The 555,264-nt window shown below is 48.6% G+C and overlaps 164 non-coding genes across 164 annotated transcripts; all 164 read right to left on the reverse strand.

The window, feature by feature from the left end:
- Positions 1 to 3,367: 3,367 nt before the first annotated feature.
- On the reverse strand, positions 3,368 to 3,439 carry TRNAP-AGG (transfer RNA proline (anticodon AGG)). The gene has a single exon. It is a non-coding gene; the product is annotated as a tRNA-Pro (tRNA).
- A 3,502-nt stretch (positions 3,440 to 6,941) lies between these two features.
- Positions 6,942 to 7,013, reverse strand: TRNAP-AGG (transfer RNA proline (anticodon AGG)). Its single transcript has one exon. It is a non-coding gene; the product is annotated as a tRNA-Pro (tRNA).
- Positions 7,014 to 9,635: 2,622 nt separating this feature from the next.
- Positions 9,636 to 9,747, reverse strand: TRNAL-CAA (transfer RNA leucine (anticodon CAA)). The gene is made up of 2 exons: positions 9,710 to 9,747; positions 9,636 to 9,681 (listed from the first exon to the last, which is right to left on the reverse strand). It is a non-coding gene; the product is annotated as a tRNA-Leu (tRNA).
- Positions 9,748 to 10,515: 768 nt separating this feature from the next.
- On the reverse strand, positions 10,516 to 10,587 carry TRNAP-AGG (transfer RNA proline (anticodon AGG)). Its single transcript has one exon. It is a non-coding gene; the product is annotated as a tRNA-Pro (tRNA).
- Positions 10,588 to 13,218: 2,631 nt separating this feature from the next.
- Positions 13,219 to 13,330, reverse strand: TRNAL-CAA (transfer RNA leucine (anticodon CAA)). The gene is made up of 2 exons: positions 13,293 to 13,330; positions 13,219 to 13,264 (listed from the first exon to the last, which is right to left on the reverse strand). It is a non-coding gene; the product is annotated as a tRNA-Leu (tRNA).
- Positions 13,331 to 16,799: 3,469 nt separating this feature from the next.
- TRNAL-CAA (transfer RNA leucine (anticodon CAA)) lies at positions 16,800 to 16,911 on the reverse strand. The gene is made up of 2 exons: positions 16,874 to 16,911; positions 16,800 to 16,845 (listed from the first exon to the last, which is right to left on the reverse strand). It is a non-coding gene; the product is annotated as a tRNA-Leu (tRNA).
- Positions 16,912 to 20,382: 3,471 nt separating this feature from the next.
- On the reverse strand, positions 20,383 to 20,494 carry TRNAL-CAA (transfer RNA leucine (anticodon CAA)). Its single transcript has 2 exons — positions 20,457 to 20,494; positions 20,383 to 20,428 (listed from the first exon to the last, which is right to left on the reverse strand). It is a non-coding gene; the product is annotated as a tRNA-Leu (tRNA).
- A 768-nt stretch (positions 20,495 to 21,262) lies between these two features.
- Positions 21,263 to 21,334, reverse strand: TRNAP-AGG (transfer RNA proline (anticodon AGG)). The gene has a single exon. It is a non-coding gene; the product is annotated as a tRNA-Pro (tRNA).
- A 2,631-nt stretch (positions 21,335 to 23,965) lies between these two features.
- TRNAL-CAA (transfer RNA leucine (anticodon CAA)) lies at positions 23,966 to 24,077 on the reverse strand. Its single transcript has 2 exons — positions 24,040 to 24,077; positions 23,966 to 24,011 (listed from the first exon to the last, which is right to left on the reverse strand). It is a non-coding gene; the product is annotated as a tRNA-Leu (tRNA).
- Positions 24,078 to 27,547: 3,470 nt separating this feature from the next.
- Positions 27,548 to 27,659, reverse strand: TRNAL-CAA (transfer RNA leucine (anticodon CAA)). Its single transcript has 2 exons — positions 27,622 to 27,659; positions 27,548 to 27,593 (listed from the first exon to the last, which is right to left on the reverse strand). It is a non-coding gene; the product is annotated as a tRNA-Leu (tRNA).
- Positions 27,660 to 31,130: 3,471 nt separating this feature from the next.
- On the reverse strand, positions 31,131 to 31,242 carry TRNAL-CAA (transfer RNA leucine (anticodon CAA)). Its single transcript has 2 exons — positions 31,205 to 31,242; positions 31,131 to 31,176 (listed from the first exon to the last, which is right to left on the reverse strand). It is a non-coding gene; the product is annotated as a tRNA-Leu (tRNA).
- Positions 31,243 to 32,009: 767 nt separating this feature from the next.
- Positions 32,010 to 32,081, reverse strand: TRNAP-AGG (transfer RNA proline (anticodon AGG)). Its single transcript has one exon. It is a non-coding gene; the product is annotated as a tRNA-Pro (tRNA).
- Positions 32,082 to 34,581: 2,500 nt separating this feature from the next.
- TRNAL-CAA (transfer RNA leucine (anticodon CAA)) lies at positions 34,582 to 34,693 on the reverse strand. Its single transcript has 2 exons — positions 34,656 to 34,693; positions 34,582 to 34,627 (listed from the first exon to the last, which is right to left on the reverse strand). It is a non-coding gene; the product is annotated as a tRNA-Leu (tRNA).
- Positions 34,694 to 38,164: 3,471 nt separating this feature from the next.
- TRNAL-CAA (transfer RNA leucine (anticodon CAA)) lies at positions 38,165 to 38,276 on the reverse strand. Its single transcript has 2 exons — positions 38,239 to 38,276; positions 38,165 to 38,210 (listed from the first exon to the last, which is right to left on the reverse strand). It is a non-coding gene; the product is annotated as a tRNA-Leu (tRNA).
- A 3,461-nt stretch (positions 38,277 to 41,737) lies between these two features.
- Positions 41,738 to 41,849, reverse strand: TRNAL-CAA (transfer RNA leucine (anticodon CAA)). Its single transcript has 2 exons — positions 41,812 to 41,849; positions 41,738 to 41,783 (listed from the first exon to the last, which is right to left on the reverse strand). It is a non-coding gene; the product is annotated as a tRNA-Leu (tRNA).
- Positions 41,850 to 45,321: 3,472 nt separating this feature from the next.
- TRNAL-CAA (transfer RNA leucine (anticodon CAA)) lies at positions 45,322 to 45,433 on the reverse strand. The gene is made up of 2 exons: positions 45,396 to 45,433; positions 45,322 to 45,367 (listed from the first exon to the last, which is right to left on the reverse strand). It is a non-coding gene; the product is annotated as a tRNA-Leu (tRNA).
- Positions 45,434 to 46,201: 768 nt separating this feature from the next.
- Positions 46,202 to 46,273, reverse strand: TRNAP-AGG (transfer RNA proline (anticodon AGG)). The gene has a single exon. It is a non-coding gene; the product is annotated as a tRNA-Pro (tRNA).
- Positions 46,274 to 52,486: 6,213 nt separating this feature from the next.
- Positions 52,487 to 52,598, reverse strand: TRNAL-CAA (transfer RNA leucine (anticodon CAA)). The gene is made up of 2 exons: positions 52,561 to 52,598; positions 52,487 to 52,532 (listed from the first exon to the last, which is right to left on the reverse strand). It is a non-coding gene; the product is annotated as a tRNA-Leu (tRNA).
- Positions 52,599 to 56,069: 3,471 nt separating this feature from the next.
- On the reverse strand, positions 56,070 to 56,181 carry TRNAL-CAA (transfer RNA leucine (anticodon CAA)). Its single transcript has 2 exons — positions 56,144 to 56,181; positions 56,070 to 56,115 (listed from the first exon to the last, which is right to left on the reverse strand). It is a non-coding gene; the product is annotated as a tRNA-Leu (tRNA).
- Positions 56,182 to 59,653: 3,472 nt separating this feature from the next.
- On the reverse strand, positions 59,654 to 59,765 carry TRNAL-CAA (transfer RNA leucine (anticodon CAA)). The gene is made up of 2 exons: positions 59,728 to 59,765; positions 59,654 to 59,699 (listed from the first exon to the last, which is right to left on the reverse strand). It is a non-coding gene; the product is annotated as a tRNA-Leu (tRNA).
- A 768-nt stretch (positions 59,766 to 60,533) lies between these two features.
- TRNAP-AGG (transfer RNA proline (anticodon AGG)) lies at positions 60,534 to 60,605 on the reverse strand. The gene has a single exon. It is a non-coding gene; the product is annotated as a tRNA-Pro (tRNA).
- Positions 60,606 to 64,117: 3,512 nt separating this feature from the next.
- Positions 64,118 to 64,189, reverse strand: TRNAP-AGG (transfer RNA proline (anticodon AGG)). The gene has a single exon. It is a non-coding gene; the product is annotated as a tRNA-Pro (tRNA).
- Positions 64,190 to 66,821: 2,632 nt separating this feature from the next.
- On the reverse strand, positions 66,822 to 66,933 carry TRNAL-CAA (transfer RNA leucine (anticodon CAA)). The gene is made up of 2 exons: positions 66,896 to 66,933; positions 66,822 to 66,867 (listed from the first exon to the last, which is right to left on the reverse strand). It is a non-coding gene; the product is annotated as a tRNA-Leu (tRNA).
- Positions 66,934 to 67,701: 768 nt separating this feature from the next.
- Positions 67,702 to 67,773, reverse strand: TRNAP-AGG (transfer RNA proline (anticodon AGG)). The gene has a single exon. It is a non-coding gene; the product is annotated as a tRNA-Pro (tRNA).
- A 3,512-nt stretch (positions 67,774 to 71,285) lies between these two features.
- Positions 71,286 to 71,357, reverse strand: TRNAP-AGG (transfer RNA proline (anticodon AGG)). The gene has a single exon. It is a non-coding gene; the product is annotated as a tRNA-Pro (tRNA).
- Positions 71,358 to 73,989: 2,632 nt separating this feature from the next.
- TRNAL-CAA (transfer RNA leucine (anticodon CAA)) lies at positions 73,990 to 74,101 on the reverse strand. Its single transcript has 2 exons — positions 74,064 to 74,101; positions 73,990 to 74,035 (listed from the first exon to the last, which is right to left on the reverse strand). It is a non-coding gene; the product is annotated as a tRNA-Leu (tRNA).
- A 768-nt stretch (positions 74,102 to 74,869) lies between these two features.
- Positions 74,870 to 74,941, reverse strand: TRNAP-AGG (transfer RNA proline (anticodon AGG)). The gene has a single exon. It is a non-coding gene; the product is annotated as a tRNA-Pro (tRNA).
- A 2,632-nt stretch (positions 74,942 to 77,573) lies between these two features.
- On the reverse strand, positions 77,574 to 77,685 carry TRNAL-CAA (transfer RNA leucine (anticodon CAA)). Its single transcript has 2 exons — positions 77,648 to 77,685; positions 77,574 to 77,619 (listed from the first exon to the last, which is right to left on the reverse strand). It is a non-coding gene; the product is annotated as a tRNA-Leu (tRNA).
- A 768-nt stretch (positions 77,686 to 78,453) lies between these two features.
- TRNAP-AGG (transfer RNA proline (anticodon AGG)) lies at positions 78,454 to 78,525 on the reverse strand. Its single transcript has one exon. It is a non-coding gene; the product is annotated as a tRNA-Pro (tRNA).
- Positions 78,526 to 81,157: 2,632 nt separating this feature from the next.
- TRNAL-CAA (transfer RNA leucine (anticodon CAA)) lies at positions 81,158 to 81,269 on the reverse strand. Its single transcript has 2 exons — positions 81,232 to 81,269; positions 81,158 to 81,203 (listed from the first exon to the last, which is right to left on the reverse strand). It is a non-coding gene; the product is annotated as a tRNA-Leu (tRNA).
- Positions 81,270 to 84,740: 3,471 nt separating this feature from the next.
- On the reverse strand, positions 84,741 to 84,852 carry TRNAL-CAA (transfer RNA leucine (anticodon CAA)). Its single transcript has 2 exons — positions 84,815 to 84,852; positions 84,741 to 84,786 (listed from the first exon to the last, which is right to left on the reverse strand). It is a non-coding gene; the product is annotated as a tRNA-Leu (tRNA).
- A 768-nt stretch (positions 84,853 to 85,620) lies between these two features.
- TRNAP-AGG (transfer RNA proline (anticodon AGG)) lies at positions 85,621 to 85,692 on the reverse strand. The gene has a single exon. It is a non-coding gene; the product is annotated as a tRNA-Pro (tRNA).
- Positions 85,693 to 89,203: 3,511 nt separating this feature from the next.
- Positions 89,204 to 89,275, reverse strand: TRNAP-AGG (transfer RNA proline (anticodon AGG)). The gene has a single exon. It is a non-coding gene; the product is annotated as a tRNA-Pro (tRNA).
- A 3,502-nt stretch (positions 89,276 to 92,777) lies between these two features.
- On the reverse strand, positions 92,778 to 92,849 carry TRNAP-AGG (transfer RNA proline (anticodon AGG)). Its single transcript has one exon. It is a non-coding gene; the product is annotated as a tRNA-Pro (tRNA).
- Positions 92,850 to 95,481: 2,632 nt separating this feature from the next.
- On the reverse strand, positions 95,482 to 95,593 carry TRNAL-CAA (transfer RNA leucine (anticodon CAA)). Its single transcript has 2 exons — positions 95,556 to 95,593; positions 95,482 to 95,527 (listed from the first exon to the last, which is right to left on the reverse strand). It is a non-coding gene; the product is annotated as a tRNA-Leu (tRNA).
- A 768-nt stretch (positions 95,594 to 96,361) lies between these two features.
- On the reverse strand, positions 96,362 to 96,433 carry TRNAP-AGG (transfer RNA proline (anticodon AGG)). The gene has a single exon. It is a non-coding gene; the product is annotated as a tRNA-Pro (tRNA).
- Positions 96,434 to 99,065: 2,632 nt separating this feature from the next.
- TRNAL-CAA (transfer RNA leucine (anticodon CAA)) lies at positions 99,066 to 99,177 on the reverse strand. Its single transcript has 2 exons — positions 99,140 to 99,177; positions 99,066 to 99,111 (listed from the first exon to the last, which is right to left on the reverse strand). It is a non-coding gene; the product is annotated as a tRNA-Leu (tRNA).
- Positions 99,178 to 99,945: 768 nt separating this feature from the next.
- On the reverse strand, positions 99,946 to 100,017 carry TRNAP-AGG (transfer RNA proline (anticodon AGG)). Its single transcript has one exon. It is a non-coding gene; the product is annotated as a tRNA-Pro (tRNA).
- A 2,632-nt stretch (positions 100,018 to 102,649) lies between these two features.
- TRNAL-CAA (transfer RNA leucine (anticodon CAA)) lies at positions 102,650 to 102,761 on the reverse strand. Its single transcript has 2 exons — positions 102,724 to 102,761; positions 102,650 to 102,695 (listed from the first exon to the last, which is right to left on the reverse strand). It is a non-coding gene; the product is annotated as a tRNA-Leu (tRNA).
- A 768-nt stretch (positions 102,762 to 103,529) lies between these two features.
- On the reverse strand, positions 103,530 to 103,601 carry TRNAP-AGG (transfer RNA proline (anticodon AGG)). The gene has a single exon. It is a non-coding gene; the product is annotated as a tRNA-Pro (tRNA).
- A 2,631-nt stretch (positions 103,602 to 106,232) lies between these two features.
- Positions 106,233 to 106,344, reverse strand: TRNAL-CAA (transfer RNA leucine (anticodon CAA)). The gene is made up of 2 exons: positions 106,307 to 106,344; positions 106,233 to 106,278 (listed from the first exon to the last, which is right to left on the reverse strand). It is a non-coding gene; the product is annotated as a tRNA-Leu (tRNA).
- A 3,471-nt stretch (positions 106,345 to 109,815) lies between these two features.
- On the reverse strand, positions 109,816 to 109,927 carry TRNAL-CAA (transfer RNA leucine (anticodon CAA)). The gene is made up of 2 exons: positions 109,890 to 109,927; positions 109,816 to 109,861 (listed from the first exon to the last, which is right to left on the reverse strand). It is a non-coding gene; the product is annotated as a tRNA-Leu (tRNA).
- A 3,471-nt stretch (positions 109,928 to 113,398) lies between these two features.
- TRNAL-CAA (transfer RNA leucine (anticodon CAA)) lies at positions 113,399 to 113,510 on the reverse strand. The gene is made up of 2 exons: positions 113,473 to 113,510; positions 113,399 to 113,444 (listed from the first exon to the last, which is right to left on the reverse strand). It is a non-coding gene; the product is annotated as a tRNA-Leu (tRNA).
- A 3,471-nt stretch (positions 113,511 to 116,981) lies between these two features.
- On the reverse strand, positions 116,982 to 117,093 carry TRNAL-CAA (transfer RNA leucine (anticodon CAA)). Its single transcript has 2 exons — positions 117,056 to 117,093; positions 116,982 to 117,027 (listed from the first exon to the last, which is right to left on the reverse strand). It is a non-coding gene; the product is annotated as a tRNA-Leu (tRNA).
- A 3,471-nt stretch (positions 117,094 to 120,564) lies between these two features.
- TRNAL-CAA (transfer RNA leucine (anticodon CAA)) lies at positions 120,565 to 120,676 on the reverse strand. The gene is made up of 2 exons: positions 120,639 to 120,676; positions 120,565 to 120,610 (listed from the first exon to the last, which is right to left on the reverse strand). It is a non-coding gene; the product is annotated as a tRNA-Leu (tRNA).
- A 768-nt stretch (positions 120,677 to 121,444) lies between these two features.
- TRNAP-AGG (transfer RNA proline (anticodon AGG)) lies at positions 121,445 to 121,516 on the reverse strand. The gene has a single exon. It is a non-coding gene; the product is annotated as a tRNA-Pro (tRNA).
- A 2,631-nt stretch (positions 121,517 to 124,147) lies between these two features.
- On the reverse strand, positions 124,148 to 124,259 carry TRNAL-CAA (transfer RNA leucine (anticodon CAA)). The gene is made up of 2 exons: positions 124,222 to 124,259; positions 124,148 to 124,193 (listed from the first exon to the last, which is right to left on the reverse strand). It is a non-coding gene; the product is annotated as a tRNA-Leu (tRNA).
- A 3,462-nt stretch (positions 124,260 to 127,721) lies between these two features.
- On the reverse strand, positions 127,722 to 127,833 carry TRNAL-CAA (transfer RNA leucine (anticodon CAA)). The gene is made up of 2 exons: positions 127,796 to 127,833; positions 127,722 to 127,767 (listed from the first exon to the last, which is right to left on the reverse strand). It is a non-coding gene; the product is annotated as a tRNA-Leu (tRNA).
- A 768-nt stretch (positions 127,834 to 128,601) lies between these two features.
- On the reverse strand, positions 128,602 to 128,673 carry TRNAP-AGG (transfer RNA proline (anticodon AGG)). Its single transcript has one exon. It is a non-coding gene; the product is annotated as a tRNA-Pro (tRNA).
- A 2,631-nt stretch (positions 128,674 to 131,304) lies between these two features.
- Positions 131,305 to 131,416, reverse strand: TRNAL-CAA (transfer RNA leucine (anticodon CAA)). Its single transcript has 2 exons — positions 131,379 to 131,416; positions 131,305 to 131,350 (listed from the first exon to the last, which is right to left on the reverse strand). It is a non-coding gene; the product is annotated as a tRNA-Leu (tRNA).
- Positions 131,417 to 135,758: 4,342 nt separating this feature from the next.
- Positions 135,759 to 135,830, reverse strand: TRNAP-AGG (transfer RNA proline (anticodon AGG)). Its single transcript has one exon. It is a non-coding gene; the product is annotated as a tRNA-Pro (tRNA).
- Positions 135,831 to 139,340: 3,510 nt separating this feature from the next.
- TRNAP-AGG (transfer RNA proline (anticodon AGG)) lies at positions 139,341 to 139,412 on the reverse strand. Its single transcript has one exon. It is a non-coding gene; the product is annotated as a tRNA-Pro (tRNA).
- Positions 139,413 to 142,034: 2,622 nt separating this feature from the next.
- On the reverse strand, positions 142,035 to 142,146 carry TRNAL-CAA (transfer RNA leucine (anticodon CAA)). Its single transcript has 2 exons — positions 142,109 to 142,146; positions 142,035 to 142,080 (listed from the first exon to the last, which is right to left on the reverse strand). It is a non-coding gene; the product is annotated as a tRNA-Leu (tRNA).
- A 768-nt stretch (positions 142,147 to 142,914) lies between these two features.
- On the reverse strand, positions 142,915 to 142,986 carry TRNAP-AGG (transfer RNA proline (anticodon AGG)). The gene has a single exon. It is a non-coding gene; the product is annotated as a tRNA-Pro (tRNA).
- A 3,502-nt stretch (positions 142,987 to 146,488) lies between these two features.
- Positions 146,489 to 146,560, reverse strand: TRNAP-AGG (transfer RNA proline (anticodon AGG)). The gene has a single exon. It is a non-coding gene; the product is annotated as a tRNA-Pro (tRNA).
- A 3,504-nt stretch (positions 146,561 to 150,064) lies between these two features.
- On the reverse strand, positions 150,065 to 150,136 carry TRNAP-AGG (transfer RNA proline (anticodon AGG)). Its single transcript has one exon. It is a non-coding gene; the product is annotated as a tRNA-Pro (tRNA).
- Positions 150,137 to 152,767: 2,631 nt separating this feature from the next.
- TRNAL-CAA (transfer RNA leucine (anticodon CAA)) lies at positions 152,768 to 152,879 on the reverse strand. Its single transcript has 2 exons — positions 152,842 to 152,879; positions 152,768 to 152,813 (listed from the first exon to the last, which is right to left on the reverse strand). It is a non-coding gene; the product is annotated as a tRNA-Leu (tRNA).
- Positions 152,880 to 153,647: 768 nt separating this feature from the next.
- On the reverse strand, positions 153,648 to 153,719 carry TRNAP-AGG (transfer RNA proline (anticodon AGG)). Its single transcript has one exon. It is a non-coding gene; the product is annotated as a tRNA-Pro (tRNA).
- A 2,622-nt stretch (positions 153,720 to 156,341) lies between these two features.
- On the reverse strand, positions 156,342 to 156,453 carry TRNAL-CAA (transfer RNA leucine (anticodon CAA)). The gene is made up of 2 exons: positions 156,416 to 156,453; positions 156,342 to 156,387 (listed from the first exon to the last, which is right to left on the reverse strand). It is a non-coding gene; the product is annotated as a tRNA-Leu (tRNA).
- A 768-nt stretch (positions 156,454 to 157,221) lies between these two features.
- On the reverse strand, positions 157,222 to 157,293 carry TRNAP-AGG (transfer RNA proline (anticodon AGG)). Its single transcript has one exon. It is a non-coding gene; the product is annotated as a tRNA-Pro (tRNA).
- Positions 157,294 to 160,796: 3,503 nt separating this feature from the next.
- Positions 160,797 to 160,868, reverse strand: TRNAP-AGG (transfer RNA proline (anticodon AGG)). Its single transcript has one exon. It is a non-coding gene; the product is annotated as a tRNA-Pro (tRNA).
- A 3,503-nt stretch (positions 160,869 to 164,371) lies between these two features.
- On the reverse strand, positions 164,372 to 164,443 carry TRNAP-AGG (transfer RNA proline (anticodon AGG)). Its single transcript has one exon. It is a non-coding gene; the product is annotated as a tRNA-Pro (tRNA).
- A 2,631-nt stretch (positions 164,444 to 167,074) lies between these two features.
- On the reverse strand, positions 167,075 to 167,186 carry TRNAL-CAA (transfer RNA leucine (anticodon CAA)). The gene is made up of 2 exons: positions 167,149 to 167,186; positions 167,075 to 167,120 (listed from the first exon to the last, which is right to left on the reverse strand). It is a non-coding gene; the product is annotated as a tRNA-Leu (tRNA).
- A 768-nt stretch (positions 167,187 to 167,954) lies between these two features.
- On the reverse strand, positions 167,955 to 168,026 carry TRNAP-AGG (transfer RNA proline (anticodon AGG)). The gene has a single exon. It is a non-coding gene; the product is annotated as a tRNA-Pro (tRNA).
- Positions 168,027 to 170,648: 2,622 nt separating this feature from the next.
- TRNAL-CAA (transfer RNA leucine (anticodon CAA)) lies at positions 170,649 to 170,760 on the reverse strand. Its single transcript has 2 exons — positions 170,723 to 170,760; positions 170,649 to 170,694 (listed from the first exon to the last, which is right to left on the reverse strand). It is a non-coding gene; the product is annotated as a tRNA-Leu (tRNA).
- Positions 170,761 to 171,528: 768 nt separating this feature from the next.
- TRNAP-AGG (transfer RNA proline (anticodon AGG)) lies at positions 171,529 to 171,600 on the reverse strand. The gene has a single exon. It is a non-coding gene; the product is annotated as a tRNA-Pro (tRNA).
- Positions 171,601 to 175,103: 3,503 nt separating this feature from the next.
- On the reverse strand, positions 175,104 to 175,175 carry TRNAP-AGG (transfer RNA proline (anticodon AGG)). Its single transcript has one exon. It is a non-coding gene; the product is annotated as a tRNA-Pro (tRNA).
- Positions 175,176 to 177,806: 2,631 nt separating this feature from the next.
- TRNAL-CAA (transfer RNA leucine (anticodon CAA)) lies at positions 177,807 to 177,918 on the reverse strand. Its single transcript has 2 exons — positions 177,881 to 177,918; positions 177,807 to 177,852 (listed from the first exon to the last, which is right to left on the reverse strand). It is a non-coding gene; the product is annotated as a tRNA-Leu (tRNA).
- Positions 177,919 to 178,686: 768 nt separating this feature from the next.
- Positions 178,687 to 178,758, reverse strand: TRNAP-AGG (transfer RNA proline (anticodon AGG)). The gene has a single exon. It is a non-coding gene; the product is annotated as a tRNA-Pro (tRNA).
- A 2,631-nt stretch (positions 178,759 to 181,389) lies between these two features.
- TRNAL-CAA (transfer RNA leucine (anticodon CAA)) lies at positions 181,390 to 181,501 on the reverse strand. The gene is made up of 2 exons: positions 181,464 to 181,501; positions 181,390 to 181,435 (listed from the first exon to the last, which is right to left on the reverse strand). It is a non-coding gene; the product is annotated as a tRNA-Leu (tRNA).
- A 768-nt stretch (positions 181,502 to 182,269) lies between these two features.
- On the reverse strand, positions 182,270 to 182,341 carry TRNAP-AGG (transfer RNA proline (anticodon AGG)). The gene has a single exon. It is a non-coding gene; the product is annotated as a tRNA-Pro (tRNA).
- A 2,622-nt stretch (positions 182,342 to 184,963) lies between these two features.
- On the reverse strand, positions 184,964 to 185,075 carry TRNAL-CAA (transfer RNA leucine (anticodon CAA)). Its single transcript has 2 exons — positions 185,038 to 185,075; positions 184,964 to 185,009 (listed from the first exon to the last, which is right to left on the reverse strand). It is a non-coding gene; the product is annotated as a tRNA-Leu (tRNA).
- Positions 185,076 to 185,843: 768 nt separating this feature from the next.
- Positions 185,844 to 185,915, reverse strand: TRNAP-AGG (transfer RNA proline (anticodon AGG)). Its single transcript has one exon. It is a non-coding gene; the product is annotated as a tRNA-Pro (tRNA).
- A 2,622-nt stretch (positions 185,916 to 188,537) lies between these two features.
- On the reverse strand, positions 188,538 to 188,649 carry TRNAL-CAA (transfer RNA leucine (anticodon CAA)). Its single transcript has 2 exons — positions 188,612 to 188,649; positions 188,538 to 188,583 (listed from the first exon to the last, which is right to left on the reverse strand). It is a non-coding gene; the product is annotated as a tRNA-Leu (tRNA).
- A 768-nt stretch (positions 188,650 to 189,417) lies between these two features.
- On the reverse strand, positions 189,418 to 189,489 carry TRNAP-AGG (transfer RNA proline (anticodon AGG)). The gene has a single exon. It is a non-coding gene; the product is annotated as a tRNA-Pro (tRNA).
- A 2,631-nt stretch (positions 189,490 to 192,120) lies between these two features.
- On the reverse strand, positions 192,121 to 192,232 carry TRNAL-CAA (transfer RNA leucine (anticodon CAA)). Its single transcript has 2 exons — positions 192,195 to 192,232; positions 192,121 to 192,166 (listed from the first exon to the last, which is right to left on the reverse strand). It is a non-coding gene; the product is annotated as a tRNA-Leu (tRNA).
- A 768-nt stretch (positions 192,233 to 193,000) lies between these two features.
- Positions 193,001 to 193,072, reverse strand: TRNAP-AGG (transfer RNA proline (anticodon AGG)). Its single transcript has one exon. It is a non-coding gene; the product is annotated as a tRNA-Pro (tRNA).
- Positions 193,073 to 195,703: 2,631 nt separating this feature from the next.
- TRNAL-CAA (transfer RNA leucine (anticodon CAA)) lies at positions 195,704 to 195,815 on the reverse strand. The gene is made up of 2 exons: positions 195,778 to 195,815; positions 195,704 to 195,749 (listed from the first exon to the last, which is right to left on the reverse strand). It is a non-coding gene; the product is annotated as a tRNA-Leu (tRNA).
- A 768-nt stretch (positions 195,816 to 196,583) lies between these two features.
- Positions 196,584 to 196,655, reverse strand: TRNAP-AGG (transfer RNA proline (anticodon AGG)). Its single transcript has one exon. It is a non-coding gene; the product is annotated as a tRNA-Pro (tRNA).
- A 2,622-nt stretch (positions 196,656 to 199,277) lies between these two features.
- TRNAL-CAA (transfer RNA leucine (anticodon CAA)) lies at positions 199,278 to 199,389 on the reverse strand. Its single transcript has 2 exons — positions 199,352 to 199,389; positions 199,278 to 199,323 (listed from the first exon to the last, which is right to left on the reverse strand). It is a non-coding gene; the product is annotated as a tRNA-Leu (tRNA).
- A 768-nt stretch (positions 199,390 to 200,157) lies between these two features.
- On the reverse strand, positions 200,158 to 200,229 carry TRNAP-AGG (transfer RNA proline (anticodon AGG)). Its single transcript has one exon. It is a non-coding gene; the product is annotated as a tRNA-Pro (tRNA).
- Positions 200,230 to 202,851: 2,622 nt separating this feature from the next.
- On the reverse strand, positions 202,852 to 202,963 carry TRNAL-CAA (transfer RNA leucine (anticodon CAA)). The gene is made up of 2 exons: positions 202,926 to 202,963; positions 202,852 to 202,897 (listed from the first exon to the last, which is right to left on the reverse strand). It is a non-coding gene; the product is annotated as a tRNA-Leu (tRNA).
- Positions 202,964 to 203,730: 767 nt separating this feature from the next.
- TRNAP-AGG (transfer RNA proline (anticodon AGG)) lies at positions 203,731 to 203,802 on the reverse strand. Its single transcript has one exon. It is a non-coding gene; the product is annotated as a tRNA-Pro (tRNA).
- A 6,216-nt stretch (positions 203,803 to 210,018) lies between these two features.
- TRNAL-CAA (transfer RNA leucine (anticodon CAA)) lies at positions 210,019 to 210,130 on the reverse strand. The gene is made up of 2 exons: positions 210,093 to 210,130; positions 210,019 to 210,064 (listed from the first exon to the last, which is right to left on the reverse strand). It is a non-coding gene; the product is annotated as a tRNA-Leu (tRNA).
- A 3,471-nt stretch (positions 210,131 to 213,601) lies between these two features.
- Positions 213,602 to 213,713, reverse strand: TRNAL-CAA (transfer RNA leucine (anticodon CAA)). Its single transcript has 2 exons — positions 213,676 to 213,713; positions 213,602 to 213,647 (listed from the first exon to the last, which is right to left on the reverse strand). It is a non-coding gene; the product is annotated as a tRNA-Leu (tRNA).
- Positions 213,714 to 214,481: 768 nt separating this feature from the next.
- TRNAP-AGG (transfer RNA proline (anticodon AGG)) lies at positions 214,482 to 214,553 on the reverse strand. The gene has a single exon. It is a non-coding gene; the product is annotated as a tRNA-Pro (tRNA).
- A 2,621-nt stretch (positions 214,554 to 217,174) lies between these two features.
- TRNAL-CAA (transfer RNA leucine (anticodon CAA)) lies at positions 217,175 to 217,286 on the reverse strand. Its single transcript has 2 exons — positions 217,249 to 217,286; positions 217,175 to 217,220 (listed from the first exon to the last, which is right to left on the reverse strand). It is a non-coding gene; the product is annotated as a tRNA-Leu (tRNA).
- Positions 217,287 to 218,054: 768 nt separating this feature from the next.
- Positions 218,055 to 218,126, reverse strand: TRNAP-AGG (transfer RNA proline (anticodon AGG)). Its single transcript has one exon. It is a non-coding gene; the product is annotated as a tRNA-Pro (tRNA).
- A 6,231-nt stretch (positions 218,127 to 224,357) lies between these two features.
- TRNAL-CAA (transfer RNA leucine (anticodon CAA)) lies at positions 224,358 to 224,469 on the reverse strand. The gene is made up of 2 exons: positions 224,432 to 224,469; positions 224,358 to 224,403 (listed from the first exon to the last, which is right to left on the reverse strand). It is a non-coding gene; the product is annotated as a tRNA-Leu (tRNA).
- A 4,336-nt stretch (positions 224,470 to 228,805) lies between these two features.
- On the reverse strand, positions 228,806 to 228,877 carry TRNAP-AGG (transfer RNA proline (anticodon AGG)). The gene has a single exon. It is a non-coding gene; the product is annotated as a tRNA-Pro (tRNA).
- Positions 228,878 to 232,388: 3,511 nt separating this feature from the next.
- On the reverse strand, positions 232,389 to 232,460 carry TRNAP-AGG (transfer RNA proline (anticodon AGG)). Its single transcript has one exon. It is a non-coding gene; the product is annotated as a tRNA-Pro (tRNA).
- A 3,512-nt stretch (positions 232,461 to 235,972) lies between these two features.
- Positions 235,973 to 236,044, reverse strand: TRNAP-AGG (transfer RNA proline (anticodon AGG)). Its single transcript has one exon. It is a non-coding gene; the product is annotated as a tRNA-Pro (tRNA).
- Positions 236,045 to 243,139: 7,095 nt separating this feature from the next.
- On the reverse strand, positions 243,140 to 243,211 carry TRNAP-AGG (transfer RNA proline (anticodon AGG)). Its single transcript has one exon. It is a non-coding gene; the product is annotated as a tRNA-Pro (tRNA).
- A 3,511-nt stretch (positions 243,212 to 246,722) lies between these two features.
- TRNAP-AGG (transfer RNA proline (anticodon AGG)) lies at positions 246,723 to 246,794 on the reverse strand. Its single transcript has one exon. It is a non-coding gene; the product is annotated as a tRNA-Pro (tRNA).
- A 3,512-nt stretch (positions 246,795 to 250,306) lies between these two features.
- TRNAP-AGG (transfer RNA proline (anticodon AGG)) lies at positions 250,307 to 250,378 on the reverse strand. Its single transcript has one exon. It is a non-coding gene; the product is annotated as a tRNA-Pro (tRNA).
- Positions 250,379 to 253,890: 3,512 nt separating this feature from the next.
- Positions 253,891 to 253,962, reverse strand: TRNAP-AGG (transfer RNA proline (anticodon AGG)). Its single transcript has one exon. It is a non-coding gene; the product is annotated as a tRNA-Pro (tRNA).
- A 7,095-nt stretch (positions 253,963 to 261,057) lies between these two features.
- TRNAP-AGG (transfer RNA proline (anticodon AGG)) lies at positions 261,058 to 261,129 on the reverse strand. Its single transcript has one exon. It is a non-coding gene; the product is annotated as a tRNA-Pro (tRNA).
- Positions 261,130 to 271,808: 10,679 nt separating this feature from the next.
- On the reverse strand, positions 271,809 to 271,880 carry TRNAP-AGG (transfer RNA proline (anticodon AGG)). The gene has a single exon. It is a non-coding gene; the product is annotated as a tRNA-Pro (tRNA).
- A 7,095-nt stretch (positions 271,881 to 278,975) lies between these two features.
- Positions 278,976 to 279,047, reverse strand: TRNAP-AGG (transfer RNA proline (anticodon AGG)). Its single transcript has one exon. It is a non-coding gene; the product is annotated as a tRNA-Pro (tRNA).
- Positions 279,048 to 282,558: 3,511 nt separating this feature from the next.
- Positions 282,559 to 282,630, reverse strand: TRNAP-AGG (transfer RNA proline (anticodon AGG)). The gene has a single exon. It is a non-coding gene; the product is annotated as a tRNA-Pro (tRNA).
- Positions 282,631 to 286,142: 3,512 nt separating this feature from the next.
- Positions 286,143 to 286,214, reverse strand: TRNAP-AGG (transfer RNA proline (anticodon AGG)). Its single transcript has one exon. It is a non-coding gene; the product is annotated as a tRNA-Pro (tRNA).
- Positions 286,215 to 293,309: 7,095 nt separating this feature from the next.
- TRNAP-AGG (transfer RNA proline (anticodon AGG)) lies at positions 293,310 to 293,381 on the reverse strand. The gene has a single exon. It is a non-coding gene; the product is annotated as a tRNA-Pro (tRNA).
- Positions 293,382 to 296,892: 3,511 nt separating this feature from the next.
- On the reverse strand, positions 296,893 to 296,964 carry TRNAP-AGG (transfer RNA proline (anticodon AGG)). Its single transcript has one exon. It is a non-coding gene; the product is annotated as a tRNA-Pro (tRNA).
- Positions 296,965 to 299,584: 2,620 nt separating this feature from the next.
- TRNAL-CAA (transfer RNA leucine (anticodon CAA)) lies at positions 299,585 to 299,696 on the reverse strand. Its single transcript has 2 exons — positions 299,659 to 299,696; positions 299,585 to 299,630 (listed from the first exon to the last, which is right to left on the reverse strand). It is a non-coding gene; the product is annotated as a tRNA-Leu (tRNA).
- An 18,676-nt stretch (positions 299,697 to 318,372) lies between these two features.
- TRNAP-AGG (transfer RNA proline (anticodon AGG)) lies at positions 318,373 to 318,444 on the reverse strand. Its single transcript has one exon. It is a non-coding gene; the product is annotated as a tRNA-Pro (tRNA).
- A 3,511-nt stretch (positions 318,445 to 321,955) lies between these two features.
- On the reverse strand, positions 321,956 to 322,027 carry TRNAP-AGG (transfer RNA proline (anticodon AGG)). The gene has a single exon. It is a non-coding gene; the product is annotated as a tRNA-Pro (tRNA).
- A 3,512-nt stretch (positions 322,028 to 325,539) lies between these two features.
- On the reverse strand, positions 325,540 to 325,611 carry TRNAP-AGG (transfer RNA proline (anticodon AGG)). The gene has a single exon. It is a non-coding gene; the product is annotated as a tRNA-Pro (tRNA).
- A 3,512-nt stretch (positions 325,612 to 329,123) lies between these two features.
- On the reverse strand, positions 329,124 to 329,195 carry TRNAP-AGG (transfer RNA proline (anticodon AGG)). The gene has a single exon. It is a non-coding gene; the product is annotated as a tRNA-Pro (tRNA).
- A 7,095-nt stretch (positions 329,196 to 336,290) lies between these two features.
- Positions 336,291 to 336,362, reverse strand: TRNAP-AGG (transfer RNA proline (anticodon AGG)). The gene has a single exon. It is a non-coding gene; the product is annotated as a tRNA-Pro (tRNA).
- A 7,095-nt stretch (positions 336,363 to 343,457) lies between these two features.
- Positions 343,458 to 343,529, reverse strand: TRNAP-AGG (transfer RNA proline (anticodon AGG)). The gene has a single exon. It is a non-coding gene; the product is annotated as a tRNA-Pro (tRNA).
- Positions 343,530 to 350,615: 7,086 nt separating this feature from the next.
- On the reverse strand, positions 350,616 to 350,687 carry TRNAP-AGG (transfer RNA proline (anticodon AGG)). Its single transcript has one exon. It is a non-coding gene; the product is annotated as a tRNA-Pro (tRNA).
- A 3,512-nt stretch (positions 350,688 to 354,199) lies between these two features.
- Positions 354,200 to 354,271, reverse strand: TRNAP-AGG (transfer RNA proline (anticodon AGG)). Its single transcript has one exon. It is a non-coding gene; the product is annotated as a tRNA-Pro (tRNA).
- A 3,512-nt stretch (positions 354,272 to 357,783) lies between these two features.
- Positions 357,784 to 357,855, reverse strand: TRNAP-AGG (transfer RNA proline (anticodon AGG)). The gene has a single exon. It is a non-coding gene; the product is annotated as a tRNA-Pro (tRNA).
- Positions 357,856 to 361,367: 3,512 nt separating this feature from the next.
- TRNAP-AGG (transfer RNA proline (anticodon AGG)) lies at positions 361,368 to 361,439 on the reverse strand. The gene has a single exon. It is a non-coding gene; the product is annotated as a tRNA-Pro (tRNA).
- A 3,512-nt stretch (positions 361,440 to 364,951) lies between these two features.
- TRNAP-AGG (transfer RNA proline (anticodon AGG)) lies at positions 364,952 to 365,023 on the reverse strand. The gene has a single exon. It is a non-coding gene; the product is annotated as a tRNA-Pro (tRNA).
- A 3,512-nt stretch (positions 365,024 to 368,535) lies between these two features.
- Positions 368,536 to 368,607, reverse strand: TRNAP-AGG (transfer RNA proline (anticodon AGG)). The gene has a single exon. It is a non-coding gene; the product is annotated as a tRNA-Pro (tRNA).
- Positions 368,608 to 375,702: 7,095 nt separating this feature from the next.
- Positions 375,703 to 375,774, reverse strand: TRNAP-AGG (transfer RNA proline (anticodon AGG)). The gene has a single exon. It is a non-coding gene; the product is annotated as a tRNA-Pro (tRNA).
- Positions 375,775 to 382,868: 7,094 nt separating this feature from the next.
- Positions 382,869 to 382,940, reverse strand: TRNAP-AGG (transfer RNA proline (anticodon AGG)). Its single transcript has one exon. It is a non-coding gene; the product is annotated as a tRNA-Pro (tRNA).
- A 3,511-nt stretch (positions 382,941 to 386,451) lies between these two features.
- TRNAP-AGG (transfer RNA proline (anticodon AGG)) lies at positions 386,452 to 386,523 on the reverse strand. The gene has a single exon. It is a non-coding gene; the product is annotated as a tRNA-Pro (tRNA).
- A 3,511-nt stretch (positions 386,524 to 390,034) lies between these two features.
- TRNAP-AGG (transfer RNA proline (anticodon AGG)) lies at positions 390,035 to 390,106 on the reverse strand. The gene has a single exon. It is a non-coding gene; the product is annotated as a tRNA-Pro (tRNA).
- A 3,511-nt stretch (positions 390,107 to 393,617) lies between these two features.
- Positions 393,618 to 393,689, reverse strand: TRNAP-AGG (transfer RNA proline (anticodon AGG)). Its single transcript has one exon. It is a non-coding gene; the product is annotated as a tRNA-Pro (tRNA).
- Positions 393,690 to 397,200: 3,511 nt separating this feature from the next.
- Positions 397,201 to 397,272, reverse strand: TRNAP-AGG (transfer RNA proline (anticodon AGG)). Its single transcript has one exon. It is a non-coding gene; the product is annotated as a tRNA-Pro (tRNA).
- Positions 397,273 to 400,783: 3,511 nt separating this feature from the next.
- TRNAP-AGG (transfer RNA proline (anticodon AGG)) lies at positions 400,784 to 400,855 on the reverse strand. Its single transcript has one exon. It is a non-coding gene; the product is annotated as a tRNA-Pro (tRNA).
- A 3,511-nt stretch (positions 400,856 to 404,366) lies between these two features.
- On the reverse strand, positions 404,367 to 404,438 carry TRNAP-AGG (transfer RNA proline (anticodon AGG)). The gene has a single exon. It is a non-coding gene; the product is annotated as a tRNA-Pro (tRNA).
- Positions 404,439 to 407,949: 3,511 nt separating this feature from the next.
- On the reverse strand, positions 407,950 to 408,021 carry TRNAP-AGG (transfer RNA proline (anticodon AGG)). The gene has a single exon. It is a non-coding gene; the product is annotated as a tRNA-Pro (tRNA).
- A 3,501-nt stretch (positions 408,022 to 411,522) lies between these two features.
- On the reverse strand, positions 411,523 to 411,594 carry TRNAP-AGG (transfer RNA proline (anticodon AGG)). Its single transcript has one exon. It is a non-coding gene; the product is annotated as a tRNA-Pro (tRNA).
- Positions 411,595 to 415,105: 3,511 nt separating this feature from the next.
- On the reverse strand, positions 415,106 to 415,177 carry TRNAP-AGG (transfer RNA proline (anticodon AGG)). Its single transcript has one exon. It is a non-coding gene; the product is annotated as a tRNA-Pro (tRNA).
- Positions 415,178 to 418,688: 3,511 nt separating this feature from the next.
- TRNAP-AGG (transfer RNA proline (anticodon AGG)) lies at positions 418,689 to 418,760 on the reverse strand. Its single transcript has one exon. It is a non-coding gene; the product is annotated as a tRNA-Pro (tRNA).
- Positions 418,761 to 422,271: 3,511 nt separating this feature from the next.
- On the reverse strand, positions 422,272 to 422,343 carry TRNAP-AGG (transfer RNA proline (anticodon AGG)). The gene has a single exon. It is a non-coding gene; the product is annotated as a tRNA-Pro (tRNA).
- A 3,511-nt stretch (positions 422,344 to 425,854) lies between these two features.
- Positions 425,855 to 425,926, reverse strand: TRNAP-AGG (transfer RNA proline (anticodon AGG)). The gene has a single exon. It is a non-coding gene; the product is annotated as a tRNA-Pro (tRNA).
- A 3,511-nt stretch (positions 425,927 to 429,437) lies between these two features.
- TRNAP-AGG (transfer RNA proline (anticodon AGG)) lies at positions 429,438 to 429,509 on the reverse strand. The gene has a single exon. It is a non-coding gene; the product is annotated as a tRNA-Pro (tRNA).
- Positions 429,510 to 433,020: 3,511 nt separating this feature from the next.
- On the reverse strand, positions 433,021 to 433,092 carry TRNAP-AGG (transfer RNA proline (anticodon AGG)). The gene has a single exon. It is a non-coding gene; the product is annotated as a tRNA-Pro (tRNA).
- A 3,511-nt stretch (positions 433,093 to 436,603) lies between these two features.
- Positions 436,604 to 436,675, reverse strand: TRNAP-AGG (transfer RNA proline (anticodon AGG)). The gene has a single exon. It is a non-coding gene; the product is annotated as a tRNA-Pro (tRNA).
- Positions 436,676 to 440,186: 3,511 nt separating this feature from the next.
- TRNAP-AGG (transfer RNA proline (anticodon AGG)) lies at positions 440,187 to 440,258 on the reverse strand. The gene has a single exon. It is a non-coding gene; the product is annotated as a tRNA-Pro (tRNA).
- A 3,511-nt stretch (positions 440,259 to 443,769) lies between these two features.
- Positions 443,770 to 443,841, reverse strand: TRNAP-AGG (transfer RNA proline (anticodon AGG)). Its single transcript has one exon. It is a non-coding gene; the product is annotated as a tRNA-Pro (tRNA).
- Positions 443,842 to 447,352: 3,511 nt separating this feature from the next.
- Positions 447,353 to 447,424, reverse strand: TRNAP-AGG (transfer RNA proline (anticodon AGG)). Its single transcript has one exon. It is a non-coding gene; the product is annotated as a tRNA-Pro (tRNA).
- Positions 447,425 to 450,936: 3,512 nt separating this feature from the next.
- On the reverse strand, positions 450,937 to 451,008 carry TRNAP-AGG (transfer RNA proline (anticodon AGG)). The gene has a single exon. It is a non-coding gene; the product is annotated as a tRNA-Pro (tRNA).
- A 3,512-nt stretch (positions 451,009 to 454,520) lies between these two features.
- On the reverse strand, positions 454,521 to 454,592 carry TRNAP-AGG (transfer RNA proline (anticodon AGG)). Its single transcript has one exon. It is a non-coding gene; the product is annotated as a tRNA-Pro (tRNA).
- Positions 454,593 to 458,104: 3,512 nt separating this feature from the next.
- Positions 458,105 to 458,176, reverse strand: TRNAP-AGG (transfer RNA proline (anticodon AGG)). Its single transcript has one exon. It is a non-coding gene; the product is annotated as a tRNA-Pro (tRNA).
- Positions 458,177 to 461,687: 3,511 nt separating this feature from the next.
- On the reverse strand, positions 461,688 to 461,759 carry TRNAP-AGG (transfer RNA proline (anticodon AGG)). Its single transcript has one exon. It is a non-coding gene; the product is annotated as a tRNA-Pro (tRNA).
- A 3,511-nt stretch (positions 461,760 to 465,270) lies between these two features.
- On the reverse strand, positions 465,271 to 465,342 carry TRNAP-AGG (transfer RNA proline (anticodon AGG)). Its single transcript has one exon. It is a non-coding gene; the product is annotated as a tRNA-Pro (tRNA).
- A 3,512-nt stretch (positions 465,343 to 468,854) lies between these two features.
- Positions 468,855 to 468,926, reverse strand: TRNAP-AGG (transfer RNA proline (anticodon AGG)). The gene has a single exon. It is a non-coding gene; the product is annotated as a tRNA-Pro (tRNA).
- A 3,511-nt stretch (positions 468,927 to 472,437) lies between these two features.
- On the reverse strand, positions 472,438 to 472,509 carry TRNAP-AGG (transfer RNA proline (anticodon AGG)). Its single transcript has one exon. It is a non-coding gene; the product is annotated as a tRNA-Pro (tRNA).
- A 3,511-nt stretch (positions 472,510 to 476,020) lies between these two features.
- TRNAP-AGG (transfer RNA proline (anticodon AGG)) lies at positions 476,021 to 476,092 on the reverse strand. Its single transcript has one exon. It is a non-coding gene; the product is annotated as a tRNA-Pro (tRNA).
- A 7,093-nt stretch (positions 476,093 to 483,185) lies between these two features.
- On the reverse strand, positions 483,186 to 483,257 carry TRNAP-AGG (transfer RNA proline (anticodon AGG)). The gene has a single exon. It is a non-coding gene; the product is annotated as a tRNA-Pro (tRNA).
- Positions 483,258 to 486,768: 3,511 nt separating this feature from the next.
- On the reverse strand, positions 486,769 to 486,840 carry TRNAP-AGG (transfer RNA proline (anticodon AGG)). Its single transcript has one exon. It is a non-coding gene; the product is annotated as a tRNA-Pro (tRNA).
- A 3,510-nt stretch (positions 486,841 to 490,350) lies between these two features.
- TRNAP-AGG (transfer RNA proline (anticodon AGG)) lies at positions 490,351 to 490,422 on the reverse strand. The gene has a single exon. It is a non-coding gene; the product is annotated as a tRNA-Pro (tRNA).
- A 3,511-nt stretch (positions 490,423 to 493,933) lies between these two features.
- TRNAP-AGG (transfer RNA proline (anticodon AGG)) lies at positions 493,934 to 494,005 on the reverse strand. Its single transcript has one exon. It is a non-coding gene; the product is annotated as a tRNA-Pro (tRNA).
- A 3,511-nt stretch (positions 494,006 to 497,516) lies between these two features.
- TRNAP-AGG (transfer RNA proline (anticodon AGG)) lies at positions 497,517 to 497,588 on the reverse strand. Its single transcript has one exon. It is a non-coding gene; the product is annotated as a tRNA-Pro (tRNA).
- Positions 497,589 to 501,099: 3,511 nt separating this feature from the next.
- On the reverse strand, positions 501,100 to 501,171 carry TRNAP-AGG (transfer RNA proline (anticodon AGG)). Its single transcript has one exon. It is a non-coding gene; the product is annotated as a tRNA-Pro (tRNA).
- A 3,511-nt stretch (positions 501,172 to 504,682) lies between these two features.
- TRNAP-AGG (transfer RNA proline (anticodon AGG)) lies at positions 504,683 to 504,754 on the reverse strand. Its single transcript has one exon. It is a non-coding gene; the product is annotated as a tRNA-Pro (tRNA).
- Positions 504,755 to 508,265: 3,511 nt separating this feature from the next.
- TRNAP-AGG (transfer RNA proline (anticodon AGG)) lies at positions 508,266 to 508,337 on the reverse strand. Its single transcript has one exon. It is a non-coding gene; the product is annotated as a tRNA-Pro (tRNA).
- Positions 508,338 to 511,848: 3,511 nt separating this feature from the next.
- TRNAP-AGG (transfer RNA proline (anticodon AGG)) lies at positions 511,849 to 511,920 on the reverse strand. The gene has a single exon. It is a non-coding gene; the product is annotated as a tRNA-Pro (tRNA).
- Positions 511,921 to 515,431: 3,511 nt separating this feature from the next.
- Positions 515,432 to 515,503, reverse strand: TRNAP-AGG (transfer RNA proline (anticodon AGG)). Its single transcript has one exon. It is a non-coding gene; the product is annotated as a tRNA-Pro (tRNA).
- A 3,501-nt stretch (positions 515,504 to 519,004) lies between these two features.
- Positions 519,005 to 519,076, reverse strand: TRNAP-AGG (transfer RNA proline (anticodon AGG)). The gene has a single exon. It is a non-coding gene; the product is annotated as a tRNA-Pro (tRNA).
- A 3,511-nt stretch (positions 519,077 to 522,587) lies between these two features.
- On the reverse strand, positions 522,588 to 522,659 carry TRNAP-AGG (transfer RNA proline (anticodon AGG)). Its single transcript has one exon. It is a non-coding gene; the product is annotated as a tRNA-Pro (tRNA).
- A 3,511-nt stretch (positions 522,660 to 526,170) lies between these two features.
- On the reverse strand, positions 526,171 to 526,242 carry TRNAP-AGG (transfer RNA proline (anticodon AGG)). The gene has a single exon. It is a non-coding gene; the product is annotated as a tRNA-Pro (tRNA).
- Positions 526,243 to 529,753: 3,511 nt separating this feature from the next.
- On the reverse strand, positions 529,754 to 529,825 carry TRNAP-AGG (transfer RNA proline (anticodon AGG)). Its single transcript has one exon. It is a non-coding gene; the product is annotated as a tRNA-Pro (tRNA).
- A 7,093-nt stretch (positions 529,826 to 536,918) lies between these two features.
- On the reverse strand, positions 536,919 to 536,990 carry TRNAP-AGG (transfer RNA proline (anticodon AGG)). Its single transcript has one exon. It is a non-coding gene; the product is annotated as a tRNA-Pro (tRNA).
- A 3,511-nt stretch (positions 536,991 to 540,501) lies between these two features.
- TRNAP-AGG (transfer RNA proline (anticodon AGG)) lies at positions 540,502 to 540,573 on the reverse strand. The gene has a single exon. It is a non-coding gene; the product is annotated as a tRNA-Pro (tRNA).
- Positions 540,574 to 544,084: 3,511 nt separating this feature from the next.
- On the reverse strand, positions 544,085 to 544,156 carry TRNAP-AGG (transfer RNA proline (anticodon AGG)). The gene has a single exon. It is a non-coding gene; the product is annotated as a tRNA-Pro (tRNA).
- A 3,511-nt stretch (positions 544,157 to 547,667) lies between these two features.
- On the reverse strand, positions 547,668 to 547,739 carry TRNAP-AGG (transfer RNA proline (anticodon AGG)). Its single transcript has one exon. It is a non-coding gene; the product is annotated as a tRNA-Pro (tRNA).
- A 3,511-nt stretch (positions 547,740 to 551,250) lies between these two features.
- On the reverse strand, positions 551,251 to 551,322 carry TRNAP-AGG (transfer RNA proline (anticodon AGG)). Its single transcript has one exon. It is a non-coding gene; the product is annotated as a tRNA-Pro (tRNA).
- Positions 551,323 to 554,833: 3,511 nt separating this feature from the next.
- TRNAP-AGG (transfer RNA proline (anticodon AGG)) lies at positions 554,834 to 554,905 on the reverse strand. Its single transcript has one exon. It is a non-coding gene; the product is annotated as a tRNA-Pro (tRNA).
- Between the last annotated feature and the right edge of the window lie 359 nt (positions 554,906 to 555,264).

Below are 555,264 nucleotides of genomic sequence, written 5' to 3' on the forward strand. Positions count from 1 at the left end.
ACATAAAAAGCCTCTATCCTTTAGACATTTTGGCCCAGATTTACAAGAAAATGACTAAGCGCGACGCTGTGCCAAATTTGCAAGCCCCACGTGCCGTCATTTTCAAAATGCAGGAAAGCGCCGTATTTAGTAGAATACAGCGCACCCCTGTGCTTCCCCCTGCGCCAGCTCTAAATTAGCTGCTGAGCGCCAACGCAGCCGTTCTTGCACCATGGTACAAGGATGACTGCGTTGAGGGGGAAATTGTTTTTGTGCAGGAAGGGACACCTTCCTGCCCAAAGAAAAAATCTTCAATGGTGATTTGCTCTTACTTCTATGTGTGCTGCAGAATGCATCACACATAGCAAGAGCAAAAACAAGGAGAAATGAAAACATTTCTCCTCAGTGCGCCACTCTAACGACACCCCTGGGATGGCGTTGGATTTTGGCGCTGACGCAGATTTACGCCAACTCCTAAATCTGGAGCAGCATCAAAATGCTATGGTGTTGCTGTGGCACACTCCCAACAACACCCATTGCACGCCCCTTCCAGGGAACGCGCTGCGTGCTAAGGGGCCGTATTTACAAGGTGGTGTTAAGCCACAAAAAGTGGCTGAACGCCATCTTGTAAATACCGCGCAGTGCATAGTGCCACCGGGGCGTCACTAAAAGTGATGCTCCGGTGGCGATAGGGCCTTGTAAGTCTGGCACTTTATTTGCTCAAGGTGTGTGTTCTTGGTGAGGGCAGGAAAGCTATTTTCGCTCTCGTACCTTCCTTCCTTGGCTGGCTTGAATGCTGTAGGCTCAGGCTTCATTGCAAAGGTCAAACAGTGAGCAACTGACTGCCGTAAGCTGGCGCAACTCCTCTTGGTGAGCTGTGACAGATGCCCCAGGAGCGTAGTACCTCACGATGGTGAGGGATAGACACAGTCTCTTTTATCTCAGCTTGCCTGTCAGGTGAGGCAGGAAATGCAAATACTGTGAAAAAGCCCAGCGACTCGAACCAGGGACCTTTCGCATGTGAGGTGCGCATGATAACCACTACACTACACAAGCAGACACACTTGCCGGCTTGCTTCATGTGGCTATGCATTGTACTGGAACCACCACACTATGGAAACAGACACACCTGCTTGCTTTATGTGGCTATGCATTGGACTGGGATGCAAGGATGAGGGCCAATGTTCATGACGCTCAAAGCTGAGCCTTCCGGAACACAATCTCTTCCCTTGGAAGAAAGGAACTGGGATCACTTTCATTCCAAGAGGTGATTTCAGAACTGGACCCGAAATTACCATGGAGAAGCACTGTGCATTTAATGTTCCTACGAGCACTGCTGCTCCAGCACAGAAAAGCAGTTGCAAAGAAATCTCGCATACCTTCATGATGCTGAACCGTCTCGACGCCAGTATAAAGCATGTATTGCATTGCAACATGACATCTTACAAGAGTGAAAAGCAGAAATACTCCTGTTTAAAACACAGACTGAACCTCTAAAGGTAGGGGTTTGTCTGGGATTTGAACCGAGGTCCTCTCACACCCGAAGCGAGAATCATACCCCTATACCAACTAGACTGCCGCTGCATAGTCATTTGAAACATCTTCTGAAGCGTCTTTCAGAAAAGCAGGGCCATTTGGAGGCTCTCTCTCTCTAAGCGTGCCATAGCAATTGATGTTTTCTGTCAAGGATTTTTTGTTTGTCTCTAGCAAGGCAAGAGGTAGTCAAAATGCCCTGTGCCAGTGAGCTGAACTAGGGGACTGATGTGAAAAGCAGACCCTTTCTGGTAGTTGTAACCCGCTGCTAGTCATGGACCCTTGCACCTTAGATTTCCCAACCAGAAGCACTGAAGGGCCTGCTAGCTCTTGAGCCAGAGGAGCATGCCTCTTGGATTCAAGCACACTTGCTCGGTCAGCGCTCGATCAGGCTCGATCAGGCGAGATTTATATTAGTGGCTCATAGGCCTGAAACACTCACCTGGGAGACGCAGGGTGGCTGATTTCCCGGAATGGCCCTTGATGGGGAAATCACCTCCTTTCCCCCGCCTCATTTCAGAATTGTGTGCTAGTCGCAAGACAGTGTTCAGGGGTTCATGGGTACTGCCTACTCCCAGCTGCCTCTCTGTCTTCTTCATGTAAATTGCAAGTCACGAGGAGGCACCATTGCCAATATGCTCCGCCCACCTAACCAAGAAACCTAGTTTGAGCTTGTCTGCCTGTGTTGTTGCAGGGGCAGAGTCTTCTTTGCCCAAAAGGTGGCAGGAGAGCCTCACTTCAAACGATAGAATCAACTGCTTAAGTAGAAACCAGCATGGTAGTTACTGTCATAAAGTGCAGCTCTAACAGAAGGTGTGCCTGAGACGCCCCTTCCAGTAATACACAGAATTTTGATTGAGGGCCCAGCCGATGGGTTGGTGGATTTCTCCTCACATGCCACAGCAGCTTCCAAAGATAGTGGTCTGAGGAGCTGGCTCTGCAAGCAGAGCAAGATTTAAGGGAAGAAAATACACCTGTCAGAAGTGGGATTTGAACCCACGCCTCCATGAAGAGACCAGAAGGCTCAGCTTCACTGAAGATCAAGCTCTCTTGAGTCTGGCGCCTTAGACCACTCAGCCATCCTGACAGCCAAAACAGTGTGCAGGTCGGACTCTTCAGTCTGCACTTGTTGATTTTGCCGCTTGCAATGTTCCTATCAAAGTCACAGCTTTAAAGGCCCCACAATATAACATGGCCAAGAAAAAAAAAAAAAAACAGAACAAGAAACAATGCACATGCACGACCACCGAGGGATGCAGATAACTTTTTAGCGTCCTGCAATAGTAAAGCACGTTTTACACAGGTCACAAGTTTTTAAAGGTCATTTCTGTCTAAGTGTGCATTGAGAGAGACTGAGGTTTTAGGGAGCAAACACAAAAGCTGCTGCTGCCAAGTGTTTCTGCCCGGTCTCAAACCGGGGACTTTTCGCGTGTGAGGCGAACGTGATAACCACTACACTACAGAAACAAGCTTGCTGATTTGACTGAAGGAGCACAGTTCCCCTCATATGTTTGCACGATTTCCTCTATACTTTATCAGCAGTTGCTCGGAATGCGAGGGGTAAGTGTGAAAATTGCAGCGGTGTCGGCCAGCATGCATACACTCAGACGTCCTGAAAAATCCCATAGCTGCGGGCAGAGACAGACAAATATCTGATGCCTAAATGCCAGGAAGGAGAGCCTGTGAAATCATCACACAGGGCGCACTGAGAGCAAGCAGGAAGGAAGCCAAGGCATTGTAATCCATTTTTCGCCTGAGGCAAAAAATATGTTTTGCGCAACAATGCTTCGAGTAAAATGAGAAATGTTGAGGGGTTGTGTATTTTGAGCAGGATTTGATTGTTTTCCGCTAAAATGGGCTCGTCCGGGATTTGAACCCGGGACCTCTCGCACCCTAAGCGAGAATCATACCCCTAGACCAACGAGCCTGGGCACAGAAATGCAACGGCTCCGACCCTGCTCGGAGGATTGGTGACAGAGAGTGGGAGACTACATCCCAAAGCAAGAAACTGCACATGGTGCTCTCTTTTGCAGTACGACTAGAGTCATTTGCATGGTCTTCATCGAACATGACATAAAAAGCCTCTATCCTTTAGACATTTTGGCCCAGATTTACAAGAAAATGACTAAGCGCGACGCTGTGCCAAATTTGCAAGCCCCACGTGCCGTCATTTTCAAAATGCAGGAAAGCGCCGTATTTAGTAGAATACAGCGCACCCCTGTGCTTCCCCCTGCGCCAGCTCTAAATTAGCTGCTGAGCGCCAACGCAGCCGTTCTTGCACCATGGTACAAGGATGACTGCGTTGAGGGGGAAATTGTTTTTGTGCAGGAAGGGACACCTTCCTGCCCAAAAAAAAAATCTTCAATGGTGATTTGCTCTTACTTCTATGTGTGCTGCAGAATGCATCACACATAGCAAGAGCAAAAACAAGGAGAAATGAAAACATTTCTCCTCAGTGCGCCACTCTAACGACACCCCTGGGATGGCGTTGGATTTTGGCGCTGACGCAGATTTACGCCAACTCCTAAATCTGGAGCAGCATCAAAATGCTATGGTGTTGCTGTGGCACACTCCCAACAACACCCATTGCACGCCCCTTCCAGGGAACGCGCTGCGTGCTAAGGGGCCGTATTTACAAGGTGGTGTTAAGCCACAAAAAGTGGCTGAACGCCATCTTGTAAATACCGCGCAGTGCATAGTGCCACCGGGGCGTCACTAAAAGTGATGCTCCGGTGGCGATAGGGCCTTGTAAGTCTGGCACTTTATTTGCTCAAGGTGTGTGTTCTTGGTGAAGGCAGGAAAGCTATTTTCGCTCTCGTACCTTCCTTCCTTGGCTGGCTTGAATGCTGTAGGCTCAGGCTTCATTGCAAAGGTCAAACAGTGAGCAACTGACTGCCGTAAGCTGGCGCAACTCCTCTTGGTGAGCTGTGACAGATGCCCCAGGAGCGTAGTACCTCACGATGGTGAGGGATAGACACAGTCTCTTTTATCTCAGCTTGCCTGTCAGGTGAGGCAGGAAATGCAAATACTGTGAAAAAGCCCAGCGACTCGAACCAGGGACCTTTCGCATGTGAGGTGCGCATGATAACCACTACACTACACAAGCAGACACACTTGCCGGCTTGCTTCATGTGGCTATGCATTGTACTGGAACCACCACACTATGGAAACAGACACACCTGCTTGCTTTATGTGGCTATGCATTGGACTGGGATGCAAGGATGAGGGCCAATGTTCATGACGCTCAAAGCTGAGCCTTCCGGAACACAATCTCTTCCCTTGGAAGAAAGGAACTGGGATCACTTTCATTCCAAGAGGTGATTTCAGAACTGGACCCGAAATTACCATGGAGAAGCACTGTGCATTTAATGTTCCTACGAGCACTGCTGCTCCAGCACAGAAAAGCAGTTGCAAAGAAATCTCGCATACCTTCATGATGCTGAACCGTCTCGACGCCAGTATAAAGCATGTATTGCATTGCAACATGACATCTTACAAGAGTGAAAAGCAGAAATACTCCTGTTTAAAACACAGACTGAACCTATAAAGGTAGGGGTTTGTCTGGGATTTGAACCGAGGTCCTCTCACACCCGAAGCGAGAATCATACCCCTATACCAACTAGACTGCCGCTGCATAGTCATTTGAAACATCTTCTGAAGCGTCTTTCAGAAAAGCAGGGCCATTTGGAGGCTCTCTCTCTCTAAGCGTGCCATAGCAATTGATGTTTTCTGTCAAGGATTTTTTGTTTGTCTCTAGCAAGGCAAGAGGTAGTCAAAATGCCCTGTGCCAGTGAGCTGAACTAGGGGACTGATGTGAAAAGCAGACCCTTTCTGGTAGTTGTAACCCGCTGCTAGTCATGGACCCTTGCACCTTAGATTTCCCAACCAGAAGCACTGAAGGGCCTGCTAGCTCTTGAGCCAGAGGAGCATGCCTCTTGGATTCAAGCACACTTGCTCGGTCAGCGCTCGATCAGGTGAGATTTATATTAGTGGCTTATAGGCCTGAAACACTAACCTGGGAGACGCAGGGTGGCTGATTTCCCGGAATGGCCCTTGATGGGGAAATCACCTCCTTTCCCCCGCCTCATTTCAGAATTGTGTGCTAGTCGCAAGACAGTGTTCAGGGGTTCATGGGTACTGCCTACTCCCAGCTGCCTCTCTGTCTTCTTCATGTAAATTGCAAGTCACGAGGAGGCACCATTGCCAATATGCTCCGCCCACCTAACCAAGAAACCTAGTTTGAGCTTGTCTGCCTGTGTTGTTGCAGGGGCAGAGTCTTCTTTGCCCAAAAGGTGGCAGGAGAGCCTCACTTCAAACGATAGAATCAACTGCTTAAGTAGAAACCAGCATGGTAGTTACTGTCATAAAGTGCAGCTCTAACAGAAGGTGTGCCTGAGACGCCCCTTCCAGTAATACACAGAATTTTGATTGAGGGCCCAGCCGATGGGTTGGTGGATTTCTCCTCACATGCCACAGCAGCTTCCAAAGATAGTGGTCTGAGGAGCTGGCTCTGCAAGCAGAGCAAGATTTAAGGGAAGAAAATACACCTGTCAGAAGTGGGATTTGAACCCACGCCTCCATGAAGAGACCAGAAGGCTCAGCTTCAACTGAAGATCAAGCTCTCTTGAGTCTGGCGCTTTAGACCACTCGGCCATCCTGACAGCCAAAACAGTGTGCAGGTCGGACTCTTCAGTCTGCACTTGTTGATTTTGCCGCTTGCAATGTTCCTATCAAAGTCACAGCTTTAAAGGCCCCACAATATAACATGGCCAAGAAAAAAAAAAAAAAACAGAACAAGAAACAATGCACATGCACGACCACCGAGGGATGCAGATAACTTTTTAGCGTCCTGCAATAGTAAAGCACGTTTTACACAGGTCACAAGTTTTTAAAGGTCATTTCTGTCTAAGTGTGCATTGAGAGAGACTGAGGTTTTAGGGAGCAAACACAAAAGCTGCTGCTGCCAAGTGTTTCTGCCCGGTCTCAAACCGGGGACTTTTCGCGTGTGAGGCGAACGTGATAACCACTACACTACAGAAACAAGCTTGCTGGTTTGACTGAAGGAGCACAGTTCCCCTCATATGTTTGCACGATTTCCTCTATACTTTATCAGCAGTTGCTCGGAATGCGAGGGGTAAGTGTGAAAATTGCAGCGGTGTCGGCCAGCATGCATACACTCAGACGTCCTGAAAAATCCCATAGCTGCGGGCAGAGACAGACAAATATCTGATGCCTAAATGCCAGGAAGGAGAGCCTGTGAAATCATCACACAGGGCGCACTGAGAGCAAGCAGGAAGGAAGCCAAGGCATTGTAATCCATTTTTCGCCTGAGGCAAAAAATATGTTTTGCGCAACAATGCTTCGAGTAAAATGAGAAATGTTGAGGGGTTGTGTATTTTGAGCAGGATTTGATTGTTTTCCGCTAAAATGGGCTCGTCCGGGATTTGAACCCGGGACCTCTCGCACCCTAAGCGAGAATCATACCCCTAGACCAACGAGCCTGGGCACAGAAATGCAACGGCTCCGACCCTGCTCGGAGGATTGGTGACAGAGAGTGGGAGACTACATCCCAAAGCAAGAAACTGCACATGGTGCTCTCTTTTGCAGTACGACTAGAGTCATTTGCATGGTCTTCATCGAACATGACATAAAAAGCCTCTATCCTTTAGACATTTTGGCCCAGATTTACAAGAAAATGACTAAGCGCGACGCTGTGCCAAATTTGCAAGCCCCACGTGCCGTCATTTTCAAAATGCAGGAAAGCGCCGTATTTAGTAGAATACAGCGCACCCCTGTGCTTCCCCCTGCGCCAGCTCTAAATTAGCTGCTGAGCGCAAACGCAGCCGTTCTTGCACCATGGTACAAGGATGACTGCGTTGAGGGGGAAATTGTTTTTGTGCAGGAAGGGACACCTTCCTGCCCAAAAAAAAAATCTTCAATGGTGATTTGCTCTTACTTCTATGTGTGCTGCAGAATGCATCACACATAGAAAGAGCAAAAACAAGGAGAAATGAAAACATTTCTCCTCAGTGCGCCACTCTAACGACACCCCTGGGATGGCGTTGGATTTTGGCGCTGACGCAGATTTACGCCAACTCCTAAATCTGGAGCAGCATCAAAATGCTATGGTGTTGCTGTGGCACACTCCCAACAACACCCATTGCACGCCCCTTCCAGGGAACGCGCTGCGTGCTAAGGGGCCGTATTTACAAGGTGGTGTTAAGCCACAAAAAGTGGCTGAACGCCATCTTGTAAATACCGCGCAGTGCATAGTGCCACCGGAGGCGTCACTAAAAGTGATGCTCCGGTGGCGATAGGGCCTTGTAAGTCTGGCACTTTATTTGCTCAAGGTGTGTGTTCTTGGTGAGGGCAGGAAAGCTATTTTCGCTCTCGTACCTTCCTTCCTTGGCTGGCTTGAATGCTGTAGGCTCAGGCTTCATTGCAAAGGTCAAACAGTGAGCAACTGACTGCCGTAAACTGGCGCAACTCCTCTTGGTGAGCTGTGACAGATGCCCCAGGAGCGTAGTACCTCACGATGGTGAGGGATAGACACAGTCTCTTTTATCTCAGCTTGCCTGTCAGGTGAGGCAGGAAATGCAAATACTGTGAAAAAGCCCAGCGACTCGAACCAGGGACCTTTCGCATGTGAGGTGCGCATGATAACCACTACACTACACAAGCAGACACACTTGCCGGCTTGCTTCATGTGGCTATGCATTGTACTGGAACCACCACACTATGGAAACAGACACACCTGCTTGCTTTATGTGGCTATGCATTGGACTGGGATGCAAGGATGAGGGCCAATGTTCATGACGCTCAAAGCTGAGCCTTCCGGAACACAATCTCTTCCCTTGGAAGAAAGGAACTGGGATCACTTTCATTCCAAGAGGTGATTTCAGAACTGGACCCGAAATTACCATGGAGAAGCACTGTGCATTTAATGTTCCTACGAGCACTGCTGCTCCAGCACAGAAAAGCAGTTGCAAAGAAATCTCGCATACCTTCATGATGCTGAACCGTCTCGACGCCAGTATAAAGCATGTATTGCATTGCAACATGACATCTTACAAGAGTGAAAAGCAGAAATACTCCTGTTTAAAACACAGACTGAACCTCTAAAGGTAGGGGTTTGTCTGGGATTTGAACCGAGGTCCTCTCACACCCGAAGCGAGAATCATACCCCTATACCAACTAGACTGCCGCTGCATAGTCATTTGAAACATCTTCTGAAGCGTCTTTCAGAAAAGCAGGGCCATTTGGAGGCTCTCTCTCTCTAAGCGTGCCATAGCAATTGATGTTTTCTGTCAAGGATTTTTTGTTTGTCTCTAGCAAGGCAAGAGGTAGTCAAAATGCCCTGTGCCAGTGAGCTGAACTAGGGGACTGATGTGAAAAGCAGACCCTTTCTGGTAGTTGTAACCCGCTGCTAGTCATGGACCCTTGCACCTTAGATTTCCCAACCAGAAGCACTGAAGGGCCTGCTAGCTCTTGAGCCAGAGGAGCATGCCTCTTGGATTCAAGCACACTTGCTCGGTCAGCGCTCGATCAGGCGAGATTTATATTAGTGGCTCATAGGCCTGAAACACTCACCTGGGAGACGCAGGGTGGCTGATTTCCCGGAATGGCCCTTGATGGGGAAATCACCTCCTTTCCCCCGCCTCATTTCAGAATTGTGTGCTAGTCGCAAGACAGTGTTCAGGGGTTCATGGGTACTGCCTACTCCCAGCTGCCTCTCTGTCTTCTTCATGTAAATTGCAAGTCACGAGGAGGCACCATTGCCAATATGCTCCGCCCACCTAACCAAGAAACCTAGTTTGAGCTTGTCTGCCTGTGTTGTTGCAGGGGCAGAGTCTTCTTTGCCCAAAAGGTGGCAGGAGAGCCTCACTTCAAACGATAGAATCAACTGCTTAAGTAGAAACCAGCATGGTAGTTACTGTCATAAAGTGCAGCTCTAACAGAAGGTGTGCCTGAGACGCCCCTTCCAGTAATACACAGAATTTTGATTGAGGGCCCAGCCGATGGGTTGGTGGATTTCTCCTCACATGCCACAGCAGCTTCCAAAGATAGTGGTCTGAGGAGCTGGCTCTGCAAGCAGAGCAAGATTTAAGGGAAGAAAATACACCTGTCAGAAGTGGGATTTGAACCCACGCCTCCATGAAGAGACCAGAAGGCTCAGCTTCACTGAAGATCAAGCTCTCTTGAGTCTGGCGCCTTAGACCACTCGGCCATCCTGACAGCCGAAACAGTGTGCAGGTCGGACTCTTCAGTCTGCACTTGTTGATTTTGCCGCTTGCAATGTTCCTATCAAAGTCACAGCTTTAAAGGCCCCACAATATAACATGGCCAAGAAAAAAAAAAAAAAACAGAACAAGAAACAATGCACATGCACGACCACCGAGGGATGCAGATAACTTTTTAGCGTCCTGCAATAGTAAAGCACGTTTTACACAGGTCACAAGTTTTTAAAGGTCATTTCTGTCTAAGTGTGCATTGAGAGAGACTGAGGTTTTAGGGAGCAAACACAAAAGCTGCTGCTGCCAAGTGTTTCTGCCCGGTCTCAAACCGGGGACTTTTCGCGTGTGAGGCGAACGTGATAACCACTACACTACAGAAACAAGCTTGCTGATTTGACTGAAGGAGCACAGTTCCCCTCATATGTTTGCACGATTTCCTCTATACTTTATCAGCAGTTGCTCGGAATGCGAGGGGTAAGTGTGAAAATTGCAGCGGTGTCGGCCAGCATGCATACACTCAGACGTCCTGAAAAATCCCATAGCTGCGGGCAGAGACAGACAAATATCTGATGCCTAAATGCCAGGAAGGAGAGCCTGTGAAATCATCACACAGGGCGCACTGAGAGCAAGCAGGAAGGAAGCAAAGGCATTGTAATCCATTTTTCGCCTGAGGCAAAAAATATGTTTTGCGCAACAATGCTTCGAGTAAAATGAGAAATGTTGAGGGGTTGTGTATTTTGAGCAGGATTTGATTGTTTTCCGCTAAAATGGGCTCGTCCGGGATTTGAACCCGGGACCTCTCGCACCCTAAGCGAGAATCATACCCCTAGACCAACGAGCCTGGGCACAGAAATGCAACGGCTCCGACCCTGCTCGGAGGATTGGTGACAGAGAGTGGGAGACTACATCCCAAAGCAAGAAACTGCACATGGTGCTCTCTTTTGCAGTACGACTAGAGTCATTTGCATGGTCTTCATCGAACATGACATAAAAAGCCTCTATCCTTTAGACATTTTGGCCCAGATTTACAAGAAAATGACTAAGCGCGACGCTGTGCCAAATTTGCAAGCCCCACGTGCCGTCATTTTCAAAATGCAGGAAAGCGCCGTATTTAGTAGAATACAGCGCACCCCTGTGCTTCCCCCTGCGCCAGCTCTAAATTAGCTGCTGAGCGCCAACGCAGCCGTTCTTGCACCATGGTACAAGGATGACTGCGTTGAGGGGGAAATTGTTTTTGTGCAGGAAGGGACACCTTCCTGCCCAAAAAAAAAATCTTCAATGGTGATTTGCTCTTACTTCTATGTGTGCTGCAGAATGCATCACACATAGCAAGAGCAAAAACAAGGAGAAATGAAAACATTTCTCCTCAGTGCGCCACTCTAACGACACCCCTGGGATGGCGTTGGATTTTGGCGCTGACGCAGATTTACGCCAACTCCTAAATCTGGAGCAGCATCAAAATGCTATGGTGTTGCTGTGGCACACTCCCAACAACACCCATTGCACGCCCCTTCCAGGGAACGCGCTGCGTGCTAAGGGGCCGTATTTACAAGGTGGTGTTAAGCCACAAAAAGTGGCTGAACGCCATCTTGTAAATACCGCGCAGTGCATAGTGCCACCGGGGCGTCACTAAAAGTGATGCTCCGGTGGCGATAGGGCCTTGTAAGTCTGGCACTTTATTTGCTCAAGGTGTGTGTTCTTGGTGAGGGCAGAAAAGCTATTTTCGCTCTCGTACCTTCATTCCTTGGCTGGCTTGAATGCTGTAGGCTCAGGCTTCATTGCAAAGGTCAAACAGTGAGCAACTGACTGCCGTAAGCTGGCGCAACTCCTCTTGGTGAGCTGTGACAGATGCCCCAGGAGCGTAGTACCTCACGATGGTGAGGGATAGACACAGTCTCTTTTATCTCAGCTTGCCTGTCAGGTGAGGCAGGAAATGCAAATACTGTGAAAAAGCCCAGCGACTCGAACCAGGGACCTTTCGCATGTGAGGTGCGCATGATAACCACTACACTACACAAGCAGACACACTTGCCGGCTTGCTTCATGTGGCTATGCATTGTACTGGAACCACCACACTATGGAAACAGACACACCTGCTTGCTTTATGTGGCTATGCATTGGACTGGGATGCAAGGATGAGGGCCAATGTTCATGACGCTCAAAGCTGAGCCTTCCGGAACACAATCTCTTCCCTTGGAAGAAAGGAACTGGGATCACTTTCATTCCAAAAGGTGATTTCAGAACTGGACCCGAAATTACCATGGAGAAGCACTGTGCATTTAATGTTCCTACGAGCACTGCTGCTCCAGCACAGAAAAGCAGTTGCAAAGAAATCTCGCATACCTTCATGATGCTGAACCGTCTCGACGCCAGTATAAAGCATGTATTGCATTGCAACATGACATCTTACAAGAGTGAAAAGCAGAAATACTCCTGTTTAAAACACAGACTGAACCTATAAAGGTAGGGGTTTGTCTGGGATTTGAACCGAGGTCCTCTCACACCCGAAGCGAGAATCATACCCCTATACCAACTAGACTGCCGCTGCATAGTCATTTGAAACATCTTCTGAAGCGTCTTTCAGAAAAGCAGGGCCATTTGGAGGCTCTCTCTCTCTAAGCGTGCCATAGCAATTGATGTTTTCTGTCAAGGATTTTTTGTTTGTCTCTAGCAAGGCAAGAGGTAGTCAAAATGCCCTGTGCCAGTGAGCTGAACTAGGGGACTGATGTGAAAAGCAGACCCTTTCTGGTAGTTGTAACCCGCTGCTAGTCATGGACCCTTGCACCTTAGATTTCCCAACCAGAAGCACTGAAGGGCCTGCTAGCTCTTGAGCCAGAGGAGCATGCCTCTTGGATTCAAGCACACTTGCTCGGTCAGCGCTCGATCAGGCTCGATCAGGCGAGATTTATATTAGTGGCTCATAGGCCTGAAACACTCACCTGGGAGACGCAGGGTGGCTGATTTCCCGGAATGGCCCTTGATGGGGAAATCACCTCCTTTCCCCCGCCTCATTTCAGAATTGTGTGCTAGTCGCAAGACAGTGTTCAGGGGTTCATGGGTACTGCCTACTCCCAGCTGCCTCTCTGTCTTCTTCATGTAAATTGCAAGTCACGAGGAGGCACCATTGCCAATATGCTCCGCCCACCTAACCAAGAAACCTAGTTTGAGCTTGTCTGCCTGTGTTGTTGCAGGGGCAGAGTCTTCTTTGCCCAAAAGGTGGCAGGAGAGCCTCACTTCAAACGATAGAATCAACTGCTTAAGTAGAAACCAGCATGGTAGTTACTGTCATAAAGTGCAGCTCTAACAGAAGGTGTGCCTGAGACGCCCCTTCCAGTAATACACAGAATTTTGATTGAGGGCCCAGCCGATGGGTTGGTGGATTTCTCCTCACATGCCACAGCAGCTTCCAAAGATAGTGGTCTGAGGAGCTGGCTCTGCAAGCAGAGCAAGATTTAAGGGAAGAAAATACACCTGTCAGAAGTGGGATTTGAACCCACGCCTCCATGAAGAGACCAGAAGGCTCAGCTTCACTGAAGATCAAGCTCTCTTGAGTCTGGCGCCTTAGACCACTCGGCCATCCTGACAGCCAAAACAGTGTGCAGGTCGGACTCTTCAGTCTGCACTTGTTGATTTTGCCGCTTGCAATGTTCCTATCAAAGTCACAGCTTTAAAGGCCCCACAATATAACATGGCCAAGAAAAAAAAAAAAAAACAGAACAAGAAACAATGCACATGCACGACCACCGAGGGATGCAGATAACTTTTTAGCGTCCTGCAATAGTAAAGCACGTTTTACACAGGTCACAAGTTTTTAAAGGTCATTTCTGTCTAAGTGTGCATTGAGAGAGACTGAGGTTTTAGGGAGCAAACACAAAAGCTGCTGCTGCCAAGTGTTTCTGCCCGGTCTCAAACCGGGGACTTTTCGCGTGTGAGGCGAACGTGATAACCACTACACTACAGAAACAAGCTTGCTGATTTGACTGAAGGAGCACAGTTCCCCTCATATGTTTGCACGATTTCCTCTATACTTTATCAGCAGTTGCTCGGAATGCGAGGGGTAAGTGTGAAAATTGCAGCGGTGTCGGCCAGCATGCATACACTCAGACGTCCTGAAAAATCCCATAGCTGCGGGCAGAGACAGACAAATATCTGATGCCTAAATGCCAGGAAGGAGAGCCTGTGAAATCATCACACAGGGCGCACTGAGAGCAAGCAGGAAGGAAGCCAAGGCATTGTAATCCATTTTTCGCCTGAGGCAAAAAATATGTTTTGCGCAACAATGCTTCGAGTAAAATGAGAAATGTTGAGGGGTTGTGTATTTTGAGCAGGATTTGATTGTTTTCCGCTAAAATGGGCTCGTCCGCGATTTGAACCCGGGACCTCTCGCACCCTAAGCGAGAATCATACCCCTAGACCAACGAGCCTGGGCACAGAAATGCAACGGCTCCGACCCTGCTCGGAGGATTGGTGACAGAGAGTGGGAGACTACATCCCAAAGCAAGAAACTGCACATGGTGCTCTCTTTTGCAGTACGACTAGAGTCATTTGCATGGTCTTCATCGAACATGACATAAAAAGCCTCTATCCTTTAGACATTTTGGCCCAGATTTACAAGAAAATGACTAAGCGCGACGCTGTGCCAAATTTGCAAGCCCCACGTGCCGTCATTTTCAAAATGCAGGAAAGCGCCGTATTTAGTAGAATACAGCGCACCCCTGTGCTTCCCCATGCGCCAGCTCTAAATTAGCTGCTGAGCGCCAACGCAGCCGTTCTTGCACCATGGTACAAGGATGACTGCGTTGAGGGGGAAATTGTTTTTGTGCAGGAAGGGACACCTTCCTGCCCAAAAAAAAAATCTTCAATGGTGATTTGCTCTTACTTCTATGTGTGCTGCAGAATGCATCACACATAGCAAGAGCAAAAACAAGGAGAAATGAAAACATTTCTCCTCAGTGCGCCACTCTAACGACACCCCTGGGATGGCGTTGGATTTTGGCGCTGACGCAGATTTACGCCAACTCCTAAATCTGGAGCAGCATCAAAATGCTATGGTGTTGCTGTGGCACACTCCCAACAACACCCATTGCACGCCCCTTCCAGGGAACGCGCTGCGTGCTAAGGGGCCGTATTTACAAGGTGGTGTTAAGCCACAAAAAGTGGCTGAACGCCATCTTGTAAATACCGCGCAGTGCATAGTGCCACCGGGGCGTCACTAAAAGTGATGCTCCGGTGGCGATAGGGCCTTGTAAGTCTGGCACTTTATTTGCTCAAGGTGTGTGTTCTTGGTGAGGGCAGGAAAGCTATTTTCGCTCTCGTACCTTCCTTCCTTGGCTGGCTTGAATGCTGTAGGCTCAGGCTTCATTGCAAAGGTCAAACAGTGAGCAACTGACTGCCGTAAGCTGGCGCAACTCCTCTTGGTGAGCTAACAGATGCCCCAGGAGCGTAGTACCTCACGATGGTGAGGGATAGACACAGTCTCTTTTATCTCAGCTTGCCTGTCAGGTGAGGCAGGAAATGCAAATACTGTGAAAAAGCCCAGCGACTCGAACCAGGGACCTTTCGCATGTGAGGTGCGCATGATAACCACTACACTACACAAGCAGACACACTTGCCGGCTTGCTTCATGTGGCTATGCATTGTACTGGAACCACCACACTATGGAAACAGACACACCTGCTTGCTTTATGTGGCTATGCATTGGACTGGGATGCAAGGATGAGGGCCAATGTTCATGACGCTCAAAGCTGAGCCTTCCGGAACACAATCTCTTCCCTTGGAAGAAAGGAACTGGGATCACTTTCATTCCAAGAGGTGATTTCAGAACTGGACCCGAAATTACCATGGAGAAGCACTGTGCATTTAATGTTCCTACGAGCACTGCTGCTCCAGCACAGAAAAGCAGTTGCAAAGAAATCTCGCATACCTTCATGATGCTGAACCGTCTCGACGCCAGTATAAAGCATGTATTGCATTGCAACATGACATCTTACAAGAGTGAAAAGCAGAAATACTCCTGTTTAAAACACAGACTGAACCTATAAAGGTAGGGGTTTGTCTGGGATTTGAACCGAGGTCCTCTCACACCCGAAGCGAGAATCATACCCCTATACCAACTAGACTGCCGCTGCATAGTCATTTGAAACATCTTCTGAAGCGTCTTTCAGAAAAGCAGGGCCATTTGGAGGCTCTCTCTCTCTAAGCGTGCCATAGCAATTGATGTTTTCTGTCAAGGATTTTTTGTTTGTCTCTAGCAAGGCAAGAGGTAGTCAAAATGCCCTGTGCCAGTGAGCTGAACTAGGGGACTGATGTGAAAAGCAGACCCTTTCTGGTAGTTGTAACCCGCTGCTAGTCATGGACCCTTGCACCTTAGATTTCCCAACCAGAAGCACTGAAGGGCCTGCTAGCTCTTGAGCCAGAGGAGCATGCCTCTTGGATTCAAGCACACTTGCTCGGTCAGCGCTCGATCAGGCTCGATCAGGCGAGATTTATATTAGTGGCTCATAGGCCTGAAACACTCACCTGGGAGACGCAGGGTGGCTGATTTCCCGGAATGGCCCTTGATGGGGAAATCACCTCCTTTCCCCCGCCTCATTTCAGAATTGTGTGCTAGTCGCAAGACAGTGTTCAGGGGTTCATGGGTACTGCCTACTCCCAGCTGCCTCTCTGTCTTCTTCATGTAAATTGCAAGTCACGAGGAGGCACCATTGCCAATATGCTCCGCCCACCTAACCAAGAAACCTAGTTTGAGCTTGTCTGCCTGTGTTGTTGCAGGGGCAGAGTCTTCTTTGCCCAAAAGGTGGCAGGAGAGCCTCACTTCAAACGATAGAATCAACTGCTTAAGTAGAAACCAGCATGGTAGTTACTGTCATAAAGTGCAGCTCTAACAGAAGGTGTGCCTGAGACGCCCCTTCCAGTAATACACAGAATTTTGATTGAGGGCCCAGCCGATGGGTTGGTGGATTTCTCCTCACATGCCACAGCAGCTTCCAAAGATAGTGGTCTGAGGAGCTGGCTCTGCAAGCAGAGCAAGATTTAAGGGAAGAAAATACACCTGTCAGAAGTGGGATTTGAACCCACGCCTCCATGAAGAGACCAGAAGGCTCAGCTTCACTGAAGATCAAGCTCTCTTGAGTCTGGCGCCTTAGACCACTCGGCCATCCTGACAGCCAAAACAGTGTGCAGGTCGGACTCTTCAGTCTGCACTTGTTGATTTTGCCGCTTGCAATGTTCCTATCAAAGTCACAGCTTTAAAGGCCCCACAATATAACATGGCCAAGAAAAAAATAATAAAACAGAACAAGAAACAATGCACATGCACGACCACCGAGGGATGCAGATAACTTTTTAGCGTCCTGCAATAGTAAAGCACGTTTTACACAGGTCACAAGTTTTTAAAGGTCATTTCTGTCTAAGTGTGCATTGAGAGAGACTGAGGTTTTAGGGAGCAAACACAAAAGCTGCTGCTGCCAAGTGTTTCTGCCCGGTCTCAAACCGGGGACTTTTCGCGTGTGAGGCGAACGTGATAACCACTACACTACAGAAACAAGCTTGCTGATTTGACTGAAGGAGCACAGTTCCCCTCATATGTTTGCACGATTTCCTCTATACTTTATCAGCAGTTGCTCGGAATGCGAGGGGTAAGTGTGAAAATTGCAGCGGTGTCGGCCAGCATGCATACACTCAGACGTCCTGAAAAATCCCATAGCTGCGGGCAGAGACAGACAAATATCTGATGCCTAAATGCCAGGAAGGAGAGCCTGTGAAATCATCACACAGGGCGCACTGAGAGCAAGCAGGAAGGAAGCCAAGGCATTGTAATCCATTTTTCGCCTGAGGCAAAAAATGTGTTTTGCGCAACAATGCTTCGAGTAAAATGAGAAATGTTGAGGGGTTGTGTATTTTGAGCAGGATTTGATTGTTTTCCGCTAAAATGTGCTCGTCCGCGATTTGAACCCGGGACCTCTCGCACCCTAAGCGAGAATCATACCCCTAGACCAACGAGCCTGGGCACAGAAATGCAACGGCTCCGACCCTGCTCGGAGGATTGGTGACAGAGAGTGGGAGACTACATCCCAAAGCAAGAAACTGCACATGGTGCTCTCTTTTGCAGTACGACTAGAGTCATTTGCATGGTCTTCATCGAACATGACATAAAAAGCCTCTATCCTTTAGACATTTTGGCCCAGATTTACAAGAAAATGACTAAGCGCGACGCTGTGCCAAATTTGCAAGCCCCACGTGCCGTCATTTTCAAAATGCAGGAAAGCGCCGTATTTAGTAGAATACAGCGCACCCCTGTACTTCCCCCTGCGCCAGCTCTAAATTAGCTGCTGAGCGCCAACGCAGCCGTTCTTGCACCATGGTACAAGGATGACTGCGTTGAGGGAGAAATTGTTTTTGTGCAGGAAGGGAAACCTTCCTGCCCCCAAAAAAAATCTTCAATGGTGATTTGCTCTTACTTCTATGTGTGCTGCAGAATGCATCACACATAGAAAGAGCAAAAACAAGGAGAAATGAAAACATTTCTCCTCAGTGCGCCACTCTAACGACACCCCTGGGATGGCGTTGGATTTTGGCGCTGACGCAGATTTACGCCAACTCCTAAATCTGGAGCAGCATCAAAATGCTATGGTGTTGCTGTGGCACACTCCCAACAACACCCATTGCACGCCCCTTCCAGGGAACGCGCTGTGTGCTAAGGGGCCGTATTTACAAGGTGGTGTTTAGCCACAAAAAGTGGCTGAACGCCATCTTGTAAATACCGCGCAGTGCATAGTGCCACCGGAGGCGTCACTAAAAGTGATGCTCCGGTGGCGATAGGGCCTTGTAAGTCTGGCACTTTATTTGCTCAAGGTGTGTGTTCTTGGTGAGGGCAGGAAAGCTATTTTCGCTCTCGTACCTTCCTTCCTTGGCTGGCTTGAATGCTGTAGGCTCAGGCTTCATTGCAAAGGTCAAACAGTGAGCAACTGACTGCCGTAAACTGGCGCAACTCCTCTTGGTGAGCTGTGACAGATGCCCCAGGAGCGTAGTACCTCACGATGGTGAGGGATAGACACAGTCTCTTTTATCTCAGCTTGCCTGTCAGGTGAGGCAGGAAATGCAAATACTGTGAAAAAGCCCAGCGACTCGAACCAGGGACGTTTCGCATGTGAGGTGCGCATGATAACCACTACACTACACAAGCAGACACACTTGCCGGCTTGCTTCATGTGGCTATGCATTGTACTGGAACCACCACACTATGGAAACAGACACACCTGCTTGCTTTATGTGGCTATGCATTGGACTGGGATGCAAGGATGAGGGCCAATGTTCATGACGCTCAAAGCTGAGCCTTCCGGAACACAATCTCTTCCCTTGGAAGAAAGGAACTGGGATCACTTTCATTCCAAGAGGTGATTTCAGAACTGGACCCGAAATTACGATGGAGAAGCACTGTGCATTTAATGTTCCTACGAGCACTGCTGCTCCAGCACAGAAAAGCAGTTGCAAAGAAATCTCGCATACCTTCATGATGCTGAACCGTCTCGACGCCAGTATAAAGCATGTATTGCATTGCAACATGACATCTTACAAGAGTGAAAAGCAGAAATACTCCTGTTTAAAACACAGACTGAACCTATAAAGGTAGGGGTTTGTCTGGGATTTGAACCGAGGTCCTCTCACACCCGAAGCGAGAATCATACCCCTATACCAACTAGACTGCCGCTGCATAGTCATTTGAAACATCTTCTGAAGCGTCTTTCAGAAAAGCAGGGCCATTTGGAGGCTCTCTCTCTCTAAGCGTGCCATAGCAATTGATGTTTTCTGTCAAGGATTTTTTGTTTGTCTCTAGCAAGGCAAGAGGTAGTCAAAATGCCCTGTGCCAGTGAGCTGAACTAGGGGACTGATGTGAAAAGCAGACCCTTTCTGGTAGTTGTAACCCGCTGCTAGTCATGGACCCTTGCACCTTAGATTTCCCAACCAGAAGCACTGAAGGGCCTGCTAGCTCTTGAGCCAGAGGAGCATGCCTCTTGGATTCAAGCACACTTGCTCGGTCAGCGCTCGATAGGCTCGATCAGGCGAGATTTATATTAGTGGCTCATAGGCCTGAAACACTCACCTGGGAGACGCAGGGTGGCTGATTTCCCGGAATGGCCCTTGATGGGGAAATCACCTCCTTTCCCCCGCCTCATTTCAGAATTGTGTGCTAGTCGCAAGACAGTGTTCAGGGGTTCATGGGTACTGCCTACTCCCAGCTGCCTCTCTGTCTTCTTCATGTAAATTGCAAGTCACGAGGAGGCACCATTGCCAATATGCTCCGCCCACCTAACCAAGAAACCTAGTTTGAGCTTGTCTGCCTGTGTTGTTGCAGGAGCAGAGTCTTCTTTGCCCAAAAGGTGGCAGGAGAGCCTCACTTCAAACGATAGAATCAACTGCTTAAGTAGAAACCAGCATGGTAGTTACTGTCATAAAGTGCAGCTCTAACAGAAGGTGTGCCTGAGACGCCCCTTCCAGTAATACACAGAATTTTGATTGAGGGCCCAGCCGATGGGTTGGTGGATTTCTCCTCACATGCCACAGCAGCTTCCAAAGATAGTGGTCTGAGGAGCTGGCTCTGCAAGCAGAGCAAGATTTAAGGGAAGAAAATACACCTGTCAGAAGTGGGATTTGAACCCACGCCTCCATGAAGAGACCAGAAGGCTCAGCTTCACTGAAGATCAAGCTCTCTTGAGTCTGGCGCCTTAGACCACTCGGCCATCCTGACAGCCAAAACAGTGTGCAGGTCGGACTCTTCAGTCTGCACTTGTTGATTTTGCCGCTTGCAATGTTCCTATCAAAGTCACAGCTTTAAAGGCCCCACAATATAACATGGCCAAGAAAAAAAAAAAAAAACAGAACAAGAAACAATGCACATGCACGACCACCGAGGGATGCAGATAACTTTTTAGCGTCCTGCAATAGTAAAGCACGTTTTACACAGGTCACAAGTTTTTAAAGGTCATTTCTGTCTAAGTGTGCATTGAGAGAGACTGAGGTTTTAGGGAGCAAACACAAAAGCTGCTGCTGCCAAGTGTTTCTGCCCGGTCTCAAACCGGGGACTTTTCGCGTGTGAGGCGAACGTGATAACCACTACACTACAGAAACAAGCTTGCTGATTTGACTGAAGGAGCACAGTTCCCCTCATATGTTTGCACGATTTCCTCTATACTTTATCAGCAGTTGCTCGGAATGCGAGGGGTAAGTGTGAAAATTGCAGCGGTGTCGGCCAGCATGCATACACTCAGACGTCCTGAAAAATCCCATAGCTGCGGGCAGAGACAGACAAATATCTGATGCCTAAATGCCAGGAAGGAGAGCCTGTGAAATCATCACACAGGGCGCACTGAGAGCAAGCAGGAAGGAAGCCAAGGCATTGTAATCCATTTTTCGCCTGAGGCAAAAAATATGTTTTGCGCAACAATGCTTCGAGTAAAATGAGAAATGTTGAGGGGTTGTGTATTTTGAGCAGGATTTGATTGTTTTCCGCTAAAATGGGCTCGTCCGGGATTTGAACCCGGGACCTCTCGCACCCTAAGCGAGAATCATACCCCTAGACCAACGAGCCTGGGCACAGAAATGCAACGGCTCCGACCCTGTTCGGAGGATTGGTGACAGAGAGTGGGAGACTACATCCCAAAGCAAGAAACTGCACATGGTGCTCTCTTTTGCAGTACGACTAGAGTCATTTGCATGGTCTTCATCGAACATGACATAAAAAGCCTCTATCCTTTAGACATTTTGGCCCAGATTTACAAGAAAATGACTAAGCGCGACGCTGTGCCAAATTTGCAAGCCCCACGTGCCGTCATTTTCAAAATGCAGGAAAGCGCCGTATTTAGTAGAATACAGCGCACCCCTGTGCTTCCCCCTGCGCCAGCTCTAAATTAGCTGCTGAGCGCCAACGCAGCCGTTCTTGCACCATGGTACAAGGATGACTGCGTTGAGGGGGAAATTGTTTTTGTGCAGGAAGGGACACCTTCCTGCCCAAAAAAAAAATCTTCAATGGTGATTTGCTCTTACTTCTATGTGTGCTGCAGAATGCATCACACATAGCAAGAGCAAAAACAAGGAGAAATGAAAACATTTCTCCTCAGTGCGCCACTCTAACGACACCCCTGGGATGGCGTTGGATTTTGGCGCTGACGCAGATTTACGCCAACTCCTAAATCTGGAGCAGCATCAAAATGCTATGGTGTTGCTGTGGCACACTCCCAACAACACCCATTGCACGCCCCTTCCAGGGAACGCGCTGCGTGCTAAGGGGCCGTATTTACAAGGTGGTGTTAAGCCACAAAAAGTGGCTGAACGCCATCTTGTAAATACCGCGCAGGGCATAGTGCCACCGGGGCGTCACTAAAAGTGATGCTCCGGTGGCGATAGGGCCTTGTAAGTCTGGCACTTTATTTGCTCAAGGTGTGTGTTCTTGGTGAGGGCAGGAAAGCTATTTTCGCTCTCGTACCTTCCTTCCTTGGCTGGCTTGAATGCTGTAGGCTCAGGCTTCATTGCAAAGGTCAAACAGTGAGCAACTGACTGCCGTAAGCTGGCGCAACTCCTCTTGGTGAGCTGTGACAGATGCCCCAGGAGCGTAGTACCTCACGATGGTGAGGGATAGACACAGTCTCTTTTATCTCAGCTTGCCTGTCAGGTGAGGCAGGAAATGCAAATACTGTGAAAAAGCCCAGCGACTCGAACCAGGGACCTTTCGCATGTGAGGTGCGCATGATAACCACTACACTACACAAGCAGACACACTTGCCGGCTTGCTTCATGTGGCTATGCATTGTACTGGAACCACCACACTATGGAAACAGACACACCTGCTTGCTTTATGTGGCTATGCATTGGACTGGGATGCAAGGATGAGGGCCAATGTTCATGACGCTCAAAGCTGAGCCTTCCGGAACACAATCTCTTCCCTTGGAAGAAAGGAACTGGGATCACTTTCATTCCAAGAGGTGATTTCAGAACTGGACCCGAAATTACCATGGAGAAGCACTGTGCATTTAATGTTCCTACGAGCACTGCTGCTCCAGCACAGAAAAGCAGTTGCAAAGAAATCTCGCATACCTTCATGATGCTGAACCGTCTCGACGCCAGTATAAAGCATGTATTGCATTGCAACATGACATCTTACAAGAGTGAAAAGCAGAAATACTCCTGTTTAAAACACAGACTGAACCTATAAAGGTAGGGGTTTGTCTGGGATTTGAACCGAGGTCCTCTCACACCCGAAGCGAGAATCATACCCCTATACCAACTAGACTGCCGCTGCATAGTCATTTGAAACATCTTCTGAAGCGTCTTTCAGAAAAGCAGGGCCATTTGGAGGCTCTCTCTCTCTAAGCGTGCCATAGCAATTGATGTTTTCTGTCAAGGATTTTTTGTTTGTCTCTAGCAAGGCAAGAGGTAGTCAAAATGCCCTGTGCCAGTGAGCCGAACTAGGGGACTGATGTGAAAAGCAGACCCTTTCTGGTAGTTGTAACCCGCTGCTAGTCATGGACCCTTGCACCTTAGATTTCCCAACCAGAAGCACTGAAGGGCCTGCTAGCTCTTGAGCCAGAGGAGCATGCCTCTTGGATTCAAGCACACTTGCTCGGTCAGCGCTCGATCAAGCTCGATCAGGCGAGATTTATATTAGTGGCTCATAGGCCTGAAACACTCACCTGGGAGACGCAGGGTGGCTGATTTCCCGGAATGGCCCTTGATGGGGAAATCACCTCCTTTCCCCCGCCTCATTTCAGAATTGTGTGCTAGTCGCAAGACAGTGTTCAGGGGTTCATGGGTACTGCCTACTCCCAGCTGCCTCTCTGTCTTCTTCATGTAAATTGCAAGTCACGAGGAGGCACCATTGCCAATATGCTCCGCCCACCTAACCAAGAAACCTAGTTTGAGCTTGTCTGCCTGTGTTGTTGCAGGGGCAGAGTCTTCTTTGCCCAAAAGGTGGCAGGAGAGCCTCACTTCAAACGATAGAATCAACTGCTTAAGTAGAAACCAGCATGGTAGTTACTGTCATAAAGTGCAGCTCTAACAGAAGGTGTGCCTGAGACGCCCCTTCCAGTAATACACAGAATTTTGATTGAGGGCCCAGCCGATGGGTTGGTGGATTTCTCCTCACATGCCACAGCAGCTTCCAAAGATAGTGGTCTGAGGAGCTGGCTCTGCAAGCAGAGCAAGATTTAAGGGAAGAAAATACACCTGTCAGAAGTGGGATTTGAACCCACGCCTCCATGAAGAGACCAGAAGGCTCAGCTTCACTGAAGATCAAGCTCTCTTGAGTCTGGCGCCTTAGACCACTCGGCCATCCTGACAGCCAAAACAGTGTGCAGGTCGGACTCTTCAGTCTGCACTTGTTGATTTTGCCGCTTGCAATGTTCCTATCAAAGTCACAGCTTTAAAGGCCCCACAATATAACATGGCCAAGAAAAAAAAAAAAAACAGAACAAGAAACAATGCACATGCACGACCACCGAGAGATGCAGATAACTTTTTAGCGTCCTGCAATAGTAAAGCACGTTTTACACAGGTCACAAGTTTTTAAAGGTCATTTCTGTCTAAGTGTGCATTGAGAGAGACTGAGGTTTTAGGGAGCAAACACAAAAGCTGCTGCTGCCAAGTGTTTCTGCCCGGTCTCAAACCGGGGACTTTTCGCGTGTGAGGCAAACGTGATAACCACTACACTACAGAAACAAGCTTGCTGATTTGACTGAAGGAGCACAGTTCCCCTCATATGTTTGCACGATTTCCTCTATACTTTATCAGCAGTTGCTCGGAATGCGAGGGGTAAGTGTGAAAATTGCAGCGGTGTCGGCCAGCATGCATACACTCAGACGTCCTGAAAAATCCCATAGCTGCGGGCAGAGACAGACAAATATCTGATGCCTAAATGCCAGGAAGGAGAGCCTGTGAAATCATCACACAGGGCGCACTGAGAGCAAGCAGGAAGGAAGCCAAGGCATTGTAATCCATTTTTCGCCTGAGGCAAAAAATATGTTTTGCGCAACAATGCTTCGAGTAAAATGAGAAATGTTGAGGGGTTGTGTATTTTGAGCAGGATTTGATTGTTTTCCGCTAAAATGGGCTCGTCCGCGATTTGAACCCGGGACCTCTCGCACCCTAAGCGAGAATCATACCCCTAGACCAACGAGCCTGGGCACAGAAATGCAACGGCTCCGACCCTGCTCGGAGGATTGGTGACAGAGAGTGGGAGACTACATCCCAAAGCAAGAAACTGCACATGGTGCTCTCTTTTGCAGTACGACTAGAGTCATTTGCATGGTCTTCATCGAACATGACATAAAAAGCCTCTATCCTTTAGACATTTTGGCCCAGATTTACAAGAAAATGACTAAGCGCGACGCTGTGCCAAATTTGCAAGCCCCACGTGCCGTCATTTTCAAAATGCAGGAAAGCGCCGTATTTAGTAGAATACAGCGCACCCCTGTGCTTCCCCCTGCGCCAGCTCTAAATTAGCTGCTGAGCGCCAACGCAGCCGTTCTTGCACCATGGTACAAGGATGACTGCGTTGAGGGGGAAATTGTTTTTGTGCAGGAAGGGAAACCTTCCTGCCCCAAAAAAAAATCTTCAATGGTGATTTGCTCTTACTTCTATGTGTGCTGCAGAATGCATCACACATAGAAAGAGCAAAAACAAGGAGAAATGAAAACATTTCTCCTCAGTGCGCCACTCTAACGACACCCCTGGGATGGCGTTGGATTTTGGCGCTGACGCAGATTTACGCCAACTCCTAAATCTGGAGCAGCATCAAAATGCTATGGTGTTGCTGTGGCACACTCCCAACAACACCCATTGCACGCCCCTTCCAGGGAACGCGCTGCGTGCTAAGGGGCCGTATTTACAAGGTGGTGTTAAGCCACAAAAAGTGGCTGAACGCCATCTTGTAAATACCGCGCAGTGCATAGTGCCACCGGGGCGTCACTAAAAGTGATGCTCCGGTGGCGATAGGGCCTTGTAAGTCTGGCACTTTATTTGCTCAAGGTGTGTGTTCTTGGTGAGGGCAGGAAAGCTATTTTCGCTCTCGTACCTTCCTTCCTTGGCTGGCTTGAATGCTGTAGGCTCAGGCTTCATTGCAAAGGTCAAACAGTGAGCAACTGACTGCCGTAAGCTGGCGCAACTCCTCTTGGTGAGCTGTGACAGATGCCCCAGGAGCGTAGTACCTCACGATGGTGAGGGATAGACACAGTCTCTTTTATCTCAGCTTGCCTGTCAGGTGAGGCAGGAAATGCAAATACTGTGAAAAAGCCCAGCGACTCGAACCAGGGACCTTTCCCATGTGAGGTGCGCATGATAACCACTACACTACACAAGCAGACACACTTGCCGGCTTGCTTCATGTGGCTATGCATTGTACTGGAACCACCACACTATGGAAACAGACACACCTGCTTGCTTTATGTGGCTATGCATTGGACTGGGATGCAAGGATGAGGGCCAATGTTCATGACGCTCAAAGCTGAGCCTTCCGGAACACAATCTCTTCCCTTGGAAGAAAGGAACTGGGATCACTTTCATTCCAAGAGGTGATTTCAGAACTGGACCCGAAATTACCATGGAGAAGCACTGTGCATTTAATGTTCCTACGAGCACTGCTGCTCCAGCACAGAAAAGCAGTTGCAAAGAAATCTCGCATACCTTCATGATGCTGAACCGTCTCGACGCCAGTATAAAGCATGTATTGCATTGCAACATGACATCTTACAAGAGTGAAAAGCAGAAATACTCCTGTTTAAAACACAGACTGAACCTCTAAAGGTAGGGGTTTGTCTGGGATTTGAACCGAGGTCCTCTCACACCCGAAGCGAGAATCATACCCCTATACCAACTAGACTGCCGCTGCATAGTCATTTGAAACATCTTCTGAAGCGTCTTTCAGAAAAGCAGGGCCATTTGGAGGCTCTCTCTCTGTAAGCGTGCCATAGCAATTGATGTTTTCTGTCAAGGATTTTTTGTTTGTCTCTAGCAAGGCAAGAGGTAGTCAAAATGCCCTGTGCCAGTGAGCTGAACTAGGGGACTGATGTGAAAAGCAGACCCTTTCTGGTAGTTGTAACCCGCTGCTAGTCATGGACCCTTGCACCTTAGATTTCCCATCCAGAAGCACTGAAGGGCCTGCTAGCTCTTGAGCCAGAGGAGCATGCCTCTTGGATTCAAGCACACTTGCTCGGTCAGCGCTCGATCAGGCTCGATCAGGCGAGATTTATATTAGTGGCTCATAGGCCTGAAACACTCACCTGGGAGACGCAGGGTGGCTGATTTCCCGGAATGGCCCTTGGTGGGGAAATCACCTCCTTTCCCCCGCCTCATTTCAGAATTGTGTGCTAGTCGCAAGACAGTGTTCAGGGGTTCATGGGTACTGCCTACTCCCAGCTGCCTCTCTGTCTTCTTCATGTAAATTGCAAGTCACGAGGAGGCACCATTGCCAATATGCTCCGCCCACCTAACCAAGAAACCTAGTTTGAGCTTGTCTGCCTGTGTTGTTGCAGGGGCAGAGTCTTCTTTGCCCAAAAGGTGGCAGGAGAGCCTCACTTCAAACGATAGAATCAACTGCTTAAGTAGAAACCAGCATGGTAGTTACTGTCATAAAGTGCAGCTCTAACAGAAGGTGTGCCTGAGACGCCCCTTCCAGTAATACACAGAATTTTGATTGAGGGCCCAGCCGATGGGTTGGTGGATTTCTCCTCACATGCCACAGCAGCTTCCAAAGATAGTGGTCTGAGGAGCTGGCTCTGCAAGCAGAGCAAGATTTAAGGGAAGAAAATACACCTGTCAGAAGTGGGATTTGAACCCACGCCTCCATGAAGAGACCAGAAGGCTCAGCTTCACTGAAGATCAAGCTCTCTTGAGTCTGGCGCCTTAGACCACTCGGCCATCCTGACAGCCAAAACAGTGTGCAGGTCGGACTCTTCAGTCTGCACTTGTTGATTTTGCCGCTTGCAATGTTCCTATCAAAGTCACAGCTTTAAAGGCCCCACAATATAACATGGCCAAGAAAAAAAAAAAAAAACAGAACAAGAAACAATGCACATGCACGACCACCGAGGGATGCAGATAACTTTTTAGCGTCCTGCAATAGTAAAGCACGTTTTACACAGGTCACAAGTTTTTAAAGGTCATTTCTGTCTAAGTGTGCATTGAGAGAGACTGAGGTTTTAGGGAGCAAACACAAAAGCTGCTGCTGCCAAGTGTTTCTGCCCGGTCTCAAACCGGGGACTTTTCGCGTGTGAGGCGAACGTGATAACCACTACACTACAGAAACAAGCTTGCTGGTTTGACTGAAGGAGCACAGTTCCCCTCATATGTTTGCACGATTTCCTCTATACTTTATCAGCAGTTGCTCGGAATGCGAGGGGTAAGTGTGAAAATTGCAGCGGTGTCGGCCAGCATGCATACACTCAGACGTCCTGAAAAATCCCATAGCTGCGGGCAGAGACAGACAAATATCTGATGCCTAAATGCCAGGAAGGAGAGCCTGTGAAATCATCACACAGGGCGCACTGAGAGCAAGCAGGAAGGAAGCCAAGGCATTGTAATCCATTTTTCGCCTGAGGCAAAAAATATGTTTTGCGCAACAATGCTTCGAGTAAAATGAGAAATGTTGAGGGGTTGTGTATTTTGAGCAGGATTTGATTGTTTTCCGCTAAAATGGGCTCGTCCGCGATTTGAACCCGGGACCTCTTGCACCCTAAGCGAGAATCATACCCCTAGACCAACGAGCCTGGGCACAGAAATGCAACGGCTCCGACCCTGCTCGGAGGATTGGTGACAGAGAGTGGGAGACTACATCCCAAAGCAAGAAACTGCACATGGTGCTCTCTTTTGCAGTACGACTAGAGTCATTTGCATGGTCTTCATCGAACATGACATAAAAAGCCTCTATCCTTTAGACATTTTGGCCCAGATTTACAAGAAAATGACTAAGCGCGACGCTGTGCCAAATTTGCAAGCCCCACGTGCCGTCATTTTCAAAATGCAGGAAAGCGCCGTATTTAGTAGAATACAGCGCACCCCTGTGCTTCCCCCTGCGCCAGCTCTAAATTAGCTGCTGAGCGCCAACGCAGCCGTTCTTGCACCATGGTACAAGGATGACTGCGTTGAGGGGGAAATTGTTTTTGTGCAGGAAGGGACACCTTCCTGCCCAAAAAAAAAATCTTCAATGGTGATTTGCTCTTACTTCTATGTGTGCTGCAGAATGCATCACACATAGCAAGAGCAAAAACAAGGAGAAATGAAAACATTTCTCCTCAGTGCGCCACTCTAACGACACCCCTGGGATGGCGTTGGATTTTGGCGCTGACGCAGATTTACGCCAACTCCTAAATCTGGAGCAGCATCAAAATGCTATGGTGTTGCTGTGGCACACTCCCAACAACACCCATTGCACGCCCCTTCCAGGGAACGCGCTGCGTGCTAAGGGGCCGTATTTACAAGGTGGTGTTAAGCCACAAAAAGTGGCTGAACGCCATCTTGTAAATACCGCGCAGTGCATAGTGCCACCGGGGCGTCACTAAAAGTGATGCTCCGGTGGCGATAGGGCCTTGTAAGTCTGGCACTTTATTTGCTCAAGGTGTGTGTTCTTGGTGAGGGCAGGAAAGCTATTTTCGCTCTCGTACCTTCCTTCCTTGGCTGGCTTGAATGCTGTAGGCTCAGGCTTCATTGCAAAGGTCAAACAGTGAGCAACTGACTGCCGTAAGCTGGCGCAACTCCTCTTGGTGAGCTGTGACAGATGCCCCAGGAGCGTAGTACCTCACGATGGTGAGGGATAGACACAGTCTCTTTTATCTCAGCTTGCCTGTCAGGTGAGGCAGGAAATGCAAATACTGTGAAAAAGCCCAGCGACTCGAACCAGGGACCTTTCGCATGTGAGGTGCGCATGATAACCACTACACTACACAAGCAGACACACTTGCCGGCTTGCTTCATGTGGCTATGCATTGTACTGGAACCACCACACTATGGAAACAGACACACCTGCTTGCTTTATGTGGCTATGCATTGGACTGGGATGCAAGGATGAGGGCCAATGTTCATGACGCTCAAAGCTGAGCCTTCCGGAACACAATCTCTTCCCTTGGAAGAAAGGAACTGGGATCACTTTCATTCCAAGAGGTGATTTCAGAACTGGACCCGAAATTACCATGGAGAAGCACTGTGCATTTAATGTTCCTACGAGCACTGCTGCTCCAGCACAGAAAAGCAGTTGCAAAGAAATCTCGCATACCTTCATGATGCTGAACCGTCTCGACGCCAGTATAAAGCATGTATTGCATTGCAACATGACATCTTACAAGAGTGAAAAGCAGAAATACTCCTGTTTAAAACACAGACTGAACCTATAAAGGTAGGGGTTTGTCTGGGATTTGAACCGAGGTCCTCTCACACCCGAAGCGAGAATCATACCCCTATACCAACTAGACTGCCGCTGCATAGTCATTTGAAACATCTTCTGAAGCGTCTTTCAGAAAAGCAGGGCCATTTGGAGGCTCTCTCTCTCTAAGCGTGCCATAGCAATTGATGTTTTCTGTCAAGGATTTTTTGTTTGTCTCTAGCAAGGCAAGAGGTAGTCAAAATGCCCTGTGCCAGTGAGCCGAACTAGGGGACTGATGTGAAAAGCAGACCCTTTCTGGTAGTTGTAACCCGCTGCTAGTCATGGACCCTTGCACCTTAGATTTCCCAACCAGAAGCACTGAAGGGCCTGCTAGCTCTTGAGCCAGAGGAGCATGCCTCTTGGATTCAAGCACACTTGCTCGGTCAGCGCTCGATCAAGCTCGATCAGGCGAGATTTATATTAGTGGCTCATAGGCCTGAAACACTCACCTGGGAGACGCAGGGTGGCTGATTTCCCGGAATGGCCCTTGATGGGGAAATCACCTCCTTTCCCCCGCCTCATTTCAGAATTGTGTGCTAGTCGCAAGACAGTGTTCAGGGGTTCATGGGTACTGCCTACTCCCAGCTGCCTCTCTGTCTTCTTCATGTAAATTGCAAGTCACGAGGAGGCACCATTGCCAATATGCTCCGCCCACCTAACCAAGAAACCTAGTTTGAGCTTGTCTGCCTGTGTTGTTGCAGGGGCAGAGTCTTCTTTGCCCAAAAGGTGGCAGGAGAGCCTCACTTCAAACGATAGAATCAACTGCTTAAGTAGAAACCAGCATGGTAGTTACTGTCATAAAGTGCAGCTCTAACAGAAGGTGTGCCTGAGACGCCCCTTCCAGTAATACACAGAATTTTGATTGAGGGCCCAGCCGATGGGTTGGTGGATTTCTCCTCACATGCCACAGCAGCTTCCAAAGATAGTGGTCTGAGGAGCTGGCTCTGCAAGCAGAGCAAGATTTAAGGGAAGAAAATACACCTGTCAGAAGTGGGATTTGAACCCACGCCTCCATGAAGAGACCAGAAGGCTCAGCTTCACTGAAGATCAAGCTCTCTTGAGTCTGGCGCCTTAGACCACTCGGCCATCCTGACAGCCAAAACAGTGTGCAGGTCGGACTCTTCAGTCTGCACTTGTTGATTTTGCCGCTTGCAATGTTCCTATCAAAGTCACAGCTTTAAAGGCCCCACAATATAACATGGCCAAGAAAAAAAAAAAAAACAGAACAAGAAACAATGCACATGCACGACCACCGAGAGATGCAGATAACTTTTTAGCGTCCTGCAATAGTAAAGCACGTTTTACACAGGTCACAAGTTTTTAAAGGTCATTTCTGTCTAAGTGTGCATTGAGAGAGACTGAGGTTTTAGGGAGCAAACACAAAAGCTGCTGCTGCCAAGTGTTTCTGCCCGGTCTCAAACCGGGGACTTTTCGCGTGTGAGGCAAACGTGATAACCACTACACTACAGAAACAAGCTTGCTGATTTGACTGAAGGAGCACAGTTCCCCTCATATGTTTGCACGATTTCCTCTATACTTTATCAGCAGTTGCTCGGAATGCGAGGGGTAAGTGTGAAAATTGCAGCGGTGTCGGCCAGCATGCATACACTCAGACGTCCTGAAAAATCCCATAGCTGCGGGCAGAGACAGACAAATATCTGATGCCTAAATGCCAGGAAGGAGAGCCTGTGAAATCATCACACAGGGCGCACTGAGAGCAAGCAGGAAGGAAGCCAAGGCATTGTAATCCATTTTTCGCCTGAGGCAAAAAATATGTTTTGCGCAACAATGCTTCGAGTAAAATGAGAAATGTTGAGGGGTTGTGTATTTTGAGCAGGATTTGATTGTTTTCCGCTAAAATGGGCTCGTCCGGGATTTGAACCCGGGACCTCTCGCACCCTAAGCGAGAATCATACCCCTAGACCAACGAGCCTGGGCACAGAAATGCAACGGCTCCGACCCTGCTCGGAGGATTGGTGACAGAGAGTGGGAGACTACATCCCAAAGCAAGAAACTGCACATGGTGCTCTCTTTTGCAGTACGACTAGAGTCATTTGCATGGTCTTCATCGAACATGACATAAAAAGCCTCTATCCTTTAGACATTTTGGCCCAGATTTACAAGAAAATGACTAAGCGCGACGCTGTGCCAAATTTGCAAGCCCCACGTGCCGTCATTTTCAAAATGCAGGAAAGCGCCGTATTTAGTAGAATACAGCGCACCCCTGTGCTTCCCCCTGCGCCAGCTCTAAATTAGCTGCTGAGCGCCAACGCAGCCGTTCTTGCACCATGGTACAAGGATGACTGCGTTGAGGGGGAAATTGTTTTTGTGCAGGAAGGGACACCTTCCTGCCCAAAAAAAAAATCTTCAATGGTGATTTGCTCTTACTTCTATGTGTGCTGCAGAATGCATCACACATAGCAAGAGCAAAAACAAGGAGAAATGAAAACATTTCTCCTCAGTGCGCCACTCTAACGACACCCCTGGGATGGCGTTGGATTTTGGCGCTGACGCAGATTTACGCCAACTCCTAAATCTGGAGCAGCATCAAAATGCTATGGTGTTGCTGTGGCACACTCCCAACAACACCCATTGCACGCCCCTTCCAGGGAACGCGCTGCGTGCTAAGGGGCCGTATTTACAAGGTGGTGTTAAGCCACAAAAAGTGGCTGAACGCCATCTTGTAAATACCGCGCAGTGCATAGTGCCACCGGGGCGTCACTAAAAGTGATGCTCCGGTGGCGATAGGGCCTTGTAAGTCTGGCACTTTATTTGCTCAAGGTGTGTGTTCTTGGTGAGGGCAGGAAAGCTATTTTCGCTCTCGTACCTTCCTTCCTTGGCTGGCTTGAATGCTGTAGGCTCAGGCTTCATTGCAAAGGTCAAACAGTGAGCAACTGACTGCCGTAAGCTGGCGCAACTCCTCTTGGTGAGCTGTGACAGATGCCCCAGGAGCGTAGTACCTCACGATGGTGAGGGATAGACACAGTCTCTTTTATCTCAGCTTGCCTGTCAGGTGAGGCAGGAAATGCAAATACTGTGAAAAAGCCCAGCGACTCGAACCAGGGACCTTTCGCATGTGAGGTGCGCATGATAACCACTACACTACACAAGCAGACACACTTGCCGGCTTGCTTCATGTGGCTATGCATTGTACTGGAACCACCACACTATGGAAACAGACACACCTGCTTGCTTTATGTGGCTATGCATTGGACTGGGATGCAAGGATGAGGGCCAATGTTCATGACGCTCAAAGCTGAGCCTTCCGGAACACAATCTCTTCCCTTGGAAGAAAGGAACTGGGATCACTTTCATTCCAAGAGGTGATTTCAGAACTGGACCCGAAATTACCATGGAGAAGCACTGTGCATTTAATGTTCCTACGAGCACTGCTGCTCCAGCACAGAAAAGCAGTTGCAAAGAAATCTCGCATACCTTCATGATGCTGAACCGTCTCGACGCCAGTATAAAGCATGTATTGCATTGCAACATGACATCTTACAAGAGTGAAAAGCAGAAATACTCCTGTTTAAAACACAGACTGAACCTCTAAAGGTAGGGGTTTGTCTGGGATTTGAACCGAGGTCCTCTCACACCCGAAGCGAGAATCATACCCCTATACCAACTAGACTGCCGCTGCATAGTCATTTGAAACATCTTCTGAAGCGTCTTTCAGAAAAGCAGGGCCATTTGGAGGCTCTCTCTCTCTAAGCGTGCCATAGCAATTGATGTTTTCTGTCAAGGATTTTTTGTTTGTCTCTAGCAAGGCAAGAGGTAGTCAAAATGCCCTGTGCCAGTGAGCTGAACTAGGGGACTGATGTGAAAAGCAGACCCTTTCTGGTAGTTGTAACCCGCTGCTAGTCATGGACCCTTGCACCTTAGATTTCCCAACCAGAAGCACTGAAGGGCCTGCTAGCTCTTGAGCCAGAGGAGCATGCCTCTTGGATTCAAGCACACTTGCTCGGTCAGCACTTTCAGAATTGTGTGCTAGTCGCAAGACAGTGTTCAGGGGTTCATGGGTACTGCCTACTCCCAGCTGCCTCTCTGTCTTCTTCATGTAAATTGCAAGTCACAAGGAGGCACCATTGCCAATATGCTCCGCCCACCTAACCAAGAAACCTAGTTTGAGCTTGTCTGCCTGTGTTGTTGCAGGGGCAGAGTCTTCTTTGCCCAAAAGGTGGCAGGAGAGCCTCACTTCAAACGATAGAATCAACTGCTTAAGTAGAAACCAGCATGGTAGTTACTGTCATAAAGTGCAGCTCTAACAGAAGGTGTGCCTGAGACGCCCCTTCCAGTAATACACAGAATTTTGATTGAGGGCCCAGCCGATGGGTTGGTGGATTTCTCCTCACATGCCACAGCAGCTTCCAAAGATAGTGGTCTGAGGAGCTGGCTCTGCAAGCAGAGCAAGATTTAAGGGAAGAAAATACACCTGTCAGAAGTGGGATTTGAACCCACGCCTCCATGAAGAGACCAGAAGGCTCAGCTTCACTGAAGATCAAGCTCTCTTGAGTCTGGCGCCTTAGACCACTCGGCCATCCTGACAGCCAAAACAGTGTGCAGGTCGGACTCTTCAGTCTGCACTTGTTGATTTTGCCGCTTGCAATGTTCCTATCAAAGTCACAGCTTTAAAGGCCCCACAATATAACATGGCCAAGAAAAAAAAAAAAAAACAGAACAAGAAACAATGCACATGCACGACCACCGAGGGATGCAGATAACTTTTTAGCGTCCTGCAATAGTAAAGCACGTTTTACACAGGTCACAAGTTTTTAAAGGTCATTTCTGTCTAAGTGTGCATTGAGAGAGACTGAGGTTTTAGGGAGCAAACACAAAAGCTGCTGCTGCCAAGTGTTTCTGCCCGGTCTCAAACCGGGGACTTTTCGCGTGTGAGGCGAACGTGATAACCACTACACTACAGAAACAAGCTTGCTGGTTTGACTGAAGGAGCACAGTTCCCCTCATATGTTTGCACGATTTCCTCTATACTTTATCAGCAGTTGCTCGGAATGCGAGGGGTAAGTGTGAAAATTGCAGCGGTGTCGGCCAGCATGCATACACTCAGACGTCCTGAAAAATCCCATAGCTGCGGGCAGAGACAGACAAATATCTGATGCCTAAATGCCAGGAAGGAGAGCCTGTGAAATCATCACACAGGGCGCACTGAGAGCAAGCAGGAAGGAAGCCAAGGCATTGTAATCCATTTTTCGCCTGAGGCAAAAAATATGTTTTGCGCAACAATGCTTCGAGTAAAATGAGAAATGTTGAGGGGTTGTGTATTTTGAGCAGGATTTGATTGTTTTCCGCTAAAATGGGGTCGTCCGCGATTTGAACCCGGGACCTCTCGCACCCTAAGCGAGAATCATACCCCTAGACCAACGAGCCTGGGCACAGAAATGCAACGGCTCCGACCCTGCTCGGAGGATTGGTGACAGAGAGTGGGAGACTACATCCCAAAGCAAGAAACTGCACATGGTGCTCTCTTTTGCAGTACGACTAGAGTCATTTGCATGGTCTTCATCGAACATGACATAAAAAGCCTCTATCCTTTAGACATTTTGGCCCAGATTTACAAGAAAATGACTAAGCGCGACGCTGTGCCAAATTTGCAAGCCCCACGTGCCGTCATTTTCAAAATGCAGGAAAGCGCCGTATTTAGTAGAATACAGCGCACCCCTGTGCTTCCCCCTGCGCCAGCTCTAAATTAGCTGCTGAGCGCCAACGCAGCCGTTCTTGCACCATGGTACAAGGATGACTGCGTTGAGGGGGAAATTGTTTTTGTGCAGGAAGGGACACCTTCCTGCCCAAAAAAAAAATCTTCAATGGTGATTTGCTCTTACTTCTATGTGTGCTGCAGAATGCATCACACATAGCAAGAGCAAAAACAAGGAGAAATGAAAACATTTCTCCTCAGTGCGCCACTCTAACGACACCCCTGGGATGGCGTTGGATTTTGGCGCTGACGCAGATTTACGCCAACTCCTAAATCTGGAGCAGCATCAAAATGCTATGGTGTTGCTGTGGCACACTCCCAACAACACCCATTGCACGCCCCTTCCAGGGAACGCGCTGCGTGCTAAGGGGCCGTATTTACAAGGTGGTGTTAAGCCACAAAAAGTGGCTGAACGCCATCTTGTAAATACCGCGCAGTGCATAGTGCCACCGGGGCGTCACTAAAAGTGATGCTCCGGTGGCGATAGGGCCTTGTAAGTCTGGCACTTTATTTGCTCAAGGTGTGTGTTCTTGGTGAGGGCAGGAAAGCTATTTTCGCTCTCGTACCTTCCTTCCTTGGCTGGCTTGAATGCTGTAGGCTCAGGCTTCATTGCAAAGGTCAAACAGTGAGCAACTGACTGCCGTAAGCTGGCGCAACTCCTCTTGGTGAGCTGTGACAGATGCCCCAGGAGCGTAGTACCTCACGATGGTGAGGGATAGACACAGTCTCTTTTATCTCAGCTTGCCTGTCAGGTGAGGCAGGAAATGCAAATACTGTGAAAAAGCCCAGCGACTCGAACCAGGGACCTTTCCCATGTGAGGTGCGCATGATAACCACTACACTACACAAGCAGACACACTTGCCGGCTTGCTTCATGTGGCTATGCATTGTACTGGAACCACCACACTATGGAAACAGACACACCTGCTTGCTTTATGTGGCTATGCATTGGACTGGGATGCAAGGATGAGGGCCAATGTTCATGACGCTCAAAGCTGAGCCTTCCGGAACACAATCTCTTCCCTTGGAAGAAAGGAACTGGGATCACTTTCATTCCAAGAGGTGATTTCAGAACTGGACCCGAAATTACCATGGAGAAGCACTGTGCATTTAATGTTCCTACGAGCACTGCTGCTCCAGCACAGAAAAGCAGTTGCAAAGAAATCTCGCATACCTTCATGATGCTGAACCGTCTCGACGCCAGTATAAAGCATGTATTGCATTGCAACATGACATCTTACAAGAGTGAAAAGCAGAAATACTCCTGTTTAAAACACAGACTGAACCTCTAAAGGTAGGGGTTTGTCTGGGATTTGAACCGAGGTCCTCTCACACCCGAAGCGAGAATCATACCCCTATACCAACTAGACTGCCGCTGCATAGTCATTTGAAACATCTTCTGAAGCGTCTTTCAGAAAAGCAGGGCCATTTGGAGGCTCTCTCTCTCTAAGCGTGCCATAGCAATTGATGTTTTCTGTCAAGGATTTTTTGTTTGTCTCTAGCAAGGCAAGAGGTAGTCAAAATGCCCTGTGCCAGTGAGCTGAACTAGGGGACTGATGTGAAAAGCAGACCCTTTCTGGTAGTTGTAACCCGCTGCTAGTCATGGACCCTTGCACCTTAGATTTCCCAACCAGAAGCACTGAAGGGCCTGCTAGCTCTTGAGCCAGAGGAGCATGCCTCTTGGATTCAAGCACACTTGCTCGGTCAGCGCTCGATGAGGCTCGATCAGGCGAGATTTATATTAGTGGCTCATAGGCCTGAAACACTCACCTGGGAGACGCAGGGTGGCTGATTTCCCGGAATGGCCCTTGATGGGGAAATCACCTCCTTTCCCCCGCCTCATTTCAGAATTGTGTGCTAGTCGCAAGACAGTGTTCAGGGGTTCATGGGTACTGCCTACTCCCAGCTGCCTCTCTGTCTTCTTCATGTAAATTGCAAGTCACGAGGAGGCACCATTGCCAATATGCTCCGCCCACCTAACCAAGAAACCTAGTTTGAGCTTGTCTGCCTGTGTTGTTGCAGGGGCAGAGTCTTCTTTGCCCAAAAGGTGGCAGGAGAGCCTCACTTCAAACGATAGAATCAACTGCTTAAGTAGAAACCAGCATGGTAGTTACTGTCATAAAGTGCAGCTCTAACAGAAGGTGTGCCTGAGACGCCCCTTCCAGTAATACACAGAATTTTGATTGAGGGCCCAGCCGATGGGTTGGTGGATTTCTCCTCACATGCCACAGCAGCTTCCAAAGATAGTGGTCTGAGGAGCTGGCTCTGCAAGCAGAGCAAGATTTAAGGGAAGAAAATACACCTGTCAGAAGTGGGATTTGAACCCACGCCTCCATGAAGAGACCAGAAGGCTCAGCTTCACTGAAGATCAAGCTCTCTTGAGTCTGGCGCCTTAGACCACTCGGCCATCCTGACAGCCAAAACAGTGTGCAGGTCGGACTCTTCAGTCTGCACTTGTTGATTTTGCCGCTTGCAATGTTCCTATCAAAGTCACAGCTTTAAAGGCCCCACAATATAACATGGCCAAGAAAAAAAAAAAAAAACAGAACAAGAAACAATGCACATGCACGACCACCGAGGGATGCAGATAACTTTTTAGCGTCCTGCAATAGTAAAGCACGTTTTACACAGGTCACAAGTTTTTAAAGGTCATTTCTGTCTAAGTGTGCATTGAGAGAGACTGAGGTTTTAGGGAGCAAACACAAAAGCTGCTGCTGCCAAGTGTTTCTGCCCGGTCTCAAACCGGGGACTTTTCGCGTGTGAGGCGAACGTGATAACCACTACACTACAGAAACAAGCTTGCTGGTTTGACTGAAGGAGCACAGTTCCCCTCATATGTTTGCACGATTTCCTCTATACTTTATCAGCAGTTGCTCGGAATGCGAGGGGTAAGTGTGAAAATTGCAGCGGTGTCGGCCAGCATGCATACACTCAGACGTCCTGAAAAATCCCATAGCTGCGGGCAGAGACAGACAAATATCTGATGCCTAAATGCCAGGAAGGAGAGCCTGTGAAATCATCACACAGGGCGCACTGAGAGCAAGCAGGAAGGAAGCCAAGGCATTGTAATCCATTTTTCGCCTGAGGCAAAAAATATGTTTTGCGCAACAATGCTTCGAGTAAAATGAGAAATGTTGAGGGGTTGTGTATTTTGAGCAGGATTTGATTGTTTTCCGCTAAAATGGGCTCGTCTGCGATTTGAACCCGGGACCTCTCGCACCCTAAGCGAGAATCATACCCCTAGACCAACGAGCCTGGGCACAGAAATGCAACGGCTCCGACCCTGCTCGGAGGATTGGTGACAGAGAGTGGGAGACTACATCCCAAAGCAAGAAACTGCACATGGTGCTCTCTTTTGCAGTACGACTAGAGTCATTTGCATGATCTTCATCGAACATGACATAAAAAGCCTCTATCCTTTAGACATTTTGGCCCAGATTTACAAGAAAATGACTAAGCGCGACGCTGTGCCAAATTTGCAAGCCCCACGTGCCGTCATTTTCAAAATGCAGGAAAGCGCCGTATTTAGTAGAATACAGCGTACCCCTGTGCTTCCCCCTGCGCCAGCTCTAAATTAGCTGCTGAGCGCCAACGCAGCCGTTCTTGCACCATGGTACAAGGATGACTGCGTTGAGGGGGAAATTGTTTTTGTGCAGGAAGGGACACCTTCCTGCCCAAAAAAAAAATATTCAATGGTGATTTGCTCTTACTTCTATGTGTGCTGCAGAATGCATCACACATAGCAAGAGCAAAAACAAGGAGAAATGAAAACATTTCTCCTCAGTGCGCCACTCTAACGACACCCCTGGGATGGCGTTGGATTTTGGCGCTGACGCAGATTTACGCCAACTCCTAAATCTGGAGCAGCATCAAAATGCTATGGTGTTGCTGTGGCACACTCCCAACAACACCCATTGCACGCCCCTTCCAGGGAACGCGCTGCGTGCTAAGGGGCCGTATTTACAAGGTGGTGTTAAGCCACAAAAAGTGGCTGAACGCCATCTTGTAAATACCGCGCAGTGCATAGTGCCACCGGGGCGTCACTAAAAGTGATGCTCCGGTGGCGATAGGGCCTTGTAAGTCTGGCACTTTATTTGCTCAAGGTGTGTGTTCTTGGTGAGGGCAGGAAAGCTATTTTCGCTCTCGTACCTTCCTTCCTTGGCTGGCTTGAATGCTGTAGGCTCAGGCTTCATTGCAAAGGTCAAACAGTGAGCAACTGACTGCCGTAAGCTGGCGCAACTCCTCTTGGTGAGCTGAGACAGATGCCCCAGGAGCGTAGTACCTCACGATGGTGAGGGATAGACACAGTCTCTTTTATCTCAGCTTGCCTGTCAGGTGAGGCAGGAAATGCAAATACTGTGAAAAAGCCCAGCGACTCGAACCAGGGACCTTTCGCATGTGAGGTGCGCATGATAACCACTACTCTACACAAGCAGACACACTTGCCGGCTTGCTTCATGTGGCTATGCATTGTACTGGAACCACCACACTATGGAAACAGACACACCTGCTTGCTTTATGTGGCTATGCATTGGACTGGGATGCAAGGATGAGGGCCAATGTTCATGACGCTCAAAGCTGAGCCTTCCGGAACACAATCTCTTCCCTTGGAAGAAAGGAACTGGGATCACTTTCATTCCAAGAGGTGATTTCAGAACTGGACCCGAAATTACCATGGAGAAGCACTGTGCATTTAATGTTCCTACGAGCACTGCTGCTCCAGCACAGAAAAGCAGTTGCAAAGAAATCTCGCATACCTTCATGATGCTGAACCGTCTCGACGCCAGTATAAAGCATGTATTGCATTGCAACATGACATCTTACAAGAGTGAAAAGCAGAAATACTCCTGTTTAAAACACAGACTGAACCTCTAAAGGTAGGGGTTTGTCTGGGATTTGAACCGAGGTCCTCTCACACCCGAAGCGAGAATCATACCCCTATACCAACTAGACTGCCACTGCATAGTCATTTGAAACATCTTCTGAAGCGTCTTTCAGAAAAGCAGGGCCATTTGGAGGCTCTCTCTCTCTAAGCGTGCCATAGCAATTGATGTTTTCTGTCAAGGATTTTTTGTTTGTCTCTAGCAAGGCAAGAGGTAGTCAAAATGCCCTGTGCCAGTGAGCTGAACTAGGGGACTGATGTGAAAAGCAGACCCTTTCTGGTAGTTGTAACCCGCTGCTAGTCATGGACCCTTGCACCTTAGATTTCCCAACCAGAAGCACTGAAGGGCCTGCTAGCTCTTGAGCCAGAGGAGCATGCCTCTTGGATTCAAGCACACTTGCTCGGTCAGCGCTCGATCAGGCGAGATTTATATTAGTGGCTCATAGGCCTGAAACACTCACCTGGGAGACGCAGGGTGGCTGATTTCCCGGAATGGCCCTTGATGGGGAAATCACCTCCTTTCCCCCGCCTCATTTCAGAATTGTGTGCTAGTCGCAAGACAGTGTTCAGGGGTTCATGGGTACTGCCTACTCCCAGCTGCCTCTCTGTCTTCTTCATGTAAATTGCAAGTCACGAGGAGGCACCATTGCCAATATGCTCCGCCCACCTAACCAAGAAACCTAGTTTGAGCTTGTCTGCCTGTGTTGTTGCAGGGGCAGAGTCTTCTTTGCCCAAAAGGTGGCAGGAGAGCCTCACTTCAAATGATAGAATCAACTGCTTAAGTAGAAACCAGCATGGTAGTTACTGTCATAAAGTGCAGCTCTAACAGAAGGTGTGCCTGAGACGCCCCTTCCAGTAATACACAGAATTTTGATTGAGGGCCCAGCCGATGGGTTGGTGGATTTCTCCTCACATGCCACAGCAGCTTCCAAAGATAGTGGTCTGAGGAGCTGGCTCTGCAAGCAGAGCAAGATTTAAGGGAAGAAAATACACCTGTCAGAAGTGGGATTTGAACCCACGCCTCCATGAAGAGACCAGAAGGCTCAGCTTCACTGAAGATCAAGCTCTCTTGAGTCTGGCGCCTTAGACCACTCGGCCATCCTGACAGCCAAAACAGTGTGCAGGTCGGACTCTTCAGTCTGCACTTGTTGATTTTGCCGCTTGCAATGTTCCTATCAAAGTCACAGCTTTAAAGGCCCCACAATATAACATGGCCAAGAAAAAAAAAAAAAAACAGAACAAGAAACAATGCACATGCACGACCACCGAGGGATGCAGATAACTTTTTAGCGTCCTGCAATAGTAAAGCACGTTTTACACAGGTCACAAGTTTTTAAAGGTCATTTCTGTCTAAGTGTGCATTGAGAGAGACTGAGGTTTTAGGGAGCAAACACAAAAGCTGCTGCTGCCAAGTGTTTCTGCCCGGTCTCAAACCGGGGACTTTTCGCGTGTGAGGCGAACGTGATAACCACTACACTACAGAAACAAGCTTGCTGATTTGACTGAAGGAGCACAGTTCCCCTCATATGTTTGCACGATTTCCTCTATACTTTATCAGCAGTTGCTCGGAATGCGAGGGGTAAGTGTGAAAATTGCAGCGGTGTCGGCCAGCATGCATACACTCAGACGTCCTGAAAAATCCCATAGCTGCGGGCAGAGACAGACAAATATCTGATGCCTAAATGCCAGGAAGGAGAGCCTGTGAAATCATCACACAGGGCGCACTGAGAGCAAGCAGGAAGGAAGCCAAGGCATTGTAATCCATTTTTCGCCTGAGGCAAAAAATATGTTTTGCGCAACAATGCTTCGAGTAAAATGAGAAATGTTGAGGGGTTGTGTATTTTGAGCAGGATTTGATTGTTTTCCGCTAAAATGGGCTCGTCCGCGATTTGAACCCGGGACCTCTCGCACCCTAAGCGAGAATCATACCCCTAGACCAACGAGCCTGGGCACAGAAATGCAATGGCTCCGACCCTGCTCGGAGGATTGGTGACAGAGAGTGGGAGACTACATCCCAAAGCAAGAAACTGCACATGGTGCTCTCTTTTGCAGTACGACTAGAGTCATTTGCATGGTCTTCATCGAACATGACATAAAAAGCCTCTATCCTTTAGACATTTTGGCCCAGATTTACAAGAAAATGACTAAGCGCGACGCTGTGCCAAATTTGCAAGCCCCACGTGCCGTCATTTTCAAAATGCAGGAAAGCGCCGTATTTAGTAGAATACAGCGCACCCCTGTGCTTCCCCCTGCGCCAGCTCTAAATTAGCTGCTGAGCGCCAACGCAGCCGTTCTTGCACCATGGTACAAGGATGACTGCGTTGAGGGGGAAATTGTTTTTGTGCAGGAAGGGAAACCTTCCTGCCCCAAAAAAAAATCTTCAATGGTGATTTGCTCTTACTTCTATGTGTGCTGCAGAATGCATCACACATAGAAAGAGCAAAAACAAGGAGAAATGAAAACATTTCTCCTCAGTGCGCCACTCTAACGACACCCCTGGGATGGCGTTGGATTTTGGCGCTGACGCAGATTTACGCCAACTCCTAAATCTGGAGCAGCATCAAAATGCTATGGTGTTGCTGTGGCACACTCCCAACAACACCCATTGCACGCCCCTTCCAGGGAACGCGCTGCGTGCTAAGGGGCCGTATTTACAAGGTGGTGTTAAGCCACAAAAAGTGGCTGAACGCCATCTTGTAAATACCGCGCAGTGCATAGTGCCACCGGAGGCGTCACTAAAAGTGATGCTCCGGTGGCGATAGGGCCTTGTAAGTCTGGCACTTTATTTGCTCAAGGTGTGTGTTCTTGGTGAGGGCAGGAAAGCTATTTTCGCTCTCGTACCTTCCTTCCTTGGCTGGCTTGAATGCTGTAGGCTCAGGCTTCATTGCAAAGGTCAAACAGTGAGCAACTGACTGCCGTAAACTGGCGCAACTCCTCTTGGTGAGCTGTGACAGATGCCCCAGGAGCGTAGTACCTCACGATGGTGAGGGATAGACACAGTCTCTTTTATCTCAGCTTGCCTGTCAGGTGAGGCAGGAAATGCAAATACTGTGAAAAAGCCCAGCGACTCGAACCAGGGACCTTTCGCATGTGAGGTGCGCATGATAACCACTACACTACACAAGCAGACACACTTGCCGGCTTGCTTCATGTGGCTATGCATTGTACTGGAACCACCACACTATGGAAACAGACACACCTGCTTGCTTTATGTGGCTATGCATTGGACTGGGATGCAAGGATGAGGGCCAATGTTCATGACGCTCAAAGCTGAGCCTTCCGGAACACAATCTCTTCCCTTGGAAGAAAGGAACTGGGATCACTTTCATTCCAAGAGGTGATTTCAGAACTGGACCCGAAATTACCATGGAGAAGCACTGTGCATTTAATGTTCCTACGAGCACTGCTGCTCCAGCACAGAAAAGCAGTTGCAAAGAAATCTCGCATACCTTCATGATGCTGAACCGTCTCGACGCCAGTATAAAGCATGTATTGCATTGCAACATGACATCTTACAAGAGTGAAAAGCAGAAATACTCCTGTTTAAAACACAGACTGAACCTCTAAAGGTAGGGGTTTGTCTGGGATTTGAACCGAGGTCCTCTCACACCCGAAGCGAGAATCATACCCCTATACCAACTAGACTGCCGCTGCATAGTCATTTGAAACATGTTCTGAAGCGTCTTTCAGAAAAGCAGGGCCATTTGGAGGCTCTCTCTCTATAAGTGTGCCATAGCAATTGATGTTTTCTGTCAAGGATTTTTTGTTTGTCTCTAGCAAGGCAAGAGGTAGTCAAAATGCCCTGTGCCAGTGAGCTGAACTAGGGGACTGATGTGAAAAGCAGACCCTTTCTGGTAGTTGTAACCCGCTGCTAGTCATGGACCCTTGCACCTTAGATTTCCCAACCAGAAGCACTGAAGGGCCTGCTAGCTCTTGAGCCAGAGGAGCATGCCTCTTGGATTCAAGCACACTTGCTCGGTCAGCGCTCGATCAGGCTCGATCAGGCGAGATTTATATTAGTGGCTCATAGGCCTGAAACACTCACCTGGGAGACGCAGGGTGGCTGATTTCCCGGAATGGCCCTTGATGGGGAAATCACCTCCTTTCCCCCGCCTCATTTCAGAATTGTGTGCTAGTCGCAAGACAGTGTTCAGGGGTTCATGGGTACTGCCTACTCCCAGCTGCCTCTCTGTCTTCTTCATGTAAATTGCAAGTCACGAGGAGGCACCATTGCCAATATGCTCCGCCCACCTAACCAAGAAACCTAGTTTGAGCTTGTCTGCCTGTGTTGTTGCAGGGGCAGAGTCTTCTTTGCCCAAAAGGTGGCAGGAGAGCCTCACTTCAAACGATAGAATCAACTGCTTAAGTAGAAACCAGCATGGTAGTTACTGTCATAAAGTGCAGCTCTAACAGAAGGTGTGCCTGAGACGCCCCTTCCAGTAATACACAGAATTTTGATTGAGGGCCCAGCCGATGGGTTGGTGGATTTCTCCTCACATGCCACAGCAGCTTCCAAAGATAGTGGTCTGAGGAGCTGGCTCTGCAAGCAGAGCAAGATTTAAGGGAAGAAAATACACCTGTCAGAAGTGGGATTTGAACCCACGCCTCCATGAAGAGACCAGAAGGCTCAGCTTCACTGAAGATCAAGCTCTCTTGAGTCTGGCGCCTTAGACCACTCGGCCATCCTGACAGCCAAAACAGTGTGCAGGTCGGACTCTTCAGTCTGCACTTGTTGATTTTGCCGCTTGCAATGTTCCTATCAAAGTCACAGCTTTAAAGGCCCCACAATATAACATGGCCAAGAAAAAAAAAAAAAAACAGAACAAGAAACAATGCACATGCACGACCACCGAGGGATGCAGATATCTTTTTAGCGTCCTGCAATAGTAAAGCACGTTTTACACAGGTCACAAGTTTTTAAAGGTCATTTCTGTCTAAGTGTGCATTGAGAGAGACTGAGGTTTTAGGGAGCAAACACAAAAGCTGCTGCTGCCAAGTGTTTCTGCCCGGTCTCAAACCGGGGACTTTTCGCGTGTGAGGCGAACGTGATAACCACTACACTACAGAAACAAGCTTGCTGATTTGACTGAAGGAGCACAGTTCCCCTCATATGTTTGCACGATTTCCTCTATACTTTATCAGCAGTTGCTCGGAATGCGAGGGGTAAGTGTGAAAATTGCAGCGGTGTCGGCCAGCATGCATACACTCAGACGTCCTGAAAAATCCCATAGCTGCGGGCAGAGACAGACAAATATCTGATGCCTAAATGCCAGGAAGGAGAGCCTGTGAAATCATCACACAGGGCGCACTGAGAGCAAGCAGGAAGGAAGCCAAGGCATTGTAATCCATTTTTCGCCTGAGGCAAAAAATATGTTTTGCGCAACAATGCTTCGAGTAAAATGAGAAATGTTGAGGGGTTGTGTATTTTGAGCAGGATTTGATTGTTTTCCGCTAAAATGGGCTCGTCCGGGATTTGAACCCGGGACCTCTCGCACCCTAAGCGAGAATCATACCCCTAGACCAACGAGCCTGGGCACAGAAATGCAACGGCTCCGACCCTGCTCGGAGGATTGGTGACAGAGAGTGGGAGACTACATCCCAAAGCAAGAAACTGCACATGGTGCTCTCTTTTGCAGTACGACTAGAGTCATTTGCATGGTCTTCATCGAACATGACATAAAAAGCCTCTATCCTTTAGACATTTTGGCCCAGATTTACAAGAAAATGACTAAGCGCGACGCTGTGCCAAATTTGCAAGCCCCACGTGCCGTCATTTTCAAAATGCAGGAAAGCGCCGTATTTAGTAGAATACAGCGCACCCCTGTGCTTCCCCCTGCGCCAGCTCTAAATTAGCTGCTGAGCGCCAACGCAGCCGTTCTTGCACCATGGTACAAGGATGACTGCGTTGAGGGGGAAATTGTTTTTGTGCAGGAAGGGACACCTTCCTGCCCCAAAAAAAAATCTTCATTGGTGATTTGCTCTTACTTCTATGTGTGCTGCAGAATGCATCACACATAGCAAGAGCAAAAACAAGGAGAAATGAAAACATTTCTCCTCAGTGCGCCACTCTAACGACACCCCTGGGATGGCGTTGGATTTTGGCGCTGACGCAGATTTATGCCAACTCCTAAATCTGGAGCAGCATCAAAATGCTATGGTGTTGCTGTGGCACACTCCCAACAACACCCATTGCACGCCCCTTCCAGGGAACGCGCTGCGTGCTAAGGGGCCGTATTTACAAGGTGGTGTTAAGCCACAAAAAGTGGCTGAATGCCATCTTGTAAATACCGCGCAGTGCATAGTGCCACCGGGGCGTCACTAAAAGTGATGCTCCGGTGGCGATAGGGCCTTGTAAGTCTGGCACTTTATTTGCTCAAGGTGTGTGTTCTTGGTGAGGGCAGGAAAGCTATTTTCGCTCTCGTACCTTCCTTCCTTGGCTGGCTTGAATGCTGTAGGCTCAGGCTTCATTGCAAAGGTCAAACAGTGAGCAACTGACTGCCGTAAGCTGGCGCAACTCCTCTTGGTGAGCTGTGACAGATGCCCCAGGAGCGTAGTACCTCACGATGGTGAGGGATAGACACAGTCTCTTTTATCTCAGCTTGCCTGTCAGGTGAGGCAGGAAATGCAAATACTGTGAAAAAGCCCAGCGACTCGAACCAGGGACCTTTCGCATGTGAGGTGCCCATGATAACCACTACACTACACAAGCAGACACACTTGCCGGCTTGCTTCATGTGGCTATGCATTGTACTGGAACCACCACACTATGGAAACAGACACACCTGCTTGCTTTATGTGTCTATGCATTGGACTGGGATGCAAGGATGAGGGCCAATGTTCATGACGCTCAAAGCTGAGCCTTCCGGAACACAATCTCTTCCCTTGGAAGAAAGGAACTGGGATCACTTTCATTCCAAGAGGTGATTTCAGAACTGGACCCGAAATTACCATGGAGAAGCACTGTGCATTTAATGTTCCTACGAGCACTGCTGCTCCAGCACAGAAAAGCAGTTGCAAAGAAATCTCGCATACCTTCATGATGATGAACCGTCTCGACGCCAGTATAAAGCATGTATTGCATTGCAACATGACATCTTACAAGAGTGAAAAGCAGAAATACTCCTGTTTAAAACACAGACTGAACCTCTAAAGGTAGGGGTTTGTCTGGGATTTGAACCGAGGTCCTCTCACACCCGAAGCGAGAATCATACCCCTATACCAACTAGACTGCCGCTGCATAGTCATTTGAAACATCTTCTGAAGCGTCTTTCAGAAAAGCAGGGCCATTTGGAGGCTCTCTCTCTCTAAGCGTGCCATAGCAATTGATGTTTTCTGTCAAGGATTTTTTGTTTGTCTCTAGCAAGGCAAGAGGTAGTCAAAATGCCCTGTGCCAGTGAGCTGAACTAGGGGACTGATGTGAAAAGCAGACCCTTTCTGGTAGTTGTAACCCGCTGCTAGTCATGGACCCTTGCACCTTAGATTTCCCAACCAGAAGCACTGAAGGGCCTGCTAGCTCTTGAGCCAGAGGAGCATGCCTCTTGGATTCAAGCACACTTGCTCGGTCAGGCTCGATCAGGCTCGATCAGGCGAGATTTATATTAGTGGCTCATAGGCCTGAAACACTCACCTGGGAGACGCAGGGTGGCTGATTTCCCGGAATGGCCCTTGATGGGGAAATCACCTCCTTTCCCCCGCCTCATTTCAGAATTGTGTGCTAGTCGCAAGACAGTGTTCAGGGGTTCATGGGTACTGCCTACTCCCAGCTGCCTCTCTGTCTTCTTCATGTAAATTGCAAGTCACGAGGAGGCACCATTGCCAATATGCTCCGCCCACCTAACCAAGAAACCTAGTTTGAGCTTGTCTGCCTGTGTTGTTGCAGGGGCAGAGTCTTCTTTGCCCAAAAGGTGGCAGGAGAGCCTCACTTCAAACGATAGAATCAACTGCTTAAGTAGAAACCAGCATGGTAGTTACTGTCATAAAGTGCAGCTCTAACAGAAGGTGTGCCTGAGACGCCCCTTCCAGTAATACACAGAATTTTGATTGAGGGCCCAGCCGATGGGTTGGTGGATTTCTCCTCACATGCCACAGCAGCTTCCAAAGATAGTGGTGTGAGGAGCTGGCTCTGCAAGCAGAGCAAGATTTAAGGGAAGAAAATACACCTGTTAGAAGTGGGATTTGAACCCACGCCTCCATGAAGAGACCAGAAGGCTCAGCTTCACTGAAGATCAAGCTCTCTTGAGTCTGGCGCCTTAGACCACTCGGCCATCCTGACAGCCAAAACAGTGTGCAGGTCGGACTCTTCAGTCTGCACTTGTTGATTTTGCCGCTTGCAATGTTCCTATCAAAGTCACAGCTTTAAAGGCCCCACAATATAACATGGCCAAGAAAAAAAAAAAAAAACAGAACAAGAAACAATGCACATGCACGACCACCGAGGGATGCAGATAACTTTTTAGCGTCCTGCAATAGTAAAGCACGTTTTACACAGGTCACAAGTTTTTAAAGGTCATTTCTGTCTAAGTGTGCATTGAGAGAGACTGAGGTTTTAGGGAGCAAACACAAAAGCTGCTGCTGCCAAGTGTTTCTGCCCGGTCTCAAACCGGGGACTTTTCGCGTGTGAGGCGAACGTGATAACCACTACACTACAGAAACAAGCTTGCTGATTTGACTGAAGGAGCACAGTTCCCCTCATATGTTTGCACGATTTCCTCTATACTTTATCAGCAGTTGCTCGGAATGCGAGGGGTAAGTGTGAAAATTGCAGCGGTGTCGGCCAGCATGCATACACTCAGACGTCCTGAAAAATCCCATAGCTGCGGGCAGAGACAGACAAATATCTGATGCCTAAATGCCAGGAAGGAGAGCCTGTGAAATCATCACACAGGGCGCACTGAGAGCAAGCAGGAAGGAAGCCAAGGCATTGTAATCCATTTTTCGCCTGAGGCAAAAAATATGTTTTGCGCAACAATGCTTCGAGTAAAATGAGAAATGTTGAGGGGTTGTGTATTTTGAGCAGGATTTGATTGTTTTCCGCTAAAATGGGCTCGCACGCGATTTGAACCCAGGACCTCTCGCACCCTAAGCGAGAATCATACCCCTAGACCAACGAGCCTGGGCACAGAAATGCAACGGCTCCGACCCTGCTCGGAGGATTGGTGACAGAGAGTGGGAGACTACATCCCAAAGCAAGAAACTGCACATGGTGCTCTCTTTTGCAGTACGACTAGAGTCATTTGCATGGTCTTCATCGAACATGACATAAAAAGCCTCTATCCTTTAGACATTTTGGCCCAGATTTACAAGAAAATGACTAAGCGCGACGCTGTGCCAAATTTGCAAGCCCCACGTGCCGTCATTTTCAAAATGCAGGAAAGCGCCGTATTTAGTAGAATACAGCGCACCCCTGTGCTTCCCCCTGCGCCAGCTCTAAATTAGCTGCTGAGCGCCAACGCAGCCGTTCTTGCACCATGGTACAAGGATGACTGCGTTGAGGGGGAAATTGTTTTTGTGCAGGAAGGGACACCTTCCTGCCCAAAAAAAAAATCTTCAATGGTGATTTGCTCTTACTTCTATGTGTGCTGCAGAATGCATCACACATAGCAAGAGCAAAAACAAGGAGAAATGAAAACATTTCTCCTCAGTGCGCCACTCTAACGACACCCCTGGGATGGCGTTGGATTTTGGCGCTGACGCAGATTTACGCCAACTCCTAAATCTGGAGCAGCATCAAAATGCTATGGTGTTGCTGTGGCACACTCCCAACAACACCCATTGCACGCCCCTTCCAGGGAACGCGCTGCGTGCTAAGGGGCCGTATTTACAAGGTGGTGTTAAGCCACAAAAAGTGGCTGAACGCCATCTTGTAAATACCGCGCAGTGCATAGTGCCACCGGGGCGTCACTAAAAGTGATGCTCCGGTGGCGATAGGGCCTTGTAAGTCTGGCACTTTATTTGCTCAAGGTGTGTGTTCTTGGTGAGGGCAGGAAAGCTATTTTCGCTCTCGTACCTTCCTTCCTTGGCTGGCTTGAATGCTGTAGGCTCAGGCTTCATTGCAAAGGTCAAACAGTGAGCAACTGACTGCCGTAAGCTGGCGCAACTCCTCTTGGTGAGCTGTGACAGATGCCCCAGGAGCGTAGTACCTCACGATGGTGAGGGATAGACACAGTCTCTTTTATCTCAGCTTGCCTGTCAGGTGAGGCAGGAAATGCAAATACTGTGAAAAAGCCCAGCGACTCGAACCAGGGACCTTTCGCATGTGAGGTGCGCATGATAACCACTACACTACACAAGCAGACACACTTGCCGGCTTGCTTCATGTGGCTATGCATTGTACTGGAACCACCACACTATGGAAACAGACACACCTGCTTGCTTTATGTGGCTATGCATTGGACTGGGATGCAAGGATGAGGGCCAATGTTCATGACGCTCAAAGCTGAGCCTTCCGGAACACAATCTCTTCCCTTGGAAGAAAGGAACTGGGATCACTTTCATTCCAAGAGGTGATTTCAGAACTGGACCCGAAATTACCATGGAGAAGCACTGTGCATTTAATGTTCCTACGAGCACTGCTGCTCCTGCACAGAAAAGCAGTTGCAAAGAAATCTCGCATACCTTCATGATGCTGAACCGTCTCGACGCCAGTATAAAGCATGTATTGCATTGCAACATGACATCTTACAAGAGTGAAAAGCAGAAATACTCCTGTTTAAAACACAGACTGAACCTCTAAAGGTAGGGGTTTGTCTGGGATTTGAACCGAGGTCCTCTCACACCCGAAGCGAGAATCATACCCCTATACCAACTAGACTGCCGCTGCATAGTCATTTGAAACATCTTCTGAAGCGTCTTTCAGAAAAGCAGGGCCATTTGGAGGCTCTCTCTCTCTAAGCGTGCCATAGCAATTGATGTTTTCTGTCAAGGATTTTTTGTTTGTCTCTAGCAAGGCAAGAGGTAGTCAAAATGCCCTGTGCCAGTGAGCTGAACTAGGGGACTGATGTGAAAAGCAGACCCTTTCTGGTAGTTGTAACCCGCTGCTAGTCATGGACCCTTGCACCTTAGATTTCCCAACCAGAAGCACTGAAGGGCCTGCTAGCTCTTGAGCCAGAGGAGCATGCCTCTTGGATTCAAGCACACTTGCTCGGTCAGCGCTCGATCAGGCTCGATCAGGCGAGATTTATATTAGTGGCTCATAGGCCTGAAACACTCACCTGGGAGACGCAGGGTGGCTGATTTCCCGGAATGGCCCTTGATGGGGAAATCACCTCCTTTCCCCCGCCTCATTTCAGAATTGTGTGCTAGTCGCAAGACAGTGTTCAGGGGTTCATGGGTACTGCCTACTCCCAGCTGCCTCTCTGTCTTCTTCATGTAAATTGCAAGTCACGAGGAGGCACCATTGCCAATATGCTCCGCCCACCTAACCAAGAAACCTAGTTTGAGCTTGTCTGCCTGTGTTGTTGCAGGGGCAGAGTCTTCTTTGCCCAAAAGGTGGCAGGAGAGCCTCACTTCAAACGATAGAATCAACTGCTTAAGTAGAAACCAGCATGGTAGTTACTGTCATAAAGTGCAGCTCTAACAGAAGGTGTGCCTGAGACGCCCCTTCCAGTAATACACAGAATTTTGATTGAGGGCCCAGCCGATGGGTTGGTGGATTTCTCCTCACATGCCACAGCAGCTTCCAAAGATAGTGGTCTGAGGAGCTGGCTCTGCAAGCAGAGCAAGATTTAAGGGAAGAAAATACACCTGTCAGAAGTGGGATTTGAACCCACGCCTCCATGAAGAGACCAGAAGGCTCAGCTTCACTGAAGATCAAGCTCTCTTGAGTCTGGCGCCTTAGACCACTCGGCCATCCTGACAGCCAAAACAGTGTGCAGGTCGGACTCTTCAGTCTGCACTTGTTGATTTTGCCGCTTGCAATGTTCCTATCAAAGTCACAGCTTTAAAGGCCCCACAATATAACATGGCCAAGAAAAAAAAAAAAAAACAGAACAAGAAACAATGCACATGCACGACCACCGAGGGATGCAGATAACTTTTTAGCGTCCTGCAATAGTAAAGCACGTTTTACACAGGTCACAAGTTTTTAAAGGTCATTTCTGTCTAAGTGTGCATTGAGAGAGACTGAGGTTTTAGGGAGCAAACACAAAAGCTGCTGCTGCCAAGTGTTTCTGCCCGGTCTCAAACCGGGGACTTTTCGCGTGTGAGGCGAACGTGATAACCACTACACTACAGAAACAAGCTTGCTGATTTGACTGAAGGAGCACAGTTCCCCTCATATGTTTGCACGATTTCCTCTATACTTTATCAGCAGTTGCTCGGAATGCGAGGGGTAAGTGTGAAAATTGCAGCGGTGTCGGCCAGCATGCATACACTCAGACGTCCTGAAAAATCCCATAGCTGCGGGCAGAGACAGACAAATATCTGATGCCTAAATGCCAGGAAGGAGAGCCTGTGAAATCATCACACAGGGCGCACTGAGAGCAAGCAGGAAGGAAGCCAAGGCATTGTAATCCATTTTTCGCCTGAGGCAAAAAATATGTTTTGCGCAACAATGCTTCGAGTAAAATGAGAAATGTTGAGGGGTTGTGTATTTTGAGCAGGATTTGATTGTTTTCCGCTAAAATGGGCTCGTCCGCGATTTGAACCCGGGACCTCTCGCACCCTAAGCGAGAATCATACCCCTAGACCAACGAGCCTGGGCACAGAAATGCAACGGCTCCGACCCTGCTCGGAGGATTGGTGACAGAGAGTGGGAGACTACATCCCAAAGCAAGAAACTGCACATGGTGCTCTCTTTTGCAGTACGACTAGAGTCATTTGCATGGTCTTCATCGAACATGACATAAAAAGCCTCTATCCTTTAGACATTTTGGCCCAGATTTACAAGAAAATGACTAAGCGCGACGCTGTGCCAAATTTGCAAGCCCCACGTGCCGTCATTTTCAAAATGCAGGAAAGCGCCGTATTTAGTAGAATACAGCGCACCCCTGTGCTTCCCCCTGCGCCAGCTCTAAATTAGCTGCTGAGCGCCAACGCAGCCGTTCTTGCACCATGGTACAAGGATGACTGCGTTGAGGGGGAAATTGTTTTTGTGCAGGAAGGGACACCTTCCTGCCCAAAAAAAAAATCTTCAATGGTGATTTGCTCTTACTTCTATGTGTGCTGCAGAATGCATCACACATAGCAAGAGCAAAAACAAGGAGAAATGAAAACATTTCTCCTCAGTGCGCCACTCTAACGACACCCCTGGGATGGCGTTGGATTTTGGCGCTGACGCAGATTTACGCCAACTCCTAAATCTGGAGCAGCATCAAAATGCTATGGTGTTGCTGTGGCACACTCCCAACAACACCCATTGCACGCCCCTTCCAGGGAACGCGCTGCGTGCTAAGGGGCCGTATTTACAAGGTGGTGTTAAGCCACAAAAAGTGGCTGAACGCCATCTTGTAAATACCGCGCAGTGCATAGTGCCACCGGGGCGTCACTAAAAGTGATGCTCCGGTGGCGATAGGGCCTTGTAAGTCTGGCACTTTATTTGCTCAAGGTGTGTGTTCTTGGTGAGGGCAGGAAAGCTATTTTCGCTCTCGTACCTTCCTTCCTTGGCTGGCTTGAATGCTGTAGGCTCAGGCTTCATTGCAAAGGTCAAACAGTGAGCAACTGACTGCCGTAAGCTGGCGCAACTCCTCTTGGTGAGCTGTGACAGATGCCCCAGGAGCGTAGTACCTCACGATGGTGAGGGATAGACACAGTCTCTTTTATCTCAGCTTGCCTGTCAGGTGAGGCAGGAAATGCAAATACTGTGAAAAAGCCCAGCGACTCGAACCAGGGACCTTTCGCATGTGAGGTGCGCATGATAACCACTACACTACACAAGCAGACACACTTGCCGGCTTGCTTCATGTGGCTATGCATTGTACTGGAACCACCACACTATGGAAACAGACACACCTGCTTGCTTTATGTGGCTATGCATTGGACTGGGATGCAAGGATGAGGGCCAATGTTCATGACGCTCAAAGCTGAGCCTTCCGGAACACAATCTCTTCCCTTGGAAGAAAGGAACTGGGATCACTTTCATTCCAAGAGGTGATTTCAGAACTGGACCCGAAATTACCATGGAGAAGCACTGTGCATTTAATGTTCCTACGAGCACTGCTGCTCCAGCACAGAAAAGCAGTTGCAAAGAAATCTCGCATACCTTCATGATGCTGAACCGTCTCGACGCCAGTATAAAGCATGTATTGCAATGCAACATGACATCTTACAAGAGTGAAAAGCAGAAATACTCCTGTTTAAAACACAGACTGAACCTCTAAAGGTAGGGGTTTGTCTGGGATTTGAACCGAGGTCCTCTCACACCCGAAGCGAGAATCATACCCCTATACCAACTAGACTGCCGCTGCATAGTCATTTGAAACATCTTCTGAAGCGTCTTTCAGAAAAGCAGGGCCATTTGGAGGCTCTCTCTCTCTAAGCGTGCCATAGCAATTGATGTTTTCTGTCAAGGATTTTTTGTTTGTCTCTAGCAAGGCAAGAGGTAGTCAAAATGCCCTGTGCCAGTGAGCTGAACTAGGGGACTGATGTGAAAAGCAGACCCTTTCTGGTAGTTGTAACCCGCTGCTAGTCATGGACCCTTGCACCTTAGATTTCCCAACCAGAAGCACTGAAGGGCCTGCTAGCTCTTGAGCCAGAGGAGCATGCCTCTTGGATTCAAGCACACTTGCTCGGTCAGCGCTCAATCAGGCTCGATCAGGCGAGATTTATATTAGTGGCTCATAGGCCTGAAACACTCACCTGGGAGACGCAGGGTGGCTGATTTCCCGGAATGGCCCTTGATGGGGAAATCACCTCCTTTCCCCCGCCTCATTTCAGAATTGTGTGCTAGTCGCAAGACAGTGTTCAGGGGTTCATGGGTACTGCCTACTCCCAGCTGCCTCTCTGTCTTCTTCATGTAAATTGCAAGTCACGAGGAGGCACCATTGCCAATATGCTCCGCCCACCTAACCAAGAAACCTAGTTTGAGCTTGTCTGCCTGTGTTGTTGCAGGGGCAGAGACTTCTTTGCCCAAAAGGTGGCAGGAGAGCCTCACTTCAAACGATAGAATCAACTGCTTAAGTAGAAACCAGCATGGTAGTTACTGTCATAAAGTGCAGCTCTAACAGAAGGTGTGCCTGAGACGCCCCTTCCAGTAATACACAGAATTTTGATTGAGGGCCCAGCCGATGGGTTGGTGGATTTCTCCTCACATGCCACAGCAGCTTCCAAAGATAGTGGTGTGAGGAGCTGGCTCTGCAAGCAGAGCAAGATTTAAGGGAAGAAAATACACCTGTCAGAAGTGGGATTTGAACCCACGCCTCCATGAAGAGACCAGAAGGCTCAGCTTCACTGAAGATCAAGCTCTCTTGAGTCTGGCGCCTTAGACCACTCGGCCATCCTGACAGCCAAAACAGTGTGCAGGTCGGACTCTTCAGTCTGCACTTGTTGATTTTGCCGCTTGCAATGTTCCTATCAAAGTCACAGCTTTAAAGGCCCCACAATATAACATGGCCAAGAAAAAAAAAAAAAAACAGAACAAGAAACAATGCACATGCACGACCACCGAGGGATGCAGATAACTTTTTAGCGTCCTGCAATAGTAAAGCACGTTTTACACAGGTCACAAGTTTTTAAAGGTCATTTCTGTCTAAGTGTGCATTGAGAGAGACTGAGGTTTTAGGGAGCAAACACAAAAGCTGCTGCTGCCAAGTGTTTCTGCCCGGTCTCAAACCGGGGACTTTTCGCGTGTGAGGCGAACGTGATAACCACTACACTACAGAAACAAGCTTGCTGATTTGACTGAAGGAGCACAGTTCCCCTCATATGTTTGCACGATTTCCTCTATACTTTATCAGCAGTTGCTCGGAATGCGAGGGGTAAGTGTGAAAATTGCAGCGGTGTCGGCCAGCATGCATACACTCAGACGTCCTGAAAAATCCCATAGCTGCGGGCAGAGACAGACAAATATCTGATGCCTAAATGCCAGGAAGGAGAGCCTGTGAAATCATCACACAGGGCGCACTGAGAGCAAGCAGGAAGGAAGCCAAGGCATTGTAATCCATTTTTCGCCTGAGGCAAAAAATATGTTTTGCGCAACAATGCTTCGAGTAAAATGAGAAATGTTGAGGGGTTGTGTATTTTGAGCAGGATTTGATTGTTTTCCGCTAAAATGGGCTCGTCCGCGATTTGAACCCGGGACCTCTCGCACCCTAAGCGAGAATCATACCCCTAGACCAATGAGCCTGGGCACAGAAATGCAACGGCTCCGACCCTGCTCGGAGGATTGGTGACAGAGAGTGGGAGACTACATCCCAAAGCAAGAAACTGCACATGGTGCTCTCTTTTGCAGTACGACTAGAGTCATTTGCATGGTCTTCATCGAACATGACATAAAAAGCCTCTATCCTTTAGACATTTTGGCCCAGATTTACAAGAAAATGACTAAGCGCGACGCTGTGCCAAATTTGCAAGCCCCACGTGCCGTCATTTTCAAAATGCAGGAAAGCGCCGTATTTAGTAGAATACAGCGCACCCCTGTGCTTCCCCCTGCGCCAGCTCTAAATTAGCTGCTGAGCGCCAACGCAGCCGTTCTTGCACCATGGTACAAGGATGACTGCGTTGAGGGGGAAATTGTTTTTGTGCAGGAAGGGAAACCTTCCTGCCCCAAAAAAAAATCTTCAATGGTGATTTGCTCTTACTTCTATGTGTGCTGCAGAATGCATCACACATAGAAAGAGCAAAAACAAGGAGAAATGAAAACATTTCTCCTCAGTGCGCCACTCTAACGACACCCCTGGGATGGCGTTGGATTTTGGCGCTGACGCAGATTTACGCCAACTCCTAAATCTGGAGCAGCATCAAAATGCTATGGTGTTGCTGTGGCACACTCCCAACAACACCCATTGCACGCCCCTTCCAGGGAACGCGCTGTGTGCTAAGGGGCCGTATTTACAAGGTGGTGTTAAGCCACAAAAAGTGGCTGAACGCCATCTTGTAAATACCGCGCAGTGCATAGTGCCACCGGAGGCGTCACTAAAAGTGATGCTCCGGTGGCGATAGGGCCTTGTAAGTCTGGCACTTTATTTGCTCAAGGTGTGTGTTCTTGGTGAGGGCAGGAAAGCTATTTTCGCTCTCGTACCTTCCTTCCTTGGCTGGCTTGAATGCTGTAGGCTCAGGCTTCATTGCAAAGGTCAAACAGTGAGCAACTGACTGCCGTAAGCTGGCGCAACTCCTCTTGGTGAGCTGTGACAGATGCCCCAGGAGCGTAGTACCTCACGATGGTGAGGGATAGACACAGTCTCTTTTATCTCAGCTTGCCTGTCAGGTGAGGCAGGAAATGCAAATACTGTGAAAAAGCCCAGCGACTCGAACCAGGGACCTTTCGCATGTGAGGTGCGCATGATAACCACTACACTACACAAGCAGACACACTTGCCGGCTTGCTTCATGTGGCTATGCATTGTACTGGAACCACCACACTATGGAAACAGACACACCTGCTTGCTTTATGTGGCTATGCATTGGACTGGGATGCAAGGATGAGGGCCAATGTTCATGACGCTCAAAGCTGAGCCTTCCGGAACACAATCTCTTCCCTTGGAAGAAAGGAACTGGGATCACTTTCATTCCAAGAGGTGATTTCAGAACTGGACCCGAAATTACCATGGAGAAGCACTGTGCATTTAATGTTCCTACGAGCACTGCTGCTCCAGCACAGAAAAGCAGTTGCAAAGAAATCTCGCATACCTTCATGATGCTGAACCGTCTCGACGCCAGTATAAAGCATGTATTGCATTGCAACATGACATCTTACAAGAGTGAAAAGCAGAAATACTCCTGTTTAAAACACAGACTGAACCTCTAAAGGTAGGGGTTTGTCTGGGATTTGAACCGAGGTCCTCTCACACCCGAAGCGAGAATCATACCCCTATACCAACTAGACTGCCGCTGCATAGTCATTTGAAACATCTTCTGAAGCGTCTTTCAGAAAAGCAGGGCCATTTGGAGGCTCTCTCTCTCTAAGCGTGCCATAGCAATTGATGTTTTCTGTCAAGGATTTTTTGTTTGTCTCTAGCAAGGCAAGAGGTAGTCAAAATGCCCTGTGCCAGTGAGCTGAACTAGGGGACTGATGTGAAAAGCAGACCCTTTCTGGTAGTTGTAACCCGCTGCTAGTCATGGACCCTTGCACCTTAGATTTCCCAACCAGAAGCACTGAAGGGCCTGCTAGCTCTTGAGCCAGAGGAGCATGCCTCTTGGATTCAAGCACACTTGCTCGGTCAGCGCTCGATCAGGCTCGATCAGGCGAGATTTATATTAGTGGCTCATAGGCCTGAAACACTCACCTGGGAGACGCAGGGTGGCTGATTTCCCGGAATGGCCCTTGATGGGGAAATCACCTCCTTTCCCCCGCCTCATTTCAGAATTGTGTGCTAGTCGCAAGACAGTGTTCAGGGGTTCATGGGTACTGCCTACTCCCAGCTGCCTCTCTGTCTTCTTCATGTAAATTGCAAGTCACGAGGAGGCACCATTGCCAATATGCTCCGCCCACCTAACCAAGAAACCTAGTTTGAGCTTGTCTGCCTGTGTTGTTGCAGGGGCAGAGACTTCTTTGCCCAAAAGGTGGCAGGAGAGCCTCACTTCAAACGATAGAATCAACTGCTTAAGTAGAAACCAGCATGGTAGTTACTGTCATAAAGTGCAGCTCTAACAGAAGGTGTGCCTGAGACGCCCCTTCCAGTAATACACAGAATTTTGATTGAGGGCCCAGCCGATGGGTTGGTGGATTTCTCCTCACATGCCACAGCAGCTTCCAAAGATAGTGGTGTGAGGAGCTGGCTCTGCAAGCAGAGCAAGATTTAAGGGAAGAAAATACACCTGTCAGAAGTGGGATTTGAACCCACGCCTCCATGAAGAGACCAGAAGGCTCAGCTTCACTGAAGATCAAGCTCTCTTGAGTCTGGCGCCTTAGACCACTCGGCCATCCTGACAGCCAAAACAGTGTGCAGGTCGGACTCTTCAGTCTGCACTTGTTGATTTTGCCGCTTGCAATGTTCCTATCAAAGTCACAGCTTTAAAGGCCCCACAATATAACATGGCCAAGAAAAAAAAAAAAAAACAGAACAAGAAACAATGCACATGCACGACCACCGAGGGATGCAGATAACTTTTTAGCGTCCTGCAATAGTAAAGCACGTTTTACACAGGTCACAAGTTTTTAAAGGTCATTTCTGTCTAAGTGTGCATTGAGAGAGACTGAGGTTTTAGGGAGCAAACACAAAAGCTGCTGCTGCCAAGTGTTTCTGCCCGGTCTCAAACCGGGGACTTTTCGCGTGTGAGGCGAACGTGATAACCACTACACTACAGAAACAAGCTTGCTGATTTGACTGAAGGAGCACAGTTCCCCTCATATGTTTGCACGATTTCCTCTATACTTTATCAGCAGTTGCTCGGAATGCGAGGGGTAAGTGTGAAAATTGCAGCGGTGTCGGCCAGCATGCATACACTCAGACGTCCTGAAAAATCCCATAGCTGCGGGCAGAGACAGACAAATATCTGATGCCTAAATGCCAGGAAGGAGAGCCTGTGAAATCATCACACAGGGCGCACTGAGAGCAAGCAGGAAGGAAGCCAAGGCATTGTAATCCATTTTTCGCCTGAGGCAAAAAATATGTTTTGCGCAACAATGCTTCGAGTAAAATGAGAAATGTTGAGGGGTTGTGTATTTTGAGCAGGATTTGATTGTTTTCCGCTAAAATGGGCTCGTCCGGGATTTGAACCCGGGACCTCTCGCACCCTAAGCGAGAATCATACCCCTAGACCAACGAGCCTGGGCACAGAAATGCAACGGCTCCGACCCTGCTCGGAGGATTGGTGACAGAGAGTGGGAGACTACATCCCAAAGCAAGAAACTGCACATGGTGCTCTCTTTTGCAGTACGACTAGAGTCATTTGCATGGTCTTCATCGAACATGACATAAAAAGCCTCTATCCTTTAGACATTTTGGCCCAGATTTACAAGAAAATGACTAAGCGCGACGCTGTGCCAAATTTGCAAGCCCCACGTGCCGTCATTTTCAAAATGCAGGAAAGCGCCGTATTTAGTAGAATACAGCGCACCCCTGTGCTTCCCCCTGCGCCAGCTCTAAATTAGCTGCTGAGCGCCAACGCAGCCGTTCTTGCACCATGGTACAAGGATGACTGCGTTGAGGGGGAAATTGTTTTTGTGCAGGAAGGGAAACCTTCCTGCCCCAAAAAAAAATCTTCAATGGTGATTTGCTCTTACTTCTATGTGTGCTGCAGAATGCATCACACATAGAAAGAGCAAAAACAAGGAGAAATGAAAACATTTCTCCTCAGTGCGCCACTCTAACGACACCCCTGGGATGGCGTTGGATTTTGGCGCTGACGCAGATTTACGCCAACTCCTAAATCTGGAGCAGCATCAAAATGCTATGGTGTTGCTGTGGCACACTCCCAACAACACCCATTGCACGCCCCTTCCAGGGAACGCGCTGTGTGCTAAGGGGCCGTATTTACAAGGTGGTGTTAAGCCACAAAAAGTGGCTGAACGCCATCTTGTAAATACCGCGCAGTGCATAGTGCCACCGGAGGCGTCACTAAAAGTGATGCTCCGGTGGCGATAGGGCCTTGTAAGTCTGGCAATTTATTTGCTCAAGGTGTGTGTTCTTGGTGAGGGCAGGAAAGCTATTTTCGCTCTCGTACCTTCCTTCCTTGGCTGGCTTGAATGCTGTAGGCTCAGGCTTCATTGCAAAGGTCAAACAGTGAGCAACTGACTGCCGTAAGCTGGCGCAACTCCTCTTGGTGAGCTGTGACAGATGCCCCAGGAGCGTAGTACCTCACGATGGTGAGGGATAGACACAGTCTCTTTTATCTCAGCTTGCCTGTCAGGTGAGGCAGGAAATGCAAATACTGTGAAAAAGCCCAGCGACTCGAACCAGGGACCTTTCGCATGTGAGGTGCGCATGATAACCACTACACTACACAAGCAGACACACTTGCCGGCTTGCTTCATGTGGCTATGCATTGTACTGGAACCACCACACTATGGAAACAGACACACCTGCTTGCTTTATGTGGCTATGCATTGGACTGGGATGCAAGGATGAGGGCCAATGTTCATGACGCTCAAAGCTGAGCCTTCCGGAACACAATCTCTTCCCTTGGAAGAAAGGAACTGGGATCACTTTCATTCCAAGAGGTGATTTCAGAACTGGACCCGAAATTACCATGGAGAAGCACTGTGCATTTAATGTTCCTACGAGCACTGCTGCTCCAGCACAGAAAAGCAGTTGCAAAGAAATCTCGCATACCTTCATGATGCTGAACCGTCTCGACGCCAGTATAAAGCATGTATTGCATTGCAACATGACATCTTACAAGAGTGAAAAGCAGAAATACTCCTGTTTAAAACACAGACTGAACCTATAAAGGTAGGGGTTTGTCTGGGATTTGAACCGAGGTCCTCTCACACCCGAAGCGAGAATCATACCCCTATACCAACTAGACTGCCGCTGCATAGTCATTTGAAACATCTTCTGAAGCGTCTTTCAGAAAAGCAGGGCCATTTGGAGGCTCTCTCTCTCTAAGCGTGCCATAGCAATTGATGTTTTCTGTCAAGGATTTTTTGTTTGTCTCTAGCAAGGCAAGAGGTAGTCAAAATGCCCTGTGCCAGTGAGCTGAACTAGGGGACTGATGTGAAAAGCAGACCCTTTCTGGTAGTTGTAACCCGCTGCTAGTCATGGACCCTTGCACCTTAGATTTCCCAACCAGAAGCACTGAAGGGCCTGCTAGCTCTTGAGCCAGAGGAGCATGCCTCTTGGATTCAAGCACACTTGCTCGGTCAGCGCTCGATCAGGTTCGATCAGGCGAGATTTATATTAGTGGCTCATAGGCCTGAAACACTCACCTGGGAGACGCAGGGTGGCTGATTTCCCGGAATGGCCCTTGATGGGGAAATCACCTCCTTTCCCCCGCCTCATTTCAGAATTGTGTGCTAGTCGCAAGACAGTGTTCAGGGGTTCATGGGTACTGCCTACTCCCAGCTGCCTCTCTGTCTTCTTCATGTAAATTGCAAGTCACGAGGAGGCACCATTGCCAATATGCTCCGCCCACCTAACCAAGAAACCTAGTTTGAGCTTGTCTGCCTGTGTTGTTGCAGGGGCAGAGTCTTCTTTGCCCAAAAGGTGGCAGGAGAGCCTCACTTCAAACAATAGAATCAACTGCTTAAGTAGAAACCAGCATGGTAGTTACTGTCATAAAGTGCAGCTCTAACAGAAGGTGTGCCTGAGACGCCCCTTCCAGTAATACACAGAATTTTGATTGAGGGCCCAGCCGATGGGTTGGTGGATTTCTCCTCACATGCCACAGCAGCTTCCAAAGATAGTGGAGTGAGGAGCTGGCTCTGCAAGCAGAGCAAGATTTAAGGGAAGAAAATACACCTGTCAGAAGTGGGATTTGAACCCACGCCTCCATGAAGAGAACAGAAGGCTCAGCTTCACTGAAGATCAAGCTCTCTTGAGTCTGGCGCCTTAGACCACTCGGCCATCCTGACAGCCAAAACAGTGTGCAGGTCGGACTCTTCAGTCTGCACTTGTTGATTTTGCCGCTAGCAATGTTCCTATCAAAGTCACAGCTTTAAAGGACCCACAATATAACATGGCCAAGAAAAAAAAAAAAAAACAGAACAAGAAACAATGCACATGCACGACCACCGAGGGATGCAGATAACTTTTTAGCGTCCTGCAATAGTAAAGCACGTTTTACACAGGTCACAAGTTTTTAAAGGTCATTTCTGTCTAAGTGTGCATTGAGAGAGACTGAGGTTTTAGGGAGCAAACACAAAAGCTGCTGCTGCCAAGTGTTTCTGCCCGGTCTCAAACCGGGGACTTTTCGCGTGTGAGGCGAACGTGATAACCACTACACTACAGAAACAAGCTTGCTGATTTGACTGAAGGAGCACAGTTCCCCTCATATGTTTGCACGATTTCCTCTATACTTTATCAGCAGTTGCTCGGAATGCGAGGGGTAAGTGTGAAAATTGCAGCGGTGTCGGCCAGCATGCATACACTCAGACGTCCTGAAAAATCCCATAGCTGCGGGCAGAGACAGACAAATATCTGATGCCTAAATGCCAGGAAGGAGAGCCTGTGAAATCATCACACAGGGCGCACTGAGAGCAAGCAGGAAGGAAGCCAAGGCATTGTAATCCATTTTTCGCCTGAGGCAAAAAATATGTTTTGCGCAACAATGCTTCGAGTAAAATGAGAAATGTTGAGGGGTTGTGTATTTTGAGCAGGATTTGATTGTTTTCCGCTAAAATGGGCTCGTCCGGGATTTGAACCCGGGACCTCTCGCACCCTAAGCGAGAATCATACCCCTAGACCAACGAGCCTGGGCACAGAAATGCAACGGCTCCGACCCTGCTCGGAGGATTGGTGACAGAGAGTGGGAGACTACATCCCAAAGCAAGAAACTGCACATGGTGCTCTCTTTTGCAGTACGACTAGAGTCATTTGCATGGTCTTCATCGAACATGACATAAAAAGCCTCTATCCTTTAGACATTTTGGCCCAGATTTACAAGAAAATGACTAAGCGCGACGCTGTGCCAAATTTGCAAGCCCCACGTGCCGTCATTTTCAAAATGCAGGAAAGCGCCGTATTTAGTAGAATACAGCGCACCCCTGTGCTTCCCCCTGCGCCAGCTCTAAATTAGCTGCTGAGCGCCAACGCAGCCGTTCTTGCACCATGGTACAAGGATGACTGCGTTGAGGGGGAAATTGTTTTTGTGCAGGAAGGGAAACCTTCCTGCCCCAAAAAAAAATCTTCAATGGTGATTTGCTCTTACTTCTATGTGTGCTGCAGAATGCATCACACATAGAAAGAGCAAAAACAAGGAGAAATGAAAACATTTCTCCTCAGTGCGCCACTCTAACGACACCCCTGGGATGGCGTTGGATTTTGGCGCTGACGCAGATTTACGCCAACTCCTAAATCTGGAGCAGCATCAAAATGCTATGGTGTTGCTGTGGCACACTCCCAACAACACCCATTGCACGCCCCTTCCAGGGAACGCGCTGTGTGCTAAGGGGCCGTATTTACAAGGTGGTGTTAAGCCACAAAAAGTGGCTGAACGCCATCTTGTAAATACCGCGCAGTGCATAGTGCCACCGGAGGCGTCACTAAAAGTGATGCTCCGGTGGCGATAGGGCCTTGTAAGTCTGGCACTTTATTTGCTCAAGGTGTGTGTTCTTGGTGAGGGCAGGAAAGCTATTTTCGCTCTCGTACCTTCCTTCCTTGGCTGGCTTGAATGCTGTAGGCTCAGGCTTCATTGCAAAGGTCAAACAGTGAGCAACTGACTGCCGTAAGCTGGCGCAACTCCTCTTGGTGAGCTGTGACAGATGCCCCAGGAGCGTAGTACCTCACGATGGTGAGGGATAGACACAGTCTCTTTTATCTCAGCTTGCCTGTCAGGTGAGGCAGGAAATGCAAATACTGTGAAAAAGCCCAGCGACTCGAACCAGGGACCTTTCGCATGTGAGGTGCGCATGATAACCACTACACTACACAAGCAGACACACTTGCCGGCTTGCTTCATGTGGCTATGCATTGTACTGGAACCACCACACTATGGAAACAGACACACCTGCTTGCTTTATGTGGCTATGCATTGGACTGGGATGCAAGGATGAGGGCCAATGTTCATGACGCTCAAAGCTGAGCCTTCCGGAACACAATCTCTTCCCTTGGAAGAAAGGAACTGGGATCACTTTCATTCCAAGAGGTGATTTCAGAACTGGACCCGAAATTACCATGGAGAAGCACTGTGCATTTAATGTTCCTACGAGCACTGCTGCTCCAGCACAGAAAAGCAGTTGCAAAGAAATCTCGCATACCTTCATGATGCTGAACCGTCTCGACGCCAGTATAAAGCATGTATTGCATTGCAACATGACATCTTACAAGAGTGAAAAGCAGAAATACTCCTGTTTAAAACACAGACTGAACCTATAAAGGTAGGGGTTTGTCTGGGATTTGAACCGAGGTCCTCTCACACCCGAAGCGAGAATCATACCCCTATACCAACTAGACTGCCGCTGCATAGTCATTTGAAACATCTTCTGAAGCGTCTTTCAGAAAAGCAGGGCCATTTGGAGGCTCTCTCTCTCTAAGCGTGCCATAGCAATTGATGTTTTCTGTCAAGGATTTTTTGTTTGTCTCTAGCAAGGCAAGAGGTAGTCAAAATGCCCTGTGCCAGTGAGCTGAACTAGGGGACTGATGTGAAAAGCAGACCCTTTCTGGTAGTTGTAACCCGCTGCTAGTCATGGACCCTTGCACCTTAGATTTCCCAACCAGAAGCACTGAAGGGCCTGCTAGCTCTTGAGCCAGAGGAGCATGCCTCTTGGATTCAAGCACACTTGCTCGGTCAGCGCTCGATCAGGCTCGATCAGGCGAGATTTATATTAGTGGCTCATAGGCCTGAAACACTCACCTGGGAGACGCAGGGTGGCTGATTTCCCGGAATGGCCCTTGATGGGGAAATCACCTCCTTTCCCCCGCCTCATTTCAGAATTGTGTGCTAGTCGCAAGACAGTGTTCAGGGGTTCATGGGTACTGCCTACTCCCAGCTGCCTCTCTGTCTTCTTCATGTAAATTGCAAGTCACGAGGAGGCACCATTGCCAATATGCTCCGCCCACCTAACCAAGAAACCTAGTTTGAGCTTGTCTGCCTGTGTTGTTGCAGGGGCAGAGTCTTCTTTGCCCAAAAGGTGGCAGGAGAGCCTCACTTCAAACGATAGAATCAACTGCTTAAGTAGAAACCAGCATGGTAGTTACTGTCATAAAGTGCAGCTCTAACAGAAGGTGTGCCTGAGACGCCCCTTCCAGTAATACACAGAATTTTGATTGAGGGCCCAGCCGATGGGTTGGTGGATTTCTCCTCACATGCCACAGCAGCTTCCAAAGATAGTGGTGTGAGGAGCTGGCTCTGCAAGCAGAGCAAGATTTAAGGGAAGAAAATACACCTGTCAGAAGTGGGATTTGAACCCACGCCTCCATGAAGAGACCAGAAGGCTCAGCTTCACTGAAGATCAAGCTCTCTTGAGTCTGGCGCCTTAGACCACTCGGCCATCCTGACAGCCAAAACAGTGTGCAGGTCGGACTCTTCAGTCTGCACTTGTTGATTTTGCCGCTTGCAATGTTCCTATCAAAGTCACAGCTTTAAAGGCCCCACAATATAACATGGCCAAGAAAAAAAAAAAAAAACAGAACAAGAAACAATGCACATGCACGACCACCGAGGGATGCAGATAACTTTTTAGCGTCCTGCAATAGTAAAGCACGTTTTACACAGGTCACAAGTTTTTAAAGGTCATTTCTGTCTAAGTGTGCATTGAGAGAGACTGAGGTTTTAGGGAGCAAACACAAAAGCTGCTGCTGCCAAGTGTTTCTGCCCGGTCTCAAACCGGGGACTTTTCGCGTGTGAGGCGAACGTGATAACCACTACACTACAGAAACAAGCTTGCTGATTTGACTGAAGGAGCACAGTTCCCCTCATATGTTTGCACGATTTCCTCTATACTTTATCAGCAGTTGCTCGGAATGCGAGGGGTAAGTGTGAAAATTGCAGCGGTGTCGGCCAGCATGCATACACTCAGACGTCCTGAAAAATCCCATAGCTGCGGGCAGAGACAGACAAATATCTGATGCCTAAATGCCAGGAAGGAGAGCCTGTGAAATCATCACACAGGGCGCACTGAGAGCAAGCAGGAAGGAAGCCAAGGCATTGTAATCCATTTTTCGCCTGAGGCAAAAAATATGTTTTGCGCAACAATGCTTCGAGTAAAATGAGAAATGTTGAGGGGTTGTGTATTTTGAGCAGGATTTGATTGTTTTCCGCTAAAATGGGCTCGTCCGGGATTTGAACCCGGGACCTCTCGCACCCTAAGCGAGAATCATACCCCTAGACCAACGAGCCTGGGCACAGAAATGCAACGGCTCCGACCCTGCTCGGAGGATTGGTGACAGAGAGTGGGAGACTACATCCCAAAGCAAGAAACTGCACATGGTGCTCTCTTTTGCAGTACGACTAGAGTCATTTGCATGGTCTTCATCGAACATGACATAAAAAGCCTCTATCCTTTAGACATTTTGGCCCAGATTTACAAGAAAATGACTAAGCGCGACGCTGTGCCAAATTTGCAAGCCCCACGTGCCGTCATTTTCAAAATGCAGGAAAGCGCCGTATTTAGTAGAATACAGCGCACCCCTGTGCTTCCCCCTGCGCCAGCTCTAAATTAGCTGCTGAGCGCCAACGCAGCCGTTCTTGCACCATGGTACAAGGATGACTGCGTTGAGGGGGAAATTGTTTTTGTGCAGGAAGGGAAACCTTCCTGCCCCAAAAAAAAATCTTCAATGGTGATTTGCTCTTACTTCTATGTGTGCTGCAGAATGCATCACACATAGAAAGAGCAAAAACAAGGAGAAATGAAAACATTTCTCCTCAGTGCGCCACTCTAACGACACCCCTGGGATGGCGTTGGATTTTGGCGCTGACGCAGATTTACGCCAACTCCTAAATCTGGAGCAGCATCAAAATGCTATGGTGTTGCTGTGGCACACTCCCAACAACACCCATTGCACGCCCCTTCCAGGGAACGCGCTGCGTGCTAAGGGGCCGTATTTACAAGGTGGTGTTAAGCCACAAAAAGTGGCTGAACGCCATCTTGTAAATACCGCGCAGTGCATAGTGCCACCGGAGGCGTCACTAAAAGTGATGCTCCGGTGGCGATAGGGCCTTGTAAGTCTGGCACTTTATTTGCTCAAGGTGTGTGTTCTTGGTGAGGGCAGGAAAGCTATTTTCGCTCTCGTACCTTCCTTCCTTGGCTGGCTTGAATGCTGTAGGCTCAGGCTTCATTGCAAAGGTCAAACAGTGAGCAACTGACTGCCGTAAGCTGGCGCAACTCCTCTTGGTGAGCTGTGACAGATGCCCCAGGAGCGTAGTACCTCACGATGGTGAGGGATAGACACAGTCTCTTTTATCTCAGCTTGCCTGTCAGGTGAGGCAGGAAATGCAAATACTGTGAAAAAGCCCAGCGACTCGAACCAGGGACCTTTCGCATGTGAGGTGCGCATGATAACCACTACACTACACAAGCAGACACACTTGCCGGCTTGCTTCATGTGGCTATGCATTGTACTGGAACCACCACACTATGGAAACAGACACACCTGCTTGCTTTATGTGGCTATGCATTGGACTGGGATGCAAGGATGAGGGCCAATGTTCATGACGCTCAAAGCTGAGCCTTCCGGAACACAATCTCTTCCCTTGGAAGAAAGGAACTGGGATCACTTTCATTCCAAGAGGTGATTTCAGAACTGGACCCGAAATTACCATGGAGAAGCACTGTGCATTTAATGTTCCTACGAGCACTGCTGCTCCAGCACAGAAAAGCAGTTGCAAAGAAATCTCGCATACCTTCATGATGCTGAACCGTCTCGACGCCAGTATAAAGCATGTATTGCATTGCAACATGACATCTTACAAGAGTGAAAAGCAGAAATACTCCTGTTTAAAACACAGACTGAACCTATAAAGGTAGGGGTTTGTCTGGGATTTGAACCGAGGTCCTCTCACACCCGAAGCGAGAATCATACCCCTATACCAACTAGACTGCCGCTGCATAGTCATTTGAAACATCTTCTGAAGCGTCTTTCAGAAAAGCAGGGCCATTTGGAGGCTCTCTCTCTCTAAGCGTGCCATAGCAATTGATGTTTTCTGTCAAGGATTTTTTGTTTGTCTCTAGCAAGGCAAGAGGTAGTCAAAATGCCCTGTGCCAGTGAGCTGAACTAGGGGACTGATGTGAAAAGCAGACCCTTTCTGGTAGTTGTAACCCGCTGCTAGTCATGGACCCTTGCACCTTAGATTTCCCAACCAGAAGCACTGAAGGGCCTGCTAGCTCTTGAGCCAGAGGAGCATGCCTCTTGGATTCAAGCACACTTGCTCGGTCAGCGCTCGATCAGGTTCGATCAGGCGAGATTTATATTAGTGGCTCATAGGCCTGAAACACTCACCTGGGAGACGCAGGGTGGCTGATTTCCCGGAATGGCCCTTGATGGGGAAATCACCTCCTTTCCCCCGCCTCATTTCAGAATTGTGTGCTAGTCGCAAGACAGTGTTCAGGGGTTCATGGGTACTGCCTACTCCCAGCTGCCTCTCTGTCTTCTTCATGTAAATTGCAAGTCACGAGGAGGCACCATTGCCAATATGCTCCGCCCACCTAACCAAGAAACCTAGTTTGAGCTTGTCTGCCTGTGTTGTTGCAGGGGCAGAGTCTTCTTTGCCCAAAAGGTGGCAGGAGAGCCTCACTTCAAACAATAGAATCAACTGCTTAAGTAGAAACCAGCATGGTAGTTACTGTCATAAAGTGCAGCTCTAACAGAAGGTGTGCCTGAGACGCCCCTTCCAGTAATACACAGAATTTTGATTGAGGGCCCAGCCGATGGGTTGGTGGATTTCTCCTCACATGCCACAGCAGCTTCCAAAGATAGTGGAGTGAGGAGCTGGCTCTGCAAGCAGAGCAAGATTTAAGGGAAGAAAATACACCTGTCAGAAGTGGGATTTGAACCCACGCCTCCATGAAGAGAACAGAAGGCTCAGCTTCACTGAAGATCAAGCTCTCTTGAGTCTGGCGCCTTAGACCACTCGGCCATCCTGACAGCCAAAACAGTGTGCAGGTCGGACTCTTCAGTCTGCACTTGTTGATTTTGCCGCTAGCAATGTTCCTATCAAAGTCACAGCTTTAAAGGACCCACAATATAACATGGCCAAGAAAAAAAAAAAAAAACAGAACAAGAAACAATGCACATGCACGACCACCGAGGGATGCAGATAACTTTTTAGCGTCCTGCAATAGTAAAGCACGTTTTACACAGGTCACAAGTTTTTAAAGGTCATTTCTGTCTAAGTGTGCATTGAGAGAGACTGAGGTTTTAGGGAGCAAACACAAAAGCTGCTGCTGCCAAGTGTTTCTGCCCGGTCTCAAACCGGGGACTTTTCGCGTGTGAGGCGAACGTGATAACCACTACACTACAGAAACAAGCTTGCTGATTTGACTGAAGGAGCACAGTTCCCCTCATATGTTTGCACGATTTCCTCTATACTTTATCAGCAGTTGCTCGGAATGCGAGGGGTAAGTGTGAAAATTGCAGCGGTGTCGGCCAGCATGCATACACTCAGACGTCCTGAAAAATCCCATAGCTGCGGGCAGAGACAGACAAATATCTGATGCCTAAATGCCAGGAAGGAGAGCCTGTGAAATCATCACACAGGGCGCACTGAGAGCAAGCAGGAAGGAAGCCAAGGCATTGTAATCCATTTTTCGCCTGAGGCAAAAAATATGTTTTGCGCAACAATGCTTCGAGTAAAATGAGAAATGTTGAGGGGTTGTGTATTTTGAGCAGGATTTGATTGTTTTCCGCTAAAATGGGCTCGTCCGGGATTTGAACCCGGGACCTCTCGCACCCTAAGCGAGAATCATACCCCTAGACCAACGAGCCTGGGCACAGAAATGCAACGGCTCCGACCCTGCTCGGAGGATTGGTGACAGAGAGTGGGAGACTACATCCCAAAGCAAGAAACTGCACATGGTGCTCTCTTTTGCAGTACGACTAGAGTCATTTGCATGGTCTTCATCGAACATGACATAAAAAGCCTCTATCCTTTAGACATTTTGGCCCAGATTTACAAGAAAATGACTAAGCGCGACGCTGTGCCAAATTTGCAAGCCCCACGTGCCGTCATTTTCAAAATGCAGGAAAGCGCCGTATTTAGTAGAATACAGCGCACCCCTGTGCTTCCCCCTGCGCCAGCTCTAAATTAGCTGCTGAGCGCCAACGCAGCCGTTCTTGCACCATGGTACAAGGATGACTGCGTTGAGGGGGAAATTGTTTTTGTGCAGGAAGGGAAACCTTCCTGCCCCAAAAAAAAATCTTCAATGGTGATTTGCTCTTACTTCTATGTGTGCTGCAGAATGCATCACACATAGAAAGAGCAAAAACAAGGAGAAATGAAAACATTTCTCCTCAGTGCGCCACTCTAACGACACCCCTGGGATGGCGTTGGATTTTGGCGCTGACGCAGATTTACGCCAACTCCTAAATCTGGAGCAGCATCAAAATGCTATGGTGTTGCTGTGGCACACTCCCAACAACACCCATTGCACGCCCCTTCCAGGGAACGCGCTGTGTGCTAAGGGGCCGTATTTACAAGGTGGTGTTAAGCCACAAAAAGTGGCTGAACGCCATCTTGTAAATACCGCGCAGTGCATAGTGCCACCGGAGGCGTCACTAAAAGTGATGCTCCGGTGGCGATAGGGCCTTGTAAGTCTGGCACTTTATTTGCTCAAGGTGTGTGTTCTTGGTGAGGGCAGGAAAGCTATTTTCGCTCTCGTACCTTCCTTCCTTGGCTGGCTTGAATGCTGTAGGCTCAGGCTTCATTGCAAAGGTCAAACAGTGAGCAACTGACTGCCGTAAGCTGGCGCAACTCCTCTTGGTGAGCTGTGACAGATGCCCCAGGAGCGTAGTACCTCACGATGGTGAGGGATAGACACAGTCTCTTTTATCTCAGCTTGCCTGTCAGGTGAGGCAGGAAATGCAAATACTGTGAAAAAGCCCAGCGACTCGAACCAGGGACCTTTCGCATGTGAGGTGCGCATGATAACCACTACACTACACAAGCAGACACACTTGCCGGCTTGCTTCATGTGGCTATGCATTGTACTGGAACCACCACACTATGGAAACAGACACACCTGCTTGCTTTATGTGGCTATGCATTGGACTGGGATGCAAGGATGAGGGCCAATGTTCATGACGCTCAAAGCTGAGCCTTCCGGAACACAATCTCTTCCCTTGGAAGAAAGGAACTGGGATCACTTTCATTCCAAGAGGTGATTTCAGAACTGGACCCGAAATTACCATGGAGAAGCACTGTGCATTTAATGTTCCTACGAGCACTGCTGCTCCAGCACAGAAAAGCAGTTGCAAAGAAATCTCGCATACCTTCATGATGCTGAACCGTCTCGACGCCAGTATAAAGCATGTATTGCATTGCAACATGACATCTTACAAGAGTGAAAAGCAGAAATACTCCTGTTTAAAACACAGACTGAACCTATAAAGGTAGGGGTTTGTCTGGGATTTGAACCGAGGTCCTCTCACACCCGAAGCGAGAATCATACCCCTATACCAACTAGACTGCCGCTGCATAGTCATTTGAAACATCTTCTGAAGCGTCTTTCAGAAAAGCAGGGCCATTTGGAGGCTCTCTCTCTCTAAGCGTGCCATAGCAATTGATGTTTTCTGTCAAGGATTTTTTGTTTGTCTCTAGCAAGGCAAGAGGTAGTCAAAATGCCCTGTGCCAGTGAGCTGAACTAGGGGACTGATGTGAAAAGCAGACCCTTTCTGGTAGTTGTAACCCGCTGCTAGTCATGGACCCTTGCACCTTAGATTTCCCAACCAGAAGCACTGAAGGGCCTGCTAGCTCTTGAGCCAGAGGAGCATGCCTCTTGGATTCAAGCACACTTGCTCGGTCAGCGCTCGATCAGGCTCGATCAGGCGAGATTTATATTAGTGGCTCATAGGCCTGAAACACTCACCTGGGAGACGCAGGGTGGCTGATTTCCCGGAATGGCCCTTGATGGGGAAATCACCTCCTTTCCCCCGCCTCATTTCAGAATTGTGTGCTAGTCGCAAGACAGTGTTCAGGGGTTCATGGGTACTGCCTACTCCCAGCTGCCTCTCTGTCTTCTTCATGTAAATTGCAAGTCACGAGGAGGCACCATTGCCAATATGCTCCGCCCACCTAACCAAGAAACCTAGTTTGAGCTTGTCTGCCTGTGTTGTTGCAGGGGCAGAGTCTTCTTTGCCCAAAAGGTGGCAGGAGAGCCTCACTTCAAACGATAGAATCAACTGCTTAAGTAGAAACCAGCATGGTAGTTACTGTCATAAAGTGCAGCTCTAACAGAAGGTGTGCCTGAGACGCCCCTTCCAGTAATACACAGAATTTTGATTGAGGGCCCAGCCGATGGGTTGGTGGATTTCTCCTCACATGCCACAGCAGCTTCCAAAGATAGTGGTGTGAGGAGCTGGCTCTGCAAGCAGAGCAAGATTTAAGGGAAGAAAATACACCTGTCAGAAGTGGGATTTGAACCCACGCCTCCATGAAGAGACCAGAAGGCTCAGCTTCACTGAAGATCAAGCTCTCTTGAGTCTGGCGCCTTAGACCACTCGGCCATCCTGACAGCCAAAACAGTGTGCAGGTCGGACTCTTCAGTCTGCACTTGTTGATTTTGCCGCTTGCAATGTTCCTATCAAAGTCACAGCTTTAAAGGCCCCACAATATAACATGGCCAAGAAAAAAAAAAAAAAACAGAACAAGAAACAATGCACATGCACGACCACCGAGGGATGCAGATAACTTTTTAGCGTCCTGCAATAGTAAAGCACGTTTTACACAGGTCACAAGTTTTTAAAGGTCATTTCTGTCTAAGTGTGCATTGAGAGAGACTGAGGTTTTAGGGAGCAAACACAAAAGCTGCTGCTGCCAAGTGTTTCTGCCCGGTCTCAAACCGGGGACTTTTCGCGTGTGAGGCGAACGTGATAACCACTACACTACAGAAACAAGCTTGCTGATTTGACTGAAGGAGCACAGTTCCCCTCATATGTTTGCACGATTTCCTCTATACTTTATCAGCAGTTGCTCGGAATGCGAGGGGTAAGTGTGAAAATTGCAGCGGTGTCGGCCAGCATGCATACACTCAGACGTCCTGAAAAATCCCATAGCTGCGGGCAGAGACAGACAAATATCTGATGCCTAAATGCCAGGAAGGAGAGCCTGTGAAATCATCACACAGGGCGCACTGAGAGCAAGCAGGAAGGAAGCCAAGGCATTGTAATCCATTTTTCGCCTGAGGCAAAAAATATGTTTTGCGCAACAATGCTTCGAGTAAAATGAGAAATGTTGAGGGGTTGTGTATTTTGAGCAGGATTTGATTGTTTTCCGCTAAAATGGGCTCGTCCGGGATTTGAACCCGGGACCTCTCGCACCCTAAGCGAGAATCATACCCCTAGACCAACGAGCCTGGGCACAGAAATGCAACGGCTCCGACCCTGCTCGGAGGATTGGTGACAGAGAGTGGGAGACTACATCCCAAAGCAAGAAACTGCACATGGTGCTCTCTTTTGCAGTACGACTAGAGTCATTTGCATGGTCTTCATCGAACATGACATAAAAAGCCTCTATCCTTTAGACATTTTGGCCCAGATTTACAAGAAAATGACTAAGCGCGACGCTGTGCCAAATTTGCAAGCCCCACGTGCCGTCATTTTCAAAATGCAGGAAAGCGCCGTATTTAGTAGAATACAGCGCACCCCTGTGCTTCCCCCTGCGCCAGCTCTAAATTAGCTGCTGAGCGCCAACGCAGCCGTTCTTGCACCATGGTACAAGGATGACTGCGTTGAGGGGGAAATTGTTTTTGTGCAGGAAGGGAAACCTTCCTGCCCCAAAAAAAAATCTTCAATGGTGATTTGCTCTTACTTCTATGTGTGCTGCAGAATGCATCACACATAGAAAGAGCAAAAACAAGGAGAAATGAAAACATTTCTCCTCAGTGCGCCACTCTAACGACACCCCTGGGATGGCGTTGGATTTTGGCGCTGACGCAGATTTACGCCAACTCCTAAATCTGGAGCAGCATCAAAATGCTATGGTGTTGCTGTGGCACACTCCCAACAACACCCATTGCACGCCCCTTCCAGGGAACGCGCTGCGTGCTAAGGGGCCGTATTTACAAGGTGGTGTTAAGCCACAAAAAGTGGCTGAACGCCATCTTGTAAATACCGCGCAGTGCATAGTGCCACCGGAGGCGTCACTAAAAGTGATGCTCCGGTGGCGATAGGGCCTTGTAAGTCTGGCACTTTATTTGCTCAAGGTGTGTGTTCTTGGTGAGGGCAGGAAAGCTATTTTCGCTCTCGTACCTTCCTTCCTTGGCTGGCTTGAATGCTGTAGGCTCAGGCTTCATTGCAAAGGTCAAACAGTGAGCAACTGACTGCCGTAAGCTGGCGCAACTCCTCTTGGTGAGCTGTGACAGATGCCCCAGGAGCGTAGTACCTCACGATGGTGAGGGATAGACACAGTCTCTTTTATCTCAGCTTGCCTGTCAGGTGAGGCAGGAAATGCAAATACTGTGAAAAAGCCCAGCGACTCGAACCAGGGACCTTTCGCATGTGAGGTGCGCATGATAACCACTACACTACACAAGCAGACACACTTGCCGGCTTGCTTCATGTGGCTATGCATTGTACTGGAACCACCACACTATGGAAACAGACACACCTGCTTGCTTTATGTGGCTATGCATTGGACTGGGATGCAAGGATGAGGGCCAATGTTCATGACGCTCAAAGCTGAGCCTTCCGGAACACAATCTCTTCCCTTGGAAGAAAGGAACTGGGATCACTTTCATTCCAAGAGGTGATTTCAGAACTGGACCAGAAATTACCATGGAGAAGCACTGTGCATTTAATGTTCCTACGAGCACTGCTGCTCCAGCACAGAAAAGCAGTTGCAAAGAAATCTCGCATACCTTCATGATGCTGAACCGTCTCGACGCCAGTATAAAGCATGTATTGCATTGCAACATGACATCTTACAAGAGTGAAAAGCAGAAATACTCCTGTTTAAAACACAGACTGAACCTATAAAGGTAGGGGTTTGTCTGGGATTTGAACCGAGGTCCTCTCACACCCGAAGCGAGAATCATACCCCTATACCAACTAGACTGCCGCTGCATAGTCATTTGAAACATCTTCTGAAGCGTCTTTCAGAAAAGCAGGGCCATTTGGAGGCTCTCTCTCTCTAAGCGTGCCATAGCAATTGATGTTTTCTGTCAAGGATTTTTTGTTTGTCTCTAGCAAGGCAAGAGGTAGTCAAAATGCCCTGTGCCAGTGAGCTGAACTAGGGGACTGATGTGAAAAGCAGACCCTTTCTGGTAGTTGTAACCCGCTGCTAGTCATGGACCCTTGCACCTTAGATTTCCCAACCAGAAGCACTGAAGGGCCTGCTAGCTCTTGAGCCAGAGGAGCATGCCTCTTGGATTCAAGCACACTTGCTCGGTCAGCGCTCGATCAGGCTCGATCAGGCGAGATTTATATTAGTGGCTCATAGGCCTGAAACACTCACCTGGGAGACGCAGGGTGGCTGATTTCCCGGAATGGCCCTTGATGGGGAAATCACCTCCTTTCCCCCGCCTCATTTCAGAATTGTGTGCTAGTCGCAAGACAGTGTTCAGGGGTTCATGGGTACTGCCTACTCCCAGCTGCCTCTCTGTCTTCTTCATGTAAATTGCAAGTCACGAGGAGGCACCATTGCCAATATGCTCCGCCCACCTAACCAAGAAACCTAGTTTGAGCTTGTCTGCCTGTGTTGTTGCAGGTGCAGAGTCTTCTTTGCCCAAAAGGTGGCAGGAGAGCCTCACTTCAAACGATAGAATCAACTGCTTAAGTAGAAACCAGCATGGTAGTTACTGTCATAAAGTGCAGCTCTAACAGAAGGTGTGCCTGAGACGCCCCTTCCAGTAATACACAGAATTTTGATTGAGGGCCCAGCCGATGGGTTGGTGGATTTCTCCTCACATGCCACAGCAGCTTCCAAAGATAGTGGTGTGAGGAGCTGGCTCTGCAAGCAGAGCAAGATTTAAGGGAAGAAAATACACCTGTCAGAAGTGGGATTTGAACCCACGCCTCCATGAAGAGACCAGAAGGCTCAGCTTCACTGAAGATCAAGCTCTCTTGAGTCTGGCGCCTTAGACCACTCGGCCATCCTGACAGCCAAAACAGTGTGCAGGTCGGACTCTTCAGTCTGCACTTGTTGATTTTGCCGCTTGCAATGTTCCTATCAAAGTCACAGCTTTAAAGGCCCCACAATATAACATGGCCAAGAAAAAAAAAAAAAAACAGAACAAGAAACAATGCACATGCACGACCACCGAGGGATGCAGATAACTTTTTAGCGTCCTGCAATAGTAAAGCACGTTTTACACAGGTCACAAGTTTTTAAAGGTCATTTCTGTCTAAGTGTGCATTGAGAGAGACTGAGGTTTTAGGGAGCAAACACAAAAGCTGCTGCTGCCAAGTGTTTCTGCCCGGTCTCAAACCGGGGACTTTTCGCGTGTGAGGCGAACGTGATAACCACTACACTACAGAAACAAGCTTGCTGATTTGACTGAAGGAGCACAGTTCCCCTCATATGTTTGCACGATTTCCTCTATACTTTATCAGCAGTTGCTCGGAATGCGAGGGGTAAGTGTGAAAATTGCAGCGGTGTCGGCCAGCATGCATACACTCAGACGTCCTGAAAAATCCCATAGCTGCGGGCAGAGACAGACAAATATCTGATGCCTAAATGCCAGGAAGGAGAGCCTGTGAAATCATCACACAGGGCGCACTGAGAGCAAGCAGGAAGGAAGCCAAGGCATTGTAATCCATTTTTCGCCTGAGGCAAAAAATATGTTTTGCGCAACAATGCTTCGAGTAAAATGAGAAATGTTGAGGGGTTGTGTATTTTGAGCAGGATTTGATTGTTTTCCGCTAAAATGGGCTCGTCCGGGATTTGAACCCGGGACCTCTCGCACCCTAAGCGAGAATCATACCCCTAGACCAACGAGCCTGGGCACAGAAATGCAACGGCTCCGACCCTGCTCGGAGGATTGGTGACAGAGAGTGGGAGACTACATCCCAAAGCAAGAAACTGCACATGGTGCTCTCTTTTGCAGTACGACTAGAGTCATTTGCATGGTCTTCATCGAACATGACATAAAAAGCCTCTATCCTTTAGACATTTTGGCCCAGATTTACAAGAAAATGACTAAGCGCGACGCTGTGCCAAATTTGCAAGCCCCACGTGCCGTCATTTTCAAAATGCAGGAAAGCGCCGTATTTAGTAGAATACAGCGCACCCCTGTGCTTCCCCCTGCGCCAGCTCTAAATTAGCTGCTGAGCGCCAACGCAGCCGTTCTTGCACCATGGTACAAGGATGACTGCGTTGAGGGGGAAATTGTTTTTGTGCAGGAAGGGAAACCTTCCTGCCCCAAAAAAAAATCTTCAATGGTGATTTGCTCTTACTTCTATGTGTGCTGCAGAATGCATCACACATAGAAAGAGCAAAAACAAGGAGAAATGAAAACATTTCTCCTCAGTGCGCCACTCTAACGACACCCCTGGGATGGCGTTGGATTTTGGCGCTGACGCAGATTTACGCCAACTCCTAAATCTGGAGCAGCATCAAAATGCTATGGTGTTGCTGTGACACACTCCCAACAACACCCATTGCACGCCCCTTCCAGGGAACGCGCTGCGTGCTAAGGGGCCGTATTTACAAGGTGGTGTTAAGCCACAAAAAGTGGCTGAACGCCATCTTGTAAATACCGCGCAGTGCATAGTGCCACCGGAGGCGTCACTAAAAGTGATGCTCCGGTGGCGATAGGGCCTTGTAAGTCTGGCACTTTATTTGCTCAAGGTGTGTGTTCTTGGTGAGGGCAGGAAAGCTATTTTCGCTCTCGTACCTTCCTTCCTTGGCTGGCTTGAATGCTGTAGGCTCAGGCTTCATTGCAAAGGTCAAACAGTGAGCAACTGACTGCCGTAAGCTGGCGCAACTCCTCTTGGTGAGCTGTGACAGATGCCCCAGGAGCGTAGTACCTCACGATGGTGAGGGATAGACACAGTCTCTTTTATCTCAGCTTGCCTGTCAGGTGAGGCAGGAAATGCAAATACTGTGAAAAAGCCCAGCGACTCGAACCAGGGACCTTTCGCATGTGAGGTGCGCATGATAACCACTACACTACACAAGCAGACACACTTGCCGGCTTGCTTCATGTGGCTATGCATTGTACTGGAACCACCACACTATGGAAACAGACACACCTGCTTGCTTTATGTGGCTATGCATTGGACTGGGATGCAAGGATGAGGGCCAATGTTCATGACGCTCAAAGCTGAGCCTTCCGGAACACAATCTCTTCCCTTGGAAGAAAGGAACTGGGATCACTTTCATTCCAAGAGGTGATTTCAGAACTGGACCCGAAATTACCATGGAGAAGCACTGTGCATTTAATGTTCCTACGAGCACTGCTGCTCCAGCACAGAAAAGCAGTTGCAAAGAAATCTCGCATACCTTCATGATGCTGAACCGTCTCGACGCCAGTATAAAGCATGTATTGCATTGCAACATGACATCTTACAAGAGTGAAAAGCAGAAATACTCCTGTTTAAAACACAGACTGAACCTCTAAAGGTAGGGGTTTGTCTGGGATTTGAACCGAGGTCCTCTCACACCCGAAGCGAGAATCATACCCCTATACCAACTAGACTGCCGCTGCATAGTCATTTGAAACATCTTCTGAAGCGTCTTTCAGAAAAGCAGGGCCATTTGGAGGCTCTCTCTCTCTAAGCGTGCCATAGCAATTGATGTTTTCTGTCAAGGATTTTTTGTTTGTCTCTAGCAAGGCAAGAGGTAGTCAAAATGCCCTGTGCCAGTGAGCTGAACTAGGGGACTGATGTGAAAAGCAGACCCTTTCTGGTAGTTGTAACCCGCTGCTAGTCATGGACCCTTGCACCTTAGATTTCCCAACCAGAAGCACTGAAGGGCCTGCTAGCTCTTGAGCCAGAGGAGCATGCCTCTTGGATTCAAGCACACTTGCTCGGTCAGCGCTCGATCAGGCTCGATCAGGCGAGATTTATATTAGTGGCTCATAGGCCTGAAACACTCACCTGGGAGACGCAGGGTGGCTGATTTCCCGGAATGGCCCTTGATGGGGAAATCACCTCCTTTCCCCCGCCTCATTTCAGAATTGTGTGCTAGTCGCAAGACAGTGTTCAGGGGTTCATGGGTACTGCCTACTCCCAGCTGCCTCTCTGTCTTCTTCATGTAAATTGCAAGTCACGAGGAGGCACCATTGCCAATATGCTCCGCCCACCTAACCAAGAAACCTAGTTTGAGCTTGTCTGCCTGTGTTGTTGCAGGGGCAGAGTCTTCTTTGCCCAAAAGGTGGCAGGAGAGCCTCACTTCAAACGATAGAATCAACTGCTTAAGTAGAAACCAGCATGGTAGTTACTGTCATAAAGTGCAGCTCTAACAGAAGGTGTGCCTGAGACGCCCCTTCCAGTAATACACAGAATTTTGATTGAGGGCCCAGCCGATGGGTTGGTGGATTTCTCCTCACATGCCACAGCAGCTTCCAAAGATAGTGGTGTGAGGAGCTGGCTCTGCAAGCAGAGCAAGATTTAAGGGAAGAAAATACACCTGTCAGAAGTGGGATTTGAACCCACGCCTCCATGAAGAGACCAGAAGGCTCAGCTTCACTGAAGATCAAGCTCTCTTGAGTCTGGCGCCTTAGACCACTCGGCCATCCTGACAGCCAAAACAGTGTGCAGGTCGGACTCTTCAGTCTGCACTTGTTGATTTTGCCGCTTGCAATGTTCCTATCAAAGTCACAGCTTTAAAGGCCCCACAATATAACATGGCCAAGAAAAAAAAAAAAAAACAGAACAAGAAACAATGCACATGCACGACCACCGAGGGATGCAGATAACTTTTTAGCGTCCTGCAATAGTAAAGCACGTTTTACACAGGTCACAAGTTTTTAAAGGTCATTTCTGTCTAAGTGTGCATTGAGAGAGACTGAGGTTTTAGGGAGCAAACACAAAAGCTGCTGCTGCCAAGTGTTTCTGCCCGGTCTCAAACCGGGGACTTTTCGCGTGTGAGGCGAACGTGATAACCACTACACTACAGAAACAAGCTTGCTGATTTGACTGAAGGAGCACAGTTCCCCTCATATGTTTGCACGATTTCCTCTATACTTTATCAGCAGTTGCTCGGAATGCGAGGGGTAAGTGTGAAAATTGCAGCGGTGTCGGCCAGCATGCATACACTCAGACGTCCTGAAAAATCCCATAGCTGCGGGCAGAGACAGACAAATATCTGATGCCTAAATGCCAGGAAGGAGAGCCTGTGAAATCATCACACAGGGCGCACTGAGAGCAAGCAGGAAGGAAGCCAAGGCATTGTAATCCATTTTTCGCCTGAGGCAAAAAATATGTTTTGCGCAACAATGCTTCGAGTAAAATGAGAAATGTTGAGGGGTTGTGTATTTTGAGCAGGATTTGATTGTTTTCCGCTAAAATGGGCTCGTCCGCGATTTGAACCCGGGACCTCTCGCACCCTAAGCGAGAATCATACCCCTAGACCAACGAGCCTGGGCACAGAAATGCAACGGCTCCGACCCTGCTCGGAGGATTGGTGACAGAGAGTGGGAGACTACATCCCAAAGCAAGAAACTGCACATGGTGCTCTCTTTTGCAGTACGACTAGAGTCATTTGCATGGTCTTCATCGAACATGACATAAAAAGCCTCTATCCTTTAGACATTTTGGCCCAGATTTACAAGAAAATGACTAAGCGCGACGCTGTGCCAAATTTGCAAGCCCCACGTGCCGTCATTTTCAAAATGCAGGAAAGCGCCGTATTTAGTAGAATACAGCGCACCCCTGTGCTTCCCCCTGCGCCAGCTCTAAATTAGCTGCTGAGCGCCAACGCAGCCGTTCTTGCACCATGGTACAAGGATGACTGCGTTGAGGGGGAAATTGTTTTTGTGCAGGAAGGGACACCTTCCTGCCCAAAAAAAAAATCTTCAATGGTGATTTGCTCTTACTTCTATGTGTGCTGCAGAATGCATCACACATAGCAAGAGCAAAAACAAGGAGAAATGAAAACATTTCTCCTCAGTGCGCCACTCTAACGACACCCCTGGGATGGCGTTGGATTTTGGCGCTGACGCAGATTTACGCCAACTCCTAAATCTGGAGCAGCATCAAAATGCTATGGTGTTGCTGTGGCACACTCCCAACAACACCCATTGCACGCCCCTTCCAGGGAACGCGCTGCGTGCTAAGGGGCCGTATTTACAAGGTGGTGTTAAGCCACAAAAAGTGGCTGAACGCCATCTTGTAAATACCGCGCAGTGCATAGTGCCACCGGGGCGTCACTAAAAGTGATGCTCCGGTGGCGATAGGGCCTTGTAAGTCTGGCACTTTATTTGCTCAAGGTGTGTGTTCTTGGTGAGGGCAGGAAAGCTATTTTCGCTCTCGTACCTTCCTTCCTTGGCTGGCTTGAATGCTGTAGGCTCGGGCTTCATTGCAAAGGTCAAACAGTGAGCAACTGACTGCCGTAAGCTGGCGCAACTCCTCTTGGTGAGCTGTGACAGATGCCCCAGGAGCGTAGTACCTCACGATGGTGAGGGATAGACACAGTCTCTTTTATCTCAGCTTGCCTGTCAGGTGAGGCAGGAAATGCAAATACTGTGAAAAAGCCCAGCGACTCGAACCAGGGACCTTTCGCATGTGAGGTGCGCATGATAACCACTACACTACACAAGCAGACACACTTGCCGGCTTGCTTCATGTGGCTATGCATTGTACTGGAACCACCACACTATGGAAACAGACACACCTGCTTGCTTTATGTGGCTATGCATTGGACTGGGATGCAAGGATGAGGGCCAATGTTCATGACGCTCAAAGCTGAGCCTTCCGGAACACAATCTCTTCCCTTGGAAGAAAGGAAATGGGATCACTTTCATTCCAAGAGGTGATTTCAGAACTGGACCCGAAATTACCATGGAGAAGCACTGTGCATTTAATGTTCCTACGAGCACTGCTGCTCCAGCACAGAAAAGCAGTTGCAAAGAAATCTCGCATACCTTCATGATGCTGAACCGTCTCGACGCCAGTATAAAGCATGTATTGCATTGCAACATGACATCTTACAAGAGTGAAAAGCAGAAATACTCCTGTTTAAAACACAGACTGAACCTCTAAAGGTAGGGGTTTGTCTGGGATTTGAACCGAGGTCCTCTCACACCCGAAGCGAGAATCATACCCCTATACCAACTAGACTGCCGCTGCATAGTCATTTGAAACATCTTCTGAAGCGTCTTTCAGAAAAGCAGGGCCATTTGGAGGCTCTCTCTCTCTAAGCGTGCCATAGCAATTGATGTTTTCTGTCAAGGATTTTTTGTTTGTCTCTAGCAAGGCAAGAGGTAGTCAAAATGCCCTGTGCCAGTGAGCTGAACTAGGGGACTGATGTGAAAAGCAGACCCTTTCTGGTAGTTGTAACCCGCTGCTAGTCATGGACCCTTGCACCTTAGATTTCCCAACCAGAAGCACTGAAGGGCCTGCTAGCTCTTGAGCCAGAGGAGCATGCCTCTTGGATTCAAGCACACTTGCTCGGTCAGCGCTCGATCAAGCTCGATCAGGCGAGATTTATATTAGTGGCTCATAGGCCTGAAACACTCACCTGGGAGACGCAGGGTGGCTGATTTCCCGGAATGGCCCTTGATGGGGAAATCACCTCCTTTCCCCCGCCTCATTTCAGAATTGTGTGCTAGTCGCAAGACAGTGTTCAGGGGTTCATGGGTACTGCCTACTCCCAGCTGCCTCTCTGTCTTCTTCATGTAAATTGCAAGTCACGAGGAGGCACCATTGCCAATATGCTCCGCCCACCTAACCAAGAAACCTAGTTTGAGCTTGTCTGCCTGTGTTGTTGCAGGGGCAGAGTCTTCTTTGCCCAAAAGGTGGCAGGAGAGCCTCACTTCAAACGATAGAATCAACTGCTTAAGTAGAAACCAGCATGGTAGTTACTGTCATAAAGTGCAGCTCTAACAGAAGGTGTGCCTGAGACGCCCCTTCCAGTAATACACAGAATTTTGATTGAGGGCCCAGCCGATGGGTTGGTGGATTTCTCCTCACATGCCACAGCAGCTTCCAAAGATAGTGGTCTGAGGAGCTGGCTCTGCAAGCAGAGCAAGATTTAAGGGAAGAAAATACACCTGTCAGAAGTGGGATTTGAACCCACGCCTCCATGAAGAGACCAGAAGGCTCAGCTTCACTGAAGATCAAGCTCTCTTGAGTCTGGCGCCTTAGACCACTCGGCCATCCTGACAGCCGAAACAGTGTGCAGGTCGGACTCTTCAGTCTGCACTTGTTGATTTTGCCGCTTGCAATGTTCCTATCAAAGTCACAGCTTTAAAGGCCCCACAATATAACATGGCCAAGAAAAAAAAAAAAAAACAGAACAAGAAACAATGCACATGCACGACCACCGAGGGATGCAGATAACTTTTTAGCGTCCTGCAATAGTAAAGCACGTTTTACACAGGTCACAAGTTTTTAAAGGTCATTTCTGTCTAAGTGTGCATTGAGAGAGACTGAGGTTTTAGGGAGCAAACACAAAAGCTGCTGCTGCCAAGTGTTTCTGCCCGGTCTCAAACCGGGGACTTTTCGCGTGTGAGGCGAACGTGATAACCACTACACTACAGAAACAAGCTTGCTGATTTGACTGAAGGAGCACAGTTCCCCTCATATGTTTGCACGATTTCCTCTATACTTTATCAGCAGTTGCTCGGAATGCGAGGGGTAAGTGTGAAAATTGCAGCGGTGTCGGCCAGCATGCATACACTCAGACGTCCTGAAAAATCCCATAGCTGCGGGCAGAGACAGACAAATATCTGATGCCTAAATGCCAGGAAGGAGAGCCTGTGAAATCATCACACAGGGCGCACTGAGAGCAAGCAGGAAGGAAGCCAAGGCATTGTAATCCATTTTTCGCCTGAGGCAAAAAATATGTTTTGCGCAACAATGCTTCGAGTAAAATGAGAAATGTTGAGGGGTTGTGTATTTTGAGCAGGATTTGATTGTTTTCCGCTAAAATGGGCTCGTCCGGGATTTGAACCCGGGACCTCTCGCACCCTAAGCGAGAATCATACCCCTAGACCAACGAGCCTGGGCACAGAAATGCAACGGCTCCGACCCTGCTCGGAGGATTGGTGACAGAGAGTGGGAGACTACATCCCAAAGCAAGAAACTGCACATGGTGCTCTCTTTTGCAGTACGACTAGAGTCATTTGCATGGTCTTCATCGAACATGACATAAAAAGCCTCTATCCTTTAGACATTTTGGCCCAGATTTACAAGAAAATGACTAAGCGCGACGCTGTGCCAAATTTGCAAGCCCCACGTGCCGTCATTTTCAAAATGCAGGAAAGCGCCGTATTTAGTAGAATACAGCGCACCCCTGTGCTTCCCCCTGCGCCAGCTCTAAATTAGCTGCTGAGCGCCAACGCAGCCGTTCTTGCACCATGGTACAAGGATGACTGCGTTGAGGGGGAAATTGTTTTTGTGCAGGAAGGGACACCTTCCTGCCCAAAAAAAAAATCTTCAATGGTGATTTGCTCTTACTTCTATGTGTGCTGCAGAATGCATCACACATAGCAAGAGCAAAAACAAGGAGAAATGAAAACATTTCTCCTCAGTGCGCCACTCTAACGACACCCCTGGGATGGCGTTGGATTTTGGCGCTGACGCAGATTTACGCCAACTCCTAAATCTGGAGCAGCATCAAAATGCTATGGTGTTGCTGTGGCACACTCCCAACAACACCCATTGCACGCCCCTTCCAGGGAACGCGCTGCGTGCTAAGGGGCCGTATTTACAAGGTGGTGTTAAGCCACAAAAAGTGGCTGAACGCCATCTTGTAAATACCGCGCAGTGCATAGTGCCACCGGGGCGTCACTAAAAGTGATGCTCCGGTGGCGATAGGGCCTTGTAAGTCTGGCACTTTATTTGCTCAAGGTGTGTGTTCTTGGTGAGGGCAGGAAAGCTATTTTCGCTCTCGTACCTTCCTTCCTTGGCTGGCTTGAATGCTGTAGGCTCAGGCTTCATTGCAAAGGTCAAACAGTGAGCAACTGACTGCCGTAAGCTGGCGCAGCTCCTCTTGGTGAGCTGTGACAGATGCCCCAGGAGCGTAGTACCTCACGATGGTGAGGGATAGACACAGTCTCTTTTATCTCAGCTTGCCTGTCAGGTGAGGCAGGAAATGCAAATACTGTGAAAAAGCCCAGCGACTCGAACCAGGGACCTTTCGCATGTGAGGTGCGCATGATAACCACTACACTACACAAGCAGACACACTTGCCGGCTTGCTTCATGTGGCTATGCATTGTACTGGAACCACCACTCTATGGAAACAGACACACCTGCTTGCTTTATGTGGCTATGCATTGGACTGGGATGCAAGGATGAGGGCCAATGTTCATGACGCTCAAAGCTGAGCCTTCCGGAACACAATCTCTTCCCTTGGAAGAAAGGAACTGGGATCACTTTCATTCCAAGAGGTGATTTCAGAACTGGACCCGAAATTACCATGGAGAAGCACTGTGCATTTAATGTTCCTACGAGCACTGCTGCTCCAGCACAGAAAAGCAGTTGCAAAGAAATCTCGCATACCTTCATGATGCTGAACCGTCTCGACGCCAGTATAAAGCATGTATTGCATTGCAACATGACATCTTACAAGAGTGAAAAGCAGAAATACTCCTGTTTAAAACACAGACTGAACCTCTAAAGGTAGGGGTTTGTCTGGGATTTGAACCGAGGTCCTCTCACACCCGAAGCGAGAATCAAACCCCTATACCAACTAGACTGCCGCTGCATAGTCATTTGAAACATCTTCTGAAGCGTCTTTCAGAAAAGCAGGGCCATTTGGAGGCTCTCTCTCTCTAAGCGTGCCATAGCAATTGATGTTTTCTGTCAAGGATTTTTTGTTTGTCTCTAGCAAGGCAAGAGGTAGTCAAAATGCCCTGTGCCAGTGAGCTGAACTAGGGGACTGATGTGAAAAGCAGACCCTTTCTGGTAGTTGTAACCCGCTGCTAGTCATGGACCCTTGCACCTTAGATTTCCCAACCAGAAGCACTGAAGGGCCTGCTAGCTCTTGAGCCAGAGGAGCATGCCTCTTGGATTCAAGCACACTTGCTCGGTCAGCGCTCGATCAAGCTCGATCAGGCGAGATTTATATTAGTGGCTCATAGGCCTGAAACACTCACCTGGGAGACGCAGGGTGGCTGATTTCCCGGAATGGCCCTTGATGGGGAAATCACCTCCTTTCCCCCGCCTCATTTCAGAATTGTGTGCTAGTCGCAAGACAGTGTTCAGGGGTTCATGGGTACTGCCTACTCCCAGCTGCCTCTCTGTCTTCTTCATGTAAATTGCAAGTCACGAGGAGGCACCATTGCCAATATGCTCCGCCCACCTAACCAAGAAACCTAGTTTGAGCTTGTCTGCCTGTGTTGTTGCAGGGGCAGAGTCTTCTTTGCCCAAAAGGTGGCAGGAGAGCCTCACTTCAAACGATAGAATCAACTGCTTAAGTAGAAACCAGCATGGTAGTTACTGTCATAAAGTGCAGCTCTAACAGAAGGTGTGCCTGAGACGCCCCTTCCAGTAATACACAGAATTTTGATTGAGGGCCCAGCCGATGGGTTGGTGGATTTCTCCTCACATGCCACAGCAGCTTCCAAAGATAGTGGTCTTAGGAGCTGGCTCTGCAAGCAGAGCAAGATTTAAGGGAAGAAAATACACCTGTCAGAAGTGGGATTTGAACCCACGCCTCCATGAAGAGACCAGAAGGCTCAGCTTCACTGAAGATCAAGCTCTCTTGAGTCTGGTGCCTTAGACCACTCGGCCATCCTGACAGCCAAAACAGTGTGCAGGTCGGACTCTTCAGTCTGCACTTGTTGATTTTGCCGCTTGCAATGTTCCTATCAAAGTCACAGCTTTAAAGGCCCCACAATATAACATGGCCAAGAAAAAAAAAAAAAAACAGAACAAGAAACAATGCACATGCACGACCACCGAGGGATGCAGATAACTTTTTAGCGTCCTGCAATAGTAAAGCACGTTTTACACAGGTCACAAGTTTTTAAAGGTCATTTCTGTCTAAGTGTGCATTGAGAGAGACTGAGGTTTTAGGGAGCAAACACAAAAGCTGCTGCTGCCAAGTGTTTCTGCCCGGTCTCAAACCGGGGACTTTTCGCGTGTGAGGCGAACGTGATAACCACTACACTACAGAAACAAGCTTGTTGATTTGACTGAAGGAGCACAGTTCCCCTCATATGTTTGCACGATTTCCTCTATACTTTATCAGCAGTTGCTCGGAATGCGAGGGGTAAGTGTGAAAATTGCAGCGGTGTCGGCCAGCATGCATACACTCAGACGTCCTGAAAAATCCCATAGCTGCGGGCAGAGACAGACAAATATCTGATGCCTAAATGCCAGGAAGGAGAGCCTGTGAAATCATCACACAGGGCGCACTGAGAGCAAGCAGGAAGGAAGCCAAGGCATTGTAATCCATTTTTCGCCTGAGGCAAAAAATATGTTTTGCGCAACAATGCTTCGAGTAAAATGAGAAATGTTGAGGGGTTGTGTATTTTGAGCAGGATTTGATTGTTTTCCGCTAAAATGGGCTCGTCCGGGATTTGAACCCGGGACCTCTCGCACCCTAAGCGAGAATCATACCCCTAGACCAACGAGCCTGGGCACAGAAATGCAACGGCTCCGACCCTGCTCGGAGGATTGGTGACAGAGAGTGGGAGACTACATCCCAAAGCAAGAAACTGCACATGGTGCTCTCTTTTGCAGTACGACTAGAGTCATTTGCATGGTCTTCATCGAACATGACATAAAAAGCCTCTATCCTTTAGACATTTTGGCCCAGATTTACAAGAAAATGACTAAGCGCGACGCTGTGCCAAATTTGCAAGCCCCACGTGCCGTCATTTTCAAAATGCAGGAAAGCGCCGTATTTAGTAGAATACAGCGCACCCCTGTGCTTCCCCCTGCGCCAGCTCTAAATTAGCTGCTGAGCGCCAACGCAGCCGTTCTTGCACCATGGTACAAGGATGACTGCGTTGAGGGGGAAATTGTTTTTGTGCAGGAAGGGACACCTTCCTGCCCAAAAAAAAAATCTTCAATGGTGATTTGCTCTTACTTCTATGTGTGCTGCAGAATGCATCACACATAGCAAGAGCAAAAACAAGGAGAAATGAAAACATTTCTCCTCAGTGCGCCACTCTAACGACACCCCTGGGATGGCGTTGGATTTTGGCGCTGACGCAGATTTACGCCAACTCCTAAATCTGGAGCAGCATCAAAATGCTATGGTGTTGCTGTGGCACACTCCCAACAACACCCATTGCACGCCCCTTCCAGGGAACGCGCTGCGTGCTAAGGGGCCGTATTTACAAGGTGGTGTTAAGCCTCAAAAAGTGGCTGAACGCCATCTTGTAAATACCGCGCAGTGCATAGTGCCACCGGGGCGTCACTAAAAGTGATGCTCCGGTGGCGATAGGGCCTTGTAAGTCTGGCACTTTATTTGCTCAAGGTGTGTGTTCTTGGTGAGGGCAGGAAAGCTATTTTCGCTCTCGTACCTTCCTTCCTTGAATGCTGTAGGCTCAGGCTTCATTGCAAAGGTCAAACAGTGAGCAACTGACTGCCGTAAGCTGGCGCAACTCCTCTTGGTGAGCTGTGACAGATGCCCCAGGAGCGTAGTACCTCACGATGGTGAGGGATAGACACAGTCTCTTTTATCTCAGCTTGCCTGTCAGGTGAGGCAGGAAATGCAAATACTGTGAAAAAGCCCAGCGACTCGAACCAGGGACCTTTCGCATGTGAGGTGCGCATGATAACCACTACACTACACAAGCAGACACACTTGCCGGCTTGCTTCATGTGGCTATGCATTGTACTGGAACCACCACACTATGGAAACAGACACACCTGCTTGCTTTATGTGGCTATGCATTGGACTGGGATGCAAGGATGAGGGCCAATGTTCATGACGCTCAAAGCTGAGCCTTCCGGAACACAATCTCTTCCCTTGGAAGAAAGGAACTGGGATCACTTTCATTCCAAGAGGTGATTTCAGAACTGGACCCGAAATTACCATGGAGAAGCACTGTGCATTTAATGTTCCTACGAGCACTGCTGCTCCAGCACAGAAAAGCAGTTGCAAAGAAATCTCGCATACCTTCATGATGCTGAACCGTCTCGACGCCAGTATAAAGCATGTATTGCATTGCAACATGACATCTTACAAGAGTGAAAAGCAGAAATACTCCTGTTTAAAACACAGACTGAACCTCTAAAGGTAGGGGTTTGTCTGGGATTTGAACCGAGGTCCTCTCACACCCGAAGCGAGAATCATACCCCTATACCAACTAGACTGCCGCTGCATAGTCATTTGAAACATCTTCTGAAGCGTCTTTCAGAAAAGCAGGGCCATTTGGAGGCTCTCTCTCTCTAAGCGTGCCATAGCAATTGATGTTTTCTGTCAAGGATTTTTTGTTTGTCTCTAGCAAGGCAAGAGGTAGTCAAAATGCCCTGTGCCAGTGAGCTGAACTAGGGGACTGATGTGAAAAGCAGACCCTTTCTGGTAGTTGTAACCCGCTGCTAGTCATGGACCCTTGCACCTTAGATTTCCCAACCAGAAGCACTGAAGGGCCTGCTAGCTCTTGAGCCAGAGGAGCATGCCTCTTGGATTCAAGCACACTTGCTCGGTCAGCGCTCGATCAGGCTCGATCAGGCGAGATTTATATTAGTGGCTCATAGGCCTGAAACACTCACCTGGGAGACGCAGGGTGGCTGATTTCCCGGAATGGCCCTTGATGGGGAAATCACCTCCTTTCCCCCGCCTCATTTCAGAATTGTGTGCTAGTCGCAAGACAGTGTTCAGGGGTTCATGGGTACTGCCTACTCCCAGCTGCCTCTCTGTCTTCTTCATGTAAATTGCAAGTCACGAGGAGGCACCATTGCCAATATGCTCCGCCCACCTAACCAAGAAACCTAGTTTGAGCTTGTCTGCCTGTGTTGTTGCAGGGGCAGAGTCTTCTTTGCCCAAAAGGTGGCAGGAGAGCCTCACTTCAAACGATAGAATCAACTGCTTAAGTAGAAACCAGCATGGTAGTTACTGTCATAAAGTGCAGCTCTAACAGAAGGTGTGCCTGAGACGCCCCTTCCAGTAATACACAGAATTTTGATTGAGGGCCCAGCCGATGGGTTGGTGGATTTCTCCTCACATGCCACAGCAGCTTCCAAAGATAGTGGTGTGAGGAGCTGGCTCTGCAAGCAGAGCAAGATTTAAGGGAAGAAAATACACCTGTCAGAAGTGGGATTTGAACCGACGGCTCCATGAAGAGACCAGAAGGCTCAGCTTCACTGAAGATCAAGCTCTCTTGAGTCTGGCGCCTTAGACCACTCGGCCATCCTGACAGCCAAAACAGTGTGCAGGTCGGACTCTTCAGTCTGCACTTGTTGATTTTGCCGCTTGCAATGTTCCTATCAAAGTCACAGCTTTAAAGGCCCCACAATATAACATGGCCAAGAAAAAAAAAAAAAAACAGAACAAGAAACAATGCACATGCACGACCACCGAGGGATGCAGATAACTTTTTAGCGTCCTGCAATAGTAAAGCACGTTTTACACAGGTCACAAGTTTTTAAAGGTCATTTCTGTCTAAGTGTGCATTGAGAGAGACTGAGGTTTTAGGGAGCAAACACAAAAGCTGCTGCTGCCAAGTGTTTCTGCCCGGTCTCAAACCGGGGACTTTTCGCGTGTGAGGCGAACGTGATAACCACTACACTACAGAAACAAGCTTGCTGATTTGACTGAAGGAGCACAGTTCCCCTCATATGTTTGCACGATTTCCTCTATACTTTATCAGCAGTTGCTCGGAATGCGAGGGGTAAGTGTGAAAATTGCAGCGGTGTCGGCCAGCATGCATACACTCAGACGTCCTGAAAAATCCCATAGCTGCGGGCAGAGACAGACAAATATCTGATGCCTAAATGCCAGGAAGGAGAGCCTGTGAAATCATCACACAGGGCGCACTGAGAGCAAGCAGGAAGGAAGCCAAGGCATTGTAATCCATTTTTCGCCTGAGGCAAAAAATATGTTTTGCGCAACAATGCTTCGAGTAAAATGAGAAATGTTGAGGGGTTGTGTATTTTGAGCAGGATTTGATTGTTTTCCGCTAAAATGGGCTCGTCTGGGATTTGAACCCGGGACCTCTCGCACCCTAAGCGAGAATCATACCCCTAGACCAACGAGCCTGGGCACAGAAATGCAACGGCTCCGACCCTGCTCGGAGGATTGGTGACAGAGAGTGGGAGACTACATCCCAAAGCAAGAAACTGCACATGGTGCTCTCTTTTGCAGTACGACTAGAGTCATTTGCATGGTCTTCATCGAACATGACATAAAAAGCCTCTATCCTTTAGACATTTTGGCCCAGATTTACAAGAAAATGACTAAGCGCGACGCTGTGCCAAATTTGCAAGCCCCACGTGCCGTCATTTTCAAAATGCAGGAAAGCGCCGTATTTAGTAGAATACAGCGCACCCCTGTGCTTCCCCCTGCGCCAGCTCTAAATTAGCTGCTGAGCGCCAACGCAGCCGTTCTTGCACCATGGTACAAGGATGACTGCGTTGAGGGGGAAATTGTTTTTGTGCAGGAAGGGAAACCTTCCTGCCCCAAAAAAAAATCTTCAATGGTGATTTGCTCTTACTTCTATGTGTGCTGCAGAATGCATCACACATAGAAAGAGCAAAAACAAGGAGAAATGAAAACATTTCTCCTCAGTGCGCCACTCTAACGACACCCCTGGGATGGCGTTGGATTTTGGCGCTGACGCAGATTTACGCCAACTCCTAAATCTGGAGCAGCATCAAAATGCTATGGTGTTGCTGTGGCACACTCCCAACAACACCCATTGCACGCCCCTTCCAGGGAACGCGCTGTGTGCTAAGGGGCCGTATTTACAAGGTGGTGTTAAGCCACAAAAAGTGGCTGAACGCCATCTTGTAAATACCGCGCAGTGCATAGTGCCACCGGAGGCGTCACTAAAAGTGATGCTCCGGTGGCGATAGGGCCTTGTAAGTCTGGCACTTTATTTGCTCAAGGTGTGTGTTCTTGGTGAGGGCAGGAAAGCTATTTTCGCTCTCGTACCTTCCTTCCTTGGCTGGCTTGAATGCTGTAGGCTCAGGCTTCATTGCAAAGGTCAAACAGTGAGCAACTGACTGCCGTAAGCTGGCGCAACTCCTCTTGGTGAGCTGTGACAGATGCCCCAGGAGCGTAGTACCTCACGATGGTGAGGGATAGACACAGTCTCTTTTATCTCAGCTTGCCTGTCAGGTGAGGCAGGAAATGCAAATACTGTGAAAAAGCCCAGCGACTCGAACCAGGGACCTTTCGCATGTGAGGTGCGCATGATAACCACTACACTACACAAGCAGACACACTTGCCGGCTTGCTTCATGTGGCTATGCATTGTACTGGAACCACCACACTATGGAAACAGACACACCTGCTTGCTTTATGTGGCTATGCATTGGACTGGGATGCAAGGATGAGGGCCAATGTTCATGACGCTCAAAGCTGAGCCTTCCGGAACACAATCTCTTCCCTTGGAAGAAAGGAACTGGGATCACTTTCATTCCAAGAGGTGATTTCAGAACTGGACCCGAAATTACCATGGAGAAGCACTGTGCATTTAATGTTCCTACGAGCACTGCTGCTCCAGCACAGAAAAGCAGTTGCAAAGAAATCTCGCATACCTTCATGATGCTGAACCGTCTCGACGCCAGTATAAAGCATGTATTGCATTGCAACATGACATCTTACAAGAGTGAAAAGCAGAAATACTCCTGTTTAAAACACAGACTGAACCTATAAAGGTAGGGGTTTGTCTGGGATTTGAACCGAGGTCCTCTCACACCCGAAGCGAGAATCATACCCCTATACCAACTAGACTGCCGCTGCATAGTCATTTGAAACATCTTCTGAAGCGTCTTTCAGAAAAGCAGGGCCATTTGGAGGCTCTCTCTCTCTAAGCGTGCCATAGCAATAGATGTTTTCTGTCAAGGATTTTTTGTTTGTCTCTAGCAAGGCAAGAGGTAGTCAAAATGCCCTGTGCCAGTGAGCTGAACTAGGGGACTGATGTGAAAAGCAGACCCTTTCTGGTAGTTGTAACCCGCTGCTAGTCATGGACCCTTGCACCTTAGATTTCCCAACCAGAAGCACTGAAGGGCCTGCTAGCTCTTGAGCCAGAGGAGCATGCCTCTTGGATTCAAGCACACTTGCTCGGTCAGCGCTCGATCAGGCTCGATCAGGCGAGATTTATATTAGTGGCTCATAGGCCTGAAACACTCACCTGGGAGACGCAGGGTGGCTGATTTCCCGGAATGGCCCTTGATGGGGAAATCACCTCCTTTCCCCCGCCTCATTTCAGAATTGTGTGCTAGTCGCAAGACAGTGTTCAGGGGTTCATGGGTACTGCCTACTCCCAGCTGCCTCTCTGTCTTCTTCATGTAAATTGCAAGTCACGAGGAGGCACCATTGCCAATATGCTCCGCCCACCTAACCAAGAAACCTAGTTTGAGCTTGTCTGCCTGTGTTGTTGCAGGGGCAGAGTCTTCTTTGCCCAAAAGGTGGCAGGAGAGCCTCACTTCAAACGATAGAATCAACTGCTTAAGTAGAAACCAGCATGGTAGTTACTGTCATAAAGTGCAGCTCTAACAGAAGGTGTGCCTGAGACGCCCCTTCCAGTAATACACAGAATTTTGATTGAGGGCCCAGCCGATGGGTTGGTGGATTTCTCCTCACATGCCACAGCAGCTTCCAAAGATAGTGGTGTGAGGAGCTGGCTCTGCAAGCAGAGCAAGATTTAAGGGAAGAAAATACACCTGTCAGAAGTGGGATTTGAACCCACGCCTCCATGAAGAGACCAGAAGGCTCAGCTTCACTGAAGATCAAGCTCTCTTGAGTCTGGCGCCTTAGACCACTCGGCCATCCTGACAGCCAAAACAGTGTGCAGGTCGGACTCTTCAGTCTGCACTTGTTGATTTTGCCGCTTGCAATGTTCCTATCAAAGTCACAGCTTTAAAGGCCCCACAATATAACATGGCCAAGAAAAAAAAAAAAAAACAGAACAAGAAACAATGCACATGCACGACCACCGAGGGATGCAGATAACTTTTTAGCGTCCTGCAATAGTAAAGCACGTTTTACACAGGTCACAAGTTTTTAAAGGTCATTTCTGTCTAAGTGTGCATTGAGAGAGACTGAGGTTTTAGGGAGCAAACACAAAAGCTGCTGCTGCCAAGTGTTTCTGCCCGGTCTCAAACCGGGGACTTTTCGCGTGTGAGGCGAACGTGATAACCACTACACTACAGAAACAAGCTTGCTGATTTGACTGAAGGAGCACAGTTCCCCTCATATGTTTGCACGATTTCCTCTATACTTTATCAGCAGTTGCTCGGAATGCGAGGGGTAAGTGTGAAAATTGCAGCGGTGTCGGCCAGCATGCATACACTCAGACGTCCTGAAAAATCCCATAGCTGCGGGCAGAGACAGACAAATATCTGATGCCTAAATGCCAGGAAGGAGAGCCTGTGAAATCATCACACAGGGCGCACTGAGAGCAAGCAGGAAGGAAGCCAAGGCATTGTAATCCATTTTTCGCCTGAGGCAAAAAATATGTTTTGCGCAACAATGCTTCGAGTAAAATGAGAAATGTTGAGGGGTTGTGTATTTTGAGCAGGATTTGATTGTTTTCCGCTAAAATGGGCTCGTCCGGGATTTGAACCCGGGACCTCTCGCACCCTAAGCGAGAATCATACCCCTAGACCAACGAGCCTGGGCACAGAAATGCAACGGCTCCGACCCTGCTCGGAGGATTGGTGACAGAGAGTGGGAGACTACATCCCAAAGCAAGAAACTGCACATGGTGCTCTCTTTTGCAGTACGACTAGAGTCATTTGCATGGTCTTCATCGAACATGACATAAAAAGCCTCTATCCTTTAGACATTTTGGCCCAGATTTACAAGAAAATGACTAAGCGCGACGCTGTGCCAAATTTGCAAGCCCCACGTGCCGTCATTTTCAAAATGCAGGAAAGCGCCGTATTTAGTAGAATACAGCGCACCCCTGTGCTTCCCCCTGCGCCAGCTCTAAATTAGCTGCTGAGCGCCAACGCAGCCGTTCTTGCACCATGGTACAAGGATGACTGCGTTGAGGGGGAAATTGTTTTTGTGCAGGAAGGGAAACCTTCCTGCCCCAAAAAAAAATCTTCAATGGTGATTTGCTCTTACTTCTATGTGTGCTGCAGAATGCATCACACATAGAAAGAGCAAAAACAAGGAGAAATGAAAACATTTCTCCTCAGTGCGCCACTCTAACGACACCCCTGGGATGGCGTTGGATTTTGGCGCTGACGCAGATTTACGCCAACTCCTAAATCTGGAGCAGCATCAAAATGCTATGGTGTTGCTGTGGCACACTCCCAACAACACCCATTGCACGCCCCTTCCAGGGAACGCGCTGCGTGCTAAGGGGCCGTATTTACAAGGTGGTGTTAAGCCACAAAAAGTGGCTGAACGCCATCTTGTAAATACCGCGCAGTGCATAGTGCCACCGGAGGCGTCACTAAAAGTGATGCTCCGGTGGCGATAGGGCCTTGTAAGTCTGGCACTTTATTTGCTCAAGGTGTGTGTTCTTGGTGAGGGCAGGAAAGATATTTTCGCTCTCGTACCTTCCTTCCTTGGCTGGCTTGAATGCTGTAGGCTCAGGCTTCATTGCAAAGGTCAAACAGTGAGCAACTGACTGCCGTAAGCTGGCGCAACTCCTCTTGGTGAGCTGTGACAGATGCCCCAGGAGCGTAGTACCTCACGATGGTGAGGGATAGACACAGTCTCTTTTATCTCAGCTTGCCTGTCAGGTGAGGCAGGAAATGCAAATACTGTGAAAAAGCCCAGCGACTCGAACCAGGGACCTTTCGCATGTGAGGTGCGCATGATAACCACTACACTACACAAGCAGACACACTTGCCGGCTTGCTTCATGTGGCTATGCATTGTACTGGAACCACCACACTATGGAAACAGACACACCTGCTTGCTTTATGTGGCTATGCATTGGACTGGGATGCAAGGATGAGGGCCAATGTTCATGACGCTCAAAGCTGAGCCTTCCGGAACACAATCTCTTCCCTTGGAAGAAAGGAACTGGGATCACTTTCATTCCAAGAGGTGATTTCAGAACTGGACCCGAAATTACCATGGAGAAGCACTGTGCTTTTAATGTTCCTACGAGCACTGCTGCTCCAGCACAGAAAAGCAGTTGCAAAGAAATCTCGCATACCTTCATGATGCTGAACCGTCTCGACGCCAGTATAAAGCATGTATTGCATTGCAACATGACATCTTACAAGAGTGAAAAGCAGAAATACTCCTGTTTAAAACACAGACTGAACCTATAAAGGTAGGGGTTTGTCTGGGATTTGAACCGAGGTCCTCTCACACCCAAAGCGAGAATCATACCCCTATACCAACTAGACTGCCGCTGCATAGTCATTTGAAACATCTTCTGAAGCGTCTTTCAGAAAAGCAGGGCCATTTGGAGGCTCTCTCTCTCTAAGCGTGCCATAGCAATTGATGTTTTCTGTCAAGGATTTTTTGTTTGTCTCTAGCAAGGCAAGAGGTAGTCAAAATGCCCTGTGCCAGTGAGCTGAACTAGGGGACTGATGTGAAAAGCAGACCCTTTCTGGTAGTTGTAACCCGCTGCTAGTCATGGACCCTTGCACCTTAGATTTCCCAACCAGAAGCACTGAAGGGCCTGCTAGCTCTTGAGCCAGAGGAGCATGCCTCTTGGATTCAAGCACACTTGCTCGGTCAGCGCTCGATCAAGCTCGATCAGGCGAGATTTATATTAGTGGCTCATAGGCCTGAAACACTCACCTGGGAGACGCAGGGTGGCTGATTTCCCGGAATGGCCCTTGATGGGGAAATCACCTCCTTTCCCCCGCCTCATTTCAGAATTGTGTGCTAGTCGCAAGACAGTGTTCAGGGGTTCATGGGTACTGCCTACTCCCAGCTGCCTCTCTGTCTTCTTCATGTAAATTGCAAGTCACGAGGAGGCACCATTGCCAATATGCTCCGCCCACCTAACCAAGAAACCTAGTTTGAGCTTGTCTGCCTGTGTTGTTGCAGGGGCAGAGTCTTCTTTGCCCAAAAGGTGGCAGGAGAGCCTCACTTCAAACGATAGAATCAACTGCTTAAGTAGAAACCAGCATGGTAGTTACTGTCATAAAGTGCAGCTCTAACAGAAGGTGTGCCTGAGACGCCCCTTCCAGTAATACACAGAATTTTGATTGAGGGCCCAGCCGATGGGTTGGTGGATTTCTCCTCACATGCCACAGCAGCTTCCAAAGATAGTGGTCTGAGGAGCTGGCTCTGCAAGCAGAGCAAGATTTAAGGGAAGAAAATACACCTGTCAGAAGTGGGATTTGAACCCACGCCTCCATGAAGAGACCAGAAGGCTCAGCTTCACTGAAGATCAAGCTCTCTTGAGTCTGGCGCCTTAGACCACTCGGCCATCCTGACAGCCAAAACAGTGTGCAGGTCGGACTCTTCAGTCTGCACTTGTTGATTTTGCCGCTTGCAATGTTCCTATCAAAGTCACAGCTTTAAAGGCCCCACAATATAACATGGCCAAGAAAAAAAAAATAAAACAGAACAAGAAACAATGCACATGCACGACCACCGAGGGATGCAGATAACTTTTTAGCGTCCTGCAATAGTAAAGCACGTTTTACACAGGTCACAAGTTTTTAAAGGTCATTTCTGTCTAAGTGTGCATTGAGAGAGACTGAGGTTTTAGGGAGCAAACACAAAAGCTGCTGCTGCCAAGTGTTTCTGCCCGGTCTCAAACCGGGGACTTTTCGCGTGTGAGGCGAACGTGATAACCACTACACTACAGAAACAAGCTTGCTGATTTGACTGAAGGAGCACAGTTCCCCTCATATGTTTGCACGATTTCCTCTATACTTTATCAGCAGTTGCTCGGAATGCGAGGGGTAAGTGTGAAAATTGCAGCGGTGTCGGCCAGCATGCATACACTCAGACGTCCTGAAAAATCCCATAGCTGCGGGCAGAGACAGACAAATATCTGATGCCTAAATGCCAGGAAGGAGAGCCTGTGAAATCATCACACAGGGCGCACTGAGAGCAAGCAGGAAGGAAGCCAAGGCATTGTAATCCATTTTTCGCCTGAGGCAAAAAATATGTTTTGCGCAACAATGCTTCGAGTAAAATGAGAAATGTTGAGGGGTTGTGTATTTTGAGCAGGATTTGATTGTTTTCCGCTAAAATGGGCTCGTCCGGGATTTGAACCCGGGACCTCTCGCACCCTAAGCGAGAATCATACCCCTAGACCAACGAGCCTGGGCACAGAAATGCAACGGCTCCGACCCTGCTCGGAGGATTGGTGACAGAGAGTGGGAGACTACATCCCAAAGCAAGAAACTGCACATGGTGCTCTCTTTTGCAGTACGACTAGAGTCATTTGCATGGTCTTCATCGAACATGACATAAAAAGCCTCTATCCTTTAGACATTTTGGCCCAGATTTACAAGAAAATGACTAAGCGCGACGCTGTGCCAAATTTGCAAGCCCCACGTGCCGTCATTTTCAAAATGCAGGAAAGCGCCGTATTTAGTAGAATACAGCGCACCCCTGTGCTTCCCCCTGCGCCAGCTCTAAATTAGCTGCTGAGCGCCAACGCAGCCGTTCTTGTACCATGGTACAAGGATGACTGCGTTGAGGGGGAAATTGTTTTTGTGCAGGAAGGGAAACCTTCCTGCCCCAAAAAAAAATCTTCAATGGTGATTTGCTCTTACTTCTATGTGTGCTGCAGAATGCATCACAGATAGAAAGAGCAAAAACAAGGAGAAATGAAAACATTTCTCCTCAGTGCGCCACTCTAACGACACCCCTGGGATGGCGTTGGATTTTGGCGCTGACGCAGATTTACGCCAACTCCTAAATCTGGAGCAGCATCAAAATGCTATGGTGTTGCTGTGGCACACTCCCAACAACACCCATTGCACGCCCCTTCCAGGGAACGCGCTGCGTGCTAAGGGGCCGTATTTACAAGGTGGTGTTAAGCCACAAAAAGTGGCTGAACGCCATCTTGTAAATACCGCGCAGTGCATAGTGCCACCGGAGGCGTCACTAAAAGTGATGCTCCGGTGGCGATAGGGCCTTGTAAGTCTGGCACTTTATTTGCTCAAGGTGTGTGTTCTTGGTGAGGGCAGGAAAGCTATTTTCGCTCTCGTACCTTCCTTCCTTGGCTGGCTTGAATGCTGTAGGCTCAGGCTTCATTGCAAAGGTCAAACAGTGAGCAACTGACTGCCGTAAGCTGGCGCAACTCCTCTTGGTGAGCTGTGACAGATGCCCCAGGAGCGTAGTACCTCACGATGGTGAGGGATAGACACAGTCTCTTTTATCTCAGCTTGCCTGTCAGGTGAGGCAGGAAATGCAAATACTGTGAAAAAGCCCAGCGACTTGAACCAGGGACCTTTCGCATGTGAGGTGCGCATGATAACCACTACACTACACAAGCAGACACACTTGCCGGCTTGCTTCATGTGGCTATGCATTGTACTGGAACCACCACACTATGGAAACAGACACACCTGCTTGCTTTATGTGGCTATGCATTGGACTGGGATGCAAGGATGAGGGCCAATGTTCATGACGCTCAAAGCTGAGCCTTCCGGAACACAATCTCTTCCCTTGGAAGAAAGGAACTGGGATCACTTTCATTCCAAGAGGTGATTTCAGAACTGGACCCGAAATTACCATGGAGAAGCACTGTGCATTTAATGTTCCTACGAGCACTGCTGCTCCAGCACAGAAAAGCAGTTGCAAAGAAATCTCGCATACCTTCATGATGCTGAACCGTCTCGACGCCAGTATAAAGCATGTATTGCATTGCAACATGACATCTTACAAGAGTGAAAAGCAGAAATACTCCTGTTTAAAACACAGACTGAACCTCTAAAGGTAGGGGTTTGTCTGGGATTTGAACCGAGGTCCTCTCACACCCGAAGCGAGAATCATACCCCTATACCAACTAGACTGCCGCTGCATAGTCATTTGAAACATCTTCTGAAGCGTCTTTCAGAAAAGCAGGGCCATTTGGAGGCTCTCTCTCTCTAAGCGTGCCATAGCAATTGATGTTTTCTGTCAAGGATTTTTTGTTTGTCTCTAGCAAGGCAAGAGGTAGTAAAAATGCCCTGTGCCAGTGAGCTGAACTAGGGGACTGATGTGAAAAGCAGACCCTTTCTGGTAGTTGTAACCCGCTGCTAGTCATGGACCCTTGCACCTTAGATTTCCCAACCAGAAGCACTGAAGGGCCTGCTAGCTCTTGAGCCAGAGGAGCATGCCTCTTGGATTCAAGCACACTTGCTCGGTCAGCGCTCGATCAGGCTCGATCAGGCGAGATTTATATTAGTGGCTCATAGGCCTGAAACACTCACCTGGGAGACGCAGGGTGGCTGATTTCCCGGAATGGCCCTTGATGGGGAAATCACCTCCTTTCCCCCGCCTCATTTCAGAATTGTGTGCTAGTCGCAAGACAGTGTTCAGGGGTTCATGGGTACTGCCTACTCCCAGCTGCCTCTCTGTCTTCTTCATGTAAATTGCAAGTCACGAGGAGGCACCATTGCCAATATGCTCCGCCCACCTAACCAAGAAACCTAGTTTGAGCTTGTCTGCCTGTGTTGTTGCAGGGGCAGAGTCTTCTTTGCCCAAAAGGTGGCAGGAGAGCCTCACTTCAAACGATAGAATCAACTGCTTAAGTAGAAACCAGCATGGTAGTTACTGTCATAAAGTGCAGCTCTAACAGAAGGTGTGCCTGAGACGCCCCTTCCAGTAATACACAGAATTTTGATTGAGGGCCCAGCCGATGGGTTGGTGGATTTCTCCTCACATGCCACAGCAGCTTCCAAAGATAGTGGTGTGAGGAGCTGGCTCTGCAAGCAGAGCAAGATTTAAGGGAAGAAAATACACCTGTCAGAAGTGGGATTTGAACCCACGCCTCCATGAAGAGACCAGAAGGCTCAGCTTCACTGAAGATCAAGCTCTCTTGAGTCTGGCGCCTTAGACCACTCGGCCATCCTGACAGCCAAAACAGTGTGCAGGTCGGACTCTTCAGTCTGCACTTGTTGATTTTGCCGCTTGCAATGTTCCTATCAAAGTCACAGCTTTAAAGGCCCCACAATATAACATGGCCAAGAAAAAAAAAAAAAAACAGAACAAGAAACAATGCACATGCACGACCACCGAGGGATGCAGATAACTTTTTAGCGTCCTGCAATAGTAAAGCACGTTTTACACAGGTCACAAGTTTTTAAAGGTCATTTCTGTCTAAGTGTGCATTGAGAGAGACTGAGGTTTTAGGGAGCAAACACAAAAGCTGCTGCTGCCAAGTGTTTCTGCCCGGTCTCAAACCTGGGACTTTTCGCGTGTGAGGCGAACGTGATAACCACTACACTACAGAAACAAGCTTGCTGATTTGACTGAAGGAGCACAGTTCCCCTCATATGTTTGCACGATTTCCTCTATACTTTATCAGCAGTTGCTCGGAATGCGAGGGGTAAGTGTGAAAATTGCAGCGGTGTCGGCCAGCATGCATACACTCAGACGTCCTGAAAAATCCCATAGCTGCGGGCAGAGACAGACAAATATCTGATGCCTAAATGCCAGGAAGGAGAGCCTGTGAAATCATCACACAGGGCGCACTGAGAGCAAGCAGGAAGGAAGCCAAGGCATTGTAATCCATTTTTCGCCTGAGGCAAAAAATATGTTTTGCGCAACAATGCTTCGAGTAAAATGAGAAATGTTGAGGGGTTGTGTATTTTGAGCAGGATTTGATTGTTTTCCGCTAAAATGGGCTCGTCCGGGATTTGAACCCGGGACCTCTCGCACCCTAAGCGAGAATCATACCCCTAGACCAACGAGCCTGGGCACAGAAATGCAACGGCTCCGACCCTGCTCGGAGGATTGGTGACAGAGAGTGGGAGACTACATCCCAAAGCAAGAAACTGCACATGGTGCTCTCTTTTGCAGTACGACTAGAGTCATTTGCATGGTCTTCATCGAACATGACATAAAAAGCCTCTATCCTTTAGACATTTTGGCCCAGATTTACAAGAAAATGACTAAGCGCGACGCTGTGCCAAATTTGCAAGCCCCACGTGCCGTCATTTTCAAAATGCAGGAAAGCGCCGTATTTAGTAGAATACAGCGCACCCCTGTGCTTCCCCCTGCGCCAGCTCTAAATTAGCTGCTGAGCGCCAACGCAGCCGTTCTTGCACCATGGTACAAGGATGACTGCGTTGAGGGGGAAATTGTTTTTGTGCAGGAAGGGACACCTTCCTGCCCAAAAAAAAAATCTTCAATGGTGATTTGCTCTTACTTCTATGTGTGCTGCAGAATGCATCACACATAGCAAGAGCAAAAACAAGGAGAAATGAAAACATTTCTCCTCAGTGCGCCACTCTAACGACACCCCTGGGATGGCGTTGGATTTTGGCGCTGACGCAGATTTACGCCAACTCCTAAATCTGGAGCAGCATCAAAATGCTATGGTGTTGCTGTGGCACACTCCCAACAACACCCATTGCACGCCCCTTCCAGGGAACGCGCTGCGTGCTAAGGGGCCGTATTTACAAGGTGGTGTTAAGCCACAAAAAGTGGCTGAACGCCATCTTGTAAATACCGCGCAGTGCATAGTGCCACCGGGGCGTCACTAAAAGTGATGCTCCGGTGGCGATAGGGCCTTGTAAGTCTGGCACTTTATTTGCTCAAGGTGTGTGTTCTTGGTGAGGGCAGGAAAGCTATTTTCGCTCTCGTACCTTCCTTCCTTGGCTGGCTTGAATGCTGTAGGCTCAGGCTTCATTGCAAAGGTCAAACAGTGAGCAACTGACTGCCGTAAGCTGGCGCAACTCCTCTTGGTGAGCTGTGACAGATGCCCCAGGAGCGTAGTACCTCACGATGGTGAGGGATAGACACAGTCTCTTTTATCTCAGCTTGCCTGTCAGGTGAGGCAGGAAATGCAAATACTGTGAAAAAGCCCAGCGACTCGAACCAGGGACCTTTCGCATGTGAGGTGCGCATGATAACCACTACACTACACAAGCAGACACACTTGCCGGCTTGCTTCATGTGGCTATGCATTGTACTGGAACCACCACACTATGGAAACAGACACACCTGCTTGCTTTATGTGGCTATGCATTGGACTGGGATGCAAGGATGAGGGCCAATGTTCATGACGCTCAAAGCTGAGCCTTCCGGAACACAATCTCTTCCCTTGGAAGAAAGGAACTGGGATCACTTTCATTCCAAGAGGTGATTTCAGAACTGGACCCGAAATTACCATGGAGAAGCACTGTGCATTTAATGTTCCTACGAGCACTGCTGCTCCAGCACAGAAAAGCAGTTGCAAAGAAATCTCGCATACCTTCATGATGCTGAACCATCTCGACGCCAGTATAAAGCATGTATTGCATTGCAACATGACATCTTACAAGAGTGAAAAGCAGAAATACTCCTGTTTAAAACACAGACTGAACCTCTAAAGGTAGGGGTTTGTCTGGGATTTGAACCGAGGTCCTCTCACACCCGAAGCGAGAATCATACCCCTATACCAACTAGACTGCCGCTGCATAGTCATTTGAAACATCTTCTGAAGCGTCTTTCAGAAAAGCAGGGCCATTTGGAGGCTCTCTCTCTCTAAGCGTGCCATAGCAATTGATGTTTTCTGTCAAGGATTTTTTGTTTGTCTCTAGCAAGGCAAGAGGTAGTCAAAATGCCCTGTGCCAGTGAGCTGAACTAGGGGACTGATGTGAAAAGCAGACCCTTTCTGGTAGTTGTAACCCGCTGCTAGTCATGGACCCTTGCACCTTAGATTTCCCAACCAGAAGCACTGAAGGGCCTGCTAGCTCTTGAGCCAGAGGAGCATGCCTCTTGGATTCAAGCACACTTGCTCGGTCAGCGCTCGATCAAGCTCGATCAGGCGAGATTTATATTAGTGGCTCATAGGCCTGAAACACTCACCTGGGAGACGCAGGGTGGCTGATTTCCCGGAATGGCCCTTGATGGGGAAATCACCTCCTTTCCCCCGCCTCATTTCAGAATTGTGTGCTAGTCGCAAGACAGTGTTCAGGGGTTCATGGGTACTGCCTACTCCCAGCTGCCTCTCTGTCTTCTTCATGTAAATTGCAAGTCACGAGGAGGCACCATTGCCAATATGCTCCGCCCACCTAACCAAGAAACCTAGTTTGAGCTTGTCTGCCTGTGTTGTTGCAGGGGCAGAGTCTTCTTTGCCCAAAAGGTGGCAGGAGAGCCTCACTTCAAACGATAGAATCAACTGCTTAAGTAGAAACCAGCATGGTAGTTACTGTCATAAAGTGCAGCTCTAACAGAAGGTGTGCCTGAGACGCCCCTTCCAGTAATACACAGAATTTTGATTGAGGGCCCAGCCGATGGGTTGGTGGATTTCTCCTCACATGCCACAGCAGCTTCCAAAGATAGTGGTCTGAGGAGCTGGCTCTGCAAGCAGAGCAAGATTTAAGGGAAGAAAATACACCTGTCAGAAGTGGGATTTGAACCCACGCCTCCATGAAGAGACCAGAAGGCTCAGCTTCACTGAAGATCAAGCTCTCTTGAGTCTGGCGCCTTAGACCACTCGGCCATCCTGACAGCCAAAACAGTGTGCAGGTCGGACTCTTCAGTCTGCACTTGTTGATTTTGCCGCTTGCAATGTTCCTATCAAAGTCACAGCTTTAAAGGCCCCACAATATAACATGGCCAAGAAAAAAAAAAAAAAACAGAACAAGAAACAATGCACATGCACGACCACCGAGGGATGCAGATAACTTTTTAGCGTCCTGCAATAGTAAAGCACGTTTTACACAGGTCACAAGTTTTTAAAGGTCATTTCTGTCTAAGTGTGCATTGAGAGAGACTGAGGTTTTAGGGAGCAAACACAAAAGCTGCTGCTGCCAAGTGTTTCTGCCCGGTCTCAAACCAGGGACTTTTCGCGTGTGAGGCGAACGTGATAACCACTACACTACAGAAACAAGCTTGCTGATTTGACTGAAGGAGCACAGTTCCCCTCATATGTTTGCACGATTTCCTCTATACTTTATCAGCAGTTGCTCGGAATGCGAGGGGTAAGTGTGAAAATTGCAGCGGTGTCGGCCAGCATGCATACACTCAGACGTCCTGAAAAATCCCATAGCTGCGGGCAGAGACAGACAAATATCTGATGCCTAAATGCCAGGAAGGAGAGCCTGTGAAATCATCACACAGGGCGCACTGAGAGCAAGCAGGAAGGAAGCCAAGGCATTGTAATCCATTTTTCGCCTGAGGCAAAAAATATGTTTTGCGCAACAATGCTTCGAGTAAAATGAGAAATGTTGAGGGGTTGTGTATTTTGAGCAGGATTTGATTGTTTTCCGCTAAAATGGGCTCGTCCGCGATTTGAACCCGGGACCTCTCGCACCCTAAGCGAGAATCATACCCCTAGACCAACGAGCCTGGGCACAGAAATGCAACGGCTCCGACCCTGCTCGGAGGATTGGTGACAGAGAGTGGGAGACTACATCCCAAAGCAAGAAACTGCACATGGTGCTCTCTTTTGCAGTACGACTAGAGTCATTTGCATGATCTTCATCGAACATGACATAAAAAGCCTCTATCCTTTAGACATTTTGGCCCAGATTTACAAGAAAATGACTAAGCGCGACGCTGTGCCAAATTTGCAAGCCCCACGTGCCGTCATTTTCAAAATGCAGGAAAGCGCCGTATTTAGTAGAATACAGCGCACCCCTGTGCTTCCCCCTGCGCCAGCTCTAAATTAGCTGCTGAGCGCCAACGCAGCCGTTCTTGCACCATGGTACAAGGATGACTGCGTTGAGGGGGAAATTGTTTTTGTGCAGGAAGGGACACCTTCCTGCCCAAAAAAAAAATCTTCAATGGTGATTTGCTCTTACTTCTATGTGTGCTGCAGAATGCATCACACATAGCAAGAGCAAAAACAAGGAGAAATGAAAACATTTCTCCTCAGTGCGCCACTCTAACGACACCCCTGGGATGGCGTTGGATTTTGGCGCTGACGCAGATTTACGCCAACTCCTAAATCTGGAGCAGCATCAAAATGCTATGGTGTTGCTGTGGCACACTCCCAACAACACCCATTGCACGCCCCTTCCAGGGAACGCGCTGCGTGCTAAGGGGCCGTATTTACAAGGTGGTGTTAAGCCACAAAAAGTGGCTGAACGCCATCTTGTAAATACCGCGCAGTGCATAGTGCCACCGGGGCGTCACTAAAAGTGATGCTCCGGTGGCGATAGGGCCTTGTAAGTCTGGCACTTTATTTGCTCAAGGTGTGTGTTCTTGGTGAGGGCAGGAAAGCTATTTTCGCTCTCGTACCTTCCTTCCTTGGCTGGCTTGAATGCTGTAGGCTCAGGCTTCATTGCAAAGGTCAAACAGTGAGCAACTGACTGCCGTAAGCTGGCGCAACTCCTCTTGGTGAGCTGTGACAGATGCCCCAGGAGCGTAGTACCTCACGATGGTGAGGGATAGACACAGTCTCTTTTATCTCAGCTTGCCTGTCAGGTGAGGCAGGAAATGCAAATACTGTGAAAAAGCCCAGCGACTCGAACCAGGGACCTTTCGCATGTGAGGTGCGCATGATAACCACTACACTACACAAGCAGACACACTTGCCGGCTTGCTTCATGTGGCTATGCATTGTACTGGAACCACCACACTATGGAAACAGACACACCTGCTTGCTTTATGTGGCTATGCATTGGACTGGGATGCAAGGATGAGGGCCAATGTTCATGACGCTCAAAGCTGAGCCTTCCGGAACACAATCTCTTCCCTTGGAAGAAAGGAACTGGGATCACTTTCATTCCAAGAGGTGATTTCAGAACTGGACCCGAAATTACCATGGAGAAGCACTGTGCATTTAATGTTCCTACGAGCACTGCTGCTCCAGCACAGAAAAGCAGTTGCAAAGAAATCTCGCATACCTTCATGATGCTGAACCGTCTCGACGCCAGTATAAAGCATGTATTGCATTGCAACATGACATCTTACAAGAGTGAAAAGCAGAAATACTCCTGTTTAAAACACAGACTGAACCTCTAAAGGTAGGGGTTTGTCTGGGATTTGAACCGAGGTCCTCTCACACCCGAAGCGAGAATCATACCCCTATACCAACTAGACTGCCGCTGCATAGTCATTTGAAACATCTTCTGAAGCGTCTTTCAGAAAAGCAGGGCCATTTGGAGGCTCTCTCTCTCTAAGCGTGCCATAGCAATTGATGTTTTCTGTCAAGGATTTTTTGTTTGTCTCTAGCAAGGCAAGAGGTAGTCAAAATGCCCTGTGCCAGTGAGCTGAACTAGGGGACTGATGTGAAAAGCAGACCCTTTCTGGTAGTTGTAACCCGCTGCTAGTCATGGACCCTTGCACCTTAGATTTCCCAACCAGAAGCACTGAAGGGCCTGCTAGCTCTTGAGCCAGAGGAGCATGCCTCTTGGATTCAAGCACACTTGCTCGGTCAGCGCTCGATCAGGCTCGATCAGGCGAGATTTATATTAGTGGCTCATAGGCCTGAAACACTCACCTGGGAGACGCAGGGTGGCTGATTTCCCGGAATGGCCCTTGATGGGGAAATCACCTCCTTTCCCCCGCCTCATTTCAGAATTGTGTGCTAGTCGCAAGACAGTGTTCAGGGGTTCATGGGTACTGCCTACTCCCAGCTGCCTCTCTGTCTTCTTCATGTAAATTGCAAGTCACGAGGAGGCACCATTGCCAATATGCTCCGCCCACCTAACCAAGAAACCTAGTTTGAGCTTGTCTGCCTGTGTTGTTGCAGGGGCAGAGTCTTCTTTGCCCAAAAGGTGGCAGGAGAGCCTCACTTCAAACGATAGAATCAACTGCTTAAGTAGAAACCAGCATGGTAGTTACTGTCATAAAGTGCAGCTCTAACAGAAGGTGTGCCTGAGACGCCCCTTCCAGTAATACACAGAATTTTGATTGAGGGCCCAGCCGATGGGTTGGTGGATTTCTCCTCACATGCCACAGCAGCTTCCAAAGATAGTGGTCTGAGGAGCTGGCTCTGCAAGCAGAGCAAGATTTAAGGGAAGAAAATACACCTGTCAGAAGTGGGATTTGAACCCACGCCTCCATGAAGAGACCAGAAGGCTCAGCTTCACTGAAGATCAAGCTCTCTTGAGTCTGGCGCCTTAGACCACTCGGCCATCCTGACAGCCAAAACAGTGTGCAGGTCGGACTCTTCAGTCTGCACTTGTTGATTTTGCCGCTTGCAATGTTCCTATCAAAGTCACAGCTTTAAAGGCCCCACAATATAACATGGCCAAGAAAAAAAAAAAAAAACAGAACAAGAAACAATGCACATGCACGACCACCGAGGGATGCAGATAACTTTTTAGCGTCCTGCAATAGTAAAGCACGTTTTACACAGGTCACAAGTTTTTAAAGGTCATTTCTGTCTAAGTGTGCATTGAGAGAGACTGAGGTTTTAGGGAGCAAACACAAAAGCTGCTGCTGCCAAGTGTTTCTGCCCGGTCTCAAACCGGGGACTTTTCGCGTGTGAGGCGAACGTGATAACCACTACACTACAGAAACAAGCTTGCTGATTTGACTGAAGGAGCACAGTTCCCCTCATATGTTTGCACGATTTCCTCTATACTTTATCAGCAGTTGCTCGGAATGCGAGGGGTAAGTGTGAAAATTGCAGCGGTGTCGGCCAGCATGCATACACTCAGACGTCCTGAAAAATCCCATAGCTGCGGGCAGAGACAGACAAATATCTGATGCCTAAATGCCAGAAAGGAGAGCCTGTGAAATCATCACACAGGGCGCACTGAGAGCAAGCAGGAAGGAAGCCAAGGCATTGTAATCCATTTTTCGCCTGAGGCAAAAAATATGTTTTGCGCAACAATGCTTCGAGTAAAATGAGAAATGTTGAGGGGTTGTGTATTTTGAGCAGGATTTGATTGTTTTCCGCTAAAATGGGCTCGTCCGCGATTTGAACCCGGGACCTCTCGCACCCTAAGCGAGAATCATACCCCTAGACCAACGAGCCTGGGCACAGAAATGCAACGGCTCCGACCCTGCTCGGAGGATTGGTGACAGAGAGTGGGAGACTACATCCCAAAGCAAGAAACTGCACATGGTGCTCTCTTTTGCAGTACGACTAGAGTCATTTGCATGGTCTTCATCGAACATGACATAAAAAGCCTCTATCCTTTAGACATTTTGGCCCAGATTTACAAGAAAATGACTAAGCGCGACGCTGTGCCAAATTTGCAAGCCCCACGTGCCGTCATTTTCAAAATGCAGGAAAGCGCCGTATTTAGTAGAATACAGCGCACCCCTGTGCTTCCCCCTGCGCCAGCTCTAAATTAGCTGCTGAGCGCCAACGCAGCCGTTCTTGCACCATGGTACAAGGATGACTGCGTTGAGGGGGAAATTGTTTTTGTGCAGGAAGGGACACCTTCCTGCCCAAAAAAAAAATCTTCAATGGTGATTTGCTCTTACTTCTATGTGTGCTGCAGAATGCATCACACATAGCAAGAGCAAAAACAAGGAGAAATGAAAACATTTCTCCTCAGTGCGCCACTCTAACGACACCCCTGGGATGGCGTTGGATTTTGGCGCTGACGCAGATTTACGCCAACTCCTAAATCTGGAGCAGCATCAAAATGCTATGGTGTTGCTGTGGCACACTCCCAACAACACCCATTGCACGCCCCTTCCAGGGAACGCGCTGCGTGCTAAGGGGCCGTATTTACAAGGTGGTGTTAAGCCACAAAAAGTGGCTGAACGCCATCTTGTAAATACCGCGCAGTGCATAGTGCCACCGGGGCGTCACTAAAAGTGATGCTCCGGTGGCGATAGGGCCTTGTAAGTCTGGCACTTTATTTGCTCAAGGTGTGTGTTCTTGGTGAGGGCAGGAAAGCTATTTTCGCTCTCGTACCTTCCTTCCTTGGCTGGCTTGAATGCTGTAGGCTCAGGCTTCATTGCAAAGGTCAAACAGTGAGCAACTGACTGCCGTAAGCTGGCGCAACTCCTCTTGGTGAGCTGTGACAGATGCCCCAGGAGCGTAGTACCTCACGATGGTGAGGGATAGACACAGTCTCTTTTATCTCAGCTTGCCTGTCAGGTGAGGCAGGAAATGCAAATACTGTGAAAAAGCCCAGCGACTCGAACCAGGGACCTTTCGCATGTGAGGTGCGCATGATAACCACTACACTACACAAGCAGACACACTTGCCGGCTTGCTTCATGTGGCTATGCATTGTACTGGAACCACCACACTATGGAAACAGACACACCTGCTTGCTTTATGTGGCTATGCATTGGACTGGGATGCAAGGATGAGGGCCAATGTTCATGACGCTCAAAGCTGAGCCTTCCGGAACACAATCTCTTCCCTTGGAAGAAAGGAACTGGGATCACTTTCATTCCAAGAGGTGATTTCAGAACTGGACCCGAAATTACCATGGAGAAGCACTGTGCATTTAATGTTCCTACGAGCACTGCTGCTCCAGCACAGAAAAGCAGTTGCAAAGAAATCTCGCATACCTTCATGATGCTGAACCGTCTCGACGCCAGTATAAAGCATGTATTGCATTGCAACATGACATCTTACAAGAGTGAAAAGCAGAAATACTCCTGTTTAAAACACAGACTGAACCTCTAAAGGTAGGGGTTTGTCTGGGATTTGAACCGAGGTCCTCTCACACCCGAAGCGAGAATCATACCCCTATACCAACTAGACTGCCGCTGCATAGTCATTTGAAACATCTTCTGAAGCGTCTTTCAGAAAAGCAGGGCCATTTGGAGGCTCTCTCTCTCTAAGCGTGCCATAGCAATTGATGTTTTCTGTCAAGGATTTTTTGTTTGTCTCTAGCAAGGCAAGAGGTAGTCAAAATGCCCTGTGCCAGTGAGCTGAACTAGGGGACTGATGTGAAAAGCAGACCCTTTCTGGTAGTTGTAACCCGCTGCTAGTCATGGACCCTTGCACCTTAGATTTCCCAACCAGAAGCACTGAAGGGCCTGCTAGCTCTTGAGCCAGAGGAGCATGCCTCTTGGATTCAAGCACACTTGCTCGGTCAGCGCTCGATCAGGCTCGATCAGGCGAGATTTATATTAGTGGCTCATAGGCCTGAAACACTCACCTGGGAGACGCAGGGTGGCTGATTTCCCGGAATGGCCCTTGATGGGGAAATCACCTCCTTTCCCCCGCCTCATTTCAGAATTGTGTGCTAGTCGCAAGACAGTGTTCAGGGGTTCATGGGTACTGCCTACTCCCAGCTGCCTCTCTGTCTTCTTCATGTAAATTGCAAGTCACGAGGAGGCACCATTGCCAATATGCTCCGCCCACCTAACCAAGAAACCTAGTTTGAGCTTGTCTGCCTGTGTTGTTGCAGGGGCAGAGTCTTCTTTGCCCAAAAGGTGGCAGGAGAGCCTCACTTCAAACGATAGAATCAACTGCTTAAGTAGAAACCAGCATGGTAGTTACTGTCATAAAGTGCAGCTCTAACAGAAGGTGTGCCTGAGACGCCCCTTCCAGTAATACACAGAATTTTGATTGAGGGCCCAGCCGATGGGTTGGTGGATTTCTCCTCACATGCCACAGCAGCTTCCAAAGATAGTGGTCTGAGGAGCTGGCTCTGCAAGCAGAGCAAGATTTAAGGGAAGAAAATACACCTGTCAGAAGTGGGATTTGAACCCACGCCTCCATGAAGAGACCAGAAGGCTCAGCTTCACTGAAGATCAAGCTCTCTTGAGTCTGGCGCCTTAGACCACTCGGCCATCCTGACAGCCAAAACAGTGTGCAGGTCGGACTCTTCAGTCTGCACTTGTTGATTTTGCCGCTTGCAATGTTCCTATCAAAGTCACAGCTTTAAAGGCCCCACAATATAACATGGCCAAGAAAAAAAAAAAAAAACAGAACAAGAAACAATGCACATGCACGACCACCGAGGGATGCAGATAACTTTTTAGCGTCCTGCAATAGTAAAGCACGTTTTACACAGGTCACAAGTTTTTAAAGGTCATTTCTGTCTAAGTGTGCATTGAGAGAGACTGAGGTTTTAGGGAGCAAACACAAAAGCTGCTGCTGCCAAGTGTTTCTGCCCGGTCTCAAACCGGGGACTTTTCGCGTGTGAGGCGAACGTGATAACCACTACACTACAGAAAGAAGCTTGCTGATTTGACTGAAGGAGCACAGTTCCCCTCATATGTTTGCACGATTTCCTCTATACTTTATCAGCAGTTGCTCGGAATGCGAGGGGTAAGTGTGAAAATTGCAGCGGTGTCGGCCAGCATGCATACACTCAGACGTCCTGAAAAATCCCATAGCTGCGGGCAGAGACAGACAAATATCTGATGCCTAAATGCCAGGAAGGAGAGCCTGTGAAATCATCACACAGGGCGCACTGAGAGCAAGCAGGAAGGAAGCCAAGGCATTGTAATCCATTTTTCGCCTGAGGCAAAAAATATGTTTTGCGCAACAATGCTTCGAGTAAAATGAGAAATGTTGAGGGGTTGTGTATTTTGAGCAGGATTTGATTGTTTTCCGCTAAAATGGGCTCGTCCGCGATTTGAACCCGGGACCTCTCGCACCCTAAGCGAGAATCATACCCCTAGACCAACGAGCCTGGGCACAGAAATGCAACGGCTCCGACCCTGCTCGGAGGATTGGTGACAGAGAGTGGGAGACTACATCCCAAAGCAAGAAACTGCACATGGTGCTCTCTTTTGCAGTACGACTAGAGTCATTTGCATGGTCTTCATCGAACATGACATAAAAAGCCTCTATCCTTTAGACATTTTGGCCCAGATTTACAAGAAAATGACTAAGCGCGACGCTGTGCCAAATTTGCAAGCCCCACGTGCCGTCATTTTCAAAATGCAGGAAAGCGCCGTATTTAGTAGAATACAGCGCACCCCTGTGCTTCCCCCTGCGCCAGCTCTAAATTAGCTGCTGAGCGCCAACGCAGCCGTTCTTGCACCATGGTACAAGGATGACTGCGTTGAGGGGGAAATTGTTTTTGTGCAGGAAGGGACACCTTCCTGCCCAAAAAAAAAATCTTCAATGGTGATTTGCTCTTACTTCTATGTGTGCTGCAGAATGCATCACACATAGCAAGAGCAAAAACAAGGAGAAATGAAAACATTTCTCCTCAGTGCGCCACTCTAACGACACCCCTGGGATGGGGTTGGATTTTGGCGCTGACGCAGATTTACGCCAACTCCTAAATCTGGAGCAGCATCAAAATGCTATGGTGTTGCTGTGGCACACTCCCAACAACACCCATTGCACGCCCCTTCCAGGGAACGCGCTGCGTGCTAAGGGGCCGTATTTACAAGGTGGTGTTAAGCCACAAAAAGTGGCTGAACGCCATCTTGTAAATACCGCGCAGTGCATAGTGCCACCGGGGCGTCACTAAAAGTGATGCTCCGGTGGCGATAGGGCCTTGTAAGTCTGGCACTTTATTTGCTCAAGGTGTGTGTTCTTGGTGAGGGCAGGAAAGCTATTTTCGCTCTCGTACCTTCCTTCCTTGGCTGGCTTGAATGCTGTAGGCTCAGGCTTCATTGCAAAGGTCAAACAGTGAGCAACTGACTGCTGTAAGCTGGCGCAACTCCTCTTGGTGAGCTGTGACAGATGCCCCAGGAGCGTAGTACCTCACGATGGTGAGGGATAGACACAGTCTCTTTTATCTCAGCTTGCCTGTCAGGTGAGGCAGGAAATGCAAATACTGTGAAAAAGCCCAGCGACTCGAACCAGGGACCTTTCGCATGTGAGGTGCGCATGATAACCACTACACTACACAAGCAGACACACTTGCCGGCTTGCTTCATGTGGCTATGCATTGTACTGGAACCACCACACTATGGAAACAGACACACCTGCTTGCTTTATGTGGCTATGCATTGGACTGGGATGCAAGGATGAGGGCCAATGTTCATGACGCTCAAAGCTGAGCCTTCCGGAACACAATCTCTTCCCTTGGAAGAAAGGAACTGGGATCACTTTCATTCCAAGAGGTGATTTCAGAACTGGACCCGAAATTACCATGGAGAAGCACTGTGCATTTAATGTTCCTACGAGCACTGCTGCTCCAGCACAGAAAAGCAGTTGCAAAGAAATCTCGCATACCTTCATGATGCTGAACCGTCTCGACGCCAGTATAAAGCATGTATTGCATTGCAACATGACATCTTACAAGAGTGAAAAGCAGAAATACTCCTGTTTAAAACACAGACTGAACCTCTAAAGGTAGGGGTTTGTCTGGGATTTGAACCGAGGTCCTCTCACACCCGAAGCGAGAATCATACCCCTATACCAACTAGACTGCCGCTGCATAGTCATTTGAAACATCTTCTGAAGCGTCTTTCAGAAAAGCAGGGCCATTTGGAGGCTCTCTCTCTCTAAGCGTGCCATAGCAATTGATGTTTTCTGTCAAGGATTTTTTGTTTGTCTCTAGCAAGGCAAGAGGTAGTCAAAATGCCCTGTGCCAGTGAGCTGAACTAGGGGACTGATGTGAAAAGCAGACCCTTTCTGGTAGTTGTAACCCGCTGCTAGTCATGGACCCTTGCACCTTAGATTTCCCAACCAGAAGCACTGAAGGGCCTGCTAGCTCTTGAGCCAGAGGAGCATGCCTCTTGGATTCAAGCACACTTGCTCGGTCAGCGCTCGATCAGGCTCGATCAGGCGAGATTTATATTAGTGGCTCATAGGCCTGAAACACTCACCTGGGAGACGCAGGGTGGCTGATTTCCCGGAATGGCCCTTGATGGGGAAATCACCTCCTTTCCCCCGCCTCATTTCAGAATTGTGTGCTAGTCGCAAGACAGTGTTCAGGGGTTCATGGGTACTGCCTACTCCCAGCTGCCTCTCTGTCTTCTTCATGTAAATTGCAAGTCACGAGGAGGCACCATTGCCAATATGCTCCGCCCACCTAACCAAGAAACCTAGTTTGAGCTTGTCTGCCTGTGTTGTTGCAGGGGCAGAGTCTTCTTTGCCCAAAAGGTGGCAGGAGAGCCTCACTTCAAACGATAGAATCAACTGCTTAAGTAGAAACCAGCATGGTAGTTACTGTCATAAAGTGCAGCTCTAACAGAAGGTGTGCCTGAGACGCCCCTTCCAGTAATACACAGAATTTTGATTGAGGGCCCAGCCGATGGGTTGGTGGATTTCTCCTCACATGCCACAGCAGCTTCCAAAGATAGTGGTCTGAGGAGCTGGCTCTGCAAGCAGAGCAAGATTTAAGGGAAGAAAATACACCTGTCAGAAGTGGGATTTGAACCCACGCCTCCATGAAGAGACCAGAAGGCTCAGCTTCACTGAAGATCAAGCTCTCTTGAGTCTGGCGCCTTAGACCACTCGGCCATCCTGACAGCCAAAACAGTGTGCAGGTCGGACTCTTCAGTCTGCACTTGTTGATTTTGCCGCTTGCAATGTTCCTATCAAAGTCACAGCTTTAAAGGCCCCACAATATAACATGGCCAAGAAAAAAAAAAAAAAACAGAACAAGAAACAATGCACATGCACGACCACCGAGGGATGCAGATAACTTTTTAGCGTCCTGCAATAGTAAAGCACGTTTTACACAGGTCACAAGTTTTTAAAGGTCATTTCTGTCTAAGTGTGCATTGAGAGAGACTGAGGTTTTAGGGAGCAAACACAAAAGCTGCTGCTGCCAAGTGTTTCTGCCCGGTCTCAAACCGGGGACTTTTCGCGTGTGAGGCGAACGTGATAACCACTACACTACAGAAACAAGCTTGCTGATTTGACTGAAGGAGCACAGTTCCCCTCATATGTTTGCACGATTTCCTCTATACTTTATCAGCAGTTGCTCGGAATGCGAGGGGTAAGTGTGAAAATTGCAGCGGTGTCGGCCAGCATGCATACACTCAGACGTCCTGAAAAATCCCATAGCTGCGGGCAGAGACAGACAAATATCTGATGCCTAAATGCCAGGAAGGAGAGCCTGTGAAATCATCACACAGGGCGCACTGAGAGCAAGCAGGAAGGAAGCCAAGGCATTGTAATCCATTTTTCGCCTGAGGCAAAAAATATGTTTTGCGCAACAATGCTTCGAGTAAAAGGAGAAATGTTGAGGGGTTGTGTATTTTGAGCAGGATTTGATTGTTTTCCGCTAAAATGGGCTCGTCCGCGATTTGAACCCGGGACCTCTCGCACCCTAAGCGAGAATCATACCCCTAGACCAACGAGCCTGGGCACAGAAATGCAACGGCTCCGACCCTGCTCGGAGGATTGGTGACAGAGAGTGGGAGACTACATCCCAAAGCAAGAAACTGCACATGGTGCTCTCTTTTGCAGTACGACTAGAGTCATTTGCATGGTCTTCATCGAACATGACATAAAAAGCCTCTATCCTTTAGACATTTTGGCCCAGATTTACAAGAAAATGACTAAGCGCGACGCTGTGCCAAATTTGCAAGCCCCACGTGCCGTCATTTTCAAAATGCAGGAAAGCGCCGTATTTAGTAGAATACAGCGCACCCCTGTGCTTCCCCCTGCGCCAGCTCTAAATTAGCTGCTGAGCGCCAACGCAGCCGTTCTTGCATCATGGTACAAGGATGACTGCGTTGAGGGGGAAATTGTTTTTGTGCAGGAAGGGACACCTTCCTGCCCCAAAAAAAAATCTTCAATGGTGATTTGCTCTTACTTCTATGTGTGCTGCAGAATGCATCACACATAGCAAGAGCAAAAACAAGGAGAAATGAAAACATTTCTCCTCAGTGCGCCACTCTAACGACACCCCTGGGATGGCGTTGGATTTTGGCGCTGACGCAGATTTACGCCAACTCCTAAATCTGGAGCAGCATCAAAATGCTATGGTGTTGCTGTGGCACACTCCCAACAACACCCATTGCACGCCCCTTCCAGGGAACGCGCTGCGTGCTAAGGGGCCGTATTTACAAGGTGGTGTTAAGCCACAAAAAGTGGCTGAACGCCATCTTGTAAATACCGCGCAGTGCATAGTGCCACCGGGGCGTCACTAAAAGTGATGCTCCGGTGGCGATAGGGCCTTGTAAGTCTGGCACTTTATTTGCTCAAGGTGTGTGTTCTTGGTGAGGGCAGGAAAGCTATTTTCGCTCTCGTACCTTCCTTCCTTGGCTGGCTTGAATGCTGTAGGCTCAGGCTTCATTGCAAAGGTCAAACAGTGAGCAACTGACTGCCGTAAGCTGGCGCAACTCCTCTTGGTGAGCTGTGACAGATGCCCCAGGAGCGTAGTACCTCACGATGGTGAGGGATAGACACAGTCTCTTTTATCTCAGCTTGCCTGTCAGGTGAGGCAGGAAATGCAAATACTGTGAAAAAGCCCAGCGACTCGAACCAGGGACCTTTCGCATGTGAGGTGCGCATGATAACCACTACACTACACAAGCAGACACACTTGCCGGCTTGCTTCATGTGGCTATGCATTGTACTGGAACCACCACACTATGGAAACAGACACACCTGCTTGCTTTATGTGGCTATGCATTGGACTGGGATGCAAGGATGAGGGCCAATGTTCATGACGCTCAAAGCTGAGCCTTCCGGAACACAATCTCTTCCCTTGGAAGAAAGGAACTGGGATCACTTTCATTCCAAGAGGTGATTTCAGAACTGGACCCGAAATTACCATGGAGAAGCACTGTGCATTTAATGTTCCTACGAGCACTGCTGCTCCAGCACAGAAAAGCAGTTGCAAAGAAATCTCGCATACCTTCATGATGCTGAACCGTCTCGACGCCAGTATAAAGCATGTATTGCATTGCAACATGACATCTTACAAGAGTGAAAAGCAGAAATACTCCTGTTTAAAACACAGACTGAACCTCTAAAGGTAGGGGTTTGTCTGGGATTTGAACCGAGGTCCTCTCACACCCGAAGCGAGAATCATACCCCTATACCAACTAGACTGCCGCTGCATAGTCATTTGAAACATCTTCTGAAGCGTCTTTCAGAAAAGCAGGGCCATTTGGAGGCTCTCTCTCTCTAAGCGTGCCATAGCAATTGATGTTTTCTGTCAAGGATTTTTTGTTTGTCTCTAGCAAGGCAAGAGGTAGTCAAAATGCCCTGTGCCAGTGAGCTGAACTAGGGGACTGATGTGAAAAGCAGACCCTTTCTGGTAGTTGTAACCCGCTGCTAGTCATGGACCCTTGCACCTTAGATTTCCCAACCAGAAGCACTGAAGGGCCTGCTAGCTCTTGAGCCAGAGGAGCATGCCTCTTGGATTCAAGCACACTTGCTCGGTCAGCGCTCGATCAGGCTCGATCAGGCGAGATTTATATTAGTGGCTCATAGGCCTGAAACACTCACCTGGGAGACGCAGGGTGGCTGATTTCCCGGAATGGCCCTTGATGGGGAAATCACCTCCTTTCCCCCGCCTCATTTCAGAATTGTGTGCTAGTCGCAAGACAGTGTTCAGGGGTTCATGGGTACTGCCTACTCCCAGCTGCCTCTCTGTCTTCTTCATGTAAATTGCAAGTCACGAGGAGGCACCATTGCCAATATGCTCCGCCCACCTAACCAAGAAACCTAGTTTGAGCTTGTCTGCCTGTGTTGTTGCAGGGGCAGAGTCTTCTTTGCCCAAAAGGTGGCAGGAGAGCCTCACTTCAAACGATAGAATCAACTGCTTAAGTAGAAACCAGCATGGTAGTTACTGTCATAAAGTGCAGCTCTAACAGAAGGTGTGCCTGAGACGCCCCTTCCAGTAATACACAGAATTTTGATTGAGGGCCCAGCCGATGGGTTGGTGGATTTCTCCTCACATGCCACAGCAGCTTCCAAAGATAGTGGTGTGAGGAGCTGGCTCTGCAAGCAGAGCAAGATTTAAGGTACGAAAATACACCTGTCAGAAGTGGGATTTGAACCCACGCCTCCATGAAGAGACCAGAAGGCTCAGCTTCACTGAAGATCAAGCTCTCTTGAGTCTGGCGCCTTAGACCACTCGGCCATCCTGACAGCCAAAACAGTGTGCAGGTCGGACTCTTCAGTCTGCACTTGTTGATTTTGCCGCTTGCAATGTTCCTATCAAAGTCACAGCTTTAAAGGCCCCACAATATAACATGGCCAAGAAAAAAAAAAAAAAACAGAACAAGAAACAATGCACATGCACGACCACCGAGGGATGCAGATAACTTTTTAGCGTCCTGCAATAGTAAAGCACGTTTTACACAGGTCACAAGTTTTTAAAGGTCATTTCTGTCTAAGTGTGCATTGAGAGAGACTGAGGTTTTAGGGAGCAAACACAAAAGCTGCTGCTGCCAAGTGTTTCTGCCCGGTCTCAAACCAGGGACTTTTCGCGTGTGAGGCGAACGTGATAACCACTACACTACAGAAACAAGCTTGCTGATTTGACTGAAGGAGCACAGTTCCCCTCATATGTTTGCACAATTTCCTCTATACTTTATCAGCAGTTGCTCGGAATGCGAGGGGTAAGTGTGAAAATTGCAGCGGTGTCGGCCAGCATGCATACACTCAGACGTCCTGAAAAATCCCATAGCTGCGGGCAGAGACAGACAAATATCTGATGCCTAAATGCCAGGAAGGAGAGCCTGTGAAATCATCACACAGGGCGCACTGAGAGCAAGCAGGAAGGAAGCCAAGGCATTGTAATCCATTTTTCGCCTGAGGCAAAAAATATGTTTTGCGCAACAATGCTTCGAGTAAAATGAGAAATGTTGAGGGGTTGTGTATTTTGAGCAGGATTTGATTGTTTTCCGCAAAAATGGGCTCGTCCGGGATTTGAACCCGGGACCTCTCGCACCCTAAGCGAGAATCATACCCCTAGACCAACGAGCCTGGGCACAGAAATGCAACGGCTCCGACCCTGCTCGGAGGATTGGTGACAGAGAGTGGGAGACTACATCCCAAAGCAAGAAACTGCACATGGTGCTCTCTTTTGCAGTACGACTAGAGTCATTTGCATGGTCTTCATCGAACATGACATAAAAAGCCTCTATCCTTTAGACATTTTGGCCCAGATTTACAAGAAAATGACTAAGCGCGACGCTGTGCCAAATTTGCAAGCCCCACGTGCCGTCATTTTCAAAATGCAGGAAAGCGCCGTATTTAGTAGAATACAGCGCACGCCTGTGCTTCCCCCTGCGCCAGCTCTAAATTAGCTGCTGAGCGCCAACGCAGCCGTTCTTGCACCATGGTACAAGGATGACTGCGTTGAGGGGGAAATTGTTTTTGTGCAGGAAGGGAAACCTTCCTGCCCCAAAAAAAAATCTTCAATGGTGATTTGCTCTTACTTCTATGTGTGCTGCAGAATGCATCACACATAGAAAGAGCAAAAACAAGGAGAAATGAAAACATTTCTCCTCAGTGCGCCACTCTAACGACACCCCTGGGATGGCGTTGGATTTTGGCGCTGACGCAGATTTACGCCAACTCCTAAATCTGGAGCAGCATCAAAATGCTATGGTGTTGCTGTGGCACACTCCCAACAACACCCATTGCACGCCCCTTCCAGGGAACGCGCTGTGTGCTAAGGGGCCGTATTTACAAGGTGGTGTTAAGCCACAAAAAGTGGCTGAACGCCATCTTGTAAATACCGCGCAGTGCATAGTGCCACCGGAGGCGTCACTAAAAGTGATGCTCCGGTGGCGATAGGGCCTTGTAAGTCTGGCACTTTATTTGCTCAAGGTGTGTGTTCTTGGTGAGGGCAGGAAAGCTATTTTCGCTCTCGTACCTTCCTTCCTTGGCTGGCTTGAATGCTGTAGGCTCAGGCTTCATTGCAAAGGTCAAACAGTGAGCAACTGACTGCCGTAAGCTGGCGCAACTCCTCTTGGTGAGCTGTGACAGATGCCCCAGGAGCGTAGTACCTCACGATGGTGAGGGATAGACACAGTCTCTTTTATCTCAGCTTGCCTGTCAGGTGAGGCAGGAAATGCAAATACTGTGAAAAAGCCCAGCGACTCGAACCAGGGACCTTTCGCATGTGAGGTGCGCATGATAACCACTACACTACACAAGCAGACACACTTGCCGGCTTGCTTCATGTGGCTATGCATTGTACTGGAACCACCACACTATGGAAACAGACACACCTGCTTGCTTTATGTGGCTATGCATTGGACTGGGATGCAAGGATGAGGGCCAATGTTCATGACGCTCAAAGCTGAGCCTTCCGGAACACAATCTCTTCCCTTGGAAGAAAGGAACTGGGATCACTTTCATTCCAAGAGGTGATTTCAGAACTGGACCCGAAATTACCATGGAGAAGCACTGTGCATTTAATCTTCCTACGAGCACTGCTGCTCCAGCACAGAAAAGCAGTTGCAAAGAAATCTCGCATACCTTCATGATGCTGAACCGTCTCGACGCCAGTATAAAGCATGTATTGCATTGCAACATGACATCTTACAAGAGTGAAAAGCAGAAATACTCCTGTTTAAAACACAGACTGAACCTATAAAGGTAGGGGTTTGTCTGGGATTTGAACCGAGGTCCTCTCACACCCGAAGCGAGAATCATACCCCTATACCAACTAGACTGCCGCTGCATAGTCATTTGAAACATCTTCTGAAGCGTCTTTCAGAAAAGCAGGGCCATTTGGAGGCTCTCTCTCTCTAAGCGTGCCATAGCAATTGATGTTTTCTGTCAAGGATTTTTTGTTTGTCTCTAGCAAGGCAAGAGGTAGTCAAAATGCCCTGTGCCAGTGAGCTGAACTAGGGGACTGATGTGAAAAGCAGACCCTTTCTGGTAGTTGTAACCCGCTGCTAGTCATGGACCCTTGCACCTTAGATTTCCCAACCAGAAGCACTGAAGGGCCTGCTAGCTCTTGAGCCAGAGGAGCATGCCTCTTGGATTCAAGCACACTTGCTCGGTCAGGCTCGATCAGGCTCGATCAGGCGAGATTTATATTAGTGGCTCATAGGCCTGAAACACTCACCTGGGAGACGCAGGGTGGCTGATTTCCCGGAATGGCCCTTGATGGGGAAATCACCTCCTTTCCCCCGCCTCATTTCAGAATTGTGTGCTAGTCGCAAGACAGTGTTCAGGGGTTCATGGGTACTGCCTACTCCCAGCTGCCTCTCTGTCTTCTTCATGTAAATTGCAAGTCACGAGGAGGCACCATTGCCAATATGCTCCGCCCACCTAACCAAGAAACCTAGTTTGAGCTTGTCTGCCTGTGTTGTTGCAGGGGCAGAGTCTTCTTTGCCCAAAAGGTGGCAGGAGAGCCTCACTTCAAACGATAGAATCAACTGCTTAAGTAGAAACCAGCATGGTAGTTACTGTCATAAAGTGCAGCTCTAACAGAAGGTGTGCCTGAGACGCCCCTTCCAGTAATACACAGAATTTTGATTGAGGGCCCAGCCGATGGGTTGGTGGATTTCTCCTCACATGCCACAGCAGCTTCCAAAGATAGTGGTCTGAGGAGCTGGCTCTGCAAGCAGAGCAAGATTTAAGGGAAGAAAATACACCTGTCAGAAGTGGGATTTGAACCCACGCCTCCATGAAGAGACCAGAAGGCTCAGCTTCACTGAAGATCAAGCTCTCTTGAGTCTGGCGCCTTAGACCACTCGGCCATCCTGACAGCCAAAATAGTGTGCAGGTCGGACTCTTCAGTCTGCACTTGTTGATTTTGCCGCTTGCAATGTTCCTATCAAAGTCACAGCTTTAAAGGCCCCACAATATAACATGGCCAAGAAAAAAAAAAAAAAACAGAACAAGAAACAATGCACATGCACGACCACCGAGGGATGCAGATAACTTTTTAGCGTCCTGCAATAGTAAAGCACGTTTTACACAGGTCACAAGTTTTTAAAGGTCATTTCTGTCTAAGTGTGCATTGAGAGAGACTGAGGTTTTAGGGAGCAAACACAAAAGCTGCTGCTGCCAAGTGTTTCTGCCCGGTCTCAAACCGGGGACTTTTCGCGTGTGAGGCGAACGTGATAACCACTACACTACAGAAACAAGCTTGCTGATTTGACTGAAGGAGCACAGTTCCCCTCATATGTTTGCACGATTTCCTCTATACTTTATCAGCAGTTGCTCGGAATGCGAGGGGTAAGTGTGAAAATTGCAGCGGTGTCGGCCAGCATGCATACACTCAGACGTCCTGAAAAATCCCATAGCTGCGGGCAGAGACAGACAAATATCTGATGCCTAAATGCCAGGAAGGAGAGCCTGTGAAATCATCACACAGGGCGCACTGAGAGCAAGCAGGAAGGAAGCCAAGGCATTGTAATCCATTTTTCGCCTGAGGCAAAAAATATGTTTTGCGCAACAATGCTTCGAGTAAAATGAGAAATGTTGAGGGGTTGTGTATTTTGAGCAGGATTTGATTGTTTTCCGCTAAAATGGGCTCGTCCGCGATTTGAACCCGGGACCTCTCGCACCCTAAGCGAGAATCATACCCCTAGACCAACGAGCCTGGGCACAGAAATGCAACGGCTCCGACCCTGCTCGGAGGATTGGTGACAGAGAGTGGGAGACTACATCCCAAAGCAAGAAACTGCACATGGTGCTCTCTTTTGCAGTACGACTAGAGTCATTTGCATGGTCTTCATCGAACATGACATAAAAAGCCTCTATCCTTTAGACATTTTGGCCCAGATTTACAAGAAAATGACTAAGCGCGACGCTGTGCCAAATTTGCAAGCCCCACGTGCCGTCATTTTCAAAATGCAGGAAAGCGCCGTATTTAGTAGAATACAGCGCACCCCTGTGCTTCCCCCTGCGCCAGCTCTAAATTAGCTGCTGAGCGCCAACGCAGCCGTTCTTGCACCATGGTACAAGGATGACTGCGTTGAGGGGGAAATTGTTTTTGTGCAGGAAGGGAAACCTTCCTGCCCCAAAAAAAAATCTTCAATGGTGATTTGCTCTTACTTCTATGTGTGCTGCAGAATGCATCACACATAGAAAGAGCAAAAACAAGGAGAAATGAAAACATTTCTCCTCAGTGCGCCACTCTAACGACACCCCTGGGATGGCGTTGGATTTTGGCGCTGACGCAGATTTACGCCAACTCCTAAATCTGGAGCAGCATCAAAATGCTATGGTGTTGCTGTGGCACACTCCCAACAACACCCATTGCACGCCCCTTCCAGGGAACGCGCTGTGTGCTAAGGGGCCGTATTTACAAGGTGGTGTTAAGCCACAAAAAGTGGCTGAACGCCATCTTGTAAATACCGCGCAGTGCATAGTGCCACCGGAGGCGTCACTAAAAGTGATGCTCCGGTGGCGATAGGGCCTTGTAAGTCTGGCACTTTATTTGCTCAAGGTGTGTGTTCTTGGTGAGGGCAGGAAAGCTATTTTCGCTCTCGTACCTTCCTTCCTTGGCTGGCTTGAATGCTGTAGGCTCAGGCTTCATTGCAAAGGTCAAACAGTGAGCAACTGACTGCCGTAAGCTGGCGCAACTCCTCTTGGTGAGCTGTGACAGATGCCCCAGGAGCGTAGTACCTCACGATGGTGAGGGATAGACACAGTCTCTTTTATCTCAGCTTGCCTGTCAGGTGAGGCAGGAAATGCAAATACTGTGAAAAAGCCCAGCGACTCGAACCAGGGACCTTTCGCATGTGAGGTGCGCATGATAACCACTACACTACACAAGCAGACACACTTGCCGGCTTGCTTCATGTGGCTATGCATTGTACTGGAACCACCACACTATGGAAACAGACACACCTGCTTGCTTTATGTGGCTATGCATTGGACTGGGATGCAAGGATGAGGGCCAATGTTCATGACGCTCAAAGCTGAGCCTTCCGGAACACAATCTCTTCCCTTGGAAGAAAGGAACTGGGATCACTTTCATTCCAAGAGGTGATTTCAGAACTGGACCCGAAATTACCATGGAGAAGCACTGTGCATTTAATGTTCCTACGAGCACTGCTGCTCCAGCACAGAAAAGCAGTTGCAAAGAAATCTCGCATACCTTCATGATGCTGAACCGTCTCGACGCCAGTATAAAGCATGTATTGCATTGCAACATGACATCTTACAAGAGTGAAAAGCAGAAATACTCCTGTTTAAAACACAGACTGAACCTCTAAAGGTAGGGGTTTGTCTGGGATTTGAACCGAGGTCCTCTCACACCCGAAGCGAGAATCATACCCCTATACCAACTAGACTGCCGCTGCATAGTCATTTGAAACATCTTCTGAAGCGTCTTTCAGAAAAGCAGGGCCATTTGGAGGCTCTCTCTCTCTAAGCGTGCCATAGCAATTGATGTTTTCTGTCAAGGATTTTTTGTTTGTCTCTAGCAAGGCAAGAGGTAGTCAAAATGCCCTGTGCCAGTGAGCTGAACTAGGGGACTGATGTGAAAAGCAGACCCTTTCTGGTAGTTGTAACCCGCTGCTAGTCATGGACCCTTGCACCTTAGATTTCCCAACCAGAAGCACTGAAGGGCCTGCTAGCTCTTGAGCCAGAGGAGCATGCCTCTTGGATTCAAGCACACTTGCTCGGTCAGCGCTCGATCAGGCGAGATTTATATTAGTGGCTCATAGGCCTGAAACACTCACCTGGGAGACGCAGGGTGGCTGATTTCCCGGAATGGCCCTTGATGGGGAAATCACCTCCTTTCCCCCGCCTCATTTCAGAATTGTGTGCTAGTCGCAAGACAGTGTTCAGGGGTTCATGGGTACTGCCTACTCCCAGCTGCCTCTCTGTCTTCTTCATGTAAATTGCAAGTCACGAGGAGGCACCATTGCCAATATGCTCCGCCCACCTAACCAAGAAACCTAGTTTGAGCTTGTCTGCCTGTGTTGTTGCAGGGGCAGAGTCTTCTTTGCCCAAAAGGTGGCAGGAGAGCCTCACTTCAAACGATAGAATCAACTGCTTAAGTAGAAACCAGCATGGTAGTTACTGTCATAAAGTGCAGCTCTAACAGAAGGTGTGCCTGAGACGCCCCTTCCAGTAATACACAGAATTTTGATTGAGGGCCCAGCCGATGGGTTGGTGGATTTCTCCTCACATGCCACAGCAGCTTCCAAAGATAGTGGTGTGAGGAGCTGGCTCTGCAAGCAGAGCAAGATTTAAGGTACGAAAATACACCTGTCAGAAGTGGGATTTGAACCCACGCCTCCATGAAGAGACCAGAAGGCTCAGCTTCACTGAAGATCAAGCTCTCTTGAGTCTGGCGCCTTAGACCACTCGGCCATCCTGACAGCCAAAACAGTGTGCAGGTCGGACTCTTCAGTCTGCACTTGTTGATTTTGCCGCTTGCAATGTTCCTATCAAAGTCACAGCTTTAAAGGCCCCACAATATAACATGGCCAAGAAAAAAAAAAAAAAACAGAACAAGAAACAATGCACATGCACGACCACCGAGGGATGCAGATAACTTTTTAGCGTCCTGCAATAGTAAAGCACGTTTTACACAGGTCACAAGTTTTTAAAGGTCATTTCTGTCTAAGTGTGCATTGAGAGAGACTGAGGTTTTAGGGAGCAAACACAAAAGCTGCTGCTGCCAAGTGTTTCTGCCCGGTCTCAAACCAGGGACTTTTCGCGTGTGAGGCGAACGTGATAACCACTACACTACAGAAACAAGCTTGCTGATTTGACTGAAGGAGCACAGTTCCCCTCATATGTTTGCACAATTTCCTCTATACTTTATCAGCAGTTGCTCGGAATGCGAGGGGTAAGTGTGAAAATTGCAGCGGTGTCGGCCAGCATGCATACACTCAGACGTCCTGAAAAATCCCATAGCTGCGGGCAGAGACAGACAAATATCTGATGCCTAAATGCCAGGAAGGAGAGCCTGTGAAATCATCACACAGGGCGCACTGAGAGCAAGCAGGAAGGAAGCCAAGGCATTGTAATCCATTTTTCGCCTGAGGCAAAAAATATGTTTTGCGCAACAATGCTTCGAGTAAAATGAGAAATGTTGAGGGGTTGTGTATTTTGAGCAGGATTTGATTGTTTTCCGCAAAAATGGGCTCGTCCGGGATTTGAACCCGGGACCTCTCGCACCCTAAGCGAGAATCATACCCCTAGACCAACGAGCCTGGGCACAGAAATGCAACGGCTCCGACCCTGCTCGGAGGATTGGTGACAGAGAGTGGGAGACTACATCCCAAAGCAAGAAACTGCACATGGTGCTCTCTTTTGCAGTACGACTAGAGTCATTTGCATGGTCTTCATCGAACATGACATAAAAAGCCTCTATCCTTTAGACATTTTGGCCCAGATTTACAAGAAAATGACTAAGCGCGACGCTGTGCCAAATTTGCAAGCCCCACGTGCCGTCATTTTCAAAATGCAGGAAAGCGCCGTATTTAGTAGAATACAGCGCACGCCTGTGCTTCCCCCTGCGCCAGCTCTAAATTAGCTGCTGAGCGCCAACGCAGCCGTTCTTGCACCATGGTACAAGGATGACTGCGTTGAGGGGGAAATTGTTTTTGTGCAGGAAGGGAAACCTTCCTGCCCCAAAAAAAAATCTTCAATGGTGATTTGCTCTTACTTCTATGTGTGCTGCAGAATGCATCACACATAGAAAGAGCAAAAACAAGGAGAAATGAAAACATTTCTCCTCAGTGCGCCACTCTAACGACACCCCTGGGATGGCGTTGGATTTTGGCGCTGACGCAGATTTACGCCAACTCCTAAATCTGGAGCAGCATCAAAATGCTATGGTGTTGCTGTGGCACACTCCCAACAACACCCATTGCACGCCCCTTCCAGGGAACGCGCTGTGTGCTAAGGGGCCGTATTTACAAGGTGGTGTTAAGCCACAAAAAGTGGCTGAACGCCATCTTGTAAATACCGCGCAGTGCATAGTGCCACCGGAGGCGTCACTAAAAGTGATGCTCCGGTGGCGATAGGGCCTTGTAAGTCTGGCACTTTATTTGCTCAAGGTGTGTGTTCTTGGTGAGGGCAGGAAAGCTATTTTCGCTCTCGTACCTTCCTTCCTTGGCTGGCTTGAATGCTGTAGGCTCAGGCTTCATTGCAAAGGTCAAACAGTGAGCAACTGACTGCCGTAAGCTGGCGCAACTCCTCTTGGTGAGCTGTGACAGATGCCCCAGGAGCGTAGTACCTCACGATGGTGAGGGATAGACACAGTCTCTTTTATCTCAGCTTGCCTGTCAGGTGAGGCAGGAAATGCAAATACTGTGAAAAAGCCCAGCGACTCGAACCAGGGACCTTTCGCATGTGAGGTGCGCATGATAACCACTACACTACACAAGCAGACACACTTGCCGGCTTGCTTCATGTGGCTATGCATTGTACTGGAACCACCACACTATGGAAACAGACACACCTGCTTGCTTTATGTGGCTATGCATTGGACTGGGATGCAAGGATGAGGGCCAATGTTCATGACGCTCAAAGCTGAGCCTTCCGGAACACAATCTCTTCCCTTGGAAGAAAGGAACTGGGATCACTTTCATTCCAAGAGGTGATTTCAGAACTGGACCCGAAATTACCATGGAGAAGCACTGTGCATTTAATCTTCCTACGAGCACTGCTGCTCCAGCACAGAAAAGCAGTTGCAAAGAAATCTCGCATACCTTCATGATGCTGAACCGTCTCGACGCCAGTATAAAGCATGTATTGCATTGCAACATGACATCTTACAAGAGTGAAAAGCAGAAATACTCCTGTTTAAAACACAGACTGAACCTATAAAGGTAGGGGTTTGTCTGGGATTTGAACCGAGGTCCTCTCACACCCGAAGCGAGAATCATACCCCTATACCAACTAGACTGCCGCTGCATAGTCATTTGAAACATCTTCTGAAGCGTCTTTCAGAAAAGCAGGGCCATTTGGAGGCTCTCTCTCTCTAAGCGTGCCATAGCAATTGATGTTTTCTGTCAAGGATTTTTTGTTTGTCTCTAGCAAGGCAAGAGGTAGTCAAAATGCCCTGTGCCAGTGAGCTGAACTAGGGGACTGATGTGAAAAGCAGACCCTTTCTGGTAGTTGTAACCCGCTGCTAGTCATGGACCCTTGCACCTTAGATTTCCCAACCAGAAGCACTGAAGGGCCTGCTAGCTCTTGAGCCAGAGGAGCATGCCTCTTGGATTCAAGCACACTTGCTCGGTCAGGCTCGATCAGGCTCGATCAGGCGAGATTTATATTAGTGGCTCATAGGCCTGAAACACTCACCTGGGAGACGCAGGGTGGCTGATTTCCCGGAATGGCCCTTGATGGGGAAATCACCTCCTTTCCCCCGCCTCATTTCAGAATTGTGTGCTAGTCGCAAGACAGTGTTCAGGGGTTCATGGGTACTGCCTACTCCCAGCTGCCTCTCTGTCTTCTTCATGTAAATTGCAAGTCACGAGGAGGCACCATTGCCAATATGCTCCGCCCACCTAACCAAGAAACCTAGTTTGAGCTTGTCTGCCTGTGTTGTTGCAGGGGCAGAGTCTTCTTTGCCCAAAAGGTGGCAGGAGAGCCTCACTTCAAACGATAGAATCAACTGCTTAAGTAGAAACCAGCATGGTAGTTACTGTCATAAAGTGCAGCTCTAACAGAAGGTGTGCCTGAGACGCCCCTTCCAGTAATACACAGAATTTTGATTGAGGGCCCAGCCGATGGGTTGGTGGATTTCTCCTCACATGCCACAGCAGCTTCCAAAGATAGTGGTCTGAGGAGCTGGCTCTGCAAGCAGAGCAAGATTTAAGGGAAGAAAATACACCTGTCAGAAGTGGGATTTGAACCCACGCCTCCATGAAGAGACCAGAAGGCTCAGCTTCACTGAAGATCAAGCTCTCTTGAGTCTGGCGCCTTAGACCACTCGGCCATCCTGACAGCCAAAATAGTGTGCAGGTCGGACTCTTCAGTCTGCACTTGTTGATTTTGCCGCTTGCAATGTTCCTATCAAAGTCACAGCTTTAAAGGCCCCACAATATAACATGGCCAAGAAAAAAAAAAAAAAACAGAACAAGAAACAATGCACATGCACGACCACCGAGGGATGCAGATAACTTTTTAGCGTCCTGCAATAGTAAAGCACGTTTTACACAGGTCACAAGTTTTTAAAGGTCATTTCTGTCTAAGTGTGCATTGAGAGAGACTGAGGTTTTAGGGAGCAAACACAAAAGCTGCTGCTGCCAAGTGTTTCTGCCCGGTCTCAAACCGGGGACTTTTCGCGTGTGAGGCGAACGTGATAACCACTACACTACAGAAACAAGCTTGCTGATTTGACTGAAGGAGCACAGTTCCCCTCATATGTTTGCACGATTTCCTCTATACTTTATCAGCAGTTGCTCGGAATGCGAGGGGTAAGTGTGAAAATTGCAGCGGTGTCGGCCAGCATGCATACACTCAGACGTCCTGAAAAATCCCATAGCTGCGGGCAGAGACAGACAAATATCTGATGCCTAAATGCCAGGAAGGAGAGCCTGTGAAATCATCACACAGGGCGCACTGAGAGCAAGCAGGAAGGAAGCCAAGGCATTGTAATCCATTTTTCGCCTGAGGCAAAAAATATGTTTTGCGCAACAATGCTTCGAGTAAAATGAGAAATGTTGAGGGGTTGTGTATTTTGAGCAGGATTTGATTGTTTTCCGCTAAAATGGGCTCGTCCGCGATTTGAACCCGGGACCTCTCGCACCCTAAGCGAGAATCATACCCCTAGACCAACGAGCCTGGGCACAGAAATGCAACGGCTCCGACCCTGCTCGGAGGATTGGTGACAGAGAGTGGGAGACTACATCCCAAAGCAAGAAACTGCACATGGTGCTCTCTTTTGCAGTACGACTAGAGTCATTTGCATGGTCTTCATCGAACATGACATAAAAAGCCTCTATCCTTTAGACATTTTGGCCCAGATTTACAAGAAAATGACTAAGCGCGACGCTGTGCCAAATTTGCAAGCCCCACGTGCCGTCATTTTCAAAATGCAGGAAAGCGCCGTATTTAGTAGAATACAGCGCACCCCTGTGCTTCCCCCTGCGCCAGCTCTAAATTAGCTGCTGAGCGCCAACGCAGCCGTTCTTGCACCATGGTACAAGGATGACTGCGTTGAGGGGGAAATTGTTTTTGTGCAGGAAGGGAAACCTTCCTGCCCCAAAAAAAAATCTTCAATGGTGATTTGCTCTTACTTCTATGTGTGCTGCAGAATGCATCACACATAGAAAGAGCAAAAACAAGGAGAAATGAAAACATTTCTCCTCAGTGCGCCACTCTAACGACACCCCTGGGATGGCGTTGGATTTTGGCGCTGACGCAGATTTACGCCAACTCCTAAATCTGGAGCAGCATCAAAATGCTATGGTGTTGCTGTGGCACACTCCCAACAACACCCATTGCACGCCCCTTCCAGGGAACGCGCTGTGTGCTAAGGGGCCGTATTTACAAGGTGGTGTTAAGCCACAAAAAGTGGCTGAACGCCATCTTGTAAATACCGCGCAGTGCATAGTGCCACCGGAGGCGTCACTAAAAGTGATGCTCCGGTGGCGATAGGGCCTTGTAAGTCTGGCACTTTATTTGCTCAAGGTGTGTGTTCTTGGTGAGGGCAGGAAAGCTATTTTCGCTCTCGTACCTTCCTTCCTTGGCTGGCTTGAATGCTGTAGGCTCAGGCTTCATTGCAAAGGTCAAACAGTGAGCAACTGACTGCCGTAAGCTGGCGCAACTCCTCTTGGTGAGCTGTGACAGATGCCCCAGGAGCGTAGTACCTCACGATGGTGAGGGATAGACACAGTCTCTTTTATCTCAGCTTGCCTGTCAGGTGAGGCAGGAAATGCAAATACTGTGAAAAAGCCCAGCGACTCGAACCAGGGACCTTTCGCATGTGAGGTGCGCATGATAACCACTACACTACACAAGCAGACACACTTGCCGGCTTGCTTCATGTGGCTATGCATTGTACTGGAACCACCACACTATGGAAACAGACACACCTGCTTGCTTTATGTGGCTATGCATTGGACTGGGATGCAAGGATGAGGGCCAATGTTCATGACGCTCAAAGCTGAGCCTTCCGGAACACAATCTCTTCCCTTGGAAGAAAGGAACTGGGATCACTTTCATTCCAAGAGGTGATTTCAGAACTGGACCCGAAATTACCATGGAGAAGCACTGTGCATTTAATGTTCCTACGAGCACTGCTGCTCCAGCACAGAAAAGCAGTTGCAAAGAAATCTCGCATACCTTCATGATGCTGAACCGTCTCGACGCCAGTATAAAGCATGTATTGCATTGCAACATGACATCTTACAAGAGTGAAAAGCAGAAATACTCCTGTTTAAAACACAGACTGAACCTCTAAAGGTAGGGGTTTGTCTGGGATTTGAACCGAGGTCCTCTCACACCCGAAGCGAGAATCATACCCCTATACCAACTAGACTGCCGCTGCATAGTCATTTGAAACATCTTCTGAAGCGTCTTTCAGAAAAGCAGGGCCATTTGGAGGCTCTCTCTCTCTAAGCGTGCCATAGCAATTGATGTTTTCTGTCAAGGATTTTTTGTTTGTCTCTAGCAAGGCAAGAGGTAGTCAAAATGCCCTGTGCCAGTGAGCTGAACTAGGGGACTGATGTGAAAAGCAGACCCTTTCTGGTAGTTGTAACCCGCTGCTAGTCATGGACCCTTGCACCTTAGATTTCCCAACCAGAAGCACTGAAGGGCCTGCTAGCTCTTGAGCCAGAGGAGCATGCCTCTTGGATTCAAGCACACTTGCTCGGTCAGCGCTCGATCAGGCGAGATTTATATTAGTGGCTCATAGGCCTGAAACACTCACCTGGGAGACGCAGGGTGGATGATTTCCCGGAATGGCCCTTGATGGGGAAATCACCTCCTTTCCCCCGCCTCATTTCAGAATTGTGTGCTAGTCGCAAGACAGTGTTCAGGGGTTCATGGGTACTGCCTACTCCCAGCTGCCTCTCTGTCTTCTTCATGTAAATTGCAAGTCACGAGGAGGCACCATTGCCAATATGCTCCGCCCACCTAACCAAGAAACCTAGTTTGAGCTTGTCTGCCTGTGTTGTTGCAGGGGCAGAGTCTTCTTTGCCCAAAAGGTGGCAGGAGAGCCTCACTTCAAACGATAGAATCAACTGCTTAAGTAGAAACCAGCATGGTAGTTACTGTCATAAAGTGCAGCTCTAACAGAAGGTGTGCCTGAGACGCCCCTTCCAGTAATACACAGAATTTTGATTGAGGGCCCAGCCGATGGGTTGGTGGATTTCTCCTCACATGCCACAGCAGCTTCCAAAGATAGTGGTGTGAGGAGCTGGCTCTGCAAGCAGAGCAAGATTTAAGGGAAGAAAATACACCTGTCAGAAGTGGGATTTGAACCCACGCCTCCATGAAGAGACCAGAAGGCTCAGCTTCACTGAAGATCAAGCTCTCTTGAGTCTGGCGCATTAGACCACTCGGCCATCCTGACAGCCAAAACAGTGTGCAGGTCGGACTCTTCAGTCTGCACTTGTTGATTTTGCCGCTTGCAATGTTCCTATCAAAGTCACAGCTTTAAAGGCCCCACAATATAACATGGCCAAGAAAAAAAAAAAAAAACAGAACAAGAAACAATGCACATGCACGACCACCGAGGGATGCAGATAACTTTTTAGCGTCCTGCAATAGTAAAGCACGTTTTACACAGGTCACAAGTTTTTAAAGGTCATTTCTGTCTAAGTGTGCATTGAGAGAGACTGAGGTTTTAGGGAGCAAACACAAAAGCTGCTGCTGCCAAGTGTTTCTGCCCGGTCTCAAACCGGGGACTTTTCGCGTGTGAGGCGAACGTGATAACCACTACACTACAGAAACAAGCTTGCTGATTTGACTGAAGGAGCACAGTTCCCCTCATATGTTTGCACGATTTCCTCTATACTTTATCAGCAGTTGCTCGGAATGCGAGGGGTAAGTGTGAAAATTGCAGCGGTGTCGGCCAGCATGCATACACTCAGACGTCCTGAAAAATCCCATAGCTGCGGGCAGAGACAGACAAATATCTGATGCCTAAATGCCAGGAAGGAGAGCCTGTGAAATCATCACACAGGGCGCACTGAGAGCAAGCAGGAAGGAAGCCAAGGCATTGTAATCCATTTTTCGCCTGAGGCAAAAAATATGTTTTGCGCAACAATGCTTCGAGTAAAATGAGAAATGTTGAGGGGTTGTGTATTTTGAGCAGGATTTGATTGTTTTCCGCTAAAATGGGCTCGTCCGGGATTTGAACCCGGGACCTCTCGCACCCTAAGCGAGAATCATACCCCTAGACCAACGAGCCTGGGCACAGAAATGCAACGGCTCCGACCCTGCTCGGAGGATTGGTGACAGAGAGTGGGAGACTACATCCCAAAGCAAGAAACTGCACATGGTGCTCTCTTTTGCAGTACGACTAGAGTCATTTGCATGGTCTTCATCGAACATGACATAAAAAGCCTCTATCCTTTAGACATTTTGGCCCAGATTTACAAGAAAATGACTAAGCGCGACGCTGTGCCAAATTTGCAAGCCCCACGTGCCGTCATTTTCAAAATGCAGGAAAGCGCCGTATTTAGCAGAATACAGCGCACCCCTGTGCTTCCCCCTGCGCCAGCTCTAAATTAGCTGCTGAGCGCCAACGCAGCCGTTCTTGCACCATGGTACAAGGATGACTGCGTTGAGGGGGAAATTGTTTTTGTGCAGGAAGGGACACCTTCCTGCCCAAAAAAAAAATCTTCAATGGTGATTTGCTCTTACTTCTATGTGTGCTGCAGAATGCATCACACATAGCAAGAGCAAAAACAAGGAGAAATGAAAACATTTCTCCTCAGTGCGCCACTCTAACGACACCCCTGGGATGGCGTTGGATTTTGGCGCTGACGCAGATTTACGCCAACTCCTAAATCTGGAGCAGCATCAAAATGCTATGGTGTTGCTGTGGCACACTCCCAACAACACCCATTGCACGCCCCTTCCAGGGAACGCGCTGCGTGCTAAGGGGCCGTATTTACAAGGTGGTGTTAAGCCACAAAAAGTGGCTGAACGCCATCTTGTAAATACCGCGCAGTGCATAGTGCCACCGGGGCGTCACTAAAAGTGATGCTCCGGTGGCGATAGGGCCTTGTAAGTCTGGCACTTTATTTGCTCAAGGTGTGTGTTCTTGGTGAGGGCAGGAAAGCTATTTTCGCTCTCGTACCTTCCTTCCTTGGCTGGCTTGAATGCTGTAGGCTCAGGCTTCATTGCAAAGGTCAAACAGTGAGCAACTGACTGCCGTAAACTGGCGCAACTCCTCTTGGTGAGCTGTGACAGATGCCCCAGGAGCGTAGTACCTCACGATGGTGAGGGATAGACACAGTCTCTTTTATCTCAGCTTGCCTGTCAGGTGAGGCAGGAAATGCAAATACTGTGAAAAAGCCCAGCGACTCGAACCAGGGACCTTTCGCATGTGAGGTGCGCATGATAACCACTACACTACACAAGCAGACACACTTGCCGGCTTGCTTCATGTGGCTATGCATTGTACTGGAACCACCACACTATGGAAACAGACACACCTGCTTGCTTTATGTGGCTATGCATTGGACTGGGATGCAAGGATGAGGGCCAATGTTCATGACGCTCAAAGCTGAGCCTTCCGGAACACAATCTCTTCCCTTGGAAGAAAGGAACTGGGATCACTTTCATTCCAAGAGGTGATTTCAGAACTGGACCCGAAATTACCATGGAGAAGCACTGTGCATTTAATGTTCCTACGAGCACTGCTGCTCCAGCACAGAAAAGCAGTTGCAAAGAAATCTCGCATACCTTCATGATGCTGAACCGTCTCGACGCCAGTATAAAGCATGTATTGCATTGCAACATGACATCTTACAAGAGTGAAAAGCAGAAATACTCCTGTTTAAAACACAGACTGAACCTCTAAAGGTAGGGGTTTGTCTGGGATTTGAACCGAGGTCCTCTCACACCCGAAGCGAGAATCATACCCCTATACCAACTAGACTGCCGCTGCATAGTCATTTGAAACATCTTCTGAAGCGTCTTTCAGAAAAGCAGGGCCATTTGGAGGCTCTCTCTCTCTAAGCGTGCCATAGCAATTGATGTTTTCTGTCAAGGATTTTTTGTTTGTCTCTAGCAAGGCAAGAGGTAGTCAAAATGCCCTGTGCCAGTGAGCTGAACTAGGGGACTGATGTGAAAAGCAGACCCTTTCTGGTAGTTGTAACCCGCTGCTAGTCATGGACCCTTGCACCTTAGATTTCCCAACCAGAAGCACTGAAGGGCCTGCTAGCTCTTGAGCCAGAGGAGCATGCCTCTTGGATTCAAGCACACTTGCTCGGTCAGCGCTCGATCAGGCTCGATCAGGCGAGATTTATATTAGTGGCTCATAGGCCTGAAACACTCACCTGGGAGACGCAGGGTGGCTGATTTCCCGGAATGGCCCTTGATGGGGAAATCACCTCCTTTCCCCCGCCTCATTTCAGAATTGTGTGCTAGTCGCAAGACAGTGTTCAGGGGTTCATGGGTACTGCCTACTCCCAGCTGCCTCTCTGTCTTCTTCATGTAAATTGCAAGTCACGAGGAGGCACCATTGCCAATATGCTCCGCCCACCTAACCAAGAAACCTAGTTTGAGCTTGTCTGCCTGTGTTGTTGCAGGGGCAGAGTCTTCTTTGCCCAAAAGGTGGCAGGAGAGCCTCACTTCAAACGATAGAATCAACTGCTTAAGTAGAAACCAGCATGGTAGTTACTGTCATAAAGTGCAGCTCTAACAGAAGGTGTGCCTGAGACGCCCCTTCCAGTAATACACAGAATTTTGATTGAGGGCCCAGCCGATGGGTTGGTGGATTTCTCCTCACATGCCACAGCAGCTTCCAAAGATAGTGGTGTGAGGAGCTGGCTCTGCAAGCAGAGCAAGATTTAAGGGAAGAAAATACACCTGTCAGAAGTGGGATTTGAACCCACACCTCCATGAAGAGACCAGAAGGCTCAGCTTCACTGAAGATCAAGCTCTCTTGAGTCTGGCGCCTTAGACCACTCGGCCATCCTGACAGCCAAAACAGTGTGCAGGTCGGACTCTTCAGTCTGCACTTGTTGATTTTGCCGCTTGCAATGTTCCTATGAAAGTCACAGCTTTAAAGGCCCCACAATATAACATGGCCAAGAAAAAAAAAAAAAACAGAACAAGAAACAATGCACATGCACGACCACCGAGGGATGCAGATAACTTTTTAGCGTCCTGCAATAGTAAAGCACGTTTTACACAGGTCACAAGTTTTTAAAGGTCATTTCTGTCTAAGTGTGCATTGAGAGAGACTGAGGTTTTAGGGAGCAAACACAAAAGCTGCTGCTGCCAAGTGTTTCTGCCCGGTCTCAAACCGGGGACTTTTCGCGTGTGAGGCGAACGTGATAACCACTACACTACAGAAACAAGCTTGCTGATTTGACTGAAGGAGCACAGTTCCCCTCATATGTTTGCACGATTTCCTCTATACTTTATCAGCAGTTGCTCGGAATGCGAGGGGTAAGTGTGAAAATTGCAGCGGTGTCGGCCAGCATGCATACACTCAGACGTCCTGAAAAATCCCATAGCTGCGGGCAGAGACAGACAAATATCTGATGCCTAAATGCCAGGAAGGAGAGCCTGTGAAATCATCACACAGGGCGCACTGAGAGCAAGCAGGAAGGAAGCCAAGGCATTGTAATCCATTTTTCGCCTGAGGCAAAAAATATGTTTTGCGCAACAATGCTTCGAGTAAAATGAGAAATGTTGAGGGGTTGTGTATTTTGAGCAGGATTTGATTGTTTTCCGCTAAAATGGGCTCGTCCGGGATTTGAACCCGGGACCTCTCGCACCCTAAGCGAGAATCATACCCCTAGACCAACGAGCCTGGGCACAGAAATGCAACGGCTCCGACCCTGCTCAGAGGATTGGTGACAGAGAGTGGGAGACTACATCCCAAAGCAAGAAACTGCACATGGTGCTCTCTTTTGCAGTACGACTAGAGTCATTTGCATGGTCTTCATCGAACATGACATAAAAAGCCTCTATCCTTTAGACATTTTGGCCCAGATTTACAAGAAAATGACTAAGCGCGACGCTGTGCCAAATTTGCAAGCCCCACGTGCCGTCATTTTCAAAATGCAGGAAAGCGCCGTATTTAGTAGAATACAGCGCACCCCTGTGCTTCCCCCTGCGCCAGCTCTAAATTAGCTGCTGAGCGCCAACGCAGCCGTTCTTGCACCATGGTACAAGGATGACTGCGTTGAGGGGGAAATTGTTTTTGTGCAGGAAGGGAAACCTTCCTGCCCCAAAAAAAAATCTTCAATGGTGATTTGCTCTTACTTCTATGTGTGCTGCAGAATGCATCACACATAGAAAGAGCAAAAACAAGGAGAAATGAAAACATTTCTCCTCAGTGCGCCACTCTAACGACACCCCTGGGATGGCGTTGGATTTTGGCGCTGACGCAGATTTACGCCAACTCCTAAATCTGGAGCAGCATCAAAATGCTATGGTGTTGCTGTGGCACACTCCCAACAACACCCATTGCACGCCCCTTCCAGGGAACGCGCTGTGTGCTAAGGGGCCGTATTTACAAGGTGGTGTTAAGCCACAAAAAGTGGCTGAACGCCATCTTGTAAATACCGCGCAGTGCATAGTGCCACCGGAGGCGTCACTAAAAGTGATGCTCCGGTGGCGATAGGGCCTTGTAAGTCTGGCACTTTATTTGCTCAAGGTGTGTGTTCTTGGTGAGGGCAGGAAAGCTATTTTCGCTCTCGTACCTTCCTTCCTTGGCTGGCTTGAATGCTGTAGGCTCAGGCTTCATTGCAAAGGTCAAACAGTGAGCAACTGACTGCCGTAAGCTGGCGCAACTCCTCTTGGTGAGCTGTGACAGATGCCCCAGGAGCGTAGTACCTCACGATGGTGAGGGATAGACACAGTCTCTTTTATCTCAGCTTGCCTGTCAGGTGAGGCAGGAAATGCAAATACTGTGAAAAAGCCCAGCGACTCGAACCAGGGACCTTTCGCATGTGAGGTGCGCATGATAACCACTACACTACACAAGCAGACACACTTGCCGGCTTGCTTCATGTGGCTATGCATTGTACTGGAACCACCACACTATGGAAACAGACACACCTGCTTGCTTTATGTGGCTATGCATTGGACTGGGATGCAAGGATGAGGGCCAATGTTCATGACGCTCAAAGCTGAGCCTTCCGGAACACAATCTCTTCCCTTGGAAGAAAGGAACTGGGATCACTTTCATTCCAAGAGGTGATTTCAGAACTGGACCCGAAATTACCATGGAGAAGCACTGTGCATTTAATGTTCCTACGAGCACTGCTGCTCCAGCACAGAAAAGCAGTTGCAAAGAAATCTCGCATACCTTCATGATGCTGAACCGTCTCGACGCCAGTATAAAGCATGTATTGCATTGCAACATGACATCTTACAAGAGTGAAAAGCAGAAATACTCCTGTTTAAAACACAGACTGAACCTCTAAAGGTAGGGGTTTGTCTGGGATTTGAACCGAGGTCCTCTCACACCCGAAGCGAGAATCATACCCCTATACCAACTAGACTGCCGCTGCATAGTCATTTGAAACATCTTCTGAAGCGTCTTTCAGAAAAGCAGGGCCATTTGGAGGCTCTCTCTCTCTAAGCGTGCCATAGCAATTGATGTTTTCTGTCAAGGATTTTTTGTTTGTCTCTAGCAAGGCAAGAGGTAGTCAAAATGCCCTGTGCCAGTGAGCTGAACTAGGGGACTGATGTGAAAAGCAGACCCTTTCTGGTAGTTGTAACCCGCTGCTAGTCATGGACCCTTGCACCTTAGATTTCCCAACCAGAAGCACTGAAGGGCCTGCTAGCTCTTGAGCCAGAGGAGCATGCCTCTTGGATTCAAGCACACTTGCTCGGTCAGCGCTCGATCAGGCGAGATTTATATTAGTGGCTCATAGGCCTGAAACACTCACCTGGGAGACGCAGGGTGGCTGATTTCCCGGAATGGCCCTTGATGGGGAAATCACCTCCTTTCCCCCGCCTCATTTCAGAATTGTGTGCTAGTCGCAAGACAGTGTTCAGGGGTTCATGGGTACTGCCTACTCCCAGCTGCCTCTCTGTCTTCTTCATGTAAATTGCAAGTCACGAGGAGGCACCATTGCCAATATGCTCCGCCCACCTAACCAAGAAACCTAGTTTGAGCTTGTCTGCCTGTGTTGTTGCAGGGGCAGAGTCTTCTTTGCCCAAAAGGTGGCAGGAGAGCCTCACTTCAAACGATAGAATCAACTGCTTAAGTAGAAACCAGCATGGTAGTTACTGTCATAAAGTGCAGCTCTAACAGAAGGTGTGCCTGAGACGCCCCTTCCAGTAATACACAGAATTTTGATTGAGGGCCCAGCCGATGGGTTGGTGGATTTCTCCTCACATGCCACAGCAGCTTCCAAAGATAGTGGTGTGAGGAGCTGGCTCTGCAAGCAGAGCAAGATTTAAGGGAAGAAAATACACCTGTCAGAAGTGGGATTTGAACCCACGCCTCCATGAAGAGACCAGAAGGCTCAGCTTCACTGAAGATCAAGCTCTCTTGAGTCTGGCGCCTTAGACCACTCGGCCATCCTGACAGCCAAAACAGTGTGCAGGTCGGACTCTTCAGTCTGCACTTGTTGATTTTGCCGCTTGCAATGTTCCTATCAAAGTCACAGCTTTAAAGGCCCCACAATATAACATGGCCAAGAAAAAAAAAAAAAAACAGAACAAGAAACAATGCACATGCACGACCACCGAGGGATGCAGATAACTTTTTAGCGTCCTGCAATAGTAAAGCACGTTTTACACAGGTCACAAGTTTTTAAAGGTCATTTCTGTCTAAGTGTGCATTGAGAGAGACTGAGGTTTTAGGGAGCAAACACAAAAGCTGCTGCTGCCAAGTGTTTCTGCCCGGTCTCAAACCGGGGACTTTTCGCGTGTGAGGCGAACGTGATAACCACTACACTACAGAAACAAGCTTGCTGATTTGACTGAAGGAGCACAGTTCCCCTCATATGTTTGCACGATTTCCTCTATACTTTATCAGCAGTTGCTCGGAATGCGAGGGGTAAGTGTGAAAATTGCAGCGGTGTCGGCCAGCATGCATACACTCAGACGTCCTGAAAAATCCCATAGCTGCGGGCAGAGACAGACAAATATCTGATGCCTAAATGCAAGGAAGGAGAGCCTGTGAAATCATCACACAGGGCGCACTGAGAGCAAGCAGGAAGGAAGCCAAGGCATTGTAATCCATTTTTCGCCTGAGGCAAAAAATATGTTTTGCGCAACAATGCTTCGAGTAAAATGAGAAATGTTGAGGGGTTGTGTATTTTGAGCAGGATTTGATTGTTTTCCGCTAAAATGGGCTCGTCCGGGATTTGAACCCGGGACCTCTCGCACCCTAAGCGAGAATCATACCCCTAGACCAACGAGCCTGGGCACAGAAATGCAACGGCTCCGACCCTGCTCGGAGGATTGGTGACAGAGAGTGGGAGACTACATCCCAAAGCAAGAAACTGCACATGGTGCTCTCTTTTGCAGTACGACTAGAGTCATTTGCATGGTCTTCATCGAACATGACATAAAAAGCCTCTATCCTTTAGACATTTTGGCCCAGATTTACAAGAAAATGACTAAGCGCGACGCTGTGCCAAATTTGCAAGCCCCACGTGCCGTCATTTTCAAAATGCAGGAAAGCGCCGTATTTAGTAGAATACAGCGCACCCCTGTGCTTCCCCCTGCGCCAGCTCTAAATTAGCTGCTGAGCGCCAACGCAGCCGTTCTTGCACCATGGTACAAGGATGACTGCGTTGAGGGGGAAATTGTTTTTGTGCAGGAAGGGAAACCTTCCTGCCCCAAAAAAAAATCTTCAATGGTGATTTGCTCTTACTTCTATGTGTGCTGCAGAATGCATCACACATAGAAAGAGCAAAAACAAGGAGAAATGAAAACATTTCTCCTCAGTGCGCCACTCTAACGACACCCCTGGGATGGCGTTGGATTTTGGCGCTGACGCAGATTTACGCCAACTCCTAAATCTGGAGCAGCATCAAAATGCTATGGTGTTGCTGTGGCACACTCCCAACAACACCCATTGCACGCCCCTTCCAGGGAACGCGCTGTGTGCTAAGGGGCCGTATTTACAAGGTGGTGTTAAGCCACAAAAAGTGGCTGAACGCCATCTTGTAAATACCGCGCAGTGCATAGTGCCACCGGAGGCGTCACTAAAAGTGATGCTCCGGTGGCGATAGGGCCTTGTAAGTCTGGCACTTTATTTGCTCAAGGTGTGTGTTCTTGGTGAGGGCAGGAAAGCTATTTTCGCTCTCGTACCTTCCTTCCTTGGCTGGCTTGAATGCTGTAGGCTCAGGCTTCATTGCAAAGGTCAACCAGTGAGCAACTGACTGCCGTAAGCTGGCGCAACTCCTCTTGGTGAGCTGTGACAGATGCCCCAGGAGCGTAGTACCTCACGATGGTGAGGGATAGACACAGTCTCTTTTATCTCAGCTTGCCTGTCAGGTGAGGCAGGAAATGCAAATACTGTGAAAAAGCCCAGCGACTCGAACCAGGGACCTTTCGCATGTGAGGTGCGCATGATAACCACTACACTACACAAGCAGACACACTTGCCGGCTTGCTTCATGTGGCTATGCATTGTACTGGAACCACCACACTATGGAAACAGACACACCTGCTTGCTTTATGTGGCTATGCATTGGACTGGGATGCAAGGATGAGGGCCAATGTTCATGACGCTCAAAGCTGAGCCTTCCGGAACACAATCTCTTCCCTTGGAAGAAAGGAACTGGGATCACTTTCATTCCAAGAGGTGATTTCAGAACTGGACCCGAAATTACCATGGAGAAGCACTGTGCATTTAATGTTCCTACGAGCACTGCTGCTCCAGCACAGAAAAGCAGTTGCAAAGAAATCTCGCATACCTTCATGATGCTGAACCGTCTCGACGCCAGTATAAAGCATGTATTGCATTGCAACATGACATCTTACAAGAGTGAAAAGCAGAAATACTCCTGTTTAAAACACAGACTGAACCTCTAAAGGTAGGGGTTTGTCTGGGATTTGAACCGAGGTCCTCTCACACCCGAAGCGAGAATCATACCCCTATACCAACTAGACTGCCGCTGCATAGTCATTTGAAACATCTTCTGAAGCGTCTTTCAGAAAAGCAGGGCCATTTGGAGGCTCTCTCTCTCTAAGCGTGCCATAGCAATTGATGTTTTCTGTCAAGGATTTTTTGTTTGTCTCTAGCAAGGCAAGAGGTAGTCAAAATGCCCTGTGCCAGTGAGCTGAACTAGGGGACTGATGTGAAAAGCAGACCCTTTCTGGTAGTTGTAACCCGCTGCTAGTCATGGACCCTTGCACCTTAGATTTCCCAACCAGAAGCACTGAAGGGCCTGCTAGCTCTTGAGCCAGAGGAGCATGCCTCTTGGATTCAAGCACACTTGCTCGGTCAGCGCTCGATCAGGCGAGATTTATATTAGTGGCTCATAGGCCTGAAACACTCACCTGGGAGACGCAGGGTGGCTGATTTCCCGGAATGGCCCTTGATGGGGAAATCACCTCCTTTCCCCCGCCTCATTTCAGAATTGTGTGCTAGTCGCAAGACAGTGTTCAGGGGTTCATGGGTACTGCCTACTCCCAGCTGCCTCTCTGTCTTCTTCATGTAAATTGCAAGTCACGAGGAGGCACCATTGCCAATATGCTCCGCCCACCTAACCAAGAAACCTAGTTTGAGCTTGTCTGCCTGTGTTGTTGCAGGGGCAGAGTCTTCTTTGCCCAAAAGGTGGCAGGAGAGCCTCACTTCAAACGATAGAATCAACTGCTTAAGTAGAAACCAGCATGGTAGTTACTGTCATAAAGTGCAGCTCTAACAGAAGGTGTGCCTGAGACGCCCCTTCCAGTAATACACAGAATTTTGATTGAGGGCCCAGCCGATGGGTTGGTGGATTTCTCCTCACATGCCACAGCAGCTTCCAAAGATAGTGGTGTGAGGAGCTGGCTCTGCAAGCAGAGCAAGATTTAAGGGAAGAAAATACACCTGTCAGAAGTGGGATTTGAACCCACGCCTCCATGAAGAGACCAGAAGGCTCAGCTTCACTGAAGATCAAGCTCTCTTGGGTCTGGCGCCTTAGACCACTCGGCCATCCTGACAGCCAAAACAGTGTGCAGGTCGGACTCTTCAGTCTGCACTTGTTGATTTTGCCGCTTGCAATGTTCCTATCAAAGTCACAGCTTTAAAGGCCCCACAATATAACATGGCCAAGAAAAAAAAAAAAAAACAGAACAAGAAACAATGCACATGCACGACCACCGAGGGATGCAGATAACTTTTTAGCGTCCTGCAATAGTAAAGCACGTTTTACACAGGTCACAAGTTTTTAAAGGTCATTTCTGTCTAAGTGTGCATTGAGAGAGACTGAGGTTTTAGGGAGCAAACACAAAAGCTGCTGCTGCCAAGTGTTTCTGCCCGGTCTCAAACCGGGGACTTTTCGCGTGTGAGGCGAACGTGATAACCACTACACTACAGAAACAAGCTTGCTGATTTGACTGAAGGAGCACAGTTCCCCTCATATGTTTGCACGATTTCCTCTATACTTTATCAGCAGTTGCTCGGAATGCGAGGGGTAAGTGTGAAAATTGCAGCGGTGTCGGCCAGCATGCATACACTCAGACGTCCTGAAAAATCCCATAGCTGCGGGCAGAGACAGACAAATATCTGATGCCTAAATGCCAGGAAGGAGAGCCTGTGAAATCATCACACAGGGCGCACTGAGAGCAAGCAGGAAGGAAGCCAAGGCATTGTAATCCATTTTTCGCCTGAGGCAAAAAATATGTTTTGCGCAACAATGCTTCGAGTAAAATGAGAAATGTTGAGGGGTTGTGTATTTTGAGCAGGATTTGATTGTTTTCCGCTAAAATGGGCTCGTCCGGGATTTGAACCCGGGACCTCTCGCACCCTAAGCGAGAATCATACCCCTAGACCAACGAGCCTGGGCACAGAAATGCAACGGCTCCGACCCTGCTCGGAGGATTGGTGACAGAGAGTGGGAGACTACATCCCAAAGCAAGAAACTGCACATGGTGCTCTCTTTTGCAGTACGACTAGAGTCATTTGCATGGTCTTCATCGAACATGACATAAAAAGCCTCTATCCTTTAGACATTTTGGCCCAGATTTACAAGAAAATGACTAAGCGCGACGCTGTGCCAAATTTGCAAGCCCCACGTGCCGTCATTTTCAAAATGCAGGAAAGCGCCGTATTTAGTAGAATACAGCGCACCCCTGTGCTTCCCCCTGCGCCAGCTCTAAATTAGCTGCTGAGCGCCAACGCAGCCGTTCTTGCACCATGGTACAAGGATGACTGCGTTGAGGGGGAAATTGTTTTTGTGCAGGAAGGGAAACCTTCCTGCCCCAAAAAAAAATCTTCAATGGTGATTTGCTCTTACTTCTATGTGTGCTGCAGAATGCATCACACATAGAAAGAGCAAAAACAAGGAGAAATGAAAACATTTCTCCTCAGTGCGCCACTCTAACGACACCCCTGGGATGGCGTTGGATTTTGGCGCTGACGCAGATTTACGCCAACTCCTAAATCTGGAGCAGCATCAAAATGCTATGGTGTTGCTGTGGCACACTCCCAACAACACCCATTGCACGCCCCTTCCAGGGAACGCGCTGTGTGCTAAGGGGCCGTATTTACAAGGTGGTGTTAAGCCACAAAAAGTGGCTGAACGCCATCTTGTAAATACCGCGCAGTGCATAGTGCCACCGGAGGCGTCACTAAAAGTGATGCTCCGGTGGCGATAGGGCCTTGTAAGTCTGGCACTTTATTTGCTCAAGGTGTGTGTTCTTGGTGAGGGCAGGAAAGCTATTTTCGCTCTCGTACCTTCCTTCCTTGGCTGGCTTGAATGCTGTAGGCTCAGGCTTCATTGCAAAGGTCAAACAGTGAGCAACTGACTGCCGTAAGCTGGCGCAACTCCTCTTGGTGAGCTGTGACAGATGCCCCAGGAGCGTAGTACCTCACGATGGTGAGGGATAGACACAGTCTCTTTTATCTCAGCTTGCCTGTCAGGTGAGGCAGGAAATGCAAATACTGTGAAAAAGCCCAGCGACTCGAACCAGGGACCTTTCGCATGTGAGGTGCGCATGATAACCACTACACTACACAAGCAGACACACTTGCCGGCTTGCTTCATGTGGCTATGCATTGTACTGGAACCACCACACTATGGAAACAGACACACCTGCTTGCTTTATGTGGCTATGCATTGGACTGGGATGCAAGGATGAGGGCCAATGTTCATGACGCTCAAAGCTGAGCCTTCCGGAACACAATCTCTTCCCTTGGAAGAAAGGAACTGGGATCACTTTCATTCCAAGAGGTGATTTCAGAACTGGACCCGAAATTACCATGGAGAAGCACTGTGCATTTAATGTTCCTACGAGCACTGCTGCTCCAGCACAGAAAAGCAGTTGCAAAGAAATCTCGCATACCTTCATGATGCTGAACCGTCTCGACGCCAGTATAAAGCATGTATTGCATTGCAACATGACATCTTACAAGAGTGAAAAGCAGAAATACTCCTGTTTAAAACACAGACTGAACCTCTAAAGGTAGGGGTTTGTCTGGGATTTGAACCGAGGTCCTCTCACACCCGAAGCGAGAATCATACCCCTATACCAACTAGACTGCCGCTGCATAGTCATTTGAAACATCTTCTGAAGCGTCTTTCAGAAAAGCAGGGCCATTTGGAGGCTCTCTCTCTCTAAGCGTGCCATAGCAATTGATGTTTTCTGTCAAGGATTTTTTGTTTGTCTCTAGCAAGGCAAGAGGTAGTCAAAATGCCCTGTGCCAGTGAGCTGAACTAGGGGACTGATGTGAAAAGCAGACCCTTTCTGGTAGTTGTAACCCGCTGCTAGTCATGGACCCTTGCACCTTAGATTTCCCAACCAGAAGCACTGAAGGGCCTGCTAGCTCTTGAGCCAGAGGAGCATGCCTCTTGGATTCAAGCACACTTGCTCGGTCAGCGCTCGATCAGGCGAGATTTATATTAGTGGCTCATAGGCCTGAAACACTCACCTGGGAGACGCAGGGTGGCTGATTTCCCGGAATGGCCCTTGATGGGGAAATCACCTCCTTTCCCCCGCCTCATTTCAGAATTGTGTGCTAGTCGCAAGACAGTGTTCAGGGGTTCATGGGTACTGCCTACTCCCAGCTGCCTCTCTGTCTTCTTCATGTAAATTGCAAGTCACGAGGAGGCACCATTGCCAATATGCTCCGCCCACCTAACCAAGAAACCTAGTTTGAGCTTGTCTGCCTGTGTTGTTGCAGGGGCAGAGTCTTCTTTGCCCAAAAGGTGGCAGGAGAGCCTCACTTCAAACGATAGAATCAACTGCTTAAGTAGAAACCAGCATGGTAGTTACTGTCATAAAGTGCAGCTCTAACAGAAGGTGTGCCTGAGACGCCCCTTCCAGTAATACACAGAATTTTGATTGAGGGCCCAGCCGATGGGTTGGTGGATTTCTCCTCACATGCCACAGCAGCTTCCAAAGATAGTGGTGTGAGGAGCTGGCTCTGCAAGCAGAGCAAGATTTAAGGGAAGAAAATACACCTGTCAGAAGTGGGATTTGAACCCACGCCTCCATGAAGAGACCAGAAGGCTCAGCTTCAACTGAAGATCAAGCTCTCTTGAGTCTGGCGCATTAGACCACTCGGCCATCCTGACAGCCAAAACAGTGTGCAGGTCGGACTCTTCAGTCTGCACTTGTTGATTTTGCCGCTTGCAATGTTCCTATCAAAGTCACAGCTTTAAAGGCCCCACAATATAACATGGCCAAGAAAAAAAAAAAAAAAACAGAACAAGAAACAATGCACATGCACGACCACCGAGGGATGCAGATAACTTTTTAGCGTCCTGCAATAGTAAAGCACGTTTTACACAGGTCACAAGTTTTTAAAGGTCATTTCTGTCTAAGTGTGCATTGAGAGAGACTGAGGTTTTAGGGAGCAAACAAAAAAGCTGCTGCTGCCAAGTGTTTCTGCCCGGTCTCAAACCGGGGACTTTTCGCGTGTGAGGCGAACGTGATAACCACTACACTACAGAAACAAGCTTGCTGATTTGACTGAAGGAGCACAGTTCCCCTCATAAGTTTGCACGATTTCCTCTATACTTTATCAGCAGTTGCTCGGAATGCGAGGGGTAAGTGTGAAAATTGCAGCGGTGTCGGCCAGCATGCATACACTCAGACGTCCTGAAAAATCCCATAGCTGCGGGCAGAGACAGACAAATATCTGATGCCTAAATGCCAGGAAGGAGAGCCTGTGAAATCATCACACAGGGCGCACTGAGAGCAAGCAGGAAGGAAGCCAAGGCATTGTAATCCATTTTTCGCCTGAGGCAAAAAATATGTTTTGCGCAACAATGCTTCGAGTAAAATGAGAAATGTTGAGGGGTTGTGTATTTTGAGCAGGATTTGATTGTTTTCCGCTAAAATGGGCTCGTCCGGGATTTGAACCCGGGACCTCTCGCACCCTAAGCGAGAATCATACCCCTAGACCAACGAGCCTGGGCACAGAAATGCAACGGCTCCGACCCTGCTCGGAGGATTGGTGACAGAGAGTGGGAGACTACATCCCAAAGCAAGAAACTGCACATGGTGCTCTCTTTTGCAGTACGACTAGAGTCATTTGCATGGTCTTCATCGAACATGACACAAAAAGCCTCTATCCTTTAGACATTTTGGCCCAGATTTACAAGAAAATGACTAAGCGCGACGCTGTGCCAAATTTGCAAGCCCCACGTGCCGTCATTTTCAAAATGCAGGAAAGCGCCGTATTTAGTAGAATACAGCGCACCCCTGTGCTTCCCCCTGCGCCAGCTCTAAATTAGCTGCTGAGCGCCAACGCAGCCGTTCTTGCACCATGGTACAAGGATGACTGCGTTGAGGGGGAAATTGTTTTTGTGCAGGAAGGGACACCTTCCTGCCCAAAAAAAAAATCTTCAATGGTGATTTGCTCTTACTTCTATGTGTGCTGCAGAATGCATCACACATAGCAAGAGCAAAAACAAGGAGAAATGAAAACATTTCTCCTCAGTGCGCCACTCTAACGACACCCCTGGGATGGCGTTGGATTTTGGCGCTGACGCAGATTTACGCCAACTCCTAAATCTGGAGCAGCATCAAAATGCTATGGTGTTGCTGTGGCACACTCCCAACAACACCCATTGCACGCCCCTTCCAGGGAACGCGCTGCGTGCTAAGGGGCCGTATTTACAAGGTGGTGTTAAGCCACAAAAAGTGGCTGAACGCCATCTTGTAAATACCGCGCAGTGCATAGTGCCACCGGGGCGTCACTAAAAGTGATGCTCCGGTGGCGATAGGGCCTTGTAAGTCTGGCACTTTATTTGCTCAAGGTGTGTGTTCTTGGTGAGGGCAGGAAAGCTATTTTCGCTCTCGTACCTTCCTTCCTTGGCTGGCTTGAATGCTGTAGGCTCAGGCTTCATTGCAAAGGTCAAACAGTGAGCAACTGACTGCCGTAAACTGGCGCAACTCCTCTTGGTGAGCTGTGACAGATGCCCCAGGAGCGTAGTACCTCACGATGGTGAGGGATAGACACAGTCTCTTTTATCTCAGCTTGCCTGTCAGGTGAGGCAGGAAATGCAAATACTGTGAAAAAGCCCAGCGACTCGAACCAGGGACCTTTCGCATGTGAGGTGCGCATGATAACCACTACACTACACAAGCAGACACACTTGCCGGCTTGCTTCATGTGGCTATGCATTGTACTGGAACCACCACACTATGGAAACAGACACACCTGCTTGCTTTATGTGGCTATGCATTGGACTGGGATGCAAGGATGAGGGCCAATGTTCATGACGCTCAAAGCTGAGCCTTCCGGAACACAATCTCTTCCCTTGGAAGAAAGGAACTGGGATCACTTTCATTCCAAGAGGTGATTTCAGAACTGGACCCGAAATTACCATGGAGAAGCACTGTGCATTTAATGTTCCTACGAGCACTGCTGCTCCAGCACAGAAAAGCAGTTGCAAAGAAATCTCGCATACCTTCATGATGCTGAACCGTCTCGACGCCAGTATAAAGCATGTATTGCATTGCAACATGACATCTTACAAGAGTGAAAAGCAGAAATACTCCTGTTTAAAACACAGACTGAACCTATAAAGGTAGGGGTTTGTCTGGGATTTGAACCGAGGTCCTCTCACACCCGAAGCGAGAATCATACCCCTATACCAACTAGACTGCCGCTGCATAGTCATTTGAAACATCTTCTGAAGCGTCTTTCAGAAAAGCAGGGCCATTTGGAGGCTCTCTCTCTCTAAGCGTGCCATAGCAATTGATGTTTTCTGTCAAGGATTTTTTGTTTGTCTCTAGCAAGGCAAGAGGTAGTCAAAATGCCCTGTGCCAGTGAGCTGAACTAGGGGACTGATGTGAAAAGCAGACCCTTTCTGGTAGTTGTAACCCGCTGCTAGTCATGGACCCTTGCACCTTAGATTTCCCAACCAGAAGCACTGAAGGGCCTGCTAGCTCTTGAGCCAGAGGAGCATGCCTCTTGGATTCAAGCACACTTGCTCGGTCAGCGCTCGATCAGGCTCGATCAGGCGAGATTTATATTAGTGGCTCATAGGCCTGAAACACTCACCTGGGAGACGCAGGGTGGCTGATTTCCCGGAATGGCCCTTGATGGGGAAATCACCTCCTTTCCCCCGCCTCATTTCAGAATTGTGTGCTAGTCGCAAGACAGTGTTCAGGGGTTCATGGGTACTGCCTACTCCCAGCTGCCTCTCTGTCTTCTTCATGTAAATTGCAAGTCACGAGGAGGCACCATTGCCAATATGCTCCGCCCACCTAACCAAGAAACCTAGTTTGAGCTTGTCTGCCTGTGTTGTTGCAGGGGCAGAGTCTTCTTTGCCCAAAAGGTGGCAGGAGAGCCTCACTTCAAACGATAGAATCAACTGCTTAAGTAGAAACCAGCATGGTAGTTACTGTCATAAAGTGCAGCTCTAACAGAAGGTGTGCCTGAGACGCCCCTTCCAGTAATACACAGAATTTTGATTGAGGGCCCAGCCGATGGGTTGGTGGATTTCTCCTCACATGCCACAGCAGCTTCCAAAGATAGTGGTGTGAGGAGCTGGCTCTGCAAGCAGAGCAAGATTTAAGGGAAGAAAATACACCTGTCAGAAGTGGGATTTGAACCCACGCCTCCATGAAGAGACCAGAAGGCTCAGCTTCACTGAAGATCAAGCTCTCTTGAGTCTGGCGCCTTAGACCACTCGGCCATCCTGACAGCCAAAACAGTGTGCAGGTCGGACTCTTCAGTCTGCACTTGTTGATTTTGCCGCTTGCAATGTTCCTATCAAAGTCACAGCTTTAAAGGCCCCACAATATAACATGGCCAAGAAAAAAAAAAAAAAACAGAACAAGAAACAATGCACATGCACGACCACCGAGGGATGCAGATAACTTTTTAGCGTCCTGCAATAGTAAAGCACGTTTTACACAGGTCACAAGTTTTTAAAGGTCATTTCTGTCTAAGTGTGCATTGAGAGAGACTGAGGTTTTAGGGAGCAAACACAAAAGCTGCTGCTGCCAAGTGTTTCTGCCCGGTCTCAAACCGGGGACTTTTCGCGTGTGAGGCGAACGTGATAACCACTACACTACAGAAACAAGCTTGCTGATTTGACTGAAGGAGCACAGTTCCCCTCATATGTTTGCACGATTTCCTCTATACTTTATCAGCAGTTGCTCGGAATGCGAGGGGTAAGTGTGAAAATTGCAGCGGTGTCGGCCAGCATGCATACACTCAGACGTCCTGAAAAATCCCATAGCTGCGGGCAGAGACAGACAAATATCTGATGCCTAAATGCCAGGAAGGAGAGCCTGTGAAATCATCACACAGGGCGCACTGAGAGCAAGCAGGAAGGAAGCCAAGGCATTGTAATCCATTTTTCGCCTGAGGCAAAAAATATGTTTTGCGCAACAATGCTTCGAGTAAAATGAGAAATGTTGAGGGGTTGTGTATTTTGAGCAGGATTTGATTGTTTTCCGCTAAAATGGGCTCGTCCGGGATTTGAACCCGGGACCTCTCGCACCCTAAGCGAGAATCATACCCCTAGACCAACGAGCCTGGGCACAGAAATGCAACGGCTCCGACCCTGCTCGGAGGATTGGTGACAGAGAGTGGGAGACTACATCCCAAAGCAAGAAACTGCACATGGTGCTCTCTTTTGCAGTACGACTAGAGTCATTTGCATGGTCTTCATCGAACATGACATAAAAAGCCTCTATCCTTTAGACATTTTGGCCCAGATTTACAAGAAAATGACTAAGCGCGACGCTGTGCCAAATTTGCAAGCCCCACGTGCCGTCATTTTCAAAATGCAGGAAAGCGCCGTATTTAGTAGAATACAGCGCACCCCTGTGCTTCCCCCTGCGCCAGCTCTAAATTAGCTGCTGAGCGCCAACGCAGCCGTTCTTGCACCATGGTACAAGGATGACTGCGTTGAGGGGGAAATTGTTTTTGTGCAGGAAGGGAAACCTTCCTGCCCCAAAAAAAAATCTTCAATGGTGATTTGCTCTTACTTCTATGTGTGCTGCAGAATGCATCACACATAGAAAGAGCAAAAACAAGGAGAAATGAAAACATTTCTCCTCAGTGCGCCACTCTAACGACACCCCTGGGATGGCGTTGGATTTTGGCGCTGACGCAGATTTACGCCAACTCCTAAATCTGGAGCAGCATCAAAATGCTATGGTGTTGCTGTGGCACACTCCCAACAACACCCATTGCACGCCCCTTCCAGGGAACGCGCTGTGTGCTAAGGGGCCGTATTTACAAGGTGGTGTTAAGCCACAAAAAGTGGCTGAACGCCATCTTGTAAATACCGCGCAGTGCATAGTGCCACCGGAGGCGTCACTAAAAGTGATGCTCCGGTGGCGATAGGGCCTTGTAAGTCTGGCACTTTATTTGCTCAAGGTGTGTGTTCTTGGTGAGGGCAGGAAAGCTATTTTCGCTCTCGTACCTTCCTTCCTTGGCTGGCTTGAATGCTGTAGGCTCAGGCTTCATTGCAAAGGTCAAACAGTGAGCAACTGACTGCCGTAAGCTGGCGCAACTCCTCTTGGTGAGCTGTGACAGATGCCCCAGGAGCGTAGTACCTCACGATGGTGAGGGATAGACACAGTCTCTTTTATCTCAGCTTGCCTGTCAGGTGAGGCAGGAAATGCAAATACTGTGAAAAAGCCCAGCGACTCGAACCAGGGACCTTTCGCATGTGAGGTGCGCATGATAACCACTACACTACACAAGCAGACACACTTGCCGGCTTGCTTCATGTGGCTATGCATTGTACTGGAACCACCACACTATGGAAACAGACACACCTGCTTGCTTTATGTGGCTATGCATTGGACTGGGATGCAAGGATGAGGGCCAATGTTCATGACGCTCAAAGCTGAGCCTTCCGGAACACAATCTCTTCCCTTGGAAGAAAGGAACTGGGATCACTTTCATTCCAAGAGGTGATTTCAGAACTGGACCCGAAATTACCATGGAGAAGCACTGTGCATTTAATGTTCCTACGAGCACTGCTGCTCCAGCACAGAAAAGCAGTTGCAAAGAAATCTCGCATACCTTCATGATGCTGAACCGTCTCGACGCCAGTATAAAGCATGTATTGCATTGCAACATGACATCTTACAAGAGTGAAAAGCAGAAATACTCCTGTTTAAAACACAGACTGAACCTCTAAAGGTAGGGGTTTGTCTGGGATTTGAACCGAGGTCCTCTCACACCCGAAGCGAGAATCATACCCCTATACCAACTAGACTGCCGCTGCATAGTCATTTGAAACATCTTCTGAAGCGTCTTTCAGAAAAGCAGGGCCATTTGGAGGCTCTCTCTCTCTAAGCGTGCCATAGCAATTGATGTTTTCTGTCAAGGATTTTTTGTTTGTCTCTAGCAAGGCAAGAGGTAGTCAAAATGCCCTGTGCCAGTGAGCTGAACTAGGGGACTGATGTGAAAAGCAGACCCTTTCTGGTAGTTGTAACCCGCTGCTAGTCATGGACCCTTGCACCTTAGATTTCCCAACCAGAAGCACTGAAGGGCCTGCTAGCTCTTGAGCCAGAGGAGCATGCCTCTTGGATTCAAGCACACTTGCTCGGTCAGCGCTCGATCAGGCGAGATTTATATTAGTGGCTCATAGGCCTGAAACACTCACCTGGGAGACGCAGGGTGGCTGATTTCCCGGAATGGCCCTTGATGGGGAAATCACCTCCTTTCCCCCGCCTCATTTCAGAATTGTGTGCTAGTCGCAAGACAGTGTTCAGGGGTTCATGGGTACTGCCTACTCCCAGCTGCCTCTCTGTCTTCTTCATGTAAATTGCAAGTCACGAGGAGGCACCATTGCCAATATGCTCCGCCCACCTAACCAAGAAACCTAGTTTGAGCTTGTCTGCCTGTGTTGTTGCAGGGGCAGAGTCTTCTTTGCCCAAAAGGTGGCAGGAGAGCCTCACTTCAAACGATAGAATCAACTGCTTAAGTAGAAACCAGCATGGTAGTTACTGTCATAAAGTGCAGCTCTAACAGAAGGTGTGCCTGAGACGCCCCTTCCAGTAATACACAGAATTTTGATTGAGGGCCCAGCCGATGGGTTGGTGGATTTCTCCTCACATGCCACAGCAGCTTCCAAAGATAGTGGTGTGAGGAGCTGGCTCTGCAAGCAGAGCAAGATTTAAGGGAAGAAAATACACCTGTCAGAAGTGGGATTTGAACCCACGCCTCCATGAAGAGACCAGAAGGCTCAGCTTCACTGAAGATCAAGCTCTCTTGAGTCTGGCGCCTTAGACCACTCGGCCATCCTGACAGCCAAAACAGTGTGCAGGTCGGACTCTTCAGTCTGCACTTGTTGATTTTGCCGCTTGCAATGTTCCTATCAAAGTCACAGCTTTAAAGGCCCCACAATATAACTTGGCCAAGAAAAAAAAAAAAAAACAGAACAAGAAACAATGCACATGCACGACCACCGAGGGATGCAGATAACTTTTTAGCGTCCTGCAATAGTAAAGCACGTTTTACACAGGTCACAAGTTTTTAAAGGTCATTTCTGTCTAAGTGTGCATTGAGAGAGACTGAGGTTTTAGGGAGCAAACACAAAAGCTGCTGCTGCCAAGTGTTTCTGCCCGGTCTCAAACCGGGGACTTTTCGCGTGTGAGGCGAACGTGATAACCACTACACTACAGAAACAAGCTTGCTGATTTGACTGAAGGAGCACAGTTCCCCTCATATGTTTGCACGATTTCCTCTATACTTTATCAGCAGTTGCTCGGAATGCGAGGGGTAAGTGTGAAAATTGCAGCGGTGTCGGCCAGCATGCATACACTCAGACGTCCTGAAAAATCCCATAGCTGCGGGCAGAGACAGACAAATATCTGATGCCTAAATGCCAGGAAGGAGAGCCTGTGAAATCATCACACAGGGCGCACTGAGAGCAAGCAGGAAGGAAGCCAAGGCATTGTAATCCATTTTTCGCCTGAGGCAAAAAATATGTTTTGCGCAACAATGCTTCGAGTAAAATGAGAAATGTTGAGGGGTTGTGTATTTTGAGCAGGATTTGATTGTTTTCCGCTAAAATGGGCTCGTCCGGGATTTGAACCCGGGACCTCTCGCACCCTAAGCGAGAATCATACCCCTAGACCAACGAGCCTGGGCACAGAAATGCAACGGCTCCGACCCTGCTCGGAGGATTGGTGACAGAGAGTGGGAGACTACATCCCAAAGCAAGAAACTGCACATGGTGCTCTCTTTTGCAGTACTACTAGAGTCATTTGCATGGTCTTCATCGAACATGACATAAAAAGCCTCTATCCTTTAGACATTTTGGCCCAGATTTACAAGAAAATGACTAAGCGCGACGCTGTGCCAAATTTGCAAGCCCCACGTGCCGTCATTTTCAAAATGCAGGAAAGCGCCGTATTTAGTAGAATACAGCGCACCCCTGTGCTTCCCCCTGCGCCAGCTCTAAATTAGCTGCTGAGCGCCAACGCAGCCGTTCTTGCACCATGGTACAAGGATGACTGCGTTGAGGGGGAAATTGTTTTTGTGCAGGAAGGGAAACCTTCCTGCCCCAAAAAAAAATCTTCAATGGTGATTTGCTCTTACTTCTATGTGTGCTGCAGAATGCATCACACATAGAAAGAGCAAAAACAAGGAGAAATGAAAACATTTCTCCTCAGTGCGCCACTCTAACGACACCCCTGGGATGGCGTTGGATTTTGGCGCTGACGCAGATTTACGCCAACTCCTAAATCTGGAGCAGCATCAAAATGCTATGGTGTTGCTGTGGCACACTCCCAACAACACCCATTGCACGCCCCTTCCAGGGAACGCGCTGTGTGCTAAGGGGCCGTATTTACAAGGTGGTGTTAAGCCACAAAAAGTGGCTGAACGCCATCTTGTAAATACCGCGCAGTGCATAGTGCCACCGGAGGCGTCACTAAAAGTGATGCTCCGGTGGCGATAGGGCCTTGTAAGTCTGGCACTTTATTTGCTCAAGGTGTGTGTTCTTGGTGAGGGCAGGAAAGCTATTTTCGCTCTCGTACCTTCCTTCCTTGGCTGGCTTGAATGCTGTAGGCTCAGGCTTCATTGCAAAGGTCAAACAGTGAGCAACTGACTGCCGTAAGCTGGCGCAACTCCTCTTGGTGAGCTGTGACAGATGCCCCAGGAGCGTAGTACCTCACGATGGTGAGGGATAGACACAGTCTCTTTTATCTCAGCTTGCCTGTCAGGTGAGGCAGGAAATGCAAATACTGTGAAAAAGCCCAGCGACTCGAACCAGGGACCTTTCGCATGTGAGGTGCGCATGATAACCACTACACTACACAAGCAGACACACTTGCCGGCTTGCTTCATGTGGCTATGCATTGTACTGGAACCACCACACTATGGAAACAGACACACCTGCTTGCTTTATGTGGCTATGCATTGGACTGGGATGCAAGGATGAGGGCCAATGTTCATGACGCTCAAAGCTGAGCCTTCCGGAACACAATCTCTTCCCTTGGAAGAAAGGAACTGGGATCACTTTCATTCCAAGAGGTGATTTCAGAACTGGACCCGAAATTACCATGGAGAAGCACTGTGCATTTAATGTTCCTACGAGCACTGCTGCTCCAGCACAGAAAAGCAGTTGCAAAGAAATCTCGCATACCTTCATGATGCTGAACCGTCTCGACGCCAGTATAAAGCATGTATTGCATTGCAACATGACATCTTACAAGAGTGAAAAGCAGAAATACTCCTGTTTAAAACACAGACTGAACCTATAAAGGTAGGGGTTTGTCTGGGATTTGAACCGAGGTCCTCTCACACCCGAAGCGAGAATCATACCCCTATACCAACTAGACTGCCGCTGCATAGTCATTTGAAACATCTTCTGAAGCGTCTTTCAGAAAAGCAGGGCCATTTGGAGGCTCTCTCTCTCTAAGCGTGCCATAGCAATTGATGTTTTCTGTCAAGGATTTTTTGTTTGTCTCTAGCAAGGCAAGAGGTAGTCAAAATGCCCTGTGCCAGTGAGCTGAACTAGGGGACTGATGTGAAAAGCAGACCCTTTCTGCTAGTTGTAACCCGCTGCTAGTCATGGACCCTTGCACCTTAGATTTCCCAACCAGAAGCACTGAAGGGCCTGCTAGCTCTTGAGCCAGAGGAGCATGCCTCTTGGATTCAAGCACACTTGCTCGGTCAGCGCTCGATCAGGCGAGATTTATATTAGTGGCTCATAGGCCTGAAACACTCACCTGGGAGACGCAGGGTGGCTGATTTCCCGGAATGGCCCTTGATGGGGAAATCACCTCCTTTCCCCCGCCTCATTTCAGAATTGTGTGCTAGTCGCAAGACAGTGTTCAGGGGTTCATGGGTACTGCCTACTCCCAGCTGCCTCTCTGTCTTCTTCATGTAAATTGCAAGTCACGAGGAGGCACCATTGCCAATATGCTCCGCCCACCTAACCAAGAAACCTAGTTTGAGCTTGTCTGCCTGTGTTGTTGCAGGGGCAGAGTCTTCTTTGCCCAAAAGGTGGCAGGAGAGCCTCACTTCAAACGATAGAATCAACTGCTTAAGTAGAAACCAGCATGGTAGTTACTGTCATAAAGTGCAGCTCTAACAGAAGGTGTGCCTGAGACGCCCCTTCCAGTAATACACAGAATTTTGATTGAGGGCCCAGCCGATGGGTTGGTGGATTTCTCCTCACATGCCACAGCAGCTTCCAAAGATAGTGGTGTGAGGAGCTGGCTCTGCAAGCAGAGCAAGATTTAAGGGAAGAAAATACACCTGTCAGAAGTGGGATTTGAACCCACGCCTCCATGAAGAGACCAGAAGGCTCAGCTTCACTGAAGATCAAGCTCTCTTGAGTCTGGCGCATTAGACCACTCGGCCATCCTGACAGCCAAAACAGTGTGCAGGTCGGACTCTTCAGTCTGCACTTGTTGATTTTGCCGCTTGCAATGTTCCTATCAAAGTCACAGCTTTAAAGGCCCCACAATATAACATGGCCAAGAAAAAAAAAAAAAAAACAGAACAAGAAACAATGCACATGCACGACCACCGAGGGATGCAGATAACTTTTTAGCGTCCTGCAATAGTAAAGCACGTTTTACACAGGTCACAAGTTTTTAAAGGTCATTTCTGTCTAAGTGTGCATTGAGAGAGACTGAGGTTTTAGGGAGCAAACACAAAAGCTGCTGCTGCCAAGTGTTTCTGCCCGGTCTCAAACCGGGGACTTTTCGCGTGTGAGGCGAACATGATAACCACTACACTACAGAAACAAGCTTGCTGATTTGACTGAAGGAGCACAGTTCCCCTCATATGTTTGCACGATTTCCTCTATACTTTATCAGCAGTTGCTCGGAATGCGAGGGGTAAGTGTGAAAATTGCAGCGGTGTCGGCCAGCATGCATACACTCAGACGTCCTGAAAAATCCCATAGCTGCGGGCAGAGACAGACAAATATCTGATGCCTAAATGCCAGGAAGGAGAGCCTGTGAAATCATCACACAGGGCGCACTGAGAGCAAGCAGGAAGGAAGCCAAGGCATTGTAATCCATTTTTCGCCTGAGGCAAAAAATATGTTTTGCGCAACAATGCTTCGAGTAAAATGAGAAATGTTGAGGGGTTGTGTATTTTGAGCAGGATTTGATTGTTTTCCGCTAAAATGGGCTCGTCCGGGATTTGAACCCGGGACCTCTCGCACCCTAAGCGAGAATCATACCCCTAGACCAACGAGCCTGGGCACAGAAATGCAACGGCTCCGACCCTGCTCGGAGGATTGGTGACAGAGAGTGGGAGACTACATCCCAAAGCAAGAAACTGCACATGGTGCTCTCTTTTGCAGTACGACTAGAGTCATTTGCATGGTCTTCATCGAACATGACATAAAAAGCCTCTATCCTTTAGACATTTTGGCCCAGATTTACAAGAAAATGACTAAGCGCGACGCTGTGCCAAATTTGCAAGCCCCACGTGCCGTCATTTTCAAAATGCAGGAAAGCGCCGTATTTAGTAGAATACAGCGCACCCCTGTGCTTCCCCCTGCGCCAGCTCTAAATTAGCTGCTGAGCGCCAACGCAGCCGTTCTTGCACCATGGTACAAGGATGACTGCGTTGAGGGGGAAATTGTTTTTGTGCAGGAAGGGACACCTTCCTGCCCAAAAAAAAAATCTTCAATGGTGATTTGCTCTTACTTCTATGTGTGCTGCAGAATGCATCACACATAGCAAGAGCAAAAACAAGGAGAAATGAAAACATTTCTCCTCAGTGCGCCACTCTAACGACACCCCTGGGATGGCGTTGGATTTTGGCGCTGACGCAGATTTACGCCAACTCCTAAATCTGGAGCAGCATCAAAATGCTATGGTGTTGCTGTGGCACACTCCCAACAACACCCATTGCACGCCCCTTCCAGGGAACGCGCTGCGTGCTAAGGGGCCGTATTTACAAGGTGGTGTTAAGCCACAAAAAGTGGCTGAACGCCATCTTGTAAATACCGCGCAGTGCATAGTGCCACCGGGGCGTCACTAAAAGTGATGCTCCGGTGGCGATAGGGCCTTGTAAGTCTGGCACTTTATTTGCTCAAGGTGTGTGTTCTTGGTGAGGGCAGGAAAGCTATTTTCGCTCTCGTACCTTCCTTCCTTGGCTGGCTTGAATGCTGTAGGCTCAGGCTTCATTGCAAAGGTCAAACAGTGAGCAACTGACTGCCGTAAACTGGCGCAACTCCTCTTGGTGAGCTGTGACAGATGCCCCAGGAGCGTAGTACCTCACGATGGTGAGGGATAGACACAGTCTCTTTTATCTCAGCTTGCCTGTCAGGTGAGGCAGGAAATGCAAATACTGTGAAAAAGCCCAGCGACTCGAACCAGGGACCTTTCGCATGTGAGGTGCGCATGATAACCACTACACTACACAAGCAGACACACTTGCCGGCTTGCTTCATGTGGCTATGCATTGTACTGGAACCACCACACTATGGAAACAGACACACCTGCTTGCTTTATGTGGCTATGCATTGGACTGGGATGCAAGGATGAGGGCCAATGTTCATGACACTCAAAGCTGAGCCTTCCGGAACACAATCTCTTCCCTTGGAAGAAAGGAACTGGGATCACTTTCATTCCAAGAGGTGATTTCAGAACTGGACCCGAAATTACCATGGAGAAGCACTGTGCATTTAATGTTCCTACGAGCACTGCTGCTCCAGCACAGAAAAGCAGTTGCAAAGAAATCTCGCATACCTTCATGATGCTGAACCGTCTCGACGCCAGTATAAAGCATGTATTGCATTACAACATGACATCTTACAAGAGTGAAAAGCAGAAATACTCCTGTTTAAAACACAGACTGAACCTCTAAAGGTAGGGGTTTGTCTGGGATTTGAACCGAGGTCCTCTCACACCCGAAGCGAGAATCATACCCCTATACCAACTAGACTGCCGCTGCATAGTCATTTGAAACATCTTCTGAAGCGTCTTTCAGAAAAGCAGGGCCATTTGGAGGCTCTCTCTCTCTAAGCGTGCCATAGCAATTGATGTTTTCTGTCAAGGATTTTTTGTTTGTCTCTAGCAAGGCAAGAGGTAGTCAAAATGCCCTGTGCCAGTGAGCTGAACTAGGGGACTGATGTGAAAAGCAGACCCTTTCTGGTAGTTGTAACCCGCTGCTAGTCATGGACCCTTGCACCTTAGATTTCCCAACCAGAAGCACTGAAGGGCCTGCTAGCTCTTGAGCCAGAGGAGCATGCCTCTTGGATTCAAGCACACTTGCTCGGTCAGCGCTCGATCAGGCGAGATTTATATTAGTGGCTCATAGGCCTGAAACACTCACCTGGGAGACGCAGGGTGGCTGATTTCCCGGAATGGCCCTTGATGGGGAAATCACCTCCTTTCCCCCGCCTCATTTCAGAATTGTGTGCTAGTCGCAAGACAGTGTTCAGGGGTTCATGGGTACTGCCTACTCCCAGCTGCCTCTCTGTCTTCTTCATGTAAATTGCAAGTCACGAGGAGGCACCATTGCCAATATGCTCCGCCCACCTAACCAAGAAACCTAGTTTGAGCTTGTCTGCCTGTGTTGTTGCAGGGGCAGAGTCTTCTTTGCCCAAAAGGTGGCAGGAGAGCCTCACTTCAAACGATAGAATCAACTGCTTAAGTAGAAACCAGCATGGTAGTTACTGTCATAAAGTGCAGCTCTAACAGAAGGTGTGCCTGAGACGCCCCTTCCAGTAATACACAGAATTTTGATTGAGGGCCCAGCCGATGGGTTGGTGGATTTCTCCTCACATGCCACAGCAGCTTCCAAAGATAGTGGTGTGAGGAGCTGGCTCTGCAAGCAGAGCAAGATTTAAGGGAAGAAAATACACCTGTCAGAAGTGGGATTTGAACCCACGCCTCCATGAAGAGACCAGAAGGCTCAGCTTCAACTGAAGATCAAGCTCTCTTGAGTCTGGCGCATTAGACCACTCGGCCATCCTGACAGCCAAAACAGTGTGCAGGTCGGACTCTTCAGTCTGCACTTGTTGATTTTGCCGCTTGCAATGTTCCTATCAAAGTCACAGCTTTAAAGGCCCCACAATATAACATGGCCAAGAAAAAAAAAAAAAAAACAGAACAAGAAACAATGCACATGCACGACCACCGAGGGATGCAGATAACTTTTTAGCGTCCTGCAATAGTAAAGCACGTTTTACACAGGTCACAAGTTTTTAAAGGTCATTTCTGTCTAAGTGTGCATTGAGAGAGACTGAGGTTTTAGGGAGCAAACAAAAAAGCTGCTGCTGCCAAGTGTTTCTGCCCGGTCTCAAACCGGGGACTTTTCGCGTGTGAGGCGAACGTGATAACCACTACACTACAGAAACAAGCTTGCTGATTTGACTGAAGGAGCACAGTTCCCCTCATATGTTTGCACGATTTCCTCTATACTTTATCAGCAGTTGCTCGGAATGCGAGGGGTAAGTGTGAAAATTGCAGCGGTGTCGGCCAGCATGCATACACTCAGACGTCCTGAAAAATCCCATAGCTGCGGGCAGAGACAGACAAATATCTGATGCCTAAATGCCAGGAAGGAGAGCCTGTGAAATCATCACACAGGGCGCACTGAGAGCAAGCAGGAAGGAAGCCAAGGCATTGTAATCCATTTTTCGCCTGAGGCAAAAAATATGTTTTGCGCAACAATGCTTCGAGTAAAATGAGAAATGTTGAGGGGTTGTGTATTTTGAGCAGGATTTGATTGTTTTCCGCTAAAATGGGCTCGTCCGGGATTTGAACCCGGGACCTCTCGCACCCTAAGCGAGAATCATACCCCTAGACCAACGAGCCTGGGCACAGAAATGCAACGGCTCCGACCCTGCTCGGAGGATTGGTGACAGAGAGTGGGAGACTACATCCCAAAGCAAGAAACTGCACATGGTGCTCTCTTTTGCAGTACGACTAGAGTCATTTGCATGGTCTTCATCGAACATGACACAAAAAGCCTCTATCCTTTAGACATTTTGGCCCAGATTTACAAGAAAATGACTAAGCGCGACGCTGTGCCAAATTTGCAAGCCCCACGTGCCGTCATTTTCAAAATGCAGGAAAGCGCCGTATTTAGTAGAATACAGCGCACCCCTGTGCTTCCCCCTGCGCCAGCTCTAAATTAGCTGCTGAGCGCCAACGCAGCCGTTCTTGCACCATGGTACAAGGATGACTGCGTTGAGGGGGAAATTGTTTTTGTGCAGGAAGGGACACCTTCCTGCCCAAAAAAAAAATCTTCAATGGTGATTTGCTCTTACTTCTATGTGTGCTGCAGAATGCATCACACATAGCAAGAGCAAAAACAAGGAGAAATGAAAACATTTCTCCTCAGTGCGCCACTCTAACGACACCCCTGGGATGGCGTTGGATTTTGGCGCTGACGCAGATTTACGCCAACTCCTAAATCTGGAGCAGCATCAAAATGCTATGGTGTTGCTGTGGCACACTCCCAACAACACCCATTGCACGCCCCTTCCAGGGAACGCGCTGCGTGCTAAGGGGCCGTATTTACAAGGTGGTGTTAAGCCACAAAAAGTGGCTGAACGCCATCTTGTAAATACCGCGCAGTGCATAGTGCCACCGGGGCGTCACTAAAAGTGATGCTCCGGTGGCGATAGGGCCTTGTAAGTCTGGCACTTTATTTGCTCAAGGTGTGTGTTCTTGGTGAGGGCAGGAAAGCTATTTTCGCTCTCGTACCTTCCTTCCTTGGCTGGCTTGAATGCTGTAGGCTCAGGCTTCATTGCAAAGGTCAAACAGTGAGCAACTGACTGCCGTAAACTGGCGCAACTCCTCTTGGTGAGCTGTGACAGATGCCCCAGGAGCGTAGTACCTCACGATGGTGAGGGATAGACACAGTCTCTTTTATCTCAGCTTGCCTGTCAGGTGAGGCAGGAAATGCAAATACTGTGAAAAAGCCCAGCGACTCGAACCAGGGACCTTTCGCATGTGAGGTGCGCATGATAACCACTACACTACACAAGCAGACACACTTGCCGGCTTGCTTCATGTGGCTATGCATTGTACTGGAACCACCACACTATGGAAACAGACACACCTGCTTGCTTTATGTGGCTATGCATTGGACTGGGATGCAAGGATGAGGGCCAATGTTCATGACGCTCAAAGCTGAGCCTTCCGGAACACAATCTCTTCCCTTGGAAGAAAGGAACTGGGATCACTTTCATTCCAAGAGGTGATTTCAGAACTGGACCCGAAATTACCATGGAGAAGCACTGTGCATTTAATGTTCCTACGAGCACTGCTGCTCCAGCACAGAAAAGCAGTTGCAAAGAAATCTCGCATACCTTCATGATGCTGAACCGTCTCGACGCCAGTATAAAGCATGTATTGCATTGCAACATGACATCTTACAAGAGTGAAAAGCAGAAATACTCCTGTTTAAAACACAGACTGAACCTATAAAGGTAGGGGTTTGTCTGGGATTTGAACCGAGGTCCTCTCACACCCGAAGCGAGAATCATACCCCTATACCAACTAGACTGCCGCTGCATAGTCATTTGAAACATCTTCTGAAGCGTCTTTCAGAAAAGCAGGGCCATTTGGAGGCTCTCTCTCTCTAAGCGTGCCATAGCAATTGATGTTTTCTGTCAAGGATTTTTTGTTTGTCTCTAGCAAGGCAAGAGGTAGTCAAAATGCCCTGTGCCAGTGAGCTGAACTAGGGGACTGATGTGAAAAGCAGACCCTTTCTGGTAGTTGTAACCCGCTGCTAGTCATGGACCCTTGCACCTTAGATTTCCCAACCAGAAGCACTGAAGGGCCTGCTAGCTCTTGAGCCAGAGGAGCATGCCTCTTGGATTCAAGCACACTTGCTCGGTCAGCGCTCGATCAGGCTCGATCAGGCGAGATTTATATTAGTGGCTCATAGGCCTGAAACACTCACCTGGGAGACGCAGGGTGGCTGATTTCCCGGAATGGCCCTTGATGGGGAAATCACCTCCTTTCCCCCGCCTCATTTCAGAATTGTGTGCTAGTCGCAAGACAGTGTTCAGGGGTTCATGGGTACTGCCTACTCCCAGCTGCCTCTCTGTCTTCTTCATGTAAATTGCAAGTCACGAGGAGGCACCATTGCCAATATGCTCCGCCCACCTAACCAAGAAACCTAGTTTGAGCTTGTCTGCCTGTGTTGTTGCAGGGGCAGAGTCTTCTTTGCCCAAAAGGTGGCAGGAGAGCCTCACTTCAAACGATAGAATCAACTGCTTAAGTAGAAACCAGCATGGTAGTTACTGTCATAAAGTGCAGCTCTAACAGAAGGTGTGCCTGAGACGCCCCTTCCAGTAATACACAGAATTTTGATTGAGGGCCCAGCCGATGGGTTGGTGGATTTCTCCTCACATGCCACAGCAGCTTCCAAAGATAGTGGTGTGAGGAGCTGGCTCTGCAAGCAGAGCAAGATTTAAGGGAAGAAAATACACCTGTCAGAAGTGGGATTTGAACCCACGCCTCCATGAAGAGACCAGAAGGCTCAGCTTCACTGAAGATCAAGCTCTCTTGAGTCTGGCGCCTTAGACCACTCGGCCATCCTGACAGCCAAAACAGTGTGCAGGTCGGACTCTTCAGTCTGCACTTGTTGATTTTGCCGCTTGCAATGTTCCTATCAAAGTCACAGCTTTAAAGGCCCCACAATATAACATGGCCAAGAAAAAAAAAAAAAAACAGAACAAGAAACAATGCACATGCACGACCACCGAGGGATGCAGATAACTTTTTAGCGTCCTGCAATAGTAAAGCACGTTTTACACAGGTCACAAGTTTTTAAAGGTCATTTCTGTCTAAGTGTGCATTGAGAGAGACTGAGGTTTTAGGGAGCAAACACAAAAGCTGCTGCTGCCAAGTGTTTCTGCCCGGTCTCAAACCGGGGACTTTTCGCGTGTGAGGCGAACGTGATAACCACTACACTACAGAAACAAGCTTGCTGATTTGACTGAAGGAGCACAGTTCCCCTCATATGTTTGCACGATTTCCTCTATACTTTATCAGCAGTTGCTCGGAATGCGAGGGGTAAGTGTGAAAATTGCAGCGGTGTCGGCCAGCATGCATACACTCAGACGTCCTGAAAAATCCCATAGCTGCGGGCAGAGACAGACAAATATCTGATGCCTAAATGCCAGGAAGGAGAGCCTGTGAAATCATCACACAGGGCGCACTGAGAGCAAGCAGGAAGGAAGCCAAGGCATTGTAATCCATTTTTCGCCTGAGGCAAAAAATATGTTTTGCGCAACAATGCTTCGAGTAAAATGAGAAATGTTGAGGGGTTGTGTATTTTGAGCAGGATTTGATTGTTTTCCGCTAAAATGGGCTCGTCCGGGATTTGAACCCGGGACCTCTCGCACCCTAAGCGAGAATCATACCCCTAGACCAACGAGCCTGGGCACAGAAATGCAACGGCTCCGACCCTGCTCGGAGGATTGGTGACAGAGAGTGGGAGACTACATCCCAAAGCAAGAAACTGCACATGGTGCTCTCTTTTGCAGTACGACTAGAGTCATTTGCATGGTCTTCATCGAACATGACATAAAAAGCCTCTATCCTTTAGACATTTTGGCCCAGATTTACAAGAAAATGACTAAGCGCGACGCTGTGCCAAATTTGCAAGCCCCACGTGCCGTCATTTTCAAAATGCAGGAAAGCGCCGTATTTAGTAGAATACAGCGCACCCCTGTGCTTCCCCCTGCGCCAGCTCTAAATTAGCTGCTGAGCGCCAACGCAGCCGTTCTTGCACCATGGTACAAGGATGACTGCGTTGAGGGGGAAATTGTTTTTGTGCAGGAAGGGAAACCTTCCTGCCCCAAAAAAAAATCTTCAATGGTGATTTGCTCTTACTTCTATGTGTGCTGCAGAATGCATCACACATAGAAAGAGCAAAAACAAGGAGAAATGAAAACATTTCTCCTCAGTGCGCCACTCTAACGACACCCCTGGGATGGCGTTGGATTTTGGCGCTGACGCAGATTTACGCCAACTCCTAAATCTGGAGCAGCATCAAAATGCTATGGTGTTGCTGTGGCACACTCCCAACAACACCCATTGCACGCCCCTTCCAGGGAACGCGCTGTGTGCTAAGGGGCCGTATTTACAAGGTGGTGTTAAGCCACAAAAAGTGGCTGAACGCCATCTTGTAAATACCGCGCAGTGCATAGTGCCACCGGAGGCGTCACTAAAAGTGATGCTCCGGTGGCGATAGGGCCTTGTAAGTCTGGCACTTTATTTGCTCAAGGTGTGTGTTCTTGGTGAGGGCAGGAAAGCTATTTTCGCTCTCGTACCTTCCTTCCTTGGCTGGCTTGAATGCTGTAGGCTCAGGCTTCATTGCAAAGGTCAAACAGTGAGCAACTGACTGCCGTAAGCTGGCGCAACTCCTCTTGGTGAGCTGTGACAGATGCCCCAGGAGCGTAGTACCTCACGATGGTGAGGGATAGACACAGTCTCTTTTATCTCAGCTTGCCTGTCAGGTGAGGCAGGAAATGCAAATACTGTGAAAAAGCCCAGCGACTCGAACCAGGGACCTTTCGCATGTGAGGTGCGCATGATAACCACTACACTACACAAGCAGACACACTTGCCGGCTTGCTTCATGTGGCTATGCATTGTACTGGAACCACCACACTATGGAAACAGACACACCTGCTTGCTTTATGTGGCTATGCATTGGACTGGGATGCAAGGATGAGGGCCAATGTTCATGACGCTCAAAGCTGAGCCTTCCGGAACACAATCTCTTCCCTTGGAAGAAAGGAACTGGGATCACTTTCATTCCAAGAGGTGATTTCAGAACTGGACCCGAAATTACCATGGAGAAGCACTGTGCATTTAATGTTCCTACGAGCACTGCTGCTCCAGCACAGAAAAGCAGTTGCAAAGAAATCTCGCATACCTTCATGATGCTGAACCGTCTCGACGCCAGTATAAAGCATGTATTGCATTGCAACATGACATCTTACAAGAGTGAAAAGCAGAAATACTCCTGTTTAAAACACAGACTGAACCTCTAAAGGTAGGGGTTTGTCTGGGATTTGAACCGAGGTCCTCTCACACCCGAAGCGAGAATCATACCCCTATACCAACTAGACTGCCGCTGCATAGTCATTTGAAACATCTTCTGAAGCGTCTTTCAGAAAAGCAGGGCCATTTGGAGGCTCTCTCTCTCTAAGCGTGCCATAGCAATTGATGTTTTCTGTCAAGGATTTTTTGTTTGTCTCTAGCAAGGCAAGAGGTAGTCAAAATGCCCTGTGCCAGTGAGCTGAACTAGGGGACTGATGTGAAAAGCAGACCCTTTCTGGTAGTTGTAACCCGCTGCTAGTCATGGACCCTTGCACCTTAGATTTCCCAACCAGAAGCACTGAAGGGCCTGCTAGCTCTTGAGCCAGAGGAGCATGCCTCTTGGATTCAAGCACACTTGCTCGGTCAGCGCTCGATCAGGCGAGATTTATATTAGTGGCTCATAGGCCTGAAACACTCACCTGGGAGACGCAGGGTGGCTGATTTCCCGGAATGGCCCTTGATGGGGAAATCACCTCCTTTCCCCCGCCTCATTTCAGAATTGTGTGCTAGTCGCAAGACAGTGTTCAGGGGTTCATGGGTACTGCCTACTCCCAGCTGCCTCTCTGTCTTCTTCATGTAAATTGCAAGTCACGAGGAGGCACCATTGCCAATATGCTCCGCCCACCTAACCAAGAAACCTAGTTTGAGCTTGTCTGCCTGTGTTGTTGCAGGGGCAGAGTCTTCTTTGCCCAAAAGGTGGCAGGAGAGCCTCACTTCAAACGATAGAATCAACTGCTTAAGTAGAAACCAGCATGGTAGTTACTGTCATAAAGTGCAGCTCTAACAGAAGGTGTGCCTGAGACGCCCCTTCCAGTAATACACAGAATTTTGATTGAGGGCCCAGCCGATGGGTTGGTGGATTTCTCCTCACATGCCACAGCAGCTTCCAAAGATAGTGGTGTGAGGAGCTGGCTCTGCAAGCAGAGCAAGATTTAAGGGAAGAAAATACACCTGTCAGAAGTGGGATTTGAACCCACGCCTCCATGAAGAGACCAGAAGGCTCAGCTTCACTGAAGATCAAGCTCTCTTGAGTCTGGCGCCTTAGACCACTCGGCCATCCTGACAGCCAAAACAGTGTGCAGGTCGGACTCTTCAGTCTGCACTTGTTGATTTTGCCGCTTGCAATGTTCCTATCAAAGTCACAGCTTTAAAGGCCCCACAATATAACTTGGCCAAGAAAAAAAAAAAAAAACAGAACAAGAAACAATGCACATGCACGACCACCGAGGGATGCAGATAACTTTTTAGCGTCCTGCAATAGTAAAGCACGTTTTACACAGGTCACAAGTTTTTAAAGGTCATTTCTGTCTAAGTGTGCATTGAGAGAGACTGAGGTTTTAGGGAGCAAACACAAAAGCTGCTGCTGCCAAGTGTTTCTGCCCGGTCTCAAACCGGGGACTTTTCGCGTGTGAGGCGAACGTGATAACCACTACACTACAGAAACAAGCTTGCTGATTTGACTGAAGGAGCACAGTTCCCCTCATATGTTTGCACGATTTCCTCTATACTTTATCAGCAGTTGCTCGGAATGCGAGGGGTAAGTGTGAAAATTGCAGCGGTGTCGGCCAGCATGCATACACTCAGACGTCCTGAAAAATCCCATAGCTGCGGGCAGAGACAGACAAATATCTGATGCCTAAATGCCAGGAAGGAGAGCCTGTGAAATCATCACACAGGGCGCACTGAGAGCAAGCAGGAAGGAAGCCAAGGCATTGTAATCCATTTTTCGCCTGAGGCAAAAAATATGTTTTGCGCAACAATGCTTCGAGTAAAATGAGAAATGTTGAGGGGTTGTGTATTTTGAGCAGGATTTGATTGTTTTCCGCTAAAATGGGCTCGTCCGGGATTTGAACCCGGGACCTCTCGCACCCTAAGCGAGAATCATACCCCTAGACCAACGAGCCTGGGCACAGAAATGCAACGGCTCCGACCCTGCTCGGAGGATTGGTGACAGAGAGTGGGAGACTACATCCCAAAGCAAGAAACTGCACATGGTGCTCTCTTTTGCAGTACTACTAGAGTCATTTGCATGGTCTTCATCGAACATGACATAAAAAGCCTCTATCCTTTAGACATTTTGGCCCAGATTTACAAGAAAATGACTAAGCGCGACGCTGTGCCAAATTTGCAAGCCCCACGTGCCGTCATTTTCAAAATGCAGGAAAGCGCCGTATTTAGTAGAATACAGCGCACCCCTGTGCTTCCCCCTGCGCCAGCTCTAAATTAGCTGCTGAGCGCCAACGCAGCCGTTCTTGCACCATGGTACAAGGATGACTGCGTTGAGGGGGAAATTGTTTTTGTGCAGGAAGGGAAACCTTCCTGCCCCAAAAAAAAATCTTCAATGGTGATTTGCTCTTACTTCTATGTGTGCTGCAGAATGCATCACACATAGAAAGAGCAAAAACAAGGAGAAATGAAAACATTTCTCCTCAGTGCGCCACTCTAACGACACCCCTGGGATGGCGTTGGATTTTGGCGCTGACGCAGATTTACGCCAACTCCTAAATCTGGAGCAGCATCAAAATGCTATGGTGTTGCTGTGGCACACTCCCAACAACACCCATTGCACGCCCCTTCCAGGGAACGCGCTGTGTGCTAAGGGGCCGTATTTACAAGGTGGTGTTAAGCCACAAAAAGTGGCTGAACGCCATCTTGTAAATACCGCGCAGTGCATAGTGCCACCGGAGGCGTCACTAAAAGTGATGCTCCGGTGGCGATAGGGCCTTGTAAGTCTGGCACTTTATTTGCTCAAGGTGTGTGTTCTTGGTGAGGGCAGGAAAGCTATTTTCGCTCTCGTACCTTCCTTCCTTGGCTGGCTTGAATGCTGTAGGCTCAGGCTTCATTGCAAAGGTCAAACAGTGAGCAACTGACTGCCGTAAGCTGGCGCAACTCCTCTTGGTGAGCTGTGACAGATGCCCCAGGAGCGTAGTACCTCACGATGGTGAGGGATAGACACAGTCTCTTTTATCTCAGCTTGCCTGTCAGGTGAGACAGGAAATGCAAATACTGTGAAAAAGCCCAGCGACTCGAACCAGGGACCTTTCGCATGTGAGGTGCGCATGATAACCACTACACTACACAAGCAGACACACTTGCCGGCTTGCTTCATGTGGCTATGCATTGTACTGGAACCACCACACTATGGAAACAGACACACCTGCTTGCTTTATGTGGCTATGCATTGGACTGGGATGCAAGGATGAGGGCCAATGTTCATGACGCTCAAAGCTGAGCCTTCCGGAACACAATCTCTTCCCTTGGAAGAAAGGAACTGGGATCACTTTCATTCCAAGAGGTGATTTCAGAACTGGACCCGAAATTACCATGGAGAAGCACTGTGCATTTAATGTTCCTACGAGCACTGCTGCTCCAGCACAGAAAAGCAGTTGCAAAGAAATCTCGCATACCTTCATGATGCTGAACCGTCTCGACGCCAGTATAAAGCATGTATTGCATTGCAACATGACATCTTACAAGAGTGAAAAGCAGAAATACTCCTGTTTAAAACACAGACTGAACCTATAAAGGTAGGGGTTTGTCTGGGATTTGAACCGAGGTCCTCTCACACCCGAAGCGAGAATCATACCCCTATACCAACTAGACTGCCGCTGCATAGTCATTTGAAACATCTTCTGAAGCGTCTTTCAGAAAAGCAGGGCCATTTGGAGGCTCTCTCTCTCTAAGCGTGCCATAGCAATTGATGTTTTCTGTCAAGGATTTTTTGTTTGTCTCTAGCAAGGCAAGAGGTAGTCAAAATGCCCTGTGCCAGTGAGCTGAACTAGGGGACTGATGTGAAAAGCAGACCCTTTCTGCTAGTTGTAACCCGCTGCTAGTCATGGACCCTTGCACCTTAGATTTCCCAACCAGAAGCACTGAAGGGCCTGCTAGCTCTTGAGCCAGAGGAGCATGCCTCTTGGATTCAAGCACACTTGCTCGGTCAGCGCTCGATCAGGCGAGATTTATATTAGTGGCTCATAGGCCTGAAACACTCACCTGGGAGACGCAGGGTGGCTGATTTCCCGGAATGGCCCTTGATGGGGAAATCACCTCCTTTCCCCCGCCTCATTTCAGAATTGTGTGCTAGTCGCAAGACAGTGTTCAGGGGTTCATGGGTACTGCCTACTCCCAGCTGCCTCTCTGTCTTCTTCATGTAAATTGCAAGTCACGAGGAGGCACCATTGCCAATATGCTCCGCCCACCTAACCAAGAAACCTAGTTTGAGCTTGTCTGCCTGTGTTGTTGCAGGGGCAGAGTCTTCTTTGCCCAAAAGGTGGCAGGAGAGCCTCACTTCAAACGATAGAATCAACTGCTTAAGTAGAAACCAGCATGGTAGTTACTGTCATAAAGTGCAGCTCTAACAGAAGGTGTGCCTGAGACGCCCCTTCCAGTAATACACAGAATTTTGATTGAGGGCCCAGCCGATGGGTTGGTGGATTTCTCCTCACATGCCACAGCAGCTTCCAAAGATAGTGGTGTGAGGAGCTGGCTCTGCAAGCAGAGCAAGATTTAAGGGAAGAAAATACACCTGTCAGAAGTGGGATTTGAACCCACGCCTCCATGAAGAGACCAGAAGGCTCAGCTTCACTGAAGATCAAGCTCTCTTGAGTCTGGCGCATTAGACCACTCGGCCATCCTGACAGCCAAAACAGTGTGCAGGTCGGACTCTTCAGTCTGCACTTGTTGATTTTGCCGCTTGCAATGTTCCTATCAAAGTCACAGCTTTAAAGGCCCCACAATATAACATGGCCAAGAAAAAAAAAAAAAAAACAGAACAAGAAACAATGCACATGCACGACCACCGAGGGATGCAGATAACTTTTTAGCGTCCTGCAATAGTAAAGCACGTTTTACACAGGTCACAAGTTTTTAAAGGTCATTTCTGTCTAAGTGTGCATTGAGAGAGACTGAGGTTTTAGGGAGCAAACACAAAAGCTGCTGCTGCCAAGTGTTTCTGCCCGGTCTCAAACCGGGGACTTTTCGCGTGTGAGGCGAACATGATAACCACTACACTACAGAAACAAGCTTGCTGATTTGACTGAAGGAGCACAGTTCCCCTCATATGTTTGCACGATTTCCTCTATACTTTATCAGCAGTTGCTCGGAATGCGAGGGGTAAGTGTGAAAATTGCAGCGGTGTCGGCCAGCATGCATACACTCAGACGTCCTGAAAAATCCCATAGCTGCGGGCAGAGACAGACAAATATCTGATGCCTAAATGCCAGGAAGGAGAGCCTGTGAAATCATCACACAGGGCGCACTGAGAGCAAGCAGGAAGGAAGCCAAGGCATTGTAATCCATTTTTCGCCTGAGGCAAAAAATATGTTTTGCGCAACAATGCTTCGAGTAAAATGAGAAATGTTGAGGGGTTGTGTATTTTGAGCAGGATTTGATTGTTTTCCGCTAAAATGGGCTCGTCCGGGATTTGAACCCGGGACCTCTCGCACCCTAAGCGAGAATCATACCCCTAGACCAACGAGCCTGGGCACAGAAATGCAACGGCTCCGACCCTGCTCGGAGGATTGGTGACAGAGAGTGGGAGACTACATCCCAAAGCAAGAAACTGCACATGGTGCTCTCTTTTGCAGTACGACTAGAGTCATTTGCATGGTCTTCATCGAACATGACATAAAAAGCCTCTATCCTTTAGACATTTTGGCCCAGATTTACAAGAAAATGACTAAGCGCGACGCTGTGCCAAATTTGCAAGCCCCACGTGCCGTCATTTTCAAAATGCAGGAAAGCGCCGTATTTAGTAGAATACAGCGCACCCCTGTGCTTCCCCCTGCGCCAGCTCTAAATTAGCTGCTGAGCGCCAACGCAGCCGTTCTTGCACCATGGTACAAGGATGACTGCGTTGAGGGGGAAATTGTTTTTGTGCAGGAAGGGACACCTTCCTGCCCAAAAAAAAAATCTTCAATGGTGATTTGCTCTTACTTCTATGTGTGCTGCAGAATGCATCACACATAGCAAGAGCAAAAACAAGGAGAAATGAAAACATTTCTCCTCAGTGCGCCACTCTAACGACACCCCTGGGATGGCGTTGGATTTTGGCGCTGACGCAGATTTACGCCAACTCCTAAATCTGGAGCAGCATCAAAATGCTATGGTGTTGCTGTGGCACACTCCCAACAACACCCATTGCACGCCCCTTCCAGGGAACGCGCTGCGTGCTAAGGGGCCGTATTTACAAGGTGGTGTTAAGCCACAAAAAGTGGCTGAACGCCATCTTGTAAATACCGCGCAGTGCATAGTGCCACCGGGGCGTCACTAAAAGTGATGCTCCGGTGGCGATAGGGCCTTGTAAGTCTGGCACTTTATTTGCTCAAGGTGTGTGTTCTTGGTGAGGGCAGGAAAGCTATTTTCGCTCTCGTACCTTCCTTCCTTGGCTGGCTTGAATGCTGTAGGCTCAGGCTTCATTGCAAAGGTCAAACAGTGAGCAACTGACTGCCGTAAACTGGCGCAACTCCTCTTGGTGAGCTGTGACAGATGCCCCAGGAGCGTAGTACCTCACGATGGTGAGGGATAGACACAGTCTCTTTTATCTCAGCTTGCCTGTCAGGTGAGGCAGGAAATGCAAATACTGTGAAAAAGCCCAGCGACTCGAACCAGGGACCTTTCGCATGTGAGGTGCGCATGATAACCACTACACTACACAAGCAGACACACTTGCCGGCTTGCTTCATGTGGCTATGCATTGTACTGGAACCACCACACTATGGAAACAGACACACCTGCTTGCTTTATGTGGCTATGCATTGGACTGGGATGCAAGGATGAGGGCCAATGTTCATGACACTCAAAGCTGAGCCTTCCGGAACACAATCTCTTCCCTTGGAAGAAAGGAACTGGGATCACTTTCATTCCAAGAGGTGATTTCAGAACTGGACCCGAAATTACCATGGAGAAGCACTGTGCATTTAATGTTCCTACGAGCACTGCTGCTCCAGCACAGAAAAGCAGTTGCAAAGAAATCTCGCATACCTTCATGATGCTGAACCGTCTCGACGCCAGTATAAAGCATGTATTGCATTACAACATGACATCTTACAAGAGTGAAAAGCAGAAATACTCCTGTTTAAAACACAGACTGAACCTCTAAAGGTAGGGGTTTGTCTGGGATTTGAACCGAGGTCCTCTCACACCCGAAGCGAGAATCATACCCCTATACCAACTAGACTGCCGCTGCATAGTCATTTGAAACATCTTCTGAAGCGTCTTTCAGAAAAGCAGGGCCATTTGGAGGCTCTCTCTCTCTAAGCGTGCCATAGCAATTGATGTTTTCTGTCAAGGATTTTTTGTTTGTCTCTAGCAAGGCAAGAGGTAGTCAAAATGCCCTGTGCCAGTGAGCTGAACTAGGGGACTGATGTGAAAAGCAGACCCTTTCTGGTAGTTGTAACCCGCTGCTAGTCATGGACCCTTGCACCTTAGATTTCCCAACCAGAAGCACTGAAGGGCCTGCTAGCTCTTGAGCCAGAGGAGCATGCCTCTTGGATTCAAGCACACTTGCTCGGTCAGCGCTCGATCAGGCTCGATCAGGCGAGATTTATATTAGTGGCTCATAGGCCTGAAACACTCACCTGGGAGACGCAGGGTGGCTGATTTCCCGGAATGGCCCTTGATGGGGAAATCACCTCCTTTCCCCCGCCTCATTTCAGAATTGTGTGCTAGTCGCAAGACAGTGTTCAGGGGTTCATGGGTACTGCCTACTCCCAGCTGCCTCTCTGTCTTCTTCATGTAAATTGCAAGTCACGAGGAGGCACCATTGCCAATATGCTCCGCCCACCTAACCAAGAAACCTAGTTTGAGCTTGTCTGCCTGTGTTGTTGCAGGGGCAGAGTCTTCTTTGCCCAAAAGGTGGCAGGAGAGCCTCACTTCAAACGATAGAATCAACTGCTTAAGTAGAAACCAGCATGGTAGTTACTGTCATAAAGTGCAGCTCTAACAGAAGGTGTGCCTGAGACGCCCCTTCCAGTAATACACAGAATTTTGATTGAGGGCCCAGCCGATGGGTTGGTGGATTTCTCCTCACATGCCACAGCAGCTTCCAAAGATAGTGGTGTGAGGAGCTGGCTCTGCAAGCAGAGCAAGATTTAAGGGAAGAAAATACACCTGTCAGAAGTGGGATTTGAACCCACGCCTCCATGAAGAGACCAGAAGGCTCAGCTTCACTGAAGATCAAGCTCTCTTGAGTCTGGCGCCTTAGACCACTCGGCCATCCTGACAGCCAAAACAGTGTGCAGGTCGGACTCTTCAGTCTGCACTTGTTGATTTTGCCGCTTGCAATGTTCCTATCAAAGTCACAGCTTTAAAGGCCCCACAATATAACATGGCCAAGAAAAAAAAAAAAAAACAGAACAAGAAACAATGCACATGCACGACCACCGAGGGATGCAGATAACTTTTTAGCGTCCTGCAATAGTAAAGCACGTTTTACACAGGTCACAAGTTTTTAAAGGTCATTTCTGTCTAAGTGTGCATTGAGAGAGACTGAGGTTTTAGGGAGCAAACAAAAAAGCTGCTGCTGCCAAGTGTTTCTGCCCGGTCTCAAACCGGGGACTTTTCACGTGTGAGGCAAACGTGATAACCACTACACTACAGAAACAAGCTTGCTGATTTGACTGAAGGAGCACAGTTCCCCTCATATGTTTGCACGATTTCCTCTATACTTTATCAGCAGTTGCTCGGAATGCGAGGGGTAAGTGTGAAAATTGCAGCGGTGTCGGCCAGCATGCATACACTCAGACGTCCTGAAAAATCCCATAGCTGCGGGCAGAGACAGACAAATATCTGATGCCTAAATGCCAGGAAGGAGAGCCTGTGAAATCATCACACAGGGCGCACTGAGAGCAAGCAGGAAGGAAGCCAAGGCATTGTAATCCATTTTTCGCCTGAGGCAAAAAATATGTTTTGCGCAACAATGCTTCGAGTAAAATGAGAAATGTTGAGGGGTTGTGTATTTTGAGCAGGATTTGATTGTTTTCCGCTAAAATGGGCTCGTCCGGGATTTGAACCCGGGACCTCTCGCACCCTAAGCGAGAATCATACCCCTAGACCAACGAGCCTGGGCACAGAAATGCAACGGCTCCGACCCTGCTCGGAGGATTGGTGACAGAGAGTGGGAGACTACATCCCAAAGCAAGAAACTGCACATGGTGCTCTCTTTTGCAGTACGACTAGAGTCATTTGCATGGTCTTCATCGAACATGACACAAAAAGCCTCTATCCTTTAGACATTTTGGCCCAGATTTACAAGAAAATGACTAAGCGCGACGCTGTGCCAAATTTGCAAGCCCCACGTGCCGTCATTTTCAAAATGCAGGAAAGCGCCGTATTTAGTAGAATACAGCGCACCCCTGTGCTTCCCCCTGCGCCAGCTCTAAATTAGCTGCTGAGCGCCAACGCAGCCGTTCTTGCACCATGGTACAAGGATGACTGCGTTGAGGGGGAAATTGTTTTTGTGCAGGAAGGGACACCTTCCTGCCCAAAAAAAAAATCTTCAATGGTGATTTGCTCTTACTTCTATGTGTGCTGCAGAATGCATCACACATAGCAAGAGCAAAAACAAGGAGAAATGAAAACATTTCTCCTCAGTGCGCCACTCTAACGACACCCCTGGGATGGCGTTGGATTTTGGCGCTGACGCAGATTTACGCCAACTCCTAAATCTGGAGCAGCATCAAAATGCTATGGTGTTGCTGTGGCACACTCCCAACAACACCCATTGCACGCCCCTTCCAGGGAACGCGCTGCGTGCTAAGGGGCCGTATTTACAAGGTGGTGTTAAGCCACAAAAAGTGGCTGAACGCCATCTTGTAAATACCGCGCAGTGCATAGTGCCACCGGGGCGTCACTAAAAGTGATGCTCCGGTGGCGATAGGGCCTTGTAAGTCTGGCACTTTATTTGCTCAAGGTGTGTGTTCTTGGTGAGGGCAGGAAAGCTATTTTCGCTCTCGTACCTTCCTTCCTTGGCTGGCTTGAATGCTGTAGGCTCAGGCTTCATTGCAAAGGTCAAACAGTGAGCAACTGACTGCCGTAAACTGGCGCAACTCCTCTTGGTGAGCTGTGACAGATGCCCCAGGAGCGTAGTACCTCACGATGGTGAGGGATAGACACAGTCTCTTTTATCTCAGCTTGCCTGTCAGGTGAGGCAGGAAATGCAAATACTGTGAAAAAGCCCAGCGACTCGAACCAGGGACCTTTCGCATGTGAGGTGCGCATGATAACCACTACACTACACAAGCAGACACACTTGCCGGCTTGCTTCATGTGGCTATGCATTGTACTGGAACCACCACACTATGGAAACAGACACACCTGCTTGCTTTATGTGGCTATGCATTGGACTGGGATGCAAGGATGAGGGCCAATGTTCATGACGCTCAAAGCTGAGCCTTCCGGAACACAATCTCTTCCCTTGGAAGAAAGGAACTGGGATCACTTTCATTCCAAGAGGTGATTTCAGAACTGGACCCGAAATTACCATGGAGAAGCACTGTGCATTTAATGTTCCTACGAGCACTGCTGCTCCAGCACAGAAAAGCAGTTGCAAAGAAATCTCGCATACCTTCATGATGCTGAACCGTCTCGACGCCAGTATAAAGCATGTATTGCATTGCAACATGACATCTTACAAGAGTGAAAAGCAGAAATACTCCTGTTTAAAACACAGACTGAACCTCTAAAGGTAGGGGTTTGTCTGGGATTTGAACCGAGGTCCTCTCACACCCGAAGCGAGAATCATACCCCTATACCAACTAGACTGCCGCTGCATAGTCATTTGAAACATCTTCTGAAGCGTCTTTCAGAAAAGCAGGGCCATTTGGAGGCTCTCTCTCTCTAAGCGTGCCATAGCAATTGATGTTTTCTGTCAAGGATTTTTTGTTTGTCTCTAGCAAGGCAAGAGGTAGTCAAAATGCCCTGTGCCAGTGAGCTGAACTAGGGGACTGATGTGAAAAGCAGACCCTTTCTGGTAGTTGTAACCCGCTGCTAGTCATGGACCCTTGCACCTTAGATTTCCCAACCAGAAGCACTGAAGGGCCTGCTAGCTCTTGAGCCAGAGGAGCATGCCTCTTGGATTCAAGCACACTTGCTCGGTCAGCGCTCGATCAGGCTCGATCAGGCGAGATTTATATTAGTGGCTCATAGGCCTGAAACACTCACCTGGGAGACGCAGGGTGGCTGATTTCCCGGAATGGCCCTTGATGGGGAAATCACCTCCTTTCCCCCGCCTCATTTCAGAATTGTGTGCTAGTCGCAAGACAGTGTTCAGGGGTTCATGGGTACTGCCTACTCCCAGCTGCCTCTCTGTCTTCTTCATGTAAATTGCAAGTCACGAGGAGGCACCATTGCCAATATGCTCCGCCCACCTAACCAAGAAACCTAGTTTGAGCTTGTCTGCCTGTGTTGTTGCAGGGGCAGAGTCTTCTTTGCCCAAAAGGTGGCAGGAGAGCCTCACTTCAAACGATAGAATCAACTGCTTAAGTAGAAACCAGCATGGTAGTTACTGTCATAAAGTGCAGCTCTAACAGAAGGTGTGCCTGAGACGCCCCTTCCAGTAATACACAGAATTTTGATTGAGGGCCCAGCCGATGGGTTGGTGGATTTCTCCTCACATGCCACAGCAGCTTCCAAAGATAGTGGTGTGAGGAGCTGGCTCTGCAAGCAGAGCAAGATTTAAGGGAAGAAAATACACCTGTCAGAAGTGGGATTTGAACCCACGCCTCCATGAAGAGACCAGAAGGCTCAGCTTCACTGAAGATCAAGCTCTCTTGAGTCTGGCGCCTTAGACCACTCGGCCATCCTGACAGCCAAAACAGTGTGCAGGTCGGACTCTTCAGTCTGCACTTGTTGATTTTGCCGCTTGCAATGTTCCTATCAAAGTCACAGCTTTAAAGGCCCCACAATATAACATGGCCAAGAAAAAAAAAAAAAAACAGAACAAGAAACAATGCACATGCACGACCACCGAGGGATGCAGATAACTTTTTAGCGTCCTGCAATAGTAAAGCACGTTTTACACAGGTCACAAGTTTTTAAAGGTCATTTCTGTCTAAGTGTGCATTGAGAGAGACTGAGGTTTTAGGGAGCAAACACAAAAGCTGCTGCTGCCAAGTGTTTCTGCCCGGTCTCAAACCGGGGACTTTTCGCGTGTGAGGCGAACGTGATAACCACTACACTACAGAAACAAGCTTGCTGATTTGACTGAAGGAGCACAGTTCCCCTCATATGTTTGCACGATTTCCTCTATACTTTATCAGCAGTTGCTCGGAATGCGAGGGGTAAGTGTGAAAATTGCAGCGGTGTCGGCCAGCATGCATACACTCAGACGTCCTGAAAAATCCCATAGCTGCGGGCAGAGACAGACAAATATCTGATGCCTAAATGCCAGGAAGGAGAGCCTGTGAAATCATCACACAGGGCGCACTGAGAGCAAGCAGGAAGGAAGCCAAGGCATTGTAATCCATTTTTCGCCTGAGGCAAAAAATATGTTTTGCGCAACAATGCTTCGAGTAAAATGAGAAATGTTGAGGGGTTGTGTATTTTGAGCAGGATTTGATTGTTTTCCGCTAAAATGGGCTCGTCCGGGATTTGAACCCGGGACCTCTCGCACCCTAAGCGAGAATCATACCCCTAGACCAACGAGCCTGGGCACAGAAATGCAACGGCTCCGACCCTGCTCGGAGGATTGGTGACAGAGAGTGGGAGACTACATCCCAAAGCAAGAAACTGCACATGGTGCTCTCTTTTGCAGTACGACTAGAGTCATTTGCATGGTCTTCATCGAACATGACATAAAAAGCCTCTATCCTTTAGACATTTTGGCCCAGATTTACAAGAAAATGACTAAGCGCGACGCTGTGCCAAATTTGCAAGCCCCACGTGCCGTCATTTTCAAAATGCAGGAAAGCGCCGTATTTAGTAGAATACAGCGCACCCCTGTGCTTCCCCCTGCGCCAGCTCTAAATTAGCTGCTGAGCGCCAACGCAGCCGTTCTTGCACCATGGTACAAGGATGACTGCGTTGAGGGGGAAATTGTTTTTGTGCAGGAAGGGAAACCTTCCTGCCCCAAAAAAAAATCTTCAATGGTGATTTGCTCTTACTTCTATGTGTGCTGCAGAATGCATCACACATAGAAAGAGCAAAAACAAGGAGAAATGAAAACATTTCTCCTCAGTGCGCCACTCTAACGACACCCCTGGGATGGCGTTGGATTTTGGCGCTGACGCAGATTTACGCCAACTCCTAAATCTGGAGCAGCATCAAAATGCTATGGTGTTGCTGTGGCACACTCCCAACAACACCCATTGCACGCCCCTTCCAGGGAACGCGCTGTGTGCTAAGGGGCCGTATTTACAAGGTGGTGTTAAGCCACAAAAAGTGGCTGAACGCCATCTTGTAAATACCGCGCAGTGCATAGTGCCACCGGAGGCGTCACTAAAAGTGATGCTCCGGTGGCGATAGGGCCTTGTAAGTCTGGCACTTTATTTGCTCAAGGTGTGTGTTCTTGGTGAGGGCAGGAAAGCTATTTTCGCTCTCGTACCTTCCTTCCTTGGCTGGCTTGAATGCTGTAGGCTCAGGCTTCATTGCAAAGGTCAAACAGTGAGCAACTGACTGCCGTAAGCTGGCGCAACTCCTCTTGGTGAGCTGTGACAGATGCCCCAGGAGCGTAGTACCTCACGATGGTGAGGGATAGACACAGTCTCTTTTATCTCAGCTTGCCTGTCAGGTGAGGCAGGAAATGCAAATACTGTGAAAAAGCCCAGCGACTCGAACCAGGGACCTTTCGCATGTGAGGTGCGCATGATAACCACTACACTACACAAGCAGACACACTTGCCGGCTTGCTTCATGTGGCTATGCATTGTACTGGAACCACCACACTATGGAAACAGACACACCTGCTTGCTTTATGTGGCTATGCATTGGACTGGGATGCAAGGATGAGGGCCAATGTTCATGACGCTCAAAGCTGAGCCTTCCGGAACACAATCTCTTCCCTTGGAAGAAAGGAACTGGGATCACTTTCATTCCAAGAGGTGATTTCAGAACTGGACCCGAAATTACCATGGAGAAGCACTGTGCATTTAATGTTCCTACGAGCACTGCTGCTCCAGCACAGAAAAGCAGTTGCAAAGAAATCTCGCATACCTTCATGATGCTGAACCGTCTCGACGCCAGTATAAAGCATGTATTGCATTGCAACATGACATCTTACAAGAGTGAAAAGCAGAAATACTCCTGTTTAAAACACAGACTGAACCTCTAAAGGTAGGGGTTTGTCTGGGATTTGAACCGAGGTCCTCTCACACCCGAAGCGAGAATCATACCCCTATACCAACTAGACTGCCGCTGCATAGTCATTTGAAACATCTTCTGAAGCGTCTTTCAGAAAAGCAGGGCCATTTGGAGGCTCTCTCTCTCTAAGCGTGCCATAGCAATTGATGTTTTCTGTCAAGGATTTTTTGTTTGTCTCTAGCAAGGCAAGAGGTAGTCAAAATGCCCTGTGCCAGTGAGCTGAACTAGGGGACTGATGTGAAAAGCAGACCCTTTCTGGTAGTTGTAACCCGCTGCTAGTCATGGACCCTTGCACCTTAGATTTCCCAACCAGAAGCACTGAAGGGCCTGCTAGCTCTTGAGCCAGAGGAGCATGCCTCTTGGATTCAAGCACACTTGCTCGGTCAGCGCTCGATCAGGCGAGATTTATATTAGTGGCTCATAGGCCTGAAACACTCACCTGGGAGACGCAGGGTGGCTGATTTCCCGGAATGGCCCTTGATGGGGAAATCACCTCCTTTCCCCCGCCTCATTTCAGAATTGTGTGCTAGTCGCAAGACAGTGTTCAGGGGTTCATGGGTACTGCCTACTCCCAGCTGCCTCTCTGTCTTCTTCATGTAAATTGCAAGTCACGAGGAGGCACCATTGCCAATATGCTCCGCCCACCTAACCAAGAAACCTAGTTTGAGCTTGTCTGCCTGTGTTGTTGCAGGGGCAGAGTCTTCTTTGCCCAAAAGGTGGCAGGAGAGCCTCACTTCAAACGATAGAATCAACTGCTTAAGTAGAAACCAGCATGGTAGTTACTGTCATAAAGTGCAGCTCTAACAGAAGGTGTGCCTGAGACGCCCCTTCCAGTAATACACAGAATTTTGATTGAGGGCCCAGCCGATGGGTTGGTGGATTTCTCCTCACATGCCACAGCAGCTTCCAAAGATAGTGGTGTGAGGAGCTGGCTCTGCAAGCAGAGCAAGATTTAAGGGAAGAAAATACACCTGTCAGAAGTGGGATTTGAACCCACGCCTCCATGAAGAGACCAGAAGGCTCAGCTTCACTGAAGATCAAGCTCTCTTGAGTCTGGCGCCTTAGACCACTCGGCCATCCTGACAGCCAAAACAGTGTGCAGGTCGGACTCTTCAGTCTGCACTTGTTGATTTTGCCGCTTGCAATGTTCCTATCAAAGTCACAGCTTTAAAGGCCCCACAATATAACATGGCCAAGAAAAAAAAAAAAAAACAGAACAAGAAACAATGCACATGCACGACCACCGAGGGATGCAGATAACTTTTTAGCGTCCTGCAATAGTAAAGCACGTTTTACACAGGTCACAAGTTTTTAAAGGTCATTTCTGTCTAAGTGTGCATTGAGAGAGACTGAGGTTTTAGGGAGCAAACACAAAAGCTGCTGCTGCCAAGTGTTTCTGCCCGGTCTCAAACCGGGGACTTTTCGCGTGTGAGGCGAACGTGATAACCACTACACTACAGAAACAAGCTTGCTGATTTGACTGAAGGAGCACAGTTCCCCTCATATGTTTGCACGATTTCCTCTATACTTTATCAGCAGTTGCTCGGAATGCGAGGGGTAAGTGTGAAAATTGCAGCGGTGTCGGCCAGCATGCATACACTCAGACGTCCTGAAAAATCCCATAGCTGCGGGCAGAGACAGACAAATATCTGATGCCTAAATGCCAGGAAGGAGAGCCTGTGAAATCATCACACAGGGCGCACTGAGAGCAAGCAGGAAGGAAGCCAAGGCATTGTAATCCATTTTTCGCCTGAGGCAAAAAATATGTTTTGCGCAACAATGCTTCGAGTAAAATGAGAAATGTTGAGGGGTTGTGTATTTTGAGCAGGATTTGATTGTTTTCCGCTAAAATGGGCTCGTCCGGGATTTGAACCCGGGACCTCTCGCACCCTAAGCGAGAATCATACCCCTAGACCAACGAGCCTGGGCACAGAAATGCAACGGCTCCGACCCTGCTCGGAGGATTGGTGACAGAGAGTGGGAGACTACATCCCAAAGCAAGAAACTGCACATGGTGCTCTCTTTTGCAGTACGACTAGAGTCATTTGCATGGTCTTCATCGAACATGACATAAAAAGCCTCTATCCTTTAGACATTTTGGCCCAGATTTACAAGAAAATGACTAAGCGCGACGCTGTGCCAAATTTGCAAGCCCCACGTGCCGTCATTTTCAAAATGCAGGAAAGCGCCGTATTTAGTAGAATACAGCGCACCCCTGTGCTTCCCCCTGCGCCAGCTCTAAATTAGCTGCTGAGCGCCAACGCAGCCGTTCTTGCACCATGGTACAAGGATGACTGCGTTGAGGGGGAAATTGTTTTTGTGCAGGAAGGGAAACCTTCCTGCCCCAAAAAAAAATCTTCAATGGTGATTTGCTCTTACTTCTATGTGTGCTGCAGAATGCATCACACATAGAAAGAGCAAAAACAAGGAGAAATGAAAACATTTCTCCTCAGTGCGCCACTCTAACGACACCCCTGGGATGGCGTTGGATTTTGGCGCTGACGCAGATTTACGCCAACTCCTAAATCTGGAGCAGCATCAAAATGCTATGGTGTTGCTGTGGCACACTCCCAACAACACCCATTGCACGCCCCTTCCAGGGAACGCGCTGTGTGCTAAGGGGCCGTATTTACAAGGTGGTGTTAAGCCACAAAAAGTGGCTGAACGCCATCTTGTAAATACCGCGCAGTGCATAGTGCCACCGGAGGCGTCACTAAAAGTGATGCTCCGGTGGCGATAGGGCCTTGTAAGTCTGGCACTTTATTTGCTCAAGGTGTGTGTTCTTGGTGAGGGCAGGAAAGCTATTTTCGCTCTCGTACCTTCCTTCCTTGGCTGGCTTGAATGCTGTAGGCTCAGGCTTCATTGCAAAGGTCAAACAGTGAGCAACTGACTGCCGTAAGCTGGCGCAACTCCTCTTGGTGAGCTGTGACAGATGCCCCAGGAGCGTAGTACCTCACGATGGTGAGGGATAGACACAGTCTCTTTTATCTCAGCTTGCCTGTCAGGTGAGGCAGGAAATGCAAATACTGTGAAAAAGCCCAGCGACTCGAACCAGGGACCTTTCGCATGTGAGGTGCGCATGATAACCACTACACTACACAAGCAGACACACTTGCCGGCTTGCTTCATGTGGCTATGCATTGTACTGGAACCACCACACTATGGAAACAGACACACCTGCTTGCTTTATGTGGCTATGCATTGGACTGGGATGCAAGGATGAGGGCCAATGTTCATGACGCTCAAAGCTGAGCCTTCAGGAACACAATCTCTTCCCTTGGAAGAAAGGAACTGGGATCACTTTCATTCCAAGAGGTGATTTCAGAACTGGACCCGAAATTACCATGGAGAAGCACTGTGCATTTAATGTTCCTACGAGCACTGCTGCTCCAGCACAGAAAAGCAGTTGCAAAGAAATCTCGCATACCTTCATGATGCTGAACCGTCTCGACGCCAGTATAAAGCATGTATTGCATTGCAACATGACATCTTACAAGAGTGAAAAGCAGAAATACTCCTGTTTAAAACACAGACTGAACCTCTAAAGGTAGGGGTTTGTCTGGGATTTGAACCGAGGTCCTCTCACACCCGAAGCGAGAATCATACCCCTATACCAACTAGACTGCCGCTGCATAGTCATTTGAAACATCTTCTGAAGCGTCTTTCAGAAAAGCAGGGCCATTTGGAGGCTCTCTCTCTCTAAGCGTGCCATAGCAATTGATGTTTTCTGTCAAGGATTTTTTGTTTGTCTCTAGCAAGGCAAGAGGTAGTCAAAATGCCCTGTGCCAGTGAGCTGAACTAGGGGACTGATGTGAAAAGCAGACCCTTTCTGGTAGTTGTAACCCGCTGCTAGTCATGGACCCTTGCACCTTAGATTTCCCAACCAGAAGCACTGAAGGGCCTGCTAGCTCTTGAGCCAGAGGAGCATGCCTCTTGGATTCAAGCACACTTGCTCGGTCAGCGCTCGATCAGGCGAGATTTATATTAGTGGCTCATAGGCCTGAAACACTCACCTGGGAGACGCAGGGTGGCTGATTTCCCGGAATGGCCCTTGATGGGGAAATCACCTCCTTTCCCCCGCCTCATTTCAGAATTGTGTGCTAGTCGCAAGACAGTGTTCAGGGGTTCATGGGTACTGCCTACTCCCAGCTGCCTCTCTGTCTTCTTCATGTAAATTGCAAGTCACGAGGAGGCACCATTGCCAATATGCTCCGCCCACCTAACCAAGAAACCTAGTTTGAGCTTGTCTGCCTGTGTTGTTGCAGGGGCAGAGTCTTCTTTGCCCAAAAGGTGGCAGGAGAGCCTCACTTCAAACGATAGAATCAACTGCTTAAGTAGAAACCAGCATGGTAGTTACTGTCATAAAGTGCAGCTCTAACAGAAGGTGTGCCTGAGACGCCCCTTCCAGTAATACACAGAATTTTGATTGAGGGCCCAGCCGATGGGTTGGTGGATTTCTCCTCACATGCCACAGCAGCTTCCAAAGATAGTGGTGTGAGGAGCTGGCTCTGCAAGCAGAGCAAGATTTAAGGGAAGAAAATACACCTGTCAGAAGTGGGATTTGAACCCACGCCTCCATGAAGAGACCAGAAGGCTCAGCTTCACTGAAGATCAAGCTCTCTTGAGTCTGGCGCCTTAGACCACTCGGCCATCCTGACAGCCAAAACAGTGTGCAGGTCGGACTCTTCAGTCTGCACTTGTTGATTTTGCCGCTTGCAATGTTCCTATCAAAGTCACAGCTTTAAAGGCCCCACAATATAACATGGCCAAGAAAAAAAAAAAAAAACAGAACAAGAAACAATGCACATGCACGACCACCGAGGGATGCAGATAACTTTTTAGCGTCCTGCAATAGTAAAGCACGTTTTACACAGGTCACAAGATTTTAAAGGTCATTTCTGTCTAAGTGTGCATTGAGAGAGACTGAGGTTTTAGGGAGCAAACACAAAAGCTGCTGCTGCCAAGTGTTTCTGCCCGGTCTCAAACCGGGGACTTTTCGCGTGTGAGGCGAACGTGATAACCACTACACTACAGAAACAAGCTTGCTGATTTGACTGAAGGAGCACAGTTCCCCTCATATGTTTGCACGATTTCCTCTATACTTTATCAGCAGTTGCTCGGAATGCGAGGGGTAAGTGTGAAAATTGCAGCGGTGTCGGCCAGCATGCATACACTCAGACGTCCTGAAAAATCCCATAGCTGCGGGCAGAGACAGACAAATATCTGATGCCTAAATGCCAGGAAGGAGAGCCTGTGAAATCATCACACAGGGCGCACTGAGAGCAAGCAGGAAGGAAGCCAAGGCATTGTAATCCATTTTTCGCCTGAGGCAAAAAATATGTTTTGCGCAACAATGCTTCGAGTAAAATGAGAAATGTTGAGGGGTTGTGTATTTTGAGCAGGATTTGATTGTTTTCCGCTAAAATGGGCTCGTCCGGGATTTGAACCCGGGACCTCTCGCACCCTAAGCGAGAATCATACCCCTAGACCAACGAGCCTGGGCACAGAAATGCAACGGCTCCGACCCTGCTCGGAGGATTGGTGACAGAGAGTGGGAGACTACATCCCAAAGCAAGAAACTGCACATGGTGCTCTCTTTTGCAGTACGACTAGAGTCATTTGCATGGTCTTCATCGAACATGACATAAAAAGCCTCTATCCTTTAGACATTTTGGCCCAGATTTACAAGAAAATGACTAAGCGCGACGCTGTGCCAAATTTGCAAGCCCCACGTGCCGTCATTTTCAAAATGCAGGAAAGCGCCGTATTTAGTAGAATACAGCGCACCCCTGTGCTTCCCCCTGCGCCAGCTCTAAATTAGCTGCTGAGCGCCAACGCAGCCGTTCTTGCACCATGGTACAAGGATGACTGCGTTGAGGGGGAAATTGTTTTTGTGCAGGAAGGGACACCTTCCTGCCCAAAAAAAAAATCTTCAATGGTGATTTGCTCTTACTTCTATGTGTGCTGCAGAATGCATCACACATAGCAAGAGCAAAAACAAGGAGAAATGAAAACATTTCTCCTCAGTGCGCCACTCTAACGACACCCCTGGGATGGCGTTGGATTTTGGCGCTGACGCAGATTTACGCCAACTCCTAAATCTGGAGCAGCATCAAAATGCTATGGTGTTGCTGTGGCACACTCCCAACAACACCCATTGCACGCCCCTTCCAGGGAACGCGCTGCGTGCTAAGGGGCCGTATTTACAAGGTGGTGTTAAGCCACAAAAAGTGGCTGAACGCCATCTTGTAAATACCGCGCAGTGCATAGTGCCACCGGGGCGTCACTAAAAGTGATGCTCCGGTGGCGATAGGGCCTTGTAAGTCTGGCACTTTATTTGCTCAAGGTGTGTGTTCTTGGTGAGGGCAGGAAAGCTATTTTCGCTCTCGTACCTTCCTTCCTTGGCTGGCTTGAATGCTGTAGGCTCAGGCTTCATTGCAAAGGTCAAACAGTGAGCAACTGACTGCCGTAAGCTGGCGCAACTCCTCTTGGTGAGCTGTGACAGATGCCCCAGGAGCGTAGTACCTCACGATGGTGAGGGATAGACACAGTCTCTTTTATCTCAGCTTGCCTGTCAGGTGAGGCAGGAAATGCAAATACTGTGAAAAAGCCCAGCGACTCGAACCAGGGACCTTTCGCATGTGAGGTGCGCATGATAACCACTACACTACACAAGCAGACACACTTGCCGGCTTGCTTCATGTGGCTATGCATTGTACTGGAACCACCACACTATGGAAACAGACACACCTGCTTGCTTTATGTGGCTATGCATTGGACTGGGATGCAAGGATGAGGGCCAATGTTCATGACGCTCAAAGCTGAGCCTTCCGGAACACAATCTCTTCCCTTGGAAGAAAGGAACTGGGATCACTTTCATTCCAAGAGGTGATTTCAGAACTGGACCCGAAATTACCATGGAGAAGCACTGTGCATTTAATGTTCCTACGAGCACTGCTGCTCCAGCACAGAAAAGCAGTTGCAAAGAAATCTCGCATACCTTCATGATGCTGAACCGTCTCGACGCCAGTATAAAGCATGTATTGCATTGCAACATGACATCTTACAAGAGTGAAAAGCAGAAATACTCCTGTTTAAAACACAGACTGAACCTCTAAAGGTAGGGGTTTGTCTGGGATTTGAACCGAGGTCCTCTCACACCCGAAGCGAGAATCATACCCCTATACCAACTAGACTGCCGCTGCATAGTCATTTGAAACATCTTCTGAAGCGTCTTTCAGAAAAGCAGGGCCATTTGGAGGCTCTCTCTCTCTAAGCGTGCCATAGCAATTGATGTTTTCTGTCAAGGATTTTTTGTTTGTCTCTAGCAAGGCAAGAGGTAGTCAAAATGCCCTGTGCCAGTGAGCTGAACTAGGGGACTGATGTGAAAAGCAGACCCTTTCTGGTAGTTGTAACCCGCTGCTAGTCATGGACCCTTGCACCTTAGATTTCCCAACCAGAAGCACTGAAGGGCCTGCTAGCTCTTGAGCCAGAGGAGCATGCCTCTTGGATTCAAGCACACTTGCTCGGTCAGCGCTCGATCAGGCTCGATCAGGCGAGATTTATATTAGTGGCTCATAGGCCTGAAACACTCACCTGGGAGACGCAGGGTGGCTGATTTCCCGGAATGGCCCTTGATGGGGAAATCACCTCCTTTCCCCCGCCTCATTTCAGAATTGTGTGCTAGTCGCAAGACAGTGTTCAGGGGTTCATGGGTACTGCCTACTCCCAGCTGCCTCTCTGTCTTCTTCATGTAAATTGCAAGTCACGAGGAGGCACCATTGCCAATATGCTCCGCCCACCTAACCAAGAAACCTAGTTTGAGCTTGTCTGCCTGTGTTGTTGCAGGGGCAGAGTCTTCTTTGCCCAAAAGGTGGCAGGAGAGCCTCACTTCAAACGATAGAATCAACTGCTTAAGTAGAAACCAGCATGGTAGTTACTGTCATAAAGTGCAGCTCTAACAGAAGGTGTGCCTGAGACGCCCCTTCCAGTAATACACAGAATTTTGATTGAGGGCCCAGCCGATGGGTTGGTGGATTTCTCCTCACATGCCACAGCAGCTTCCAAAGATAGTGGTGTGAGGAGCTGGCTCTGCAAGCAGAGCAAGATTTAAGGGAAGAAAATACACCTGTCAGAAGTGGGATTTGAACCCACGCCTCCATGAAGAGACCAGAAGGCTCAGCTTCACTGAAGATCAAGCTCTCTTGAGTCTGGCGCCTTAGACCACTCGGCCATCCTGACAGCCAAAACAGTGTGCAGGTCGGACTCTTCAGTCTGCACTTGTTGATTTTGCCGCTTGCAATGTTCCTATCAAAGTCACAGCTTTAAAGGCCCCACAATATAACATGGCCAAGAAAAAAAAAAAAAAACAGAACAAGAAACAATGCACATGCACGACCACCGAGGGATGCAGATAACTTTTTAGCGTCCTGCAATAGTAAAGCACGTTTTACACAGGTCACAAGTTTTTAAAGGTCATTTCTGTCTAAGTGTGCATTGAGAGAGACTGAGGTTTTAGGGAGCAAACAAAAAAGCTGCTGCTGCCAAGTGTTTCTGCCCGGTCTCAAACCGGGGACTTTTCGCGTGTGAGGCAAACGTGATAACCACTACACTACAGAAACAAGCTTGCTGATTTGACTGAAGGAGCACAGTTCCCCTCATATGTTTGCACGATTTCCTCTATACTTTATCAGCAGTTGCTCGGAATGCGAGGGGTAAGTGTGAAAATTGCAGCGGTGTCGGCCAGCATGCATACACTCAGACGTCCTGAAAAATCCCATAGCTGCGGGCAGAGACAGACAAATATCTGATGCCTAAATGCCAGGAAGGAGAGCCTGTGAAATCATCACACAGGGCGCACTGAGAGCAAGCAGGAAGGAAGCCAAGGCATTGTAATCCATTTTTCGCCTGAGGCAAAAAATATGTTTTGCGCAACAATGCTTCGAGTAAAATGAGAAATGTTGAGGGGTTGTGTATTTTGAGCAGGATTTGATTGTTTTCCGCTAAAATGGGCTCGTCCGGGATTTGAACCCGGGACCTCTCGCACCCTAAGCGAGAATCATACCCCTAGACCAACGAGCCTGGGCACAGAAATGCAACGGCTCCGACCCTGCTCGGAGGATTGGTGACAGAGAGTGGGAGACTACATCCCAAAGCAAGAAACTGCACATGGTGCTCTCTTTTGCAGTACGACTAGAGTCATTTGCATGGTCTTCATCGAACATGACACAAAAAGCCTCTATCCTTTAGACATTTTGGCCCAGATTTACAAGAAAATGACTAAGCGCGACGCTGTGCCAAATTTGCAAGCCCCACGTGCCGTCATTTTCAAAATGCAGGAAAGCGCCGTATTTAGTAGAATACAGCGCACCCCTGTGCTTCCCCCTGCGCCAGCTCTAAATTAGCTGCTGAGCGCCAACGCAGCCGTTCTTGCACCATGGTACAAGGATGACTGCGTTGAGGGGGAAATTGTTTTTGTGCAGGAAGGGACACCTTCCTGCCCAAAAAAAAAATCTTCAATGGTGATTTGCTCTTACTTCTATGTGTGCTGCAGAATGCATCACACATAGCAAGAGCAAAAACAAGGAGAAATGAAAACATTTCTCCTCAGTGCGCCACTCTAACGACACCCCTGGGATGGCGTTGGATTTTGGCGCTGACGCAGATTTACGCCAACTCCTAAATCTGGAGCAGCATCAAAATGCTATGGTGTTGCTGTGGCACACTCCCAACAACACCCATTGCACGCCCCTTCCAGGGAACGCGCTGCGTGCTAAGGGGCCGTATTTACAAGGTGGTGTTAAGCCACAAAAAGTGGCTGAACGCCATCTTGTAAATACCGCGCAGTGCATAGTGCCACCGGGGCGTCACTAAAAGTGATGCTCCGGTGGCGATAGGGCCTTGTAAGTCTGGCACTTTATTTGCTCAAGGTGTGTGTTCTTGGTGAGGGCAGGAAAGCTATTTTCGCTCTCGTACCTTCCTTCCTTGGCTGGCTTGAATGCTGTAGGCTCAGGCTTCATTGCAAAGGTCAAACAGTGAGCAACTGACTGCCGTAAACTGGCGCAACTCCTCTTGGTGAGCTGTGACAGATGCCCCAGGAGCGTAGTACCTCACGATGGTGAGGGATAGACACAGTCTCTTTTATCTCAGCTTGCCTGTCAGGTGAGGCAGGAAATGCAAATACTGTGAAAAAGCCCAGCGACTCGAACCAGGGACCTTTCGCATGTGAGGTGCGCATGATAACCACTACACTACACAAGCAGACACACTTGCCGGCTTGCTTCATGTGGCTATGCATTGTACTGGAACCACCACACTATGGAAACAGACACACCTGCTTGCTTTATGTGGCTATGCATTGGACTGGGATGCAAGGATGAGGGCCAATGTTCATGACGCTCAAAGCTGAGCCTTCCGGAACACAATCTCTTCCCTTGGAAGAAAGGAACTGGGATCACTTTCATTCCAAGAGGTGATTTCAGAACTGGACCCGAAATTACCATGGAGAAGCACTGTGCATTTAATGTTCCTACGAGCACTGCTGCTCCAGCACAGAAAAGCAGTTGCAAAGAAATCTCGCATACCTTCATGATGCTGAACCGTCTCGACGCCAGTATAAAGCATGTATTGCATTGCAACATGACATCTTACAAGAGTGAAAAGCAGAAATACTCCTGTTTAAAACACAGACTGAACCTCTAAAGGTAGGGGTTTGTCTGGGATTTGAACCGAGGTCCTCTCACACCCGAAGCGAGAATCATACCCCTATACCAACTAGACTGCCGCTGCATAGTCATTTGAAACATCTTCTGAAGCGTCTTTCAGAAAAGCAGGGCCATTTGGAGGCTCTCTCTCTCTAAGCGTGCCATAGCAATTGATGTTTTCTGTCAAGGATTTTTTGTTTGTCTCTAGCAAGGCAAGAGGTAGTCAAAATGCCCTGTGCCAGTGAGCTGAACTAGGGGACTGATGTGAAAAGCAGACCCTTTCTGGTAGTTGTAACCCGCTGCTAGTCATGGACCCTTGCACCTTAGATTTCCCAACCAGAAGCACTGAAGGGCCTGCTAGCTCTTGAGCCAGAGGAGCATGCCTCTTGGATTCAAGCACACTTGCTCGGTCAGCGCTCGATCAGGCTCGATCAGGCGAGATTTATATTAGTGGCTCATAGGCCTGAAACACTCACCTGGGAGACGCAGGGTGGCTGATTTCCCGGAATGGCCCTTGATGGGGAAATCACCTCCTTTCCCCCGCCTCATTTCAGAATTGTGTGCTAGTCGCAAGACAGTGTTCAGGGGTTCATGGGTACTGCCTACTCCCAGCTGCCTCTCTGTCTTCTTCATGTAAATTGCAAGTCACGAGGAGGCACCATTGCCAATATGCTCCGCCCACCTAACCAAGAAACCTAGTTTGAGCTTGTCTGCCTGTGTTGTTGCAGGGGCAGAGTCTTCTTTGCCCAAAAGGTGGCAGGAGAGCCTCACTTCAAACGATAGAATCAACTGCTTAAGTAGAAACCAGCATGGTAGTTACTGTCATAAAGTGCAGCTCTAACAGAAGGTGTGCCTGAGACGCCCCTTCCAGTAATACACAGAATTTTGATTGAGGGCCCAGCCGATGGGTTGGTGGATTTCTCCTCACATGCCACAGCAGCTTCCAAAGATAGTGGTGTGAGGAGCTGGCTCTGCAAGCAGAGCAAGATTTAAGGGAAGAAAATACACCTGTCAGAAGTGGGATTTGAACCCACGCCTCCATGAAGAGACCAGAAGGCTCAGCTTCACTGAAGATCAAGCTCTCTTGAGTCTGGCGCCTTAGACCACTCGGCCATCCTGACAGCCAAAACAGTGTGCAGGTCGGACTCTTCAGTCTGCACTTGTTGATTTTGCCGCTTGCAATGTTCCTATCAAAGTCACAGCTTTAAAGGCCCCACAATATAACATGGCCAAGAAAAAAAAAAAAAAACAGAACAAGAAACAATGCACATGCACGACCACCGAGGGATGCAGATAACTTTTTAGCGTCCTGCAATAGTAAAGCACGTTTTACACAGGTCACAAGTTTTTAAAGGTCATTTCTGTCTAAGTGTGCATTGAGAGAGACTGAGGTTTTAGGGAGCAAACACAAAAGCTGCTGCTGCCAAGTGTTTCTGCCCGGTCTCAAACCGGGGACTTTTCGCGTGTGAGGCGAACGTGATAACCACTACACTACAGAAACAAGCTTGCTGATTTGACTGAAGGAGCACAGTTCCCCTCATATGTTTGCACGATTTCCTCTATACTTTATCAGCAGTTGCTCGGAATGCGAGGGGTAAGTGTGAAAATTGCAGCGGTGTCGGCCAGCATGCATACACTCAGACGTCCTGAAAAATCCCATAGCTGCGGGCAGAGACAGACAAATATCTGATGCCTAAATGCCAGGAAGGAGAGCCTGTGAAATCATCACACAGGGCGCACTGAGAGCAAGCAGGAAGGAAGCCAAGGCATTGTAATCCATTTTTCGCCTGAGGCAAAAAATATGTTTTGCGCAACAATGCTTCGAGTAAAATGAGAAATGTTGAGGGGTTGTGTATTTTGAGCAGGATTTGATTGTTTTCCGCTAAAATGGGCTCGTCCGGGATTTGAACCCGGGACCTCTCGCACCCTAAGCGAGAATCATACCCCTAGACCAACGAGCCTGGGCACAGAAATGCAACGGCTCCGACCCTGCTCGGAGGATTGGTGACAGAGAGTGGGAGACTACATCCCAAAGCAAGAAACTGCACATGGTGCTCTCTTTTGCAGTACGACTAGAGTCATTTGCATGGTCTTCATCGAACATGACATAAAAAGCCTCTATCCTTTAGACATTTTGGCCCAGATTTACAAGAAAATGACTAAGCGCGACGCTGTGCCAAATTTGCAAGCCCCACGTGCCGTCATTTTCAAAATGCAGGAAAGCGCCGTATTTAGTAGAATACAGCGCACCCCTGTGCTTCCCCCTGCGCCAGCTCTAAATTAGCTGCTGAGCGCCAACGCAGCCGTTCTTGCACCATGGTACAAGGATGACTGCGTTGAGGGGGAAATTGTTTTTGTGCAGGAAGGGAAACCTTCCTGCCCCAAAAAAAAATCTTCAATGGTGATTTGCTCTTACTTCTATGTGTGCTGCAGAATGCATCACACATAGAAAGAGCAAAAACAAGGAGAAATGAAAACATTTCTCCTCAGTGCGCCACTCTAACGACACCCCTGGGATGGCGTTGGATTTTGGCGCTGACGCAGATTTACGCCAACTCCTAAATCTGGAGCAGCATCAAAATGCTATGGTGTTGCTGTGGCACACTCCCAACAACACCCATTGCACGCCCCTTCCAGGGAACGCGCTGTGTGCTAAGGGGCCGTATTTACAAGGTGGTGTTAAGCCACAAAAAGTGGCTGAACGCCATCTTGTAAATACCGCGCAGTGCATAGTGCCACCGGAGGCGTCACTAAAAGTGATGCTCCGGTGGCGATAGGGCCTTGTAAGTCTGGCACTTTATTTGCTCAAGGTGTGTGTTCTTGGTGAGGGCAGGAAAGCTATTTTCGCTCTCGTACCTTCCTTCCTTGGCTGGCTTGAATGCTGTAGGCTCAGGCTTCATTGCAAAGGTCAAACAGTGAGCAACTGACTGCCGTAAGCTGGCGCAACTCCTCTTGGTGAGCTGTGACAGATGCCCCAGGAGCGTAGTACCTCACGATGGTGAGGGATAGACACAGTCTCTTTTATCTCAGCTTGCCTGTCAGGTGAGGCAGGAAATGCAAATACTGTGAAAAAGCCCAGCGACTCGAACCAGGGACCTTTCGCATGTGAGGTGCGCATGATAACCACTACACTACACAAGCAGACACACTTGCCGGCTTGCTTCATGTGGCTATGCATTGTACTGGAACCACCACACTATGGAAACAGACACACCTGCTTGCTTTATGTGGCTATGCATTGGACTGGGATGCAAGGATGAGGGCCAATGTTCATGACGCTCAAAGCTGAGCCTTCCGGAACACAATCTCTTCCCTTGGAAGAAAGGAACTGGGATCACTTTCATTCCAAGAGGTGATTTCAGAACTGGACCCGAAATTACCATGGAGAAGCACTGTGCATTTAATGTTCCTACGAGCACTGCTGCTCCAGCACAGAAAAGCAGTTGCAAAGAAATCTCGCATACCTTCATGATGCTGAACCGTCTCGACGCCAGTATAAAGCATGTATTGCATTGCAACATGACATCTTACAAGAGTGAAAAGCAGAAATACTCCTGTTTAAAACACAGACTGAACCTCTAAAGGTAGGGGTTTGTCTGGGATTTGAACCGAGGTCCTCTCACACCCGAAGCGAGAATCATACCCCTATACCAACTAGACTGCCGCTGCATAGTCATTTGAAACATCTTCTGAAGCGTCTTTCAGAAAAGCAGGGCCATTTGGAGGCTCTCTCTCTCTAAGCGTGCCATAGCAATTGATGTTTTCTGTCAAGGATTTTTTGTTTGTCTCTAGCAAGGCAAGAGGTAGTCAAAATGCCCTGTGCCAGTGAGCTGAACTAGGGGACTGATGTGAAAAGCAGACCCTTTCTGGTAGTTGTAACCCGCTGCTAGTCATGGACCCTTGCACCTTAGATTTCCCAACCAGAAGCACTGAAGGGCCTGCTAGCTCTTGAGCCAGAGGAGCATGCCTCTTGGATTCAAGCACACTTGCTCGGTCAGCGCTCGATCAGGCGAGATTTATATTAGTGGCTCATAGGCCTGAAACACTCACCTGGGAGACGCAGGGTGGCTGATTTCCCGGAATGGCCCTTGATGGGGAAATCACCTCCTTTCCCCCGCCTCATTTCAGAATTGTGTGCTAGTCGCAAGACAGTGTTCAGGGGTTCATGGGTACTGCCTACTCCCAGCTGCCTCTCTGTCTTCTTCATGTAAATTGCAAGTCACGAGGAGGCACCATTGCCAATATGCTCCGCCCACCTAACCAAGAAACCTAGTTTGAGCTTGTCTGCCTGTGTTGTTGCAGGGGCAGAGTCTTCTTTGCCCAAAAGGTGGCAGGAGAGCCTCACTTCAAACGATAGAATCAACTGCTTAAGTAGAAACCAGCATGGTAGTTACTGTCATAAAGTGCAGCTCTAACAGAAGGTGTGCCTGAGACGCCCCTTCCAGTAATACACAGAATTTTGATTGAGGGCCCAGCCGATGGGTTGGTGGATTTCTCCTCACATGCCACAGCAGCTTCCAAAGATAGTGGTGTGAGGAGCTGGCTCTGCAAGCAGAGCAAGATTTAAGGGAAGAAAATACACCTGTCAGAAGTGGGATTTGAACCCACGCCTCCATGAAGAGACCAGAAGGCTCAGCTTCACTGAAGATCAAGCTCTCTTGAGTCTGGCGCCTTAGACCACTCGGCCATCCTGACAGCCAAAACAGTGTGCAGGTCGGACTCTTCAGTCTGCACTTGTTGATTTTGCCGCTTGCAATGTTCCTATCAAAGTCACAGCTTTAAAGGCCCCACAATATAACATGGCCAAGAAAAAAAAAAAAAAACAGAACAAGAAACAATGCACATGCACGACCACCGAGGGATGCAGATAACTTTTTAGCGTCCTGCAATAGTAAAGCACGTTTTACACAGGTCACAAGTTTTTAAAGGTCATTTCTGTCTAAGTGTGCATTGAGAGAGACTGAGGTTTTAGGGAGCAAACACAAAAGCTGCTGCTGCCAAGTGTTTCTGCCCGGTCTCAAACCGGGGACTTTTCGCGTGTGAGGCGAACGTGATAACCACTACACTACAGAAACAAGCTTGCTGATTTGACTGAAGGAGCACAGTTCCCCTCATATGTTTGCACGATTTCCTCTATACTTTATCAGCAGTTGCTCGGAATGCGAGGGGTAAGTGTGAAAATTGCAGCGGTGTCGGCCAGCATGCATACACTCAGACGTCCTGAAAAATCCCATAGCTGCGGGCAGAGACAGACAAATATCTGATGCCTAAATGCCAGGAAGGAGAGCCTGTGAAATCATCACACAGGGCGCACTGAGAGCAAGCAGGAAGGAAGCCAAGGCATTGTAATCCATTTTTCGCCTGAGGCAAAAAATATGTTTTGCGCAACAATGCTTCGAGTAAAATGAGAAATGTTGAGGGGTTGTGTATTTTGAGCAGGATTTGATTGTTTTCCGCTAAAATGGGCTCGTCCGGGATTTGAACCCGGGACCTCTCGCACCCTAAGCGAGAATCATACCCCTAGACCAACGAGCCTGGGCACAGAAATGCAACGGCTCCGACCCTGCTCGGAGGATTGGTGACAGAGAGTGGGAGACTACATCCCAAAGCAAGAAACTGCACATGGTGCTCTCTTTTGCAGTACGACTAGAGTCATTTGCATGGTCTTCATCGAACATGACATAAAAAGCCTCTATCCTTTAGACATTTTGGCCCAGATTTACAAGAAAATGACTAAGCGCGACGCTGTGCCAAATTTGCAAGCCCCACGTGCCGTCATTTTCAAAATGCAGGAAAGCGCCGTATTTAGTAGAATACAGCGCACCCCTGTGCTTCCCCCTGCGCCAGCTCTAAATTAGCTGCTGAGCGCCAACGCAGCCGTTCTTGCACCATGGTACAAGGATGACTGCGTTGAGGGGGAAATTGTTTTTGTGCAGGAAGGGAAACCTTCCTGCCCCAAAAAAAAATCTTCAATGGTGATTTGCTCTTACTTCTATGTGTGCTGCAGAATGCATCACACATAGAAAGAGCAAAAACAAGGAGAAATGAAAACATTTCTCCTCAGTGCGCCACTCTAACGACACCCCTGGGATGGCGTTGGATTTTGGCGCTGACGCAGATTTACGCCAACTCCTAAATCTGGAGCAGCATCAAAATGCTATGGTGTTGCTGTGGCACACTCCCAACAACACCCATTGCACGCCCCTTCCAGGGAACGCGCTGTGTGCTAAGGGGCCGTATTTACAAGGTGGTGTTAAGCCACAAAAAGTGGCTGAACGCCATCTTGTAAATACCGCGCAGTGCATAGTGCCACCGGAGGCGTCACTAAAAGTGATGCTCCGGTGGCGATAGGGCCTTGTAAGTCTGGCACTTTATTTGCTCAAGGTGTGTGTTCTTGGTGAGGGCAGGAAAGCTATTTTCGCTCTCGTACCTTCCTTCCTTGGCTGGCTTGAATGCTGTAGGCTCAGGCTTCATTGCAAAGGTCAAACAGTGAGCAACTGACTGCCGTAAGCTGGCGCAACTCCTCTTGGTGAGCTGTGACAGATGCCCCAGGAGCGTAGTACCTCACGATGGTGAGGGATAGACACAGTCTCTTTTATCTCAGCTTGCCTGTCAGGTGAGGCAGGAAATGCAAATACTGTGAAAAAGCCCAGCGACTCGAACCAGGGACCTTTCGCATGTGAGGTGCGCATGATAACCACTACACTACACAAGCAGACACACTTGCCGGCTTGCTTCATGTGGCTATGCATTGTACTGGAACCACCACACTATGGAAACAGACACACCTGCTTGCTTTATGTGGCTATGCATTGGACTGGGATGCAAGGATGAGGGCCAATGTTCATGACGCTCAAAGCTGAGCCTTCCGGAACACAATCTCTTCCCTTGGAAGAAAGGAACTGGGATCACTTTCATTCCAAGAGGTGATTTCAGAACTGGACCCGAAATTACCATGGAGAAGCACTGTGCATTTAATGTTCCTACGAGCACTGCTGCTCCAGCACAGAAAAGCAGTTGCAAAGAAATCTCGCATACCTTCATGATGCTGAACCGTCTCGACGCCAGTATAAAGCATGTATTGCATTGCAACATGACATCTTACAAGAGTGAAAAGCAGAAATACTCCTGTTTAAAACACAGACTGAACCTCTAAAGGTAGGGGTTTGTCTGGGATTTGAACCGAGGTCCTCTCACACCCGAAGCGAGAATCATACCCCTATACCAACTAGACTGCCGCTGCATAGTCATTTGAAACATCTTCTGAAGCGTCTTTCAGAAAAGCAGGGCCATTTGGAGGCTCTCTCTCTCTAAGCGTGCCATAGCAATTGATGTTTTCTGTCAAGGATTTTTTGTTTGTCTCTAGCAAGGCAAGAGGTAGTCAAAATGCCCTGTGCCAGTGAGCTGAACTAGGGGACTGATGTGAAAAGCAGACCCTTTCTGGTAGTTGTAACCCGCTGCTAGTCATGGACCCTTGCACCTTAGATTTCCCAACCAGAAGCACTGAAGGGCCTGCTAGCTCTTGAGCCAGAGGAGCATGCCTCTTGGATTCAAGCACACTTGCTCGGTCAGCGCTCGATCAGGCGAGATTTATATTAGTGGCTCATAGGCCTGAAACACTCACCTGGGAGACGCAGGGTGGCTGATTTCCCGGAATGGCCCTTGATGGGGAAATCACCTCCTTTCCCCCGCCTCATTTCAGAATTGTGTGCTAGTCGCAAGACAGTGTTCAGGGGTTCATGGGTACTGCCTACTCCCAGCTGCCTCTCTGTCTTCTTCATGTAAATTGCAAGTCACGAGGAGGCACCATTGCCAATATGCTCCGCCCACCTAACCAAGAAACCTAGTTTGAGCTTGTCTGCCTGTGTTGTTGCAGGGGCAGAGTCTTCTTTGCCCAAAAGGTGGCAGGAGAGCCTCACTTCAAACGATAGAATCAACTGCTTAAGTAGAAACCAGCATGGTAGTTACTGTCATAAAGTGCAGCTCTAACAGAAGGTGTGCCTGAGACGCCCCTTCCAGTAATACACAGAATTTTGATTGAGGGCCCAGCCGATGGGTTGGTGGATTTCTCCTCACATGCCACAGCAGCTTCCAAAGATAGTGGTGTGAGGAGCTGGCTCTGCAAGCAGAGCAAGATTTAAGGGAAGAAAATACACCTGTCAGAAGTGGGATTTGAACCCACGCCTCCATGAAGAGACCAGAAGGCTCAGCTTCACTGAAGATCAAGCTCTCTTGAGTCTGGCGCCTTAGACCACTCGGCCATCCTGACAGCCAAAACAGTGTGCAGGTCGGACTCTTCAGTCTGCACTTGTTGATTTTGCCGCTTGCAATGTTCCTATCAAAGTCACAGCTTTAAAGGCCCCACAATATAACATGCCAAGAAAAAAAAAAAAAAACAGAACAAGAAACAATGCACATGCACGACCACCGAGGGATGCAGATAACTTTTTAGCGTCCTGCAATAGTAAAGCACGTTTTACACAGGTCACAAGTTTTTAAAGGTCATTTCTGTCTAAGTGTGCATTGAGAGAGACTGAGGTTTTAGGGAGCAAACACAAAAGCTGCTGCTGCCAAGTGTTTCTGCCCGGTCTCAAACCGGGGACTTTTCGCGTGTGAGGCGAACGTGATAACCACTACACTACAGAAACAAGCTTGCTGATTTGACTGAAGGAGCACAGTTCCCCTCATATGTTTGCACGATTTCCTCTATACTTTATCAGCAGTTGCTCGGAATGCGAGGGGTAAGTGTGAAAATTGCAGCGGTGTCGGCCAGCATGCATACACTCAGACGTCCTGAAAAATCCCATAGCTGCGGGCAGAGACAGACAAATATCTGATGCCTAAATGCCAGGAAGGAGAGCCTGTGAAATCATCACACAGGGCGCACTGAGAGCAAGCAGGAAGGAAGCCAAGGCATTGTAATCCATTTTTCGCCTGAGGCAAAAAATATGTTTTGCGCAACAATGCTTCGAGTAAAATGAGAAATGTTGAGGGGTTGTGTATTTTGAGCAGGATTTGATTGTTTTCCGCTAAAATGGGCTCGTCCGGGATTTGAACCCGGGACCTCTCGCACCCTAAGCGAGAATCATACCCCTAGACCAACGAGCCTGGGCACAGAAATGCAACGGCTCCGACCCTGCTCGGAGGATTGGTGACAGAGAGTGGGAGACTACATCCCAAAGCAAGAAACTGCACATGGTGCTCTCTTTTGCAGTACGACTAGAGTCATTTGCATGGTCTTCATCGAACATGACATAAAAAGCCTCTATCCTTTAGACATTTTGGCCCAGATTTACAAGAAAATGACTAAGCGCGACGCTGTGCCAAAATTGCAAGCCCCACGTGCCGTCATTTTCAAAATGCAGGAAAGCGCCGTATTTAGTAGAATACAGCGCACCCCTGTGCTTCCCCCTGCGCCAGCTCTAAATTAGCTGCTGAGCGCCAACGCAGCCGTTCTTGCACCATGGTACAAGGATGACTGCGTTGAGGGGGAAATTGTTTTTGTGCAGGAAGGGAAACCTTCCTGCCCCAAAAAAAAATCTTCAATGGTGATTTGCTCTTACTTCTATGTGTGCTGCAGAATGCATCACACATAGAAAGAGCAAAAACAAGGAGAAATGAAAACATTTCTCCTCAGTGCGCCACTCTAACGACACCCCTGGGATGGCGTTGGATTTTGGCGCTGACGCAGATTTACGCCAACTCCTAAATCTGGAGCAGCATCAAAATGCTATGGTGTTGCTGTGGCACACTCCCAACAACACCCATTGCACGCCCCTTCCAGGGAACGCGCTGTGTGCTAAGGGGCCGTATTTACAAGGTGGTGTTAAGCCACAAAAAGTGGCTGAACGCCATCTTGTAAATACCGCGCAGTGCATAGTGCCACCGGAGGCGTCACTAAAAGTGATGCTCCGGTGGCGATAGGGCCTTGTAAGTCTGGCACTTTATTTGCTCAAGGTGTGTGTTCTTGGTGAGGGCAGGAAAGCTATTTTCGCTCTCGTACCTTCCTTCCTTGGCTGGCTTGAATGCTGTAGGCTCAGGCTTCATTGCAAAGGTCAAACAGTGAGCAACTGACTGCCGTAAGCTGGCGCAACTCCTCTTGGTGAGCTGTGACAGATGCCCCAGGAGCGTAGTACCTCACGATGGTGAGGGATAGACACAGTCTCTTTTATCTCAGCTTGCCTGTCAGGTGAGGCAGGAAATGCAAATACTGTGAAAAAGCCCAGCGACTCGAACCAGGGACCTTTCGCATGTGAGGTGCGCATGATAACCACTACACTACACAAGCAGACACACTTGCCGGCTTGCTTCATGTGGCTATGCATTGTACTGGAACCACCACACTATGGAAACAGACACACCTGCTTGCTTTATGTGGCTATGCATTGGACTGGGATGCAAGGATGAGGGCCAATGTTCATGACGCTCAAAGCTGAGCCTTCCGGAACACAATCTCTTCCCTTGGAAGAAAGGAACTGGGATCACTTTCATTCCAAGAGGTGATTTCAGAACTGGACCCGAAATTACCATGGAGAAGCACTGTGCATTTAATGTTCCTACGAGCACTGCTGCTCCAGCACAGAAAAGCAGTTGCAAAGAAATCTCGCATACCTTCATGATGCTGAACCGTCTCGACGACAGTATAAAGCATGTATTGCATTGCAACATGACATCTTACAAGAGTGAAAAGCAGAAATACTCCTGTTTAAAACACAGACTGAACCTATAAAGGTAGGGGTTTGTCTGGGATTTGAACCGAGGTCCTCTCACACCCGAAGCGAGAATCATACCCCTATACCAACTAGACTGCCGCTGCATAGTCATTTGAAACATCTTCTGAAGCGTCTTTCAGAAAAGCAGGGCCATTTGGAGGCTCTCTCTCTCTAAGCGTGCCATAGCAATTGATGTTTTCTGTCAAGGATTTTTTGTTTGTCTCTAGCAAGGCAAGAGGTAGTCAAAATGCCCTGTGCCAGTGAGCTGAACTAGGGGACTGATGTGAAAAGCAGACCCTTTCTGCTAGTTGTAACCCGCTGCTAGTCATGGACCCTTGCACCTTAGATTTCCCAACCAGAAGCACTGAAGGGCCTGCTAGCTCTTGAGCCAGAGGAGCATGCCTCTTGGATTCAAGCACACTTGCTCGGTCAGCGCTCGATCAGGCTCGATCAGGCGAGATTTATATTAGTGGCTCATAGGCCTGAAACACTCACCTGGGAGACGCAGGGTGGCTGATTTCCCGGAATGGCCCTTGATGGGGAAATCACCTCCTTTCCCCCGCCTCATTTCAGAATTGTGTGCTAGTCGCAAGACAGTGTTCAGGGGTTCATGGGTACTGCCTACTCCCAGCTGCCTCTCTGTCTTCTTCATGTAAATTGCAAGTCACGAGGAGGCACCATTGCCAATATGCTCCGCCCACCTAACCAAGAAACCTAGTTTGAGCTTGTCTGCCTGTGTTGTTGCAGGGGCAGAGTCTTCTTTGCCCAAAAGGTGGCAGGAGAGCCTCACTTCAAACGATAGAATCAACTGCTTAAGTAGAAACCAGCATGGTAGTTACTGTCATAAAGTGCAGCTCTAACAGAAGGTGTGCCTGAGACGCCCCTTCCAGTAATACACAGAATTTTGATTGAGGGCCCAGCCGATGGGTTGGTGGATTTCTCCTCACATGCCACAGCAGCTTCCAAAGATAGTGGTGTGAGGAGCTGGCTCTGCAAGCAGAGCAAGATTTAAGGGAAGAAAATACACCTGTCAGAAGTGGGATTTGAACCCACGCCTCCATGAAGAGACCAGAAGGCTCAGCTTCACTGAAGATCAAGCTCTCTTGAGTCTGGCGCCTTAGACAACTCGGCCATCCTGACAGCCAAAACAGTGTGCAGGTCGGACTCTTCAGTCTGCACTTGTTGATTTTGCCGCTTGCAATGTTCCTATCAAAGTCACAGCTTTAAAGGCCCCACAATATAACATGGCCAAGAAAAAAAAAAAAAAACAGAACAAGAAACAATGCACATGCACGACCACCGAGGGATGCAGATAACTTTTTAGCGTCCTGCAATAGTAAAGCACGTTTTACACAGGTCACAAGTTTTTAAAGGTCATTTCTGTCTAAGTGTGCATTGAGAGAGACTGAGGTTTTAGGGAGCAAACACAAAAGCTGCTGCTGCCAAGTGTTTCTGCCCGGTCTCAAACCGGGGACTTTTCGCGTGTGAGGCGAACGTGATAACCACTACACTACAGAAACAAGCTTGCTGATTTGACTGAAGGAGCACAGTTCCCCTCATATGTTTGCACGATTTCCTCTATACTTTATCAGCAGTTGCTCGGAATGCGAGGGGTAAGTGTGAAAATTGCAGCGGTGTCGGCCAGCATGCATACACTCAGACGTCCTGAAAAATCCCATAGCTGCGGGCAGAGACAGACAAATATCTGATGCCTAAATGCCAGGAAGGAGAGCCTGTGAAATCATCACACAGGGCGCACTGAGAGCAAGCAGGAAGGAAGCCAAGGCATTGTAATCCATTTTTCGCCTGACGCAAAAAATATGTTTTGCGCAACAATGCTTCGAGTAAAATGAGAAATGTTGAGGGGTTGTGTATTTTGAGCAGGATTTGATTGTTTTCCGCTAAAATGGGCTCGTCCGCGATTTGAACCCGGGACCTCTCGCACCCTAAGCGAGAATCATACCCCTAGACCAACGAGCCTGGGCACAGAAATGCAACGGCTCCGACCCTGCTCGGAGGATTGGTGACAGAGAGTGGGAGACTACATCCCAAAGCAAGAAACTGCACATGGTGCTCTCTTTTGCAGTACGACTAGAGTCATTTGCATGGTCTTCATCGAACATGACATAAAAAGCCTCTATCCTTTAGACATTTTGGCCCAGATTTACAAGAAAATGACTAAGCGCGACGCTGTGCCAAATTTGCAAGCCCCACGTGCCGTCATTTTCAAAATGCAGGAAAGCGCCGTATTTAGTAGAATACAGCGCACCCCTGTGCTTCCCCCTGCGCCAGCTCTAAATTAGCTGCTGAGCGCCAACGCAGCCGTTCTTGCACCATGGTACAAGGATGACTGCGTTGAGGGGGAAATTGTTTTTGTGCAGGAAGGGAAACCTTCCTGCCCCAAAAAAAAATCTTCAATGGTGATTTGCTCTTACTTCTATGTGTGCTGCAGAATGCATCACACATAGAAAGAGCAAAAACAAGGAGAAATGAAAACATTTCTCCTCAGTGCGCCACTCTAACGACACCCCTGGGATGGCGTTGGATTTTGGCGCTGACGCAGATTTACGCCAACTCCTAAATCTGGAGCAGCATCAAAATGCTATGGTGTTGCTGTGGCACACTCCCAACAACACCCATTGCACGCCCCTTCCAGGGAACGCGCTGTGTGCTAAGGGGCCGTATTTACAAGGTGGTGTTAAGCCACAAAAAGTGGCTGAACGCCATCTTGTAAATACCGCGCAGTGCATAGTGCCACCGGAGGCGTCACTAAAAGTGATGCTCCGGTGGCGATAGGGCCTTGTAAGTCTGGCACTTTATTTGCTCAAGGTGTGTGTTCTTGGTGAGGGCAGGAAAGCTATTTTCGCTCTCGTACCTTCCTTCCTTGGCTGGCTTGAATGCTGTAGGCTCAGGCTTCATTGCAAAGGTCAAACAGTGAGCAACTGACTGCCGTAAGCTGGCGCAACTCCTCTTGGTGAGCTGTGACAGATGCCCCAGGAGCGTAGTACCTCACGATGGTGAGGGATAGACACAGTCTCTTTTATCTCAGCTTGCCTGTCAGGTGAGGCAGGAAATGCAAATACTGTGAAAAAGCCCAGCGACTCGAACCAGGGACCTTTCGCATGTGAGGTGCGCATGATAACCACTACACTACACAAGCAGACACACTTGCCGGCTTGCTTCATGTGGCTATGCATTGTACTGGAACCACCACACTATGGAAACAGACACACCTGCTTGCTTTATGTGGCTATGCATTGGACTGGGATGCAAGGATGAGGGCCAATGTTCATGACGCTCAAAGCTGAGCCTTCCGGAACACAATCTCTTCCCTTGGAAGAAAGGAACTGGGATCACTTTCATTCCAAGAGGTGATTTCAGAACTGGACCCGAAATTACCATGGAGAAGCACTGTGCATTTAATGTTCCTACGAGCACTGCTGCTCCAGCACAGAAAAGCAGTTGCAAAGAAATCTCGCATACCTTCATGATGCTGAACCGTCTCGACGCCAGTATAAAGCATGTATTGCATTGCAACATGACATCTTACAAGAGTGAAAAGCAGAAATACTCCTGTTTAAAACACAGACTGAACCTCTAAAGGTAGGGGTTTGTCTGGGATTTGAACCGAGGTCCTCTCACACCCGAAGCGAGAATCATACCCCTATACCAACTAGACTGCCGCTGCATAGTCATTTGAAACATCTTCTGAAGCGTCTTTCAGAAAAGCAGGGCCATTTGGAGGCTCTCTCTCTCTAAGCGTGCCATAGCAATTGATGTTTTCTGTCAAGGATTTTTTGTTTGTCTCTAGCAAGGCAAGAGGTAGTCAAAATGCCCTGTGCCAGTGAGCTGAACTAGGGGACTGATGTGAAAAGCAGACCCTTTCTGGTAGTTGTAACCCGCTGCTAGTCATGGACCCTTGCACCTTAGATTTCCCAACCAGAAGCACTGAAGGGCCTGCTAGCTCTTGAGCCAGAGGAGCATGCCTCTTGGATTCAAGCACACTTGCTCGGTCAGCGCTCGATCAGGCTCGATCAGGCGAGATTTATATTAGTGGCTCATAGGCCTGAAACACTCACCTGGGAGACGCAGGGTGGCTGATTTCCCGGAATGGCCCTTGATGGGGAAATCACCTCCTTTCCCCCGCCTCATTTCAGAATTGTGTGCTAGTCGCAAGACAGTGTTCAGGGGTTCATGGGTACTGCCTACTCCCAGCTGCCTCTCTGTCTTCTTCATGTAAATTGCAAGTCACGAGGAGGCACCATTGCCAATATGCTCCGCCCACCTAACCAAGAAACCTAGTTTGAGCTTGTCTGCCTGTGTTGTTGCAGGGGCAGAGTCTTCTTTGCCCAAAAGGTGGCAGGAGAGCCTCACTTCAAACGATAGAATCAACTGCTTAAGTAGAAACCAGCATGGTAGTTACTGTCATAAAGTGCAGCTCTAACAGAAGGTGTGCCTGAGACGCCCCTTCCAGTAATACACAGAATTTTGATTGAGGGCCCAGCCGATGGGTTGGTGGATTTCTCCTCACATGCCACAGCAGCTTCCAAAGATAGTGGTCTGAGGAGCTGGCTCTGCAAGCAGAGCAAGATTTAAGGGAAGAAAATACACCTGTCAGAAGTGGGATTTGAACCCACGCCTCCATGAAGAGACCAGAAGGCTCAGCTTCACTGAAGATCAAGCTCTCTTGAGTCTGGCGCCTTAGACCACTCGGCCATCCTGACAGCCAAAACAGTGTGCAGGTCGGACTCTTCAGTCTGCACTTGTTGATTTTGCCGCTTGCAATGTTCCTATCAAAGTCACAGCTTTAAAGGCCCCACAATATAACATGGCCAAGAAAAAAAAAAAAAAACAGAACAAGAAACAATGCACATGCACGACCACCGAGGGATGCAGATAACTTTTTAGCGTCCTGCAATAGTAAAGCACGTTTTACACAGGTCACAAGTTTTTAAAGGTCATTTCTGTCTAAGTGTGCATTGAGAGAGACTGAGGTTTTAGGGAGCAAACACAAAAGCTGCTGCTGCCAAGTGTTTCTGCCCGGTCTCAAACCGGGGACTTTTCGCGTGTGAGGCGAACGTGATAACCACTACACTACAGAAACAAGCTTGCTGATTTGACTGAAGGAGCACAGTTCCCCTCATATGTTTGCACGATTTCCTCTATACTTTATCAGCAGTTGCTCGGAATGCGAGGGGTAAGTGTGAAAATTGCAGCGGTGTCGGCCAGCATGCATACACTCAGACGTCCTGAAAAATCCCATAGCTGCGGGCAGAGACAGACAAATATCTGATGCCTAAATGCCAGGAAGGAGAGCCTGTGAAATCATCACACAGGGCGCACTGAGAGCAAGCAGGAAGGAAGCCAAGGCATTGTAATCCATTTTTCGCCTGAGGCAAAAAATATGTTTTGCGCAACAATGCTTCGAGTAAAATGAGAAATGTTGAGGGGTTGTGTATTTTGAGCAGGATTTGATTGTTTTCCGCTAAAATGGGCTCGTCCGGGATTTGAACCAGGGACCTCTCGCACCCTAAGCGAGAATCATACCCCTAGACCAACGAGCCTGGGCACAGAAATGCAACGGCTCCGACCCTGCTCGGAGGATTGGTGACAGAGAGTGGGAGACTACATCCCAAAGCAAGAAACTGCACATGGTGCTCTCTTTTGCAGTACGACTAGAGTCATTTGCATGGTCTTCATCGAACATGACATAAAAAGCCTCTATCCTTTAGACATTTTGGCCCAGATTTACAAGAAAATGACTAAGCGCGACGCTGTGCCAAATTTGCAAGCCCCACGTGCCGTCATTTTCAAAATGCAGGAAAGTGCCGTATTTAGTAGAATACAGCGCACCCCTGTGCTTCCCCCTGCGCCAGCTCTAAATTAGCTGCTGAGCGCCAACGCAGCCGTTCTTGCACCATGGTACAAGGATGACTGCGTTGAGGGGGAAATTGTTTTTGTGCAGGAAGGGAAACCTTCCTGCCCCAAAAAAAAATCTTCAATGGTGATTTGCTCTTACTTCTATGTGTGCTGCAGAATGCATCACACATAGAAAGAGCAAAAACAAGGAGAAATGAAAACATTTCTCCTCAGTGCGCCACTCTAACGACACCCCTGGGATGGCGTTGGATTTTGGCGCTGTTGCAGATTTACGCCAACTCCTAAATCTGGAGCAGCATCAAAATGCTATGGTGTTGCTGTGGCACACTCCCAACAACACCCATTGCACGCCCCTTCCAGGGAACGCGCTGTGTGCTAAGGGGCCGTATTTACAAGGTGGTGTTAAGCCACAAAAAGTGGCTGAACGCCATCTTGTAAATACCGCGCAGTGCATAGTGCCACCGGAGGCGTCACTAAAAGTGATGCTCCGGTGGCGATAGGGCCTTGTAAGTCTGGCACTTTATTTGCTCAAGGTGTGTGTTCTTGGTGAGGGCAGGAAAGCTATTTTCGCTCTCGTACCTTCTTTCCTTGGCTGGCTTGAATGCTGTAGGCTCAGGCTTCATTGCAAAGGTCAAACAGTGAGCAACTGACTGCCGTAAGCTGGCGCAACTCCTCTTGGTGAGCTGTGACAGATGCCCCAGGAGCGTAGTACCTCACGATGGTGAGGGATAGACACAGTCTCTTTTATCTCAGCTTGCCTGTCAGGTGAGGCAGGAAATGCAAATACTGTGAAAAAGCCCAGCGACTCGAACCAGGGACCTTTCGCATGTGAGGTGCGCATGATAACCACTACACTACACAAGCAGACACACTTGCCGGCTTGCTTCATGTGGCTATGCATTGTACTGGAACCACCACACTATGGAAACAGACACACCTGCTTGCTTTATGTGGCTATGCATTGGACTGGGATGCAAGGATGAGGGCCAATGTTCATGACGCTCAAAGCTGAGCCTTCCGGAACACAATCTCTTCCCTTGGAAGAAAGGAACTGGGATCACTTTCATTCCAAGAGGTGATTTCAGAACTGGACCCGAAATTACCATGGAGAAGCACTGTGCATTTAATGTTCCTACGAGCACTGCTGCTCCAGCACAGAAAAGCAGTTGCAAAGAAATCTCGCATACCTTCATGATGCTGAACCGTCTCGACGCCAGTATAAAGCATGTATTGCATTGCAACATGACATCTTACAAGAGTGAAAAGCAGAAATACTCCTGTTTAAAACACAGACTGAACCTATAAAGGTAGGGGTTTGTCTGGGATTTGAACCGAGGTCCTCTCACACCCGAAGCGAGAATCATACCCCTATACCAACTAGACTGCCGCTGCATAGTCATTTGAAAAATCTTCTGAAGCGTCTTTCAGAAAAGCAGGGCCATTTGGAGGCTCTCTCTCTCTAAGCGTGCCATAGCAATTGATGTTTTCTGTCAAGGATTTTTTGTTTGTCTCTAGCAAGGCAAGAGGTAGTCAAAATGCCCTGTGCCAGTGAGCTGAACTAGGGGACTGATGTGAAAAGCAGACCCTTTCTGGTAGTTGTAACCCGCTGCTAGTCATGGACCCTTGCACCTTAGATTTCCCAACCAGAAGCACTGAAGGGCCTGCTAGCTCTTGAGCCAGAGGAGCATGCCTCTTGGATTCAAGCACACTTGCTCGGTCAGCGCTCGATCAGGCTCGATCAGGCGAGATTTATAGTAGTGGCTCATAGGCCTGAAACACTCACCTGGGAGACGCAGGGTGGCTGATTTCCCGGAATGGCCCGGATGGGGAAATCACCTCCTTTCCCCCGCCTCATTTCAGAATTGTGTGCTAGTCGCAAGACAGTGTTCAGGGGTTCATGGGTACTGCCTACTCCCAGCTGCCTCTCTGTCTTCTTCATGTAAATTGCAAGTCACGAGGAGGCACCATTGCCAATATGCTCCGCCCACCTAACCAAGAAACCTAGTTTGAGCTTGTCTGCCTGTGTTGTTGCAGGGGCAGAGTCTTCTTTGCCCAAAAGGTGGCAGGAGAGCCTCACTTCAAACGATAGAATCAACTGCTTAAGTAGAAACCAGCATGGTAGTTACTGTCATAAAGTGCAGCTCTAACAGAAGGTGTGCCTGAGACGCCCCTTCCAGTAATACACAGAATTTTGATTGAGGGCCCAGCCGATGGGTTGGTGGATTTCTCCTCACATGCCACAGCAGCTTCCAAAGATAGTGGTGTGAGGAGCTGGCTCTGCAAGCAGAGCAAGATTTAAGGGAAGAAAATACACCTGTCAGAAGTGGGATTTGAACCCACGCCTCCATGAAGAGACCAGAAGGCTCAGCTTCACTGAAGATCAAGCTCTCTTGAGTCTGGCGCCTTAGACCACTCGGCCATCCTGACAGCCAAAACAGTGTGCAGGTCGGACTCTTCAGTCTGCACTTGTTGATTTTGCCGCTTGCAATGTTCCTATCAAAGTCACAGCTTTAAAGGCCCCACAATATAACATGGCCAAGAAAAAAAAAATAAAACAGAACAAGAAACAATGCACATGCACGACCACCGAGGGATGCAGATAACTTTTTAGCGTCCTGCAATAGTAAAGCACGTTTTACACAGGTCACAAGTTTTTAAAGGTCATTTCTGTCTAAGTGTGCATTGAGAGAGACTGAGGTTTTAGGGAGCAAACACAAAAGCTGCTGCTGCCAAGTGTTTCTGCCCGGTCTCAAACCGGGGACTTTTCACGTGTGAGGCGAACGTGATAACCACTACACTACAGAAACAAGCTTGCTGATTTGACTGAAGGAGCACAGTTCCCCTCATATGTTTGCACGATTTCCTCTATACTTTATCAGCAGTTGCTCGGAATGCGAGGGGTAAGTGTGAAAATTGCAGCGGTGTCGGCCAGCATGCATACACTCAGACGTCCTGAAAAATCCCATAGCTGCGGGCAGAGACAGACAAATATCTGATGCCTAAATGCCAGGAAGGAGAGCCTGTGAAATCATCACACAGGGCGCACTGAGAGCAAGCAGGAAGGAAGCCAAGGCATTGTAATCCATTTTTCGCCTGAGGCAAAAAATATGTTTTGCGCAACAATGCTTCGAGTAAAATGAGAAATGTTGAGGGGTTGTGTATTTTGAGCAGGATTTGATTGTTTTCCGCTAAAATGGGCTCGTCCGGGATTTGAACCCGGGACCTCTCGCACCCTAAGCGAGAATCATACCCCTAGACCAACGAGCCTGGGCACAGAAATGCAATGGCTCCGACCCTGCTCGGAGGATTGGTGACAGAGAGTGGGAGACTACATCCCAAAGCAAGAAACTGCACATGGTGCTCTCTTTTGCAGTACGACTAGAGTCATTTGCATGGTCTTCATCGAACATGACATAAAAAGCCTCTATCCTTTAGACATTTTGGCCCAGATTTACAAGAAAATGACTAAGCGCGACGCTGTGCCAAATTTGCAAGCCCCACGTGCCGTCATTTTCAAAATGCAGGAAAGCGCCGTATTTAGTAGAATACAGCGCACCCCTGTGCTTCCCCCTGCGCCAGCTCTAAATTAGCTGCTGAGCGCCAACGCAGCCGTTCTTGCACCATGGTACAAGGATGACTGCGTTGAGGGGGAAATTGTTTTTGTGCAGGAAGGGACACCTTCCTGCCCAAAAAAAAAATCTTCAATGGTGATTTGCTCTTACTTCTATGTGTGCTGCAGAATGCATCACACATAGCAAGAGCAAAAACAAGGAGAAATGAAAACATTTCTCCTCAGTGCGCCACTCTAACGACACCCCTGGGATGGCGTTGGATTTTGGCGCTGACGCAGATTTACGCCAACTCCTAAATCTGGAGCAGCATCAAAATGCTATGGTGTTGCTGTGGCACACTCCCAACAACACCCATTGCACGCCCCTTCCAGGGAACGCGCTGCGTGCTAAGGGGCCGTATTTACAAGGTGGTGTTAAGCCACAAAAAGTGGCTGAACGCCATCTTGTAAATACCGCGCAGTGCATAGTGCCACCGGGGCGTCACTAAAAGTGATGCTCCGGTGGCGATAGGGCCTTGTAAGTCTGGCACTTTATTTGCTCAAGGTGTGTGTTCTTGGTGAGGGCAGGAAAGCTATTTTCGCTCTCGTACCTTCCTTCCTTGGCTGGCTTGAATGCTGTAGGCTCAGGCTTCATTGCAAAGGTCAAACAGTGAGCAACTGACTGCCGTAAACTGGCGCAACTCCTCTTGGTGAGCTGTGACAGATGCCCCAGGAGCGTAGTACCTCACGATGGTGAGGGATAGACACAGTCTCTTTTATCTCAGCTTGCCTGTCAGGTGAGGCAGGAAATGCAAATACTGTGAAAAAGCCCAGCGACTCGAACCAGGGACCTTTCGCATGTGAGGTGCGCATGATAACCACTACACTACACAAGCAGACACACTTGCCGGCTTGCTTCATGTGGCTATGCATTGTACTGGAACCACCACACTATGGAAACAGACACACCTGCTTGCTTTATGTGGCTATGCATTGGACTGGGATGCAAGGATGAGGGCCAATGTTCATGACGCTCAAAGCTGAGCCTTCCGGAACACAATCTCTTCCCTTGGAAGAAAGGAACTGGGATCACTTTCATTCCAAGAGGTGATTTCAGAACTGGACCCGAAATTACCATGGAGAAGCACTGTGCATTTAATGTTCCTACGAGCACTGCTGCTCCAGCACAGAAAAGCAGTTGCAAAGAAATCTCGCATACCTTCATGATGCTGAACCGTCTCGACGCCAGTATAAAGCATGTATTGCATTGCAACATGACATCTTACAAGAGTGAAAAGCAGAAATACTCCTGTTTAAAACACAGACTGAACCTCTAAAGGTAGGGGTTTGTCTGGGATTTGAACCGAGGTCCTCTCACACCCGAAGCGAGAATCATACCCCTATACCAACTAGACTGCCGCTGCATAGTCATTTGAAACATCTTCTGAAGCGTCTTTCAGAAAAGCAGGGCCATTTGGAGGCTCTCTCTCTCTAAGCGTGCCATAGCAATTGATGTTTTCTGTCAAGGATTTTTTGTTTGTCTCTAGCAAGGCAAGAGGTAGTCAAAATGCCCTGTGCCAGTGAGCTGAACTAGGGGACTGATGTGAAAAGCAGACCCTTTCTGGTAGTTGTAACCCGCTGCTAGTCATGGACCCTTGCACCTTAGATTTCCCAACCAGAAGCACTGAAGGGCCTGCTAGCTCTTGAGCCAGAGGAGCATGCCTCTTGGATTCAAGCACACTTGCTCGGTCAGCGCTCGATCAGGCGAGATTTATATTAGTGGCTCATAGGCCTGAAACACTCACCTGGGAGACGCAGGGTGGCTGATTTCCCGGAATGGCCCTTGATGGGGAAATCACCTCCTTTCCCCCGCCTCATTTCAGAATTGTGTGCTAGTCGCAAGACAGTGTTCAGGGGTTCATGGGTACTGCCTACTCCCAGCTGCCTCTCTGTCTTCTTCATGTAAATTGCAAGTCACGAGGAGGCACCATTGCCAATATGCTCCGCCCACCTAACCAAGAAACCTAGTTTGAGCTTGTCTGCCTGTGTTGTTGCAGGGGCAGAGTCTTCTTTGCCCAAAAGGTGGCAGGAGAGCCTCACTTCAAACGATAGAATCAACTGCTTAAGTAGAAACCAGCATGGTAGTTACTGTCATAAAGTGCAGCTCTAACAGAAGGTGTGCCTGAGACGCCCCTTCCAGTAATACACAGAATTTTGATTGAGGGCCCAGCCGATGGGTTGGTGGATTTCTCCTCACATGCCACAGCAGCTTCCAAAGATAGTGGTGTGAGGAGCTGGCTCTGCAAGCAGAGCAAGATTTAAGGGAAGAAAATACACCTGTCAGAAGTGGGATTTGAACCCACGCCTCCATGAAGAGACCAGAAGGCTCAGCTTCACTGAAGATCAAGCTCTCTTGAGTCTGGCGCCTTAGACCACTCGGCCATCCTGACAGCCAAAACAGTGTGCAGGTCGGACTCTTCAGTCTGCACTTGTTGATTTTGCCGCTTGCAATGTTCCTATCAAAGTCACAGCTTTAAAGGCCCCACAATATAACATGGCCAAGAAAAAAAAAAAAAAACAGAACAAGAAACAATGCACATGCACGACCACCGAGGGATGCAGATAACTTTTTAGCGTCCTGCAATAGTAAAGCACGTTTTACACAGGTCACAAGTTTTTAAAGGTCATTTCTGTCTAAGTGTGCATTGAGAGAGACTGAGGTTTTAGGGAGCAAACACAAAAGCTGCTGCTGCCAAGTGTTTCTGCCCGGTCTCAAACCGGGGACTTTTCGCGTGTGAGGCGAACGTGATAACCACTACACTACAGAAACAAGCTTGCTGATTTGACTGAAGGAGCACAGTTCCCCTCATATGTTTGCACGATTTCCTCTATACTTTATCAGCAGTTGCTCGGAATGCGAGGGGTAAGTGTGAAAATTGCAGCGGTGTCGGCCAGCATGCATACACTCAGACGTCCTGAAAAATCCCATAGCTGCGGGCAGAGACAGACAAATATCTGATGCCTAAATGCCAGGAAGGAGAGCCTGTGAAATCATCACACAGGGCGCACTGAGAGCAAGCAGGAAGGAAGCCAAGGCATTGTAATCCATTTTTCGCCTGAGGCAAAAAATATGTTTTGCGCAACAATGCTTCGAGTAAAATGAGAAATGTTGAGGGGTTGTGTATTTTGAGCAGGATTTGATTGTTTTCCGCTAAAATGGGCTCGTCCGGGATTTGAACCCGGGACCTCTCGCACCCTAAGCGAGAATCATACCCCTAGACCAACGAGCCTGGGCACAGAAATGCAACGGCTCCGACCCTGCTCGGAGGATTGGTGACAGAGAGTGGGAGACTACATCCCAAAGCAAGAAACTGCACATGGTGCTCTCTTTTGCAGTACGACTAGAGTCATTTGCATGGTCTTCATCGAACATGACATAAAAAGCCTCTATCCTTTAGACATTTTGGCCCAGATTTACAAGAAAATGACTAAGCGCGACGCTGTGCCAAAATTGCAAGCCCCACGTGCCGTCATTTTCAAAATGCAGGAAAGCGCCGTATTTAGTAGAATACAGCGCACCCCTGTGCTTCCCCCTGCGCCAGCTCTAAATTAGCTGCTGAGCGCCAACGCAGCCGTTCTTGCACCATGGTACAAGGATGACTGCGTTGAGGGGGAAATTGTTTTTGTGCAGGAAGGGAAACCTTCCTGCCCCAAAAAAAAATCTTCAATGGTGATTTGCTCTTACTTCTATGTGTGCTGCAGAATGCATCACACATAGAAAGAGCAAAAACAAGGAGAAATGAAAACATTTCTCCTCAGTGCGCCACTCTAACGACACCCCTGGGATGGCGTTGGATTTTGGCGCTGACGCAGATTTACGCCAACTCCTAAATCTGGAGCAGCATCAAAATGCTATGGTGTTGCTGTGGCACACTCCCAACAACACCCATTGCACGCCCCTTCCAGGGAACGCGCTGTGTGCTAAGGGGCCGTATTTACAAGGTGGTGTTAAGCCACAAAAAGTGGCTGAACGCCATCTTGTAAATACCGCGCAGTGCATAGTGCCACCGGAGGCGTCACTAAAAGTGATGCTCCGGTGGCGATAGGGCCTTGTAAGTCTGGCACTTTATTTGCTCAAGGTGTGTGTTCTTGGTGAGGGCAGGAAAGCTATTTTCGCTCTCGTACCTTCCTTCCTTGGCTGGCTTGAATGCTGTAGGCTCAGGCTTCATTGCAAAGGTCAAACAGTGAGCAACTGACTGCCGTAAGCTGGCGCAACTCCTCTTGGTGAGCTGTGACAGATGCCCCAGGAGCGTAGTACCTCACGATGGTGAGGGATAGACACAGTCTCTTTTATCTCAGCTTGCCTGTCAGGTGAGGCAGGAAATGCAAATACTGTGAAAAAGCCCAGCGACTCGAACCAGGGACCTTTCGCATGTGAGGTGCGCATGATAACCACTACACTACACAAGCAGACACACTTGCCGGCTTGCTTCATGTGGCTATGCATTGTACTGGAACCACCACACTATGGAAACAGACACACCTGCTTGCTTTATGTGGCTATGCATTGGACTGGGATGCAAGGATGAGGGCCAATGTTCATGACGCTCAAAGCTGAGCCTTCCGGAACACAATCTCTTCCCTTGGAAGAAAGGAACTGGGATCACTTTCATTCCAAGAGGTGATTTCAGAACTGGACCCGAAATTACCATGGAGAAGCACTGTGCATTTAATGTTCCTACGAGCACTGCTGCTCCAGCACAGAAAAGCAGTTGCAAAGAAATCTCGCATACCTTCATGATGCTGAACCGTCTCGACGACAGTATAAAGCATGTATTGCATTGCAACATGACATCTTACAAGAGTGAAAAGCAGAAATACTCCTGTTTAAAACACAGACTGAACCTATAAAGGTAGGGGTTTGTCTGGGATTTGAACCGAGGTCCTCTCACACCCGAAGCGAGAATCATACCCCTATACCAACTAGACTGCCGCTGCATAGTCATTTGAAACATCTTCTGAAGCGTCTTTCAGAAAAGCAGGGCCATTTGGAGGCTCTCTCTCTCTAAGCGTGCCATAGCAATTGATGTTTTCTGTCAAGGATTTTTTGTTTGTCTCTAGCAAGGCAAGAGGTAGTCAAAATGCCCTGTGCCAGTGAGCTGAACTAGGGGACTGATGTGAAAAGCAGACCCTTTCTGCTAGTTGTAACCCGCTGCTAGTCATGGACCCTTGCACCTTAGATTTCCCAACCAGAAGCACTGAAGGGCCTGCTAGCTCTTGAGCCAGAGGAGCATGCCTCTTGGATTCAAGCACACTTGCTCGGTCAGCGCTCGATCAGGCTCGATCAGGCGAGATTTATATTAGTGGCTCATAGGCCTGAAACACTCACCTGGGAGACGCAGGGTGGCTGATTTCCCGGAATGGCCCTTGATGGGGAAATCACCTCCTTTCCCCCGCCTCATTTCAGAATTGTGTGCTAGTCGCAAGACAGTGTTCAGGGGTTCATGGGTACTGCCTACTCCCAGCTGCCTCTCTGTCTTCTTCATGTAAATTGCAAGTCACGAGGAGGCACCATTGCCAATATGCTCCGCCCACCTAACCAAGAAACCTAGTTTGAGCTTGTCTGCCTGTGTTGTTGCAGGGGCAGAGTCTTCTTTGCCCAAAAGGTGGCAGGAGAGCCTCACTTCAAACGATAGAATCAACTGCTTAAGTAGAAACCAGCATGGTAGTTACTGTCATAAAGTGCAGCTCTAACAGAAGGTGTGCCTGAGACGCCCCTTCCAGTAATACACAGAATTTTGATTGAGGGCCCAGCCGATGGGTTGGTGGATTTCTCCTCACATGCCACAGCAGCTTCCAAAGATAGTGGTGTGAGGAGCTGGCTCTGCAAGCAGAGCAAGATTTAAGGGAAGAAAATACACCTGTCAGAAGTGGGATTTGAACCCACGCCTCCATGAAGAGACCAGAAGGCTCAGCTTCACTGAAGATCAAGCTCTCTTGAGTCTGGCGCCTTAGACAACTCGGCCATCCTGACAGCCAAAACAGTGTGCAGGTCGGACTCTTCAGTCTGCACTTGTTGATTTTGCCGCTTGCAATGTTCCTATCAAAGTCACAGCTTTAAAGGCCCCACAATATAACATGGCCAAGAAAAAAAAAAAAAAACAGAACAAGAAACAATGCACATGCACGACCACCGAGGGATGCAGATAACTTTTTAGCGTCCTGCAATAGTAAAGCACGTTTTACACAGGTCACAAGTTTTTAAAGGTCATTTCTGTCTAAGTGTGCATTGAGAGAGACTGAGGTTTTAGGGAGCAAACACAAAAGCTGCTGCTGCCAAGTGTTTCTGCCCGGTCTCAAACCGGGGACTTTTCGCGTGTGAGGCGAACGTGATAACCACTACACTACAGAAACAAGCTTGCTGATTTGACTGAAGGAGCACAGTTCCCCTCATATGTTTGCACGATTTCCTCTATACTTTATCAGCAGTTGCTCGGAATGCGAGGGGTAAGTGTGAAAATTGCAGCGGTGTCGGCCAGCATGCATACACTCAGACGTCCTGAAAAATCCCATAGCTGCGGGCAGAGACAGACAAATATCTGATGCCTAAATGCCAGGAAGGAGAGCCTGTGAAATCATCACACAGGGCGCACTGAGAGCAAGCAGGAAGGAAGCCAAGGCATTGTAATCCATTTTTCGCCTGACGCAAAAAATATGTTTTGCGCAACAATGCTTCGAGTAAAATGAGAAATGTTGAGGGGTTGTGTATTTTGAGCAGGATTTGATTGTTTTCCGCTAAAATGGGCTCGTCCGCGATTTGAACCCGGGACCTCTCGCACCCTAAGCGAGAATCATACCCCTAGACCAACGAGCCTGGGCACAGAAATGCAACGGCTCCGACCCTGCTCGGAGGATTGGTGACAGAGAGTGGGAGACTACATCCCAAAGCAAGAAACTGCACATGGTGCTCTCTTTTGCAGTACGACTAGAGTCATTTGCATGGTCTTCATCGAACATGACATAAAAAGCCTCTATCCTTTAGACATTTTGGCCCAGATTTACAAGAAAATGACTAAGCGCGACGCTGTGCCAAATTTGCAAGCCCCACGTGCCGTCATTTTCAAAATGCAGGGAAAGCGCCGTATTTAGTAGAATACAGCGCACCCCTGTGCTTCCCCCTGCGCCAGCTCTAAATTAGCTGCTGAGCGCCAACGCAGCCGTTCTTGCACCATGGTACAAGGATGACTGCGTTGAGGGGGAAATTTGTTTTTGTGCAGGAAGGGGAAACCTTCCTGCCCCAAAAAAAAATCTTCAATGGTGATTTGCTCTTACTTCTATGTGTGCTGCAGAATGCATCACACATAGAAAGAGCAAAAACAAGGAGAAATGAAAACATTTCTCCTCAGTGCGCCACTCTAACGACACCCCCTGGATGGCGTTGGATTTTGGCGCTGACGCAGATTTACGCCAACTCCTAAATCTGGAGGCAGCATCAAAATGCTATGGTTGTTGCGGTGGCACACTCCCCAACAACACCCATTGCACGCCCCTTCCAGGGAACGCGCTGTGTGCTAAGGGGCCGTATTTACAAGGTGGTGTTAAGCCACAAAAAGTGGCTGAACGCCATCTTGTAAATACCGCGCAGTGCATAGTGCCACCGGAGGCGTCACTAAAAGTGATGCTCCGGGTGGGCGATAGGGCCTTGTAAGTCTGGCACTTTATTTGCTCAAGGTGTGTGTTCTTGGTGAGGGCAGGAAAGCTATTTTCGCTCTCGTACCTTCCTTCCTTGGCTGGCTTGAATGCTGTAGGCTCAGGCTTCATTGCAAAGGTCAAACAGTGAGCAACTGACTGCCGTAAGCTGGCGCAACTCCTCTTGGTGAGCTGTGACAGATGCCCCAGGAGCGTAGTACCTCACGATGGTGAGGGATAGACACAGTCTCTTTTATCTCAGCTTGCCTGTCAGGTGAGGCAGGAAATGCAAATACTGTGAAAAAGCCCAGCGACTCGAACCAGGGACCTTTCGCATGTGAGGTGCGCATGATAACCACTACACTACACAAGCAGACACACTTGCCGGCTTGCATCATGTGGCTATGCATTGTACTGGAACCACCACACTATGGAAACAGACACACCTGCTTGCTTTATGTGGCTATGCATTGGGACTGGGATGCAAGGATGAGGGCCAATGTTCATGACGCTCAAAGCTGAGCCTTCCGGAACACAATCTCTTCCCTTGGAAGAAAGGAACTGGGATCACTTTCATTCCAAGAGGTGATTTCAGAACTGGACCGAAATTACCATGGAGAAGCACTGTGCATTTAATGTTCCTACGAGCACTGCTGCTCCAGCACAGAAAAGCAGTTGCAAAGAAATCTCGCATACCTTCATGATGCTGAACCGTCTCGACGCCAGTATAAAGCATGTATTGCATTGCAACATGACATCTTACAAGAGTGAAAAGCAGAAATACTCCTGTTTAAAACACAGACTGAACCTCTAAAGGTAGGGGTTTGTCTGGGATTTGAACCGAGGTCCTCTCACACCCGAAGCGAGAATCATACCCTATACCAACTAGACTGCCGCTGCATAGTCATTTGAAACATCTTCTGAAGCGTCTTTCAGAAAAGCAGGGCCATTTGGAGGCTCTCTCTCTCTAAGCGTGGCCATAGCAATTGATGTTTTCTGTCAAGGATTTTTTGTTTGTCACTTAGCAAGGCAAGAGGTAGTCAAAATGCCCTGTGCCAGTGAGGCTGAACTAGGGGACTGATGTGAAAAGCAGACCCTTTCTGGTAGTTGTAACCCGCTGCTAGTCATGGACCCTTGCACCTTAGATTTCCCAACCAGAAGCACTGAAGGGCCTGCTAGCTTCTTGAGCCAGAGGAGCATGCCTCTTGGATTCAAGCACACTTGCTCGGTCAGCGCTCGATCAGGCTCGATCAGGCGAGATTTATATTAGTGGCTCATAGGCCTGAAACACTCACCTGGGAGACGCAGGGGTGGCTGATTTCCCGGAATGGCCCTTGATGGGGAAATCACCTCCTTTCCCCCGCCTCATTTCAGAATTTGTGTGCTAGTCGCAAGACAGTGTTCAGGGGTTCATGGGTACTGCCTACTCCCAGCTGCCTCTCTGTCTTCTTCATGTAAATTGCAAGTCACGAGGAGGCACCATTGCCAATATGCTCCGCCCACCTAACCAAGAAACCTAGTTTGAGCTTGTCTGCCTGTGTTGTTGCAGGGGCAGAGTCTTCTTTGCCCAAAAGGTGGCAGGAGAGCCTCACTTCAAACGATAGAATCAACTGCTTAAGTAGAAACCAGCATGGTAGTTACTGTCATAAAGTGCAGCTCTAACAGAAGGTGTGCCTGAGACGCCCCTTCCAGTAATACACAGAATTTGATTGAGGGGCCCAGCCGATGGGTTGGTGGATTTCTCCTCACATGCCACAGCAGCTTCCAAAGATAGTGGTCTGAGGAGCTGGCTCTGCAAGCAGAGCAAGATTTAAGGGAAGAGAAAATACACCTGTCAGAAGTGGGATTTGAACCCACGCCTCCATGAAGAGACCAGAAGGCTCAGCTTCACTGAAGATCAAGCTCTCTTGAGTCTGGCGCCTTAGACCACTCGGCCATCCTGACAGCCAAAACAGTGTGCAGGTCGGACTCTTCAGTCTGCACTTGTTGATTTTGCCGCTTGCAATGTTCCTATCAAAGTCACAGCTTTAAAGGCCCCACAATATAACATGGCCAAGAAAAAAAAAAAAAAAACAGAACAAGAAACAATGCACATGCACGACCACCGAGGGATGCAGATAACTTTTTTAGCGTCCTGCAATAGTAAAGCACGTTTTACACAGGTCACAAGTTTTTAAAGGTCATTTCTGTCTAAGTGTGCATTGAGAGAGACTGAGGTTTTAGGGAGCAAACACAAAAGCTGCTGCTGCCAAGTGTTTCTGCCCGGTCTCCAAACCGGGGACTTTTTCGCGTGTGAGGCGAACGTGATAACCACTACACTACAGAAACCAAGCTTGCTGATTTGACTGAAGGAGCACAGTTCCCCTCATATGTTTGCACGATTTCCTCTATACTTTATCAGCAGTTGCTCGGAATGCGAGGGGGTAAGTGTGAAAAATTGCAGCGGTGTCGGCCAGCATGGCATACACTCAGACGTCCCTGAAAAATCCCATAGCTGCGGGCAGAGACAGACAAATATCTGATGCCTAAATGCCAGGAAGGAGAGCCTGTGAAATCATCACACAGGGCGCACTGAGAGCAAGCAGGAAGGAAGCCAAGGCATTGTAATCCATTTTTCGCCTGAGGCACTTCGAGTAAAATGAGAAATGTTGAGGGGTTGTGTATTTTGAGCAGGATTTGATTGTTTTCCGCTAAAATGGGCTCGTCCGGGATTTGAACCAGGGACCTCTCGCACCCTAAGCGAGAATCATACCCCTAGACCAACGAGCCTGGGCACAGAAATGCAACGGCTCCGACCCTGCTCGGAGGATTGGTGACAGAGAGTGGGAGACTACATCCCAAAGCAAGAAACTGCACATGGTGCTCTCTTTTGCAGTACGACTAGAGTCATTTGCATGGTCTTCATCGAACATGACATAAAAAGCCTCTATCCTTTAGACATTTTGGCCCAGATTTACAAGAAAATGACTAAGCGCGACGCTGTGCCAAATTTGCAAGCCCCACGTGCCGTCATTTTCAAAATGCAGGAAAGTGCCGTATTTAGTAGAATACAGCGCACCCCTGTGCTTCCCCCTGCGCCAGCTCTAAATTAGCTGCTGAGCGCCAACGCAGCCGTTCTTGCACCATGGTACAAGGATGACTGCGTTGAGGGGGAAATTGTTTTTGTGCAGGAAGGGAAACCTTCCTGCCCCAAAAAAAAATCTTCAATGGTGATTTGCTCTTACTTCTATGTGTGCTGCAGAATGCATCACACATAGAAAGAGCAAAAACAAGGAGAAATGAAAACATTTCTCCTCAGTGCGCCACTCTAACGACACCCCTGGGATGGCGTTGGATTTTGGCGCTGTTGCAGATTTACGCCAACTCCTAAATCTGGAGCAGCATCAAAATGCTATGGTGTTGCTGTGGCACACTCCCAACAACACCCATTGCACGCCCCTTCCAGGGAACGCGCTGTGTGCTAAGGGGCCGTATTTACAAGGTGGTGTTAAGCCACAAAAAGTGGCTGAACGCCATCTTGTAAATACCGCGCAGTGCATAGTGCCACCGGAGGCGTCACTAAAAGTGATGCTCCGGTGGCGATAGGGCCTTGTAAGTCTGGCACTTTATTTGCTCAAGGTGTGTGTTCTTGGTGAGGGCAGGAAAGCTATTTTCGCTCTCGTACCTTCTTTCCTTGGCTGGCTTGAATGCTGTAGGCTCAGGCTTCATTGCAAAGGTCAAACAGTGAGCAACTGACTGCCGTAAGCTGGCGCAACTCCTCTTGGTGAGCTGTGACAGATGCCCCAGGAGCGTAGTACCTCACGATGGTGAGGGATAGACACAGTCTCTTTTATCTCAGCTTGCCTGTCAGGTGAGGCAGGAAATGCAAATACTGTGAAAAAGCCCAGCGACTCGAACCAGGGACCTTTCGCATGTGAGGTGCGCATGATAACCACTACACTACACAAGCAGACACACTTGCCGGCTTGCTTCATGTGGCTATGCATTGTACTGGAACCACCACACTATGGAAACAGACACACCTGCTTGCTTTATGTGGCTATGCATTGGACTGGGATGCAAGGATGAGGGCCAATGTTCATGACGCTCAAAGCTGAGCCTTCCGGAACACAATCTCTTCCCTTGGAAGAAAGGAACTGGGATCACTTTCATTCCAAGAGGTGATTTCAGAACTGGACCCGAAATTACCATGGAGAAGCACTGTGCATTTAATGTTCCTACGAGCACTGCTGCTCCAGCACAGAAAAGCAGTTGCAAAGAAATCTCGCATACCTTCATGATGCTGAACCGTCTCGACGCCAGTATAAAGCATGTATTGCATTGCAACATGACATCTTACAAGAGTGAAAAGCAGAAATACTCCTGTTTAAAACACAGACTGAACCTATAAAGGTAGGGGTTTGTCTGGGATTTGAACCGAGGTCCTCTCACACCCGAAGCGAGAATCATACCCCTATACCAACTAGACTGCCGCTGCATAGTCATTTGAAAAATCTTCTGAAGCGTCTTTCAGAAAAGCAGGGCCATTTGGAGGCTCTCTCTCTCTAAGCGTGCCATAGCAATTGATGTTTTCTGTCAAGGATTTTTTGTTTGTCTCTAGCAAGGCAAGAGGTAGTCAAAATGCCCTGTGCCAGTGAGCTGAACTAGGGGACTGATGTGAAAAGCAGACCCTTTCTGGTAGTTGTAACCCGCTGCTAGTCATGGACCCTTGCACCTTAGATTTCCCAACCAGAAGCACTGAAGGGCCTGCTAGCTCTTGAGCCAGAGGAGCATGCCTCTTGGATTCAAGCACACTTGCTCGGTCAGCGCTCGATCAGGCTCGATCAGGCGAGATTTATAGTAGTGGCTCATAGGCCTGAAACACTCACCTGGGAGACGCAGGGTGGCTGATTTCCCGGAATGGCCCGGATGGGGAAATCACCTCCTTTCCCCCGCCTCATTTCAGAATTGTGTGCTAGTCGCAAGACAGTGTTCAGGGGTTCATGGGTACTGCCTACTCCCAGCTGCCTCTCTGTCTTCTTCATGTAAATTGCAAGTCACGAGGAGGCACCATTGCCAATATGCTCCGCCCACCTAACCAAGAAACCTAGTTTGAGCTTGTCTGCCTGTGTTGTTGCAGGGGCAGAGTCTTCTTTGCCCAAAAGGTGGCAGGAGAGCCTCACTTCAAACGATAGAATCAACTGCTTAAGTAGAAACCAGCATGGTAGTTACTGTCATAAAGTGCAGCTCTAACAGAAGGTGTGCCTGAGACGCCCCTTCCAGTAATACACAGAATTTTGATTGAGGGCCCAGCCGATGGGTTGGTGGATTTCTCCTCACATGCCACAGCAGCTTCCAAAGATAGTGGTGTGAGGAGCTGGCTCTGCAAGCAGAGCAAGATTTAAGGGAAGAAAATACACCTGTCAGAAGTGGGATTTGAACCCACGCCTCCATGAAGAGACCAGAAGGCTCAGCTTCACTGAAGATCAAGCTCTCTTGAGTCTGGCGCCTTAGACCACTCGGCCATCCTGACAGCCAAAACAGTGTGCAGGTCGGACTCTTCAGTCTGCACTTGTTGATTTTGCCGCTTGCAATGTTCCTATCAAAGTCACAGCTTTAAAGGCCCCACAATATAACATGGCCAAGAAAAAAAAAATAAAACAGAACAAGAAACAATGCACATGCACGACCACCGAGGGATGCAGATAACTTTTTAGCGTCCTGCAATAGTAAAGCACGTTTTACACAGGTCACAAGTTTTTAAAGGTCATTTCTGTCTAAGTGTGCATTGAGAGAGACTGAGGTTTTAGGGAGCAAACACAAAAGCTGCTGCTGCCAAGTGTTTCTGCCCGGTCTCAAACCGGGGACTTTTCACGTGTGAGGCGAACGTGATAACCACTACACTACAGAAACAAGCTTGCTGATTTGACTGAAGGAGCACAGTTCCCCTCATATGTTTGCACGATTTCCTCTATACTTTATCAGCAGTTGCTCGGAATGCGAGGGGTAAGTGTGAAAATTGCAGCGGTGTCGGCCAGCATGCATACACTCAGACGTCCTGAAAAATCCCATAGCTGCGGGCAGAGACAGACAAATATCTGATGCCTAAATGCCAGGAAGGAGAGCCTGTGAAATCATCACACAGGGCGCACTGAGAGCAAGCAGGAAGGAAGCCAAGGCATTGTAATCCATTTTTCGCCTGAGGCAAAAAATATGTTTTGCGCAACAATGCTTCGAGTAAAATGAGAAATGTTGAGGGGTTGTGTATTTTGAGCAGGATTTGATTGTTTTCCGCTAAAATGGGCTCGTCCGGGATTTGAACCCGGGACCTCTCGCACCCTAAGCGAGAATCATACCCCTAGACCAACGAGCCTGGGCACAGAAATGCAATGGCTCCGACCCTGCTCGGAGGATTGGTGACAGAGAGTGGGAGACTACATCCCAAAGCAAGAAACTGCACATGGTGCTCTCTTTTGCAGTACGACTAGAGTCATTTGCATGGTCTTCATCGAACATGACATAAAAAGCCTCTATCCTTTAGACATTTTGGCCCAGATTTACAAGAAAATGACTAAGCGCGACGCTGTGCCAAATTTGCAAGCCCCACGTGCCGTCATTTTCAAAATGCAGGAAAGCGCCGTATTTAGTAGAATACAGCGCACCCCTGTGCTTCCCCCTGCGCCAGCTCTAAATTAGCTGCTGAGCGCCAACGCAGCCGTTCTTGCACCATGGTACAAGGATGACTGCGTTGAGGGGGAAATTGTTTTTGTGCAGGAAGGGACACCTTCCTGCCCAAAAAAAAAATCTTCAATGGTGATTTGCTCTTACTTCTATGTGTGCTGCAGAATGCATCACACATAGCAAGAGCAAAAACAAGGAGAAATGAAAACATTTCTCCTCAGTGCGCCACTCTAACGACACCCCTGGGATGGCGTTGGATTTTGGCGCTGACGCAGATTTACGCCAACTCCTAAATCTGGAGCAGCATCAAAATGCTATGGTGTTGCTGTGGCACACTCCCAACAACACCCATTGCACGCCCCTTCCAGGGAACGCGCTGCGTGCTAAGGGGCCGTATTTACAAGGTGGTGTTAAGCCACAAAAAGTGGCTGAACGCCATCTTGTAAATACCGCGCAGTGCATAGTGCCACCGGGGCGTCACTAAAAGTGATGCTCCGGTGGCGATAGGGCCTTGTAAGTCTGGCACTTTATTTGCTCAAGGTGTGTGTTCTTGGTGAGGGCAGGAAAGCTATTTTCGCTCTCGTACCTTCCTTCCTTGGCTGGCTTGAATGCTGTAGGCTCAGGCTTCATTGCAAAGGTCAAACAGTGAGCAACTGACTGCCGTAAACTGGCGCAACTCCTCTTGGTGAGCTGTGACAGATGCCCCAGGAGCGTAGTACCTCACGATGGTGAGGGATAGACACAGTCTCTTTTATCTCAGCTTGCCTGTCAGGTGAGGCAGGAAATGCAAATACTGTGAAAAAGCCCAGCGACTCGAACCAGGGACCTTTCGCATGTGAGGTGCGCATGATAACCACTACACTACACAAGCAGACACACTTGCCGGCTTGCTTCATGTGGCTATGCATTGTACTGGAACCACCACACTATGGAAACAGACACACCTGCTTGCTTTATGTGGCTATGCATTGGACTGGGATGCAAGGATGAGGGCCAATGTTCATGACGCTCAAAGCTGAGCCTTCCGGAACACAATCTCTTCCCTTGGAAGAAAGGAACTGGGATCACTTTCATTCCAAGAGGTGATTTCAGAACTGGACCCGAAATTACCATGGAGAAGCACTGTGCATTTAATGTTCCTACGAGCACTGCTGCTCCAGCACAGAAAAGCAGTTGCAAAGAAATCTCGCATACCTTCATGATGCTGAACCGTCTCGACGCCAGTATAAAGCATGTATTGCATTGCAACATGACATCTTACAAGAGTGAAAAGCAGAAATACTCCTGTTTAAAACACAGACTGAACCTCTAAAGGTAGGGGTTTGTCTGGGATTTGAACCGAGGTCCTCTCACACCCGAAGCGAGAATCATACCCCTATACCAACTAGACTGCCGCTGCATAGTCATTTGAAACATCTTCTGAAGCGTCTTTCAGAAAAGCAGGGCCATTTGGAGGCTCTCTCTCTCTAAGCGTGCCATAGCAATTGATGTTTTCTGTCAAGGATTTTTTGTTTGTCTCTAGCAAGGCAAGAGGTAGTCAAAATGCCCTGTGCCAGTGAGCTGAACTAGGGGACTGATGTGAAAAGCAGACCCTTTCTGGTAGTTGTAACCCGCTGCTAGTCATGGACCCTTGCACCTTAGATTTCCCAACCAGAAGCACTGAAGGGCCTGCTAGCTCTTGAGCCAGAGGAGCATGCCTCTTGGATTCAAGCACACTTGCTCGGTCAGCGCTCGATCAGGCTCGATCAGGCGAGATTTATATTAGTGGCTCATAGGCCTGAAACACTCACCTGGGAGACGCAGGGTGGCTGATTTCCCGGAATGGCCCTTGATGGGGAAATCACCTCCTTTCCCCCGCCTCATTTCAGAATTGTGTGCTAGTCGCAAGACAGTGTTCAGGGGTTCATGGGTACTGCCTACTCCCAGCTGCCTCTCTGTCTTCTTCATGTAAATTGCAAGTCACGAGGAGGCACCATTGCCAATATGCTCCGCCCACCTAACCAAGAAACCTAGTTTGAGCTTGTCTGCCTGTGTTGTTGCAGGGGCAGAGTCTTCTTTGCCCAAAAGGTGGCAGGAGAGCCTCACTTCAAACGATAGAATCAACTGCTTAAGTAGAAACCAGCATGGTAGTTACTGTCATAAAGTGCAGCTCTAACAGAAGGTGTGCCTGAGACGCCCCTTCCAGTAATACACAGAATTTTGATTGAGGGCCCAGCCGATGGGTTGGTGGATTTCTCCTCACATGCCACAGCAGCTTCCAAAGATAGTGGTGTGAGGAGCTGGCTCTGCAAGCAGAGCAAGATTTAAGGGAAGAAAATACACCTGTCAGAAGTGGGATTTGAACCCACACCTCCATGAAGAGACCAGAAGGCTCAGCTTCACTGAAGATCAAGCTCTCTTGAGTCTGGCGCCTTAGACCACTCGGCCATCCTGACAGCCAAAACAGTGTGCAGGTCGGACTCTTCAGTCTGCACTTGTTGATTTTGCCGCTTGCAATGTTCCTATCAAAGTCACAGCTTTAAAGGCCCCACAATATAACATGGCCAAGAAAAAAAAAAAAAAACAGAACAAGAAACAATGCACATGCACGACCACCGAGGGATGCAGATAACTTTTTAGCGTCCTGCAATAGTAAAGCACGTTTTACACAGGTCACAAGTTTTTAAAGGTCATTTCTGTCTAAGTGTGCATTGAGAGAGACTGAGGTTTTAGGGAGCAAACACAAAAGCTGCTGCTGCCAAGTGTTTCTGCCCGGTCTCAAACCGGGGACTTTTCGCGTGTGAGGCGAACGTGATAACCACTACACTACAGAAACAAGCTTGCTGATTTGACTGAAGGAGCACAGTTCCCCTCATATGTTTGCACGATTTCCTCTATACTTTATCAGCAGTTGCTCGGAATGCGAGGGGTAAGTGTGAAAATTGCAGCGGTGTCGGCCAGCATGCATACACTCAGACGTCCTGAAAAATCCCATAGCTGCGGGCAGAGACAGACAAATATCTGATGCCTAAATGCCAGGAAGGAGAGCCTGTGAAATCATCACACAGGGCGCACTGAGAGCAAGCAGGAAGGAAGCCAAGGCATTGTAATCCATTTTTCGCCTGAGGCAAAAAATATGTTTTGCGCAACAATGCTTCGAGTAAAATGAGAAATGTTGAGGGGTTGTGTATTTTGAGCAGGATTTGATTGTTTTACGCTAAAATGGGCTCGTCCAGGATTTGAACCCGGGACCTCTCGCACCCTAAGCGAGAATCATACCCCTAGACCAACGAGCCTGGGCACAGAAATGCAACGGCTCCGACCCTGCTCGGAGGATTGGTGACAGAGAGTGGGAGACTACATCCCAAAGCAAGAAACTGCACATGGTGCTCTCTTTTGCAGTACGACTAGAGTCATTTGCATGGTCTTCATCGAACATGACATAAAAAGCCTCTATCCTTTAGACATTTTGGCCCAGATTTACAAGAAAATGACTAAGCGCGACGCTGTGCCAAATTTGCAAGCCCCACGTGCCGTCATTTTCAAAATGCAGGAAAGCGCCGTATTTAGTAGAATACAGCGCACCCCTGTGCTTCCCCCTGCGCCAGCTCTAAATTAGCTGCTGAGCGCCAACGCAGCCGTTCTTGCACCATGGTACAAGGATGACTGCGTTGAGGGGGAAATTGTTTTTGTGCAGGAAGGGAAACCTTCCTGCCCCCCAAAAAAATCTTCAATGGTGATTTGCTCTTACTTCTATGTGTGCTGCAGAATGCATCACACATAGAAAGAGCAAAAACAAGGAGAAATGAAAACATTTCTCCTCAGTGCGCCACTCTAACGACACCCCTGGGATGGCGTTGGATTTTGGCGCTGACGCAGATTTACGCCAACTCCTAAATCTGGAGCAGCATCAAAATGCTATGGTGTTGCTGTGGCACACTCCCAACAACACCCATTGCACGCCCCTTCCAGGGAACGCGCTGTGTGCTAAGGGGCCGTATTTACAAGGTGGTGTTAAGCCACAAAAAGTGGCTGAACGCCATCTTGTAAATACCGCGCAGTGCATAGTGCCACCGGAGGCGTCACTAAAAGTGATGCTCCGGTGGCGATAGGGCCTTGTAAGTCTGGCACTTTATTTGCTCAAGGTGTGTGTTCTTGGTGAGGGCAGGAAAGCTATTTTTGCTCTCGTACCTTCCTTCCTTGGCTGGCTTGAATGCTGTAGGCTCAGGCTTCATTGCAAAGGTCAAACAGTGAGCAACTGACTGCCGTAAGCTGGCGCAACTCCTCTTGGTGAGCTGTGACAGATGCCCCAGGAGCGTAGTACCTCACGATGGTGAGGGATAGACACAGTCTCTTTTATCTCAGCTTGCCTGTCAGGTGAGGCAGGAAATGCAAATACTGTGAAAAAGCCCAGCGACTCGAACCAGGGACCTTTCGCATGTGAGGTGCGCATGATAACCACTACACTACACAAGCAGACACACTTGCCGGCTTGCTTCATGTGGCTATGCATTGTACTGGAACCACCACACTATGGAAACAGACACACCTGCTTGCTTTATGTGGCTATGCATTGGACTGGGATGCAAGGATGAGGGCCAATGTTCATGACGCTCAAAGCTGAGCCTTCCGGAACACAATCTCTTCCCTTGGAAGAAAGGAACTGGGATCACTTTCATTCCAAGAGGTGATTTCAGAACTGGACCCGAAATTACCATGGAGAAGCACTGTGCATTTAATGTTCCTACGAGCACTGCTGCTCCAGCACAGAAAAGCAGTTGCAAAGAAATCTCGCATACCTTCATGATGCTGAACCGTCTCGACGCCAGTATAAAGCATGTATTGCATTGCAACATGACATCTTACAAGAGTGAAAAGCAGAAATACTCCTGTTTAAAACACAGACTGAACCTATAAAGGTAGGGGTTTGTCTGGGATTTGAACCGAGGTCCTCTCACACCCGAAGCGAGAATCATACCCCTATACCAACTAGACTGCCGCTGCATAGTCATTTGAAACATCTTCTGAAGCGTCTTTCAGAAAAGCAGGGCCATTTGGAGGCTCTCTCTCTCTAAGCGTGCCATAGCAATTGATGTTTTCTGTCAAGGATTTTTTGTTTGTCTCTAGCAAGGCAAGAGGTAGTCAAAATGCCCTGTGCCAGTGAGCTGAACTAGGGGACTGATGTGAAAAGCAGACCCTTTCTGGTAGTTGTAACCCGCTGCTAGTCATGGACCCTTGCACCTTAGATTTCCCAACCAGAAGCACTGAAGGGCCTGCTAGCTCTTGAGCCAGAGGAGCATGCCTCTTGGATTCAAGCACACTTGCTCGGTCAGCGCTCGATCAGGCTCGATCAGGCGAGATTTATAGTAGTGGCTCATAGGCCTGAAACACTCACCTGGGAGACGCAGGGTGGCTGATTTCCCGGAATGGCCCTTGATGGGGAAATCACCTCCTTTCCCCCGCCTCATTTCAGAATTGTGAGCTAGTCGCAAGACAGTGTTCAGGGGTTCATGGGTACTGCCTACTCCCAGCTGTCTCTCTGTCTTCTTCATGTAAATTGCAAGTCACGAGGAGGCACCATTGCCAATATGCTCCGCCCACCTAACCAAGAAACCTAGTTTGAGCTTGTCTGCCTGTGTTGTTGCAGGGGCAGAGTCTTCTTTGCCCAAAAGGTGGCAGGAGAGCCTCACTTCAAACGATAGAATCAACTGCTTAAGTAGAAACCAGCATGGTAGTTACTGTCATAAAGTGCAGCTCTAACAGAAGGTGTGCCTGAGACGCCCCTTCCAGTAATACACAGAATTTTGATTGAGGGCCCAGCCGATGGGTTGGTGGATTTCTCCTCACATGCCACAGCAGCTTCCAAAGATAGTGGTCTGAGGAGCTGGCTCTGCAAGCAGAGCAAGATTTAAGGGAAGAAAATACACCTGTCAGAAGTGGGATTTGAACCCACGCCTCCATGAAGAGACCAGAAGGCTCAGCTTCACTGAAGATCAAGCTCTCTTGAGTCTGGCGCCTTAGACCACTCGGCCATCCTGACAGCCAAAACAGTGTGCAGGTCGGACTCTTCAGTCTGCACTTGTTGATTTTGCCGCTTGCAATGTTCCTATCAAAGTCACAGCTTTAAAGGCCCCACAATATAACATGGCCAAGAAAAAAAAAAAAAAACAGAACAAGAAACAATGCACATGCACGACCACCGAGGGATGCAGATAACTTTTTAGCGTCCTGCAATAGTAAAGCACGTTTTACACAGGTCACAAGTTTTTAAAGGTCATTTCTGTCTAAGTGTGCATTGAGAGAGACTGAGGTTTTAGGGAGCAAACACAAAAGCTGCTGCTGCCAAGTGTTTCTGCCCGGTCTCAAACCGGGGACTTTTCACGTGTGAGGCGAACGTGATAACCACTACACTACAGAAACAAGCTTGCTGATTTGACTGAAGGAGCACAGTTCCCCTCATATGTTTGCACGATTTCCTCTATACTTTATCAGCAGTTGCTCGGAATGCGAGGGGTAAGTGTGAAAATTGCAGCGGTGTCGGCCAGCATGCATACACTCAGAGGTCCTGAAAAATCCCATAGCTGCGGGCAGAGACAGACAAATATCTGATGCCTAAATGCCAGGAAGGAGAGCCTGTGAAATCATCACACAGGGCGCACTGAGAGCAAGCAGGAAGGAAGCCAAGGCATTGTAATCCATTTTTCGCCTGAGGCAAAAAATATGTTTTGCGCAACAATGCTTCGAGTAGAATGAGAAATGTTGAGGGGTTGTGTATTTTGAGCAGGATTTGATTGTTTTCCGCTAAAATGGGCTCGTCCGGGATTTGAACCCGGGACCTCTCGCACCCTAAGCGAGAATCATACCCCTAGACCATCGAGCCTGGGCACAGAAATGCAACGGCTCCGACCCTGCTCGGAGGATTGGTGACAGAGAATGGGAGACTACATCCCAAAGCAAGAAACTGCACATGGTGCTCTCTTTTGCAGTACGACTAGAGTCATTTGCATGGTCTTCATCGAACATGACATAAAAAGCCTCTATCCTTTAGACATTTTGGCCCAGATTTACAAGAAAATGACTAAGCGCGACGCTGTGCCAAATTTGCAAGCCCCACGTGCCGTCATTTTCAAAATGCAGGAAAGCGCCGTATTTAGTAGAATACAGCGCACCCCTGTGCTTCCCCCTGCGCCAGCTCTAAATTAGCTGCTGAGCGCCAACGCAGCCGTTCTTGCACCATGGTACAAGGATGACTGCGTTGAGGGGGAAATTGTTTTTGTGCAGGAAGGGACACCTTCCTGCCCAAAAAAAAAATCTTCAATGGTGATTTGCTCTTACTTCTATGTGTGCTGCAGAATGCATCACACATAGCAAGAGCAAAAACAAGGAGAAATGAAAACATTTCTCCTCAGTGCGCCACTCTAACGACACCCCTGGGATGGCGTTGGATTTTGGCGCTGACGCAGATTTACGCCAACTCCTAAATCTGGAGCAGCATCAAAATGCTATGGTGTTGCTGTGGCACACTCCCAACAACACCCATTGCACGCCCCTTCCAGGGAACGCGCTGCGTGCTAAGGGGCCGTATTTACAAGGTGGTGTTAAGCCACAAAAAGTGGCTGAACGCCATCTTGTAAATACCGCGCAGTGCATAGTGCCACCGGGGCGTCACTAAAAGTGATGCTCCGGTGGCGATAGGGCCTTGTAAGTCTGGCACTTTATTTGCTCAAGGTGTGTGTTCTTGGTGAGGGCAGGAAAGCTATTTTCGCTCTCGTACCTTCCTTCCTTGGCTGGCTTGAATGCTGTAGGCTCAGGCTTCATTGCAAAGGTCAAACAGTGAGCAACTGACTGCCGTAAACTGGCGCAACTCCTCTTGGTGAGCTGTGACAGATGCCCCAGGAGCGTAGTACCTCACGATGGTGAGGGATAGACACAGTCTCTTTTATCTCAGCTTGCCTGTCAGGTGAGGCAGGAAATGCAAATACTGTGAAAAAGCCCAGCGACTCGAACCAGGGACCTTTCGCATGTGAGGTGCGCATGATAACCACTACACTACACAAGCAGACACACTTGCCGGCTTGCTTCATGTGGCTATGCATTGTACTGGAACCACCACACTATGGAAACAGACACACCTGCTTGCTTTATGTGGCTATGCATTGGACTGGGATGCAAGGATGAGGGCCAATGTTCATGACGCTCAAAGCTGAGCCTTCCGGAACACAATCTCTTCCCTTGGAAGAAAGGAACTGGGATCACTTTCATTCCAAGAGGTGATTTCAGAACTGGACCCGAAATTACCATGGAGAAGCACTGTGCATTTAATGTTCCTACGAGCACTGCTGCTCCAGCACAGAAAAGCAGTTGCAAAGAAATCTCGCATACCTTCATGATGCTGAACCGTCTCGACGCCAGTATAAAGCATGTATTGCATTGCAACATGACATCTTACAAGAGTGAAAAGCAGAAATACTCCTGTTTAAAACACAGACTGAACCTCTAAAGGTAGGGGTTTGTCTGGGATTTGAACCGAGGTCCTCTCACACCCGAAGCGAGAATCATACCCCTATACCAACTAGACTGCCGCTGCATAGTCATTTGAAACATCTTCTGAAGCGTCTTTCAGAAAAGCAGGGCCATTTGGAGGCTCTCTCTCTCTAAGCGTGCCATAGCAATTGATGTTTTCTGTCAAGGATTTTTTGTTTGTCTCTAGCAAGGCAAGAGGTAGTCAAAATGCCCTGTGCCAGTGAGCTGAACTAGGGGACTGATGTGAAAAGCAGACCCTTTCTGGTAGTTGTAACCCGCTGCTAGTCATGGACCCTTGCACCTTAGATTTCCCAACCAGAAGCACTGAAGGGCCTGCTAGCTCTTGAGCCAGAGGAGCATGCCTCTTGGATTCAAGCACACTTGCTCGGTCAGCGCTCGATCAGGCTCGATCAGGCGAGATTTATATTAGTGGCTCATAGGCCTGAAACACTCACCTGGGAGACGCAGGGTGGCTGATTTCCCGGAATGGCCCTTGATGGGGAAATCACCTCCTTTCCCCCGCCTCATTTCAGAATTGTGTGCTAGTCGCAAGACAGTGTTCAGGGGTTCATGGGTACTGCCTACTCCCAGCTGCCTCTCTGTCTTCTTCATGTAAATTGCAAGTCACGAGGAGGCACCATTGCCAATATGCTCCGCCCACCTAACCAAGAAACCTAGTTTGAGCTTGTCTGCCTGTGTTGTTGCAGGGGCAGAGTCTTCTTTGCCCAAAAGGTGGCAGGAGAGCCTCACTTCAAACGATAGAATCAACTGCTTAAGTAGAAACCAGCATGGTAGTTACTGTCATAAAGTGCAGCTCTAACAGAAGGTGTGCCTGAGACGCCCCTTCCAGTAATACACAGAATTTTGATTGAGGGCCCAGCCGATGGGTTGGTGGATTTCTCCTCACATGCCACAGCAGCTTCCAAAGATAGTGGTCTGAGGAGCTGGCTCTGCAAGCAGAGCAAGATTTAAGGGAAGAAAATACACCTGTCAGAAGTGGGATTTGAACCCACGCCTCCATGAAGAGACCAGAAGGCTCAGCTTCACTGAAGATCAAGCTCTCTTGAGTCTGGCGCCTTAGACCACTCGGCCATCCTGACAGCCAAAACAGTGTGCAGGTCGGACTCTTCAGTCTGCACTTGTTGATTTTGCCGCTTGCAATGTTCCTATCAAAGTCACAGCTTTAAAGGCCCCACAATATAACATGGCCAAGAAAAAAAAAAAAAAACAGAACAAGAAACAATGCACATGCACGACCACCGAGGGATGCAGATAACTTTTTAGCGTCCTGCAATAGTAAAGCACGTTTTACACAGGTCACAAGTTTTTAAAGGTCATTTCTGTCTAAGTGTGCATTGAGAGAGACTGAGGTTTTAGGGAGCAAACACAAAAGCTGCTGCTGCCAAGTGTTTCTGCCCGGTCTCAAACCGGGGACTTTTCGCGTGTGAGGCGAACGTGATAACCACTACACTACAGAAACAAGCTTGCTGATTTGACTGAAGGAGCACAGTTCCCCTCATATGTTTGCACGATTTCCTCTATACTTTATCAGCAGTTGCTCGGAATGCGAGGGGTAAGTGTGAAAATTGCAGCGGTGTCGGCCAGCATGCATACACTCAGACGTCCTGAAAAATCCCATAGCTGCGGGCAGAGACAGACAAATATCTGATGCCTAAATGCCAGGAAGGAGAGCCTGTGAAATCATCACACAGGGCGCACTGAGAGCAAGCAGGAAGGAAGCCAAGGCATTGTAATCCATTTTTCGCCTGAGGCAAAAAATATGTTTTGCGCAACAATGCTTCGAGTAAAATGAGAAATGTTGAGGGGTTGTGTATTTTGAGCAGGATTTGATTGTTTTCCGCTAAAATGGGCTCGTCCGGGATTTGAACCAGGGACCTCTCGCACCCTAAGCGAGAATCATACCCCTAGACCAACGAGCCTGGGCACAGAAATGCAACGGCTCCGACCCTGCTCGGAGGATTGGTGACAGAGAGTGGGAGACTACATCCCAAAGCAAGAAACTGCACATGGTGCTCTCTTTTGCAGTACGACTAGAGTCATTTGCATGGTCTTCATCGAACATGACATAAAAAGCCTCTATCCTTTAGACATTTTGGCCCAGATTTACAAGAAAATGACTAAGCGCGACGCTGTGCCAAATTTGCAAGCCCCACGTGCCGTCATTTTCAAAATGCAGGAAAGTGCCGTATTTAGTAGAATACAGCGCACCCCTGTGCTTCCCCCTGCGCCAGCTCTAAATTAGCTGCTGAGCGCCAACGCAGCCGTTCTTGCACCATGGTACAAGGATGACTGCGTTGAGGGGGAAATTGTTTTTGTGCAGGAAGGGAAACCTTCCTGCCCCAAAAAAAAATCTTCAATGGTGATTTGCTCTTACTTCTATGTGTGCTGCAGAATGCATCACACATAGAAAGAGCAAAAACAAGGAGAAATGAAAACATTTCTCCTCAGTGCGCCACTCTAACGACACCCCTGGGATGGCGTTGGATTTTGGCGCTGTTGCAGATTTACGCCAACTCCTAAATCTGGAGCAGCATCAAAATGCTATGGTGTTGCTGTGGCACACTCCCAACAACACCCATTGCACGCCCCTTCCAGGGAACGCGCTGTGTGCTAAGGGGCCGTATTTACAAGGTGGTGTTAAGCCACAAAAAGTGGCTGAACGCCATCTTGTAAATACCGCGCAGTGCATAGTGCCACCGGAGGCGTCACTAAAAGTGATGCTCCGGTGGCGATAGGGCCTTGTAAGTCTGGCACTTTATTTGCTCAAGGTGTGTGTTCTTGGTGAGGGCAGGAAAGCTATTTTCGCTCTCGTACCTTCTTTCCTTGGCTGGCTTGAATGCTGTAGGCTCAGGCTTCATTGCAAAGGTCAAACAGTGAGCAACTGACTGCCGTAAGCTGGCGCAACTCCTCTTGGTGAGCTGTGACAGATGCCCCAGGAGCGTAGTACCTCACGATGGTGAGGGATAGACACAGTCTCTTTTATCTCAGCTTGCCTGTCAGGTGAGGCAGGAAATGCAAATACTGTGAAAAAGCCCAGCGACTCGAACCAGGGACCTTTCGCATGTGAGGTGCGCATGATAACCACTACACTACACAAGCAGACACACTTGCCGGCTTGCTTCATGTGGCTATGCATTGTACTGGAACCACCACACTATGGAAACAGACACACCTGCTTGCTTTATGTGGCTATGCATTGGACTGGGATGCAAGGATGAGGGCCAATGTTCATGACGCTCAAAGCTGAGCCTTCCGGAACACAATCTCTTCCCTTGGAAGAAAGGAACTGGGATCACTTTCATTCCAAGAGGTGATTTCAGAACTGGACCCGAAATTACCATGGAGAAGCACTGTGCATTTAATGTTCCTACGAGCACTGCTGCTCCAGCACAGAAAAGCAGTTGCAAAGAAATCTCGCATACCTTCATGATGCTGAACCGTCTCGACGCCAGTATAAAGCATGTATTGCATTGCAACATGACATCTTACAAGAGTGAAAAGCAGAAATACTCCTGTTTAAAACACAGACTGAACCTATAAAGGTAGGGGTTTGTCTGGGATTTGAACCGAGGTCCTCTCACACCCGAAGCGAGAATCATACCCCTATACCAACTAGACTGCCGCTGCATAGTCATTTGAAAAATCTTCTGAAGCGTCTTTCAGAAAAGCAGGGCCATTTGGAGGCTCTCTCTCTCTAAGCGTGCCATAGCAATTGATGTTTTCTGTCAAGGATTTTTTGTTTGTCTCTAGCAAGGCAAGAGGTAGTCAAAATGCCCTGTGCCAGTGAGCTGAACTAGGGGACTGATGTGAAAAGCAGACCCTTTCTGGTAGTTGTAACCCGCTGCTAGTCATGGACCCTTGCACCTTAGATTTCCCAACCAGAAGCACTGAAGGGCCTGCTAGCTCTTGAGCCAGAGGAGCATGCCTCTTGGATTCAAGCACACTTGCTCGGTCAGCGCTCGATCAGGCTCGATCAGGCGAGATTTATAGTAGTGGCTCATAGGCCTGAAACACTCACCTGGGAGACGCAGGGTGGCTGATTTCCCGGAATGGCCCTTGATGGGGAAATCACCTCCTTTCCCCCGCCTCATTTCAGAATTGTGTGCTAGTCGCAAGACAGTGTTCAGGGGTTCATGGGTACTGCCTACTCCCAGCTGCCTCTCTGTCTTCTTCATGTAAATTGCAAGTCACGAGGAGGCACCATTGCCAATATGCTCCGCCCACCTAACCAAGAAACCTAGTTTGAGCTTGTCTGCCTGTGTTGTTGCAGGGGCAGAGTCTTCTTTGCCCAAAAGGTGGCAGGAGAGCCTCACTTCAAACGATAGAATCAACTGCTTAAGTAGAAACCAGCATGGTAGTTACTGTCATAAAGTGCAGCTCTAACAGAAGGTGTGCCTGAGACGCCCCTTCCAGTAATACACAGAATTTTGATTGAGGGCCCAGCCGATGGGTTGGTGGATTTCTCCTCACATGCCACAGCAGCTTCCAAAGATAGTGGTGTGAGGAGCTGGCTCTGCAAGCAGAGCAAGATTTAAGGGAAGAAAATACACCTGTCAGAAGTGGGATTTGAACCCACGCCTCCATGAAGAGACCAGAAGGCTCAGCTTCACTGAAGATCAAGCTCTCTTGAGTCTGGCGCCTTAGACCACTCGGCCATCCTGACAGCCAAAACAGTGTGCAGGTCGGACTCTTCAGTCTGCACTTGTTGATTTTGCCGCTTGCAATGTTCCTATCAAAGTCACAGCTTTAAAGGCCCCACAATATAACATGGCCAAGAAAAAAAAAATAAAACAGAACAAGAAACAATGCACATGCACGACCACCGAGGGATGCAGATAACTTTTTAGCGTCCTGCAATAGTAAAGCACGTTTTACACAGGTCACAAGTTTTTAAAGGTCATTTCTGTCTAAGTGTGCATTGAGAGAGACTGAGGTTTTAGGGAGCAAACACAAAAGCTGCTGCTGCCAAGTGTTTCTGCCCGGTCTCAAACCGGGGACTTTTCACGTGTGAGGCGAACGTGATAACCACTACACTACAGAAACAAGCTTGCTGATTTGACTGAAGGAGCACAGTTCCCCTCATATGTTTGCACGATTTCCTCTATACTTTATCAGCAGTTGCTCGGAATGCGAGGGGTAAGTGTGAAAATTGCAGCGGTGTCGGCCAGCATGCATACACTCAGACGTCCTGAAAAATCCCATAGCTGCGGGCAGAGACAGACAAATATCTGATGCCTAAATGCCAGGAAGGAGAGCCTGTGAAATCATCACACAGGGCGCACTGAGAGCAAGCAGGAAGGAAGCCAAGGCATTGTAATCCATTTTTCGCCTGAGGCAAAAAATATGTTTTGCGCAACAATGCTTCGAGTAAAATGAGAAATGTTGAGGGGTTGTGTATTTTGAGCAGGATTTGATTGTTTTCCGCTAAAATGGGCTCGTCCGGGATTTGAACCCGGGACCTCTCGCACCCTAAGCGAGAATCATACCCCTAGACCAACGAGCCTGGGCACAGAAATGCAATGGCTCCGACCCTGCTCGGAGGATTGGTGACAGAGAGTGGGAGACTACATCCCAAAGCAAGAAACTGCACATGGTGCTCTCTTTTGCAGTACGACTAGAGTCATTTGCATGGTCTTCATCGAACATGACATAAAAAGCCTCTATCCTTTAGACATTTTGGCCCAGATTTACAAGAAAATGACTAAGCGCGACGCTGTGCCAAATTTGCAAGCCCCACGTGCCGTCATTTTCAAAATGCAGGAAAGCGCCGTATTTAGTAGAATACAGCGCACCCCTGTGCTTCCCCCTGCGCCAGCTCTAAATTAGCTGCTGAGCGCCAACGCAGCCGTTCTTGCACCATGGTACAAGGATGACTGCGTTGAGGGGGAAATTGTTTTTGTGCAGGAAGGGACACCTTCCTGCCCAAAAAAAAAATCTTCAATGGTGATTTGCTCTTACTTCTATGTGTGCTGCAGAATGCATCACACATAGCAAGAGCAAAAACAAGGAGAAATGAAAACATTTCTCCTCAGTGCGCCACTCTAACGACACCCCTGGGATGGCGTTGGATTTTGGCGCTGACGCAGATTTACGCCAACTCCTAAATCTGGAGCAGCATCAAAATGCTATGGTGTTGCTGTGGCACACTCCCAACAACACCCATTGCACGCCCCTTCCAGGGAACGCGCTGCGTGCTAAGGGGCCGTATTTACAAGGTGGTGTTAAGCCACAAAAAGTGGCTGAACGCCATCTTGTAAATACCGCGCAGTGCATAGTGCCACCGGGGCGTCACTAAAAGTGATGCTCCGGTGGCGATAGGGCCTTGTAAGTCTGGCACTTTATTTGCTCAAGGTGTGTGTTCTTGGTGAGGGCAGGAAAGCTATTTTCGCTCTCGTACCTTCCTTCCTTGGCTGGCTTGAATGCTGTAGGCTCAGGCTTCATTGCAAAGGTCAAACAGTGAGCAACTGACTGCCGTAAACTGGCGCAACTCCTCTTGGTGAGCTGTGACAGATGCCCCAGGAGCGTAGTACCTCACGATGGTGAGGGATAGACACAGTCTCTTTTATCTCAGCTTGCCTGTCAGGTGAGGCAGGAAATGCAAATACTGTGAAAAAGCCCAGCGACTCGAACCAGGGACCTTTCGCATGTGAGGTGCGCATGATAACCACTACACTACACAAGCAGACACACTTGCCGGCTTGCTTCATGTGGCTATGCATTGTACTGGAACCACCACACTATGGAAACAGACACACCTGCTTGCTTTATGTGGCTATGCATTGGACTGGGATGCAAGGATGAGGGCCAATGTTCATGACGCTCAAAGCTGAGCCTTCCGGAACACAATCTCTTCCCTTGGAAGAAAGGAACTGGGATCACTTTCATTCCAAGAGGTGATTTCAGAACTGGACCCGAAATTACCATGGAGAAGCACTGTGCATTTAATGTTCCTACGAGCACTGCTGCTCCAGCACAGAAAAGCAGTTGCAAAGAAATCTCGCATACCTTCATGATGCTGAACCGTCTCGACGCCAGTATAAAGCATGTATTGCATTGCAACATGACATCTTACAAGAGTGAAAAGCAGAAATACTCCTGTTTAAAACACAGACTGAACCTCTAAAGGTAGGGGTTTGTCTGGGATTTGAACCGAGGTCCTCTCACACCCGAAGCGAGAATCATACCCCTATACCAACTAGACTGCCGCTGCATAGTCATTTGAAACATCTTCTGAAGCGTCTTTCAGAAAAGCAGGGCCATTTGGAGGCTCTCTCTCTCTAAGCGTGCCATAGCAATTGATGTTTTCTGTCAAGGATTTTTTGTTTGTCTCTAGCAAGGCAAGAGGTAGTCAAAATGCCCTGTGCCAGTGAGCTGAACTAGGGGACTGATGTGAAAAGCAGACCCTTTCTGGTAGTTGTAACCCGCTGCTAGTCATGGACCCTTGCACCTTAGATTTCCCAACCAGAAGCACTGAAGGGCCTGCTAGCTCTTGAGCCAGAGGAGCATGCCTCTTGGATTCAAGCACACTTGCTCGGTCAGCGCTCGATCAGGCTCGATCAGGCGAGATTTATATTAGTGGCTCATAGGCCTGAAACACTCACCTGGGAGACGCAGGGTGGCTGATTTCCCGGAATGGCCCTTGATGGGGAAATCACCTCCTTTCCCCCGCCTCATTTCAGAATTGTGTGCTAGTCGCAAGACAGTGTTCAGGGGTTCATGGGTACTGCCTACTCCCAGCTGCCTCTCTGTCTTCTTCATGTAAATTGCAAGTCACGAGGAGGCACCATTGCCAATATGCTCCGCCCACCTAACCAAGAAACCTAGTTTGAGCTTGTCTGCCTGTGTTGTTGCAGGGGCAGAGTCTTCTTTGCCCAAAAGGTGGCAGGAGAGCCTCACTTCAAACGATAGAATCAACTGCTTAAGTAGAAACCAGCATGGTAGTTACTGTCATAAAGTGCAGCTCTAACAGAAGGTGTGCCTGAGACGCCCCTTCCAGTAATACACAGAATTTTGATTGGGGGCCCAGCCGATGGGTTGGTGGATTTCTCCTCACATGCCACAGCAGCTTCCAAAGATAGTGGTGTGAGGAGCTGGCTCTGCAAGCAGAGCAAGATTTAAGGGAAGAAAATACACCTCTCAGAAGTGGGATTTGAACCCACGCCTCCATGAAGAGACCAGAAGGCTCAGCTTCACTGAAGATCAAGCTCTCTTGAGTCTGGCGCCTTAGACCACTCGGCCATCCTGACAGCCAAAACAGTGTGCAGGTCGGACTCTTCAGTCTGCACTTGTTGATTTTGCCGCTTGCAATGTTCCTATCAAAGTCACAGCTTTAAAGGCCCCACAATATAACATGGCCAAGAAAAAAAAAAAAAAACAGAACAAGAAACAATGCACATGCACGACCACCGAGGGATGCAGATAACTTTTTAGCGTCCTGCAATAGTAAAGCACGTTTTACACAGGTCACAAGTTTTTAAAGGTCATTTCTGTCTAAGTGTGCATTGAGAGAGACTGAGGTTTTAGGGAGCAAACACAAAAGCTGCTGCTGCCAAGTGTTTCTGCCCGGTCTCAAACCGGGGACTTTTCGCGTGTGAGGCGAACGTGATAACCACTACACTACAGAAACAAGCTTGCTGATTTGACTGAAGGAGCACAGTTCCCCTCATATGTTTGCACGATTTCCTCTATACTTTATCAGCAGTTGCTCGGAATGCGAGGGGTAAGTGTGAAAATTGCAGCGGTGTCGGCCAGCATGCATACACTCAGACGTCCTGAAAAATCCCATAGCTGCGGGCAGAGACAGACAAATATCTGATGCCTAAATGCCAGGAAGGAGAGCCTGTGAAATCATCACACAGGGCGCACTGAGAGCAAGCAGGAAGGAAGCCAAGGCATTGTAATCCATTTTTCGCCTGAGGCAAAAAATATGTTTTGCGCAACAATGCTTCGAGTAAAATGAGAAATGTTGAGGGGTTGTGTATTTTGAGCAGGATTTGATTGTTTTACGCTAAAATGGGCTCGTCCAGGATTTGAACCCGGGACCTCTCGCACCCTAAGCGAGAATCATACCCCTAGACCAACGAGCCTGGGCACAGAAATGCAACGGCTCCGACCCTGCTCGGAGGATTGGTGACAGAGAGTGGGAGACTACATCCCAAAGCAAGAAACTGCACATGGTGCTCTCTTTTGCAGTACGACTAGAGTCATTTGCATGGTCTTCATCGAACATGACATAAAAAGCCTCTATCCTTTAGACATTTTGGCCCAGATTTACAAGAAAATGACTAAGCGCGACGCTGTGCCAAATTTGCAAGCCCCACGTGCCGTCATTTTCAAAATGCAGGAAAGCGCCGTATTTAGTAGAATACAGCGCACCCCTGTGCTTCCCCCTGCGCCAGCTCTAAATTAGCTGCTGAGCGCCAACGCAGCCGTTCTTGCACCATGGTACAAGGATGACTGCGTTGAGGGGGAAATTGTTTTTGTGCAGGAAGGGAAACCTTCCTGCCCCCCAAAAAAATCTTCAATGGTGATTTGCTCTTACTTCTATGTGTGCTGCAGAATGCATCACACATAGAAAGAGCAAAAACAAGGAGAAATGAAAACATTTCTCCTCAGTGCGCCACTCTAACGACACCCCTGGGATGGCGTTGGATTTTGGCGCTGACGCAGATTTACGCCAACTCCTAAATCTGGAGCAGCATCAAAATGCTATGGTGTTGCTGTGGCACACTCCCAACAACACCCATTGCACGCCCCTTCCAGGGAACGCGCTGTGTGCTAAGGGGCCGTATTTACAAGGTGGTGTTAAGCCACAAAAAGTGGCTGAACGCCATCTTGTAAATACCGCGCAGTGCATAGTGCCACCGGAGGCGTCACTAAAAGTGATGCTCCGGTGGCGATAGGGCCTTGTAAGTCTGGCACTTTATTTGCTCAAGGTGTGTGTTCTTGGTGAGGGCAGGAAAGCTATTTTTGCTCTCGTACCTTCCTTCCTTGGCTGGCTTGAATGCTGTAGGCTCAGGCTTCATTGCAAAGGTCAAACAGTGAGCAACTGACTGCCGTAAGCTGGCGCAACTCCTCTTGGTGAGCTGTGACAGATGCCCCAGGAGCGTAGTACCTCACGATGGTGAGGGATAGACACAGTCTCTTTTATCTCAGCTTGCCTGTCAGGTGAGGCAGGAAATGCAAATACTGTGAAAAAGCCCAGCGACTCGAACCAGGGACCTTTCGCATGTGAGGTGCGCATGATAACCACTACACTACACAAGCAGACACACTTGCCGGCTTGCTTCATGTGGCTATGCATTGTACTGGAACCACCACACTATGGAAACAGACACACCTGCTTGCTTTATGTGGCTATGCATTGGACTGGGATGCAAGGATGAGGGCCAATGTTCATGACGCTCAAAGCTGAGCCTTCCGGAACACAATCTCTTCCCTTGGAAGAAAGGAACTGGGATCACTTTCATTCCAAGAGGTGATTTCAGAACTGGACCCGAAATTACCATGGAGAAGCACTGTGCATTTAATGTTCCTACGAGCACTGCTGCTCCAGCACAGAAAAGCAGTTGCAAAGAAATCTCGCATACCTTCATGATGCTGAACCGTCTCGACGCCAGTATAAAGCATGTATTGCATTGCAACATGACATCTTACAAGAGTGAAAAGCAGAAATACTCCTGTTTAAAACACAGACTGAACCTATAAAGGTAGGGGTTTGTCTGGGATTTGAACCGAGGTCCTCTCACACCCGAAGCGAGAATCATACCCCTATACCAACTAGACTGCCGCTGCATAGTCATTTGAAACATCTTCTGAAGCGTCTTTCAGAAAAGCAGGGCCATTTGGAGGCTCTCTCTCTCTAAGCGTGCCATAGCAATTGATGTTTTCTGTCAAGGATTTTTTGTTTGTCTCTAGCAAGGCAAGAGGTAGTCAAAATGCCCTGTGCCAGTGAGCTGAACTAGGGGACTGATGTGAAAAGCAGACCCTTTCTGGTAGTTGTAACCCGCTGCTAGTCATGGACCCTTGCACCTTAGATTTCCCAACCAGAAGCACTGAAGGGCCTGCTAGCTCTTGAGCCAGAGGAGCATGCCTCTTGGATTCAAGCACACTTGCTCGGTCAGCGCTCGATCAGGCTCGATCAGGCGAGATTTATAGTAGTGGCTCATAGGCCTGAAACACTCACCTGGGAGACGCAGGGTGGCTGATTTCCCGGAATGGCCCTTGATGGGGAAATCACCTCCTTTCCCCCGCCTCATTTCAGAATTGTGAGCTAGTCGCAAGACAGTGTTCAGGGGTTCATGGGTACTGCCTACTCCCAGCTGTCTCTCTGTCTTCTTCATGTAAATTGCAAGTCACGAGGAGGCACCATTGCCAATATGCTCCGCCCACCTAACCAAGAAACCTAGTTTGAGCTTGTCTGCCTGTGTTGTTGCAGGGGCAGAGTCTTCTTTGCCCAAAAGGTGGCAGGAGAGCCTCACTTCAAACGATAGAATCAACTGCTTAAGTAGAAACCAGCATGGTAGTTACTGTCATAAAGTGCAGCTCTAACAGAAGGTGTGCCTGAGACGCCCCTTCCAGTAATACACAGAATTTTGATTGAGGGCCCAGCCGATGGGTTGGTGGATTTCTCCTCACATGCCACAGCAGCTTCCAAAGATAGTGGTCTGAGGAGCTGGCTCTGCAAGCAGAGCAAGATTTAAGGGAAGAAAATACACCTGTCAGAAGTGGGATTTGAACCCACGCCTCCATGAAGAGACCAGAAGGCTCAGCTTCACTGAAGATCAAGCTCTCTTGAGTCTGGCGCCTTAGACCACTCGGCCATCCTGACAGCCAAAACAGTGTGCAGGTCGGACTCTTCAGTCTGCACTTGTTGATTTTGCCGCTTGCAATGTTCCTATCAAAGTCACAGCTTTAAAGGCCCCACAATATAACATGGCCAAGAAAAAAAAAAAAAAACAGAACAAGAAACAATGCACATGCACGACCACCGAGGGATGCAGATAACTTTTTAGCGTCCTGCAATAGTAAAGCACGTTTTACACAGGTCACAAGTTTTTAAAGGTCATTTCTGTCTAAGTGTGCATTGAGAGAGACTGAGGTTTTAGGGAGCAAACACAAAAGCTGCTGCTGCCAAGTGTTTCTGCCCGGTCTCAAACCGGGGACTTTTCACGTGTGAGGCGAACGTGATAACCACTACACTACAGAAACAAGCTTGCTGATTTGACTGAAGGAGCACAGTTCCCCTCATATGTTTGCACGATTTCCTCTATACTTTATCAGCAGTTGCTCGGAATGCGAGGGGTAAGTGTGAAAATTGCAGCGGTGTCGGCCAGCATGCATACACTCAGAGGTCCTGAAAAATCCCATAGCTGCGGGCAGAGACAGACAAATATCTGATGCCTAAATGCCAGGAAGGAGAGCCTGTGAAATCATCACACAGGGCGCACTGAGAGCAAGCAGGAAGGAAGCCAAGGCATTGTAATCCATTTTTCGCCTGAGGCAAAAAATATGTTTTGCGCAACAATGCTTCGAGTAGAATGAGAAATGTTGAGGGGTTGTGTATTTTGAGCAGGATTTGATTGTTTTCCGCTAAAATGGGCTCGTCCGGGATTTGAACCCGGGACCTCTCGCACCCTAAGCGAGAATCATACCCCTAGACCATCGAGCCTGGGCACAGAAATGCAACGGCTCCGACCCTGCTCGGAGGATTGGTGACAGAGAATGGGAGACTACATCCCAAAGCAAGAAACTGCACATGGTGCTCTCTTTTGCAGTACGACTAGAGTCATTTGCATGGTCTTCATCGAACATGACATAAAAAGCCTCTATCCTTTAGACATTTTGGCCCAGATTTACAAGAAAATGACTAAGCGCGACGCTGTGCCAAATTTGCAAGCCCCACGTGCCGTCATTTTCAAAATGCAGGAAAGCGCCGTATTTAGTAGAATACAGCGCACCCCTGTGCTTCCCCCTGCGCCAGCTCTAAATTAGCTGCTGAGCGCCAACGCAGCCGTTCTTGCACCATGGTACAAGGATGACTGCGTTGAGGGGGAAATTGTTTTTGTGCAGGAAGGGAAACCTTCCTGCCCCCCAAAAAAATCTTCAATGGTGATTTGCTCTTACTTCTATGTGTGCTGCAGAATGCATCACACATAGAAAGAGCAAAAACAAGGAGAAATGAAAACATTTCTCCTCAGTGCGCCACTCTAACGACACCCCTGGGATGGCGTTGGATTTTGGCGCTGACGCAGATTTACGCCAACTCCTAAATCTGGAGCAGCATCAAAATGCTATGGTGTTGCTGTGGCACACTCCCAACAACACCCATTGCACGCCCCTTCCAGGGAACGCGCTGTGTGCTAAGGGGCCGTATTTACAAGGTGGTGTTAAGCCACAAAAAGTGGCTGAACGCCATCTTGTAAATACCGCGCAGTGCATAGTGCCACCGGAGGCGTCACTAAAAGTGATGCTCCGGTGGCGATAGGGCCTTGTAAGTCTGGCACTTTATTTGCTCAAGGTGTGTGTTCTTGGTGAGGGCAGGAAAGCTATTTTTGCTCTCGTACCTTCCTTCCTTGGCTGGCTTGAATGCTGTAGGCTCAGGCTTCATTGCAAAGGTCAAACAGTGAGCAACTGACTGCCGTAAGCTGGCGCAACTCCTCTTGGTGAGCTGTGACAGATGCCCCAGGAGCGTAGTACCTCACGATGGTGAGGGATAGACACAGTCTCTTTTATCTCAGCTTGCCTGTCAGGTGAGGCAGGAAATGCAAATACTGTGAAAAAGCCCAGCGACTCGAACCAGGGACCTTTCGCATGTGAGGTGCGCATGATAACCACTACACTACACAAGCAGACACACTTGCCGGCTTGCTTCATGTGGCTATGCATTGTACTGGAACCACCACACTATGGAAACAGACACACCTGCTTGCTTTATGTGGCTATGCATTGGACTGGGATGCAAGGATGAGGGCCAATGTTCATGACGCTCAAAGCTGAGCCTTCCGGAACACAATCTCTTCCCTTGGAAGAAAGGAACTGGGATCACTTTCATTCCAAGAGGTGATTTCAGAACTGGACCCGAAATTACCATGGAGAAGCACTGTGCATTTAATGTTCCTACGAGCACTGCTGCTCCAGCACAGAAAAGCAGTTGCAAAGAAATCTCGCATACCTTCATGATGCTGAACCGTCTCGACGCCAGTATAAAGCATGTATTGCATTGCAACATGACATCTTACAAGAGTGAAAAGCAGAAATACTCCTGTTTAAAACACAGACTGAACCTATAAAGGTAGGGGTTTGTCTGGGATTTGAACCGAGGTCCTCTCACACCCGAAGCGAGAATCATACCCCTATACCAACTAGACTGCCGCTGCATAGTCATTTGAAACATCTTCTGAAGCGTCTTTCAGAAAAGCAGGGCCATTTGGAGGCTCTCTCTCTCTAAGCGTGCCATAGCAATTGATGTTTTCTGTCAAGGATTTTTTGTTTGTCTCTAGCAAGGCAAGAGGTAGTCAAAATGCCCTGTGCCAGTGAGCTGAACTAGGGGACTGATGTGAAAAGCAGACCCTTTCTGGTAGTTGTAACCCGCTGCTAGTCATGGACCCTTGCACCTTAGATTTCCCAACCAGAAGCACTGAAGGGCCTGCTAGCTCTTGAGCCAGAGGAGCATGCCTCTTGGATTCAAGCACACTTGCTCGGTCAGCGCTCGATCAGGCTCGATCAGGCGAGATTTATAGTAGTGGCTCATAGGCCTGAAACACTCACCTGGGAGACGCAGGGTGGCTGATTTCCCGGAATGGCCCTTGATGGGGAAATCACCTCCTTTCCCCCGCCTCATTTCAGAATTGTGAGCTAGTCGCAAGACAGTGTTCAGGGGTTCATGGGTACTGCCTACTCCCAGCTGTCTCTCTGTCTTCTTCATGTAAATTGCAAGTCACGAGGAGGCACCATTGCCAATATGCTCCGCCCACCTAACCAAGAAACCTAGTTTGAGCTTGTCTGCCTGTGTTGTTGCAGGGGCAGAGTCTTCTTTGCCCAAAAGGTGGCAGGAGAGCCTCACTTCAAACGATAGAATCAACTGCTTAAGTAGAAACCAGCATGGTAGTTACTGTCATAAAGTGCAGCTCTAACAGAAGGTGTGCCTGAGACGCCCCTTCCAGTAATACACAGAATTTTGATTGAGGGCCCAGCCGATGGGTTGGTGGATTTCTCCTCACATGCCACAGCAGCTTCCAAAGATAGTGGTCTGAGGAGCTGGCTCTGCAAGCAGAGCAAGATTTAAGGGAAGAAAATACACCTGTCAGAAGTGGGATTTGAACCCACGCCTCCATGAAGAGACCAGAAGGCTCAGCTTCACTGAAGATCAAGCTCTCTTGAGTCTGGCGCCTTAGACCACTCGGCCATCCTGACAGCCAAAACAGTGTGCAGGTCGGACTCTTCAGTCTGCACTTGTTGATTTTGCCGCTTGCAATGTTCCTATCAAAGTCACAGCTTTAAAGGCCCCACAATATAACATGGCCAAGAAAAAAAAAAAAAAACAGAACAAGAAACAATGCACATGCACGACCACCGAGGGATGCAGATAACTTTTTAGCGTCCTGCAATAGTAAAGCACGTTTTACACAGGTCACAAGTTTTTAAAGGTCATTTCTGTCTAAGTGTGCATTGAGAGAGACTGAGGTTTTAGGGAGCAAACACAAAAGCTGCTGCTGCCAAGTGTTTCTGCCCGGTCTCAAACCGGGGACTTTTCACGTGTGAGGCGAACGTGATAACCACTACACTACAGAAACAAGCTTGCTGATTTGACTGAAGGAGCACAGTTCCCCTCATATGTTTGCACGATTTCCTCTATACTTTATCAGCAGTTGCTCGGAATGCGAGGGGTAAGTGTGAAAATTGCAGCGGTGTCGGCCAGCATGCATACACTCAGAGGTCCTGAAAAATCCCATAGCTGCGGGCAGAGACAGACAAATATCTGATGCCTAAATGCCAGGAAGGAGAGCCTGTGAAATCATCACACAGGGCGCACTGAGAGCAAGCAGGAAGGAAGCCAAGGCATTGTAATCCATTTTTCGCCTGAGGCAAAAAATATGTTTTGCGCAACAATGCTTCGAGTAGAATGAGAAATGTTGAGGGGTTGTGTATTTTGAGCAGGATTTGATTGTTTTCCGCTAAAATGGGCTCGTCCGGGATTTGAACCCGGGACCTCTCGCACCCTAAGCGAGAATCATACCCCTAGACCATCGAGCCTGGGCACAGAAATGCAACGGCTCCGACCCTGCTCGGAGGATTGGTGACAGAGAATGGGAGACTACATCCCAAAGCAAGAAACTGCACATGGTGCTCTCTTTTGCAGTACGACTAGAGTCATTTGCATGGTCTTCATCGAACATGACATAAAAAGCCTCTATCCTTTAGACATTTTGGCCCAGATTTACAAGAAAATGACTAAGCGCGACGCTGTGCCAAATTTGCAAGCCCCACGTGCCGTCATTTTCAAAATGCAGGAAAGCGCCGTATTTAGTAGAATACAGCGCACCCCTGTGCTTCCCCCTGCGCCAGCTCTAAATTAGCTGCTGAGCGCCAACGCAGCCGTTCTTGCACCATGGTACAAGGATGACTGCGTTGAGGGGGAAATTGTTTTTGTGCAGGAAGGGACACCTTCCTGCCCAAAAAAAAAATCTTCAATGGTGATTTGCTCTTACTTCTATGTGTGCTGCAGAATGCATCACACATAGCAAGAGCAAAAACAAGGAGAAATGAAAACATTTCTCCTCAGTGCGCCACTCTAACGACACCCCTGGGATGGCGTTGGATTTTGGCGCTGACGCAGATTTACGCCAACTCCTAAATCTGGAGCAGCATCAAAATGCTATGGTGTTGCTGTGGCACACTCCCAACAACACCCATTGCACGCCCCTTCCAGGGAACGCGCTGCGTGCTAAGGGGCCGTATTTACAAGGTGGTGTTAAGCCACAAAAAGTGGCTGAACGCCATCTTGTAAATACCGCGCAGTGCATAGTGCCACCGGGGCGTCACTAAAAGTGATGCTCCGGTGGCGATAGGGCCTTGTAAGTCTGGCACTTTATTTGCTCAAGGTGTGTGTTCTTGGTGAGGGCAGGAAAGCTATTTTCGCTCTCGTACCTTCCTTCCTTGGCTGGCTTGAATGCTGTAGGCTCAGGCTTCATTGCAAAGGTCAAACAGTGAGCAACTGACTGCCGTAAACTGGCGCAACTCCTCTTGGTGAGCTGTGACAGATGCCCCAGGAGCGTAGTACCTCACGATGGTGAGGGATAGACACAGTCTCTTTTATCTCAGCTTGCCTGTCAGGTGAGGCAGGAAATGCAAATACTGTGAAAAAGCCCAGCGACTCGAACCAGGGACCTTTCGCATGTGAGGTGCGCATGATAACCACTACACTACACAAGCAGACACACTTGCCGGCTTGCTTCATGTGGCTATGCATTGTACTGGAACCACCACACTATGGAAACAGACACACCTGCTTGCTTTATGTGGCTATGCATTGGACTGGGATGCAAGGATGAGGGCCAATGTTCATGACGCTCAAAGCTGAGCCTTCCGGAACACAATCTCTTCCCTTGGAAGAAAGGAACTGGGATCACTTTCATTCCAAGAGGTGATTTCAGAACTGGACCCGAAATTACCATGGAGAAGCACTGTGCATTTAATGTTCCTACGAGCACTGCTGCTCCAGCACAGAAAAGCAGTTGCAAAGAAATCTCGCATACCTTCATGATGCTGAACCGTCTCGACGCCAGTATAAAGCATGTATTGCATTGCAACATGACATCTTACAAGAGTGAAAAGCAGAAATACTCCTGTTTAAAACACAGACTGAACCTCTAAAGGTAGGGGTTTGTCTGGGATTTGAACCGAGGTCCTCTCACACCCGAAGCGAGAATCATACCCCTATACCAACTAGACTGCCGCTGCATAGTCATTTGAAACATCTTCTGAAGCGTCTTTCAGAAAAGCAGGGCCATTTGGAGGCTCTCTCTCTCTAAGCGTGCCATAGCAATTGATGTTTTCTGTCAAGGATTTTTTGTTTGTCTCTAGCAAGGCAAGAGGTAGTCAAAATGCCCTGTGCCAGTGAGCTGAACTAGGGGACTGATGTGAAAAGCAGACCCTTTCTGGTAGTTGTAACCCGCTGCTAGTCATGGACCCTTGCACCTTAGATTTCCCAACCAGAAGCACTGAAGGGCCTGCTAGCTCTTGAGCCAGAGGAGCATGCCTCTTGGATTCAAGCACAATTGCTCGGTCAGCGCTCGATCAGGCTCGATCAGGCGAGATTTATATTAGTGGCTCATAGGCCTGAAACACTCACCTGGGAGACGCAGGGTGGCTGATTTCCCGGAATGGCCCTTGATGGGGAAATCACCTCCTTTCCCCCGCCTCATTTCAGAATTGTGTGCTAGTCGCAAGACAGTGTTCAGGGGTTCATGGGTACTGCCTACTCCCAGCTGCCTCTCTGTCTTCTTCATGTAAATTGCAAGTCACGAGGAGGCACCATTGCCAATATGCTCCGCCCACCTAACCAAGAAACCTAGTTTGAGCTTGTCTGCCTGTGTTGTTGCAGGGGCAGAGTCTTCTTTGCCCAAAAGGTGGCAGGAGAGCCTCACTTCAAACGATAGAATCAACTGCTTAAGTAGAAACCAGCATGGTAGTTACTGTCATAAAGTGCAGCTCTAACAGAAGGTGTGCCTGAGACGCCCCTTCCAGTAATACACAGAATTTTGATTGAGGGCCCAGCCGATGGGTTGGTGGATTTCTCCTCACATGCCACAGCAGCTTCCAAAGATAGTGGTGTGAGGAGCTGGCTCTGCAAGCAGAGCAAGATTTAAGGGAAGAAAATACACCTGTCAGAAGTGGGATTTGAACCCACGCCTCCATGAAGAGACCAGAAGGCTCAGCTTCACTGAAGATCAAGCTCTCTTGAGTCTGGCGCCTTAGACCACTCGGCCATCCTGACAGCCAAAACAGTGTGCAGGTCGGACTCTTCAGTCTGCACTTGTTGATTTTGCCGCTTGCAATGTTCCTATCAAAGTCACAGCTTTAAAGGCCCCACAATATAACATGGCCAAGAAAAAAAAAAAAAAACAGAACAAGAAACAATGCACATGCACGACCACCGAGGGATGCAGATAACTTTTTAGCGTCCTGCAATAGTAAAGCACGTTTTACACAGGTCACAAGTTTTTAAAGGTCATTTCTGTCTAAGTGTGCATTGAGAGAGACTGAGGTTTTAGGGAGCAAACACAAAAGCTGCTGCTGCCAAGTGTTTCTGCCCGGTCTCAAACCGGGGACTTTTCGCGTGTGAGGCGAACGTGATAACCACTACACTACAGAAACAAGCTTGCTGATTTGACTGAAGGAGCACAGTTCCCCTCATATGTTTGCACGATTTCCTCTATACTTTATCAGCAGTTGCTCGGAATGCGAGGGGTAAGTGTGAAAATTGCAGCGGTGTCGGCCAGCATGCATACACTCAGACGTCCTGAAAAATCCCATAGCTGCGGGCAGAGACAGACAAATATCTGATGCCTAAATGCCAGGAAGGAGAGCCTGTGAAATCATCACACAGGGCGCACTGAGAGCAAGCAGGAAGGAAGCCAAGGCATTGTAATCCATTTTTCGCCTGAGGCAAAAAATATGTTTTGCGCAACAATGCTTCGAGTAAAATGAGAAATGTTGAGGGGTTGTGTATTTTGAGCAGGATTTGATTGTTTTCCGCTAAAATGGGCTCGTCCGCGATTTGAACCCGGGACCTCTCGCACCCTAAGCGAGAATCATACCCCTAGACCAACGAGCCTGGTCACAGAAATGCAACGGCTCCGACCCTGCTCGGAGGATTGGTGACAGAGAGTGGGAGACTACATCCCAAAGCAAGAAACTGCACATGGTGCTCTCTTTTGCAGTACGACTAGAGTCATTTGCATGGTCTTCATCGAACATGACATAAAAAGCCTCTATCCTTTAGACATTTTGGCCCAGATTTACAAGAAAATGACTAAGCGCGACGCTGTGCCAAATTTGCAAGCCCCACGTGCCGTCATTTTCAAAATGCAGGAAAGCGCCGTATTTAGTAGAATACAGCGCACCCCTGTGCTTCCCCCTGCGCCAGCTCTAAATTAGCTGCTGAGCGCCAACGCAGCCGTTCTTGCACCATGGTACAAGGATGACTGCGTTGAGGGGGAAATTGTTTTTGTGCAGGAAGGGAAACCTTCCTGCCCCAAAAAAAAATCTTCAATGGTGATTTGCTCTTACTTCTATGTGTGCTGCAGAATGCATCACACATAGAAAGAGCAAAAACAAGGAGAAATGAAAACATTTCTCCTCAGTGCGCCACTCTAACGACACCCCTGGGATGGCGTTGGATTTTGGCGCTGACGCAGATTTACGCCAACTCCTAAATCTGGAGCAGCATCAAAATGCTATGGTGTTGCTGTGGCACACTCCCAACAACACCCATTGCACGCCCCTTCCAGGGAACGCGCTGTGTGCTAAGGGGCCGTATTTACAAGGTGGTGTTAAGCCACAAAAAGTGGCTGAACGCCATCTTGTAAATACCGCGCAGTGCATAGTGCCACCGGAGGCGTCACTAAAAGTGATGCTCCGGTGGCGATAGGGCCTTGTAAGTCTGGCACTTTATTTGCTCAAGGTGTGTGTTCTTGGTGAGGGCAGGAAAGCTATTTTCGCTCTCGTACCTTCCTTCCTTGGCTGGCTTGAATGCTGTAGGCTCAGGCTTCATTGCAAAGGTCAAACAGTGAGCAACTGACTGCCGTAAGCTGGCGCAACTCCTCTTGGTGAGCTGTGACAGATGCCCCAGGAGCGTAGTACCTCTCGATGGTGAGGGATAGACACAGTCTCTTTTATCTCAGCTTGCCTGTCAGGTGAGGCAGGAAATGCAAATACTGTGAAAAAGCCCAGCGACTCGAACCAGGGACCTTTCGCATGTGAGGTGCGCATGATAACCACTACACTACACAAGCAGACACACTTGCCGGCTTGCTTCATGTGGCTATGCATTGTACTGGAACCACCACACTATGGAAACAGACACACCTGCTTGCTTTATGTGGCTATGCATTGGACTGGGATGCAAGGATGAGGGCCAATGTTCATGACGCTCAAAGCTGAGCCTTCCGGAACACAATCTCTTCCCTTGGAAGAAAGGAACTGGGATCACTTTCATTCCAAGAGGTGATTTCAGAACTGGACCCGAAATTACCATGGAGAAGCACTGTGCATTTAATGTTCCTACGAGCACTGCTGCTCCAGCACAGAAAAGCAGTTGCAAAGAAATCTCGCATACCTTCATGATGCTGAACCGTCTCGACGCCAGTATAAAGCATGTATTGCATTGCAACATGACATCTTACAAGAGTGAAAAGCAGAAATACTCCTGTTTAAAACACAGACTGAACCTATAAAGGTAGGGGTTTGTCTGGGATTTGAACCGAGGTCCTCTCACACCCGAAGCGAGAATCATACCCCTATACCAACTAGACTGCCGCTGCATAGTCATTTGAAACATCTTCTGAAGCGTCTTTCAGAAAAGCAGGGCCATTTGGAGGCTCTCTCTCTCTAAGCGTGCCATAGCAATTGATGTTTTCTGTCAAGGATTTTTTGTTTGTCTCTAGCAAGGCAAGAGGTAGTCAAAATGCCCTGTGCCAGTGAGCTGAACTAGGGGACTGATGTGAAAAGCAGACCCTTTCTGGTAGTTGTAACCCGCTGCTAGTCATGGACCCTTGCACCTTAGATTTCCCAACCAGAAGCACTGAAGGGCCTGCTAGCTCTTGAGCCAGAGGAGCATGCCTCTTGGATTCAAGCACACTTGCTCGGTCAGCGCTCGATCAGGCTCGATCAGGCGAGATTTATATTAGTGGCTCATAGGCCTGAAACACTCACCTGGGAGACGCAGGGTGGCTGATTTCCCGGAATGGCCCTTGATGGGGAAATCACCTCCTTTCCCCCGCCTCATTTCAGAATTGTGTGCTAGTCGCAAGACAGTGTTCAGGGGTTCATGGGTACTGCCTACTCCCAGCTGCCTCTCTGTCTTCTTCATGTAAATTGCAAGTCACGAGGAGGCACCATTGCCAATATGCTCCGCCCACCTAACCAAGAAACCTAGTTTGAGCTTGTCTGCCTGTGTTGTTGCAGGGGCAGAGTCTTCTTTGCCCAAAAGGTGGCATGAGAGCCTCACTTCAAACGATAGAATCAACTGCTTAAGTAGAAACCAGCATGGTAGTTACTGTCATAAAGTGCAGCTCTAACAGAAGGTGTGCCTGAGACGCCCCTTCCAGTAATACACAGAATTTTGATTGAGGGCCCAGCCGATGGGTTGGTGGATTTCTCCTCACATGCCACAGCAGCTTCCAAAGATAGTGGTGTGAGGAGCTGGCTCTGCAAGCAGAGCAAGATTTAAGGGAAGAAAATACACCTGTCAGAAGTGGGATTTGAACCCACGCCTCCATGAAGAGACCAGAAGGCTCAGCTTCACTGAAGATCAAGCTCTCTTGAGTCTGGCGCCTTAGACCACTCGGCCATCCTGACAGCCAAAACAGTGTGCAGGTCGGACTCTTCAGTCTGCACTTGTTGATTTTGCCGCTTGCAATGTTCCTATCAAAGTCACAGCTTTAAAGGCCCCACAATATAACATGGCCAAGAAAAAAAAAAAAAAACAGAACAAGAAACAATGCACATGCACGACCACCGAGGGATGCAGATAACTTTTTAGCGTCCTGCAATAGTAAAGCACGTTTTACACAGGTCACAAGTTTTTAAAGGTCATTTCTGTCTAAGTGTGCATTGAGAGAGACTGAGGTTTTAGGGAGCAAACACAAAAGCTGCTGCTGCCAAGTGTTTCTGCCCAGTCTCAAACCGGGGACTTTTCGCGTGTGAGGCGAACGTGATAACCACTACACTACAGAAACAAGCTTGCTGATTTGACTGAAGGAGCACAGTTCCCCTCATATGTTTGCACGATTTCCTCTATACTTTATCAGCAGTTGCTCGGAATGCGAGGGGTAAGTGTGAAAATTGCAGCGGTGTCGGCCAGCATGCATACACTCAGACGTCCTGAAAAATCCCATAGCTGCGGGCAGAGACAGACAAATATCTGATGCCTAAATGCCAGGAAGGAGAGCCTGTGAAATCATCACACAGGGCGCACTGAGAGCAAGCAGGAAGGAAGCCAAGGCATTGTAATCCATTTTTCGCCTGAGGCAAAAAATATGTTTTGCGCAACAATGCTTCGAGTAAAATGAGAAATGTTGAGGGGTTGTGTATTTTGAGCAGGATTTGATTGTTTTCCGCTAAAATGGGCTCGTCCGGGATTTGAACCCAGGACCTCTCGCACCCTAAGCGAGAATCATACCCCTAGACCAACGAGCCTGGGCACAGAAATGCAACGGCTCCGACCCTGCTCGGAGGATTGGTGACAGAGAGTGGGAGACTACATCCCAAAGCAAGAAACTGCACATGGTGCTCTCTTTTGCAGTACGACTAGAGTCATTTGCATGGTCTTCATCGAACATGACATAAAAAGCCTCTATCCTTTAGACATTTTGGCCCAGATTTACAAGAAAATGACTAAGCGCGACGCTGTGCCAAATTTGCAAGCCCCACGTGCCGTCATTTTCAAAATGCAGGAAAGCGCCGTATTTAGTAGAATACAGCGCACCCCTGTGCTTCCCCCTGCGCCAGCTCTAAATTAGCTGCTGAGCGCCAACGCAGCCGTTCTTGCACCATGGTACAAGGATGACTGCGTTGAGGGGGAAATAGTTTTTGTGCAGGAAGGGACACCTTCCTGCCCAAAAAAAAAATCTTCAATGGTGATTTGCTCTTACTTCTATGTGTGCTGCAGAATGCATCACACATAGCAAGAGCAAAAACAAGGAGAAATGAAAACATTTCTCCTCAGTGCGCCACTCTAACGACACCCCTGGGATGGCGTTGGATTTTGGCGCTGACGCAGATTTACGCCAACTCCTAAATCTGGAGCAGCATCAAAATGCTATGGTGTTGCTGTGGCACACTCCCAACAACACCCATTGCACGCCCCTTCCAGGGAACGCGCTGCGTGCTAAGGGGCCGTATTTACAAGGTGGTGTTAAGCCACAAAAAGTGGCTGAACGCCATCTTGTAAATACCGCGCAGTGCATAGTGCCACCGGGGCGTCACTAAAAGTGATGCTCCGGTGGCGATAGGGCCTTGTAAGTCTGGCACTTTATTTGCTCAAGGTGTGTGTTCTTGGTGAGGGCAGGAAAGCTATTTTCGCTCTCGTACCTTCCTTCCTTGGCTGGCTTGAATGCTGTAGGCTCAGGCTTCATTGCAAAGGTCAAACAGTGAGCAACTGACTGCCGTAAGCTGGCGCAACTCCTCTTGGTGAGCTGTGACAGATGCCCCAGGAGCGTAGTACCTCACGATGGTGAGGGATAGACACAGTCTCTTTTATCTCAGCTTGCCTGTCAGGTGAGGCAGGAAATGCAAATACTGTGAAAAAGCCCAGCGACTCGAACCAGGGACCTTTCGCATGTGAGGTGCGCATGATAACCACTACACTACACAAGCAGACACACTTGCCGGCTTGCTTCATGTGGCTATGCATTGTACTGGAACCACCACACTATGGAAACAGACACACCTGCTTGCTTTATGTGGCTATGCATTTGCCTGGGATGCAAGGATGAGGGCCAATGTTCATGACGCTCAAAGCTGAGCCTTCCGGAACACAATCTCTTCCCTTGGAAGAAAGGAACTGGGATCACTTTCATTCCAAGAGGTGATTTCAGAACTGGACCCGAAATTACCATGGAGAAGCACTGTGCATTTAATGTTCCTACGAGCACTGCTGCTCCAGCACAGAAAAGCAGTTGCAAAGAAATCTCGCATACCTTCATGATGCTGAACCGTCTCGACGCCAGTATAAAGCATGTATTGCATTGCAACATGACATCTTACAAGAGTGAAAAGCAGAAATACTCCTGTTTAAAACACAGACTGAACCTATAAAGGTAGGGGTTTGTCTGGGATTTGAACCGAGGTCCTCTCACACCCGAAGCGAGAATCATACCCCTATACCAACTAGACTGCCGCTGCATAGTCATTTGAAACATCTTCTGAAGCGTCTTTCAGAAAAGCAGGGCCATTTGGAGGCTCTCTCTCTCTAAGCGTGCCATAGCAATTGATGTTTTCTGTCAAGGATTTTTTGTTTGTCTCTAGCAAGGCAAGAGGTAGTCAAAATGCCCTGTGCCAGTGAGCTGAACTAGGGGACTGATGTGAAAAGCAGACCCTTTCTGGTAGTTGTAACCCGCTGCTAGTCATGGACCCTTGCACCTTAGATTTCCCAACCAGAAGCACTGAAGGGCCTGCTAGCTCTTGAGCCAGAGGAGCATGCCTCTTGGATTCAAGCACACTTGCTCGGTCAGCGCTCGATCAGGCTCGATCAGGCGAGATTTATATTAGTGGCTCATAGGCCTGAAACACTCACCTGGGAGACGCAGGGTGGCTGATTTCCCGGAATGGCCCTTGATGGGGAAATCACCTCCTTTCCCCCGCCTCATTTCAGAATTGTGTGCTAGTCGCAAGACAGTGTTCAGGGGTTCATGGGTACTGCCTACTCCCAGCTGCCTCTCTGTCTTCTTCATGTAAATTGCAAGTCACGAGGAGGCACCATTGCCAATATGCTCCGCCCACCTAACCAAGAAACCTAGTTTGAGCTTGTCTGCCTGTGTTGTTGCAGGGGCAGAGTCTTCTTTGCCCAAAAGGTGGCAGGAGAGCCTCACTTCAAACGATAGAATCAACTGCTTAAGTAGAAACCAGCATGGTAGTTACTGTCATAAAGTGCAGCTCTAACAGAAGGTGTGCCTGAGACGCCCCTTCCAGTAATACACAGAATTTTGATTGAGGGCCCAGCCGATGGGTTGGTGGATTTCTCCTCACATGCCACAGCAGCTTCCAAAGATAGTGGTGTGAGGAGCTGGCTCTGCAAGCAGAGCAAGATTTAAGGGAAGAAAATACACCTGTCAGAAGTGGGATTTGAACCCACGCCTCCATGAAGAGACCAGAAGGCTCAGCTTCACTGAAGATCAAGCTCTCTTGAGTCTGGCGCCTTAGACCACTCGGCCATCCTGACAGCCAAAACAGTGTGCAGGTCGGACTCTTCAGTCTGCACTTGTTGATTTTGCCGCTTGCAATGTTCCTATCAAAGTCACAGCTTTAAAGGCCCCACAATATAACATGGCCAAGAAAAAAAAAAAAAAACAGAACAAGAAACAATGCACATGCACGACCACCGAGGGATGCAGATAACTTTTTAGCGTCCTGCAATAGTAAAGCACGTTTTACACAGGTCACAAGTTTTTAAAGGTCATTTCTGTCTAAGTGTGCATTGAGAGAGACTGAGGTTTTAGGGAGCAAACACAAAAGCTGCTGCTGCCAAGTGTTTCTGCCCGGTCTCAAACCGGGGACTTTTCGCGTGTGAGGCGAACGTGATAACCACTACACTACAGAAACAAGCTTGCTGATTTGACTGAAGGAGCACAGTTCCCCTCATATGTTTGCACGATTTCCTCTATACTTTATCAGCAGTTGCTCGGAATGCGAGGGGTAAGTGTGAAAATTGCAGCGGTGTCGGCCAGCATGCATACACTCAGACGTCCTGAAAAATCCCATAGCTGCGGGCAGAGACAGACAAATATCTGATGCCTAAATGCCAGGAAGGAGAGCCTGTGAAATCATCACACAGGGCGCACTGAGAGCAAGCAGGAAGGAAGCCAAGGCATTGTAATCCATTTTTCGCCTGAGGCAAAAAATATGTTTTGCGCAACAATGCTTCGAGTAAAATGAGAAATGTTGAGGGGTTGTGTATTTTGAGCAGGATTTGATTGTTTTCCGCTAAAATGGGCTCGTCCGCGATTTGAACCCGGGACCTCTCGCACCCTAAGCGAGAATCATACCCCTAGACCAACGAGCCTGGTCACAGAAATGCAACGGCTCCGACCCTGCTCGGAGGATTGGTGACAGAGAGTGGGAGACTACATCCCAAAGCAAGAAACTGCACATGGTGCTCTCTTTTGCAGTACGACTAGAGTCATTTGCATGGTCTTCATCGAACATGACATAAAAAGCCTCTATCCTTTAGACATTTTGGCCCAGATTTACAAGAAAATGACTAAGCGCGACGCTGTGCCAAATTTGCAAGCCCCACGTGCCGTCATTTTCAAAATGCAGGAAAGCGCCGTATTTAGTAGAATACAGCGCACCCCTGTGCTTCCCCCTGCGCCAGCTCTAAATTAGCTGCTGAGCGCCAACGCAGCCGTTCTTGCACCATGGTACAAGGATGACTGCGTTGAGGGGGAAATTGTTTTTGTGCAGGAAGGGAAACCTTCCTGCCCCAAAAAAAAATCTTCAATGGTGATTTGCTCTTACTTCTATGTGTGCTGCAGAATGCATCACACATAGAAAGAGCAAAAACAAGGAGAAATGAAAACATTTCTCCTCAGTGCGCCACTCTAACGACACCCCTGGGATGGCGTTGGATTTTGGCGCTGACGCAGATTTACGCCAACTCCTAAATCTGGAGCAGCATCAAAATGCTATGGTGTTGCTGTGGCACACTCCCAACAACACCCATTGCACGCCCCTTCCAGGGAACGCGCTGTGTGCTAAGGGGCCGTATTTACAAGGTGGTGTTAAGCCACAAAAAGTGGCTGAACGCCATCTTGTAAATACCGCGCAGTGCATAGTGCCACCGGAGGCGTCACTAAAAGTGATGCTCCGGTGGCGATAGGGCCTTGTAAGTCTGGCACTTTATTTGCTCAAGGTGTGTGTTCTTGGTGAGGGCAGGAAAGCTATTTTCGCTCTCGTACCTTCCTTCCTTGGCTGGCTTGAATGCTGTAGGCTCAGGCTTCATTGCAAAGGTCAAACAGTGAGCAACTGACTGCCGTAAGCTGGCGCAACTCCTCTTGGTGAGCTGTGACAGATGCCCCAGGAGCGTAGTACCTCTCGATGGTGAGGGATAGACACAGTCTCTTTTATCTCAGCTTGCCTGTCAGGTGAGGCAGGAAATGCAAATACTGTGAAAAAGCCCAGCGACTCGAACCAGGGACCTTTCGCATGTGAGGTGCGCATGATAACCACTACACTACACAAGCAGACACACTTGCCGGCTTGCTTCATGTGGCTATGCATTGTACTGGAACCACCACACTATGGAAACAGACACACCTGCTTGCTTTATGTGGCTATGCATTGGACTGGGATGCAAGGATGAGGGCCAATGTTCATGACGCTCAAAGCTGAGCCTTCCGGAACACAATCTCTTCCCTTGGAAGAAAGGAACTGGGATCACTTTCATTCCAAGAGGTGATTTCAGAACTGGACCCGAAATTACCATGGAGAAGCACTGTGCATTTAATGTTCCTACGAGCACTGCTGCTCCAGCACAGAAAAGCAGTTGCAAAGAAATCTCGCATACCTTCATGATGCTGAACCGTCTCGACGCCAGTATAAAGCATGTATTGCATTGCAACATGACATCTTACAAGAGTGAAAAGCAGAAATACTCCTGTTTAAAACACAGACTGAACCTATAAAGGTAGGGGTTTGTCTGGGATTTGAACCGAGGTCCTCTCACACCCGAAGCGAGAATCATACCCCTATACCAACTAGACTGCCGCTGCATAGTCATTTGAAACATCTTCTGAAGCGTCTTTCAGAAAAGCAGGGCCATTTGGAGGCTCTCTCTCTCTAAGCGTGCCATAGCAATTGATGTTTTCTGTCAAGGATTTTTTGTTTGTCTCTAGCAAGGCAAGAGGTAGTCAAAATGCCCTGTGCCAGTGAGCTGAACTAGGGGACTGATGTGAAAAGCAGACCCTTTCTGGTAGTTGTAACCCGCTGCTAGTCATGGACCCTTGCACCTTAGATTTCCCAACCAGAAGCACTGAAGGGCCTGCTAGCTCTTGAGCCAGAGGAGCATGCCTCTTGGATTCAAGCACACTTGCTCGGTCAGCGCTCGATCAGGCTCGATCAGGCGAGATTTATATTAGTGGCTCATAGGCCTGAAACACTCACCTGGGAGACGCAGGGTGGCTGATTTCCCGGAATGGCCCTTGATGGGGAAATCACCTCCTTTCCCCCGCCTCATTTCAGAATTGTGTGCTAGTCGCAAGACAGTGTTCAGGGGTTCATGGGTACTGCCTACTCCCAGCTGCCTCTCTGTCTTCTTCATGTAAATTGCAAGTCACGAGGAGGCACCATTGCCAATATGCTCCGCCCACCTAACCAAGAAACCTAGTTTGAGCTTGTCTGCCTGTGTTGTTGCAGGGGCAGAGTCTTCTTTGCCCAAAAGGTGGCATGAGAGCCTCACTTCAAACGATAGAATCAACTGCTTAAGTAGAAACCAGCATGGTAGTTACTGTCATAAAGTGCAGCTCTAACAGAAGGTGTGCCTGAGACGCCCCTTCCAGTAATACACAGAATTTTGATTGAGGGCCCAGCCGATGGGTTGGTGGATTTCTCCTCACATGCCACAGCAGCTTCCAAAGATAGTGGTGTGAGGAGCTGGCTCTGCAAGCAGAGCAAGATTTAAGGGAAGAAAATACACCTGTCAGAAGTGGGATTTGAACCCACGCCTCCATGAAGAGACCAGAAGGCTCAGCTTCACTGAAGATCAAGCTCTCTTGAGTCTGGCGCCTTAGACCACTCGGCCATCCTGACAGCCAAAACAGTGTGCAGGTCGGACTCTTCAGTCTGCACTTGTTGATTTTGCCGCTTGCAATGTTCCTATCAAAGTCACAGCTTTAAAGGCCCCACAATATAACATGGCCAAGAAAAAAAAAAAAAAACAGAACAAGAAACAATGCACATGCACGACCACCGAGGGATGCAGATAACTTTTTAGCGTCCTGCAATAGTAAAGCACGTTTTACACAGGTCACAAGTTTTTAAAGGTCATTTCTGTCTAAGTGTGCATTGAGAGAGACTGAGGTTTTAGGGAGCAAACACAAAAGCTGCTGCTGCCAAGTGTTTCTGCCCGGTCTCAAACCGGGGACTTTTCGCGTGTGAGGCGAACGTGATAACCACTACACTACAGAAACAAGCTTGCTGATTTGACTGAAGGAGCACAGTTCCCCTCATATGTTTGCACGATTTCCTCTATACTTTATCAGCAGTTGCTCGGAATGCGAGGGGTAAGTGTGAAAATTGCAGCGGTGTCGGCCAGCATGCATACACTCAGACGTCCTGAAAAATCCCATAGCTGCGGGCAGAGACAGACAAATATCTGATGCCTAAATGCCAGGAAGGAGAGCCTGTGAAATCATCACACAGGGCGCACTGAGAGCAAGCAGGAAGGAAGCCAAGGCATTGTAATCCATTTTTCGCCTGAGGCAAAAAATATGTTTTGCGCAACAATGCTTCGAGTAAAATGAGAAATGTTGAGGGGTTGTGTATTTTGAGCAGGATTTGATTGTTTTCCGCTAAAATGGGCTCGTCCGCGATTTGAACCCGGGACCTCTCGCACCCTAAGCGAGAATCATACCCCTAGACCAACGAGCCTGGTCACAGAAATGCAACGGCTCCGACCCTGCTCGGAGGATTGGTGACAGAGAGTGGGAGACTACATCCCAAAGCAAGAAACTGCACATGGTGCTCTCTTTTGCAGTACGACTAGAGTCATTTGCATGGTCTTCATCGAACATGACATAAAAAGCCTCTATCCTTTAGACATTTTGGCCCAGATTTACAAGAAAATGACTAAGCGCGACGCTGTGCCAAATTTGCAAGCCCCACGTGCCGTCATTTTCAAAATGCAGGAAAGCGCCGTATTTAGTAGAATACAGCGCACCCCTGTGCTTCCCCCTGCGCCAGCTCTAAATTAGCTGCTGAGCGCCAACGCAGCCGTTCTTGCACCATGGTACAAGGATGACTGCGTTGAGGGGGAAATTGTTTTTGTGCAGGAAGGGAAACCTTCCTGCCCCAAAAAAAAATCTTCAATGGTGATTTGCTCTTACTTCTATGTGTGCTGCAGAATGCATCACACATAGAAAGAGCAAAAACAAGGAGAAATGAAAACATTTCTCCTCAGTGCGCCACTCTAACGACACCCCTGGGATGGCGTTGGATTTTGGCGCTGACGCAGATTTACGCCAACTCCTAAATCTGGAGCAGCATCAAAATGCTATGGTGTTGCTGTGGCACACTCCCAACAACACCCATTGCACGCCCCTTCCAGGGAACGCGCTGTGTGCTAAGGGGCCGTATTTACAAGGTGGTGTTAAGCCACAAAAAGTGGCTGAACGCCATCTTGTAAATACCGCGCAGTGCATAGTGCCACCGGAGGCGTCACTAAAAGTGATGCTCCGGTGGCGATAGGGCCTTGTAAGTCTGGCACTTTATTTGCTCAAGGTGTGTGTTCTTGGTGAGGGCAGGAAAGCTATTTTCGCTCTCGTACCTTCCTTCCTTGGCTGGCTTGAATGCTGTAGGCTCAGGCTTCATTGCAAAGGTCAAACAGTGAGCAACTGACTGCCGTAAGCTGGCGCAACTCCTCTTGGTGAGCTGTGACAGATGCCCCAGGAGCGTAGTACCTCTCGATGGTGAGGGATAGACACAGTCTCTTTTATCTCAGCTTGCCTGTCAGGTGAGGCAGGAAATGCAAATACTGTGAAAAAGCCCAGCGACTCGAACCAGGGACCTTTCGCATGTGAGGTGCGCATGATAACCACTACACTACACAAGCAGACACACTTGCCGGCTTGCTTCATGTGGCTATGCATTGTACTGGAACCACCACACTATGGAAACAGACACACCTGCTTGCTTTATGTGGCTATGCATTGGACTGGGATGCAAGGATGAGGGCCAATGTTCATGACGCTCAAAGCTGAGCCTTCCGGAACACAATCTCTTCCCTTGGAAGAAAGGAACTGGGATCACTTTCATTCCAAGAGGTGATTTCAGAACTGGACCCGAAATTACCATGGAGAAGCACTGTGCATTTAATGTTCCTACGAGCACTGCTGCTCCAGCACAGAAAAGCAGTTGCAAAGAAATCTCGCATACCTTCATGATGCTGAACCGTCTCGACGCCAGTATAAAGCATGTATTGCATTGCAACATGACATCTTACAAGAGTGAAAAGCAGAAATACTCCTGTTTAAAACACAGACTGAACCTATAAAGGTAGGGGTTTGTCTGGGATTTGAACCGAGGTCCTCTCACACCCGAAGCGAGAATCATACCCCTATACCAACTAGACTGCCGCTGCATAGTCATTTGAAACATCTTCTGAAGCGTCTTTCAGAAAAGCAGGGCCATTTGGAGGCTCTCTCTCTCTAAGCGTGCCATAGCAATTGATGTTTTCTGTCAAGGATTTTTTGTTTGTCTCTAGCAAGGCAAGAGGTAGTCAAAATGCCCTGTGCCAGTGAGCTGAACTAGGGGACTGATGTGAAAAGCAGACCCTTTCTGGTAGTTGTAACCCGCTGCTAGTCATGGACCCTTGCACCTTAGATTTCCCAACCAGAAGCACTGAAGGGCCTGCTAGCTCTTGAGCCAGAGGAGCATGCCTCTTGGATTCAAGCACACTTGCTCGGTCAGCGCTCGATCAGGCTCGATCAGGCGAGATTTATATTAGTGGCTCATAGGCCTGAAACACTCACCTGGGAGACGCAGGGTGGCTGATTTCCCGGAATGGCCCTTGATGGGGAAATCACCTCCTTTCCCCCGCCTCATTTCAGAATTGTGTGCTAGTCGCAAGACAGTGTTCAGGGGTTCATGGGTACTGCCTACTCCCAGCTGCCTCTCTGTCTTCTTCATGTAAATTGCAAGTCACGAGGAGGCACCATTGCCAATATGCTCCGCCCACCTAACCAAGAAACCTAGTTTGAGCTTGTCTGCCTGTGTTGTTGCAGGGGCAGAGTCTTCTTTGCCCAAAAGGTGGCATGAGAGCCTCACTTCAAACGATAGAATCAACTGCTTAAGTAGAAACCAGCATGGTAGTTACTGTCATAAAGTGCAGCTCTAACAGAAGGTGTGCCTGAGACGCCCCTTCCAGTAATACACAGAATTTTGATTGAGGGCCCAGCCGATGGGTTGGTGGATTTCTCCTCACATGCCACAGCAGCTTCCAAAGATAGTGGTGTGAGGAGCTGGCTCTGCAAGCAGAGCAAGATTTAAGGGAAGAAAATACACCTGTCAGAAGTGGGATTTGAACCCACGCCTCCATGAAGAGACCAGAAGGCTCAGCTTCACTGAAGATCAAGCTCTCTTGAGTCTGGCGCCTTAGACCACTCGGCCATCCTGACAGCCAAAACAGTGTGCAGGTCGGACTCTTCAGTCTGCACTTGTTGATTTTGCCGCTTGCAATGTTCCTATCAAAGTCACAGCTTTAAAGGCCCCACAATATAACATGGCCAAGAAAAAAAAAAAAAAACAGAACAAGAAACAATGCACATGCACGACCACCGAGGGATGCAGATAACTTTTTAGCGTCCTGCAATAGTAAAGCACGTTTTACACAGGTCACAAGTTTTTAAAGGTCATTTCTGTCTAAGTGTGCATTGAGAGAGACTGAGGTTTTAGGGAGCAAACACAAAAGCTGCTGCTGCCAAGTGTTTCTGCCCAGTCTCAAACCGGGGACTTTTCGCGTGTGAGGCGAACGTGATAACCACTACACTACAGAAACAAGCTTGCTGATTTGACTGAAGGAGCACAGTTCCCCTCATATGTTTGCACGATTTCCTCTATACTTTATCAGCAGTTGCTCGGAATGCGAGGGGTAAGTGTGAAAATTGCAGCGGTGTCGGCCAGCATGCATACACTCAGACGTCCTGAAAAATCCCATAGCTGCGGGCAGAGACAGACAAATATCTGATGCCTAAATGCCAGGAAGGAGAGCCTGTGAAATCATCACACAGGGCGCACTGAGAGCAAGCAGGAAGGAAGCCAAGGCATTGTAATCCATTTTTCGCCTGAGGCAAAAAATATGTTTTGCGCAACAATGCTTCGAGTAAAATGAGAAATGTTGAGGGGTTGTGTATTTTGAGCAGGATTTGATTGTTTTCCGCTAAAATGGGCTCGTCCGGGATTTGAACCCGGGACCTCTCGCACCCTAAGCGAGAATCATACCCCTAGACCAACGAGCCTGGGCACAGAAATGCAACGGCTCCGACCCTGCTCGGAGGATTGGTGACAGAGAGTGGGAGACTACATCCCAAAGCAAGAAACTGCACATGGTGCTCTCTTTTGCAGTACGACTAGAGTCATTTGCATGGTCTTCATCGAACATGACATAAAAAGCCTCTATCCTTTAGACATTTTGGCCCAGATTTACAAGAAAATGACTAAGCGCGACGCTGTGCCAAATTTGCAAGCCCCACGTGCCGTCATTTTCAAAATGCAGGAAAGCGCCGTATTTAGTAGAATACAGCGCACCCCTGTGCTTCCCCCTGCGCCAGCTCTAAATTAGCTGCTGAGCGCCAACGCAGCCGTTCTTGCACCATGGTACAAGGATGACTGCGTTGAGGGGGAAATTGTTTTTGTGCAGGAAGGGACACCTTCCTGCCCAAAAAAAAAATCTTCAATGGTGATTTGCTCTTACTTCTATGTGTGCTGCAGAATGCATCACACATAGCAAGAGCAAAAACAAGGAGAAATGAAAACATTTCTCCTCAGTGCGCCACTCTAACGACACCCCTGGGATGGCGTTGGATTTTGGCGCTGACGCAGATTTACGCCAACTCCTAAATCTGGAGCAGCATCAAAATGCTATGGTGTTGCTGTGGCACACTCCCAACAACACCCATTGCACGCCCCTTCCAGGGAACGCGCTGCGTGCTAAGGGGCCGTATTTACAAGGTGGTGTTAAGCCACAAAAAGTGGCTGAACGCCATCTTGTAAATACCGCGCAGTGCATAGTGCCACCGGGGCGTCACTAAAAGTGATGCTCCGGTGGCGATAGGGCCTTGTAAGTCTGGCACTTTATTTGCTCAAGGTGTGTGTTCTTGGTGAGGGCAGGAAAGCTATTTTCGCTCTCGTACCTTCCTTCCTTGGCTGGCTTGAATGCTGTAGGCTCAGGCTTCATTGCAAAGGTCAAACAGTGAGCAACTGACTGCCGTAAGCTGGCGCAACTCCTCTTGGTGAGCTGTGACAGATGCCCCAGGAGCGTAGTACCTCACGATGGTGAGGGATAGACACAGTCTCTTTTATCTCAGCTTGCCTGTCAGGTGAGGCAGGAAATGCAAATACTGTGAAAAAGCCCAGCGACTCGAACCAGGGACCTTTCGCATGTGAGGTGCGCATGATAACCACTACACTACACAAGCAGACACACTTGCCGGCTTGCTTCATGTGGCTATGCATTGTACTGGAACCACCACACTATGGAAACAGACACACCTGCTTGCTTTATGTGGCTATGCATTTGCCTGGGATGCAAGGATGAGGGCCAATGTTCATGACGCTCAAAGCTGAGCCTTCCGGAACACAATCTCTTCCCTTGGAAGAAAGGAACTGGGATCACTTTCATTCCAAGAGGTGATTTCAGAACTGGACCCGAAATTACCATGGAGAAGCACTGTGCATTTAATGTTCCTACGAGCACTGCTGCTCCAGCACAGAAAAGCAGTTGCAAAGAAATCTCGCATACCTTCATGATGCTGAACCGTCTCGACGCCAGTATAAAGCATGTATTGCATTGCAACATGACATCTTACAAGAGTGAAAAGCAGAAATACTCCTGTTTAAAACACAGACTGAACCTATAAAGGTAGGGGTTTGTCTGGGATTTGAACCGAGGTCCTCTCACACCCGAAGCGAGAATCATACCCCTATACCAACTAGACTGCCGCTGCATAGTCATTTGAAACATCTTCTGAAGCGTCTTTCAGAAAAGCAGGGCCATTTGGAGGCTCTCTCTCTCTAAGCGTGCCATAGCAATTGATGTTTTCTGTCAAGGATTTTTTGTTTGTCTCTAGCAAGGCAAGAGGTAGTCAAAATGCCCTGTGCCAGTGAGCTGAACTAGGGGACTGATGTGAAAAGCAGACCCTTTCTGGTAGTTGTAACCCGCTGCTAGTCATGGACCCTTGCACCTTAGATTTCCCAACCAGAAGCACTGAAGGGCCTGCTAGCTCTTGAGCCAGAGGAGCATGCCTCTTGGATTCAAGCACACTTGCTCGGTCAGCGCTCGATCAGGCTCGATCAGGCGAGATTTATATTAGTGGCTCATAGGCCTGAAACACTCACCTGGGAGACGCAGGGTGGCTGATTTCCCGGAATGGCCCTTGATGGGGAAATCACCTCCTTTCCCCCGCCTCATTTCAGAATTGTGTGCTAGTCGCAAGACAGTGTTCAGGGGTTCATGGGTACTGCCTACTCCCAGCTGCCTCTCTGTCTTCTTCATGTAAATTGCAAGTCACGAGGAGGCACCATTGCCAATATGCTCCGCCCACCTAACCAAGAAACCTAGTTTGAGCTTGTCTGCCTGTGTTGTTGCAGGGGCAGAGTCTTCTTTGCCCAAAAGGTGGCAGGAGAGCCTCACTTCAAACGATAGAATCAACTGCTTAAGTAGAAACCAGCATGGTAGTTACTGTCATAAAGTGCAGCTCTAACAGAAGGTGTGCCTGAGACGCCCCTTCCAGTAATACACAGAATTTTGATTGAGGGCCCAGCCGATGGGTTGGTGGATTTCTCCTCACATGCCACAGCAGCTTCCAAAGATAGTGGTGTGAGGAGCTGGCTCTGCAAGCAGAGCAAGATTTAAGGGAAGAAAATACACCTGTCAGAAGTGGGATTTGAACCCACGCCTCCATGAAGAGACCAGAAGGCTCAGCTTCACTGAAGATCAAGCTCTCTTGAGTCTGGCGCCTTAGACCACTCGGCCATCCTGACAGCCAAAACAGTGTGCAGGTCGGACTCTTCAGTCTGCACTTGTTGATTTTGCCGCTTGCAATGTTCCTATCAAAGTCACAGCTTTAAAGGCCCCACAATATAACATGGCCAAGAAAAAAAAAAAAAAACAGAACAAGAAACAATGCACATGCACGACCACCGAGGGATGCAGATAACTTTTTAGCGTCCTGCAATAGTAAAGCACGTTTTACACAGGTCACAAGTTTTTAAAGGTCATTTCTGTCTAAGTGTGCATTGAGAGAGACTGAGGTTTTAGGGAGCAAACACAAAAGCTGCTGCTGCCAAGTGTTTCTGCCCGGTCTCAAACCGGGGACTTTTCGCGTGTGAGGCGAACGTGATAACCACTACACTACAGAAACAAGCTTGCTGATTTGACTGAAGGAGCACAGTTCCCCTCATATGTTTGCACGATTTCCTCTATACTTTATCAGCAGTTGCTCGGAATGCGAGGGGTAAGTGTGAAAATTGCAGCGGTGTCGGCCAGCATGCATACACTCAGACGTCCTGAAAAATCCCATAGCTGCGGGCAGAGACAGACAAATATCTGATGCCTAAATGCCAGGAAGGAGAGCCTGTGAAATCATCACACAGGGCGCACTGAGAGCAAGCAGGAAGGAAGCCAAGGCATTGTAATCCATTTTTCGCCTGAGGCAAAAAATATGTTTTGCGCAACAATGCTTCGAGTAAAATGAGAAATGTTGAGGGGTTGTGTATTTTGAGCAGGATTTGATTGTTTTCCGCTAAAATGGGCTCGTCCGCGATTTGAACCCGGGACCTCTCGCACCCTAAGCGAGAATCATACCCCTAGACCAACGAGCCTGGTCACAGAAATGCAACGGCTCCGACCCTGCTCGGAGGATTGGTGACAGAGAGTGGGAGACTACATCCCAAAGCAAGAAACTGCACATGGTGCTCTCTTTTGCAGTACGACTAGAGTCATTTGCATGGTCTTCATCGAACATGACATAAAAAGCCTCTATCCTTTAGACATTTTGGCCCAGATTTACAAGAAAATGACTAAGCGCGACGCTGTGCCAAATTTGCAAGCCCCACGTGCCGTCATTTTCAAAATGCAGGAAAGCGCCGTATTTAGTAGAATACAGCGCACCCCTGTGCTTCCCCCTGCGCCAGCTCTAAATTAGCTGCTGAGCGCCAACGCAGCCGTTCTTGCACCATGGTACAAGGATGACTGCGTTGAGGGGGAAATTGTTTTTGTGCAGGAAGGGAAACCTTCCTGCCCCAAAAAAAAATCTTCAATGGTGATTTGCTCTTACTTCTATGTGTGCTGCAGAATGCATCACACATAGAAAGAGCAAAAACAAGGAGAAATGAAAACATTTCTCCTCAGTGCGCCACTCTAACGACACCCCTGGGATGGCGTTGGATTTTGGCGCTGACGCAGATTTACGCCAACTCCTAAATCTGGAGCAGCATCAAAATGCTATGGTGTTGCTGTGGCACACTCCCAACAACACCCATTGCACGCCCCTTCCAGGGAACGCGCTGTGTGCTAAGGGGCCGTATTTACAAGGTGGTGTTAAGCCACAAAAAGTGGCTGAACGCCATCTTGTAAATACCGCGCAGTGCATAGTGCCACCGGAGGCGTCACTAAAAGTGATGCTCCGGTGGCGATAGGGCCTTGTAAGTCTGGCACTTTATTTGCTCAAGGTGTGTGTTCTTGGTGAGGGCAGGAAAGCTATTTTCGCTCTCGTACCTTCCTTCCTTGGCTGGCTTGAATGCTGTAGGCTCAGGCTTCATTGCAAAGGTCAAACAGTGAGCAACTGACTGCCGTAAGCTGGCGCAACTCCTCTTGGTGAGCTGTGACAGATGCCCCAGGAGCGTAGTACCTCTCGATGGTGAGGGATAGACACAGTCTCTTTTATCTCAGCTTGCCTGTCAGGTGAGGCAGGAAATGCAAATACTGTGAAAAAGCCCAGCGACTCGAACCAGGGACCTTTCGCATGTGAGGTGCGCATGATAACCACTACACTACACAAGCAGACACACTTGCCGGCTTGCTTCATGTGGCTATGCATTGTACTGGAACCACCACACTATGGAAACAGACACACCTGCTTGCTTTATGTGGCTATGCATTGGACTGGGATGCAAGGATGAGGGCCAATGTTCATGACGCTCAAAGCTGAGCCTTCCGGAACACAATCTCTTCCCTTGGAAGAAAGGAACTGGGATCACTTTCATTCCAAGAGGTGATTTCAGAACTGGACCCGAAATTACCATGGAGAAGCACTGTGCATTTAATGTTCCTACGAGCACTGCTGCTCCAGCACAGAAAAGCAGTTGCAAAGAAATCTCGCATACCTTCATGATGCTGAACCGTCTCGACGCCAGTATAAAGCATGTATTGCATTGCAACATGACATCTTACAAGAGTGAAAAGCAGAAATACTCCTGTTTAAAACACAGACTGAACCTATAAAGGTAGGGGTTTGTCTGGGATTTGAACCGAGGTCCTCTCACACCCGAAGCGAGAATCATACCCCTATACCAACTAGACTGCCGCTGCATAGTCATTTGAAACATCTTCTGAAGCGTCTTTCAGAAAAGCAGGGCCATTTGGAGGCTCTCTCTCTCTAAGCGTGCCATAGCAATTGATGTTTTCTGTCAAGGATTTTTTGTTTGTCTCTAGCAAGGCAAGAGGTAGTCAAAATGCCCTGTGCCAGTGAGCTGAACTAGGGGACTGATGTGAAAAGCAGACCCTTTCTGGTAGTTGTAACCCGCTGCTAGTCATGGACCCTTGCACCTTAGATTTCCCAACCAGAAGCACTGAAGGGCCTGCTAGCTCTTGAGCCAGAGGAGCATGCCTCTTGGATTCAAGCACACTTGCTCGGTCAGCGCTCGATCAGGCTCGATCAGGCGAGATTTATATTAGTGGCTCATAGGCCTGAAACACTCACCTGGGAGACGCAGGGTGGCTGATTTCCCGGAATGGCCCTTGATGGGGAAATCACCTCCTTTCCCCCGCCTCATTTCAGAATTGTGTGCTAGTCGCAAGACAGTGTTCAGGGGTTCATGGGTACTGCCTACTCCCAGCTGCCTCTCTGTCTTCTTCATGTAAATTGCAAGTCACGAGGAGGCACCATTGCCAATATGCTCCGCCCACCTAACCAAGAAACCTAGTTTGAGCTTGTCTGCCTGTGTTGTTGCAGGGGCAGAGTCTTCTTTGCCCAAAAGGTGGCATGAGAGCCTCACTTCAAACGATAGAATCAACTGCTTAAGTAGAAACCAGCATGGTAGTTACTGTCATAAAGTGCAGCTCTAACAGAAGGTGTGCCTGAGACGCCCCTTCCAGTAATACACAGAATTTTGATTGAGGGCCCAGCCGATGGGTTGGTGGATTTCTCCTCACATGCCACAGCAGCTTCCAAAGATAGTGGTGTGAGGAGCTGGCTCTGCAAGCAGAGCAAGATTTAAGGGAAGAAAATACACCTGTCAGAAGTGGGATTTGAACCCACGCCTCCATGAAGAGACCAGAAGGCTCAGCTTCACTGAAGATCAAGCTCTCTTGAGTCTGGCGCCTTAGACCACTCGGCCATCCTGACAGCCAAAACAGTGTGCAGGTCGGACTCTTCAGTCTGCACTTGTTGATTTTGCCGCTTGCAATGTTCCTATCAAAGTCACAGCTTTAAAGGCCCCACAATATAACATGGCCAAGAAAAAAAAAAAAAAACAGAACAAGAAACAATGCACATGCACGACCACCGAGGGATGCAGATAACTTTTTAGCGTCCTGCAATAGTAAAGCACGTTTTACACAGGTCACAAGTTTTTAAAGGTCATTTCTGTCTAAGTGTGCATTGAGAGAGACTGAGGTTTTAGGGAGCAAACACAAAAGCTGCTGCTGCCAAGTGTTTCTGCCCAGTCTCAAACCGGGGACTTTTCGCGTGTGAGGCGAACGTGATAACCACTACACTACAGAAACAAGCTTGCTGATTTGACTGAAGGAGCACAGTTCCCCTCATATGTTTGCACGATTTCCTCTATACTTTATCAGCAGTTGCTCGGAATGCGAGGGGTAAGTGTGAAAATTGCAGCGGTGTCGGCCAGCATGCATACACTCAGACGTCCTGAAAAATCCCATAGCTGCGGGCAGAGACAGACAAATATCTGATGCCTAAATGCCAGGAAGGAGAGCCTGTGAAATCATCACACAGGGCGCACTGAGAGCAAGCAGGAAGGAAGCCAAGGCATTGTAATCCATTTTTCGCCTGAGGCAAAAAATATGTTTTGCGCAACAATGCTTCGAGTAAAATGAGAAATGTTGAGGGGTTGTGTATTTTGAGCAGGATTTGATTGTTTTCCGCTAAAATGGGCTCGTCCGGGATTTGAACCCGGGACCTCTCGCACCCTAAGCGAGAATCATACCCCTAGACCAACGAGCCTGGGCACAGAAATGCAACGGCTCCGACCCTGCTCGGAGGATTGGTGACAGAGAGTGGGAGACTACATCCCAAAGCAAGAAACTGCACATGGTGCTCTCTTTTGCAGTACGACTAGAGTCATTTGCATGGTCTTCATCGAACATGACATAAAAAGCCTCTATCCTTTAGACATTTTGGCCCAGATTTACAAGAAAATGACTAAGCGCGACGCTGTGCCAAATTTGCAAGCCCCACGTGCCGTCATTTTCAAAATGCAGGAAAGCGCCGTATTTAGTAGAATACAGCGCACCCCTGTGCTTCCCCCTGCGCCAGCTCTAAATTAGCTGCTGAGCGCCAACGCAGCCGTTCTTGCACCATGGTACAAGGATGACTGCGTTGAGGGGGAAATAGTTTTTGTGCAGGAAGGGACACCTTCCTGCCCAAAAAAAAAATCTTCAATGGTGATTTGCTCTTACTTCTATGTGTGCTGCAGAATGCATCACACATAGCAAGAGCAAAAACAAGGAGAAATGAAAACATTTCTCCTCAGTGCGCCACTCTAACGACACCCCTGGGATGGCGTTGGATTTTGGCGCTGACGCAGATTTACGCCAACTCCTAAATCTGGAGCAGCATCAAAATGCTATGGTGTTGCTGTGGCACACTCCCAACAACACCCATTGCACGCCCCTTCCAGGGAACGCGCTGCGTGCTAAGGGGCCGTATTTACAAGGTGGTGTTAAGCCACAAAAAGTGGCTGAACGCCATCTTGTAAATACCGCGCAGTGCATAGTGCCACCGGGGCGTCACTAAAAGTGATGCTCCGGTGGCGATAGGGCCTTGTAAGTCTGGCACTTTATTTGCTCAAGGTGTGTGTTCTTGGTGAGGGCAGGAAAGCTATTTTCGCTCTCGTACCTTCCTTCCTTGGCTGGCTTGAATGCTGTAGGCTCAGGCTTCATTGCAAAGGTCAAACAGTGAGCAACTGACTGCCGTAAGCTGGCGCAACTCCTCTTGGTGAGCTGTGACAGATGCCCCAGGAGCGTAGTACCTCACGATGGTGAGGGATAGACACAGTCTCTTTTATCTCAGCTTGCCTGTCAGGTGAGGCAGGAAATGCAAATACTGTGAAAAAGCCCAGCGACTCGAACCAGGGACCTTTCGCATGTGAGGTGCGCATGATAACCACTACACTACACAAGCAGACACACTTGCCGGCTTGCTTCATGTGGCTATGCATTGTACTGGAACCACCACACTATGGAAACAGACACACCTGCTTGCTTTATGTGGCTATGCATTTGCCTGGGATGCAAGGATGAGGGCCAATGTTCATGACGCTCAAAGCTGAGCCTTCCGGAACACAATCTCTTCCCTTGGAAGAAAGGAACTGGGATCACTTTCATTCCAAGAGGTGATTTCAGAACTGGACCCGAAATTACCATGGAGAAGCACTGTGCATTTAATGTTCCTACGAGCACTGCTGCTCCAGCACAGAAAAGCAGTTGCAAAGAAATCTCGCATACCTTCATGATGCTGAACCGTCTCGACGCCAGTATAAAGCATGTATTGCATTGCAACATGACATCTTACAAGAGTGAAAAGCAGAAATACTCCTGTTTAAAACACAGACTGAACCTATAAAGGTAGGGGTTTGTCTGGGATTTGAACCGAGGTCCTCTCACACCCGAAGCGAGAATCATACCCCTATACCAACTAGACTGCCGCTGCATAGTCATTTGAAACATCTTCTGAAGCGTCTTTCAGAAAAGCAGGGCCATTTGGAGGCTCTCTCTCTCTAAGCGTGCCATAGCAATTGATGTTTTCTGTCAAGGATTTTTTGTTTGTCTCTAGCAAGGCAAGAGGTAGTCAAAATGCCCTGTGCCAGTGAGCTGAACTAGGGGACTGATGTGAAAAGCAGACCCTTTCTGGTAGTTGTAACCCGCTGCTAGTCATGGACCCTTGCACCTTAGATTTCCCAACCAGAAGCACTGAAGGGCCTGCTAGCTCTTGAGCCAGAGGAGCATGCCTCTTGGATTCAAGCACACTTGCTCGGTCAGCGCTCGATCAGGCTCGATCAGGCGAGATTTATATTAGTGGCTCATAGGCCTGAAACACTCACCTGGGAGACGCAGGGTGGCTGATTTCCCGGAATGGCCCTTGATGGGGAAATCACCTCCTTTCCCCCGCCTCATTTCAGAATTGTGTGCTAGTCGCAAGACAGTGTTCAGGGGTTCATGGGTACTGCCTACTCCCAGCTGCCTCTCTGTCTTCTTCATGTAAATTGCAAGTCACGAGGAGGCACCATTGCCAATATGCTCCGCCCACCTAACCAAGAAACCTAGTTTGAGCTTGTCTGCCTGTGTTGTTGCAGGGGCAGAGTCTTCTTTGCCCAAAAGGTGGCAGGAGAGCCTCACTTCAAACGATAGAATCAACTGCTTAAGTAGAAACCAGCATGGTAGTTACTGTCATAAAGTGCAGCTCTAACAGAAGGTGTGCCTGAGACGCCCCTTCCAGTAATACACAGAATTTTGATTGAGGGCCCAGCCGATGGGTTGGTGGATTTCTCCTCACATGCCACAGCAGCTTGTAAAGATAGTGGTCTGAGGAGCTGGCTCTGCAAGCAGAGCAAGATTTAAGGGAAGAAAATACACCTGTCAGAAGTGGGATTTGAACCCACGCCTCCATGAAGAGACCAGAAGGCTCAGCTTCACTGAAGATCAAGCTCTCTTGAGTCTGGCGCCTTAGACCACTCGGCCATCCTGACAGCCGAAACAGTGTGCAGGTCGGACTCTTCAGTCTGCACTTGTTGATTTTGCCGCTTGCAATGTTCCTATCAAAGTCACAGCTTTAAAGGCCCCACAATATAACATGGCCAAGAAAAAAAAAAAAAAACAGAACAAGAAACAATGCACATGCACGACCACCGAGGGATGCAGATAACTTTTTAGCGTCCTGCAATAGTAAAGCACGTTTTACACAGGTCACAAGTTTTTAAAGGTCATTTCTGTCTAAGTGTGCATTGAGAGAGACTGAGGTTTTAGGGAGCAAACACAAAAGCTGCTGCTGCCAAGTGTTTCTGCCCGGTCTCAAACCGGGGACTTTTCGCGTGTGAGGCGAACGTGATAACCACTACACTACAGAAACAAGCTTGCTGATTTGACTGAAGGAGCACAGTTCCCCTCATATGTTTGCACGATTTCCTCTATACTTTATCAGCAGTTGCTCGGAATGCGAGGGGTAAGTGTGAAAATTGCAGCGGTGTCGGCCAGCATGCATACACTCAGACGTCCTGAAAAATCCCATAGCTGCGGGCAGAGACAGACAAATATCTGATGCCTAAATGCCAGGAAGGAGAGCCTGTGAAATCATCACACAGGGCGCACTGAGAGCAAGCAGGAAGGAAGCCAAGGCATTGTAATCCATTTTTCGCCTGAGGCAAAAAATATGTTTTGCGCAACAATGCTTCGAGTAAAATGAGAAATGTTGAGGGGTTGTGTATTTTGAGCAGGATTTGATTGTTTTACGCTAAAATGGGCTCGTCCAGGATTTGAACCCGGGACCTCTCGCACCCTAAGCGAGAATCATACCCCTAGACCAACGAGCCTGGGCACAGAAATGCAACGGCTCCGACCCTGCTCGGAGGATTGGTGACAGAGAGTGGGAGACTACATCCCAAAGCAAGAAACTGCACATGGTGCTCTCTTTTGCAGTACGACTAGAGTCATTTGCATGGTCTTCATCGAACATGACATAAAAAGCCTCTATCCTTTAGACATTTTGGCCCAGATTTACAAGAAAATGACTAAGCGCGACGCTGTGCCAAATTTGCAAGCCCCACGTGCCGTCATTTTCAAAATGCAGGAAAGCGCCGTATTTAGTAGAATACAGCGCACCCCTGTGCTTCCCCCTGCGCCAGCTCTAAATTAGCTGCTGAGCGCCAACGCAGCCGTTCTTGCACCATGGTACAAGGATGACTGCGTTGAGGGGGAAATTGTTTTTGTGCAGGAAGGGAAACCTTCCTGCCCCCCAAAAAAATCTTCAATGGTGATTTGCTCTTACTTCTATGTGTGCTGCAGAATGCATCACACATAGAAAGAGCAAAAACAAGGAGAAATGAAAACATTTCTCCTCAGTGCGCCACTCTAACGACACCCCTGGGATGGCGTTGGATTTTGGCGCTGACGCAGATTTACGCCAACTCCTAAATCTGGAGCAGCATCAAAATGCTATGGTGTTGCTGTGGCACACTCCCAACAACACCCATTGCACGCCCCTTCCAGGGAACGCGCTGTGTGCTAAGGGGCCGTATTTACAAGGTGGTGTTAAGCCACAAAAAGTGGCTGAACGCCATCTTGTAAATACCGCGCAGTGCATAGTGCCACCGGAGGCGTCACTAAAAGTGATGCTCCGGTGGCGATAGGGCCTTGTAAGTCTGGCACTTTATTTGCTCAAGGTGTGTGTTCTTGGTGAGGGCAGGAAAGCTATTTTCGCTCTCGTACCTTCCTTCCTTGGCTGGCTTGAATGCTGTAGGCTCAGGCTTCATTGCAAAGGTCAAACAGTGAGCAACTGACTGCCGTAAGCTGGCGCAACTCCTCTTGGTGAGCTGTGACAGATGCCCCAGGAGCGTAGTACCTCACGATGGTGAGGGATAGACACAGTCTCTTTTATCTCAGCTTGCCTGTCAGGTGAGGCAGGAAATGCAAATACTGTGAAAAAGCCCAGCGACTCGAACCAGGGACCTTTCGCATGTGAGGTGCGCATGATAACCACTACACTACACAAGCAGACACACTTGCCGGCTTGCTTCATGTGGCTATGCATTGTACTGGAACCACCACACTATGGAAACAGACACACCTGCTTGCTTTATGTGGCTATGCATTGGACTGGGATGCAAGGATGAGGGCCAATGTTCATGACGCTCAAAGCTGAGCCTTCCGGAACACAATCTCTTCCCTTGGAAGAAAGGAACTGGGATCACTTTCATTCCAAGAGGTGATTTCAGAACTGGACCCGAAATTACCATGGAGAAGCACTGTGCATTTAATGTTCCTACGAGCACTGCTGCTCCAGCACAGAAAAGCAGTTGCAAAGAAATCTCGCATACCTTCATGATGCTGAACCGTCTCGACGCCAGTATAAAGCATGTATTGCATTGCAACATGACATCTTACAAGAGTGAAAAGCAGAAATACTCCTGTTTAAAACACAGACTGAACCTATAAAGGTAGGGGTTTGTCTGGGATTTGAACCGAGGTCCTCTCACACCCGAAGCGAGAATCATACCCCTATACCAACTAGACTGCCGCTGCATAGTCATTTGAAACATCTTCTGAAGCGTCTTTCAGAAAAGCAGGGCCATTTGGAGGCTCTCTCTCTCTAAGCGTGCCATAGCAATTGATGTTTTCTGTCAAGGATTTTTTGTTTGTCTCTAGCAAGGCAAGAGGTAGTCAAAATGCCCTGTGCCAGTGAGCTGAACTAGGGGACTGATGTGAAAAGCAGACCCTTTCTGGTAGTTGTAACCCGCTGCTAGTCATGGACCCTTGCACCTTAGATTTCCCAACCAGAAGCACTGAAGGGCCTGCTAGCTCTTGAGCCAGAGGAGCATGCCTCTTGGATTCAAGCACACTTGCTCGGTCAGCGCTCGATCAGGCTCGATCAGGCGAGATTTATAGTAGTGGCTCATAGGCCTGAAACACTCACCTGGGAGACGCAGGGTGGCTGATTTCCCGGAATGGCCCTTGATGGGGAAATCACCTCCTTTCCCCCGCCTCATTTCAGAATTGTGAGCTAGTCGCAAGACAGTGTTCAGGGGTTCATGGGTACTGCCTACTCCCAGCTGCCTCTCTGTCTTCTTCATGTAAATTGCAAGTCACGAGGAGGCACCATTGCCAATATGCTCCGCCCACCTAACCAAGAAACCTAGTTTGAGCTTGTCTGCCTGTGTTGTTGCAGGGGCAGAGTCTTCTTTGCCCAAAAGGTGGCAGGAGAGCCTCACTTCAAACGATAGAATCAACTGCTTAAGTAGAAACCAGCATGGTAGTTACTGTCATAAAGTGCAGCTCTAACAGAAGGTGTGCCTGAGACGCCCCTTCCAGTAATACACAGAATTTTGATTGAGGGCCCAGCCGATGGGTTGGTGGATTTCTCCTCACATGCCACAGCAGCTTCCAAAGATAGTGGTCTGAGGAGCTGGCTCTGCAAGCAGAGCAAGATTTAAGGGAAGAAAATACACCTGTCAGAAGTGGGATTTGAACCCACGCCTCCATGAAGAGACCAGAAGGCTCAGCTTCACTGAAGATCAAGCTCTCTTGAGTCTGGCGCCTTAGACCACTCGGCCATCCTGACAGCCAAAACAGTGTGCAGGTCGGACTCTTCAGTCTGCACTTGTTGATTTTGCCGCTTGCAATGTTCCTATCAAAGTCACAGCTTTAAAGGCCCCACAATATAACATGGCCAAGAAAAAAAAAAAAAAACAGAACAAGAAACAATGCACATGCACGACCACCGAGGGATGCAGATAACTTTTTAGCGTCCTGCAATAGTAAAGCACGTTTTACACAGGTCACAAGTTTTTAAAGGTCATTTCTGTCTAAGTGTGCATTGAGAGAGACTGAGGTTTTAGGGAGCAAACACAAAAGCTGCTGCTGCCAAGTGTTTCTGCCCGGTCTCAAACCGGGGACTTTTCACGTGTGAGGCGAACGTGATAACCACTACACTACAGAAACAAGCTTGCTGATTTGACTGAAGGAGCACAGTTCCCCTCATATGTTTGCACGATTTCCTCTATACTTTATCAGCAGTTGCTCGGAATGCGAGGGGTAAGTGTGAAAATTGCAGCGGTGTCGGCCAGCATGCATACACTCAGAGGTCCTGAAAAATCCCATAGCTGCGGGCAGAGACAGACAAATATCTGATGCCTAAATGCCAGGAAGGAGAGCCTGTGAAATCATCACACAGGGCGCACTGAGAGCAAGCAGGAAGGAAGCCAAGGCATTGTAATCCATTTTTCGCCTGAGGCAAAAAATATGTTTTGCGCAACAATGCTTCGAGTAGAATGAGAAATGTTGAGGGGTTGTGTATTTTGAGCAGGATTTGATTGTTTTCCGCTAAAATGGGCTCGTCCGGGATTTGAACCCGGGACCTCTCGCACCCTAAGCGAGAATCATACCCCTAGACCATCGAGCCTGGGCACAGAAATGCAACGGCTCCGACCCTGCTCGGAGGATTGGTGACAGAGAATGGGAGACTACATCCCAAAGCAAGAAACTGCACATGGTGCTCTCTTTTGCAGTACGACTAGAGTCATTTGCATGGTCTTCATCGAACATGACATAAAAAGCCTCTATCCTTTAGACATTTTGGCCCAGATTTACAAGAAAATGACTAAGCGCGACGCTGTGCCAAATTTGCAAGCCCCACGTGCCGTCATTTTCAAAATGCAGGAAAGCGCCGTATTTAGTAGTATACAGCGCACCCCTGTGCTTCCCCCTGCGCCAGCTCTAAATTAGCTGCTGAGCGCCAACGCAGCCGTTCTTGCACCATGGTACAAGGATGACTGCGTTGAGGGGGAAATTGTTTTTGTGCAGGAAGGGACACCTTCCTGCCCAAAAAAAAAATCTTCAATGGTGATTTGCTCTTACTTCTATGTGTGCTGCAGAATGCATCACACATAGCAAGAGCAAAAACAAGGAGAAATGAAAACATTTCTCCTCAGTGCGCCACTCTAACGACACCCCTGGGATGGCGTTGGATTTTGGCGCTGACGCAGATTTACGCCAACTCCTAAATCTGGAGCAGCATCAAAATGCTATGGTGTTGCTGTGGCACACTCCCAACAACACCCATTGCACGCCCCTTCCAGGGAACGCGCTGCGTGCTAAGGGGCCGTATTTACAAGGTGGTGTTAAGCCACAAAAAGTGGCTGAACGCCATCTTGTAAATACCGCGCAGTGCATAGTGCCACCGGGGCGTCACTAAAAGTGATGCTCCGGTGGCGATAGGGCCTTGTAAGTCTGGCACTTTATTTGCTCAAGGTGTGTGTTCTTGGTGAGGGCAGGAAAGCTATTTTCGCTCTCGTACCTTCCTTCCTTGGCTGGCTTGAATGCTGTAGGCTCAGGCTTCATTGCAAAGGTCAAACAGTGAGCAACTGACTGCCGTAAACTGGCGCAACTCCTCTTGGTGAGCTGTGACAGATGCCCCAGGAGCGTAGTACCTCACGATGGTGAGGGATAGACACAGTCTCTTTTATCTCAGCTTGCCTGTCAGGTGAGGCAGGAAATGCAAATACTGTGAAAAAGCCCAGCGACTCGAACCAGGGACCTTTCGCATGTGAGGTGCGCATGATAACCACTACACTACACAAGCAGACACACTTGCCGGCTTGCTTCATGTGGCTATGCATTGTACTGGAACCACCACACTATGGAAACAGACACACCTGCTTGCTTTATGTGGCTATGCATTGGACTGGGATGCAAGGATGAGGGCCAATGTTCATGACGCTCAAAGCTGAGCCTTCCGGAACACAATCTCTTCCCTTGGAAGAAAGGAACTGGGATCACTTTCATTCCAAGAGGTGATTTCAGAACTGGACCCGAAATTACCATGGAGAAGCACTGTGCATTTAATGTTCCTACGAGCACTGCTGCTCCAGCACAGAAAAGCAGTTGCAAAGAAATCTCGCATACCTTCATGATGCTGAACCGTCTCGACGCCAGTATAAAGCATGTATTGCATTGCAACATGACATCTTACAAGAGTGAAAAGCAGAAATACTCCTGTTTAAAACACAGACTGAACCTCTAAAGGTAGGGGTTTGTCTGGGATTTGAACCGAGGTCCTCTCACACCCGAAGCGAGAATCATACCCCTATACCAACTAGACTGCCGCTGCATAGTCATTTGAAACATCTTCTGAAGCGTCTTTCAGAAAAGCAGGGCCATTTGGAGGCTCTCTCTCTCTAAGCGTGCCATAGCAATTGATGTTTTCTGTCAAGGATTTTTTGTTTGTCTCTAGCAAGGCAAGAGGTAGTCAAAATGCCCTGTGCCAGTGAGCTGAACTAGGGGACTGATGTGAAAAGCAGACCCTTTCTGGTAGTTGTAACCCGCTGCTAGTCATGGACCCTTGCACCTTAGATTTCCCAACCAGAAGCACTGAAGGGCCTGCTAGCTCTTGAGCCAGAGGAGCATGCCTCTTGGATTCAAGCACAATTGCTCGGTCAGCGCTCGATCAGGCTCGATCAGGCGAGATTTATATTAGTGGCTCATAGGCCTGAAACACTCACCTGGGAGACGCAGGGTGGCTGATTTCCCGGAATGGCCCTTGATGGGGAAATCACCTCCTTTCCCCCGCCTCATTTCAGAATTGTGTGCTAGTCGCAAGACAGTGTTCAGGGGTTCATGGGTACTGCCTACTCCCAGCTGCCTCTCTGTCTTCTTCATGTAAATTGCAAGTCACGAGGAGGCACCATTGCCAATATGCTCCGCCCACCTAACCAAGAAACCTAGTTTGAGCTTGTCTGCCTGTGTTGTTGCAGGGGCAGAGTCTTCTTTGCCCAAAAGGTGGCAGGAGAGCCTCACTTCAAACGATAGAATCAACTGCTTAAGTAGAAACCAGCATGGTAGTTACTGTCATAAAGTGCAGCTCTAACAGAAGGTGTGCCTGAGACGCCCCTTCCAGTAATACACAGAATTTTGATTGAGGGCCCAGCCGATGGGTTGGTGGATTTCTCCTCACATGCCACAGCAGCTTCCAAAGATAGTGGTGTGAGGAGCTGGCTCTGCAAGCAGAGCAAGATTTAAGGGAAGAAAATACACCTGTCAGAAGTGGGATTTGAACCCACGCCTCCATGAAGAGACCAGAAGGCTCAGCTTCACTGAAGATCAAGCTCTCTTGAGTCTGGCGCCTTAGACCACTCGGCCATCCTGACAGCCAAAACAGTGTGCAGGTCGGACTCTTCAGTCTGCACTTGTTGATTTTGCCGCTTGCAATGTTCCTATCAAAGTCACAGCTTTAAAGGCCCCACAATATAACATGGCCAAGAAAAAAAAAAAAAAACAGAACAAGAAACAATGCACATGCACGACCACCGAGGGATGCAGATAACTTTTTAGCGTCCTGCAATAGTAAAGCACGTTTTACACAGGTCACAAGTTTTTAAAGGTCATTTCTGTCTAAGTGTGCATTGAGAGAGACTGAGGTTTTAGGGAGCAAACACAAAAGCTGCTGCTGCCAAGTGTTTCTGCCCGGTCTCAAACCGGGGACTTTTCGCGTGTGAGGCGAACGTGATAACCACTACACTACAGAAACAAGCTTGCTGATTTGACTGAAGGAGCACAGTTCCCCTCATATGTTTGCACGATTTCCTCTATACTTTATCAGCAGTTGCTCGGAATGCGAGGGGTAAGTGTGAAAATTGCAGCGGTGTCGGCCAGCATGCATACACTCAGACGTCCTGAAAAATCCCATAGCTGCGGGCAGAGACAGACAAATATCTGATGCCTAAATGCCAGGAAGGAGAGCCTGTGAAATCATCACACAGGGCGCACTGAGAGCAAGCAGGAAGGAAGCCAAGGCATTGTAATCCATTTTTCGCCTGAGGCAAAAAATATGTTTTGCGCAACAATGCTTCGAGTAAAATGAGAAATGTTGAGGGGTTGTGTATTTTGAGCAGGATTTGATTGTTTTCCGCTAAAATGGGCTCGTCCGCGATTTGAACCCGGGACCTCTCGCACCCTAAGCGAGAATCATACCCCTAGACCAACGAGCCTGGTCACAGAAATGCAACGGCTCCGACCCTGCTCGGAGGATTGGTGACAGAGAGTGGGAGACTACATCCCAAAGCAAGAAACTGCACATGGTGCTCTCTTTTGCAGTACGACTAGAGTCATTTGCATGGTCTTCATCGAACATGACATAAAAAGCCTCTATCCTTTAGACATTTTGGCCCAGATTTACAAGAAAATGACTAAGCGCGACGCTGTGCCAAATTTGCAAGCCCCACGTGCCGTCATTTTCAAAATGCAGGAAAGCGCCGTATTTAGTAGAATACAGCGCACCCCTGTGCTTCCCCCTGCGCCAGCTCTAAATTAGCTGCTGAGCGCCAACGCAGCCGTTCTTGCACCATGGTACAAGGATGACTGCGTTGAGGGGGAAATTGTTTTTGTGCAGGAAGGGAAACCTTCCTGCCCCAAAAAAAAATCTTCAATGGTGATTTGCTCTTACTTCTATGTGTGCTGCAGAATGCATCACACATAGAAAGAGCAAAAACAAGGAGAAATGAAAACATTTCTCCTCAGTGCGCCACTCTAACGACACCCCTGGGATGGCGTTGGATTTTGGCGCTGACGCAGATTTACGCCAACTCCTAAATCTGGAGCAGCATCAAAATGCTATGGTGTTGCTGTGGCACACTCCCAACAACACCCATTGCACGCCCCTTCCAGGGAACGCGCTGTGTGCTAAGGGGCCGTATTTACAAGGTGGTGTTAAGCCACAAAAAGTGGCTGAACGCCATCTTGTAAATACCGCGCAGTGCATAGTGCCACCGGAGGCGTCACTAAAAGTGATGCTCCGGTGGCGATAGGGCCTTGTAAGTCTGGCACTTTATTTGCTCAAGGTGTGTGTTCTTGGTGAGGGCAGGAAAGCTATTTTCGCTCTCGTACCTTCCTTCCTTGGCTGGCTTGAATGCTGTAGGCTCAGGCTTCATTGCAAAGGTCAAACAGTGAGCAACTGACTGCCGTAAGCTGGCGCAACTCCTCTTGGTGAGCTGTGACAGATGCCCCAGGAGCGTAGTACCTCTCGATGGTGAGGGATAGACACAGTCTCTTTTATCTCAGCTTGCCTGTCAGGTGAGGCAGGAAATGCAAATACTGTGAAAAAGCCCAGCGACTCGAACCAGGGACCTTTCGCATGTGAGGTGCGCATGATAACCACTACACTACACAAGCAGACACACTTGCCGGCTTGCTTCATGTGGCTATGCATTGTACTGGAACCACCACACTATGGAAACAGACACACCTGCTTGCTTTATGTGGCTATGCATTGGACTGGGATGCAAGGATGAGGGCCAATGTTCATGACGCTCAAAGCTGAGCCTTCCGGAACACAATCTCTTCCCTTGGAAGAAAGGAACTGGGATCACTTTCATTCCAAGAGGTGATTTCAGAACTGGACCCGAAATTACCATGGAGAAGCACTGTGCATTTAATGTTCCTACGAGCACTGCTGCTCCAGCACAGAAAAGCAGTTGCAAAGAAATCTCGCATACCTTCATGATGCTGAACCGTCTCGACGCCAGTATAAAGCATGTATTGCATTGCAACATGACATCTTACAAGAGTGAAAAGCAGAAATACTCCTGTTTAAAACACAGACTGAACCTATAAAGGTAGGGGTTTGTCTGGGATTTGAACCGAGGTCCTCTCACACCCGAAGCGAGAATCATACCCCTATACCAACTAGACTGCCGCTGCATAGTCATTTGAAACATCTTCTGAAGCGTCTTTCAGAAAAGCAGGGCCATTTGGAGGCTCTCTCTCTCTAAGCGTGCCATAGCAATTGATGTTTTCTGTCAAGGATTTTTTGTTTGTCTCTAGCAAGGCAAGAGGTAGTCAAAATGCCCTGTGCCAGTGAGCTGAACTAGGGGACTGATGTGAAAAGCAGACCCTTTCTGGTAGTTGTAACCCGCTGCTAGTCATGGACCCTTGCACCTTAGATTTCCCAACCAGAAGCACTGAAGGGCCTGCTAGCTCTTGAGCCAGAGGAGCATGCCTCTTGGATTCAAGCACACTTGCTCGGTCAGCGCTCGATCAGGCTCGATCAGGCGAGATTTATATTAGTGGCTCATAGGCCTGAAACACTCACCTGGGAGACGCAGGGTGGCTGATTTCCCGGAATGGCCCTTGATGGGGAAATCACCTCCTTTCCCCCGCCTCATTTCAGAATTGTGTGCTAGTCGCAAGACAGTGTTCAGGGGTTCATGGGTACTGCCTACTCCCAGCTGCCTCTCTGTCTTCTTCATGTAAATTGCAAGTCACGAGGAGGCACCATTGCCAATATGCTCCGCCCACCTAACCAAGAAACCTAGTTTGAGCTTGTCTGCCTGTGTTGTTGCAGGGGCAGAGTCTTCTTTGCCCAAAAGGTGGCATGAGAGCCTCACTTCAAACGATAGAATCAACTGCTTAAGTAGAAACCAGCATGGTAGTTACTGTCATAAAGTGCAGCTCTAACAGAAGGTGTGCCTGAGACGCCCCTTCCAGTAATACACAGAATTTTGATTGAGGGCCCAGCCGATGGGTTGGTGGATTTCTCCTCACATGCCACAGCAGCTTCCAAAGATAGTGGTGTGAGGAGCTGGCTCTGCAAGCAGAGCAAGATTTAAGGGAAGAAAATACACCTGTCAGAAGTGGGATTTGAACCCACGCCTCCATGAAGAGACCAGAAGGCTCAGCTTCACTGAAGATCAAGCTCTCTTGAGTCTGGCGCCTTAGACCACTCGGCCATCCTGACAGCCAAAACAGTGTGCAGGTCGGACTCTTCAGTCTGCACTTGTTGATTTTGCCGCTTGCAATGTTCCTATCAAAGTCACAGCTTTAAAGGCCCCACAATATAACATGGCCAAGAAAAAAAAAAAAAAACAGAACAAGAAACAATGCACATGCACGACCACCGAGGGATGCAGATAACTTTTTAGCGTCCTGCAATAGTAAAGCACGTTTTACACAGGTCACAAGTTTTTAAAGGTCATTTCTGTCTAAGTGTGCATTGAGAGAGACTGAGGTTTTAGGGAGCAAACACAAAAGCTGCTGCTGCCAAGTGTTTCTGCCCAGTCTCAAACCGGGGACTTTTCGCGTGTGAGGCGAACGTGATAACCACTACACTACAGAAACAAGCTTGCTGATTTGACTGAAGGAGCACAGTTCCCCTCATATGTTTGCACGATTTCCTCTATACTTTATCAGCAGTTGCTCGGAATGCGAGGGGTAAGTGTGAAAATTGCAGCGGTGTCGGCCAGCATGCATACACTCAGACGTCCTGAAAAATCCCATAGCTGCGGGCAGAGACAGACAAATATCTGATGCCTAAATGCCAGGAAGGAGAGCCTGTGAAATCATCACACAGGGCGCACTGAGAGCAAGCAGGAAGGAAGCCAAGGCATTGTAATCCATTTTTCGCCTGAGGCAAAAAATATGTTTTGCGCAACAATGCTTCGAGTAAAATGAGAAATGTTGAGGGGTTGTGTATTTTGAGCAGGATTTGATTGTTTTCCGCTAAAATGGGCTCGTCCGGGATTTGAACCCGGGACCTCTCGCACCCTAAGCGAGAATCATACCCCTAGACCAACGAGCCTGGGCACAGAAATGCAACGGCTCCGACCCTGCTCGGAGGATTGGTGACAGAGAGTGGGAGACTACATCCCAAAGCAAGAAACTGCACATGGTGCTCTCTTTTGCAGTACGACTAGAGTCATTTGCATGGTCTTCATCGAACATGACATAAAAAGCCTCTATCCTTTAGACATTTTGGCCCAGATTTACAAGAAAATGACTAAGCGCGACGCTGTGCCAAATTTGCAAGCCCCACGTGCCGTCATTTTCAAAATGCAGGAAAGCGCCGTATTTAGTAGAATACAGCGCACCCCTGTGCTTCCCCCTGCGCCAGCTCTAAATTAGCTGCTGAGCGCCAACGCAGCCGTTCTTGCACCATGGTACAAGGATGACTGCGTTGAGGGGGAAATAGTTTTTGTGCAGGAAGGGACACCTTCCTGCCCAAAAAAAAAATCTTCAATGGTGATTTGCTCTTACTTCTATGTGTGCTGCAGAATGCATCACACATAGCAAGAGCAAAAACAAGGAGAAATGAAAACATTTCTCCTCAGTGCGCCACTCTAACGACACCCCTGGGATGGCGTTGGATTTTGGCGCTGACGCAGATTTACGCCAACTCCTAAATCTGGAGCAGCATCAAAATGCTATGGTGTTGCTGTGGCACACTCCCAACAACACCCATTGCACGCCCCTTCCAGGGAACGCGCTGCGTGCTAAGGGGCCGTATTTACAAGGTGGTGTTAAGCCACAAAAAGTGGCTGAACGCCATCTTGTAAATACCGCGCAGTGCATAGTGCCACCGGGGCGTCACTAAAAGTGATGCTCCGGTGGCGATAGGGCCTTGTAAGTCTGGCACTTTATTTGCTCAAGGTGTGTGTTCTTGGTGAGGGCAGGAAAGCTATTTTCGCTCTCGTACCTTCCTTCCTTGGCTGGCTTGAATGCTGTAGGCTCAGGCTTCATTGCAAAGGTCAAACAGTGAGCAACTGACTGCCGTAAGCTGGCGCAACTCCTCTTGGTGAGCTGTGACAGATGCCCCAGGAGCGTAGTACCTCACGATGGTGAGGGATAGACACAGTCTCTTTTATCTCAGCTTGCCTGTCAGGTGAGGCAGGAAATGCAAATACTGTGAAAAAGCCCAGCGACTCGAACCAGGGACCTTTCGCATGTGAGGTGCGCATGATAACCACTACACTACACAAGCAGACACACTTGCCGGCTTGCTTCATGTGGCTATGCATTGTACTGGAACCACCACACTATGGAAACAGACACACCTGCTTGCTTTATGTGGCTATGCATTTGCCTGGGATGCAAGGATGAGGGCCAATGTTCATGACGCTCAAAGCTGAGCCTTCCGGAACACAATCTCTTCCCTTGGAAGAAAGGAACTGGGATCACTTTCATTCCAAGAGGTGATTTCAGAACTGGACCCGAAATTACCATGGAGAAGCACTGTGCATTTAATGTTCCTACGAGCACTGCTGCTCCAGCACAGAAAAGCAGTTGCAAAGAAATCTCGCATACCTTCATGATGCTGAACCGTCTCGACGCCAGTATAAAGCATGTATTGCATTGCAACATGACATCTTACAAGAGTGAAAAGCAGAAATACTCCTGTTTAAAACACAGACTGAACCTATAAAGGTAGGGGTTTGTCTGGGATTTGAACCGAGGTCCTCTCACACCCGAAGCGAGAATCATACCCCTATACCAACTAGACTGCCGCTGCATAGTCATTTGAAACATCTTCTGAAGCGTCTTTCAGAAAAGCAGGGCCATTTGGAGGCTCTCTCTCTCTAAGCGTGCCATAGCAATTGATGTTTTCTGTCAAGGATTTTTTGTTTGTCTCTAGCAAGGCAAGAGGTAGTCAAAATGCCCTGTGCCAGTGAGCTGAACTAGGGGACTGATGTGAAAAGCAGACCCTTTCTGGTAGTTGTAACCCGCTGCTAGTCATGGACCCTTGCACCTTAGATTTCCCAACCAGAAGCACTGAAGGGCCTGCTAGCTCTTGAGCCAGAGGAGCATGCCTCTTGGATTCAAGCACACTTGCTCGGTCAGCGCTCGATCAGGCTCGATCAGGCGAGATTTATATTAGTGGCTCATAGGCCTGAAACACTCACCTGGGAGACGCAGGGTGGCTGATTTCCCGGAATGGCCCTTGATGGGGAAATCACCTCCTTTCCCCCGCCTCATTTCAGAATTGTGTGCTAGTCGCAAGACAGTGTTCAGGGGTTCATGGGTACTGCCTACTCCCAGCTGCCTCTCTGTCTTCTTCATGTAAATTGCAAGTCACGAGGAGGCACCATTGCCAATATGCTCCGCCCACCTAACCAAGAAACCTAGTTTGAGCTTGTCTGCCTGTGTTGTTGCAGGGGCAGAGTCTTCTTTGCCCAAAAGGTGGCAGGAGAGCCTCACTTCAAACGATAGAATCAACTGCTTAAGTAGAAACCAGCATGGTAGTTACTGTCATAAAGTGCAGCTCTAACAGAAGGTGTGCCTGAGACGCCCCTTCCAGTAATACACAGAATTTTGATTGAGGGCCCAGCCGATGGGTTGGTGGATTTCTCCTCACATGCCACAGCAGCTTGTAAAGATAGTGGTCTGAGGAGCTGGCTCTGCAAGCAGAGCAAGATTTAAGGGAAGAAAATACACCTGTCAGAAGTGGGATTTGAACCCACGCCTCCATGAAGAGACCAGAAGGCTCAGCTTCACTGAAGATCAAGCTCTCTTGAGTCTGGCGCCTTAGACCACTCGGCCATCCTGACAGCCGAAACAGTGTGCAGGTCGGACTCTTCAGTCTGCACTTGTTGATTTTGCCGCTTGCAATGTTCCTATCAAAGTCACAGCTTTAAAGGCCCCACAATATAACATGGCCAAGAAAAAAAAAAAAAAACAGAACAAGAAACAATGCACATGCACGACCACCGAGGGATGCAGATAACTTTTTAGCGTCCTGCAATAGTAAAGCACGTTTTACACAGGTCACAAGTTTTTAAAGGTCATTTCTGTCTAAGTGTGCATTGAGAGAGACTGAGGTTTTAGGGAGCAAACACAAAAGCTGCTGCTGCCAAGTGTTTCTGCCCGGTCTCAAACCGGGGACTTTTCGCGTGTGAGGCGAACGTGATAACCACTACACTACAGAAACAAGCTTGCTGATTTGACTGAAGGAGCACAGTTCCCCTCATATGTTTGCACGATTTCCTCTATACTTTATCAGCAGTTGCTCGGAATGCGAGGGGTAAGTGTGAAAATTGCAGCGGTGTCGGCCAGCATGCATACACTCAGACGTCCTGAAAAATCCCATAGCTGCGGGCAGAGACAGACAAATATCTGATGCCTAAATGCCAGGAAGGAGAGCCTGTGAAATCATCACACAGGGCGCACTGAGAGCAAGCAGGAAGGAAGCCAAGGCATTGTAATCCATTTTTCGCCTGAGGCAAAAAATATGTTTTGCGCAACAATGCTTCGAGTAAAATGAGAAATGTTGAGGGGTTGTGTATTTTGAGCAGGATTTGATTGTTTTCCGCTAAAATGGGCTCGTCCGGGATTTGAACCCGGGACCTCTCGCACCCTAAGCGAGAATCATACCCCTAGACCAACGAGCCTGGGCACAGAAATGCAACGGCTCCGACCCTGCTCGGAGGATTGGTGACAGAGAGTGGGAGACTACATCCCAAAGCAAGAAACTGCACATGGTGCTCTCTTTTGCAGTACGACTAGAGTCATTTGCATGGTCTTCATCGAACATGACATAAAAAGCCTCTATCCTTTAGACATTTTGGCCCAGATTTACAAGAAAATGACTAAGCGCGACGCTGTGCCAAATTTGCAAGCCCCACGTGCCGTCATTTTCAAAATGCAGGAAAGCGCCGTATTTAGTAGAATACAGCGCACCCCTGTGCTTCCCCCTGCGCCAGCTCTAAATTAGCTGCTGAGCGCCAACGCAGCCGTTCTTGCACCATGGTACAAGGATGACTGCGTTGAGGGGGAAATTGTTTTTGTGCAGGAAGGGACACCTTCCTGCCCAAAAAAAAAATCTTCAATGGTGATTTGCTCTTACTTCTATGTGTGCTGCAGAATGCATCACACATAGCAAGAGCAAAAACAAGGAGAAATGAAAACATTTCTCCTCAGTGCGCCACTCTAACGACACCCCTGGGATGGCGTTGGATTTTGGCGCTGACGCAGATTTACGCCAACTCCTAAATCTGGAGCAGCATCAAAATGCTATGGTGTTGCTGTGGCACACTCCCAACAACACCCATTGCACGCCCCTTCCAGGGAACGCGCTGCGTGCTAAGGGGCCGTATTTACAAGGTGGTGTTAAGCCACAAAAGTGGCTGAACGCCATCTTGTAAATACCGCGCAGTGCATAGTGCCACCGGGGCGTCACTAAAAGTGATGCTCCGGTGGCGATAGGGCCTTGTAAGTCTGGCACTTTATTTGCTCAAGGTGTGTGTTCTTGGTGAGGGCAGGAAAGCTATTTTCGCTCTCGTACCTTCCTTCCTTGGCTGGCTTGAATGCTGTAGGCTCAGGCTTCATTGCAAAGGTCAAACAGTGAGCAACTGACTGCCGTAAACTGGCGCAACTCCTCTTGGTGAGCTGTGACAGATGCCCCAGGAGCGTAGTACCTCACGATGGTGAGGGATAGACACAGTCTCTTTTATCTCAGCTTGCCTGTCAGGTGAGGCAGGAAATGCAAATACTGTGAAAAAGCCCAGCGACTCGAACCAGGGACCTTTCGCATGTGAGGTGCGCATGATAACCACTACACTACACAAGCAGACACACTTGCCGGCTTGCTTCATGTGGCTATGCATTGTACTGGAACCACCACACTATGGAAACAGACACACCTGCTTGCTTTATGTGGCTATGCATTGGACTGGGATGCAAGGATGAGGGCCAATGTTCATGACGCTCAAAGCTGAGCCTTCCGGAACACAATCTCTTCCCTTGGAAGAAAGGAACTGGGATCACTTTCATTCCAAGAGGTGATTTCAGAACTGGACCCGAAATTACCATGGAGAAGCACTGTGCATTTAATGTTCCTACGAGCACTGCTGCTCCAGCACAGAAAAGCAGTTGCAAAGAAATCTCGCATACCTTCATGATGCTGAACCGTCTCGACGCCAGTATAAAGCATGTATTGCATTGCAACATGACATCTTACAAGAGTGAAAAGCAGAAATACTCCTGTTTAAAACACAGACTGAACCTATAAAGGTAGGGGTTTGTCTGGGATTTGAACCGAGGTCCTCTCACACCCGAAGCGAGAATCATACCCCTATACCAACTAGACTGCCGCTGCATAGTCATTTGAAACATCTTCTGAAGCGTCTTTCAGAAAAGCAGGGCCATTTGGAGGCTCTCTCTCTCTAAGCGTGCCATAGCAATTGATGTTTTCTGTCAAGGATTTTTTGTTTGTCTCTAGCAAGGCAAGAGGTAGTCAAAATGCCCTGTGCCAGTGAGCTGAACTAGGGGACTGATGTGAAAAGCAGACCCTTTCTGTTAGTTGTAACCCGCTGCTAGTCATGGACCCTTGCACCTTAGATTTCCCAACCAGAAGCACTGAAGGGCCTGCTAGCTCTTGAGCCAGAGGAGCATGCCTCTTGGATTCAAGCACACTTGCTCGGTCAGCGCTCGATCAGGCGAGATTTATATTAGTGGCTCATAGGCCTGAAACACTCACCTGGGAGACGCAGGGTGGCTGATTTCCCGGAATGGCCCTTGATGGGGAAATCACCTCCTTTCCCCCGCCTCATTTCAGAATTGTGTGCTAGTCGCAAGACAGTGTTCAGGGGTTCATGGGTACTGCCTACTCCCAGCTGCCTCTCTGTCTTCTTCATGTAAATTGCAAGTCACGAGGAGGCACCATTGCCAATATGCTCCGCCCACCTTACCAAGAAACCTAGTTTGAGCTTGTCTGCCTGTGTTGTTGCAGGGGCAGAGTCTTCTTTGCCCAAAAGGTGGCAGGAGAGCCTCACTTCAAACTTTAGAATCAACTGCTTAAGTAGAAACCAGCATGGTAGTTACTGTCATAAAGTGCAGCTCTAACAGAAGGTGTGCCTGAGACGCCCCTTCCAGTAATACACAGAATTTTGATTGAGGGCCCAGCCGATGGGTTGGTGGATTTCTCCTCACATGCCACAGCAGCTTCCAAAGATAGTGGTCTGAGGAGCTGGCTCTGCAAGCAGAGCAAGATTTAAGGGAAGAAAATACACCTGTCAGAAGTGGGATTTGAACCCACGCCTCCAAGAAGAGACCAGAAGGCTCAGCTTCACTGAAGATCAAGCTCTCTTGAGTCTGGCGCCTTAGACCACTCGGCCATCCTGACAGCCAAAATAGTGTGCAGGTCGGACTCTTCAGTCTGCACTTGTTGATTTTGCCGCTTGCAATGTTCCTATCAAAGTCACAGCTTTAAAGGCCCCACAATATAACATGGCCAAGAAAAAAAAAAAAAAACAGAACAAGAAACAATGCACATGCACGACCACCGAGGGATGCAGATAACTTTTTAGCGTCCTGCAATAGTAAAGCACGTTTTACACAGGTCACAAGTTTTTAAAGGTCATTTCTGTCTAAGTGTGCATTGAGAGAGACTGAGGTTTTAGGGAGCAAACACAAAAGCTGCTGCTGCCAAGTGTTTCTGCCCGGTCTCAAACCGGGGACTTTTCGCGTGTGAGGCGAACGTGATAACCACTACACTACAGAAACAAGCTTGCTGGTTTGACTGAAGGAGCACAGTTCCCCTCATATGTTTGCACGATTTCCTCTATACTTTATCAGCAGTTGCTCGGAATGCGAGGGGTAAGTGTGAAAATTGCAGCGGTGTCGGCCAGCATGCATACACTCAGACGTCCTGAAAAATCCCATAGCTGCGGGCAGAGACAGACAAATATCTGATGCCTAAATGCCAGGAAGGAGAGCCTGTGAAATCATCACACAGGGCGCACTGAGAGCAAGCAGGAAGGAAGCCAAGGCATTGTAATCCATTTTTCGCCTGAGGCAAAAAATATGTTTTGCGCAACAATGCTTCGAGTAAAATGAGAAATGTTGAGGGGTTGTGTATTTTGAGCAGGATTTGATTGTTTTCCGCTAAAATGGGCTCGTCCGCGATTTGAACCCGGGACCTCTCGCACCCTAAGCGAGAATCATACCCCTAGACCAACGAGCCTGGGCACAGAAATGCAACGGCTCCGACCCTGCTCGGAGGATTGGTGACAGAGAGTGGGAGACTACATCCCAAAGCAAGAAACTGCACATGGTGCTCTCTTTTGCAGTACGACTAGAGTCATTTGCATGGTCTTCATCGAACATGACATAAAAAGCCTCTATCCTTTAGACATTTTGGCCCAGATTTACAAGAAAATGACTAAGCGCGACGCTGTGCCAAATTTGCAAGCCCCACGTGCCGTCATTTTCAAAATGCAGGAAAGCGCCGTATTTAGTAGAATACAGCGCACCCCTGTGCTTCCCCCTGCGCCAGCTCTAAATTAGCTGCTGAGCGCCAACGCAGCCGTTCTTGCACCATGGTACAAGGATGACTGCGTTGAGGGGGAAATTGTTTTTGTGCAGGAAGGGACACCTTCCTGCCCAAAAAAAAAATCTTCAATGGTGATTTGCTCTTACTTCTATGTGTGCTGCAGAATGCATCACACATAGCAAGAGCAAAAACAAGGAGAAATGAAAACATTTCTCCTCAGTGCGCCACTCTAACGACACCCCTGGGATGGCGTTGGATTTTGGCGCTGACGCAGATTTACGCCAACTCCTAAATCTGGAGCAGCATCAAAATGCTATGGTGTTGCTGTGGCACACTCCCAACAACACCCATTGCACGCCCCTTCCAGGGAACGCGCTGCGTGCTAAGGGGCCGTATTTACAAGGTGGTGTTAAGCCACAAAAAGTGGCTGAACGCCATCTTGTAAATACCGCGCAGTGCATAGTGCCACCGGGGCGTCACTAAAAGTGATGCTCCGGTGGCGATAGGGCCTTGTAAGTCTGGCACTTTATTTGCTCAAGGTGTGTGTTCTTGGTGAGGGCAGGAAAGCTATTTTCGCTCTCGTACCTTCCTTCCTTGGCTGGCTTGAATGCTGTAGGCTCAGGCTTCATTGCAAAGGTCAAACAGTGAGCAACTGACTGCCGTAAACTGGCGCAACTCCTCTTGGTGAGCTGTGACAGATGCCCCAGGAGCGTAGTACCTCACGATGGTGAGGGATAGACACAGTCTCTTTTATCTCAGCTTGCCTGTCAGGTGAGGCAGGAAATGCAAATACTGTGAAAAAGCCCAGCGACTCGAACCAGGGACCTTTCGCATGTGAGGTGCGCATGATAACCACTACACTACACAAGCAGACACACTTGCCGGCTTGCTTCATGTGGCTATGCATTGTACTGGAACCACCACACTATGGAAACAGACACACCTGCTTGCTTTATGTGGCTATGCATTGGACTGGGATGCAAGGATGAGGGCCAATGTTCATGACGCTCAAAGCTGAGCCTTCCGGAACACAATCTCTTCCCTTGGAAGAAAGGAACTGGGATCACTTTCATTCCAAGAGGTGATTTCAGAACTGGACCCGAAATTACCATGGAGAAGCACTGTGCATTTAATGTTCCTACGAGCACTGCTGCTCCAGCACAGAAAAGCAGTTGCAAAGAAATCTCGCATACCTTCATGATGCTGAACCGTCTCGACGCCAGTATAAAGCATGTATTGCATTGCAACATGACATCTTACAAGAGTGAAAAGCAGAAATACTCCTGTTTAAAACACAGACTGAACCTATAAAGGTAGGGGTTTGTCTGGGATTTGAACCGAGGTCCTCTCACACCCGAAGCGAGAATCATACCCCTATACCAACTAGACTGCCGCTGCATAGTCATTTGAAACATCTTCTGAAGCGTCTTTCAGAAAAGCAGGGCCATTTGGAGGCTCTCTCTCTCTAAGCGTGCCATAGCAATTGATGTTTTCTGTCAAGGATTTTTTGTTTGTCTCTAGCAAGGCAAGAGGTAGTCAAAATGCCCTGTGCCAGTGAGCTGAACTAGGGGACTGATGTGAAAAGCAGACCCTTTCTGGTAGTTGTAACCCGCTGCTAGTCATGGACCCTTGCACCTTAGATTTCCCAACCAGAAGCACTGAAGGGCCTGCTAGCTCTTGAGCCAGAGGAGCATGCCTCTTGGATTCAAGCACACTTGCTCGGTCAGCGCTCGATCAGGCGAGATTTATATTAGTGGCTCATAGGCCTGAAACACTCACCTGGGAGACGCAGGGTGGCTGATTTCCCGGAATGGCCCTTGATGGGGAAATCACCTCCTTTCCCCCGCCTCATTTCAGAATTGTGTGCTAGTCGCAAGACAGTGTTCAGGGGTTCATGGGTACTGCCTACTCCCAGCTGCCTCTCTGTCTTCTTCATGTAAATTGCAAGTCACGAGGAGGCACCATTGCCAATATGCTCCGCCCACCTAACCAAGAAACCTAGTTTGAGCTTGTCTGCCTGTGTTGTTGCAGGGGCAGAGTCTTCTTTGCCCAAAAGGTGGCAGGAGAGCCTCACTTCAAACTTTAGAATCAACTGCTTAAGTAGAAACCAGCATGGTAGTTACTGTCATAAAGTGCAGCTCTAACAGAAGGTGTGCCTGAGACGCCCCTTCCAGTAATACACAGAATTTTGATTGAGGGCCCAGCCGATGGGTTGGTGGATTTCTCCTCACATGCCACAGCAGCTTCCAAAGATAGTGGTCTGAGGAGCTGGCTCTGCAAGCAGAGCAAGATTTAAGGGAAGAAAATACACCTGTCCGAAGTGGGATTTGAACCCACGCCTCCATGAAGAGACCAGAAGGCTCAGCTTCACTGAAGATCAAGCTCTCTTGAGTCTGGCGCCTTAGACCACTCGGCCATCCTGACAGCCAAAACAGTGTGCAGGTCGGACTCTTCAGTCTGCACTTGTTGATTTTGCCGCTTGCAATGTTCCTATCAAAGTCACAGCTTTAAAGGCCCCACAATATAACATGGCCAAGAAAAATAAAAAAAAACAGAACAAGAAACAATGCACATGCACGACCACCGAGGGATGCAGATAACTTTTTAGCGTCCTGCAATAGTAAAGCACGTTTTACACAGGTCACAAGTTTTTAAAGGTCATTTCTGTCTAAGTGTGCATTGAGAGAGACTGAGGTTTTAGGGAGCAAACACAAAAGCTGCTGCTGCCAAGTGTTTCTGCCCGGTCTCAAACCGGGGACTTTTCGCGTGTGAGGCGAACGTGATAACCACTACACTACAGAAACAAGCTTGCTGGTTTGACTGAAGGAGCACAGTTCCCCTCATATGTTTGCACGATTTCCTCTATACTTTATCAGCAGTTGCTCGGAATGCGAGGGGTAAGTGTGAAAATTGCAGCGGTGTCGGCCAGCATGCATACACTCAGACGTCCTGAAAAATCCCATAGCTGCGGGCAGAGACAGACAAATATCTGATGCCTAAATGCCAGGAAGGAGAGCCTGTGAAATCATCACACAGGGCGCACTGAGAGCAAGCAGGAAGGAAGCCAAGGCATTGTAATCCATTTTTCGCCTGAGGCAAAAAATATGTTTTGCGCAACAATGCTTCGAGTAAAATGAGAAATGTTGAGGGGTTGTGTATTTTGAGCAGGATTTGATTGTTTTCCGCTAAAATGGGCTCGTCCGCGATTTGAACCCGGGACCTCTCGCACCCTAAGCGAGAATCATACCCCTAGACCAACGAGCCTGGGCACAGAAATGCAACGGCTCCGACCCTGCTCGGAGGATTGGTGACAGAGAGTGGGAGACTACATCCCAAAGCAAGAAACTGCACATGGTGCTCTCTTTTGCAGTACGACTAGAGTCATTTGCATGGTCTTCATCGAACATGACATAAAAAGCCTCTATCCTTTAGACATTTTGGCCCAGATTTACAAGAAAATGACTAAGCGCGACGCTGTGCCAAATTTGCAAGCCCCACGTGCCGTCATTTTCAAAATGCAGGAAAGCGCCGTATTTAGTAGAATACAGCGCACCCCTGTGCTTCCCCCTGCGCCAGCTCTAAATTAGCTGCTGAGCGCCAACGCAGCCGTTCTTGCACCATGGTACAAGGATGACTGCGTTGAGGGGGAAATTGTTTTTGTGCAGGAAGGGACACCTTCCTGCCCAAAAAAAAAATCTTCAATGGTGATTTGCTCTTACTTCTATGTGTGCTGCAGAATGCATCACACATAGCAAGAGCAAAAACAAGGAGAAATGAAAACATTTCTCCTCAGTGCGCCACTCTAACGACACCCCTGGGATGGCGTTGGATTTTGGCGCTGACGCAGATTTACGCCAACTCCTAAATCTGGAGCAGCATCAAAATGCTATGGTGTTGCTGTGGCACACTCCCAACAACACCCATTGCACGCCCCTTCCAGGGAACGCGCTGCGTGCTAAGGGGCCGTATTTACAAGGTGGTGTTAAGCCACAAAAAGTGGCTGAACGCCATCTTGTAAATACCGCGCAGTGCATAGTGCCACCGGGGCGTCACTAAAAGTGATGCTCCGGTGGCGATAGGGCCTTGTAAGTCTGGCACTTTATTTGCTCAAGGTGTGTGTTCTTGGTGAGGGCAGGAAAGCTATTTTCGCTCTCGTACCTTCCTTCCTTGGCTGGCTTGAATGCTGTAGGCTCAGGCTTCATTGCAAAGGTCAAACAGTGAGCAACTGACTGCCGTAAGCTGGCGCAACTCCTCTTGGTGAGCTGTGACAGATGCCCCAGGAGCGTAGTACCTCACGATGGTGAGGGATAGACACAGTCTCTTTTATCTCAGCTTGCCTGTCAGGTGAGGCAGGAAATGCAAATACTGTGAAAAAGCCCAGCGACTCGAACCAGGGACCTTTCGCATGTGAGGTGCGCATGATAACCACTACACTACACAAGCAGACACACTTGCCGGCTTGCTTCATGTGGCTATGCATTGTACTGGAACCACCACACTATGGAAACAGACACACCTGCTTGCTTTATGTGGCTATGCATTGGACTGGGATGCAAGGATGAGGGCCAATGTTCATGACGCTCAAAGCTGAGCCTTCCGGAACACAATCTCTTCCCTTGGAAGAAAGGAACTGGGATCACTTTCATTCCAAGAGGTGATTTCAGAACTGGACCCGAAATTACCATGGAGAAGCACTGTGCATTTAATGTTCCTACGAGCACTGCTGCTCCAGCACAGAAAAGCAGTTGCAAAGAAATCTCGCATACCTTCATGATGCTGAACCGTCTCGACGCCAGTATAAAGCATGTATTGCATTGCAACATGACATCTTACAAGAGTGAAAAGCAGAAATACTCCTGTTTAAAACACAGACTGAACCTATAAAGGTAGGGGTTTGTCTGGGATTTGAACCGAGGTCCTCTCACACCCGAAGCGAGAATCATACCCCTATACCAACTAGACTGCCGCTGCATAGTCATTTGAAACATCTTCTGAAGCGTCTTTCAGAAAAGCAGGGCCATTTGGAGGCTCTCTCTCTCTAAGCGTGCCATAGCAATTGATGTTTTCTGTCAAGGATTTTTTGTTTGTCTCTAGCAAGGCAAGAGGTAGTCAAAATGCCCTGTGCCAGTGAGCTGAACTAGGGGACTGATGTGAAAAGCAGACCCTTTCTGGTAGTTGTAACCCGCTGCTAGTCATGGACCCTTGCACCTTAGATTTCCCAACCAGAAGCACTGAAGGGCCTGCTAGCTCTTGAGCCAGAGGAGCATGCCTCTTAGATTCAAGCACACTTGCTCGGTCAGCGCTCGATCAAGCTCGATCAGGCGAGATTTATATTAGTGGCTCATAGGCCTGAAACACTCACCTGGGAGACGCAGGGTGGCTGATTTCCCGGAATGGCCCTTGATGGGGAAATCACCTCCTTTCCCCCGCCTCATTTCAGAATTGTGTGCTAGTCGCAAGACAGTGTTCAGGGGTTCATGGGTACTGCCTACTCCCAGCTGCCTCTCTGTCTTCTTCATGTAAATTGCAAGTCACGAGGAGGCACCATTGCCAATATGCTCCGCCCACCTAACCAAGAAACCTAGTTTGAGCTTGTCTGCCTGTGTTGTTGCAGGGGCAGAGTCTTCTTTGCCCAAAAGGTGGCAGGAGAGCCTCACTTCAAACGATAGAATCAACTGCTTAAGTAGAAACCAGCATGGTAGTTACTGTCATAAAGTGCAGCTCTAACAGAAGGTGTGCCTGAGACGCCCCTTCCAGTAATACACAGAATTTTGATTGAGGGCCCAGCCGATGGGTTGGTGGATTTCTCCTCACATGCCACAGCAGCTTCCAAAGATAGTGGTCTGAGGAGCTGGCTCTGCAAGCAGAGCAAGATTTAAGGGAAGAAAATACACCTGTCAGAAGTGGGATTTGAACCCACGCCTCCATGAAGAGACCAGAAGGCTCAGCTTCACTGAAGATCAAGCTCTCTTGAGTCTGGCGCCTTAGACCACTCGGCCATCCTGACAGCCAAAACAGTGTGCAGGTCGGACTCTTCAGTCTGCACTTGTTGATTTTGCCGCTTGCAATGTTCCTATCAAAGTCACAGCTTTAAAGGCCCCACAATATAACATGGCCAAGAAAAAAAAAAAAAAACAGAACAAGAAACAATGCACATGCACGACCACCGAGGGATGCAGATAACTTTTTAGCGTCCTGCAATAGTAAAGCACGTTTTACACAGGTCACAAGTTTTTAAAGGTCATTTCTGTCTAAGTGTGCATTGAGAGAGACTGAGGTTTTAGGGAGCAAACACAAAAGCTGCTGCTGCCAAGAGTTTCTGCCCGGTCTCAAACCGGGGACTTTTCGCGTGTGAGGCGAACGTGATAACCACTACACTACAGAAACAAGCTTGCTGATTTGACTGAAGGAGCACAGTTCCCCTCATATGTTTGCACGATTTCCTCTATACTTTATCAGCAGTTGCTCGGAATGCGAGGGGTAAGTGTGAAAATTGCAGCGGTGTCGGCCAGCATGCATACACTCAGACGTCCTGAAAAATCCCATAGCTGCGGGCAGAGACAGACAAATATCTGATGCCTAAATGCCAGGAAGGAGAGCCTGTGAAATCATCACACAGGGCGCACTGAGAGCAAGCAGGAAGGAAGCCAAGGCATTGTAATCCATTTTTCGCCTGAGGCAAAAAATATGTTTTGCGCAACAATGCTTCGAGTAAAATGAGAAATGTTGAGGGGTTGTGTATTTTGAGCAGGATTTGATTGTTTTCCGCTAAAATGGGCTCGTCCGCGATTTGAACCCGGGACCTCTCGCACCCTAAGCGAGAATCATACCCCTAGACCAACGAGCCTGGGCACAGAAATGCAACGGCTCCGACCCTGCTCGGAGGATTGGTGACAGAGAGTGGGAGACTACATCCCAAAGCAAGAAACTGCACATGGTGCTCTCTTTTGCAGTACGACTAGAGTCATTTGCATGGTCTTCATCGAACATGACATAAAAAGCCTCTATCCTTTAGACATTTTGGCCCAGATTTACAAGAAAATGACTAAGCGCGACGCTCTGCCAAATTTGCAAGCCCCACGTGCCGTCATTTTCAAAATGCAGGAAAGCGCCGTATTTAGTAGAATACAGCGCACCCCTGTGCTTCCCCCTGCGCCAGCTCTAAATTAGCTGCTGAGCGCCAACGCAGCCGTTCTTGCACCATGGTACAAGGATGACTGCGTTGAGGGGGAAATTGTTTTTGTGCAGGAAGGGAAACCTTCCTGCCCCAAAAAAAAATCTTCAATGGTGATTTGCTCTTACTTCTATGTGTGCTGCAGAATGCATCACACATAGAAAGAGCAAAAACAAGGAGAAATGAAAACATTTCTCCTCAGTGCGCCACTCTAACGACACCCCTGGGATGGCGTTGGATTTTGGCGCTGACGCAGATTTACGCCAACTCCTAAATCTGGAGCAGCATCAAAATGCTATGGTGTTGCTGTGGCACACTCCCAACAACACCCATTGCACGCCCCTTCCAGGGAACGCGCTGTGTGCTAAGGAGCCGTATTTACAAGGTGGTGTTAAGCCACAAAAAGTGGCTGAACGCCATCTTGTAAATACCGCGCAGTGCATAGTGCCACCGGAGGCGTCACTAAAAGTGATGCTCCGGTGGCGATAGGGCCTTGTAAGTCTGGCACTTTATTTGCTCAAGGTGTGTGTTCTTGGTGAGGGCAGGAAAGCTATTTTCGCTCTCGTACCTTCCTTCCTTGGCTGGCTTGAATGCTGTAGGCTCAGGCTTCATTGCAAAGGTCAAACAGTGAGCAACTGACTGCCGTAAACTGGCGCAACTCCTCTTGGTGAGCTGTGACAGATGCCCCAGGAGCGTAGTACCTCACGATGGTGAGGGATAGACACAGTCTCTTTTATCTCAGCTTGCCTGTCAGGTGAGGCAGGAAATGCAAATACTGTGAAAAAGCCCAGCGACTCGAACCAGGGACCTTTCGCATGTGAGGTGCGCATGATAACCACTACACTACACAAGCAGACACACTTGCCGGCTTGCTTCATGTGGCTATGCATTGTACTGGAACCACCACACTATGGAAACAGACACACCTGCTTGCTTTATGTGGCTATGCATTGGACTGGGATGCAAGGATGAGGGCCAATGTTCATGACGCTCAAAGCTGAGCCTTCCGGAACACAATCTCTTCCCTTGGAAGAAAGGAACTGGGATCACTTTCATTCCAAGAGGTGATTTCAGAACTGGACCCGAAATTACCATGGAGAAGCACTGTGCATTTAATGTTCCTACGAGCACTGCTGCTCCAGCACAGAAAAGCAGTTGCAAAGAAATCTCGCATACCTTCATGATGCTGAACCGTCTCGACGCCAGTATAAAGCATGTATTGCATTGCAACATGACATCTTACAAGAGTGAAAAGCAGAAATACTCCTGTTTAAAACACAGACTGAACCTCTAAAGGTAGGGGTTTGTCTGGGATTTGAACCGAGGTCCTCTCACACCCGAAGCGAGAATCATACCCCTATACCAACTAGACTGCCGCTGCATAGTCATTTGAAACATCTTCTGAAGCGTCTTTCAGAAAAGCAGGGCCATTTGGAGGCTCTCTCTCTCTAAGCGTGCCATAGCAATTGATGTTTTCTGTCAAGGATTTTTTGTTTGTCTCTAGCAAGGCAAGAGGTAGTCAAAATGCCCTGTGCCAGTGAGCTGAACTAGGGGACTGATGTGAAAAGCAGACCCTTTCTGGTAGTTGTAACCCGCTGCTAGTCATGGACCCTTGCACCTTAGATTTCCCAACCAGAAGCACTGAAGGGCCTGCTAGCTCTTGAGCCAGAGGAGCATGCCTCTTGGATTCAAGCACACTTGCTCGGTCAGCGCTCGATCAGGCTCGATCAGGCGAGATTTATATTAGTGGCTCATAGGCCTGAAACACTCACCTGGGAGACGCAGGGTGGCTGATTTCCCGGAATGGCCCTTGATGGGGAAATCACCTCCTTTCCCCCGCCTCATTTCAGAATTGTGTGCTAGTCGCAAGACAGTGTTCAGGGGTTCATGGGTACTGCCTACTCCCAGCTGCCTCTCTGTCTTCTTCATGTAAATTGCAAGTCACGAGGAGGCACCATTGCCAATATGCTCCGCCCACCTAACCAAGAAACCTAGTTTGAGCTTGTCTGCCTGTGTTGTTGCAGGGGCAGAGTCTTCTTTGCCCAAAAGGTGGCAGGAGAGCCTCACTTCAAACGATAGAATCAACTGCTTAAGTAGAAACCAGCATGGTAGTTACTGTCATAAAGTGCAGCTCTAACAGAAGGTGTGCCTGAGACGCCCCTTCCAGTAATACACAGAATTTTGATTGAGGGCCCAGCCGATGGGTTGGTGGATTTCTCCTCACATGCCACAGCAGCTTCCAAAGATAGTGGTCTGAGGAGCTGGCTCTGCAAGCAGAGCAAGATTTAAGGGAAGAAAATACACCTGTCAGAAGTGGGATTTGAACCCACGCCTCCATGAAGAGACCAGAAGGCTCAGCTTCACTGAAGATCAAGCTCTCTTGAGTCTGGCGCCTTAGACCACTCGGCCATCCTGACAGCCAAAACAGTGTGCAGGTCGGACTCTTCAGTCTGCACTTGTTGATTTTGCCGCTTGCAATGTTCCTATCAAAGTCACAGCTTTAAAGGCCCCACAATATAACATGGCCAAGAAAAAAAAAAAAAAACAGAACAAGAAACAATGCACATGCACGACCACCGAGGGATGCAGATAACTTTTTAGCGTCCTGCAATAGTAAAGCACGTTTTACACAGGTCACAAGTTTTTAAAGGTCATTTCTGTCTAAGTGTGCATTGAGAGAGACTGAGGTTTTAGGGAGCAAACACAAAAGCTGCTGCTGCCAAGAGTTTCTGCCCGGTCTCAAACCGGGGACTTTTCGCGTGTGAGGCGAACGTGATAACCACTACACTACAGAAACAAGCTTGCTGATTTGACTGAAGGAGCACAGTTCCCCTCATATGTTTGCACGATTTCCTCTATACTTTATCAGCAGTTGCTCGGAATGCGAGGGGTAAGTGTGAAAATTGCAGCGGTGTCGGCCAGCATGCATACACTCAGACGTCCTGAAAAATCCCATAGCTGCGGGCAGAGACAGACAAATATCTGATGCCTAAATGCCAGGAAGGAGAGCCTGTGAAATCATCACACAGGGCGCACTGAGAGCAAGCAGGAAGGAAGCCAAGGCATTGTAATCCATTTTTCACCTGAGGCAAAAAATATGTTTTGCGCAACAATGCTTCGAGTAAAATGAGAAATGTTGAGGGGTTGTGTATTTTGAGCAGGATTTGATTGTTTTCCGCTAAAATGGGCTCGTCCGCGATTTGAACCCGGGACCTCTCGCACCCTAAGCGAGAATCATACCCCTAGACCAACGAGCCTGGGCACAGAAATGCAACGGCTCCGACCCTGCTCGGAGGATTGGTGACAGAGAGTGGGAGACTACATCCCAAAGCAAGAAACTGCACATGGTGCTCTCTTTTGCAGTACGACTAGAGTCATTTGCATGGTCTTCATCGAACATGACATAAAAAGCCTCTATCCTTTAGACATTTTGGCCCAGATTTACAAGAAAATGACTAAGCGCGACGCTCTGCCAAATTTGCAAGCCCCACGTGCCGTCATTTTCAAAATGCAGGAAAGCGCCGTATTTAGTAGAATACAGCGCACCCCTGTGCTTCCCCCTGCGCCAGCTCTAAATTAGCTGCTGAGCGCCAACGCAGCCGTTCTTGCACCATGGTACAAGGATGACTGCGTTGAGGGGGAAATTGTTTTTGTGCAGGAAGGGAAACCTTCCTGCCCCAAAAAAAAATCTTCAATGGTGATTTGCTCTTACTTCTATGTGTGCTGCAGAATGCATCACACATAGAAAGAGCAAAAACAAGGAGAAATGAAAACATTTCTCCTCAGTGCGCCACTCTAACGACACCCCTGGGATGGCGTTGGATTTTGGCGCTGACGCAGATTTACGCCAACTCCTAAATCTGGAGCAGCATCAAAATGCTATGGTGTTGCTGTGGCACACTCCCAACAACACCCATTGCACGCCCCTTCCAGGGAACGCGCTGTGTGCTAAGGAGCCGTATTTACAAGGTGGTGTTAAGCCACAAAAAGTGGCTGAACGCCATCTTGTAAATACCGCGCAGTGCATAGTGCCACCGGAGGCGTCACTAAAAGTGATGCTCCGGTGGCGATAGGGCCTTGTAAGTCTGGCACTTTATTTGCTCAAGGTGTGTGTTCTTGGTGAGGGCAGGAAAGCTATTTTCGCTCTCGTACCTTCCTTCCTTGGCTGGCTTGAATGCTGTAGGCTCAGGCTTCATTGCAAAGGTCAAACAGTGAGCAACTGACTGCCGTAAACTGGCGCAACTCCTCTTGGTGAGCTGTGACAGATGCCCCAGGAGCGTAGTACCTCACGATGGTGAGGGATAGACACAGTCTCTTTTATCTCAGCTTGCCTGTCAGGTGAGGCAGGAAATGCAAATACTGTGAAAAAGCCCAGCGACTCGAACCAGGGACCTTTCGCATGTGAGGTGCGCATGATAACCACTACACTACACAAGCAGACACACTTGCCGGCTTGCTTCATGTGGCTATGCATTGTACTGGAACCACCACACTATGGAAACAGACACACCTGCTTGCTTTATGTGGCTATGCATTGGACTGGGATGCAAGGATGAGGGCCAATGTTCATGACGCTCAAAGCTGAGCCTTCCGGAACACAATCTCTTCCCTTGGAAGAAAGGAACTGGGATCACTTTCATTCCAAGAGGTGATTTCAGAACTGGACCCGAAATTACCATGGAGAAGCACTGTGCATTTAATGTTCCTACGAGCACTGCTGCTCCAGCACAGAAAAGCAGTTGCAAAGAAATCTCGCATACCTTCATGATGCTGAACCGTCTCGACGCCAGTATAAAGCATGTATTGCATTGCAACATGACATCTTACAAGAGTGAAAAGCAGAAATACTCCTGTTTAAAACACAGACTGAACCTCTAAAGGTAGGGGTTTGTCTGGGATTTGAACCGAGGTCCTCTCACACCCGAAGCGAGAATCATACCCCTATACCAACTAGACTGCCGCTGCATAGTCATTTGAAACATCTTCTGAAGCGTCTTTCAGAAAAGCAGGGCCATTTGGAGGCTCTCTCTCTCTAAGCGTGCCATAGCAATTGATGTTTTCTGTCAAGGATTTTTTGTTTGTCTCTAGCAAGGCAAGAGGTAGTCAAAATGCCCTGTGCCAGTGAGCTGAACTAGGGGACTGATGTGAAAAGCAGACCCTTTCTGGTAGTTGTAACCCGCTGCTAGTCATGGACCCTTGCACCTTAGATTTCCCAACCAGAAGCACTGAAGGGCCTGCTAGCTCTTGAGCCAGAGGAGCATGCCTCTTGGATTCAAGCACACTTGCTCGGTCAGCGCTCGATCAGGCTCGATCAGGCGAGATTTATATTAGTGGCTCATAGGCCTGAAACACTCACCTGGGAGACGCAGGGTGGCTGATTTCCCGGAATGGCCCTTGATGGGGAAATCACCTCCTTTCCCCCGCCTCATTTCAGAATTGTGTGCTAGTCGCAAGACAGTGTTCAGGGGTTCATGGGTACTGCCTACTCCCAGCTGCCTCTCTGTCTTCTTCATGTAAATTGCAAGTCACGAGGAGGCACCATTGCCAATATGCTCCGCCCACCTAACCAAGAAACCTAGTTTGAGCTTGTCTGCCTGTGTTGTTGCAGGGGCAGAGTCTTCTTTGCCCAAAAGGTGGCAGGAGAGCCTCACTTCAAACGATAGAATCAACTGCTTAAGTAGAAACCAGCATGGTAGTTACTGTCATAAAGTGCAGCTCTAACAGAAGGTGTGCCTGAGACGCCCCTTCCAGTAATACACAGAATTTTGATTGAGGGCCCAGCTGATGGGTTGGTGGATTTCTCCTCACATGCCACAGCAGCTTCCAAAGATAGTGGTCTGAGGAGCTGGCTCTGCAAGCAGAGCAAGATTTAAGGGTAGAAAATACACCTGTCAGAAGTGGGATTTGAACCCACGCCTCCATAAAGAGACAAGAAGGCTCAGCTTCACTGAAGATCAAGCTCTCTTGAGTCTGGCGCCTTAGACCACTCGGCCATCCTGACAGCCAAAACAGTGTGCAGGTCGGACTCTTCAGTCTGCACTTGTTGATTTTGCCGCTTGCAATGTTCCTATCAAAGTCACAGCTTTAAAGGCCCCACAATATAACATGGCCAAGAAAAAAAAAAAAAAACAGAACAAGAAACAATGCACATGCACGACCACCGAGGGATGCAGATAACTTTTTAGCGTCCTGCAATAGTAAAGCACGTTTTACACAGGTCACAAGTTTTTAAAGGTCATTTCTGTCTAAGTGTGCATTGAGAGAGACTGAGGTTTTAGGGAGCAAACACAAAAGCTGCTGCTGCCAAGTGTTTCTGCCCGGTCTCAAACCGGGGACTTTTCGCGTGTGAGGCGAACGTGATAACCACTACACTACAGAAACAAGCTTGCTGATTTGACTGAAGGAGCACAGTTCCCCTCATATGTTTGCACGATTTCCTCTATACTTTATCAGCAGTTGCTCGGAATGCGAGGGGTAAGTGTGAAAATTGCAGCGGTGTCGGCCAGCATGCATACACTCAGACGTCCTGAAAAATCCCATAGCTGCGGGCAGAGACAGACAAATATCTGATGCCTAAATGCCAGGAAGGAGAGCCTGTGAAATCATCACACAGGGCGCACTGAGAGCAAGCAGGAAGGAAGCCAAGGCATTGTAATCCATTTTTCACCTGAGGCAAAAAATATGTTTTGCGCAACAATGCTTCGAGTAAAATGAGAAATGTTGAGGGGTTGTGTATTTTGAGCAGGATTTGATTGTTTTCCGCTAAAATGGGCTCGTCCGCGATTTGAACCCGGGACCTCTCGCACCCTAAGCGAGAATCATACCCCTAGACCAACGAGCCTGGGCACAGAAATGCAACGGCTCCGACCCTGCTCGGAGGATTGGTGACAGAGAGTGGGAGACTACATCCCAAAGCAAGAAACTGCACATGGTGCTCTCTTTTGCAGTACGACTAGAGTCATTTGCATGGTCTTCATCGAACATGACATAAAAAGCCTCTATCCTTTAGACATTTTGGCCCAGATTTACAAGAAAATGACTAAGCGCGACGCTGTGCCAAATTTGCAAGCCCCACGTGCCGTCATTTTCAAAATGCAGGAAAGCGCCGTATTTAGTAGAATACAGTGCACCCCTGTGCTTCCCCCTGCGCCAGCTCTAAATTAGCTGCTGAGCGCCAACGCAGCCGTTCTTGCACCATGGTACAAGGATGACTGCGTTGAGGGGGAAATTGTTTTTGTGCAGGAAGGGAAACCTTCCTGCCCCAAAAAAAAATCTTCAATGGTGATTTGCTCTTACTTCTATGTGTGCTGCAGAATGCATCACACATAGAAAGAGCAAAAACAAGGAGAAATGAAAACATTTCTCCTCAGTGGGCCACTCTAACGACACCCCTGGGATGGCGTTGGATTTTGGCGCTGACGCAGATTTACGCCAACTCCTAAATCTGGAGCAGCATCAAAATGCTATGGTGTTGCTGTGGCACACTCCCAACAACACCCATTGCACGCCCCTTCCAGGGAACGCGCTGTGTGCTAAGGGGCCGTATTTACAAGGTGGTGTTAAGCCACAAAAAGTGGCTGAACGCCATCTTGTAAATACCGCGCAGTGCATAGTGCCACCGGAGGCGTCACTAAAAGTGATGCTCCGGTGGCGATAGGGCCTTGTAAGTCTGGCACTTTATTTGCTCAAGGTGTGTGTTCTTGGTGAGGGCAGGAAAGCTATTTTCGCTCTCGTACCTTCCTTCCTTGGCTGGCTTGAATGCTGTAGGCTCAGGCTTCATTGCAAAGGTCAAACAGTGAGCAACTGACTGCCGTAAGCTGGCGCAACTCCTCTTGGTGAGCTGTGACAGATGCCCCAGGAGCGTAGTACCTCACGATGGTGAGGGATAGACACAGTCTCTTTTATCTCAGCTTGCCTGTCAGGTGAGGCAGGAAATGCAAATACTGTGAAAAAGCCCAGCGACTCGAACCAGGAACCTTTCGCATGTGAGGTGCGCATGATAACCACTACACTACACAAGCAGACACACTTGCCGGCTTGCTTCATGTGGCTATGCATTGTACTGGAACCACCACACTATGGAAACAGACACACCTGCTTGCTTTATGTGGCTATGCATTGGACTGGGATGCAAGGATGAGGGCCAATGTTCATGACGCTCAAAGCTGAGCCTTCCGGAACACAATCTCTTCCCTTGGAAGAAAGGAACTGGGATCACTTTCATTCCAAGAGGTGATTTCAGAACTGGACCCGAAATTACCATGGAGAAGCACTGTGCATTTAATGTTCCTACGAGCACTGCTGCTCCAGCACAGAAAAGCAGTTGCAAAGAAATCTCGCATACCTTCATGATGCTGAACCGTCTCGACGCCAGTATAAAGCATGTATTGCATTGCAACATGACATCTTACAAGAGTGAAAAGCAGAAATACTCCTGTTTAAAACACAGACTGAACCTCTAAAGGTAGGGGTTTGTCTGGGATTTGAACCGAGGTCCTCTCACACCCGAAGCGAGAATCATACCCCTATACCAACTAGACTGCCGCTGCATAGTCATTTGAAACATCTTCTGAAGCGTCTTTCAGAAAAGCAGGGCCATTTGGAGGCTCTCTCTCTCTAAGCGTGCCATAGCAATTGATGTTTTCTGTCAAGGATTTTTTGTTTGTCTCTAGCAAGGCAAGAGGTAGTCAAAATGCCCTGTGCCAGTGAGCTGAACTAGGGGACTGATGTGAAAAGCAGACCCTTTCTGGTAGTTGTAACCCGCTGCTAGTCATGGACCCTTGCACCTTAGATTTCCCAACCAGAAGCACTGAAGGGCCTGCTAGCTCTTGAGCCAGAGGAGCATGCCTCTTGGATTCAAGCACACTTGCTCGGTCAGCGCTCGATCAGGCTCGATCAGGCGAGATTTATATTAGTGGCTCATAGGCCTGAAACACTCACCTGGGAGACGCAGGGTGGCTGATTTCCCGGAATGGCCCTTGATGGGGAAATCACCTCCTTTCCCCCGCCTCATTTCAGAATTGTGTGCTAGTCGCAAGACAGTGTTCAGGGGTTCATGGGTACTGCCTACTCCCAGCTGCCTCTCTGTCTTCTTCATGTAAATTGCAAGTCACGAGGAGGCACCATTGCCAATATGCTCCGCCCACCTAACCAAGAAACCTAGTTTGAGCTTGTCTGCCTGTGTTGTTGCAGGGGCAGAGTCTTCTTTGCCCAAAAGGTGGCAGGAGAGCCTCACTTCAAACGATAGAATCAACTGCTTAAGTAGAAACCAGCATGGTAGTTACTGTCATAAAGTGCAGCTCTAACAGAAGGTGTGCCTGAGACGCCCCTTCCAGTAATACACAGAATTTTGATTGAGGGCCCAGCCGATGGGTTGGTGGATTTCTCCTCACATGCCACAGCAGCTTCCAAAGATAGTGGTCTGAGGAGCTGGCTCTGCAAGCAGAGCAAGATTTAAGGGAAGAAAATACACCTATCAGAAGTGGGATTTGAACCCACGCCTCCATGAAGAGACCAGAAGGCTCAGCTTCACTGAAGATCAAGCTCTCTTGAGTCTGGCGCCTTAGACCACTCGGCCATCCTGACAGCCAAAACAGTGTGCAGGTCGGACTCTTCAGTCTGCACTTGTTGATTTTGCCGCTTGCAATGTTCCTATCAAAGTCACAGCTTTAAAGGCCCCACAATATAACATGGCCAAGAAAAAAAAAAAAAAACAGAACAAGAAACAATGCACATGCACGACCACCGAGGGATGCAGATAACTTTTTAGCGTCCTGCAATAGTAAAGCACGTTTTACACAGGTCACAAGTTTTTAAAGGTCATTTCTGTCTAAGTGTGCATTGAGAGAGACTGAGGTTTTAGGGAGCAAACACAAAAGCTGCTGCTGCCAAGTGTTTCTGCCCGGTCTCAAACCAGGGACTTTTCGCGTGTGAGGCGAACGTGATAACCACTACACTACAGAAACAAGCTTGCTGATTTGACTGAAGGAGCACAGTTCCCCTCATATGTTTGCACGATTTCCTCTATACTTTATCAGCAGTTGCTCGGAATGCGAGGGGTAAGTGTGAAAATTGCAGCGGTGTCGGCCAGCATGCATACACTCAGACGTCCTGAAAAATCCCATAGCTGCGGGCAGAGACAGACAAATATCTGATGCCTAAATGCCAGGAAGGAGAGCCTGTGAAATCATCACACAGGGCGCACTGAGAGCAAGCAGGAAGGAAGCCAAGGCATTGTAATCCATTTTTCGCCTGAGGCAAAAAATATGTTTTGCGCAACAATGCTTCGAGTAAAATGAGAAATGTTGAGGGGTTGTGTATTTTGAGCAGGATTTGATTGTTTTCCGCTAAAATGGGCTCGTCCGGGATTTGAACCCGGGACCTCTCGCACCCTAAGCGAGAATCATACCCCTAGACCAACAAGCCTGGGCACAGAAATGCAACGGCTCCGACCCTGCTCGGAGGATTGGTGACAGAGAGTGGGAGACTACATCCCAAAGCAAGAAACTGCACATTGTGCTCTCTTTTGCAGTACGACTAGAGTCATTTGCATGGTCTTCATCGAACATGACATAAAAAGCCTCTATCCTTTAGACATTTTGGCCCAGATTTACAAGAAAATGACTAAGCGCGACGCTGTGCCAAATTTGCAAGCCCCACGTGCCGTCATTTTCAAAATGCAGGAAAGCGCCGTATTTAGTAGAATACAGCGCACCCCTGTGCTTCCCCCTGCGCCAGCTCTAAATTAGCTGCTGAGCGCCAACGCAGCCGTTCTTGCACCATGGTACAAGGATGACTGCGTTGAGGGGGAAATTGTTTTTGTGCAGGAAGGGACACCTTCCTGCCCAAAAAAAAAATCTTCAATGGTGATTTGCTCTTACTTCTATGTGTGCTGCAGAATGCATCACACATAGCAAGAGCAAAAACAAGGAGAAATGAAAACATTTCTCCTCAGTGCGCCACTCTAACGACACCCCTGGGATGGCGTTGGATTTTGGCGCTGACGCAGATTTACGCCAACTCCTAAATCTGGAGCAGCATCAAAATGCTATGGTGTTGCTGTGGCACACTCCCAACAACACCCATTGCACGCCCCTTCCAGGGAACGCGCTGCGTGCTAAGGGGCCGTATTTACAAGGTGGTGTTAAGCCACAAAAAGTGGCTGAACGCCATCTTGTAAATACCGCGCAGTGCATAGTGCCACCGGGGCGTCACTAAAAGTGATGCTCCGGTGGCGATAGGGCCTTGTAAGTCTGGCACTTTATTTGCTCAAGGTGTGTGTTCTTGGTGAGGGCAGGAAAGCTATTTTCGCTCTCGTACCTTCCTTCCTTGGCTGGCTTGAATGCTGTAGGCTCAGGCTTCATTGCAAAGGTCAAACAGTGAGCAACTGACTGCCGTAAGCTGGCGCAACTCCTCTTGGTGAGCTGTGACAGATGCCCCAGGAGCGTAGTACCTCACGATGGTGAGGGATAGACACAGTCTCTTTTATCTCAGCTTGCCTGTCAGGTGAGGCAGGAAATGCAAATACTGTGAAAAAGCCCAGCGACTCGAACCAGGGACCTTTCGCATGTGAGGTGCGCATGATAACCACTACACTACACAAGCAGACACACTTGCCGGCTTGCTTCATGTGGCTATGCATTGTACTGGAACCACCACACTATGGAAACAGACACACCTGCTTGCTTTATGTGGCTATGCATTGGACTGGGATGCAAGGATGAGGGCCAATGTTCATGACGCTCAAAGCTGAGCCTTCCGGAACACAATCTCTTCCCTTGGAAGAAAGGAACTGGGATCACTTTCATTCCAAGAGGTGATTTCAGAACTGGACCCGAAATTACCATGGAGAAGCACTGTGCATTTAATGTTCCTACGAGCACTGCTGCTCCAGCACAGAAAAGCAGTTGCAAAGAAATCTCGCATACCTTCATGATGCTGAACCGTCTCGACGCCAGTATAAAGCATGTATTGCATTGCAACATGACATCTTACAAGAGTGAAAAGCAGAAATACTCCTGTTTAAAACACAGACTGAACCTCTAAAGGTAGGGGTTTGTCTGGGATTTGAACCGAGGTCCTCTCACACCCGAAGCGAGAATCATACCCCTATACCAACTAGACTGCCGCTGCATAGTCATTTGAAACATCTTCTGAAGCGTCTTTCAGAAAAGCAGGGCCATTTGGAGGCTCTCTCTCTCTAAGCGTGCCATAGCAATTGATGTTTTCTGTCAAGGATTTTTTGTTTGTCTCTAGCAAGGCAAGAGGTAGTCAAAATGCCCTGTGCCAGTGAGCTGAACTAGGGGACTGATGTGAAAAGCAGACCCTTTCTGGTAGTTGTAACCCGCTGCTAGTCATGGACCCTTGCACCTTAGATTTCCCAACCAGAAGCACTGAAGGGCCTGCTAGCTCTTGAGCCAGAGGAGCATGCCTCTTGGATTCAAGCACACTTGCTCGGTCAGCGCTCGATAAGGCTCGATCAGGCGAGATTTATATTAGTGGCTCATAGGGCTGAAACACTCACCTGGGAGACGCAGGGTGGCTGATTTCCCGGAATGGCCCTTGATGGGGAAATCACCTCCTTTCCCCCGCCTCATTTCAGAATTGTGTGCTAGTCGCAAGACAGTGTTCAGGGGTTCATGGGTACTGCCTACTCCCAGCTGCCTCTCTGTCTTCTTCATGTAAATTGCAAGTCACGAGGAGGCACCATTGCCAATATGCTCCGCCCACCTAACCAAGAAACCTAGTTTGAGCTTGTCTGCCTGTGTTGTTGCAGGGGCAGAGTCTTCTTTGCCCAAAAGGTGGCAGGAGAGCCTCACTTCAAACGATAGAATCAACTGCTTAAGTAGAAACCAGCATGGTAGTTACTGTCATAAAGTGCAGCTCTAACAGAAGGTGTGCCTGAGACGCCCCTTCCAGTAATACACAGAATTTTGATTGAGGGCCCAGCCGATGGGTTGGTGGATTTCTCCTCACATGCCACAGCAGCTTCCAAAGATAGTGGTGTGAGGAGCTGGCTCTGCAAGCAGAGCAAGATTTAAGGGAAGAAAATACACCTGTCAGAAGTGGGATTTGAACCCACGCCTCCATGAAGAGACCAGAAGGCTCAGCTTCACTGAAGATCAAGCTCTCTTGAGTCTGGCGCCTTAGACCACTCGGCCATCCTGACAGCCAAAACAGTGTGCAGGTCGGACTCTTCAGTCTGCACTTGTTGATTTTGCCGCTTGCAATGTTCCTATCAAAGTCACAGCTTTAAAGGCCCCACAATATAACATGGCCAAGAAAAAAAAAAAAAAACAGAACAAGAAACAATGCACATGCACGACCACCGAGGGATGCAGATAACTTTTTAGCGTCCTGCAATAGTAAAGCACGTTTTACACAGGTCACAAGTTTTTAAAGGTCATTTCTGTCTAAGTGTGCATTGAGAGAGACTGAGGTTTTAGGGAGCAAACACAAAAGCTGCTGCTGCCAAGTGTTTCTGCCCGGTCTCAAAACGGGGACTTTTCGCGTGTGAGGCGAACGTGATAACCACTACACTACAGAAACAAGCTTGCTGATTTGACTGAAGGAGCACAGTTCCCCTCATATGTTTGCACGATTTCCTCTATACTTTATCAGCAGTTGCTCGGAATGCGAGGGGTAAGTGTGAAAATTGCAGCGGTGTCGGCCAGCATGCATACACTCAGACGTCCTGAAAAATCCCATAGCTGCGGGCAGAGACAGACAAATATCTGATGCCTAAATGCCAGGAAGGAGAGCCTGTGAAATCATCACACAGGGCGCACTGAGAGCAAGCAGGAAGGAAGCCAAGGCATTGTAATCCATTTTTCGCCTGAGGCAAAAAATATGTTTTGCGCAACAATGCTTCGAGTAAAATGAGAAATGTTGAGGGGTTGTGTATTTTGAGCAGGATTTGATTGTTTTCCGCTAAAATGGGCTCGTCCGGGATTTGAACCCGGGACCTCTCGCACCCTAAGCGAGAATCATACCCCTAGACCAACGAGCCTGGGCACAGAAATGCAACGGCTCCGACCCTGCTCGGAGGATTGGTGACAGAGAGTGGGAGACTACATCCCAAAGCAAGAAACTGCACATGGTGCTCTCTTTTGCAGTACGACTAGAGTCATTTGCATGGTCTTCATCGAACATGACATAAAAAGCCTCTATCCTTTAGACATTTTGGCCCAGATTTACAAGAAAATGACTAAGCGCGACGCTGTGCCAAATTTGCAAGCCCCACGTGCCGTCATTTTCAAAATGCAGGAAAGCGCCGTATTTAGTAGAATACAGCGCACCCCTGTGCTTCCCCCTGCGCCAGCTCTAAATTAGCTGCTGAGCGCCAACGCAGCCGTTCTTGCACCATGGTACAAGGATGACTGCGTTGAGGGGGAAATTGTTTTTGTGCAGGAAGGGACACCTTCCTGCCCAAAAAAAAAATCTTCAATGGTGATTTGCTCTTACTTCTATGTGTGCTGCAGAATGCATCACACATAGCAAGAGCAAAAACAAGGAGAAATGAAAACATTTCTCCTCAGTGCGCCACTCTAACGACACCCCTGGGATGGCGTTGGATTTTGGCGCTGACGCAGATTTACGCCAACTCCTAAATCTGGAGCAGCATCAAAATGCTATGGTGTTGCTGTGGCACACTCCCAACAACACCCATTGCACGCCCCTTCCAGGGAACGCGCTGCGTGCTAAGGGGCCGTATTTACAAGGTGGTGTTAAGCCACAAAAAGTGGCTGAACGCCATCTTGTAAATACCGCGCAGTGCATAGTGCCACCGGAGGCGTCACTAAAAGTGATGCTCCGGTGGCGATAGGGCCTTGTAAGTCTGGCACTTTATTTGCTCAAGGTGTGTGTTCTTGGTGAGGGCAGGAAAGCTATTTTCGCTCTCGTACCTTCCTTCCTTGGCTGGCTTGAATGCTGTAGGCTCAGGCTTCATTGCAAAGGTCAAACAGTGAGCAACTGACTGCCGTAAACTGGCGCAACTCCTCTTGGTGAGCTGTGACAGATGCCCCAGGAGCGTAGTACCTCACGATGGTGAGGGATAGACACAGTCTCTTTTATCTCAGCTTGCCTGTCAGGTGAGGCAGGAAATGCAAATACTGTGAAAAAGCCCAGCGACTCGAACCAGGGACCTTTCGCATGTGAGGTGCGCATGATAACCACTACACTACACAAGCAGACACACTTGCCGGCTTGCTTCATGTGGCTATGCATTGTACTGGAACCACCACACTATGGAAACAGACACACCTGCTTGCTTTATGTGGCTATGCATTGGACTGGGATGCAAGGATGAGGGCCAATGTTCATGACGCTCAAAGCTGAGCCTTCCGGAACACAATCTCTTCCCTTGGAAGAAAGGAACTGGGATCACTTTCATTCCAAGAGGTGATTTCAGAACTGGACCCGAAATTACCATGGAGAAGCACTGTGCATTTAATGTTCCTACGAGCACTGCTGCTCCAGCACAGAAAAGCAGTTGCAAAGAAATCTCGCATACCTTCATGATGCTGAACCGTCTCGACGCCAGTATAAAGCATGTATTGCATTGCAACATGACATCTTACAAGAGTGAAAAGCAGAAATACTCCTGTTTAAAACACAGACTGAACCTATAAAGGTAGGGGTTTGTCTGGGATTTGAACCGAGGTCCTCTCACACCCGAAGCGAGAATCATACCCCTATACCAACTAGACTGCCGCTGCATAGTCATTTGAAACATCTTCTGAAGCGTCTTTCAGAAAAGCAGGGCCATTTGGAGGCTCTCTCTCTCTAAGCGTGCCATAGCAATTGATGTTTTCTGTCAAGGATTTTTTGTTTGTCTCTAGCAAGGCAAGAGGTAGTCAAAATGCCCTGTGCCAGTGAGCTGAACTAGGGGACTGATGTGAAAAGCAGACCCTTTCTGGTAGTTGTAACCCGCTGCTAGTCATGGACCCTTGCACCTTAGATTTCCCAACCAGAAGCACTGAAGGGCCTGCTAGCTCTTGAGCCAGAGGAGCATGCCTCTTGGATTCAAGCACACTTGCTCGGTCAGCGCTCGATCAGGCTCGATCAGGCGAGATTTATATTAGTGGCTCATAGGCCTGAAACACTCACCTGGGAGACGCAGGGTGGCTGATTTCCCGGAATGGCCCTTGATGGGGAAATCACCTCCTTTCCCCCGCCTCATTTCAGAATTGTGTGCTAGTCGCAAGACAGTGTTCAGGGGTTCATGGGTACTGCCTACTCCCAGCTGCCTCTCTGTCTTCTTCATGTAAATTGCAAGTCACGAGGAGGCACCATTGCCAATATGCTCCGCCCACCTAACCAAGAAACCTAGTTTGAGCTTGTCTGCCTGTGTTGTTGCAGGGGCAGAGTCTTCTTTGCCCAAAAGGTGGCAGGAGAGCCTCACTTCAAACGATAGAATCAACTGCTTAAGTAGAAACCAGCATGGTAGTTACTGTCATAAAGTGCAGCTCTAACAGAAGGTGTGCCTGAGACGCCCCTTCCAGTAATACACAGAATTTTGATTGAGGGCCCAGCCGATGGGTTGGTGGATTTCTCCTCACATGCCACAGCAGCTTCCAAAGATAGTGGTCTGAGGAGCTGGCTCTGCAAGCAGAGCAAGATTTAAGGGAAGAAAATACACCTGTCAGAAGTGGGATTTGAACCCACGCCTCCATGAAGAGACCAGAAGGCTCAGCTTCACTGAAGATCAAGCTCTCTTGAGTCTGGCGCCTTAGACCACTCGGCCATCCTGACAGCCAAAACAGTGTGCAGGTCGGACTCTTCAGTCTGCACTTGTTGATTTTGCCGCTTGCAATGTTCCTATCAAAGTCACAGCTTTAAAGGCCCCACAATATAACATGGCCAAGAAAAAAAAAAAAAAACAGAACAAGAAACAATGCACATGCACGACCACCGAGGGATGCAGATAACTTTTTAGCGTCCTGCAATAGTAAAGCACGTTTTACACAGGTCACAAGTTTTTAAAGGTCATTTCTGTCTAAGTGTGCATTGAGAGAGACTGAGGTTTTAGGGAGCAAACACAAAAGCTGCTGCTGCCAAGTGTTTCTGCCCGGTCTCAAACCGGAGACTTTTCGCGTGTGAGGCGAACGTGATAACCACTTCACTACAGAAACAAGCTTGCTGATTTGACTGAAGGAGCACAGTTCCCCTCATATGTTTGCACGATTTCCTCTATACTTTATCAGCAGTTGCTCGGAATGCGAGGGGTAAGTGTGAAAATTGCAGCGGTGTCGGCCAGCATGCATACACTCAGACGTCCTGAAAAATCCCCTAGCTGCGGGCAGAGACAGACAAATATCTGATGCCTAAATGCCAGGAAGGAGAGCCTGTGAAATCATCACACAGGGCGCACTGAGAGCAAGCAGGAAGGAAGCCAAGGCATTGTAATCCATTTTTCGCCTGAGGCAAAAAATATGTTTTGCGCAACAATGCTTCGAGTAAAATGAGAAATGTTGAGGGGTTGTGTATTTTGAGCAGGATTTGATTGTTTTCCGCTAAAATGGGCTCGTCCGGGATTTGAACCCGGGACCTCTCGCACCCTAAGCGAGAATCATACCCCTAGACCAACGAGCCTGGGCACAGAAATGCAACGGCTCCGACCCTGCTCGGAGGATTGGTGACAGAGAGTGGGAGACTACATCCCAAAGCAAGAAACTGCACATGGTGCTCTCTTTTGCAGTACGACTAGAGTCATTTGCATGGTCTTCATCGAACATGACATAAAAAGCCTCTATCCTTTAGACATTTTGGCCCAGATTTACAAGAAAATGACTAAGCGCGACGCTGTGCCAAATTTGCAAGCCCCACGTGCCGTCATTTTCAAAATGCAGGAAAGCGCCGTATTTAGTAGAATACAGCGCACCCCTGTGCTTCCCCCTGCGCCAGCTCTAAATTAGCTGCTGAGCGCCAACGCAGCCGTTCTTGCACCATGGTACAAGGATGACTGCGTTGAGGGGGAAATTGTTTTTGTGCAGGAAGGGACACCTTCCTGCCCAAAAAAAAAATCTTCAATGGTGATTTGCTCTTACTTCTATGTGTGCTGCAGAATGCATCACACATAGCAAGAGCAAAAACAAGGAGAAATGAAAACATTTCTCCTCAGTGCGCCACTCTAACGACACCCCTGGGATGGCGTTGGATTTTGGCGCTGACGCAGATTTACGCCAACTCCTAAATCTGGAGCAGCATCAAAATGCTATGGTGTTGCTGTGGCACACTCCCAACAACACCCATTGCACGCCCCTTCCAGGGAACGCGCTGCGTGCTAAGGGGCCGTATTTACAAGGTGGTGTTAAGCCACAAAAAGTGGCTGAACGCCATCTTGTAAATACCGCGCAGTGCATAGTGCCACCGGAGGCGTCACTAAAAGTGATGCTCCGGTGGCGATAGGGCCTTGTAAGTCTGGCACTTTATTTGCTCAAGGTGTGTGTTCTTGGTGAGGGCAGGAAAGCTATTTTCGCTCTCGTACCTTCCTTCCTTGGCTGGCTTGAATGCTGTAGGCTCAGGCTTCATTGCAAAGGTCAAACAGTGAGCAACTGACTGCCGTAAACTGGCGCAACTCCTCTTGGTGAGCTGTGACAGATGCCCCAGGAGCGTAGTACCTCACGATGGTGAGGGATAGACACAGTCTCTTTTATCTCAGCTTGCCTGTCAGGTGAGGCAGGAAATGCAAATACTGTGAAAAAGCCCAGCGACTCGAACCAGGGACCTTTCGCATGTGAGGTGCGCATGATAACCACTACACTACACAAGCAGACACACTTGCCGGCTTGCTTCATGTGGCTATGCATTGTACTGGAACCACCACACTATGGAAACAGACACACCTGCTTGCTTTATGTGGCTATGCATTGGACTGGGATGCAAGGATGAGGGCCAATGTTCATGACGCTCAAAGCTGAGCCTTCCGGAACACAATCTCTTCCCTTGGAAGAAAGGAACTGGGATCACTTTCATTCCAAGAGGTGATTTCAGAACTGGACCCGAAATTACCATGGAGAAGCACTGTGCATTTAATGTTCCTACGAGCACTGCTGCTCCAGCACAGAAAAGCAGTTGCAAAGAAATCTCGCATACCTTCATGATGCTGAACCGTCTCGACGCCAGTATAAAGCATGTATTGCATTGCAACATGACATCTTACAAGAGTGAAAAGCAGAAATACTCCTGTTTAAAACACAGACTGAACCTCTAAAGGTAGGGGTTTGTCTGGGATTTGAACCGAGGTCCTCTCACACCCGAAGCGAGAATCATACCCCTATACCAACTAGACTGCCGCTGCATAGTCATTTGAAACATCTTCTGAAGCGTCTTTCAGAAAAGCAGGGCCATTTGGAGGCTCTCTCTCTCTAAGCGTGCCATAGCAATTGATGTTTTCTGTCAAGGATTTTTTGTTTGTCTCTAGCAAGGCAAGAGGTAGTCAAAATGCCCTGTGCCAGTGAGCTGAACTAGGGGACTGATGTGAAAAGCAGACCCTTTCTGGTAGTTGTAACCCGCTGCTAGTCATGGACCCTTGCACCTTAGATTTCCCAACCAGAAGCACTGAAGGGCCTGCTAGCTCTTGAGCCAGAGGAGCATGCCTCTTGGATTCAAGCACACTTGCTCGGTCAGCGCTCGATAAGGCTCGATCAGGCGAGATTTATATTAGTGGCTCATAGGGCTGAAACACTCACCTGGGAGACGCAGGGTGGCTGATTTCCCGGAATGGCCCTTGATGGGGAAATCACCTCCTTTCCCCCGCCTCATTTCAGAATTGTGTGCTAGTCGCAAGACAGTGTTCAGGGGTTCATGGGTACTGCCTACTCCCAGCTGCCTCTCTGTCTTCTTCATGTAAATTGCAAGTCACGAGGAGGCACCATTGCCAATATGCTCCGCCCACCTAACCAAGAAACCTAGTTTGAGCTTGTCTGCCTGTGTTGTTGCAGGGGCAGAGTCTTCTTTGCCCAAAAGGTGGCAGGAGAGCCTCACTTCAAACGATAGAATCAACTGCTTAAGTAGAAACCAGCATGGTAGTTACTGTCATAAAGTGCAGCTCTAACAGAAGGTGTGCCTGAGACGCCCCTTCCAGTAATACACAGAATTTTGATTGAGGGCCCAGCCGATGGGTTGGTGGATTTCTCCTCACATGCCACAGCAGCTTCCAAAGATAGTGGTGTGAGGAGCTGGCTCTGCAAGCAGAGCAAGATTTAAGGGAAGAAAATACACCTGTCAGAAGTGGGATTTGAACCCACGCCTCCATGAAGAGACCAGAAGGCTCAGCTTCACTGAAGATCAAGCTCTCTTGAGTCTGGCGCCTTAGACCACTCGGCCATCCTGACAGCCAAAACAGTGTGCAGGTCGGACTCTTCAGTCTGCACTTGTTGATTTTGCCGCTTGCAATGTTCCTATCAAAGTCACAGCTTTAAAGGCCCCACAATATAACATGGCCAAGAAAAAAAAAAAAAAACAGAACAAGAAACAATGCACATGCACGACCACCGAGGGATGCAGATAACTTTTTAGCGTCCTGCAATAGTAAAGCACGTTTTACACAGGTCACAAGTTTTTAAAGGTCATTTCTGTCTAAGTGTGCATTGAGAGAGACTGAGGTTTTAGGGAGCAAACACAAAAGCTGCTGCTGCCAAGTGTTTCTGCCCGGTCTCAAAACGGGGACTTTTCGCGTGTGAGGCGAACGTGATAACCACTACACTACAGAAACAAGCTTGCTGATTTGACTGAAGGAGCACAGTTCCCCTCATATGTTTGCACGATTTCCTCTATACTTTATCAGCAGTTGCTCGGAATGCGAGGGGTAAGTGTGAAAATTGCAGCGGTGTCGGCCAGCATGCATACACTCAGACGTCCTGAAAAATCCCATAGCTGCGGGCAGAGACAGACAAATATCTGATGCCTAAATGCCAGGAAGGAGAGCCTGTGAAATCATCACACAGGGCGCACTGAGAGCAAGCAGGAAGGAAGCCAAGGCATTGTAATCCATTTTTCGCCTGAGGCAAAAAATATGTTTTGCGCAACAATGCTTCGAGTAAAATGAGAAATGTTGAGGGGTTGTGTATTTTGAGCAGGATTTGATTGTTTTCCGCTAAAATGGGCTCGTCCGGGATTTGAACCCGGGACCTCTCGCACCCTAAGCGAGAATCATACCCCTAGACCAACGAGCCTGGGCACAGAAATGCAACGGCTCCGACCCTGCTCGGAGGATTGGTGACAGAGAGTGGGAGACTACATCCCAAAGCAAGAAACTGCACATGGTGCTCTCTTTTGCAGTACGACTAGAGTCATTTGCATGGTCTTCATCGAACATGACATAAAAAGCCTCTATCCTTTAGACATTTTGGCCCAGATTTACAAGAAAATGACTAAGCGCGACGCTGTGCCAAATTTGCAAGCCCCACGTGCCGTCATTTTCAAAATGCAGGAAAGCGCCGTATTTAGTAGAATACAGCGCACCCCTGTGCTTCCCCCTGCGCCAGCTCTAAATTAGCTGCTGAGCGCCAACGCAGCCGTTCTTGCACCATGGTACAAGGATGACTGCGTTGAGGGGGAAATTGTTTTTGTGCAGGAAGGGACACCTTCCTGCCCAAAAAAAAAATCTTCAATGGTGATTTTCTCTTACTTCTATGTGTGCTGCAGAATGCATCACACATAGCAAGAGCAAAAACAAGGAGAAATGAAAACATTTCTCCTCAGTGCGCCACTCTAACGACACCCCTGGGATGGCGTTGGATTTTGGCGCTGACGCAGATTTACGCCAACTCCTAAATCTGGAGCAGCATCAAAATGCTATGGTGTTGCTGTGGCACACTCCCAACAACACCCATTGCACGCCCCTTCCAGGGAACGCGCTGCGTGCTAAGGGGCCGTATTTACAAGGTGGTGTTAAGCCACAAAAAGTGGCTGAACGCCATCTTGTAAATACCGCGCAGTGCATAGTGCCACCGGGGCGTCACTAAAAGTGATGCTCCGGTGGCGATAGGGCCTTGTAAGTCTGGCACTTTATTTGCTCAAGGTGTGTGTTCTTGGTGAGGGCAGGAAAGCTATTTTCGCTCTCGTACCTTCCTTCCTTGGCTGGCTTGAATGCTGTAGGCTCAGGCTTCATTGCAAAGGTCAAACAGTGAGCAACTGACTGCCGTAAGCTGGCGCAACTCCTCTTGGTGAGCTGTGACAGATGCCCCAGGAGCGTAGTACCTCACGATGGTGAGGGATAGACACAGTCTCTTTTATCTCAGCTTGCCTGTCAGGTGAGGCAGGAAATGCAAATACTGTGAAAAAGCCCAGCGACTCGAACCAGGGACCTTTCGCATGTGAGGTGCGCATGATAACCACTACACTACACAAGCAGACACACTTGCCGGCTTGCTTCATGTGGCTATGCATTGTACTGGAACCACCACACTATGGAAACAGACACACCTGCTTGCTTTATGTGGCTATGCATTGGACTGGGATGCAAGGATGAGGGCCAATGTTCATGACGCTCAAAGCTGAGCCTTCCGGAACACAATCTCTTCCCTTGGAAGAAAGGAACTGGGATCACTTTCATTCCAAGAGGTGATTTCAGAACTGGACCCGAAATTACGATGGAGAAGCACTGTGCATTTAATGTTCCTACGAGCACTGCTGCTCCAGCACAGAAAAGCAGTTGCAAAGAAATCTCGCATACCTTCATGATGCTGAACCGTCTCGACGCCAGTATAAAGCATGTATTGCATTGCAACATGACATCTTACAAGAGTGAAAAGCAGAAATACTCCTGTTTAAAACACAGACTGAACCTATAAAGGTAGTGGTTTGTCTGGGATTTGAACCGAGGTCCTCTCACACCCGAAGCGAGAATCATACCCCTATACCAACTAGACTGCCGCTGCATAGTCATTTGAAACATCTTCTGAAGCGTCTTTCAGAAAAGCAGGGCCATTTGGAGGCTCTCTCTCTCTAAGCGTGCCATAGCAATTGATGTTTTCTGTCAAGGATTTTTTGTTTGTCTCTAGCAAGGCAAGAGGTAGTCAAAATGCCCTGTGCCAGTGAGCTGAACTAGGGGACTGATGTGAAAAGCAGACCCTTTCTGGTAGTTGTAACCCGCTGCTAGTCATGGACCCTTGCACCTTAGATTTCCCAACCAGAAGCACTGAAGGGCCTGCTAGCTCTTGAGCCAGAGGAGCATGCCTCTTGGATTCAAGCACACTTGCTCGGTCAGCGCTCGATCAGGCTCGATCAGGCGAGATTTATATTAGTGGCTCATAGGCCTGAAACACTCACCTGGGAGACGCAGGGTGGCTGATTTCCCGGAATGGCCCTTGATGGGGAAATCACCTCCTTTCCCCCGCCTCATTTCAGAATTGTGTGCTAGTCGCAAGACAGTGTTCAGGGGTTCATGGGTACTGCCTACTCCCAGCTGCCTCTCTGTCTTCTTCATGTAAATTGCAAGTCACGAGGAGGCACCATTGCCAATATGCTCCGCCCACCTAACCAAGAAACCTAGTTTGAGCTTGTCTGCCTGTGTTGTTGCAGGGGCAGAGTCTTCTTTGCCCAAAAGGTGGCAGGAGAGCCTCACTTCAAACGATAGAATCAACTGCTTAAGTAGAAACCAGCATGGTAGTTACTGTCATAAAGTGCAGCTCTAACAGAAGGTGTGCCTGAGACGCCCCTTCCAGTAATACACAGAATTTTGATTGAGGGCCCAGCCGATGGGTTGGTGGATTTCTCCTCACATGCCACAGCAGCTTCCAAAGATAGTGGTGTGAGGAGCTGGCTCTGCAAGCAGAGCAAGATTTAAGGGAAGAAAATACACCTGTCAGAAGTGGGATTTGAACCCACGCCTCCATGAAGAGACCAGAAGGCTCAGCTTCACTGAAGATCAAGCTCTCTTGAGTCTGGCGCCTTAGACCACTCGGCCATCCTGACAGCCAAAACAGTGTGCAGGTCGGACTCTTCAGTCTGCACTTGTTGATTTTGCCGCTTGCAATGTTCCTATCAAAGTCACAGCTTTAAAGGCCCCACAATATAACATGGCCAAGAAAAAAAAAAAAAAACAGAACAAGAAACAATGCACATGCACGACCACCGAGGGATGCAGATAACTTTTTAGCGTCCTGCAATAGTAAAGCACGTTTTACACAGGTCACAAGTTTTTAAAGGTCATTTCTGTCTAAGTGTGCATTGAGAGAGACTGAGGTTTTAGGGAGCAAACACAAAAGCTGCTGCTGCCAAGTGTTTCTGCCCGGTCTCAAACCGGGGACTTTTCGCGTGTGAGGCGAACGTGATAACCACTACACTACAGAAACAAGCTTGCTGATTTGACTGAAGGAGCACAGTTCCCCTCATATGTTTGCACGATTTCCTCTATACTTTATCAGCAGTTGCTCGGAATGCGAGGGGTAAGTGTGAAAATTGCAGCGGTGTCGGCCAGCATGCATACACTCAGACGTCCTGAAAAATCCCATAGCTGCGGGCAGAGACAGACAAATATCTGATGCCTAAATGCCAGGAAGGAGAGCCTGTGAAATCATCACACAGGGCGCACTGAGAGCAAGCAGGAAGGAAGCCAAGGCATTGTAATCCATTTTTCGCCTGAGGCAAAAAATATGTTTTGCGCAACAATGCTTCGAGTAAAATGAGAAATGTTGAGGGGTTGTGTATTTTGAGCAGGATTTGATTGTTTTCCGCTAAAATGGGCTCGTCCGCGATTTGAACCCGGGACCTCTCGCACCCTAAGCGAGAATCATACCCCTAGACCAACGAGCCTGGGCACAGAAATGCAACGGCTCCGACCCTGCTCGGAGGATTGGTGACAGAGAGTGGGAGACTACATCCCAAAGCAAGAAACTGCACATGGTGCTCTCTTTTGCAGTACGACTAGAGTCATTTGCATGGTCTTCATCGAACATGACATAAAAAGCCTCTATCCTTTAGACATTTTGGCCCAGATTTACAAGAAAATGACTAAGCGCGACGCTGTGCCAAATTTGCAAGCCCCACGTGCCGTCATTTTCAAAATGCAGGAAAGCGCCGTATTTAGTAGAATACAGCGCACCCCTGTGCTTCCCCCTGCGCCAGCTCTAAATTAGCTGCTGAGCGCCAACGCAGCCGTTCTTGCACCATGGTACAAGGATGACTGCGTTGAGGGGGAAATTGTTTTTGTGCAGGAAGGGAAACCTTCCTGCCCCCAAAAAAAATCTTCAATGGTGATTTGCTCTTACTTCTATGTGTGCTGCAGAATGCATCACACATAGAAAGAGCAAAAACAAGGAGAAATGAAAACATTTCTCCTCAGTGCGCCACTCTAACGACACCCCTGGGATGGCGTTGGATTTTGGTGCTGACGCAGATTTACGCCAACTCCTAAATCTGGAGCAGCATCAAAATGCTATGGTGTTGCTGTGGCACACTCCCAACAACACCCATTGCACGCCCCTTCCAGGGAACGCGCTGCGTGCTAAGGGGCCGTATTTACAAGGTGGTGTTAAGCCACAAAAAGTGGCTGAACGCCATCTTGTAAATACCGCGCAGTGCATAGTGCCACCGGAGGCGTCACTAAAAGTGATGCTCCGGTGGCGATAGGGCCTTGTAAGTCTGGCACTTTATTTGCTCAAGGTGTGTGTTCTTGGTGAGGGCAGGAAAGCTATTTTCACTCTCGTACCTTCCTTCCTTGGCTGGCTTGAATGCTGTAGGCTCAGGCTTCATTGCAAAGGTCAAACAGTGAGCAACTGACTGCCGTAAGCTGGCGCAACTCCTCTTGGTGAGCTGTGACAGATGCCCCAGGAGCGTAGTACCTCACGATGGTGAGGGATAGACACAGTCTCTTTTATCTCAGCTTGCCTGTCAGGTGAGGCAGGAAATGCAAATACTGTGAAAAAGCCCAGCGACTCGAACCAGGGACCTTTCGCATGTGAGGTGCGCATGATAACCACTACACTACACAAGCAGACACACTTGCCGGCTTGCTTCATGTGGCTATGCATTGTACTGGAACCACCACACTATGGAAACAGACACACCTGCTTGCTTTATGTGGCTATGCATTGGACTGGGATGCAAGGATGAGGGCCAATGTTCATGACGCTCAAAGCTGAGCCTTCCGGAACACAATCTCTTCCCTTGGAAGAAAGGAACTGGGATCACTTTCATTCCAAGAGGTGATTTCAGAACTGGACCCGAAATTACCATGGAGAAGCACTGTGCATTTAATGTTCCTACGAGCACTGCTGCTCCAGCACAGAAAAGCAGTTGCAAAGAAATCTCGCATACCTTCATGATGCTGAACCGTCTCGACGCCAGTATAAAGCATGTATTGCATTGCAACATGACATCTTACAAGAGTGAAAAGCAGAAATACTCCTGTTTAAAACACAGACTGAACCTCTAAAGGTAGGGGTTTGTCTGGGATTTGAACCGAGGTCCTCTCACACCCGAAGCGAGAATCATACCCCTATACCAACTAGACTGCCGCTGCATAGTCATTTGAAACATCTTCTGAAGCGTCTTTCAGAAAAGCAGGGCCATTTGGAGGCTCTCTCTCTCTAAGCGTGCCATAGCAATTGATGTTTTCTGTCAAGGATTTTTTGTTTGTCTCTAGCAAGGCAAGAGGTAGTCAAAATGCCCTGTGCCAGTGAGCTGAACTAGGGGACTGATGTGAAAAGCAGACCCTTTCTGGTAGTTGTAACCCGCTGCTAGTCATGGACCCTTGCACCTTAGATTTCCCAACCAGAAGCACTGAAGGGCCTGCTAGCTCTTGAGCCAGAGGAGCATGCCTCTTGGATTCAAGCACACTTGCTCGGTCAGCGCTCGATCAGGCTCGATCAGGCGAGATTTATATTAGTGGCTCATAGGCCTGAAACACTCACCTGGGAGACGCAGGGTGGCTGATTTCCCGGAATGGCCCTTGATGGGGAAATCACCTCCTTTCCCCCGCCTCATTTCAGAATTGTGTGCTAGTCGCAAGACAGTGTTCAGGGGTTCATGGGTACTGCCTACTCCCAGCTGCCTCTCTGTCTTCTTCATGTAAATTGCAAGTCACGAGGAGGCACCATTGCCAATATGCTCCGCCCACCTAACCAAGAAACCTAGTTTGAGCTTGTCTGCCTGTGTTGTTGCAGGGGCAGAGTCTTCTTTGCCCAAAAGGTGGCAGGAGAGCCTCACTTCAAACGATAGAATCAACTGCTTAAGTAGAAACCAGCATGGTAGTTACTGTCATAAAGTGCAGCTCTAACAGAAGGTGTGCCTGAGACGCCCCTTCCAGTAATACACAGAATTTTGATTGAGGGCCCAGCCGATGGGTTGGTGGATTTCTCCTCACATGCCACAGCAGCTTCCAAAGATAGTGGTCTGAGGAGCTGGCTCTGCAAGCAGAGCAAGATTTAAGGGAAGAAAATACACCTGTCAGAAGTGGGATTTGAACCCACGCCTCCATGAAGAGACCAGAAGGCTCAGCTTCACTGAAGATCAAGCTCTCTTGAGTCTGGCGCCTTAGACCACTCGGCCATCCTGACAGCCAAAACAGTGTGCAGGTCGGACTCTTCAGTCTGCACTTGTTGATTTTGCCGCTTGCAATGTTCCTATCAAAGTCACAGCTTTAAAGGCCCCACAATATAACATGGCCAAGAAAAAAAAAAAAAAACAGAACAAGAAACAATGCACATGCACGACCACCGAGGGATGCAGATAACTTTTTAGCGTCCTGCAATAGTAAAGCACGTTTTACACAGGTCACAAGTTTTTAAAGGTCATTTCTGTCTAAGTGTGCATTGAGAGAGACTGAGGTTTTAGGGAGCAAACACAAAAGCTGCTGCTGCCAAGTGTTTCTGCCCGGTCTCAAACCGGAGACTTTTCGCGTGTGAGGCGAACGTGATAACCACTACACTACAGAAACAAGCTTGCTGATTTGACTGAAGGAGCACAGTTCCCCTCATATGTTTGCACGATTTCCTCTATACTTTATCAGCAGTTGCTCGGAATGCGAGGGGTAAGTGTGAAAATTGCAGCGGTGTCGGCCAGCATGCATACACTCAGACGTCCTGAAAAATCCCATAGCTGCGGGCAGAGACAGACAAATATCTGATGCCTAAATGCCAGGAAGGAGAGCCTGTGAAATCATCACACAGGGCGCACTGAGAGCAAGCAGGAAGGAAGCCAAGGCATTGTAATCCATTTTTCGCCTGAGGCAAAAAATATGTTTTGCGCAACAATGCTTCGAGTAAAATGAGAAATGTTGAGGGGTTGTGTATTTTGAGCAGGATTTGATTGTTTTCCGCTAAAATGGGCTCGTCCGGGATTTGAACCCGGGACCTCTCGCACCCTAAGCGAGAATCATACCCCTAGACCAACGAGCCTGGGCACAGAAATGCAACGGCTCCGACCCTGCTCGGAGGATTGGTGACAGAGAGTGGGAGACTACATCCCAAAGCAAGAAACTGCACATGGTGCTCTCTTTTGCAGTACGACTAGAGTCATTTGCATGGTCTTCATCGAACATGACATAAAAAGCCTCTATCCTTTAGACATTTTGGCCCAGATTTACAAGAAAATGACTAAGCGCGACGCTGTGCCAAATTTGCAAGCCCCACGTGCCGTCATTTTCAAAATGCAGGAAAGCGCCGTATTTAGTAGAATACAGCGCACCCCTGTGCTTCCCCCTGCGCCAGCTCTAAATTAGCTGCTGAGCGCCAACGCAGCCGTTCTTGCACCATGGTACAAGGATGACTGCGTTGAGGGGGAAATTGTTTTTGTGCAGGAAGGGACACCTTCCTGCCCAAAAAAAAAATCTTCAATGGTGATTTTCTCTTACTTCTATGTGTGCTGCAGAATGCATCACACATAGCAAGAGCAAAAACAAGGAGAAATGAAAACATTTCTCCTCAGTGCGCCACTCTAACGACACCCCTGGGATGGCGTTGGATTTTGGCGCTGACGCAGATTTACGCCAACTCCTAAATCTGGAGCAGCATCAAAATGCTATGGTGTTGCTGTGGCACACTCCCAACAACACCCATTGCACGCCCCTTCCAGGGAACGCGCTGCGTGCTAAGGGGCCGTATTTACAAGGTGGTGTTAAGCCACAAAAAGTGGCTGAACGCCATCTTGTAAATACCGCGCAGTGCATAGTGCCACCGGGGCGTCACTAAAAGTGATGCTCCGGTGGCGATAGGGCCTTGTAAGTCTGGCACTTTATTTGCTCAAGGTGTGTGTTCTTGGTGAGGGCAGGAAAGCTATTTTCGCTCTCGTACCTTCCTTCCTTGGCTGGCTTGAATGCTGTAGGCTCAGGCTTCATTGCAAAGGTCAAACAGTGAGCAACTGACTGCCGTAAGCTGGCGCAACTCCTCTTGGTGAGCTGTGACAGATGCCCCAGGAGCGTAGTACCTCACGATGGTGAGGGATAGACACAGTCTCTTTTATCTCAGCTTGCCTGTCAGGTGAGGCAGGAAATGCAAATACTGTGAAAAAGCCCAGCGACTCGAACCAGGGACCTTTCGCATGTGAGGTGCGCATGATAACCACTACACTACACAAGCAGACACACTTGCCGGCTTGCTTCATGTGGCTATGCATTGTACTGGAACCACCACACTATGGAAACAGACACACCTGCTTGCTTTATGTGGCTATGCATTGGACTGGGATGCAAGGATGAGGGCCAATGTTCATGACGCTCAAAGCTGAGCCTTCCGGAACACAATCTCTTCCCTTGGAAGAAAGGAACTGGGATCACTTTCATTCCAAGAGGTGATTTCAGAACTGGACCCGAAATTACGATGGAGAAGCACTGTGCATTTAATGTTCCTACGAGCACTGCTGCTCCAGCACAGAAAAGCAGTTGCAAAGAAATCTCGCATACCTTCATGATGCTGAACCGTCTCGACGCCAGTATAAAGCATGTATTGCATTGCAACATGACATCTTACAAGAGTGAAAAGCAGAAATACTCCTGTTTAAAACACAGACTGAACCTATAAAGGTAGTGGTTTGTCTGGGATTTGAACCGAGGTCCTCTCACACCCGAAGCGAGAATCATACCCCTATACCAACTAGACTGCCGCTGCATAGTCATTTGAAACATCTTCTGAAGCGTCTTTCAGAAAAGCAGGGCCATTTGGAGGCTCTCTCTCTCTAAGCGTGCCATAGCAATTGATGTTTTCTGTCAAGGATTTTTTGTTTGTCTCTAGCAAGGCAAGAGGTAGTCAAAATGCCCTGTGCCAGTGAGCTGAACTAGGGGACTGATGTGAAAAGCAGACCCTTTCTGGTAGTTGTAACCCGCTGCTAGTCATGGACCCTTGCACCTTAGATTTCCCAACCAGAAGCACTGAAGGGCCTGCTAGCTCTTGAGCCAGAGGAGCATGCCTCTTGGATTCAAGCACACTTGCTCGGTCAGCGCTCGATCAGGCTCGATCAGGCGAGATTTATATTAGTGGCTCATAGGCCTGAAACACTCACCTGGGAGACGCAGGGTGGCTGATTTCCCGGAATGGCCCTTGATGGGGAAATCACCTCCTTTCCCCCGCCTCATTTCAGAATTGTGTGCTAGTCGCAAGACAGTGTTCAGGGGTTCATGGGTACTGCCTACTCCCAGCTGCCTCTCTGTCTTCTTCATGTAAATTGCAAGTCACGAGGAGGCACCATTGCCAATATGCTCCGCCCACCTAACCAAGAAACCTAGTTTGAGCTTGTCTGCCTGTGTTGTTGCAGGGGCAGAGTCTTCTTTGCCCAAAAGGTGGCAGGAGAGCCTCACTTCAAACGATAGAATCAACTGCTTAAGTAGAAACCAGCATGGTAGTTACTGTCATAAAGTGCAGCTCTAACAGAAGGTGTGCCTGAGACGCCCCTTCCAGTAATACACAGAATTTTGATTGAGGGCCCAGCCGATGGGTTGGTGGATTTCTCCTCACATGCCACAGCAGCTTCCAAAGATAGTGGTGTGAGGAGCTGGCTCTGCAAGCAGAGCAAGATTTAAGGGAAGAAAATACACCTGTCAGAAGTGGGATTTGAACCCACGCCTCCATGAAGAGACCAGAAGGCTCAGCTTCACTGAAGATCAAGCTCTCTTGAGTCTGGCGCCTTAGACCACTCGGCCATCCTGACAGCCAAAACAGTGTGCAGGTCGGACTCTTCAGTCTGCACTTGTTGATTTTGCCGCTTGCAATGTTCCTATCAAAGTCACAGCTTTAAAGGCCCCACAATATAACATGGCCAAGAAAAAAAAAAAAAAACAGAACAAGAAACAATGCACATGCACGACCACCGAGGGATGCAGATAACTTTTTAGCGTCCTGCAATAGTAAAGCACGTTTTACACAGGTCACAAGTTTTTAAAGGTCATTTCTGTCTAAGTGTGCATTGAGAGAGACTGAGGTTTTAGGGAGCAAACACAAAAGCTGCTGCTGCCAAGTGTTTCTGCCCGGTCTCAAACCGGGGACTTTTCGCGTGTGAGGCGAACGTGATAACCACTACACTACAGAAACAAGCTTGCTGATTTGACTGAAGGAGCACAGTTCCCCTCATATGTTTGCACGATTTCCTCTATACTTTATCAGCAGTTGCTCGGAATGCGAGGGGTAAGTGTGAAAATTGCAGCGGTGTCGGCCAGCATGCATACACTCAGACGTCCTGAAAAATCCCATAGCTGCGGGCAGAGACAGACAAATATCTGATGCCTAAATGCCAGGAAGGAGAGCCTGTGAAATCATCACACAGGGCGCACTGAGAGCAAGCAGGAAGGAAGCCAAGGCATTGTAATCCATTTTTCGCCTGAGGCAAAAAATATGTTTTGCGCAACAATGCTTCGAGTAAAATGAGAAATGTTGAGGGGTTGTGTATTTTGAGCAGGATTTGATTGTTTTCCGCTAAAATGGGCTCGTCCGCGATTTGAACCCGGGACCTCTCGCACCCTAAGCGAGAATCATACCCCTAGACCAACGAGCCTGGGCACAGAAATGCAACGGCTCCGACCCTGCTCGGAGGATTGGTGACAGAGAGTGGGAGACTACATCCCAAAGCAAGAAACTGCACATGGTGCTCTCTTTTGCAGTACGACTAGAGTCATTTGCATGGTCTTCATCGAACATGACATAAAAAGCCTCTATCCTTTAGACATTTTGGCCCAGATTTACAAGAAAATGACTAAGCGCGACGCTGTGCCAAATTTGCAAGCCCCACGTGCCGTCATTTTCAAAATGCAGGAAAGCGCCGTATTTAGTAGAATACAGCGCACCCCTGTGCTTCCCCCTGCGCCAGCTCTAAATTAGCTGCTGAGCGCCAACGCAGCCGTTCTTGCACCATGGTACAAGGATGACTGCGTTGAGGGGGAAATTGTTTTTGTGCAGGAAGGGAAACCTTCCTGCCCCCAAAAAAAATCTTCAATGGTGATTTGCTCTTACTTCTATGTGTGCTGCAGAATGCATCACACATAGAAAGAGCAAAAACAAGGAGAAATGAAAACATTTCTCCTCAGTGCGCCACTCTAACGACACCCCTGGGATGGCGTTGGATTTTGGTGCTGACGCAGATTTACGCCAACTCCTAAATCTGGAGCAGCATCAAAATGCTATGGTGTTGCTGTGGCACACTCCCAACAACACCCATTGCACGCCCCTTCCAGGGAACGCGCTGCGTGCTAAGGGGCCGTATTTACAAGGTGGTGTTAAGCCACAAAAAGTGGCTGAACGCCATCTTGTAAATACCGCGCAGTGCATAGTGCCACCGGAGGCGTCACTAAAAGTGATGCTCCGGTGGCGATAGGGCCTTGTAAGTCTGGCACTTTATTTGCTCAAGGTGTGTGTTCTTGGTGAGGGCAGGAAAGCTATTTTCACTCTCGTACCTTCCTTCCTTGGCTGGCTTGAATGCTGTAGGCTCAGGCTTCATTGCAAAGGTCAAACAGTGAGCAACTGACTGCCGTAAGCTGGCGCAACTCCTCTTGGTGAGCTGTGACAGATGCCCCAGGAGCGTAGTACCTCACGATGGTGAGGGATAGACACAGTCTCTTTTATCTCAGCTTGCCTGTCAGGTGAGGCAGGAAATGCAAATACTGTGAAAAAGCCCAGCGACTCGAACCAGGGACCTTTCGCATGTGAGGTGCGCATGATAACCACTACACTACACAAGCAGACACACTTGCCGGCTTGCTTCATGTGGCTATGCATTGTACTGGAACCACCACACTATGGAAACAGACACACCTGCTTGCTTTATGTGGCTATGCATTGGACTGGGATGCAAGGATGAGGGCCAATGTTCATGACGCTCAAAGCTGAGCCTTCCGGAACACAATCTCTTCCCTTGGAAGAAAGGAACTGGGATCACTTTCATTCCAAGAGGTGATTTCAGAACTGGACCCGAAATTACCATGGAGAAGCACTGTGCATTTAATGTTCCTACGAGCACTGCTGCTCCAGCACAGAAAAGCAGTTGCAAAGAAATCTCGCATACCTTCATGATGCTGAACCGTCTCGACGCCAGTATAAAGCATGTATTGCATTGCAACATGACATCTTACAAGAGTGAAAAGCAGAAATACTCCTGTTTAAAACACAGACTGAACCTCTAAAGGTAGGGGTTTGTCTGGGATTTGAACCGAGGTCCTCTCACACCCGAAGCGAGAATCATACCCCTATACCAACTAGACTGCCGCTGCATAGTCATTTGAAACATCTTCTGAAGCGTCTTTCAGAAAAGCAGGGCCATTTGGAGGCTCTCTCTCTCTAAGCGTGCCATAGCAATTGATGTTTTCTGTCAAGGATTTTTTGTTTGTCTCTAGCAAGGCAAGAGGTAGTCAAAATGCCCTGTGCCAGTGAGCTGAACTAGGGGACTGATGTGAAAAGCAGACCCTTTCTGGTAGTTGTAACCCGCTGCTAGTCATGGACCCTTGCACCTTAGATTTCCCAACCAGAAGCACTGAAGGGCCTGCTAGCTCTTGAGCCAGAGGAGCATGCCTCTTGGATTCAAGCACACTTGCTCGGTCAGCGCTCGATCAGGCTCGATCAGGCGAGATTTATATTAGTGGCTCATAGGCCTGAAACACTCACCTGGGAGACGCAGGGTGGCTGATTTCCCGGAATGGCCCTTGATGGGGAAATCACCTCCTTTCCCCCGCCTCATTTCAGAATTGTGTGCTAGTCGCAAGACAGTGTTCAGGGGTTCATGGGTACTGCCTACTCCCAGCTGCCTCTCTGTCTTCTTCATGTAAATTGCAAGTCACGAGGAGGCACCATTGCCAATATGCTCCGCCCACCTAACCAAGAAACCTAGTTTGAGCTTGTCTGCCTGTGTTGTTGCAGGGGCAGAGTCTTCTTTGCCCAAAAGGTGGCAGGAGAGCCTCACTTCAAACGATAGAATCAACTGCTTAAGTAGAAACCAGCATGGTAGTTACTGTCATAAAGTGCAGCTCTAACAGAAGGTGTGCCTGAGACGCCCCTTCCAGTAATACACAGAATTTTGATTGAGGGCCCAGCCGATGGGTTGGTGGATTTCTCCTCACATGCCACAGCAGCTTCCAAAGATAGTGGTCTGAGGAGCTGGCTCTGCAAGCAGAGCAAGATTTAAGGGAAGAAAATACACCTGTCAGAAGTGGGATTTGAACCCACGCCTCCATGAAGAGACCAGAAGGCTCAGCTTCACTGAAGATCAAGCTCTCTTGAGTCTGGCGCCTTAGACCACTCGGCCATCCTGACAGCCAAAACAGTGTGCAGGTCGGACTCTTCAGTCTGCACTTGTTGATTTTGCCGCTTGCAATGTTCCTATCAAAGTCACAGCTTTAAAGGCCCCACAATATAACATGGCCAAGAAAAAAAAAAAAAAACAGAACAAGAAACAATGCACATGCACGACCACCGAGGGATGCAGATAACTTTTTAGCGTCCTGCAATAGTAAAGCACGTTTTACACAGGTCACAAGTTTTTAAAGGTCATTTCTGTCTAAGTGTGCATTGAGAGAGACTGAGGTTTTAGGGAGCAAACACAAAAGCTGCTGCTGCCAAGTGTTTCTGCCCGGTCTCAAACCGGAGACTTTTCGCGTGTGAGGCGAACGTGATAACCACTACACTACAGAAACAAGCTTGCTGATTTGACTGAAGGAGCACAGTTCCCCTCATATGTTTGCACGATTTCCTCTATACTTTATCAGCAGTTGCTCGGAATGCGAGGGGTAAGTGTGAAAATTGCAGCGGTGTCGGCCAGCATGCATACACTCAGACGTCCTGAAAAATCCCCTAGCTGCGGGCAGAGACAGACAAATATCTGATGCCTAAATGCCAGGAAGGAGAGCCTGTGAAATCATCACACAGGGCGCACTGAGAGCAAGCAGGAAGGAAGCCAAGGCATTGTAATCCATTTTTCGCCTGAGGCAAAAAATATGTTTTGCGCAACAATGCTTCGAGTAAAATGAGAAATGTTGAGGGGTTGTGTATTTTGAGCAGGATTTGATTGTTTTCCGCTAAAATGGGCTCGTCCGGGATTTGAACCCGGGACCTCTCGCACCCTAAGCGAGAATCATACCCCTAGACCAACGAGCCTGGGCACAGAAATGCAACGGCTCCGACCCTGCTCGGAGGATTGGTGACAGAGAGTGGGAGACTACATCCCAAAGCAAGAAACTGCACATGGTGCTCTCTTTTGCAGTACGACTAGAGTCATTTGCATGGTCTTCATCGAACATGACATAAAAAGCCTCTATCCTTTAGACATTTTGGCCCAGATTTACAAGAAAATGACTAAGCGCGACGCTGTGCCAAATTTGCAAGCCCCACGTGCCGTCATTTTCAAAATGCAGGAAAGCGCCGTATTTAGTAGAATACAGCGCACCCCTGTGCTTCCCCCTGCGCCAGCTCTAAATTAGCTGCTGAGCGCCAACGCAGCCGTTCTTGCACCATGGTACAAGGATGACTGCGTTGAGGGGGAAATTGTTTTTGTGCAGGAAGGGACACCTTCCTGCCCAAAAAAAAAATCTTCAATGGTGATTTGCTCTTACTTCTATGTGTGCTGCAGAATGCATCACACATAGCAAGAGCAAAAACAAGGAGAAATGAAAACATTTCTCCTCAGTGCGCCACTCTAACGACACCCCTGGGATGGCGTTGGATTTTGGCGCTGACGCAGATTTACGCCAACTCCTAAATCTGGAGCAGCATCAAAATGCTATGGTGTTGCTGTGGCACACTCCCAACAACACCCATTGCACGCCCCTTCCAGGGAACGCGCTGCGTGCTAAGGGGCTGTATTTACAAGGTGGTGTTAAGCCACAAAAAGTGGCTGAACGCCATCTTGTAAATACCGCGCAGTGCATAGTGCCACCGGAGGCGTCACTAAAAGTGATGCTCCGGTGGCGATAGGGCCTTGTAAGTCTGGCACTTTATTTGCTCAAGGTGTGTGTTCTTGGTGAGGGCAGGAAAGCTATTTTCGCTCTCGTACCTTCCTTCCTTGGCTGGCTTGAATGCTGTAGGCTCAGGCTTCATTGCAAAGGTCAAACAGTGAGCAACTGACTGCCGTAAACTGGCGCAACTCCTCTTGGTGAGCTGTGACAGATGCCCCAGGAGCGTAGTACCTCACGATGGTGAGGGATAGACACAGTCTCTTTTATCTCAGCTTGCCTGTCAGGTGAGGCAGGAAATGCAAATACTGTGAAAAAGCCCAGCGACTCGAACCAGGGACCTTTCGCATGTGAGGTGCGCATGATAACCACTACACTACACAAGCAGACACACTTGCCGGCTTGCTTCATGTGGCTATGCATTGTACTGGAACCACCACACTATGGAAACAGACACACCTGCTTGCTTTATGTGGCTATGCATTGGACTGGGATGCAAGGATGAGGGCCAATGTTCATGACGCTCAAAGCTGAGCCTTCCGGAACACAATCTCTTCCCTTGGAAGAAAGGAACTGGGATCACTTTCATTCCAAGAGGTGATTTCAGAACTGGACCCGAAATTACCATGGAGAAGCACTGTGCATTTAATGTTCCTACGAGCACTGCTGCTCCAGCACAGAAAAGCAGTTGCAAAGAAATCTCGCATACCTTCATGATGCTGAACCGTCTCGACGCCAGTATAAAGCATGTATTGCATTGCAACATGACATCTTACAAGAGTGAAAAGCAGAAATACTCCTGTTTAAAACACAGACTGAACCTCTAAAGGTAGGGGTTTGTCTGGGATTTGAACCGAGGTCCTCTCACACCCGAAGCGAGAATCATACCCCTATACCAACTAGACTGCCGCTGCATAGTCATTTGAAACATCTTCTGAAGCGTCTTTCAGAAAAGCAGGGCCATTTGGAGGCTCTCTCTCTCTAAGCGTGCCATAGCAATTGATGTTTTCTGTCAAGGATTTTTTGTTTGTCTCTAGCAAGGCAAGAGGTAGTCAAAATGCCCTGTGCCAGTGAGCTGAACTAGGGGACTGATGTGAAAAGCAGACCCTTTCTGGTAGTTGTAACCCGCTGCTAGTCATGGACCCTTGCACCTTAGATTTCCCAACCAGAAGCACTGAAGGGCCTGCTAGCTCTTGAGCCAGAGGAGCATGCCTCTTGGATTCAAGCACACTTGCTCGGTCAGCGCTCGATCAGGCGAGATTTATATTAGTGGCTCATAGGCCTGAAACACTCACCTGGGAGACGCAGGGTGGCTGATTTCCCGGAATGGCCCTTGATGGGGAAATCACCTCCTTTCCCCCGCCTCATTTCAGAATTGTGTGCTAGTCGCAAGACAGTGTTCAGGGGTTCATGGGTACTGCCTACTCCCAGCTGCCTCTCTGTCTTCTTCATGTAAATTGCAAGTCACGAGGAGGCACCATTGCCAATATGCTCCGCCCACCTAACCAAGAAACCTAGTTTGAGCTTGTCTGCCTGTGTTGTTGCAGGGGCAGAGTCTTCTTTGCCCAAAAGGTGGCAGGAGAGCCTCACTTCAAACGATAGAATCAACTGCTTAAGTAGAAACCAGCATGGTAGTTACTGTCATAAAGTGCAGCTCTAACAGAAGGTGTGCCTGAGACGCCCCTTCCAGTAATACACAGAATTTTGATTGAGGGCCCAGCCGATGGGTTGGTGGATTTCTCCTCACATGCCACAGCAGCTTCCAAAGATAGTGGTGTGAGGAGCTGGCTCTGCAAGCAGAGCAAGATTTAAGGGAAGAAAATACACCTGTCAGAAGTGGGATTTGAACCCACGCCTCCATGAAGAGACCAGAAGGCTCAGCTTCACTGAAGATCAAGCTCTCTTGAGTCTGGCGCCTTAGACCACTCGGCCATCCTGACAGCCAAAACAGTGTGCAGGTCGGACTCTTCAGTCTGCACTTGTTGATTTTGCCGCTTGCAATGTTCCTATCAAAGTCACAGCTTTAAAGGCCCCACAATATAACATGGCCAAGAAAAAAAAAAAAAAACAGAACAAGAAACAATGCACATGCACGACCACCGAGGGATGCAGATAACTTTTTAGCGTCCTGCAATAGTAAAGCACGTTTTACACAGGTCACAAGTTTTTAAAGGTCATTTCTGTCTAAGTGTGCATTGAGAGAGACTGAGGTTTTAGGGAGCAAACACAAAAGCTGCTGCTGCCAAGTGTTTCTGCCCGGTCTCAAACCGGGGACTTTTCGCGTGTGAGGCGAACGTGATAACCACTACACTACAGAAACAAGCTTGCTGATTTGACTGAAGGAGCACAGTTCCCCTCATATGTTTGCACGATTTCCTCTATACTTTATCAGCAGTTGCTCGGAATGCGAGGGGTAAGTGTGAAAATTGCAGCGGTGTCGGCCAGCATGCATACACTCAGACGTCCTGAAAAATCCCATAGCTGCGGGCAGAGACAGACAAATATCTGATGCCTAAATGCCAGGAAGGAGAGCCTGTGAAATCATCACACAGGGCGCACTGAGAGCAAGCAGGAAGGAAGCCAAGGCATTGTAATCCATTTTTCGCCTGAGGCAAAAAATATGTTTTGCGCAACAATGCTTCGAGTAAAATGAGAAATGTTGAGGGGTTGTGTATTTTGAGCAGGATTTGATTGTTTTCCGCTAAAATGGGCTCGTCCGCGATTTGAACCCGGGACCTCTCGCACCCTAAGCGAGAATCATACCCCTAGACCAACGAGCCTGGGCACAGAAATGCAACGGCTCCGACCCTGCTCGGAGGATTGGTGACAGAGAGTGGGAGACTACATCCCAAAGCAAGAAACTGCACATGGTGCTCTCTTTTGCAGTACGACTAGAGTCATTTGCATGGTCTTCATCGAACATGACATAAAAAGCCTCTATCCTTTAGACATTTTGGCCCAGATTTACAAGAAAATGACTAAGCGCGACGCTGTGCCAAATTTGCAAGCCCCACGTGCCGTCATTTTCAAAATGCAGGAAAGCGCCGTATTTAGTAGAATACAGCGCACCCCTGTGCTTCCCCCTGCGCCAGCTCTAAATTAGCTGCTGAGCGCCAACGCAGCCGTTCTTGCACCATGGTACAAGGATGACTGCGTTGAGGGGGAAATTGTTTTTGTGCAGGAAGGGAAACCTTCCTGCCCCCAAAAAAAATCTTCAATGGTGATTTGCTCTTACTTCTATGTGTGCTGCAGAATGCATCACACATAGAAAGAGCAAAAACAAGGAGAAATGAAAACATTTCTCCTCAGTGCGCCACTCTAACGACACCCCTGGGATGGCGTTGGATTTTGGTGCTGACGCAGATTTACGCCAACTCCTAAATCTGGAGCAGCATCAAAATGCTATGGTGTTGCTGTGGCACACTCCCAACAACACCCATTGCACGCCCCTTCCAGGGAACGCGCTGTGTGCTAAGGGGCCGTATTTACAAGGTGGTGTTAAGCCACAAAAAGTGGCTGAACGCCATCTTGTAAATACCGCGCAGTGCATAGTGCCACCGGAGGCGTCACTAAAAGTGATGCTCCGGTGGCGATAGGGCCTTGTAAGTCTGGCACTTTATTTGCTCAAGGTGTGTGTTCTTGGTGAGGGCAGGAAAGCTATTTTCACTCTCGTACCTTCCTTCCTTGGCTGGCTTGAATGCTGTAGGCTCAGGCTTCATTGCAAAGGTCAAACAGTGAGCAACTGACTGCCGTAAGCTGGCGCAACTCCTCTTGGTGAGCTGTGACAGATGCCCCAGGAGCGTAGTACCTCACGATGGTGAGGGATAGACACAGTCTCTTTTATCTCAGCTTGCCTGTCAGGTGAGGCAGGAAATGCAAATACTGTGAAAAAGCCCAGCGACTCGAACCAGGGACCTTTCGCATGTGAGGTGCGCATGATAACCACTACACTACACAAGCAGACACACTTGCCGGCTTGCTTCATGTGGCTATGCATTGTACTGGAACCACCACACTATGGAAACAGACACACCTGCTTGCTTTATGTGGCTATGCATTGGACTGGGATGCAAGGATGAGGGCCAATGTTCATGACGCTCAAAGCTGAGCCTTCCGGAACACAATCTCTTCCCTTGGAAGAAAGGAACTGGGATCACTTTCATTCCAAGAGGTGATTTCAGAACTGGACCCGAAATTACCATGGAGAAGCACTGTGCATTTAATGTTCCTACGAGCACTGCTGCTCCAGCACAGAAAAGCAGTTGCAAAGAAATCTCGCATACCTTCATGATGCTGAACCGTCTCGACGCCAGTATAAAGCATGTATTGCATTGCAACATGACATCTTACAAGAGTGAAAAGCAGAAATACTCCTGTTTAAAACACAGACTGAACCTCTAAAGGTAGGGGTTTGTCTGGGATTTGAACCGAGGTCCTCTCACACCCGAAGCGAGAATCATACCCCTATACCAACTAGACTGCCGCTGCATAGTCATTTGAAACATCTTCTGAAGCGTCTTTCAGAAAAGCAGGGCCATTTGGAGGCTCTCTCTCTCTAAGCGTGCCATAGCAATTGATGTTTTCTGTCAAGGATTTTTTGTTTGTCTCTAGCAAGGCAAGAGGTAGTCAAAATGCCCTGTGCCAGTGAGCTGAACTAGGGGACTGATGTGAAAAGCAGACCCTTTCTGGTAGTTGTAACCCGCTGCTAGTCATGGACCCTTGCACCTTAGATTTCCCAACCAGAAGCACTGAAGGGCCTGCTAGCTCTTGAGCCAGAGGAGCATGCCTCTTGGATTCAAGCACACTTGCTCGGTCAGCGCTCGATCAGGCTCGATCAGGCGAGATTTATATTAGTGGCTCATAGGCCTGAAACACTCACCTGGGAGACGCAGGGTGGCTGATTTCCCGGAATGGCCCTTGATGGGGAAATCACCTCCTTTCCCCCGCCTCATTTCAGAATTGTGTGCTAGTCGCAAGACAGTGTTCAGGGGTTCATGGGTACTGCCTACTCCCAGCTGCCTCTCTGTCTTCTTCATGTAAATTGCAAGTCACGAGGAGGCACCATTGCCAATATGCTCCGCCCACCTAACCAAGAAACCTAGTTTGAGCTTGTCTGCCTGTGTTGTTGCAGGGGCAGAGTCTTCTTTGCCCAAAAGGTGGCAGGAGAGCCTCACTTCAAACGATAGAATCAACTGCTTAAGTAGAAACCAGCATGGTAGTTACTGTCATAAAGTGCAGCTCTAACAGAAGGTGTGCCTGAGACGCCCCTTCCAGTAATACACAGAATTTTGATTGAGGGCCCAGCCGATGGGTTGGTGGATTTCTCCTCACATGCCACAGCAGCTTCCAAAGATAGTGGTGTGAGGAGCTGGCTCTGCAAGCAGAGCAAGATTTAAGGGAAGAAAATACACCTGTCAGAAGTGGGATTTGAACCCACGCCTCCATGAAGAGACCAGAAGGCTCAGCTTCACTGAAGATCAAGCTCTCTTGAGTCTGGCGCCTTAGACCACTCGGCCATCCTGACAGCCAAAACAGTGTGCAGGTCGGACTCTTCAGTCTGCACTTGTTGATTTTGCCGCTTGCAATGTTCCTATCAAAGTCACAGCTTTAAAGGCCCCACAATATAACATGGCCAAGAAAAAAAAAAAAAAACAGAACAAGAAACAATGCACATGCACGACCACCGAGGGATGCAGATAACTTTTTAGCGTCCTGCAATAGTAAAGCACGTTTTACACAGGTCACAAGTTTTTAAAGGTCATTTCTGTCTAAGTGTGCATTGAGAGAGACTGAGGTTTTAGGGAGCAAACACAAAAGCTGCTGCTGCCAAGTGTTTCTGCCCGGTCTCAAACCGGGGACTTTTCGCGTGTGAGGCAAACGTGATAACCACTACACTACAGAAACAAGCTTGCTGATTTGACTGAAGGAGCACAGTTCCCCTCATATGTTTGCACGATTTCCTCTATACTTTATCAGCAGTTGCTCGGAATGCGAGGGGTAAGTGTGAAAATTGCAGCGGTGTCGGCCAGCATGCATACACTCAGACGTCCTGAAAAATCCCATAGCTGCGGGCAGAGACAGACAAATATCTGATGCCTAAATGCCAGGAAGGAGAGCCTGTGAAATCATCACACAGGGCGCACTGAGAGCAAGCAGGAAGGAAGCCAAGGCATTGTAATCCATTTTTCGCCTGAGGCAAAAAATATGTTTTGCGCAACAATGCTTCGAGTAAAATGAGAAATGTTGAGGGGTTGTGTATTTTGAGCAGGATTTGATTGTTTTCCGCTAAAATGGGCTCGTCCGGGATTTGAACCCGGGACCTCTCGCACCCTAAGCGAGAATCATACCCCTAGACCAACGAGCCTGGGCACAGAAATGCAACGGCTCCGACCCTGCTCGGAGGATTGGTGACAGAGAGTGGGAGACTACAACCCAAAGCAAGAAACTGCACATGGTGCTCTCTTTTGCAGTACGACTAGAGTCATTTGCATGGTCTTCATCGAACATGACATAAAAAGCCTCTATCCTTTAGACATTTTGGCCCAGATTTACAAGAAAATGACTAAGCGCGACGCTGTGCCAAATTTGCAAGCCCCACGTGCCGTCATTTTCAAAATGCAGGAAAGCGCCGTATTTAGTAGAATACAGCGCACCCCTGTGCTTCCCCCTGCACCAGCTCTAAATTAGCTGCTGAGCGCCAACGCAGCCGTTCTTGCACCATGGTACAAGGATGACTGCGTTGAGGGGGAAATTGTTTTTGTGCAGGAAGGGAAACCTTCCTGCCCCAAAAAAAAATCTTCAATGGTGATTTGCTCTTACTTCTATGTGTGCTGCAGAATGCATCACACATAGAAAGAGCAAAAACAAGGAGAAATGAAAACATTTCTCCTCAGTGCGCCACTCTAACGACACCCCTGGGATGGCGTTGGATTTTGGCGCTGACGCAGATTTACGCCAACTCCTAAATCTGGAGCAGCATCAAAATGCTATGGTGTTGCTGTGGCACACTCCCAACAACACCCATTGCACGCCCCTTCCAGGGAACGCGCTGTGTGCTAAGGGGCCGTATTTACAAGGTGGTGTTAAGCCACAAAAAGTGGCTGAACGCCATCTTGTAAATACCGCGCAGTGCATAGTGCCACCGGAGGCGTCACTAAAAGTGATGCTCCGGTGGCGATAGGGCCTTGTAAGTCTGGCACTTTATTTGCTCAAGGTGTGTGTTCTTGGTGAGGGCAGGAAAGCTATTTTTGCTCTCGTACCTTCCTTCCTTGGCTGGCTTGAATGCTGTAGGCTCAGGCTTCATTGCAAAGGTCAAACAGTGAGCAACTGACTGCCGTAAGCTGGCGCAACTCCTCTTGGTGAGCTGTGACAGATGCCCCAGGAGCGTAGTACCTCACGATGGTGAGGGATAGACACAGTCTCTTTTATCTCAGCTTGCCTGTCAGGTGAGGCAGGAAATGCAAATACTGTGAAAAAGCCCAGCGACTCGAACCAGGGACCTTTCGCATGTGAGGTGCGCATGATAACCACTACACTACACAAGCAGACACACTTGCCGGCTTGCTTCATGTGGCTATGCATTGTACTGGAACCACCACACTATGGAAACAGACACACCTGCTTGCTTTATGTGGCTATGCATTGGACTGGGATGCAAGGATGAGGGCCAATGTTCATGACGCTCAAAGCTGAGCCTTCCGGAACACAATCTCTTCCCTTGGAAGAAAGGAACTGGGATCACTTTCATTCCAAGAGGTGATTTCAGAACTGGACCCGAAATTACCATGGAGAAGCACTGTGCATTTAATGTTCCTACGAGCACTGCTGCTCCAGCACAGAAAAGCAGTTGCAAAGAAATCTCGCATACCTTCATGATGCTGAACCGTCTCGACGCCAGTATAAAGCATGTATTGCATTGCAACATGACATCTTACAAGAGTGAAAAGCAGAAATACTCCTGTTTAAAACACAGACTGAACCTATAAAGGTAGGGGTTTGTCTGGGATTTGAACCGAGGTCCTCTCACACCCGAAGCGAGAATCATACCCCTATACCAACTAGACTGCCGCTGCATAGTCATTTGAAACATCTTCTGAAGCGTCTTTCAGAAAAGCAGGGCCATTTGGAGGCTCTCTCTCTCTAAGCGTGCCATAGCAATTGATGTTTTCTGTCAAGGATTTTTTGTTTGTCTCTAGCAAGGCAAGAGGTAGTCAAAATGCCCTGTGCCAGTGAGCTGAACTAGGGGACTGATGTGAAAAGCAGACCCTTTCTGGTAGTTGTAACCCGCTGCTAGTCATGGACCCTTGCACCTTAGATTTCCCAACCAGAAGCACTGAAGGGCCTGCTAGCTCTTGAGCCAGAGGAGCATGCCTCTTGGATTCAAGCACACTTGCTCGGTCAGCGCTCGATCAGGCTCGATCAGGCGAGATTTATAGTAGTGGCTCATAGGCCTGAAACACTCACCTGGGAGACGCAGGGTGGCTGATTTCCCGGAATGGCCCTTGATGGGGAAATCACCTCCTTTCCCCCGCCTCATTTCAGAATTGTGTGCTAGTCGCAAGACAGTGTTCAGGGGTTCATGGGTACTGCCTACTCCCAGCTGCCTCTCTGTCTTCTTCATGTAAATTGCAAGTCACGAGGAGGCACCATTGCCAATATGCTCCGCCCACCTAACCAAGAAACCTAGTTTGAGCTTGTCTGCCTGTGTTGTTGCAGGGGCAGAGTCTTCTTTGCCCAAAAGGTGGCAGGAGAGCCTCACTTCAAACGATAGAATCAACTGCTTAAGTAGAAACCAGCATGGTAGTTACTGTCATAAAGTGCAGCTCTAACAGAAGGTGTGCCTGAGACGCCCCTTCCAGTAATACACAGAATTTTGATTGAGGGCCCAGCCGATGGGTTGGTGGATTTCTCCTCACATGCCACAGCAGCTTCCAAAGATAGTGGTGTGAGGAGCTGGCTCTGCAAGCAGAGCAAGATTTAAGGGAAGAAAATACACCTGTCAGAAGTGGGATTTGAACCCACGCCTCCATGAAGAGACCAGAAGGCTCAGCTTCACTGAAGATCAAGCTCTCTTGAGTCTGGCGCCTTAGACCACTCGGCCATCCTGACAGCCAAAACAGTGTGCAGGTCGGACTCTTCAGTCTGCACTTGTTGATTTTGCCGCTTGCAATGTTCCTATCAAAGTCACAGCTTTAAAGGCCCCACAATATAACATGGCCAAGAAAAAAAAAAAAAAACAGAACAAGAAACAATGCACATGCACGACCACCGAGGGATGCAGATAACTTTTTAGCGTCCTGCAATAGTAAAGCACGTTTTACACAGGTCACAAGTTTTTAAAGGTCATTTCTGTCTAAGTGTGCATTGAGAGAGACTGAGGTTTTAGGGAGCAAACACAAAAGCTGCTGCTGCCAAGTGTTTCTGCCCGGTCTCAAACCGGGGACTTTTCGCGTGTGAGGCAAACGTGATAACCACTACACTACAGAAACAAGCTTGCTGATTTGACTGAAGGAGCACAGTTCCCCTCATATGTTTGCACGATTTCCTCTATACTTTATCAGCAGTTGCTCGGAATGCGAGGGGTAAGTGTGAAAATTGCAGCGGTGTCGGCCAGCATGCATACACTCAGACGTCCTGAAAAATCCCATAGCTGCGGGCAGAGACAGACAAATATCTGATGCCTAAATGCCAGGAAGGAGAGCCTGTGAAATCATCACACAGGGCGCACTGAGAGCAAGCAGGAAGGAAGCCAAGGCATTGTAATCCATTTTTCGCCTGAGGCAAAAAATATGTTTTGCGCAACAATGCTTCGAGTAAAATGAGAAATGTTGAGGGGTTGTGTATTTTGAGCAGGATTTGATTGTTTTCCGCTAAAATGGGCTCGTCCGGGATTTGAACCCGGGACCTCTCGCACCCTAAGCGAGAATCATACCCCTAGACCAACGAGCCTGGGCACAGAAATGCAACGGCTCCGACCCTGCTCGGAGGATTGGTGACAGAGAGTGGGAGACTACAACCCAAAGCAAGAAACTGCACATGGTGCTCTCTTTTGCAGTACGACTAGAGTCATTTGCATGGTCTTCATCGAACATGACATAAAAAGCCTCTATCCTTTAGACATTTTGGCCCAGATTTACAAGAAAATGACTAAGCGCGACGCTGTGCCAAATTTGCAAGCCCCACGTGCCGTCATTTTCAAAATGCAGGAAAGCGCCGTATTTAGTAGAATACAGCGCACCCCTGTGCTTCCCCCTGCACCAGCTCTAAATTAGCTGCTGAGCGCCAACGCAGCCGTTCTTGCACCATGGTACAAGGATGACTGCGTTGAGGGGGAAATTGTTTTTGTGCAGGAAGGGAAACCTTCCTGCCCCAAAAAAAAATCTTCAATGGTGATTTGCTCTTACTTCTATGTGTGCTGCAGAATGCATCACACATAGAAAGAGCAAAAACAAGGAGAAATGAAAACATTTCTCCTCAGTGCGCCACTCTAACGACACCCCTGGGATGGCGTTGGATTTTGGCGCTGACGCAGATTTACGCCAACTCCTAAATCTGGAGCAGCATCAAAATGCTATGGTGTTGCTGTGGCACACTCCCAACAACACCCATTGCACGCCCCTTCCAGGGAACGCGCTGTGTGCTAAGGGGCCGTATTTACAAGGTGGTGTTAAGCCACAAAAAGTGGCTGAACGCCATCTTGTAAATACCGCGCAGTGCATAGTGCCACCGGAGGCGTCACTAAAAGTGATGCTCCGGTGGCGATAGGGCCTTGTAAGTCTGGCACTTTATTTGCTCAAGGTGTGTGTTCTTGGTGAGGGCAGGAAAGCTATTTTTGCTCTCGTACCTTCCTTCCTTGGCTGGCTTGAATGCTGTAGGCTCAGGCTTCATTGCAAAGGTCAAACAGTGAGCAACTGACTGCCGTAAGCTGGCGCAACTCCTCTTGGTGAGCTGTGACAGATGCCCCAGGAGCGTAGTACCTCACGATGGTGAGGGATAGACACAGTCTCTTTTATCTCAGCTTGCCTGTCAGGTGAGGCAGGAAATGCAAATACTGTGAAAAAGCCCAGCGACTCGAACCAGGGACCTTTCGCATGTGAGGTGCGCATGATAACCACTACACTACACAAGCAGACACACTTGCCGGCTTGCTTCATGTGGCTATGCATTGTACTGGAACCACCACACTATGGAAACAGACACACCTGCTTGCTTTATGTGGCTATGCATTGGACTGGGATGCAAGGATGAGGGCCAATGTTCATGACGCTCAAAGCTGAGCCTTCCGGAACACAATCTCTTCCCTTGGAAGAAAGGAACTGGGATCACTTTCATTCCAAGAGGTGATTTCAGAACTGGACCCGAAATTACCATGGAGAAGCACTGTGCATTTAATGTTCCTACGAGCACTGCTGCTCCAGCACAGAAAAGCAGTTGCTAAGAAATCTCGCATACCTTCATGATGCTGAACCGTCTCGACGCCAGTATAAAGCATGTATTGCATTGCAACATGACATCTTACAAGAGTGAAAAGCAGAAATACTCCTGTTTAAAACACAGACTGAACCTATAAAGGTAGGGGTTTGTCTGGGATTTGAACCGAGGTCCTCTCACACCCGAAGCGAGAATCATACCCCTATACCAACTAGACTGCCGCTGCATAGTCATTTGAAACATCTTCTGAAGCGTCTTTCAGAAAAGCAGGGCCATTTGGAGGCTCTCTCTCTCTAAGCGTGCCATAGCAATTGATGTTTTCTGTCAAGGATTTTTTGTTTGTCTCTAGCAAGGCAAGAGGTAGTCAAAATGCCCTGTGCCAGTGAGCTGAACTAGGGGACTGATGTGAAAAGCAGACCCTTTCTGGTAGTTGTAACCCGCTGCTAGTCATGGACCCTTGCACCTTAGATTTCCCAACCAGAAGCACTGAAGGGCCTGCTAGCTCTTGAGCCAGAGGAGCATGCCTCTTGGATTCAAGCACACTTGCTCGGTCAGCGCTCGATCAGGCTCGATCAGGCGAGATTTATAGTAGTGGCTCATAGGCCTGAAACACTCACCTGGGAGACGCAGGGTGGCTGATTTCCCGGAATGGCCCTTGATGGGGAAATCACCTCCTTTCCCCCGCCTCATTTCAGAATTGTGTGCTAGTCGCAAGACAGTGTTCAGGGGTTCATGGGTACTGCCTACTCCCAGCTGCCTCTCTGTCTTCTTCATGTAAATTGCAAGTCACGAGGAGGCACCATTGCCAATATGCTCCGCCCACCTAACCAAGAAACCTAGTTTGAGCTTGTCTGCCTGTGTTGTTGCAGGGGCAGAGTCTTCTTTGCCCAAAAGGTGGCAGGAGAGCCTCACTTCAAACGATAGAATCAACTGCTTAAGTAGAAACCAGCATGGTAGTTACTGTCATAAAGTGCAGCTCTAACAGAAGGTGTGCCTGAGACGCCCCTTCCAGTAATACACAGAATTTTGATTGAGGGCCCAGCCGATGGGTTGGTGGATTTCTCCTCACATGCCACAGCAGCTTCCAAAGATAGTGGTGTGAGGAGCTGGCTCTGCAAGCAGAGCAAGATTTAAGGGAAGAAAATACACCTGTCAGAAGTGGGATTTGAACCCACGCCTCCATGAAGAGACCAGAAGGCTCAGCTTCACTGAAGATCAAGCTCTCTTGAGTCTGGCGCCTTAGACCACTCGGCCATCCTGACAGCCAAAACAGTGTGCAGGTCGGACTCTTCAGTCTGCACTTGTTGATTTTGCCGCTTGCAATGTTCCTATCAAAGTCACAGCTTTAAAGGCCCCACAATATAACATGGCCAAGAAAAAAAAAAAAAAACAGAACAAGAAACAATGCACATGCACGACCACCGAGGGATGCAGATAACTTTTTAGCGTCCTGCAATAGTAAAGCACGTTTTACACAGGTCACAAGTTTTTAAAGGTCATTTCTGTCTAAGTGTGCATTGAGAGAGACTGAGGTTTTAGGGAGCAAACACAAAAGCTGCTGCTGCCAAGTGTTTCTGCCCGGTCTCAAACCGGGGACTTTTCGCGTGTGAGGCAAACGTGATAACCACTACACTACAGAAACAAGCTTGCTGATTTGACTGAAGGAGCACAGTTCCCCTCATATGTTTGCACGATTTCCTCTATACTTTATCAGCAGTTGCTCGGAATGCGAGGGGTAAGTGTGAAAATTGCAGCGGTGTCGGCCAGCATGCATACACTCAGACGTCCTGAAAAATCCCATAGCTGCGGGCAGAGACAGACAAATATCTGATGCCTAAATGCCAGGAAGGAGAGCCTGTGAAATCATCACACAGGGCGCACTGAGAGCAAGCAGGAAGGAAGCCAAGGCATTGTAATCCATTTTTCGCCTGAGGCAAAAAATATGTTTTGCGCAACAATGCTTCGAGTAAAATGAGAAATGTTGAGGGGTTGTGTATTTTGAGCAGGATTTGATTGTTTTCCGCTAAAATGGGCTCGTCCGGGATTTGAACCCGGGACCTCTCGCACCCTAAGCGAGAATCATACCCCTAGACCAACGAGCCTGGGCACAGAAATGCAACGGCTCCGACCCTGCTCGGAGGATTGGTGACAGAGAGTGGGAGACTACAACCCAAAGCAAGAAACTGCACATGGTGCTCTCTTTTGCAGTACGACTAGAGTCATTTGCATGGTCTTCATCGAACATGACATAAAAAGCCTCTATCCTTTAGACATTTTGGCCCAGATTTACAAGAAAATGACTAAGCGCGACGCTGTGCCAAATTTGCAAGCCCCACGTGCCGTCATTTTCAAAATGCAGGAAAGCGCCGTATTTAGTAGAATACAGCGCACCCCTGTGCTTCCCCCTGCACCAGCTCTAAATTAGCTGCTGAGCGCCAACGCAGCCGTTCTTGCACCATGGTACAAGGATGACTGCGTTGAGGGGGAAATTGTTTTTGTGCAGGAAGGGAAACCTTCCTGCCCCAAAAAAAAATCTTCAATGGTGATTTGCTCTTACTTCTATGTGTGCTGCAGAATGCATCACACATAGAAAGAGCAAAAACAAGGAGAAATGAAAACATTTCTCCTCAGTGCGCCACTCTAACGACACCCCTGGGATGGCGTTGGATTTTGGCGCTGACGCAGATTTACGCCAACTCCTAAATCTGGAGCAGCATCAAAATGCTATGGTGTTGCTGTGGCACACTCCCAACAACACCCATTGCACGCCCCTTCCAGGGAACGCGCTGTGTGCTAAGGGGCCGTATTTACAAGGTGGTGTTAAGCCACAAAAAGTGGCTGAACGCCATCTTGTAAATACCGCGCAGTGCATAGTGCCACCGGAGGCGTCACTAAAAGTGATGCTCCGGTGGCGATAGGGCCTTGTAAGTCTGGCACTTTATTTGCTCAAGGTGTGTGTTCTTGGTGAGGGCAGGAAAGCTATTTTTGCTCTCGTACCTTCCTTCCTTGGCTGGCTTGAATGCTGTAGGCTCAGGCTTCATTGCAAAGGTCAAACAGTGAGCAACTGACTGCCGTAAGCTGGCGCAACTCCTCTTGGTGAGCTGTGACAGATGCCCCAGGAGCGTAGTACCTCACGATGGTGAGGGATAGACACAGTCTCTTTTATCTCAGCTTGCCTGTCAGGTGAGGCAGGAAATGCAAATACTGTGAAAAAGCCCAGCGACTCGAACCAGGGACCTTTCGCATGTGAGGTGCGCATGATAACCACTACACTACACAAGCAGACACACTTGCCGGCTTGCTTCATGTGGCTATGCATTGTACTGGAACCACCACACTATGGAAACAGACACACCTGCTTGCTTTATGTGGCTATGCATTGGACTGGGATGCAAGGATGAGGGCCAATGTTCATGACGCTCAAAGCTGAGCCTTCCGGAACACAATCTCTTCCCTTGGAAGAAAGGAACTGGGATCACTTTCATTCCAAGAGGTGATTTCAGAACTGGACCCGAAATTACCATGGAGAAGCACTGTGCATTTAATGTTCCTACGAGCACTGCTGCTCCAGCACAGAAAAGCAGTTGCAAAGAAATCTCGCATACCTTCATGATGCTGAACCGTCTCGACGCCAGTATAAAGCATGTATTGCATTGCAACATGACATCTTACAAGAGTGAAAAGCAGAAATACTCCTGTTTAAAACACAGACTGAACCTATAAAGGTAGGGGTTTGTCTGGGATTTGAACCGAGGTCCTCTCACACCCGAAGCGAGAATCATACCCCTATACCAACTAGACTGCCGCTGCATAGTCATTTGAAACATCTTCTGAAGCGTCTTTCAGAAAAGCAGGGCCATTTGGAGGCTCTCTCTCTCTAAGCGTGCCATAGCAATTGATGTTTTCTGTCAAGGATTTTTTGTTTGTCTCTAGCAAGGCAAGAGGTAGTCAAAATGCCCTGTGCCAGTGAGCTGAACTAGGGGACTGATGTGAAAAGCAGACCCTTTCTGGTAGTTGTAACCCGCTGCTAGTCATGGACCCTTGCACCTTAGATTTCCCAACCAGAAGCACTGAAGGGCCTGCTAGCTCTTGAGCCAGAGGAGCATGCCTCTTGGATTCAAGCACACTTGCTCGGTCAGCGCTCGATCAGGCTCGATCAGGCGAGATTTATAGTAGTGGCTCATAGGCCTGAAACACTCACCTGGGAGACGCAGGGTGGCTGATTTCCCGGAATGGCCCTTGATGGGGAAATCACCTCCTTTCCCCCGCCTCATTTCAGAATTGTGTGCTAGTCGCAAGACAGTGTTCAGGGGTTCATGGGTACTGCCTACTCCCAGCTGCCTCTCTGTCTTCTTCATGTAAATTGCAAGTCACGAGGAGGCACCATTGCCAATATGCTCCGCCCACCTAACCAAGAAACCTAGTTTGAGCTTGTCTGCCTGTGTTGTTGCAGGGGCAGAGTCTTCTTTGCCCAAAAGGTGGCAGGAGAGCCTCACTTCAAACGATAGAATCAACTGCTTAAGTAGAAACCAGCATGGTAGTTACTGTCATAAAGTGCAGCTCTAACAGAAGGTGTGCCTGAGACGCCCCTTCCAGTAATACACAGAATTTTGATTGAGGGCCCAGCCGATGGGTTGGTGGATTTCTCCTCACATGCCACAGCAGCTTCCAAAGATAGTGGTGTGAGGAGCTGGCTCTGCAAGCAGAGCAAGATTTAAGGGAAGAAAATACACCTGTCAGAAGTGGGATTTGAACCCACGCCTCCATGAAGAGACCAGAAGGCTCAGCTTCACTGAAGATCAAGCTCTCTTGAGTCTGGCGCCTTAGACCACTCGGCCATCCTGACAGCCAAAACAGTGTGCAGGTCGGACTCTTCAGTCTGCACTTGTTGATTTTGCCGCTTGCAATGTTCCTATCAAAGTCACAGCTTTAAAGGCCCCACAATATAACATGGCCAAGAAAAAAAAAAAAAAACAGAACAAGAAACAATGCACATGCACGACCACCGAGGGATGCAGATAACTTTTTAGCGTCCTGCAATAGTAAAGCACGTTTTACACAGGTCACAAGTTTTTAAAGGTCATTTCTGTCTAAGTGTGCATTGAGAGAGACTGAGGTTTTAGGGAGCAAACACAAAAGCTGCTGCTGCCAAGTGTTTCTGCCCGGTCTCAAACCGGGGACTTTTCGCGTGTGAGGCAAACGTGATAACCACTACACTACAGAAACAAGCTTGCTGATTTGACTGAAGGAGCACAGTTCCCCTCATATGTTTGCACGATTTCCTCTATACTTTATCAGCAGTTGCTCGGAATGCGAGGGGTAAGTGTGAAAATTGCAGCGGTGTCGGCCAGCATGCATACACTCAGACGTCCTGAAAAATCCCATAGCTGCGGGCAGAGACAGACAAATATCTGATGCCTAAATGCCAGGAAGGAGAGCCTGTGAAATCATCACACAGGGCGCACTGAGAGCAAGCAGGAAGGAAGCCAAGGCATTGTAATCCATTTTTCGCCTGAGGCAAAAAATATGTTTTGCGCAACAATGCTTCGAGTAAAATGAGAAATGTTGAGGGGTTGTGTATTTTGAGCAGGATTTGATTGTTTTCCGCTAAAATGGGCTCGTCCGGGATTTGAACCCGGGACCTCTCGCACCCTAAGCGAGAATCATACCCCTAGACCAACGAGCCTGGGCACAGAAATGCAACGGCTCCGACCCTGCTCGGAGGATTGGTGACAGAGAGTGGGAGACTACAACCCAAAGCAAGAAACTGCACATGGTGCTCTCTTTTGCAGTACGACTAGAGTCATTTGCATGGTCTTCATCGAACATGACATAAAAAGCCTCTATCCTTTAGACATTTTGGCCCAGATTTACAAGAAAATGACTAAGCGCGACGCTGTGCCAAATTTGCAAGCCCCACGTGCCGTCATTTTCAAAATGCAGGAAAGCGCCGTATTTAGTAGAATACAGCGCACCCCTGTGCTTCCCCCTGCACCAGCTCTAAATTAGCTGCTGAGCGCCAACGCAGCCGTTCTTGCACCATGGTACAAGGATGACTGCGTTGAGGGGGAAATTGTTTTTGTGCAGGAAGGGAAACCTTCCTGCCCCAAAAAAAAATCTTCAATGGTGATTTGCTCTTACTTCTATGTGTGCTGCAGAATGCATCACACATAGAAAGAGCAAAAACAAGGAGAAATGAAAACATTTCTCCTCAGTGCGCCACTCTAACGACACCCCTGGGATGGCGTTGGATTTTGGCGCTGACGCAGATTTACGCCAACTCCTAAATCTGGAGCAGCATCAAAATGCTATGGTGTTGCTGTGGCACACTCCCAACAACACCCATTGCACGCCCCTTCCAGGGAACGCGCTGTGTGCTAAGGGGCCGTATTTACAAGGTGGTGTTAAGCCACAAAAAGTGGCTGAACGCCATCTTGTAAATACCGCGCAGTGCATAGTGCCACCGGAGGCGTCACTAAAAGTGATGCTCCGGTGGCGATAGGGCCTTGTAAGTCTGGCACTTTATTTGCTCAAGGTGTGTGTTCTTGGTGAGGGCAGGAAAGCTATTTTTGCTCTCGTACCTTCCTTCCTTGGCTGGCTTGAATGCTGTAGGCTCAGGCTTCATTGCAAAGGTCAAACAGTGAGCAACTGACTGCCGTAAGCTGGCGCAACTCCTCTTGGTGAGCTGTGACAGATGCCCCAGGAGCGTAGTACCTCACGATGGTGAGGGATAGACACAGTCTCTTTTATCTCAGCTTGCCTGTCAGGTGAGGCAGGAAATGCAAATACTGTGAAAAAGCCCAGCGACTCGAACCAGGGACCTTTCGCATGTGAGGTGCGCATGATAACCACTACACTACACAAGCAGACACACTTGCCGGCTTGCTTCATGTGGCTATGCATTGTACTGGAACCACCACACTATGGAAACAGACACACCTGCTTGCTTTATGTGGCTATGCATTGGACTGGGATGCAAGGATGAGGGCCAATGTTCATGACGCTCAAAGCTGAGCCTTCCGGAACACAATCTCTTCCCTTGGAAGAAAGGAACTGGGATCACTTTCATTCCAAGAGGTGATTTCAGAACTGGACCCGAAATTACCATGGAGAAGCACTGTGCATTTAATGTTCCTACGAGCACTGCTGCTCCAGCACAGAAAAGCAGTTGCTAAGAAATCTCGCATACCTTCATGATGCTGAACCGTCTCGACGCCAGTATAAAGCATGTATTGCATTGCAACATGACATCTTACAAGAGTGAAAAGCAGAAATACTCCTGTTTAAAACACAGACTGAACCTATAAAGGTAGGGGTTTGTCTGGGATTTGAACCGAGGTCCTCTCACACCCGAAGCGAGAATCATACCCCTATACCAACTAGACTGCCGCTGCATAGTCATTTGAAACATCTTCTGAAGCGTCTTTCAGAAAAGCAGGGCCATTTGGAGGCTCTCTCTCTCTAAGCGTGCCATAGCAATTGATGTTTTCTGTCAAGGATTTTTTGTTTGTCTCTAGCAAGGCAAGAGGTAGTCAAAATGCCCTGTGCCAGTGAGCTGAACTAGGGGACTGATGTGAAAAGCAGACCCTTTCTGGTAGTTGTAACCCGCTGCTAGTCATGGACCCTTGCACCTTAGATTTCCCAACCAGAAGCACTGAAGGGCCTGCTAGCTCTTGAGCCAGAGGAGCATGCCTCTTGGATTCAAGCACACTTGCTCGGTCAGCGCTCGATCAGGCTCGATCAGGCGAGATTTATAGTAGTGGCTCATAGGCCTGAAACACTCACCTGGGAGACGCAGGGTGGCTGATTTCCCGGAATGGCCCTTGATGGGGAAATCACCTCCTTTCCCCCGCCTCATTTCAGAATTGTGTGCTAGTCGCAAGACAGTGTTCAGGGGTTCATGGGTACTGCCTACTCCCAGCTGCCTCTCTGTCTTCTTCATGTAAATTGCAAGTCACGAGGAGGCACCATTGCCAATATGCTCCGCCCACCTAACCAAGAAACCTAGTTTGAGCTTGTCTGCCTGTGTTGTTGCAGGGGCAGAGTCTTCTTTGCCCAAAAGGTGGCAGGAGAGCCTCACTTCAAACGATAGAATCAACTGCTTAAGTAGAAACCAGCATGGTAGTTACTGTCATAAAGTGCAGCTCTAACAGAAGGTGTGCCTGAGACGCCCCTTCCAGTAATACACAGAATTTTGATTGAGGGCCCAGCCGATGGGTTGGTGGATTTCTCCTCACATGCCACAGCAGCTTCCAAAGATAGTGGTGTGAGGAGCTGGCTCTGCAAGCAGAGCAAGATTTAAGGGAAGAAAATACACCTGTCAGAAGTGGGATTTGAACCCACGCCTCCATGAAGAGACCAGAAGGCTCAGCTTCACTGAAGATCAAGCTCTCTTGAGTCTGGCGCCTTAGACCACTCGGCCATCCTGACAGCCAAAACAGTGTGCAGGTCGGACTCTTCAGTCTGCACTTGTTGATTTTGCCGCTTGCAATGTTCCTATCAAAGTCACAGCTTTAAAGGCCCCACAATATAACATGGCCAAGAAAAAAAAAAAAAAACAGAACAAGAAACAATGCACATGCACGACCACCGAGGGATGCAGATAACTTTTTAGCGTCCTGCAATAGTAAAGCACGTTTTACACAGGTCACAAGTTTTTAAAGGTCATTTCTGTCTAAGTGTGCATTGAGAGAGACTGAGGTTTTAGGGAGCAAACACAAAAGCTGCTGCTGCCAAGTGTTTCTGCCCGGTCTCAAACCGGGGACTTTTCGCGTGTGAGGCAAACGTGATAACCACTACACTACAGAAACAAGCTTGCTGATTTGACTGAAGGAGCACAGTTCCCCTCATATGTTTGCACGATTTCCTCTATACTTTATCAGCAGTTGCTCGGAATGCGAGGGGTAAGTGTGAAAATTGCAGCGGTGTCGGCCAGCATGCATACACTCAGACGTCCTGAAAAATCCCATAGCTGCGGGCAGAGACAGACAAATATCTGATGCCTAAATGCCAGGAAGGAGAGCCTGTGAAATCATCACACAGGGCGCACTGAGAGCAAGCAGGAAGGAAGCCAAGGCATTGTAATCCATTTTTCGCCTGAGGCAAAAAATATGTTTTGCGCAACAATGCTTCGAGTAAAATGAGAAATGTTGAGGGGTTGTGTATTTTGAGCAGGATTTGATTGTTTTCCGCTAAAATGGGCTCGTCCGGGATTTGAACCCGGGACCTCTCGCACCCTAAGCGAGAATCATACCCCTAGACCAACGAGCCTGGGCACAGAAATGCAACGGCTCCGACCCTGCTCGGAGGATTGGTGACAGAGAGTGGGAGACTACAACCCAAAGCAAGAAACTGCACATGGTGCTCTCTTTTGCAGTACGACTAGAGTCATTTGCATGGTCTTCATCGAACATGACATAAAAAGCCTCTATCCTTTAGACATTTTGGCCCAGATTTACAAGAAAATGACTAAGCGCGACGCTGTGCCAAATTTGCAAGCCCCACGTGCCGTCATTTTCAAAATGCAGGAAAGCGCCGTATTTAGTAGAATACAGCGCACCCCTGTGCTTCCCCCTGCACCAGCTCTAAATTAGCTGCTGAGCGCCAACGCAGCCGTTCTTGCACCATGGTACAAGGATGACTGCGTTGAGGGGGAAATTGTTTTTGTGCAGGAAGGGAAACCTTCCTGCCCCAAAAAAAAATCTTCAATGGTGATTTGCTCTTACTTCTATGTGTGCTGCAGAATGCATCACACATAGAAAGAGCAAAAACAAGGAGAAATGAAAACATTTCTCCTCAGTGCGCCACTCTAACGACACCCCTGGGATGGCGTTGGATTTTGGCGCTGACGCAGATTTACGCCAACTCCTAAATCTGGAGCAGCATCAAAATGCTATGGTGTTGCTGTGGCACACTCCCAACAACACCCATTGCACGCCCCTTCCAGGGAACGCGCTGTGTGCTAAGGGGCCGTATTTACAAGGTGGTGTTAAGCCACAAAAAGTGGCTGAACGCCATCTTGTAAATACCGCGCAGTGCATAGTGCCACCGGAGGCGTCACTAAAAGTGATGCTCCGGTGGCGATAGGGCCTTGTAAGTCTGGCACTTTATTTGCTCAAGGTGTGTGTTCTTGGTGAGGGCAGGAAAGCTATTTTTGCTCTCGTACCTTCCTTCCTTGGCTGGCTTGAATGCTGTAGGCTCAGGCTTCATTGCAAAGGTCAAACAGTGAGCAACTGACTGCCGTAAGCTGGCGCAACTCCTCTTGGTGAGCTGTGACAGATGCCCCAGGAGCGTAGTACCTCACGATGGTGAGGGATAGACACAGTCTCTTTTATCTCAGCTTGCCTGTCAGGTGAGGCAGGAAATGCAAATACTGTGAAAAAGCCCAGCGACTCGAACCAGGGACCTTTCGCATGTGAGGTGCGCATGATAACCACTACACTACACAAGCAGACACACTTGCCGGCTTGCTTCATGTGGCTATGCATTGTACTGGAACCACCACACTATGGAAACAGACACACCTGCTTGCTTTATGTGGCTATGCATTGGACTGGGATGCAAGGATGAGGGCCAATGTTCATGACGCTCAAAGCTGAGCCTTCCGGAACACAATCTCTTCCCTTGGAAGAAAGGAACTGGGATCACTTTCATTCCAAGAGGTGATTTCAGAACTGGACCCGAAATTACCATGGAGAAGCACTGTGCATTTAATGTTCCTACGAGCACTGCTGCTCCAGCACAGAAAAGCAGTTGCAAAGAAATCTCGCATACCTTCATGATGCTGAACCGTCTCGACGCCAGTATAAAGCATGTATTGCATTGCAACATGACATCTTACAAGAGTGAAAAGCAGAAATACTCCTGTTTAAAACACAGACTGAACCTATAAAGGTAGGGGTTTGTCTGGGATTTGAACCGAGGTCCTCTCACACCCGAAGCGAGAATCATACCCCTATACCAACTAGACTGCCGCTGCATAGTCATTTGAAACATCTTCTGAAGCGTCTTTCAGAAAAGCAGGGCCATTTGGAGGCTCTCTCTCTCTAAGCGTGCCATAGCAATTGATGTTTTCTGTCAAGGATTTTTTGTTTGTCTCTAGCAAGGCAAGAGGTAGTCAAAATGCCCTGTGCCAGTGAGCTGAACTAGGGGACTGATGTGAAAAGCAGACCCTTTCTGGTAGTTGTAACCCGCTGCTAGTCATGGACCCTTGCACCTTAGATTTCCCAACCAGAAGCACTGAAGGGCCTGCTAGCTCTTGAGCCAGAGGAGCATGCCTCTTGGATTCAAGCACACTTGCTCGGTCAGCGCTCGATCAGGCTCGATCAGGCGAGATTTATAGTAGTGGCTCATAGGCCTGAAACACTCACCTGGGAGACGCAGGGTGGCTGATTTCCCGGAATGGCCCTTGATGGGGAAATCACCTCCTTTCCCCCGCCTCATTTCAGAATTGTGTGCTAGTCGCAAGACAGTGTTCAGGGGTTCATGGGTACTGCCTACTCCCAGCTGCCTCTCTGTCTTCTTCATGTAAATTGCAAGTCACGAGGAGGCACCATTGCCAATATGCTCCGCCCACCTAACCAAGAAACCTAGTTTGAGCTTGTCTGCCTGTGTTGTTGCAGGGGCAGAGTCTTCTTTGCCCAAAAGGTGGCAGGAGAGCCTCACTTCAAACGATAGAATCAACTGCTTAAGTAGAAACCAGCATGGTAGTTACTGTCATAAAGTGCAGCTCTAACAGAAGGTGTGCCTGAGACGCCCCTTCCAGTAATACACAGAATTTTGATTGAGGGCCCAGCCGATGGGTTGGTGGATTTCTCCTCACATGCCACAGCAGCTTCCAAAGATAGTGGTGTGAGGAGCTGGCTCTGCAAGCAGAGCAAGATTTAAGGGAAGAAAATACACCTGTCAGAAGTGGGATTTGAACCCATGCCTCCATGAAGAGACCAGAAGGCTCAGCTTCACTGAAGATCAAGCTCTCTTGAGTCTGGCGCCTTAGACCACTCGGCCATCCTGACAGCCAAAACAGTGTGCAGGTCGGACTCTTCAGTCTGCACTTGTTGATTTTGCCGCTTGCAATGTTCCTATCAAAGTCACAGCTTTAAAGGCCCCACAATATAACATGGCCAAGAAAAAAAAAAAAAAACAGAACAAGAAACAATGCACATGCACGACCACCGAGGGATGCAGATAACTTTTTAGCGTCCTGCAATAGTAAAGCACGTTTTACACAGGTCACAAGTTTTTAAAGGTCATTTCTGTCTAAGTGTGCATTGAGAGAGACTGAGGTTTTAGGGAGCAAACACAAAAGCTGCTGCTGCCAAGTGTTTCTGCCCGGTCTCAAACCGGGGACTTTTCGCGTGTGAGGCAAACGTGATAACCACTACACTACAGAAACAAGCTTGCTGATTTGACTGAAGGAGCACAGTTCCCCTCATATGTTTGCACGATTTCCTCTATACTTTATCAGCAGTTGCTCGGAATGCGAGGGGTAAGTGTGAAAATTGCAGCGGTGTCGGCCAGCATGCATACACTCAGACGTCCTGAAAAATCCCATAGCTGCGGGCAGAGACAGACAAATATCTGATGCCTAAATGCCAGGAAGGAGAGCCTGTGAAATCATCACACAGGGCGCACTGAGAGCAAGCAGGAAGGAAGCCAAGGCATTGTAATCCATTTTTCGCCTGAGGCAAAAAATATGTTTTGCGCAACAATGCTTCGAGTAAAATGAGAAATGTTGAGGGGTTGTGTATTTTGAGCAGGATTTGATTGTTTTCCGCTAAAATGGGCTCGTCCGGGATTTGAACCCGGGACCTCTCGCACCCTAAGCGAGAATCATACCCCTAGACCAACGAGCCTGGGCACAGAAATGCAACGGCTCCGACCCTGCTCGGAGGATTGGTGACAGAGAGTGGGAGACTACATCCCAAAGCAAGAAACTGCACATGGTGCTCTCTTTTGCAGTACGACTAGAGTCATTTGCATGGTCTTCATCGAACATGACATAAAAAGCCTCTATCCTTTAGACATTTTGGCCCAGATTTACAAGAAAATGACTAAGCGCGACGCTGTGCCAAATTTGCAAGCCCCACGTGCCGTCATTTTCAAAATGCAGGAAAGCGCCGTATTTAGTAGAATACAGCGCACCCCTGTGCTTCCCCCTGCGCCAGCTCTAAATTAGCTGCTGAGCGCCAACGCAGCCGTTCTTGCACCATGGTACAAGGATGACTGCGTTGAGGGGGAAATTGTTTTTGTGCAGGAAGGGACACCTTCCTGCCCAAAAAAAAAATCTTCAATGGTGATTTGCTCTTACTTCTATGTGTGCTGCAGAATGCATCACACATAGCAAGAGCAAAAACAAGGAGAAATGAAAACATTTCTCCTCAGTGCGCCACTCTAACGACACCCCTGGGATGGCGTTGGATTTTGGCGCTGACGCAGATTTACGCCAACTCCTAAATCTGGAGCAGCATCAAAATGCTATGGTGTTGCTGTGGCACACTCCCAACAACACCCATTGCACGCCCCTTCCAGGGAACGCGCTGCGTGCTAAGGGGCCGTATTTACAAGGTGGTGTTAAGCCACAAAAAGTGGCTGAACGCCATCTTGTAAATACCGCGCAGTGCATAGTGCCACCGGGGCGTCACTAAAAGTGATGCTCCGGTGGCGATAGGGCCTTGTAAGTCTGGCACTTTATTTGCTCAAGGTGTGTGTTCTTGGTGAGGGCAGGAAAGCTATTTTCGCTCTCGTACCTTCCTTCCTTGGCTGGCTTGAATGCTGTAGGCTCAGGCTTCATTGCAAAGGTCAAACAGTGAGCAACTGACTGCCGTAAACTGGCGCAACTCCTCTTGGTGAGCTGTGACAGATGCCCCAGGAGCGTAGTACCTCACGATGGTGAGGGATAGACACAGTCTCTTTTATCTCAGCTTGCCTGTCAGGTGAGGCAGGAAATGCAAATACTGTGAAAAAGCCCAGCGACTCGAACCAGGGACCTTTCGCATGTGAGGTGCGCATGATAACCACTACACTACACAAGCAGACACACTTGCCGGCTTGCTTCATGTGGCTATGCATTGTACTGGAACCACCACACTATGGAAACAGACACACCTGCTTGCTTTATGTGGCTATGCATTGGACTGGGATGCAAGGATGAGGGCCAATGTTCATGACGCTCAAAGCTGAGCCTTCCGGAACACAATCTCTTCCCTTGGAAGAAAGGAACTGGGATCACTTTCATTCCAAGAGGTGATTTCAGAACTGGACCCGAAATTACCATGGAGAAGCACTGTGCATTTAATGTTCCTACGAGCACTGCTGCTCCAGCACAGAAAAGCAGTTGCAAAGAAATCTCGCATACCTTCATGATGCTGAACCGTCTCGACGCCAGTATAAAGCATGTATTGCATTGCAACATGACATCTTACAAGAGTGAAAAGCAGAAATACTCCTGTTTAAAACACAGACTGAACCTCTAAAGGTAGGGGTTTGTCTGGGATTTGAACCGAGGTCCTCTCACACCCGAAGCGAGAATCATACCCCTATACCAACTAGACTGCCGCTGCATAGTCATTTGAAACATCTTCTGAAGCGTCTTTCAGAAAAGCAGGGCCATTTGGAGGCTCTCTCTCTCTAAGCGTGCCATAGCAATTGATGTTTTCTGTCAAGGATTTTTTGTTTGTCTCTAGCAAGGCAAGAGGTAGTCAAAATGCCCTGTGCCAGTGAGCTGAACTAGGGGACTGATGTGAAAAGCAGACCCTTTCTGGTAGTTGTAACCCGCTGCTAGTCATGGACCCTTGCACCTTAGATTTCCCAACCAGAAGCACTGAAGGGCCTGCTAGCTCTTGAGCCAGAGGAGCATGCCTCTTGGATTCAAGCACACTTGCTCGGTCAGCGCTCGATCAGGCTCGATCAGGCGAGATTTATATTAGTGGCTCATAGGCCTGAAACACTCACCTGGGAGACGCAGGGTGGCTGATTTCCCGGAATGGCCCTTGATGGGGAAATCACCTCCTTTCCCCCGCCTCATTTCAGAATTGTGTGCTAGTCGCAAGACAGTGTTCAGGGGTTCATGGGTACTGCCTACTCCCAGCTGCCTCTCTGTCTTCTTCATGTAAATTGCAAGTCACGAGGAGGCACCATTGCCAATATGCTCCGCCCACCTAACCAAGAAACCTAGTTTGAGCTTGTCTGCCTGTGTTGTTGCAGGGGCAGAGTCTTCTTTGCCCAAAAGGTGGCAGGAGAGCCTCACTTCAAACGATAGAATCAACTGCTTAAGTAGAAACCAGCATGGTAGTTACTGTCATAAAGTGCAGCTCTAACAGAAGGTGTGCCTGAGACGCCCCTTCCAGTAATACACAGAATTTTGATTGAGGGCCCAGCCGATGGGTTGGTGGATTTCTCCTCACATGCCACAGCAGCTTCCAAAGATAGTGGTGTGAGGAGCTGGCTCTGCAAGCAGAGCAAGATTTAAGGGAAGAAAATACACCTGTCAGAAGTGGGATTTGAACCCACGCCTCCATGAAGAGACCAGAAGGCTCAGCTTCACTGAAGATCAAGCTCTCTTGAGTCTGGCGCCTTAGACCACTCGGCCATCCTGACAGCCAAAACAGTGTGCAGGTCGGACTTTTCAGTCTGCACTTGTTGATTTTGCCGCTTGCAATGTTCCTATCAAAGTCACAGCTTTAAAGGCCCCACAATATAACATGGCCAAGAAAAAAAAAAAAAAACAGAACAAGAAACAATGCACATGCACGACCACCGAGGGATGCAGATAACTTTTTAGCGTCCTGCAATAGTAAAGCACGTTTTACACAGGTCACAAGTTTTTAAAGGTCATTTCTGTCTAAGTGTGCATTGAGAGAGACTGAGGTTTTAGGGAGCAAACACAAAAGCTGCTGCTGCCAAGTGTTTCTGCCCGGTCTCAAACCGGCGACTTTTCGCGTGTGAGGCGAACGTGATAACCACTACACTACAGAAACAAGCTTGCTGATTTGACTGAAGGAGCACAGTTCCCCTCATATGTTTGCACGATTTCCTCTATACTTTATCAGCAGTTGCTCGGAATGCGAGGGGTAAGTGTGAAAATTGCAGCGGTGTCGGCCAGCATGCATACACTCAGACGTCCTGAAAAATCCCATAGCTGCGGGCAGAGACAGACAAATATCTGATGCCTAAATGCCAGGAAGGAGAGCCTGTGAAATCATCACACAGGGCGCACTGAGAGCAAGCAGGAAGGAAGCCAAGGCATTGTAATCCATTTTTCGCCTGAGGCAAAAAATATGTTTTGCGCAACAATGCTTCGAGTAAAATGAGAAATGTTGAGGGGTTGTGTATTTTGAGCAGGATTTGATTGTTTTCCGCTAAAATGGGCTCGTCCGCGATTTGAACCCGGGACCTCTCGCACCCTAAGCGAGAATCATACCCCTAGACCAACGAGCCTGGGCACAGAAATGCAACGGCTCCGACCCTGCTCGGAGGATTGGTGACAGAGAGTGGGAGACTACATCCCAAAGCAAGAAACTGCACATGGTGCTCTCTTTTGCAGTACGACTAGAGTCATTTGCATGGTCTTCATCGAACATGACATAAAAAGCCTCTATCCTTTAGACATTTTGGCCCAGATTTACAAGAAAATGACTAAGCGCGACGCTGTGCCAAATTTGCAAGCCCCACGTGCCGTCATTTTCAAAATGCAGGAAAGCGCCGTATTTAGTAGAATACAGCGCACCCCTGTGCTTCCCCCTGCGCCAGCTCTAAATTAGCTGCTGAGCGCCAACGCAGCCGTTCTTGCACCATGGTACAAGGATGACTGCGTTGAGGGGGAAATTGTTTTTGTGCAGGAAGGGAAACCTTCCTGCCCCAAAAAAAAATCTTCAATGGTGATTTGCTCTTACTTCTATGTGTGCTGCAGAATGCATCACACATAGAAAGAGCAAAAACAAGGAGAAATGAAAACATTTCTCCTCAGTGCGCCACTCTAACGACACCCCTGGGATGGCGTTGGATTTTGGCGCTGACGCAGATTTACGCCAACTCCTAAATCTGGAGCAGCATCAAAATGCTATGGTGTTGCTGTGGCACACTCCCAACAACACCCATTGCACGCCCCTTCCAGGGAACGCGCTGTGTGCTAAGGGGCCGTATTTACAAGGTGGTGTTAAGCCACAAAAAGTGGCTGAACGCCATCTTGTAAATACCGCGCAGTGCATAGTGCCACCGGAGGCGTCACTAAAAGTGATGCTCCGGTGGCGATAGGGCCTTGTAAGTCTGGCACTTTATTTGCTCAAGGTGTGTGTTCTTGGTGAGGGTGGGAAAGCTATTTTCGCTCTCGTACCTTCCTTCCTTGGCTGGCTTGAACGCTGTAGGCTCAGGCTTCATTGCAAAGGTCAAACAGTGAGCAACTGACTGCCGTAAGCTGGCGCAACTCCTCTTGGTGAGCTGTGACAGATGCCCCAGGAGCGTAGTACCTCTCGATGGTGAGGGATAGACACAGTCTCTTTTATCTCAGCTTGCCTGTCAGGTGAGGCAGGAAATGCAAATACTGTGAAAAAGCCCAGCGACTCGAACCAGGGACCTTTCGCATGTGAGGTGCGCATGATAACCACTACACTACACAAGCAGACACACTTGCCGGCTTGCTTCATGTGGCTATGCATTGTACTGGAACCACCACACTATGGAAACAGACACACCTGCTTGCTTTATGTGGCTATGCATTGGACTGGGATGCAAGGATGAGGGCCAATGTTCATGACGCTCAAAGCTGAGCCTTCCGGAACACAATCTCTTCCCTTGGAAGAAAGGAACTGGGATCACTTTCATTCCAAGAGGTGATTTCAGAACTGGACCCGAAATTACCATGGAGAAGCACTGTGCATTTAATGTTCCTACGAGCACTGCTGCTCCAGCACAGAAAAGCAGTTGCAAAGAAATCTCGCATACCTTCATGATGCTGAACCGTCTCGACGCCAGTATAAAGCATGTATTGCATTGCAACATGACATCTTACAAGAGTGAAAAGCAGAAATACTCCTGTTTAAAACACAGACTGAACCTATAAAGGTAGGGGTTTGTCTGGGATTTGAACCGAGGTCCTCTCACACCCGAAGCGAGAATCATACCCCTATACCAACTAGACTGCCGCTGCATAGTCATTTGAAACATCTTCTGAAGCGTCTTTCAGAAAAGCAGGGCCATTTGGAGGCTCTCTCTCTCTAAGCGTGCCATAGCAATTGATGTTTTCTGTCAAGGATTTTTTGTTTGTCTCTAGCAAGGCAAGAGGTAGTCAAAATGCCCTGTGCCAGTGAGCTGAACTAGGGGACTGATGTGAAAAGCAGACCCTTTCTGGTAGTTGTAACCCGCTGCTAGTCATGGACCCTTGCACCTTAGATTTCCCAACCAGAAGCACTGAAGGGCCTGCTAGCTCTTGAGCCAGAGGAGCATGCCTCTTGGATTCAAGCACACTTGCTCGGTCAGCGCTCGATCAGGCTCGATCAGGCGAGATTTATAGTAGTGGCTCATAGGCCTGAAACACTCACCTGGGAGACGCAGGGTGGCTGATTTCCCGGAATGGCCCTTGATGGGGAAATCACCTCCTTTCCCCCGCCTCATTTCAGAATTGTGTGCTAGTCGCAAGACAGTGTTCAGGGGTTCATGGGTACTGCCTACTCCCAGCTGCCTCTCTGTCTTCTTCATGTAAATTGCAAGTCACGAGGAGGCACCATTGCCAATATGCTCCGCCCACCTAACCAAGAAACCTAGTTTGAGCTTGTCTGCCTGTGTTGTTGCAGGGGCAGAGTCTTCTTTGCCCAAAAGGTGGCAGGAGAGCCTCACTTCAAACGATAGAATCAACTGCTTAAGTAGAAACCAGCATGGTAGTTACTGTCATAAAGTGCAGCTCTAACAGAAGGTGTGCCTGAGACGCCCCTTCCAGTAATACACAGAATTTTGATTGAGGGCCCAGCCGATGGGTTGGTGGATTTCTCCTCACATGCCACAGCAGCTTCCAAAGATAGTGGTCTGAGGAGCTGGCTCTGCAAGCAGAGCAAGATTTAAGGGAAGAAAATACACCTGTCAGAAGTGGGATTTGAACCCACGCCTCCATGAAGAGACCAGAAGGCTCAGCTTCACTGAAGATCAAGCTCTCTTGAGTCTGGCGCCTTAGACCACTCGGCCATCCTGACAGCCAAAACAGTGTGCAGGTCGGACTCTTCAGTCTGCACTTGTTGATTTTGCCGCTTGCAATGTTCCTATCAAAGTCACAGCTTTAAAGGCCCCACAATATAACATGGCCAAGAAAAAAAAAAAAAAACAGAACAAGAAACAATGCACATGCACGACCACCGAGGGATGCAGATAACTTTTTAGCGTCCTGCAATAGTAAAGCACGTTTTACACAGGTCACAAGTTTTTAAAGGTCATTTCTGTCTAAGTGTGCATTGAGAGAGACTGAGGTTTTAGGGAGCAAACACAAAAGCTGCTGCTGCCAAGTGTTTCTGCCCAGTCTCAAACCGGGGACTTTTCGCGTGTGAGGCGAACGTGATAACCACTACACTACAGAAACAAGCTTGCTGATTTGACTGAAGGAGCACAGTTCCCCTCATATGTTTGCACGATTTCCTCTATACTTTATCAGCAGTTGCTCGGAATGCGAGGGGTAAGTGTGAAAATTGCAGCGGTGTCGGCCAGCATGCATACACTCAGACGTCCTGAAAAATCCCATAGCTGCGGGCAGAGACAGACAAATATCTGATGCCTAAATGCCAGGAAGGAGAGCCTGTGAAATCATCACACAGGGCGCACTGAGAGCAAGCAGGAAGGAAGCCAAGGCATTGTAATCCATTTTTCGCCTGAGGCAAAAAATATGTTTTGCGCAACAATGCTTCGAGTAAAATGAGAAATGTTGAGGGGTTGTGTATTTTGAGCAGGATTTGATTGTTTTCCGCTAAAATGGGCTCGTCCGGGATTTGAACCCGGGACCTCTCGCACCCTAAGCGAGAATCATACCCCTAGACCAACGAGCCTGGGCACAGAAATGCAACGGCTCCGACCCTGCTCGGAGGATTGGTGACAGAGAGTGGGAGACTACATCCCAAAGCAAGAAACTGCACATGGTGCTCTCTTTTGCAGTACGACTAGAGTCATTTGCATGGTCTTCATCGAACATGACATAAAAAGCCTCTATCCTTTAGACATTTTGGCCCAGATTTACAAGAAAATGACTAAGCGCGACGCTGTGCCAAATTTGCAAGCCCCACGTGCCGTCATTTTCAAAATGCAGGAAAGCGCCGTATTTAGTAGAATACAGCGCACCCCTGTGCTTCCCCCTGCGCCAGCTCTAAATTAGCTGCTGAGCGCCAACGCAGCCGTTCTTGCACCATGGTACAAGGATGACTGCGTTGAGGGGGAAATTGTTTTTGTGCAGGAAGGGACACCTTCCTGCCCAAAAAAAAAATCTTCAATGGTGATTTGCTCTTACTTCTATGTGTGCTGCAGAATGCATCACACATAGCAAGAGCAAAAACAAGGAGAAATGAAAACATTTCTCCTCAGTGCGCCACTCTAACGACACCCCTGGGATGGCGTTGGATTTTGGCGCTGACGCAGATTTACGCCAACTCCTAAATCTGGAGCAGCATCAAAATGCTATGGTGTTGCTGTGGCACACTCCCAACAACACCCATTGCACGCCCCTTCCAGGGAACGCGCTGCGTGCTAAGGGGCCGTATTTACAAGGTGGTGTTAAGCCACAAAAAGTGGCTGAACGCCATCTTGTAAATACCGCGCAGTGCATAGTGCCACCGGGGCGTCACTAAAAGTGATGCTCCGGTGGCGATAGGGCCTTGTAAGTCTGGCACTTTATTTGCTCAAGGTGTGTGTTCTTGGTGAGGGCAGGAAAGCTATTTTCGCTCTCGTACCTTCCTTCCTTGGCTGGCTTGAATGCTGTAGGCTCAGGCTTCATTGCAAAGGTCAAACAGTGAGCAACTGACTGCCGTAAACTGGCACAACTCCTCTTGGTGAGCTGTGACAGATGCCCCAGGAGCGTAGTACCTCACGATGGTGAGGGATAGACACAGTCTCTTTTATCTCAGCTTGCCTGTCAGGTGAGGCAGGAAATGCAAATACTGTGAAAAAGCCCAGCGACTCGAACCAGGGACCTTTCGCATGTGAGGTGCGCATGATAACCACTACACTACACAAGCAGACACACTTGCCGGCTTGCTTCATGTGGCTATGCATTGTACTGGAACCACCACACTATGGAAACAGACACACCTGCTTGCTTTATGTGGCTATGCATTGGACTGGGATGCAAGGATGAGGGCCAATGTTCATGACGCTCAAAGCTGAGCCTTCCGGAACACAATCTCTTCCCTTGGAAGAAAGGAACTGGGATCACTTTCATTCCAAGAGGTGATTTCAGAACTGGACCCGAAATTACCATGGAGAAGCACTGTGCATTTAATGTTCCTACGAGCACTGCTGCTCCAGCACAGAAAAGCAGTTGCAAAGAAATCTCGCATACCTTCATGATGCTGAACCGTCTCGACGCCAGTATAAAGCATGTATTGCATTGCAACATGACATCTTACAAGAGTGAAAAGCAGAAATACTCCTGTTTAAAACACAGACTGAACCTCTAAAGGTAGGGGTTTGTCTGGGATTTGAACCGAGGTCCTCTCACACCCGAAGCGAGAATCATACCCCTATACCAACTAGACTGCCGCTGCATAGTCATTTGAAACATCTTCTGAAGCGTCTTTCAGAAAAGCAGGGCCATTTGGAGGCTCTCTCTCTCTAAGCGTGCCATAGCAATTGATGTTTTCTGTCAAGGATTTTTTGTTTGTCTCTAGCAAGGCAAGAGGTAGTCAAAATGCCCTGTGCCAGTGAGCTGAACTAGGGGACTGATGTGAAAAGCAGACCCTTTCTGGTAGTTGTAACCCGCTGCTAGTCATGGACCCTTGCACCTTAGATTTCCCAACCAGAAGCACTGAAGGGCCTGCTAGCTCTTGAGCCAGAGGAGCATGCCTCTTGGATTCAAGCACACTTGCTCGGTCAGCGCTCGATCAGGCTCGATCAGGCGAGATTTATATTAGTGGCTCATAGGCCTGAAACACTCACCTGGGAGACGCAGGGTGGCTGATTTCCCGGAATGGCCCTTGATGGGGAAATCACCTCCTTTCCCCCGCCTCATTTCAGAATTGTGTGCTAGTCGCAAGACAGTGTTCAGGGGTTCATGGGTACTGCCTACTCCCAGCTGCCTCTCTGTCTTCTTCATGTAAATTGCAAGTCACGAGGAGGCACCATTGCCAATATGCTCCGCCCACCTAACCAAGAAACCTAGTTTGAGCTTGTCTGCCTGTGTTGTTGCAGGGGCAGAGTCTTCTTTGCCCAAAAGGTGGCAGGAGAGCCTCACTTCAAACGATAGAATCAACTGCTTAAGTAGAAACCAGCATGGTAGTTACTGTCATAAAGTGCAGCTCTAACAGAAGGTGTGCCTGAGACGCCCCTTCCAGTAATACACAGAATTTTGATTGAGGGCCCAGCCGATGGGTTGGTGGATTTCTCCTCACATGCCACAGCAGCTTCCAAAGATAGTGGTGTGAGGAGCTGGCTCTGCAAGCAGAGCAAGATTTAAGGGAAGAAAATACACCTGTCAGAAGTGGGATTTGAACCCACGCCTCCATGAAGAGACCAGAAGGCTCAGCTTCACTGAAGATCAAGCTCTCTTGAGTCTGGCGCCTTAGACCACTCGGCCATCCTGACAGCCAAAACAGTGTGCAGGTCGGACTCTTCAGTCTGCACTTGTTGATTTTGCCGCTTGCAATGTTCCTATCAAAGTCACAGCTTTAAAGGCCCCACAATATAACATGGCCAAGAAAAAAAAAAAAAAACAGAACAAGAAACAATGCACATGCACGACCACCGAGGGATGCAGATAACTTTTTAGCGTCCTGCAATAGTAAAGCACGTTTTACACAGGTCACAAGTTTTTAAAGGTCATTTCTGTCTAAGTGTGCATTGAGAGAGACTGAGGTTTTAGGGAGCAAACACAAAAGCTGCTGCTGCCAAGTGTTTCTGCCCGGTCTCAAACCGGGGACTTTTCGCGTGTGAGGCGAACGTGATAACCACTACACTACAGAAGCAAGCTTGCTGATTTGACTGAAGGAGCACAGTTCCCCTCATATGTTTGCACGATTTCCTCTATACTTTATCAGCAGTTGCTCGGAATGCGAGGGGTAAGTGTGAAAATTGCAGCGGTGTCGGCCAGCATGCATACACTCAGACGTCCTGAAAAATCCCATAGCTGCGGGCAGAGACAGACAAATATCTGATGCCTAAATGCCAGAAAGGAGAGCCTGTGAAATCATCACACAGGGCGCACTGAGAGCAAGCAGGAAGGAAGCCAAGGCATTGTAATCCATTTTTCGCCTGAGGCAAAAAATATGTTTTGCGCAACAATGCTTCGAGTAAAATGAGAAATGTTGAGGGGTTGTGTATTTTGAGCAGGATTTGATTGTTTTCCGCTAAAATGGGCTCGTCCGGGATATGAACCCGGGACCTCTCACACCCTAAGCGAGAATCATACCCCTAGACCAACGAGCCTGGGCACAGAAATGCAACGGCTCCGACCCTGCTCGGAGGATTGGTGACAGAGAGTGGGAGACTACATCCCAAAGCAAGAAACTGCACATGGTGCTCTCTTTTGCAGTACGACTAGAGTCATTTGCATGGTCTTCATCGAACATGACATAAAAAGCCTCTATCCTTTAGACATTTTGGCCCAGATTTACAAGAAAATGACTAAGCGTGACGCTGTGCCAAATTTGCAAGCCCCACGTGCCGTCATTTTCAAAATGCAGGAAAGCGCCGTATTTAGTAGAATACAGCGCACCCCTGTGCTTCCCCCTGCGCCAGCTCTAAATTAGCTGCTGAGCGCCAACGCAGCCGTTCTTGCACCATGGTACAAGGATGACTGCGTTGAGGGGGAAATTGTTTTTGTGCAGGAAGGGACACCTTCCTGCCCAAAAAAAAAATCTTCAATGGTGATTTGCTCTTACTTCTATGTGTGCTGCAGAATGCATCACACATAGCAAGAGCAAAAACAAGGAGAAATGAAAACATTTCTCCTCAGTGCGCCACTCTAACGACACCCCTGGGATGGCGTTGGATTTTGGCGCTGACGCAGATTTACGCCAACTCCTAAATCTGGAGCAGCATCAAAATGCTATGGTGTTGCTGTGGCACACTCCCAACAACACCCATTGCACGCCCCTTCCAGGGAACGCGCTGCGTGCTAAGGGGCCGTATTTACAAGGTGGTGTTAAGCCACAAAAAGTGGCTGAACGCCATCTTGTAAATACCGCGCAGTGCATAGTGCCACCGGGGCGTCACTAAAAGTGATGCTCCGGTGGCGATAGGGCCTTGTAAGTCTGGCACTTTATTTGCTCAAGGTGTGTGTTCTTGGTGAGGGCAGGAAAGCTATTTTCGCTCTCGTACCTTCCTTCCTTGGCTGGCTTGAATGCTGTAGGCTCAGGCTTCATTGCAAAGGTCAAACAGTGAGCAACTGACTGCCGTAAGCTGGCGCAACTCCTCTTGGTGAGCTGTGACAGATGCCCCAGGAGCGTAGTACCTCACGATGGTGAGGGATAGACACAGTCTCTTTTATCTCAGCTTGCCTGTCAGGTGAGGCAGGAAATGCAAATACTGTGAAAAAGCCCAGCGACTCGAACCAGGGACCTTTCGCATGTGAGGTGCGCATGATAACCACTACACTACACAAGCAGACACACTTGCCGGCTTGCTTCATGTGGCTATGCATTGTACTGGAACCACCACACTATGGAAACAGACACACCTGCTTGCTTTATGTGGCTATGCATTGGACTGGGATGCAAGGATGAGGGCCAATGTTCATGACGCTCAAAGCTGAGCCTTCCGGAACACAATCTCTTCCCTTGGAAGAAAGGAACTGGGATCACTTTCATTCCAAGAGGTGATTTCAGAACTGGACCCGAAATTACCATGGAGAAGCACTGTGCATTTAATGTTCCTACGAGCACTGCTGCTCCAGCACAGAAAAGCAGTTGCAAAGAAATCTCGCATACCTTCATGATGCTGAACCGTCTCGACGCCAGTATAAAGCATGTATTGCATTGCAACATGACATCTTACAAGAGTGAAAAGCAGAAATACTCCTGTTTAAAACACAGACTGAACCTCTAAAGGTAGGGGTTTGTCTGGGATTTGAACCGAGGTCCTCTCACACCCGAAGCGAGAATCATACCCCTATACCAACTAGACTGCCGCTGCATAGTCATTTGAAACATCTTCTGAAGCGTCTTTCAGAAAAGCAGGGCCATTTGGAGGCTCTCTCTCTCTAAGCGTGCCATAGCAATTGATGTTTTCTGTCAAGGATTTTTTGTTTGTCTCTAGCAAGGCAAGAGGTAGTCAAAATGCCCTGTGCCAGTGAGCTGAACTAGGGGACTGATGTGAAAAGCAGACCCTTTCTGGTAGTTGTAACCCGCTGCTAGTCATGGACCCTTGCACCTTAGATTTCCCAACCAGAAGCACTGAAGGGCCTGCTAGCTCTTGAGCCAGAGGAGCATGCCTCTTGGATTCAAGCACACTTGCTCGGTCAGCGCTCGATCAGGCTCGATCAGGCGAGATTTATATTAGTGGCTCATAGGCCTGAAACACTCACCTGGGAGACGCAGGGTGGCTGATTTCCCGGAATGGCCCTTGATGGGGAAATCACCTCCTTTCCCCCGCCTCATTTCAGAATTGTGTGCTAGTCGCAAGACAGTGTTCAGGGGTTAATGGGTACTGCCTACTCCCAGCTGCCTCTCTGTCTTCTTCATGTAAATTGCAAGTCACGAGGAGGCACCATTGCCAATATGCTCCGCCCACCTAACCAAGAAACCTAGTTTGAGCTTGTCTGCCTGTGTTGTTGCAGGGGCAGAGTCTTCTTTGCCCAAAAGGTGGCAGGAGAGCCTCACTTCAAACGATAGAATCAACTGCTTAAGTAGAAACCAGCATGGTAGTTACTGTCATAAAGTGCAGCTCTAACAGAAGGTGTGCCTGAGACGCCCCTTCCAGTAATACACAGAATTTTGATTGAGGGCCCAGCCGATGGGTTGGTGGATTTCTCCTCACATGCCACAGCAGCTTCCAAAGATAGTGGTGTGAGGAGCTGGCTCTGCAAGCAGAGCAAGATTTAAGGGAAGAAAATACACCTGTCAGAAGTGGGATTTGAACCCACGCCTCCATGAAGAGACCAGAAGGCTCAGCTTCACTGAAGATCAAGCTCTCTTGAGTCTGGCGCCTTAGACCACTCGGCCATCCTGACAGCCAAAACAGTGTGCAGGTCGGACTCTTCAGTCTGCACTTGTTGATTTTGCCGCTTGCAATGTTCCTATCAAAGTCACAGCTTTAAAGGCCCCACAATATAACATGGCCAAGAAAAAAAAAAAAAAACAGAACAAGAAACAATGCACATGCACGACCACCGAGGGATGCAGATAACTTTTTAGCGTCCTGCAATAGTAAAGCACGTTTTACACAGGTCACAAGTTTTTAAAGGTCATTTCTGTCTAAGTGTGCATTGAGAGAGACTGAGGTTTTAGGGAGCAAACACAAAAGCTGCTGCTGCCAAGTGTTTCTGCCCGGTCTCAAACCGGGGACTTTTCGCGTGTGAGGCGAACGTGATAACCACTACACTACAGAAACAAGCTTGCTGGTTTGACTGAAGGAGCACAGTTCCCCTCATATGTTTGCACGATTTCCTCTATACTTTATCAGCAGTTGCTCGGAATGCGAGGGGTAAGTGTGAAAATTGCAGCGGTGTCGGCCAGCATGCATACACTCAGACGTCCTGAAAAATCCCATAGCTGCGGGCAGAGACAGACAAATATCTGATGCCTAAATGCCAGGAAGGAGAGCCTGTGAAATCATCACACAGGGCGCACTGAGAGCAAGCAGGAAGGAAGCCAAGGCATTGTAATCCATTTTTCGCCTGAGGCAAAAAATATGTTTTGCGCAACAATGCTTCGAGTAAAATGAGAAATGTTGAGGGGTTGTGTATTTTGAGCAGGATTTGATTGTTTTCCGCTAAAATGGGCTCGTCCGGGATTTGAACCCGGGACCTCTCGCACCCTAAGCGAGAATCATACCCCTAGACCAACGAGCCTGGGCACAGAAATGCAACGGCTCCGACCCTGCTCGGAGGATTGGTGACAGAGAGTGGGAGACTACATCCCAAAGCAAGAAACTGCACATGGTGCTCTCTTTTGCAGTACGACTAGAGTCATTTGCATGGTCTTCATCGAACATGACATAAAAAGCCTCTATCCTTTAGACATTTTGGCCCAGATTTACAAGAAAATGACTAAGCGCGACGCTGTGCCAAATTTGCAAGCCCCACGTGCCGTCATTTTCAAAATGCAGGAAAGCGCCGTATTTAGTAGAATACAGCGCACCCCTGTGCTTCCCCCTGCGCCAGCTCTAAATTAGCTGCTGAGCGCCAACGCAGCCGTTCTTGCACCATGGTACAAGGATGACTGCGTTGAGGGGGAAATTGTTTTTGTGCAGGAAGGGACACCTTCCTGCCCAAAAAAAAAATCTTCAATGGTGATTTGCTCTTACTTCTATGTGTGCTGCAGAATGCATCACACATAGCAAGAGCAAAAACAAGGAGAAATGAAAACATTTCTCCTCAGTGCGCCACTCTAACGACACCCCTGGGATGGCGTTGGATTTTGGCGCTGACGCAGATTTACGCCAACTCCTAAATCTGGAGCAGCATCAAAATGCTATGGTGTTGCTGTGGCACACTCCCAACAACACCCATTGCACGCCCCTTCCAGGGAACGCGCTGCGTGCTAAGGGGCCGTATTTACAAGGTGGTGTTAAGCCACAAAAAGTGGCTGAACGCCATCTTGTAAATACCGCGCAGTGCATAGTGCCACCGGGGCGTCACTAAAAGTGATGCTCCGGTGGCGATAGGGCCTTGTAAGTCTGGCACTTTATTTGCTCAAGGTGTGTGTTCTTGGTGAGGGCAGGAAAGCTATTTTCGCTCTCGTACCTTCCTTCCTTGGCTGGCTTGAATGCTGTAGGCTCAGGCTTCATTGCAAAGGTCAAACAGTGAGCAACTGACTGCCGTAAGCTGGCGCAACTCCTCTTGGTGAGCTGTGACAGATGCCCCAGGAGCGTAGTACCTCACGATGGTGAGGGATAGACACAGTCTCTTTTATCTCAGCTTGCCTGTCAGGTGAGGCAGGAAATGCAAATACTGTGAAAAAGCCCAGCGACTCGAACCAGGGACCTTTCGCATGTGAGGTGCGCATGATAACCACTACACTACACAAGCAGACACACTTGCCGGCTTGCTTCATGTGGCTATGCATTGTACTGGAACCACCACACTATGGAAACAGACACACCTGCTTGCTTTATGTGGCTATGCATTGGACTGGGATGCAAGGATGAGGGCCAATGTTCATGACGCTCAAAGCTGAGCCTTCCGGAACACAATCTCTTCCCTTGGAAGAAAGGAACTGGGATCACTTTCATTCCAAGAGGTGATTTCAGAACTGGACCCGAAATTACCATGGAGAAGCACTGTGCATTTAATGTTCCTACGAGCACTGCTGCTCCAGCACAGAAAAGCAGTTGCAAAGAAATCTCGCATACCTTCATGATGCTGAACCGTCTCGACGCCAGTATAAAGCATGTATTGCATTGCAACATGACATCTTACAAGAGTGAAAAGCAGAAATACTCCTGTTTAAAACACAGACTGAACCTCTAAAGGTAGGGGTTTGTCTGGGATTTGAACCGAGGTCCTCTCACACCCGAAGCGAGAATCATACCCCTATACCAACTAGACTGCCGCTGCATAGTCATTTGAAACATCTTCTGAAGCGTCTTTCAGAAAAGCAGGGCCATTTGGAGGCTCTCTCTCTCTAAGCGTGCCATAGCAATTGATGTTTTCTGTCAAGGATTTTTTGTTTGTCTCTAGCAAGGCAAGAGGTAGTCAAAATGCCCTGTGCCAGTGAGCTGAACTAGGGGACTGATGTGAAAAGCAGACCCTTTCTGGTAGTTGTAACCCGCTGCTAGTCATGGACCCTTGCACCTTAGATTTCCCAACCAGAAGCACTGAAGGGCCTGCTAGCTCTTGAGCCAGAGGAGCATGCCTCTTGGATTCAAGCACACTTGCTCGGTCAGCGCTCGATCAGGCTCGATCAGGCGAGATTTATATTAGTGGCTCATAGGCCTGAAACACTCACCTGGGAGACGCAGGGTGGCTGATTTCCCGGAATGGCCCTTGATGGGGAAATCACCTCCTTTCCCCCGCCTCATTTCAGAATTGTGTGCTAGTCGCAAGACAGTGTTCAGGGGTTCATGGGTACTGCCTACTCCCAGCTGCCTCTCTGTCTTCTTCATGTAAATTGCAAGTCACGAGGAGGCACCATTGCCAATATGCTCCGCCCACCTAACCAAGAAACCTAGTTTGAGCTTGTCTGCCTGTGTTGTTGCAGGGGCAGAGTCTTCTTTGCCCAAAAGGTGGCAGGAGAGCCTCACTTCAAACGATAGAATCAACTGCTTAAGTAGAAACCAGCATGGTAGTTACTGTCATAAAGTGCAGCTCTAACAGAAGGTGTGCCTGAGACGCCCCTTCCAGTAATACACAGAATTTTGATTGAGGGCCCAGCCGATGGGTTGGTGGATTTCTCCTCACATGCCACAGCAGCTTCCAAAGATAGTGGTGTGAGGAGCTGGCTCTGCAAGCAGAGCAAGATTTAAGGGAAGAAAATACACCTGTCAGAAGTGGGATTTGAACCCACGCCTCCATGAAGAGACCAGAAGGCTCAGCTTCACTGAAGATCAAGCTCTCTTGAGTCTGGCGCCTTAGACCACTCGGCCATCCTGACAGCCAAAACAGTGTGCAGGTCGGACTCTTCAGTCTGCACTTGTTGATTTTGCCGCTTGCAATGTTCCTATCAAAGTCACAGCTTTAAAGGCCCCACAATATAACATGGCCAAGAAAAAAAAAAAAAAACAGAACAAGAAACAATGCACATGCACGACCACCGAGGGATGCAGATAACTTTTTAGCGTCCTGCAATAGTAAAGCACGTTTTACACAGGTCACAAGTTTTTAAAGGTCATTTCTGTCTAAGTGTGCATTGAGAGAGACTGAGGTTTTAGGGAGCAAACACAAAAGCTGCTGCTGCCAAGTGTTTCTGCCCGGTCTCAAACCGGGGACTTTTCGCGTGTGAGGCGAACGTGATAACCACTACACTACAGAAACAAGCTTGCTGATTTGACTGAAGGAGCACAGTTCCCCTCATATGTTTGCACGATTTCCTCTATACTTTATCAGCAGTTGCTCGGAATGCGAGGGGTAAGTGTGAAAATTGCAGCGGTGTCGGCCAGCATGCATACACTCAGACGTCCTGAAAAATCCCATAGCTGCGGGCAGAGACAGACAAATATCTGATGCCTAAATGCCAGGAAGGAGAGCCTGTGAAATCATCACACAGGGCGCACTGAGAGCAAGCAGGAAGGAAGCCAAGGCATTGTAATCCATTTTTCGCCTGAGGCAAAAAATATGTTTTGCGCAACAATGCTTCGAGTAAAATGAGAAATGTTGAGGGGTTGTGTATTTTGAGCAGGATTTGATTGTTTTCCGCTAAAATGGGCTCGTCCGGGATTTGAACCCGGGACCTCTCGCACCCTAAGCGAGAATCATACCCCTAGACCAACGAGCCTGGGCACAGAAATGCAACGGCTCCGACCCTGCTCGGAGGATTGGTGACAGAGAGTGGGAGACTACATCCCAAAGCAAGAAACTGCACATGGTGCTCTCTTTTGCAGTACGACTAGAGTCATTTGCATGGTCTTCATCGAACATGACATAAAAAGCCTCTATCCTTTAGACATTTTGGCCCAGATTTACAAGAAAATGACTAAGCGCGACGCTGTGCCAAATTTGCAAGCCCCACGTGCCGTCATTTTCAAAATGCAGGAAAGCGCCGTATTTAGTAGAATACAGCGCACCCCTGTGCTTCCCCCTGCGCCAGCTCTAAATTAGCTGCTGAGCGCCAACGCAGCCGTTCTTGCACCATGGTACAAGGATGACTGCGTTGAGGGGGAAATTGTTTTTGTGCAGGAAGGGACACCTTCCTGCCCAAAAAAAAAATCTTCAATGGTGATTTGCTCTTACTTCTATGTGTGCTGCAGAATGCATCACACATAGCAAGAGCAAAAACAAGGAGAAATGAAAACATTTCTCCTCAGTGCGCCACTCTAACGACACCCCTGGGATGGCGTTGGATTTTGGCGCTGACGCAGATTTACGCCAACTCCTAAATCTGGAGCAGCATCAAAATGCTATGGTGTTGCTGTGGCACACTCCCAACAACACCCATTGCACGCCCCTTCCAGGGAACGCGCTGCGTGCTAAGGGGCCGTATTTACAAGGTGGTGTTAAGCCACAAAAAGTGGCTGAACGCCATCTTGTAAATACCGCGCAGTGCATAGTGCCACCGGGGCGTCACTAAAAGTGATGCTCCGGTGGCGATAGGGCCTTGTAAGTCTGGCACTTTATTTGCTCAAGGTGTGTGTTCTTGGTGAGGGCAGGAAAGCTATTTTCGCTCTCGTACCTTCCTTCCTTGGCTGGCTTGAATGCTGTAGGCTCAGGCTTCATTGCAAAGGTCAAACAGTGAGCAACTGACTGCCGTAAGCTGGCGCAACTCCTCTTGGTGAGCTGTGACAGATGCCCCAGGAGCGTAGTACCTCACGATGGTGAGGGATAGACACAGTCTCTTTTATCTCAGCTTGCCTGTCAGGTGAGGCAGGAAATGCAAATACTGTGAAAAAGCCCAGCGACTCGAACCAGGGACCTTTCGCATGTGAGGTGCGCATGATAACCACTACACTACACAAGCAGACACACTTGCCGGCTTGCTTCATGTGGCTATGCATTGTACTGGAACCACCACACTATGGAAACAGACACACCTGCTTGCTTTATGTGGCTATGCATTGGACTGGGATGCAAGGATGAGGGCCAATGTTCATGACGCTCAAAGCTGAGCCTTCCGGAACACAATCTCTTCCCTTGGAAGAAAGGAACTGGGATCACTTTCATTCCAAGAGGTGATTTCAGAACTGGACCCGAAATTACCATGGAGAAGCACTGTGCATTTAATGTTCCTACGAGCACTGCTGCTCCAGCACAGAAAAGCAGTTGCAAAGAAATCTCGCATACCTTCATGATGCTGAACCGTCTCGACGCCAGTATAAAGCATGTATTGCATTGCAACATGACATCTTACAAGAGTGAAAAGCAGAAATACTCCTGTTTAAAACACAGACTGAACCTCTAAAGGTAGGGGTTTGTCTGGGATTTGAACCGAGGTCCTCTCACACCCGAAGCGAGAATCATACCCCTATACCAACTAGACTGCCGCTGCATAGTCATTTGAAACATCTTCTGAAGCGTCTTTCAGAAAAGCAGGGCCATTTGGAGGCTCTCTCTCTCTAAGCGTGCCATAGCAATTGATGTTTTCTGTCAAGGATTTTTTGTTTGTCTCTAGCAAGGCAAGAGGTAGTCAAAATGCCCTGTGCCAGTGAGCTGAACTAGGGGACTGATGTGAAAAGCAGACCCTTTCTGGTAGTTGTAACCCGCTGCTAGTCATGGACCCTTGCACCTTAGATTTCCCAAGCAGAAGCACTGAAGGGCCTGCTAGCTCTTGAGCCAGAGGAGCATGCCTCTTGGATTCAAGCACACTTGCTCGGTCAGCGCTCGATCAGGCTCGATCAGGCGAGATTTATATTAGTGGCTCATAGGCCTGAAACACTCACCTGGGAGACGCAGGGTGGCTGATTTCCCGGAATGGCCCTTGATGGGGAAATCACCTCCTTTCCCCCGCCTCATTTCAGAATTGTGTGCTAGTCGCAAGACAGTGTTCAGGGGTTCATGGGTACTGCCTACTCCCAGCTGCCTCTCTGTCTTCTTCATGTAAATTGCAAGTCACGAGGAGGCACCATTGCCAATATGCTCCGCCCACCTAACCAAGAAACCTAGTTTGAGCTTGTCTGCCTGTGTTGTTGCAGGGGCAGAGTCTTCTTTGCCCAAAAGGTGGCAGGAGAGCCTCACTTCAAACGATAGAATCAACTGCTTAAGTAGAAACCAGCATGGTAGTTACTGTCATAAAGTGCAGCTCTAACAGAAGGTGTGCCTGAGACGCCCCTTCCAGTAATACACAGAATTTTGATTGAGGGCCCAGCCGATGGGTTGGTGGATTTCTCCTCACATGCCACAGCAGCTTCCAAAGATAGTGGTGTGAGGAGCTGGCTCTGCAAGCAGAGCAAGATTTAAGGGAAGAAAATACACCTGTCAGAAGTGGGATTTGAACCCACGCCTCCATGAAGAGACCAGAAGGCTCAGCTTCACTGAAGATCAAGCTCTCTTGAGTCTGGCGCCTTAGACCACTCGGCCATCCTGACAGCCAAAACAGTGTGCAGGTCGGACTCTTCAGTCTGCACTTGTTGATTTTGCCGCTTGCAATGTTCCTATCAAAGTCACAGCTTTAAAGGCCCCACAATATAACATGGCCAAGAAAAAAAAAAAAAAACAGAACAAGAAACAATGCACATGCACGACCACCGAGGGATGCAGATAACTTTTTAGCGTCCTGCAATAGTAAAGCACGTTTTACACAGGTCACAAGTTTTTAAAGGTCATTTCTGTCTAAGTGTGCATTGAGAGAGACTGAGGTTTTAGGGAGCAAACACAAAAGCTGCTGCTGCCAAGTGTTTCTGCCCGGTCTCAAACCGGGGACTTTTCGCGTGTGAGGCGAACGTGATAACCACTACACTACAGAAACAAGCTTGCTGATTTGACTGAAGGAGCACAGTTCCCCTCATATGTTTGCACGATTTCCTCTATACTTTATCAGCAGTTGCTCGGAATGCGAGGGGTAAGTGTGAAAATTGCAGCGGTGTCGGCCAGCATGCATACACTCAGACGTCCTGAAAAATCCCATAGCTGCGGGCAGAGACAGACAAATATCTGATGCCTAAATGCCAGGAAGGAGAGCCTGTGAAATCATCACACAGGGCGCACTGAGAGCAAGCAGGAAGGAAGCCAAGGCATTGTAATCCATTTTTCGCCTGAGGCAAAAAATATGTTTTGCGCAACAATGCTTCGAGTAAAATGAGAAATGTTGAGGGGTTGTGTATTTTGAGCAGGATTTGATTGTTTTCCGCTAAAATGGGCTCGTCCGGGATTTGAACCCGGGACCTCTCGCACCCTAAGCGAGAATCATACCCCTAGACCAACGAGCCTGGGCACAGAAATGCAACGGCTCCGACCCTGCTCGGAGGATTGGTGACAGAGAGTGGGAGACTACATCCCAAAGCAAGAAACTGCACATGGTGCTCTCTTTTGCAGTACGACTAGAGTCATTTGCATGGTCTTCATCGAACATGACATAAAAAGCCTCTATCCTTTAGACATTTTGGCCCAGATTTACAAGAAAATGACTAAGCGCGACGCTGTGCCAAATTTGCAAGCCCCACGTGCCGTCATTTTCAAAATGCAGGAAAGCGCCGTATTTAGTAGAATACAGCGCACCCCTGTGCTTCCCCCTGCGCCAGCTCTAAATTAGCTGCTGAGCGCCAACGCAGCCGTTCTTGCACCATGGTACAAGGATGACTGCGTTGAGGGGGAAATTGTTTTTGTGCAGGAAGGGACACCTTCCTGCCCAAAAAAAAAATCTTCAATGGTGATTTGCTCTTACTTCTATGTGTGCTGCAGAATGCATCACACATAGCAAGAGCAAAAACAAGGAGAAATGAAAACATTTCTCCTCAGTGCGCCACTCTAACGACACCCCTGGGATGGCGTTGGATTTTGGCGCTGACGCAGATTTACGCCAACTCCTAAATCTGGAGCAGCATCAAAATGCTATGGTGTTGCTGTGGCACACTCCCAACAACACCCATTGCACGCCCCTTCCAGGGAACGCGCTGCGTGCTAAGGGGCCGTATTTACAAGGTGGTGTTAAGCCACAAAAAGTGGCTGAACGCCATCTTGTAAATACCGCGCAGTGCATAGTGCCACCGGGGCGTCACTAAAAGTGATGCTCCGGTGGCGATAGGGCCTTGTAAGTCTGGCACTTTATTTGCTCAAGGTGTGTGTTCTTGGTGAGGGCAGGAAAGCTATTTTCGCTCTCGTACCTTCCTTCCTTGGCTGGCTTGAATGCTGTAGGCTCAGGCTTCATTGCAAAGGTCAAACAGTGAGCAACTGACTGCCGTAAGCTGGCGCAACTCCTCTTGGTGAGCTGTGACAGATGCCCCAGGAGTGTAGTACCTCACGATGGTGAGGGATAGACACAGTCTCTTTTATCTCAGCTTGCCTGTCAGGTGAGGCAGGAAATGCAAATACTGTGAAAAAGCCCAGCGACTCGAACCAGGGACCTTTCGCATGTGAGGTGCGCATGATAACCACTACACTACACAAGCAGACACACTTGCCGGCTTGCTTCATGTGGCTATGCATTGTACTGGAACCACCACACTATGGAAACAGACACACCTGCTTGCTTTATGTGGCTATGCATTGGACTGGGATGCAAGGATGAGGGCCAATGTTCATGACGCTCAAAGCTGAGCCTTCCGGAACACAATCTCTTCCCTTGGAAGAAAGGAACTGGGATCACTTTCATTCCAAGAGGTGATTTCAGAACTGGACCCGAAATTACCATGGAGAAGCACTGTGCATTTAATGTTCCTACGAGCACTGCTGCTCCAGCACAGAAAAGCAGTTGCAAAGAAATCTCGCATACCTTCATGATGCTGAACCGTCTCGACGCCAGTATAAAGCATGTATTGCATTGCAACATGACATCTTACAAGAGTGAAAAGCAGAAATACTCCTGTTTAAAACACAGACTGAACCTCTAAAGGTAGGGGTTTGTCTGGGATTTGAACCGAGGTCCTCTCACACCCGAAGCGAGAATCATACCCCTATACCAACTAGACTGCCGCTGCATAGTCATTTGAAACATCTTCTGAAGCGTCTTTCAGAAAAGCAGGGCCATTTGGAGGCTCTCTCTCTCTAAGCGTGCCATAGCAATTGATGTTTTCTGTCAAGGATTTTTTGTTTGTCTCTAGCAAGGCAAGAGGTAGTCAAAATGCCCTGTGCCAGTGAGCTGAACTAGGGGACTGATGTGAAAAGCAGACCCTTTCTGGTAGTTGTAACCCGCTGCTAGTCATGGACCCTTGCACCTTAGATTTCCCAACCAGAAGCACTGAAGGGCCTGCTAGCTCTTGAGCCAGAGGAGCATGCCTCTTGGATTCAAGCACACTTGCTCGTCCAGCGCTCGATCAGGCTCGATCAGGCGAGATTTATATTAGTGGCTCATAGGCCTGAAACACTCACCTGGGAGACGCAGGGTGGCTGATTTCCCGGAATGGCCCTTGATGGGGAAATCACCTCCTTTCCCCCGCCTCATTTCAGAATTGTGTGCTAGTCGCAAGACAGTGTTCAGGGGTTCATGGGTACTGCCTACTCCCAGCTGCCTCTCTGTCTTCTTCATGTAAATTGCAAGTCACGAGGAGGCACCATTGCCAATATGCTCCGCCCACCTAACCAAGAAACCTAGTTTGAGCTTGTCTGCCTGTGTTGTTGCAGGGGCAGAGTCTTCTTTGCCCAAAAGGTGGCAGGAGAGCCTCACTTCAAACGATAGAATCAACTGCTTAAGTAGAAACCAGCATGGTAGTTACTGTCATAAAGTGCAGCTCTAACAGAAGGTGTGCCTGAGACGCCCCTTCCAGTAATACACAGAATTTTGATTGAGGGCCCAGCCGATGGGTTGGTGGATTTCTCCTCACATGCCACAGCAGCTTCCAAAGATAGTGGTGTGAGGAGCTGGCTCTGCAAGCAGAGCAAGATTTAAGGGAAGAAAATACACCTGTCAGAAGTGGGATTTGAACCCACGCCTCCATGAAGAGACCAGAAGGCTCAGCTTCACTGAAGATCAAGCTCTCTTGAGTCTGGCGCCTTAGACCACTCGGCCATCCTGACAGCCAAAACAGTGTGCAGGTCGGACTCTTCAGTCTGCACTTGTTGATTTTGCCGCTTGCAATGTTCCTATCAAAGTCACAGCTTTAAAGGCCCCACAATATAACATGGCCAAGAAAAAAAAAAAAATACAGAACAAGAAACAATGCACATGCACGACCACCGAGGGATGCAGATAACTTTTTAGCGTCCTGCAATAGTAAAGCACGTTTTACACAGGTCACAAGTTTTTAAAGGTCATTTCTGTCTAAGTGTGCATTGAGAGAGACTGAGGTTTTAGGGAGCAAACACAAAAGCTGCTGCTGCCAAGTGTTTCTGCCCGGTCTCAAACCGGGGACTTTTCGCGTGTGAGGCGAACGTGATAACCACTACACTACAGAAACAAGCTTGCTGATTTGACTGAGGGAGCACAGTTCCCCTCATATGTTTGCACGATTTCCTCTATACTTTATCAGCAGTTGCTCGGAATGCGAGGGGTAAGTGTGAAAATTGCAGCGGTGTCGGCCAGCATGCATACACTCAGACGTCCTGAAAAATCCCATAGCTGCGGGCAGAGACAGACAAATATCTGATGCCTAAATGCCAGGAAGGAGAGCCTGTGAAATCATCACACAGGGCGCACTGAGAGCAAGCAGGAAGGAAGCCAAGGCATTGTAATCCATTTTTCGCCTGAGGCAAAAAATATGTTTTGCGCAACAATGCTTCGAGTAAAATGAGAAATGTTGAGGGGTTGTGTATTTTGAGCAGGATTTGATTGTTTTCCGCTAAAATGGGCTCGTCCGGGATTTGAACCCGGGACCTCTCGCACCCTAAGCGAGAATCATACCCCTAGACCAACGAGCCTGGGCACAGAAATGCAACGGCTCCGACCCTGCTCGGAGGATTGGTGACAGAGAGTGGGAGACTACATCCCAAAGCAAGAAACTGCACATGGTGCTCTCTTTTGCAGTACGACTAGAGTCATTTGCATGGTCTTCATCGAACATGACATAAAAAGCCTCTATCCTTTAGACATTTTGGCCCAGATTTACAAGAAAATGACTAAGCGTGACGCTGTGCCAAATTTGCAAGCCCCACGTGCCGTCATTTTCAAAATGCAGGAAAGCGCCGTATTTAGTAGAATACAGCGCACCCCTGTGCTTCCCCCTGCGCCAGCTCTAAATTAGCTGCTGAGCGCCAACGCAGCCGTTCTTGCACCATGGTACAAGGATGACTGCGTTGAGGGGGAAATTGTTTTTGTGCAGGAAGGGACACCTTCCTGCCCAAAAAAAAAATCTTCAATGGTGATTTGCTCTTACTTCTATGTGTGCTGCAGAATGCATCACACATAGCAAGAGCAAAAACAAGGAGAAATGAAAACATTTCTCCTCAGTGCGCCACTCTAACGACACCCCTGGGATGGCGTTGGATTTTGGCGCTGACGCAGATTTACGCCAACTCCTAAATCTGGAGCAGCATCAAAATGCTATGGTGTTGCTGTGGCACACTCCCAACAACACCCATTGCACGCCCCTTCCAGGGAACGCGCTGCGTGCTAAGGGGCCGTATTTACAAGGTGGTGTTAAGCCACAAAAAGTGGCTGAACGCCATCTTGTAAATACCGCGCAGTGCATAGTGCCACCGGGGCGTCACTAAAAGTGATGCTCCGGTGGCGATAGGGCCTTGTAAGTCTGGCACTTTATTTGCTCAAGGTGTGTGTTCTTGGTGAGGGCAGGAAAGCTATTTTCGCTCTCGTACCTTCCTTCCTTGGCTGGCTTGAATGCTGTAGGCTCAGGCTTCATTGCAAAGGTCAAACAGTGAGCAACTGACTGCCGTAAGCTGGCGCAACTCCTCTTGGTGAGCTGTGACAGATGCCCCAGGAGCGTAGTACCTCACGATGGTGAGGGATAGACACAGTCTCTTTTATCTCAGCTTGCCTGTCAGGTGAGGCAGGAAATGCAAATACTGTGAAAAAGCCCAGCGACTCGAACCAGGGACCTTTCGCATGTGAGGTGCGCATGATAACCACTACACTACACAAGCAGACACACTTGCCGGCTTGCTTCATGTGGCTATGCATTGTACTGGAACCACCACACTATGGAAACAGACACACCTGCTTGCTTTATGTGGCTATGCATTGGACTGGGATGCAAGGATGAGGGCCAATGTTCATGACGCTCAAAGCTGAGCCTTCCGGAACACAATCTCTTCCCTTGGAAGAAAGGAACTGGGATCACTTTCATTCCAAGAGGTGATTTCACAACTGGACCCGAAATTACCATGGAGAAGCACTGTGCATTTAATGTTCCTACGAGCACTGCTGCTCCAGCACAGAAAAGCAGTTGCAAAGAAATCTCGCATACCTTCATGATGCTGAACCGTCTCGACGCCAGTATAAAGCATGTATTGCATTGCAACATGACATCTTACAAGAGTGAAAAGCAGAAATACTCCTGTTTAAAACACAGACTGAACCTCTAAAGGTAGGGGTTTGTCTGGGATTTGAACCGAGGTCCTCTCACACCCGAAGCGAGAATCATACCCCTATACCAACTAGACTGCCGCTGCATAGTCATTTGAAACATCTTCTGAAGCGTCTTTCAGAAAAGCAGGGCCATTTGGAGGCTCTCTCTCTCTAAGCGTGCCATAGCAATTGATGTTTTCTGTCAAGGATTTTTTGTTTGTCTCTAGCAAGGCAAGAGGTAGTCAAAATGCCCTGTGCCAGTGAGCTGAACTAGGGGACTGATGTGAAAAGCAGACCCTTTCTGGTAGTTGTAACCCGCTGCTAGTCATGGACCCTTGCACCTTAGATTTCCCAACCAGAAGCACTGAAGGGCCTGCTAGCTCTTGAGCCAGAGGAGCATGCCTCTTGGATTCAAGCACACTTGCTCGTCCAGCGCTCGATCAGGCTCGATCAGGCGAGATTTATATTAGTGGCTCATAGGCCTGAAACACTCACCTGGGAGACGCAGGGTGGCTGATTTCCCGGAATGGCCCTTGATGGGGAAATCACCTCCTTTCCCCCGCCTCATTTCAGAATTGTGTGCTAGTCGCAAGACAGTGTTCAGGGGTTCATGGGTACTGCCTACTCCCAGCTGCCTCTCTGTCTTCTTCATGTAAATTGCAAGTCACGAGGAGGCACCATTGCCAATATGCTCCGCCCACCTAACCAAGAAACCTAGTTTGAGCTTGTCTGCCTGTGTTGTTGCAGGGGCAGAGTCTTCTTTGCCCAAAAGGTGGCAGGAGAGCCTCACTTCAAACGATAGAATCAACTGCTTAAGTAGAAACCAGCATGGTAGTTACTGTCATAAAGTGCAGCTCTAACAGAAGGTGTGCCTGAGACGCCCCTTCCAGTAATACACAGAATTTTGATTGAGGGCCCAGCCGATGGGTTGGTGGATTTCTCCTCACATGCCACAGCAGCTTCCAAAGATAGTGGTGTGAGGAGCTGGCTCTGCAAGCAGAGCAAGATTTAAGGGAAGAAAATACACCTGTCAGAAGTGGGATTTGAACCCACGCCTCCATGAAGAGAGCAGAAGGCTCAGCTTCACTGAAGATCAAGCTCTCTTGAGTCTGGCGCCTTAGACCACTCGGCCATCCTGACAGCCAAAACAGTGTGCAGGTCGGACTCTTCAGTCTGCACTTGTTGATTTTGCCGCTTGCAATGTTCCTATCAAAGTCACAGCTTTAAAGGCCCCACAATATAACATGGCCAAGAAAAAAAAAAAAAAACAGAACAAGAAACAATGCACATGCACGACCACCGAGGGATGCAGATAACTTTTTAGCGTCCTGCAATAGTAAAGCACTTTTTACACAGGTCACAAGTTTTTGAAGGTCATTTCTGTCTTAGTGTGCATTGAGAGAGACTGAGGTTTTAGGGAGCAAACACAAAAGCTGCTGCTGCCAAGTGTTTCTGCCCGGTCTCAAACCGGGGACTTTTCGCGTGTGAGGCGAACGTGATAACCACTACACTACAGAAACAAGCTTGCTGATTTGACTGAAGGAGCACAGTTCCCCTCATATGTTTGCACGATTTCCTCTATACTTTATCAGCAGTTGCTCGGAATGCGAGGGGTAAGTGTGAAAATTGCAGCGGTGTCGGCCAGCATGCATACACTCAGACGTCCTGAAAAATCCCATAGCTGCGGGCAGAGGCAGACAAATATCTGATGCCTAAATGCCAGGAAGGAGAGCCTGTGAAATCATCACACAGGGCGCACTGAGAGCAAGCAGGAAGGAAGCCAAGGCATTGTAATCCATTTTTCGCCTGAGGCAAAAAATATGTTTTGCGCAACAATGCTTCGAGTAAAATGAGAAATGTTGAGGGGTTGTGTATTTTGAGCAGGATTTGATTGTTTTCCGCTAAAATGGGCTCGTCCGGGATTTGAACCCGGGACCTCTCGCACCCTAAGCGAGAATCATACCCCTAGACCAACGAGCCTGGGCACAGAAATGCAACGGCTCCGACCCTGCTCGGAGGATTGGTGACAGAGAGTGGGAGACTACATCCCAAAGCAAGAAACTGCACATGGTGCTCTCTTTTGCAGTACGACTAGAGTCATTTGCATGGTCTTCATCGAACATGACATAAAAAGCCTCTATCCTTTAGACATTTTGGCCCAGATTTACAAGAAAATGACTAAGCGCGACGCTGTGCCAAATTTGCAAGCCCCACGTGCCGTCATTTTCAAAATGCAGGAAAGCGCCGTATTTAGTAGAATACAGCGCACCCCTGTGCTTCCCCCTGCGCCAGCTCTAAATTAGCTGCTGAGCGCCAACGCAGCCGTTCTTGCACCATGGTACAAGGATGACTGCGTTGAGGGGGAAATTGTTTTTGTGCAGGAAGGGACACCTTCCTGCCCAAAAAAAAAATCTTCAATGGTGATTTGCTCTTACTTCTATGTGTGCTGCAGAATGCATCACACATAGCAAGAGCAAAAACAAGGAGAAATGAAAACATTTCTCCTCAGTGCGCCACTCTAACGACACCCCTGGGATGGCGTTGGATTTTGGCGCTGACGCAGATTTACGCCAACTCCTAAATCTGGAGCAGCATCAAAATGCTATGGTGTTGCTGTGGCACACTCCCAACAACACCCATTGCACGCCCCTTCCAGGGAACGCGCTGCGTGCTAAGGGGCCGTATTTACAAGGTGGTGTTAAGCCACAAAAAGTGGCTGAACGCCATCTTGTAAATACCGCGCAGTGCATAGTGCCACCGGGGCGTCACTAAAAGTGATGCTCCGGTGGCGATAGGGCCTTGTAAGTCTGGCACTTTATTTGCTCAAGGTGTGTGTTCTTGGTGAGGGCAGGAAAGCTATTTTCGCTCTCGTACCTTCCTTCCTTGGCTGGCTTGAATGCTGTAGGCTCAGGCTTCATTGCAAAGGTCAAACAGTGAGCAACTGACTGCCGTAAGCTGGCGCAACTCCTCTTGGTGAGCTGTGACAGATGCCCCAGGAGCGTAGTACCTCACGATGGTGAGGGATAGACACAGTCTCTTTTATCTCAGCTTGCCTGTCAGGTGAGGCAGGAAATGCAAATACTGTGAAAAAGCCCAGCGACTCGAACCAGGGACCTTTCGCATGTGAGGTGCGCATGATAACCACTACACTACACAAGCAGACACACTTGCCGGCTTGCTTCATGTGGCTATGCATTGTACTGGAACCACCACACTATGGAAACAGACACACCTGCTTGCTTTATGTGGCTATGCATTGGACTGGGATGCAAGGATGAGGGCCAATGTTCATGACGCTCAAAGCTGAGCCTTCCGGAACACAATCTCTTCCCTTGGAAGAAAGGAACTGGGATCACTTTCATTCCAAGAGGTGATTTCAGAACTGGACCCGAAATTACCATGGAGAAGCACTGTGCATTTAATGTTCCTACGAGCACTGCTGCTCCAGCACAGAAAAGCAGTTGCAAAGAAATCTTGCATACCTTCATGATGCTGAACCGTCTCGACGCCAGTATAAAGCATGTATTGCATTGCAACATGACATCTTACAAGAGTGAAAAGCAGAAATACTCCTGTTTAAAACACAGACTGAACCTCTAAAGGTAGGGGTTTGTCTGGGATTTGAACCGAGGTCCTCTCACACCCGAAGCGAGAATCATACCCCTATACCAACTAGACTGCCGCTGCATAGTCATTTGAAACATCTTCTGAAGCGTCTTTCAGAAAAGCAGGGCCATTTGGAGGCTCTCTCTCTCTAAGCGTGCCATAGCAATTGATGTTTTCTGTCAAGGATTTTTTGTTTGTCTCTAGCAAGGCAAGAGGTAGTCAAAATGCCCTGTGCCAGTGAGCCGAACTAGGGGACTGATGTGAAAAGCAGACCCTTTCTGGTAGTTGTAACCCGCTGCTAGTCATGGACCCTTGCACCTTAGATTTCCCAACCAGAAGCACTGAAGGGCCTGCTAGCTCTTGAGCCAGAGGAGCATGCCTCTTGGATTCAAGCACACTTGCTCGGTCAGCGCTCGATCAGGCTCGATCAGGCGAGATTTATATTAGTGGCTCATAGGCCTGAAACACTCACCTGGGAGACGCAGGGTGGCTGATTTCCCGGAATGGCCCTTGATGGGGAAATCACCTCCTTTCCCCCGCCTCATTTCAGAATTGTGTGCTAGTCGCAAGACAGTGTTCAGGGGTTCATGGGTACTGCCTACTCCCAGCTGCCTCTCTGTCTTCTTCATGTAAATTGCAAGTCACGAGGAGGCACCATTGCCAATATGCTCCGCCCACCTAACCAAGAAACCTAGTTTGAGCTTGTCTGCCTGTGTTGTTGCAGGGGCAGAGTCTTCTTTGCCCAAAAGGTGGCAGGAGAGCCTCACTTCAAACGATAGAATCAACTGCTTAAGTAGAAACCAGCATGGTAGTTACTGTCATAAAGTGCAGCTCTAACAGAAGGTGTGCCTGAGACGCCCCTTCCAGTAATACACAGAATTTTGATTGAGGGCCCAGCCGATGGGTTGGTGGATTTCTCCTCACATGCCACAGCAGCTTCCAAAGATAGTGGTGTGAGGAGCTGGCTCTGCAAGCAGAGCAAGATTTAAGGGAAGAAAATACACCTGTCAGAAGTGGGATTTGAACCCACGCCTCCATGAAGAGACCAGAAGGCTCAGCTTCACTGAAGATCAAGCTCTCTTGAGTCTGGCGCCTTAGACCACTCGGCCATCCTGACAGCCAAAACAGTGTGCAGGTCGGACTCTTCAGTCTGCACTTGTTGATTTTGCCGCTTGCAATGTTCCTATCAAAGTCACAGCTTTAAAGGCCCCACAATATAACATGGCCAAGAAAAAAAAAAAAAAACAGAACAAGAAACAATGCACATGCACGACCACCGAGGGATGCAGATAACTTTTTAGCGTCCTGCAATAGTAAAGCACGTTTTACACAGGTCACAAGTTTTTAAAGGTCATTTCTGTCTAAGTGTGCATTGAGAGAGACTGAGGTTTTAGGGAGCAAACACAAAAGCTGCTGCTGCCAAGTGTTTCTGCCCGGTCTCAAACCGGGGACTTTTCGCGTGTGAGGCGAACGTGATAACCACTACACTACAGAAACAAGCTTGCTGATTTGACTGAAGGAGCACAGTTCCCCTCATATGTTTGCACGATTTCCTCTATACTTTATCAGCAGTTGCTCGGAATGCGAGGGGTAAGTGTGAAAATTGCAGCGGTGTCGGCCAGCATGCATACACTCAGACGTCCTGAAAAATCCCATAGCTGCGGGCAGAGACAGACAAATATCTGATGCCTAAATGCCAGGAAGGAGAGCCTGTGAAATCATCACACAGGGCGCACTGAGAGCAAGCAGGAAGGAAGCCAAGGCATTGTAATCCATTTTTCGCCTGAGGCAAAAAATATGTTTTGCGCAACAATGCTTCGAGTAAAATGAGAAATGTTGAGGGGTTGTGTATTTTGAGCAGGATTTGATTGTTTTCCGCTAAAATGGGCTCGTCCGGGATTTGAACCCGGGACCTCTCGCACCCTAAGCGAGAATCATACCCCTAGACCAACGAGCCTGGGCACAGAAATGCAACGGCTCCGACCCTGCTCGGAGGATTGGTGACAGAGAGTGGGAGACTACATCCCAAAGCAAGAAACTGCACATGGTGCTCTCTTTTGCAGTACGACTAGAGTCATTTGCATGGTCTTCATCGAACATGACATAAAAAGCCTCTATCCTTTAGACATTTTGGCCCAGATTTACAAGAAAATGACTAAGCGCGACGCTGTGCCAAATTTGCAAGCCCCACGTGCCGTCATTTTCAAAATGCAGGAAAGCGCCGTATTTAGTAGAATACAGCGCACCCCTGTGCTTCCCCCTGCGCCAGCTCTAAATTAGCTGCTGAGCGCCAACGCAGCCGTTCTTGCACCATGGTACAAGGATGACTGCGTTGAGGGGGAAATTGTTTTTGTGCAGGAAGGGACACCTTCCTGCCCAAAAAAAAAATCTTCAATGGTGATTTGCTCTTACTTCTATGTGTGCTGCAGAATGCATCACACATAGCAAGAGCAAAAACAAGGAGAAATGAAAACATTTCTCCTCAGTGCGCCACTCTAACGACACCCCTGGGATGGCGTTGGATTTTGGCGCTGACGCAGATTTACGCCAACTCCTAAATCTGGAGCAGCATCAAAATGCTATGGTGTTGCTGTGGCACACTCCCAACAACACCCATTGCACGCCCCTTCCAGGGAACGCCCTGCGTGCTAAGGGGCCGTATTTACAAGGTGGTGTTAAGCCACAAAAAGTGGCTGAACGCCATCTTGTAAATACCGCGCAGTGCATAGTGCCACCGGGGCGTCACTAAAAGTGATGCTCCGGTGGCGATAGGGCCTTGTAAGTCTGGCACTTTATTTGCTCAAGGTGTGTGTTCTTGGTGAGGGCAGGAAAGCTATTTTCGCTCTCGTACCTTCCTTCCTTGGCTGGCTTGAATGCTGTAGGCTCAGGCTTCATTGCAAAGGTCAAACAGTGAGCAACTGACTGCCGTAAGCTGGCGCAACTCCTCTTGGTGAGCTGTGACAGATGCCCCAGGAGCGTAGTACCTCACGATGGTGAGGGATAGACACAGTCTCTTTTATCTCAGCTTGCCTGTCAGGTGAGGCAGGAAATGCAAATACTGTGAAAAAGCCCAGCGACTCGAACCAGGGACCTTTCGCATGTGAGGTGCGCATGATAACCACTACACTACACAAGCAGACACACTTGCCGGCTTGCTTCATGTGGCTATGCATTGTACTGGAACCACCACACTATGGAAACAGACACACCTGCTTGCTTTATGTGGCTATGCATTGGACTGGGATGCAAGGATGAGGGCCAATGTTCATGACGCTCAAAGCTGAGCCTTCCGGAACACAATCTCTTCCCTTGGAAGAAAGGAACTGGGATCACTTTCATTCCAAGAGGTGATTTCAGAACTGGACCCGAAATTACCATGGAGAAGCACTGTGCATTTAATGTTCCTACGAGCACTGCTGCTCCAGCACAGAAAAGCAGTTGCAAAGAAATCTCGCATACCTTCATGATGCTGAACCGTCTCGACGCCAGTATAAAGCATGTATTGCATTGCAACATGACATCTTACAAGAGTGAAAAGCAGAAATACTCCTGTTTAAAACACAGACTGAACCTCTAAAGGTAGGGGTTTGTCTGGGATTTGAACCGAGGTCCTCTCACACCCGAAGCGAGAATCATACCCCTATACCAACTAGACTGCCGCTGCATAGTCATTTGAAACATCTTCTGAAGCGTCTTTCAGAAAAGCAGGGCCATTTGGAGGCTCTCTCTCTCTAAGCGTGCCATAGCAATTGATGTTTTCTGTCAAGGATTTTTTGTTTGTCTCTAGCAAGGCAAGAGGTAGTCAAAATGCCCTGTGCCAGTGAGCTGAACTAGGGGACTGATGTGAAAAGCAGACCCTTTCTGGTAGTTGTAACCCGCTGCTAGTCATGGACCCTTGCACCTTAGATTTCCCAACCAGAAGCACTGAAGGGCCTGCTAGCTCTTGAGCCAGAGGAGCATGCCTCTTGGATTCAAGCACACTTGCTCGGTCAGCGCTCGATCAGGCTCGATCAGGCGAGATTTATATTAGTGGCTCATAGGCCTGAAACACTCACCTGGGAGACGCAGGGTGGCTGATTTCCCGGAATGGCCCTTGATGGGGAAATCACCTCCTTTCCCCCGCCTCATTTCAGAATTGTGTGCTAGTCGCAAGACAGTGTTCAGGGGTTCATGGGTACTGCCTACTCCCAGCTGCCTCTCTGTCTTCTTCATGTAAATTGCAAGTCACGAGGAGGCACCATTGCCAATATGCTCCGCCCACCTAACCAAGAAACCTAGTTTGAGCTTGTCTGCCTGTGTTGTTGCAGGGGCAGAGTCTTCTTTGCCCAAAAGGTGGCAGGAGAGCCTCACTTCAAACGATAGAATCAACTGCTTAAGTAGAAACCAGCATGGTAGTTACTGTCATAAAGTGCAGCTCTAACAGAAGGTGTGCCTGAGACGCCCCTTCCAGTAATACACAGAATTTTGATTGAGGGCCCAACCGATGGGTTGGTGGATTTCTCCTCACATGCCACAGCAGCTTCCAAAGATAGTGGTGTGAGGAGCTGGCTCTGCAAGCAGAGCAAGATTTAAGGGAAGAAAATACACCTGTCAGAAGTGGGATTTGAACCCACGCCTCCATGAAGAGACCAGAAGGCTCAGCTTCACTGAAGATCAAGCTCTCTTGAGTCTGGCGCCTTAGACCACTCGGCCATCCTGACAGCCAAAACAGTGTGCAGGTCGGACTCTTCAGTCTGCACTTGTTGATTTTGCCGCTTGCAATGTTCCTATCAAAGTCACAGCTTTAAAGGCCCCACAATATAACATGGCCAAGAAAAAAAAAAAAAAACAGAACAAGAAACAATGCACATGCACGACCACCGAGGGATGCAGATAACTTTTTAGCGTCCTGCAATAGTAAAGCACGTTTTACACAGGTCACAAGTTTTTAAAGGTCATTTCTGTCTAAGTGTGCATTGAGAGAGACTGAGGTTTTAGGGAGCAAACACAAAAGCTGCTGCTGCCAAGTGTTTCTGCCCGGTCTCAAACCGGGGACTTTTCGCGTGTGAGGCGAACGTGATAACCACTACACTACAGAAACAAGCTTGCTGATTTGACTGAAGGAGCACAGTTCCCCTCATATGTTTGCTCGATTTCCTCTATACTTTATCAGCAGTTGCTCGGAATGCGAGGGGTAAGTGTGAAAATTGCAGCGGTGTCGGCCAGCATGCATACACTCAGACGTCCTGAAAAATCCCATAGCTGCGGGCAGAGACAGACAAATATCTGATGCCTAAATGCCAGGAAGGAGAGCCTGTGAAATCATCACACAGGGCGCACTGAGAGCAAGCAGGAAGGAAGCCAAGGCATTGTAATCCATTTTTCGCCTGAGGCAAAAAATATGTTTTGCGCAACAATGCTTCGAGTAAAATGAGAAATGTTGAGGGGTTGTGTATTTTGAGCTCTATTTGATTGTTTTCCGCTAAAATGGGCTCGTCCGGGATTTGAACCCGGGACCTCTCGCACCCTAAGCGAGAATCATACCCCTAGACCAACGAGCCTGGGCACAGAAATGCAATGGCTCCGACCCTGCTCGGAGGATTGGTGACAGAGAGTGGGAGACTACATCCCAAAGCAAGAAACTGCACATGGTGCTCTCTTTTGCAGTACGACTAGAGTCATTTGCATGGTCTTCATCGAACATGACATAAAAAGCCTCTATCCTTTAGACATTTTGGCCCAGATTTACAAGAAAATGACTAAGCGCGACGCTGTGCCAAATTTGCAAGCCCCACGTGCCGTCATTTTCAAAATGCAGGAAAGCGCCGTATTTAGTAGAATACAGCGCACCCCTGTGCTTCCCCCTGCGCCAGCTCTAAATTAGCTGCTGAGCGCCAACGCAGCCGTTCTTGCACCATGGTACAAGGATGACTGCGTTGAGGGGGAAATTGTTTTTGTGCAGGAAGGGACACCTTCCTGCCCAAAAAAAAAATCTTCAATGGTGATTTGCTCTTACTTCTATGTGTGCTGCAGAATGCATCACACATAGCAAGAGCAAAAACAAGGAGAAATGAAAACATTTCTCCTCAGTGCGCCACTCTAACGACACCCCTGGGATGGCGTTGGATTTTGGCGCTGACGCAGATTTACGCCAACTCCTAAATCTGGAGCAGCATCAAAATGCTATGGTGTTGCTGTGGCACACTCCCAACAACACCCATTGCACGCCCCTTCCAGGGAACGCGCTGCGTGCTAAGGGGCCGTATTTACAAGGTGGTGTTAAGCCACAAAAAGTGGCTGAACGCCATCTTGTAAATACCACGCAGTGCATAGTGCCACCGGGGCGTCACTAAAAGTGAGGCTCCGGTGGCGATAGGGCCTTGTAAGTCTGGCACTTTATTTGCTCAAGGTGTGTGTTCTTGGTGAGGGCAGGAAAGCTATTTTCGCTCTCGTACCTTCCTTCCTTGGCTGGCTTGAATGCTGTAGGCTCAGGCTTCATTGCAAAGGTCAAACAGTGAGCAACTGACTGCCGTAAGCTGGCGCAACTCCTCTTGGTGAGCTGTGACAGATGCCCCAGGAGCGTAGTACCTCACGATGGTGAGGGATAGACACAGTCTCTTTTATCTCAGCTTGCCTGTCAGGTGAGGCAGGAAATGCAAATACTGTGAAAAAGCCCAGCGACTCGAACCAGGGACCTTTCGCATGTGAGGTGCGCATGATAACCACTACACTACACAAGCAGACACACTTGCCGGCTTGCTTCATGTGGCTATGCATTGTACTGGAACCACCACACTATGGAAACAGACACACCTGCTTGCTTTATGTGGCTATGCATTGGACTGGGATGCAAGGATGAGGGCCAATGTTCATGACGCTCAAAGCTGAGCCTTCCGGAACACAATCTCTTCCCTTGGAAGAAAGGAACTGGGATCACTTTCATTCCAAGAGGTGATTTCAGAACTGGACCCGAAATTACCATGGAGAAGCACTGTGCATTTAATGTTCCTACGAGCACTGCTGCTCCAGCACAGAAAAGCAGTTGCAAAGAAATCTCGCATACCTTCATGATGCTGAACCGTCTCGACGCCAGTATAAAGCATGTATTGCATTGCAACATGACATCTTACAAGAGTGAAAAGCAGAAATACTCCTGTTTAAAACACAGACTGAACCTCTAAAGGTAGGGGTTTGTCTGGGATTTGAACCGAGGTCCTCTCACACCCGAAGCGAGAATCATACCCCTATACCAACTAGACTGCCGCTGCATAGTCATTTGAAACATCTTCTGAAGCGTCTTTCAGAAAAGCAGGGCCATTTGGAGGCTCTCTCTCTCTAAGCGTGCCATAGCAATTGATGTTTTCTGTCAAGGATTTTTTGTTTGTCTCTAGCAAGGCAAGAGGTAGTCAAAATGCCCTGTGCCAGTGAGCTGAACTAGGGGACTGATGTGAAAAGCAGACCCTTTCTGGTAGTTGTAACCCGCTGCTAGTCATGGACCCTTGCACCTTAGATTTCCCAACCAGAAGCACTGAAGGGCCTGCTAGCTCTTGAGCCAGAGGAGCATGCCTCTTGGATTCAAGCACACTTGCTCGGTCAGCGCTCGATCAGGCTCGATCAGGCGAGATTTATATTAGTGGCTCATAGGCCTGAAACACTCACCTGGGAGACGCAGGGTGGCTGATTTCCCGGAATGGCCCTTGATGGGGAAATCACCTCCTTTCCCCCGCCTCATTTCAGAATTGTGTGCTAGTCGCAAGACAGTGTTCAGGGGTTCATGGGTACTGCCTACTCCCAGCTGCCTCTCTGTCTTCTTCATGTAAATTGCAAGTCACGAGGAGGCACCATTGCCAATATGCTCCGCCCACCTAACCAAGAAACCTAGTTTGAGCTTGTCTGCCTGTGTTGTTGCAGGGGCAGAGTCTTCTTTGCCCAAAAGGTGGCAGGAGAGCCTCACTTCAAACGATAGAATCAACTGCTTAAGTAGAAACCAGCATGGTAGTTACTGTCATAAAGTGCAGCTCTAACAGAAGGTGTGCCTGAGACGCCCCTTCCAGTAATACACAGAATTTTGATTGAGGGCCCAGCCGATGGGTTGGTGGATTTCTCCTCACATGCCACAGCAGCTTCCAAAGATAGTGGTGTGAGGAGCTGGCTCTGCAAGCAGAGCAAGATTTAAGGGAAGAAAATACACCTGTCAGAAGTGGGATTTGAACCCACGCCTCCATGAAGAGACCAGAAGGCTCAGCTTCACTGAAGATCAAGCTCTCTTGAGTCTGGCGCCTTAGACCACTCGGCCATCCTGACAGCCAAAACAGTGTGCAGGTCGGACTCTTCAGTCTGCACTTGTTGATTTTGCCGCTTGCAATGTTCCTATCAAAGTCACAGCTTTAAAGGCCCCACAATATAACATGGCCAAGAAAAAAAAAAAAAAACAGAACAAGAAACAATGCACATGCACGACCACCGAGGGATGCAGATAACTTTTTAGCGTCCTTCAATAGTAAAGCACGTTTTACACAGGTCACAAGTTTTTAAAGGTCATTTCTGTCTAAGTGTGCATTGAGAGAGACTGAGGTTTTAGGGAGCAAACACAAAAGCTGCTGCTGCCAAGTGTTTCTGCCCGGTCTCAAACCGGGGACTTTTCACGTGTGAGGCGAACGTGATAACCACTACACTACAGAAACAAGCTTGCTGATTTGACTGAAGGAGCACAGTTCCCCTCATATGTTTGCACGATTTCCTCTATACTTTATCAGCAGTTGCTCGGAATGCGAGGGGTAAGTGTGAAAATTGCAGCGGTGTCGGCCAGCATGCATACACTCAGACGTCCTGAAAAATCCCATAGCTGCGGGCAGAGGCAGACAAATATCTGATGCCTAAATGCCAGGAAGGAGAGCCTGTGAAATCATCACACAGGGCGCACTGAGAGCAAGCAGGAAGGAAGCCAAGGCATTGTAATCCATTTTTCGCCTGAGGCAAAAAATATGTTTTGCGCAACAATGCTTCGAGTAAAATGAGAAATGTTGAGGGGTTGTGTATTTTGAGCAGGATTTGATTGTTTTCCGCTAAAATGGGCTCGTCCGGGATTTGAACCCGGGACCTCTCGCACCCTAAGCGAGAATCATACCCCTAGACCAACGAGCCTGGGCACAGAAATGCAACGGCTCCGACCCTGCTCGGAGGATTGGTGACAGAGAGTGGGAGACTACATCCCAAAGCAAGAAACTGCACATGGTGCTCTCTTTTGCAGTACGACTAGAGTCATTTGCATGGTCTTCATCGAACATGACATAAAAAGCCTCTATCCTTTAGACATTTTGGCCCAGATTTACAAGAAAATGACTAAGCGCGACGCTGTGCCAAATTTGCAAGCCCCACGTGCCGTCATTTTCAAAATGCAGGAAAGCGCCGTATTTAGTAGAATACAGCGCACCCCTGTGCTTCCCCCTGCGCCAGCTCTAAATTAGCTGCTGAGCGCCAACGCAGCCGTTCTTGCACCATGGTACAAGGATGACTGCGTTGAGGGGGAAATTGTTTTTGTGCAGGAAGGGACACCTTCCTGCCCAAAAAAAAAATCTTCAATGGTGATTTGCTCTTACTTCTATGTGTGCTGCAGAATGCATCACACATAGCAAGAGCAAAAACAAGGAGAAATGAAAACATTTCTCCTCAGTGCGCCACTCTAACGACACCCCTGGGATGGCGTTGGATTTTGGCGCTGATGCAGATTTACGCCAACTCCTAAATCTGGAGCAGCATCAAAATGCTATGGTGTTGCTGTGGCACACTCCCAACAACACCCATTGCACGCCCCTTCCAGGGAACGCGCTGCGTGCTAAGGGGCCGTATTTACAAGGTGGTGTTAAGCCACAAAAAGTGGCTGAACGCCATCTTGTAAATACCGCGCAGTGCATAGTGCCACCGGGGCGTCACTAAAAGTGATGCTCCGGTGGCGATAGGGCCTTGTAAGTCTGGCACTTTATTTGCTCAAGGTGTGTGTTCTTGGTGAGGGCAGGAAAGCTATTTTCGCTCTCGTACCTTCCTTCCTTGGCTGGCTTGAATGCTGTAGGCTCAGGCTTCATTGCAAAGGTCAAACAGTGAGCAACTGACTGCCGTAAGCTGGCGCAACTCCTCTTGGTGAGCTGTGACAGATGCCCCAGGAGCGTAGTACCTCACGATGGTGAGGGATAGACACAGTCTCTTTTATCTCAGCTTGCCTGTCAGGTGAGGCAGGAAATGCAAATACTGTGAAAAAGCCCAGCGACTCGAACCAGGGACCTTTCGCATGTGAGGTGCGCATGATAACCACTACACTACACAAGCAGACACACTTGCCGGCTTGCTTCATGTGGCTATGCATTGTACTGGAACCACCACACTATGGAAACAGACACACCTGCTTGCTTTATGTGGCTATGCATTGGACTGGGATGCAAGGATGAGGGCCAATGTTCATGACGCTCAAAGCTGAGCCTTCCGGAACACAATCTCTTCCCTTGGAAGAAAGGAACTGGGATCACTTTCATTCCAAGAGGTGATTTCAGAACTGGACCCGAAATTACCATGGAGAAGCACTGTGCATTTAATGTTCCTACGAGCACTGCTGCTCCAGCACAGAAAAGCAGTTGCAAAGAAATCTCGCATACCTTCATGATGCTGAACCGTCTCGACGCCAGTATAAAGCATGTATTGCATTGCAACATGACATCTTACAAGAGTGAAAAGCAGAAATACTCCTGTTTAAAACACAGACTGAACCTCTAAAGGTAGGGGTTTGTCTGGGATTTGAACCGAGGTCCTCTCACACCCGAAGCGAGAATCATACCCCTATACCAACTAGACTGCCGCTGCATAGTCATTTGAAACATCTTCTGAAGCGTCTTTCAGAAAAGCAGGGCCATTTGGAGGCTCTCTCTCTCTAAGCGTGCCATAGCAATTGATGTTTTCTGTCAAGGATTTTTTGTTTGTCTCTAGCAAGGCAAGAGGTAGTCAAAATGCCCTGTGCCAGTGAGCTGAACTAGGGGACTGATGTGAAAAGCAGACCCTTTCTGGTAGTTGTAACCCGCTGCTAGTCATGGACCCTTGCACCTTAGATTTCCCAACCAGAAGCACTGAAGGGCCTGCTAGCTCTTGAGCCAGAGGAGCATGCCTCTTGGATTCAAGCACACTTGCTCGGTCAGCGCTCGATCAGGCGAGATTTATATTAGTGGCTCATAGGCCTGAAACACTCACCTGGGAGACGCAGGGTGGCTGATTTCCCGGAATGGCCCTTGATGGGGAAATCACCTCCTTTCCCCCGCCTCATTTCAGAATTGTGTGCTAGTCGCAAGACAGTGTTCAGGGGTTCATGGGTACTGCCTACTCCCAGCTGCCTCTCTGTCTTCTTCATGTAAATTGCAAGTCACGAGGAGGCACCATTGCCAATATGCTCCGCCCACCTAACCAAGAAACCTAGTTTGAGCTTGTCTGCCTGTGTTGTTGCAGGGGCAGAGTCTTCTTTGCCCAAAAGGTGGCAGGAGAGCCTCACTTCAAACGATAGAATCAACTGCTTAAGTAGAAACCAGCATGGTAGTTACTGTCATAAAGTGCAGCTCTAACAGAAGGTGTGCCTGAGACGCCCCTTCCAGTAATACACAGAATTTTGATTGAGGGCCCAGCCGATGGGTTGGTGGATTTCTCCTCACATGCCACAGCAGCTTCCAAAGATAGTGGTGTGAGGAGCTGGCTCTGCAAGCAGAGCAAGATTTAAGGGAAGAAAATACACCTGTCAGAAGTGGGATTTGAACCCACGCCTCCATGAAGAGACCAGAAGGCTCAGCTTCACTAAAGATCAAGCTCTCTTGAGTCTGGCGCCTTAGACCACTCGGCCATCCTGACAGCCAAAACAGTGTGCAGGTCGGACTCTTCAGTCTGCACTTGTTGATTTTGCCGCTTGCAATGTTCCTATCAAAGTCACAGCTTTAAAGGCCCCACAATATAACATGGCCAAGAAAAAAAAAAAAAAACAGAACAAGAAACAATGCACATGCACGACCACCGAGGGATGCAGATAACTTTTTAGCGTCCTGCAATAGTAAAGCACGTTTTACACAGGTCACAAGTTTTTAAAGGTCATTTCTGTCTAAGTGTGCATTGAGAGAGACTGAGGTTTTAGGGAGCAAACACAAAAGCTGCTGCTGCCAAGTGTTTCTGCCCGGTCTCAAACCGGGGACTTTTCGCGTGTGAGGCGAACGTGATAACCACTACACTACAGAAACAAGCTTGCTGATTTGACTGAAGGAGCACAGTTCCCCTCATATGTTTGCACTATTTCCTCTATACTTTATCAGCAGTTGCTCGGAATGCGAGGGGTAAGTGTGAAAATTGCAGCGGTGTCGGCCAGCATGCATACACTCAGACGTCCTGAAAAATCCCATAGCTGCGGGCAGAGACAGACAAATATCTGATGCCTAAATGCCAGGAAGGAGAGCCTGTGAAATCATCACACAGGGCGCACTGAGAGCAAGCAGGAAGGAAGCCAAGGCATTGTAATCCATTTTTCGCCTGAGGCAAAAAATATGTTTTGCGCAACAATGCTTCGAGTAAAATGAGAAATGTTGAGGGGTTGTGTATTTTGAGCAGGATTTGATTGTTTTCCGCTAAAATGGGCTCGTCCGGGATTTGAACCCGGGACCTCTCGCACCCTAAGCGAGAATCATACCCCTAGACCAACGAGCCTGGGCACAGAAATGCAATGGCTCCGACCCTGCTCGGAGGATTGGTGACAGAGAGTGGGAGACTACATCCCAAAGCAAGAAACTGCACATGGTGCTCTCTTTTGCAGTACGACTAGAGTCATTTGCATGGTCTTCATCGAACATGACATAAAAAGCCTCTATCCTTTAGACATTTTGGCCCAGATTTACAAGAAAATGACTAAGCGCGACGCTGTGCCAAATTTGCAAGCCCCACGTGCCGTCATTTTCAAAATGCAGGAAAGCGCCGTATTTAGTAGAATACAGCGCACCCCTGTGCTTCCCCCTGCGCCAGCTCTAAATTAGCTGCTGAGCGCCAACGCAGCCGTTCTTGCACCATGGTACAAGGATGACTGCGTTGAGGGGGAAATTGTTTTTGTGCAGGAAGGGACACCTTCCTGCCCAAAAAAAAAATCTTCAATGGTGATTTGCTCTTACTTCTATGTGTGCTGCAGAATGCATCACACATAGCAAGAGCAAAAACAAGGAGAAATGAAAACATTTCTCCTCAGTGCGCCACTCTAACGACACCCCTGGGATGGCGTTGGATTTTGGCGCTGACGCAGATTTACGCCAACTCCTAAATCTGGAGCAGCATCAAAATGCTATGGTGTTGCTGTGGCACACTCCCAACAACACCCATTGCACGCCCCTTCCAGGGAACGCGCTGCGTGCTAAGGGGCCGTATTTACAAGGTGGTGTTAAGCCACAAAAAGTGGCTGAACGCCATCTTGTAAATACCGCGCAGTGCATAGTGCCACCGGGGCGTCACTAAAAGTGATGCTCCGGTGGCGATAGGGCCTTGTAAGTCTGGCACTTTATTTGCTCAAGGTGTGTGTTCTTGGTGAGGGCAGAAAAGCTATTTTCGCTCTCGTACCTTCCTTCCTTGGCTGGCTTGAATGCTGTAGGCTCAGGCTTCATTGCAAAGGTCAAACAGTGAGCAACTGACTGCCGTAAGCTGGCGCAACTCCTCTTGGTGAGCTGTGACAGATGCCCCAGGAGCGTAGTACCTCACGATGGTGAGGGATAGACACAGTCTCTTTTATCTCAGCTTGCCTGTCAGGTGAGGCAGGAAATGCAAATACTGTGAAAAAGCCCAGCGACTCGAACCAGGGACCTTTCGCATGTGAGGTGCGCATGATAACCACTACACTACACAAGCAGACACACTTGCCGGCTTGCTTCATGTGGCTATGCATTGTACTGGAACCACCACACTATGGAAACAGACACACCTGCTTGCTTTATGTGGCTATGCATTGGACTGGGATGCAAGGATGAGGGCCAATGTTCATGACGCTCAAAGCTGAGCCTTCCGGAACACAATCTCTTCCCTTGGAAGAAAGGAACTGGGATCACTTTCATTCCAAGAGGTGATTTCAGAACTGGACCCGAAATTACCATGGAGAAGCACTGTGCATTTAATGTTCCTACGAGCACTGCTGCTCCAGCACAGAAAAGCAGTTGCAAAGAAATCTCGCATACCTTCATGATGCTGAACCGTCTCGACGCCAGTATAAAGCATGTATTGCATTGCAACATGACATCTTACAAGAGTGAAAAGCAGAAATACTCCTGTTTAAAACACAGACTGAACCTCTAAAGGTAGGGGTTTGTCTGGGATTTGAACCGAGGTCCTCTCACACCCGAAGCGAGAATCATACCCCTATACCAACTAGACTGCCGCTGCATAGTCATTTGAAACATCTTCTGAAGCGTCTTTCAGAAAAGCAGGGCCATTTGGAGGCTCTCTCTCTCTAAGCGTGCCATAGCAATTGATGTTTTCTGTCAAGGATTTTTTGTTTGTCTCTAGCAAGGCAAGAGGTAGTCAAAATGCCCTGTGCCAGTGAGCTGAACTAGGGGACTGATGTGAAAAGCAGACCCTTTCTGGTAGTTGTAACCCGCTGCTAGTCATGGACCCTTGCACCTTAGATTTCCCAACCAGAAGCACTGAAGGGCCTGCTAGCTCTTGAGCCAGAGGAGCATGCCTCTTGGATTCAAGCACACTTGCTCGGTCAGCGCTCGATCAGGCTCGATCAGGCGAGATTTATATTAGTGGCTCATAGGCCTGAAACACTCACCTGGGAGACGCAGGGTGGCTGATTTCCCGGAATGGCCCTTGATGGGGAAATCACCTCCTTTCCCCCGCCTCATTTCAGAATTGTGTGCTAGTCGCAAGACAGTGTTCAGGGGTTCATGGGTACTGCCTACTCCCAGCTGCCTCTCTGTCTTCTTCATGTAAATTGCAAGTCACGAGGAGGCACCATTGCCAATATGCTCCGCCCACCTAACCAAGAAACCTAGTTTGAGCTTGTCTGCCTGTGTTGTTGCAGGGGCAGAGTCTTCTTTGCCCAAAAGGTGGCAGGAGAGCCTCACTTCAAACGATAGAATCAACTGCTTAAGTAGAAACCAGCATGGTAGTTACTGTCATAAAGTGCAGCTCTAACAGAAGGTGTGCCTGAGACGCCCCTTCCAGTAATACACAGAATTTTGATTGAGGGCCCAGCCGATGGGTTGGTGGATTTCTCCTCACATGCCACAGCAGCTTCCAAAGATAGTGGTGTGAGGAGCTGGCTCTGCAAGCAGAGCAAGATTTAAGGGAAGAAAATACACCTGTCAGAAGTGGGATTTGAACCCACGCCTCCATGAAGAGACCAGAAGGCTCAGCTTCACTGAAGATCAAGCTCTCTTGAGTCTGGCGCCTTAGACCACTCGGCCATCCTGACAGCCAAAACAGTGTGCAGGTCGGACTCTTCAGTCTGCACTTGTTGATTTTGCCGCTTGCAATGTTCCTATCAAAGTCACAGCTTTAAAGGCCCCACAATATAACATGGCCAAGAAAAAAAAAAAAAAACAGAACAAGAAACAATGCACATGCACGACCACCGAGGGATGCAGATAACTTTTTAGCGTCCTGCAATAGTAAAGCACGTTTTACACAGGTCACAAGTTTTTAAAGGTCATTTCTGTCTAAGTGTGCATTGAGAGAGACTGAGGTTTTAGGGAGCAAACACAAAAGCTGCTGCTGCCAAGTGTTTCTGCCCGGTCTCAAACCGGGGACTTTTCGCGTGTGAGGCGAACGTGATAACCACTACACTACAGAAACAAGCTTGCTGATTTGACTGAAGGAGCACAGTTCCCCTCATATGTTTGCACGATTTCCTCTATACTTTATCAGCAGTTGCTCGGAATGCGAGGGGTAAGTGTGAAAATTGCAGCGGTGTCGGCCAGCATGCATACACTCAGACGTCCTGAAAAATCCCATAGCTGCGGGCAGAGACAGACAAATATCTGATGCCTAAATGCCAGGAAGGAGAGCCTGTGAAATCATCACACAGGGCGCACTGAGAGCAAGCAGGAAGGAAGCCAAGGCATTGTAATCCATTTTTCGCCTGAGGCAAAAAATATGTTTTGCGCAACAATGCTTCGAGTAAAATGAGAAATGTTGAGGGGTTGTGTATTTTGAGCAGGATTTGATTGTTTTCCGCTAAAATGGGCTCGTCCGGGATTTGAACCCGGGACCTCTCGCACCCTAAGCGAGAATCATACCCCTAGACCAACGAGCCTGGGCACAGAAATGCAACGGCTCCGACCCTGCTCGGAGGATTGGTGACAGAGAGTGGGAGACTACATCCCAAAGCAAGAAACTGCACATGGTGCTCTCTTTTGCAGTACGACTAGAGTCATTTGCATGGTCTTCATCGAACATGACATAAAAAGCCTCTATCCTTTAGACATTTTGGCCCAGATTTACAAGAAAATGACTAAGCGCGACGCTGTGCCAAATTTGCAAGCCCCACGTGCCGTCATTTTCAAAATGCAGGAAAGCGCCGTATTTAGTAGAATACAGCGCACCCCTGTGCTTCCCCCTGCGCCAGCTCTAAATTAGCTGCTGAGCGCCAACGCAGCCGTTCTTGCACCATGGTACAAGGATGACTGCGTTGAGGGGGAAATTGTTTTTGTGCAGGAAGGGACACCTTCCTGCCCAAAAAAAAAATCTTCAATGGTGATTTGCTCTTACTTCTATGTGTGCTGCAGAATGCATCACACATAGCAAGAGCAAAAACAAGGAGAAATGAAAACATTTCTCCTCAGTGCGCCACTCTAACGACACCCCTGGGATGGCGTTGGATTTTGGCGCTGACGCAGATTTACGCCAACTCCTAAATCTGGAGCAGCATCAAAATGCTATGGTGTTGCTGTGGCACACTCCCAACAACACCCATTGCACGCCCCTTCCAGGGAACGCGCTGCGTGCTAAGGGGCCGTATTTACAAGGTGGTGTTAAGCCACAAAAAGTGGCTGAACGCCATCTTGTAAATACCGCGCAGTGCATAGTGCCACCGGGGCGTCACTAAAAGTGATGCTCCGGTGGCGATAGGGCCTTGTAAGTCTGGCACTTTATTTGCTCAAGGTGTGTGTTCTTGGTGAGGGCAGGAAAGCTATTTTCGCTCTCGTACCTTCCTTCCTTGGCTGGCTTGAATGCTGTAGGCTCAGGCTTCATTGCAAAGGTCAAACAGTGAGCAACTGACTGCCGTAAGCTGGCGCAACTCCTCTTGGTGAGCTGTGACAGATGCCCCAGGAGCGTAGTACCTCACGATGGTGAGGGATAGACACAGTCTCTTTTATCTCAGCTTGCCTGTCAGGTGAGGCAGGAAATGCAAATACTGTGAAAAAGCCCAGCGACTCGAACCAGGGACCTTTCGCATGTGAGGTGCGCATGATAACCACTACACTACACAAGCAGACACACTTGCCGGCTTGCTTCATGTGGCTATGCATTGTACTGGAACCACCACACTATGGAAACAGACACACCTGCTTGCTTTATGTGGCTATGCATTGGACTGGGATGCAAGGATGAGGGCCAATGTTCATGACGCTCAAAGCTGAGCCTTCCGGAACACAATCTCTTCCCTTGGAAGAAAGGAACTGGGATCACTTTCATTCCAAGAGGTGATTTCAGAACTGGACCCGAAATTACCATGGAGAAGCACTGTGCATTTAATGTTCCTACGAGCACTGCTGCTCCAGCACAGAAAAGCAGTTGCAAAGAAATCTCGCATACCTTCATGATGCTGAACCGTCTCGACGCCAGTATAAAGCATGTATTGCATTGCAACATGACATCTTACAAGAGTGAAAAGCAGAAATACTCCTGTTTAAAACACAGACTGAACCTCTAAAGGTAGGGGTTTGTCTGGGATTTGAACCGAGGTCCTCTCACACCCGAAGCGAGAATCATACCCCTATACCAACTAGACTGCCGCTGCATAGTCATTTGAAACATCTTCTGAAGCGTCTTTCAGAAAAGCAGGGCCATTTGGAGGCTCTCTCTCTCTAAGCGTGCCATAGCAATTGATGTTTTCTGTCAAGGATTTTTTGTTTGTCTCTAGCAAGGCAAGAGGTAGTCAAAATGCCCTGTGCCAGTGAGCTGAACTAGGGGACTGATGTGAAAAGCAGACCCTTTCTGGTAGTTGTAACCCGCTGCTAGTCATGGACCCTTGCACCTTAGATTTCCCAACCAGAAGCACTGAAGGGCCTGCTAGCTCTTGAGCCAGAGGAGCATGCCTCTTGGATTCAAGCACACTTGCTCGGTCAGCGCTCGATCAGGCTCGATCAGGCGAGATTTATATTAGTGGCTCATAGGCCTGAAACACTCACCTGGGAGACGCAGGGTGGCTGATTTCCCGGAATGGCCCTTGATGGGGAAATCACCTCCTTTCCCCCGCCTCATTTCAGAATTGTGTGCTAGTCGCAAGACAGTGTTCAGGGGTTCATGGGTACTGCCTACTCCCAGCTGCCTCTCTGTCTTCTTCATGTAAATTGCAAGTCACGAGGAGGCACCATTGCCAATATGCTCCGCCCACCTAACCAAGAAACCTAGTTTGAGCTTGTCTGCCTGTGTTGTTGCAGGGGCAGAGTCTTCTTTGCCCAAAAGGTGGCAGGAGAGCCTCACTTCAAACGATAGAATCAACTGCTTAAGTAGAAACCAGCATGGTAGTTACTGTCATAAAGTGCAGCTCTAACAGAAGGTGTGCCTGAGACGCCCCTTCCAGTAATACACAGAATTTTGATTGAGGGCCCAGCCGATGGGTTGGTGGATTTCTCCTCACATGCCACAGCAGCTTCCAAAGATAGTGGTGTGAGGAGCTGGCTCTGCAAGCAGAGCAAGATTTAAGGGAAGAAAATACACCTGTCAGAAGTGGGATTTGAACCCACGCCTCCATGAAGAGACCAGAAGGCTCAGCTTCACTGAAGATCAAGCTCTCTTGAGTCTGGCGCCTTAGACCACTCGGCCATCCTGACAGCCAAAACAGTGTGCAGGTCGGACTCTTCAGTCTGCACTTGTTGATTTTGCCGCTTGCAATGTTCCTATCAAAGTCACAGCTTTAAAGGCCCCACAATATAACATGGCCAAGAAAAAAAAAAAAAAACAGAACAAGAAACAATGCACATGCACGACCACCGAGGGATGCAGATAACTTTTTAGCGTCCTGCAATAGTAAAGCACGTTTTACACAGGTCACAAGTTTTTAAAGGTCATTTCTGTCTAAGTGTGCATTGAGAGAGACTGAGGTTTTAGGGAGCAAACACAAAAGCTGCTGCTGCCAAGTGTTTCTGCCCGGTCTCAAACCGGGGACTTTTCGCGTGTGAGGCGAACGTGATAACCACTACACTACAGAAACAAGCTTGCTGATTTGACTGAAGGAGCACAGTTCCCCTCATATGTTTGCACGATTTCCTCTATACTTTATCAGCAGTTGCTCGGAATGCGAGGGGTAAGTGTGAAAATTGCAGCGGTGTCGGCCAGCATGCATACACTCAGACGTCCTGAAAAATCCCATAGCTGCGGGCAGAGACAGACAAATATCTGATGCCTAAATGCCAGGAAGGAGAGCCTGTGAAATCATCACACAGGGCGCACTGAGAGCAAGCAGGAAGGAAGCCAAGGCATTGTAATCCATTTTTCGCCTGAGGCAAAAAATATGTTTTGCGCAACAATGCTTCGAGTAAAATGAGAAATGTTGAGGGGTTGTGTATTTTGAGCAGGATTTGATTGTTTTCCGCTAAAATGGGCTCGTCCGGGATTTGAACCCGGGACCTCTCGCACCCTAAGCGAGAATCATACCCCTAGACCAACGAGCCTGGGCACAGAAATGCAACGGCTCCGACCCTGCTCGGAGGATTGGTGACAGAGAGTGGGAGACTACATCCCAAAGCAAGAAACTGCACATGGTGCTCTCTTTTGCAGTACGACTAGAGTCATTTGCATGGTCTTCATCGAACATGACATAAAAAGCCTCTATCCTTTAGACATTTTGGCCCAGATTTACAAGAAAATGACTAAGCGCGACGCTGTGCCAAATTTGCAAGCCCCACGTGCCGTCATTTTCAAAATGCAGGAAAGCGCCGTATTTAGTAGAATACAGCGCACCCCTGTGCTTCCCCCTGCGCCAGCTCTAAATTAGCTGCTGAGCGCCAACGCAGCCGTTCTTGCACCATGGTACAAGGATGACTGCGTTGAGGGGGAAATTGTTTTTGTGCAGGAAGGGACACCTTCCTGCCCAAAAAAAAAATCTTCAATGGTGATTTGCTCTTACTTCTATGTGTGCTGCAGAATGCATCACACATAGCAAGAGCAAAAACAAGGAGAAATGAAAACATTTCTCCTCAGTGCGCCACTCTAACGACACCCCTGGGATGGCGTTGGATTTTGGCGCTGACGCAGATTTACGCCAACTCCTAAATCTGGAGCAGCATCAAAATGCTATGGTGTTGCTGTGGCACACTCCCAACAACACCCATTGCACGCCCCTTCCAGGGAACGCGCTGCGTGCTAAGGGGCCGTATTTACAAGGTGGTGTTAAGCCACAAAAAGTGGCTGAACGCCATCTTGTAAATACCGCGCAGTGCATAGTGCCACCGGGGCGTCACTAAAAGTGATGCTCCGGTGGCGATAGGGCCTTGTAAGTCTGGCACTTTATTTGCTCAAGGTGTGTGTTCTTGGTGAGGGCAGGAAAGCTATTTTCGCTCTCGTACCTTCCTTCCTTGGCTGGCTTGAATGCTGTAGGCTCAGGCTTCATTGCAAAGGTCAAACAGTGAGCAACTGACTGCCGTAAGCTGGCGCAACTCCTCTTGGTGAGCTGTGACAGATGCCCCAGGAGCGTAGTACCTCACGATGGTGAGGGATAGACACAGTCTCTTTTATCTCAGCTTGCCTGTCAGGTGAGGCAGGAAATGCAAATACTGTGAAAAAGCCCAGCGACTCGAACCAGGGACCTTTCGCATGTGAGGTGCGCATGATAACCACTACACTACACAAGCAGACACACTTGCCGGCTTGCTTCATGTGGCTATGCATTGTACTGGAACCACCACACTATGGAAACAGACACACCTGCTTGCTTTATGTGGCTATGCATTGGACTGGGATGCAAGGATGAGGGCCAATGTTCATGACGCTCAAAGCTGAGCCTTCCGGAACACAATCTCTTCCCTTGGAAGAAAGGAACTGGGATCACTTTCATTCCAAGAGGTGATTTCAGAACTGGACCCGAAATTACCATGGAGAAGCACTGTGCATTTAATGTTCCTACGAGCACTGCTGCTCCAGCACAGAAAAGCAGTTGCAAAGAAATCTCGCATACCTTCATGATGCTGAACCGTCTCGACGCCAGTATAAAGCATGTATTGCATTGCAACATGACATCTTACAAGAGTGAAAAGCAGAAATACTCCTGTTTAAAACACAGACTGAACCTCTAAAGGTAGGGGTTTGTCTGGGATTTGAACCGAGGTCCTCTCACACCCGAAGCGAGAATCATACCCCTATACCAACTAGACTGCCGCTGCATAGTCATTTGAAACATCTTCTGAAGCGTCTTTCAGAAAAGCAGGGCCATTTGGAGGCTCTCTCTCTCTAAGCGTGCCATAGCAATTGATGTTTTCTGTCAAGGATTTTTTGTTTGTCTCTAGCAAGGCAAGAGGTAGTCAAAATGCCCTGTGCCAGTGAGCTGAACTAGGGGACTGATGTGAAAAGCAGACCCTTTCTGGTAGTTGTAACCCGCTGCTAGTCATGGACCCTTGCACCTTAGATTTCCCAACCAGAAGCACTGAAGGGCCTGCTAGCTCTTGAGCCAGAGGAGCATGCCTCTTGGATTCAAGCACACTTGCTCGGTCAGCGCTCGATCAGGCTCGATCAGGCGAGATTTATATTAGTGGCTCATAGGCCTGAAACACTCACCTGGGAGACGCAGGGTGGCTGATTTCCCGGAATGGCCCTTGATGGGGAAATCACCTCCTTTCCCCCGCCTCATTTCAGAATTGTGTGCTAGTCGCAAGACAGTGTTCAGGGGTTCATGGGTACTGCCTACTCCCAGCTGCCTCTCTGTCTTCTTCATGTAAATTGCAAGTCACGAGGAGGCACCATTGCCAATATGCTCCGCCCACCTAACCAAGAAACCTAGTTTGAGCTTGTCTGCCTGTGTTGTTGCAGGGGCAGAGTCTTCTTTGCCCAAAAGGTGGCAGGAGAGCCTCACTTCAAACGATAGAATCAACTGCTTAAGTAGAAACCAGCATGGTAGTTACTGTCATAAAGTGCAGCTCTAACAGAAGGTGTGCCTGAGACGCCCCTTCCAGTAATACACAGAATTTTGATTGAGGGCCCAGCCGATGGGTTGGTGGATTTCTCCTCACATGCCACAGCAGCTTCCAAAGATAGTGGTGTGAGGAGCTGGCTCTGCAAGCAGAGCAAGATTTAAGGGAAGAAAATACACCTGTCAGAAGTGGGATTTGAACCCACGCCTCCATGAAGAGACCAGAAGGCTCAGCTTCACTGAAGATCAAGCTCTCTTGAGTCTGGCGCCTTAGACCACTCGGCCATCCTGACAGCCAAAACAGTGTGCAGGTCGGACTCTTCAGTCTGCACTTGTTGATTTTGCCGCTTGCAATGTTCCTATCAAAGTCACAGCTTTAAAGGCCCCACAATATAACATGGCCAAGAAAAAAAAAAAAAAACAGAACAAGAAACAATGCACATGCACGACCACCGAGGGATGCAGATAACTTTTTAGCGTCCTGCAATAGTAAAGCACGTTTTACACAGGTCACAAGTTTTTAAAGGTCATTTCTGTCTAAGTGTGCATTGAGAGAGACTGAGGTTTTAGGGAGCAAACACAAAAGCTGCTGCTGCCAAGTGTTTCTGCCCGGTCTCAAACCGGGGACTTTTCGCGTGTGAGGCGAACGTGATAACCACTACACTACAGAAACAAGCTTGCTGATTTGACTGAAGGAGCACAGTTCCCCTCATATGTTTGCACGATTTCCTCTATACTTTATCAGCAGTTGCTCGGAATGCGAGGGGTAAGTGTGAAAATTGCAGCGGTGTCGGCCAGCATGCATACACTCAGACGTCCTGAAAAATCCCATAGCTGCGGGCAGAGACAGACAAATATCTGATGCCTAAATGCCAGGAAGGAGAGCCTGTGAAATCATCACACAGGGCGCACTGAGAGCAAGCAGGAAGGAAGCCAAGGCATTGTAATCCATTTTTCGCCTGAGGCAAAAAATATGTTTTGCGCAACAATGCTTCGAGTAAAATGAGAAATGTTGAGGGGTTGTGTATTTTGAGCAGGATTTGATTGTTTTCCGCTAAAATGGGCTCGTCCGGGATTTGAACCCGGGACCTCTCGCACCCTAAGCGAGAATCATACCCCTAGACCAACGAGCCTGGGCACAGAAATGCAACGGCTCCGACCCTGCTCGGAGGATTGGTGACAGAGAGTGGGAGACTACATCCCAAAGCAAGAAACTGCACATGGTGCTCTCTTTTGCAGTACGACTAGAGTCATTTGCATGGTCTTCATCGAACATGACATAAAAAGCCTCTATCCTTTAGACATTTTGGCCCAGATTTACAAGAAAATGACTAAGCGCGACGCTGTGCCAAATTTGCAAGCCCCACGTGCCGTCATTTTCAAAATGCAGGAAAGCGCCGTATTTAGTAGAATACAGCGCACCCCTGTGCTTCCCCCTGCGCCAGCTCTAAATTAGCTGCTGAGCGCCAACGCAGCCGTTCTTGCACCATGGTACAAGGATGACTGCGTTGAGGGGGAAATTGTTTTTGTGCAGGAAGGGACACCTTCCTGCCCAAAAAAAAAATCTTCAATGGTGATTTGCTCTTACTTCTATGTGTGCTGCAGAATGCATCACACATAGCAAGAGCAAAAACAAGGAGAAATGAAAACATTTCTCCTCAGTGCGCCACTCTAACGACACCCCTGGGATGGCGTTGGATTTTGGCGCTGACGCAGATTTACGCCAACTCCTAAATCTGGAGCAGCATCAAAATGCTATGGTGTTGCTGTGGCACACTCCCAACAACACCCATTGCACGCCCCTTCCAGGGAACGCGCTGCGTGCTAAGGGGCCGTATTTACAAGGTGGTGTTAAGCCACAAAAAGTGGCTGAACGCCATCTTGTAAATACCGCGCAGTGCATAGTGCCACCGGGGCGTCACTAAAAGTGATGCTCCGGTGGCGATAGGGCCTTGTAAGTCTGGCACTTTATTTGCTCAAGGTGTGTGTTCTTGGTGAGGGCAGGAAAGCTATTTTCGCTCTCGTACCTTCCTTCCTTGGCTGGCTTGAATGCTGTAGGCTCAGGCTTCATTGCAAAGGTCAAACAGTGAGCAACTGACTGCCGTAAGCTGGCGCAACTCCTCTTGGTGAGCTGTGACAGATGCCCCAGGAGCGTAGTACCTCACGATGGTGAGGGATAGACACAGTCTCTTTTATCTCAGCTTGCCTGTCAGGTGAGGCAGGAAATGCAAATACTGTGAAAAAGCCCAGCGACTCGAACCAGGGACCTTTCGCATGTGAGGTGCGCATGATAACCACTACACTACACAAGCAGACACACTTGCCGGCTTGCTTCATGTGGCTATGCATTGTACTGGAACCACCACACTATGGAAACAGACACACCTGCTTGCTTTATGTGGCTATGCATTGGACTGGGATGCAAGGATGAGGGCCAATGTTCATGACGCTCAAAGCTGAGCCTTCCGGAACACAATCTCTTCCCTTGGAAGAAAGGAACTGGGATCACTTTCATTCCAAGAGGTGATTTCAGAACTGGACCCGAAATTACCATGGAGAAGCACTGTGCATTTAATGTTCCTACGAGCACTGCTGCTCCAGCACAGAAAAGCAGTTGCAAAGAAATCTCGCATACCTTCATGATGCTGAACCGTCTCGACGCCAGTATAAAGCATGTATTGCATTGCAACATGACATCTTACAAGAGTGAAAAGCAGAAATACTCCTGTTTAAAACACAGACTGAACCTCTAAAGGAAGGGGTTTGCCTGGGATTTGAACCGAGGTCCTCTCACACCCGAAGCGAGAATCATACCCCTATACCAACTAGACTGCCGCTGCATAGTCATTTGAAACATCTTCTGAAGCGTCTTTCAGAAAAGCAGGGCCATTTGGAGGCTCTCTCTCTCTAAGCGTGCCATAGCAATTGATGTTTTCTGTCAAGGATTTTTTGTTTGTCTCTAGCAAGGCAAGAGGTAGTCAAAATGCCCTGTGCCAGTGAGCTGAACTAGGGGACTGATGTGAAAAGCAGACCCTTTCTGGTAGTTGTAACCCGCTGCTAGTCATGGACCCTTGCACCTTAGATTTCCCAACCAGAAGCACTGAAGGGCCTGCTAGCTCTTGAGCCAGAGGAGCATGCCTCTTGGATTCAAGCACACTTGCTCGGTCAGCGCTCGATCAGGCTCGATCAGGCGAGATTTATATTAGTGGCTCATAGGCCTGAAACACTCACCTGGGAGACGCAGGGTGGCTGATTTCCCGGAATGGCCCTTGATGGGGAAATCACCTCCTTTCCCCCGCCTCATTTCAGAATTGTGTGCTAGTCGCAAGACAGTGTTCAGGGGTTCATGGGTACTGCCTACTCCCAGCTGCCTCTCTGTCTTCTTCATGTAAATTGCAAGTCACGAGGAGGCACCATTGCCAATATGCTCCGCCCACCTAACCAAGAAACCTAGTTTGAGCTTGTCTGCCTGTGTTGTTGCAGGGGCAGAGTCTTCTTTGCCCAAAAGGTGGCAGGAGAGCCTCACTTCAAACGATAGAATCAACTGCTTAAGTAGAAACCAGCATGGTAGTTACTGTCATAAAGTGCAGCTCTAACAGAAGGTGTGCCTGAGACGCCCCTTCCAGTAATACACAGAATTTTGATTGAGGGCCCAGCCGATGGGTTGGTGGATTTCTCCTCACATGCCACAGCAGCTTCCAAAGATAGTGGTGTGAGGAGCTGGCTCTGCAAGCAGAGCAAGATTTAAGGGAAGAAAATACACCTGTCAGAAGTGGGATTTGAACCCACGCCTCCATGAAGAGACCAGAAGGCTCAGCTTCACTGAAGATCAAGCTCTCTTGAGTCTGGCGCCTTAGACCACTCGGCCATCCTGACAGCCAAAACAGTGTGCAGGTCGGACTCTTCAGTCTGCACTTGTTGATTTTGCCGCTTGCAATGTTCCTATCAAAGTCACAGCTTTAAAGGCCCCACAATATAACATGGCCAAGAAAAAAAAAAAAAAACAGAACAAGAAACAATGCACATGCACGACCACCGAGGGATGCAGATAACTTTTTAGCGTCCTGCAATAGTAAAGCACGTTTTACACAGGTCACAAGTTTTTAAAGGTCATTTCTGTCTAAGTGTGCATTGAGAGAGACTGAGGTTTTAGGGAGCAAACACAAAAGCTGCTGCTGCCAAGTGTTTCTGCCCGGTCTCAAACCGGGGACTTTTCGCGTGTGAGGCGAACGTGATAACCACTACACTACAGAAACAAGCTTGCTGATTTGACTGAAGGAGCACAGTTCCCCTCATATGTTTGCACGATTTCCTCTATACTTTATCAGCAGTTGCTCGGAATGCGAGGGGTAAGTGTGAAAATTGCAGCGGTGTCGGCCAGCATGCATACACTCAGACGTCCTGAAAAATCCCATAGCTGCGGGCAGAGACAGACAAATATCTGATGCCTAAATGCCAGGAAGGAGAGCCTGTGAAATCATCACACAGGGCGCACTGAGAGCAAGCAGGAAGGAAGCCAAGGCATTGTAATCCATTTTTCGCCTGAGGCAAAAAATATGTTTTGCGCAACAATGCTTCGAGTAAAATGAGAAATGTTGAGGGGTTGTGTATTTTGAGCAGGATTTGATTGTTTTCCGCTAAAATGGGCTCGTCCGGGATTTGAACCCGGGACCTCTCGCACCCTAAGCGAGAATCATACCCCTAGACCAACGAGCCTGGGCACAGAAATGCAACGGCTCCGACCCTGCTCGGAGGATTGGTGACAGAGAGTGGGAGACTACATCCCAAAGCAAGAAACTGCACATGGTGCTCTCTTTTGCAGTACGACTAGAGTCATTTGCATGGTCTTCATCGAACATGACATAAAAAGCCTCTATCCTTTAGACATTTTGGCCCAGATTTACAAGAAAATGACTAAGCGCGACGCTGTGCCAAATTTGCAAGCCCCACGTGCCGTCATTTTCAAAATGCAGGAAAGCGCCGTATTTAGTAGAATACAGCGCACCCCTGTGCTTCCCCCTGCGCCAGCTCTAAATTAGCTGCTGAGCGCCAACGCAGCCGTTCTTGCACCATGGTACAAGGATGACTGCGTTGAGGGGGAAATTGTTTTTGTGCAGGAAGGGACACCTTCCTGCCCAAAAAAAAAATCTTCAATGGTGATTTGCTCTTACTTCTATGTGTGCTGCAGAATGCATCACACATAGCAAGAGCAAAAACAAGGAGAAATGAAAACATTTCTCCTCAGTGCGCCACTCTAACGACACCCCTGGGATGGCGTTGGATTTTGGCGCTGACGCAGATTTACGCCAACTCCTAAATCTGGAGCAGCATCAAAATGCTATGGTGTTGCTGTGGCACACTCCCAACAACACCCATTGCACGCCCCTTCCAGGGAACGCGCTGCGTGCTAAGGGGCCGTATTTACAAGGTGGTGTTAAGCCACAAAAAGTGGCTGAACGCCATCTTGTAAATACCGCGCAGTGCATAGTGCCACCGGGGCGTCACTAAAAGTGATGCTCCGGTGGCGATAGGGCCTTGTAAGTCTGGCACTTTATTTGCTCAAGGTGTGTGTTCTTGGTGAGGGCAGGAAAGCTATTTTCGCTCTCGTACCTTCCTTCCTTGGCTGGCTTGAATGCTGTAGGCTCAGGCTTCATTGCAAAGGTCAAACAGTGAGCAACTGACTGCCGTAAGCTGGCGCAACTCCTCTTGGTGAGCTGTGACAGATGCCCCAGGAGCGTAGTACCTCACGATGGTGAGGGATAGACACAGTCTCTTTTATCTCAGCTTGCCTGTCAGGTGAGGCAGGAAATGCAAATACTGTGAAAAAGCCCAGCGACTCGAACCAGGGACCTTTCGCATGTGAGGTGCGCATGATAACCACTACACTACACAAGCAGACACACTTGCCGGCTTGCTTCATGTGGCTATGCATTGTACTGGAACCACCACACTATGGAAACAGACACACCTGCTTGCTTTATGTGGCTATGCATTGGACTGGGATGCAAGGATGAGGGCCAATGTTCATGACGCTCAAAGCTGAGCCTTCCGGAACACAATCTCTTCCCTTGGAAGAAAGGAACTGGGATCACTTTCATTCCAAGAGGTGATTTCAGAACTGGACCCGAAATTACCATGGAGAAGCACTGTGCATTTAATGTTCCTATGAGCACTGCTGCTCCAGCACAGAAAAGCAGTTGCAAAGAAATCTCGCATACCTTCATGATGCTGAACCGTCTCGACGCCAGTATAAAGCATGTATTGCATTGCAACATGACATCTTACAAGAGTGAAAAGCAGAAATACTCCTGTTTAAAACACAGACTGAACCTCTAAAGGTAGGGGTTTGCCTGGGATTTGAACCGAGGTCCTCTCACACCCGAAGCGAGAATCATACCCCTATACCAACTAGACTGCCGCTGCATAGTCATTTGAAACATCTTCTGAAGCGTCTTTCAGAAAAGCAGGGCCATTTGGAGGCTCTCTCTCTCTAAGCGTGCCATAGCAATTGATGTTTTCTGTCAAGGATTTTTTGTTTGTCTCTAGCAAGGCAAGAGGTAGTCAAAATGCCCTGTGCCAGTGAGCTGAACTAGGGGACTGATGTGAAAAGCAGACCCTTTCTGGTAGTTGTAACCCGCTGCTAGTCATGGACCCTTGCACCTTAGATTTCCCAACCAGAAGCACTGAAGGGCCTGCTAGCTCTTGAGCCAGAGGAGCATGCCTCTTGGATTCAAGCACACTTGCTCGGTCAGCGCTCGATCAGGCTCGATCAGGCGAGATTTATATTAGTGGCTCATAGGCCTGAAACACTCACCTGGGAGACGCAGGGTGGCTGATTTCCCGGAATGGCCCTTGATGGGGAAATCACCTCCTTTCCCCCGCCTCATTTCAGAATTGTGTGCTAGTCGCAAGACAGTGTTCAGGGGTTCATGGGTACTGCCTACTCCCAGCTGCCTCTCTGTCTTCTTCATGTAAATTGCAAGTCACGAGGAGGCACCATTGCCAATATGCTCCGCCCACCTAACCAAGAAACCTAGTTTGAGCTTGTCTGCCTGTGTTGTTGCAGGGGCAGAGTCTTCTTTGCCCAAAAGGTGGCAGGAGAGCCTCACTTCAAACGATAGAATCAACTGCTTAAGTAGAAACCAGCATGGTAGTTACTGTCATAAAGTGCAGCTCTAACAGAAGGTGTGCCTGAGACGCCCCTTCCAGTAATACACAGAATTTTGATTGAGGGCCCAGCCGATGGGTTGGTGGATTTCTCCTCACATGCCACAGCAGCTTCCAAAGATAGTGGTGTGAGGAGCTGGCTCTGCAAGCAGAGCAAGATTTAAGGGAAGAAAATACACCTGTCAGAAGTGGGATTTGAACCCACGCCTCCATGAAGAGACCAGAAGGCTCAGCTTCACTGAAGATCAAGCTCTCTTGAGTCTGGCGCCTTAGACCACTCGGCCATCCTGACAGCCAAAACAGTGTGCAGGTCGGACTCTTCAGTCTGCACTTGTTGATTTTGCCGCTTGCAATGTTCCTATCAAAGTCACAGCTTTAAAGGCCCCACAATATAACATGGCCAAGAAAAAAAAAAAAAAACAGAACAAGAAACAATGCACATGCACGACCACCGAGGGATGCAGATAACTTTTTAGCGTCCTGCAATAGTAAAGCACGTTTTACACAGGTCACAAGTTTTTAAAGGTCATTTCTGTCTAAGTGTGCATTGAGAGAGACTGAGGTTTTAGGGAGCAAACACAAAAGCTGCTGCTGCCAAGTGTTTCTGCCCGGTCTCAAACCGGGGACTTTTCGCGTGTGAGGCTAACGTGATAACCACTACACTACAGAAACAAGCTTGCTGATTTGACTGAAGGAGCACAGTTCCCCTCATATGTTTGCACGATTTCCTCTATACTTTATCAGCAGTTGCTCGGAATGCGAGGGGTAAGTGTGAAAATTGCAGCGGTGTCGGCCAGCATGCATACACTCAGACGTCCTGAAAAATCCCATAGCTGCGGGCAGAGACAGACAAATATCTGATGCCTAAATGCCAGGAAGGAGAGCCTGTGAAATCATCACACAGGGCGCACTGAGAGCAAGCAGGAAGGAAGCCAAGGCATTGTAATCCATTTTTCGCCTGAGGCAAAAAATATGTTTTGCGCAACAATGCTTCGAGTAAAATGAGAAATGTTGAGGGGTTGTGTATTTTGAGCAGGATTTGATTGTTTTCCGCTAAAATGGGCTCGTCCGGGATTTGAACCCAGGACCTCTCGCACCCTAAGCGAGAATCATACCCCTAGACCAACGAGCCTGGGCACAGAAATGCAACGGCTCCGACCCTGCTCGGAGGATTGGTGACAGAGAGTGGGAGACTACATCCCAAAGCAAGAAACTGCACATGGTGCTCTCTTTTGCAGTACGACTAGAGTCATTTGCATGGTCTTCATCGAACATGACATAAAAAGCCTCTATCCTTTAGACATTTTGGCCCAGATTTACAAGAAAATGACTAAGCGCGACGCTGTGCCAAATTTGCAAGCCCCACGTGCCGTCATTTTCAAAATGCAGGAAAGCGCCGTATTTAGTAGAATACAGCGCACCCCTGTGCTTCCCCCTGCGCCAGCTCTAAATTAGCTGCTGAGCGCCAACGCAGCCGTTCTTGCACCATGGTACAAGGATGACTGCGTTGAGGGGGAAATTGTTTTTGTGCAGGAAGGGACACCTTCCTGCCCAAAAAAAAAATCTTCAATGGTGATTTGCTCTTACTTCTATGTGTGCTGCAGAATGCATCACACATAGCAAGAGCAAAAACAAGGAGAAATGAAAACATTTCTCCTCAGTGCGCCACTCTAACGACACCCCTGGGATGGCGTTGGATTTTGGCGCTGACGCAGATTTACGCCAACTCCTAAATCTGGAGCAGCATCAAAATGCTATGGTGTTGCTGTGGCACACTCCCAACAACACCCATTGCACGCCCCTTCCAGGGAACGCGCTGCGTGCTAAGGGGCCGTATTTACAAGGTGGTGTTAAGCCACAAAAAGTGGCTGAACGCCATCTTGTAAATACCGCGCAGTGCATAGTGCCACCGGGGCGTCACTAAAAGTGATGCTCCGGTGGCGATAGGGCCTTGTAAGTCTGGCACTTTATTTGCTCAAGGTGTGTGTTCTTGGTGAGGGCAGGAAAGCTATTTTCGCTCTCGTACCTTCCTTCCTTGGCTGGCTTGAATGCTGTAGGCTCAGGCTTCATTGCAAAGGTCAAACAGTGAGCAACTGACTGCCGTAAGCTGGCGCAACTCCTCTTGGTGAGCTGTGACAGATGCCCCAGGAGCGTAGTACCTCACGATGGTGAGGGATAGACACAGTCTCTTTTATCTCAGCTTGCCTGTCAGGTGAGGCAGGAAATGCAAATACTGTGAAAAAGCCCAGCGACTCGAACCAGGGACCTTTCGCATGTGAGGTGCGCATGATAACCACTACACTACACAAGCAGACACACTTGCCGGCTTGCTTCATGTGGCTATGCATTGTACTGGAACCACCACACTATGGAAACAGACACACCTGCTTGCTTTATGTGGCTATGCATTGGACTGGGATGCAAGGATGAGGGCCAATGTTCATGACGCTCAAAGCTGAGCCTTCCGGAACACAATCTCTTCCCTTGGAAGAAAGGAACTGGGATCACTTTCATTCCAAGAGGTGATTTCAGAACTGGACCCGAAATTACCATGGAGAAGCACTGTGCATTTAATGTTCCTACGAGCACTGCTGCTCCAGCACAGAAAAGCAGTTGCAAAGAAATCTCGCATACCTTCATGATGCTGAACCGTCTCGACGCCAGTATAAAGCATGTATTGCATTGCAACATGACATCTTACAAGAGTGAAAAGCAGAAATACTCCTGTTTAAAACACTGACTGAACCTCTAAAGGTAGGGGTTTGTCTGGGATTTGAACCGAGGTCCTCTCACACCCGAAGCGAGAATCATACCCCTATACCAACTAGACTGCCGCTGCATAGTCATTTGAAACATCTTCTGAAGCGTCTTTCAGAAAAGCAGGGCCATTTGGAGGCTCTCTCTCTCTAAGCGTGCCATAGCAATTGATGTTTTCTGTCAAGGATTTTTTGTTTGTCTCTAGCAAGGCAAGAGGTAGTCAAAATGCCCTGTGCCAGTGAGCTGAACTAGGGGACTGATGTGAAAAGCAGACCCTTTCTGGTAGTTGTAACCCGCTGCTAGTCATGGACCCTTGCACCTTAGATTTCCCAACCAGAAGCACTAAAGGGCCTGCTAGCTCTTGAGCCAGAGGAGCATGCCTCTTGGATTCAAGCACACTTGCTCGGTCAGCGCTCGATCAGGCTCGATCAGGCGAGATTTATATTAGTGGCTCATAGGCCTGAAACACTCACCTGGGAGACGCAGGGTGGCTGATTTCCCGGAATGGCCCTTGATGGGGAAATCACCTCCTTTCCCCCGCCTCATTTCAGAATTGTGTGCTAGTCGCAAGACAGTGTTCAGGGGTTCATGGGTACTGCCTACTCCCAGCTGCCTCTCTGTCTTCTTCATGTAAATTGCAAGTCACGAGGAGGCACCATTGCCAATATGCTCCGCCCACCTAACCAAGAAACCTAGTTTGAGCTTGTCTGCCTGTGTTGTTGCAGGGGCAGAGTCTTCTTTGCCCAAAAGGTGGCAGGAGAGCCTCACTTCAAACGATAGAATCAACTGCTTAAGTAGAAACCAGCATGGTAGTTACTGTCATAAAGTGCAGCTCTAACGGAAGGTGTGCCTGAGACGCCCCTTCCAGTAATACACAGAATTTTGATTGAGGGCCCAGCCGATGGGTTGGTGGATTTCTCCTCACATGCCACAGCAGCTTCCAAAGATAGTGGTGTGAGGAGCTGGCTCTGCAAGCAGAGCAAGATTTAAGGGAAGAAAATACACCTGTCAGAAGTGGGATTTGAACCCACGCCTCCATGAAGAGACCAGAAGGCTCAGCTTCACTGAAGATCAAGCTCTCTTGAGTCTGGCGCCTTAGACCACTCGGCCATCCTGACAGCCAAAACAGTGTGCAGGTCGGACTCTTCAGTCTGCACTTGTTGATTTTGCCGCTTGCAATGTTCCTATCAAAGTCACAGCTTTAAAGGCCCCACAATATAACATGGCCAAGAAAAAAAAAAAAAAACAGAACAAGAAACAATGCACATGCACGACCACCGAGGGATGCAGATAACTTTTTAGCGTCCTGCAATAGTAAAGCACGTTTTACACAGGTCACAAGTTTTTAAAGGTCATTTCTGTCTAAGTGTGCATTGAGAGAGACTGAGGTTTTAGGGAGCAAACACAAAAGCTGCTGCTGCCAAGTGTTTCTGCCCGGTCTCAAACCGGGGACTTTTCGCGTGTGAGGCGAACGTGATAACCACTACACTACAGAAACAAGCTTGCTGGTTTGACTGAAGGAGCACAGTTCCCCTCATATGTTTGCACGATTTCCTCTATACTTTATCAGCAGTTGCTCGGAATGCGAGGGGTAAGTGTGAAAATTGCAGCGGTGTCGGCCAGCATGCATACACTCAGACGTCCTGAAAAATCCCATAGCTGCGGGCAGAGACAGACAAATATCTGATGCCTAAATGCCAGGAAGGAGAGCCTGTGAAATCATCACACAGGGCGCACTGAGAGCAAGCAGGAAGGAAGCCAAGGCATTGTAATCCATTTTTCGCCTGAGGCAAAAAATATGTTTTGCGCAACAATGCTTCGAGTAAAATGAGAAATGTTGAGGGGTTGTGTATTTTGAGCAGGATTTGATTGTTTTCCGCTAAAATGGGCTCGTCCGGGATTTGAACCCGGGACCTCTCGCACCCTAAGCGAGAATCATACCCCTAGACCAACGAGCCTGGGCACAGAAATGCAACGGCTCCGACCCTGCTCGGAGGATTGGTGACAGAGAGTGGGAGACTACATCCCAAAGCAAGAAACTGCACATGGTGCTCTCTTTTGCAGTACGACTAGAGTCATTTGCATGGTCTTCATCGAACATGACATAAAAAGCCTCTATCCTTTAGACATTTTGGCCCAGATTTACAAGAAAATGACTAAGCGCGACGCTGTGCCAAATTTGCAAGCCCCACGTGCCGTCATTTTCAAAATGCAGGAAAGCGCCGTATTTAGTAGAATACAGCGCACCCCTGTGCTTCCCCCTGCGCCAGCTCTAAATTAGCTGCTGAGCGCCAACGCAGCCGTTCTTGCACCATGGTACAAGGATGACTGCGTTGAGGGGGAAATTGTTTTTGTGCAGGAAGGGACACCTTCCTGCCCAAAAAAAAAATCTTCAATGGTGATTTGCTCTTACTTCTATGTGTGCTGCAGAATGCATCACACATAGCAAGAGCAAAAACAAGGAGAAATGAAAACATTTCTCCTCAGTGCGCCACTCTAACGACACCCCTGGGATGGCGTTGGATTTTGGCGCTGACGCAGATTTACGCCAACTCCTAAATCTGGAGCAGCATCAAAATGCTATGGTGTTGCTGTGGCACACTCCCAACAACACCCATTGCACGCCCCTTCCAGGGAACGCGCTGCGTGCTAAGGGGCCGTATTTACAAGGTGGTGTTAAGCCACAAAAAGTGGCTGAACGCCATCTTGTAAATACCGCGCAGTGCATAGTGCCACCGGGGCGTCACTAAAAGTGATGCTCCGGTGGCGATAGGGCCTTGTAAGTCTGGCACTTTATTTGCTCAAGGTGTGTGTTCTTGGTGAGGGCAGGAAAGCTATTTTCGCTCTCGTACCTTCCTTCCTTGGCTGGCTTGAATGCTGTAGGCTCAGGCTTCATTGCAAAGGTCAAACAGTGAGCAACTGACTGCCGTAAGCTGGCGCAACTCCTCTTGGTGAGCTGTGACAGATGCCCCAGGAGCGTAGTACCTCACGATGGTGAGGGATAGACACAGTCTCTTTTATCTCAGCTTGCCTGTCAGGTGAGGCAGGAAATGCAAATACTGTGAAAAAGCCCAGCGACTCGAACCAGGGACCTTTCGCATGTGAGGTGCGCATGATAACCACTACACTACACAAGCAGACACACTTGCCGGCTTGCTTCATGTGGCTATGCATTGTACTGGAACCACCACACTATGGAAACAGACACACCTGCTTGCTTTATGTGGCTATGCATTGGACTGGGATGCAAGGATGAGGGCCAATGTTCATGACGCTCAAAGCTGAGCCTTCCGGAACACAATCTCTTCCCTTGGAAGAAAGGAACTGGGATCACTTTCATTCCAAGAGGTGATTTCAGAACTGGACCCGAAATTACCATGGAGAAGCACTGTGCATTTAATGTTCCTACGAGCACTGCTGCTCCAGCACAGAAAAGCAGTTGCAAAGAAATCTCGCATACCTTCATGATGCTGAACCGTCTCGACGCCAGTATAAAGCATGTATTGCATTGCAACATGACATCTTACAAGAGTGAAAAGCAGAAATACTCCTGTTTAAAACACAGACTGAACCTCTAAAGGAAGGGGTTTGCCTGGGATTTGAACCGAGGTCCTCTCACACCCGAAGCGAGAATCATACCCCTATACCAACTAGACTGCCGCTGCATAGTCATTTGAAACATCTTCTGAAGCGTCTTTCAGAAAAGCAGGGCCATTTGGAGGCTCTCTCTCTCTAAGCGTGCCATAGCAATTGATGTTTTCTGTCAAGGATTTTTTGTTTGTCTCTAGCAAGGCAAGAGGTAGTCAAAATGCCCTGTGCCAGTGAGCTGAACTAGGGGACTGATGTGAAAAGCAGACCCTTTCTGGTAGTTGTAACCCGCTGCTAGTCATGGACCCTTGCACCTTAGATTTCCCAACCAGAAGCACTGAAGGGCCTGCTAGCTCTTGAGCCAGAGGAGCATGCCTCTTGGATTCAAGCACACTTGCTCGGTCAGCGCTCGATCAGGCTCGATCAGGCGAGATTTATATTAGTGGCTCATAGGCCTGAAACACTCACCTGGGAGACGCAGGGTGGCTGATTTCCCGGAATGGCCCTTGATGGGGAAATCACCTCCTTTCCCCCGCCTCATTTCAGAATTGTGTGCTAGTCGCAAGACAGTGTTCAGGGGTTCATGGGTACTGCCTACTCCCAGCTGCCTCTCTGTCTTCTTCATGTAAATTGCAAGTCACGAGGAGGCACCATTGCCAATATGCTCCGCCCACCTAACCAAGAAACCTAGTTTGAGCTTGTCTGCCTGTGTTGTTGCAGGGGCAGAGTCTTCTTTGCCCAAAAGGTGGCAGGAGAGCCTCACTTCAAACGATAGAATCAACTGCTTAAGTAGAAACCAGCATGGTAGTTACTGTCATAAAGTGCAGCTCTAACAGAAGGTGTGCCTGAGACGCCCCTTCCAGTAATACACAGAATTTTGATTGAGGGCCCAGCCGATGGGTTGGTGGATTTCTCCTCACATGCCACAGCAGCTTCCAAAGATAGTGGTGTGAGGAGCTGGCTCTGCAAGCAGAGCAAGATTTAAGGGAAGAAAATACACCTGTCAGAAGTGGGATTTGAACCCACGCCTCCATGAAGAGACCAGAAGGCTCAGCTTCACTGAAGATCAAGCTCTCTTGAGTCTGGCGCCTTAGACCACTCGGCCATCCTGACAGCCAAAACAGTGTGCAGGTCGGACTCTTCAGTCTGCACTTGTTGATTTTGCCGCTTGCAATGTTCCTATCAAAGTCACAGCTTTAAAGGCCCCACAATATAACATGGCCAAGAAAAAAAAAAAAAAACAGAACAAGAAACAATGCACATGCACGACCACCGAGGGATGCAGATAACTTTTTAGCGTCCTGCAATAGTAAAGCACGTTTTACACAGGTCACAAGTTTTTAAAGGTCATTTCTGTCTAAGTGTGCATTGAGAGAGACTGAGGTTTTAGGGAGCAAACACAAAAGCTGCTGCTGCCAAGTGTTTCTGCCCGGTCTCAAACCGGGGACTTTTCGCGTGTGAGGCGAACGTGATAACCACTACACTACAGAAACAAGCTTGCTGATTTGACTGAAGGAGCACAGTTCCCCTCATATGTTTGCACGATTTCCTCTATACTTTATCAGCAGTTGCTCGGAATGCGAGGGGTAAGTGTGAAAATTGCAGCGGTGTCGGCCAGCATGCATACACTCAGACGTCCTGAAAAATCCCATAGCTGCGGGCAGAGACAGACAAATATCTGATGCCTAAATGCCAGGAAGGAGAGCCTGTGAAATCATCACACAGGGCGCACTGAGAGCAAGCAGGAAGGAAGCCAAGGCATTGTAATCCATTTTTCGCCTGAGGCAAAAAATATGTTTTGCGCAACAATGCTTCGAGTAAAATGAGAAATGTTGAGGGGTTGTGTATTTTGAGCAGGATTTGATTGTTTTCCGCTAAAATGGGCTCGTCCGGGATTTGAACCCGGGACCTCTCGCACCCTAAGCGAGAATCATACCCCTAGACCAACGAGCCTGGGCACAGAAATGCAACGGCTCCGACCCTGCTCGGAGGATTGGTGACAGAGAGTGGGAGACTACATCCCAAAGCAAGAAACTGCACATGGTGCTCTCTTTTGCAGTACGACTAGAGTCATTTGCATGGTCTTCATCGAACATGACATAAAAAGCCTCTATCCTTTAGACATTTTGGCCCAGATTTACAAGAAAATGACTAAGCGCGACGCTGTGCCAAATTTGCAAGCCCCACGTGCCGTCATTTTCAAAATGCAGGAAAGCGCCGTATTTAGTAGAATACAGCGCACCCCTGTGCTTCCCCCTGCGCCAGCTCTAAATTAGCTGCTGAGCGCCAACGCAGCCGTTCTTGCACCATGGTACAAGGATGACTGCGTTGAGGGGGAAATTGTTTTTGTGCAGGAAGGGACACCTTCCTGCCCAAAAAAAAAATCTTCAATGGTGATTTGCTCTTACTTCTATGTGTGCTGCAGAATGCATCACACATAGCAAGAGCAAAAACAAGGAGAAATGAAAACATTTCTCCTCAGTGCGCCACTCTAACGACACCCCTGGGATGGCGTTGGATTTTGGCGCTGACGCAGATTTACGCCAACTCCTAAATCTGGAGCAGCATCAAAATGCTATGGTGTTGCTGTGGCACACTCCCAACAACACCCATTGCACGCCCCTTCCAGGGAACGCGCTGCGTGCTAAGGGGCCGTATTTACAAGGTGGTGTTAAGCCACAAAAAGTGGCTGAACGCCATCTTGTAAATACCGCGCAGTGCATAGTGCCACCGGGGCGTCACTAAAAGTGATGCTCCGGTGGCGATAGGGCCTTGTAAGTCTGGCACTTTATTTGCTCAAGGTGTGTGTTCTTGGTGAGGGCAGGAAAGCTATTTTCACTCTCGTACCTTCCTTCCTTGGCTGGCTTGAATGCTGTAGGCTCAGGCTTCATTGCAAAGGTCAAACAGTGAGCAACTGACTGCCGTAAGCTGGCGCAACTCCTCTTGGTGAGCTGTGACAGATGCCCCAGGAGCGTAGTACCTCACGATGGTGAGGGATAGACACAGTCTCTTTTATCTCAGCTTGCCTGTCAGGTGAGGCAGGAAATGCAAATACTGTGAAAAAGCCCAGCGACTCGAACCAGGGACCTTTCGCATGTGAGGTGCGCATGATAACCACTACACTACACAAGCAGACACACTTGCCGGCTTGCTTCATGTGGCTATGCATTGTACTGGAACCACCACACTATGGAAACAGACACACCTGCTTGCTTTATGTGGCTATGCATTGGACTGGGATGCAAGGATGAGGGCCAATGTTCATGACGCTCAAAGCTGAGCCTTCCGGAACACAATCTCTTCCCTTGGAAGAAAGGAACTGGGATCACTTTCATTCCAAGAGGTGATTTCAGAACTGGACCCGAAATTACCATGGAGAAGCACTGTGCATTTAATGTTCCTATGAGCACTGCTGCTCCAGCACAGAAAAGCAGTTGCAAAGAAATCTCGCATACCTTCATGATGCTGAACCGTCTCGACGCCAGTATAAAGCATGTATTGCATTGCAACATGACATCTTACAAGAGTGAAAAGCAGAAATACTCCTGTTTAAAACACAGACTGAACCTCTAAAGGTAGGGGTTTGCCTGGGATTTGAACCGAGGTCCTCTCACACCCGAAGCGAGAATCATACCCCTATACCAACTAGACTGCCGCTGCATAGTCATTTGAAACATCTTCTGAAGCGTCTTTCAGAAAAGCAGGGCCATTTGGAGGCTCTCTCTCTCTAAGCGTGCCATAGCAATTGATGTTTTCTGTCAAGGATTTTTTGTTTGTCTCTAGCAAGGCAAGAGGTAGTCAAAATGCCCTGTGCCAGTGAGCTGAACTAGGGGACTGATGTGAAAAGCAGACCCTTTCTGGTAGTTGTAACCCGCTGCTAGTCATGGACCCTTGCACCTTAGATTTCCCAACCAGAAGCACTGAAGGGCCTGCTAGCTCTTGAGCCAGAGGAGCATGCCTCTTGGATTCAAGCACACTTGCTCGGTCAGCGCTCGATCAGGCTCGATCAGGCGAGATTTATATTAGTGGCTCATAGGCCTGAAACACTCACCTGGGAGACGCAGGGTGGCTGATTTCCCGGAATGGCCCTTGATGGGGAAATCACCTCCTTTCCCCCGCCTCATTTCAGAATTGTGTGCTAGTCGCAAGACAGTGTTCAGGGGTTCATGGGTACTGCCTACTCCCAGCTGCCTCTCTGTCTTCTTCATGTAAATTGCAAGTCACGAGGAGGCACCATTGCCAATATGCTCCGCCCACCTAACCAAGAAACCTAGTTTGAGCTTGTCTGCCTGTGTTGTTGCAGGGGCAGAGTCTTCTTTGCCCAAAAGGTGGCAGGAGAGCCTCACTTCAAACGATAGAATCAACTGCTTAAGTAGAAACCAGCATGGTAGTTACTGTCATAAAGTGCAGCTCTAACAGAAGGTGTGCCTGAGACGCCCCTTCCAGTAATACACAGAATTTTGATTGAGGGCCCAGCCGATGGGTTGGTGGATTTCTCCTCACATGCCACAGCAGCTTCCAAAGATAGTGGTGTGAGGAGCTGGCTCTGCAAGCAGAGCAAGATTTAAGGGAAGAAAATACACCTGTCAGAAGTGGGATTTGAACCCACGCCTCCATGAAGAGACCAGAAGGCTCAGCTTCACTGAAGATCAAGCTCTCTTGAGTCTGGCGCCTTAGACCACTCGGCCATCCTGACAGCCAAAACAGTGTGCAGGTCGGACTCTTCAGTCTGCACTTGTTGATTTTGCCGCTTGCAATGTTCCTATCAAAGTCACAGCTTTAAAGGCCCCACAATATAACATGGCCAAGAAAAAAAAAAAAAAACAGAACAAGAAACAATGCACATGCACGACCACCGAGGGATGCAGATAACTTTTTAGCGTCCTGCAATAGTAAAGCACGTTTTACACAGGTCACAAGTTTTTAAAGGTCATTTCTGTCTAAGTGTGCATTGAGAGAGACTGAGGTTTTAGGGAGCAAACACAAAAGCTGCTGCTGCCAAGTGTTTCTGCCCGGTCTCAAACCGGGGACTTTTCGCGTGTGAGGCTAACGTGATAACCACTACACTACAGAAACAAGCTTGCTGATTTGACTGAAGGAGCACAGTTCCCCTCATATGTTTGCACGATTTCCTCTATACTTTATCAGCAGTTGCTCGGAATGCGAGGGGTAAGTGTGAAAATTGCAGCGGTGTCGGCCAGCATGCATACACTCAGACGTCCTGAAAAATCCCATAGCTGCGGGCAGAGACAGACAAATATCTGATGCCTAAATGCCAGGAAGGAGAGCCTGTGAAATCATCACACAGGGCGCACTGAGAGCAAGCAGGAAGGAAGCCAAGGCATTGTAATCCATTTTTCGCCTGAGGCAAAAAATATGTTTTGCGCAACAATGCTTCGAGTAAAATGAGAAATGTTGAGGGGTTGTGTATTTTGAGCAGGATTTGATTGTTTTCCGCTAAAATGGGCTCGTCCGGGATTTGAACCCAGGACCTCTCGCACCCTAAGCGAGAATCATACCCCTAGACCAACGAGCCTGGGCACAGAAATGCAACGGCTCCGACCCTGCTCGGAGGATTGGTGACAGAGAGTGGGAGACTACATCCCAAAGCAAGAAACTGCACATGGTGCTCTCTTTTGCAGTACGACTAGAGTCATTTGCATGGTCTTCATCGAACATGACATAAAAAGCCTCTATCCTTTAGACATTTTGGCCCAGATTTACAAGAAAATGACTAAGCGCGACGCTGTGCCAAATTTGCAAGCCCCACGTGCCGTCATTTTCAAAATGCAGGAAAGCGCCGTATTTAGTAGAATACAGCGCACCCCTGTGCTTCCCCCTGCGCCAGCTCTAAATTAGCTGCTGAGCGCCAACGCAGCCGTTCTTGCACCATGGTACAAGGATGACTGCGTTGAGGGGGAAATTGTTTTTGTGCAGGAAGGGACACCTTCCTGCCCAAAAAAAAAATCTTCAATGGTGATTTGCTCTTACTTCTATGTGTGCTGCAGAATGCATCACACATAGCAAGAGCAAAAACAAGGAGAAATGAAAACATTTCTCCTCAGTGCGCCACTCTAACGACACCCCTGGGATGGCGTTGGATTTTGGCGCTGACGCAGATTTACGCCAACTCCTAAATCTGGAGCAGCATCAAAATGCTATGGTGTTGCTGTGGCACACTCCCAACAACACCCATTGCACGCCCCTTCCAGGGAACGCGCTGCGTGCTAAGGGGCCGTATTTACAAGGTGGTGTTAAGCCACAAAAAGTGGCTGAACGCCATCTTGTAAATACCGCGCAGTGCATAGTGCCACCGGGGCGTCACTAAAAGTGATGCTCCGGTGGCGATAGGGCCTTGTAAGTCTGGCACTTTATTTGCTCAAGGTGTGTGTTCTTGGTGAGGGCAGGAAAGCTATTTTCGCTCTCGTACCTTCCTTCCTTGGCTGGCTTGAATGCTGTAGGCTCAGGCTTCATTGCAAAGGTCAAACAGTGAGCAACTGACTGCCGTAAGCTGGCGCAACTCCTCTTGGTGAGCTGTGACAGATGCCCCAGGAGCGTAGTACCTCACGATGGTGAGGGATAGACACAGTCTCTTTTATCTCAGCTTGCCTGTCAGGTGAGGCAGGAAATGCAAATACTGTGAAAAAGCCCAGCGACTCGAACCAGGGACCTTTCGCATGTGAGGTGCGCATGATAACCACTACACTACACAAGCAGACACACTTGCCGGCTTGCTTCATGTGGCTATGCATTGTACTGGAACCACCACACTATGGAAACAGACACACCTGCTTGCTTTATGTGGCTATGCATTGGACTGGGATGCAAGGATGAGGGCCAATGTTCATGACGCTCAAAGCTGAGCCTTCCGGAACACAATCTCTTCCCTTGGAAGAAAGGAACTGGGATCACTTTCATTCCAAGAGGTGATTTCAGAACTGGACCCGAAATTACCATGGAGAAGCACTGTGCATTTAATGTTCCTACGAGCACTGCTGCTCCAGCACAGAAAAGCAGTTGCAAAGAAATCTCGCATACCTTCATGATGCTGAACCGTCTCGACGCCAGTATAAAGCATGTATTGCATTGCAACATGACATCTTACAAGAGTGAAAAGCAGAAATACTCCTGTTTAAAACACTGACTGAACCTCTAAAGGTAGGGGTTTGTCTGGGATTTGAACCGAGGTCCTCTCACACCCGAAGCGAGAATCATACCCCTATACCAACTAGACTGCCGCTGCATAGTCATTTGAAACATCTTCTGAAGCGTCTTTCAGAAAAGCAGGGCCATTTGGAGGCTCTCTCTCTCTAAGCGTGCCATAGCAATTGATGTTTTCTGTCAAGGATTTTTTGTTTGTCTCTAGCAAGGCAAGAGGTAGTCAAAATGCCCTGTGCCAGTGAGCTGAACTAGGGGACTGATGTGAAAAGCAGACCCTTTCTGGTAGTTGTAACCCGCTGCTAGTCATGGACCCTTGCACCTTAGATTTCCCAACCAGAAGCACTAAAGGGCCTGCTAGCTCTTGAGCCAGAGGAGCATGCCTCTTGGATTCAAGCACACTTGCTCGGTCAGCGCTCGATCAGGCTCGATCAGGCGAGATTTATATTAGTGGCTCATAGGCCTGAAACACTCACCTGGGAGACGCAGGGTGGCTGATTTCCCGGAATGGCCCTTGATGGGGAAATCACCTCCTTTCCCCCGCCTCATTTCAGAATTGTGTGCTAGTCGCAAGACAGTGTTCAGGGGTTCATGGGTACTGCCTACTCCCAGCTGCCTCTCTGTCTTCTTCATGTAAATTGCAAGTCACGAGGAGGCACCATTGCCAATATGCTCCGCCCACCTAACCAAGAAACCTAGTTTGAGCTTGTCTGCCTGTGTTGTTGCAGGGGCAGAGTCTTCTTTGCCCAAAAGGTGGCAGGAGAGCCTCACTTCAAACGATAGAATCAACTGCTTAAGTAGAAACCAGCATGGTAGTTACTGTCATAAAGTGCAGCTCTAACGGAAGGTGTGCCTGAGACGCCCCTTCCAGTAATACACAGAATTTTGATTGAGGGCCCAGCCGATGGGTTGGTGGATTTCTCCTCACATGCCACAGCAGCTTCCAAAGATAGTGGTGTGAGGAGCTGGCTCTGCAAGCAGAGCAAGATTTAAGGGAAGAAAATACACCTGTCAGAAGTGGGATTTGAACCCACGCCTCCATGAAGAGACCAGAAGGCTCAGCTTCACTGAAGATCAAGCTCTCTTGAGTCTGGCGCCTTAGACCACTCGGCCATCCTGACAGCCAAAACAGTGTGCAGGTCGGACTCTTCAGTCTGCACTTGTTGATTTTGCCGCTTGCAATGTTCCTATCAAAGTCACAGCTTTAAAGGCCCCACAATATAACATGGCCAAGAAAAAAAAAAAAAAACAGAACAAGAAACAATGCACATGCACGACCACCGAGGGATGCAGATAACTTTTTAGCGTCCTGCAATAGTAAAGCACGTTTTACACAGGTCACAAGTTTTTAAAGGTCATTTCTGTCTAAGTGTGCATTGAGAGAGACTGAGGTTTTAGGGAGCAAACACAAAAGCTGCTGCTGCCAAGTGTTTCTGCCCGGTCTCAAACCGGGGACTTTTCGCGTGTGAGGCGAACGTGATAACCACTACACTACAGAAACAAGCTTGCTGGTTTGACTGAAGGAGCACAGTTCCCCTCATATGTTTGCACGATTTCCTCTATACTTTATCAGCAGTTGCTCGGAATGCGAGGGGTAAGTGTGAAAATTGCAGCGGTGTCGGCCAGCATGCATACACTCAGACGTCCTGAAAAATCCCATAGCTGCGGGCAGAGACAGACAAATATCTGATGCCTAAATGCCAGGAAGGAGAGCCTGTGAAATCATCACACAGGGCGCACTGAGAGCAAGCAGGAAGGAAGCCAAGGCATTGTAATCCATTTTTCGCCTGAGGCAAAAAATATGTTTTGCGCAACAATGCTTCGAGTAAAATGAGAAATGTTGAGGGGTTGTGTATTTTGAGCAGGATTTGATTGTTTTCCGCTAAAATGGGCTCGTCCGGGATTTGAACCCGGGACCTCTCGCACCCTAAGCGAGAATCATACCCCTAGACCAACGAGCCTGGGCACAGAAATGCAACGGCTCCGACCCTGCTCGGAGGATTGGTGACAGAGAGTGGGAGACTACATCCCAAAGCAAGAAACTGCACATGGTGCTCTCTTTTGCAGTACGACTAGAGTCATTTGCATGGTCTTCATCGAACATGACATAAAAAGCCTCTATCCTTTAGACATTTTGGCCCAGATTTACAAGAAAATGACTAAGCGCGACGCTGTGCCAAATTTGCAAGCCCCACGTGCCGTCATTTTCAAAATGCAGGAAAGCGCCGTATTTAGTAGAATACAGCGCACCCCTGTGCTTCCCCCTGCGCCAGCTCTAAATTAGCTGCTGAGCGCCAACGCAGCCGTTCTTGCACCATGGTACAAGGATGACTGCGTTGAGGGGGAAATTGTTTTTGTGCAGGAAGGGACACCTTCCTGCCCAAAAAAAAAATCTTCAATGGTGATTTGCTCTTACTTCTATGTGTGCTGCAGAATGCATCACACATAGCAAGAGCAAAAACAAGGAGAAATGAAAACATTTCTCCTCAGTGCGCCACTCTAACGACACCCCTGGGATGGCGTTGGATTTTGGCGCTGACGCAGATTTACGCCAACTCCTAAATCTGGAGCAGCATCAAAATGCTATGGTGTTGCTGTGGCACACTCCCAACAACACCCATTGCACGCCCCTTCCAGGGAACGCGCTGCGTGCTAAGGGGCCGTATTTACAAGGTGGTGTTAAGCCACAAAAAGTGGCTGAACGCCATCTTGTAAATACCGCGCAGTGCATAGTGCCACCGGGGCGTCACTAAAAGTGATGCTCCGGTGGCGATAGGGCCTTGTAAGTCTGGCACTTTATTTGCTCAAGGTGTGTGTTCTTGGTGAGGGCAGGAAAGCTATTTTCGCTCTCGTACCTTCCTTCCTTGGCTGGCTTGAATGCTGTAGGCTCAGGCTTCATTGCAAAGGTCAAACAGTGAGCAACTGACTGCCGTAAGCTGGCGCAACTCCTCTTGGTGAGCTGTGACAGATGCCCCAGGAGCGTAGTACCTCACGATGGTGAGGGATAGACACAGTCTCTTTTATCTCAGCTTGCCTGTCAGGTGAGGCAGGAAATGCAAATACTGTGAAAAAGCCCAGCGACTCGAACCAGGGACCTTTCGCATGTGAGGTGCGCATGATAACCACTACACTACACAAGCAGACACACTTGCCGGCTTGCTTCATGTGGCTATGCATTGTACTGGAACCACCACACTATGGAAACAGACACACCTGCTTGCTTTATGTGGCTATGCATTGGACTGGGATGCAAGGATGAGGGCCAATGTTCATGACGCTCAAAGCTGAGCCTTCCGGAACACAATCTCTTCCCTTGGAAGAAAGGAACTGGGATCACTTTCATTCCAAGAGGTGATTTCAGAACTGGACCCGAAATTACCATGGAGAAGCACTGTGCATTTAATGTTCCTACGAGCACTGCTGCTCCAGCACAGAAAAGCAGTTGCAAAGAAATCTCGCATACCTTCATGATGCTGAACCGTCTCGACGCCAGTATAAAGCATGTATTGCATTGCAACATGACATCTTACAAGAGTGAAAAGCAGAAATACTCCTGTTTAAAACACAGACTGAACCTCTAAAGGTAGGGGTTTGTCTGGGATTTGAACCGAGGTCCTCTCACACCCGAAGCGAGAATCATACCCCTATACCAACTAGACTGCCGCTGCATAGTCATTTGAAACATCTTCTGAAGCGTCTTTCAGAAAAGCAGGGCCATTTGGAGGCTCTCTCTCTCTAAGCGTGCCATAGCAATTGATGTTTTCTGTCAAGGATTTTTTGTTTGTCTCTAGCAAGGCAAGAGGTAGTCAAAATGCCCTGTGCCAGTGAGCTGAACTAGGGGACTGATGTGAAAAGCAGACCCTTTCTGGTAGTTGTAACCCGCTGCTAGTCATGGACCCTTGCACCTTAGATTTCCCAACCAGAAGCACTGAAGGGCCTGCTAGCTCTTGAGCCAGAGGAGCATGCCTCTTGGATTCAAGCACACTTGCTCGGTCAGCGCTCGATCAGGCTCGATCAGGCGAGATTTATATTAGTGGCTCATAGGCCTGAAACACTCACCTGGGAGACGCAGGGTGGCTGATTTCCCGGAATGGCCCTTGATGGGGAAATCACCTCCTTTCCCCCGCCTCATTTCAGAATTGTGTGCTAGTCGCAAGACAGTGTTCAGGGGTTCATGGGTACTGCCTACTCCCAGCTGCCTCTCTGTCTTCTTCATGTAAATTGCAAGTCACGAGGAGGCACCATTGCCAATATGCTCCGCCCACCTAACCAAGAAACCTAGTTTGAGCTTGTCTGCCTGTGTTGTTGCAGGGGCAGAGTCTTCTTTGCCCAAAAGGTGGCAGGAGAGCCTCACTTCAAACGATAGAATCAACTGCTTAAGTAGAAACCAGCATGGTAGTTACTGTCATAAAGTGCAGCTCTAACAGAAGGTGTGCCTGAGACGCCCCTTCCAGTAATACACAGAATTTTGATTGAGGGCCCAGCCGATGGGTTGGTGGATTTCTCCTCACATGCCACAGCAGCTTCCAAAGATAGTGGTGTGAGGAGCTGGCTCTGCAAGCAGAGCAAGATTTAAGGGAAGAAAATACACCTGTCAGAAGTGGGATTTGAACCCACGCCTCCATGAAGAGACCAGAAGGCTCAGCTTCACTGAAGATCAAGCTCTCTTGAGTCTGGCGCCTTAGACCACTCGGCCATCCTGACAGCCAAAACAGTGTGCAGGTCGGACTCTTCAGTCTGCACTTGTTGATTTTGCCGCTTGCAATGTTCCTATCAAAGTCACAGCTTTAAAGGCCCCACAATATAACATGGCCAAGAAAAAAAAAAAAAAACAGAACAAGAAACAATGCACATGCACGACCACCGAGGGATGCAGATAACTTTTTAGCGTCCTGCAATAGTAAAGCACGTTTTACACAGGTCACAAGTTTTTAAAGGTCATTTCTGTCTAAGTGTGCATTGAGAGAGACTGAGGTTTTAGGGAGCAAACACAAAAGCTGCTGCTGCCAAGTGTTTCTGCCCGGTCTCAAACCGGGGACTTTTCGCGTGTGAGGCGAACGTGATAACCACTACACTACAGAAACAAGCTTGCTGATTTGACTGAAGGAGCACAGTTCCCCTCATATGTTTGCACGATTTCCTCTATACTTTATCAGCAGTTGCTCGGAATGCGAGGGGTAAGTGTGAAAATTGCAGCAGTGTCGGCCAGCATGCATACACTCAGACGTCCTGAAAAATCCCATAGCTGCGGGCAGAGACAGACAAATATCTGATGCCTAAATGCCAGGAAGGAGAGCCTGTGAAATCATCACACAGGGCGCACTGAGAGCAAGCAGGAAGGAAGCCAAGGCATTGTAATCCATTTTTCGCCTGAGGCAAAAAATATGTTTTGCGCAACAATGCTTCGAGTAAAATGAGAAATGTTGAGGGGTTGTGTATTTTGAGCAGGATTTGATTGTTTTCCGCTAAAATGGGCTCGTCCGGGATTTGAACCCGGGACCTCTCGCACCCTAAGCGAGAATCATACCCCTAGACCAACGAGCCTGGGCACAGAAATGCAACGGCTCCGACCCTGCTCGGAGGATTGGTGACAGAGAGTGGGAGACTACATCCCAAAGCAAGAAACTGCACATGGTGCTCTCTTTTGCAGTACGACTAGAGTCATTTGCATGGTCTTCATCGAACATGACATAAAAAGCCTCTATCCTTTAGACATTTTGGCCCAGATTTACAAGAAAATGACTAAGCGCGACGCTGTGCCAAATTTGCAAGCCCCACGTGCCGTCATTTTCAAAATGCAGGAAAGCGCCGTATTTAGTAGAATACAGCGCACCCCTGTGCTTCCCCCTGCGCCAGCTCTAAATTAGCTGCTGAGCGCCAACGCAGCCGTTCTTGCACCATGGTACAAGGATGACTGCGTTGAGGGGGAAATTGTTTTTGTGCAGGAAGGGACACCTTCCTGCCCAAAAAAAAAATCTTCAATGGTGATTTGCTCTTACTTCTATGTGTGCTGCAGAATGCATCACACATAGCAAGAGCAAAAACAAGGAGAAATGAAAACATTTCTCCTCAGTGCGCCACTCTAACGACACCCCTGGGATGGCGTTGGATTTTGGCGCTGACGCAGATTTACGCCAACTCCTAAATCTGGAGCAGCATCAAAATGCTATGGTGTTGCTGTGGCACACTCCCAACAACACCCATTGCACGCCCCTTCCAGGGAACGCGCTGCGTGCTAAGGGGCCGTATTTACAAGGTGGTGTTAAGCCACAAAAAGTGGCTGAACGCCATCTTGTAAATACCGCGCAGTGCATAGTGCCACCGGGGCGTCACTAAAAGTGATGCTCCGGTGGCGATAGGGCCTTGTAAGTCTGGCACTTTATTTGCTCAAGGTGTGTGTTCTTGGTGAGGGCAGGAAAGCTATTTTCGCTCTCGTACCTTCCTTCCTTGGCTGGCTTGAATGCTGTAGGCTCAGGCTTCATTGCAAAGGTCAAACAGTGAGCAACTGACTGCCGTAAGCTGGCGCAACTCCTCTTGGTGAGCTGTGACAGATGCCCCAGGAGCGTAGTACCTCACGATGGTGAGGGATAGACACAGTCTCTTTTATCTCAGCTTGCCTGTCAGGTGAGGCAGGAAATGCAAATACTGTGAAAAAGCCCAGCGACTCGAACCAGGGACCTTTCGCATGTGAGGTGCGCATGATAACCACTACACTACACAAGCAGACACACTTGCCGGCTTGCTTCATGTGGCTATGCATTGTACTGGAACCACCACACTATGGAAACAGACACACCTGCTTGCTTTATGTGGCTATGCATTGGACTGGGATGCAAGGATGAGGGCCAATGTTCATGACGCTCAAAGCTGAGCCTTCCGGAACACAATCTCTTCCCTTGGAAGAAAGGAACTGGGATCACTTTCATTCCAAGAGGTGATTTCAGAACTGGACCCCGAAATTACCATGGAGAAGCACTGTGCATTTAATGTTCCTACGAGCACTGCTGCTCCAGCACAGAAAAGCAGTTGCAAAGAAATCTCGCATACCTTCATGATGCTGAACCGTCTCGACGCCAGTATAAAGCATGTATTGCATTGCAACATGACATCTTACAAGAGTGAAAAGCAGAAATACTCCTGTTTAAAACACAGACTGAACCTCTAAAGGTAGGGGTTTGTCTGGGATTTGAACCGAGGTCCTCTCACACCCGAAGCGAGAATCATACCCCTATACCAACTAGACTGCCGCTGCATAGTCATTTGAAACATCTTCTGAAGCGTCTTTCAGAAAAGCAGGGCCATTTGGAGGCTCTCTCTCTCTAAGCGTGCCATAGCAATTGATGTTTTCTGTCAAGGATTTTTTGTTTGTCTCTAGCAAGGCAAGAGGTAGTCAAAATGCCCTGTGCCAGTGAGCTGAACTAGGGGACTGATGTGAAAAGCAGACCCTTTCTGGTAGTTGTAACCCGCTGCTAGTCATGGACCCTTGCACCTTAGATTTCCCAACCAGAAGCACTGAAGGGCCTGCTAGCTCTTGAGCCAGAGGAGCATGCCTCTTGGATTCAAGCACACTTGCTCGGTCAGCGCTCGATCAGGCTCGATCAGGCGAGATTTATATTAGTGGCTCATAGGCCTGAAACACTCACCTGGGAGACGCAGGGTGGCTGATTTCCCGGAATGGCCCTTGATGGGGAAATCACCTCCTTTCCCCCGCCTCATTTCAGAATTGTGTGCTAGTCGCAAGACAGTGTTCAGGGGTTCATGGGTACTGCCTACTCCCAGCTGCCTCTCTGTCTTCTTCATGTAAATTGCAAGTCACGAGGAGGCACCATTGCCAATATGCTCCGCCCACCTAACCAAGAAACCTAGTTTGAGCTTGTCTGCCTGTGTTGTTGCAGGGGCAGAGTCTTCTTTGCCCAAAAGGTGGCAGGAGAGCCTCACTTCAAACGATAGAATCAACTGCTTAAGTAGAAACCAGCATGGTAGTTACTGTCATAAAGTGCAGCTCTAACAGAAGGTGTGCCTGAGACGCCCCTTCCAGTAATACACAGAATTTTGATTGAGGGCCCAGCCGATGGGTTGGTGGATTTCTCCTCACATGCCACAGCAGCTTCCAAAGATAGTGGTGTGAGGAGCTGGCTCTGCAAGCAGAGCAAGATTTAAGGGAAGAAAATACACCTGTCAGAAGTGGGATTTGAACCCACGCCTCCATGAAGAGACCAGAAGGCTCAGCTTCACTGAAGATCAAGCTCTCTTGAGTCTGGCGCCTTAGACCACTCGGCCATCCTGACAGCCAAAACAGTGTGCAGGTCGGACTCTTCAGTCTGCACTTGTTGATTTTGCCGCTTGCAATGTTCCTATCAAAGTCACAGCTTTAAAGGCCCCACAATATAACATGGCCAAGAAAAAAAAAAAAAAACAGAACAAGAAACAATGCACATGCACGACCACCGAGGGATGCAGATAACTTTTTAGCGTCCTGCAATAGTAAAGCACGTTTTACACAGGTCACAAGTTTTTAAAGGTCATTTCTGTCTAAGTGTGCATTGAGAGAGACTGAGGTTTTAGGGAGCAAACACAAAAGCTGCTGCTGCCAAGTGTTTCTGCCCGGTCTCAAACCGGGGACTTTTCGCGTGTGAGGCGAACGTGATAACCACTACACTACAGAAACAAGCTTGCTGATTTGACTGAAGGAGCACAGTTCCCCTCATATGTTTGCACGATTTCCTCTATACTTTATCAGCAGTTGCTCGGAATGCGAGGGGTAAGTGTGAAAATTGCAGCAGTGTCGGCCAGCATGCATACACTCAGACGTCCTGAAAAATCCCATAGCTGCGGGCAGAGACAGACAAATATCTGATGCCTAAATGCCAGGAAGGAGAGCCTGTGAAATCATCACACAGGGCGCACTGAGAGCAAGCAGGAAGGAAGCCAAGGCATTGTAATCCATTTTTCGCCTGAGGCAAAAAATATGTTTTGCGCAACAATGCTTCGAGTAAAATGAGAAATGTTGAGGGGTTGTGTATTTTGAGCAGGATTTGATTGTTTTCCGCTAAAATGGGCTCGTCCGGGATTTGAACCCGGGACCTCTCGCACCCTAAGCGAGAATCATACCCCTAGACCAACGAGCCTGGGCACAGAAATGCAACGGCTCCGACCCTGCTCGGAGGATTGGTGACAGAGAGTGGGAGACTACATCCCAAAGCAAGAAACTGCACATGGTGCTCTCTTTTGCAGTACGACTAGAGTCATTTGCATGGTCTTCATCGAACATGACATAAAAAGCCTCTATCCTTTAGACATTTTGGCCCAGATTTACAAGAAAATGACTAAGCGCGACGCTGTGCCAAATTTGCAAGCCCCACGTGCCGTCATTTTCAAAATGCAGGAAAGCGCCGTATTTAGTAGAATACAGCGCACCCCTGTGCTTCCCCCTGCGCCAGCTCTAAATTAGCTGCTGAGCGCCAACGCAGCCGTTCTTGCACCATGGTACAAGGATGACTGCGTTGAGGGGGAAATTGTTTTTGTGCAGGAAGGGACACCTTCCTGCCCAAAAAAAAAATCTTCAATGGTGATTTGCTCTTACTTCTATGTGTGCTGCAGAATGCATCACACATAGCAAGAGCAAAAACAAGGAGAAATGAAAACATTTCTCCTCAGTGCGCCACTCTAACGACACCCCTGGGATGGCGTTGGATTTTGGCGCTGACGCAGATTTACGCCAACTCCTAAATCTGGAGCAGCATCAAAATGCTATGGTGTTGCTGTGGCACACTCCCAACAACACCCATTGCACGCCCCTTCCAGGGAACGCGCTGCGTGCTAAGGGGCCGTATTTACAAGGTGGTGTTAAGCCACAAAAAGTGGCTGAACGCCATCTTGTAAATACCGCGCAGTGCATAGTGCCACCGGGGCGTCACTAAAAGTGATGCTCCGGTGGCGATAGGGCCTTGTAAGTCTGGCACTTTATTTGCTCAAGGTGTGTGTTCTTGGTGAGGGCAGGAAAGCTATTTTCGCTCTCGTACCTTCCTTCCTTGGCTGGCTTGAATGCTGTAGGCTCAGGCTTCATTGCAAAGGTCAAACAGTGAGCAACTGACTGCCGTAAGCTGGCGCAACTCCTCTTGGTGAGCTGTGACAGATGCCCCAGGAGCGTAGTACCTCACGATGGTGAGGGATAGACACAGTCTCTTTTATCTCAGCTTGCCTGTCAGGTGAGGCAGGAAATGCAAATACTGTGAAAAAGCCCAGCGACTCGAACCAGGGACCTTTCGCATGTGAGGTGCGCATGATAACCACTACACTACACAAGCAGACACACTTGCCGGCTTGCTTCATGTGGCTATGCATTGTACTGGAACCACCACACTATGGAAACAGACACACCTGCTTGCTTTATGTGGCTATGCATTGGACTGGGATGCAAGGATGAGGGCCAATGTTCATGACGCTCAAAGCTGAGCCTTCCGGAACACAATCTCTTCCCTTGGAAGAAAGGAACTGGGATCACTTTCATTCCAAGAGGTGATTTCAGAACTGGACCCCGAAATTACCATGGAGAAGCACTGTGCATTTAATGTTCCTACGAGCACTGCTGCTCCAGCACAGAAAAGCAGTTGCAAAGAAATCTCGCATACCTTCATGATGCTGAACCGTCTCGACGCCAGTATAAAGCATGTATTGCATTGCAACATGACATCTTACAAGAGTGAAAAGCAGAAATACTCCTGTTTAAAACACAGACTGAACCTCTAAAGGTAGGGGTTTGTCTGGGATTTGAACCGAGGTCCTCTCACACCCGAAGCGAGAATCATACCCCTATACCAACTAGACTGCCGCTGCATAGTCATTTGAAACATCTTCTGAAGCGTCTTTCAGAAAAGCAGGGCCATTTGGAGGCTCTCTCTCTCTAAGCGTGCCATAGCAATTGATGTTTTCTGTCAAGGATTTTTTGTTTGTCTCTAGCAAGGCAAGAGGTAGTCAAAATGCCCTGTGCCAGTGAGCTGAACTAGGGGACTGATGTGAAAAGCAGACCCTTTCTGGTAGTTGTAACCCGCTGCTAGTCATGGACCCTTGCACCTTAGATTTCCCAACCAGAAGCACTGAAGGGCCTGCTAGCTCTTGAGCCAGAGGAGCATGCCTCTTGGATTCAAGCACACTTGCTCGGTCAGCGCTCGATCAGGCTCGATCAGGCGAGATTTATATTAGTGGCTCATAGGCCTGAAACACTCACCTGGGAGACGCAGGGTGGCTGATTTCCCGGAATGGCCCTTGATGGGGAAATCACCTCCTTTCCCCCGCCTCATTTCAGAATTGTGTGCTAGTCGCAAGACAGTGTTCAGGGGTTCATGGGTACTGCCTACTCCCAGCTGCCTCTCTGTCTTCTTCATGTAAATTGCAAGTCACGAGGAGGCACCATTGCCAATATGCTCCGCCCACCTAACCAAGAAACCTAGTTTGAGCTTGTCTGCCTGTGTTGTTGCAGGGGCAGAGTCTTCTTTGCCCAAAAGGTGGCAGGAGAGCCTCACTTCAAACGATAGAATCAACTGCTTAAGTAGAAACCAGCATGGTAGTTACTGTCATAAAGTGCAGCTCTAACAGAAGGTGTGCCTGAGACGCCCCTTCCAGTAATACACAGAATTTTGATTGAGGGCCCAGCCGATGGGTTGGTGGATTTCTCCTCACATGCCACAGCAGCTTCCAAAGATAGTGGTGTGAGGAGCTGGCTCTGCAAGCAGAGCAAGATTTAAGGGAAGAAAATACACCTGTCAGAAGTGGGATTTGAACCCACGCCTCCATGAAGAGACCAGAAGGCTCAGCTTCACTGAAGATCAAGCTCTCTTGAGTCTGGCGCCTTAGACCACTCGGCCATCCTGACAGCCAAAACAGTGTGCAGGTCGGACTCTTCAGTCTGCACTTGTTGATTTTGCCGCTTGCAATGTTCCTATCAAAGTCACAGCTTTAAAGGCCCCACAATATAACATGGCCAAGAAAAAAAAAAAAAAACAGAACAAGAAACAATGCACATGCACGACCACCGAGGGATGCAGATAACTTTTTAGCGTCCTGCAATAGTAAAGCACGTTTTACACAGGTCACAAGTTTTTAAAGGTCATTTCTGTCTAAGTGTGCATTGAGAGAGACTGAGGTTTTAGGGAGCAAACACAAAAGCTGCTGCTGCCAAGTGTTTCTGCCCGGTCTCAAACCGGGGACTTTTCGCGTGTGAGGCGAACGTGATAACCACTACACTACAGAAACAAGCTTGCTGATTTGACTGAAGGAGCACAGTTCCCCTCATATGTTTGCACGATTTCCTCTATACTTTATCAGCAGTTGCTCGGAATGCGAGGGGTAAGTGTGAAAATTGCAGCAGTGTCGGCCAGCATGCATACACTCAGACGTCCTGAAAAATCCCATAGCTGCGGGCAGAGACAGACAAATATCTGATGCCTAAATGCCAGGAAGGAGAGCCTGTGAAATCATCACACAGGGCGCACTGAGAGCAAGCAGGAAGGAAGCCAAGGCATTGTAATCCATTTTTCGCCTGAGGCAAAAAATATGTTTTGCGCAACAATGCTTCGAGTAAAATGAGAAATGTTGAGGGGTTGTGTATTTTGAGCAGGATTTGATTGTTTTCCGCTAAAATGGGCTCGTCCGGGATTTGAACCCGGGACCTCTCGCACCCTAAGCGAGAATCATACCCCTAGACCAACGAGCCTGGGCACAGAAATGCAACGGCTCCGACCCTGCTCGGAGGATTGGTGACAGAGAGTGGGAGACTACATCCCAAAGCAAGAAACTGCACATGGTGCTCTCTTTTGCAGTACGACTAGAGTCATTTGCATGGTCTTCATCGAACATGACATAAAAAGCCTCTATCCTTTAGACATTTTGGCCCAGATTTACAAGAAAATGACTAAGCGCGACGCTGTGCCAAATTTGCAAGCCCCACGTGCCGTCATTTTCAAAATGCAGGAAAGCGCCGTATTTAGTAGAATACAGCGCACCCCTGTGCTTCCCCCTGCGCCAGCTCTAAATTAGCTGCTGAGCGCCAACGCAGCCGTTCTTGCACCATGGTACAAGGATGACTGCGTTGAGGGGGAAATTGTTTTTGTGCAGGAAGGGACACCTTCCTGCCCAAAAAAAAAATCTTCAATGGTGATTTGCTCTTACTTCTATGTGTGCTGCAGAATGCATCACACATAGCAAGAGCAAAAACAAGGAGAAATGAAAACATTTCTCCTCAGTGCGCCACTCTAACGACACCCCTGGGATGGCGTTGGATTTTGGCGCTGACGCAGATTTACGCCAACTCCTAAATCTGGAGCAGCATCAAAATGCTATGGTGTTGCTGTGGCACACTCCCAACAACACCCATTGCACGCCCCTTCCAGGGAACGCGCTGCGTGCTAAGGGGCCGTATTTACAAGGTGGTGTTAAGCCACAAAAAGTGGCTGAACGCCATCTTGTAAATACCGCGCAGTGCATAGTGCCACCGGGGCGTCACTAAAAGTGATGCTCCGGTGGCGATAGGGCCTTGTAAGTCTGGCACTTTATTTGCTCAAGGTGTGTGTTCTTGGTGAGGGCAGGAAAGCTATTTTCGCTCTCGTACCTTCCTTCCTTGGCTGGCTTGAATGCTGTAGGCTCAGGCTTCATTGCAAAGGTCAAACAGTGAGCAACTGACTGCCGTAAGCTGGCGCAACTCCTCTTGGTGAGCTGTGACAGATGCCCCAGGAGCGTAGTACCTCACGATGGTGAGGGATAGACACAGTCTCTTTTATCTCAGCTTGCCTGTCAGGTGAGGCAGGAAATGCAAATACTGTGAAAAAGCCCAGCGACTCGAACCAGGGACCTTTCGCATGTGAGGTGCGCATGATAACCACTACACTACACAAGCAGACACACTTGCCGGCTTGCTTCATGTGGCTATGCATTGTACTGGAACCACCACACTATGGAAACAGACACACCTGCTTGCTTTATGTGGCTATGCATTGGACTGGGATGCAAGGATGAGGGCCAATGTTCATGACGCTCAAAGCTGAGCCTTCCGGAACACAATCTCTTCCCTTGGAAGAAAGGAACTGGGATCACTTTCATTCCAAGAGGTGATTTCAGAACTGGACCCCGAAATTACCATGGAGAAGCACTGTGCATTTAATGTTCCTACGAGCACTGCTGCTCCAGCACAGAAAAGCAGTTGCAAAGAAATCTCGCATACCTTCATGATGCTGAACCGTCTCGACGCCAGTATAAAGCATGTATTGCATTGCAACATGACATCTTACAAGAGTGAAAAGCAGAAATACTCCTGTTTAAAACACAGACTGAACCTCTAAAGGTAGGGGTTTGTCTGGGATTTGAACCGAGGTCCTCTCACACCCGAAGCGAGAATCATACCCCTATACCAACTAGACTGCCGCTGCATAGTCATTTGAAACATCTTCTGAAGCGTCTTTCAGAAAAGCAGGGCCATTTGGAGGCTCTCTCTCTCTAAGCGTGCCATAGCAATTGATGTTTTCTGTCAAGGATTTTTTGTTTGTCTCTAGCAAGGCAAGAGGTAGTCAAAATGCCCTGTGCCAGTGAGCTGAACTAGGGGACTGATGTGAAAAGCAGACCCTTTCTGGTAGTTGTAACCCGCTGCTAGTCATGGACCCTTGCACCTTAGATTTCCCAACCAGAAGCACTGAAGGGCCTGCTAGCTCTTGAGCCAGAGGAGCATGCCTCTTGGATTCAAGCACACTTGCTCGGTCAGCGCTCGATCAGGCTCGATCAGGCGAGATTTATATTAGTGGCTCATAGGCCTGAAACACTCACCTGGGAGACGCAGGGTGGCTGATTTCCCGGAATGGCCCTTGATGGGGAAATCACCTCCTTTCCCCCGCCTCATTTCAGAATTGTGTGCTAGTCGCAAGACAGTGTTCAGGGGTTCATGGGTACTGCCTACTCCCAGCTGCCTCTCTGTCTTCTTCATGTAAATTGCAAGTCACGAGGAGGCACCATTGCCAATATGCTCCGCCCACCTAACCAAGAAACCTAGTTTGAGCTTGTCTGCCTGTGTTGTTGCAGGGGCAGAGTCTTCTTTGCCCAAAAGGTGGCAGGAGAGCCTCACTTCAAACGATAGAATCAACTGCTTAAGTAGAAACCAGCATGGTAGTTACTGTCATAAAGTGCAGCTCTAACAGAAGGTGTGCCTGAGACGCCCCTTCCAGTAATACACAGAATTTTGATTGAGGGCCCAGCCGATGGGTTGGTGGATTTCTCCTCACATGCCACAGCAGCTTCCAAAGATAGTGGTGTGAGGAGCTGGCTCTGCAAGCAGAGCAAGATTTAAGGGAAGAAAATACACCTGTCAGAAGTGGGATTTGAACCCACGCCTCCATGAAGAGACCAGAAGGCTCAGCTTCACTGAAGATCAAGCTCTCTTGAGTCTGGCGCCTTAGACCACTCGGCCATCCTGACAGCCAAAACAGTGTGCAGGTCGGACTCTTCAGTCTGCACTTGTTGATTTTGCCGCTTGCAATGTTCCTATCAAAGTCACAGCTTTAAAGGCCCCACAATATAACATGGCCAAGAAAAAAAAAAAAAAACAGAACAAGAAACAATGCACATGCACGACCACCGAGGGATGCAGATAACTTTTTAGCGTCCTGCAATAGTAAAGCACGTTTTACACAGGTCACAAGTTTTTAAAGGTCATTTCTGTCTAAGTGTGCATTGAGAGAGACTGAGGTTTTAGGGAGCAAACACAAAAGCTGCTGCTGCCAAGTGTTTCTGCCCGGTCTCAAACCGGGGACTTTTCGCGTGTGAGGCGAACGTGATAACCACTACACTACAGAAACAAGCTTGCTGATTTGACTGAAGGAGCACAGTTCCCCTCATATGTTTGCACGATTTCCTCTATACTTTATCAGCAGTTGCTCGGAATGCGAGGGGTAAGTGTGAAAATTGCAGCAGTGTCGGCCAGCATGCATACACTCAGACGTCCTGAAAAATCCCATAGCTGCGGGCAGAGACAGACAAATATCTGATGCCTAAATGCCAGGAAGGAGAGCCTGTGAAATCATCACACAGGGCGCACTGAGAGCAAGCAGGAAGGAAGCCAAGGCATTGTAATCCATTTTTCGCCTGAGGCAAAAAATATGTTTTGCGCAACAATGCTTCGAGTAATATGAGAAATGTTGAGGGGTTGTGTATTTTGAGCAGGATTTGATTGTTTTCCGCTAAAATGGGCTCGTCCGGGATTTGAACCCGGGACCTCTCGCACCCTAAGCGAGAATCATACCCCTAGACCAACGAGCCTGGGCACAGAAATGCAACGGCTCCGACCCTGCTCGGAGGATTGGTGACAGAGAGTGGGAGACTACATCCCAAAGCAAGAAACTGCACATGGTGCTCTCTTTTGCAGTACGACTAGAGTCATTTGCATGGTCTTCATCGAACATGACATAAAAAGCCTCTATCCTTTAGACATTTTGGCCCAGATTTACAAGAAAATGACTAAGCGCGACGCTGTGCCAAATTTGCAAGCCCCACGTGCCGTCATTTTCAAAATGCAGGAAAGCGCCGTATTTAGTAGAATACAGCGCACCCCTGTGCTTCCCCCTGCGCCAGCTCTAAATTAGCTGCTGAGCGCCAACGCAGCCGTTCTTGCACCATGGTACAAGGATGACTGCGTTGAGGGGGAAATTGTTTTTGTGCAGGAAGGGACACCTTCCTGCCCAAAAAAAAAATCTTCAATGGTGATTTGCTCTTACTTCTATGTGTGCTGCAGAATGCATCACACATAGCAAGAGCAAAAACAAGGAGAAATGAAAACATTTCTCCTCAGTGCGCCACTCTAACGACACCCCTGGGATGGCGTTGGATTTTGGCGCTGACGCAGATTTACGCCAACTCCTAAATCTGGAGCAGCATCAAAATGCTATGGTGTTGCTGTGGCACACTCCCAACAACACCCATTGCACGCCCCTTCCAGGGAACGCGCTGCGTGCTAAGGGGCCGTATTTACAAGGTGGTGTTAAGCCACAAAAAGTGGCTGAACGCCATCTTGTAAATACCGCGCAGTGCATAGTGCCACCGGGGCGTCACTAAAAGTGATGCTCCGGTGGCGATAGGGCCTTGTAAGTCTGGCACTTTATTTGCTCAAGGTGTGTGTTCTTGGTGAGGGCAGGAAAGCTATTTTCGCTCTCGTACCTTCCTTCCTTGGCTGGCTTGAATGCTGTAGGCTCAGGCTTCATTGCAAAGGTCAAACAGTGAGCAACTGACTGCCGTAAGCTGGCGCAACTCCTCTTGGTGAGCTGTGACAGATGCCCCAGGAGCGTAGTACCTCACGATGGTGAGGGATAGACACAGTCTCTTTTATCTCAGCTTGCCTGTCAGGTGAGGCAGGAAATGCAAATACTGTGAAAAAGCCCAGCGACTCGAACCAGGGACCTTTCGCATGTGAGGTGCGCATGATAACCACTACACTACACAAGCAGACACACTTGCCGGCTTGCTTCATGTGGCTATGCATTGTACTGGAACCACCACACTATGGAAACAGACACACCTGCTTGCTTTATGTGGCTATGCATTGGACTGGGATGCAAGGATGAGGGCCAATGTTCATGACGCTCAAAGCTGAGCCTTCCGGAACACAATCTCTTCCCTTGGAAGAAAGGAACTGGGATCACTTTCATTCCAAGAGGTGATTTCAGAACTGGACCCGAAATTACCATGGAGAAGCACTGTGCATTTAATGTTCCTACGAGCACTGCTGCTCCAGCACAGAAAAGCAGTTGCAAAGAAATCTCGCATACCTTCATGATGCTGAACCGTCTCGACGCCAGTATAAAGCATGTATTGCATTGCAACATGACATCTTACAAGAGTGAAAAGCAGAAATACTCCTGTTTAAAACACAGACTGAACCTCTAAAGGAAGGGGTTTGCCTGGGATTTGAACCGAGGTCCTCTCACACCCGAAGCGAGAATCATACCCCTATACCAACTAGACTGCCGCTGCATAGTCATTTGAAACATCTTCTGAAGCGTCTTTCAGAAAAGCAGGGCCATTTGGAGGCTCTCTCTCTCTAAGCGTGCCATAGCAATTGATGTTTTCTGTCAAGGATTTTTTGTTTGTCTCTAGCAAGGCAAGAGGTAGTCAAAATGCCCTGTGCCAGTGAGCTGAACTAGGGGACTGATGTGAAAAGCAGACCCTTTCTGGTAGTTGTAACCCGCTGCTAGTCATGGACCCTTGCACCTTAGATTTCCCAACCAGAAGCACTGAAGGGCCTGCTAGCTCTTGAGCCAGAGGAGCATGCCTCTTGGATTCAAGCACACTTGCTCGGTCAGCGCTCGATCAGGCTCGATCAGGCGAGATTTATATTAGTGGCTCATAGGCCTGAAACACTCACCTGGGAGACGCAGGGTGGCTGATTTCCCGGAATGGCCCTTGATGGGGAAATCACCTCCTTTCCCCCGCCTCATTTCAGAATTGTGTGCTAGTCGCAAGACAGTGTTCAGGGGTTCATGGGTACTGCCTACTCCCAGCTGCCTCTCTGTCTTCTTCATGTAAATTGCAAGTCACGAGGAGGCACCATTGCCAATATGCTCCGCCCACCTAACCAAGAAACCTAGTTTGAGCTTGTCTGCCTGTGTTGTTGCAGGGGCAGAGTCTTCTTTGCCCAAAAGGTGGCAGGAGAGCCTCACTTCAAACGATAGAATCAACTGCTTAAGTAGAAACCAGCATGGTAGTTACTGTCATAAAGTGCAGCTCTAACAGAAGGTGTGCCTGAGACGCCCCTTCCAGTAATACACAGAATTTTGATTGAGGGCCCAGCCGATGGGTTGGTGGATTTCTCCTCACATGCCACAGCAGCTTCCAAAGATAGTGGTGTGAGGAGCTGGCTCTGCAAGCAGAGCAAGATTTAAGGGAAGAAAATACACCTGTCAGAAGTGGGATTTGAACCCACGCCTCCATGAAGAGACCAGAAGGCTCAGCTTCACTGAAGATCAAGCTCTCTTGAGTCTGGCGCCTTAGACCACTCGGCCATCCTGACAGCCAAAACAGTGTGCAGGTCGGACTCTTCAGTCTGCACTTGTTGATTTTGCCGCTTGCAATGTTCCTATCAAAGTCACAGCTTTAAAGGCCCCACAATATAACATGGCCAAGAAAAAAAAAAAAAAACAGAACAAGAAACAATGCACATGCACGACCACCGAGGGATGCAGATAACTTTTTAGCGTCCTGCAATAGTAAAGCACGTTTTACACAGGTCACAAGTTTTTAAAGGTCATTTCTGTCTAAGTGTGCATTGAGAGAGACTGAGGTTTTAGGGAGCAAACACAAAAGCTGCTGCTGCCAAGTGTTTCTGCCCGGTCTCAAACCGGGGACTTTTCGCGTGTGAGGCGAACGTGATAACCACTACACTACAGAAACAAGCTTGCTGATTTGACTGAAGGAGCACAGTTCCCCTCATATGTTTGCACGATTTCCTCTATACTTTATCAGCAGTTGCTCGGAATGCGAGGGGTAAGTGTGAAAATTGCAGCGGTGTCGGCCAGCATGCATACACTCAGACGTCCTGAAAAATCCCATAGCTGCGGGCAGAGACAGACAAATATCTGATGCCTAAATGCCAGGAAGGAGAGCCTGTGAAATCATCACACAGGGCGCACTGAGAGCAAGCAGGAAGGAAGCCAAGGCATTGTAATCCATTTTTCGCCTGAGGCAAAAAATATGTTTTGCGCAACAATGCTTCGAGTAAAATGAGAAATGTTGAGGGGTTGTGTATTTTGAGCAGGATTTGATTGTTTTCCGCTAAAATGGGCTCGTCCGGGATTTGAACCCGGGACCTCTCGCACCCTAAGCGAGAATCATACCCCTAGACCAACGAGCCTGGGCACAGAAATGCAACGGCTCCGACCCTGCTCGGAGGATTGGTGACAGAGAGTGGGAGACTACATCCCAAAGCAAGAAACTGCACATGGTGCTCTCTTTTGCAGTACGACTAGAGTCATTTGCATGGTCTTCATCGAACATGACATAAAAAGCCTCTATCCTTTAGACATTTTGGCCCAGATTTACAAGAAAATGACTAAGCGCGACGCTGTGCCAAATTTGCAAGCCCCACGTGCCGTCATTTTCAAAATGCAGGAAAGCGCCGTATTTAGTAGAATACAGCGCACCCCTGTGCTTCCCCCTGCGCCAGCTCTAAATTAGCTGCTGAGCGCCAACGCAGCCGTTCTTGCACCATGGTACAAGGATGACTGCGTTGAGGGGGAAATTGTTTTTGTGCAGGAAGGGACACCTTCCTGCCCAAAAAAAAAATCTTCAATGGTGATTTGCTCTTACTTCTATGTGTGCTGCAGAATGCATCACACATAGCAAGAGCAAAAACAAGGAGAAATGAAAACATTTCTCCTCAGTGCGCCACTCTAACGACACCCCTGGGATGGCGTTGGATTTTGGCGCTGACGCAGATTTACGCCAACTCCTAAATCTGGAGCAGCATCAAAATGCTATGGTGTTGCTGTGGCACACTCCCAACAACACCCATTGCACGCCCCTTCCAGGGAACGCGCTGCGTGCTAAGGGGCCGTATTTACAAGGTGGTGTTAAGCCACAAAAAGTGGCTGAACGCCATCTTGTAAATACCGCGCAGTGCATAGTGCCACCGGGGCGTCACTAAAAGTGATGCTCCGGTGGCGATAGGGCCTTGTAAGTCTGGCACTTTATTTGCTCAAGGTGTGTGTTCTTGGTGAGGGCAGGAAAGCTATTTTCGCTCTCGTACCTTCCTTCCTTGGCTGGCTTGAATGCTGTAGGCTCAGGCTTCATTGCAAAGGTCAAACAGTGAGCAACTGACTGCCGTAAGCTGGCGCAACTCCTCTTGGTGAGCTGTGACAGATGCCCCAGGAGCGTAGTACCTCACGATGGTGAGGGATAGACACAGTCTCTTTTATCTCAGCTTGCCTGTCAGGTGAGGCAGGAAATGCAAATACTGTGAAAAAGCCCAGCGACTCGAACCAGGGACCTTTCGCATGTGAGGTGCGCATGATAACCACTACACTACACAAGCAGACACACTTGCCGGCTTGCTTCATGTGGCTATGCATTGTACTGGAACCACCACACTATGGAAACAGACACACCTGCTTGCTTTATGTGGCTATGCATTGGACTGGGATGCAAGGATGAGGGCCAATGTTCATGACGCTCAAAGCTGAGCCTTCCGGAACACAATCTCTTCCCTTGGAAGAAAGGAACTGGGATCACTTTCATTCCAAGAGGTGATTTCAGAACTGGACCCGAAATTACCATGGAGAAGCACTGTGCATTTAATGTTCCTATGAGCACTGCTGCTCCAGCACAGAAAAGCAGTTGCAAAGAAATCTCGCATACCTTCATGATGCTGAACCGTCTCGACGCCAGTATAAAGCATGTATTGCATTGCAACATGACATCTTACAAGAGTGAAAAGCAGAAATACTCCTGTTTAAAACACAGACTGAACCTCTAAAGGTAGGGGTTTGCCTGGGATTTGAACCGAGGTCCTCTCACACCCGAAGCGAGAATCATACCCCTATACCAACTAGACTGCCGCTGCATAGTCATTTGAAACATCTTCTGAAGCGTCTTTCAGAAAAGCAGGGCCATTTGGAGGCTCTCTCTCTCTAAGCGTGCCATAGCAATTGATGTTTTCTGTCAAGGATTTTTTGTTTGTCTCTAGCAAGGCAAGAGGTAGTCAAAATGCCCTGTGCCAGTGAGCTGAACTAGGGGACTGATGTGAAAAGCAGACCCTTTCTGGTAGTTGTAACCCGCTGCTAGTCATGGACCCTTGCACCTTAGATTTCCCAACCAGAAGCACTGAAGGGCCTGCTAGCTCTTGAGCCAGAGGAGCATGCCTCTTGGATTCAAGCACACTTGCTCGGTCAGCGCTCGATCAGGCTCGATCAGGCGAGATTTATATTAGTGGCTCATAGGCCTGAAACACTCACCTGGGAGACGCAGGGTGGCTGATTTCCCGGAATGGCCCTTGATGGGGAAATCACCTCCTTTCCCCCGCCTCATTTCAGAATTGTGTGCTAGTCGCAAGACAGTGTTCAGGGGTTCATGGGTACTGCCTACTCCCAGCTGCCTCTCTGTCTTCTTCATGTAAATTGCAAGTCACGAGGAGGCACCATTGCCAATATGCTCCGCCCACCTAACCAAGAAACCTAGTTTGAGCTTGTCTGCCTGTGTTGTTGCAGGGGCAGAGTCTTCTTTGCCCAAAAGGTGGCAGGAGAGCCTCACTTCAAACGATAGAATCAACTGCTTAAGTAGAAACCAGCATGGTAGTTACTGTCATAAAGTGCAGCTCTAACAGAAGGTGTGCCTGAGACGCCCCTTCCAGTAATACACAGAATTTTGATTGAGGGCCCAGCCGATGGGTTGGTGGATTTCTCCTCACATGCCACAGCAGCTTCCAAAGATAGTGGTGTGAGGAGCTGGCTCTGCAAGCAGAGCAAGATTTAAGGGAAGAAAATACACCTGTCAGAAGTGGGATTTGAACCCACGCCTCCATGAAGAGACCAGAAGGCTCAGCTTCACTGAAGATCAAGCTCTCTTGAGTCTGGCGCCTTAGACCACTCGGCCATCCTGACAGCCAAAACAGTGTGCAGGTCGGACTCTTCAGTCTGCACTTGTTGATTTTGCCGCTTGCAATGTTCCTATCAAAGTCACAGCTTTAAAGGCCCCACAATATAACATGGCCAAGAAAAAAAAAAAAAAACAGAACAAGAAACAATGCACATGCACGACCACCGAGGGATGCAGATAACTTTTTAGCGTCCTGCAATAGTAAAGCACGTTTTACACAGGTCACAAGTTTTTAAAGGTCATTTCTGTCTAAGTGTGCATTGAGAGAGACTGAGGTTTTAGGGAGCAAACACAAAAGCTGCTGCTGCCAAGTGTTTCTGCCCGGTCTCAAACCGGGGACTTTTCGCGTGTGAGGCGAACGTGATAACCACTACACTACAGAAACAAGCTTGCTGATTTGACTGAAGGAGCACAGTTCCCCTCATATGTTTGCACGATTTCCTCTATACTTTATCAGCAGTTGCTCGGAATGCGAGGGGTAAGTGTGAAAATTGCAGCAGTGTCGGCCAGCATGCATACACTCAGACGTCCTGAAAAATCCCATAGCTGCGGGCAGAGACAGACAAATATCTGATGCCTAAATGCCAGGAAGGAGAGCCTGTGAAATCATCACACAGGGCGCACTGAGAGCAAGCAGGAAGGAAGCCAAGGCATTGTAATCCATTTTTCGCCTGAGGCAAAAAATATGTTTTGCGCAACAATGCTTCGAGTAAAATGAGAAATGTTGAGGGGTTGTGTATTTTGAGCAGGATTTGATTGTTTTCCGCTAAAATGGGCTCGTCCGGGATTTGAACCCGGGACCTCTCGCACCCTAAGCGAGAATCATACCCCTAGACCAACGAGCCTGGGCACAGAAATGCAACGGCTCCGACCCTGCTCGGAGGATTGGTGACAGAGAGTGGGAGACTACATCCCAAAGCAAGAAACTGCACATGGTGCTCTCTTTTGCAGTACGACTAGAGTCATTTGCATGGTCTTCATCGAACATGACATAAAAAGCCTCTATCCTTTAGACATTTTGGCCCAGATTTACAAGAAAATGACTAAGCGCGACGCTGTGCCAAATTTGCAAGCCCCACGTGCCGTCATTTTCAAAATGCAGGAAAGCGCCGTATTTAGTAGAATACAGCGCACCCCTGTGCTTCCCCCTGCGCCAGCTCTAAATTAGCTGCTGAGCGCCAACGCAGCCGTTCTTGCACCATGGTACAAGGATGACTGCGTTGAGGGGGAAATTGTTTTTGTGCAGGAAGGGACACCTTCCTGCCCAAAAAAAAAATCTTCAATGGTGATTTGCTCTTACTTCTATGTGTGCTGCAGAATGCATCACACATAGCAAGAGCAAAAACAAGGAGAAATGAAAACATTTCTCCTCAGTGCGCCACTCTAACGACACCCCTGGGATGGCGTTGGATTTTGGCGCTGACGCAGATTTACGCCAACTCCTAAATCTGGAGCAGCATCAAAATGCTATGGTGTTGCTGTGGCACACTCCCAACAACACCCATTGCACGCCCCTTCCAGGGAACGCGCTGCGTGCTAAGGGGCCGTATTTACAAGGTGGTGTTAAGCCACAAAAAGTGGCTGAACGCCATCTTGTAAATACCGCGCAGTGCATAGTGCCACCGGGGCGTCACTAAAAGTGATGCTCCGGTGGCGATAGGGCCTTGTAAGTCTGGCACTTTATTTGCTCAAGGTGTGTGTTCTTGGTGAGGGCAGGAAAGCTATTTTCGCTCTCGTACCTTCCTTCCTTGGCTGGCTTGAATGCTGTAGGCTCAGGCTTCATTGCAAAGGTCAAACAGTGAGCAACTGACTGCCGTAAGCTGGCGCAACTCCTCTTGGTGAGCTGTGACAGATGCCCCAGGAGCGTAGTACCTCACGATGGTGAGGGATAGACACAGTCTCTTTTATCTCAGCTTGCCTGTCAGGTGAGGCAGGAAATGCAAATACTGTGAAAAAGCCCAGCGACTCGAACCAGGGACCTTTCGCATGTGAGGTGCGCATGATAACCACTACACTACACAAGCAGACACACTTGCCGGCTTGCTTCATGTGGCTATGCATTGTACTGGAACCACCACACTATGGAAACAGACACACCTGCTTGCTTTATGTGGCTATGCATTGGACTGGGATGCAAGGATGAGGGCCAATGTTCATGACGCTCAAAGCTGAGCCTTCCGGAACACAATCTCTTCCCTTGGAAGAAAGGAACTGGGATCACTTTCATTCCAAGAGGTGATTTCAGAACTGGACCCCGAAATTACCATGGAGAAGCACTGTGCATTTAATGTTCCTACGAGCACTGCTGCTCCAGCACAGAAAAGCAGTTGCAAAGAAATCTCGCATACCTTCATGATGCTGAACCGTCTCGACGCCAGTATAAAGCATGTATTGCATTGCAACATGACATCTTACAAGAGTGAAAAGCAGAAATACTCCTGTTTAAAACACAGACTGAACCTCTAAAGGTAGGGGTTTGTCTGGGATTTGAACCGAGGTCCTCTCACACCCGAAGCGAGAATCATACCCCTATACCAACTAGACTGCCGCTGCATAGTCATTTGAAACATCTTCTGAAGCGTCTTTCAGAAAAGCAGGGCCATTTGGAGGCTCTCTCTCTCTAAGCGTGCCATAGCAATTGATGTTTTCTGTCAAGGATTTTTTGTTTGTCTCTAGCAAGGCAAGAGGTAGTCAAAATGCCCTGTGCCAGTGAGCTGAACTAGGGGACTGATGTGAAAAGCAGACCCTTTCTGGTAGTTGTAACCCGCTGCTAGTCATGGACCCTTGCACCTTAGATTTCCCAACCAGAAGCACTGAAGGGCCTGCTAGCTCTTGAGCCAGAGGAGCATGCCTCTTGGATTCAAGCACACTTGCTCGGTCAGCGCTCGATCAGGCTCGATCAGGCGAGATTTATATTAGTGGCTCATAGGCCTGAAACACTCACCTGGGAGACGCAGGGTGGCTGATTTCCCGGAATGGCCCTTGATGGGGAAATCACCTCCTTTCCCCCGCCTCATTTCAGAATTGTGTGCTAGTCGCAAGACAGTGTTCAGGGGTTCATGGGTACTGCCTACTCCCAGCTGCCTCTCTGTCTTCTTCATGTAAATTGCAAGTCACGAGGAGGCACCATTGCCAATATGCTCCGCCCACCTAACCAAGAAACCTAGTTTGAGCTTGTCTGCCTGTGTTGTTGCAGGGGCAGAGTCTTCTTTGCCCAAAAGGTGGCAGGAGAGCCTCACTTCAAACGATAGAATCAACTGCTTAAGTAGAAACCAGCATGGTAGTTACTGTCATAAAGTGCAGCTCTAACAGAAGGTGTGCCTGAGACGCCCCTTCCAGTAATACACAGAATTTTGATTGAGGGCCCAGCCGATGGGTTGGTGGATTTCTCCTCACATGCCACAGCAGCTTCCAAAGATAGTGGTGTGAGGAGCTGGCTCTGCAAGCAGAGCAAGATTTAAGGGAAGAAAATACACCTGTCAGAAGTGGGATTTGAACCCACGCCTCCATGAAGAGACCAGAAGGCTCAGCTTCACTGAAGATCAAGCTCTCTTGAGTCTGGCGCCTTAGACCACTCGGCCATCCTGACAGCCAAAACAGTGTGCAGGTCGGACTCTTCAGTCTGCACTTGTTGATTTTGCCGCTTGCAATGTTCCTATCAAAGTCACAGCTTTAAAGGCCCCACAATATAACATGGCCAAGAAAAAAAAAAAAAAACAGAACAAGAAACAATGCACATGCACGACCACCGAGGGATGCAGATAACTTTTTAGCGTCCTGCAATAGTAAAGCACGTTTTACACAGGTCACAAGTTTTTAAAGGTCATTTCTGTCTAAGTGTGCATTGAGAGAGACTGAGGTTTTAGGGAGCAAACACAAAAGCTGCTGCTGCCAAGTGTTTCTGCCCGGTCTCAAACCGGGGACTTTTCGCGTGTGAGGCGAACGTGATAACCACTACACTACAGAAACAAGCTTGCTGATTTGACTGAAGGAGCACAGTTCCCCTCATATGTTTGCACGATTTCCTCTATACTTTATCAGCAGTTGCTCGGAATGCGAGGGGTAAGTGTGAAAATTGCAGCAGTGTCGGCCAGCATGCATACACTCAGACGTCCTGAAAAATCCCATAGCTGCGGGCAGAGACAGACAAATATCTGATGCCTAAATGCCAGGAAGGAGAGCCTGTGAAATCATCACACAGGGCGCACTGAGAGCAAGCAGGAAGGAAGCCAAGGCATTGTAATCCATTTTTCGCCTGAGGCAAAAAATATGTTTTGCGCAACAATGCTTCGAGTAAAATGAGAAATGTTGAGGGGTTGTGTATTTTGAGCAGGATTTGATTGTTTTCCGCTAAAATGGGCTCGTCCGGGATTTGAACCCGGGACCTCTCGCACCCTAAGCGAGAATCATACCCCTAGACCAACGAGCCTGGGCACAGAAATGCAACGGCTCCGACCCTGCTCGGAGGATTGGTGACAGAGAGTGGGAGACTACATCCCAAAGCAAGAAACTGCACATGGTGCTCTCTTTTGCAGTACGACTAGAGTCATTTGCATGGTCTTCATCGAACATGACATAAAAAGCCTCTATCCTTTAGACATTTTGGCCCAGATTTACAAGAAAATGACTAAGCGCGACGCTGTGCCAAATTTGCAAGCCCCACGTGCCGTCATTTTCAAAATGCAGGAAAGCGCCGTATTTAGTAGAATACAGCGCACCCCTGTGCTTCCCCCTGCGCCAGCTCTAAATTAGCTGCTGAGCGCCAACGCAGCCGTTCTTGCACCATGGTACAAGGATGACTGCGTTGAGGGGGAAATTGTTTTTGTGCAGGAAGGGACACCTTCCTGCCCAAAAAAAAAATCTTCAATGGTGATTTGCTCTTACTTCTATGTGTGCTGCAGAATGCATCACACATAGCAAGAGCAAAAACAAGGAGAAATGAAAACATTTCTCCTCAGTGCGCCACTCTAACGACACCCCTGGGATGGCGTTGGATTTTGGCGCTGACGCAGATTTACGCCAACTCCTAAATCTGGAGCAGCATCAAAATGCTATGGTGTTGCTGTGGCACACTCCCAACAACACCCATTGCACGCCCCTTCCAGGGAACGCGCTGCGTGCTAAGGGGCCGTATTTACAAGGTGGTGTTAAGCCACAAAAAGTGGCTGAACGCCATCTTGTAAATACCGCGCAGTGCATAGTGCCACCGGGGCGTCACTAAAAGTGATGCTCCGGTGGCGATAGGGCCTTGTAAGTCTGGCACTTTATTTGCTCAAGGTGTGTGTTCTTGGTGAGGGCAGGAAAGCTATTTTCGCTCTCGTACCTTCCTTCCTTGGCTGGCTTGAATGCTGTAGGCTCAGGCTTCATTGCAAAGGTCAAACAGTGAGCAACTGACTGCCGTAAGCTGGCGCAACTCCTCTTGGTGAGCTGTGACAGATGCCCCAGGAGCGTAGTACCTCACGATGGTGAGGGATAGACACAGTCTCTTTTATCTCAGCTTGCCTGTCAGGTGAGGCAGGAAATGCAAATACTGTGAAAAAGCCCAGCGACTCGAACCAGGGACCTTTCGCATGTGAGGTGCGCATGATAACCACTACACTACACAAGCAGACACACTTGCCGGCTTGCTTCATGTGGCTATGCATTGTACTGGAACCACCACACTATGGAAACAGACACACCTGCTTGCTTTATGTGGCTATGCATTGGACTGGGATGCAAGGATGAGGGCCAATGTTCATGACGCTCAAAGCTGAGCCTTCCGGAACACAATCTCTTCCCTTGGAAGAAAGGAACTGGGATCACTTTCATTCCAAGAGGTGATTTCAGAACTGGACCCGAAATTACCATGGAGAAGCACTGTGCATTTAATGTTCCTACGAGCACTGCTGCTCCAGCACAGAAAAGCAGTTGCAAAGAAATCTCGCATACCTTCATGATGCTGAACCGTCTCGACGCCAGTATAAAGCATGTATTGCATTGCAACATGACATCTTACAAGAGTGAAAAGCAGAAATACTCCTGTTTAAAACACAGACTGAACCTCTAAAGGAAGGGGTTTGCCTGGGATTTGAACCGAGGTCCTCTCACACCCGAAGCGAGAATCATACCCCTATACCAACTAGACTGCCGCTGCATAGTCATTTGAAACATCTTCTGAAGCGTCTTTCAGAAAAGCAGGGCCATTTGGAGGCTCTCTCTCTCTAAGCGTGCCATAGCAATTGATGTTTTCTGTCAAGGATTTTTTGTTTGTCTCTAGCAAGGCAAGAGGTAGTCAAAATGCCCTGTGCCAGTGAGCTGAACTAGGGGACTGATGTGAAAAGCAGACCCTTTCTGGTAGTTGTAACCCGCTGCTAGTCATGGACCCTTGCACCTTAGATTTCCCAACCAGAAGCACTGAAGGGCCTGCTAGCTCTTGAGCCAGAGGAGCATGCCTCTTGGATTCAAGCACACTTGCTCGGTCAGCGCTCGATCAGGCTCGATCAGGCGAGATTTATATTAGTGGCTCATAGGCCTGAAACACTCACCTGGGAGACGCAGGGTGGCTGATTTCCCGGAATGGCCCTTGATGGGGAAATCACCTCCTTTCCCCCGCCTCATTTCAGAATTGTGTGCTAGTCGCAAGACAGTGTTCAGGGGTTCATGGGTACTGCCTACTCCCAGCTGCCTCTCTGTCTTCTTCATGTAAATTGCAAGTCACGAGGAGGCACCATTGCCAATATGCTCCGCCCACCTAACCAAGAAACCTAGTTTGAGCTTGTCTGCCTGTGTTGTTGCAGGGGCAGAGTCTTCTTTGCCCAAAAGGTGGCAGGAGAGCCTCACTTCAAACGATAGAATCAACTGCTTAAGTAGAAACCAGCATGGTAGTTACTGTCATAAAGTGCAGCTCTAACAGAAGGTGTGCCTGAGACGCCCCTTCCAGTAATACACAGAATTTTGATTGAGGGCCCAGCCGATGGGTTGGTGGATTTCTCCTCACATGCCACAGCAGCTTCCAAAGATAGTGGTGTGAGGAGCTGGCTCTGCAAGCAGAGCAAGATTTAAGGGAAGAAAATACACCTGTCAGAAGTGGGATTTGAACCCACGCCTCCATGAAGAGACCAGAAGGCTCAGCTTCACTGAAGATCAAGCTCTCTTGAGTCTGGCGCCTTAGACCACTCGGCCATCCTGACAGCCAAAACAGTGTGCAGGTCGGACTCTTCAGTCTGCACTTGTTGATTTTGCCGCTTGCAATGTTCCTATCAAAGTCACAGCTTTAAAGGCCCCACAATATAACATGGCCAAGAAAAAAAAAAAAAAACAGAACAAGAAACAATGCACATGCACGACCACCGAGGGATGCAGATAACTTTTTAGCGTCCTGCAATAGTAAAGCACGTTTTACACAGGTCACAAGTTTTTAAAGGTCATTTCTGTCTAAGTGTGCATTGAGAGAGACTGAGGTTTTAGGGAGCAAACACAAAAGCTGCTGCTGCCAAGTGTTTCTGCCCGGTCTCAAACCGGGGACTTTTCGCGTGTGAGGCGAACGTGATAACCACTACACTACAGAAACAAGCTTGCTGATTTGACTGAAGGAGCACAGTTCCCCTCATATGTTTGCACGATTTCCTCTATACTTTATCAGCAGTTGCTCGGAATGCGAGGGGTAAGTGTGAAAATTGCAGCGGTGTCGGCCAGCATGCATACACTCAGACGTCCTGAAAAATCCCATAGCTGCGGGCAGAGACAGACAAATATCTGATGCCTAAATGCCAGGAAGGAGAGCCTGTGAAATCATCACACAGGGCGCACTGAGAGCAAGCAGGAAGGAAGCCAAGGCATTGTAATCCATTTTTCGCCTGAGGCAAAAAATATGTTTTGCGCAACAATGCTTCGAGTAAAATGAGAAATGTTGAGGGGTTGTGTATTTTGAGCAGGATTTGATTGTTTTCCGCTAAAATGGGCTCGTCCGGGATTTGAACCCGGGACCTCTCGCACCCTAAGCGAGAATCATACCCCTAGACCAACGAGCCTGGGCACAGAAATGCAACGGCTCCGACCCTGCTCGGAGGATTGGTGACAGAGAGTGGGAGACTACATCCCAAAGCAAGAAACTGCACATGGTGCTCTCTTTTGCAGTACGACTAGAGTCATTTGCATGGTCTTCATCGAACATGACATAAAAAGCCTCTATCCTTTAGACATTTTGGCCCAGATTTACAAGAAAATGACTAAGCGCGACGCTGTGCCAAATTTGCAAGCCCCACGTGCCGTCATTTTCAAAATGCAGGAAAGCGCCGTATTTAGTAGAATACAGCGCACCCCTGTGCTTCCCCCTGCGCCAGCTCTAAATTAGCTGCTGAGCGCCAACGCAGCCGTTCTTGCACCATGGTACAAGGATGACTGCGTTGAGGGGGAAATTGTTTTTGTGCAGGAAGGGACACCTTCCTGCCCAAAAAAAAAATCTTCAATGGTGATTTGCTCTTACTTCTATGTGTGCTGCAGAATGCATCACACATAGCAAGAGCAAAAACAAGGAGAAATGAAAACATTTCTCCTCAGTGCGCCACTCTAACGACACCCCTGGGATGGCGTTGGATTTTGGCGCTGACGCAGATTTACGCCAACTCCTAAATCTGGAGCAGCATCAAAATGCTATGGTGTTGCTGTGGCACACTCCCAACAACACCCATTGCACGCCCCTTCCAGGGAACGCGCTGCGTGCTAAGGGGCCGTATTTACAAGGTGGTGTTAAGCCACAAAAAGTGGCTGAACGCCATCTTGTAAATACCGCGCAGTGCATAGTGCCACCGGGGCGTCACTAAAAGTGATGCTCCGGTGGCGATAGGGCCTTGTAAGTCTGGCACTTTATTTGCTCAAGGTGTGTGTTCTTGGTGAGGGCAGGAAAGCTATTTTCGCTCTCGTACCTTCCTTCCTTGGCTGGCTTGAATGCTGTAGGCTCAGGCTTCATTGCAAAGGTCAAACAGTGAGCAACTGACTGCCGTAAGCTGGCGCAACTCCTCTTGGTGAGCTGTGACAGATGCCCCAGGAGCGTAGTACCTCACGATGGTGAGGGATAGACACAGTCTCTTTTATCTCAGCTTGCCTGTCAGGTGAGGCAGGAAATGCAAATACTGTGAAAAAGCCCAGCGACTCGAACCAGGGACCTTTCGCATGTGAGGTGCGCATGATAACCACTACACTACACAAGCAGACACACTTGCCGGCTTGCTTCATGTGGCTATGCATTGTACTGGAACCACCACACTATGGAAACAGACACACCTGCTTGCTTTATGTGGCTATGCATTGGACTGGGATGCAAGGATGAGGGCCAATGTTCATGACGCTCAAAGCTGAGCCTTCCGGAACACAATCTCTTCCCTTGGAAGAAAGGAACTGGGATCACTTTCATTCCAAGAGGTGATTTCAGAACTGGACCCGAAATTACCATGGAGAAGCACTGTGCATTTAATGTTCCTATGAGCACTGCTGCTCCAGCACAGAAAAGCAGTTGCAAAGAAATCTCGCATACCTTCATGATGCTGAACCGTCTCGACGCCAGTATAAAGCATGTATTGCATTGCAACATGACATCTTACAAGAGTGAAAAGCAGAAATACTCCTGTTTAAAACACAGACTGAACCTCTAAAGGTAGGGGTTTGCCTGGGATTTGAACCGAGGTCCTCTCACACCCGAAGCGAGAATCATACCCCTATACCAACTAGACTGCCGCTGCATAGTCATTTGAAACATCTTCTGAAGCGTCTTTCAGAAAAGCAGGGCCATTTGGAGGCTCTCTCTCTCTAAGCGTGCCATAGCAATTGATGTTTTCTGTCAAGGATTTTTTGTTTGTCTCTAGCAAGGCAAGAGGTAGTCAAAATGCCCTGTGCCAGTGAGCTGAACTAGGGGACTGATGTGAAAAGCAGACCCTTTCTGGTAGTTGTAACCCGCTGCTAGTCATGGACCCTTGCACCTTAGATTTCCCAACCAGAAGCACTGAAGGGCCTGCTAGCTCTTGAGCCAGAGGAGCATGCCTCTTGGATTCAAGCACACTTGCTCGGTCAGCGCTCGATCAGGCTCGATCAGGCGAGATTTATATTAGTGGCTCATAGGCCTGAAACACTCACCTGGGAGACGCAGGGTGGCTGATTTCCCGGAATGGCCCTTGATGGGGAAATCACCTCCTTTCCCCCGCCTCATTTCAGAATTGTGTGCTAGTCGCAAGACAGTGTTCAGGGGTTCATGGGTACTGCCTACTCCCAGCTGCCTCTCTGTCTTCTTCATGTAAATTGCAAGTCACGAGGAGGCACCATTGCCAATATGCTCCGCCCACCTAACCAAGAAACCTAGTTTGAGCTTGTCTGCCTGTGTTGTTGCAGGGGCAGAGTCTTCTTTGCCCAAAAGGTGGCAGGAGAGCCTCACTTCAAACGATAGAATCAACTGCTTAAGTAGAAACCAGCATGGTAGTTACTGTCATAAAGTGCAGCTCTAACAGAAGGTGTGCCTGAGACGCCCCTTCCAGTAATACACAGAATTTTGATTGAGGGCCCAGCCGATGGGTTGGTGGATTTCTCCTCACATGCCACAGCAGCTTCCAAAGATAGTGGTGTGAGGAGCTGGCTCTGCAAGCAGAGCAAGATTTAAGGGAAGAAAATACACCTGTCAGAAGTGGGATTTGAACCCACGCCTCCATGAAGAGACCAGAAGGCTCAGCTTCACTGAAGATCAAGCTCTCTTGAGTCTGGCGCCTTAGACCACTCGGCCATCCTGACAGCCAAAACAGTGTGCAGGTCGGACTCTTCAGTCTGCACTTGTTGATTTTGCCGCTTGCAATGTTCCTATCAAAGTCACAGCTTTAAAGGCCCCACAATATAACATGGCCAAGAAAAAAAAAAAAAAACAGAACAAGAAACAATGCACATGCACGACCACCGAGGGATGCAGATAACTTTTTAGCGTCCTGCAATAGTAAAGCACGTTTTACACAGGTCACAAGTTTTTAAAGGTCATTTCTGTCTAAGTGTGCATTGAGAGAGACTGAGGTTTTAGGGAGCAAACACAAAAGCTGCTGCTGCCAAGTGTTTCTGCCCGGTCTCAAACCGGGGACTTTTCGCGTGTGAGGCTAACGTGATAACCACTACACTACAGAAACAAGCTTGCTGATTTGACTGAAGGAGCACAGTTCCCCTCATATGTTTGCACGATTTCCTCTATACTTTATCAGCAGTTGCTCGGAATGCGAGGGGTAAGTGTGAAAATTGCAGCGGTGTCGGCCAGCATGCATACACTCAGACGTCCTGAAAAATCCCATAGCTGCGGGCAGAGACAGACAAATATCTGATGCCTAAATGCCAGGAAGGAGAGCCTGTGAAATCATCACACAGGGCGCACTGAGAGCAAGCAGGAAGGAAGCCAAGGCATTGTAATCCATTTTTCGCCTGAGGCAAAAAATATGTTTTGCGCAACAATGCTTCGAGTAAAATGAGAAATGTTGAGGGGTTGTGTATTTTGAGCAGGATTTGATTGTTTTCCGCTAAAATGGGCTCGTCCGGGATTTGAACCCAGGACCTCTCGCACCCTAAGCGAGAATCATACCCCTAGACCAACGAGCCTGGGCACAGAAATGCAACGGCTCCGACCCTGCTCGGAGGATTGGTGACAGAGAGTGGGAGACTACATCCCAAAGCAAGAAACTGCACATGGTGCTCTCTTTTGCAGTACGACTAGAGTCATTTGCATGGTCTTCATCGAACATGACATAAAAAGCCTCTATCCTTTAGACATTTTGGCCCAGATTTACAAGAAAATGACTAAGCGCGACGCTGTGCCAAATTTGCAAGCCCCACGTGCCGTCATTTTCAAAATGCAGGAAAGCGCCGTATTTAGTAGAATACAGCGCACCCCTGTGCTTCCCCCTGCGCCAGCTCTAAATTAGCTGCTGAGCGCCAACGCAGCCGTTCTTGCACCATGGTACAAGGATGACTGCGTTGAGGGGGAAATTGTTTTTGTGCAGGAAGGGACACCTTCCTGCCCAAAAAAAAAATCTTCAATGGTGATTTGCTCTTACTTCTATGTGTGCTGCAGAATGCATCACACATAGCAAGAGCAAAAACAAGGAGAAATGAAAACATTTCTCCTCAGTGCGCCACTCTAACGACACCCCTGGGATGGCGTTGGATTTTGGCGCTGACGCAGATTTACGCCAACTCCTAAATCTGGAGCAGCATCAAAATGCTATGGTGTTGCTGTGGCACACTCCCAACAACACCCATTGCACGCCCCTTCCAGGGAACGCGCTGCGTGCTAAGGGGCCGTATTTACAAGGTGGTGTTAAGCCACAAAAAGTGGCTGAACGCCATCTTGTAAATACCGCGCAGTGCATAGTGCCACCGGGGCGTCACTAAAAGTGATGCTCCGGTGGCGATAGGGCCTTGTAAGTCTGGCACTTTATTTGCTCAAGGTGTGTGTTCTTGGTGAGGGCAGGAAAGCTATTTTCGCTCTCGTACCTTCCTTCCTTGGCTGGCTTGAATGCTGTAGGCTCAGGCTTCATTGCAAAGGTCAAACAGTGAGCAACTGACTGCCGTAAGCTGGCGCAACTCCTCTTGGTGAGCTGTGACAGATGCCCCAGGAGCGTAGTACCTCACGATGGTGAGGGATAGACACAGTCTCTTTTATCTCAGCTTGCCTGTCAGGTGAGGCAGGAAATGCAAATACTGTGAAAAAGCCCAGCGACTCGAACCAGGGACCTTTCGCATGTGAGGTGCGCATGATAACCACTACACTACACAAGCAGACACACTTGCCGGCTTGCTTCATGTGGCTATGCATTGTACTGGAACCACCACACTATGGAAACAGACACACCTGCTTGCTTTATGTGGCTATGCATTGGACTGGGATGCAAGGATGAGGGCCAATGTTCATGACGCTCAAAGCTGAGCCTTCCGGAACACAATCTCTTCCCTTGGAAGAAAGGAACTGGGATCACTTTCATTCCAAGAGGTGATTTCAGAACTGGACCCGAAATTACCATGGAGAAGCACTGTGCATTTAATGTTCCTACGAGCACTGCTGCTCCAGCACAGAAAAGCAGTTGCAAAGAAATCTCGCATACCTTCATGATGCTGAACCGTCTCGACGCCAGTATAAAGCATGTATTGCATTGCAACATGACATCTTACAAGAGTGAAAAGCAGAAATACTCCTGTTTAAAACACTGACTGAACCTCTAAAGGTAGGGGTTTGTCTGGGATTTGAACCGAGGTCCTCTCACACCCGAAGCGAGAATCATACCCCTATACCAACTAGACTGCCGCTGCATAGTCATTTGAAACATCTTCTGAAGCGTCTTTCAGAAAAGCAGGGCCATTTGGAGGCTCTCTCTCTCTAAGCGTGCCATAGCAATTGATGTTTTCTGTCAAGGATTTTTTGTTTGTCTCTAGCAAGGCAAGAGGTAGTCAAAATGCCCTGTGCCAGTGAGCTGAACTAGGGGACTGATGTGAAAAGCAGACCCTTTCTGGTAGTTGTAACCCGCTGCTAGTCATGGACCCTTGCACCTTAGATTTCCCAACCAGAAGCACTAAAGGGCCTGCTAGCTCTTGAGCCAGAGGAGCATGCCTCTTGGATTCAAGCACACTTGCTCGGTCAGCGCTCGATCAGGCTCGATCAGGCGAGATTTATATTAGTGGCTCATAGGCCTGAAACACTCACCTGGGAGACGCAGGGTGGCTGATTTCCCGGAATGGCCCTTGATGGGGAAATCACCTCCTTTCCCCCGCCTCATTTCAGAATTGTGTGCTAGTCGCAAGACAGTGTTCAGGGGTTCATGGGTACTGCCTACTCCCAGCTGCCTCTCTGTCTTCTTCATGTAAATTGCAAGTCACGAGGAGGCACCATTGCCAATATGCTCCGCCCACCTAACCAAGAAACCTAGTTTGAGCTTGTCTGCCTGTGTTGTTGCAGGGGGCAGAGTCTTCTTTGCCCAAAAGGTGGCAGGAGAGCCTCACTTCAAACGATAGAATCAACTGCTTAAGTAGAAACCAGCATGGTAGTTACTGTCATAAAGTGCAGCTCTAACAGAAGGTGTGCCTGAGACGCCCCTTCCAGTAATACACAGAATTTTGATTGAGGGCCCAGCCGATGGGTTGGTGGATTTCTCCTCACATGCCACAGCAGCTTCCAAAGATAGTGGTGTGAGGAGCTGGCTCTGCAAGCAGAGCAAGATTTAAGGGAAGAAAATACACCTGTCAGAAGTGGGATTTGAACCCACGCCTCCATGAAGAGACCAGAAGGCTCAGCTTCACTGAAGATCAAGCTCTCTTGAGTCTGGCGCCTTAGACCACTCGGCCATCCTGACAGCCAAAAACAGTGTGCAGGTCGGACTCTTCAGTCTGCACTTGTTGATTTTGCCGCTTGCAATGTTCCTATCAAAGTCACAGCTTTAAAGGCCCCACAATATAACATGGCCAAGAAAAAAAAAAAAAAAACAGAACAAGAAACAATGCACATGCACGACCACCGAGGGATGCAGATAACTTTTTAGCGTCCTGCAATAGTAAAGCACGTTTTACACAGGTCACAAGTTTTTAAAGGTCATTTCTGTCTAAGTGTGCATTGAGAGAGACTGAGGTTTTAGGGAGCAAACACAAAAGCTGCTGCTGCCAAGTGTTTCTGCCCGGTCTCAAAACCGGGGACTTTTCGCGTGTGAGGCTAACGTGATAACCACTACACTACAGAAACAAGCTTGCTGATTTGACTGAAGGAGCACAGTTCCCCTCATATGTTTGCACGATTTCCTCTATACTTTATCAGCAGTTGCTCGGAATGCGAGGGGTAAGTGTGAAAATTGCAGCGGTGTCGGCCAGCATGCATACACTCAGACGTCCTGAAAAATCCCATAGCTGCGGGCAGAGACAGACAAATATCTGATGCCTAAATGCCAGGAAGGAGAGCCTGTGAAATCATCACACAGGGCGCACTGAGAGCAAGCAGGAAGGAAGCCAAGGCATTGTAATCCATTTTTCGCCTGAGGCAAAAAATATGTTTTGCGCAACAATGCTTCGAGTAAAATGAGAAATGTTGAGGGGTTGTGTATTTTTGAGCAGGATTTGATTGTTTTCCGCTAAAATGGGCTCGTCCGGGATTTGAACCCAGGACCTCTCGCCACCCTAAGCGAGAATCATACCCCTAGACCAACGAGCCTGGGCACAGAAATGCAACGGCTCCGACCCCTGCTCGGAGGATTGGTGACAGAGAGTGGGAGACTACATCCCAAAGCAAGAAACTGCACATGGTGCTCTCTTTTGCAGTACGACTAGAGTCATTTGCATGGTCTTCATCGAACATGACATAAAAAGCCTCTATCCTTTAGACATTTTGGCCCAGATTTACAAGAAAATGACTAAGCGCGACCGCTGTGCCAAATTTGCAAGCCCCACGTGCCGTCATTTTCAAAATGCAGGAAAGCGCCGTATTTAGTAGAATACAGCGCACCCCTGTGCTTCCCCCCTGCGCCAGCTCTAAATTAGCTGCTGAGCGCCAACGCAGCCGTTCTTGCACCCATGGTACAAGGATGACTGCGTTGAGGGGGAAATTGTTTTTGTGCAGGAAGGGACACCTTCCTGCCCAAAAAAAAAAATCTTCAATGGTGATTTGCTCTTACTTCTATGTGTGCTTGCAGAATGCATCACACATAGCAAGAGCAAAAACAAGGAGAAATGAAAACATTTCTCCTCAGTGCGCCACTCTAACGACACCCCCTGGGATGGCGTGGGATTTTGGCGGCTGACGCAGATTTACGCCAACTCCTAAATCTGGAGCAGCATCAAAATGCTATGGTGTTGCTGTGGCACACTCCCAACAACACCCATTGCACGCCCCTTCCAGGGAACGCGCTGCGTGCTAAGGGGCCGTATTTACAAGGTGGTGTTAAGCCACAAAAAGTGGCTGAACGCCATCTTGTAAATACCGCGCAGTGCATTGTGCCACCGGGGGCGTCACTAAAAGTGATGCTCCGGTGGCGATAGGGCCTTGTAAGTCTGGCACTTTATTTGCTCAAGGTGTGTGTTCTTGGTGAGGGGCAGGAAAGCTATTTTTCGCTCTCGTACCTTCCTTCCTTGGCTGGCTTGAATGCTGTAGGCTCAGGCTTCATTGCAAAGGTCAAAACAGTGAGCAACTGACTGCCGTAAGCTGGCGCAACTCCTCTTGGTGAGCTGTGACAGATGCCCCAGGAGCGTATGTACCTCACGATGGTGAGGATAGACACAGTCTCTTTTATCTCAGCTTGCCTGTCAGGTGAGGCAGGAAATGCAATACTGTGAAAAAGCCCAGCGACTCGAACCAGGGACCTTTCGCATGTGAGGTGCGCATGATAACCACTACACTACACAAGCAGACACACTTGCCGGCTTGCTTCATGTGGCTATGCATTGTACTGGAACCACCCACACTATGGAAAACAGACACACCTGCTTGCTTTATTGTGCTATGCATTGGACTGGGATGCAAGGATGAGGGCCAATGTTACATGACGCTCAAAGCTGAGCCTTCCGGAACACAATCTCTTCCCTTGGAAGAAAGCCAAGAGGTGATTTCAGAACTGGACCCGAAATTACCATGGAGAAGCACTGTGCATTTAATGTTCCTACGAGCACTGCTGCTCCAGCACAGAAAAGCAGTTGCAAAGAAATCTCGCATACCTTCATGATGCTGAACCGTCTCGACGCCAGTATAAAGCATGTATTGCATTGCAACATGACATCTTACAAGAGTGAAAAGCAGAAATACTCCTGTTTAAAACACTGACTGAACCTCTAAAGGTAGGGGTTTGTCTGGGATTTGAACCGAGGTCCTCTCACACCCGAAGCGAGAATCATACCCCTATACCAACTAGACTGCCGCTGCATAGTCATTTGAAACATCTTCTGAAGCGTCTTTCAGAAAAGCAGGGCCATTTGGAGGCTCTCTCTCTCTAAGCGTGCCATAGCAATTGATGTTTTCTGTCAAGGATTTTTTGTTTGTCTCTAGCAAGGCAAGAGGTAGTCAAAATGCCCTGTGCCAGTGAGCTGAACTAGGGGACTGATGTGAAAAGCAGACCCTTTCTGGTAGTTGTAACCCGCTGCTAGTCATGGACCCTTGCACCTTAGATTTCCCAACCAGAAGCACTAAAGGGCCTGCTAGCTCTTGAGCCAGAGGAGCATGCCTCTTGGATTCAAGCACACTTGCTCGGTCAGCGCTCGATCAGGCTCGATCAGGCGAGATTTATATTAGTGGCTCATAGGCCTGAAACACTCACCTGGGAGACGCAGGGTGGCTGATTTCCCGGAATGGCCCTTGATGGGGAAATCACCTCCTTTCCCCCGCCTCATTTCAGAATTGTGTGCTAGTCGCAAGACAGTGTTCAGGGGTTCATGGGTACTGCCTACTCCCAGCTGCCTCTCTGTCTTCTTCATGTAAATTGCAAGTCACGAGGAGGCACCATTGCCAATATGCTCCGCCCACCTAACCAAGAAACCTAGTTTGAGCTTGTCTGCCTGTGTTGTTGCAGGGGCAGAGTCTTCTTTGCCCAAAAGGTGGCAGGAGAGCCTCACTTCAAACGATAGAATCAACTGCTTAAGTAGAAACCAGCATGGTAGTTACTGTCATAAAGTGCAGCTCTAACGGAAGGTGTGCCTGAGACGCCCCTTCCAGTAATACACAGAATTTTGATTGAGGGCCCAGCCGATGGGTTGGTGGATTTCTCCTCACATGCCACAGCAGCTTCCAAAGATAGTGGTGTGAGGAGCTGGCTCTGCAAGCAGAGCAAGATTTAAGGGAAGAAAATACACCTGTCAGAAGTGGGATTTGAACCCACGCCTCCATGAAGAGACCAGAAGGCTCAGCTTCACTGAAGATCAAGCTCTCTTGAGTCTGGCGCCTTAGACCACTCGGCCATCCTGACAGCCAAAACAGTGTGCAGGTCGGACTCTTCAGTCTGCACTTGTTGATTTTGCCGCTTGCAATGTTCCTATCAAAGTCACAGCTTTAAAGGCCCCACAATATAACATGGCCAAGAAAAAAAAAAAAAAACAGAACAAGAAACAATGCACATGCACGACCACCGAGGGATGCAGATAACTTTTTAGCGTCCTGCAATAGTAAAGCACGTTTACACAGGTCACAAGTTTTTAAAGGTCATTTCTGTCTAAGTGTGCATTGAGAGAGACTGAGGTTTTAGGGAGCAAACACAAAAGCTGCTGCTGCCAAGTGTTTCTGCCCGGTCTCAAACCGGGGACTTTTCGCGTGTGAGGCGAACGTGATAACCACTACACTACAGAAACAAGCTTGCTGGTTTGACTGAAGGAGCACAGTTCCCCTCATATGTTTGCACGATTTCCTCTATACTTTATCAGCAGTTGCTCGGAATGCGAGGGGTAAGTGTGAAAATTGCAGCGGTGTCGGCCAGCATGCATACACTCAGACGTCCTGAAAAATCCCATAGCTGCGGGCAGAGACAGACAAATATCTGATGCCTAAATGCCAGGAAGGAGAGCCTGTGAAATCATCACACAGGGCGCACTGAGAGCAAGCAGGAAGGAAGCCAAGGCATTGTAATCCATTTTTCGCCTGAGGCAAAAAATATGTTTTGCGCAACAATGCTTCGAGTAAAATGAGAAATGTTGAGGGGTTGTGTATTTTGAGCAGGATTTGATTGTTTTCCGCTAAAATGGGCTCGTCCGGGATTTGAACCCGGGACCTCTCGCACCCTAAGCGAGAATCATACCCCTAGACCAACGAGCCTGGGCACAGAAATGCAACGGCTCCGACCCTGCTCGGAGGATTGGTGACAGAGAGTGGGAGACTACATCCCAAAGCAAGAAACTGCACATGGTGCTCTCTTTTGCAGTACGACTAGAGTCATTTGCATGGTCTTCATCGAACATGACATAAAAAGCCTCTATCCTTTAGACATTTTGGCCCAGATTTACAAGAAAATGACTAAGCGCGACGCTGTGCCAAATTTGCAAGCCCCACGTGCCGTCATTTTCAAAATGCAGGAAAGCGCCGTATTTAGTAGAATACAGCGCACCCCTGTGCTTCCCCCTGCGCCAGCTCTAAATTAGCTGCTGAGCGCCAACGCAGCCGTTCTTGCACCATGGTACAAGGATGACTGCGTTGAGGGGGAAATTGTTTTTGTGCAGGAAGGGACACCTTCCTGCCCAAAAAAAAAATCTTCAATGGTGATTTGCTCTTACTTCTATGTGTGCTGCAGAATGCATCACACATAGCAAGAGCAAAAACAAGGAGAAATGAAAACATTTCTCCTCAGTGCGCCACTCTAACGACACCCCTGGGATGGCGTTGGATTTTGGCGCTGACGCAGATTTACGCCAACTCCTAAATCTGGAGCAGCATCAAAATGCTATGGTGTTGCTGTGGCACACTCCCAACAACACCCATTGCACGCCCCTTCCAGGGAACGCGCTGCGTGCTAAGGGGCCGTATTTACAAGGTGGTGTTAAGCCACAAAAAGTGGCTGAACGCCATCTTGTAAATACCGCGCAGTGCATAGTGCCACCGGGGCGTCACTAAAAGTGATGCTCCGGTGGCGATAGGGCCTTGTAAGTCTGGCACTTTATTTGCTCAAGGTGTGTGTTCTTGGTGAGGGCAGGAAAGCTATTTTCGCTCTCGTACCTTCCTTCCTTGGCTGGCTTGAATGCTGTAGGCTCAGGCTTCATTGCAAAGGTCAAACAGTGAGCAACTGACTGCCGTAAGCTGGCGCAACTCCTCTTGGTGAGCTGTGACAGATGCCCCAGGAGCGTAGTACCTCACGATGGTGAGGGATAGACACAGTCTCTTTTATCTCAGCTTGCCTGTCAGGTGAGGCAGGAAATGCAAATACTGTGAAAAAGCCCAGCGACTCGAACCAGGGACCTTTCGCATGTGAGGTGCGCATGATAACCACTACACTACACAAGCAGACACACTTGCCGGCTTGCTTCATGTGGCTATGCATTGTACTGGAACCACCACACTATGGAAACAGACACACCTGCTTGCTTTATGTGGCTATGCATTGGACTGGGATGCAAGGATGAGGGCCAATGTTCATGACGCTCAAAGCTGAGCCTTCCGGAACACAATCTCTTCCCTTGGAAGAAAGGAACTGGGATCACTTTCATTCCAAGAGGTGATTTCAGAACTGGACCCGAAATTACCATGGAGAAGCACTGTGCATTTAATGTTCCTACGAGCACTGCTGCTCCAGCACAGAAAAGCAGTTGCAAAGAAATCTCGCATACCTTCATGATGCTGAACCGTCTCGACGCCAGTATAAAGCATGTATTGCATTGCAACATGACATCTTACAAGAGTGAAAAGCAGAAATACTCCTGTTTAAAACACAGACTGAACCTCTAAAGGTAGGGGTTTGTCTGGGATTTGAACCGAGGTCCTCTCACACCCGAAGCGAGAATCATACCCCTATACCAACTAGACTGCCGCTGCATAGTCATTTGAAACATCTTCTGAAGCGTCTTTCAGAAAAGCAGGGCCATTTGGAGGCTCTCTCTCTCTAAGCGTGCCATAGCAATTGATGTTTTCTGTCAAGGATTTTTTGTTTGTCTCTAGCAAGGCAAGAGGTAGTCAAAATGCCCTGTGCCAGTGAGCTGAACTAGGGGACTGATGTGAAAAGCAGACCCTTTCTGGTAGTTGTAACCCGCTGCTAGTCATGGACCCTTGCACCTTAGATTTCCCAACCAGAAGCACTGAAGGGCCTGCTAGCTCTTGAGCCAGAGGAGCATGCCTCTTGGATTCAAGCACACTTGCTCGGTCAGCGCTCGATCAGGCTCGATCAGGCGAGATTTATATTAGTGGCTCATAGGCCTGAAACACTCACCTGGGAGACGCAGGGTGGCTGATTTCCCGGAATGGCCCTTGATGGGGAAATCACCTCCTTTCCCCCGCCTCATTTCAGAATTGTGTGCTAGTCGCAAGACAGTGTTCAGGGGTTCATGGGTACTGCCTACTCCCAGCTGCCTCTCTGTCTTCTTCATGTAAATTGCAAGTCACGAGGAGGCACCATTGCCAATATGCTCCGCCCACCTAACCAAGAAACCTAGTTTGAGCTTGTCTGCCTGTGTTGTTGCAGGGGCAGAGTCTTCTTTGCCCAAAAGGTGGCAGGAGAGCCTCACTTCAAACGATAGAATCAACTGCTTAAGTAGAAACCAGCATGGTAGTTACTGTCATAAAGTGCAGCTCTAACAGAAGGTGTGCCTGAGACGCCCCTTCCAGTAATACACAGAATTTTGATTGAGGGCCCAGCCGATGGGTTGGTGGATTTCTCCTCACATGCCACAGCAGCTTCCAAAGATAGTGGTGTGAGGAGCTGGCTCTGCAAGCAGAGCAAGATTTAAGGGAAGAAAATACACCTGTCAGAAGTGGGATTTGAACCCACGCCTCCATGAAGAGACCAGAAGGCTCAGCTTCACTGAAGATCAAGCTCTCTTGAGTCTGGCGCCTTAGACCACTCGGCCATCCTGACAGCCAAAACAGTGTGCAGGTCGGACTCTTCAGTCTGCACTTGTTGATTTTGCCGCTTGCAATGTTCCTATCAAAGTCACAGCTTTAAAGGCCCCACAATATAACATGGCCAAGAAAAAAAAAAAAAAACAGAACAAGAAACAATGCACATGCACGACCACCGAGGGATGCAGATAACTTTTTAGCGTCCTGCAATAGTAAAGCACGTTTTACACAGGTCACAAGTTTTTAAAGGTCATTTCTGTCTAAGTGTGCATTGAGAGAGACTGAGGTTTTAGGGAGCAAACACAAAAGCTGCTGCTGCCAAGTGTTTCTGCCCGGTCTCAAACCGGGGACTTTTCGCGTGTGAGGCGAACGTGATAACCACTACACTACAGAAACAAGCTTGCTGATTTGACTGAAGGAGCACAGTTCCCCTCATATGTTTGCACGATTTCCTCTATACTTTATCAGCAGTTGCTCGGAATGCGAGGGGTAAGTGTGAAAATTGCAGCGGTGTCGGCCAGCATGCATACACTCAGACGTCCTGAAAAATCCCATAGCTGCGGGCAGAGACAGACAAATATCTGATGCCTAAATGCCAGGAAGGAGAGCCTGTGAAATCATCACACAGGGCGCACTGAGAGCAAGCAGGAAGGAAGCCAAGGCATTGTAATCCATTTTTCGCCTGAGGCAAAAAATATGTTTTGCGCAACAATGCTTCGAGTAAAATGAGAAATGTTGAGGGGTTGTGTATTTTGAGCAGGATTTGATTGTTTTCCGCTAAAATGGGCTCGTCCGGGATTTGAACCCGGGACCTCTCGCACCCTAAGCGAGAATCATACCCCTAGACCAACGAGCCTGGGCACAGAAATGCAACGGCTCCGACCCTGCTCGGAGGATTGGTGACAGAGAGTGGGAGACTACATCCCAAAGCAAGAAACTGCACATGGTGCTCTCTTTTGCAGTACGACTAGAGTCATTTGCATGGTCTTCATCGAACATGACATAAAAAGCCTCTATCCTTTAGACATTTTGGCCCAGATTTACAAGAAAATGACTAAGCGCGACGCTGTGCCAAATTTGCAAGCCCCACGTGCCGTCATTTTCAAAATGCAGGAAAGCGCCGTATTTAGTAGAATACAGCGCACCCCTGTGCTTCCCCCTGCGCCAGCTCTAAATTAGCTGCTGAGCGCCAACGCAGCCGTTCTTGCACCATGGTACAAGGATGACTGCGTTGAGGGGGAAATTGTTTTTGTGCAGGAAGGGACACCTTCCTGCCCAAAAAAAAAATCTTCAATGGTGATTTGCTCTTACTTCTATGTGTGCTGCAGAATGCATCACACATAGCAAGAGCAAAAACAAGGAGAAATGAAAACATTTCTCCTCAGTGCGCCACTCTAACGACACCCCTGGGATGGCGTTGGATTTTGGCGCTGACGCAGATTTACGCCAACTCCTAAATCTGGAGCAGCATCAAAATGCTATGGTGTTGCTGTGGCACACTCCCAACAACACCCATTGCACGCCCCTTCCAGGGAACGCGCTGCGTGCTAAGGGGCCGTATTTACAAGGTGGTGTTAAGCCACAAAAAGTGGCTGAACGCCATCTTGTAAATACCGCGCAGTGCATAGTGCCACCGGGGCGTCACTAAAAGTGATGCTCCGGTGGCGATAGGGCCTTGTAAGTCTGGCACTTTATTTGCTCAAGGTGTGTGTTCTTGGTGAGGGCAGGAAAGCTATTTTCGCTCTCGTACCTTCCTTCCTTGGCTGGCTTGAATGCTGTAGGCTCAGGCTTCATTGCAAAGGTCAAACAGTGAGCAACTGACTGCCGTAAGCTGGCGCAACTCCTCTTGGTGAGCTGTGACAGATGCCCCAGGAGCGTAGTACCTCACGATGGTGAGGGATAGACACAGTCTCTTTTATCTCAGCTTGCCTGTCAGGTGAGGCAGGAAATGCAAATACTGTGAAAAAGCCCAGCGACTCGAACCAGGGACCTTTCGCATGTGAGGTGCGCATGATAACCACTACACTACACAAGCAGACACACTTGCCGGCTTGCTTCATGTGGCTATGCATTGTACTGGAACCACCACACTATGGAAACAGACACACCTGCTTGCTTTATGTGGCTATGCATTGGACTGGGATGCAAGGATGAGGGCCAATGTTCATGACGCTCAAAGCTGAGCCTTCCGGAACACAATCTCTTCCCTTGGAAGAAAGGAACTGGGATCACTTTCATTCCAAGAGGTGATTTCAGAACTGGACCCGAAATTACCATGGAGAAGCACTGTGCATTTAATGTTCCTACGAGCACTGCTGCTCCAGCACAGAAAAGCAGTTGCAAAGAAATCTCGCATACCTTCATGATGCTGAACCGTCTCGACGCCAGTATAAAGCATGTATTGCATTGCAACATGACATCTTACAAGAGTGAAAAGCAGAAATACTCCTGTTTAAAACACAGACTGAACCTCTAAAGGTAGGGGTTTGTCTGGGATTTGAACCGAGGTCCTCTCACACCCGAAGCGAGAATCATACCCCTATACCAACTAGACTGCCGCTGCATAGTCATTTGAAACATCTTCTGAAGCGTCTTTCAGAAAAGCAGGGCCATTTGGAGGCTCTCTCTCTCTAAGCGTGCCATAGCAATTGATGTTTTCTGTCAAGGATTTTTTGTTTGTCTCTAGCAAGGCAAGAGGTAGTCAAAATGCCCTGTGCCAGTGAGCTGAACTAGGGGACTGATGTGAAAAGCAGACCCTTTCTGGTAGTTGTAACCCGCTGCTAGTCATGGACCCTTGCACCTTAGATTTCCCAACCAGAAGCACTGAAGGGCCTGCTAGCTCTTGAGCCAGAGGAGCATGCCTCTTGGATTCAAGCACACTTGCTCGGTCAGCGCTCGATCAGGCTCGATCAGGCGAGATTTATATTAGTGGCTCATAGGCCTGAAACACTCACCTGGGAGACGCAGGGTGGCTGATTTCCCGGAATGGCCCTTGATGGGGAAATCACCTCCTTTCCCCCGCCTCATTTCAGAATTGTGTGCTAGTCGCAAGACAGTGTTCAGGGGTTCATGGGTACTGCCTACTCCCAGCTGCCTCTCTGTCTTCTTCATGTAAATTGCAAGTCACGAGGAGGCACCATTGCCAATATGCTCCGCCCACCTAACCAAGAAACCTAGTTTGAGCTTGTCTGCCTGTGTTGTTGCAGGGGCAGAGTCTTCTTTGCCCAAAAGGTGGCAGGAGAGCCTCACTTCAAACGATAGAATCAACTGCTTAAGTAGAAACCAGCATGGTAGTTACTGTCATAAAGTGCAGCTCTAACAGAAGGTGTGCCTGAGACGCCCCTTCCAGTAATACACAGAATTTTGATTGAGGGCCCAGCCGATGGGTTGGTGGATTTCTCCTCACATGCCACAGCAGCTTCCAAAGATAGTGGTGTGAGGAGCTGGCTCTGCAAGCAGAGCAAGATTTAAGGGAAGAAAATACACCTGTCAGAAGTGGGATTTGAACCCACGCCTCCATGAAGAGACCAGAAGGCTCAGCTTCACTGAAGATCAAGCTCTCTTGAGTCTGGCACCTTAGACCACTCGGCCATCCTGACAGCCAAAACAGTGTGCAGGTCGGACTCTTCAGTCTGCACTTGTTGATTTTGCCGCTTGCAATGTTCCTATCAAAGTCACAGCTTTAAAGGCCCCACAATATAACATGGCCAAGAAAAAAAAAAAAAAACAGAACAAGAAACAATGCACATGCACGACCACCGAGGGATGCAGATAACTTTTTAGCGTCCTGCAATAGTAAAGCACGTTTTACACAGGTCACAAGTTTTTAAAGGTCATTTCTGTCTAAGTGTGCATTGAGAGAGACTGAGGTTTTAGGGAGCAAACACAAAAGCTGCTGCTGCCAAGTGTTTCTGCCCGGTCTCAAACCGGGGACTTTTCGCGTGTGAGGCGAACGTGATAACCACTACACTACAGAAACAAGCTTGCTGATTTGACTGAAGGAGCACAGTTCCCCTCATATGTTTGCACGATTTCCTCTTACTTTATCAGCAGTTGCTCGGAATGCGAGGGGTAAGTGTGAAAATTGCAGCGGTGTCGGCCAGCATGCATACACTCAGACGTCCTGAAAAATCCCATAGCTGCGGGCAGAGACAGACAAATATCTGATGCCTAAATGCCAGGAAGGAGAGCCTGTGAAATCATCACACAGGGCGCACTGAGAGCAAGCAGGAAGGAAGCCAAGGCATTGTAATCCATTTTTCGCCTGAGGCAAAAAATATGTTTTGCGCAACAATGCTTCGAGTAAAATGAGAAATGTTGAGGGGTTGTGTATTTTGAGCAGGATTTGATTGTTTTCCGCTAAAATGGGCTCGTCCGGGATTTGAACCCGGGACCTCTCGCACCCTAAGCGAGAATCATACCCCTAGACCAACGAGCCTGGGCACAGAAATGCAACGGCTCCGACCCTGCTCGGAGGATTGGTGACAGAGAGTGGGAGACTACATCCCAAAGCAAGAAACTGCACATGGTGCTCTCTTTTGCAGTACGACTAGAGTCATTTGCATGGTCTTCATCGAACATGACATAAAAAGCCTCTATCCTTTAGACATTTTGGCCCAGATTTACAAGAAAATGACTAAGCGCGACGCTGTGCCAAATTTGCAAGCCCCACGTGCCGTCATTTTCAAAATGCAGGAAAGCGCCGTATTTAGTAGAATACAGCGCACCCCTGTGCTTCCCCCTGCGCCAGCTCTAAATTAGCTGCTGAGCGCCAACGCAGCCGTTCTTGCACCATGGTACAAGGATGACTGCGTTGAGGGGGAAATTGTTTTTGTGCAGGAAGGGACACCTTCCTGCCCAAAAAAAAAATCTTCAATGGTGATTTGCTCTTACTTCTATGTGTGCTGCAGAATGCATCACACATAGCAAGAGCAAAAACAAGGAGAAATGAAAACATTTCTCCTCAGTGCGCCACTCTAACGACACCCCTGGGATGGCGTTGGATTTTGGCGCTGACGCAGATTTACGCCAACTCCTAAATCTGGAGCAGCATCAAAATGCTATGGTGTTGCTGTGGCACACTCCCAACAACACCCATTGCACGCCCCTTCCAGGGAACGCGCTGCGTGCTAAGGGGCCGTATTTACAAGGTGGTGTTAAGCCACAAAAAGTGGCTGAACGCCATCTTGTAAATACCGCGCAGTGCATAGTGCCACCGGGGCGTCACTAAAAGTGATGCTCCGGTGGCGATAGGGCCTTGTAAGTCTGGCACTTTATTTGCTCAAGGTGTGTGTTCTTGGTGAGGGCAGGAAAGCTATTTTCGCTCTCGTACCTTCCTTCCTTGGCTGGCTTGAATGCTGTAGGCTCAGGCTTCATTGCAAAGGTCAAACAGTGAGCAACTGACTGCCGTAAGCTGGCGCAACTCCTCTTGGTGAGCTGTGACAGATGCCCCAGGAGCGTAGTACCTCACGATGGTGAGGGATAGACACAGTCTCTTTTATCTCAGCTTGCCTGTCAGGTGAGGCAGGAAATGCAAATACTGTGAAAAAGCCCAGCGACTCGAACCAGGGACCTTTCGCATGTGAGGTGCGCATGATAACCACTACACTACACAAGCAGACACACTTGCCGGCTTGCTTCATGTGGCTATGCATTGTACTGGAACCACCACACTATGGAAACAGACACACCTGCTTGCTTTATGTGGCTATGCATTGGACTGGGATGCAAGGATGAGGGCCAATGTTCATGACGCTCAAAGCTGAGCCTTCCGGAACACAATCTCTTCCCTTGGAAGAAAGGAACTGGGATCACTTTCATTCCAAGAGGTGATTTCAGAACTGGACCCGAAATTACCATGGAGAAGCACTGTGCATTTAATGTTCCTACGAGCACTGCTGCTCCAGCACAGAAAAGCAGTTGCAAAGAAATCTCGCATACCTTCATGATGCTGAACCGTCTCGACGCCAGTATAAAGCATGTATTGCATTGCAACATGACATCTTACAAGAGTGAAAAGCAGAAATACTCCTGTTTAAAACACAGACTGAACCTCTAAAGGTAGGGGTTTGTCTGGGATTTGAACCGAGGTCCTCTCACACCCGAAGCGAGAATCATACCCCTATACCAACTAGACTGCCGCTGCATAGTCATTTGAAACATCTTCTGAAGCGTCTTTCAGAAAAGCAGGGCCATTTGGAGGCTCTCTCTCTCTAAGCGTGCCATAGCAATTGATGTTTTCTGTCAAGGATTTTTTGTTTGTCTCTAGCAAGGCAAGAGGTAGTCAAAATGCCCTGTGCCAGTGAGCTGAACTAGGGGACTGATGTGAAAAGCAGACCCTTTCTGGTAGTTGTAACCCGCTGCTAGTCATGGACCCTTGCACCTTAGATTTCCCAACCAGAAGCACTGAAGGGCCTGCTATCTCTTGAGCCAGAGGAGCATGCCTCTTGGATTCAAGCACACTTGCTCGGTCAGCGCTCGATCAGGCTCGATCAGGCGAGATTTATATTAGTGGCTCATAGGCCTGAAACACTCACCTGGGAGACGCAGGGTGGCTGATTTCCCGGAATGGCCCTTGATGGGGAAATCACCTCCTTTCCCCCGCCTCATTTCAGAATTGTGTGCTAGTCGCAAGACAGTGTTCAGGGGTTCATGGGTACTGCCTACTCCCAGCTGCCTCTCTGTCTTCTTCATGTAAATTGCAAGTCACGAGGAGGCACCATTGCCAATATGCTCCGCCCACCTAACCAAGAAACCTAGTTTGAGCTTGTCTGCCTGTGTTGTTGCAGGGGCAGAGTCTTCTTTGCCCAAAAGGTGGCAGGAGAGCCTCACTTCAAATGATAGAATCAACTGCTTAAGTAGAAACCAGCATGGTAGTTACTGTCATAAAGTGCAGCTCTAACAGAAGGTGTGCCTGAGACGCCCCTTCCAGTAATACACAGAATTTTGATTGAGGGCCCAGCCGATGGGTTGGTGGATTTCTCCTCACATGCCACAGCAGCTTCCAAAGATAGTGGTGTGAGGAGCTGGCTCTGCAAGCAGAGCAAGATTTAAGGGAAGAAAATACACCTGTCAGAAGTGGGATTTGAACCCACGCCTCCATGAAGAGACCAGAAGGCTCAGCTTCACTGAAGATCAAGCTCTCTTGAGTCTGGCGCCTTAGACCACTCGGCCATCCTGACAGCCAAAACAGTGTGCAGGTCGGACTCTTCAGTCTGCACTTGTTGATTTTGCCGCTTGCAATGTTCCTATCAAAGTCACAGCTTTAAAGGCCCCACAATATAACATGGCCAAGAAAAAAAAAAAAAAACAGAACAAGAAACAATGCACATGCACGACCACCGAGGGATGCAGATAACTTTTTAGCGTCCTGCAATAGTAAAGCACGTTTTACACAGGTCACAAGTTTTTAAAGGTCATTTCTGTCTAAGTGTGCATTGAGAGAGACTGAGGTTTTAGGGAGCAAACACAAAAGCTGCTGCTGCCAAGTGTTTCTGCCCGGTCTCAAACCGGGGACTTTTCGCGTGTGAGGCGAACGTGATAACCACTACACTACAGAAACAAGCTTGCTGATTTGACTGAAGGAGCACAGTTCCCCTCATATGTTTGCACGATTTCCTCTATACTTTATCAGCAGTTGCTCGGAATGCGAGGGGTAAGTGTGAAAATTGCAGCGGTGTCGGCCAGCATGCATACACTCAGACGTCCTGAAAAATCCCATAGCTGCGGGCAGAGACAGACAAATATCTGATGCCTAAATGCCAGGAAGGAGAGCCTGTGAAATCATCACACAGGGCGCACTGAGAGCAAGCAGGAAGGAAGCCAAGGCATTGTAATCCATTTTTCGCCTGAGGCAAAAAATATGTTTTGCGCAACAATGCTTCGAGTAAAATGAGAAATGTTGAGGGGTTGTGTATTTTGAGCAGGATTTGATTGTTTTCCGCTAAAATGGGCTCGTCCGGGATTTGAACCCGGGACCTCTCGCACCCTAAGCGAGAATCATACCCCTAGACCAACGAGCCTGGGCACAGAAATGCAACGGCTCCGACCCTGCTCGGAGGATTGGTGACAGAGAGTGGGAGACTACATCCCAAAGCAAGAAACTGCACATGGTGCTCTCTTTTGCAGTACGACTAGAGTCATTTGCATGGTCTTCATCGAACATGACATAAAAAGCCTCTATCCTTTAGACATTTTGGCCCAGATTTACAAGAAAATGACTAAGCGCGACGCTGTGCCAAATTTGCAAGCCCCACGTGCCGTCATTTTCAAAATGCAGGAAAGCGCCGTATTTAGTAGAATACAGCGCACCCCTGTGCTTCCCCCTGCGCCAGCTCTAAATTAGCTGCTGAGCGCCAACGCAGCCGTTCTTGCACCATGGTACAAGGATGACTGCGTTGAGGGGGAAATTGTTTTTGTGCAGGAAGGGACACCTTCCTGCCCAAAAAAAAAATCTTCAATGGTGATTTGCTCTTACTTCTATGTGTGCTGCAGAATGCATCACACATAGCAAGAGCAAAAACAAGGAGAAATGAAAACATTTCTCCTCAGTGCGCCACTCTAACGACACCCCTGGGATGGCGTTGGATTTTGGCGCTGACGCAGATTTACGCCAACTCCTAAATCTGGAGCAGCATCAAAATGCTATGGTGTTGCTGTGGCACACTCCCAACAACACCCATTGCACGCCCCTTCCAGGGAACGCGCTGCGTGCTAAGGGGCCGTATTTACAAGGTGGTGTTAAGCCACAAAAAGTGGCTGAACGCCATCTTGTAAATACCGCGCAGTGCATAGTGCCACCGGGGCGTCACTAAAAGTGATGCTCCGGTGGCGATAGGGCCTTGTAAGTCTGGCACTTTATTTGCTCAAGGTGTGTGTTCTTGGTGAGGGCAGGAAAGCTATTTTCGCTCTCGTACCTTCCTTCCTTGGCTGGCTTGAATGCTGTAGGCTCAGGCTTCATTGCAAAGGTCAAACAGTGAGCAACTGACTGCCGTAAGCTGGCGCAACTCCTCTTGGTGAGCTGTGACAGATGCCCCAGGAGCGTAGTACCTCACGATGGTGAGGGATAGACACAGTCTCTTTTATCTCAGCTTGCCTGTCAGGTGAGGCAGGAAATGCAAATACTGTGAAAAAGCCCAGCGACTCGAACCAGGGACCTTTCGCATGTGAGGTGCGCATGATAACCACTACACTACACAAGCAGACACACTTGCCGGCTTGCTTCATGTGGCTATGCATTGTACTGGAACCACCACACTATGGAAACAGACACACCTGCTTGCTTTATGTGGCTATGCATTGGACTGGGATGCAAGGATGAGGGCCAATGTTCATGACGCTCAAAGCTGAGCCTTCCGGAACACAATCTCTTCCCTTGGAAGAAAGGAACTGGGATCACTTTCATTCCAAGAGGTGATTTCAGAACTGGACCCGAAATTACCATGGAGAAGCACTGTGCATTTAATGTTCCTACGAGCACTGCTGCTCCAGCACAGAAAAGCAGTTGCAAAGAAATCTTGCATACCTTCATGATGCTGAACCGTCTCGACGCCAGTATAAAGCATGTATTGCATTGCAACATGACATCTTACAAGAGTGAAAAGCAGAAATACTCCTGTTTAAAACACAGACTGAACCTCTAAAGGTAGGGGTTTGTCTGGGATTTGAACCGAGGTCCTCTCACACCCGAAGCGAGAATCATACCCCTATACCAACTAGACTGCCGCTGCATAGTCATTTGAAACATCTTCTGAAGCGTCTTTCAGAAAAGCAGGGCCATTTGGAGGCTCTCTCTCTCTAAGCGTGCCATAGCAATTGATGTTTTCTGTCAAGGATTTTTTGTTTGTCTCTAGCAAGGCAAGAGGTAGTCAAAATGCCCTGTGCCAGTGAGCTGAACTAGGGGACTGATGTGAAAAGCAGACCCTTTCTGGTAGTTGTAACCCGCTGCTAGTCATGGACCCTTGCACCTTAGATTTCCCAACCAGAAGCACTGAAGGGCCTGCTAGCTCTTGAGCCAGAGGAGCATGCCTCTTGGATTCAAGCACACTTGCTCGGTCAGCGCTCGATCAGGCTTGATCAGGCGAGATTTATATTAGTGGCTCATAGGCCTGAAACACTCACCTGGGAGACGCAGGGTGGCTGATTTCCCGGAATGGCCCTTGATGGGGAAATCACCTCCTTTCCCCCGCCTCATTTCAGAATTGTGTGCTAGTCGCAAGACAGTGTTCAGGGGTTCATGGGTACTGCCTACTCCCAGCTGCCTCTCTGTCTTCTTCATGTAAATTGCAAGTCACGAGGAGGCACCATTGCCAATATGCTCCGCCCACCTAACCAAGAAACCTAGTTTGAGCTTGTCTGCCTGTGTTGTTGCAGGGGCAGAGTCTTCTTTGCCCAAAAGGTGGCAGGAGAGCCTCACTTCAAACGATAGAATCAACTGCTTAAGTAGAAACCAGCATGGTAGTTACTGTCATAAAGTGCAGCTCTAACAGAAGGTGTGCCTGAGACGCCCCTTCCAGTAATACACAGAATTTTGATTGAGGGCCCAGCCGATGGGTTGGTGGATTTCTCCTCACATGCCACAGCAGCTTCCAAAGATAGTGGTGTGAGGAGCTGGCTCTGCAAGCAGAGCAAGATTTAAGGGAAGAAAATACACCTGTCAAAAGTGGGATTTGAACCCACGCCTCCATGAAGAGACCAGAAGGCTCAGCTTCACTGAAGATCAAGCTCTCTTGAGTCTGGCACCTTAGACCACTCGGCCATCCTGACAGCCAAAACAGTGTGCAGGTCGGACTCTTCAGTCTGCACTTGTTGATTTTGCCGCTTGCAATGTTCCTATCAAAGTCACAGCTTTAAAGGCCCCACAATATAACATGGCCAAGAAAAAAAAAAAAAAACAGAACAAGAAACAATGCACATGCACGACCACCGAGGGATGCAGATAACTTTTTAGCGTCCTGCAATAGTAAAGCACGTTTTACACAGGTCACAAGTTTTTAAAGGTCATTTCTGTCTAAGTGTGCATTGAGAGAGACTGAGGTTTTAGGGAGCAAACACAAAAGCTGCTGCTGCCAAGTGTTTCTGCCCGGTCTCAAACCGGGGACTTTTCGCGTGTGAGGCGAACGTGATAACCACTACACTACAGAAACAAGCTTGCTGATTTGACTGAAGGAGCACAGTTCCCCTCATATGTTTGCATGATTTCCTCTATACTTTATCAGCAGTTGCTCGGAATGCGAGGGGTAAGTGTGAAAATTGCAGCGGTGTCGGCCAGCATGCATACACTCAGACGTCCTGAAAAATCCCATAGCTGCGGGCAGAGACAGACAAATATCTGATGCCTAAATGCCAGGAAGGAGAGCCTGTGAAATCATCACACAGGGCGCACTGAGAGCAAGCAGGAAGGAAGCCAAGGCATTGTAATCCATTTTTCGCCTGAGGCAAAAAATATGTTTTGCGCAACAATGCTTCGAGTAAAATGAGAAATGTTGAGGGGTTGTGTATTTTGAGCAGGATTTGATTGTTTTCCGCTAAAATGGGCTCGTCCGGGATTTGAACCCGGGACCTCTCGCACCCTAAGCGAGAATCATACCCCTAGACCAACGAGCCTGGGCACAGAAATGCAACGGCTCCGACCCTGCTCGGAGGATTGGTGACAGAGAGTGGGAGACTACATCCCAAAGCAAGAAACTGCACATGGTGCTCTCTTTTGCAGTACGACTAGAGTCATTTGCATGGTCTTCATCGAACATGACATAAAAAGCCTCTATCCTTTAGACATTTTGGCCCAGATTTACAAGAAAATGACTAAGCGCGACGCTGTGCCAAATTTGCAAGCCCCACGTGCCGTCATTTTCAAAATGCAGGAAAGCGCCGTATTTAGTAGAATACAGCGCACCCCTGTGCTTCCCCCTGCGCCAGCTCTAAATTAGCTGCTGAGCGCCAACGCAGCCGTTCTTGCACCATGGTACAAGGATGACTGCGTTGAGGGGGAAATTGTTTTTGTGCAGGAAGGGACACCTTCCTGCCCAAAAAAAAAATCTTCAATGGTGATTTGCTCTTACTTCTATGTGTGCTGCAGAATGCATCACACATAGCAAGAGCAAAAACAAGGAGAAATGAAAACATTTCTCCTCAGTGCGCCACTCTAACGACACCCCTGGGATGGCGTTGGATTTTGGCGCTGACGCAGATTTACGCCAACTCCTAAATCTGAAGCAGCATCAAAATGCTATGGTGTTGCTGTGGCACACTCCCAACAACACCCATTGCACGCCCCTTCCAGGGAACGCGCTGCGTGCTAAGGGGCCGTATTTACAAGGTGGTGTTAAGCCACAAAAAGTGGCTGAACGCCATCTTGTAAATACCGCGCAGTGCATAGTGCCACCGGGGCGTCACTAAAAGTGATGCTCCGGTGGCGATAGGGCCTTGTAAGTCTGGCACTTTATTTGCTCAAGGTGTGTGTTCTTGGTGAGGGCAGGAAAGCTATTTTCGCTCTCGTACCTTCCTTCCTTGGCTGGCTTGAATGCTGTAGGCTCAGGCTTCATTGCAAAGGTCAAACAGTGAGCAACTGACTGCCGTAAGCTGGCGCAACTCCTCTTGGTGAGCTGTGACAGATGCCCCAGGAGCGTAGTACCTCACGATGGTGAGGGATAGACACAGTCTCTTTTATCTCAGCTTGCCTGTCAGGTGAGGCAGGAAATGCAAATACTGTGAAAAAGCCCAGCGACTCGAACCAGGGACCTTTCGCATGTGAGGTGCGCATGATAACCACTACACTACACAAGCAGACACACTTGCCGGCTTGCTTCATGTGGCTATGCATTGTACTGGAACCACCACACTATGGAAACAGACACACCTGCTTGCTTTATGTGGCTATGCATTGGACTGGGATGCAAGGATGAGGGCCAATGTTCATGACGCTCAAAGCTGAGCCTTCCGGAACACAATCTCTTCCCTTGGAAGAAAGGAACTGGGATCACTTTCATTCCAAGAGGTGATTTCAGAACTGGACCCGAAATTACCATGGAGAAGCACTGTGCATTTAATGTTCCTACGAGCACTGCTGCTCCAGCACAGAAAAGCAGTTGCAAAGAAATCTCGCATACCTTCATGATGCTGAACCGTCTCGACGCCAGTATAAAGCATGTATTGCATTGCAACATGACATCTTACAAGAGTGAAAAGCAGAAATACTCCTGTTTAAAACACAGACTGAACCTCTAAAGGTAGGGGTTTGTCTGGGATTTGAACCGAGGTCCTCTCACACCCGAAGCGAGAATCATACCCCTATACCAACTAGACTGCCGCTGCATAGTCATTTGAAACATCTTCTGAAGCGTCTTTCAGAAAAGCAGGGCCATTTGGAGGCTCTCTCTCTCTAAGCGTGCCATAGCAATTGATGTTTTCTGTCAAGGATTTTTTGTTTGTCTCTAGCAAGGCAAGAGGTAGTCAAAATGCCCTGTGCCAGTGAGCTGAACTAGGGGACTGATGTGAAAAGCAGACCCTTTCTGGTAGTTGTAACCCGCTGCTAGTCATGGACCCTTGCACCTTAGATTTCCCAACCAGAAGCACTGAAGGGCCTGCTAGCTCTTGAGCCAGAGGAGCATGCCTCTTGGATTCAAGCACACTTGCTCGGTCAGCGCTCGATCAGGCTCGATCAGGCGAGATTTATATTAGTGGCTCATAGGCCTGAAACACTCACCTGGGAGACGCAGGGTGGCTGATTTCCCGGAATGGCCCTTGATGGGGAAATCACCTCCTTTCCCCCGCCTCATTTCAGAATTGTGTGCTAGTCGCAAGACAGTGTTCAGGGGTTCATGGGTACTGCCTACTCCCAGCTGCCTCTCTGTCTTCTTCATGTAAATTGCAAGTCACGAGGAGGCACCATTGCCAATATGCTCCGCCCACCTAACCAAGAAACCTAGTTTGAGCTTGTCTGCCTTTGTTGTTGCAGGGGCAGAGTCTTCTTTGCCCAAAAGGTGGCAGGAGAGCCTCACTTCAAACGATAGAATCAACTGCTTAAGTAGAAACCAGCATGGTAGTTACTGTCATAAAGTGCAGCTCTAACAGAAGGTGTGCCTGAGACGCCCCTTCCAGTAATACACAGAATTTTGATTGAGGGCCCAGCCGATGGGTTGGTGGATTTCTCCTCACATGCCACAGCAGCTTCCAAAGATAGTGGTGTGAGGAGCTGGCTCTGCAAGCAGAGCAAGATTTAAGGGAAGAAAATACACCTGTCAGAAGTGGGATTTGAACCCACGCCTCCATGAAGAGACCAGAAGGCTCAGCTTCACTGAAGATCAAGCTCTCTTGAGTCTGGCGCCTTAGACCACTCGGCCATCCTGACAGCCAAAACAGTGTGCAGGTCGGACTCTTCAGTCTGCACTTGTTGATTTTGCCGCTTGCAATGTTCCTATCAAAGTCACAGCTTTAAAGGCCCCACAATATGACATGGCCAAGAAAAAAAAAAAAAAACAGAACAAGAAACAATGCACATGCACGACCACCGAGGGATGCAGATAACTTTTTAGCGTCCTGCAATAGTAAAGCACGTTTTACACAGGTCACAAGTTTTTAAAGGTCATATCTGTCTAAGTGTGCATTGAGAGAGACTGAGGTTTTAGGGAGCAAACACAAAAGCTGCTGCTGCCAAGTGTTTCTGCCCGGTCTCAAACCGGGGACTTTTCGCGTGTGAGGCGAACGTGATAACCACTACACTACAGAAACAAGCTTGCTGATTTGACTGAAGGAGCACAGTTCCCCTCATATGTTTGCACGATTTCCTCTATACTTTATCAGCAGTTGCTCGGAATGCGAGGGGTAAGTGTGAAAATTGCAGCGGTGTCGGCCAGCATGCATACACTCAGACGTCCTGAAAAATCCCATAGCTGCGGGCAGAGACAGACAAATATCTGATGCCTAAATGCCAGGAAGGAGAGCCTGTGAAATCATCACACAGGGCGCACTGAGAGCAAGCAGGAAGGAAGCCAAGGCATTGTAATCCATTTTTCGCCTGAGGCAAAAAATATGTTTTGCGCAACAATGCTTCGAGTAAAATGAGAAATGTTGAGGGGTTGTGTATTTTGAGCAGGATTTGATTGTTTTCCGCTAAAATGGGCTCGTCCGGGATTTGAACCCGGGACCTCTCGCACCCTAAGCGAGAATCATACCCCTAGACCAACGAGCCTGGGCACAGAAATGCAACGGCTCCGACCCTGCTCGGAGGATTGGTGACAGAGAGTGGGAGACTACATCCCAAAGCAAGAAACTGCACATGGTGCTCTCTTTTGCAGTACGACTAGAGTCATTTGCATGGTCTTCATCGAACATGACATAAAAAGCCTCTATCCTTTAGACATTTTGGCCCAGATTTACAAGAAAATGACTAAGCGCGACGCTGTGCCAAATTTGCAAGCCCCACGTGCCGTCATTTTCAAAATGCAGGAAAGCGCCGTATTTAGTAGAATACAGCGCACCCCTGTGCTTCCCCCTGCGCCAGCTCTAAATTAGCTGCTGAGCGCCAACGCAGCCGTTCTTGCACCATGGTACAAGGATGACTGCGTTGAGGGGGAAATTGTTTTTGTGCAGGAAGGGACACCTTCCTGCCCAAAAAAAAAATCTTCAATGGTGATTTGCTCTTACTTCTATGTGTGCTGCAGAATGCATCACACATAGCAAGAGCAAAAACAAGGAGAAATGAAAACATTTCTCCTCAGTGCGCCACTCTAACGACACCCCTGGGATGGCGTTGGATTTTGGCGCTGACGCAGATTTACGCCAACTCCTAAATCTGGAGCAGCATCAAAATGCTATGGTGTTGCTGTGGCACACTCCCAACAACACCCATTGCACGCCCCTTCCAGGGAACGCGCTGCGTGCTAAGGGGCCGTATTTACAAGGTGGTGTTAAGCCACAAAAAGTGGCTGAACGCCATCTTGTAAATACCGCGCAGTGCATAGTGCCACCGGGGCGTCACTAAAAGTGATGCTCCGGTGGCGATAGGGCCTTGTAAGTCTGGCACTTTATTTGCTCGAGGTGTGTGTTCTTGGTGAGGGCAGGAAAGCTATTTTCGCTCTCGTACCTTCCTTCCTTGGCTGGCTTGAATGCTGTAGGCTCAGGCTTCATTGCAAAGGTCAAACAGTGAGCAACTGACTGCCGTAAGCTGGCGCAACTCCTCTTGGTGAGCTGTGACAGATGCCCCAGGAGCGTAGTACCTCACGATGGTGAGGGATAGACACAGTCTCTTTTATCTCAGCTTGCCTGTCAGGTGAGGCAGGAAATGCAAATACTGTGAAAAAGCCCAGCGACTCGAACCAGGGACCTTTCGCATGTGAGGTGCGCATGATAACCACTACACTACACAAGCAGACACACTTGCCGGCTTGCTTCATGTGGCTATGCATTGTACTGGAACCACCACACTATGGAAACAGACACACCTGCTTGCTTTATGTGGCTATGCATTGGACTGGGATGCAAGGATGAGGGCCAATGTTCATGACGCTCAAAGCTGAGCCTTCCGGAACACAATCTCTTCCCTTGGAAGAAAGGAACTGGGATCACTTTCATTCCAAGAGGTGATTTCAGAACTGGACCCGAAATTACCATGGAGAAGCACTGTGCATTTAATGTTCCTACGAGCACTGCTGCTCCAGCACAGAAAAGCAGTTGCAAAGAAATCTCGCATACCTTCATGATGCTGAACCGTCTCGACGCCAGTATAAAGCATGTATTGCATTGCAACATGACATCTTACAAGAGTGAAAAGCAGAAATACTCCTGTTTAAAACACAGACTGAACCTCTAAAGGTAGGGGTTTGTCTGGGATTTGAACCGAGGTCCTCTCACACCCGAAGCGAGAATCATACCCCTATACCAACTAGACTGCCGCTGCATAGTCATTTGAAACATCTTCTGAAGCGTCTTTCAGAAAAGCAGGGCCATTTGGAGGCTCTCTCTCTCTAAGCGTGCCATAGCAATTGATGTTTTCTGTCAAGGATTTTTTGTTTGTCTCTAGCAAGGCAAGAGGTAGTCAAAATGCCCTGTGCCAGTGAGCTGAACTAGGGGACTGATGTGAAAAGCAGACCCTTTCTGGTAGTTGTAACCCGCTGCTAGTCATGGACCCTTGCACCTTAGATTTCCCAACCAGAAGCACTGAAGGGCCTGCTAGCTCTTGAGCCAGAGGAGCATGCCTCTTGGATTCAAGCACACTTGCTCGGTCAGCGCTCGATCAGGCTTGATCAGGCGAGATTTATATTAGTGGCTCATAGGCCTGAAACACTCACCTGGGAGACGCAGGGTGGCTGATTTCCCGGAATGGCCCTTGATGGGGAAATCACCTCCTTTCCCCCGCCTCATTTCAGAATTGTGTGCTAGTCGCAAGACAGTGTTCAGGGGTTCATGGGTACTGCCTACTCCCAGCTGCCTCTCTGTCTTCTTCATGTAAATTGCAAGTCACGAGGAGGCACCATTGCCAATATGCTCCGCCCACCTAACCAAGAAACCTAGTTTGAGCTTGTCTGCCTGTGTTGTTGCAGGGGCAGAGTCTTCTTTGCCCAAAAGGTGGCAGGAGAGCCTCACTTCAAACGATAGAATCAACTGCTTAAGTAGAAACCAGCATGGTAGTTACTGTCATAAAGTGCAGCTCTAACAGAAGGTGTGCCTGAGACGCCCCTTCCAGTAATACACAGAATTTTGATTGAGGGCCCAGCCGATGGGTTGGTGGATTTCTCCTCACATGCCACAGCAGCTTCCAAAGATAGTGGTGTGAGGAGCTGGCTCTGCAAGCAGAGCAAGATTTAAGGGAAGAAAATACACCTGTCAGAAGTGGGATTTGAACCCACGCCTCCATGAAGAGACCAGAAGGCTCAGCTTCACTGAAGATCAAGCTCTCTTGAGTCTGGCGCCTTAGACCACTCGGCCATCCTGACAGCCAAAACAGTGTGCAGGTCGGACTCTTCAGTCTGCACTTGTTGATTTTGCCGCTTGCAATGTTCCTATCAAAGTCACAGCTTTAAAGGCCCCACAATATAACATGGCCAAGAAAAAAAAAAAAAAACAGAACAAGAAACAATGCACATGCACGACCACCGAGGGATGCAGATAACTTTTTAGCGTCCTGCAATAGTAAAGCACGTTTTACACAGGTCACAAGTTTTTAAAGGTCATTTCTGTCTAAGTGTGCATTGAGAGAGACTGAGGTTTTAGGGAGCAAACACAAAAGCTGCTGCTGCCAAGTGTTTCTGCCCGGTCTCAAACCGGGGACTTTTCGCGTGTGAGGCGAACGTGATAACCACTACACTACAGAAACAAGCTTGCTGATTTGACTGAAGGAGCACAGTTCCCCTCATATGTTTGCACGATTTCCTCTATACTTTATCAGCAGTTGCTCGGAATGCGAGGGGTAAGTGTGAAAATTGCAGCGGTGTCGGCCAGCATGCATACACTCAGACGTCCTGAAAAATCCCATAGCTGCGGGCAGAGACAGACAAATATCTGATGCCTAAATGCCAGGAAGGAGAGCCTGTGAAATCATCACACAGGGCGCACTGAGAGCAAGCAGGAAGGAAGCCAAGGCATTGTAATCCATTTTTCGCCTGAGGCAAAAAATATGTTTTGCGCAACAATGCTTCGAGTAAAATGAGAAATGTTGAGGGGTTGTGTATTTTGAGCAGGATTTGATTGTTTTCCGCTAAAATGGGCTCGTCCGGGATTTGAACCCGGGACCTCTCGCACCCTAAGCGAGAATCATACCCCTAGACCAACGAGCCTGGGCACAGAAATGCAACGGCTCCGACCCTGCTCGGAGGATTGGTGACAGAGAGTGGGAGACTACATCCCAAAGCAAGAAACTGCACATGGTGCTCTCTTTTGCAGTACGACTAGAGTCATTTGCATGGTCTTCATCGAACATGACATAAAAAGCCTCTATCCTTTAGACATTTTGGCCCAGATTTACAAGAAAATGACTAAGCGCGACGCTGTGCCAAATTTGCAAGCCCCACGTGCCGTCATTTTCAAAATGCAGGAAAGCGCCGTATTTAGTAGAATACAGCGCACCCCTGTGCTTCCCCCTGCGCCAGCTCTAAATTAGCTGCTGAGCGCCAACGCAGCCGTTCTTGCACCATGGTACAAGGATGACTGCGTTGAGGGGGAAATTGTTTTTGTGCAGGAAGGGACACCTTCCTGCCCAAAAAAAAAATCTTCAATGGTGATTTGCTCTTACTTCTATGTGTGCTGCAGAATGCATCACACATAGCAAGAGCAAAAACAAGGAGAAATGAAAACATTTCTCCTCAGTGCGCCACTCTAACGACACCCCTGGGATGGCGTTGGATTTTGGCGCTGACGCAGATTTACGCCAACTCCTAAATCTGGAGCAGCATCAAAATGCTATGGTGTTGCTGTGGCACACTCCCAACAACACCCATTGCACGCCCCTTCCAGGGAACGCGCTGCGTGCTAAGGGGCCGTATTTACAAGGTGGTGTTAAGCCACAAAAAGTGGCTGAACGCCATCTTGTAAATACAGCGCAGTGCATAGTGCCACCGGGGCGTCACTAAAAGTGATGCTCCGGTGGCGATAGGGCCTTGTAAGTCTGGCACTTTATTTGCTCAAGGTGTGTGTTCTTGGTGAGGGCAGGAAAGCTATTTTCGCTCTCGTACCTTCCTTCCTTGGCTGGCTTGAATGCTGTAGGCTCAGGCTTCATTGCAAAGGTCAAACAGTGAGCAACTGACTGCCGTAAGCTGGCGCAACTCCTCTTGGTGAGCTGTGACAGATGCCCCAGGAGCGTAGTACCTCACGATGGTGAGGGATAGACACAGTCTCTTTTATCTCAGCTTGCCTGTCAGGTGAGGCAGGAAATGCAAATACTGTGAAAAAGCCCAGCGACTCGAACCAGGGACCTTTCGCATGTGAGGTGCGCATGATAACCACTACACTACACAAGCAGACACACTTGCCGGCTTGCTTCATGTGGCTATGCATTGTACTGGAACAACCACACTATGGAAACAGACACACCTGCTTGCTTTATGTGGCTATGCATTGGACTGGGATGCAAGGATGAGGGCCAATGTTCATGACGCTGAAAGCTGAGCCTTCCGGAACACAATCTCTTCCCTTGGAAGAAAGGAACTGGGATCACTTTCATTCCAAGAGGTGATTTCAGAACTGGACCCGAAATTACCATGGAGAAGCACTGTGCATTTAATGTTCCTACGAGCACTGCTGCTCCAGCACAGAAAAGCAGTTGCAAAGAAATCTCGCATACCTTCATGATGCTGAACCGTCTCGACGCCAGTATAAAGCATGTATTGCATTGCAACATGACATCTTACAAGAGTGAAAAGCAGAAATACTCCTGTTTAAAACACAGACTGAACCTCTAAAGGTAGGGGTTTGTCTGGGATTTGAACCGAGGTCCTCTCACACCCGAAGCGAGAATCATACCCCTATACCAACTAGACTGCCGCTGCATAGTCATTTGAAACATCTTCTGAAGCGTCTTTCAGAAAAGCAGGGCCATTTGGAGGCTCTCTCTCTCTAAGCGTGCCATAGCAATTGATGTTTTCTGTCAAGGATTTTTTGTTTGTCTCTAGCAAGGCAAGAGGTAGTCAAAATGCCCTGTGCCAGTGAGCTGAACTAGGGGACTGATGTGAAAAGCAGACCCTTTCTGGTAGTTGTAACCCGCTGCTAGTCATGGACCCTTGCACCTTAGATTTCCCAACCAGAAGCACTGAAGGGCCTGCTAGCTCTTGAGCCAGAGGAGCATGCCTCTTGGATTCAAGCACACTTGCTCGGTCAGCGCTCGATCAGGCTCGATCAGGCGAGATTTATATTAGTGGCTCATAGGCCTGAAACACTCACCTGGGAGACGCAGGGTGGCTGATTTCCCGGAATGGCCCTTGATGGGGAAATCACCTCCTTTCCCCCGCCTCATTTCAGAATTGTGTGCTAGTCGCAAGACAGTGTTCAGGGGTTCATGGGTACTGCCTACTCCCAGCTGCCTCTCTGTCTTCTTCATGTAAATTGCAAGTCACGAGGAGGCACCATTGCCAATATGCTCCGCCCACCTAACCAAGAAACCTAGTTTGAGCTTGTCTGCCTGTGTTGTTGCAGGGGCAGAGTCTTCTTTGCCCAAAAGGTGGCAGGAGAGCCTCACTTCAAACGATAGAATCAACTGCTTAAGTAGAAACCAGCATGGTAGTTACTGTCATAAAGTGCAGCTCTAACAGAAGGTGTGCCTGAGACGCCCCTTCCAGTAATACACAGAATTTTGATTGAGGGCCCAGCCGATGGGTTGGTGGATTTCTCCTCACATGCCACAGCAGCTTCCAAAGATAGTGGTCTGAGGAGCTGGCTCTGCAAGCAGAGCAAGATTTAAGGGAAGAAAATACACCTGTCAGAAGTGGGATTTGAACCCACGCCTCCATGAAGAGACCAGAAGGCTCAGCTTCACTGAAGATCAAGCTCTCTTGAGTCTGGCGCCTTAGACCACTCGGCCATCCTGACAGCCAAAACAGTGTGCAGGTCGGACTCTTCAGTCTGCACTTGTTGATTTTGCCGCTTGCAATGTTCCTATCAAAGTCACAGCTTTAAAGGCCCCACAATATAACATGGCCAAGAAAAAAAAAAAAAAACAGAACAAGAAACAATGCACATGCACGACCACCGAGGGATGCAGATAACTTTTTAGCGTCCTGCAATAGTAAAGCACGTTTTACACAGGTCACAAGTTTTTAAAGGTCATTTCTGTCTAAGTGTGCATTGAGAGAGACTGAGGTTTTAGGGAGCAAACACAAAAGCTGCTGCTGCCAAGTGTTTCTGCCCGGTCTCAAACCGGGGACTTTTCGCGTGTGAGGCGAACGTGATAACCACTACACTACAGACACAAGCTTGCTGATTTGACTGAAGGAGCACAGTTCCCCTCATATGTTTGCACGATTTCCTCTATACTTTATCAGCAGTTGCTCGGAATGCGAGGGGTAAGTGTGAAAATTGCAGCGGTGTCGGCCAGCATGCATACACTCAGACGTCCTGAAAAATCCCATAGCTGCGGGCAGAGACAGACAAATATCTGATGCCTAAATGCCAGGAAGGAGAGCCTGTGAAATCATCACACAGGGCGCACTGAGAGCAAGCAGGAAGGAAGCCAAGGCATTGTAATCCATTTTTCGCCTGAGGCAAAAAATATGTTTTGCGCAACAATGCTTCGAGTAAAATGAGAAATGTAGAGGGGTTGTGTATTTTGAGCAGGATTTGATTGTTTTCCGCTAAAATGGGCTCGTCCGGGATTTGAACCCGGGACCTCTCGCACCCTAAGCGAGAATCATACCCCTAGACCAACGAGCCTGGGCACAGAAATGCAACGGCTCCGACCCTGCTCGGAGGATTGGTGACAGAGAGTGGGAGACTACATCCCAAAGCAAGAAACTGCACATGGTGCTCTCTTTTGCAGTACGACTAGAGTCATTTGCATGGTCTTCATCGAACATGACATAAAAAGCCTCTATCCTTTAGACATTTTGGCCCAGATTTACAAGAAAATGACTAAGCGCGACGCTGTGCCAAATTTGCAAGCCCCACGTGCCGTCATTTTCAAAATGCAGGAAAGCGCCGTATTTAGTAGAATACAGCGCACCCCTGTGCTTCCCCCTGCGCCAGCTCTAAATTAGCTGCTGAGCGCCAACGCAGCCGTTCTTGCACCATGGTACAAGGATGACTGCGTTGAGGGGGAAATTGTTTTTGTGCAGGAAGGGACACCTTCCTGCCCAAAAAAAAAATCTTCAATGGTGATTTGCTCTTACTTCTATGTGTGCTGCAGAATGCATCACACATAGCAAGAGCAAAAACAAGGAGAAATGAAAACATTTCTCCTCAGTGCGCCACTCTAATGACACCCCTGGGATGGCGTTGGATTTTGGCGCTGACGCAGATTTACGCCAACTCCTAAATCTGGAGCAGCATCAAAATGCTATGGTGTTGCTGTGGCACACTCCCAACAACACCCATTGCACGCCCCTTCCAGGGAACGCGCTGCGTGCTAAGGGGCCGTATTTACAAGGTGGTGTTAAGCCACAAAAAGTGGCTGAACGCCATCTTGTAAATACCGCGCAGTGCATAGTGCCACCGGGGCGTCACTAAAAGTGATGCTCCGGTGGCGATAGGGCCTTGTAAGTCTGGCACTTTATTTGCTCAAGGTGTGTGTTCTTGGTGAGGGCAGGAAAGCTATTTTCGCTCTCGTACCTTCCTTCCTTGGCTGGCTTGAATGCTGTAGGCTCAGGCTTCATTGCAAAGGTCAAACAGTGAGCAACTGACTGCCGTAAGCTGGCGCAACTCCTCTTGGTGAGCTGTGACAGATGCCCCAGGAGCGTAGTACCTCACGATGGTGAGGGATAGACACAGTCTCTTTTATCTCAGCTTGCCTGTCAGGTGAGGCAGGAAATGCAAATACTGTGAAAAAGCCCAGCGACTCGAACCAGGGACCTTTCGCATGTGAGGTGCGCATGATAACCACTACACTACACAAGCAGACACACTTGCCGGCTTGCTTCATGTGGCTATGCATTGTACTGGAACCACCACACTATGGAAACAGACACACCTGCTTGCTTTATGTGGCTATGCATTGGACTGGGATGCAAGGATGAGGGCCAATGTTCATGACGCTCAAAGCTGAGCCTTCCGGAACACAATCTCTTCCCTTGGAAGAAAGGAACTGGGATCACTTTCATTCCAAGAGGTGATTTCAGAACTGGACCCGAAATTACCATGGAGAAGCACTGTGCATTTAATGTTCCTACGAGCACTGCTGCTCCAGCACAGAAAAGCAGTTGCAAAGAAATCTCGCATACCTTCATGATGCTGAACCGTCTCGACGCCAGTATAAAGCATGTATTGCATTGCAACATGACATCTTACAAGAGTGAAAAGCAGAAATACTCCTGTTTAAAACACAGACTGAACCTCTAAAGGTAGGGGTTTGTCTGGGATTTGAACCGAGGTCCTCTCACACCCGAAGCGAGAATCATACCCCTATACCAACTAGACTGCCGCTGCATAGTCATTTGAAACATCTTCTGAAGCGTCTTTCAGAAAAGCAGGGCCATTTGGAGGCTCTCTCTCTCTAAGCGTGCCATAGCAATTGATGTTTTCTGTCAAGGATTTTTTGTTTGTCTCTAGCAAGGCAAGAGGTAGTCAAAATGCCCTGTGCCAGTGAGCTGAACTAGGGGACTGATGTGAAAAGCAGACCCTTTCTGGTAGTTGTAACCCGCTGCTAGTCATGGACCCTTGCACCTTAGATTTCCCAACCAGAAGCACTGAAGGGCCTGCTAGCTCTTGAGCCAGAGGAGCATGCCTCTTGGATTCAAGCACACTTGCTCGGTCAGCGCTCGATCAGGCTCGATCAGGCGAGATTTATATTAGTGGCTCATAGGCCTGAAACACTCACCTGGGAGACGCAGGGTGGCTGATTTCCCGGAATGGCCCTTGATGGGGAAATCACCTCCTTTCCCCCGCCTCATTTCAGAATTGTGTGCTAGTCGCAAGACAGTGTTCAGGGGTTCATGGGTACTGCCTACTCCCAGCTGCCTCTCTGTCTTCTTCATGTAAATTGCAAGTCACGAGGAGGCACCATTGCCAATATGCTCCGCCCACCTAACCAAGAAACCTAGTTTGAGCTTGTCTGCCTGTGTTGTTGCAGGGGCAGAGTCTTCTTTGCCCAAAAGGTGGCAGGAGAGCCTCACTTCAAACGATAGAATCAACTGCTTAAGTAGAAACCAGCATGGTAGTTACTGTCATAAAGTGCAGCTCTAACAGAAGGTGTGCCTGAGACGCCCCTTCCAGTAATACACAGAATTTTGATTGAGGGCCCAGCCGATGGGTTGGTGGATTTCTCCTCACATGCCACAGCAGCTTCCAAAGATAGTGGTCTGAGGAGCTGGCTCTGCAAGCAGAGCAAGATTTAAGGGAAGAAAATACACCTGTCAGAAGTGGGATTTGAACCCACGCCTCCATGAAGAGACCAGAAGGCTCAGCTTCACTGAAGATCAAGCTCTCTTGAGTCTGGCGCCTTAGACCACTCGGCCATCCTGACAGCCAAAACAGTGTGCAGGTCGGACTCTTCAGTCTGCACTTGTTGATTTTGCCGCTTGCAATGTTCCTATCAAAGTCACAGCTTTAAAGGCCCCACAATATAACATGGCCAAGAAAAAAAAAAAAAAACAGAACAAGAAACAATGCACATGCACGACCACCGAGGGATGCAGATAACTTTTTAGCGTCCTGCAATAGTAAAGCACGTTTTACACAGGTCACAAGTTTTTAAAGGTCATTTCTGTCTAAGTGTGCATTGAGAGAGACTGAGGTTTTAGGGAGCAAACACAAAAGCTATTGCTGCCAAGTGTTTCTGCCCGGTCTCAAACCGGGGACTTTTCGCGTGTGAGGCAAACGTGATAACCACTACACTACAGAAACAAGCTTGCTGATTTGACTGAAGGAGCACAGTTCCCCTCATATGTTTGCACGATTTCCTCTATACTTTATCAGCAGTTGCTCGGAATGCGAGGGGTAAGTGTGAAAATTGCAGCGGTGTCGGCCAGCATGCATACACTCAGACGTCCTGAAAAATCCCATAGCTGCGGGCAGAGACAGACAAATATCTGATGCCTAAATGCCAGGAAGGAGAGCCTGTGAAATCATCACACAGGGCGCACTGAGAGCAAGCAGGAAGGAAGCCAAGGCATTGTGATCCATTTTTCGCCTGAGGCAAAAAATATGTTTTGCGCAACAATGCTTCGAGTAAAATGAGAAATGTTGAGGGGTTGTGTATTTTGAGCAGGATTTGATTGTTTTCCGCTAAAATGGGCTCGTCCGGGATTTGAACCCGGGACCTCTCGCACCCTAAGCGAGAATCATACCCCTAGACCAACGAGCCTGGGCACAGAAATGCAACGGCTCCGACCCTGCTCGGAGGATTGGTGACAGAGAGTGGGAGACTACATCCCAAAGCAAGAAACTGCACATGGTGCTCTCTTTTGCAGTACGACTAGAGTCATTTGCATGGTCTTCATCGAACATGACATAAAAAGCCTCTATCCTTTAGACATTTTGGCCCAGATTTACAAGAAAATGACTAAGCGCGACGCTGTGCCAAATTTGCAAGCCCCACGTGCCGTCATTTTCAAAATGCAGGAAAGCGCCGTATTTAGTAGAATACAGCGCACCCCTGTGCTTCCCCCTGCGCCAGCTCTAAATTAGCTGCTGAGCGCCAACGCAGCCGTTCTTGCACCATGGTACAAGGATGACTGCGTTGAGGGGGAAATTGTTTTTGTGCAGGAAGGGACACCTTCCTGCCCAAAAAAAAAATCTTCAATGGTGATTTGCTCTTACTTCTATGTGTGCTGCAGAATGCATCACACATAGCAAGAGCAAAAACAAGGAGAAATGAAAACATTTCTCCTCAGTGCGCCACTCTAACGACACCCCTGGGATGGCGTTGGATTTTGGCGCTGACGCAGATTTACGCCAACTCCTAAATCTGGAGCAGCATCAAAATGCTATGGTGTTGCTGTGGCACACTCCCAACAACACCCATTGCACGCCCCTTCCAGGGAACGTGCTGCGTGCTAAGGGGCCGTATTTACAAGGTGGTGTTAAGCCACAAAAAGTGGCTGAACGCCATCTTGTAAATACCGCGCAGTGCATAGTGCCACCGGGGCGTCACTAAAAGTGATGCTCCGGTGGCGATAGGGCCTTGTAAGTCTGGCACTTTATTTGCTCAAGGTGTGTGTTCTTGGTGAGGGCAGGAAAGCTATTTTCGCTCTCGTACCTTCCTTCCTTGGCTGGCTTGAATGCTGTAGGCTCAGGCTTCATTGCAAAGGTCAAACAGTGAGCAACTGACTGCCGTAAGCTGGCGCAACTCCTCTTGGTGAGCTGTGACAGATGCCCCAGGAGCGTAGTACCTCACGATGGTGAGGGATAGACACAGTCTCTTTTATCTCAGCTTGCCTGTCAGGTGAGGCAGGAAATGCAAATACTGTGAAAAAGCCCAGCGACTCGAACCAGGGACCTTTCGCATGTGAGGTGCGCATGATAACCACTACACTACACAAGCAGACACACTTGCCGGCTTGCTTCATGTGGCTATGCATTGTACTGGAACCACCACACTATGGAAACAGACACACCTGCTTGCTTTATGTGGCTATGCATTGGACTGGGATGCAAGGATGAGGGCCAATGTTCATGACGCTCAAAGCTGAGCCTTCCGGAACACAATCTCTTCCCTTGGAAGAAAGGAACTGGGATCACTTTCATTCCAAGAGGTGATTTCAGAACTGGACCCGAAATTACCATGGAGAAGCACTGTGCATTTAATGTTCCTACGAGCACTGCTGCTCCAGCACAGAAAAGCAGTTGCAAAGAAATCTCGCATACCTTCATGATGCTGAACCGTCTCGACGCCAGTATAAAGCATGTATTGCATTGCAACATGACATCTTACAAGAGTGAAAAGCAGAAATACTCCTGTTTAAAACACAGACTGAACCTCTAAAGGTAGGGGTTTGTCTGGGATTTGAACCGAGGTCCTCTCACACCCGAAGCGAGAATCATACCCCTATACCAACTAGACTGCCGCTGCATAGTCATTTGAAACATCTTCTGAAGCGTCTTTCAGAAAAGCAGGGCCATTTGGAGGCTCTCTCTCTCTAAGCGTGCCATAGCAATTGATGTTTTCTGTCAAGGATTTTTTGTTTGTCTCTAGCAAGGCAAGAGGTAGTCAAAATGCCCTGTGCCAGTGAGCTGAACTAGGGGACTGATGTGAAAAGCAGACCCTTTCTGGTAGTTGTAACCCGCTGCTAGTCATGGACCCTTGCACCTTAGATTTCCCAACCAGAAGCACTGAAGGGCCTGCTAGCTCTTGAGCCAGAGGAGCATGCCTCTTGGATTCAAGCACACTTGCTCGGTCAGCGCTCGATCAGGCTCGATCAGGCGAGATTTATATTAGTGGCTCATAGGCCTGAAACACTCACCTGGGAGACGCAGGGTGGCTGATTTCCCGGAATGGCCCTTGATGGGGAAATCACCTCCTTTCCCCCGCCTCATTTCAGAATTGTGTGCTAGTCGCAAGACAGTGTTCAGGGGTTCATGGGTACTGCCTACTCCCAGCTGCCTCTCTGTCTTCTTCATGTAAATTGCAAGTCACGAGGAGGCACCATTGCCAATATGCTCCGCCCACCTAACCAAGAAACCTAGTTTGAGCTTGTCTGCCTGTGTTGTTGCAGGGGCAGAGTCTTCTTTGCCCAAAAGGTGGCAGGAGAGCCTCACTTCAAACGATAGAATCAACTGCTTAAGTAGAAACCAGCATGGTAGTTACTGTCATAAAGTGCAGCTCTAACAGAAGGTGTGCCTGAGACGCCCCTTCCAGTAATACACAGAATTTTGATTGAGGGCCCAGCCGATGGGTTGGTGGATTTCTCCTCACATGCCACAGCAGCTTCCAAAGATAGTGGTGTGAGGAGCTGGCTCTGCAAGCAGAGCAAGATTTAAGGGAAGAAAATACACCTGTCAGAAGTGGGATTTGAACCCACGCCTCCATGAAGAGACCAGAAGGCTCAGCTTCACTGAAGATCAAGCTCTCTTGAGTCTGGCGCCTTAGACCACTCGGCCATCCTGACAGCCAAAACAGTGTGCAGGTCGGACTCTTCAGTCTGCACTTGTTGATTTTGCCGCTTGCAATGTTCCTATCAAAGTCACAGCTTTAAAGGCCCCACAATATAACATGGCCAAGAAAAAAAAAAAAAAGCAGAACAAGAAACAATGCACATGCACGACCACCGAGGGATGCAGATAACTTTTTAGCGTCCTGCAATAGTAAAGCACGTTTTACACAGGTCACAAGTTTTTAAAGGTCATTTCTGTCTAAGTGTGCATTGAGAGAGACTGAGGTTTTAGGGAGCAAACACAAAAGCTGCTGCTGCCAAGTGTTTCTGCCCGGTCTCAAACCGGGGACTTTTCGCGTGTGAGGCGAACGTGATAACCACTACACTACAGAAACAAGCTTGCTGATTTGACTGAAGGAGCACAGTTCCCCTCATATGTTTGCACGATTTCCTCTATACTTTATCAGCAGTTGCTCGGAATGCGAGGGGTAAGTGTGAAAATTGCAGCGGTGTCGGCCAGCATGCATACACTCAGACGTCCTGAAAAATCCCATAGCTGCGGGCAGAGACAGACAAATATCTGATGCCTAAATGCCAGGAAGGAGAGCCTGTGAAATCATCACACAGGGCGCACTGAGAGCAAGCAGGAAGGAAGCCAAGGCATTGTAATCCATTTTTCGCCTGAGGCAAAAAATATGTTTTGCGCAACAATGCTTCGAGTAAAATGAGAAATGTTGAGGGGTTGTGTATTTTGAGCAGGATTTGATTGTTTTCCGCTAAAATGGGCTCGTCCGGGATTTGAACCCGGGACCTCTCGCACCCTAAGCGAGAATCATACCCCTAGACCAACGAGCCTGGGCACAGAAATGCAACGGCTCCGACCCTGCTCGGAGGATTGGTGACAGAGAGTGGGAGACTACATCCCAAAGCAAGAAACTGCACATGGTGCTCTCTTTTGCAGTACGACTAGAGTCATTTGCATGGTCTTCATCGAACATGACATAAAAAGCCTCTATCCTTTAGACATTTTGGCCCAGATTTACAAGAAAATGACTAAGCGCGACGCTGTGCCAAATTTGCAAGCCCCACGTGCCGTCATTTTCAAAATGCAGGAAAGCGCCGTATTTAGTAGAATACAGCGCACCCCTGTGCTTCCCCCTGCGCCAGCTCTAAATTAGCTGCTGAGCGCCAACGCAGCCGTTCTTGCACCATGGTACAAGGATGACTGCGTTGAGGGGGAAATTGTTTTTGTGCAGGAAGGGACACCTTCCTGCCCAAAAAAAAAATCTTCAATGGTGATTTGCTCTTACTTCTATGTGTGCTGCAGAATGCATCACACATAGCAAGAGCAAAAACAAGGAGAAATGAAAACATTTCTCCTCAGTGCGCCACTCTAACGACACCCCTGGGATGGCGTTGGATTTTGGCGCTGACGCAGATTTACGCCAACTCCTAAATCTGGAGCAGCATCAAAATGCTATGGTGTTGCTGTGGCACACTCCCAACAACACCCATTGCACGCCCCTTCCAGGGAACGCGCTGCGTGCTAAGGGGCCGTATTTACAAGGTGGTGTTAAGCCACAAAAAGTGGCTGAACGCCATCTTGTAAATACCGCGCAGTGCATAGTGCCACCGGGGCGTCACTAAAAGTGATGCTCCGGTGGCGATAGGGCCTTGTAAGTCTGGCACTTTATTTGCTCAAGGTGTGTGTTCTTGGTGAGGGCAGGAAAGCTATTTTCGCTCTCGTACCTTCCTTCCTTGGCTGGCTTGAATGCTGTAGGCTCAGGCTTCATTGCAAAGGTCAAACAGTGAGCAACTGACTGCCGTAAGCTGGCGCAACTCCTCTTGGTGAGCTGTGACAGATGCCCCAGGAGCGTAGTACCTCACGATGGTGAGGGATAGACACAGTCTCTTTTATCTCAGCTTGCCTGTCAGGTGAGGCAGGAAATGCAAATACTGTGAAAAAGCCCAGCGACTCGAACCAGGGACCTTTCGCATGTGAGGTGCGCATGATAACCACTACACTACACAAGCAGACACACTTGCCGGCTTGCTTCATGTGGCTATGCATTGTACTGGAACCACCACACTATGGAAACAGACACACCTGCTTGCTTTATGTGGCTATGCATTGGACTGGGATGCAAGGATGAGGGCCAATGTTCATGACGCTCAAAGCTGAGCCTTCCGGAACACAATCTCTTCCCTTGGAAGAAAGGAACTGGGATCACTTTCATTCCAAGAGGTGATTTCAGAACTGGACCCGAAATTACCATGGAGAAGCACTGTGCATTTAATGTTCCTACGAGCACTGCTGCTCCAGCACAGAAAAGCAGTTGCAAAGAAATCTCGCATACCTTCATGATGCTGAACCGTCTCGACGCCAGTATAAAGCATGTATTGCATTGCAACATGACATCTTACAAGAGTGAAAAGCAGAAATACTCCTGTTTAAAACACAGACTGAACCTCTAAAGGTAGGGGTTTGTCTGGGATTTGAACCGAGGTCCTCTCACACCCGAAGCGAGAATCATACCCCTATACCAACTAGACTGCCGCTGCATAGTCATTTGAAACATCTTCTGAAGCGTCTTTCAGAAAAGCAGGGCCATTTGGAGGCTCTCTCTCTCTCAGCGTGCCATAGCAATTGATGTTTTCTGTCAAGGATTTTTTGTTTGTCTCTAGCAAGGCAAGAGGTAGTCAAAATGCCCTGTGCCAGTGAGCTGAACTAGGGGACTGATGTGAAAAGCAGACCCTTTCTGGTAGTTGTAACCCGCTGCTAGTCATGGACCCTTGCACCTTAGATTTCCCAACCAGAAGCACTGAAGGGCCTGCTAGCTCTTGAGCCAGAGGAGCATGCCTCTTGGATTCAAGCACACTTGCTCGGTCAGCGCTCGATCAGGCGAGATTTATATTAGTGGCTCATAGGCCTGAAACACTCACCTGGGAGACGCAGGGTGGCTGATTTCCCGGAATGGCCCTTGATGGGGAAATCACCTCCTTTCCCCCGCCTCATTTCAGAATTGTGTGCTAGTCGCAAGACAGTGTTCAGGGGTTCATGGGTACTGCCTACTCCCAGCTGCCTCTCTGTCTTCTTCATGTAAATTGCAAGTCACGAGGAGGCACCATTGCCAATATGCTCCGCCCACCTAACCAAGAAACCTAGTTTGAGCTTGTCTGCCTGTGTTGTTGCAGGGGCAGAGTCTTCTTTGCCCAAAAGGTGGCAGGAGAGCCTCACTTCAAACGATAGAATCAACTGCTTAAGTAGAAACCAGCATGGTAGTTACTGTCATAAAGTGCAGCTCTAACAGAAGGTGTGCCTGAGACGCCCCTTCCAGTAATACACAGAATTTTGATTGAGGGCCCAGCCGATGGGTTGGTGGATTTCTCCTCACATGCCACAGCAGCTTCCAAAGATAGTGGTGTGAGGAGCTGGCTCTGCAAGCAGAGCAAGATTTAAGGGAAGAAAATACACCTGTCAGAAGTGGGATTTGAACCCACGCCTCCATGAAGAGACCAGAAGGCTCAGCTTCACTGAAGATCAAGCTCTCTTGAGTCTGGCGCCTTAGACCACTCGGCCATCCTGACAGCCAAAACAGTGTGCAGGTCGGACTCTTCAGTCTGCACTTGTTGATTTTGCCGCTTGCAATGTTCCTATCAAAGTCACAGCTTTAAAGGCCCCACAATATAACATGGCCAAGAAAAAAAAAAAAAAACAGAACAAGAAACAATGCACATGCACGACCACCGAGGGATGCAGATAACTTTTTAGCGTCCTGCAATAGTAAAGCACGTTTTACACAGGTCACAAGTTTTTAAAGGTCATTTCTGTCTAAGTGTGCATTGAGAGAGACTGAGGTTTTAGGGAGCAAACACAAAAGCTGCTGCTGCCAAGTGTTTCTGCCCGGTCTCAAACCGGGGACTTTTCGCGTGTGAGGCGAACGTGATAACCACTACACTACAGAAACAAGCTTGCTGATTTGACTGAAGGAGCACAGTTCCCCTCATATGTTTGCACGATTTCCTCTATACTTTATCAGCAGTTGCTCGGAATGCGAGGGGTAAGTGTGAAAATTGCAGCGGTGTCGGCCAGCATGCATACACTCAGACGTCCTGAAAAATCCCATAGCTGCGGGCAGAGACAGACAAATATCTGATGCCTAAATGCCAGGAAGGAGAGCCTGTGAAATCATCACACAGGGCGCACTGAGAGCAAGCAGGAAGGAAGCCAAGGCATTGTAATCCATTTTTCGCCTGAGGCAAAAAATATGTTTTGCGCAACAATGCTTCGAGTAAAATGAGAAATGTTGAGGGGTTGTGTATTTTGAGCAGGATTTGATTGTTTTCCGCTAAAATGGGCTCGTCCGGGATTTGAACCCGGGACCTCTCGCACCCTAAGCGAGAATCATACCCCTAGACCAACGAGCCTGGGCACAGAAATGCAACGGCTCCGACCCTGCTCGGAGGATTGGTGACAGAGAGTGGGAGACTACATCCCAAAGCAAGAAACTGCACATGGTGCTCTCTTTTGCAGTACGACTAGAGTCATTTGCATGGTCTTCATCGAACATGACATAAAAAGCCTCTATCCTTTAGACATTTTGGCCCAGATTTACAAGAAAATGACTAAGCGCGACGCTGTGCCAAATTTGCAAGCCCCACGTGCCGTCATTTTCAAAATGCAGGAAAGCGCCGTATTTAGTAGAATACAGCGCACCCCTGTGCTTCCCCCTGCGCCAGCTCTAAATTAGCTGCTGAGCGCCAACGCAGCCGTTCTTGCACCATGGTACAAGGATGACTGCGTTGAGGGGGAAATTGTTTTTGTGCAGGAAGGGACACCTTCCTGCCCAAAAAAAAAATCTTCAATGGTGATTTGCTCTTACTTCTATGTGTGCTGCAGAATGCATCACACATAGCAAGAGCAAAAACAAGGAGAAATGAAAACATTTCTCCTCAGTGCGCCACTCTAACGACACCCCTGGGATGGCGTTGGATTTTGGCGCTGACGCAGATTTACGCCAACTCCTAAATCTGGAGCAGCATCAAAATGCTATGGTGTTGCTGTGGCACACTCCCAACAACACCCATTGCACGCCCCTTCCAGGGAACGTGCTGCGTGCTAAGGGGCCGTATTTACAAGGTGGTGTTAAGCCACAAAAAGTGGCTGAACGCCATCTTGTAAATACCGCGCAGTGCATAGTGCCACCGGGGCGTCACTAAAAGTGATGCTCCGGTGGCGATAGGGCCTTGTAAGTCTGGCACTTTATTTGCTCAAGGTGTGTGTTCTTGGTGAGGGCAGGAAAGCTATTTTCGCTCTCGTACCTTCCTTCCTTGGCTGGCTTGAATGCTGTAGGCTCAGGCTTCATTGCAAAGGTCAAACAGTGAGCAACTGACTGCCGTAAGCTGGCGCAACTCCTCTTGGTGAGCTGTGACAGATGCCCCAGGAGCGTAGTACCTCACGATGGTGAGGGATAGACACAGTCTCTTTTATCTCAGCTTGCCTGTCAGGTGAGGCAGGAAATGCAAATACTGTGAAAAATCCCAGCGACTCGAACCAGGGACCTTTCGCATGTGAGGTGCGCATGATAACCACTACACTACACAAGCAGACACACTTGCCGGCTTGCTTCATGTGGCTATGCATTGTACTGGAACCACCACACTATGGAAACAGACACACCTGCTTGCTTTATGTGGCTATGCATTGGACTGGGATGCAAGGATGAGGGCCAATGTTCATGACGCTCAAAGCTGAGCCTTCCGGAACACAATCTCTTCCCTTGGAAGAAAGGAACTGGGATCACTTTCATTCCAAGAGGTGATTTCAGAACTGGACCCGAAATTACCATGGAGAAGCACTGTGCATTTAATGTTCCTACGAGCACTGCTGCTCCAGCACAGAAAAGCAGTTGCAAAGAAATCTCGCATACCTTCATGATGCTGAACCGTCTCGACGCCAGTATAAAGCATGTATTGCATTGCAACATGACATCTTACAAGAGTGAAAAGCAGAAATACTCCTGTTTAAAACACAGACTGAACCTCTAAAGGTAGGGGTTTGTCTGGGATTTGAACCGAGGTCCTCTCACACCCGAAGCGAGAATCATACCCCTATACCAACTAGACTGCCGCTGCATAGTCATTTGAAACATCTTCTGAAGCGTCTTTCAGAAAAGCAGGGCCATTTGGAGGCTCTCTCTCTCTAAGCGTGCCATAGCAATTGATGTTTTCTGTCAAGGATTTTTTGTTTGTCTCTAGCAAGGCAAGAGGTAGTCAAAATGCCCTGTGCCAGTGAGCTGAACTAGGGGACTGATGTGAAAAGCAGACCCTTTCTGGTAGTTGTAACCCGCTGCTAGTCATGGACCCTTGCACCTTAGATTTCCCAACCAGAAGCACTGAAGGGCCTGCTAGCTCTTGAGCCAGAGGAGCATGCCTCTTGGATTCAAGCACACTTGCTCGGTCAGCGCTCGATCAGGCTCGATCAGGCGAGATTTATATTAGTGGCTCATAGGCCTGAAACACTCACCTGGGAGACGCAGGGTGGCTGATTTCCCGGAATGGCCCTTGATGGGGAAATCACCTCCTTTCCCCCGCCTCATTTCAGAATTGTGTGCTAGTCGCAAGACAGTGTTCAGGGGTTCATGGGTACTGCCTACTCCCAGCTGCCTCTCTGTCTTCTTCATGTAAATTGCAAGTCACGAGGAGGCACCATTGCCAATATGCTCCGCCCACCTAACCAAGAAACCTAGTTTGAGCTTGTCTGCCTGTGTTGTTGCAGGGGCAGAGTCTTCTTTGCCCAAAAGGTGGCAGGAGAGCCTCACTTCAAACGATAGAATCAACTGCTTAAGTAGAAACCAGCATGGTAGTTACTGTCATAAAGTGCAGCTCTAACAGAAGGTGTGCCTGAGACGCCCCTTCCAGTAATACACAGAATTTTGATTGAGGGCCCAGCCGATGGGTTGGTGGATTTCTCCTCACATGCCACAGCAGCTTCCAAAGATAGTGGTGTGAGGAGCTGGCTCTGCAAGCAGAGCAAGATTTAAGGGAAGAAAATACACCTGTCAGAAGTGGGATTTGAACCCACGCCTCCATGAAGAGACCAGAAGGCTCAGCTTCACTGAAGATCAAGCTCTCTTGAGTCTGGCGCCTTAGACCACTCGGCCATCCTGACAGCCAAAACAGTGTGCAGGTCGGACTCTTCAGTCTGCACTTGTTGATTTTGCCGCTTGCAATGTTCCTATCAAAGTCACAGCTTTAAAGGCCCCACAATATAACATGGCCAAGAAAAAAAAAAAAAAACAGAACAAGAAACAATGCACATGCACGACCACCGAGGGATGCAGATAACTTTTTAGCGTCCTGCAATAGTAAAGCACGTTTTACACAGGTCACAAGATTTTAAAGGTCATTTCTGTCTAAGTGTGCATTGAGAGAGACTGAGGTTTTAGGGAGCAAACACAAAAGCTGCTGCTGCCAAGTGTTTCTGCCCGGTCTCAAACCGGGGACTTTTCGCGTGTGAGGCGAACGTGATAACCACTACACTACAGAAACAAGCTTGCTGATTTGACTGAAGGAGCACAGTTCCCCTCATATGTTTGCACGATTTCCTCTATACTTTATCAGCAGTTGCTCGGAATGCGAGGGGTAAGTGTGAAAATTGCAGCGGTGTCGGCCAGCATGCATACACTCAGACGTCCTGAAAAATCCCATAGCTGCGGGCAGAGACAGACAAATATCTGATGCCTAAATGCCAGGAAGGAGAGCCTGTGAAATCATCACACAGGGCGCACTGAGAGCAAGCAGGAAGGAAGCCAAGGCATTGTAATCCATTTTTCGCCTGAGGCAAAAAATATGTTTTGCGCAACAATGCTTCGAGTAAAATGAGAAATGTTGAGGGGTTGTGTATTTTGAGCAGGATTTGATTGTTTTCCGCTAAAATGGGCTCGTCCGGGATTTGAACCCGGGACCTCTCGCACCCTAAGCGAGAATCATACCCCTAGACCAACGAGCCTGGGCACAGAAATGCAACGGCTCCGACCCTGCTCGGAGGATTGGTGACAGAGAGTGGGAGACTACATCCCAAAGCAAGAAACTGCACATGGTGCTCTCTTTTGCAGTACGACTAGAGTCATTTGCATGGTCTTCATCGAACATGACATAAAAAGCCTCTATCCTTTAGACATTTTGGCCCAGATTTACAAGAAAATGACTAAGCGCGACGCTGTGCCAAATTTGCAAGCCCCACGTGCCGTCATTTTCAAAATGCAGGAAAGCGCCGTATTTAGTAGAATACAGCGCACCCCTGTGCTTCCCCCTGCGCCAGCTCTAAATTAGCTGCTGAGCGCCAACGCAGCCGTTCTTGCACCATGGTACAAGGATGACTGCGTTGAGGGGGAAATTGTTTTTGTGCAGGAAGGGACACCTTCCTGCCCAAAAAAAAAATCTTCAATGGTGATTTGCTCTTACTTCTATGTGTGCTGCAGAATGCATCACACATAGCAAGAGCAAAAACAAGGAGAAATGAAAACATTTCTCCTCAGTGCGCCACTCTAACGACACCCCTGGGATGGCGTTGGATTTTGGCGCTGACGCAGATTTACGCCAACTCCTAAATCTGGAGCAGCATCAAAATGCTATGGTGTTGCTGTGGCACACTCCCAACAACACCCATTGCACGCCCCTTCCAGGGAACGCGCTGCGTGCTAAGGGGCCGTATTTACAAGGTGGTGTTAAGCCACAAAAAGTGGCTGAACGCCATCTTGTAAATACCGCGCAGTGCATAGTGCCACCGGGGCGTCACTAAAAGTGATGCTCCGGTGGCGATAGGGCCTTGTAAGTCTGGCACTTTATTTGCTCAAGGTGTGTGTTCTTGGTGAGGGCAGGAAAGCTATTTTCGCTCTCGTACCTTCCTTCCTTGGCTGGCTTGAATGCTGTAGGCTCAGGCTTCATTGCAAAGGTCAAACAGTGAGCAACTGACTGCCGTAAGCTGGCGCAACTCCTCTTGGTGAGCTGTGACAGATGCCCCAGGAGCGTAGTACCTCACGATGGTGAGGGATAGACACAGTCTCTTTTATCTCAGCTTGCCTGTCAGGTGAGGCAGGAAATGCAAATACTGTGAAAAAGCCCAGCGACTCGAACCAGGGACCTTTCGCATGTGAGGTGCGCATGATAACCACTACACTACACAAGCAGACACACTTGCCGGCTTGCTTCATGTGGCTATGCATTGTACTGGAACCACCACACTATGGAAACAGACACACCTGCTTGCTTTATGTGGCTATGCATTGGACTGGGATGCAAGGATGAGGGCCAATGTTCATGACGCTCAAAGCTGAGCCTTCCGGAACACAATCTCTTCCCTTGGAAGAAAGGAACTGGGATCACTTTCATTCCAAGAGGTGATTTCAGAACTGGACCCGAAATTACCATGGAGAAGCACTGTGCATTTAATGTTCCTACGAGCACTGCTGCTCCAGCACAGAAAAGCAGTTGCAAAGAAATCTCGCATACCTTCATGATGCTGAACCGTCTCGACGCCAGTATAAAGCATGTATTGCATTGCAACATGACATCTTACAAGAGTGAAAAGCAGAAATACTCCTGTTTAAAACACAGACTGAACCTCTAAAGGTAGGGGTTTGTCTGGGATTTGAACCGAGGTCCTCTCACACCCGAAGCGAGAATCATACCCCTATACCAACTAGACTGCCGCTGCATAGTCATTTGAAACATCTTCTGAAGCGTCTTTCAGAAAAGCAGGGCCATTTGGAGGCTCTCTCTCTCTAAGCGTGCCATAGCAATTGATGTTTTCTGTCAAGGATTTTTTGTTTGTCTCTAGCAAGGCAAGAGGTAGTCAAAATGCCCTGTGCCAGTGAGCTGAACTAGGGGACTGATGTGAAAAGCAGACCCTTTCTGGTAGTTGTAACCCGCTGCTAGTCATGGACCCTTGCACCTTAGATTTCCCAACCAGAAGCACTGAAGGGCCTGCTAGCTCTTGAGCCAGAGGAGCATGCCTCTTGGATTCAAGCACACTTGCTCGGTCAGCGCTCGATCAGGCTCGATCAGGCGAGATTTATATTAGTGGCTCATAGGCCTGAAACACTCACCTGGGAGACGCAGGGTGGCTGATTTCCCGGAATGGCCCTTGATGGGGAAATCACCTCCTTTCCCCCGCCTCATTTCAGAATTGTGTGCTAGTCGCAAGACAGTGTTCAGGGGTTCATGGGTACTGCCTACTCCCAGCTGCCTCTCTGTCTTCTTCATGTAAATTGCAAGTCACGAGGAGGCACCATTGCCAATATGCTCCGCCCACCTAACCAAGAAACCTAGTTTGAGCTTGTCTGCCTGTGTTGTTGCAGGGGCAGAGTCTTCTTTGCCCAAAAGGTGGCAGGAGAGCCTCACTTCAAACGATAGAATCAACTGCTTAAGTAGAAACCAGCATGGTAGTTACTGTCATAAAGTGCAGCTCTAACAGAAGGTGTGCCTGAGACGCCCCTTCCAGTAATACACAGAATTTTGATTGAGGGCCCAGCCGATGGGTTGGTGGATTTCTCCTCACATGCCACAGCAGCTTCCAAAGATAGTGGTGTGAGGAGCTGGCTCTGCAAGCAGAGCAAGATTTAAGGGAAGAAAATACACCTGTCAGAAGTGGGATTTGAACCCACGCCTCCATGAAGAGACCAGAAGGCTCAGCTTCACTGAAGATCAAGCTCTCTTGAGTCTGGCGCCTTAGACCACTCGGCCATCCTGACAGCCAAAACAGTGTGCAGGTCGGACTCTTCAGTCTGCACTTGTTGATTTTGCCGCTTGCAATGTTCCTATCAAAGTCACAGCTTTAAAGGCCCCACAATATAACATGGCCAAGAAAAAAAAAAAAAAACAGAACAAGAAACAATGCACATGCACGACCACCGAGGGATGCAGATAACTTTTTAGCGTCCTGCAATAGTAAAGCACGTTTTACACAGGTCACAAGTTTTTAAAGGTCATTTCTGTCTAAGTGTGCATTGAGAGAGACTGAGGTTTTAGGGAGCAAACACAAAAGCTGCTGCTGCCAAGTGTTTCTGCCCGGTCTCAAACCGGGGACTTTTCGCGTGTGAGGCGAACGTGATAACCACTACACTACAGAAACAAGCTTGCTGATTTGACTGAAGGAGCACAGTTCCCCTCATATGTTTGCACGATTTCCTCTATACTTTATCAGCAGTTGCTCGGAATGCGAGGGGTAAGTGTGAAAATTGCAGCGGTGTCGGCCAGCATGCATACACTCAGACGTCCTGAAAAATCCCATAGCTGCGGGCAGAGACAGACAAATATCTGATGCCTAAATGCCAGGAAGGAGAGCCTGTGAAATCATCACACAGGGCGCACTGAGAGCAAGCAGGAAGGAAGCCAAGGCATTGTAATCCATTTTTCGCCTGAGGCAAAAAATATGTTTTGCGCAACAATGCTTCGAGTAAAATGAGAAATGTTGAGGGGTTGTGTATTTTGAGCAGGATTTGATTGTTTTCCGCTAAAATGGGCTCGTCCGGGATTTGAACCCGGGACCTCTCGCACCCTAAGCGAGAATCATACCCCTAGACCAACGAGCCTGGGCACAGAAATGCAACGGCTCCGACCCTGCTCGGAGGATTGGTGACAGAGAGTGGGAGACTACATCCCAAAGCAAGAAACTGCACATGGTGCTCTCTTTTGCAGTACGACTAGAGTCATTTGCATGGTCTTCATCGAACATGACATAAAAAGCCTCTATCCTTTAGACATTTTGGCCCAGATTTACAAGAAAATGACTAAGCGCGACGCTGTGCCAAATTTGCAAGCCCCACGTGCCGTCATTTTCAAAATGCAGGAAAGCGCCGTATTTAGTAGAATACAGCGCACCCCTGTGCTTCCCCCTGCGCCAGCTCTAAATTAGCTGCTGAGCGCCAACGCAGCCGTTCTTGCACCATGGTACAAGGATGACTGCGTTGAGGGGGAAATTGTTTTTGTGCAGGAAGGGACACCTTCCTGCCCAAAAAAAAAATCTTCAATGGTGATTTGCTCTTACTTCTATGTGTGCTGCAGAATGCATCACACATAGCAAGAGCAAAAACAAGGAGAAATGAAAACATTTCTCCTCAGTGCGCCACTCTAACGACACCCCTGGGATGGCGTTGGATTTTGGCGCTGACGCAGATTTACGCCAACTCCTAAATCTGGAGCAGCATCAAAATGCTATGGTGTTGCTGTGGCACACTCCCAACAACACCCATTGCACGCCCCTTCCAGGGAACGCGCTGCGTGCTAAGGGGCCGTATTTACAAGGTGGTGTTAAGCCACAAAAAGTGGCTGAACGCCTTCTTGTAAATACCGCGCAGTGCATAGTGCCACCGGGGCGTCACTAAAAGTGATGCTCCGGTGGCGATAGGGCCTTGTAAGTCTGGCACTTTATTTGCTCAAGGTGTGTGTTCTTGGTGAGGGCAGGAAAGCTATTTTCGCTCTCGTACCTTCCTTCCTTGGCTGGCTTGAATGCTGTAGGCTCAGGCTTCATTGCAAAGGTCAAACAGTGAGCAACTGACTGCCGTAAGCTGGCGCAACTCCTCTTGGTGAGCTGTGACAGATGCCCCAGGAGCGTAGTACCTCACGATGGTGAGGGATAGACACAGTCTCTTTTATCTCAGCTTGCCTGTCAGGTGAGGCAGGAAATGCAAATACTGTGAAAAAGCCCAGCGACTCGAACCAGGGACCTTTCGCATGTGAGGTGCGCATGATAACCACTACACTACACAAGCAGACACACTTGCCGGCTTGCTTCATGTGGCTATGCATTGTACTGGAACCACCACACTATGGAAACAGACACACCTGCTTGCTTTATGTGGCTATGCATTGGACTGGGATGCAAGGATGAGGGCCAATGTTCATGACGCTCAAAGCTGAGCCTTCCGGAACACAATCTCTTCCCTTGGAAGAAAGGAACTGGGATCACTTTAATTCCAAGAGGTGATTTCAGAACTGGACCCGAAATTACCATGGAGAAGCACTGTGCATTTAATGTTCCTACGAGCACTGCTGCTCCAGCACAGAAAAGCAGTTGCAAAGAAATCTCGCATACCTTCATGATGCTGAACCGTCTCGACGCCAGTATAAAGCATGTATTGCATTGCAACATGACATCTTACAAGAGTGAAAAGCAGAAATACTCCTGTTTAAAACACAGACTGAACCTCTAAAGGTAGGGGTTTGTCTGGGATTTGAACCGAGGTCCTCTCACACCCGAAGCGAGAATCATACCCCTATACCAACTAGACTGCCGCTGCATAGTCATTTGAAACATCTTCTGAAGCGTCTTTCAGAAAAGCAGGGCCATTTGGAGGCTCTCTCTCTCTAAGCGTGCCATAGCAATTGATGTTTTCTGTCAAGGATTTTTTGTTTGTCTCTAGCAAGGCAAGAGGTAGTCAAAATGCCCTGTGCCAGTGAGCTGAACTAGGGGACTGATGTGAAAAGCAGACCCTTTCTGGTAGTTGTAACCCGCTGCTAGTCATGGACCCTTGCACCTTAGATTTCCCAACCAGAAGCACTGAAGGGCCTGCTAGCTCTTGAGCCAGAGGAGCATGCCTCTTGGATTCAAGCACACTTGCTCGGTCAGCGCTCGATTAGGCTCGATCAGGCGAGATTTATATTAGTGGCTCATAGGCCTGAAACACTCACCTGGGAGACGCAGGGTGGCTGATTTCCCGGAATGGCCCTTGATGGGGAAATCACCTCCTTTCCCCCGCCTCATTTCAGAATTGTGTGCTAGTCGCAAGACAGTGTTCAGGGGTTCATGGGTACTGCCTACTCCCAGCTGCCTCTCTGTCTTCTTCATGTAAATTGCAAGTCACGAGGAGGCACCATTGCCAATATGCTCCGCCCACCTAACCAAGAAACCTAGTTTGAGCTTGTCTGCCTGTGTTGTTGCAGGGGCAGAGTCTTCTTTGCCCAAAAGGTGGCAGGAGAGCCTCACTTCAAACGATAGAATCAACTGCTTAAGTAGAAACCAGCATGGTAGTTACTGTCATAAAGTGCAGCTCTAACAGAAGGTGTGCCTGAGACGCCCCTTCCAGTAATACACAGAATTTTGATTGAGGGCCCAGCCGATGGGTTGGTGGATTTCTCCTCACATGCCACAGCAGCTTCCAAAGATAGTGGTGTGAGGAGCTGGCTCTGCAAGCAGAGCAAGATTTAAGGGAAGAAAATACACCTGTCAGAAGTGGGATTTGAACCCACGCCTCCATGAAGAGACCAGAAGGCTCAGCTTCACTGAAGATCAAGCTCTCTTGAGTCTGGCGCCTTAGACCACTCGGCCATCCTGACAGCCAAAACAGTGTGCAGGTCGGACTCTTCAGTCTGCACTTGTTGATTTTGCCGCTTGCAATGTTCCTATCAAAGTCACAGCTTTAAAGGCCCCACAATATAACATGGCCAAGAAAAAAAAAAAAAAACAGAACAAGAAACAATGCACATGCACGACCACCGAGGGATGCAGATAACTTTTTAGCGTCCTGCAATAGTAAAGCACGTTTTACACAGGTCACAAGTTTTTAAAGGTCATTTCTGTCTAAGTGTGCATTGAGAGAGACTGAGGTTTTAGGGAGCAAACACAAAAGCTGCTGCTGCCAAGTGTTTCTGCCCGGTCTCAAACCGGGGACTTTTCGCGTGTGAGGCGAACGTGATAACCACTACACTACAGAAACAAGCTTGCTGATTTGACTGAAGGAGCACAGTTCCCCTCATATGTTTGCACGATTTCCTCTATACTTTATCAGCAGTTGCTCGGAATGCGAGGGGTAAGTGTGAAAATTGCAGCGGTGTCGGCCAGCATGCATACACTCAGACGTCCTGAAAAATCCCATAGCTGCGGGCAGAGACAGACAAATATCTGATGCCTAAATGCCAGGAAGGAGAGCCTGTGAAATCATCACACAGGGCGCACTGAGAGCAAGCAGGAAGGAAGCCAAGGCATTGTAATCCATTTTTCGCCTGAGGCAAAAAATATGTTTTGCGCAACAATGCTTCGAGTAAAATGAGAAATGTTGAGGGGTTGTGTATTTTGAGCAGGATTTGATTGTTTTCCGCTAAAATGGGCTTGTCCGGGATTTGAACCCGGGACCTCTCGCACCCTAAGCGAGAATCATACCCCTAGACCAACGAGCCTGGGCACAGAAATTTAACGGCTCCGAACCTGCTCGGAGGATTGGTGACAGAGAGTGGGAGACTACATCCCAAAGCAAGAAACTGCACATGGTGCTCTCTTTTGCAGTACGACTAGAGTCATTTGCATGGTCTTCATCGAACATGACATAAAAAGCCTCTATCCTTTAGACATTTTGGCCCAGATTTACAAGAAAATGACTAAGCGCGACGCTGTGCCAAATTTGCAAGCCCCACGTGCCGTCATTTTCAAAATGCAGGAAAGCGCCGTATTTAGTAGAATACAGCGCACCCCTGTGCTTCCCCCTGCGCCAGCTCTAAATTAGCTGCTGAGCGCCAACGCAGCCGTTCTTGCACCATGGTACAAGGATGACTGCGTTGAGGGGGAAATTGTTTTTGTGCAGGAAGGGACACCTTCCTGCCCAAAAAAAAAATCTTCAATGGTGATTTGCTCTTACTTCTATGTGTGCTGCAGAATGCATCACACATAGCAAGAGCAAAAACAAGGAGAAATGAAAACATTTCTCCTCAGTGCGCCACTCTAACGACACCCCTGGGATGGCGTTGGATTTTGGCGCTGACGCAGATTTACGCCAACTCCTAAATCTGGAGCAGCATCAAAATGCTATGGTGTTGCTGTGGCACACTCCCAACAACACCCATTGCACGCCCCTTCCAGGGAACGCGCTGCGTGCTAAGGGGCCGTATTTACAAGGTGGTGTTAAGCCACAAAAAGTGGCTGAACGCCATCTTGTAAATACCGCGCAGTGCATAGTGCCACCGGGGCGTCACTAAAAGTGATGCTCCGGTGGCGATAGGGCCTTGTAAGTCTGGCACTTTATTTGCTCAAGGTGTGTGTTCTTGGTGAGGGCAGGAAAGCTATTTTCGCTCTCGTACCTTCCTTCCTTGGCTGGCTTGAATGCTGTAGGCTCAGGCTTCATTGCAAAGGTCAAACAGTGAGCAACTGACTGCCGTAAGCTGGCGCAACTCCTCTTGGTGAGCTGTGACAGATGCCCCAGGAGCGTAGTACCTCACGATGGTGAGGGATAGACACAGTCTCTTTTATCTCAGCTTGCCTGTCAGGTGAGGCAGGAAATGCAAATACTGTGAAAAAGCCCAGCGACTCGAACCAGGGACCTTTCGCATGTGAGGTGCGCATGATAACCACTACACTACACAAGCAGACACACTTGCCGGCTTGCTTCATGTGGCTATGCATTGTACTGGAACCACCACACTATGGAAACAGACACACCTGCTTGCTTTATGTGGCTATGCATTGGACTGGGATGCAAGGATGAGGGCCAATGTTCATGACGCTCAAAGCTGAGCCTTCCGGAACACAATCTCTTCCCTTGGAAGAAAGGAACTGGGATCACTTTCATTCCAAGAGGTGATTTCAGAACTGGACCCGAAATTACCATGGAGAAGCACTGTGCATTTAATGTTCCTACGAGCACTGCTGCTCCAGCACAGAAAAGCAGTTGCAAAGAAATCTCGCATACCTTCATGATGCTGAACCGTCTCGACGCCAGTATAAAGCATGTATTGCATTGCAACATGACATCTTACAAGAGTGAAAAGCAGAAATACTCCTGTTTAAAACACAGACTGAACCTCTAAAGGTAGGGGTTTGTCTGGGATTTGAACCGAGGTCCTCTCACACCCGAAGCGAGAATCATACCCCTATACCAACTAGACTGCCGCTGCATAGTCATTTAAAACATCTTCTGAAGCGTCTTTCAGAAAAGCAGGGCCATTTGGAGGCTCTCTCTCTCTAAGCGTGCCATAGCAATTGATGTTTTCTGTCAAGGATTTTTTGTTTGTCTCTAGCAAGGCAAGAGGTAGTCAAAATGCCCTGTGCCAGTGAGCTGAACTAGGGGACTGATGTGAAAAGCAGACCCTTTCTGGTAGTTGTAACCCGCTGCTAGTCATGGACCCTTGCACCTTAGATTTCCCAAGCAGAAGCACTGAAGGGCCTGCTAGCTCTTGAGCCAGAGGAGCATGCCTCTTGGATTCAAGCACACTTGCTCGGTCAGCGCTCGATCAGGCTCGATCAGGCGAGATTTATATTAGTGGCTCATAGGCCTGAAACACTCACCTGGGAGACGCAGGGTGGCTGATTTCCCGGAATGGCCCTTGATGGGGAAATCACCTCCTTTCCCCCGCCTCATTTCAGAATTGTGTGCTAGTCGCAAGACAGTGTTCAGGGGTTCATGGGTACTGCCTACTCCCAGCTGCCTCTCTGTCTTCTTCATGTAAATTGCAAGTCACGAGGAGGCACCATTGCCAATATGCTCCGCCCACCTAACCAAGAAACCTAGTTTGAGCTTGTCTGCCTGTGTTGTTGCAGGGGCAGAGTCTTCTTTGCCCAAAAGGTGGCAGGAGAGCCTCACTTCAAACGATAGAATCAACTGCTTAAGTAGAAACCAGCATGGTAGTTACTGTCATAAAGTGCAGCTCTAACAGAAGGTGTGCCTGAGACGCCCCTTCCAGTAATACACAGAATTTTGATTGAGGGCCCAGCCGATGGGTTGGTGGATTTCTCCTCACATGCCACAGCAGCTTCCAAAGATAGTGGTGTGAGGAGCTGGCTCTGCAAGCAGAGCAAGATTTAAGGGAAGAAAATACACCTGTCAGAAGTGGGATTTGAACCCACGCCTCCATGAAGAGACCAGAAGGCTCAGCTTCACTGAAGATCAAGCTCTCTTGAGTCTGGCGCCTTAGACCACTCGGCCATCCTGACAGCCAAAACAGTGTGCAGGTCGGACTCTTCAGTCTGCACTTGTTGATTTTGCCGCTTGCAATGTTCCTATCAAAGTCACAGCTTTAAAGGCCCCACAATATAACATGGCCAAGAAAAAAAAAAAAAAACAGAACAAGAAACAATGCACATGCACGACCACCGAGGGATGCAGATAACTTTTTAGCGTCCTGCAATAGTAAAGCACGTTTTACACAGGTCACAAGTTTTTAAAGGTCATTTCTGTCTAAGTGTGCATTGAGAGAGACTGAGGTTTTAGGGAGCAAACACAAAAGCTGCTGCTGCCAAGTGTTTCTGCCCGGTCTCAAACCGGGGACTTTTCGCGTGTGAGGCGAACGTGATAACCACTACACTACAGAAACAAGCTTGCTGATTTGACTGAAGGAGCACAGTTCCCCTCATATGTTTGCACGATTTCCTCTATACTTTATCAGCAGTTGCTCGGAATGCGAGGGGTAAGTGTGAAAATTGCAGCGGTGTCGGCCAGCATGCATACACTCAGACGTCCTGAAAAATCCCATAGCTGCGGGCAGAGACAGACAAATATCTGATGCCTAAATGCCAGGAAGGAGAGCCTGTGAAATCATCACACAGGGCGCACTGAGAGCAAGCAGGAAGGAAGCCAAGGCATTGTAATCCATTTTTCGCCTGAGGCAAAAAATATGTTTTGCGCAACAATGCTTCGAGTAAAATGAGAAATGTTGAGGGGTTGTGTATTTTGAGCAGGATTTGATTGTTTTCCGCTAAAATGGGCTCGTCCGGGATTTGAATCCGGGACCTCTCGCACCCTAAGCGAGAATCATACCCCTAGACCAACGAGCCTGGGCACAGAAATGCAACGGCTCCGACCCTGCTCGGAGGATTGGTGACAGAGAGTGGGAGACTACATCCCAAAGCAAGAAACTGCACATGGTGCTCTCTTTTGCAGTACGACTAGAGTCATTTGCATGGTCTTCATCGAACATGACATAAAAAGCCTCTATCCTTTAGACATTTTGGCCCAGATTTACAAGAAAATGACTAAGCGCGACGCTGTGCCAAATTTGCAAGCCCCACGTGCCGTCATTTTCAAAATGCAGGAAAGCGCCGTATTTAGTAGAATACAGCGCACCCCTGTGCTTCCCCCTGCGCCAGCTCTAAATTAGCTGCTGAGCGCCAACGCAGCCGTTCTTGCACCATGGTACAAGGATGACTGCGTTGAGGGGGAAATTGTTTTTGTGCAGGAAGGGACACCTTCCTGCCCAAAAAAAAAATCTTCAATGGTGATTTGCTCTTACTTCTATGTGTGCTGCAGAATGCATCACACATAGCAAGAGCAAAAACAAGGAGAAATGAAAACATTTCTCCTCAGTGCGCCACTCTAACGACACCCCTGGGATGGCGTTGGATTTTGGCGCTGACGCAGATTTACGCCAACTCCTAAATCTGGAGCAGCATCAAAATGCTATGGTGTTGCTGTGGCACACTCCCAACAACACCCATTGCACGCCCCTTCCAGGGAACGCGCTGCGTGCTAAGGGGCCGTATTTACAAGGTGGTGTTAAGCCACAAAAAGTGGCTGAACGCCATCTTGTAAATACCGCGCAGTGCATAGTGCCACCGGGGCGTCACTAAAAGTGATGCTCCGGTGGCGATAGGGCCTTGTAAGTCTGGCACTTTATTTGCTCAAGGTGTGTGTTCTTGGTGAGGGCAGGAAAGCTATTTTCGCTCTCGTACCTTCCTTCCTTGGCTGGCTTGAATGCTGTAGGCTCAGGCTTCATTGCAAAGGTCAAACAGTGAGCAACTGACTGCCGTAAGCTGGCGCAACTCCTCTTGGTGAGCTGTGACAGATGCCCCAGGAGCGTAGTACCTCACGATGGTGAGGGATAGACACAGTCTCTTTTATCTCAGCTTGCCTGTCAGGTGAGGCAGGAAATGCAAATACTGTGAAAAAGCCCAGCGACTCGAACCAGGGACCTTTCGCATGTGAGGTGCGCATGATAACCACTACACTACACAAGCAGACACACTTGCCGGCTTGCTTCATGTGGCTATGCATTGTACTGGAACCACCACACTATGGAAACAGACACACCTGCTTGCTTTATGTGGCTATGCATTGGACTGGGATGCAAGGATGAGGGCCAATGTTCATGACGCTCAAAGCTGAGCTTTCCGGAACACAATCTCTTCCCTTGGAAGAAAGGAACTGGGATCACTTTAATTCCAAGAGGTGATTTCAGAACTGGACCCGAAATTACCATGGAGAAGCACTGTGCATTTAATGTTCCTACGAGCACTGCTGCTCCAGCACAGAAAAGCAGTTGCAAAGAAATCTCGCATACCTTCATGATGCTGAACCGTCTCGACGCCAGTATAAAGCATGTATTGCATTGCAACATGACATCTTACAAGAGTGAAAAGCAGAAATACTCCTGTTTAAAACACAGACTGAACCTCTAAAGGTAGGGGTTTGTCTGGGATTTGAACCGAGGTCCTCTCACACCCGAAGCGAGAATCATACCCCTATACCAACTAGACTGCCGCTGCATAGTCATTTGAAACATCTTCTGAAGCGTCTTTCAGAAAAGCAGGGCCATTTGGAGGCTCTCTCTCTCTAAGCGTGCCATAGCAATTGATGTTTTCTGTCAAGGATTTTTTGTTTGTCTCTAGCAAGGCAAGAGGTAGTCAAAATGCCCTGTGCCAGTGAGCTGAACTAGGGGACTGATGTGAAAAGCAGACCCTTTCTGGTAGTTGTAACCCGCTGCTAGTCATGGACCCTTGCACCTTAGATTTCCCAACCAGAAGCACTGAAGGGCCTGCTAGCTCTTGAGCCAGAGGAGCATGCCTCTTGGATTCAAGCACACTTGCTCGGTCAGCGCTCGATCAGGCTCGATCAGGCGAGATTTATATTAGTGGCTCATAGGCCTGAAACACTCACCTGGGAGACGCAGGGTGGCTGATTTCCCGGAATGGCCCTTGATGGGGAAATCACCTCCTTTCCCCCGCCTCATTTCAGAATTGTGTGCTAGTCGCAAGACAGTGTTCAGGGGTTCATGGGTACTGCCTACTCCCAGCTGCCTCTCTGTCTTCTTCATGTAAATTGCAAGTCACGAGGAGGCACCATTGCCAATATGCTCCGCCACCTAACCAAGAAACCTAGTTTGAGCTTGTCTGCCTGTGTTGTTGCAGGGGCAGAGTCTTCTTTGCCCAAAAGGTGGCAGGAGAGCCTCACTTCAAACGATAGAATCAACTGCTTAAGTAGAAACCAGCATGGTAGTTACTGTCATAAAGTGCAGCTCTAACAGAAGGTGTGCCTGAGACGCCCCTTCCAGTAATACACAGAATTTTGATTGAGGGCCCAGCCGATGGGTTGGTGGATTTCTCCTCACATGCCACAGCAGCTTCCAAAGATAGTGGTGTGAGGAGCTGGCTCTGCAAGCAGAGCAAGATTTAAGGGAAGAAAATACACCTGTCAGAAGTGGGATTTGAACCCACGCCTCCATGAAGAGACCAGAAGGCTCAGCTTCACTGAAGATCAAGCTCTCTTGAGTCTGGCGCCTTAGACCACTCGGCCATCCTGACAGCCAAAACAGTGTGCAGGTCGGACTCTTCAGTCTGCACTTGTTGATTTTGCCGCTTGCAATGTTCCTATCAAAGTCACAGCTTTAAAGGCCCCACAATATAACATGGCCAAGAAAAAAAAAAAAAAACAGAACAAGAAACAATGCACATGCACGACCACCGAGGGATGCAGATAACTTTTTAGCGTCCTGCAATAGTAAAGCACGTTTTACACAGGTCACAAGTTTTTAAAGGTCATTTCTGTCTAAGTGTGCATTGAGAGAGACTGAGGTTTTAGGGAGCAAACACAAAAGCTGCTGCTGCCAAGTGTTTCTGCCCGGTCTCAAACCGGGGACTTTTCGCGTGTGAGGCAAACGTGATAACCACTACACTACAGAAACAAGCTTGCTGATTTGACTGAAGGAGCACAGTTCCCCTCATATGTTTGCACGATTTCCTCTATACTTTATCAGCAGTTGCTCGGAATGCGAGGGGTAAGTGTGAAAATTGCAGCGGTGTCGGCCAGCATGCATACACTCAGACGTCCTGAAAAATCCCATAGCTGCGGGCAGAGACAGACAAATATCTGATGCCTAAATGCCAGGAAGGAGAGCCTGTGAAATCATCACACAGGGCGCACTGAGAGCAAGCAGGAAGGAAGCCAAGGCATTGTAATCCATTTTTCGCCTGAGGCAAAAAATATGTTTTGCGCAACAATGCTTCGAGTAAAATGAGAAATGTTGAGGGGTTGTGTATTTTGAGCAGGATTTGATTGTTTTCCGCTAAAATGGGCTCGTCCGGGATTTGAACCCGGGACCTCTCGCACCCTAAGCGAGAATCATACCCCTAGACCAACGAGCCTGGGCACAGAAATGCAACGGCTCCGACCCTGCTCGGAGGATTGGTGACAGAGAGTGGGAGACTACATCCCAAAGCAAGAAACTGCACATGGTGCTCTCTTTTGCAGTACGACTAGAGTCATTTGCATGGTCTTCATCGAACATGACATAAAAAACCTCTATCCTTTAGACATTTTGGCCCAGATTTACAAGAAAATGACTAAGCGCGACGCTGTGCCAAATTTGCAAGCCCCACGTGCCGTCATTTTCAAAATGCAGGAAAGCGCCGTATTTAGTAGAATACAGCGCACCCCTGTGCTTCCCCCTGCGCCAGCTCTAAATTAGCTGCTGAGCGCCAACGCAGCCGTTCTTGCACCATGGTACAAGGATGACTGCGTTGAGGGGGAAATTGTTTTTGTGCAGGAAGGGACACCTTCCTGCCCCAAAAAAAAATCTTCAATGGTGATTTGCTCTTACTTCTATGTGTGCTGCAGAATGCATCACACATAGCAAGAGCAAAAACAAGGAGAAATGAAAACATTTCTCCTCAGTGCGCCACTCTAACGACACCCCTGGGATGGCGTTGGATTTTGGCGCTGACGCAGATTTACGCCAACTCCTAAATCTGGAGCAGCATCAAAATGCTATGGTGTTGCTGTGGCACACTCCCAACAACACCCATTGCACGCCCCTTCCAGGGAACGCGCTGCGTGCTAAGGGGCCGTATTTACAAGGTGGTGTTAAGCCACAAAAAGTGGCTGAACGCCATCTTGTAAATACCGCGCAGTGCATAGTGCCACCGGGGCGTCACTAAAAGTGATGCTCCGGTGGCGATAGGGCCTTGTAAGTCTGGCACTTTATTTGCTCAAGGTGTGTGTTCTTGGTGAGGGCAGGAAAGCTATTTTCGCTCTCGTACCTTCCTTCCTTGGCTGGCTTGAATGCTGTAGGCTCAGGCTTCATTGCAAAGGTCAAACAGTGAGCAACTGACTGCCGTAAGCTGGCGCAACTCCTCTTGGTGAGCTGTGACAGATGCCCCAGGAGCGTAGTACCTCACGATGGTGAGGGATAGACACAGTCTCTTTTATCTCAGCTTGCCTGTCAGGTGAGGCAGGAAATGCAAATACTGTGAAAAAGCCCAGCGACTCGAACCAGGGACCTTTCGCATGTGAGGTGCGCATGATAACCACTACACTACACAAGCAGACACACTTGCCGGCTTGCTTCATGTGGCTATGCATTGTACTGGAACCACCACACTATGGAAACAGACACACCTGCTTGCTTTATGTGGCTATGCATTGGACTGGGATGCAAGGATGAGGGCCAATGTTCATGACGCTCAAAGCTGAGCCTTCCGGAACACAATCTCTTCCCTTGGAAGAAAGGAACTGGGATCACTTTCATTCCAAGAGGTGATTTCAGAACTGGACCCGAAATTACCATGGAGAAGCACTGTGCATTTAATGTTCCTACGAGCACTGCTGCTCCAGCACAGAAAAGCAGTTGCAAAGAAATCTCGCATACCTTCATGATGCTGAACCGTCTCGACGCCAGTATAAAGCATGTATTGCATTGCAACATGACATCTTACAAGAGTGAAAAGCAGAAATACTCCTGTTTAAAACACAGACTGAACCTCTAAAGGTAGGGGTTTGTCTGGGATTTGAACCGAGGTCCTCTCACACCCGAAGCGAGAATCATACCCCTATACCAACTAGACTGCCGCTGCATAGTCATTTGAAACATCTTCTGAAGCGTCTTTCAGAAAAGCAGGGCCATTTGGAGGCTCTCTCTCTCTAAGCGTGCCATAGCAATTGATGTTTTCTGTCAAGGATTTTTTGTTTGTCTCTAGCAAGGCAAGAGGTAGTCAAAATGCCCTGTGCCAGTGAGCTGAACTAGGGGACTGATGTGAAAAGCAGACCCTTTCTGGTAGTTGTAACCCGCTGCTAGTCATGGACCCTTGCACCTTAGATTTCCCAACCAGAAGCACTGAAGGGCCTGCTAGCTCTTGAGCCAGAGGAGCATGCCTCTTGGATTCAAGCACACTTGCTCGGTCAGCGCTCGATCAGGCTCGATCAGGCGAGATTTATATTAGTGGCTCATAGGCCTGAAACACTCACCTGGGAGACGCAGGGTGGCTGATTTCCCGGAATGGCCCTTGATGGGGAAATCACCTCCTTTCCCCCACCTCATTTCAGAATTGTGTGCTAGTCGCAAGACAGTGTTCAGGGGTTCATGGGTACTGCCTACTCCCAGCTGCCTCTCTGTCTTCTTCATGTAAATTGCAAGTCACGAGGAGGCACCATTGCCAATATGCTCCGCCCACCTAACCAAGAAACCTAGTTTGAGCTTGTCTGCCTGTGTTGTTGCAGGGGCAGAGTCTTCTTTGCCCAAAAGGTGGCAGGAGAGCCTCACTTCAAACGATAGAATCAACTGCTTAAGTAGAAACCAGCATGGTAGTTACTGTCATAAAGTGCAGCTCTAACAGAAGGTGTGCCTGAGACGCCCCTTCCAGTAATACACAGAATTTTGATTGAGGGCCCAGCCGATGGGTTGGTGGATTTCTCCTCACATGCCACAGCAGCTTCCAAAGATAGTGGTGTGAGGAGCTGGCTCTGCAAGCAGAGCAAGATTTAAGGGAAGAAAATACACCTGTCAGAAGTGGGATTTGAACCCACGCCTCCATGAAGAGACCAGAAGGCTCAGCTTCACTGAAGATCAAGCTCTCTTGAGTCTGGCGCCTTAGACCACTCGGCCATCCTGACAGCCAAAACAGTGTGCAGGTCGGACTCTTCAGTCTGCACTTGTTGATTTTGCCGCTTGCAATGTTCCTATCAAAGTCACAGCTTTAAAGGCCCCACAATATAACATGGCCAAGAAAAAAAAAAAAAAACAGAACAAGAAACAATGCACATGCACGACCACTGAGGGATGCAGATAACTTTTTAGCGTCCTGCAATAGTAAAGCACGTTTTACACAGGTCACAAGTTTTTAAAGGTCATTTCTGTCTAAGTGTGCATTGAGAGAGACTGAGGTTTTAGGGAGCAAACACAAAAGCTGCTGCTGCCAAGTGTTTCTGCCCGGTCTCAAACCGGGGACTTTTCGCGTGTGAGGCGAACGTGATAACCACTACACTACAGAAACAAGCTTGCTGATTTGACTGAAGGAGCACAGTTCCCCTCATATGTTTGCACGATTTCCTCTATACTTTATCAGCAGTTGCTCGGAATGCGAGGGGTAAGTGTGAAAATTGCAGCGGTGTCGGCCAGCATGCATACACTCAGACGTCCTGAAAAATCCCATAGCTGCGGGCAGAGACAGACAAATATCTGATGCCTAAATGCCAGGAAGGAGAGCCTGTGAAATCATCACACAGGGCGCACTGAGAGCAAGCAGGAAGGAAGCCAAGGCATTGTAATCCATTTTTCGCCTGAGGCAAAAAATATGTTTTGCGCAACAATGCTTCGAGTAAAATGAGAAATGTTGAGGGGTTGTGTATTTTGAGCAGGATTTGATTGTTTTCCGCTAAAATGGGCTCGTCCGGGATTTGAACCCGGGACCTCTCGCACCCTAAGCGAGAATCATACCCCTAGACCAACGAGCCTGGGCACAGAAATGCAACGGCTCCGACCCTGCTCGGAGGATTGGTGACAGAGAGTGGGAGACTACATCCCAAAGCAAGAAACTGCACATGGTGCTCTCTTTTGCAGTACGACTAGAGTCATTTGCATGGTCTTCATCGAACATGACATAACAAGCCTCTATCCTTTAGACATTTTGGCCCAGATTTACAAGAAAATGACTAAGCGCGACGCTGTGCCAAATTTGCAAGCCCCACGTGCCGTCATTTTCAAAATGCAGGAAAGCGCCGTATTTAGTAGAATACAGCGCACCCCTGTGCTTCCCCCTGCGCCAGCTCTAAATTAGCTGCTGAGCGCCAACGCAGCCGTTCTTGCACCATGGTACAAGGATGACTGCGTTGAGGGGGAAATTGTTTTTGTGCAGGAAGGGACACCTTCCTGCCCAAAAAAAAAATCTTCAATGGTGATTTGCTCTTACTCCTATGTGTGCTGCAGAATGCATCACACATAGCAAGAGCAAAAACAAGGAGAAATGAAAACATTTCTCCTCAGTGCGCCACTCTAACGACACCCCTGGGATGGCGTTGGATTTTGGCGCTGACGCAGATTTACGCCAACTCCTAAATCTGGAGCAGCATCAAAATGCTATGGTGTTGCTGTGGCACACTCCCAACAACACCCATTGCACGCCCCTTCCAGGGAACGCGCTGCGTGCTAAGGGGCCGTATTTACAAGGTGGTGTTAAGCCACAAAAAGTGGCTGAACGCCATCTTGTAAATACCGCGCAGTGCATAGTGCCACCGGGGCGTCACTAAAAGTGATGCTCCGGTGGCGATAGGGCCTTGTAAGTCTGGCACTTTATTTGCTCAAGGTGTGTGTTCTTGGTGAGGGCAGGAAAGCTATTTTCGCTCTCGTACCTTCCTTCCTTGGCTGGCTTGAATGCTGTAGGCTCAGGCTTCATTGCAAAGGTCAAACAGTGAGCAACTGACTGCCGTAAGCTGGCGCAACTCCTCTTGGTGAGCTGTGACAGATGCCCCAGGAGCGTAGTACCTCACGATGGTGAGGGATAGACACAGTCTCTTTTATCTCAGCTTGCCTGTCAGGTGAGGCAGGAAATGCAAATACTGTGAAAAAGCCCAGCGACTCGAACCAGGGACCTTTCGCATGTGAGGTGCGCATGATAACCACTACACTACACAAGCAGACACACTTGCCGGCTTGCTTCATGTGGCTATGCATTGTACTGGAACCACCACACTATGGAAACAGACACACCTGCTTGCTTTATGTGGCTATGCATTGGACTGGGATGCAAGGATGAGGGCCAATGTTCATGACGCTCAAAGCTGAGCCTTCCGGAACACAATCTCTTCCCTTGGAAGAAAGGAACTGGGATCACTTTAATTCCAAGAGGTGATTTCAGAACTGGACCCGAAATTACCATGGAGAAGCACTGTGCATTTAATGTTCCTACGAGCACTGCTGCTCCAGCACAGAAAAGCAGTTGCAAAGAAATCTCGCATACCTTCATGATGCTGAACCGTCTCGACGCCAGTATAAAGCATGTATTGCATTGCAACATGACATCTTACAAGAGTGAAAAGCAGAAATACTCCTGTTTAAAACACAGACTGAACCTCTAAAGGTAGGGGTTTGTCTGGGATTTGAACCGAGGTCCTCTCACACCCGAAGCGAGAATCATACCCCTATACCAACTAGACTGCCGCTGCATAGTCATTTGAAACATCTTCTGAAGCGTCTTTCAGAAAAGCAGGGCCATTTGGAGGCTCTCTCTCTCTAAGCGTGCCATAGCAATTGATGTTTTCTGTCAAGGATTTTTTGTTTGTCTCTAGCAAGGCAAGAGGTAGTCAAAATGCCCTGTGCCAGTGAGCTGAACTAGGGGACTGATGTGAAAAGCAGACCCTTTCTGGTAGTTGTAACCCGCTGCTAGTCATGGACCCTTGCACCTTAGATTTCCCAACCAGAAGCACTGAAGGGCCTGCTAGCTCTTGAGCCAGAGGAGCATGCCTCTTGGATTCAAGCACACTTGCTCGGTCAGCGCTCGATTAGGCTCGATCAGGCGAGATTTATATTAGTGGCTCATAGGCCTGAAACACTCACCTGGGAGACGCAGGGTGGCTGATTTCCCGGAATGGCCCTTGATGGGGAAATCACCTCCTTTCCCCCGCCTCATTTCAGAATTGTGTGCTAGTCGCAAGACAGTGTTCAGGGGTTCATGGGTACTGCCTACTCCCAGCTGCCTCTCTGTCTTCTTCATGTAAATTGCAAGTCACGAGGAGGCACCATTGCCAATATGCTCCGCCCACCTAACCAAGAAACCTAGTTTGAGCTTGTCTGCCTGTGTTGTTGCAGGGGCAGAGTCTTCTTTGCCCAAAAGGTGGCAGGAGAGCCTCACTTCAAACGATAGAATCAACTGCTTAAGTAGAAACCAGCATGGTAGTTACTGTCATAAAGTGCAGCTCTAACAGAAGGTGTGCCTGAGACGCCCCTTCCAGTAATACACAGAATTTTGATTGAGGGCCCAGCCGATGGGTTGGTGGATTTCTCCTCACATGCCACAGCAGCTTCCAAAGATAGTGGTGTGAGGAGCTGGCTCTGCAAGCAGAGCAAGATTTAAGGGAAGAAAATACACCTGTCAGAAGTGGGATTTGAACCCACGCCTCCATGAAGAGACCAGAAGGCTCAGCTTCACTGAAGATCAAGCTCTCTTGAGTCTGGCGCCTTAGACCACTCGGCCATCCTGACAGCCAAAACAGTGTGCAGGTCGGACTCTTCAGTCTGCACTTGTTGATTTTGCCGCTTGCAATGTTCCTATCAAAGTCACAGCTTTAAAGGCCCCACAATATAACATGGCCAAGAAAAAAAAAAAAAAACAGAACAAGAAACAATGCACATGCACGACCACCGAGGGATGCAGATAACTTTTTAGCGTCCTGCAATAGTAAAGCACGTTTTACACAGGTCACAAGTTTTTAAAGGTCATTTCTGTCTAAGTGTGCATTGAGAGAGACTGAGGTTTTAGGGAGCAAACACAAAAGCTGCTGCTGCCAAGTGTTTCTGCCCGGTCTCAAACCGGGGACTTTTCGCGTGTGAGGCGAACGTGATAACCACTACACTACAGAAACAAGCTTGCTGATTTGACTGAAGGAGCACAGTTCCCCTCATATGTTTGCACGATTTCCTCTATACTTTATCAGCAGTTGCTCGGAATGCGAGGGGTAAGTGTGAAAATTGCAGCGGTGTCGGCCAGCATGCATACACTCAGACGTCCTGAAAAATCCCATAGCTGCGGGCAGAGACAGACAAATATCTGATGCCTAAATGCCAGGAAGGAGAGCCTGTGAAATCATCACACAGGGCGCACTGAGAGCAAGCAGGAAGGAAGCCAAGGCATTGTAATCCATTTTTCGCCTGAGGCAAAAAATATGTTTTGCGCAACAATGCTTCGAGTAAAATGAGAAATGTTGAGGGGTTGTGTATTTTGAGCAGGATTTGATTGTTTTCCGCTAAAATGGGCTTGTCCGGGATTTGAACCCGGGACCTCTCGCACCCTAAGCGAGAATCATACCCCTAGACCAACGAGCCTGGGCACAGAAATTTAACGGCTCCGAACCTGCTCGGAGGATTGGTGACAGAGAGTGGGAGACTACATCCCAAAGCAAGAAACTGCACATGGTGCTCTCTTTTGCAGTACGACTAGAGTCATTTGCATGGTCTTCATCGAACATGACATAAAAAGCCTCTATCCTTTAGACATTTTGGCCCAGATTTACAAGAAAATGACTAAGCGCGACGCTGTGCCAAATTTGCAAGCCCCACGTGCCGTCATTTTCAAAATGCAGGAAAGCGCCGTATTTAGTAGAATACAGCGCACCCCTGTGCTTCCCCCTGCGCCAGCTCTAAATTAGCTGCTGAGCGCCAACGCAGCCGTTCTTGCACCATGGTACAAGGATGACTGCGTTGAGGGGGAAATTGTTTTTGTGCAGGAAGGGACACCTTCCTGCCCAAAAAAAAAATCTTCAATGGTGATTTGCTCTTACTTCTATGTGTGCTGCAGAATGCATCACACATAGCAAGAGCAAAAACAAGGAGAAATGAAAACATTTCTCCTCAGTGCGCCACTCTAACGACACCCCTGGGATGGCGTTGGATTTTGGCGCTGACGCAGATTTACGCCAACTCCTAAATCTGGAGCAGCATCAAAATGCTATGGTGTTGCTGTGGCACACTCCCAACAACACCCATTGCACGCCCCTTCCAGGGAACGCGCTGCGTGCTAAGGGGCCGTATTTACAAGGTGGTGTTAAGCCACAAAAAGTGGCTGAACGCCATCTTGTAAATACCGCGCAGTGCATAGTGCCACCGGGGCGTCACTAAAAGTGATGCTCCGGTGGCGATAGGGCCTTGTAAGTCTGGCACTTTATTTGCTCAAGGTGTGTGTTCTTGGTGAGGGCAGGAAAGCTATTTTCGCTCTCGTACCTTCCTTCCTTGGCTGGCTTGAATGCTGTAGGCTCAGGCTTCATTGCAAAGGTCAAACAGTGAGCAACTGACTGCCGTAAGCTGGCGCAACTCCTCTTGGTGAGCTGTGACAGATGCCCCAGGAGCGTAGTACCTCACGATGGTGAGGGATAGACACAGTCTCTTTTATCTCAGCTTGCCTGTCAGGTGAGGCAGGAAATGCAAATACTGTGAAAAAGCCCAGCGACTCGAACCAGGGACCTTTCGCATGTGAGGTGCGCATGATAACCACTACACTACACAAGCAGACACACTTGCCGGCTTGCTTCATGTGGCTATGCATTGTACTGGAACCACCACACTATGGAAACAGACACACCTGCTTGCTTTATGTGGCTATGCATTGGACTGGGATGCAAGGATGAGGGCCAATGTTCATGACGCTCAAAGCTGAGCCTTCCGGAACACAATCTCTTCCCTTGGAAGAAAGGAACTGGGATCACTTTCATTCCAAGAGGTGATTTCAGAACTGGACCCGAAATTACCATGGAGAAGCACTGTGCATTTAATGTTCCTACGAGCACTGCTGCTCCAGCACAGAAAAGCAGTTGCAAAGAAATCTCGCATACCTTCATGATGCTGAACCGTCTCGACGCCAGTATAAAGCATGTATTGCATTGCAACATGACATCTTACAAGAGTGAAAAGCAGAAATACTCCTGTTTAAAACACAGACTGAACCTCTAAAGGTAGGGGTTTGTCTGGGATTTGAACCGAGGTCCTCTCACACCCGAAGCGAGAATCATACCCCTATACCAACTAGACTGCCGCTGCATAGTCATTTAAAACATCTTCTGAAGCGTCTTTCAGAAAAGCAGGGCCATTTGGAGGCTCTCTCTCTCTAAGCGTGCCATAGCAATTGATGTTTTCTGTCAAGGATTTTTTGTTTGTCTCTAGCAAGGCAAGAGGTAGTCAAAATGCCCTGTGCCAGTGAGCTGAACTAGGGGACTGATGTGAAAAGCAGACCCTTTCTGGTAGTTGTAACCCGCTGCTAGTCATGGACCCTTGCACCTTAGATTTCCCAACCAGAAGCACTGAAGGGCCTGCTAGCTCTTGAGCCAGAGGAGCATGCCTCTTGGATTCAAGCACACTTGCTCGGTCAGCGCTCGATTAGGCTCGATCAGGCGAGATTTATATTAGTGGCTCATAGGCCTGAAACACTCACCTGGGAGACGCAGGGTGGCTGATTTCCCGGAATGGCCCTTGATGGGGAAATCACCTCCTTTCCCCCGCCTCATTTCAGAATTGTGTGCTAGTCGCAAGACAGTGTTCAGGGGTTCATGGGTACTGCCTACTCCCAGCTGCCTCTCTGTCTTCTTCATGTAAATTGCAAGTCACGAGGAGGCACCATTGCCAATATGCTCCGCCCACCTAACCAAGAAACCTAGTTTGAGCTTGTCTGCCTGTGTTGTTGCAGGGGCAGAGTCTTCTTTGCCCAAAAGGTGGCAGGAGAGCCTCACTTCAAACGATAGAATCAACTGCTTAAGTAGAAACCAGCATGGTAGTTACTGTCATAAAGTGCAGCTCTAACAGAAGGTGTGCCTGAGACGCCCCTTCCAGTAATACACAGAATTTTGATTGAGGGCCCAGCCGATGGGTTGGTGGATTTCTCCTCACATGCCACAGCAGCTTCCAAAGATAGTGGTGTGAGGAGCTGGCTCTGCAAGCAGAGCAAGATTTAAGGGAAGAAAATACACCTGTCAGAAGTGGGATTTGAACCCACGCCTCCATGAAGAGACCAGAAGGCTCAGCTTCACTGAAGATCAAGCTCTCTTGAGTCTGGCGCCTTAGACCACTCGGCCATCCTGACAGCCAAAACAGTGTGCAGGTCGGACTCTTCAGTCTGCACTTGTTGATTTTGCCGCTTGCAATGTTCCTATCAAAGTCACAGCTTTAAAGGCCCCACAATATAACATGGCCAAGAAAAAAAAAAAAAAACAGAACAAGAAACAATGCACATGCACGACCACCGAGGGATGCAGATAACTTTTTAGCGTCCTGCAATAGTAAAGCACGTTTTACACAGGTCACAAGTTTTTAAAGGTCATTTCTGTCTAAGTGTGCATTGAGAGAGACTGAGGTTTTAGGGAGCAAACACAAAAGCTGCTGCTGCCAAGTGTTTCTGCCCGGTCTCAAACCGGGGACTTTTCGCGTGTGAGGCGAACGTGATAACCACTACACTACAGAAACAAGCTTGCTGATTTGACTGAAGGAGCACAGTTCCCCTCATATGTTTGCACGATTTCCTCTATACTTTATCAGCAGTTGCTCGGAATGCGAGGGGTAAGTGTGAAAATTGCAGCGGTGTCGGCCAGCATGCATACACTCAGACGTCCTGAAAAATCCCATAGCTGCGGGCAGAGACAGACAAATATCTGATGCCTAAATGCCAGGAAGGAGAGCCTGTGAAATCATCACACAGGGCGCACTGAGAGCAAGCAGGAAGGAAGCCAAGGCATTGTAATCCATTTTTCGCCTGAGGCAAAAAATATGTTTTGCGCAACAATGCTTCGAGTAAAATGAGAAATGTTGAGGGGTTGTGTATTTTGAGCAGGATTTGATTGTTTTCCGCTAAAATGGGCTTGTCCGGGATTTGAACCCGGGACCTCTCGCACCCTAAGCGAGAATCATACCCCTAGACCAACGAGCCTGGGCACAGAAATTTAACGGCTCCGAACCTGCTCGGAGGATTGGTGACAGAGAGTGGGAGACTACATCCCAAAGCAAGAAACTGCACATGGTGCTCTCTTTTGCAGTACGACTAGAGTCATTTGCATGGTCTTCATCGAACATGACATAAAAAGCCTCTATCCTTTAGACATTTTGGCCCAGATTTACAAGAAAATGACTAAGCGCGACGCTGTGCCAAATTTGCAAGCCCCACGTGCCGTCATTTTCAAAATGCAGGAAAGCGCCGTATTTAGTAGAATACAGCGCACCCCTGTGCTTCCCCCTGCGCCAGCTCTAAATTAGCTGCTGAGCGCCAACGCAGCCGTTCTTGCACCATGGTACAAGGATGACTGCGTTGAGGGGGAAATTGTTTTTGTGCAGGAAGGGACACCTTCCTGCCCAAAAAAAAAATCTTCAATGGTGATTTGCTCTTACTTCTATGTGTGCTGCAGAATGCATCACACATAGCAAGAGCAAAAACAAGGAGAAATGAAAACATTTCTCCTCAGTGCGCCACTCTAACGACACCCCTGGGATGGCGTTGGATTTTGGCGCTGACGCAGATTTACGCCAACTCCTAAATCTGGAGCAGCATCAAAATGCTATGGTGTTGCTGTGGCACACTCCCAACAACACCCATTGCACGCCCCTTCCAGGGAACGCGCTGCGTGCTAAGGGGCCGTATTTACAAGGTGGTGTTAAGCCACAAAAAGTGGCTGAACGCCATCTTGTAAATACCGCGCAGTGCATAGTGCCACCGGGGCGTCACTAAAAGTGATGCTCCGGTGGCGATAGGGCCTTGTAAGTCTGGCACTTTATTTGCTCAAGGTGTGTGTTCTTGGTGAGGGCAGGAAAGCTATTTTCGCTCTCGTACCTTCCTTCCTTGGCTGGCTTGAATGCTGTAGGCTCAGGCTTCATTGCAAAGGTCAAACAGTGAGCAACTGACTGCCGTAAGCTGGCGCAACTCCTCTTGGTGAGCTGTGACAGATGCCCCAGGAGCGTAGTACCTCACGATGGTGAGGGATAGACACAGTCTCTTTTATCTCAGCTTGCCTGTCAGGTGAGGCAGGAAATGCAAATACTGTGAAAAAGCCCAGCGACTCGAACCAGGGACCTTTCGCATGTGAGGTGCGCATGATAACCACTACACTACACAAGCAGACACACTTGCCGGCTTGCTTCATGTGGCTATGCATTGTACTGGAACCACCACACTATGGAAACAGACACACCTGCTTGCTTTATGTGGCTATGCATTGGACTGGGATGCAAGGATGAGGGCCAATGTTCATGACGCTCAAAGCTGAGCCTTCCGGAACACAATCTCTTCCCTTGGAAGAAAGGAACTGGGATCACTTTCATTCCAAGAGGTGATTTCAGAACTGGACCCGAAATTACCATGGAGAAGCACTGTGCATTTAATGTTCCTACGAGCACTGCTGCTCCAGCACAGAAAAGCAGTTGCAAAGAAATCTCGCATACCTTCATGATGCTGAACCGTCTCGACGCCAGTATAAAGCATGTATTGCATTGCAACATGACATCTTACAAGAGTGAAAAGCAGAAATACTCCTGTTTAAAACACAGACTGAACCTCTAAAGGTAGGGGTTTGTCTGGGATTTGAACCGAGGTCCTCTCACACCCGAAGCGAGAATCATACCCCTATACCAACTAGACTGCCGCTGCATAGTCATTTAAAACATCTTCTGAAGCGTCTTTCAGAAAAGCAGGGCCATTTGGAGGCTCTCTCTCTCTAAGCGTGCCATAGCAATTGATGTTTTCTGTCAAGGATTTTTTGTTTGTCTCTAGCAAGGCAAGAGGTAGTCAAAATGCCCTGTGCCAGTGAGCTGAACTAGGGGACTGATGTGAAAAGCAGACCCTTTCTGGTAGTTGTAACCCGCTGCTAGTCATGGACCCTTGCACCTTAGATTTCCCAACCAGAAGCACTGAAGGGCCTGCTAGCTCTTGAGCCAGAGGAGCATGCCTCTTGGATTCAAGCACACTTGCTCGGTCAGCGCTCGATCAGGCTCGATCAGGCGAGATTTATATTAGTGGCTCATAGGCCTGAAACACTCACCTGGGAGACGCAGGGTGGCTGATTTCCCGGAATGGCCCTTGATGGGGAAATCACCTCCTTTCCCCCGCCTCATTTCAGAATTGTGTGCTAGTCGCAAGACAGTGTTCAGGGGTTCATGGGTACTGCCTACTCCCAGCTGCCTCTCTGTCTTCTTCATGTAAATTGCAAGTCACGAGGAGGCACCATTGCCAATATGCTCCGCCCACCTAACCAAGAAACCTAGTTTGAGCTTGTCTGCCTGTGTTGTTGCAGGGGCAGAGTCTTCTTTGCCCAAAAGGTGGCAGGAGAGCCTCACTTCAAACGATAGAATCAACTGCTTAAGTAGAAACCAGCATGGTAGTTACTGTCATAAAGTGCAGCTCTAACAGAAGGTGTGCCTGAGACGCCCCTTCCAGTAATACACAGAATTTTGATTGAGGGCCCAGCCGATGGGTTGGTGGATTTCTCCTCACATGCCACAGCAGCTTCCAAAGATAGTGGTGTGAGGAGCTGGCTCTGCAAGCAGAGCAAGATTTAAGGGAAGAAAATACACCTGTCAGAAGTGGGATTTGAACCCACGCCTCCATGAAGAGACCAGAAGGCTCAGCTTCACTGAAGATCAAGCTCTCTTGAGTCTGGCGCCTTAGACCACTCGGCCATCCTGACAGCCAAAACAGTGTGCAGGTCGGACTCTTCAGTCTGCACTTGTTGATTTTGCCGCTTGCAATGTTCCTATCAAAGTCACAGCTTTAAAGGCCCCACAATATAACATGGCCAAGAAAAAAAAAAAAAAACAGAACAAGAAACAATGCACATGCACGACCACCGAGGGATGCAGATAACTTTTTAGCGTCCTGCAATAGTAAAGCACGTTTTACACAGGTCACAAGTTTTTAAAGGTCATTTCTGTCTAAGTGTGCATTGAGAGAGACTGAGGTTTTAGGGAGCAAACACAAAAGCTGCTGCTGCCAAGTGTTTCTGCCCGGTCTCAAACCGGGGACTTTTCGCGTGTGAGGCAAACGTGATAACCACTACACTACAGAAACAAGCTTGCTGATTTGACTGAAGGAGCACAGTTCCCCTCATATGTTTGCACGATTTCCTCTATACTTTATCAGCAGTTGCTCGGAATGCGAGGGGTAAGTGTGAAAATTGCAGCGGTGTCGGCCAGCATGCATACACTCAGACGTCCTGAAAAATCCCATAGCTGCGGGCAGAGACAGACAAATATCTGATGCCTAAATGCCAGGAAGGAGAGCCTGTGAAATCATCACACAGGGCGCACTGAGAGCAAGCAGGAAGGAAGCCAAGGCATTGTAATCCATTTTTCGCCTGAGGCAAAAAATATGTTTTGCGCAACAATGCTTCGAGTAAAATGAGAAATGTTGAGGGGTTGTGTATTTTGAGCAGGATTTGATTGTTTTCCGCTAAAATGGGCTCGTCCGGGATTTGAACCCGGGACCTCTCGCACCCTAAGCGAGAATCATACCCCTAGACCAACGAGCCTGGGCACAGAAATGCAACGGCTCCGACCCTGCTCGGAGGATTGGTGACAGAGAGTGGGAGACTACATCCCAAAGCAAGAAACTGCACATGGTGCTCTCTTTTGCAGTACGACTAGAGTCATTTGCATGGTCTTCATCGAACATGACATAAAAAACCTCTATCCTTTAGACATTTTGGCCCAGATTTACAAGAAAATGACTAAGCGCGACGCTGTGCCAAATTTGCAAGCCCCACGTGCCGTCATTTTCAAAATGCAGGAAAGCGCCGTATTTAGTAGAATACAGCGCACCCCTGTGCTTCCCCCTGCGCCAGCTCTAAATTAGCTGCTGAGCGCCAACGCAGCCGTTCTTGCACCATGGTACAAGGATGACTGCGTTGAGGGGGAAATTGTTTTTGTGCAGGAAGGGACACCTTCCTGCCCCAAAAAAAAATCTTCAATGGTGATTTGCTCTTACTTCTATGTGTGCTGCAGAATGCATCACACATAGCAAGAGCAAAAACAAGGAGAAATGAAAACATTTCTCCTCAGTGCGCCACTCTAACGACACCCCTGGGATGGCGTTGGATTTTGGCGCTGACGCAGATTTACGCCAACTCCTAAATCTGGAGCAGCATCAAAATGCTATGGTGTTGCTGTGGCACACTCCCAACAACACCCATTGCACGCCCCTTCCAGGGAACGCGCTGCGTGCTAAGGGGCCGTATTTACAAGGTGGTGTTAAGCCACAAAAAGTGGCTGAACGCCATCTTGTAAATACCGCGCAGTGCATAGTGCCACCGGGGCGTCACTAAAAGTGATGCTCCGGTGGCGATAGGGCCTTGTAAGTCTGGCACTTTATTTGCTCAAGGTGTGTGTTCTTGGTGAGGGCAGGAAAGCTATTTTCGCTCTCGTACCTTCCTTCCTTGGCTGGCTTGAATGCTGTAGGCTCAGGCTTCATTGCAAAGGTCAAACAGTGAGCAACTGACTGCCGTAAGCTGGCGCAACTCCTCTTGGTGAGCTGTGACAGATGCCCCAGGAGCGTAGTACCTCACGATGGTGAGGGATAGACACAGTCTCTTTTATCTCAGCTTGCCTGTCAGGTGAGGCAGGAAATGCAAATACTGTGAAAAAGCCCAGCGACTCGAACCAGGGACCTTTCGCATGTGAGGTGCGCATGATAACCACTACACTACACAAGCAGACACACTTGCCGGCTTGCTTCATGTGGCTATGCATTGTACTGGAACCACCACACTATGGAAACAGACACACCTGCTTGCTTTATGTGGCTATGCATTGGACTGGGATGCAAGGATGAGGGCCAATGTTCATGACGCTCAAAGCTGAGCCTTCCGGAACACAATCTCTTCCCTTGGAAGAAAGGAACTGGGATCACTTTCATTCCAAGAGGTGATTTCAGAACTGGACCCGAAATTACCATGGAGAAGCACTGTGCATTTAATGTTCCTACGAGCACTGCTGCTCCAGCACAGAAAAGCAGTTGCAAAGAAATCTCGCATACCTTCATGATGCTGAACCGTCTCGACGCCAGTATAAAGCATGTATTGCATTGCAACATGACATCTTACAAGAGTGAAAAGCAGAAATACTCCTGTTTAAAACACAGACTGAACCTCTAAAGGTAGGGGTTTGTCTGGGATTTGAACCGAGGTCCTCTCACACCCGAAGCGAGAATCATACCCCTATACCAACTAGACTGCCGCTGCATAGTCATTTGAAACATCTTCTGAAGCGTCTTTCAGAAAAGCAGGGCCATTTGGAGGCTCTCTCTCTCTAAGCGTGCCATAGCAATTGATGTTTTCTGTCAAGGATTTTTTGTTTGTCTCTAGCAAGGCAAGAGGTAGTCAAAATGCCCTGTGCCAGTGAGCTGAACTAGGGGACTGATGTGAAAAGCAGACCCTTTCTGGTAGTTGTAACCCGCTGCTAGTCATGGACCCTTGCACCTTAGATTTCCCAACCAGAAGCACTGAAGGGCCTGCTAGCTCTTGAGCCAGAGGAGCATGCCTCTTGGATTCAAGCACACTTGCTCGGTCAGCGCTCGATCAGGCTCGATCAGGCGAGATTTATATTAGTGGCTCATAGGCCTGAAACACTCACCTGGGAGACGCAGGGTGGCTGATTTCCCGGAATGGCCCTTGATGGGGAAATCACCTCCTTTCCCCCACCTCATTTCAGAATTGTGTGCTAGTCGCAAGACAGTGTTCAGGGGTTCATGGGTACTGCCTACTCCCAGCTGCCTCTCTGTCTTCTTCATGTAAATTGCAAGTCACGAGGAGGCACCATTGCCAATATGCTCCGCCCACCTAACCAAGAAACCTAGTTTGAGCTTGTCTGCCTGTGTTGTTGCAGGGGCAGAGTCTTCTTTGCCCAAAAGGTGGCAGGAGAGCCTCACTTCAAACGATAGAATCAACTGCTTAAGTAGAAACCAGCATGGTAGTTACTGTCATAAAGTGCAGCTCTAACAGAAGGTGTGCCTGAGACGCCCCTTCCAGTAATACACAGAATTTTGATTGAGGGCCCAGCCGATGGGTTGGTGGATTTCTCCTCACATGCCACAGCAGCTTCCAAAGATAGTGGTGTGAGGAGCTGGCTCTGCAAGCAGAGCAAGATTTAAGGGAAGAAAATACACCTGTCAGAAGTGGGATTTGAACCCACGCCTCCATGAAGAGACCAGAAGGCTCAGCTTCACTGAAGATCAAGCTCTCTTGAGTCTGGCGCCTTAGACCACTCGGCCATCCTGACAGCCAAAACAGTGTGCAGGTCGGACTCTTCAGTCTGCACTTGTTGATTTTGCCGCTTGCAATGTTCCTATCAAAGTCACAGCTTTAAAGGCCCCACAATATAACATGGCCAAGAAAAAAAAAAAAAAACAGAACAAGAAACAATGCACATGCACGACCACTGAGGGATGCAGATAACTTTTTAGCGTCCTGCAATAGTAAAGCACGTTTTACACAGGTCACAAGTTTTTAAAGGTCATTTCTGTCTAAGTGTGCATTGAGAGAGACTGAGGTTTTAGGGAGCAAACACAAAAGCTGCTGCTGCCAAGTGTTTCTGCCCGGTCTCAAACCGGGGACTTTTCGCGTGTGAGGCGAACGTGATAACCACTACACTACAGAAACAAGCTTGCTGATTTGACTGAAGGAGCACAGTTCCCCTCATATGTTTGCACGATTTCCTCTATACTTTATCAGCAGTTGCTCGGAATGCGAGGGGTAAGTGTGAAAATTGCAGCGGTGTCGGCCAGCATGCATACACTCAGACGTCCTGAAAAATCCCATAGCTGCGGGCAGAGACAGACAAATATCTGATGCCTAAATGCCAGGAAGGAGAGCCTGTGAAATCATCACACAGGGCGCACTGAGAGCAAGCAGGAAGGAAGCCAAGGCATTGTAATCCATTTTTCGCCTGAGGCAAAAAATATGTTTTGCGCAACAATGCTTCGAGTAAAATGAGAAATGTTGAGGGGTTGTGTATTTTGAGCAGGATTTGATTGTTTTCCGCTAAAATGGGCTCGTCCGGGATTTGAACCCGGGACCTCTCGCACCCTAAGCGAGAATCATACCCCTAGACCAACGAGCCTGGGCACAGAAATGCAACGGCTCCGACCCTGCTCGGAGGATTGGTGACAGAGAGTGGGAGACTACATCCCAAAGCAAGAAACTGCACATGGTGCTCTCTTTTGCAGTACGACTAGAGTCATTTGCATGGTCTTCATCGAACATGACATAACAAGCCTCTATCCTTTAGACATTTTGGCCCAGATTTACAAGAAAATGACTAAGCGCGACGCTGTGCCAAATTTGCAAGCCCCACGTGCCGTCATTTTCAAAATGCAGGAAAGCGCCGTATTTAGTAGAATACAGCGCACCCCTGTGCTTCCCCCTGCGCCAGCTCTAAATTAGCTGCTGAGCGCCAACGCAGCCGTTCTTGCACCATGG

The sequence above is a fragment of the Pleurodeles waltl genome, unplaced genomic scaffold, assembly GCF_031143425.1.
Source record: "Pleurodeles waltl isolate 20211129_DDA unplaced genomic scaffold, aPleWal1.hap1.20221129 scaffold_72, whole genome shotgun sequence".
Classification (NCBI taxonomy): domain Eukaryota; kingdom Metazoa; phylum Chordata; class Amphibia; order Caudata; family Salamandridae; genus Pleurodeles; species Pleurodeles waltl.